Below are 546,670 nucleotides of genomic sequence, written 5' to 3' on the forward strand. Positions count from 1 at the left end.
GAAAGAAAAACACTTTTTTGCATTAGATAGCTGGTAATGAGCTGACAAAGGTGTTAGGGCAGCCAGGTGCTGTTTATCTCATCTGTACTCTGTATTAAGTGTTGGGCAGCTACACAGTGAGCAGTCTTGTGTATTTTTAGAGGTGTGAGAACTGTTATGAGAAGCCAAATACTTACTTTCTCCCCTCCCATACTCCACTTAAGAGACTCTCACTTTACCCACCCTTTGTTTCCAAGTTGCAGTATATTCTGTTGTTATTTAAGGAAAACACTGTCACCATTGCTTGTGGCTTCAGTGTTTGGCCCACAGAAGGCAGGCACAGGCAGCTTTTTCCTTTTCCCAGCCCCTACAGTGAGGAGGAGCTAGAGGGGCACTGTTGCTTAAGTGGCATTAGTTAGTGGTGTAGAACTGAAGTAGCATGCATACATATATACATACATACATACACACACACACACACATATATATAGCATAAAATAGCTGTGTTTGTGGAGAGGTTGAAAGGAGTGCTGGAGGTACAGGCACCTGTCAGTCTGGAGAAAAATAATTCTAGCACATGGAATGTGAAATTCAATGGGATTTTTTAATTATCCTGGCTCTTTTAAAATAATTTTTTATTGCTCATATTTCAATTGAGCCAGCAGATGAGAGAATCCCTAACTTTTCTGCCCTAACACAGACTTCATTAACCAGCACATTCACCTGTCACAGGTCATGTTTATTTACTTTTACTTTTTAAACTATTTTGTCTTCTGTCCTAGGGCTGTTTTGGGGTCTCTTTTATTGCTGCTGTTTTGGGGTCTCTTATTGCTCATTACACCTATAGCATGTGTGAAATTTGTAGTAGATAAAATGCACTGAAAGTACGTATTTTTGTGTGAGCCTATGTGCTAAATATTAAATATCTCTTTAAAATATTTGTTGATTTAGAGGAATCTCATACTCTTGATTTCTTCATACACATTTGTTTCAGAATGTTATAAATTCAGTGATTCCTAATCAAAAGCATTTAGAAATCTACAAGATTGCCAAGTTTTGCAGCATGTTATTTTTTTTAATGACAGTTTACAGTACAGCTAAAAAACTTACAAAACATTAAGTAGGTTCTTGGAAATTGTCTTTAGCACCTCAAATAAGTGATTTCAAATTTTGGATGAATTTTTTTCATCTCTTTTGGAGAAAGTTCTCCAAGTTTTATTTCCTTAATTGTTCGAAAGACAGTTTTCTGATGTGCTCAAGAGTACTTCTTTCATGAAGTACATTTTTTCAGAAGGATTTGCAAAATGTTCTAAGATTAACTTGGTGACTGTAACTGTTTCTCTTGCTTTAATTCTGGATTAAAGCAGTATGATGTCAGATGCTGGTTGACTTTCCTTTGTTCAAGCATTGTGTGATGACATCAGTCTTCACATCAGAGACAATCAGAGCTTAGTGGTACAACACGTTCTTGGCAGGAGTTGTGATACTGGGATCAAGATTTTGGCAAGGGCAAACTCCACAGTGATCTCCTGGAAATGATTCTTGGAAAATTTCGTGATTCTTGGAAAATTTGCATCTACTTTCAGATCTAAAAAATTGCCTGCATTGGTAGCAAATTGTATTCTTTCCTAGAAGGAGCTTGGAAAGGCCATGTATTCTTGCAGCTGCTTTTAAAAGTTTAGATACATTCTTATCATGCAGAGATGAAGGAACTGGTTATTTTCTGTGGGTGCAATAGAGATAAGGAAAAAAATAGGTCAAAATTTGTAGTTTTGGTCTTCCTATTTTCACCTCTCTTAGACTGTTGAGAAGGGGAGGAAGAACGGGTGGGTGGCAAGAGTAGAGGAGTCTGGGCAATGAGGTAGGGAGGGACTGGCATGGAAATCTGAAATTCAGAAATAAGCTTTTTTGAAAGGTTCCTCTAGAACACAGGGGATTTGTCTAACCAGCACTCTGGTGCACAGTGCTGTGGAGTGCAGGGAGGCCTACAGTGCTGCATGGAGTGAAACAATCATGAGTGATCTAGGAGCCAGGATTGCAACTTTGATTTCAAGTCTGTAGACCTTGGCAGGTCTCTGTAATTTTGAGTGAGAAATATGTGCACCCCAACCTCAGCGAACATTTGTCTTTTTCTCATAACATTCTTTAACTGTTCTCTTTGGTTGCTCTCCCAGTGCATTCCAGAAGGCAGCTTTCTGCAGGCTGTGTTAAAAGAGGATGCCTCTGGCTTGTGTCAGCTCAGGGATTTACATCACTATTGAGTATTTGGTACTCTTTTATGTACTTTAGGAATGCCCAGTGATCACTGTATAAAAGGACACAGAATAGCTGTATCGTATGAATACCTGTCTCAGTTTAAAAAGGGTAGACCCTTTACAGATCCTTTATGACAGTGCTGATAATCCTTGCAATGTGAGATCTCTTTCCTGGTCCTCCACCAGAGACATTCTCAGACATTCCCAGCATTGCCTGTTATGAAAACCAGTAACTGTTTGAACTTTCATGCAAGTCTGTGGCACTCATCAACTTTGTGTTTTCTAGAGGAGCGGTCATTTTCTCACTACTTTTAAAAGGTTAATACATTTATTGAAAAGCATTTTCATAGTTCTGTTCTGTGCTGGAGTGGATGAGCTCAAGAGAAATTCAGGCTAGATCAATTGTTCTGTTGGGGCAGCAGCTTGCTCCATCTGCTGCTTATGCTGAAAAGTTGGCAGACCTTTTCTGCAGAGATAAAAGGTGGCATAGTTGGATAGAGTCCCCCCAGCCCTAATTTGAAAAGCAGTGCAAGTGGCTGAGAAGTTGTGAGTGACAGCATCTGGCTGTCAACAGACATCTTTCCTTGGTGCTCCTCAGATAGGAGCAGAAACTGTTCTATTGGTAAATGCCATGCACATGGAAATCTGCTCTACTCTTCCCTTTCCAGACATGTAGCAGGGAAGGGTCCAACTAAGACACCTGTTCCCCTTTGGTGGGAAAAATTTAATGGTTTGAACTGGCTTGTACTAGTGTCTAAGGACATAAAAGGCCTTCTCATCTCTTAATGCTCACTAAGAGATCATTCCATAATCTGCCAGCATTGCTCAGGGTCTTCCTCATACATGCTATTTCAGAGGATGGTCTGTTATTTCAGGATTCACCAAGATTGTACATTGCTGACCTTAAGCCAAACCTGTGCAAATCAAAGGCATCCTATCTGAAAAGACTGAATGATGTGGTGGCTTGGAAAATCAGGGACAAACAGGCAAAGAATCTTCAAACTGGCCTTAATGTTTCTTAAACAGACCATTTACTTTATAGAAAATATTGCTATTTCTCCATTATGCCTCTTCCAAATATTAAAAATAAAAAGGTATTTTCTCTGGCAGGACTTGAGCTTTAGGCTATAGATCAAACAGGTTGATACATTTTTCTGGCCTCTTTTTTTTTCTAAGGTTTTGGTTGGTTTTTTTTTTTTTGATTGATTTATTTGTATTCTCATCAACATCTACTCATATTGCATTTCAGTGTGGTCTGGCCAACAATCTTGATACAGAGACAAAAATCTTTAGTCCTGTTTAACCCAGCTGGTAAGGAAACTTTATTTTCATCCTGAAGTGGGGGGTTGTCCTTGCAATATGGTACAGGGATTTGTCTCAAGATTTTCAGTTTCTACACTAAATAAGTAATTAAATGCTACTTCATTGGCATTGAGGTCTGTTTGAACTCTTTCACTGGAGCTGCAACTAAAATCAATGACCAAAATGAAGCAATCTTAATGTGGGATTACATACTGTTACTTAAAGCATATTGCTGCTGGGTCTGATACGCCATAAGTTTGTCCTTACAACTGTACAGCTGGAGAATGCAGCTGGTTTTAGCATTGCTGAAATTTGGCTGACTCTGCAGCAACATTCAGGCCTTTTTGGACACCGTGTGATAAAAATACAACACTGCTAGTGCTCTGTTTTTATTATTAGTGGAGGTGCAAGTGCTAAAAATATGTCTTGCTTTCACGAGAATCTAAGCACAGACAATGCTGCAGAGAGCTCCTTTCTGTCTGTGTCTCATTTGCTTGATCTATATCTGGAATTGAAAAGGGCCAGGAGGTTTCCACATAAATCTTTGAGATTTCTATGTTCCCCTCAGTCTCAGCTTTGATATTCTTTCTTTAAAGAAAATTAGACCATAGCTGTTTTAGTATCAAAGAAAACCTCAAGTATGTGAAGTTGGATGTAGGTGATGCAGCCAGAAGTTTGCACTGAGCTTGTAACAATTGTGGGAGGTGTGAACCTTTACCTCTACTGAATGCTAGCTTAGATATTTAACAGAGTTGTCTAATTGTGTATATTAAGTATTTAATTCCTTAGAAAGAATGAAAATACTAGAGACGACAGAGCTTGATGTGTGGTGGGAGGCATCTTATTGTTGATGGCTCAAGCAAGTGGCATTTGGGAATTGCTTCTGGTTGTTGGTGCTATAAAGGAGAAGTCCAACACTAAACTTCATCAGGATCAGAACCAAAGAGTGGGGATTTTAGAATTTTAGTATCTCTGAGGTAGGTTTTTTCCTGTAGGTAGAAAACCTGTCACACTTCATCCACATTCCTACTCTAACATTTAACAGAAAAGCATTAAAACACTTCCAAGTCTGAAATGAGACACTTCTTCCAGGAGTCCTGAATTCTGGACTGGCTGTTGGGGTTGGGTTTTTTCACTCTGGTGCCTATCACTTGCAATCCTTTTTGCTTTAATAAACTGTCTTGAACCTGATCAAACATGACCATCTATAGGTATGAGTCTGTGGATGTGAAAGGTGAGGAAGGGAAAAATTATATCTATTTCCCCTTGCTTGGGTCCTGTGCTGCAGTTGATTCTTTAGATTAATTAAGTTAATGACTCACTGGATAACTCACTGCAATTGTTCCCTTTTTTACAGTATGCAATTTTTCTATGCTGGAAAAGTTCTGTCCTGTTGATATCCCTTTAAAAAAAAAAGAAAAAAAAAAAAAAGGGGGGCATTCAGCAGGTTAGGATGCTACTATGTTGTATGCAGACATCAGGTATGTGTTCCATAAAGCTGATTACCCAAAGCAGAGCTTGACATTCAGCAAAGAAATTCCGACTGTAGAATGGCTTTTATTAAAACCCAAAAACAATCCTACATGCAGGCTTTGCAAGAATAAAAAGAAACAACAAAAAAAAAGCAAAGCAGAACCACTTTTTGATATACATGATAAACATGGATGATACAGATTTATTCTACTCCTTTTCAGATTTGAAACCACAAGAGAGAGAATATTCTCTTCTTTGGTGGTACTGGAGAGTAGTTTGTTTCCTTGAATTTTCTGACAGTGCTTGAGAAAATGATTTGTTTTGTTTAGAACCAGGGGCCAAGCAGTTAGAGTTTATAACCCGAGACAGGGTTATTAAACAGACATTTAGAAGACTGAAACAAACTCAGAAAACCCAGAGAAAGAAAGAGGAAAACTAGTTTTGCAATGGGACATTAAACCACACAATAGGCAAGCAAATGACATTGACATGTCTCTTGGAAGCCATTGCAATTTTCTTTCAGGCAGGTAGGAAGACTTTGATTTGTAGACTTCCACAATTTTACAGTCCTTTCATTGGATTGTAAACCATTCTGTTTGCTATCTCTTTTTACCTCAATGTGATTTATCAATATGTTTTTTTAATCCATAACCAGATTTGAAGCTTCATCTTCAGTGAAATAACTGATGAGAACAGAAAAAACCCTTATGTTTATACACCTAAAAACTGCAGTTCTCATGCAATAGTTGTTTGAGCCTGGCAACTGGATGGAAAAGGCAGGACTACAGCTTTTGTCTTGAGGATGCTTAGCAGGGTTCCTCTGAGTTTACTGTTGATTTTCAACTGTTTCCAAATTTTTCATGCCAGAGCTTCTACCTGAAAAGCTTCAAAATCTGTTAAATACTTATATAGAGCTTTTCAGGAGGCTTCAAGACATGAATGAGAAGGATTTATTGTCCCATTTGGACAACCAGTAAATGAGTAAATTGTGCCAGTTCCAGGAGATCAGGAAAAGGTAAAGTTTCATCACAGTTACACTAAAGCCCATCTGAATTTATGTGTGAGAATCTGTAGTCTTCATAAAAGTCCTCTCCCAAAACTATCAGACTTACCTTTATTTTGCAAAGACAGGAAGATTGAATATTGGAAGTGTGAAGAAAAAAAAAATGTAAATCAAATCCTGAAATTCTGAGGCTGGCTCCACAGATTTTTAAAATCCTGTTTGTTAGTTTTCTTTGTATCTGCAATAGAAAGTTTCAGAGACACTATGTTGCATTTTCCTCTCTTACAGGACATGAAAATCGCTATATAATATTTGCACCAGATAAACCTATTTATTTCCCACCTTTCAAAAATTGCTCATGTGATTGCTGTCACTTACCAAGAGCAAAGATTCACTTCGTCTTACCTTGCAGGGTTTCAAGAAAAAGTTTGTTCTATTTGCTTCTTGAGAGCATTCTTTAGGGTTTTGTGGTTGTGGTTGGGGTTTTTTGTTTGGTTTGATTTGCTTGGTTTCTTTTAATGAAGTGAAAAAAAGAAGGAAACGTGAAAGAAGAAAAGTGGTGTATGAAGGAATCTATTTTTAAGAAGTTAGCAATATTTTCCTCTTAACTCTGAAAACATTCTTTTAGATTTTTTCTTTAAAAGCATAAATACGTGTGCATGGACACTGCTCTGTTTAATACTGTACAGTAATGTCTTTTCCATGTCCTTCCATAAGTTCTGCTATCTTATAAAACTTGAGATATTTTACAGGGTGGGGAGAGTAAGAAACAGAATGAAAAGCATGCTAGATGCTGGTTGGGGTTTTTTTGTTACACTTGGAACATTTTGTCCAACATCAGGCACGTCTGTGTGATTTCACTATCTGCTGCCTGGGCAATGGCAGGTACTTTGAGAATCTTGATTCTGTTCAGGAGGAAACTGTCCAAGAGCACTGGGAGCAGCACTAAAGGCAGCCTGTGAGCACAGCACGTAGGACCAAAACATCAGAAAGCTTTTGGAACTCTCCCTTGGAAGGGCTTGCTTACTCCAAATGCTAGACTTGTGGATGAAATATGACTCAGGGCACCAATCTCAGTAAGAATCAAGGAAACGGAAAATAAATTATGTGGGAGACTAATGTGTAATTAAAATTTTAGTGGTCTTTTTTTTTTTTTTTTTTTTTTTCAACAAAACATTGTTCTTAGAGCCAAGCAATAGTTCAGGTAACAGCTAAAGATTTACAGAGCATTTTTCTTGGCACTGGGTAGTAGGTTATTATTGTTATTCTCAAGCATAGTGACAGTTGTTCATAACAGCAACAAGTCCTTTTGCAACTACTTCTATTGCTGCTTAGACAGGATCAGACTGGACAAGCCTTAGAGAATAAATGGAGAGAGACAAAAAGAATTATTTAATTCTGTCTGGCATTCCCCTCAAAGTGATCCACAAGAAGGTAAAGAAACTTTTTCTTCAATTTCAAGTATCCTAGAGATTAAGAACCAAATCCATAATGGTGAAACTTTTTTAAAATATCTGTGATAGTCTTGATAGCCTCTCAGCAGTTTTAAAGGAATAACTGTGAAGTGAACATGTGGAGACTGTAGGCAGGAGTAAACCCTTATGAACATATCAACATTCTTGAGTGTTGCAGGAACTGGTATGAGGCATTCCAGAAACTCTATTAATGACATATTTGGGGCTTGGCTGTCAGGCAATATCAGTTGTGCTTCCTTCTCCTACATTGCCAGTTGTTCCACACCTGAAGTTTCACAGTATTTAAACTTTAAATTCCAAAATCAGTGCATCGCTCTTAAGTATTCTAATATCTTGACTAGGATTACACACTAATTACCTGGCCAAGACTGGAGGAGAGCTGAGTATTTTGGCTCATTAACCCACTCTGATATCGACACTTGCTACTTCTATTAATAATTACCAAATCTTCATATTTATCAAAGCAGGCTGTTCCTCAGGTAGAATTATACTTGGAGATCTTTTATAGAGAGACCAGTATTTGGTATTGTTGGTGCAGTTCCCAAGGATGTGATCCAGATTAGCTAGGTAATGGTAGTTGTCCTGTTCTGGAGAAGCAGTCATTCATGTGTGATAGTAAAGCTGGAAAGAACTTCCTTGAACTCAGCTCATTCCCAAGACCCACTTGAAAAGTTGATACTGGTTGTTTTCTGTCACCTGGGGAACAGGTCCCTGAGCAATCTGATCTAGTGTCAATCAGGCTTTGAATAAATGTTGCACTGGGAAAGTCCAGAGATCTGTTATTTTCTATTGTTAATAGGAGCAGAATTAGATTTCCAGTTGTATTGTCCTGTCTTATAGTTCCTCTCATTAGTCTTCTTCAACAAAAAATTACTTTCAAAATTTTAAAGTGTTTAAGCAATTCTAAGTTTTTAGGTTCTTTTGTCTTGAAACAAATTATCTTTTTGTCTGTGTTTCCCTGAAATAACACTTACTTATCTATTAGTAATAGATTTTGAAAATGTATGAGTCATCCTTAACTCAGTTTCATTAATTTCACCATGATTATTTATTATTGTTATTTGTGGTTGAAAATAGCCAAGCAGCTGTGACAAATTTGGGTAACTCAACATTCCTTTGTTCTCCTTTGTGTGTTTTAACTGTGTGTTGATTTTGGTTTTTTAACTAGTTTTTTTTTAATCTGTCATGCTTTTCCTAATAAAATGCTATATACTAAAGAAAGAAAGAAAGGTTTATAAGAGAATTTCCAGGTCAAGCTCAAAGCTTGAAAGGTTTTATGGCTACACCATACAGGCCTTCCACTGATCACTTAGGGCTGCTCTTAGGTTTCAGACTGGTGCAAAGCAGTGATTTCTTGATAAATGCCAATCAGTGTTTTTGCTGAGCTAAAATATCAGAGGAGGAGGAGCATAGCTATGGGAGTTTTAGGGCACAGCAGCAGATTCATTTCAGATGCAAATTACAAACTTATTTTCACATGAAATTGCCTGATTCTGCTCAAACTATCCCCACTTCAGTCCTGTGAACCTAAGAAGCAAGGTTTTTATTTCAGTAGCTGTTTTCCAACTTCTTTAGCACTACTAGGACAAGTGAGAATGAATTAATAATTGCTGTAGTTGTAGAATCATTTTCTGCAGTGGTGATTTCAGTTTTGCTGAGAGAATTACAACACAAGTCTTAAAAGTGTAGGGGTTTTGTTGGAAAATTTCTGTGATTGAAAATGTGAACATGGATTGGCTTTTACACCCAAGTGCATTTTCAGAGGTTTTGCACACTCATAGGGCTTTGACTTCTAATCCAAAGGAACTTTTATATGATTTTAGAATTAAGATGACCATAGCATATTGCATTAATAAAAGAAAAGGAGAAATGTGAATTTAAAGTATGTTCCATGCTCACATATGGCCTTATCAACATCATCAACAGAAATGCACAGATTTAAACCATTGAGAAATTTGGCCTTCTATTTCATTGACTTCTTTTCAAGCCTTTCAAGAGTGAGAGGCAAAATGAGTTCAGGTCAAAAACATTCCCATGGGTTCTGTGGCAATGTGGCTTTTGCTAGTATTATGAATGACACAAGTTAAATACTGGCAAGAAAAAAAAAATATGTTTATACTAGGAAAATTATCTCTTGCTGATATTAAATGTCAGCAGTATTGCAGCAGAATCCCAGATGAATGTGGGTTTGCTGCCAGCATATACAAGGACAAAATGTTCAGAACCATTTTGGGAACTGGCATTCATCTGGCACAGTCTGCACTTAGCTTGCAGTCGCATCCATCTGAACCAGCAATAAGTAATTTCTCTGATGTAAACAAGGATAAAGAGAAGGAAAATCTGAAGTTAGAGGAGCAAAGCAGGAGAAGTGTTGATGCAGAGTCCAGTTGCTTAATAACAAAGCAGTGAAGCAGATGCCAAGAGGGAGTGATTGCCCTCACAGAGCTTTCTGGGGGTCTGCAGACACCTTCACACATTCTGAAGGGCTGTGAGTAAGAGATCACTATGTGTAGTTTTCTGAGCTGTTAAAATGGTCACATTCCAGCTTCCTCTGAGTTTTCAAGTTGTGGGGAATAGTGCTATATTTTGACCATTTGAATGCAAGCCATTGCACAGCATATTGTATTTTCCATAAATGCTGCATAGTATGAGAAACAGAATGAAGATTCTCTAGAGAAAAGGATGCAGACAGCTGGCTGTGAATTGAAACTGGTGTTTAAAGGACTATCTCAGGATTAGTGTAGATGGCTGTGGTAAACTTGACATTTTGAAGAAACTCAAGGAAGAAAGTTGAATGGGGCAGAGGGCTGGCGTAGAAGTTTCAAATGCTTTGTGAAATGCACAGCACTAGAGAAAACTGCAGATACAAAATGAAGTCACAGACATGATAACACATGGAACACTGTCAAATGCTCAGTAACATCAGTGGAAGGAATAATTTTAGCTAATTGTGTAAATTGGCTGTAAAATGGGAAGAAGATGAAGTATCATTGACTCAATGAAAATAATGAGATTATTTGTTCAATATTAAGCAGCAAATCAGAGAAACAAACTACCTGTGTAGGAGTTTAAAGAAAGGGCTAGAAAGTAATACTGAGTTTGTAATATTTTAAGTTGGCTGCACCCACATCCATGCATTATGAGGAAATGAAAAGGGACCAAAATGACCTCAAGTCCCAGAAAGACATGCGTAAGAGGGAAGTAGGACTGTGACAGTTGAGGAGAAAAGGCCTGACTGGTGTATTTGTACTGGTGTGCTCTGAAATAGCCCACCTGTGTTTCTTCTCACCTTTTCTACAATACACAAGAAAGAGCATTCCTGTAGATTGGAAAGCATTGCTTTTAGAATGGCTTTTTTTTTTTTTTTTTTCTTTTTTTTTCTTTTTTTTTTTTTTTTGGTGCCAGAGCAATAAAACAATGCATAGTAAAACTTGTCACTGTCAGATGTCAGTGAGGCCAAAAGAACTGCTGGATTCTTGTGCTCCTCTCCAAAGCATTAGTCACAGTAGGAGGAAAAATAATAGCAGATCTGGCTGGACTAATAGCCTGATTTCAAATAGCAATTCCTGTATTGCAAAATCCCACCTGAAGTGCAACATGCTGGTATTTGTATTAATGCTATATACAAATAGTACTCCTGGTCAAACTTTCCTAACTTTAGTGCACATATCAAGCATTTATTTAGGGAAGTTTCCTAGCCCATTCTGCTACTCCCAGTTCTTACTGAAAGACCATAATATCAAAATGTTTGACTTTAAATATCAGGTATCTTCCTTTAAACAGTATTCCTTTAGATTCCACAAAGCAATTATTCTTTCAAACTCTGGGCCACTATTCAACTTACTAACACACTAAAGCTTCACAGTATTTTAGGGCAGCAAGTTATAGATGCTCAGTTTTTAGAAGATTATAAATAAGGATTGCAACCTAGCTCTGCAGTTAAGTAATTGCCACTAACTTCAGGGCAAGTGAATTTGATTCCCTGGTGCTATTGCTATCTTTACTGATCAATGTGGGTGCTTTGTTGCAATTTCTTGAGATGCAGCTGGGTTTTAATTCTTGTATTGTTTCTGTGAGAACACTACATGTTTATTCTTGCCAGAGTGGGATGGAAGGCAGTGATTTGGTTTTTGGGTCTTACAGAATATTGTCTATGACATTGGCTTGTTTCAACACTGGACAGGGTTTGAGAACAGTTTTTCTCCTTGTTTGCTGTATGTATTCATAGCTACAGAGAGAGCATTTAATTGTCAGGAAGTTGTCATCTGTTGGGTTGAATTAGAAACAGTCAGGGTCATGATTCTTTGTTGTTTAGGTTCTTGCAAGGCTTGAAATCATTAACATTCTGAGAATGACATGTATCATAAATCATAACATAGGAAAATTAGAGGGGTTCACTCATGTACATGTAATTGCAACTGCAGGGTGTACAAATACATTGTTGTACTTATGCTTTCCCCAGACACTTCTATTTTGTGCTCTGATGGCCAGCACAAAATTCTCTGATATCCCTAATTTCTCTTTCTGATCCTTGTATTGACCAGAATGAAAAAAGGGTAGGAGTTAAATGAAAGAAGTTGTAATTGCAGCTCATAGGTGTTCCAGCTGCTCCTCCGAACCCTGCAGTGCTGTCATACAATATGCTTTTCTGACTTGTGCCAAAGGACCAGTACACAAGTAACCCCAATTAAGAACAAACTAGAAGATACTAATTTCTAAATAGAACAGAAGGAAAAGGGCCAGTGATTCACTTCTGAAATTCTGGCATGGTCAAGATGAATTATGTCATTTGTACTTGATCACTACACAATGCTTGCTTTAGAAACAGCTGTGTTGAATACACTAGGAAAGAAACCAGTGTTTTGGAGCTCTCAGAAGGTCTAAATATGTTCCTTTCATCTTCCAGTAGTGACAGTGCTCTTTTAAAATTTAAATTCTCTGACTGGGGGAACAAAATTTCCTTCCTTAATAGCTAGAAAACTACTGCAACATAGGAAGAATAATGTGTGTCATTTCAGGTTTTGATATGAAAAGAAATAGAGAGTTTGAATGTCATTAAGGTAGATTCTACTTCGTTTTGCTTAATGCTTAGTTAGGGATAATGTACTATTTCTTTGGAAGTGTGTAATATCTCTGTCACTTGGGCTTTCAAGTACAACTCTAACAGGCAACTACCAGGTAGATGTGATCCTGCTGTGGGACAGAAGATAAGTCCCTAGAGTCCCTGGCATAAGCATTTTCTATGGTTCTGTGATTACAGGTTTCAAATCCTCTGTGGGTTTGGTTATTCTTTGAAGTACAATTATTGGGCAACTTAATAACATAGACACAAACAAAGATATTAGAGACACAAGTAGTCCTACAAATCAAGAGATTAGGAAAATGATAGCTATTCTGATGAAATATAAGAAATAGTGAGATTGAAAGGACAGTATAGAAATAGTTTAGTCTGTATTTAGGTGCCAGAATGTCTGCAGATGGGCTTTTAGGAATTACTTCTTTTTGCTGTCCATAGTTGATGCTTACTAAGTCCAGCTGTGACAAAATTCTCTCCTCAGATTAATGATATCTTGGCCAGTTCCAGGAAATGGGATATTTTGGAAGTGAATTTAATATTAGTTTAAGACAAGGAAAAGAGTTTGTCAGCCTAAAATTTAGGGTAGTTTTACTGGCAAAAGTTTTATTGCTGCTCCTCTTCCTTGAGACTTAAAAGCTAAAATGTACTACCAATATGTAGGAACAATTCAGGTGGGCAGAGGATGACCCATCTCCATCAGTGTTTTCTGTCAGTGGCTTTTATTATATGTCTGAGTAGGGTATAATGTTGCACAATTTACAAAGATACTGAGGGGCTGATTTGATAACTTCAACTCCTATAGTGTATTTTTCTTTAGGGATATTGCAAAATATGTATCAAATTTTTCAAGCCATATTTCAGAATGTACTTTTTTATATAATAATCTTCAACTGATATTTAGCTATTTTTTTTAATACAGGGCTTGAGAAAGTACTTCCAGCTTGAACATAAAGTCCATGCTAATTTTTGATCAGCTTTATCTTCACACATCATAACTTTTATAACAAGTCAGAGTACAGGAGAAATGGGTCAGATGCTTAATTGGCCAGTGCTGAGCAGAGGTTTGGGTTTGAAAATCTTATTAGAACAGTGTGACCTGACAACAAGCTCTACATTTCTGGCCTGACAATTGTGAGAAGGGGATAAGTGATGCTATTTCCCCCTTGATTGCTGAACATTTCTGTGACCCTTCCTTAGGGGTAAACGAGCAGTTATTGACTCCTAAAGCAATGCACTGACATTAAGCCATGTGTGAGAGTTAGAAAAAAACCTGCTGAAATGTATGGACTGACAACAAAACAAAGATCAACAACAACACTGTAAAATAACAAAAGTTAAAGCTTCAAACGTTTACATGTTTATGACCCTGTACAGTGAGTTCCACAGTCCTGGAAGAACAGGGACAGTGAAGGAATGACTGTTGGGATAAATACTGAGGGGGGAGTGTGAGCAAACTAGAGGTGATACTCACATCCACTCTGGGTCAGTACTGGCCATGTGCCATAGTAGGTGAAACCGTTAGAACAATTTCTCATATAAACAACAAATCAGGCCAAATTTATCTAATCAGCTTTTCATGATTAAAATATGTCTGGGCTCCTTTTTTCATAGCAAGAGTTGCAGCAACATCCAGATTAGGAATAGGCTCTCTGTCTGTGTATATATATGTGTATATATGTGTCTATTTTATGTTTCTTTGAGCATTTGCCCTTATGTGAGTGAGTAGGTTGTGAAAAAGGAAAAAGCATCACAGGAGTAAATAATGGGGAATAAACAAGAGCTGGCAGATGATGCTGGTACCCTGGAAAACTTTCAACTAGGACCTTCTATTTTTTTTTTTTTTAATATTTCAGGCAGAGTAGTCGCTGTTCAAGCTGAGCTATCAGAAGCTTTTAGACAGTATCAGACCTTGGGTGAAAAGCTGTCCTTGGGAAATGACATAGCTTCTAAGTTATACATATTCCAAATCTTGTCTGATAAATTTCAGGCCAGTGAATTTGTCAGGAGTGTGTATTTTGTAAGCTATTCTAGGTTATACAGATTTCATCTATGCTGCTGCAGGGTCTGTTAGAGCAGGTTGAATTCCATGTTGTATTTCTTTTTTAGTTCAGCTAAGCAATATCTCAGGAAGATTTCTGCACATGACCCTTCATCTTGTTCTGCCTTGTACAAGGCTCCACAGATGATCTTTATTGGGCTAGCCTGTATCTTCACAGTGAAAGAAGTGAGGAGGCTGCAGGTTTCTTGGAAGATGAGAGCACTAAACTCCTTCATATGGTGTACATCACTCTACTGTGACTATCATGCAGAAATGTTTCTAAATCATGTGTATTTAAGTTTTGTTTAGGTTTGTTTTTTTCTTTCTTTTTCTTTTTTTCCCCAGGTATTTCTATCTGATGTCAGCAAAGTTCAAAAGGCCTCATTATTTTTTGGGTTATCAAAAGTTTATGATAAGTTTTCTTCTGCCTGCTTGGCTTTACCTTGTGCCAACAGTAATCTTGGAATTCTAAAAACTCTGATTATTTGCATTTCATTACTTTGATGAATTGTACTTTACAGTTTGAATCTTGATACTCCTCTGGGTTACATTTGGCTTATCTTAGCAATTAGAAAAAGTCTGGCTTTGCACTTACATATTTTCCTAATAATCACTATATTCTATTAAACAGATTGTATTGAATGTATGAAAACTAGTGAAGGAGAGGATCACTTTCATTCTCTCTTCCTTCCCCAAACTACTTTCTCCCCTAAATCCTTTATTTCTAAAAGAATCAGTGGGACAAAAGTGAGAAAATCAGGAAAGTATAGGAAAAAAAAAAAAAAAAACCAAACAGGAAACTTATAATTTTTCACCGTAACTTTAACTTCTTTGGAAAATCAATTATCTCAAGCCTATCAGCTTTTCCCTAGGGATTAAAACCCCCAGCTTTTCTGTCCAGCTCCAGTCAGAGATTCTAAGGGAAAAAAAATTTGTCTTCTTACTGAATGAGCCCAGAAGTGGATCTCTGGCCAACTAGTTATTTCATAATCTGTCAGGAAATTCTCTAGATTGCCAAATATGCAGAGGATTGTCTCATCCAAACCCAAATGCCCTGGCTGAACAGCTTCATATTCTTCATTGCACATACTGGGGAGCCGTGACTTTGTGCAGGTAGAAAAACAACAGTTGTAGTTGACTCAGAGTTCCTTCTGCAGCTCATCTCCAGGATGTGTCAGAGCCCTCAGCTGTGCAGGGCCAACAGCATCCAGCAACCTGAAATCCCCAAACACACAGTGCCCTGGGAGCATGGGAAGCAGAGCATTGTGCTAGTTAAGATTTAAAAGCTCTCTCAGCCTCTGACAGGTTTCTGGACATTGTAATGCGTTTTCTATTTCTTTCATCTAGTCTACACCTTCAAATGGAGGTTCTGATCTGGCTCTCAGTACTTGTGCTGACAAACTGTGCTTAGATTCTGACTGTACAGACAGGGTCTGTATAACATAGAGAGAGGTGGTTTCTTTCTAGTTTCCTCAGAGTTGAATTTACCTCCCTAATTCCAAGAGAAAATTAAACTAAACTTTCAAGAGGAAGGCCATTGAAGAAAGATAATCTGAATGATAATGGGTTTTTTAAAATATGTATATATGTATATTGAATCCAGGGCAAACATGACATAAGGTAGGCAAGATGTCCAAGTGCTTTAGTGTTGCAAGATGGAATTTAGGGAGCTGGTTGTGTCTGGATCTGAGAAATACAGAGACAGCAAAATGCTGCAAAAATACTTTTTTTTTTAGCAATCACTCCAAAAGATGCAGTGATTGCTAAAGAAATACTGGAAGTAAACAACATAAAAATATGGAAACTAATGACCAAGTGACCTGTAATAATTCTGATAGCCCATAGGAAAAGGTCTGTTTTGCTTCAACCTGCTTGGTAGTTACGTAAACACCAAAACCACTGTGTATTATCTGAGATACTGGACTGGAGAACTCTTACTTTGTAGAAACAGAGATTGTTAGCACAGGCATTAAGCAGAGGCAACTCCTACTGGCTGTTGTGTCATTTTAGAATATGGTAGTATCCTGCTGCATCAGGGGAATTGCAGCATCTTATCACAGAATGATTTATCAAAAGAAGTCTTCAAAATTTGCATGACATTAAAAATCTACTTTGATTGCAGGTAAAAGTATCTAATAATATCTTGTGCAAAGTGCTACTTTTATGTGATCGTAGTTTTTTCTGTTCCTTTACACATTACCTGCCTTTTAACCTGCATAGCTGATGTGCCCACCAATGCTATTTCAATAAAGAATTTTTACTCTGTTTTGTGTTAACCACAGTTCAGTGATGTTCCATGGATGCAGAACTCTTGCCACCCATGGATGCAGCTCAGACTTGACAGAAAGAGCAGAACAGGCAGCATTCATTACAGCTCTTTGCATTGGTCTCTTAAAGGTGTATGGAAAACTGGGCAGATTCTTTTTCTTCAGACAAAAGTACATGTGCCTTCCCTGTTGGTATGATTCTCTTAACTCAGTGGTGACATTGGCATAAAATGTTATCTCTCAGCTCTCCAGGTTCCGAGGCAAAGCTGTTGGTGTGACTAAAGAAATTTTATTCAGAGCTTATCTGAGAAGAGTAAAATTCCAGATTCTATCAGGAGGAGAAATGCTTAGTTACCAAAATGAATGACTTGACAGGTGGAGATACCAGAACTCGGAAACAAACCGTGCTCTTTTGAGCCCTGGGGAATAGGAGCTTTTATATAATCACAAGCCCATCTTTCTGCATGAAAGGACTACTCAGGAGTTGAATATAAGCTGTTTCTTGCTTGCAGTGTAAGAGTCTGACCCAGCTGCCTGAAATCCACATGATGTTTCATCACTGATTTCATTCCAGCTTAGATCATGTCATGTATTGAAAGATCCTATACATACACAGAGGGTAAATGTTATCTAGATTGATTTATTTGATTATATTGATTGCTCTCACATCAATATGTGACTGTTACATATGACTTTAAAAGGCTACTACTTCTTAATTCCCATGAAATCTCAGAGTAGAAGTTTTAAGATGTTATCTGTTTACAGTTTAAGGCCTGAAGATGTTTTGGGCTTTTACATTAATAAAAAGCCATTCTTGAAATTCTTCATGAAAGAAAAAAAAATTTCTTTCATTTGTGAAATGTGTGCTGAAACCATGTGTGTGCATACACACAAAATTCAAGAAAAGAACCAGCTACTCAAACTGGAATGTGAGTAGTGATTGTTCTGGTTGAAGTGCAGGCTTTCCCCAGATGTTTGATTGTACACATGGGGCAGGCTTCATTAGAGATGAATAGACAGTACATAAAATACACACTTTCCCTCCCTCATTGCTCTTGTTTATCTGATTTTGTACAAGGATTTTCATTAACCCCACAGAACTGCAATAAGCTACAGGAATTGTAAAGTGGATGTCCAGAAACCACTGCAGAAAGAAAAATTGCTACAAAGCTATAAAGTAATGGTTTTGTTCTTTTGTGCCTGTAAACACATCTGTTCAACACTTCTCTGTGCAGCTGAAAGGCATAAAGGAATATTTTTCATGAAAAAAAAATTAGCAGTGCCTGCTTCAAAGAATTTGGGAATTAGAGATATTTAGATAGTGAGGAGCATTGCATTCACTCTTTAAATATCTCTAGATTGCTTTTCCAACATAAGAAAAGTGCTTTCCATGACCATACTTCAATTTACTTCTTTATAGAATGTGATAAACTACCCAATCTGAGGTTCTGAGTGTGTATGCATTTATAATACACCATTACATGTCTAATTGTCCTGCTGGACAGATGCTGATATTATGTAGAATATGTTTTATGGGAAGGTAGATCAGCGAAGCAGAGTTTGGGTGTCTTGCTATGCAGTAAATATGTGCATTAGAGTAAGTCTATACTGGGATATTTCAAACACCCTGGTCCCCTTCATCATTTTGTACTTGCCTGTGCTTGTCCCTTATTTTAAGTGCTTGGAGTCTGTGGACCATCTGCTTGAAGTGAACTGAGCTCTGCTTACATCATGCAAAAAGAAAGGCAACATATGAAGTCTAGTTTACAATACTATCCTCATGTTAATCTCTAAATTAAATAGAGTATCTTCCTTCTTCTCTCTACCCACTTTGTCCCTCCTTTATTTCACTGTAATAAATAATGTACATTTGATTCAAGTTTTAGAATCAACAGCTTTTTTGAGAGGCCAGAGTGTGCTACTTCAGAGGGCAGGTAGAGAACAGGCAGCTGAAGAGCTGCAGCACAAGTGCTTGGAGGGAGGGATTATCACTGGGCTAAGCCTTTGGCTGAGGGGATTCCAGCTCTGCCTGGGCCAGGCTTCCTGCTGACAGTTCATCCTTGTGCTGAGCCTGCCCAGGGAGCAACCAGGAGAGAGCTGCCTCTGCATAGCCTGGGGAGAAACACGGGCAGGCTGGATGGCCTGAGCCACCCAAGACTCCTCATGCAGCTCAGCAATGCTCAGTGCTGGATCATCCCCAGGAAAAGACTTCCTGCTATGAAATACCTATTATTTGTGTCAGGAGTTTGGAGGAAGGCAGGAAGAAGGCTATACTGACAATGTATTTTATAACTGTTAAGTAGGGATAAATAAAGAGGGGAAAAAAAAGACTGAAAAAATTCACTCCATCGTAATGGTTTTTAAGAGCCCAAACAGAAATAAAAGGAAGAGTGTGTTTTTACAGTAAGTCTTCAGTAGTTGTTGTTAATCAGACCAAATTAAACTATTGAATATTAATTAGACAGTCAGAAATTGTGCATCTTGTAGTTGTTAGATTATATATTGCTGAATTTACAGTGTGAATATCTAGCATAGAAATTATATTCAAATCTGTTAGGATTTTTTCTAGGTACTCTGCTGGTAAACTTTTCAAGAGTAAACTGTAGGTTAGGCTTATTAGATGAGGGAATTGTTCCTGAGTTATGTAGATTATGTCTTAGTTTCTTGCCCATGACTCCTTGTTTCTACAGAAGACGGGGTGAAATCTTACTTGCATTGTGCTCATAGGCATTTGGCTGTAAAGATGACTTTTCATGGTATAGAAAGTGCATTACAGAGCAGCTGTATAGTCTTGGCCATGACAGTTTATGTAAAAAGCTAACTTCTACATACTCCTCCTGAAATACTGCGTGCCTCACCCTAAAAAACTCTTCTTTTCAGAAAGGAAAATTCAACAAGTCCATTTTCCACTGTCCTGTCTTTTTCTCTCCTTTATAACCAAATAATTCAGTTAGTGCATTATGTTCAGTTGTACTTTTATTCTTCTCAGTGCAGAATGGAATTCTTTACTCTGTGAGGCCTCACACCCTCCAGTAAGAGCAGAAGAAGATGCAGATCTGATAATTTTCCGGTGGTAGAGGAGAGAGAGCCACCACAATGTTTTTTTTCATTGTTCTTCATGCATTGGAAATGTTCTCATTATAGACCAATATTTTGACACAAGATTTGCCTGCAGATCAGCACACAGGTTGCCTGTGATCCAACAGTTTCCATGAATCAGGGGAAAAGCATCTAGGCATGTTCACTGTACAAAAAGGCAAACCTCATAGCTCAGTACTTAGATAATCCATAGGCTTTTTTTTTTTTTTTGTAAACAACTCTCTTCTGCTTCAAATTAATATCCTGATTGAGTTGCTGATACAAATGTTAAACTATTAACCTGAAGTTGCCAGCAGACAGCATGACAAGAACCTGATAGGAGTGTTCCTGCCAATGACTTGTTTTCAAGTGTCTGATCAGAGCCACAGCACAGAGCCTGGATCTCTGGATGTTGTTCTTCAGGTTATGCTTTCAGCAACTACTTGAGTAAAGATTTTCTCAGGGGCAATGGTTTTCAGGTAATTTTAAGTTCAGCCAAGAATCAGTAAATCAGGAAAAAAGGTAATGTTAAAGAGAAAAGCTGTCTGGAAACAACCTCTATTCTAAACTAGATGTGCGAGTTCAGTCTGTTTGTGTATGCCTGACATAGGGACAGTGTGCATACTGGAGTAAAGGGGCAAGAAACAAGGAGTAAAACTTAGATATTAATACTTGACTTGCATTCCCGGAAATATTGCTGGAGTCTACCCAGCTCTACCTGCCACTGCCAAGGGCGAGTATAGTGAAGTGCATTAAATTGTATTTAAGCTCCTGTCTTCTCAGATGTAGTTACAGTCTACTCTCATTATTTTCTTGGTTCTTCTCCCAACCTGTTCTGTTGAGAATAAAAGACATAAACTTGGGCCTGATTTCAGCTAACCATAGGAATATTTAATACTGAAGAACTTTTCTAGTGGAAGAAATGTCTGATTTTGCCTCAGAAGCAAGGAAACATCACTTCCTCCATGACCTCTCTGACAGGTGGCATTCTGATACTTTGGTACTGGACCAGGGCTTTCCTGTACATAACACTGAGAGAAATGTGTGCTGGTGCTCATTTGGTGACAGTTCTGACTGCCAGCTGGTATAGCAGTGGACTAGAGCAATTGCAATCATGCCACAGAGTGAAAAATAATAGTACTTGCCTAAAGTATATTAGACCTACTTCTAAGGTACTGCAGAGGAATGTTTTTACAGAACTAAATTATGCTGTTTTAATTTTCATACTGCTGCAGATGAGAAAAGAAAAAAGCATTACGTGAGTTTAGTTGTAGCTGGGATTTCTTTAAGAAAAAAATTCATGGCTAAAATTGCATTGCTCCTGTGGAAGGGGAAGGAAAACTGATAAGTCTAAAATTTTAAAAAAGCCTTTTAAAAGAGAATTTCAGCTCATAATCAGTTGTGTTCTGACATGTGTTGGCAGGAATAACATTGAGGTGACAAAGAATTTGGAGTAAATCAAACAAACAGCATGAATTTGAACTATCAATCAAAATCCAGATTTTTTTCATTTCATGACCAAGCAGTTGCATCATGATTCAAAGGGCTTATTCTTGTGTCATGTACATTGCCTTAAGTAAATTAGCTTTGGGAACCCACTTGGGAGGAAAAAGAAGGAAAAAAAAAAACTCAACCAGAATATTGTTGGAAGGTTTATCCAAAGTCAATATTTATGAAGTTGTAACAGCCCAGGAGGAATCCATGCTGTTTCAGTACCACAAGCAGTGCCATTTCTTCCACAGTGTTTTTTAGAGTTTCACACCTCTGAATCAGCAAATAACTTCACAAAGGCATGTAATGTGCCCGGGGCTCGTCCAGCCCATGTGGTTCATATTCAGTGCCCAGAAGGGTCAAAGCTCATGCTCAAGAACAATTTCCTCAGTATCATCCCGTTATTTTCACACTGCTTAGAAGGCTTGTTTGCAGAGCTCCAGCATGGGGACGAATGCACACATTTGTGATGAGAGAGGAGGTGCAGAGCAAGGAGGGCTGGCATGTGCGTTCTGTCTTTGTGGTGCTGAATGGAGGTGGGTGTCCTGGCTTAGAGCTTCTTACTGGAAGCTTCTGGCCACATCTGCCCATGGCAGCAGGCAGCATTGTGTTTGCGTTATGTATTGCAGGCAGCAATATATATATTTGCACTGCAAGAACTGGTAGCAATGCTTTCCTGTCAATAAATCCCTGATGTAGGAGCATCTCAAGGGAATGGGGTGTTTGTAGCTATTCTTCAGCATACCCCATTTTTTGAATCACAGGTGCTCTTCAGCTAGAATGCTCAATCAGGTAGGATGTTCTCAGGCTTAATCATAGGTCTTTATAATTATCCCTTTGCATCTAAAGGAAATCAAGATATCTTAGGCAAAGTTTGTTGGTGATTGAGCATCTGTGTTTCTAACCCATGAAAAATGCTGAAATCCATGATTATTTTTAAGTTCCAAGAGTTAGGTTACCTCTTTTCCATGGTAGGATTAAGACTTGCTGCCTAGCACAGTGACTTGCTTTCTGGCTGCTTGTTTCTGAACACCTTGGACACCTTTTCCTTCCACTTGTCATGGTATATCTAGCTGTTCCCTAAAAGGGTTCTAACCAATGTTTTGGTCTACATATCCAATTGTTTAACAGTTTTCAACAGACCTACAGCCGTGCCTGGCTATTTCGAGAGAAAATTAGGTTTTAAACAAATAGTTCAGATCTCGCAGCTCTTGCAGTGAGCAGGTCCATTTGAAGAATGCATCTCTGATGGCAGACAGACTTCACCCAGTATTGTGCCAAGTCACTCTCCATTTGTAAATATTAGAATGTGTTGTCGTTACAGATATAGTAAAAGAAAGAAGGTTTAAATTATACAGCTGAGAAACACCAAAGGAAAATAAATGTAAAACAGCACATGATATGTGTGCTGTAGGTCTCCAGTCTTGCTATTAGATAGTAAAGATAAGAAACACAAGATAAAAAGGTCACACATTTGAATGACCCTCTGGTTTTCCTAAATGTCTATTTTTGCTTCACCTTAATCTGTGTAATCTGCTTCTCTTTCACGCATATTTTCTCCTGTGAATGTGTTTTGAAAGGAAGGCTTAAGCAGAAAACATGTGTAGGCAGGTTATTTGACATATGTTTCATAATACTAGCTCTAAAGGACTAAAGATGGTGATTAGTAAAAGGCCATAGAAGAAAGTAGAGTATGTCCACATCAAGACAACTGCTGAGCAGAGGATGTGGTCTGTGTAGTTGTACATGGCCTGGCTGGTGCTTATTTGGAACAGGGAGGAGCCCTTCAGTGTGATCAAAGAGAAATACTTGGTATGGAGGAGGGAGGGGCAAGTCCTGCTTTTGTTTGGCTAGAAAGTCAACCTGTCCTGATGTGCTGTTGAGAGGTTTTCCATAAGAAGGAGGCAGTGGTACCAGAGACCAGAGCAGCTGCAGGTCCCAGGGAATTGCTATTCCTGGAACTTGTCCTCATGTGCAAAGTACAAGTTTAAAACAGGGATGTTCTCCCATTTCTGTAATATGATTTATTAATTCAAGAACTTCTATGCATCTCTACTGTTCTCAGGCAAGGATCTGATAGGAACTCTTGATCTAGCACTGGGGAAAGTCATGGAGGACATGAGGACAGAAACCAGGTTTTTCTGAACACAGTTTGATTTTAAACTACAAAATATTGCTACTGCTCAAGATACATAGGCTGCAACTGAGTTAGCTACTATTAATTTGGTGAAATGTACTCTTTCTACTAAGTCCTCCTGCTTCAAGAGTAACAGATCAAGGGATGATGAGAAAACCTGTAAATCTACTGTATTTCTTTTTTTTTCTGTTTCTGAGTTTTGCAATAGTGATATTTTTTCCCAAAGATTTTTAATGCTTGTATAAAAGGCACTTTCCAAGGCTTAACCATGCCACTGACCTATGCTGGACATGTTGCAAATTGGACACTGTCTTCTGTATACTAGGCTGCAGATTTCTAACTCTTTGCAGTGTTGACGCCTGCTCTCACAAAGAGAAGGAAATGAAGCAGAAAGATCCCACTGCGACAATTAGTGGCTCACAGAGAAGTATTGAAACAAATAATAAGTGGCTGAAACAATTCAAAGGAGGGAAACACTAGCTTCCTACTCTACCACAATCTAATCTTCTTTCTCAGATTCTCTCTTTCCTTATCCCAATGGGGATTTTCACACACTTGCATTCTGACTGTTAGTGTGAAATGATTCTTTGTGACCAGCAAGCAGCACTTTAGTCCTAAGGCGCTCTTCTACCCTCTTGTCTGTTGCCAGTCTTATCATTTTATGCTGTACCGTTGTCTGAATTTTTGAAGTACCACTAATGTCTTGTTCCCAAGCTGCTGTAATACAAAGAATTTTAATGAAACTAATTGAAATAGATTCCTCCTCTTTCAGTCAGGCAGCTGGCCAAAGAACTGGCTCCTGGGCAGGGAAGTACTTCAGCTTTGGAAGTAAAAACACCCCCTTTGCATCTCAAAGGGGAATCTTTGCAACTTGCTGGGTGAGTGGTGCTGGTAGCTATCCCTGCCCTCACTCGAGGAGATGAAGTGTGACTGAATCACCACATGCTGAAGAGATGATCAAGTGGGTCAACTCACGTGGTTTTGTGTAGATGTGGCACTCTGATGAATGGCTCGGTGGTGGGATTGGCAGTGGTGGGTTTACAGCTGGGAGTCGATGATCTTAGAGGTATTTTCCAGCCTTAATAATTCTATGATTCCTGTCTTACACTCAGATCTTTCTTGGCTTGATGAATTCATACCTCCCTCAAAAGCATTATTTTCCTGCAGCATCTTTTGCTAGCAAATTAAAGCTTTAAACAAGCATTTCCTTTGTGAGTTACTGCAATTATATTTAATCTCCCAGTGAATGCTGCTTTCTTTCTAGCATTTATATTTTGCTCTCTAATGAAAAGAATGATGCCATTTCACATTTCCTTTGATTTCCATTTCTTAGAAAAAGGCAGCCAATAGCCTGAGTATATTGGGTGGTTTTCATCAGATACCCATGTTTGTTAAGTGAGACCATGAAAGACTTCAGATAACATTGCAGTGCACTGAGGGGACTCATAACTCTGCAGTTCTTCAGAACAAATTGAGTGTCAGCTGCTCTGCTGCACAGAAAAGGTGTGGGAAGGATTGCTCCTTGCCTCCTCAGCAGCAGGACAACTTCCTCCTGCACTGCTGGGAAAACATGATGCACGCTGTTCTGAGCAGTTCAGCAGCAGCAAGGGGAGGAGGAGATGCAGGGATGACAGACAGGGCTCTGCATTAACTCTTGAGAGGGAGCAAGCAAGGGAGAATTTAGGGAAATTAAAGCAAAGGCAGCAAAAGAGACAGGGACAGAAAACAGCGACAGGTGTAGGTTCCTTGGCTTTTCAAAAGGCCTCCACAAAGTCTGCTTTAATATATCCTTCTGTTGCTGGCTGTGCCCTTTGGCAGCTCCAGAGTGGAGGCTAATGCTGTTCAGCTGCCCTTAATTTGGAACAAGTTTTCCTCCCCAAGGGCTGATAAAAATTGGTAGCTAATTTTCAGACTGGCACAGGTTAAGTAATCTTTCTCCAGTATCAGGAGTTAGGAAGTGTCTCAAGCAGAGCATTCCCATCATGTAAAGTAAGTATAATAATTAATTAATTAATACCTTAGTACTTAGGTCTTTGCTCTTGAAAAGGACTCCTGTCTCTAGTCCATCTGGCTGTCTCTCCCTGAATGAAGCAAAGAGTAGTCATGCAATTGGCAGAGTAGGTGAAGTAGAATGTGTACTCTGAGCAGAGATTAGAATTAAAATACTGTAACGTGCCAGAGCTAGTCTTGCTCACATGCTACCTGGCTTAGCAATTAGTCACTTATTTATGTACTTCATTAGATCATAGTCAGAGCAGCACAGTATTTGCTTCATGAGTGATTGTCTACCACTGCCAAACAGCTTCAATCTAGGTTCTGAAGCTCAGGTGAAATTCTACCTGGTAACAAACCACCTTATAACTCAGGAGGTACTGGCAGAATTCTATCTAGATTAAATATGTTGTTTCCAAACCAGTTTTCTTCCTACAAATGAGACCTCTTGGAGGTAGCATAGGTACTTTTCTTGTAGTGTTCTAGTGCAGATTTTCTTGGCATTTGAGAAATCGTTGCCATACAGCTGTGTACAGCTGTCTTTTTGCAACCAGGATCTGCCATGGTGCTTACAAGGCATCTGAAACTGATTGGGAGTGCTGTGCTGTGGCAATTGCCTGGTGAAAACACAGGAGAAAGTAGGTTTTCTGCAGCAGATCTTTTGCTTAGAGCCTTATCTAGAGCCTATACATGAACTTGGGAATGGAGAAGGTTGTTTTTGTGCAATGAATAGCACAGTCAACACATCATCTTTTACTCTTTTTGTCTGGGTTCAAGTGTAATGAAGCCCAAAATGCTGGCAAGAAAAAAAAACACCTGTTTTGCTGTGCTTTAAAGTAAATGCATTCACCTGGCTGGGCTAGTTCCAGCATAATAATAATAGTTGTGTGGGTTTTATAAAGAATAAAACTAAATGTTGCAATGAACTGTTGCCAGTGACTATCTGGTTCTGAGGTTTAGAGCTCATGGTGGACACTTTATTGCTCTTTTCAGTGAAAATACCCTTAGGGACTTAGGACCAGGATAGTTAATATAAAGCAGGAACAGAAACGCATTTCCAGGCTTTTTCCTCAGACACTAACTCAGAAGTTACCAAGAGAAGATCCTCCTCATAGCTGCTTATCGGTGGTGTGGTTTTCACAGTGCCAGTATATCACTGTTACTGGCTCGGTTTCAGACCTCAGACTTTTAAGCAAACACTGTCAGGAACACAAATGACTTTCTAGTTGTCAGTATTTTTCCTGGAAGCAGATGGTCTTTCACCCAGCCAGTGAGTAGGCAGATGACAATTGTCTCTCGAATTTTCTTGTAGTGTCCGAGGGCAGCAGTTCGGGGTGCCTTAGTGCCCTCGTCTCGAAGAGCGGAGGGCTGGAAGAACTGAGATCGGCTCCGGTACAATGCGCCCATCACCCGACTCTGGCCGCGGAGCCGCGGCAGCGGCACCTGCCCGGCCGCTCCTGCCGAGGAGGGTGCGCGGCCAGCCCGGAGCAGCGCTGCGCTCCCTGGCAGCCTCCGAACGCCGCTCCCGCGGCGCGGGGCCGGACGCGGGTGGGCACCTGCGCTCCCGGTCAGCGGGAGATCCGCGGGGCAGCCGCGAGCCGCGCCGGTGGGACCCTCGCACCCCCCGCGCGTCCGTGCAGCGGCGGCGCTGGGCGGCGCGGTGCCCCGCGCGGCGTCCTGCGCTCCGCCTCGCAGGTTCCCCGCCGGGCATCGCGGCCGGGGCTCCGGCCCGCCGCGGGAGGGAAGCGCGGGCTGCGCGGGGCGGCCGGCAGGGGGCAGCAGCCGGCGCGCGGCTCCTGCGCGGGCGGCGGGCGGGAGCGAGGGGAGAGGCTGCGCTGAGCCCCGGAGCCGCCGGGAACCTGCTCGGGTCCTGCGGGGCTCCGGCACTCCCGGCCGAGGGCGCACCGCCTCCCATGCGCCGGGGGCCGCGCGGCTCTCAGCCCTCTCGCCCCCGAGAGCGCCTCGTCGCGGGGCGCCCGGACGGGACGCCGGCGCGGAGCGGTGAGGCAAGGCCCGGGAGGGCGGGCGCGCCAGGTGGGGCGGTGGGCGCCGTGCCGGGGCGCGGGCAGTGCGGGGCGGCGGTGCTCGGAGCCGGCGGAGCCCGAGGCCGCGGGGCTGCTCCGCGCCGGTGTGCGCTCGGAGCCGCGGCCCGCGGGCTCTCGCTGTGCCCGGCTGCGGGAGCGCCTTCGGCTCCGCTCCGCGGGACTTTTGCGCCGCGTGTTTTGGCCGCGTAAGTAGCCATTTCAAAACTGCTCTCCTCGCACGCTCGGTTTCCAGGAGCTGCATCCAGAGGCAGCGTAAGGAGCTGCTTCGTTTTGCCTGGGTGTCCCACCAGCAGCCGTAGCTGCACGTAGCCTGAGCTGAATCCAGCAGTTTGTACGGGAGAGGGATAGAACTGGATAACTCGCCGCACGAAGAACGCGTGTTGCAATTGTTCCTGCTTGGGGCCAGATCTTTTGGTCTAACTAAGCACAGTACGCAAAGCATGAACAGTGTTGGCGTTCGGTGTTTCTCTTCACTCTCCTGCCTCAGGCTTTGTTACTATCTCTCCTTTAATTCTCCCAACACTTGAGCTGTTTGTGCAAAGTTGTCAGGCTAGAGGGTATGTGCTGTAACTGAGGAGAATCTTGAAATGCCTTTTCTTCTCCAGCTGTGACTTTACATTTTTGCAACTGTCAGTGTGTCCACACGTGTGTGTTTCATAGCTCTTGACACACTTGACATTAATTAATCGAAATTATTTTTTTCCAGATGCTAGATACATGAACAGTTTAGAGAGGCTGGCAGCAGTGAATCCTACAGGTTACTATGTTCTGTGGAAAAACTACTTTCTTTTGCTTCTTTTAATTTTTGTGCCTGATTCTGTATGGACTTTATAAAATGCATTATGCTTGATTTTTGCTCACTATCTCTGTGCTGTTTCAGAGCTGTGTACTTTCATTATTTGTCCACCTCAGCCGTTCATTGTTTTAGGTTAAAGAATTCTTAGCTTTTTAGTCACCTTTCTTCTGTATCTCTTGTTAGTTTAATTTCTCATTTCTGTTTTTTTTTTTTTAATTTTTTCATAATTTTTTAAATCAAGGCATCAGCAAAACCGAGTTATATGCAAGATTTCAATACAACAGGGTTATATAAGGGCATGATGTCTACTAGCAGACATGACTGATAATTTGGTGCATCAATATTGTGAATAGTCATCAAACTAATAGAAGTATTTGTAACTTGATGTGTCACCTGTTGATAGATCATTGTGATTAATTTTTAAAATCAAAAACCACTGTCTAACACACTAGTAGCTCAATACAAGGGTATAAATTTATGGATTAAATAGTTGCCTGATGAGCTCTTAATATTCTGTCAGTCTGCTGTGCATGTTCTTCCTGTCTTCTGTGGCAAGAGCAGGAACAGAAAATAGCCCAAATCTGTCTGTTTACTGCTGTTTGTGGAACTGCCAATGCACTCTTAGAAAGCTGATCTACTAAGCTGTAGCTTGCCAACTTGGACTTCTTTCTGGTGCAAACTTTGTAGTAATCTACTGGTTGATGTGGTTTTCATCTATTCAGTATAATCAGGGATTTAAAATGAAACTGGATATTGCTGATATTCATTAGACACCTGCAATTCTTGATGCTTTCTTTTTCACCAGGGAACTCCATTTCCAGAGACTAGTGGGAGAATGGATTTAAGCAGACTAGGAGGAGAGATTGCCTTTAACAAGAAAAGTGCTGAAAAGTGAGCATTTTTAGCCAAGTTAGAAACATGAGGCCAGCTGGTATGGATTGTCATAGGGAGTCCTTGAAAGTGAGTATAGGCAGGAAATATGGATTATTTATCATTATTGTGTCCTGAACATAACTTACAGGTTTTATTTAGGAGCAGGGCTAACTCCATGTCTTGCTGCTGCTGATTTTAATCTGAAAAATCTCCATTGTAATTGAAGGAACAATTGATTCCTAACTCTCAGAAACACTTGGAGGTGTTGTATGGTGCAAGATTTCAGTCTTTCTGCATTTTATACAGCAGGTTCCTTCAGAACCCCAGCAGATTTAATTGTAGAAAATTAATTAGGTTGCTCCCAGGTAGTGATGGCTTTTATGATCTCAATACAAAATCTTTGGTTATGCCGTAGGACAAACTGAGTAACTGTTAGAAATGTGCATTAAATGAAGGCTAAAAACAAAATAAGAAAGCAGAATCATCTTGAAGACTCATATTGGCCTCAGTGTGTGGCTCTGTGCACACAGTGACAACAGAAAAGCAGGGTTTCCACACTGTACTCTCAGTTCTCTATGATGTGACATCAGATGTGTGATATTCAGACTATTCACAGTGGCAGTTGTAATAAAAACAGAGGTGAAGTGCTGGTTAGATACTTAGTGGTACTCGGGATTTTCTTTTTTACTTTGAAAATCAGATTTATCATCTACAGTGCAGTCATTGCAGACACTTCTGTAGACATTAAATTCTATACAAGAGAAGTAAGGTTAGGTGGTTAAGCACTTAAAAAACCCAAGGAGCTCCAAAGTCAACCATGCATAAGCAATTTTAGCTGTGTCCCCTGTAGTGCTGTGTTATCATAATAAGCTTCAGGTTTGGAAGGTTGTTATTTTTTGCAAGTAGGAAAAAAAGTAAAAGAAAACTTACTGTGTCAAACCAACTTCTTAAAGAGTTTGGGCCTTGATAGTAGCCCTTTTACCCCAGTGTTGATAGGGAAAGCATTTTGTAGCTTTAAATTGTGAAATGCTTCCAGTGGCAACAGTGCTGCCTGAAGAACAGATTCTCTGACAAGCCTTGTTCCCTTGAGAAGGCACATATTAGTTAGTTAGTAGTTACTACTACATATCAGTAGTTCAGTTATTAGTTCTTTTGTTTTCAATCAGTAGCTCTACCTGAAGTAAATGCAGTTTGGACCACGACTTGGGTAAATTATAAAGCTAATTAGGATATTAATATATGTGGTTCAATATGTGACCAGTGAACATGGTTGCATTGTTAGCAGGATACGTAACAGTGTTTTGCATTACAATAGCTTGGTTTTTGTTCAGGATAGTTAGTACTTTACACTACATAAAGTTCTGTTCATGTATATTAGATTTTTAGGAAGAATGCATAATTTAGTACTTAATTTAGAAGATTAATTAGAAGGATGTTAAGCAGATATAAAAAAATTTGATTAACAGAATGATCTGATGGACCTGATTTTGCCTTGTATCTTACTCTGTAAAAAGGAAGCAGAGCTGAGACCATGTACTTTAGTGTTGCCTGGTAACTTTTTGTTAATTTTTGTTCTTTGTGTTAGTGACAATAACAGATTCAAATTCTGTAATTTAAACCAACCCAGTTTTCTCCTCCTGGAATGTTCTGTCCCACCCATTTTTCTCTTGGGGACTTGAGTGTCATGTCACAAATCAAATTTGTGTAACCCCTGCAGGGTTATGGCATTCCCAGAGATGGGTCAGTGTTCATAATTCTGGTTGCTGTTAAACAGTCAGCACTTGTCAGCACCATGTACTGACATCTGTTACATATTTTTTAAATGGTGGTACCAAGTGTTAAATGTGGGGCTTCTCCATAGGAGCTGTTCTGGCACTAGAAATGCAGATAGGATCTCAGTCCAGTCCTTGTGAGGGCAAGTAGCCCTGTGGGCTGCTGAGGTGATGGATGTGTGAGTTCCTGGAATGTGGGCTTCTGGTTTCAACACTCCACTGGCTGCTCTTTGCTGCTCATCGAGGCCATTGGCATCTTGCTTTATCTCTGAACTTCTTCCTCTAGCTGTGGACTAGGTATGGTAATTCCAGGATGTTGGTTAACTGTTAGATTTCCTGAAGATAGTTTGCATGCAAAGATACAAAAAAAAAAGTCATTTGAATAAAAAATATTTATTGTACGTGAATAAACCCAAATTATGTACTATGTGCTTCATAGGTTTTTTACTGTGTTTGTCTAAATCACAGCCTAAGGTCTTATTGCTATTTCACATCAGTCCTGTGCTGCTGCTACTACTTGGCATCTCACTTCAGTATTTATTTTGGTCCTGGTTTTGGAATTTCCCTTCACAGGAAGATTCCAGGCTCCTTATATGGAAAATTTTATTTTTAAAAATTTACTTTTTCCATCAGTTCTGTAGATTTTTTCCTCAGTAAATGCAAAAGCCACTATCTCTTTTATTTAAAGCTCTGGTCTAACAGCCAGTAAAGTCAAGGAAAAGGTTATCAGCATCTTCAGTGTCTTTCAGATCAAGCCACTCCCACCTGATGTGCTCTTGTCATTGGAAAGCAGGACCACTGATTTCAGCCATGAGTTTCCAGTGTTTTCTTTGACACTACGAGAGTTAGTAACTTATTCTTTAACTTGACAAGCTCTACTTGTTGTATAGTTGGTTCCAGGAACTGGAGCCTTTGGAAGACTCTCTGGGTACCAGAAAAATATTTAACTTACAGGATTTGGTAGATAAAATTAATCCCTTTGCAGAAGAGCTACTTGTTTGTAACTGTGATCCTTTATTCCCCTTCCTATAAGACTGCTATAACCTCAAGAGTTATATATAGCCATATATGATTAAAGGTAGAGAGAAATACAGAAAACTACCATTTTTTGAGTGATTTAACTTTGCTTACTTTGCTTTTTTCCTAAATCCAAGCTTCTTAAAATACCAACATTAATAAAGGAATAGTCCCTTTTAATAAATACAAGAGATAACTGCTGTGATAACAGAAGTTCCAACTTTTGATCTTTCAACTTCTGAACTTTCTTTATCTTTGGCTGGGTTGTATTGACCTCTTTTGGTACCAAAATGAAGTTTAGCAGAGAGACCTGGTAGTGATCAGACTCTCCCAGTTTCTCTGCTGATGAACTGGCAGGGCTGATGCGACACCTTGGACCTGGCTTGCCCAGGAGGTGGGGCAAGGTCAGTCCTTCAGGACTGCATGGCCTGGTGAGATAAGAGAACAGGAGAAGAAGGCTTCCCAAAGTGAAGTGTTTGTTTGGAGCCTGAGTCTGAAACACTGATAGAAGTACTGTGGTTTCCTGCTTGTTCCCTTCTATGTGACTCATGATATCCGAGTTGGAATGTGTTTTCTTTGCTCTGGTTTTGGGAAAAGGATGGATAAAGAAGCCCTTTTTAAAAGTCCTTCTTCATGAAACCTGCTTCTTGGTGAAAAACATCTGTTGTGCTTGGCCTTGCTGGATCAGCACTTGGATATATGTGAGCATGGATACTACTCCCCCAGGAGAAAAACGTCACTTGGATACTTGACTATTGTATGACTAAAATCTGTAATCCTGAATCAGGCGGATTCCCCTGATACTCCCTTTGGATTAGCTGCAGAGAAGTGCATGGAAGGACAAACCTATCTGTAAATGGCAAATTCAGCAAAACCATTGACACTAATCTGAGAGTAAATGTTTACTTGGAAAGCATTCAGATATCCTGGATTTTTTTTTCCACAGTAAAGATGATTGCTGTAGTCCTGACTTGGTAACATCAAATCATTAGTTGGTTGTGCATTATACTTACATTTTTGTTTGGTTATTTTTATCTAAAACATGTAGTTTCTACGAAAGTAAAAAAAAAAAAATTTTTTTGCTTATCAGATTGGCAAAGAGAAGCAAGAGTCTGTCCAATCCCACCCTGCATAATTACAATAAAATGTCATCCCATGACACAAGCTGCCCAAAAGAGTGATAAATTGTATGGAGTGGATGCAATTACTTAATCTGGCAGAAATGAAAGCTGTCTCATTTTCTTGTAGTTCTGTGGAGCTGCATTCAGAAGCTGGGGAAGTGAGTGGGGAATAGTGGGCAAACTTTCTTGCTGATTTTCAGGGGCTCTATGTGAAATTGAAGCACTTTACTAAACCAGCATAAGAATAAGGATTTAAAAGAATAGAGTGGGTTAACCATTAACTTCTAGTATTGTTCAGTTTTGTTGGCCCAGGAAATGCTGTTCATGCATTGAAACACAGGGGTTAAGGCAGGATGTTAGTTTTGATTTTTTTGTAGTGATAAGCAGCCATTAAAAATATAATTTATTATACTTCTTCTTCGTGCATTACTTGTAGTATTAATACATATTGTACACTGAAAAGATTGTCTATTTTTTAATTTTTTTCTTACTGCCCCCCTTCAGTTCAGAAATTTGCTTAGATTAAGGCAATTGGAGTACTTTCGTTTCAGTGTTGCAGGATCAGGTTCAGATTTATTATATAGGCACTCACAATGCTGCTGTAATTAATCAATTGTCATCAATCTGTGCCTTCTTCCTGTGTTTGTTGCTGGCCAATTCATCACACCATGGCTGAATGCAGTGATAGTTAAGAGCATGTTCAAAATTTAAATAATAATAACTCAGAATTATTTTAAACAAGAAACAATCCTTCAAAACAATGCAGCTTTGAATCATGAGGGCATGAATGCCCAAAATATCTTTGTTGCTTTCATACTATTAAAATTGGACATAAACGATCATTTTCTGATTTCTTTTGAACCTTAGAGCTTGTGATTTAGTTGTGATTGTTTCTACTGCTTTGAAATGGGAATGGGGGAGAAACTGTTTCCAAATGTAGCTTCCTGGCATTGGAAGATTTAGAAAGGTGGGGTTTATTTCTGCTTTTTGTTTTGCTGTTTTCCTAAAGTTATGTTAGAAGGGCTTTTCAAAACTCTGGGCTATGCAAAATGCCTGTTTCCTCAGACCATACAGATGTTATGTTAAAACAGGGAGCACAGTGTGAAGCAGTGCCCAGAGTGATCCCATTCCAGTTGCATTCCTTTCAGCAAGTCTTCACCTATCTCCAACAGTGAGCACTTTAGAAGATTAAAAGTCACTATATAAGACTGCCTGACTCTAAGCAGTTTGTGCAGCAGCAGTAGACTCTGATTAAAAAACCCCAAATCCCCAAAAGACAGCATATGAAATTTGGTCACCCATTTTTAAAAGAGCACTCTATCACCTCTGGCATACAGATTTTATAAGGCAGCAAACGAAGTCCACAGTGTCGGAGGAGTTACTTGGTTTCCTTTGTCAGTGTTTTGTAATAGGCTGTTCTTGTTGTCATGCAGATTCAAGAAGTCTTACATTCACATTTTCAGTCCCTGTTTTCTAGTTTGCAGACACATGGGAAGCACTGAGTGATGTCGGGTGAGGGTCAGTGTGCTGTAATAACTTGCCCTCAAGCACAAATAAGCTCAGGCTCTACTGCCAAGAGATGACCTTTGATTTCTTTTTACCTGATGCAATATGGGCCCTATTCACTCTGCTTAGGCCAAGTCCACTTGAATAGATTTTCTTGAGCAGGAATGGTTATGAAAGTCCCAAACTTGGTCTAAGGGTGGCAGAGATTTCTGGATTGTAGATGACTTTGATACACTGAATTAGATTTGGCTGTTATTGTGGTCAGAAGAGAGAAGTGACTTCATTGTGACTAGCACAGCTGCCAACTCTGAAACTACACTATGAAGTACACTTTCTAAGCTGCATCTGATTTACAGGGATAGTGAGCAAAGTTAAAACTTTTGTTATATACAGACAAAAGGTATTCTTATACCTTAATCTGAAATGTCAGTGACTGTAGATAGAGCCAAAAGGCTGGATATGCTGTCAGTGAGTGGACCTGTATTGTGGTAGTCACACCTCCCCCTCTTGGTATCCTCCTCAGCTGCTATATTGTTAAACTGTGAGGTACAGGGTCTAAGTATAATAATTGTGCTCAAACTGCTATGTTACAAGTATTTTGGGGCTACCTTATTCTGAATAGTGTATGGCTAAATGGGGAGGCAGGATGGAGTCACCTCTTTACTATGCAGTTACTAACTGTACTGATGGTTTCCACCGCTCTGTTGAAAAGGGGTTTTCTTTAACCTACCTTTCTCTGCAAGCCCATACAGGAATTACAGGGAAGTATGGTATTTCTTACTGGTTTTTCTCTTCAACCCTTCTGGCTTTTGCAGGTATAAGTGTGGGTACTTGTGTGCATTAGCTCTGGTGAATGACTTTTCAAGTAGCAAAGCTGATTCAGTTCTTTCAAAGTCAGACTACAATCACGTCTTACTCCTGCTCTCTAAGCAAACTACTATTGGAAGCAGTATCAAGTTTACTTATAGGCTGAGAAAAACTCAAGACTAGAACCTGATCTGGAAAAGATGACTGGAAGTCAAAAAGGCATCTTCCTGACTTGTTTAGGTTTTTTTAATAATGCTACTGGCAAGGGTGACAGGGGCTGTTGGTGATTCTGCAAGGTTGGATCTTTTATCTGTCAACCATAAACTCATTCTTCACAGACCACTGGATGGCATCTTCATAAATTTCCTAATAGGGAGATTTTGATTTGCAGCTGGTGAAAGGTTTCAATTTCTCTGTTCACTGAATGATAGCCCAAAATTCCTTGAATAAGTTATTATCTTTGTGTTTTTTGTCAAGGACTGGTATCTCCTGTAGGAGTGTAACTGTTCGTGCAGTTTACACTAAATGGACTGAAATACTAACTGTCATGTAGACCACCAGAGCACATGAGGCATAGCAGCAAGACAAGATTTGTAGGATGTCTAAAATCCCTTTCAAGCTGACAGGATAAGAATAAACAGCTCTCTCTCCCAACACTTAAAGGATCTTGCAGTTCAACTTTAAAATGCAGGAGGCTGAAGGGTTCACCACATGGAGGTTATGATTGATACAAGCATTAGGATATTTCGGGAACCTGAACCATATAAGGACTTCAGAAAAATGATATTCAGTCTTGGCATCAGTCTTGGGGGTAGAACTGAAAATCTAAATTGTTTCTATATTTCTGAACATGGAGATTGTACATTTCTTCAGCTGTCACTAATCATGCTGAATCTTAATTTTCTCTTTCTTGAAAATACACTAGGATAGTGTTGTTTGTCATCTTTACTAATTAAAGCTTAGTAACTTAGTTTTTTCCCCATTTTTCTCCATTAACATCTTCTCATAGAAAAGAGACTCACCTCTGCAAATGTACCCCTTTAAGTGGTAAAGGCTTGGCAGCACAATTGGCATTTGATGCTACTATCTTGGTTGCCAGTCCAGTTTTGGAACTGAACTATTTGTAAGATTCTATATATATCCAGCCCAACAGATAAACATATTGAATGTCTGTGTTGTTGTGCTGGAGACCTCAACTAAATTTTATTGTGGATGAAAGCTAAATAGAACTCTGTGAAACAGCTCTTCAGTGTGTTCTCTGAGTCATCCCTGTATTTACTTGCATTCAGAATTTAATATTTGCAAAAGATGTACAAGATAATTTACTGCCATTCTTCCAGCTGGCTGTCAGAATTCCATTGATAGTTTATTGTTTCATGTTGGGTTGAAGTTCTCTGGTATTCTATTTTAAAATGATGAAAAAAATACTTAATTTCACAGTGCTCTTGCAAGATCCCTTATTAGACCTATTATTCATCATTATGTAGAATCATAAAAGAAAACAATAAATCTTCAAATTCCATTGTTTCATTTCCGTACCAGTATGTGGGAAGCCTCACATCAGAGAGAATTTTAATCAGAAATAAATTAGAATCTCATCATTCTTATAGTATTATTTAATAACAACATAATTTAGACAATCTTGCACAACTCATTCATTTCAAGATGTTCCAGGAATCTAGACTCTGAAATGCACAATGAAGATGTAAGCTACACAGTGAGCTGTTTTTCTCTCTATGATCTAACAGTTTTCTATACTTCCTCTTAAAAAACAAAACACCTAAGTCTTAGTATATGCCATTTCCTTGATGTGAACAGTTGATTTTTTTTTATGCTTTATTGAGCAAAGGCATGTTCAGCAGTTACCAGGATGACACAATAATCTCAGTGCTGTTTATTTTGGACATGTGTCATTTATTTTTTAGTGGTCCCATATTCCCACATGGGTACCCGAGAAGTTCTACATCCTTGTGTCTGGCCTCTGGTCAGTTGAAGCCTTTTGTTTCTCTCACATACTGAAACTATTTAGTAAGTATTTAGTGCCCAAATGACCCCAAATGCTAGAGGACAAGGTGTTGTTTGAATGTTTAGGATGGTGCCCCTGTGCCACTCCATGCCCCAGTACAGCACAGCCAAGCTGTTGCTCAGCCTTTTCATAACAGCTGAGTTGAACACAGCTGATTGAAGTGAAGCCCAAGTCATGTAGGAATTGCATGATAGAAAAGAGAAATCTCTTCTTTTTTTGCCAAAATAACAGTTTGCTGACTGCAGAAGAGGACTTTCATCATATTTAGAGTCTATTATGAAAGCCTCGGTCACTTTTTCTTGGACATTTGTTAGTAGAAAATGTCTGTCACTGGGTACCTGTGGTGTTTTTCTTCCAGTTTTGGCAGTATTGAAATGTATGTTAAAACACTTGTCCTTGAAAACTTGAGTAGGAAAGGATTTGATGAGTAATTTTGGGATGTGTTCCCACATTAATCTCCATTAGAGAAAGTACAGGAGTCAGTGGTCTGCAGTGCAGTTCTGCACTGGAACACTGGGCATAGTCCTTGGGCTACCAGGACATTGTTCAGGGGAGAGAGACAAGCTGGGTTGTGGCCTGGCCATTTATATCCATTTATAAATGTATTTTATTTCTAAGAGTATGGACTAATAAACTGCCACTGAATTGTCTTGCTTTTACCTCTACAAACAAATAGGTTTTGGTTGGGTTTCTTTGGGGTTTTTTCCCCTGATTTTTCTTCTGTGTCAAAGACCAATTCAGTCTTGAGGGAATGCCAGCCTTCCTTTAGAATGCTTAACCCAAGGCAGAGAGCTGCATAACAGCCAGGGAAATCTCTGAAGTTCCCCAGAAATTGTTTTTATCCCATTTTATAGTTTAGTATATCAAGAATAATGCTATAGAAGCCCTTGGAGTCACTGTAGCTGAAGTTTGAAATTGAATCCCAAGGATGTTCCTTCTAATTTCAATAGAATGCCTGTGTTGTATTTATAGGTACATGTTCCAGTTAGTAACTGTTCCTCTGCAGAGTTTAACTTTAGAAAATTAAACATCTCTGATGATAGTGGGTATGAATAGCTGCCCAGAAGAGAAATACTGAGTCATTCTTGACAAGTCTGTTTTCTCTGGTAACTGGGAGATGCAAAGTGATCTCCTCCAAGGACTAAGAAGGCTCAGTTTAGCCATTAGAGATTGGCTAACAAGTTTAAAAGAGGTTTGGTTTGACTTTGCAGTCTTCCTTGTTCCTGTACTGAAACACTTCTGTCCTTATCTGCTGTGGATAATATAGGAATATTTCCATAAAGCATTGTTATTTGGAGGTATTACTTATGCAGAGAGATGGTTCCCACTGATACAGCAAAGAAAATATTTCATTTCTGAATAAGCAAGCAAAGATTACAAGTCCACATCTCATACTGTCTTCTATTTTGTGTTCTGACACTGGTCACACCTCAGAAATCATGCCCATAGAACAGAAGGAACTTTGTAAAAGTTAATATTTTGAAATTGTAGGTGCTCAGGTAATATGATGGGGAGAAATTTTTTTAATTAAAAAAATAAAATATGAGGACTGTGATATATTTAAACCTGCTGCTTAATTCCTTCCTTAGGAAGTCACAGCTATGAAATTCAGGATTTTTATATTGTCACAAATGTTTCTGTGAGTTCACAAGAGGAATTGTTGACTCCTTTTACTTCCCTGTTATTGTGAATCAGCTATAATTTATGGAAAGGGTAGTTTACATCAGTTTTTCTATTTGTGTTGGAGCAATGCAGAGAGTTAATTGTGGTAGGCTAATGACACACACATGTATTTATTTACCAGTAAATGAAATACTTCTTTCGGAGGGTACATTAGCAACAGGAACACTTGTTCTTCACCTATAAATGATGTTGAATGTTGCCTAATACTTTAAAATTATTCTCTGAGGCACAGCTTCCTATATTTTGTCCTTTCTTTTACTACATGGAGGATATTGATGCTTAGGCATGTATTTACAGTTTCTTGAACACCATTCTCGTGGGAAGCAGTTTAAAAAAAAGGAGAAAAAAGGACTTGTGTCTGATAGACAGACATTCTTATTAAACAGATTGGTGAAAATCATGTTTCCTTTTTGCAAAAGGAAGGTATCTTCTAGCTTCACAATAATTATGTAATACACATTATTTTTACATAATGAGAGGGGTGTCTGCCAGCTGCATTACTAAGAAATAGCTGATTATACTCCTGAAATATGTTGTGTTTTACTTTCCTTGTACATGTGCCTTCAATTAGCTTTGCTGAAATATTTGTTTTCTTTGACCTTTTTAAACAGGGTGTGTTACAACTCTCTGAGTGGAGCTGGTGGGTCCTTGATTTTCATGCAAAAGACAGGAGGTCCTCTGAACCACCAGTTAAATGCTGTTGGGAGCCTGTGTTTTGAAGGCAGACTAGGAAAAGTTTCTAACTTTCAGCCTTTCTTCAATTCTGAAAATGGCCTTCATTAAAGAAGGTTCAAGATTAAATTTTCTTTTTCTCTTCTGAAAAGAACATACAGAAAGTTAATTTTCTTTCACATACGTACAGGTAAAGAAATCAGTATGGCTAACAGGGGCTCTAAGAAATTTCCATTATTCCTAGTTGTTCTGAAATGCAGTTAGATGCCTTGCAATATCAGTCTCATGAAGACTTTTATTAAATAAATAGATTTGTAGACTGACATTTCATTTATAATCCTTCTCTCAGTTATTTCCATCAAGGGCATTCTAACTACCAGTCACAGCAGACAGTTTTACCTGAGTTTCCACAAAATGGAGTGGGTGTCAAAATAGTACCTGAACCAAATCTAAAGCACCACTCCACCTACTTACACTTAGAAAAGTATTTAGATCAGGAACTTGTTGAAAACAAATTTGTGCTGTTACTGCTCATTTTGTAGGCAAGACTCTCAAAGTTCAACCATAGCAGTGTTCACACAGATATGTTTCTGTGTTTCTGTTTCATTGCTTTTAATAGCAATGAGGGACTCACCTTTTTTGTATCAGTGCTTATAGAGATTTCAGGTATTTCTACCTGACTTTTTAGGCTGTTCAATGTTATTTTTTTTCCATATCTTTCTACATCAGTAATCAGATAAGTGTTGATCGGGATTATTGAATGGTTAAAAAAGATTGTTTAATGTTACATGTTCAGCCCCTTCTACATTCTTGGTTTAGAAGATTCAGATTGCAGCAAAAAGCTCTTCACAAGGAAAGGAAAATTCATTAAAATTCATGCAATGTGGTTTGTTAGAAGAGGTAATGTTTTCTAATATCTAGAGCTGTGATAGCTTTCATGGTTTTCAAATGCTAAAACTGCTAGAACCTTTCAGTTCTCTGAGGTGGTTAAGTGTGGAACAGGGAGTTCTTAATTGTTGCGTGTGCAATGAGTGTTAGTGGATCTGTGGGAAAGGGAATATTCAGCCACATGTACACAGCACAAGTGGAATATGCCAGTTGAACATTGAGTAAGGTCTTTCATATGGGAACAGAACTGCTCAGTCTCTGCACACTTTGAATCTTCGAATTTGTCTTATATAGGGTCTTTCTAGTTGGTTCTGCACTAGCTATCCCCAACAGTTATGACAAGAATTGAAATTCTTTAAACCAGTGAATGGTGACAAGCTGGTGTCAAGATTCTTACAGTACCTCTTTAGACAGAGAAGGGAAGGTAAAAAACCAATCACCACGTGGTGGTTAAGCACAGTTCTGAAACTAATTTCAGGGATGTACAAAATTGCACAACCTATCACTTTAAAACCTTGAAATGAACTTAAGATAGGTTTGCAATTGTTTCCACACAATTGCATCCCAAAGATCTCTTTGTCAATTTGGAGGGTAATGTGATCTCAATTTTGTGATTCATTTTATGTTTTGCATAATTGTCCTTTGCCTGGAAACTGCACATGAGAATTTTACATGCAGCAAGCTTTTGTGAGAATTATCTAATACTTTCAAAAGGTAAAAAGGGGATAAAATCAGACTAACAAAGGAATTTTGGTGCAGCCTGAATCTTCAGAAAGTATCATTCTTCTGGGTTATTATTTCAAAGATGTAAAAAAGAACAACTAATTCAGTTTTTCTGACACTCGATTTTGTGTTTTCTGTACTCTTTTTAAAGTTTGGTAAGTCTGAACTCCACATAAACTATCTTTTCAGAGTTTGCTGATTGTAAATCATGTTAGAATTAGTAATTAGTTTGCCACAGCTATTCCAGTGTGTTTTCTTTGCAATTGAACTGGGTGTCAATTAACTAACTACATGTCATATTTTATACCACAACAATATACTTTAATTGATTATCAGACCTATGGTCTTAAGTCCATATTTAGGCCAGTTATTGAGTTCAAGAAGACATTAGTAGGAGTTTTTAGGCCAGGGTCATTATTTTAATCCTTCCAGTTTTATGGTATTTATTACTAATGCACATTCATCAAATATAGAATGTGTTGTGAACAAAGATTAAGAAAAATTAAATGAAACAAATCCTACTACTCAAATTCGATGCAGCTCATGACCTATAAGCATGCACTTTTCTGCTTCTCCCCTTTACTTACAAGATTAATGTCTGATCTTGTTTGGTCTTAAATTATATATTCTTCAAGAGAGATGGAAGCAAATTTTTTGCATTGTGGAATCCTCCAGAATGACTACGTTTTTAAAAGCCAAAATTTGCATTTTATGAATGGATATTTTTGGACATTGTTGTGTATGGTTACTGTTGGATTCTGCCACCTTTGCCTCCTAGATTTTCAGAGAGCAATTAGATGCTATAGGGTCGGATGCAGACTAATCGAGTTACATGGTTCTTCTGCTGAAATCCAGCCAAATGAGCTGAATTTGCTCTCGGAGAAGCGAAACATTTGCTGAATTACAGCTCTAGAAAAGGGACCAAACTCCTGAGCAGCCCAGGGTGGCTCTGGGCTCTCTGTTACTGCTCTGTTAGGCTTGGGTGCCCTGTGGCAGCCGGGAAGGGCTCCCGGGAGCAGCACTGGGGCACCCAGCGAGCCCCGAGCATGGCTCAGACACAGCTCAGGGCTTTTGGTGTTTGTGGGGCACTTACTGATCTCTGTGTGTGAGATTTCAGGCAAAGAAGTGAAAACTGGGTCTTGATCAAGCTTACATTGGAGACAGGCACTGAGCTTTCTTGGACTGTGGTAGTTCTGGGCACAGCCAGAAGGAGAACCTGAAAGTTCTCAAAGCATTTAAAATGAAAAAGAAAGGTACCTGCAGGGTTAGGTGGAGCAACTTGCCGTTTTTGTTTAAATAAAATGTTTTCTTCATGTAAGTATCAGAACTTTTCATCAGATCTAATGCTAGATTTCTCTTTTATGCAGCTTTCAGAGACAAGTGTATGTTTTAATACAGTTAATGAATATTTGAAGAGATTAAAACTCTGGTAGTAAGTGTCAACAGCTGCAGTTCAAGCTGTTGGATGTATGCACAAATTATGTAGCTAGATAAACCTGGCAAACTGTGAGTGCTTTATCAAAGTCTTGCAAATGTAGTGAATTTTGGATGCAATCCAAAGGACTTGCAACGAACATGATTTAATAGATTTGAACAACTAAACCAACACTATACTTTACAGATGTGCAAGGCAGCAGATTCAAAGGCAGTGATTCTCTTTAAAACATTTCTAGATATTCTTTATTTATGATTACCCCCCCACCCAAAGCCAAACAAACAAGCAAAAAGCCCCTAAAAAATCAAAACCAAACTAAAACCAACCAACCAAACCGAAACCAAAATGAGAATTTTTCCTGGCAGTGAAAACATGATTTTGAACAATGCTCAATTTTCATACCTGCTTCCAGTTGCTATTGTCAGTAGCTGGCAAGATACATAATCTGACCAAAAAGATAAATACTGAGGGAAAATGAAGTTGCCTTCATACATATGTGACTCACCAATGTGGAAGAGGCTAAAAGCTCAGAGCACTTCTGAACTTGGTTGGGTTACTGTCTGTTTCTATAAGATAAATCTCACATTCCTGTTGTGAGTTAACATAGAGGGGCTTGGATTGATTAAGTAGGTCCTGTAGATGCTCAGATGTTCAGAAATTTCTGTTACAGCTAATACAAAGATGCAGATGTATGTGTTGACAGGACTTACAAGAAGTATGGATTGATGCTAAAATGACATAGGAATTCATGGAAGTGAAATACCATCCACTCTCAATGCACAAAGGGCACAGTCACATGAAAAACCACGTGTGAGTAGTCCCATGATAATTTAGAGGTGGGGATAACATTGGCTTGCTGCAAAATTTCAAACCTCTTAGTAGGAAGACATTTCTTGAAGTTAATTAGCTGAAGGGTAATGCTTATCTTTGATTTCTCAGAAGATCTTTCTTCCTATTTTCTTAACTTTCTGTGTCTGTGCTGTCTGTCCAGATAATTCTGTGTATTGTGTCATTAACTCTCTGAGAAATTGTTTTTTGTCCTTATCAGCAAATTTCTGTGATTGCCTATGAGCCTATTAGATTAGGTTTTTTACTGGCCATCCCCACCCATTTTTTTTTATTTTCTAATGGTGTGAGAAAGAGTCTGGGTAAATGTCAGTAAATATCAAGGGATGGTTATGATTGGCTCATTGCAGTAGGCTAACTGCTGAGACAGCAGCAGCAGTTGGAAGGTGTTACAAGCACTCACCTGCAGTGTGAAAGGGGAGGAGACTTTAAGCAGAGTCCTTTAATAATTTGTGACCTAATGCAGAATTTATTACATGCAATGAATCACTTCTCCCTTTCATTGTCACCCCTTGGTTCTGGAGAGGTTTGTATTCTATCCCATCCTGTGAGCTTGTTGGTTGGTTTAGCTAGGTGGTTTTCTGGGAGGGTGTGTTTTTGTTGTTTTTTTTCCCCTCTACCCAGTTTCAATCAAAATAGATCAATCTTGTTTTAATCCAGCTTGGAAGTGAAATAGGGAACATTGCTGAAAAGTCAAATGTTCTAATGCAGTGGAGAAAGCCTTTTTGACTCTGTGAAGTAGAAGACTGTGGGTTGTTCCAGTTAAGAAATGAATATATATTCTGCTGTATGCAGGGTTACTAGAGTTTTTGCTAGAAAGATCTATAGTGCTTTTCAGCCCCTTCTGGGAAGGCAGTTTGACTTTTACAATGCAAGACTTATTGAACACAAGTACACTTCATCAGGCTTTTGAAAGTTTCCCTGCCAAATCCATGTTATTCAATCCCAGTGTTAACTGTATAGCCATTTCAGGTATTCATTTTGCCCTGGATCTTCTGGAGGGAAAATGATTGTCACATTTGCACATTTTCCTATCAAAGACACCACTGCCAAAATGACGTGCCTTTCAGTAGGCTGTAAGCACCTAAGCTCTTAAAGTCACTTAAATATTTAGCAGTTTTTACACTATGTGCTACAAATGATATTTCAAAAGAAATGCATCTATGAGTTGTGGTAAGAGGTGTTTTGCAAAAGGCATTGAAATGCAGCTGAAAGTAGAGTTAGTTATGCAGCCTGCCATTGACAATGAAGATACAAATGAACTGAAAAAATTGAAAACACATGCATGGACTTTAGGCGCTGTTTTTAAGAACAGCCTCCAGAAACACTCTGGTCCTTCTCTTGTTTCTTTGCAAAACTAGATCTATTGTATTATCTTTCCTGTTTTTCAAATGAGGTGCAGTTTATAGAAGGGATTAGTGGAGTGTACATTGCTTTTTCAATGTTTTTGTATCCCATAGCAGGGTTCTTTTCAGACTGTGTCACTCCATACAAGGTTGTTGGATGAAAAGATTATTATGGAGTGAAAAATCTGAAAGAGAGTACATCTGGAAAAAACCCAAGATGATAAGAATATGAAACCATGTTGGTTACAATCCATGTTATAGACAGATCCTCCATCTTCAATAAGTGATATAAACAACTATTGTACCTCAGTATGCCTGGTAGTTAAGAGTCAGGTTGTAGGCAGCGAGACATTTATTTCCTTCTCAGTTCAGAATTAGTAAATGCTGTGTTAGGGGATCTGTCTGGTGGTGGTGCTGGATGTGTAGACTTGTCTAATGTTTAAAGGAATGCAGCTTTTACTGAAAGTGCTAAAATCTCAAATGGTGTGAATTGTTGCAGGAGATCCAGACTAAAAATCTGTTTTCAGAAGTGCTTCCCATCTTACAACAAGCCAATTTTACAGTGTTAAGTAGTGAAAATGGTGAAGAAGTTGGAGAAAACCTCCGAGATCTACTGACAACTGTGAAGCTGCAGGGGAGGATGAAGTTTAGCTCAGCCTTAGTGCTTTCTTCCTCAGGACTAACTCAAACCTGTTACATATGGAACTTTTGTTGTGGTACTTTCCCAAGTACTCAACTTTTAATGCCTTCCATTTAAAAAACTAAACAATCAAATCATTAATCAATTGTGGAATTCTCTTTTGATGATGTTACAAGTATTTTGGGGTTTCCTAAACCAAATTTGTTGTTTGATTTTTAGGAAAGGATGGGGAATATGTAAACTGTCCAGTTACCTGCAAGCAATCTGCACTTTCCTAGAAGCAGGATCTGTACTTTATCTAACTGCACATTTCTTACGTTCTTGTCAGTCCTGTCCCGTTCTAGGCAGTTTTCAACTATCTGGCTGTCTGACAGAAATGGAGAGCTCTTTATCTGTGAACAGCAATGTTCTCTTGTTTCTCTTCACTCCACTGCATTTCAGCATGTAACCACTTGTAAAGGGAAAGATACAGACAGTGGTTGACCAAGTTTTGAAATGTATGATCTATCTTCTAATAGTGTTTTATTCCCTCTTTTCCTCCCTTCTTGCCACTCCCCCACCAGCCCTTCTGATTTATGTTGTATTTCTTTACTGCAAGGATCTCTTTTCCACTTGAAAATCCTGGTGCATTTTAGATGTCCAATATATGATTTCAAATTTAAGAAAATAAGAACTTCCCAGAGGTCTGAACATTTGAAATTATTTACAAACAAATGAAAGTGCGTTAGGGTAATCCTCCCAAGGGCTGGTAGGGTTTCTGTGTGTTCACAGTAGGCGTGATGCACTAATAGTACTTAGAAATAAGGATCAGTTAACTTTATATTCAGAATACAGTTTAACTGCAGATTTCCTCCTTGACTATGGGCAAGGCATTTAACTTCATTGTGGGCAGGTTTTCCATCTGTGGTAGAGGAAACAACACTGCTCTTCAGGTTTTTTCTGCAAACTGTGTAAGTACTCACAGTCATCCTTGCATTGCTCTTAAGGTGCAGAGTATATTAATAATATTACTGTACATTAGAAGTTGGTAACCAAGTTTCATTTCTATGAATTTTTTTAACAAAAGACTTTAAATGAGATTGTTTGCTTTATTGTTACACAAGTATACCAAGAAGGCAAATTAAAAAGGCAAGTAAGTCTAACATCAGATTTGCCTTCTTGGGAATCAAACCAAGATTTTGCATCCCGCAGTATTTCTGCAGAGCACTTTGGTAATATTGAAATCCTGCTGCAAAAAAACGGTGTGTGTGTTATTTCTGTAACACACACTGGATATTCAGTGTAAGTAGAGATGACTAATGTAGATTTGTATGCAGTTTTATGCAAATCCTGGGAAATACTGAATAAGCAGTATTAATTGTTTTTCTCCTTTCTTTTTTTAGGATTTGTGTGTGATTTTCATTGTGCTGTACCACAGTGAAGAGGTATTTTTCACTTCAAGATACCTTGCATTAAAAATCATGGTAGACAGTTTAATAGTTTCTTTGAGGTAAGTGATGCAATAAAACATTTAAAATCTTATTTAATATGCTCTTAACACACTGCAGTAAATTTCAATTTGGTGGTCTCTTGCTCTGCTGTTAAAAGTGTCTGTATCGTAGGAGGGTAAATAGAAATCTGGTCCCAAGACCAAATACTCAAGTATATGCATACCAGACATAGCATTCTTTGGTGATAGTGAAAAAAGAAAGTTCTCAGTGTTTGTTCATGCTTAGAGCATCTGTTAGTGTGTGCCAGTGTGATGGTCTATATTACTGGAAGTTCCTGTGTTTTTTGATGAGGCTGTACAATTACAGTCACTGGGCTTAAATTGCTGATTTACGTTTTAGTACCTGTGCTGCAATTCATTCACGGATTTGTCTTATGCATTCCTGAAACAGTTTGCCAGTGGGCAAACATAGGAAAGACCTTTCAAACAGCTTTTCTAACAAAGGAAACATTCAGCTGTTTCTAAGCTGGTCTGGCCGGTTCTGTCCTGTCCTTGGGCGAGCAGATTCAGAGCAGACAGGCAGCCCTGGTGCCACACAGACACAGGCTGACCTCCTGCAAGAAGACAGCTGAGTGCTCTGTCTTTGGGATGGAGTCACTGTGACACCTCTGCTCCAATCTTGCTTCTCCTGAGTTTGAGACATCAGTATTTGAACTGCAATTTTGGCACCTTCCTAATATGCCAGGGCAGATTTTCAATCAAAATGGATCTGTCACACATTACTGGCACTACCAGCATTATCTTTCCCCTTGAAAGATGACCTGCATAGCTCCTCCCAAGCTGTCCCAGACTTGGGCTGTTCAGTAGATTTGGGAGGAAGTTGGGAATTTTAGACAAGAGCCATACTGCACTAGTCAGTACTGATCACCTTATCTGGACAATCCACAATTGGCCATAATATTCCTCCATAAAATGTAGCTACTAAGGGATAGCAAGATGTGAGAGATCTGCTTTGGTACCCTCTAGCTTCATTCATGCAGAGCTAACACTCACTGCACTGACTAGGAAGAACTCTGAGAGGTGTTCTAAATGAGGTGCTAAATTGCAATTTTTTTCATGCTACTCCTACAATAGACCTAATATTGCTTTGCTTTGTGCTGGTGCCTCCAAACCTTTCCCAGCTGTTTTTATATATGCTTGTATTTAAGTTTCTATTTTATGTTTTTATATTACTGGCAATTGGTGTTGCCAGTAAAAGAAAGTGAGAGAGTTTAAAGTCTGACTTTGCTTCACTGGGTGCTTGGCTCCAAACAGTGCCTTAACTATGAGAGCAGGGGATGTACCAGCAAGGTTCCTAGAGGCCTGATTTATACAGCCATCAACCAGCTGCAGCTGGTACCTCACCTGTTCAGGTATATTTGAAAAGTTTGGCCTTATTTTGAGAAGCCCTTGTTCTTTTTGACTTTTCTGCATTGTGAGGATACCTGAACCAAACACACTGAAATTGGAGAAGCCTATTTTTGTAGCTTGGGAAGCTTAAAGTTAGTCACGCATGACAAATAAAAAAGCCTGGTCCAGAGAACTTAGCCAAAGCAAGCTGCTGAGGGAAATAACATTAAAAAAATTAAATTGCCACACACTGATTTGAAGCTAGGGGCTTACCTCAGTATAGTTTAAGTATTCCTGGCAAATTTCCTGTGTGTTTGAAATAGTTGCTTGATACCATTGTTTCTGACTGATCAAATTGCAGATACAGAAGCACATTGAAAATCTATCTTTATTGTCCTTGAGCCACATACATACAGATGGTGATTGCAGTGCAACCTCCTTAAAGAATGGTCAGGAAAAGCCTGGCACAGAGTAACCACACATATACTAAAAGTTTACTGTTTAGAACTGAAAACTTTAATCTGGTAAGTAATTTGCTTTGAAGATTACAGTTCTCATTCAGCTCACAACTCACAACCTTGTGTATGATTTCAGAAGAATTTACACATGGAAATCTGTAGACTGTCAGACTGATCAGAAAAATCCTGTCCTGATGAGGATGAAATCATTAATTTCCTTATGGAAAGTCTGAACTTTTTTTTACATGCTCTGAGGGATTATAGGGAACAGAAGCCATAAGGGAACAGGGGTGGGTAGGAAGGCTCTGAAATGGAAGTTAAATATAATTTGCAGAGGATGTAGGCTGGGCCTATCAGATACTGCATTCCACCTACTTAGATGCTTGTCATTTTTCATTGAGAAGAGCTGGGAGATTACTTAAACACTTAGAAAAGAGATAGGCAGGTGAGCTGAAGATGGTCTTGATGCTTTGATTTTGCAGTTTGGAGGTCTGATTTCTATTTCTGCCTTTGATTTCAGAAGTGATTTGCAAATCAGGTTATTCATTTGTGCCTTTGGCTTCCATGTACCACTTTGTGATTGGTTCCTGCTCTGAACTGCATGTTTTGACTCCTGCTGTGATTTCTTTGTAGTGTCTTACACTGGCTCTGATTTCAGCCACCTCCTCTGTATTTTGTTTTATCACCAATGAACACTTTGTGAAATATCAGACTTCCTTCTAACACAATTTTTAAAGGGCTTCTTTTTTTTTTTTTTTTTTACCCTAAAATGATGTGGCAGTAAAGAAGTAATGACTTTTTCTAGCCTTTCACTGGTTTATTGCTTTGATAGAGAGGGGCATAGATGGTGAGGTGATCATAGGCCATGTGCAATCAGTACTTACCTAATAGTTTCTTTTGCAGTATATTAACAAGAACAAACACAGACTACACAAGATAAACATTCTCCCTAGCAGAAGAATATTTGTATTGGTGGTAATTAAATGCTTACTATTAAAAAAAAACCTTTCTCTTTAGGAGGTCTGTCTCAAAAAATACCTGAAACAATAAAAATTTTTTAAAGGGTCACTGGGTAGGGAGCAAAGGAAGGAATAGGAAATGCAGCTGTGAATAGGAAATGCAGCTGGATTTTGTCTGGTCTGTTAGTTTGCAGATGTATTTTATATCCAAATCCATCAGTTTTACTTCTGCATTGAAATTCAGCAAACCATTAACAGCTTTCCCCTTTATACATACTCTTTGTAGACTGAAAAATCAAACTCCTGGTACAAATAAAGACACCTTGATCTTATTTGCCATACCTGTCCATGTCTTCTGGTGAAGGGGCTTGTTAGAAGGAGACAAACCAGTCTCTGTTGCAAATTATAGTAAAAAAATGACTGAGCTAACTGTGCCTAAGTTGTAACAGGCTCCTAGGAGTCACTAAAGGGGTGAGGCTTGACAGAACAGTTTGTTTGGGCTTGGTTCCCATTATGACTCCTTTCACACTGAAGATGTGGGGACTGGGGCGATGCTTGGCTGCTTATCCTGAGTCTCTGGTGGGCTGTGTTTGCTGCTTTCCATCTTCTGTGCCCATTAGGTTATTCAATTTTCACAAGTGTTAGGCAGCTGGGGAAGCACCTATTTTCTGTTCCCTGTGTGCTGAAGGTGGAGTGTTCATCTGTAAAATGAGGAGGCAGAGGTAGAAGCAGATGTGGTCCATAGAATGTGGACCACAGAATGTGGGTGAATTCTTACTTAGCACTTTAGAAAACTTGCAAAGCATATGCCAGTTTCACACCAAATGCTGAGGAGTTAAAATGTGCACTGCCAGGAATTTTTAAATTTAAACATGAAGTTATATGAAATACCATCAATGGATTCTATTTGGTTCACTTTTGCTTTATAGCTGGACAAATCTATGTATGAACCTGGTTCATACGTTCAGGTATGAGCCTGCTGTGAACAGAATTTCATAAGAACATTTCATACACTTTAGTACATCTGCTTTGGTTAGCAATGGTATTCATGTGTTTACATATCTTCTTGCAGTGTGAAGCCCTGTAAGATGTTGTAGATGTGTGGTTTGTATTAGTGGTAATTACCTGTTCTGTTTCACTCTTTGCCTTTTCAGACTTCTCAGTTCCCTAGCAGTGCTGGGATTTCAGCTTGTCATCCCACAGCCTTCAATTGAACACAGAAAGGTAAGCATTAGAAACATTCAGACTTTGTGTACTGAAAGGTAAATGTGAAAGCATTAGAGGAAGATGTGTAAAGCAATGCAATCTGAATAAATTTCTGGGAATGGCTTCTGTTTGTGCATATGAGGCTTTTTGGTTTCTTTTTTTTTTTTTAATGAATATATGTGTGGTTGAAAGAGGCTCATCATGGTTACTTAGCTGAGTAATTGTATAGAGTATTATAGGTCATAAATAGTTACTAAGGCTTTGGAGCATTTTCATCATGCAAGACATGGAAAAAAGAGTTCCTGTGGGTGAGAGCAAACATGGAGTGAGTGGAGAACCACCCAGTTGCTCACAGGCAGCTCTTTCTCTTGCAGAGATAGAAGTGTCTGAAACAGAAGCTGGACCCAAACCACTCTGTTGTTATTCAAATTGCTAGAGATTGGAGCTGGAAACTGCTGGAATTTCCTGTTGTGCTTTTGTGGATGGTTCACTCATCCTAGACATTGGCATCTCTAAGCAGGCTTGCAGCCTGCACACTTTTCACCATGCTCAGCATTTGGGAGATCTTGGCTGGAATCCTTGGGTTTTGCACTGCTTTTCAGGAAAGTAGTGGACAATTTGTAGAGAAACAGAAAGCAGCAGGGATTATCCTTAAGAGATTTTAAAATCTTACCTCTGATGCAAATTTGAACAAATTCATATTGTTTATTCTAAAAATTGGAAGACTGGTGCTGGAGGAAGATATAACCTTCAAATACTTTTGAATACTAAAATGAAGGTTGTTTTTTTCTGTTTGGAGTAGATGAGAAGAAACAGATTTAGACTGAGGCAAAGGAAACTTAGGTTTGACATTATAAAACACTTGCTATGGTAATGATATAAAGAAGATTATATTGATTCAATAATATTTAGAATTTCCATGATGTAGGTCTCTGTGAGTGTGTTGGACAAATGTTTATTTGGAACAATGTGCAGGTGTTGCTAATTCTGCCACAGACGTGAGGCAAGACCCCTTGAATGCTGTTCTGTCCCTTCACACTCTCATCACATTCACTTCATATCAATGTTGTTCTCATATCTTAATACCACTTGGTATCTCATATCTATTGGTATTCAAACACAACCAATTAATTACTGAAGGTATCAAATAACCTGTTTAAAAACAAGTTTGCTTTTTACTATAGGCTTTAATATAATAATCCAGGATGTGTATTTTTTTGAAAACTATACTGGTAGAATGACATAAAAGACAAGTTTGCAGGGTTTGATTTTTTTTTTTTGTGCATGTGCCACTGTCTTTAGGGTAAAAAGTGATTTGGACAATAGCCTCACAGGTATGGACTAGAAACCTGAAGCTGTCTCATTGTCAGAGTTCCAGAAGAAGACAGAAGTCCTGTTAACTCCTTGTGCAGCCTATTTGTAAGACAAGTTAAATAAGGTCAGCAGTGATGGGGTCTGAAACTGGCACAGTCCAGTCTGCAGCGAGCTGTCCAAGGGCTCTATTCTAAACTGCAGGGCAATTTAGTATTTTTGCCTATCTTTCATCTCTTTTGTTGTGCAGTTGAGATGGTCAGGCTGCTGCTCTGGTTTCAGTATTCTGTCTGATTAGATATTCTTTTGTAACACTGACAGTGGAGAGATGCTTCAGTCCAGCTTCCAAATGGCCTTAGGGGGAATAAATCTACTAACTAAAATAGAGTAACTCAGAGAAACAATTGCTTCATTCTGGGAAGCCCCGGAATTAATTTAGATAAAATCAGATTCTTTGTTTTCAATTGAATGAGAAATGCCACGGGTCTGGAGTGTGTTCTATACTAGTTAAAGGGACTTAAGGGCATGGTAACCACCTTGGAGACATCCCTTTTACTGAGGACAAGGCACAAGTTTCCTAGTGACAATCTCACAGGGCCCCAAGGCTGGCTGTCATTCTCAGCTCTTACCCTAAGGGAAAGGATTCTATTCATGCCAAACTGTGTTTAGACTGGAACTCTGTATTTATTACACTTTTCACAAACCTTCTGCCCTACCTATAAGCTCCATGCAACAGGGGCTGTTAGTAACTCTGAAGGCCAAGTCAGATGTGTTTCTGAGTGTGAGTTCTCAGCTTTGTAGCTCTGGAAGCTCTATCTATTCTTTTCCTGCAGTAACCCCACCATATATTTGCTGACACCTGTGTATTTCTGGGTGGATATCTCTGCTGTTTGGCAGGGTTCTTTCTATCTGAGAGGAGCTCAGTTGTACAGAAAGAAAGAAAGGGAGAGGAGGAGGATGAGGGATCTGATGAACAATTTTAACAAAACACTCAATAATGAAAGTGGTGTTTGCTAACTTTCATATACACACTCATAGGGTACAGTATGGGGAATCAAAAAACTAGAGCTGAAGTCTAATGAAACATTAGACCATACCCCAATTCTTATTGTGTGTTTATTTTGCATTAAGCTAAGCATGATTTAGCAGGTTGGTTCCTCAGATGCACACACAAAAATCTGTTTCTGGCATAACGGCATGAGACTGATAGCTAGAAGAATGAGCCAAATTACTTCCATAGCAGGAAGTGCACATATTGGAATTAAGACTTGGGGAAATGACAAAAGCAGAGGCTGGGAAGGGAGGGCTGTGTTCTTCCTTGCAGTCTAGGCAGGGTGAAGCTCTGCCCCATGGTCAGCAGTGACTCAAGTGTGTAACTTGTCAGGATTTGCTGAGCTGGAACTCAGCTCCTGCTAACAGAACCACAGCAAAGTCACTGGGGTCTGCCTGGCTGGGCTGTGGAACTGAGCTGGGTTGCACTGGAGAGGCTCAGTCACCGTGGGTTTGCACAGCTGCTGTTCCTTTGCAGCAAATGGTTACAGGTGTCACCCCTTCTTTTCTGGCAATGTTTTTGTTTATAGGATAACTGCTGTCCGTTACGATTGTATTTTCATCCACATCACTTATATGAAACACTTCCAGCTGCAAGGGAGTCCGTATTTCTCTTGCAGTTTTTCACTGGTCAGTTTATCTGCTTGTCTTCAGCACAGGTGCTTGACTTTAACTGTGCAGATATACATCTGCTCCTTTCATAACCTTTGTTATGAAAGTCTTTCTAGCTAATGATGCTGCTATTCTAATTGCAGTAATCCTTAGGAAACAGGAGATGTGATTTAGGCCATGTGAAGACTTTCCCTTTAAAATTAGCCTTTTAGTACAACAGACTATTTAGAACAACAGCTGAAAGAATTTTCTTACTATCTCTGTGTTGTTACTAATTCCCTGTCCTTGATGGTGGGGATTAAAGTGGTTAGGAAATAAAATTCATCTTTGTCTGGGGAAAGGAGACAGGATAAGGATACATTATTTTATGGGAATATACTCTGAAAAATCAAGGCCAGTGTTTTTGTTGCTTTTAATCTGCTTTATCATGGACCTCTCAACTTTTATTTTTATCTTTAAATTAAAAAATACTGACTTCTTTATGCTTAGAGCAGGACTGTGTTTTTCTGGAAGAAAATATTAAAATATCACAGTTCAAGTTGGATTCCAGTGCAGGTGAGCTTTCAAAGTCATAGATAAGTTTTTCATCTTCTTTCAGAGCAGTTCTGCATGCTAGTTCTGTCCAAGCTTTGGATAAGAGTGGGGATAAAGACTAGGAGCTTTTTGGATTCACAGATGAGTTCTTCTGTTAGGGAACGTTGCTTTCTGTTTTATGACAGCTTGTCCTCTCTGCTTCTGGGGTGATCAATTGGTGCATGACTCACCGAGAGGTCTGGGGAGCTGTTACAGCACTTACAGAATAAATAAAATGTGTATTTCTACCACATGTGGATCCCAAAGAATTTTTCTAAGCATAGAAATAAATAGAATGGCAACAAATTTGTCGCAGTTGTAGATGGCTGACCTTGATGGAGGAGGCCAAGGGTAATATAAGCTTAGTGACCTAGGCCACAAATGGTAGTGAATGGTGAGGAAATACTTCTAAGAATAAAGAAGCCTAATTTGTGATATAATGAGGGCCTGATTGTTATTGTCTTTACCTTACTGTAAATGAGAAGCAATCCTACCACGGATAAGGAATGGTTGTATAGAAGTGGTAGAAGTGAGGTCAGGACTGAGCTGTCTGTTACTTGAAAGCACTTAATGGTCTCACAGAAGAGTGGAAAGGAACCTCTTCCTTAAAACACTAATCTCCCAGAGTGCAATGGAGGTGGTCTTGGTGTGAAAAATTAGCCACACTTGGAGGAAGCTTCAAACTTTGTTGGCACAAAAACTGTTCTGAACCTTTTTCAGAGCTGTTTACTTTCTAGACTATTCAAATAATGTTAAGGTTTCTTCAGATGTGGTCAGAGTTGGTTGAAGGGGCAGTTAAGCTGTCCAGGCATTGTAACTCCCTTCAGTGATTTGTGAATACAAAGGTCTTCTATTTCCAGGCTTTTTAGCCCTTTAATCTTCACAGGCACAGATGTTCAGACAGAGATTTTATACAAAGAACTGAAAGCCAAATCGTTTAAGCTGGTAATATTTACACTTACCACGTACTGTAAAATTCAATGGTTTACTACTCCTCTGATTAAAGGCTTCCAAAATGCACTGAAGGATTAAAATAGCTGAGCACACGAACTAGGCAGACGTGTACACATTGTGTCATGATGTTTTGTTTGGCCTCTGCTCCATTTTTCTGCTAGCCTTGAGAGAAGTTATCTGCAAGTGTTTTTTTTTTTGGCATGGGGAGGGCTTGGTAAATTGTTTTTTATCAAGCCACCAATGTCCCACATGTTTCTTATAAGAGGGATAAGAAATACAGTTGTTGGAAATGAACATATATATAATGGATTGTAAAGCCTTGCTGGTGGGAAATTGTCATAGCTATATCAGTATGGACTTTATTGGAAATCAGCTGAGCTAATGCTGGAAGAATATTCCCTTAAAATGCTTAGATTGGTGACAGAATTAAAGGACTTTCATAGATCTGTTTACAACACTGGCAGGGAAACATAATAATGTTATACTTGAACAGGTTCTAAAACTAAACTAACATTTCCTCAGCCCATTCAATATTTGGCACACTCTGCCCTGGGCAGCAGTTCAGGTCTCATATCTGGGAGTCTGACTGATTTTGTTTTTACACTCTGGAAATTTTAAGAAGGTAAAGTCCAGCTCTTACTTTGTGGTTTGATCAATTCTATTCACAAAAGGTGAGTGTTCATGAAGAATGTTGTGTTCATCTCATCCCAAGTATGGCCTATGCATTTTAAAGGGTATCAATATACTATTTCACTGGTGTTTTGAATCTTCAGTCAGTCTGAGCCTGGCTGTGGTAAAAGCTGCATGCATATCCTTTGTGACAGGCTGTGCCCTAATGAAACATTTAATTAGTCAGAAGTGTAAGATAAAGAAAGTGCAACCCTGGAGTAATGGAACAAATAAGGAGTCATGTTTTCCAAGTCCCTTGATACTCCTTTGCTAACAATAGGGACAGTTTGGTGTCACAGCGTGGGTTATCATGTGTGGGGTAATGAGAAGGACCCTGGAAGAGACAGTGAACCAACACCTAAAGCCTGAAGGGTTTTAGGGAAAATTAACAGAATTTACAGGGGCTCTTTGCTCTGGGAAGCACAGGACAAAGAGGGTAGTAGCAGCTGGAAGTAAGACATGCTGGCTTCTGTTAATTCCACTTTACATCCAGTGTATGAACATGGGTTAACTCAGAGAATCCCACTGGTAGTGTTTTTCTGAGCAGGTGATAAAATGTTCTTCTGGATACAGTTTCTTTGCCTTTGGGTGAAAGCTTTGCCTGTTATATCCGTTTCAGATGTATATTTAGAAATATGATGTAGTTTTAATTTGTTCATGAGTCCATTTCCATTGTGGGCATTTACCCAGAAAAAAGAAATTACTGGATAATATGTTAAAAATTAAATCTATGAAATCTAATAACGTTGTATCTAAACTGAAACGGTAAAAAATATCAGAAATGTCTGACTTGGTTTAGATATTTCCAAGTTGAAAGCTTGCCATTGTCTTGTTCACCTTTTCAGTTTTGAATTTGGATTGCTATAGCATGCTTAATATCTACAGGATACTTAGTAACATTGGCTAAGGCTATAACAGCTTAATTATTTAGCTGGCTAAAAGGTATATATGTCACCAAGCATTATAATCATGATTACTGTGAAATTCCATCATTGCTTCATATTTGGGGTATGGTATGCAGCACTGCATAGCCGTGTAAGAATGTAGGAGTGGAAAAGGTGCTGAGAATGAGGAATTCCTTACAAAAAGAAATTGAACAGATTAAGACTGCTGAATTTCAGAAAGAGATCTTGGAACTGGATTGTGTTAGCAATTGCAAATCAGACATCATAGCATGGTGAAGGAGAATACAAAATGATCATTCTTCAGTTGTCACTAAGAAAAATCTGGGAGACATAGTGAAATGGCCAGGCTGCATGTATGACCAGAGCAAAGAGAAGCACTTTCTCAATATAAAATGTACAATCTTTTGGAAGTCAAGACTAAAAATATGCTAAAAAATGTATTAATTGTATTCATGGAGAATAAATTCAGTAGTGGGTATGAAAAACAATTGCAATATAGTGTTTAGCTGAAGGAGGCCCTTAAATTACTGTAAGCAGAAGGACCCTGAACATCTCTGAATATGTCCTGGTTCTTACACTGTTTCCTAAAGTTTTGCTTCTTCCACTCAGTCAGAAGCACAGTACTGAGTTAAATGGGCCTCTGATCTAAGCATTTTCCACCCCAAAACTTTTCTGAACAGTTAATTTGTATTTAAGCTATAGTTTAACAGTATTTAAAATTAGGGTTTGTCAGATCACCACTGTGTTGTCTGCCACTGTCTTCCTGCACAACAAGTTACATTTTAAATAGTTGTGGCTTTCAGTTCAAGTGACATTTCCTCTTCAGGGACATTCTTGCATAGTATAGTTTCAACAACTGCTGCTGAAATCCTGAGATGTGGATCTTATTTCTAAATTCTGACAGAGGCAGTACTAGAAATTGGCACAGGATTTCTATACCTTGTATACTCATACTTTTTGCAGAATTTTTGACTCAGGATCAGAATGATGGGTGATTACAATGAATTAAAGATAAACGATTTTTCTATTTAAAATGTCATCTATATCAGCCTGCTGGTAGAATGTTTAATTCCATATGATTTTAGGAAAAAAACCCCAACAAACTCTTATAGAATAAAACCCATATGTAGTGCAGCTCCAGTGTACAAAAGTGACAAAATACAAGAAAACTGGGGAAAGAGAACAGAAAGGGATGCAGAGTACTGGTGAGTAAAGGAAGGTGTGACCCTGAAAGTACCCTTCTGAAAATCCAGCCTCAATTCTGTTTGCCACTCACTGGTCAAAAGGTGGCAGGCTGGAAGATATTTGGTAACAGTCATTATGAAGAAAATTTCTCATTTAAGGAATCTTTGATAACAGGAGTTGATACAGTTGTAGAAATTGCAAGCACTTGCACACCAGAAAACTTGTCTTTTCTTTACATTGTTTATTGCACAGCTGCATGTAGTGAATGGTATTGTGTCCACTTCCAAACTTCGGCTTAAAACAACTGAAAAATGTGTAGGAAAGAAAGAAAGGGGGAATTAAAGGGAAAAAAATTGAGTAGAGCAAAATATTTGGTTGTGACTAACTTGCAGTAAATAAAAATCTTGGTGGTGTACTTATAGTTAGAATGAGTCTAGGTCTCCTAGAGAAGGAATCACTCAAGAACTAAGGGAAAGTAGATTAAATGGGTTGGTTGATCTCTATTTATGGGCTATGTGATTCTCTTAAAGAATTTACTCTCATTACTTAATTTGGCAAGAGAAGTTCAGTTTGCATTTCACTTATTCCCCAGTGCAGGCTCAGACTCTTCATTTCAGAAAGTGTGCTTTTAATGGGCAGTTCTTAAAGCAGGGACCTAATGTCAGGGATCTCTGAGGATGTGGTGTGTCCGAGAGGTTCTGAAACACTTCAGCTGAATCCTGTAATTTCACGTGTAATTTCTTGGCTATATCACAGAGCTGTGGCAGAATTTCTTCTTGGTTACTAAGTTATCTGGAAATCACAGGATCAAAGGAAGGGAACCGGCCTGTGAGTGCTGTAACTCAGCTCCTCTGCCCTGGGGAAGGGTCACTAACACCTCGTTTTCCTGATAGAGCTTTAGGATTGCTCTCAGTGCTGCCGGGATCTCCTCGGGCAATTTGTTCCCGGCTTTGTTTGCCTTCTCTCTAAGCAGTTTCTTGGTTTAATTGGGATCACCTTTAATTAAATTTAAATCCGAATGGTTATTCATGTGTTGGCTATAAACAACACACTCAACACATGAGTTTCCTGCAAAGAGAAAAGTAACAGCTCATTTTTATGTTCTTCTTTAACTAGCTGGATTAAACATTCTTGTGCTGTGTCTACAACTCTTTCACTCTGAGGATTAGGGGGTGTGAAATTATTTTACATTGCCTTCGGTCATACGAGCATCATTTTATCTGAACCAATTCTTGCTGCAATGAAGTTTGGCAGCTGGAAGGTTCTCTCCGTAGCAGGTTGACACTTTTCACTATTCAATTTCTATTTCTGCAAAATGGTACATTTCTTATGTTAGTGAGAACCTGAATTGCTTGTAGGTTACAGTTTTTAGTTGTTGCCTGCGTGAGTGTCTTTGGCATTTAAAAAAAAACAGGTGTACTGAGAACCATTGTAGGAATGATTAAGTAGTCCAAACAAGTGAAACCTTGTCTGATTACAAAGAAGTATTAGTTTTATAGTAAGTAAATTTTACTGCAGACTGAGTTCAGACCAGAAAAGTGTCTCTGTTTGTAGTCATTACAATTTTATATCTGAGGTGGAGCACATTAATTCATAGTGTAAGTATGGGCAGTGAATATTCACTGGAAAATTCACAAATTGAAGAATAGTTTGTTTAGTTGGTCAAAGTGCGAGCCAGTGGTGTTCTGTTACTGGATATGGAAGCAAATTTAGCAGCCAGAAGGACCTTGCTGCATGTTCTCAGTTTGACATTATGTGGTATTAGATTGTACAGGCTCTTGGATATTAAAGGTTGATGCCAAATGGGGTATGCACAGGAAAAAATGCATTAAATACAGGGACATCGGCTCCTGTTTTCAAATGACATGGAAGAAATGGGTAACATATCACACTAATGCAGATGCTTTTTATTAATCAGGAGTTATAATTAAATGCAGTTTTTTCTGTGGTTGGTGATGAAAGTGTGATTGCAACCTCAGATGGGGGAACTGTTTCAGATTATGTAGACCACAACTGACTATGACACAGCAGCAGCACAAACCCTGTGCTGGCTTGCTTGTTGCACTGTAATGCTGTATTCCAGCCATGTTTCAGCCCACGTTCCAGCCCAGCCTGTGTGATGAGGAGGGTGTGCTCCCTGGCACACTGGGGCACAACTCAGTTACCACAGCCTGGTGCCCGTGATGAGACACCCAGTGTGCAGATGGAAATCTTATACAATATACAATACAATACAATTGTTATACAACAGTTATACAATAGTGCTGTTACACAATAGTGCTGGAGGTAAAATCATTAATGGAAGTTATGGGTTTAGGTTCTCATGCTGTGAAGGGGGAAAAAGAGACAAGACAAGGCTGGCTTTCTGTCGTGGTTTGACACGGAAAGATAATTTTTTCCGGAAGGAAGAGGTCAATTTAGATATTGACCAATTGAAAGTAGACACGCCTCTGAGAACACAGAGGGGTTGAAAGCAGAATTCCCAGGGGAACTCGCTCTCTTTGGTTCCGGTCAGCGTGCAGTGCAGACCTCCCCTGCCCAGCCATGAGCTGGGTGGGGGAGGGGAAGCCCATGGCCTGAGAAAGGTAGGCCGAAAGCCCTAAGGGTGGTGAAAGGATTGGAATCGGGCTGGCCCCTGCAGATGGAAGGGTGGAAGAAATCTGGGATGTCTCCATTTCCCCCCCACCAGAGTTCCTCTCCCGAGAGGGAGAGAGAAAGCCGCAGGGAAGGAGGAGCGGGGGGAGCTACTGCAAGGTGCCCAGTCGTGTGGGAGTTGCTGAATGTCTGGGCATCGAGCCATCCTGGGAGTTCGGACTTTTAACCCTTCCTTGAAAAATGAAAGCTTTGTGAATTTTCCTTTCCCCTCCTCGGTTTGAAAGAGAGGAAGAGGGACACCTTGGACCCTGGGATGGGATGTTGGAAGGAAGAATTCTGAATGGAAGGGGGACAAGGAGTGGCTTTTGGCTGGACTTTTCCGTGTTAGCCACAACCTGAACCAAATCTTCTCCGTCAAGAGAGACTGTGTTTTGGGAAGATGCCAGTGAGTCAAGAGACCTGCTTCAGCTGAGAAAAAGACAAAAGTGGAGTGAACAGAGAAAAAGTTAGGGAGTTTGTGGTGGCGCCCCCTTGCCCTGGAAAGGAAAAGAGAAGAGAAGAGAAGAGAAGAGAAGAAGATCTCTGTTCTTGAGCCCTCGGCCCCAGGGGAAAATGGGGGGGACTGTGGTCCCAAACAATAAAAAACTGAACTGTTATTTTCTCCCCTCTTGGCAGGGCATCCTTAAAAGGAAAAATCCTAAAGGCAGTGACCATCCATGCATTGGTGGTAAGAGCACTGTGCATAGAAAGGAGAAAGGTCACCATGGCAAACTTTTTCTCCGGGCGATGCCATGTGTGACATGGAAACACAGGATGTGGAGCTGTGTTTTCTTGGGGGGTCTGTGGCACAGGAGAGACTCTGTTCCCTCGATGGACTAAGTATCGTTTGTTTAGAGGGTGAAAACCTGATTGGGGTCCAGATTGTGTCTCACTGTGGTTTGTTAGAGTTGGGTGGTGGGGGGGGGAGGAATGTTTTGCAAGGTTTTCATTTGGATCTTTGTGGTTTTTTTTTCCCCTCCTTTAGTTTTCTCTTTTCTTTTGTAGTGGTAGTTTAATAAAGTTTTTTTCCTGTTATCAAGCTTGGGCCTGCTTTGCTCTATTCTAGATTCCACTTCACAGCATTCAAGGTAGGGATCACATTTTCATAGGGGCACTGGCATTGTGCCAGTGTCAAACCATGACATTTTGGTTCCCTGACCGGGAAAAGATAAGATAAGATCAAATAAGATAAGATAAGATAAGATTGTGATAAGGTGAATGCTGTGAAATGAAATCAAGAAGAATAAGAGCAAAGCATGTGTTGGGTTTTGAAATGAATTTGAGTGGAGATTTAGTGTAAGTTGCTGTTTTATGTAGAATGTGTTGAATGTAATTTTGATAATGATTTTTTTTTTGTAGTCTGTGTTCTCAGAGGCGAAGGGTGGAATGTCGTGGTTTGACACGGAAAGATAATTTTTTCCGGAAGGAAGAGGTCAATTTAGATATTGACCAATTGAAAGTAGACACGCCTCTGAGAACACAGAGGGGTTGAAAGCAGAATTCCCAGGGGAACTCGCTCTCTTTGGTTCCGGTCAGCGTGCAGTGCAGACCTCCCCTGCCCAGCCATGAGCTGGGTGGGGGAGGGGAAGCCCATGGCCTGAGAAAGGTAGGCCGAAAGCCCCAAGGGTGGTGAAAGGACTGGAATCGGGCTGGCCCCTGCAGATGGAAGGGTGGAAGAAATCTGGGATGTCTCCATTTCCCCCCCACCAGAGTTCCTCTCCCGAGAGGGAGAGAGAAAGCCGCAGGGAAGGAGGAGCGGGGGGAGCTACTGCAAGGTGCCCAGTCGTGTGGGAGTTGCTGAATGTCTGGGCATCGAGCCATCCTGGGAGTTCGGACTTTTAACCCTTCCTTGAAAAATGAAAGCTTTGTGAATTTTCCTTTCCCCTCCTCGGTTTGAAAGAGAGGAAGAGGGACACCTTGGACCCTGGGATGGGATGTTGGAAGGAAGAATTCTGAATGGAAGGGGGACAAGGAGTGGCTTTTGGCTGGACTTTTCCGTGTTAGCCACAACCTGAACCAAATCTTCTCCGTCAAGAGAGACTGTGTTTTGGGAGGATGCCAGTGAGTCAAGAGACCTGCTTCAGCTGAGAAAAAGACAAAAGTGGAGTGAACAGAGAAAAAGTTAGGGAGTTTGTGGTGGCGCCCCCTTGCCCTGGAAAGGAAAAGAGAAGAGAAGAGAAGAGAAGAGAAGAAGATCTCTGTTCTTGAGCCCTCGACCCCAGGGGAAAATGGGGGGGACTGTGGTCCCAAACAATAAAAAACTGAACTGTTATTTTCTCCCCTCTTGGCAGGGCATCCTTAAAAGGAAAAATCCTAAAGGCAGTGACCATCCATGCATTGGTGGTAAGAGCACTGTGCATAGAAAGGAGAAAGGTCACCATGGCAAACTTTTTCTCCGGGCGATGCCATGTGTGACATGGAAACACAGGATGTGGAGCTGTGTTTTCTTGGGGGGTCTGTGGCACAGGAGAGACTCTGTTCCCTCGATGGACTAAGTATCGTTTGTTTAGAGGGTGAAAACCTGATTGGGGTCCAGATTGTGTCTCACTGTGGTTTGTTAGAGTTGGGTGGTGGGGGGGGGAGGAATGTTTTGCAAGGTTTTCATTTGGATCTTTGTGGTTTTTTTTTCCCCTCCTTTAGTTTTCTCTTTTCTTTTGTAGTGGTAGTTTAATAAAGTTTTTTTCCTGTTATCAAGCTTGGGCCTGCTTTGCTCTATTCTAGATTCCACTTCACAGCATTCAAGGTAGGGATCACATTTTCATAGGGGCACTGGCATTGTGCCAGTGTCAAACCATGACACTTTCCAAAGCTCATTTTGAGGTAGCTGCACTAGAATAGGGCTGGAGAGGTACAGCAAACATGTTTGTGGACAGTGCCTTTTCTTGTCTCCCAGCTGAATTGATGCATGTGTGTTCTTGTTGGTACAAAGCTTGTTCAGAGTACTAATAACCTACTTAAAGGATTCTCATTTAAAAGAATGTTCTGCATATTAATACATGTGAGACTCAGATATTGGGAACTTGCTTAAAAACTTGTGATCCAACTTGTTGGCCAAGAGAAGCAAGAGAAAAACTGTAAGTTTGAGTACTTTGCTCAGTGCACAATACTGAGAAATCCTGACTATATCTAGCTCCAAGAATGGGTAAACCTTGGAGATGGGGATGGGTGATTGTAACCTCCTGGTTGTGCTGCTACCTTTCCAATCAAAAGGTCAGGGTGTTTAAAATATATGCCTTGAGGGGTTAACTCTCCTTGTGGAAAGACCCTGCCCTTCCTAATCCTTCCTAGTGTCCTTCATGAGAAGGGTCCTCTGCCTTGGGGGCTCTTTCTTTCACTTGCCTTGTGCTGCTGAGTGGTGAGTATGGACTAAGTGGCATTGAACTCCAGACCAAGGATTTATCTTTTACTGAGATTTCCGTGCATGTGGGATTGAGTGGATCATCCTGAAGTGGTAATGTGAGAACTGGGGTAAGAGTGGTAACTTAAGTGTTAACTCTAGGAGCATTTTGGGTTGGTTGGAAATCAACCTGTCCTCTTACATTATTGCCTTTGTAAAAGGTTCCACATTAGATGGGAGTTCCTGAAATATTATTGCAACCACCAGCACTCTCCATTGTTGAAGTGTCAGAGTGCAGCAGAGCAGTGAGTGTCTGTTAACCCAATTTCATTACCAAAAATGACCTTATTTCCTGCTTTTGGTAATATTAACACATTTCCAAGCTTTGCATCATGCAATTTTTCCATTGCTGAGAACAAAGAAAATCTATTTTTATCCAGACAGTCCAAAAGGAAAACCAAAAAATAACCCAACCCAAAAAAGCAAACGAACAAAAAACCAGCACAAAACCCAGAACAAGCAACCCCAAACTTTTTGTCTCCATGTTTGATGGCTGTAGGAGACCTCCTATACTGGCAGTCCTTTGGCAGGCAGGGAATAAGACGTGTTACTTCCTATGCCATTCTATTTCTCTCGTGACTGCGGAGCGAATGGCTGAACGCCGGGCTATTCGTGCTCCCCTGTTGTCGCAGTGTGAATTCCGGTTGCTAAGGCTGTGCGTTGTGTCCGCAGGTTCCGCAGAGGATAGAGGAGCAGGGCGATGCCCCCGAGGACGGCGGCGGCGGCGCGCCCGGGCTGTGGGGCAGCTGGGGCCCCTGGTCCGCCTGCTCGCGGAGCTGCAGCGGCGGCGTCATGGAGCAGACGCGGCCCTGCCTGCCCGCCTATTACCGGGAGCGCGGCTACCGCCGCCCGGGCCGCCACTTCCCGGCCGCGGACCGCGCCCTGCCCCGCCACGGCGCCCACCACGAGGACCCGCTGTCCGCCTACCCCGGCCACGTCATCTCTGCCATCCGCACCTCCGTGCCGCTGCACAGGAACGAGGAGCAGCCCTGGGCCGCGCTGCGGAACAGCAGCCAGGGCGGGCGGGCGGCGCTGCGGGGCAGCCGGCACTCGCAGGGCGCCGGCCCGGACAGGAGGTACGGGCGTGCCGGGCTCCTGCGGGAGCTGGGCTTTGCACACCGCCAGGGAGCTGTGCAGCCACACAGAATGGCTTTTACAGTGTTTACTGCCTTCTGCCTTACTGCCTTCAAGGCCCTCCCTCAACTACTTACGTGATGTCCAAAGGCAGATGGAATTAACCTACCATTTAAGCAAATTATTTCACTTCCCTTTAAGATTTGTGTTGTGATTTATTGAGAGGTTTTTCCTTTTCTGCTGCACTCTCATTTGACATTTCCATTAAATATCAGAACAAATAACTGTTCTCTAATTGTATTCTTAACTTCAGTAGCCAGCCTGTTATTAATTGGTTAAAAAAACTAACTTTTTGTGTAAAGGATGGTCAACTATCTGTTGACTTTAGTTCTACTCAACACTCTAGTTTTGCTTTGTATGTCTATTTGTTGCCTCTTTGTTTTCTGTTTTTTCTTTTTTTATCCTACCACCTCTTTTAGCAAAATTTCCTGTTTGTTTAATACATAAAGTATTTGAAACACTATAAGTTTTTATTAATTTAACAGTAACAGTCTTTAAGGCTGGGTGAAGCTGTGCTGTTACAAGTAATTCCAATTAATTTTCCCGCTGTTGGAGAAACACTGCTTTATCCACTTAGATACCAATGTATCAGATTTGATTTTTTTTTTTTTTTTTTTTTTTTTTTAATATGTGTGAAAGGAAAATAGATGTGTTTCCAGTCTGGAGGCTGAGCAGAACAGGCATGGAGATCCCCTTGGATGGAGCACTCCTTTAATGTCTGTTCTCTCTGTCTTTCCTCTGAATATGTATTCCAGCAGCTCTCTGATTCTTTCTCTCTCAGCTCTCTTCTAGGAGATGCATGAAGAAAAGTTTTTTGGGGTAGATGACAAAAACACCCAAACCAAGCAGAACCCAGTCCCTGCCCACAAACATAACCAAAGAAACCTTCCTTCATGGCATCTGCATCTTTAAGATTCCTAGTGAAGCAGTCAATTGTAATTCCCTTTCTAAAGATATTCTTCTGTCCTTAACAGCCTAAGAAAGAATATTACCTTGAGGCAGTATTCCAGCCTGACTGGAATAAGACAGTAGATCTCTGTTGCTGCTGATAAAGACATTCTCAACCCCTGCAAGAAACTCTGTCCATATAAAAGAATACTTGAAAATACAATTAACCTGTTAAGCTCCTGCCTGTCTCAGTGAAGCAAGAGTTTCAAAAATTGGGACCAAATGTTCAGATGTTGATCTTCTCTGGTGTTGCCAATTTCCTTCATCACTGGCTTTGTCTTTGTGTCAAACCCATGCAAATGATAGCCTAGACCTGCTGAATATAAATTCAGTGTGGCACTGATGGTCTTACAGAAGCTCAGGGAGTGCCAGAGACAGGATTAGTAGTGTTAACATGAATGCATTGAGACAAAAGTTGTATTTTATTTTTTCTGTTTTCCTACTTAATAACTGGCTGTAATGCACTTCAGTTCTGGGCTGTGCAGTGTGAGAGCCCCAGGTTGTGGTGCATGGCTGGGTTATTGCTGGCACTGAACTGTCAGCACAAAGCCATCCAGAGGCTCTTTGCTCTAGCCCTTGGCACCTCTGTCTCCCAGGGAATCCCAGCTGGCCTGCCTCTGCTGCCTCTGCTGGGCTTCCATCCCCACTGCTGGGCTGTCCCTGCTGCTCTGGTGGCCTCTGCAGGCCAGCACAGGCTGGAAGGGTTTGGAGCAGTCACTGCAGGATTGGCTGGAACATGAGAGGATGGTGAGCAGAAAATGATACTGACTGTGTGCAGAACTGGAGCTGTGGTATTTCCTAAGAAATGCCTTGCTATATGAAATATTAAAATGCTCACTTTCCTGTATGATGGAGGTGTTTGCTTTTGAAAATTCTTGTGCTTTCCTAAGCACAGTACAAGCTTCTGTACTACAGTTGATTTTCCACCCCCACACACTCTGCCCCTTGGCAAAAGACTGGATTCAAGGTCAGTGTTTTAATCTTACTTGCATAATAAGTTATTTCCATCTTGTGTTAGGAGTTCCCTGGTGGCTTTAAAGCCTGTTGTATTGCATAACTTTCAGATTCCTTGGTGGTGACTGTAAAAACAGAATGAGAACAAAAAATGTTATTTGAAAATGGAATCATTTTGAATGACAAACCTAATAGTTTTCCTTGATTTACAAAATCCAGAGTAAAAACTTTCTTTAAAAAGGAAATTACTGTTCCCATCAGGTATATGGAAAATGGATTTCAAAATGTGAGTTACTCTACACATAATTTTTATACTGTAGAACTGTTTAGTGTTCACTAAAAGGATGATACTGGAAATTCATGTCAGTCTGTTAAATAACACTTGTGTTTTCACAATTTGTACAGTCAGTGGAAACTTTTTGGGGTATTTTTATTTACTGTACTGAACTTTTTCTGAAAGCTGTAATTTTAGCAGACTTCCATAAAACAATAAGAGAGGAATGGACATCTGTGACTGAGATAAGCTCACATTGATAACATGGTAAAATGAAATTGGATGGCTGCCAAGGCAAAGACTTTTGACAGCAATAGCAGCCCTATACAGCAGACCAGTGTGTTTGTATCATTTACCAGCAAGTGGAAATGTTCTCTGCCTGCTTCCAGGCAGCTGACAAAGAAATTATTAGTTTTTTTTAAATCAAAATCCAAAATAGAATTTGTATATAACAAAATTTGCTATACCTTGTCTTGAAGAGGATATTCACATTTTCAGCTTTTGAAATTTACTTTAGTTAGGCATTAGAAGTCAAAACTGCATGAGAAGTTCAGGGAGAGTGAGGTTTGAGGTACCTACAATTAGAAGTCTGGTTTAAAAAATTTCAGTGCTCCCCTATTTAACTCGGTGAAGTAAAAAGGTTCTTGCATGTTTGAAATGTGTTAATTGCAATCACTGTTTGTACACTGGCAAAGGCAGGGAGCTTCCCCACCTTTGAAGAGCTGAGTTTCCTGTAGCACAGACTTGGTTTGTTATTTTTTACCTAGCTAAAGTGCATGAAGCACACCACACACTAAGACCAAACAGGAAAGAGGAGATAGTGAAAAAATATTAAAGCATTTAGACATCTTTATTGAGAGGCACATACAGAAAAGTAATAAGGGCATGCAGAAAGATAAGATGCTTTAAGAGAGAAAGGAAATCTTGAAGGAAATATTATTCATGGACTAGGTTTTAGTACTTCTTAAATGTTGCATTTTTAATTCTCTGTTTTGGTGATGGAGAAGACAGAACCACAATTTCTCACCAATGTGTTGAATGTAGGATGTTTACAGCTGCCAAATTCACTTTCTCTTCACCTAGGCTTTGGTGGCAGAGCAACAAAGCTCAGTGTCCACTTGTGTAAGCATGATACGTACTTTGTATCTGGGGTCATAGGAGCAGAAAGAAAAAAAACTACAATTATCACCAGAATAATGAAATAACTAAAGCATTCTTGCATAAATAGTGCAAGTTAAAGAAGTATGTTAGTAAGGAAAGGGCTTCCCTAAAGCAGTTCTTGTGTATGTGGAAGAAGAGTGAGAGGAAAAATTTGCAGTGAGGAAATAATCCAAAAATCATCAACTCACATGGCTGTAGCTCTGGGTCTTTATTCTGCTGCCAGCAGCTGACGTGCAAGTGTGCTGTGCTGCTCTGTACCCTGCATAGGGTCACTTTGCATTTCTGGGCCTTTGAGCAATGGAAAGGAAGAGTGCATCATTTAATGTCAAACCAGAATTTCCTCTCTGAAAGTATTTCTTTTGCCCACTCCCAAAGATGCTCTGACCAGGCAAATGTAGGTCACTCTGCTGGCAGGGCTACAGTTAACTTTTAAAAGGACAATTCTGTTATTTCCTTAACCAGTAGTCACAGTGTTGTGATGCAATTTCTGTGACCCGTGCTAGTCAGTTTTGATTCCTAGAGGTGGAAAAATGTGTGACTGCTGGACCTCCACGTTCAAGAAGGTATTATTTTCTGAAGTTGTGAGGCTTTATATTTATTGGCATGAGTGTTTGCTTTTCTTAGTATCTGGAATGAAACCCAGCTCAAGTACTTAGCTACCCCTGTTTTCATTAAATCTCTCATAGAATGAAAATGTGATGGAGCCCACTGTGGTTATTAAAGCTTATTGTGGGTTGGTGTGTGTACAGAAGGAAGATAGGAAGAGAAGGGTTGGATCCCTTTGTTAGGACAAATTTTCCAGAAATATCTAAGAGCAGCAGTGGTAATCAAGGAATTCATGTTGGTAGCACTTGGTGGATGTAAAGCTGTGTGAAGAAGGTGTTTATTTTCCTTCTGAACAAAATTCTGGACAGGATCTAGTAGCAATAATGGTCAAATGAGGTGTTTCTTCACAAAATGAGTAGCTAGTTGGGATGGTTGAGGCCTCAGGTTGACTTTTTGCTGACACACTTCTCATCAGGGCATTAATCCCCGTGACATGCTCTAGGTCTCATTATTATCAAATTAATACCAGTTTTTATTATGCTACTGCAAGCATGCTTTGAGTGGGATTACCAGAAATAACCCCCTAACACAATGCTGTTATTGCAAACCACCTGAGTTTTCTTATTCTTAATACTGACCATTTCAACCCTTCCTGAGCTGGGCACACTGAAGGAGGGGAAGTGAGAGCACTGCTGCTGTTTAGTCAGGTACCACTGAATTATTGCCCCATCAGTGAGGGCTAGAAAGAACCAAACCTCCTATAAGGAGGTAGGGCATCTCAGCAGAGGTATGAGGTCACTTGCATTGAGTTTTTGCTGGTTTACCTGCCAACTGCATGGTTGCATTATTCAATCAAATCTTAAGAGGTTAAGAATTGCCTGGGATCAGAGGTATTATTGAAAAAGAGGATTGAAGTATTTGGGTTTGAATTTTGAAATCCTATCTCGGTGTTGAATGTCACATAAATGAGGTTATACAGCATTTGCTGAGAGATCAGTAAAAGCAAATATACTAAGTTATTGTACTGGGCATATTGCAGCTATGCTGAACTGGGATATCAGTGGTGATCTCTGCGGATGGAAAATTTCATTTAAGATAGTCCACATCCCATTAATTAAACCTGTTCCCAAGAGACAGGTTATTTAGTGACCTTACTCTTTGATTTTACTATCTCAAAAAAATGTAAATATCTTTTCCTCCTAACAAGATATAGAAATGAGAATTTTTGTGGTGTAATCTTGTATAATCCATTTTTCTTCAGAAGAAACACTTTTTAGGCATTGTTGGCTACTGTGTGAATTCTAGCAGTTGAATTTGTTAGGACAAATATGCTCACAATGATTTTACTACTTTTATGTATGTGTGATACATGGAAAGCAGTGTGTATCCACAAATCATGTGTGGTTACCAAAGTTACCAAAATAAAAAAGGCAGTTAGTCCCCTTGCTTTAGTTAATGAAAATGCCAATAGTGAGATGCAGTGACAGCCTGCCCTGTTGAGCTGCCCTGCAGTGTGCTGCTGAAGGGAACAGTGTGCTGCAGTGTGACAGAATTTGGTGCTGCTGAAGGGAACAGTGTGCTGCAGTGTGACAGAATTTGGTGCTGCTGAAGGGAGCAGTGTGCTGCAGTGTGACAGAATTTGGTGCTGCTGAAGGGAACAGTGTGCTGCAGTGTGACAGAATTTGGTGCTGCTGAAGGGAACAGTGTGCTGCAGTGTGACAGAATTTGGTGCTGCTGAAGGGAACAGTGTGCTGCAGTGTGGCACAGGTTGGTGCTGCTGAAAGGAACAATGTGCTGCAGTGTGGCACAGGTTGGTGCTGCTGAAAGGAACAATGTGCTGCAGTGTGGCACAGGTCGGTGCTGCTGAAGGGAACAGTGTGCTGCAGTGTGGCACAGGTCGGTGCTGCTGAAGGGAACAGTGTGCTGCAGTGTGACAGAATTTGGTGCTGCTGAAGGGAACAGTGTGCTGCAGTGTGGCACAGGTTGGTGCTGCTGAAGGGAACAATGTGCTGGTGTGGCACAGGTCAGTGCTGTTGGCCCTGCTTTGCAGTGTGTGATGCTCTCTCAGAAGGGCTGCCTGAGCTCTTGTGGTCAAACATTTCACAGGGGTGTCTGTTCACTGCTGTAAGGCCGGTTTCTAGACCAGTGAGCAGACAGGCATGCATTTTGTAACATGAAACAGTCAAAGGGCTCCCTTCTTTCATTCATGTTTAAATGATTTTCTCCAGATTGATTCTGAGCCAGTGAAAAGTGAGTACATGGAATGCAGAGCAGCACAGGCTGTGGTGCAGTGGAAGTGGCAATGCACAGTGGCTTTTGATAGGAATCAGCCTGAGTGGTGGGAGCTCTCCTTAAGTAGATGGAAACCTGTTCCCAGATCCAGTAGATCAATCATTTTTGTTAAAAAATTATTCCTGTCAAAGAATCTGCTGAAAGACTGTTGGGTAAAACTCACTAATAGTTATGAGCAGTATAAGACAGTTTATTCTGTGACTTAAGGGGGAAAAAATTTATGGTGGAATCTTTTTAAAGTACACCTTGTTAACTGTGGGCCTAATAATATACAAAGCGTGAAAGAAAATTAAAAGCAGTAGGAGGGCTGGAAAGTAAATGATTGACTTGGGCAATTGTAGGCCAGTCACAGTTTTGAATTATGGAGGAAATGCCATGGATTAAGAGTGCATGTCTGAAATTATTTTAAGAACATTATCTAGTAATAAAAAAAAGTACATTAAAAATATATGCCCACAGTGATCCTGTTAGCAGAAATTCACATAATTAGGACTAGGCTTTTTCCAAGTTGACATTTTGTGTCTCCAAGGACTTTTCCATCTCCCCCCTTTTTTTTTTCTTAATCACATTTTAAATATTTGAGTAATATTTCAATAGCTTAATTGCTGACAGGAATAGCCAATAAGTCACTTTCAGTTCTTCAGAAAAAGAATCAAGGCAACTCTGTACTAAATAGTCGAACTGTGAGTAGCTGGGTAGTGTCCTTTAAAACCTTTCAATTAATTACAGTAATGTAGTGCTGCAAAACAGATAATTTGCTATGACCTCAAGTATTAGGTTAAATATTGGTACAGTTCTCCACAGAAATAGATTTAATTAAGTTAGAATGTATGTAATTGATTCAGTTACAGAGGACTTTGCCTACTAAAAAGCAGTTCTGTTAAAACCATAATGAGTAGATAAATTTAAGTCAAAGAGCTTTGATAGGCATCTAAGGGGACTCAGCTCCTTTAGAACTAATTTTCTACCCAAAATCAAAGAACTGCAGTTTTGGAGCATTTTTTAAAATGGAAATTAATAACAGCAATGCCAAAGCACAGATCAGCATAATTTAAAAGACTTTTGCAGTGGTAAATAATGTGGAATATCTTTTGGGAAATAAAATATAAATAAAATTTGTAACCTGTTTTCTGTCTTCCACTTTCATCTTGCCCATAAAACCTCTGTTTCTTCTGATAGATCAGTGTTAAGTTCAGCTTGAGCAGGTGTTAGCTCTGGGTGGATTGATGTGCTGATAGAGCACAACCACAGCCAGCAATACTTCAGAGAATGGATTATTCTGAATTCCCAGGTGAGGAGAACCCACAAGAACCCAGAAAATGCCAGGCCCTGGGCACCCAGAAGTGCAGCTGGACCAGGCTCACTGAGGACAGGGGTTTCCTTAGCATATTAGAAGACTTCAGTGTTCATTCCAGGACAGGACTCCTGGTAAAGGAAGCCTTTGAAGGTTTTGAAAAAAGCATCAAACTTGACCAAACTTGATAAAATTAAAAGAAAGATATAGATGTTGTTATTACTCTATCTGCAGATCTGTGGTGAGATTCTGTTGTCTTTTCATTAGTGTGGTTGTTGTGACTGGGAATACAGGGAAGAAAACCATCTCCCTCTGCTTGTGAAATTATTTCTGCCAATAGACAAGAAAAAATCTTGGGGAAAGTATTCCTATGCAATCCTTTTCTCCTTATCCCTGTGAAACCGGTGGCTGAAGGTTGTTACCTTTCCAAAACATGACATTATTTCTTCAGAAACAGTGAAATGTTGTGAATTGAAAATGTGAGAAATCAGAAGCTTCTTTGGGCTCATTCTAAGGAAACTTTTCCAGCAGTTGTACAACAAGTCTTCCTTGTTGTCATAAATGAATGGTTTTGCTAATGTTCACCCTTGCAGTTTTTCATTTACAAGAGAAGTACTTTGATACTAGAAGATAAGATAAATGAAATGCTGAAAAGCTCATGGAAGTACATTCTTTATTCTGCCTGACATCAGAAGAGAAATAAAACGAGTTATGCTTCAGCTGGAAGTAAGCCAGGGAACCTCCATTTAGAGGCAGTGGGAGAAATGTAAGGAGAAGGGAAGTGATGGAAAAAGGGAAAAAATGAAAAAGGTATGTAGGAGAAAGACTGTATAAAGTGCACTTAAGAGAAGAGGTGGAGGACCAGGAAATTTGTAATCTTACCTGTGTATTTTAAAGACACTGTATATCCTTAGTTCAAAGAGGGTTTCTATTCAATATAAATAACCAGCCCACCAGCTCTGAAAGTGCTTCAGTCTTGAAGACCACTTCAGGTTCAAAGCATTGTTCTTAGCATGAAGTCTGTGAGACAGTGATAATGCATTGATTGCCAAGGCACATGTTTGCTTATGGCTAAAATTAGAAAAAGCTATGACAACCAAATTCCTTTTTGACACTGCAAATGTGCTAAGAGGGGCCAATTTCTACTACTCACAGCTGACATATTCTCAGCATTAGAGAAATTGTTAAAAGTTAGAACAGTAAGAATGCTACATCATCATCATCATCATCATCATCATCATGTTTGCTACAACCCTTACATTAATAGCACAAAACCTGATTTTCTTACTTGTCTGGGCAAATGCATTTTTTGAAATAAAGAATATATTTAGGTTGGCTTAAGTTTAAAGGGCCCATCATTTTTCTTATCAAAGTGCTAAAGAGATTTGTCTGAGCAATCAAAGAGGTGTATATGTTTATGAGAATTATGCCCAAAGAAAGGAGATTGTCAGATCTGCATTAAGCAGCTGTTATGCCTCTGCTAGAGATGAACAGAGTAGATCAGAGATGTCTGCTGGCTGTGGACAGACATGAATTACGTGATGCTTTTCTGCAAATATTTTTCTGTTAAGCAGTAATTTACCTTTAGATAGTAACTCCATTCTTGTTGGCATTTCCCCCCCTCCCTTTTGTCCTAGTTGACTGCAAATATTGTTGAATACTCGCTTTCCTCTTACTCTGTCTTACTCTTCTTCAGTTTAGGGAGCAATAGAAAAGCTAATGCTGTGTAATCTCACTCTTGTTTAGATCTGGCTAAGTAAGCACAAGGCTCACGAGTTCTCTTTCTTTCCTCTCCTGTATAGTTCTGGGAAGCTTTAATTTCCCTCCCTTAATACCAAAAATCATTATACTACTCTCTCTGCTGTAACTACCAAAAGCTTCCTTCAACAATGACTGTCATGGTCAGAGAGCAGATTAACAGGGATAAACTGTTCAAGAGTGCTGGTGGCTTATCTGCTAGGGCAAATCAGCACTCTATTCACACATCTTGAGCCAGGAAGATTGATTAAAAGCCCCATGTGGCCATAAGGCTGGAATGGGAGGTAAATGACTTTCAGGGTTCCCAGCTAGCAAGAGTCCTGGGAGAATATAAGACTTAGGAAGAAAACAAACCCAAATAAAAACAAACCCAAAGAAAGGTCCCTTTGATCTGATGGCTGTCTGACATCTGTAGCACTTCTGTTTCTAGAAAATAAAAGCATGTCAATTTATAATCTCTGGTTTTCACTGGAGTTCAAGTCTGTTTTGCATATATATTAAAAACACAAATGTATTTTATGTACAGAAAGAATTTTTTTTTTTTTTTAATGGTGTCTCCCTTCCTGTGCTGCAAATGTCACCCAGAATAGATGAATTCACTCATTGCTCTGAACTGGAAGAAATGTTTTTTACCAACTTGTCAGACTACAGGGTTAGGATCAAGGCCTTCTGAGATTCCTAATATATCAAGCTAGACTACATCTTGTTGATATTTATTACAGGTCCTGTAAATACCTAACTGCTCTTTTGCTTATGGAGTCAGTAACTGTTTTCTCTCTCTTTCTCTGTTTTTAGAAGCAGAAACAGAAATCCTATTGGTCCAGGAAAGTATGGCTATGGAAAAGTGCCATACATTTTACCTTTACAAACTGACACTGGCCAGCAGCCGCAGAAGCTGCGGAGGCAGCGGCAGTCGTCGAGGAAGCAGCTGTTCCACCCGAGCCCCTACAGCCAGGCTGCTGCTCCTTCCCTGCAGCACGGGAGCCTTTACCAGGAGCCAGGCGGGCCTCAGGCAGGGCACCAGGCCCTGGGGCCCTCGGTTTATCAGCCCCCTTCGTTCCCCGTGTCTCAGAGCCTGTTCCACGGCCGTGACTCCAACCCTCAGGCCCTGCAGGGCCAGCCCCAGCCGCAGCGGGCTGCAGCCATCGTGTGCATTGGTGCCTACAAGCAATATAAACTCTGCAACACAAATGTAAGTCTGCTTTGCCTCTGTTTCCTGTGTTGGTTTTCCCTAGTATGCAAAATGTTCACCTAATTGTTAAGTTAAGTTGAATTTTTTAAAAATTTAGTTTAATAATTATTTTTGTGAACTTATGTTAGAGTGTGTTGGGGAATACTGAAAGTAGATCCATAATATTACATTTACCTAATACTGTACCTTCAAGGCCTTTAATCAGTCACTTAATCTACCAATACATAGAGTTCTAATTTGATGAAACCTGGGAACATGAAGGAATTTGAGATAAGTATAGTAATCGAGAGAGGGACAAACATGGGCTGAAAAATATCAGAGAATGCAATAATGGTGGAAAATTTTAGTTGTAATTGTGGTGAAGGGACAAGAGAATTTAGTGTAAATTTTTCACTTTCATTCAGTGTTATTTTGATTTGTGTGATGAATGTGAATTTTCATGGTAATTCTTAAGTATGTGATTCACAGTGGTGAGGAGTGGAGCATGTTGGATTTGTGTGGCCAGGTTTTGGTGGAGGGGAGGGATGGGGGGACTGCAGGTGTGGCTTCCATGAGAAGCTTCCAGAAGCTTCCCCCATGTCCAGCAGGGATGCCAATGCCAGCCAGCTCCAGGATGGAGCCACTGCTGGCCAAGGCCAAGCCCAGCAACCATGGCAGTACCATCTCTGTGATGCTGTACTTCTGAAGGGAAAAAAGCTGTTGTGCAGGTGTGATGTAGCCAGAGGAGAGCAGAGTGAGAATGTGTGAGAGGAACAGCTCTGCAGAGGCCAAGATCAGTGGAGAAGGAGGGGCAGGAGGTGCTCCAAGCCCTAGACTGAGATTCCCCTGCAGCCTGTGGGGCAGCCCATGGAGGGCACTGGGGCAGGTGATGCCCTGAGGAGCTGCCACCCCATGGAATGCCCGTGCTGGAGCAGGCTCCTGCCAGGGACCTGCAGACCCATGGAGAGAGAGGAGCCCACACTGGAGAGGTTTGATGGCAGGAGTTGTGATCCTGTGGGGACCCACAGAGGAGCAGTTAATGAAGGGCTGTAGCCCATGGGAAGTGCTCACACTGGAGAGGTTTGTGAAGAATTGTGTCTCATGGGAGGGACCCATTGCTGCAGCAGGGGAAGGACTTTTACCTCTGAGCAGCAGCAGAAACAACCTGTGATGAACTGACCATAACCCCATTTTGTCTCCCTATGCCACTGAGGGAAAGAGGTAGAGCTGGGAAGAAGGGAGGGCTAGGGGGAAGGTGTTTTTAAGACTGGTTTTATTTCATGCTCTGATTTTGATTGGTAATAAATTTAGTCAACTTCCCCAAGTCAGGTTTGTTCTGTGCATGACAATAATGGGTGAGTGGTCTCTTCTGATCCTTATCTCAACCCATTAACCCTTTGTTTTATTTGCCATTCCCTGTTCAGTTGTGTCAGGGAGTGATAGAGTGGCTTTAGTGGGTATCTGTCATCTTGCTGGGTGCAGCAAGGGTGAAACCACCACAGTCACTGACAAATCTAATGTTTTTCCAGAAACTGAAAAATGGAGTTTGGATAGGCCATGTTACAAAGGCTGTCTAATTCTCAGTCCCATAAGATGAGGTTATCCTTTTGTGAGTGCTATTCATGTTCTAAACAACATTTAGAGACAGCTCCCAGTAGCATGGACCAGTCCAGTGCCTTTCCATGGTGCTCTGTGCATTCTGTTTCAGATGATACTTTTACCAGCATTCAGTTCTACATGCTTTGATTTTAACTTCCTAATTCATTGGAGTGAAAATCTGTTCTGTGTTAATTTTTAAATAAAACTTATTCTGTTATTATTTGGTTCAGAGATGTTTGTCTGGGTGTAGCTCCATGCTCCAGGCAGTCTCCCATTGTATGTGGGAGGCAAGTGAGGTTTTGTTCTTTGTCCCCATTAGTTGTTTTCATCCTGCTAAAATTTCCAGTTTCTGCCCTTTTAGTATTTTCCTAATAGTATATCTTCCTAATATGTTTTTCTTATTTGTCCTGCTAATCTTACTGAGTGTTGCAAAGATGAAGTTGTCTGTATTTGCATATTAGAAGCAGAATATTCAGGAGAGATCTGGATAAGTTGACATAACTGACCATATTTTTTGTATAGGTGAACATCTTATTCTTCTGCCCCCTAGAAATCCTGATTTGTTTAATGGAACGTGCATAGTGGAATATGTAACAATAGAACACAGGATAACAAAAACATAACCTAAACAAATCAGATGAGTTCCTTTTTGCTTCTTAGTTATGAGTCTTGCTTTATTTATGAATAAAGTCCATTGATTGAGACTAGAGCAGTTGATTGAAAAGACCGAATGTCAAGAAAGCTTTAGTGTATTTGTCTGGAATGGAAAACACGAACGGCTAATTTGAGCCTCTGAGAATAGTCTCTGGGACAAATTCCTCTTTCAAAAAACAGTTTCTGTTTTTTGAAGGAAATGGGAAATGACCTTAGTGCATGGGCATTAATTTGGAAAGTTTTCTGAGCTAAATTTGCTCACTGTGTCCAAGCGATACACAAATGTCCCAGTCTGTATTTCATCCCTCACACATTGGTGAACAAAGTTGGACAGTATTCTGCCTGACTTAATGTGACAAAATTGTTTCCAGGAAAAGAGGTCTTTTCAGAGGGTAAGGGGTAAGAGATGAGGAAGTTAGAAATTAGGTGGAAGAAAGAAGCAATGTGAGATTGCCAGGGTATGGAGAAGGAAGGTTTATAGAGAGCATTTGTTGAGAATGGCAAGTGGGCTGCAGAGTAGAGGGCAGTGAGCTTGTGAATTGGACAGTGGTTGGACATGCAGGTCAGCATGGTGAGTGGTTTGGCCACTGGTAGATGTCTTTTGATAGCAGAGAACAGGAGTGAAAATATTTTCATGTTAGTTTTAGAATCTCTTGTTCAAACAGAAGAATTCAACTGATGAAGAGAAAACACAGATGAGCACACTGCTGCTGCCTCTTTGCCATTGTTGCTTGTATAAATACAGTTATAAAGAAATCTGTAGTGCAGGAGACTTAATAGCAAAGAGAAACTGTAGCTGAAGTAACTTCTTCTAGCTACATAATTATATTCTTTATTTAGTAATGTTTCTGTTACCCTTAGAGAGGCTGTAATTGCTATTCAGGGTTATTTTGCTCCTCAGAATGCGGTAATTAATGTAATTATAAAAAAGAAGTCGCTAAGAACAGTTTTAGTATAAGGCCAGGATGAGAACAAAACAAGGCTGATAGTGTTTCACTTTGTTTGCTTATTCTTTCTGATTAAATGCTTCTGCACGCGGGCTTTAATTTAATTTATCAGCAGCGACATGTACCAATGGTCTTGCCAGCAAGCAGAGAACAGTATATTTTTATTTCTTTCTTTTCTTTGATTCTTCCTGGAGCATACCAAAACAGAAAATCTCATTTATTGGAATTATTCTGTTAACCCTTATCCTGGTGTTTGGCCACTCCCTCTACAGTTTCTCCTGAGGGCATCTAATTAATAACAAATTAAGTTAATCTGCTTTGGTCCATTAGGTAATTTCCTCATTACTGTACATTTATTGTTTTTTCATTGATAGCTGAACTCATTTCACATGACTGACAGATTGATTCATTAAAGGTAAACTTGTGAGGTTTGGTTAGGGAGAGCCTCGGAAGTGCTTGTATTTGTTCAAGTGTTCTTGGAGGTCATTAAACCTATTTTCTTATTATATAAGTGGCTTCCTCTGTTCAGCACCTTGCATTACAACTCACCTCAGAACACACAGCTACCTGTCACCCTCTTTGGCAGGAAACAGGCAGCAAACATCTCTTCTTACCTCACAAACAGCTCTGGCTGATCTAACTGAAACCATATGCTACCTGCAATACAATAGGATTCTTCTAATGTAGTCTCAATTCCTTCAGAAATAGGGAAGTGGTGAGTAAACCTCCCTTATTTCCCCTGCATTAAAGGAGAAGGAATTATATGCATGTGTGGCTGAAGGAGAATTTGAATTCAACCTTTGTGTGGTTTGTCACCGGAACAAAGCAAGCAACTCAAATGGAACATTTGTTTACTGAGCACTTTCTGTAATTAATTGCCTCGAGCATTGCCAAGTCACTAGCTCTTCACGAGTGCCTGAATGTGTGAGAATATATTTGTAAACCAGCTCCAGGCTGCAGGTCTCTTGGACAGTGTACACAAGGAAGCTTTCAGGCTTCTGGATATTCCAGACTACTTAAGGTAGTTTTGTGACAGTGGACACATGACTGATGCTGAAAATGGTGGCAAGCATCAGCCCTTTATTATTCCCCAGTACAACTTTTTATACCTTTTTTTCTCACATGCATAACACCTTTTACTCTTTTGTTACTGGTTAATCAGCTTTCCACACTTCTCCTTCATTGCTGGCCACCTGTCTTACACAGCTCCACCCCATTGGGGATGAAGCTTGGCCACAGCCCCATTCCTATTCTGCCACAGTTTCTGCATGAAGGGTTATACTAAATAGATCTAAAATATGAATTTTCATTAGCTATGGCTTGAGGTGTGAATTTTTGGCCAAATTCATATAGGACTTTGGAAAAGTCAAGGTAAAATGTATGAAAGAGTAACTCCTGAGGGCTTAGTGAAATATTTATGGATGAAATTTTGCTGAGCTTGTCCAGTTCCATTCCCAGTTGCTAGTTTGCCTACTGGTTCATGTGGATTACTGTCATGTCTCCAGTTACACTGTGTTGTTTTTCTCAGTATTTTATGTGACTGGTGTTTAGCAAAACGTCAGTTTTGTTGTGGGGAAGTGTCTAGATAGGATCAGAAGACAATAACAATGTTTTTACTTTCTTGGCCTTGCCTCTTCAGCTATGCCTGCTATTACTGTGGTAGCACAGCTATGGAAAAGTTGGGTTTTGGTTCTGAATAAGAGTCCTCTGCTTGGATCTGTGGTCCTGTGTGCAGAGCTTTTGAGAACAGCACCTGAGCAGGGAATGGGAAACATCTGAAAGCCAATTTTGAAAATAGAAAGAGGTTTTACAGTAGAAGAGATGAGGTGAGGTAAAAGACTCAGGATCAATCCTCAGTTCTATCAAGATGGGACAAATTAAAATATTTGATTTCCCAAAGAATCTTACTGATGATATTTATGCTGAGTTACAACTGTACCATTGAAAGGCTTTTTTTGGATGCAGAACCCTAATTAAATAGAATTACAATGTCCTGCCGGAATGTGTTGAGTCCATTAAACAGTGATGTGCTTTTCTGTCACCTAAGGATATAGGTAGGTATTGGCAGGGTCCCCTGGCACCTGGGATCTTGGGCCATCTACCAGCTCACTGGTGTTCTGCCCAACAGTTTTGAAAATTTTCCACTCTGTAGAAACTGAAACATTTCCAGTGCTTCAAGTTTTAGCTATGGTAGAAAGGGAAATGTTTAAATTTGTATGGAACAGAAAATATAATTTCCAGACAAGTATTTTCAGAGTTGATATGAGGTGCTGCAAGTGTGCACTCTTTAATGTGGTTGGGATGCTCACACTTGAGGTGAAGACTAACAAAAGCCTATGTATTTTTTAGGTGAACATTTTTTTAGACTGAAAAGCTCCTTCCTATTCCCAAGGAGTTACTGTAGGGTTTATTCTTCTTTTGAGATTTGTATAGAGTAGGTGTTTGACATAAGTGGCAAAGTGAGGTTAAGATGACATATCTTTTCCTGAGGAAATTTAAACTTGACTTTATTTGAGGAATTTTCCATGCAAACACTGTGGGATTGTGTGTAGGTTTGGTAGTCTGACATTCTGTGGGTGCAAGGAAACTTATTGAAAGCTTGCATTACTTTGGGCTATACTGTCCTTCTTTTTGAACATTTTGCTATTTGCAGCAAAGGTGTGCAAATATTAATTCAGAATGATTTGTCACCAGTACAGGCTGAACTTACCAGAGGCTGGCACAGAGATATTGCTTATAAAGGGTCTCATGTAGTTTGATCAGTTGTCATTTGTGTACAAAAGAATCACAGAGAGACATCTTTGATGAAGCTCTTGGACCACAATTGTTCCCTCTGTATCTCTGCACTGTGGTTATGTGACATCCCCTTCAACATCTGAGGACCCTGTATTAGAAAGTGTTTTGCATTATGACATTCTTATTAGAGCGCAAATAATGATGGGAAACTGTCTGCTGTAAATCATTAGGAAAAGTATGTTAAGGTAACTTTAAAAGCTCTTTCCAAGAATTTTATTATGCAAAAAAAAAAAAAAAAATACTACTTGTAGCAGTAAGACAGCTATTTTACATAAAGTTATTATTGCTAGGTTAATTACTTACTAAGGTAGTAAAATGTTCATAATAAGTCCAAAATCACACAATTCAGGAAACCTTGATGTCTAGAGGCTTGTTGATTTTAATTGAAAATTGAGTTACTTAGTTTGATCAATAAACCTAAGCCACTTTAAACTAATTAAACATCTAGGAATCCAGGAGTCATGCCCTGTTGTGACAAGAACTATAAAAGCACGGACCAAAAGGAAAGGTGCAGGTGAAAATTGGTAATTTATACATGGCAGGTCAGGGAGAAGTGACCAGTCAGATCTGTAACATTCTAATGGATCACATCTTTGACTTTATTCAAGGGCAGTAAGATATAAATAAACTACAGTAGAGCCTAGGATAGAATAAACACCTTAAGGCCATAAAACAGAAATATTCCACTGGAAAACAAAGGTTAAGAGTATGTATCAGTGATTAAAAAATCTACTAAATATGTTAGTTAGCCAGTTCATACATTCAATGTCATTCATATGTTTGGATTTTAGCTTGAATGCTCAGGGAGCTGAATTTTCCATGGACTTTGTTAACTTCCCAATATATATTTTCTAGATTTTTAATGTAAAAGAGTACTTCAGAAGGTATGGGTAGCACTAGTACTTCAGTATGTTATGGTACTGCAGGAAGCATTGAGCTGCCTTTTTCTTCTGTGGGGTTTATTTTGAAGTTCTGAGCCTGTTGCATGGGTTGCATGATTAGCTGGAGAAGTCTGCCTCAAGTGGAGTGAATTTGTGTCTGTGAATAGCTGAAGATTCAGACCCTCATTTTTGTGTAATGTCACTGTGACATAAAAATGTTAATAATTCATCTAATGCCTCAAAATCAAAATAAAAATCAGTTGCCTAAAGCTCTTCTTTCCTAACTTCTTGGTGAACTTTGAATGGGAGGTTTCATTAGCAGTTGGAATTGTCTGAGAAGTTACCTTGCTAATTCTTGGAATAAATGGAATACATGTGTCTTGGAGAAGAGGAAAGAGGAAAAAGATCCACAGTTATTCCATCACTTCATCAGTTATGAATAGCAGCATTAGCACTTAAAATCCTGTGGAGTGATTTGGAAACTTCATTGGGATCCTTGTTGAAACAGAATAGGGGTTTTTGTTCTGCAGTAGAACAGGACTCAGGGTGATTTAGGTTGCCTGGTTATCATTCAGATGTAACTTCTGTGCCAAGTTTTAAAAGAGGAAGCTCATCAATGAAAATTGGGACTTCTGAGTTGTAACCAGATGGTTGCATTCCTGCTACATCTGTAGTTTTGTTTAATAGTGCATTGTAAATTTGAGTAGTGTCATTTATCAATATAGGCAAGTGTTGTGGGAGAGATTTGAAGGCATTCCAGCTTGTCTTTGTTTCTTCTTGTCAATTCATATTGACGAAAGTGTTTGTCTGAAATTCCGGTGTGGAATTTTTCAACACTCACATAATTTGAACAAGAAATGTGCTTTTTGTTCATATGACAGTTTAATTGTATCCAGGTTTTCAAAGCAGAGGAGGCTCTAGATGTCATGGTTAATTTACAAAAAACTTTTTAATGCTGTTTAGATGAATATTTGTTAACTATTCCCATTAATTACAGGTATAAAAAACATGGTTTGTTAGTGTCTGCTTTGGCACATGAAAGGAATAGCTTTTTCCTGGTATTTCTAGGAGATTAGTTCAGTTATTGCTGGTATCAGTGCATAAGTGTGAGACATTTTCCAGCCAGGTAGCAGGAAAAGAACTTATATTGCATGAATACAGGAACTTGCAGTGAAACTACCACAAGTACAACCCCAGTCCTCTCTTGTGCTGGCCAAGGCGAGTAGAGGAAGAAGGAAGTGCAGGAGAAGCTGCCAAAGTTAAGCTGTGGGTACTGAAAAAGTTGTTAGCAGTGCTGTCAAGGTTTTAGTTTTAGTTTTGTGTGTTTTGGGAAAGATGGGGTGTTGGTTAGTTTTTTTGTTTTGTTTGGGGTTTCTTGTTTGGGTTTTTTGTTTGGTTGGTTTTTTAATTTTTAATAACAAAACCCAAACCAGTCTGGTGTGCTTTGTCTCATCTACTTCATCTGTTTCATCAGTTGTGCTGTCTGTCCAGACTTCAACATGGGCAGCATATTGCCCGTGTAGAGACATACAAGTGTAATTAGTGAAACAGAGCTTCTTTCTAGTGATAAGTTGGTAATGCTGTTTATCTTCAAACTCTTGACTTACATTGGTGGAAAAACCCATCCTGTGTTGTTTATATCTGTCAAGCAGTGTTGGAGGCACTGAGTGATATGTAGGGGGAAGTGGCCAGGGAAACATCCCTGGCACATTCTGCAAAGCAGCTTTGGCTTTTGGCTGCAGCATTCAGGAAGTTACCAGCCAACTCACATACTGCTTTTCCTGAATTTCTGTTTGCATCTTCATTGTTAAAACAACAAGGAATGCTGATGGTCTTGCTGGCTTTTTTGAGACCTCAGTTTAGGTCACTTTCTGAGGACAGTTTTTTTGGATGATGTGAGGTTTTAGTTTGAGCAACAAAATGCCATTAGAAGGACAAAGTCAAACCTGCAGAGGTTTAGAGCTTTCAAAACTGTGTGAGCAATCCTCTGGTAACTCTTGTGTTAAGAAAACTATTTAATTTCCTGATAATATAATTTTTTACCTCAGGGTCCCTGCATCGATCAAGTGCTTAGTTATGACTGATACACTATGCAATGTTATCCTCTTTTTATTCAGCCTTTGGCTTCTTGCCTTAAAAATGCTCTGTGCAGAAGGTGAGAAAAAAAGGCTTCTCTAAGAACTAGTTGTTGATGCTATTACTGCAGTGTTTGCTTTAATATTCACAAAGCTGCTGTGTGATAGCAAGACCTAATATGTAAGAAATGGAGCTGCCCTATGGAAGAATGGGGTTTAAGAGAAGTGTTCCATAATTAGTGCCTCGTGTCAAGTAGCTTGAATTGATTTTTTTTTCCCCATGCTCAGTATCATATTTATCACTTGGCAATAGCCAAAGCAAAATTTGTGTTGCCAAAACTGTAATTATGATTTGGCAGCTTGTCTGCAGAACATGTCTAGAGGTTTTCAGTCAGACCCCCAAAACAGTTCACAAATTGAGAAAGGATTGGATTAAGTAATTGCACCATAGGTGACTTTTTTTTCCCTCAAAACTGGTAGAGTAGCTATTCCAGAAACTGCAGACTGTCCTTCATGTTCCTTATTCTGTAAGTCCATTTATATCTACCAGGTTTTACTGTGAATGAGGCAGAGATTATGTAAATAACCCTTCCAGCTAAACATTCCCCAGAGTAAGTCCATTCTGCACACTGAATGAGTCACAGATCATATGGGGAAAATGGTGTGCACTCATGGAATTGAGAATGGACCTCACAGGCAGGAAGAGCCAAGTGATACAGTAATTGCACGGATAGTCTCTTCCAGCTTGAGATTAAACATTCTTTTAATGTCACTTACTTTATAGTATTTAAACAAACAAAAAAAGCCTTCAAAAGCAGAATGCTGTCATGAGATACATCAGTATTCACAGAACTCCTCAGGTCATTGCAGCTGAGGCACTGGCAGAGGGCATTTGCTCTCTTGAGTACTGCAGGGCAGTGAAATGCTTTGCTGTGGTGTGCTTAGGTCTTTCTCATCACAGCCCTTTCTGCCCTTTCTGCATGGACAGCCTATCTCTGCTCCTTCCCTCTGGCTGGAGCTGTCCCACTCTATTTTATCTTCAGTCACACTTCTCACTTCCTTAGTGCTTTGTCTCATATTTTCATCTTTTCTCTCCATCTCTTCTGCCTCCAGTCTCTCCTTTTTCTGCTTCTTTGCAGTTCCATCCAGTTTCAGTTTCTTCTTCTCAGTACCTTCTTCAGCTGACTTGCTCATCCAGCCTCATCCTTGAACGTCAGTCCCTAGATTTTTCTGTTTTTCCAATGTATTCCATGCATTTTAGGTACAGGCTCAAGTGGTTATTAAGAGCAGAAGAGAGATGTTTTCATTTTCAGTCCTTACCCTATTACAGACCTCAGGAGCACTTTCCAATAACTGCTGGAACGCTGCTCAGCCTCTTTGAGCCTCAGGTATGGAACACGCTTGTGAACAGATTGTTCCTCCAGGTTAGATGCAGAACTTTAAAAAGTTTTAATTGGAAGTGTACGAAGTATGTTATCAGCATTATTTTAAAAATTCTTGTGGTCTGACTATAACTGAGTGGATTTCCATAGAAAAAGCAGATGGTGCATTTTTGACAAAAAACCCACTTTCCTGGCTGACATAATTTCACTAATTGAAATAGAATAGGCAGTTACGGTTGGGGAAAAAAAAAGTCATAATATTGGCAACATGGGAAAAAATAAAACACTTTTTCCTTTTGTTTTCCTTCGGGCTCACTCTGGGATGAAATGCTTCAGTCAAAAAAAGAAAGACTAAAACAGATAACAGGAGTGGAAAGTTTTAGTCCGAGAGGTTAAAGTTGGAACAAACTCATCAGTAAATGAACAGTGCTACCAGCTGCAGCTATATTAAACCATTCTAAAATAAGACAAATGTATCTGCCAGTTGGTTTGAGGTGCTTTTTTTCTTTTTCTTTGAAGTATATGACCTACGAGGAAAGAATATACCACAGAAACAGTTTTAGTGTGTGTTGTATCAGAAACTCATTTTTAATGGAAACAAGAACTCTAAAATCTGAATAATGCTTCAATTTCTGTTTACAGACTGGGTTCCTGCAAGCTGATAGTTGTTTTTAAGTTGTATTTACATTGCTCTGAAGGTGTTCACTTTTTGTGGAAAACAAATTGTTCCATATCCTAGATTTCTTTTTTTTTAAACAAAAACGAACAAAAGAAATTGTCCCAACAGAATTATTTCAAATTCCCCCTGGTTGTAGTAACAGCTGTACATTTGCCTGTATGTTTCTGTCTCATGTAACACCACATTGATATTTCTGTTGCCTGGTTGGTCCTTAGACTGGAGCTAGTTCTCTAAAAATATTGTGATTACTGCTGCAGTATGAATTTTTAATTAAAAAGTAGATTATCGTGGTAATACCAATCTGAAACTTCCTTAAAGTTTTAGTCCTCCTGCCGGAAACATTCAGGTAGTGCCTCCTCCTACACAAAGACCAGTCATTTAAATGGAATGCACTAAAATTGAGTTTCCATTGAAGTTGATTGGGCTTTCATAGGGAAAACTGCTGGAGGATTACTCCTGCCCACTGCTGAAGCTCATAGAATGAGATTCACATAAAAACTGCTCCCCAGAAGGAGCAGGCAGCTCCAAGAACAATACTTTTAAAAAATGTAATAAAATACTGCTGGAAGCTCTAGAGTAGATGTTTTATCACAGTGTCATAATTTTCTACAAACTATGAGGACTAGATACATCAACTTTACTTCATGTCTGTAAACTTTACTAAAGCTGGATCAAGCATGAGTTTGTCTCAGGGTCTTTCATAGCTGGTATTGGTGGTGCCTTTCAGAGAGGGTTTTGGAGTGGCTGATATTTCTAGAATAAAGAAGGCTACTGCTAGTATATGAAAGCAACTATTCTTAGTACATAAACCTCCCATTTTCTGAGAAGGACTAATAAAGCATGTTCCATTTTGCAGGTATATTTGAATAATGTAGACAGATGAGACCGTGCAAGATGATAAAGCTGAAAGCTTCCATGTTAAGGCATTCTTCATTTGAACCTGAGTGTGTGAAGTGGAAGTAGCTTTTAATTGATTTCCCATTAAATGAGGCAATAGCTTGCAGTTTAGGCACCTTGAGCACTATGTATTGTTTCTATAAACAGGTATTTGATTGGAGGGATTCTTGTATCTGTGGGATTTTTTAATGCAGCATATTTATATAGAAAGGTGATAGCACTACTGAGAGTGGGAACAGTAGCTGTAGAAAGCAGTTATGATTTCTGATGCAAACTTTTGATGGTTGCTTGGGAGCATGGAAGGAATATTCTGTGTTAACTCCAATCTCGATACTGAAGTAGCTCTTTGCTCAGGGGCCTGGGTACTGAAAGAAATCTGGGACAGCAAAGCAGTAACTTTGCTTTAAAAAACCCCCAACTTTAAAAAGACCAGTCATCTGGTCTTTTGCTGGATCAAAAAAGACTAGCAACAGTCTTCAGTGTGCAGGTGTGAGTTGACATAGGCCTGACTTTCAGGACATACCTTGTGTATTGCTTTACAGCAGATAATGCTCTTTTCCAGCATGGTCTGTTTCCAGTATTTGCCTTCCATTTTCTAACTGCTCAGCTTCCAGCTTATAGAAACCAATTATTGTTTCTCAGAATTTTTTGGTTGGTTGCTTGCTTAGTTTTTTTTGGAATAGTATTTGTAAACTTTTAGCATTAAACATAACTGGAGTATTTTCTTGACACATTTTTGGTATTGCTGAGGAAATGTACTGTTAATTTTCCTATTATAGCTCCTTGATTAGCCCCTCCTAAGGTAGTAGTTCCAAATGTTTCCAGTCGTGCACATTAGATCATTTGGGATGCTTTGCGTGGGATGGATGAGTGACTAACATTTTATTTTAAACCAAAGCTGGATTTGAATCTTTTACAAGTTGCTGTAAATCTGAAATAAAATAAGTTATTTCAGTTTAATCAGATGGATCTGTCAGTGAGAATTTAAAAAGAAAAAAGCCACAAACCTGTGAAGTTAAGCAGAAATACTTCTTTTTTTCCATCTGTTTGGTTGAGCTTTCTTCCCCATTATTAGATGGACTGCATTTTCAGATGTAAAGTGCTACAAAATGGAAAAATGTAAAGCAGTAATAGATGCACTTGCCACATTATGCATTAATGCCTTATGTGTCTGATAGATTGCAGTTAATAAAGATCAGGTTTGGATAGCACTTCAAAGACTTTCCTAGTTAAATTCAGACGACCTTCTTGTTGCAAAGCTGAAATCATTAATGGAAAAAAGGGTTCAGCTGCAGGCTGAGAGGGCAGCAGTTCCCTGGCCCATGGCAGTGGCAGCCAGCAGGCAGCCCATAGCTCTGCCAGGGCCCATCTTCCTTGATCCAAACACAAGCTCATTGCTACCTGGATGGGATTTGGGTAGAAGTACAGTGATTTTGTATTGTGCACACATCTAAGGTCCTTACCATCTGTGACAGGCAGCCCTTGAAAGGAGTGAGGGGGAAGAGAAAGGCTGCAGTCCCCTATAGCTGCCACAGGCTCTGCATGGCCTGGAGTCTGTGGTTAGCAAAGCTCACTGGAGTTCACAGCGACTGTCATTACTCTGCTTGTCTCCATCGCAGCAGACACGGAGGTGTAAATTCATGGCTTGAGGCAGTGCAGAGTCTGCCAGTACAGGTGCTCCTTCCTCATAAACTTGTGCAGATACCACTGCATTCCCAGATGGAAATTCTCCTTGCATGTCAGGCCAGACATTTACAGTGCACTGTCTGTGGCTGTGCACTGTAACCAGAGCTGGCTAGCACTATTTTTACTGCAGAGCTGTTCTTCACATGCATTTTAAAATTTCTTGCACAATTTGGTTTTTCAGGAGCATCAGTTCCGTTTGAATTGTGTCTGGTATTTTGTGCCACAGATAACTAGACATATTTAATATGCCTTATATATATTTTTTTTGGTTGGCAGACAGTTGTCTTTATGTTCTCTTACCCTTTTATAAAATTAGAACTATTGGGGAAGTCAGAGAGTCTCTAGGATTTTAAATGGATCATTTCTCTCTTTCAGTGTGTGTTCAGGTGGACAAAACTAGGTTGCCTTGATTTGAGGTAGTACCTATGGGGCAAGCGCAGTCCTTGGCTATTTAAAGAGAAACAGCCTATCTGGAAAATTAACATTTGCAGGACCCTGTATTCCACTTTCTTAAGTGGACTTGGAACTTCTGTAGGTTTTAGGAGAAACAAGACACCAGCAGTTCAGAGCAGAAGTTCAAAGTTCACTGCAGAAGTGGTGACTTGTTGTGTAAAGAACTGGAATTTATAGACTATGCATATTGAAGAACACAATATATTTAAGAGTAAGCTCTGCACAGGAATGAACAATCTTCAGATTGCTGTTTCAGAAACAAGTATTGAAATTATTTTTCTTTGGAGATGTGTTTTTCCTTTGGGATTCCAAAGGATTAAAATGATTATATAGAACCGCTACAAAAATGAAAACGAGTACAACTAGATTATTTGGACTTAATTGAACATGTAGTATTGCACACAGAAAAAATATTAATTATTAATTATGTCTGAACTTGGAGAATCAAGGGATATGGGGCCTTGGAAAAAGCATTTGCCAGTTACTGTAGGTCATAAGAATGAAACATTGCCAAAAATCTTAGTCAATGTTTTAATTGCTTGTAGAGGTGGTTTCAGGACCAAATCAGCCCCTTACACATTTCCAGAAGTGTTATCTCAGCACAGCTTTGACACAAATTTGCTAATGGCAGATGTGAGCCCACAGCTGGCAGACTGATAATTTTCTGGTGTTTTGCCAGCACTTCTTTAATTAAACCACGTGTCAAGGATTTGTTAAAAACTGTGCTTTTCAAATGTTAACCAAAAGCTAAAAGACTAATTGGGTGGTTTCTTTGTTTTATAGTCTTTACTAGCAGCTCATTTTAAGAAAACTCTAATGGTACATTACAAAGAAAATACAGTGTGTTGCTGTCCCTCAGACTACTTTCATACCTGCATATTTCAGAAGAAACTGAGGCATAACTAAAGCTGCTGTTTCCAAAGCACAAAGTTTCTATCAACAGCAGGCACAATGCATTTCAAGAAGTTTGGCCCGAGGTCCCACAAGACAAAGAAATCCTTCTAAAATTTAGTCTTGAGTGCTGCCTGCCCCATCACTGTGCTGCTGCTGCTGCTGATTTCCTCACGCTCTGAAGGCGCAGGAGGGAATTCTGGCCCGGGTGTCCTCCTTGAAACAGCCGTGTGCAAGTGCAGCAGCCCTGAGACACCTTACCCTGTGTGAAAATACCCGTATCCAGCACTTTGAAGGCACTTCGTTGAGTGCAGCCCCACATGCTAAATTTACATCATTGTGTTGTCCAAGCAGCATATTTTAAGTAGGAGAAAGATCATCTAAAAACATACAAAATTATGCATTCTAGATGCTGTATCTAATTTTGCAGTGCACAGCTGAAAGAACAACGATTTAAAAACCCTCTCCCAGCAGAAAGTATGTATTTCTAGATAATTTATATCTGCCTCTACTCAAAGGAATCTGAGATTTATCTTAGTAGATGCAGAGTATATTTTTTGCTGCTTTGGCCTCCCTAGTCTTAAAAAAGACTCCCTTAATAACCCTCTTATTAATCACAGGACAGAGTTTTTGAGGAAAAAAAGGAGAAATTCCAGATCCATCACTAACAAAACCCTGAATCCAAGTCAACATTTTGTTTACCAAAAAACTGTTTTCAAGTCTCCAACAGGCAGCACAATTTTAATGCCTTGATGTCACTGAGGGGAAACCGAGGGAGAATCACACAGTAAGTTAAATATCACAGCAAAGTTCATTCCAAAAGTCTCTGGGAAATTTTGGAAAGAGATCTGGGCTGTTTAAATCCTAGTCCTCTGGCTTAGCCAGAGAACATTCTTCACCTGCAGCCATGCCAATGTGCCTGCTGGCTGCAGCACTTTGCCTTGGCCGGGCAGGGGCTGTGCTGGCAGAGCTGCAGCCCCAGCGCCGCCTCCTGCCCGCTCCACTTCTGCCTGGGAAGGGAAATAGGAGCTGCCTTTGGGCTTGCCATCTTCTCATCACAGATGCTTCTTGCTGTATCTTAGGAGTTTTAGTCAAGCTAGATATGACAGAAATAGTAATTAAATTGAAGTATAAAAATAGCTTGTACTCTCAGGGAACAAATAAAAAAATAGGATCTACAGGACCCCCTGTACTGAAGCTTCACTTTTGATTGTACAGGGTCTTGCTTTTTTATTTTAGGGTTTTCTGCCTACAAAAGTGCTGAAAAGCTAGAGAGGCCAAGAGAAAGTGTATGGCACATGTAGGTCTTTGAGAAAGGCTCAAGGATTTCATTTTCAGGGAGGCTGAGCTGTAGGCAGCATAAAACAGTCATTGCATTCAGCTGTGCATTAACAATTTAGGTGGGGTTAGTAAATGGTGTATTGATGTTAACTAGTATATACCTAGAGTATAATATAACTCTTAAGCCTTGGTGATTCATGGACTATAGTAATTTTGCCTACTTGTACTTCATAGCTGAAGAATATTTTAGAAGACATTAAAAATATAAATTAATATAATCTGTATCAAGAACAAAACAAAGTGTTTTTGCAGACCAGTTTGCTCATATTTTTCCTCAAAATTTTATATTGCAATTAAACCTTGATGAATGAAATGAAGGAAGGGCAATTGAGTTGGGGCTTCTAAAGCAGTAGGGATGTTCTGAGTTAGCCTGTTCTTCTGATTTTTGCTTGATCCACACAGTTTAGTGTGTTTGTCTCTCCTTGGTCTTGCTTTAAAGCACTGAGGTCTCTGTCTTGTGGGCAACTGTCAGTAAGTTTAAAAACAGAAATGGTAGCTATATGAAAAGGATCTTAGAAGGGATGGGTGTCATTATTTGTTGGCAACAGCAATGAATATTTTGATATTTTTACTCATACATTGCCTGCAGTTGGTGTGAGTGGGGTGTGCAGGAAATGGTTTATGAGCCAGAAATACTGGTACAGAAGAGCATGAGCTCAAGGGTCAGAAAAGGAAAAACAAGAAGCAACTAAACTTCACAATAGGCTGGTAGAGAAGGTATGCCAAAAAAAGGGAAAAGCATTCCAGAAAGAAACCCTTCAGGCTGACTTCTTGGCTGGTACAAACTGATGTTTGTTCTGCTGTAATTTAGTGTAGTGACCTTAATTTATGCCAGCTCAGGTTCTATCCCTTCACCTTTAGGACATGTGCAATAATTGGTTTCTGTGAAAAATAAATTTCCTTGCCTTGGATGGTGGTTGTGGTGAATAAATGTTCTGCATTGCTGTACCACACATGGAAGGAGCTGTGCTTCAGTTGTGGGAATATAGCTTTGCTTTCTGCATTTGGCACTAGAAAGACTTTTGGTCCCACCCTTCCAGTGGGGTGGTTCATGGTCCTGTTTTCAGGGAAGGCTTTTTGTTTGTTTATTTTTAGGTTTTCTTGGGTTTTTTTTTTTTTTTTTTTTTTTTTTTTTTTTTTTTTTTAATAGAAGGTTTGTTGAGGAAATCAGTATTTGCATGTACTTGGAGATCTCAATAGGGTGGGCAAAGAAGCACAGATGGCTGCTTGGCCAGAAACAGTGTTTATTCTAGAAGACTAGTTACCATGCTTTTTGTAGAAGATAAAGTAGTCCATGAACCTTCCCCTGGGCATGTCTTTGGTACAGTTTATAGCCCGCTTGAAAACTCTTGACTTTGACATCTCTTTGATCTAGTTACAAGCATCTTTTTAGGGAGATGGTGGATACAAAGCAAGAATTCCTCTGGGACCTCTGATGTGCCTGGCTTCCCCAGCAGACAACCAGTCTTTTCTACTATACAGACATAAGAGAACTGACTTGCAGTTGCAACAAGAGTTGTTTTTAGTGATTCTCTTCTGTTCCCTTTGAAAATACAGTTACTTAGCCATGTACTTAATATGATTTCTAATGTTTTTGAATAGTATTTTTAGTAGTCATTTTTATTATCTAAAGGCTATGCAAAAAAAATGCATCTGTGCCCAATGCTTGCCTATTTTGGCCAGGCATAGAAATTGTTCTAATTAACCCCCTGCATTTGGTAGAAGTCTTTCTCCCCTTTGTATGTGTCCACACACACTTCTGCTGTAACTGCCGTGAGGAATCAGGCAGAACAAAGTCGTTAAGTATTTAACTTGTATTTGCTTTTGGAATCTACTTCACATGCAAACAAGGCTGGTTTGCCAAAGGTGTGCATTGCAGGTGAACTAAGGAAGGATGATACTTCCACCTGTTAAACCTGCCCTGCCTCAATATCTGTGTGCACACATGCTTGTAGAAAAGCAGCACTTAGTTGCAAAACTCCTATACCAACTCCTGAGTTGCAAGAGCTCAGGATCGGAAGGCATGACTTGAAATGCAAAGTCATGCAGTGGCTATAGTAGCAGCATGTAGAAATACAAAAGGAAAAGTGGAAGTATGGTATGGAAGCATAGGATGAGAATAAGAAGCTGCTGTGGTCAACTTTTAATAAGTTATGGAAACATGTACATTGAGTGTTTCAACTCTGTTGAATCTGAGCCCAAAAAGTTAATGAAGAAAAATGTGAAGCTGTTGTGAAAAGGAAGTAATTCTAATCTAGTATTGAATTTATTTTGAAGTGTGCTGTTGCTGAGGAAAATGACAGCTCAATAGAAGCTTTATTTTTTTTTTTAGAACTGTTGCTTCATTAACTTCACAAATTAATTTTTTTCAACAGGCACTTTTGATACTGTTACTTACAGCACAGCTTGTTACCTGTTTTAAAGAGGTCTCCTGATGTTTATATCATTCATCCGGATTAGAATTTTGCAATGCCTTCACTAACCTTCTAAAGTTCATTAATAGGAAGGCAAAAATAACTCTGCTGTTGATTATAATGCTACTTTTTTTTTTTTTTTTTAATCTAAACAGATGTGTCCTGAAAGCAGCAGGAATATTAGAGAGGTACAGTGTGCATCATACAATAACAAGCCATTTATGGGTCGATTTTATGAATGGGAACCTTTTGCAGAAGGTAAGGGAAAACAACTTGGTTTTGCATTATTATACAGATTGTGTTTTGAAAAGGCAGATGTGATTTTTACTTAGTGGGAGCCATCAGGCAGCTTTGATCCACAGCTGATGTTACCTGTTTTTACAGCTGAACATGAGTCAGTGCAGATGAGGGTAGGATTATATCTGATACCCAGTTAAATCTGATAATGTTTGTTTCTAATGTAGCCATGTCTCAGTCCTTATCTATTGTGGGCAAAGTGAGGACTGACAGAGCTGCACCTCTTTATCTCCAATTAAGAACATTCAGTGTATGCTGTTCCTAATTAAAGCCATGTTTGCCCAAAAGGAAGTTTCAGAGCTGTACAACTCTGGTACTTTGTACCATGCCTTTAGGCAGAGCAAGGAGCCAGGTATCCCTGCAAGCACACGGCTGAAGGCACATTCTGCAGACAGCATTACTTCTGCAAGGTGGCCCTGAAGAGTTATGATGTGTTAGCTTTGATGCATCCCTTTTCAAACCCCAGCTGAGAAGACCCAGCCAATGCTGAGCCCAAATCCCTCTCCTTGCTTCCTACACAGCAGCTTTGACTCACTCCATCTTTTGCCAGGAAAGATGAATCAGGGGATCTAGAACATGCCGTGATCATTTCTTTTTCCCTCCCCTGCATAGAACAGCTTGCTCCTAATGTTTATACTGGATCAAGAAGGGCAATTAAACTGTAATTCACAGCACTGTCTTGCTGGTGAGTTAAGTGTAATTATTATTGTTTTTTAAAAAGTTTGCATATTTTTATTTCTCCCTTGTTCAGATTGGTGATGTACATCACAGTGATGTAACAATAACATCTGCAAGGAAGTTTAAAGAAATAGTGAATGTTTTAATCATTCTTATAATTGAACTCTTTAATTTGAAATCTTAAATTCAGTTAACTTTCATTTTTAATTGTGATGAAAATTCCATAACCTTTTGATGGCTGAATAAAAAATCTATTGAAAAGAAAGATCCTGTTGATGGATTGAAAAGGCTACTGTGGGGATCTGGCCACAGGAGTCTCTCTTAGTGAAAAAAGGCTGCATTTGTTGAAAGGAGGGAGACAGCTGTGGACTTTTTTGTCAGAAATTCTCTATAAGGTTAAATATGGAAAAAAGTTTCTCTCCAGGAGAACCTTTGCCTGATATTTTGCCTTCAGGAGGATACCTAGATATTCTTGTGCATCCAAAATATACCATCAAAATGCAGTATTTTCAAATCATCAACTGCAAAAAGTCCTGGTCAGCTGCAGACTTCTTGCTTTGGCTTCTGTTTGAAAATGTCAGCCAGGTATGTGTAATAAACAGCCTTTTAAGCAGCAGGTTTCTGGGTTTCTGTTCCAGCTGGTAGAGTTACACCTGTACAGACACAGGCACTGTGAGCTCTGCTCTCTGCAGGGTCCTGCAGGGATGTTGGGCTTTGCTGGCCTCTTCAGAATGGTGACAGTCAGGGCTGCCCCTCAAGTGTGTAAAACTTGAAAAAGCTAAAAATGTATTCTTTGGGGACTTGGCTTTTTTCTTCCTTCTAAGTGAAGGATATTACAAGGAGAAAAAGACTGCAAAGTTTGAGCAATTTCATTTTCTTAGAGAAAAAGAGAGCTTTTGCAAATCAGAACTTGGTTCACTGAAAATCAAACATGGTTTACCCTAACAGATATTGAGGCTCTTCCCTCAAAGTAAAGCAAATGTTAAATTTAAATGGAAATAGTTCTGTTAATTTTTTTGTTTTATTATTTTACAATGAATTTTTAATGGGAAGTTTTCCAAAATGCATACTTGACCAAGCATTCCCTCCAAATGATGTTTTGGTTTGCTTTTTGTTGTAAATTAATCAGCTCTAGTTTCGGAGCTCTCCTTTCAGGTGACTGCACTTGTCTGCAGGGCAGGACATTTATTTCCCAGGAATCCTGACTGTTTCCAATGTGTGTGTGATTTCACATGTGCAGCTGTGGCTTGTGTTAGGGCTGACTGATGTTGGCTCTGGAGGCTATAGTAGGAGCAGGGACGTGGCTCAGGGATCATCCCGGTGGTGTCTGTACACTTGATTCCATTCCACTTGGTAGAGTCAAGATGTCTTTGGCTGAAGTGCTGGATGAAGCCAGCCGAGTTTCTAGGAGCAGAGCCACGCTCAGGTCTCGGGAGCAGTTGGAAGAGCTCGCTGCTGGCAGCCAGGCCTGGAGGCCGGAGAGCTGCGTGGAGCTGTCCCAGTCCCGTTCCCGTTCCCGGAGCGGTCCCGGTCCTGTTCCCGGAGCGGTCCCGGTCCTGTTCCCGGAGCAGCCCTGGTCCTGTTCCCGGAGCGGCCCCGGTCCTGTTCCTGTTCCCGGAGCGGCCCCGGTCCTGTTCCTGTTCCCGGAGCGGTCCCGGTCCCGTTCCCGGAGCGGCCCCGTTCCCGTTCCCGGAGCGGTCCCGGTCCCGGAGCAGCCCCGGTCCTGTTCCCATTCCCGGAGTGGCCCCATTCCTGCTGGGTGCTCCCGGGGCTGCGCCTCCACCTGCTGCGGGCCCGGCTGGCTCTGGCAGCCAGCAGCAGCTCTGCGAGGCCTGGCAGCCTTTCTTCCATTCCTTCTGCCGGGCCTGGCTGGCTCCTGTGAGCTCCCTGTTCTGGGTGCTGCTGACACACAGGACTTGTTACGGAGCCTGTAACACCACCTTGCTCCTGGAGCAGAGTCGGAGTCAGGCTGAGTTTCAGCTGGGATGAAAATTCCTGTGCCTGAAAGCAGGGTGTGTCAAATGGCACTGGTGTCACTGCTGCATTTTCTGTGGGGGAAAAATGTGTCCTCAGTGTCCCTCAGTGTTGTTGCTGCCAAACCTAACTACTGATGGGCACCACAAAGAATGATTCAAAATCAGCTGGGGCAAAAGAGGCTGACAGAGCTGGGAATCAGCACCCAGCCTTGTGATAGGTCAGGAGGCATCTCAGCTGGCTTCTCTTTACTTGAAATGTGTCAGAATCCAAGCATTGAATGAATGGAGGGATATTTGGTCAGCATGGTTTTTCATGCTGAACTTCAATGGCACTTTTTTCTCTAAAATGACACTCATGTCAATACTCCATCCTGAAGCCTGTGTTGTGTTCACAGAACTCACTGTGCAGGTAAATCTGTACATGCTGTAAAATCATTTATCAGTTCACTTTTGTCTTAAAATACCTCCTAGTAACCTGCCTTCTAGCTAGAGATGTCTGCCTGCTACAGCTGGGATAAATATAAGCTCTGAAGAAAATGATATTTATAGCTTCCACAAGGTTTAGTAAATACTGCAACTTCAATACTTTGTGTCAGACGAGAAGCATTTAAGATTTAGTATGAATCAGTTTGAGTATTAAGATGGAGATTGAAGAATAAAGCAAAGCTGCTGCATTTATTGATTTGTGGTTTTTTTCTTGCTGGATTTTTAAGTTTTCACTCATTTTGAATGACAAATTATCTTTTTCTAGCAGATCAAAATGTAGTGGTCCTACGTAAGATGTTGAAGTTGCTAAGAAACTTCTTCAGTCTGCTGGCAATTGATGACACTGAAGACACAGAGTGAGGTCTGATTAATATGATTTAAGTAATTATAAAATAGAAGAAAAGCATAAGATCTCTTAAGAATCTTGGTCAGGTGCTGCAAGATACAATAGCATCAAGCACTTGGAGTACCCAGGAGTCAGAGAGAGCTGGTGTCAGAGAGGAGGTCAGGGAGTGCAGTTACCAGGACATTGCAGAAGCTGCATATGGATCCTGGACAGTCAGCTGTAGGCAGAGAGCAGCTGTGCTGATGTTTTAGGCTTGGGAGGTTGTGGTTCAGTTGCCTGGGCTTTGTGCAGACTAGAAGGGTATAAGGGCTTGAGAGGAGACCATTTATTCACTTCTATATTCTCATCAATAAGATGTTTTGTGGAGTATTTTCCATTCAGTGATGGAACAGCAGAAAGCTGTTCCAAGGCCAAACCTGAATCTATTATACTTGGATTTGGTGGTTGGAGTTCATTACATCTTGGTATGAAACCATTCTAGAAACACTGTGTAGGTTGATATATATGGAGAAATGTAATATTTGTGTCATCTGTTTATGTTAACTGGAAGTGGAACTTCAGTTTAGAGTACTCAGAGAATTGATTGTTGTGTATGGGTCAGGAAGGTGGGTCCTGGTGTGTTTTCTGAATGCCTGTGAACCTTGGCAGTGCAGTCCTTGAGACCCAAAGATAACTGAGTCCCAGTTTATTAATGCTTGGCCTTCCCTGATTTGTGACTGCCAGCTCCCTGGGGCTTAGGAGAGGCTGTGCTGAGCTACATTTACATTCTCTTAGCTTTGTGTGCAATACTTGGACAACCTAATGTTTTCACCCAGAGGACAAGAAGTCATCTTAATATTGTATTTATACTTTCTCAAGTAACTTACTTCTAGTTAGTGAGCATACACATATACATATATCCTTCGACTATATATGTATATATACATATAAACTGGGAATCTATACACAGTATCTCTAGAAATAATCCAGCTGTGCTGCAGTTCACCCAGCTGCAAGTTATTATATTCAATGAGGCAGCTGCTTGAAGTCTTCATTTCTCATTGCAGCAGACCATACTTCTCTGCTTCTCTTTTGCCTCCACCTGTTAGAAATTTCTTGATGGCTTCTATTCCAGTCTGTGGCTAGTTGTACTTTACAGTGCATGTCCTTTAATTGCATGCACTTTATTTCCTAAGACAATTTGGTTTTGCTTCTCCTGTTTTATGTGAAATGCTGTAGGCAGACAGATTCATCAATGAGGCATCAGTTTTGGGAGACTTGGAATGTAACGAGTAGATGGTGTTTATTTTTATTGACTAGTTACAATTCAAATAGTGCCTGCTTCCATAATGATAGGATACAAGACATCCTGAAGCATATACCTGTAATTACTGACAAGAGCTTAGGCACTATAGGCATAAAATCCCTCTTGAATTCTGATGGAATATGATCTCTAATTTCCTTCAGACTCAGTGGAAATCCTTTGTGAGGCAGTGAAATATCCATTTTTTCACACATTACTGAAAATTCTATTTCACTTTTAACGGAAATGTTTTTGAAATATTGGTCACTTATGAGACTAAGATTTATTCAAATGCAGAACAAGAAGTTCACTTATGCTATGTCCCTGTTTCCTCCTTTATTTATTGCTTGTTTGTGAATGGATCACAAGAGAAAGCCCATGGAAGTTTGTAGTTTTATTAGTACAGTTGTGGTAAAGTATCTGAGGCATTTCTTTGACTTCATCTATAAATCTGCTTCCTGAACATCTGTTGTGTTGAGCTTGACCTGGAAATTGTAAATATCCTGTGTATTACTGAAATATGTAACTACTTCTATAGAAAGCTTTAATAAAAAAAATTGCTTAGATATTTATGTATATGGAAACCTAGTGCTTCCACATGGCAACTTACCTTTTATAGCTATTCTTTCTTTATAATTTCATTAATATACATATTTTGATTTGCATTTCTAAGAAGCTTAGTGATAGTAGAGCTTGGCTTTTACAATAATTAATAATGCATATAAATTTTTAAGTGGACTATTTTAAGCAGGGCCCACCATACTCTGGTGACTGAAGTGAGCCATTTCTCTGTAATAGATCACATGCACCACAGGTAATGTTTCTAATTCATTGTGCATACTTTAATTTCCTTACTTTTCTATGTGCTCTTTGGAGGGGAAAGTGGGTTAAGAGTGGTGAGAGCAAGAAGTTGGTGTTTATCGATGAACACCTGGATGAGCTTCAAGAATTGGAAATGGTTGTTAGTGCCTTTAGGAAAATGGGAAATTATCCATCAAATGTTGTAATTCAGCTGTAAATTCAAGACACTCTGAAGTGCAATGGAAGATAAACCATCTAAACAGAATGTATTTGTAAAAGAAAGTGAGAGAAAGCAGACAGGTCATATCTGTCAGGTCATATTCTTACAGGCTTTAGATAAATGTAGCCTAGGTTTGCTGTAAGAGACACTGCTCTCTGTGTCCAGGTGACCAATATTTACAGGTGTGTTTTAGAGTAACTGACCTATACAATTGTATTAATTGTGAGTTGGGGAAATGCCCCAGGAAGAATGATGCCCTCATTTCACTTTTTAGTTCTTTTGGTTGGAGCAGAAAGTTAAGATGGATGTTGTGGCTTTCAGGCTCAGATATAGAAACAAAATTGTATCCAGATTGTGTGATACTGAAGATTCTTAGGCTAGAACAGAATGTAGAAGGAAGATTTCTTATTTGCAAAGCATGTGAAGCAGTGAGTGGTACAGATGCTTTGATACAATGAGTCTGTTTTATCTATTAGTGTCCCTTGAAACAAGATGCAGACATCCAATATTCAAAAATGAATTAAAGACAAACACCTGCACCCCAAAAAATGGAATCAATGGAATGTTTTGATCCACAAAACACAAGCTATTGGTATTAAGTACTTAGTAGCTTTATCACAACTTTCTCAATGTCTGACTTGGCTGTCAGGCAGTCCGTAATAAGTGGTGCTACATGAATCAACAGTATATGAGCTCACATAATCAATTTGTACCAGTCCTTATCTGTCTAAGCTTCTTACATAGCTTCATTGTGTCCAGTGGCTGTGCTGAGCAGCCTAAAACTCGCTGCAAGTGGGCAGCTGAGGATTTGGATCCCTTTGATTTGGGGAACAATCTGAGTTGTGTAAAGATGGGCAAGAGAATACCCTGGAAACAGAGGCCTACTAGGGATTGAGGATGTGGTATGGATGTGATTATCTAGGAGTGAAAATTAGCATAGAGCAATCTTACTTTAAATTAACATAGCCTAAGAATTTAATCTGCCCTGGCAGTTCCAGGGGCTTGTCTCCATCTTTTCTGAGTCCTCCATTTTGGATCAAGCGCAGCTTTCTCAGCAGCAAAACCTCTGCCATGTATGAATAAGAAATAAAGATAATGCTGATTCCTCTTTTCTGTCAGTTCTCCCAAAGGTTATGTGGTAACCTATAATCCTACCCACTGGAAGGATAAAAAACTCTTTTAGAATTTCCATTTCATTTTGTAGCACCCAGTCTTTTGTATGTTGTGTTTGCCAAGGTAGGGGAGAGAACAGGGACAAATGAAGATGTTGACTATGCTATTTCTCCCCCTCTGCAGTGGATGGTTACTGTGTCCAAGTAACTGTTACTGCATAATGACTACTGAGCTTTGGGATGCTTTAGTCTTGTTTGCTGGTATCTATTGACTCCTATTGTCCACGGGAAATGTCCTCCATTAAGCATCAGAGACAAAATTTCACTCAAAAAATTTGGTTTTGCTGTCGAATCAACAATGTTACTTCCTTTGAATTCTTTACAGCAAAGCACCAATGAAAAGAAGGCACCCTGTCCTACACCTCTCTGGGGATACAAAAATTGAGTCAGTCTGAATTCTCCTAAATCTGTTCTGTTTGGTTATAGATTCCTTTCGTAGCAGAGCCATGGAAGATCAGATGCTCTGAGCAGATGGATTTTATAGCTTCACGAGGAAACTATTTTGTATGAGTTCCATGTTTGTATTCCTAGGAGTCCTTATCACGTAGACCTGCACCACCATTCCTTATAGTGTGAGGACAAGAAAGGGGGGGAACTTGGGGTTCACAGTGTTTTGCAGGTGTGCACTGCTTGCATGAACCCCAGTGATCCTGCCCTATCTCCCCAATTTATGAAACAGTCTGGAGAATAAAATGGAGCTCCAAGGTCAAGACTGTAATAATTTTAACATGTTATGCATTAACTTTGGGGAGTATTGAATAAACAGGGCAGCAGTTAAGCAAAGGATTATCAAGACATGTTCCATTTTTGTTGTTAAATGCATGAAATATTTATTCAACATTCCGTATACAATTGAGCACATTTCTTTTACAATTTGCAGTTTCAAAAATCAAGTGAATACACAATCTTTGCCTCAGTTAATGTGTGTGGAAATGTTTTTTATTGATTCAATTATGCATTTCGAAAGGTTTGAAATAGTTTCATAGTATTTTCCATGTGTTTGATTTCAGAAAAGCTTTCACATTTATCTATTCCAGCCAAGAGCAATTGTCCTAATGTGGTGCTGTGTGTGTAGCAGGCTGCAGAGCTCCCAGTCAGGTTGCTGCTGAAGGTAAAGAAAAGCAATATAAATATAACTTTTTATAGGTCCTAATGGTATAAGAATTGTTCAGGTCAGCATGAGTTTTTCCCATTCTCTTCAATGGCTTTTGGATGAGGTAATTTAGAAGAAAATTCCACATGTAACTAAAAAAGTGAACAAAACTTATCCTGAAAAACTGTTGCAGGCTGATAATATCCAGATTTCTTTGTTTTCAGAGAATTGGTATATACATAATTCCATGGAGGCTCAGGAACTCACTAGAAATTTTCAGTTTCTTTGAAAAATGATGAGTTCAAAGAGTGCACCTGCAGCCTCTGCTCTGCTCAGAGGTTCTCTTAAGCAGGGACTTGGAAAACAGTGACATAAACGTGGGATTCAGACTCTTCTTTCATTCTGTGAACAAATTACAGGTACACAAAGAAGGGCTTCAGGATCATCTCAGACACCAAAGTACTTTACTTCCTAACCCCTCCCCAAAATGTGTCTGTCTTTTGTTTTGCTGTGTTCCTGAGTAATTAAAATGGTGACTAGAAATGAAACGTTTATTCTACTGAACTTTTAAAGTACTGACAATTGTCCTAAAAACAGAAAATAGTACATGTATTTCTAGTTCTAAAAAGCTCCAAGCACTGAAGTAATGGAGAAATGGAAAATTGAACTATAAAAAGGGTCTTAGTAAACAGAGACTTTCCCATCTACTATGGAAGACTGATTTTTTCTGAGTATGTTACATTATATTGAAAGAATTACATATTAAGATATTTTTCACTTACAGTTTGTTCATTTTGAGCCCGTTCCAGTCTCAGCTAATATGAAAGAAAGCAATAACTTCAGAGAGACTCAAATGTGAATCTAAGCATTTATGTTCACAGTTTCCATTTGTGTACTGAAAAATTCATTATGCACACTGTCAGTAGTAGAACTTGCACTTTCCAGAAGATTTAGGTGTAAAATTCTGTTTTCTTAATGTAATTTCTATGGCATAAAATGGGTTTCAGAAATTAACACCTATGTATACTGAAAGGGTAAATATATAAGTTCTTGTTCCACTAAAATTTCTGGATTTTACCTGTTTAACATTCTAAATATTTCTCAGTTTTGAAAATAAGTTTTGGGTCAGTTTAAAGTGTGGCCAAAGCCTTTGGTCATAGTTACCAACAGCAGTGTGATGTGAGGTGACAGGTCAGAAGTTCTGGCTAGTTGAAAATTTTAGGAAGCCAGCTGAAGTCTGGAATCTGTTTGGTTTCAGATCTGGCAAGGCTGCTGCTGCTGCTGTGTTTTCCTCATTGGTGGCTTACTGGTATTTGATATTTAAGCATGGTGTGGGGCACTTAAAGCACGAGCAGTTTTTGCCAAAGGGAGATGCCCAGGCTGCCTCAGGTGGGCCCGAATCCCAGGCGCAGCCAGCCCTGCCTGCGGGTTCCTGCTGCCCCACATCAGCTGGTTGAAAATGTGCCAGCTGCCATGGCCTGGACAAATGCAAGGTAGAAGTCATTTGCTCAAGCCTCACCTGTTCAGGTAAAACCACTGTCTGTGGGCTGGGAGGAGAAGACTCCATGGTTTGTGGTGTAGGAAAGCCAAGCTAGTCCCTGTGGCTGCAGCTCAGGGCTGAGACTCGCCGAGCTCAGGCTTAGCTTGAAGTCACTGTGCAGGATGTTGAGATTGGGGGAAGGGATGTGATTTTGTAAAGATAAACTGCTACTGAGGGTTCAAAAGGATTAAGGATTACAGTGTATTTTTTAATGTGGCATTCCTTTAAGAGCTCTCAGATTGATGATTTCCAACTTCATCTCACAGGCTTTCAAAGGAGCAGAGTTCACAGCTCTCACTGATGTTACTGTTTGCTAGAAAAATGAGGCTACATATTAATATGAATGTGGGTGCCTACTGCACATTATTAATTAAATATTGGCATTTTTGTGTTCTCTGGAATGTTCTGTTAGTGTTTTGATGGAGTTACTTGGTAGTGCTGAGTGTTATAAAGGGAATTAAAAAGATTTTACCAATTTAGACAATATAAGTAGTTGGACTGGCATTTATATATGCTCCTTCTTATTCTGATGAATTACTATTTTCAAAGCAAGGAAACTCTTACCCACTGTGAAGAAAAAACTTACAATATGGATGAACATCAGAAGAAAGAGATTCCCAGTGGTAGTATATAAAATGAAAAGCAGAACTGGCTTCTATTGTGCTGTTTCCATTAGACATCTTGGAAGTTTTATAAGTGTGGTGCATAATAAATATCTAAGCCACAGTTTGAGGTCTTTTACAAAGGACAGACAATTCTTGTTAATATTTTTCTGGATCAGTCCTCACTCTTACATAGAGATTGATACAAATCTCTGGCATTTGTCCACTGAGCCAACTTGTGAATTTGTTAATTTACTTTCCATATTGCACTGTGTAACTCTGAATTTAAATCCAAACATCACAAATTTAAAATTGAATTTGAAAGAGCCAGAGAAACAGTGTATTAAATTTGCTCATATATCTACACAGCGAGGAGATCTGCCTCTGCATAATTTTGGTTAGAAGCCTAAAAACTCTGAGGTGCAACCCACTCTGGTTGGTTCTGCTGCAATAGTACAGTGATTCCTCTGGAGAGAGATCACAAAGAGCTAACTGTTTGGACCCATTGCACCACTGAGGTGAATATCAAGTATAAAAACAGAAACAGACCTCTAAAAGTTGAGCTTGATCTTTTTTCAGATGTAATAATATGAGTCTGGTGACATCATCAGATCTGAAAAGTAATGTGGACTTTTACTGTATTTTCTTTTCATTGCTCCAGTATAAATGTAACTCTATGTATGTAAAATGCATTACAGCAAATCCACAAGCAATTTCCTTCATTGTAACAAATACTGCATCTCATTAGAGCAAAACAAACCCCCAGTTATGGTGCAGAACATCTGCTTAATAATTTCAAGCTCCTCCAACTATGCTGCCAAAACATCTAAAAAGTCAACATCTAGTCCATTACTTTGATCAACTGAAGTAGTAAAATTATAAACAATGCACCAAATGCTGATCTGGTGAAAGGCAGAGCAGTGCTGCTGGCCCTGAGCTCGGGGGCTGGGACTGGTGGGGATGTGGCACAAGGCACTGGGACTGGGATGCTCAGGGAAGGCAGGGTGGGATGCAGAACTGCATTTAAGGCTTGCACAGGTTTCCGATCTAGCAGTGAGAAAGTTAGTTAATCTTTCTGTGTCCTGATCCCAACTGTAAATTCAGTTTCAAATACCCTCTATGTCTCATGGGTTTTCTGTAATGCATATGAGGTGCTTTAACATTACTGACAAGAGCCAAAGCATTCCTTAAGCAAACAACAGGTCATGGTTTACGTAAAAATTGGCATGTGTAATGCAACTTATTGTTTGTCTACTCTGTGTCTTAGGGAGAGGATCACATTGTGTTATTGCAGTGTTAACATTTTCACTACTTGTGTTCATTCCAACTTTGAACAAAAGCTCAAAATGGGAAAATGTTCCAGGAATAGAAAACATTTTTAAGTATCAAATTATTTGGGATCAGTATTGTCAAAACTTATATATATATATATATATAATTGTAATATTATTAGGATATTATTAGGATGTAAAATTATTTTAGTTGTCAGTGTAATAAGGTGTTTCAGCATTGAAGTGAAACAAGAAAGTTAAAATTATTTTGACATCCTGGTGTTCATTTTCAGCAAAACAAACATATTGTGAGGAAAGATTTCAGTTTTCACAAAATTAAAAATTTTGAAAAAATGGGAAAAATACCAGTTGAATGACTCCACTGTATTTGTAGCTAGATTGAAAAATATGCTGAAAATACAATATGTAAAATGCAATATATCAAAGAGATTCTTGCACATGGCCAAGTCATTTGAATAGAAGAAAAGCTTGATTCTGAACAGAAACTGTCACGGGAAAGCAGAAATACCAGCCAGTTTCCTATTCCTCGTCTTTTATCCAGCATGGTTACATCTGTCTGCACACAGACTGACAAATTCAATTGTGGTGTAGATGATGGAATCTGATTCAGGAAGGTGGCTGGCTTTGCTGGGCCAGCTCCAGCTGGGATTGACTGTGGCAGTTCGGGCAGGTCAGAGGAGGAGGATCCTTTTTAAACCCTGCTTCCCCTTAGACCGAGCCCAGCGTGTTTGAAGATGATGAAGATGATCTGCTCCCTGAGCTGCTGCTACAGGGCTGCTGTTTCTCACCACAGGGCAGTTGTTGCCATGGAGTTCCAAGAGCATGAGAGAGAACATGACTCCCAGTGTTTGTCCATTAATCAAACCTGAATCTCAGCAGCCAAACGCAGAATAAAAACCCATTGATTTTAGCTCAGTGAACATACAGAACATTAGTAGGGAAATGAGTAAAAAAAGACATGCTGATTAGCCTAATTTGTCTATCCATAGTTTCACTATGTATTTAAAACTTGGTATTCTGAGTTTATAAGGTCTTAATTCTCCTTGAGAGGGTTCTCAGTTATTTAACAATGTTGCTATCAAGTGTTTGCTTTTTTTTTTAATTAGTTAGGTTCTGGGCTTGGTTTTGAGGGTTTTATTTTGGTCTTATTCCAAAACCCATATCAGCATTACTGAACATTCTTAATCCTTTATTTCATACAGTATTTTCAAATGTTTATGCATGACTGTCACATATACCATATATGTTTAGCTTAAAAATAATTGGAAGGAAAGTCTAGTTATTTCTTTCATCATTTATGAAAAGAATAGCTGAGTCTTAGACTTAAAAAAAAATCTGGCTTTCTCTAGTGACTGTTCATAAGCTTTTTTTTTGGTAAGTGTTGATTTTCTAGCACCATGGTTAGATCTGATACTGCAGAGTAATAAGGATTATTTTTTGCTCAGTATATTGAATTTCTTCCCTCCCCTTTCTCTCTGATTTATCCTTCTTTTATTTGGACAATCTCTTCGTTCCCCCCGTTTCAAATCCAAAGGCACATCCTGGAGCTAATGTGCAATGTGTTGCTCATTCCCACAGGTAAATTGGGCAGGCTCAGCTTCCTGCGTGTTTGTACAGCCCAGCCCAAGCACATTTCACCATTATCTGCTTTACAATTACAGCAAAACGACATTTCTTAGCACATTCTGCAAGGAGAACAAGCCCCAGCTCTGTAAAGTGTCAGGGGGCTGTGTTTAGGTTGAAAATCTTGTTCTGTGCAGCCTGCTACAGAGCATGGGGAATTCATCAGTAAACATGCTTGGCACCAGCCCCGCGGGCTGAGACAGAGGAAATGGGATCCTGGTGCTGTACGTGAAGCTATGCCTGCCCTCAGTGCACAGCCCGGAGCAAGATCTCAATCTCCAGCTCACATTTAGCATTATTCTTCAGGACATTTTGGGGATAGGAATGATCTTTTAATACAGGAGTGCTTTTTGCCCTTTTTCTAATACACAATGTTTTGTAAAGTCACCTCTGGCTTATCCAATAGTAGCAGTAATTCTGAAATTTTGCTGCTACTGCCACAAAAATTACTTCAGTACTTGGTGACAACACATGTTGCATTCCAAATGCAACAATAGGAGTGGTGGGTTGATGTTAGAGACCTGCGAAATTCAAATCATAACAAAAATATAGTCAAGGCCTTAAATATTTTGAAATTCAAAATCAGGTTATCTGACTTGTGAAGTTCTATGGATGCTGCCTAATGCATGCAGACAAAACTGTTCACACAAATTAATTTTTACTTTTATCCTTACGTGTTGATACTAATTCTGATGAAGTGTACCTCTAATAGATCTTTTTATTTGAGATTAATTTTCATGAGAGGAGTGTTTACAAAGGGTTAGCAGTAGTCAGAACTGAAATATGTTTTTTAGTTTACTGAAATGTACAAACAGATTTTAAAACCATGTGTCTAAACCTAAGCAGTTAATGTTATTTATGCACTGGTAAATCCCTGTCCACCATTTAATTGAGAATTATGTGTATGCAAGCTTGGGTAGTGTTTGTATATGAAGGAGGTTCTGCATGTTTGTATAGAACATATAATATATTCTAGATGTTGGTCAATTTATGATTTATGAAACTATACTGCAATACATATTACGTTGTTTATTACAGCATTTAAATTATTGACTAATTCACTAAATTATTGCAATTTGCAATAATTTACCCTGACATTTCAATAGATACTTATTGCTTAATTGCTTATTGAAATATTTATTGCATTCACAGGAAAGTGGAAATTTTGCTGATCAGACCACCTGTTTATATTGGCTATTGGTCACAGTTAGTGCTGGATATTGAATTTGGAAGGCCAAGTGAAAACAGCACATGTTCTATATCCAGTTAGCACGGGCATCAACTGCAGGGAAAATACAATGGCCTGAGGATTTGTGTGTGTTGGCAACTGGTATATGCACCTACACCACAGACAGCTTAAAATCTGTATACATTTGTCTTCACAGCTGCTTCTAATCATATTAGCAAGATTGATATTCTTGTACATGCCAGAGGCGATCCCTCTGCTCTCTGTTAAAGCAGAACAATGCAGGACAGGGGCCTGAATTACAAATACAGATTGGAGAGCAGGTGTTAAGTTTTCAAAGAAGAAAAGACTGTGTTGTTAAGAACAAATCCGAGTTTCAAAAGGATTTTTCTACTGCCTGGGATATTGGATCTCTTGAGATAAGATTCAAGTGGTTGTGAAAACATGGGTATTATAGGCATGTCCTGCTATTATCAAAGGGATACTTTATTAATGTTCCTGTTTGGCTGTGAACTCATTCTTCTGTGTTTCTTTTTCTGTGAATTGCAATCAGGCCCATTGCTTCTGAGACTATTGCCTCTTGACAATTTGTGAGACAGAGTTGGCACGAGGACAAATAAGTCGTTTCCTGAAAGACCTTTTTTCTAGGATCATTCATGGTAATTTTTTCTGTGGAAGTCTGCTTCTGAAGAGGCCCCATCACTTATATCCTCCATAGTGAGACTTCAGTAAAAGCAGTTATTGCATTACTGTGCCTTACTGGGCTTTGGCCACATTTCATGTAACACAGTCTGTGTCTTTAATCAGTCCATAACATAGGAAACTGTTCTGCAGTGTGGTGACCTTCCCAGATGTTAGACATCCCAGCCCAGGGCTGGTGCAAATGGGCAGGTCAGCAAGATATTTTGGGACATAGGAAGTAATAAAAAAAAAAAAAAAATGTTAATATTCTTTTAACTTCATAGGTCGAGACTTCTGTGGCATAGAAAATATTTATCCTTAGGATGCAAAGGTTTTGGGTCTTCAACTTTTGCAGAATCACAGAATCAAGTAGGATATAAATTGAAAAATTAATAAGAATCCATGGCAATAATCTTAGGTGAACTGCTGAGTAGAAAGTTTCAGGAACAGGATGGAGATGTGTCTGTGTGAGCCCCTCTGGGGGACAACCTGGATGTGTGGGTGTGAAGATGCACAAAGGAAATTGAGCATCCTGAGCTGTGCTCTGCTCCTTATCCAGAGTGCATTAGGAATTAGAACTGTGGGGCTTTGCATGAGCTCATGAGCTGGAGAGCTGCTTTCCTGCTCTAAGGGTGGGGAAGGCATGCCAAGTATTTAGGGTACGTGTCCATGCATGTCCTGTAGATCCTGCTCTGTGTACCACAGCAAAGAAGAGAGAATTTCTTGTCAGAACAAAAACTATGTTTATTTCCTTTTTCCAAGGACAATTTTTTCTTCAGGCTTCTTTTACACTACGTTCTACCATGTAGTTAGTTATCTTACAAATAGTCAAGCTAAAGCCTTGAAAAACATGAACACTGCACTGAAATGGTGACGCCTCAACAACTGTATTTTGGGGAGGGATTTTTGTTCACTTACTGAATTTTGTCCTTTAATGGAGTTACTTTTTCAAAATATTGTGCACATGAAAATCAAGAAGTCTTTAAAAAATGGGCCCAGATGTTGTCCTTTTTGTCTGTAGTTTCTAGAGGCAATTTTTGTCTGCAATTTCTACAGCAATCTACCAAAAAAGAAAAGAGAAAAAATACCAAATATTGTGATGTTTTAGATGAAGTCCAAACAGCTGGGAGAGCAGTGCTGGCTAGTTTTGGTACAGAAAAACATTGGTGATAAAACCCATAGGAGTTAGAACATACATGATACCCAGCAGAAATGGGTCTGACTTACTGTATGGATGAACTCTGAGTGAAGATCCATCAGTCAGTCTCAGAAACATTAGAATTAATTTTATTACCTGATTTGAGGCACTTAAACTAAAAATGGAAGTTCAACTGTTTTGTTGTTTGATATTCTGTGGTACATTGCATGGAATAATCACAATCCTGTGGTAAGAAGACGTAATTGTTATGTGTACTTTTGCTGAAGTACAATATACATGAGGGTTTTTGGCAAGATCTCAGAGCAAGGTGGTGGTTTTTGGATACAAAGAGTAAGATTCTCCTGCTCATTAGGGGAAATTGGAGAGAAAACATGAGCTGCAGTTGTAAGTCACAGAACAGCTGACATCAGAAGGGACCTCTGGAGATTGTCTGGGTCAACTCCCCAGCTCATTTGGGGTAACCTTCAGCAGATCTATGAGACCATGTCTGGTTGGGTTCCAAAATAACAGACCCATGTAATAGCAGATCTGTTGCATACTCTAGAGTTAAAACCACAGCTTATTTTGAACAAGAGATCTGGATAAACTCTTAAGGCTGATACTTTGCAAAAAAAGCTGATGTAGCTGAATCCTTGAGAAGTGGCTCCTGTACCCTAACAACAAAATTACTTATTAAAGATGTTTTAATTAGAAACTTTTTCGGTAGTGCATGCCTGAGTAGCAAATAAGTATTACCACTATAGACCTTAATAACTCCATTGGGCAAATGCATATTTTAAAGCTATTGCCCAGCCATTTAGAGGTCCAGTGGGGCTCCAAACTGCCCATTCAAAGCCTCAGTATGTTTTAAAGAGAGAACTTAGAGATGTCAATTGATGTAACTGTGCAGTTCCCAGAGGCAGCATATGTGAAAGTTGGTCTTTCCAGTCTCAGGGACATCAGGAAAATTTTCCTTTATATTCACTGTAGATTTGTGTGGCTTTTTAGCACCCACAGTAATTTTAGATGGAATGGTTGTGGATGTTCAAAACCAAAAGCCAGAAGGTGAGCTTGTAATACTTACTGGAGTAATTCAAATATGACAGCTGGAGGCATTAGATGTGGTCCCATGTGTGTAATTCATTAGTGTAAAATGAGATTTGTCCTTCCAAAATCTGAAACTGAGATAGTTTCATACAGCCTTGAATCCAGTAGCAAAGCTTTCATTCATCTTTGTCAAGGGCTACTCCTAGAACTTCTATCCAGAAGGTTAATGCAGGAGCAGTCAGTTGTCAGACACATGGGAGGAAAGGTCTTTCAGTAATAAGGACCTAACTGAGCTAGGATCTGCCCTAGCTTAAAGGCTGAGTCCTTAACCAGGGCAGGTTTCCATTATGAGCCACCCTGCAGGTGAGGGCTGAGAAAGCTGCTTAGTTCAGCACGGGATTCCTCATCTTTCCCCTGGCCCAAACTGAAAGAAGCTGTGCAAAGCAGAGGCCTTCCACAACCAATCACACAGGTATGAAAACTTCTGACAGCATGTCCCAAAAAACTTGAAAACACCCGCTATTTGCTGGAAAATGAAGGAAGCAGAAACACTTTGTTACCCTTTCAGTCAGCTGATCTCTCCTCCTAGGCCCCCTACAACTGGATAGTATTTGCTAGATGCTACACATTTTTACAATGTATATATTGTTATAAATATTTTTCAGTCATAAAAGGATCTTCTGTTTCCTATAGAAACTCACTTAGGGTCCAACTGCTTCCATCAAAGCGTAAAACTCATAATAATGAATGAAATCACATCAGGATCAGACTCTTAAAAAATAAAAAAATCAAAGTACAGTAACAAAACTGTTGAGATTGGATTTGTGCCTATTGTCATGCTGTTGGAACTTAAACTTATCAAGACAAAGCACCAAATGTGCGAAAGCTTAATTCACATGATAGAGAATAGCAAGATAACAATTATCATTGTTCTTTCTCCAGAGACTTTTTAGATTGTTAGGCACAGCAATATTTGGGTAGTATTTCACATCTAAACAGCATCATTTGCCTTTGTCTAGAATGAAATTTGTCATTACAAATACCCTGGAGTAAACCCTTATCCCAACTCAGAAATTAAAGCAGCTATTTAAATGTAAACAAATATGTAATAATACTAACTACAAAATAATCTAGCATGTGGTTATGCACTGTCCAGAGTTGTGGCTGGTGCCACAATATGTTAATAAACCAAACCCAGGTGTGGAAGGCACATTCTTCTCTCCTTCATGATTTTTCATAGAGGAGCACAGAGGAAAGAAGGAGAAAACAATTTCTATTTCTGCTCCTTGTTTTTCCCATGTGGAATGTGTTTGGAGAATTGTTTACCTGGGGTGATTGCTTGATTGGATTCTGGTGAGGATTGTTTGAGCCTGATGGTCAATCCAATCCATCTGTGTCTGGACTCTCATGAGAGGGTTGCGGGTTGTGAGTGAGTTAGATATGGTAGTTAGAAAAGTAGGTATGTAGTTTTAGTATCTCCTTTAAATAGTATACTAATGTACTATAGTATAGTTATAATAAAGAAATCATTCAGCCTTCTGAACTGGAGTCAGACATGATCATTTCTTCCCTCCAGGTTCACCTGCATTTACAACACCGGGTGATGTAAAGAAGACTCTTTAGGGTTTTTTTAGCATCCCCAGATTTCAGGTGTTACAACTTTTCAGAGTGAATATGGCATTTTATAGAAAATTCCTACCTTGTCACTGGAATGCTTAGTATTTTTCAGTTGATTATTTCATTAGCATTTTATAGACTGTAGTTTATAATTTTCTCTTAGTATTAAGGGTGACAGTCTGCCCTTTAGCTTGTACATCCAAAATGCATTTGATACTAGCTGTTTAACAAAATCTATGTATTAATGAAAGCAGTGATATACACCATAATTTAAATATTTCCATATATGTGAAGGTATAGGGAACTTATCATTAGATGTTATAAAAGGATAATTTTATTTATTGTTTTTAAACAAGTGGGTTAATTTGAAAGAGCATTGTTAACTGTTTCAAGCATTTGGAAGAAACTGTGTTGTGTCAGCAAGTAAGACCTGGAAGCTTTTGTTTCAAAAGGTTTATATGTTTCATTATTAGTGTTTTTAAATCAAAGTATTTAGCACTTCTGGTTTCTGAGACTGGTGGAGATTGTTGGCCCTTCTCCCTAACCCAGGAGGAGTTGACACCACGCCCAGAGTCTGAAGCAACCCCTCTTCTGCAGAGCTTAATTTATTACTTGGACATGAGACTTGCTCTGTGGTCTACCAAAGGAATCAAGAGGCTCCCTGTAGGTTCACTCCTCCTTAGGTAGAAATAATTTGGCTCCCTCCCAGTTGTGTCTTGATAATTGATCCCTCTGCCTTTTTCCTTAGGAGGGCAGCATGTGCTACTGCCCATAGATGTAGGCTTGTAGGGCTGTGCTTTCTTATACCTTGGAATTCATAGGAAAAAGGGAATTAAACGTGTTCCTGGACCTTGCAGCTGCACAGCTGGGCTGGTAGGTCAGCTTCTACTAAGGCCCTGCAGAAAAAAAGAGGAGCCAAGCATGGGGGAACAGGGGAGCAGAGGAAGCTGATCATTCTTTTCACAGACACCTTGTATACAGAACACAGATGCATCTCTAAGATATGCTTGGCAAAAGTTGCCTTGACTTCAGGAGGCTGATTGGTGAAAGCAGAGGGAAGCACATGGTCAGCTCACCATGCCAGTGCTGCAGTACAGTTTAGGCAGACACCTGGATTGCATCCCTGTGGAAATAAAGCAGAGAGGCTTTAGGGAAGAGGAAATGTCTTGCATCCCACTGAGGACCTGAGCTAGTCCTTGTGGGAGGATGCTGGGTGTAGGTTTTGTATGAACTGCATCAAGCTCTGTATGTCATGATGGTTTATTCCTTATTCTGTCTTCAGGCTGGGGAGCCTTGGGAAATGGGAGCTCAGCAGTGTAGTCAACCTTGCACCTGTGATTTCTCAAAGTAGTTTTGTGAAGCATCACTAAGGATCTTCAACATACATATAATGATTTCCTTTGTCTTTGGTTCTTAAGACAAGGAAAGTCTTGTCTGTTCTTTTGAATGTAAGAGAAATATGAGCTATCAGTGCCTTGAAGGATGGAGAGAGTGGTATTTTTTGTTTCCCAAGAGTTAAAAAAAAAGAAAAAGAAAATGCTGTATGTATATGCTGTCCTGTTGGATCTTTTTTACCCTTCACTTCATGTTGATGTGGTTACAATTTTCAGGAATTCTGATAATATATAGATGGTTATACGAATTTAAGATCTTGAACATGTGGAGTATCTGCTGAACATGATCTTGTTTTAGATCCAGAGTGGAGATTTTAATGCCTTAATGCTTCTAATAAATCACCAGTTGAAATGATGAGTTTACTTCATAGAAAGACGTGAATTGCTCCTTGCTGCTTCTTCCAAGAGTTGCCTCACTTATTCTGAATTTGGAAACTTTTCGAGTGGGCTGGAAGTGCTTTCTGAATTGCTAGATTACCCATGTATACAGGCCAGATCAGGATTCATTTATTTCTAAAACTGTTGTATATTTATGCTAAGTTGTTTGTCTGGGAGGTTTGCTCTCTGCTGCCTTTAGTTTATTGTTGGGGTCCTGCATGTGTCCTTCTGCTCCCATTTCCATGTGCACCCTTCTTCTGAAGGAATCAGTTCATATAGAGGAGTGGAAACTTCTGTGAAACCAGTGACCTACATACAAGTGATGATGGGCTCAGAGTCTAAGAATGTGAGCTGTGAGCAGTAAACATTTTGTGGGATGCTGATATTGTCCCTGAGTGCTTAAAGTCTTTCAATGTAGATGTCTTTCCAAGGGCCAGATAAAATAGGTAAATTTTAAGCACAGTTTAGAGCCTCTGTTATTTTTGGTGTAGAAGTTGGTTGCTAACCAAGTCTTCTACAATCACAGAATCATTTAAGTTGAAAAAGGTCATTAGGATCATGAAGTCCATATTAAACTAGTCACAAATACAGAAACAAAATAAATTCAGTGCAAGAAAAATTTGTGTTTTTCAAAAGAAATTGACTGGTAGAGAAAAGTGGTTAATTCACAGAATTTCAAAGGCTATTGCAAAGGGACAGCTCTTAAAGAAAAGAAACTAAATAAATACTCAAAAATGTGGTTTAATTATGCAGTAATTCTTCTTATTGAGAAACACAATAGAAGAAAAAGGGTCACTGAGTCACATATTGTTTGCAAGCTCTAGAAGAGCAATGCATGAAGCGATGTAAAACAGAAGAATGGGAAGAAATTGAGCAAGATTTTGGGGAAGAAGAGTTAACTTTGCCATGTGATTCAGCATAAAGAACTGCAGGAACAAGAAAGAGTGGGTGGGAGCTGTCATCCTTATTGGGGCCATTTGCTTCTGGATTACCTTGGACAATCAACATGATCTCTGTGAGCTTCAGCAGATGGAAATAGGCAAAAACCAAGCTGAAACATTTGTGGTCACTTCTCTGCAATTTCTACAGCAATCTACCAAAAAGAAAAGAGAAAAAAGCTGAGCCTTCCAGCATCCCAACAACAAAGCCAAGTGCCACTCAAATGTTTCTTATTGCCCCTCTCTGTAGGTCCCTTTAGTCAGGTAAATATTCCAGATAAATGAGGGACTGTTAACATTCTAGTAATATGTATGCAGAAATACAATTACAGAATCAGAGTCTAAAAATGAAACAGCAAATAAGTCAGTGCTACTTATTTCAGGATTTTAGGCTACTGCTCCCAAGAACTAGATGTGAGGTCTACAGGCTACCATTAAAACACAGAACTCTCAAAGTGGACTCACTCATATTGTCTCAGAAAATATCCACAGGCTTGCTGGCTGACTGACTTACTGGAAATCTTTTTTTGATCTGCAGACTTTCTGAACTTCAATAAATGAAATAATAGGAGTCATGTGTTGCAAAAAACCAGCACAGTTGGTCCTACTACTGACTTCATGGTAGTCAGTGGGAATTTTGTCATTCTACCTTTTTCCACCACATGATGGTGGAAGATTATTTTTATGGTGCTCAGATCTGTTCATCTTCAGGAGAGAAAATTGTATGAGGCTGTGGTCCTGTATGGAATACAGGCTGGGAGAGCTGGTGGTTCATTAGTGTGGGTGTATATGTTTAACTTTGTACAGTATCTGCCAGCCAGCAGCAAAATCTGGCAGATCATTAACATAAATCCCAGAAAATAGAATTACTGGAATGTTGATGATACTACCTGACTGGCAGTACAGTGGATTCCAGCTCTGCTTTAACAGCATGTTATCAGTGGGCATTACCCAGCTAATTGGAAATGTGCACTCCTGGTACATATAGAACCAAGGAAACCAATGGTATTTGACTTTTCACTTCTGTAAGAAAATATGGTTTAAAGAAGCACATTGTATGAACAGATTTCTGTGGAGTTTGATTATATGTAACTTGTTCAAATGGTAATCTAGGAAAGCAATGAATGAAAAATTACAGTAAAAACACCTAGTTTTGCATCATCACAATTTCCATTTATTCTCTGATATATATTTAATATATAGAGTTGATTATGAACTGTAATCTAATTTACTTATATTTCTTGCTTTGAAATTGTGTAAACAGTTTTTTTGTTCAAACATTTCAAATCTTCATGTACTTGCATAACACAGAAAAAAAAAATTTCTATAATTTTGGTTTTCTCAATTTTCTGAAATTTCAAGTGGATGAAAATCTTAGTTATTTCCAGAAGTAGTTTATTTTAGTAACTCAGACCAAATTTTCTGTGTTAGTTTTTTTCCCAAGAATTGTTATATTGATAATTGTGAAAACACACGATTCTAATATATAATAGATTATTATGAAAATTTACTGTCCTGTATTTATCTCCACAAAAATAAGTGTGAGGAATGAGGTCAGTAGCTACACAGAAGCCAATACATGCTTCTTAATGGGAATAACAGGCAGTGTTTACACTGCATTTATTCCCAGGCAGACCTGATGCTCTGTGTCTGTCCACATCTTCCTCGTTTTCTGGTTCAAGCTCTCCTTGTAACAGCTCTGTGTGTGAGCTGGAACTGTGCTGGGAAACTGCCCTGGCTGTTCCTAGGGACATCAAATGCTTCTTTGACATTTCCCATTAGAACAAAAAGAAAAAAAAAAAAAATATACTGTCACCTGCTGAACTGGGTTAGAACAGTGACATCCCAGCACCCCAAGGTTGAGGCTTTCTAGTTTTCTTGCCAGCTCTGGATGTCCAGATGGTTGGCAATGACTCGGCAGCAGGACTGTGGTATTTGTGGCTGGAGTGCAGAAGTCCTGCTGGGGGACTCTGGCTGTCTTTGGTGTGAGGCTCACTGAGAGTGGGCTGGGGAGAATTTCCATCAGTGGAAGAGCCTGCAGAGGACAGGTGCTGTGGCAGTGCTGCCCAGCTGCTCTGGCTGTGTTTGGCTGTAGCTCCAGCGCTGGGGATGAAGGTTTAAACTCACCTGATGTCAGCACATCCCTCAGCTGATGGTGCTCGTTGGGCTGCAGTGGAGGAGAGCACAGAGGGGTTCTTCAGCACTTTCATCCTTGGGGCTTAAATTTCCTGTCAGTCACGTGGAAGTCTGTGAAATGAGGCTTTTTCAGTCCTAACAAGGTTCTGCTTTTCTGTGCTTCAAAACTGCAATGGGACATGGTCACCTTGGGGAAGCCCCGGGACCAGGCAGGTGTGTGAAGATGAGGATGGAGAGGCATTGCAAAGAGTCTAGGATCTCTTGCAGATCCTGTGCCAAATCCAACAATCCTTACCTCAAATGATTTCAACCACTTGAATTTCAGATTTTTCCTTTTATTTCAGTAGGTGTCTCTCCCCTGAGCAAGGACTATGTGATTATTTGCTGGATTTGATTTCCTCCAATGCTAATTTCTCAATCAGCTTTGATAGTCACCTACCAGTTTTGGAGGAAGGAATGCTCTCATCCTTTCGTTGTTGAATCTAGTCACATGAAGAACCTAAATACAAACAGATGTCCATTTTTAAAAAGTCAGCATATTGCTGAAATTTAATATTTTTGTTAGCGTCACTGACAGAGATTTTATTGCAGAACACTCAATCTCTGGTTTGTATTCAAACAATATTAAGAGATTATTGCTCTACTAAAATTTGGAGGGTTTTCAGTAAGATCATTCTGCTGTATTTATTTATTTATTTATTTAGTGTCCTGACTGGCAGAAACTGGAATTACAGAGTTCCTTTGGCTACTGCTGCTCACCTTGGGGAATGGGGTGGGGTGAGTGGCTTGTGCTCTGTCTCTGCCTTTCCTCTTGCACAGAGGAGGAGGCAGCTGTGCTGAACCATGGCCTCCTTTGTATCCTGTATAGGAAGCAAGAAGATTTCAATCAGGTCTCAGGAGCAGAACCAAGGGATTTCTTTGTGGAGGGTGGTGGCTCAATGAAGTGTCTTGGCAGTGCAAGGGGATATGCATAGGGACAGGGTTCCTGTTCCAGAGCAGGAGCACAGGGAAAGCGTGAGCAAATGGAACCATGAAAAAAGTCCAAATTCTTTCAGGTATACAGGGTCATTAGCTACAATTCAGCTAAGCAATATCTAAATACTTCAAGTGTGGGTGAATCTGAGTGGGTCCAAACCAACACGTTTGTTTTCATGTATGCAATTTAGCTTGCTGAGGTGATTATCCACCACAATGACATTTGAGTAGCTCCTCTTAAAAATCAGTGAGAGTTATCTAGAAAATTGTTTTCAGTGATTTCTCAGCATGTTTGCAGCATCCTCATTAAAAAAAAAAATTAAAGTTTTTTCAAGTGATAACAGCTAAGTTGGAAACTTTAACTTAAAAATGTCAAAGGTCTTATTGTCTGGGGACAGCAGCTTTTGCTGCATAAATCTGCATTTAGCCAGATGGAAAGTTCTTTTGGTTGGCTGGGTCAACACATTTAGCCCTTGTGTGCCTCAAGTTCTGTTTTCATTTGGGGCGGGAGCTGGGAACACAGAGAAGATGCAGCATATACAGGAAGAAGGTGAACTTTCTAAATTAAAAGCTTTGGCTTTCTTTACTAGATTAAAACATTATGTTGATGGAAACAGCATACATTAGTCACTGGGAAATTAAAGAAGATATTTGAAGTATGTTGGATCTGTTCTGCGAAAATCAGTTCAGAAGTTGTCAGTGGATCAAGTCTCCTTGGGGTTATTGCAGGAATACTGGAAAAAATCCAGTTTAAAATGAAGTCAGATTATACTTGCAGTAATATCCAAACTATGGGGTTTGCTTTTCTTGCCTGAAACAGCTGCAGATAGAATTGATGCTGTGTCTGCTGGCTGAAGATGGACATTTGTGTGCAGTGCTCCTTGTTAGGAATTCTTCTTTTTAAAAAACAAGAAGACCCAGATGCCATTTTTTGTTGAGCTTTCTCAATTTGAATATTGTCTGAGCATAAATCTGCTTTAATCACAGTGATATCTTGTTGGATATGATGCTAATCAATATTAGGGAGCGGGAGACTCCATTTGGCTCTTTTCACAGTACTTTGTGAGCATCCCAGAAATTATGGGAGTACTTCTGGAAAAAAAGGAAGTTTTATCCTGATTTTGTGGTTTGTAATTTATAGAACATGTCTGGTTACTATTTTGTTCAATGCAATAAAGCAAGTCTTAGTTATGGCAGGATTTAATATGAAGCATTCTGCCTAAAATGCTGTTTATTCTATCCATCATCCTGAAGCCATGAAAGGAGAAGCTAAATGTCATGATTAATTTAATTCTTACAATCATAAATGAGTTTTCAGTTGAAAAACTGATGAGAAAAACTTCTATCTTAGCAATGCTGTAAGCATTTGGGGAATTTCTCTGAAACCAGCTTGACAACTTCCAGTGGAAATACAGAAGAAAAATACAGTTAATTGCTCATCTTTGCTGTTAGCTATTTGATCTAAACTAAGCATATTGAATCATATATAACCAGCAGACATCCTTCTTCCCATTCCCAGTCCTGCCGTGGTGTGCCAAGCCACACGTCAGTACCATCAGCACTCCATCCACAATCACCACCCTCGTCGAAGGGATGCTCTTGCAGTGGAAATACAATATTAGCTCAAGATTTGCTTTCTGACTCCAGTTGTCTTCTAACATGCTTAGCTCGGTTGAAATGCATTTCATTCACATCTCATTCCTATAAACCATCTTGTTGTCTTTTGAGGGACTCACAGTCAATGTTGAAGAGATTCTCAGGGAATTTTTTCTGCCTGTATTTGCTGCCTGCTGCAGAATGGAATCATGGCCTTTGCTCATAGAGGTCTTTGCAAATGGAAATGGACATCAAGAATCAGTGAAAGAATTTGACCAAACACATACAGACTGGACATGCAAGAGAGTTGGAAAATATTTAGAAGATAAATAAGTTTAAATAAATATATGTATTGTAAAATGCAAATTAATACCTGCACATTTGCATTTATTTTTTTCTGAACTTTATATGGATATGTCTGTCTGTAGGTCCAACCATCTGCATTTCTGTTGTGTAGTTTAAAACCAACATGATTGACCTTAGTTGCTGTGAACTAACTTGTTAGTATAAAGTCTAGTTTTGGAAATGGAGAGACAGCTGAGGTAAGAGTCTTCTGTGCTGTAGAAGTATTGAGAGAAAGAATTGGAATCTGAACTGAAATTCACTATTAAGAGGATTGATCTGGTGTAAGAAATACCAGCTAGAGTACCAGGGCTGTGTATAGCAGGTTTTTCATCCCATGAAACAAGCTGTGCTACTTCACATTATTTACTTCATGGCATAACCTAAAGCTTAGAAGGTTTTCCAGTCAGGATAAAAGGAGAAACAGTTTTCTTGATGCATCTGTGCACCCCAAGGCAGTGCAAATTTCTGGATCAAGCCCTCATGTGCACTGGAGATGTTCTAATGTTAAACATCATATACTGCACTGTCTGTGGCTGATACCTGTCTACAGTAATTCCCAGCTGTAACTAATACATCTTCCTATTTAATACAGTTCATAGGAAAAGACCTCCATATGTTTTGAATTCTCTTGCATCTTCACTGGAGTTCTCAAGAGTATGCTGTTAATTTAATATATGATTTTGTTCCATATTTGTATCTTGTGTAACCTGGTCAATATACAGGCAACAAACTTGGAATAGCTGAAGTGTTAGTGTATGTAAGGTTTATTTAGTAAAATGCTTGATAGGGTCAATGTCCTTGGCTGTATTGTAAGAAGCTCAGTGGGCTATTAGAGAGCCACAAAATTCAAAATATTTATTTCATCAGTAATCTCCTTCTCAGAATCTATCTCAATAGGTCATTTGCTTGGCAACATCTCTTGTTCCATAATTATTAATTCCAGAAGAATAACAGTTAATGTAGCTTGAGATCTCCTGTGTTTTCCTCTGTCTCTCTGTTTTCTTTTAAAGGCACAGGGGTTGTACTAGTACAATGAGGCTGTTCCCTTGCAGGGACAGGGCAGTGCCAGTTCATGTCTGTGCTCCTGTTTCCCTGCCAAGCATCTTGGAGTTTAGGAAAATGCCAAATAAAAGAGAGTATTGAACAAGGATGGATATTTAATTGCTTTTACAGGTCTGGATATTGAATCACAGTGCAAAACCCTCTTGTGTTTCTTGTTAAAAGAAGTGGATTTTTCCCCCAAATCCATGATTATGCACTATGGATTGGGCATCATATTGAGCAGGCTGCTTACAGGACTTAACCAGCTTATTTTCACCAGAGGAGCAGGCAATATTTCAGAAAGGGGGAGGGTGAGCTGCTGAAAGCTTGAGTGTGCATATATAGTTTTATAGTGTTTGAGCCAGTACAGAATGGTTTCAATGGAAAATGGATAATCGTTAACATCAGCTTTTGTACAGCTGCTTTTTGGCTAAAAGAGAGGTATTTTAAAGTCTGAGAGTGTGATCCATTATTTTTCACAACAGTGTTTTGCTGAAGTTTCCCCTCTTTTCCCCTCAGATTCTTTAGTTAATAAGGCTACCTCTGCTGTTCCAGCCCAGTTTCTTCCTCTGAAAGGTCTGTACCAGGTGAACCCTAAATCACAAACTGTGCTTGCCCTTTGTTTTTGGATAATATTTGTGAATAGCTTACATATTTGGCTGCAGTCTTACTGCGAGACTTGAAAGGATTTCTGCATTACTGTGTTGCACTGAATCCAACTTGAGATAGGGGCAGAGAGAAGAGCTTTAGCAAATTTTAAGGGAGCTGTAGTGATGTCCCTCTTTCTGTGCTATGTTAGCAAGCATTAATTGATACAGACATTTAAAAATCACCCGCACAATTAAACATTCATTCCCTCTCCCCTCTAATTGCTTTGGGAAGAATGAATGTAACTAGGCTGGACATGGTTTATTAATTTAGCTTTCCTGAGGGTTTGGAAACTTTTTTGCTATGTCCCAGTCTCCAGTAAAATTCAGTATTGTTTTGTGTGGAGTAGCCTGGCTGCATAGACACAAAGCTATAGGCTAATCTGCCTCACACCATCATTTTAAGGTGATTATAAATGTAATACCTTAAAGTTAATTTTCAGAAGAGTGAGTAATTTTATTGTTTCAGGTCTTTGGAAGGGTTTAGATACTTTCACACAGAGGTAATTGTTGGTTATTGTGGTATGGAAAGGAAAAAGTGAAGCATTATCTGCATTGCCTCCTGTTGATAGTAACAAGTCTTACCTTCAAGAGAAGGAGTTTCTAGTTTTTAAGGCTCTATTTAACTACTATGTGATCATCCTGATATTTTCATTATTACAGATTCATGGTTTGACCTCCAGAATCCAATTAAGACATTTATTGTGACATAGTTCAAGGGGCAAATCTTAGGTTGGTAGAAGCTAAGGTGTTTCAGGGTATGTGAGATAATTGAAGCAGTCACAGCACATGCCATTACAGAAACCTTTAAATCAACAGCCTGAAACCTAGATATGTTTGATGTTTTCTAGGCATTTGAGGTAGCAGTTACTCTCTGGGATGCTTTTGGTGTAATATTTAAGATAACAGGTGATAACATTTTTACAAATATTTTAAAGTGTTACATTAGTTTTACTGTGTTGGACTCAGGGCTGTACATTGATCAGGCTGTAGATACTTTCCATGTATAACTGTGGGGACAGAAAATGATGCACTTTTATTATGCTTTCTGCAGTCCAGAATGAGAGGTAGAATTTGCAAGACTGTGAAATTTCACAATTTATTGCTTTCCAGAGGAAAAAACTAACCTATTGGAAATATTTTTACAATTAAAACTTTATGTTCCTTGGTCCAATTCTCTGGGACAGAGTCCACAGAGGTGCAAGAAAATCTTCCTTATTTATCATTTTGAATCTGAACATCTGTGTATCTAGGACTGCACTTGAGCATTGACATTTCTTTGGGGAAAAGCTGCAGAGAGAGGTTTGTTCATGCAGAAACTGTTTGTATGAATGGTAACAGTTTCCTTGATGGGGAACAGCAGTATCTGAACAGTTCTCACATGACAGCAAATATATTTTGAGCAAAAGGACTGCTGTGTCTATTATAACTAGGCACTGTGGAAGGAGACATAAGTCAATAAATAAAGATAGGAAGGCTTGTGTGCTCTGTAAGATCTGAGTTTAGGAAATGGAGCCCTTTAGAACAGCACAGTTTGTGCTTGTTCAGTTTGTCCAGTTCCAGTTTTCAGTGGTGGAGATTCTGCCATTTCTGAAAACAAATGGTGCTTAGTTATTCCTTTCAGTGGAAGACTTCTGTGAATTGTAATATTTCATGGTACAGTTTTGGCCTATTACCTCCTGTCTGTTCAACAGCACACATAGGAAGACTTCTATTCCCTTTTGTATTTTATCTCTGCCTAGAGACTGTAATGCCTTCTGGTTTTTCAAAACACTACTATTATTTGAATCTTCCCTCTTTAGCTATGCTTAGTAAAGCGCTGGTCTCTCACTATCTCCTCTGAATTGTCTTCTCATGGCCCATCAGGAGTGGACAGTGCTGCCCTGAATGTTGCTCTCTGCTGTGATTTGCACATTGCCTTCTGGTTACAGTGTTTGCTTTTCTTTTTTTAAGTTCACACCTTCAGTGCCTCACATTAAATGGCACCCACTGTCACTGCTCCGGATTCCTTGTAGAATCACTGCTTCTCCATTAGTTTTTTTAGTCTGTGTTTGTGCAGGTGGTTGTTTTGTCACAAGTGTAGGATATCATACCAATCCCTATTATATTTCATCCTGCCTTTTCAGACCCTTTCCCCAAGCTGTCAGCATATTTTTTGAGCTCTAATCCTTCCCTCCAGTATTGCTGCCTTTCCCAGCTTGGTGTTACCTGTGAATCTCTCTTGCTATCACATGATCTGCCTCATGCATGAATACCTAAGCTGGAGCTGTATTTGTGAAAGATCTTGCAGATTCTTATTCAGTAGGTACCAAAATTGAACCAGTGAATTACTGAGTAGTAATTAGGAAGTAGTTTTCAAAACAACTTTACACATCCCTTATAGTAACTTCCAGATGTGATTTTTCACTGAAGTGTCAGACACCTTTGAAAAGCCAAGCTAAATCACAGCACTGCTTCTCCTGCATGCAGAGCCTGTTTGTAGAAGGAAATTAAAGGGGTTTGACAACATTTTTATCTTGGCACCTCCACACTGATTTCTACTGCTGTGCTCGGAGGAGTGGGATGTAGAGTGATGCCACAGATGAATACAGGAGAGACAGAGCCTAGTTTCACAGGACAGAATTCTCAATGTGAAAACACAGACACCCGTTTTCCCCTTGGCTGAGAGAGATGCAGAAGATGAGATAACTTGAGCTTTGTTGTTCTGCAGTAAGAGCATGGAGGCTCCAAGTGCTGCAGTCAGAGCTGGTGGAGCCCAGCTGCCAGCATCAGGGAGCAAAGCTGCCTCCCAGTGCCATCCAGTTAGACTTTCCCTGAGAAAAGATAATTGAGTTGGTGCCTTTCAGTTTTCTGCAGGAGTCTTTACATCAAACAATCAAGGCATGCAAAGATGGAAAACCCAGAACAAAATTAGAAGCAAAGTTGCTAAGAAATCTGGAGTCTTATCAATGATGATTATAGCTTTTATATAAGAATAGTCTTAAAAATGAAATGTAATGTGAAACACAAAGTTTAGGGTTTTATCTGCTACCAGAAAGGAAGCAGCTTTCAAGTTAGCTGACTGAGCTCCAGGTCACTGGCATCCTACTGAAAACATTGCTCTAATGAACATTCATGTTTTAAACTGATGTTTATGAGAGTGAAGGAAATAAATATCTTTGAGTATGTAAATAAAAGCACAGAATGTTTTAAGTAATCCTTAAGAATTTATTTGCCTATTAAAGGACTGTGGCAAGAGGCCATGGAAATACAGTTAGGACATTTTAGACCAAATAATAGCTATATTAATATTTAAATGAGGGTAAGTCTTCTTTATTATTTCAGAAACAGTCCTCACCCCACAGTAGTATTTTTTTAATCTTAAGGCAATGTGTAAATGTATAAGGCTCAGTCAGAACATATTGATAAGTGTTTCCCAAGGGACAGTGACCGTGAGTCTGGGGCTGACTTTGAGCTGCTGCTTGTTTCTTAATTCATTCTTTCTGCTGTGGCTCCTCGGTGGTAATAACTTGGTGTTGTTCCAGAGAAAAGATTCTTCAGTTACAAACCTTCCAGCAAAGGAGTTTAGTCTTTTTTCTTGCTTTTCACATTGATCCATGTGTATTCTGTGTATAACAAGTATAAAACAAGTAGTAGATAGTAGATCTTACGTCTGTGTTCATCAAAGTGGCCATGTTCATGTCAGCATAGAAGACTGTAAATGATGAGGTTATCAATCAGAGGGGTATGAAATGAGTCCAGGAACTGGATTTTTGGGGGTGGGGAAGCATTTCTAAGTGACTGCTTCCTCTGGAGATAGCAAGAAAAAAGAGGCAGGGAATGACAAGGATTTTTGTGAGTTTATCCAAAATTATTTCTCTGGGAAATTTTGGTAAAATCAGTCTGTTTAAGGAAACAAAAAAAAAAACAACAAAAAAACAAAACAAAACAAAACAAAAAAGCAGATTGAGATAACCAAAAACATTATTATTATTGTCTCTGAATTGTGCAATTAAAGTAAAATGAAAGTTGATTTCTATATACAATGATTTTCAAAATGTTGTGTCATTATTTCTTGTAAATAATGATGTAAAAATATTTATTTTTAAAGACAAAATGTTAGGTTTCTTGGCCCCTAGCTAAATAACTCAGAAAAGTATAACTTCAGAAAGCATTTAGACTTTAATTCAAACTCTACAGCTCAGAGCAAGTTTTGTTTAAAAAAGAAAATAAAGATTTTTTTTTTTTTTTTTGCCAATCATGTAACAAAGTGAGAGCTGGCTCATTTTGTGTGGGAGCTGATATTGAGAGACAGCAGCATTGTGCTCCCTCCTTTCCCTGCTGTCACTTTTGGCTGCTTGGTCCTTCTTTATCTTCATAGTAAAGAAAGCTTAGGGAGCACTTCAGTGAGGAGGGCATGGAGAAGAGTGTGCCATCCATTTACGTGAGGCAAGGCTTTCTGTGGAGCCTTGTTTGGAGTTTGATTAAATACTAGAGATTTGAGTATTATGGTCTATTCATGATAGGCATTACTTTGGGAGTTTTTAGTGTTCATGTGTAGAATTCATGTTTTAATAGGAGAGGGACTTCTAATACATTTAATTTTAAATATGCTTCCTTAAGAGATGACTGAAAGCTTTTGTCTGGAATGCTGCTGGGGGAATCACAAGCCTAAACTTGAATCTCCTTTCTTGCCATCTACCTTTGGCATTTATTATTCTGAAGTGTGACATGAAGTCCTCCAGCAGTAGAACAGATATGAATAAAATTGACCAAGCTTGCTGTGGAAAGTCTGAAGGCAGAATTTGAAGGTTCATTTTAAAGTTGCCAAAATACTGATTTATATCATTTAACATTATTTGACGTTCCAGGTTTTTGGGGCTACTAGTGTGCTGATGGAGATAAAATCACATTTCAAATTACAGATCTGGATGCAAGCTGAGATTCCAGAGGCCAATAAGATTTTAATACAGACAAACAGAAATAGGCAGTTCTTTCCACTTGTAAAGACACACAGAAAGCAGTATCAAGTTCCTTCCAGAACATCCCAAGCTAAGAGCAATTGGGAATGATAGCTCTCAGTGTCCCTCAGGAAGTGGTCAGCACTTCAGGGGATGGAGCATGTTCTGGTACTTTTCCAGATGAGAAGTTGCACTGTATGTAGCAGGTTTACTTCTCTGATTAGTGCCAGTATAAATAAATATATATATCTGGCCAGCAAATGAGATTATTTAGACTAGTTGTATTATTTGTCCTCTGTAATTTTGGCTATAATAGTATGTTTCCTAAATATTTTATTTTAAATAAAATCTGTATAATATACTGCAAGAAAGGGCATCTTTCATGAAATCCTATTAGTTTGATGATATTATTTATTGATTTATTTGATTTATTGATACAGTTTTAACTATTGTTGAATATAAACAGAAACAAAATGTTTTGAGCTCAAGAAATTGCTATTTGGTTTTCTTCTACTTACCTAGTCACACCTTAATAATTCTGATCTAAACTCTGAGAAACCTCACCAGAAGTGCAGTCCCCGTGAAGCTGCCATCCCCTGCCTGTGCTGAGGGCCAGAGAGGGCAGCTCTGTGTGGCTGCTGTGCACTCTGGAAAGTGTAAGTGATGGCTTGTAAACCAGATAAACGCCTTTAAAAAGAGCTTTCACTGATGGAGAACTTTGATCTGTTTGCATGGGCCTGTGGAGACATCCAGTGGCCACTGGCTGACAGATGGTTGTCTCTGGATTGTGACTGCAGACACATGAAAGGCTGATGTGAAAAAATGCATTTTTAGGAGTTAGGGTTTTTTTTCTCCCTTCAATTCAGAAAGGAGTTCCAGATGTAACACAGTAAAAACTGAGGTCTGTAGAAGAAACAAAATTACCTGGTTATGTCATTTAAAGGGGGTCTGGCCAGGAGCCTCTGTTAAACATTTAACTTGTGGCAGCTGTACTGAAGCCAGCAGTACTTACTGGTCAGGTGCCCATGTGAGCCACTCAGCTGAGTGCTTTGCTGCACTGAAATTTCATAGAAGCACATCAAACTGAAATATTTTGCTGATTTTCACACATCCAACTGATTAAGAGAGACTCATATGCATGTGGTTTTATGAATTACTTGTTTCTAGTTGATTTCTTTTAATTGCATTGAATAATAATAAAAGTTCCAGTTACTTTTAATGAATGACAGCAAATCTCTAAGATATTATTAATAGTTTTTTAATGACAGAGGTACTTGGGAGGAATGGAGACACCAGGGAAATTGAAGTAAATTACAATGTTTGCAAATTTCTTATTGCCTTAAACACTAATTATGAAGACAAGTTCATAGAACATTGTGGCCTTTCAGAAATATCCTGTTCACTGAAGAGTAAAAAAAAAAAAAAAACAGTGATATATTCAGGTAAAGGTGAGGAATTTGTTGGGATGGTATCTTCCTTTTAGGCTTCATGCTTTTTAAAATGTATAAGCACATTCATTATAAAAGTCTGATTTTTTTTTTTTTCATTTAATATCAAAACCCCAGTGCAGACAGTATTTCAAATATATATTAAATTGTTGAGACAAGGTAAAGTAATAAACATCTTTATTATATGAGAAAATGAAAAGTGGAAGTAGGAAAAAAAAAGGGCAATGTTTTTCCATCACTGGAATGAAGAATGGAAAATGTTTTTAGAAAAAAATATCTGAACCAGAGTAATAAAACTTTATAAGAAGTTAACAAAACTGAGAGGGACAAAGAAAAAAAATAAACACGACCTTTTCTGGTTATTGTCAGGAGATGTTCCCAGACCTAATAAGGACAAAGTATCAAAAGAGGCTCAAATAAAACAGACCACATCACATTACTATTTCTTTTGGAGAGCCCAGATGTAGTTACATGATAATTATTTCCTGGAAAATGTTTGCATATTGTTATTTAGAAATCTGGCATATGATAACAGCTGTAAAAAGCATTATTCCTCTGGCCACCTCAAAAACTTGTAACTGTCCATCAGTGAAAAACCAGCCTAATTTGGGATCAGTTTTCTGTCATGAACCTTATAGACTCCTAAACTGCAGAGCCTGAGCTCATGCTCCAGTCTGATAACTAAGCTCACATAGTCTATTAGCCTGAACAGGGAAATCTTAAATAAAGTAGCTCTGCTTTCTTGAAGGCTTTTGTAGAGGATGTGGTGTGTTTCGTGTGCATTTTCCTTTGTATAGGAAGCTGTGTAAACTGGTTTGGTAGTACACCAGCACTTGCCATTCTCCACAGGGGATCGCTGCTGGCTCCGTGTGCAGTGGTCACATTGAGCTCTTCCTGGCCTGGTGTAGACTCTAGAGTGGAGCTGCCAGCTGCCAGCCACAGCAGTGTGTGAAAGCACCAGACTTCTGCTGTTGTGTACTGGACCTGTCTTTGCTCCCTCGTGTGTGCATGTGTCTTGAAGCACATCCTGTATGAAAAGCAAATCTTGAAGGGGCTTTAAAGACCATGTAATTCCAACTCCCCTGCTGTGGGCAGGGTCTTCTTTCACTAGACCAGGTTGTTCAGAGTCCCATCCAGTCTGAGCTCTAACACTTCCAGGAATGGGGCATCTGCAGCTTCTCTGGGCAGCCTGTGCCAGGGCTCACCACTCTCACGGGGACTAATGTCGGTCACCTGCGTGTCTATTGCTGAAATCCCACCCAATCTCAGCATTGATAAGCTTTAATTAAAGGTAATGTTACATGGATTGACATAAGCACATCTCTTAAAAGTTTTTCCTGTTCTGCTATGCTTCATTACACTTCCTGTAAAGCAGATTGATTGTTTTTATCATGAGTAAATACTGAATTACAGTCCATGGCAAGTTGGGCCCTGAAAATTGAGCTGTGCAGAGACAACTTGTTCCTGGAACAATTGCTTCTGACACATCATGGGTGAGTGTATCTTGGCTTGTGATGGAGAAGCACTGAAGTTGACTTTACAAGGCAGTTTGCACACAGAATGAAGCCTAATTTAAATTTGGTTAATCTCATAATGTAGTATTAACATGATTGTGATATTTGCTTGCCAAGAGTGTGCATGCCACTTCTGTGTGGGCACCCTCAAGGCACGTTTCTCAAATTTCACAGCTTGTTATTAACTATTTTTAGCTGTTTAGGCAAACTTACAAAAACTGACAAATGGTAAAAGCATTCTGTAATGTTCTGTGGAGAACTAGAACTGCTATGTAGATAACAACAGGGAGTCTGGCTCTCACATTAAATTAAGATTTGTACTAAGGAACCATCAAGGAGGTTTTGTATATTCCAGTTCCTACCTCATGGCCTGAGGAACGTAAAATTCCTTTGTTGTATCGTTTATTCTGATTGCACCTACAGCCAGCATTATCTGTGGCAGGAGATTTAATGTGCGTGCTGTGAGGGGCAGTACGTGCTCCAAGCAGCTTGAAGTCTTTGGAGCTGAGACAGAAAGGAAGAATATGGTACATTCTTTAAGGACAGTCAGTGTCATTTAGTTCACTGATAGTTCCATTCTTATTTGATTTGGGTATTATTTCCTGGAGTTTTTTGGTCTGTGGCTATTTTTAATTTCCCTTTGAACAACTGAATACATTATTTATCAAAGGTATTGTGTAATGCTTTTTCTTCTGACATTCTTTTTCCTAAGAATATCACTAGATTGCAGTTCTGTGCACTGGCAAGCTGCCTGCCAAGCTCTTTCTGTATCCCTTCAAGCTCAATCACAGCCTGGCCTCCTTATCCACCATGCCCATGTGCCTCTCCACAGCCTTTCCTTGGGCGGGGGCTTGCTGAGGATGGCAGAACACGTTGGAAAAGGAAGCTGAAGGAGGGGAGGAGCTGACATGAAGTACAAAAGTCCTCCCACACACTCGGTGGTGTGCAGGTGGAGGGTCAGGAGGCAGAAGGCCTGGCTGGAGAGTGGGACATGGGGGCTGTGCTATGCTGAGAGATTCTGGTTGTGTGGAAGGTGGAGTGCGTGTGGTTCAGGGTCACCACACCGGGGACCGGCCATGGTGACCGGCTGTGGTGTCCAGCCGTGGTGTCCAGCCGTGGTGACCAGCCGTGGTGACCAGCCGTGGTGACCAGCCATGGTGACTGGCTGTGGCATCCAGCCCCGGTGTCCAGCCCCAGTGACCAGCCATGGTGACCAGCCGTGGTGACCGACTGTAGTGTCCAGCCCTGGTGACCAGCCCCGGTGTCCAGCCCCGGTGACCTGCTGTGGTGTCCAGCCCCGGTGTCCAGCCCCGGTGTCCAGCCCCAGTGTCCAGCCCTGGTGACCAGCCCCGGTGTCCAGCCCCGGTGACCGGCTGTGGTGTCCAGCCCCAGTGTCCAGCCCCGGTGTCCAGCCCCGGTGACCAGCCCCGGTGACCAGCCGTGGGCTGTGCCAGCCCTGTCCAGCCCAGGGGAGGTGGCTGGAGCTGGGGGACTGTGCATCCCACCGTGCTGCTCCAGGGCCCCTCAGCATGGCACTGGGACAGGCCAGCACAGTGCTAAGATGTGAAAAATGCTCTTTCTCGCTGACATGCAAACAGGTCTATTCACAAACTCATGCAAGTAAGAAATGTTTCTGAATGTTTCTGTCTTCCTGCCTTGTTCTGCCGTGGGTGGGGTGTTTTGTGAGGGCTTTGATTACACTTTAGCGTGAGGAAGGCGCGGGTGAGGGGCGGGCGCGCAGCGGGGCTGGCTCGCGCCGGGCAGCGGCGGAGGGCGCGCGCGGCCGTCGCTGGGTCCGCGGCGGCCATCGGCTCCCTCAGGGACGAACTCCCGGGGAGCGGCTGGACCCGGGCCGGGAACAAGAGAAGAACGTGTTCAGTTGCAGGGAGTTTTCGCTTGTTTTACTCTCTCCCGGGAGTTTTAGAACGAGCGTGTGCAGTTGCAGGGAGTTTTCGCTTGTTCTCGCTCTCCCGGGAGTTTTCTCTCGGGCCGCGCCGCCTTTGGCCCGCGCTCGGTGCTGGTCTCGCCTCATGGCGGGCACACGGCCGGGACCTCGGGCCGGCAGCGTGTCGTGGGCGCGGATACGCCAATGCTTTCCCTGTCGTGGGGTTAAAAGATCAGGGCTGGTTCTTGACTGTTAGCCTGTGAATCCCGGTGGAGGGCAGACAGACACTTCTCCCTTGCTCTCTTTGATTCCCAGCGGCGTGCGGCTGCCGTCCCCTCTGCAGGGCCTGAGGAGAGGCCTCAGCCCCAAATGCTGCTGGAGACACAGTTTGAACTCCAGCCACTGGTTGTAGTGTGATGCACATAAATTACTCCTTCCCCTTTGAAAAATGTGTGGATACGTATTTTTCTCATCAATCCTCTACTGCACTGAAATCTGCAATGAAATGTGTTGTTACTTGTGATTTAAGTTTGGTCAGTAAAACCAGTCTTAGGAGAATGGTGGAAAGTTTTCACTGCAATGTGTGCTGTGTGATGTGCAGTTTTGGAAGGTGAAGTCTTTGTGTTCTTACTGGGGGCGTGGAAGGCAGTAGAACTGTGCTGTAGTTCTGCTTTAGCATGCCTGGCTCTTATTCCTCCTAGGGAAAGGTGGAAGGTAAGTTTCAACAGAGAACTTGGGAAAAAACCAACTCCTGAGGCTTGCAGTTTGGAGAAGACCAGAATGTCCCTGAGGTACTTAAGGATAGTTTGGTAAGCATGTTTTAAGGAAAGTACTAATTTGTTGATTTAGATACTTTTTCAGTCTGTAAAATGAAAACCAAACATTACATGTTATCAAGATTTTTCACTAAAGGCACCTTCAGTTAAATCAATAATTAGTGTGTCTGGCAGAACCTGTGTGGCAACATTAAACTTCACCCAAGTTCACTATTTAATTAGGTGGGATAAGGTGAGACTTTGCACAAAGACTTGGTTATGCTAAGGTAAGCATGCAAATAAACAACGAATACACTAGGAGGACATGTTAAACGGTACTTGTGTAATTAATTGTCCTAGAAACTTCAAAAGAACTGAGTTGGTTTTTTTTTTGTGGAATGTGTCTTGCTGCCAGCTAGTTGGGAAGATATATACTTTTGTGAAGTGTAGGATAAACTGACATGGGAATCAAAAATGTGACCTGTGTGGAATCAGTTGCCTCACAGCTCTTTGTTTAATTGACATCTTATGTCCAGTTGCCAAGCCAGTAGTGTATCTTGACCTACCACCTAAACTGTAAAACCTCAGGAGTTGTGGCAGAACACAGGGTAAGGGAGGTTTTTCTATTAGTGTGGTATCTTGTTCTACATGGGAATTCTAAAATGTGTTGGTTCTGCTGTAATTTCTGCATCTTACACAATAATACATAATGCTTACATAAAATTCTTATGGGAAATGCCTGTCATTCAGCAGGGACAATTCAGTTTACAGATTTTGCTCTTTGGAGACTATATGCCTAGTCAAGGCAGTACTTTACAGGTACTCATCAAAAGAATCTGAATATTGAAGGCCAGAGGGTAATAGGGCATGTTTGTTTTTAAAGCCTGATTTGTTTGTGGTCAGAGACAGTGACTGTTCTAATACTTCTTTTTGTATGACTGGGAACAAAGTTCCTGATGAGAAAGAATGAAACACAGAAATAATGAAATGGGAATTATATTTTTACACAGCAAGTAATCTCAGCCTGCTTGGGGTTGTTACTTAGCTGCATTAGCAATGCAGTAGGCTGACCTGTCGCAGCAGAAGTGAAGGAGAGAGATCCAGGAAAAAATACCATGCTCCAACAGGTAATTTTTTCATCTCCAAGTACCACTAAACTTGCAACTGGCATCTAGAAGGCCAGCTAATAATTTAAATAACAAATATTTTAAAGTATCAAAACTATGGGGGAGATGGTGAGAGGAAAAATATGGGAACGTGAGGCTTCAGGATACTGAACTTAAGGGAACAAACACAGATGATAAAGACATTTCAGAAACCCTAAATAGCTTGTTTGACTTGATTTTAGAGAATGGAAAGATAAGAAAATGTACTCTCCAGAGGTGCTGCTTGATTGCTTTGTGTGTTATGAAAATAGGACACTTTCAGACAGAGAAAAGGACAAGTTGACTTAAATTGTAATGAATCTCTGAAACTGGGTTATATTTATTTGAGAACTCTGAATATAGTTATGTGTGAAGTGATGAAGCTACTAAGAATAAAGCTCAGTTTATCGTTAGACTTGACTGTTACACTTGTAGATTGAACTGCAGGAAATGCCTCAGTTTGGGATGGTTTTTTTTTGTTTTGTTTTGGTTTTTTTGGGGGGTGGGGGAGTTGGATTTTTTTTTTTGTAATAACTAAATGAAGTCATTGGAATCATAAGCTGGTGAATTTAAAAAATGTCATCCATTGGCCAATGGATGAATGACCTAGTTGAACATGGCATGCCTGGCTTCTGCAAAAAACCCAAACTCGGTAAACAGATGTTTGACCTCTCTTAAAATTCGTGGATGTTTTTGTGGATTTTATCAGAAGATTGCCAGACACAGTACATGATGTATATGTGTGGCAGTTAAATGAGTTCAGCTGTATGAGGCAAAATGGAGGATACAGAATTGTTCTGCATTAATCCTATGTCTGCATAGGGGGTAACTGAAGTTACCCCCTGAAAACAGTTGTTTAATATATATTTGAAGTGATTGCTTTTATTTATTTTGGCTTTTTGTTATGTCTTAGCTGAAGATTCAAAAATACACTGAAGTCAAGTAGAAAATCTTTTGAACACAATGTTTTAGCATTAGATGAGGGCATATAGATTAAATAGGTGTCCTTTGACACACAGATTAAATAGTAGGTATCAGCTTCAGTATAGGGGATGAGCTGAAGTGAGAGGAATTTCAGTTCATTATTGTGGCAGCAATGAAAGTATTGTCATAAAAGAGGATTTCTGTTTGGACCTCGCTGCCACTGAGTATCAACATTACTCTCGGTTGGAAAGAAACTGAAGATACTGTTATGTCAGTTAGCAAATGGGGTAATAAGCTGAGAGCAACTCTGACATGACAGATGATTTGCAACAGAAAGGCTACACAAATGTGTTAACAAACCTGATAACATAAGATGTGGGGACTGTTAGACTCTATCTTCTCAAGGAACAGATTTTCACAGGAGAAGATAACATTTCTTGCTTCTTGTCTCCTGTGTTCCTCTCACCTAGAGTTTAGTGGACTGATTTCCTCTTGGTTCTTGCATGTTAGCAGAAATCACAGGGTTTTTAATGATAATGAATTTTATACATTTTTGAAAATGAAATTTAGTGGAATAGAATGTAAGAGTTGAGGGTTTTTTTAGTGGAATACCCACTAAAGTGTAACTTGTAAAAATGAAGAGAAAAAACAATGGAATTTAAAAAAATGTGCATCTCTCTTGTTTAGAATGTATCTCAGTGCTGGATGTTTGTATGCCTAATGGACCTGAACAGACTGGGGACTATAAGTGAGCCTGATTTGGTGCACATCCTTCTGATTATGGTGTAATTTGTCTGGCACTCAAGAGTTATGAAATGCCATAACATGTTACTAGGCTTTAAGAAGACAGCTGGGCAATGTGTTTAAGGAACTAAAAGTACTCTTGGTCATTTAGGGAAGTGACATTTGTCAACAATCGAGGTACTGTTTACATTGTCATAAGGTGTGCTGGAATGCTTACCTTGGAGCTGGTTCATTTGATGTGGTCACTTATAATGCATTGTTTGCATACTTGTTTCTTCCCCTCAGACCTTACTGCTCGTTTAAGGAGCTTTTCCTTTTGCGATCTCCTGCTGTGCTCTTTGTAACGGGGCCTTGCATTGTGTCCACAGTGAAGGGGAGTCAGAAGTGCGAGCTGAACTGCCGGGCCATCGGCTACCGATTCTACGTGCGCCAGGCGGAGACCGTGATCGACGGCACGCCCTGCGACCCCAACGGCACGGCCATCTGTGTGGCAGGGCAGTGCAAGGTAAGGCAGGGCTGCCTCAGCTGCCCAAACCTGGCCAATGCTGGCTTCAGCTTGCTTCTTCTTCACAATTTTGTTTTTATTAAAGTAGATGTGAAAAACATTAGCTGTTATTATTACAGGTTGGGTGATTTCCTAACTAACGTGTGTATTTACTGAGAACAAATTAAGGAGTGCTGAAGGGATGGATTCAGGAGGTGTTTTAGCCACAATTAAGGTGTCTGGCAATGAGTTTTTTCCACATATTTTGCTTTCTACAGAAGAGGTTCTTTGAAAGAACCAGAACAAAAAGATTGAAAGCTTAAATAAGAACAAAATACAATATCTTTCTTTGATTCAGTTTTAGAGTGGAGATATTTTTCAGAGTCTGCAACAGAATGGTTTCTTTGGATTGCCTTATAGCTGCTTGTAGTCTAACTTTTCTGATTGGGCCACATTTGCCTCAGGTCTTACTGACTTTCACTCAGCACTGATTTCTCTTAGAGAGCAATTGAGTGGCTGCTTTTCATGGGTTCAGAAAGAGCTGCTGTGTTGACTTTTTGCACTCTGCTGTGTAGATTCCATTTGCAATGAATAAATACAGTTTTTTGCAAGATGGTAGCAATCTTAAACAAAATGTTACAGTGTTTAGAAGAAAAAATTGTAATCTTTCAAGTAAGGTTAGTGAAAGAAATAAATTCCTAGTGAGGGGCACTTGATGCTTGGCTGATGTTTCCTATATATGTTGGCAAAAGCTGCAGAAGCGGCTCAGATGTGACTCATGAACTCAAATAGTGAGAGGTCATGTTCAGTTTAAATAGTTGGTTTGCCAGGGGAAATCACTGATGAATACAGCCTTGTCCTCTGCATGTCCCAGTTCCTCTTACTTGTGCACATCTGGACAATGCCATGTTTGTCCCTGTTCTGTGTTTCTTAGTGCAAGCAAAGCCATAGCTTTGAATTGCCTTTGTACAGGTTAGATCTGGGTGAAGTTGGTTGTGCTTTAAAGCTTTCATTGATCTCAAACTAATTCAGCAAGGGCCAGAAACTTGTTTTAATTGCATTTCTGATCTATGACTCATAAAACTGATGAGTTGTGTCTAACAAATGCATGGTCTCTATCACCCTCTGTTGGACATTCTTTTACATTACCAGAACAATAATATCCTTGTGTTACAAACCATTATTTATATTGTTCCCAGGACCATTGTTTTTGGTTAGTATTTTCAGCCTACCTTATCTTTAAGAGGAAAAAAAATGGAAAATGTTGATATAATAAAAATCACTCAGAAATATAGTAAAAAAATATGATATATGAGATGAAATAGTCCTTTAAATAGCTTGAAGTGAAAATACCCAAAAATTAGGGTATTTCATCATAAGACTATATTTCTGTGTAAGTTTGGTTTTCTGCACACTTGAACAATATTATTTCTGATGGATTTTTTTAAGTGAACAAATGTTTTCATTGATAGTCCTATTGAGTTCCACTTCTGTTTTTTAATAGTTTTTATTTGGTGCAGGTTTTATTTCAGCAGGTTATTCCTAACACATATGCTTGGAATGTGTTTCAGTATTATTGAGTAGATGCTGTTTTTGTAAATACATTTGCTACTTCTCTTCCAACCCTACATTTTAACAGTGCTATTAAATTAAAGAGTGACTGCCAATGGAACTTCCTTCAGCTTGCTATTTAGTCAGAAGTGTCAGGTTTTTTCCCTTCAAGTTTTTTTTTTTTTTTTTTTTTTTCTTCTTTTGTGTGAAATGAGTGTATCCTTATAATTTTTCTGGAGACAGTGGGTTGGTCCTACTCAGTAACTTTTAATCTTAGAAGAAAAATTGAGAGAGAATACTGAGGAGACTTTAATAAACAAGGTATGAGAAAAGAATGTTCTTAATAATTTTGACCTTGCCCATAGATTGAGAAACTGCCTCTAGGGCAGAGTGTTGCATGTGTTTTTACATGTGTCTGGGACACTCCCACTCAGAGAAGTCGTCCCAGTACCGGGGCAGGTGTGAGCACCGACTCGAAGTAGTTTTGGAGACCGAAATGTTACCTGGGAGCTGTGAAGAAAATTGGTTTTGCAGAGATGTCGGTTACCACGCGGGGGCGCGCTTTACAAGGGATCATTGAGCATTTCACCCAAAATTCTGTTTGAGTGCGGGCTGTAGCTACCTCCAAAAGGTGCGTGAAACAACTATTTTCTGTCTCCTGGTATTACATTTTCTCTTGCAATGTAGTTCTTTTTCATCTTCCAGCGAACTGCTGACATTAATAGAAAAATATCTAAGCAGTTTTAAAATGCACACTGGAACTTAAGTAGCAAAATGATTGATAATAGAGATTTTACCTGCCTAATACAAAAATAGTGCATCAGATATTGAAAAGCCTGCAAACTATCTAGGGAGGTAATTTGTGTCAGCTATAGGAAGCCTAGCCAACCATGCTTAAATGTGAAAAACCTATGATTACAATAGAACATTCTCTCCTCCTTTCTGCTTTTTCATAGATACCATTGTAATTTCTTGGCTGTTGGAAATAGGACTCTTCATTGTTTCTCTTCATAATGACTTGCTAATGCCAAGCTCTGCATTGTGGAACACCTGCCAGGCATTAATAAGATGTTAATGGAAGAAACAGGTTCCTGGGAGCTAAGATACAACTGCTTATTGCCACTTCTTCCCTCTGTTTGAGTAGTTTTTGTTAAATGTTTTACAGAGTGAACCTCTGTGAGGTTTCTTGGCCACATGCTCTATAAAGTCTTGTATCCTTCTGTCATTTATGAAGCAACAATGAAATTTTTTGGTATATGATCTTTGACCATGACCTAATTTGTTTCTGATAGTTGGATACACAGGAGCAGCAACCACCACGTGTAGAACCAGTGAAAAGATAACTCTGCTGACTTTGAAATGATGTGAAATCTGGTGGTAGGTGGTTGTGAGTAGCAAATATTCCAGTTCAGACAAAATGACTAAGCACTGGATCTGTATATTTGTTCTTTTCCTATTGTCTAGCAGCCTCGTGTGAGAAGACCTCACAATCTAAAGGATGGAGCTCCTCACTCTTCCATGGAGCTGCTGCCTGAATCTATAGTTCTGCATCTTCAGTTTTGCTATAAACGATCCTGTACAACAGACCTTATCAGGTTCACATGTTGCTTACAATGCATTTAACATTTGAAAAAAATGAAGCCCAAACCAAACAAAATGGTATTACAAAATATCTTCATTCTAAAAGGTTTTTAACTGCTTTTATATGTGCCACATATATAGCATGTGTCTTGGGAAAGGTTTGTTTTGCTTCAGTTTGAAGCAAAAGTAGGTGCTGAAGTGCAGCATAGAATGGCTAATCTAGATTCTGGTTCTCTCTGTGCTCCACACTCTGTTCTCCTGTCAAATGTGCTCAGTAATGTCTATCCTGCCTATCAGAAGCAGCTTGAGATACAGCAAAGTAATAGAGAGTTGTGTACCTTTATTTTGTTCTTATTTCTGCAATTTTTAAAACAATAATATTTCAGGTGTGGTTGTCTTTATAAAAAGGTAGAATGTAATCCTTATCTGCAGTATGCCTTTGTAGATTGGCTGACAGTAGAAAATACATCCCAGCTATGAGCTTAATTGTGTCACTAGAGAAATTGTTCTGAAATGCTGTTATCTCTAATGATTAAGTGACACAATTAGGGAATTTTATTATCCTTGAGTTATGCTTCTCTTTGAACTAGTTTGAAAATGATAAATCCAAAGTAAATCTGAGAAAAATCTGAAGTATTCAAGAATGCTGGGGATAGCAGTGGAGTAGAAAATAAAATCTTGCATGTTGTTGGGCCTTGATTTTTTCTTAAACAGTTTGATGTATATCAGATTGAAAGTGAAGTCGGGTGAATAATTGATGAATAATTAATTATTTCTTAGCTTGGAATAATTAAATCACTCCAGTTTAGTTTTAAACAAACAAGATAAAGTCCTGTGGTACAGTGGTATAAAAGGAGGCTGGGAATGTTAATGAAGAAACATTCAGTAATTCACCAATCCCTTCACACAGTTGTTCATAAAAAAACCTGAACTCATGATCACTGATTTTTTTCTGAAATACTGGCTTTCTGTGATGGAGAAATTAAGTGTAGACAAGAAAAAAGGAGTTTGGATAAAAATAGAAAATAAATATGGTCTCAGCTGTTCCTTTTTCTCAGTCCATTGCCAAGTATTCATGGATGCACTCTAACAAAACAAGCTATGTTAGCCCATAGGAACACAGGTTGCTTCACTGTCCTGCAGTCACAAAAGAGGAAACCAATGAAGAGCTGTGTACTCTGTATCATGGGGGAGGTACAGGGTTTGATGTCATGTCTTTTATACAGAAATTACTAAGATGTAGTTAATGCCTTTTAAGTAACTACTGGAATCAAACCTGATTTGTGTTACATTACAGCAGTTCAAAGAAAAAAAAAAAAAACAACAAGAAATTCCAGCCAGTTGAAATACATTTGATTTCAATGAATGTATGGGAAAGCAGTTGTAAAAGAAAGTAATGTAGCTAGTGCAAGACCCCTCTTCTGAGGTTAAATAGCAAAAGGAAACAAAGCAATTTAGATTTTATTGTAAAGGAACAAAGAGGGGTGCAGCAGAAGTAAAGTTCTGAAACTCACATTTAAGGGATCTGTTAAACACCTGGACAAGCAAGCAGTGGAGAGAAAGCTATTAAGAAAGGGTCTGGCTGCATAAGTATTCATTCTTGTTCTCCTATTTAGAAGAGGAATGAAAACTTTGCAATTACTCCTGCATATAAATGATACCTTTTGCTGTTAATTGGTTGAATTATATTTCTCATCCTAGAAGTGTTCAAGCCATTTGACTTTCAGCATCGCATTGTGGTGGTTAGCTTGGAACTCCCAAAAAGGGCTTATAGATTCCTCTCTGCAGAATGCTTAAAAAGATCCTTAGTTAGCTGCCTGAAAGTAGACATTGCCAGCAGACCCCTTCAGACAGGTGTTAACATGGGAGCATCTGAATTTGTCTTTCTGACCATGTGTTCTAAGGCAGTAGAGGCTCTGAATGGGCAGAATCAGCTTTATACCATTTACCCAGAGAAATTCTGGAAAGGGGAACTCACTTACTGGGGAAGTAGGGTTATGTCATGCACAAAAATAAAAATGAAGAAGTTCTTCTTGAATTTATTGTTGTTTGCTAATGTTTATACCAGAAGACTGTCACTGTAAACAGTCAAAAATTATGTTATCATAATAAATATAAGAGCAAGGGGAATAAAAAAGAATTGTACAGTATTAGAGCAGGCTTGTATATCACATATTTAATGACAATTCTCCTTTGGTTGTGTACTTACTCTCTCCTTGCTTGCATGGTGTCTGTTACTAGAATTTGACCTGCAGTTGAGTTGGAATGTGCAGTAAAACTTTTAAGTTACTATACATTAAAAAAAATGACGTATGTATGCTAGAGACAGCTCATTAGCAGATTGATGTGTTCTCATGGCAGGTGGGGTCATGAAGTAGAAGGGGGGCTATTTATGAACATTTGTGAGGAAAAATGAAGGCTTTCATGTGTGAGGATTTATGAGGTAAGTGCTAAAACAATAATTGAAGCAATAAATGGAATTAGTATTTCATTTTAATTTGATTTGTTTTGTTACTTTCTCTGTCACTTTCAATCCATGCTGCCTCCTGTGATGTCCATGGTCTGGGTGTCAGGCTTTTTTCTTTGTTTGCACTTGTACTCCCTTGTGCTAGCAGTGTTAGCTTTGTTGACTAGTGATATTTCAGGCCTCACCTAAAAGTCAGAGTTCTTAGAAATACAGTATGGAAGTGTATTTACTGCTAAAGGTTTGTTAATCTCTCTCTCTTTTTTTGTTTGTTTGTTTGTTTGTTTGTTTAATACTCTTATACTTGGTGACAGGTGAGTACTAGTAGTATTTAAATTATTGTTATCACTGATGATATGAAAATTTTACTACAATGCAGTAGTTTCAGGAACTTCAGAATTGAGGCACTAAGACTTTTTCTTTGTTAATTATAATAAACTATCAGAAGCAAATAACCCAGAAGTATTAGTGAAAATAGAGGAAGTTTTAGAAAGCGATGACAGTGCAGCAAAATGTTGTCTGACCTAAGCTGATTTTTATCAAGGAGCCAAAGAGTAAGTTAATGCTTAATTTTGTTTTGATGACTTTTAGGAGCAAATTGAAAATGCTAATAGCTGTAACAGAATATTCCAAAATACCTATTCTTTAGTCAGGAAACCGAAACAGCAATCTTGGAAATCTACAGGAAATTAAGTATTTAGGCTTTGTTTTCATTTAACTACATTATAATATTGCTCTAGAGCCTGGCAAGGGTCCAGTATGTTTTTAGGCACTTCTATTAAAACAAAGATTACAGTTTTGGTAGACTGGGATAGGCAAACTTGTCACATGAATAAATAAATCCTTGGGAAGAAGGTCCATAGAGGCTCTAGTTGTGTGTATATATCTATTTTTCTTTCTGTGCAGCACTTGCACCCACAGATATAGATGCACCCAGAGCAAATAGTTAAGGAGCTGTTCTGTTTTAAAATATGCTTGAAGTATTGACTTATTGTGTTAGACCAAAACTGTGGAAACTGTAACTCTTGAGTTAGGCAGGTGCTGTTGTGTCACTGAGTCCCTGGGCTGAGCAGAGTGGCTGCGTGGTGCTTCAGAGAGCTGGTATGGATGCAGATCCCTATTCCAGCCAAAGTATCCAGGCTGCTCCGCAGTGGATTTCCTGTGGGACCTTGGATATTTCATTTACCCTCTGGTTGTTGTTAGTCTAGCATTGTGCAAGGGCACTGAGTGCTGAGTGTGCAAACTGCACCCAGAACTGTTTTTTCAGACTCTGCAGCCCTGTTTAACCGAGGTGGAGCCCAGTAGTTTTGTGACTTCCCTCCCTTGGGTTGCTTGCTGGCAACTGGTTCTCATCTCTTCCATGTGATACATCTTTGTCCAAATGTGTTTTTAATGTCCAGGTTCTCCACTTCAAAATGAGAATTATGTGGCAAATCTTTGTTTCACATGATTAATGTGATTTGTGTGTCCTAGTGGTAGTGAAATGTACTTAAGGCCAAATTAACAGCAGAGTGTTGTGCTTCCTTGTAACTAGCTGGGGTTTGTATAATTTATGTGTATTTTGACCATATTCATCTGCAAGAAGTTATGCTTTGCCTTTCAGCCAACCATAGGTGTGGGAAAGCAAGAATCTGAGTCTTAACCCTTTGCTGAGACCAGAATTTGAATTTTTGTGCAGCAGCTCATGTTTACAAGATACAATTTAGTTTCACAGGAGTCTATGCAGAGTTCCCTTCAGTTTAAATTTCACATTACTTAAGCTTTCACATTAAGGTTTTGAGCTCTTTTCAAAAGTTCAGAATCAAAAAGTATCCTGGATGCCATCTGGTACCACCTCAGTCTGTGAAATTTAATAAGATTAGAGGTTGGAAAATGGTGTATAGCTAGGTCAAAATGAGCTTGTTTAAACTACACTGAAATTGAATTTTTAAGAGAACCTGAAATCAGCCAGATTTTCATATGGCTTCACTCTGAAACTGCCACTGAACAGCTCTCTTTTTTCTCCCCACAAGTGCCAGGGTGTCTTGACTTTTGAAGTCCTAGTGAGCAAAGTCACTAATGTATGTATGATAAATGAATGTATGATAAATTAGTTTTTCATTTAAAGTAATGTAAATTTCCATAATTCCATGTTTGCTGAGAGAAATCACAAACTGACAAGATCACACTTAATGGCTCATACTTCACAAAACAAGTGATGTGAGCTCAAAACCTTCTTCAAAAGTCTTTTGGTTGCAAGCCCGTCTATTTTGGCATCTCAAACATTTTATTATTGCAACAACAGATTTTTCCTATCTGCAGAGATAACATGAAAACTTGAACAAAACAGAGATGTGATGGTATTACATAAGACTGACACATTTATCCTTTTTATGGCCACAGGCTTCTCCGCAGTCACAGGACTATACCATGTTCTTGCTGATGAAGAAGCAGTCCAATTTCCTGGGGTTCTGATAGTACGGTGTCTTTGAACAAGAGCATTTATACCTTGTTCAGTGAGGTCATCATAATGCTTGTGAATAACTTCCTGTTCTCTTTGTAACATAGTAACATGTAACTCTTTGAACTGATCCGTTTAAAGCCTCCTGTAAAAACCTACTTGACCACATGCATTAAAATGGATCAATTTTATTTTTAAAGTATGATGTATTTAAATGTATCAATAATGTTTGCCATGTGACATTGTTGGCTTCTAGTTTGAAGCAGCTTAATGTGGCATCTAGGTGCATTTCATGAATTAAAAATGTGACCAAGGTTAAAGTTGTTGTGTCCACCATCAAGCAATACTAATAGTTCACTGGGAGTGTTTTAGTGTGGTTTCCCTTGTGTGTAGTTTTTACAAATCCTGTGAAGTGGAAATCAGAAACATATATCTTATGTATCGTATTATACATGAGATACATGTTATGTATCTCATAACAGGGAAAGATAAATTTGAAACCAAAATGTGTTTTCTTCTATAAAATACAAAATGTTTTTACACATTGTCTTTTTGTTTCCATACTAGAGCTGTGTCTATAATCATAGTAGCTGCTCTGTGCCAGGCTGTTGACCTTGCAGAAATCAGAAATGTCAGACTTTTTAGTTACTGATATTGGACTGTTGCTGATGCTATTTATATGTAGTCTAGCTTATTCTTATCAAGGTCATGAATACACAAGGAACTGTGGTGATAGAGGTGGGAACGTGCAGATCAGTTTGGTTCCTGTGTAAATGTGGAAAATATCTGCAGAATTCTAGTGAGCAACTTAAGAAACTAGCTGTGACTAAAAGCAGTCCTCTAGTCCCAAACGTTTCTGTGACAGAGGCACTTCCCTTCCCTTCCTGTCTGTGCTTATTCCCTGTACTCCAAACTGTAGCAGGGTGTGAGCCTTTACACACAAATATAATGTAGTTCTGTAGATGTTTCAAGAGTGCCTTGGTGATATGCAAAGTGGAAGCATTGCTTAGCAGAACATTTTTTAATGGGACTAAGTTCCTGCTGTGATATTAAATGTATGTTCTTGCAATGGAGATGCTTCTTCTTCAACGTTATCTTGACATAAGATCCCAATAAATTAATGTAGTCTTGTTTTCCTTAAAGCCTTTCCCCCGCCATATCTGTATGACTGATTTGTACCCTTTGGCACACAGAGTTTGATCCAGTTATGTAGAGTGGAAAGTGCAATGAAAAGATGAATTGGGATTCTTTAGTTGCAACCTACTTGGTGATTTTGTTGATGATATTCAGAACAGAACCAAATCTAGACAGTTCTGTCATGGATTTGCAGTCACACAGGTAAGAAAGAGCATTCTGTGGAGGAGATAATAGGGCACTTTGGAGTCTTACAGAGGTTAGGTAGTATGAGAAGGAAATGGTTGTTTCACACACCTGTATAGTATGTGCAGTGTGGTAAATATCTTGAAGAAAACATGGCTTTAAATCAGCTGCTGTTGGCTAAGGTTAGAATGTACTTAGGGGCTGGATGTGAGACTACATTATTGCAGATTCCCCAGAAAACAGTAGCCACCTGTGACTATGATGCTTGTTCATCAAGTAGGAAATAATGCAGCCTGGAATTAATGCAGCTAGAGACTTAAGATAATAGGTTTGCCTTCCATTTGCTGTGGGTAAAGGGTTATAAAATTACTGTAGTTCTGTTCCTCATTTAAGTAACTAGCTGTGGCTCGAATATTGATTTTACTCATACTAAAAAATTAAGTTTCCTAAAAGAAGTCAACCTTTTGGAAAAAAGTAATCTTTTTAGAATAGCTCTTAATTTTTCTGTGAGCTTTCATGACCCAAAACAATATGAATAAGAGGCAGTGACACTGTTCCCTCGAGGAAGAGAGGTAGCTGATAGGGAAAAATAGAGTAAACATACTTATTAGAAGAGAATCCAGGCCTGCATCTCAACAAAGTCTGCAGCAAATTTATCCATTTTTAGCAATTTCATTGCTGCTGAAGCCATTTTAGGCTAAAACTAATTAGTTCCATTAACTATTGTGCTGGAGCTTGAGATGGTGACCTTATGAAGAACAGAAAGATATCATGAACCTCTAATTTATCTATCTGGTCCATCAGGATTCAGCACACCTTTTCTGTTGTTGCTGAGGAAATTGTCACTTCAATGAGAATACTCCAGGCAACACATTGATTATACTGGAAAAGCATCTTGGTTTTTTTTACTGTTTTTTTCCCCTTTTGGGATGCATTTAATGGTGAATTGTTTCCTTTTTGGCAGGTTCTTTGTGATCAGACAAATTTTTAGAGTGATGGATGTCTCTGTGCTGAAGAGAACATTATTTTAGGGGGAAACAATGAATTTCATGGAGCTATCAGCAATTCTGTAGAAACAAATAAATTTTATTCATGCCTTGAAATTCAGTGCAATAAACATGCATGAATTTTTTCTGAGAGCATTACTAGCTAGTATGTATTGCATGACTTCAAAAAGATATGATTCAATGTAGGCTTTTGGGCATGCCTCACCTTCCCCCTGCTTCTGGTGCCATTTGACTTCAGTGATTCTACATTGCTTACATACATTTCTGTATTTTAGAGACTACATTAAGCTATTTGATCAACACTTGAATTGTCTTGAGGTAAAAGTCCTACATTTTTGTCTTACGGAGTATTTTTCTTCAGGTGGTTCAAGCCAGATGTACCATACACACATAGAGGTAGTCCTTTATGTGAAGTAGAAATGTGGTTTTGGGTTTCTATAATTTTCTGTGCTTAAATGCAAAGACCACTATGTCTGAATTTACTTCAGCCACTGCAGAAGATCTCTTTGGGGTTTGTGTTGATAGACCAGATTTCATTGTTATGCTTTGTATGTGACCAAAGCTGAAGAATTTGGTGAACCTTTCTCACATTTTTAAAAATAGAAATCCTCATATTCATGCAGTTATTTTCTGATTTAAAATTCTCATAAACAGTGCAAGTAAAAAAATTTCCATCTTATGTGGTAAAATAGTTAGAAAGACTGAATGTGAAATATCAAGAGGTATGAAAGAATAGGCATTCACTAAAGCTTATTTAAGTGAAATGTGGACACAGGCAAATTGGTCCCTAAATTTGGGGTCTTAATATAAAAATATTAATTTCAAAGTGTGTAGAGAGGGAGGAAACAATTTATAAAATATAAATATATTCACGTGGTCTTGCCCAACCATTGAGTATTATAAGGAAGTGTAATCTCATTGTTGTGTTGAATGGAGGAACTACATATGCACTGCAGCAGTATTAGTGTCTGAACAGCTGGCATTTAGAACCTTAAGTTGGCATGCTGACCTGCATGGAAGCATCCTAAAATATCTGTATTCTATATGACTAGAAAACAGTCATTATTGTATATACCTCCTACCGTGACAAGGCTTCATTTTAAAGGGATTGTTGCAGTTTATGCTCACATTTCAAGAAATGGGGCATGACTGAAAAGTCTTTGACCTGTGGAAATCCTACCTGCATGAGGATATTGTTTTACAGCCTATAGAATTTTATTGAAACAAATAAATTTTTTTACTGCAAGATTTGTTTGTTTGGAGTGAGCTGTATGTGGCAGATGCAGTTTATCTTACGTGCCTGAAGTTTGTTAAGTCCCTTTGCCAACACAAAGTCCCAGTGTGATGGACATGACTTCTGAACTCTGGAATGTTTGCAGTGGACTCCTGGACTGCTCCAAGGTCATTCACCTCTGTTATGGACACTAATGAATTTGTACAGCTACTGAGGCTAGATTGGAGCTTGGAATGGCTTTTGTAGGTTGTTTCCCCCATCTGGTACATTTATAAAGCTTAAATTTCTATTTTCTAGGAGAGCAAGACATTTCTTTTAAAGTTACTGTTTTGCAAGTAGTAGTTGGACATTGTGATATACATCATGGATGTTTTACTGCTACTGTTTATACTGATGGAGACCAGATACTGGATAGAACCAATTAAACCAGTCCAAAAGGAGATTATAAACAGCAGTGTTAACTAACTGCATCTTGCTGGACTGTAAAATGCTTGACTTCTTGTGTAGGGCTTTTTAAAATGTGTGCTTCCAGTTGTTGCTTAACCTTTCAATTGTACCAGATACTTGAAGCACTGGACATTTCTTTACTTTTCAGGAGCCATTACAGCAAAATATGATGTATTTTCTGTGAATCTAATGTATTAGGAGTTTAAAGTCTTGTGTTTTTGTAGTTATATTAGTGAAAACAGTACTTAAGAAAAGCTTCGGGCTTATTTTGCACTATGAGTCATTGTTAAAAAATGGGTTCATCTTATTTGTTTTCTCCTGCAAGGCAGCTTTGCTGAGTAAAGTATAAGTATAACTGAAACTTGATCCGTCAGAAAATGTGTTGTTTAATTGTTCTTCTAATGTTAAATGATTTCTGGTAACCATTTTATAAAATCACATAAATATCTTATCTATCAGGTTTTTGGTCATTTGAACTGTCATGTCTAAGTGCCCTTCTGAAAGAGAAATAATTATTCTGATTTTATAAGATAGAAAGCTTTTGGGTTTGTTTTTGTCAGAACCCTTTTATCGTTATCTACCCTGATTGTTAGGAAGCATGAGGAGGACTCATCAGTCTTGGAAAAATCTCACTCCTTGTTATGTTTAAATCATCTTAACAAGATGAATGAAACCATTGGCACTTCATATACTAGAGACAGCTGCCTTTGTCACTATTCTCTTGAACATTTGTGATGCAAAGGGGAGGAAAAGTTCTCAGTTTCACCATTGTGCTCCAGGTTTTTCTGTGTCTAACTTGCTGTAGAAGTTTAAGCTGCAGGGCTGAATTCTTGATTACAGCAGTGCACCTTGTTGAAATTATATTCCAAATGTAGACTTTGCATACATTGTTCTAAAACTATTTAATATTAAGTTCAACCCAATAACAAGGGAGAGAGTTGTCAGTGCTTAGCAGCATTGGAGAATTGTATTCCTTAATAATTGGATAAATTATGAGAAACAACATAAGCACACAAAATGCTTGCAGCTTTTCTTTTACTTATGATTTCTAACAACTTTATTGAATGAATATTCCTAAAAGTGCTCAATTTAGGTTTGAAAATATCTTGGTAGAATTCAAGAATTGGATTGCCAGCTAACTCTGATTATTGGGACCTTCTGTAAAGATAGTGAAATTATTTGTTGTGTTGTGCATATTTCCTAGAAAACTGCTGTGCCTTCTCACAGTTTTGCTGAACATTTGTTCTCCATTTTGCCTTTTTCCTTTTTTAAGGGTTTGGGACCAGGCCAAAGAGCACAATTATGCTTACATGGACCTTGATTTTTAAATGCATGCCTAACTAAGCAAGTAAGCAGTCCCATTAATGTCAATGGGATTAGGTGCATATTTGGAGTTAGGTGCAGGCTTAAGTGCTTTGATGAATTGAAGCTTTACTGACTGACTCTTGTAACACAAGAAAGCATTTCTAAGCACAGATATACTAATGAAAATGCTTAACTAATGTATCTCACATGGATACAATCAGAAACACATACTTAATAGGGGGAAAAGTTACAGTAGATGAAAAAATAGTTAATGACACAAAATCCTCGAGGAATAGTGGCCACTATTATTGCACTGAAGTAGGAAGTACAGCATGTGCTGCATTTTTTTTTGTTTATTTTGGTTGGAAACAATTGCAGCCAACGTAACACAGAGTTGTGGTGGCAGTAGTTTATCAAATCTTGAACAGCATCATTCCAAAATCTGGCAATTACTCACATGGGACTTTTGGCTCTGTATTTTTACTGGATTTCTGCAAACTAGCAATTTCCTTGAGTGATCTTACTTCTGAATCTAACATTTTCTCTGGCTTTTTAGTGATTCCCAAGCAGAAATCTGTATTTAGGTAAACAAAGCCATGCTGTGACTGTTTTCCAGCAAAAAGAGAATTCATACAAAGAATAAAGCAAATAAATCTGTTTCTGAAGTGGAGTCTTTGAGAGAGATCTCACAGCCCTGTAGTGATCAGCACATCCTGTAACAGCGAGATGATGTAATCAAGGCTGTGTTCACTTGCAGTCAAACCCACGCTTTCTATCTTTTTTGCACCAGTGCCTTGCATGCCAATCAGCCCTCAACCTTCCCAGCTGTGGGAGCTCACCTTTGTCTGTTGACTTTGAAGTAGTCTCACATGATTGCTCTGATTGTGCGTGTGGCAGGGAAACAGCTGACTCTGCTTGGGAGGGGAAGGCCAAAAGCTGTGACAGGACTAGGAGCGCTGCTTTATCCCTGCAGCTCGTTGCTGTCTGCTTCTCTCTAGGAATAAAGCAGGAGCACTGACAGGGCACAAGGAGGCAGGTGAGAATGGAACCCATCCTATCCAGGTTGCTCAAATAACTCCCCAGACAAGGATATAAGAGATGTTTCCATACCCATTTTTTTTCTGTTGCCATGGCATCATCAAAATAAATATTGTTCAGATCTTAACTCATATGAGCATTCTAAATTGTCAGTTTATGCTTCTGCACATACTGTGAAGCCAGATGATCTTTTCTTAATCTCTGAAGACTTGGTTGTTCTGGAGACCCTTTCCCCCCTCTAACAAGCCCATTTAAGTAACTGCACAAGTTTACAAGCAAAATCAAGGAACTTTGCAAAGCCCTAGAAGGTCTTTACTGGTCTCATGAGGGCAGTGGGCTCTAGTTTGAGAACATCTGCTGTACACAGTATCAGGTATTATGTAATTGAATGCTTTTCAGATGCCAAACTATCAAGTTTTTTATTTTTGTTGTAACATAAAGTTGTAACTAATAAATAACAAGCCAAAATGCACTGAATGTTTTGATACTGTTTAATTGCTCTTTGCTGCTGTTTCTGACTGAATTTTTCCTTCTAGGAAATAAATATTAATTTAGGGAATAAGTAGATTTGTGCTAAGGCTTGTGAGAACAAAGATGTCGGTTGAAATCACAGTGTTTCTCTTTTTTATATGTGTTTTCTTGTTTTGACTTGGGGACTTGAGAAGTTTTGGGAAATGCATACATTTAGGTTTTGGGATTTAATAGTGAAACACATTAATTCTGTGTACAGCAAAGAAAAACATCACATTTTATAAATTCTGTTTGTGGAGTGTTAGAGGTGTAAGTAAAAGAACATAGGCAGATTTTTAATCCCTTCACATACTCCCAATGCCAGACTTTCATCTAAAACAGTGAATTTTGCAAATGTACCTGCAAAAGTAGCATCAGTGTTCTGATAGACCCAGTTGTTTTTTTCTAGGTACTTTTTGTCATGTACTTGTGCTACAAAACAAGTAGAGCAGATAAAATTACGTCTGTAGGGGTTTTTTTACTTGTCTGAGACTAGAATATGTAAACCACTCTTTTTTGTTTTAAGCCTGTCTGCTCCTTGGAGGTTTTTTTTTACTTGCTATTTTGGGTTGTAGTTTTGTTAATACTTTTAGCAAAATTTATCTTGATAGTTTTGGCCTAGTAGCTGAGTAATTTGATGTCAGTGTAGCTATTTGGTTTTTATAAATGTCTTCTGTCCTAATATTCTGACTTCTGAGCTTTTCAGTAAATCAGATTTAATAACTGCAGCCTGTTCTCTTGGACTGGCATATTTAGGATTCTTGCTGCATTATTCCTAATGATTTTGATGAAAACCCAGGAAGCCTGTGATCAGGCTGTTTGTTGAAATGAACTTGGGTTCAGAAACTGTTGGGTAAGTCTTTTGCCTATTGGTCGTAGCTGGTGTGGTGGAGCCCAGAGGATGACATGCCTGGCTGCAATGACATTTTGTAAAAACATTTGGAGGTGCAAGAAGTGGGAGAACTGACTGTACTATAAGAATGGTAACCTTCATAATAACCTTCTGCTTTAAAAACCTCCAGAATTTAATGGATTACATGAAAGCCAGAAGTCAGTTATACATGCACATTTGTTGAATTATTTTTCTTACACTAAACATAGTCTTATACTGTGATTTTTGATGCAGTGAGTATTGAGTTTATTTCCATGTCCACGATCCAGAAGGTGATGTGGTGTCTCTGCAGAGAGATTTAATTCAGAAGCTTTATTTCCTGTGTTTTCACTTCCTTTTTGCATTTTTTTTTGTTTTTTTGTTTGAGTCTCTTGTAAGATAATAGTTAAAGTTGCACCCCTGAGACTGAGGTATGCATATGACATCCAGTAAAAAAATTTTCAGCCAAAAGCCTCAGGCGCTCAAATAATCTACTTCTAGCTTGCTTTGAAGTAATCTTTTGCCATGCTTTTTGGCAGGCAGATACAAGGTTTTTTGGCTCATGCTCCTTGCCATGCAGAAGCTTTGTAGCCACATGATGCTGATCCTGAGTGTGCCTGGTACTTTGTCTCAGAAAGGCATGTGGTCCCACTGTTAAATTTTACACTTTCACCCTTGCTCTGTTCAGGGAAATTTGGCATCTGGTGAGTTTGAAGGAGGACAGAGTGAGTTGCATCTGCTGCAAACTATCATGTAGTTATTTCTGTAACTGCATAGAAAAAATTGCAAAATGTACCATCTTTGGCTGTAAGGCAGCAGTACTCAGTGGAAAACTGTAAGCAGGAATCCTTGGATGTTGCTGTGTGGTGTTTGTGTTGAGTGGCTGCACTGATTTATGAAAATCTTTTGTGGAAGTTTTTACCAGTAAACCTCAGTTTTCACATGGTGGACGATTATTTTAGCAGCTGTGCCTAAGGCTGTCATCTAGAGAATATTATGGTTCTGAAAACATTTTAGCATGCCAGCCTTCTACTCAGGAGTAATTAATTTCTATAATAAGGTTTTAGAAGGCTTAGTTAGTAGTTTACAGTTTACTGTGTTCAGGTTGGCTTTTTTGGAATCATATGAACCCCTCAGTGACTTGAGTCTCTGGTTAATTCCTTGGTACCATTGCCAGTGAACCTTGTGTGGAGAAACCTGACTCCTGGCACAGGAGGACTGTGTGTCCCAGAGCTGGTACAGCTGCACAGAGCTCAGGTCAAACAATTCAGCAGGAGTGACCTGCATCGCTGTTTGCAGGGCAGCCTCAAACCCTCCAGGGGCTGATGGTACCCAAGAGCAGGAGAGGGAAATTGGCTCATGTGTTCTCAGTTCAAAGAGTGCTGTTAAGGAAAGCTATGCAGCCTGCTTGTAGGGTGGGTATGTTGGAAATAAAGACCCAGATATTTTTCAAACTTTTGACCCCATAGCATTTAGTGCATGCTTTTTTATGTCGAGGACTCTTGAAATTTTGGGTTTTTTTTTTTCCCTTTGAAGATCTTTTTTAGGGACAAAGAAAGAATAAGAATTTGATTGCATACAAAATGTAAATATGTCATCAGGAGTTCATTTTGAACACAGTTGCAGATTTCCTGCACAAACTCTTTTCTCTTTATCCTACTGAGCATTTGTTTTTCAGTGCTATGCCAGCTGTAATAGCTCTGGGCATAACATGGGTAAAAAGTCTTGAGATTTTTGGACATGTTCCTTTTGGAACAATGGTGGAAGCCATTTGCCAACACAGACCTGACCCAGTAGTTGTTAGTTTAGCTTGTCACAGCTAAATTATGTTCTGTACTCAGAGCAGATCCCTTGATCACTCCCTCAGGGGTCTCTGCCTTGCACAGCAATGCATGTGCTGCTGAAGACCTTCAGCAACCTGGGAGTTTGGGGTCCTGAAGTCACTGGTGCCTTGCTTAAAAAAGTGCTCCAAGTACTTACTCATGAATGCTTTGTTGGGATTTTGAAATACTGAGCTGGAAAAGTAGTTTACATTTGTAATTTAAATTTGTAAATTTATTCTTGAAATAAAAAAGTGCTTACACTCCAAAGAGTAGCACTCTTAGAAGCACATCAGAAATCTAATGCTGAATACGTGGAACAGTAATTTTTGAGCAAAGGATGCTTTTAGAGATGTTTTTACATTTGTGTTGCTTTATGGGGGAGATTTTCTCAAAGCACTGGGAAAGATGAACACAACAGATGTACTGACTTGCACTAGGATCTCTGGTTTTCTTGCACTTCAGGTGCTTTTGAAAATTTCCCCTAGGACAAGGTGGGTTGTTGACTGAATGGATTTCATCAACTTCTCTTTGGATTTGCTAAACATTAAATATTAATTACTGAAAGTAGAATGTGAAATTTAAGATGAAGTTTGGCTTCTGGAAATCTTTCATAGCAGTGCCTTGTTTAATGAGCAGATCTTTTAGTGAATTGAAGAAACTCAAACCTCACAGGGTGAGCTCCAGTTTTCTACTTGTCCTTATCTTTGATGTCAGTGGCAATCCCTTGAGGATTGTAAAGGAAACGTTCTTAAGAGTTCTGTAGGTCAGAAGTGCATGTTGTGATTCTGATCATTCTCACTGTCACCCCTCTGCTCCCCAAAGAGGAAGGGCATTTCTGTGAAAGTTGATGTATGTTTAGGAATGTCTTTTTCTGTAGCCATTGCATCTGCAGTCTGTGTCTTACTGCATGGGGGAAATGTTATTGCCACCCACAGATTCTGTCAGGAAAGGATTTAAAGTTCAGGAAAACAATGGAAAAGCAATATAATTTTTAATTACTTGATAAACTACAGATCAAGGCCTTTCATGATTATAATGTTAATGAAATATGATGGTTACAGTACTTGTGTCATTTAGAGAAAGAAAAAACCTCTTTCAAAATTGTCAGTAGAGAGAACCTGGCCTTGTTTGTTTCTAAATGACAAAAGTGTTATAGCCTGGTGCACAGTTTTTGTATTTGACATCCTTACTTGTTAAATAACTAATTTAAGGTGTTCAGTTGAGTTTTGCAAGTATGTACTTTTAGTGTTTTATGAAGGGTGGTTCTTAAATACATTCGTTAATTTTCCATTCTATTTTTTTTTTGTTTTGCCCATTTGGTAAGCATTTTAAATCATGACCTGAATAATTTTATGCAATCTCTCTCAATATATACCGAGATAATCACTTCAAAAGTATTACTTCAAATGCCTTTGCTTGGATATAAAGTGCTAATAGTAGATTATTGAAAGGACGTTGCATTCCTATTTCACAGGATGCTGGGAAGAAGCACTTACCTGGGAGTTCACACTAAAGTAGTGAGAGTCTGCCTCTAACCCATTTAGCTCCTGCACCTTTTTTCATCATCACACTTGTCTTTCAGTATATCCTCTCAGTGAATCATGAGTATTAGTCAGAGTCCTTCTCCTCCCACTTGACTCCCATCTTTTCATTATCAGCTTCTTCATTCCATTGTCGAGTCTGAGCTTTTGTTACCAACAAGCCTTACCCCTGCTGCAGTAGGTGTTCTCTTGCCTCTCCTTACTCCTCATCACTGCAACGTCAAAAGTCCTCCAGGAATGTTTTTCATTTTAGCCAAGGGACCACACAGCTAGAAAGAAATCTACACAGGTAATAAGAACATAGTGCAAAAAGAATATAATCCTTTGTTTTGCCATTTTTAATGGCCCTTTTCTGTGCACACTTAGGTTTGGCTGGAATGTTCATATTTGAAAACTTGCAATGCAACTATGCTGCCTTCTTGTCTTTCCACAATTCTAAGAAACCCTTTATTCACTGTTTTCTGGTTAGGGTCTCTTGTGCCAGGGGATGGGTAGTGGATGCATTCATGATAATGTTTTTATGTAGTAATACTGGTTAAAAAGTTATTACTCTATAGACAGCTGCCTATTGTAAACAAAAACAAAATTAGGAATAATCTGTAAAATATCTTAAGCTAGCCTGGCTTTGGAAAGTCTAAAGCTTTGGTTTTTTTTTGATGGAGCAGGGAAAAATTATTAGATCACACCTTATTAAAATGTAGAATTTTTAGTGGCTCATGACTAGCTCAGACAAACAGTAACTTGCCCAATGTTTGAGTTAAATTAAAAATACTTTAAAATAGCTGACATTTGTTACATTCATATTGTACTTAAATAAACAGTAATGACATCAGATGTCAGTTTGAATTTATGACATTAATCGCTATTATAAGTTGCTCTCCTGACCTGTATATTTTCTATACTAATCCTGACTTTTGCTGGAAACGGAATTAAACTATAGTTAGCTGTTAAAGCTGCATAGCCAAAACCAGAAATCTGATTGGTATAAGACTATATTTTATAAGTATTAGTCCACAGCTTAGAAACAATGTGGTGAAAAGTCCAAGTTTTGAAACGCTGATAAAAAAGTTTGTATGTGGTAGACCAATCAGTATGGGTTAGAACAAACAAAAGTCACGTGCCTGAGTTAGCCAATTGCTCTGTCAGCCTGACAACATGAATGTCATAATGTATATTTCTTAAACAGATGCTAAACTGACCACAAAGTTCTAAGTCTCTTAATTGCTGAGCTCTTTGCTGCTTAATAAGTCACCTGAATTTAATCTTGCATGAAGTATCTTAAATGTGCAGTGTTGTGATCCTTCTGTTAAGTCAACAACTACCCCAGTGATACTGTGTAATCCTGTGGATTTCAGTTGAAAAGTTGCCTAGTTTTGCCTCTTTAGTTCATCAGTTTGATGTTTGTGCCAGATTTTGTTCTGTTTGTTGAATAAAATAATGTAGAACACAAGACATGAAATTAACACAAATATCAGCCTACCAAGGGAAAGAAAAAGTTGTTAATGTATTCACAACAACCACTTAATTACCCATTAAAGTTGTTGGCATAATTTTTCATACTATATTAGTAGAAGTATATTCAATAGACATTAAGTGACATCTGTCTGAAATGTGCCCTTCCTTTTTTCAGCTATTACAAAGAACATTCTGTTTAGTTTTCATTTTGGTTTGTTTGCATAGTGACAGCAGTCTAAAATAATTTCCAGCTTACTTGCGTATGTATACTAAATTTCCCTAGTGTCACCAGTTATTTGATCACAGAATCGTAGTAGTTGTCCTTGACAGATAGTTCATGCAGAAGTGTATCTCAAGCTGTGTAATGTGAATTATAAATCAATCTCTTCAGTTTTCTTGGTTTGTATAGTACACGCTCTCAAGAATATACGTTATCCTGCATATATAAACTGTCAGCATCAAATGTTTGGAATCTGTATTAATGTCTGTGTAGGATTCAAAACATACCTGCATAAGAAGAGAACTGGGGATCACCAAAACTTTTGGTAAATAAGTTGCTAATAATTTTCTAGAGAAGTGGTATATAATTTTTTCATATTGTTCTGAAAATCTTTGCAGAACTGTCATTATTGCAATTACCTGAAAATAACTATTGGGCTAGAAGGAACTCTTGCCAAAATAAGCAGCTTCTATGAGCTAAAAGAATATCGTACAAAAGTCATGAGAACATTTGCATGGCTCTCTAATAAGAAAAGAGACACATGAGTAGTAAAGACCTATAGAGGCTTTTCTGTTACTTCTTGGCAACAACTGCAGAAAGACTGTGAAAGAGGAAAGCTGTCGTTGTTGGGAGGAAATCTGGGCACTTTAAGAACTTGTGCTTGTCATTTCTCTCTTCATTTAGGGATTGACCAGAAGGAATGTTGAATGTAAACCCACTGTAACTTTGAAAGTGATGATTGGAACTGCATCTTCAAATCAAGCTATCACAGCCTAGCAGTTTTCTATCATGTTAGATTTCTCTAAAGTTTTCTAATTCTCTAAATTCACTAATATTTTCAAAATTGTGAAATTTGGTCTTCATTCAATGCTGGCTGTCCATCTAGGAACACAGACAGCTCATTTCCCTTGTGCTTATGTGTAAGAACCTAGCTTTTCACAGTCCCTGACCATTGCCATAAACACAAGATCCCCATTAGCCCTTCTCATCTGGCACAATGAAGAGAGGACAGAGGGAGCTTTATATGGTATGTAGCAACAGAACACGAAGCTTAACAGAATTGCTTCTCTGTACAACTGCAGTTCTTTCTTATTGTAAAGCAAATTTAAGACAAGCCTCATTTAGGGAAACCAATCCCAAATCCTCAAGTCAGAGGTGGAAGAGACACATTTTTAAAGGGTTATTTGCCTCTGGCTGAAAAAATACTAAGGTAGCTGCAAAGAAAGATTGAACTTCTCTAATACAGCAGTTCATAACAAGTATTAAAGCCCCTGTAGGAATAGTTTCATACTGTCTGATTGTCGTGTCCAACGTTTTTATTGCACAAGTGCTTAAGGTGCTGTACTTCTGCCAACACACAAATTAATTCTTTCTAATGTTTGCTAGAGGATATATGGTCAATGTCCTGGTAGTTCATATGCTTTTACAGTGGAGTTTTGATCTTGATTTATGCAGTTCTCTGGCTTAATTTTTAAAATATCAGAATTGTCCACTCAATTTGCCATAAGATATTTTAGTTCTAATGGTGAACCTGTGCATTTTATCCAGTATGTGTTTTCAGGAATGAGTATTTTGTCTTAGTTTGAACTCTTAAATCACTTCAGGCACACAAGCACACAGAATATTCAGTGTTCACTAACTTCTCTTGTATGAAATACTGATTAGAAAAAAAATGTGTTACATAAAGACCATCACTTTCATGTCACATGGTGGCCAGACACAGCAGCTGAAACCCACATTTAGAAATGAAAACATTTTAATATAGTGAGAGTCGATAGACATGCATCAAAGTGAAATGTTATTTTTGTAGTGATCAGCAGGCTTCAGACCTCCCAAGCTAATCATAAACTTTCCAGGCCAATACAGCTAATTTGTTCTCCTATTGCCACTGGCCTCCAACTCCCTTTCCAAAGGGAGATGTCACACTTGCTGCTAGCTAGAAAATTAGCAAAAGGCCTTCTATTTCTGCTTTTTTCTTCAAGCCTGTTATGTGTGTGATACTTTGGTTGTATATACAGTGTCTATTGGTGTGTCTTAGATGTATTCCTGAATAGAACTTGGACGAGCTACCCTCTCCTTCTCTCAGCTTATGTTGCACAGGTTACAGCAACCATATGTTCAAGGCCTCAGCTCTTCCTCTAAATCATGCCCTCTTTTCTTCCTGGAAATGTTAATCTGGGAGACTAAGAAGGGGTTTTGTGTATTTGTCTAGGCTATCCAGATGTAGAATATTTTGCCCAGTGTTACAAAACAGTGAATTTCTACAAAGTTACACTGACCATTTTAACTTATGTGGAAAAGGCACTTTGAGATGCAGAACAGGTATTCCAGAGGACAGCTTAAGATGATTAAAGTTGCCAGATTGCATCAAGTCAGTCTGGTCAGAGCTGCTTTGAATTGGCAGATGCTGTTCGTCAGTGTGTCAGCAGGCTGGAGTTGAACAAGATACAGACTCTAGAGGTGCTGGACATTTGCAGTTCTCTAAGAAAAAAAAAGGCAGAATTTGAAATAGCACCAACCAAATGAAAACCAGTCTGAATCTCTGTACAGGAGATGGTCACAGTTTGGCCCCTCTGCTGACAGAATACAATTCCTGTGATGCTTTGGTAGCTGTATCTGTTACTGCTTACATGTTAAATGGGGCATCCCTGAGTATGCTTTCCTTTTGAAGCTTAAATAAGCTTTTTATCATCATGATTTCATTTTTTTTCTTCAGCATTTTGATGGGTGAAATGAGCATGTTTTAATCAGATAAAGAAGAGAGATTTGTGTGTAGCGTGTGCCTATAAAACACTAGGTTCAAAGAGCAGATGAGTGTATAAGTTGGACAGAGGACCTTGATATCAATTATTAAGAGAAAGCAGAATTCATCACAGATAGAAGTGTAGAATTTTTATTTTCTCAAAAATATTTCTGAATTTCTGTTTAAATTCAGATTTGAATGGAATTTTAGTTGTAAAGGAAAATTATCTACAAAGATGTATTGTAATATGATTTTAAAGATTTTGATATTGCTGTGATTTCTTTTCCAAATGGAGACAGAACCAGGTGCATTTTTAAGATTTCATAGCCTGTTATATGAAATGATAGGGAGATAATATAAGAATCTTAAGATTGTGTCTGCAAAAGTGTGTTACAGAAGATTGGAAAAAGTAAAATCAGTCTATTTCAGAAGCAGTGTATTTATACTGCTGCTGTTTTATTGGATTTAATTGCATGGAATAGGTGGGTTCACATGCTCAGTATGTTCCTGGGAATTCCTGTATTCCAGTGTTCCCACACATTATGCAAGTGTATGTTCAGAGTAAACATTGTGTGATTGATGTGAATAGTAATAGTGGTGGTAAACTGGGGTGTGCTATAGCCTGATTGAATTTATGGCAGAATGCAGAATTAGATGGAAGAGTTGTCATGCATTGTATAAAAAGTCTCTTCTAGAGAAAATTCATTAGAACTTAATTTCATATAAAATTAAGAGTTTGTATTTCTTAAGTGTAATCCCAATCCACTTTTCTGAACTTGAAAGTAATTCAAAAAGAACTTCCAGCTCAGAAACTTGTTGCAAATCTGTCAGTTAATACACATACTGTACAAAGAATGACCAAGATGGGTGCAGTATGCAATACTTTCAGATGTTTGACTCTTACAAAAATGTTCTCCATAGTCTTACTACAGCCCAAATAAAAACAGAACTACCTTAAAATAATTTTTCCAAACTTCTCTGTGGTCAGCTGATCACATCTGATAAACTAGTAACAGTCCTTATTGCAGAGCAACTGTTAGCTGTCTTTTCTCCTTGTGCTTTAGGAATTTCATTCATGAGTTTGACTTAAAATTCTTAGATACTTAAATGCAAGGAGAGATTTCATTTTCAGCTCTTTCAGAATCACACTTTTGACAATTTTCTTTGTCCCTTTAAGTGTAAGATGCAGCATCCTGTAACTGATCAAACTGTCCTCCTGTTCATTTTCAGTTTGGAAGAGGAATGTCAAATTCAGCATAATGGGGATGTCTTTTGGATTAAAACCCTATATATTCTTCCAATTGAAACATTGTGTTAGAATACTCATAACATGAAGTTGCTTAGAGAAGACATTTGTTAAGGTAGGGGTGTCTGTGTGTTGGGTTTTTTTTCAGCCATATAATGGACAGTCCTTGCTTCCCACTATTGTATCCAACTAAAAAAACAGTTTTTTTTGTCTAGAGTTACCCTTTATAGTACTGCTGTGGAATATTGGCTGGTATATTTCTGTAGGGATTTTTTTCCCTTCTAATTTTTATGCAAAATGACCAGGTGACAGCAGTAGACTTCCTCAATTTTAAAATTTGCTGGGAAAGCTATATTTGATTTCAAATCTAAACCTATCCATCACTTTGTGTTCCCATGTAAGTACAAGTTGTTTTTGTAATATGGCTATTGTATGAAGGTGAAAACTAAGTACTGCTGTTGGATTCTCCATGCGGGTCTCTGTTTTGAAAGCTCTGCTTGCCAAAGATGTTCTTGTACTTAAATAAGCCTTATAGGCCGGATAATATTGCAAGAGGAATGTGAAGGAGCATTAATATGGCTGAGTGAGGGCATATATATTTTCCTTTGAAATATCTTCCCTGCTTGCCAAACCGCCTTGGCAGGGAATAGCATGATCATAGCCTAGATGGGGAATTGTGGATGTGTCCTGTATTTTTCTCCATGATGAAAGGAATCGTCTGTGGCTTCTGCACAGATTGAAAGGCAGTGATTGAAAGTGTTGGGGTGGTAGGACAGATGTACTGAAGGGCCTAACTGGTAATCTTCTAAAATACCCTCAGAAGCTGATTATGCTCTGCCTAATAATACATAGAATAGGTGATCTTGCATCTAAAAAACTTTTATCTTCTTAAATATATTATCCTTCTAGATATGGATATGAGAATATTTACCAAAACTAAGCATAGTATCTGACTTTGAATCCTTCACGGTTAAAGTTTTTAAGAGTAAATTAAAAAGTCAAGTTTTTTTCCTAGAAAGAAAGGTTACCAACTTGAAATCCAATCTTTACTAAGCACATTCTTTAGTGTTTCTATGTTGCAAAAAAAATCTTGATAAGTTATATTGCATGTCCTAAGAATGAGATTTTAAAAGCTTTTTTAAGACAAATGCCTATTATTCTGTAGTAATACTTCATAATAAATATTCTCATTCAAAGAATAGTGCTTGATTTAATTCTTTGTCTATTTTGGCTTTGGATGAGTAGTCACTAGGGTTCCATGGCAGACTGAATTTGTTTAATGCCATTTACTGCCACATTTTAGCCTGTGTACTAAATTATTGTCTTGATCCACTTGCACATAATGTGTTTTGGAATTTGAAACATTACATATTTTGTATGAATTAGACTTCTGGTCTAACATATTGTGCAGAATTTTGCAATCCAAACTTTTATCTATGAAATCTTTCATAAGAAAGAAGAATATCAGTTCTTTATAGTAAAAGTAAAAAAGAGAAAAATCTGTGTGTCATATTAGTAAAATGAATGAAATGGTTACTGAGCCTGAAAGAGAAGCAGTTTCCAATCAACCCCACCTTTTCTGATTAAATATAAATTAACTAAGGCACTATAAAACAGCTACTTACTTTGCAAGATCGAGAGAAAAAAATATATCACAGACCCAGCAGTTCAAAACATTATTTAGATATTTGTGGTTAAGAACAGATGCTGAAAACATTATCATTGCACTTTATTTGGTGTTTTCTTGGAAAGAGATAAAATGACCATACTTAATTGTAAACTTGCTTCTAAAACAAGTAACGACAAATATGCAAACTTAAATAGACAAAACGGCCAGTGTGGAAATGATGGCTGGATTTGTTTTCTTATTTGTCACTGGGGGAATTTTTTTATCTGTGTGTGCCTTCATTCTCCATGCAGCTGTCCAACATCATGGCAAAACCCAAAAAACTACAAGTGGACAAAAAAGTAAAGATGAGATATATATATTTTTTTTTTCAAAATTCTTAGTTTTGTCATTGTTTTGGATGCTTGCACAAATCCCTTGACAGTATATCTAAACCAGCAGTGGTAAATGGTTTGCAAAACACATGTGAAAAAGGCAAATCAAATATAAACCAGCTATGCTCCCAATGGGCTAGCAGGGTTCTAACACTGATACCCCAGGCAAATAAGTACCTGCTGAGTACTATGAGTATTATGGCATTGGACATGATCTAGCATATGGAGCTGTACCTAAAAATAAGTGATATATTCATTGAGCAGTAGCTCATTGTGAAAAAATCTTCATTGTGAGGAAATCTGAAACATTGTTGGAAAATTATTTGAGATATGCTCCACACAAATATGAAATTATCATATTGAAGAGATTTAGAACTGTGTAGGAAATCTTCCAAAGGAAATCTTCCTTCCACAATGAAGGAATTTTCTGTGAGTTTTATTCACTTGATTCTTGTTGGAATTCTGATTGTTTTCCAGCCATGTGATGGTGTTGGCTGCACAGATGTGCTTTTACAACCAGATTTCTTAAGCAGTCTGATTTTATGTCTCTCCACGGGCCTTTAAGATTAGAACTGGTATTATTGCTAGCTTTAACCCACGTAGACAGTCTGAGTATGGGGATAAAGTAATCAGCACCATTTGTGTCTTTCAAAATGCACATGGAGAATGTTTCCTCACTTCTTTTGTTCTAGGTGACCTTTTAAGAAGTAATTTTTTTCTTTGTGTTCCTACTGGAGTTATTTCTATACTACTGGAATTATTTCTACATTTATTTATACCTTGTTACCAACAAACAGTGTTTCCAGATTTTGTGCCATTGTTTAGAGATTTTACACTGTAAAATTAAAACTGAAGCCTTTATATACACACACACACACTTGTTTTAATATACCAAGGTGTAATAGTTATATATAACTGCTGACAGATAAAATGGCATGCTAAGTGACTTCTTAAGAAAAGTTTTCAGAGTACCAAAAAACTTCATGCAATCATTTATATAGTAGAGAAGTGAATTTGCCTGCATTTAGACACGTTGTTTGTCCAATGAGAAAATCTGGCAGTACTGAATTTGTTTCATGTATGGAGTCAGCAAGGGAAATTTCAGGTTAAATTATACTGGATGTGCTCTGGGTACTCAGAGACTCATCATCTTTTTATTCAGGTATTTATCAGTTTGTGAGTTGCTAATCCAGTAGTAAATGAAATATTTGAGACACAAGGATGCATAATTATTTTAAGATGCTCCTTATCTAGTTTGAGCTGCATATGAATTTTCAGAATTCATACACATGCCATTTAGCTGAAGATTTAACATAATCTGTAGCTATATGGTTCCAATTTCCTGTGTAGCAGAAATCAGCCACGCAGAACTGGTCATTTTCAGAAATGGTATGTGTACTTGAAAGACACCTAGAAAAACTGAATGAAGTCTGCTCTAGCTGTGTGCTTCCCAAGCTTTTAAGCATGTGGGACCACTGTCCAGATAGCTGGAAGACTACACTTGCACTGAAGGTTCACTTGCTTCTAATGGGCAGCATGTGTTTAATAGGATTACTTTGAAAGCAAGCACATTTATAAGATAAACTATCCACAGAATCTACTGTATAAACAATTAGATTCTCTAGATTTTTTTTATCAAGGCAATAAAGATGTGCAGTTTCTATTTATTTAGAAAGAGTTTATTCAATGTTATACATTATAGATCTGCAGAGAAAGAGAAGCCTTGTTCTAGCACTGCAGCTATGCTTCTAATTTGTACCTAATTTGCACCAGCAGTGTAACTGATCTGCTGGTGCTGTGTGTTTTTGACCTGGCGTGGACCCCCAGTGATGAAAAATGAGCCTTTAGCCTACTAACAGGGTAGATTTTGACCTAGGCTGGTGTTAATTCTTTTAATTTGCAATGCATTAGAGGCAGGCAGTATGCTAAGATCAGACAGTCCTGTTGGTAGAGGTGGTGAATTGGGAAGATGGAATCAAACAGAATATGGAGAGATTTTTGGGAAGGAATAACTGCATCTTGGACTCAGGAGTTTAGTAACTGGATGGAAAAAGTTGAGATGTGCTTGCTGCTCAAAGCGTAGGCTACAGTACTATGAGATTAGTTCTCTCTGCTCAGTTCAGGTAACTTGGGATGTGTAATGAAATTACTTTGGAAACCTTCTTCCTCTTTCTTCTTGTATTTGGATTCTGGATGCGTGTTGCATCCAGTGTATTTTGACCAGCATTGCAGTTAAATCCCAAGTTTTCTGTGAAACATATACATTTCCTCTGGCAACTAAACAGTTATTTTCCTTTTTGTTTTTCTATCAGAATAGGGTGGAAGCTTGGTATTCCTATAAACTATCAAAAATGCAATACATCATGATACAAGTCTTCCAAGATTCTTTCTATTCATCCTTTGGATCTTAATCTGTGATTTAGTACCTCTGTGACATCAGAGAACAGAGGTGCCTGTGCTGTAGGTTTGTCCTTGGCTCTGGTTCTCCAGCTGTATGACTTCTGCTGGGATGTTGACTTTCTTTTGCTCTGTGGAATGCTGCTCAAGTCCTGTCCCCTCATTAGTCTGTGTGATACGTACAGTACTGACTCCTTATTGGTTACCTCTGTTTCAAGATTGTTGTTCAAGATTGTATCTGCTGCCAGATACAGTCTCCTACCTTCTTCCTTTTGCTTCGTTGATTTCTGCTTCTGCTGGCCCTCTATACACATGGCTAGAAAAGTGAATTTTGGCCTGGACACAGATGTTCAGGGCTCTGACCAGCCTCAGCTTGGTGCTCACACAGGCTACCTCAGCAGCCACATTTAAATTCAGCCCTGGGCCTCCAGTCCCAGTTTGAGCTGCCTGGGAGGCAGCCTCAGTGTGGCTCAGCCTCAGTCCTGTGTGCCCTGGCCAAAATCCTGCTGGTCTGCAGCCTGCTCCATGGACTGGCTGCTTGGCTTGGCCCTGGGCCTGCCTTGGCACTACAGACTTGTTTGACCCTGGACCTGCCCTCCCTGGATCTGCCTGTCTCTGACTTGCAGTGGCAGTGGGGAGTCCTGGCCAGTGAAAGCACCTGCCTTGCTTCCCTTGTTGGAGCTTGACACCTGACTCCCCATCCCTTTAGGGAGCTGCTGTCACTGCTGTCACTGCTCCCTGACAGTTTTTGAAGGTGGCTGATACTGTTTTATTGCTTTAGGAAAGTAGAAAGCATGAAAAATACTGGCCAGCTTTTGCAGAGCTTTCTCTTCATCTTTAGTTGGCAGGAGGTGATGCTCTTTTCTTCAAAAGTAGATTTTACCATAATGTTTTTTACACAGCTCTTATCTGCATATTGGCCTAGCATGTGTTACACTTGATCCACTCCTGGGAAGGACTCACAGTGATCTTCAAAGTTCTGGTTTCTTCTGTCTCAAAGAATATCATTAATGCTTTGAGAATTTTTACCACTGTAGAAGATGACTGGTCAGGGAATGTATATGCAGGAAAAGATGTTCTACTAGGGCTTCATCCTCTGAAAGAATTTCAGGAAAGTTTCCAAGCAAAACTGAAAATTACTATTGCATTCACAATCCTACCTGGTTAGTTTTCTCTTGGAGACGCTTGTTCCCATCAGTTTATGATGGCATGTTTAAGGTAGCTGTGGTTTGCCAGCCGGACACTTGGGAAAATGGGAGTTGCCACTAACATCTAATTTCCAAGCTTTTCGTTCTGGATCTCAAGAGGCTTTCCTTTATAATTCTGTTCTCACAGGAGGATGTATGGAGTAGGTTGTGGCATATTGTGTTATGCCATTCGGTATTTTTTTTTTGTACTTTTCTGTTTATTTGATTTTATAGTTAAAACAAGTATACTTACATGATCCATATCTTTAAATTACTTTCTACATGTAGAATTAGAAGAATCAACCTTTATGCCTCATGAAGAAGTGAAAGATTTGAAAATACCCTGATTCAAACTCATATTTAGATTGTTTTACCTAGGAGGAGGCTTACTGTCCCCAGGAAATAGATATGTATTATTTGTATGATTTATAATTAATTTTATATAGTTACAGATTATTTAGAATTTTTCATGGGGATTGATTCAATTTTTTTAATGGACCAACAGATTTAGTCTAATTTCTTATTTTAGGTAAAATATCCAAATATAGCACTGGTACCAAGTATAGGTTTATTCCAGGTTTGTGGCAGTTGCAAAGGAATGGGTTCTAATATTTTAAAGGGTAAGGTCTGCTTTTCCTTTGGGTTCTACTTTTAGTGGCTGCTCATTTGCCACACTTCAACAGGAAACACAGATCCAAATGCCTTATGTGAAACTTGGGTGATGAGAGGTAATTTTCTAGAAATATGTGTCACTTTTTTTCATGCATATAGAAAAGGAGATTAAATAGGATCCATCAAAGAGCTCTCTTCCTTTTGGTTTCATGACTCTTGTGTATAGGAAGAATAATGTTGAATAATATGTTATGAAAATACTTAAGAAAATATTATCAAAGTTTAAGTGTGAGGAGAAACAGATTATGGTACTAAAATATTAATGCCTTATTAGGAAAACAAAGACATTGATTAACAAATTCAGAAATAAGAATTTTTGCCACAAGATGAATGGTAGTCATAAAAATTCGAAGTTCAAATAATGGTGTCCACTTGTTCTGTAGTCAAAATGTTGTGTTTGTCAAAGGAAGGAATGCCTCATAAATGTCATCTTATTCTCCTTGCACTATGCAACTACTGTCTGGGGAGGCAAAGAGGTGCTCTGAGAACCTGGGATATAAACCAGAATTCTATCATCAAAATAGAAAATTGGAATATGGCCATGAAAAATACACATTCTAGCCCAGCCCTGGGCAGGTGATAACCAAAGGTCCTATCCTCCCTCTAGCACATTGTAAGGCCAGAAAGGGGAGAGGCATAATAGATTCAGTAGCAAAGAAAAGATTCAAGATGATAAATCAATTTGAGGTTAATATTCAGCTCTTTGAAGTTGGACTTTCTTAGTAAAGTCTGGCTTTGTAATCAAAAGTTTTAGCTTTAGGAAGTCAAGAGCAGGGAGAAGAGGGAGGAAATGCTCAGATTTCCTTTTAAGGGTTTGAGTGTAGTTTAAAGCACTGTGCAGTGCCAGTACCATGGCAGTAAGAGGAGAAAATGGGATGGTCATGAAGGTAACTTGTTATTATGGAAGCAACTGACAACTTCCACTGCTGTAACCTATGCTGGGTTGACCTAGGCATAGACCAATGTTTGACACTTGCTTTGTAATGCTGTTCTCGTAGGATGTTGTAATACCTTTATAACAGTGTGTACTTTCTAAACTGATCTCTATTTCCTCACAAAAGAGAAAGAACAAGGTGAAAAACAGAGAAGTGAAACTTGGAGTGACTTTAGATTACAAACAAGTGGAAAAATGAGGATTGTGCAGTTTAGGAAGGGAAATAAGCAGGAACAGAAGTTGGAAAGTTGCCCAAAAAAAGTATCAGTCAGAACACAAAGTGACTGTATGGAATAATTGATTACAAACTCTTTAAAGAGCATTTATGCACAGCAACACTTTGTCTTTTCCATAACTGTAAAGTGGAATAAAAAAATTATTAGACATACAGATTGAGAAGTAAATCTCCAGCTTCATTATATGAAGTAGCAGCAGGAGACATGCTGCTCCACGCCGTGGAGTATTCTGGTAGCCAAACAATATTTCAGTTTTAGGGACATGGCTATCCCCTTAAATACTTATTTTGTACAAGAAATTGTGTGAAGTCAGCTGCTTTTCTAACAAAACACTTGAGCAAAAGGGTACAAATAAAAGCTGTGAGTTACTTGAGAAAGTGTTGGTATTTCATATACTAAATGGAGTTAAAACTTCAACCAAGAGAGAATGCTGAGGTGCAGTGGAATATGTGTGCGGGTCTGGAACTTGTTTCCTCCAAGGTGCTGCACGTCTGGGCTTCAATGCACAGGGCTCCATGTACTTAACCCCCAGGCTGCAATCATAGCTCACCCTTTGCCTTCCTCCCCAAGCTGTGTGGGTTTGGTTTTGTTCAGTAGCATCCATAAAAGTCCAGGTCCTTCTTGTACCTATTGTGATTTCATCTGCTGAAATCCAGATTCAGTGTGATCATGGCTCTTCCAAAAGGACTGCAATAGCAAGAACTGCTTTAGGTGTAGAAGGCAGAGGATAGGAGAGTATCTCTTGCCCTCTTTCATCACCCTGTCTCCCAGGGAAATGCAGAAACCAGGGGAGTGGATGTATACACCTTTGCAGGGATAAAGAAATCCCTCAGTGCTTCAGCTGTAGCATTTCCTGAATCCAAGAAGGTAGGGTAGGGAAAGGCATTTTTCTGTCTCCATCCTTCTCAAGTACACTGGGTTTTTTTCAAGTAAAACACATTCTTTCTGCAGTCTAAATTATCTGTTTGGTCAAGCACACATAATGTGGCAAGGGACTTCTTTATTTCAAGTGTTTAACATAAACATTATTTTTAAAATAAAATAACCTCATAAAAGAAATTTTGAGTAAAATGTTATGGCCAGTGTCTTTCAGTAGTTCAGGCTAAAGCATAGTGGTAATTTATTTTAACCTTAATACATCTGAATAATTAATTCAGAAAGGAATTCTTCCTGGAAAAATGAGATGAGGTAATCATTGGAAATGCCTATCTGACAGCAATAAATATGGCAGCCATCTTTACACATGACTTCATCAACATAAAAATTTTCTCCCTTCCTTCTTTTTTTAAAGTAACCTGTAGATCATCAACTGGAAAAAAAATGACCAATTAAAATAAAACCAAAGCATACAAGATTTTCCACTTGATTATGTAATTTGTATTGAATTTCTTGTACATTCAGCCTTTTTCCTCCTCTGTTAAATTTTGACATGAAATACTGAAATAAAAAGCTAACACCTTTTCTTAAATAGTAGTAGAATATGCAGTATCTACTGCTTTTCCTGTTAGTAATTCCTGGAAGATGGTGTCTGTCCAAAGCAAATGAATGCTATTTTAAATACTTGTTTTAAGAAACAGTTAAAGGACTTGTTGGTTATGCTGCAGCAGCAAATTTGTTTTGGCCTTCATCTTACTTTTAAATAGTTCTTTGGTTTAGGTGTGTCAGCTGAGCTGGCATTGATTCAGTGGCATTGATGTTGCACCTGTAGTGACAAAACATGAATTAGAGTAATTATTTTCACTTGTATGCAAAATGCACAGAAATTGTCATTGTCTCATTCTAAAGTAACTCAGTCTGAAATATGTAGTCATCCTCCATGTTATCTTGCTTTAAGAATTTGAGAGATAAACTCTACAAACATTGAGGCTATAGGAAGTAGAAGTCTTTAAAAGCTTGTTTTGACTCGTGTTTTGCCTATTATTACTTTTATATTAGGAATTTGGTCAACTTTCTAAGCTAATATACCTTTAGCAGAAAGAGTAGAGGTGATACTTTTGAGAAGTTTAACAAACTTGTCCTCTTTGAAATTCAGGTACCATTGCCTCAGGAGGAAGGTAGTAAGCAAACTTCATAAACTAATCAATATTTACAAACCCTTTGAGACTGACAGCTAATTTTTTCAGAGATGAATGTCAGTACTTTCTTAATAAGAACTTTACAATCCAAAGGTTCTTTTCTTGTTTTGTGTATTTTTATTTCTGAGAATAAGAGATAGGAACTTTTCCCCAAAACATTGTGATGGCTTTTTCTGGTTTTGGTTTTTGTTTTTCTTTTTTTAAACTATAATCTCAATTATACACCTAAAATAGATATGCTATTATTTTGCTATGTTTCTAAGTAATAGTGTTTTTATGTTGAAATTACTGACATCTTATTTCTTACATTTTACTGTTGCAAGGTATTTTGGTCTCTCTATCTGCTGCTGCACAACTTCATATCTGAAATAGCTCATCAGTCATAAGCTGATTTTTTCTGTTGCCCCAGTACTTTTGTAATCTCCAGTGTAGTGATTGTTGAGGTTTGCAGAAAAGTCTTGATCATGGCTGCAGCAGTGGAAGTTGTGCATGGTGTTAAGTTTCAATTTGCTCTGTGCTGCAAAGCAAGGCTGCACTTGTGCCTATGGACCAGCACAATTTCATCCAGTTCAGTGGGATAAAGCTTGAAGGCACAGGAGCGTGTATAAGCAGATCTCTTGTCTTAACATGGAGAACAGTGCACCAGCTTCTGAAATTCAGGGAATTCTGCCTGTATTTTTCATAGAGGGAAAATGAAATGCATATGGAAAGAATTAGTTATATGACTTATTAAATGGGAATGTTAGTACAGTTTTCTGTGTTCAGAAATTCATCCTAAGTTAGATTTCAGTTCAGTTAGACTTTAGTAAGATTATTCATTATTTGCAGAAAATACAGTGCTCTGGGGAATGATCAACAGAAAGGAGACTAAAATCACAGGCACTCTTCATTTCCTTAAATTTGCTTTTCTGCCTGCCCTTAAAGAAGAAAAGATGGGCAATATTGTGCCCATGCTATGTATTATTCAGAAAAACAAATTCACTTTGTGAAGAACAGCAAAGCAAGACAGAGTTTAATTTTATGGAAGCAGTGGTCAATCTGCATGGAGGAGTTTTCATCATTGGAGCTTCTGTTATACACTGCAATCTGAAATGGTGTGTACTTTTAAAACTTTTTCAAGCCCTGAATCTATTTTAAGAGTATCATAGTTGCAGCTCTTCTATTGGAAGTGTTTTGAACTCCAGTTTAGTTGGCAGTTTGCTCACTTTCCTTTTTCCTTTTGTGGTACATCTAGATATTTCAGAAAAATATGGAAGGACAGATTGGCTTCCTGACAGGGTTTTGATGGAAAATTTCCTTAAGTTTATTCAGCTTTACATTTTTATTCTCAAGACTTTGCCATAGGCAACCAGTGTACAAAGTACCTGTAATGGCAGCTCTGCATTTAGCTGTCAGCACCATGGTATAATCTGCAAACGTTCAACTTGCCTTAAAAGGGGAGAAAATACTTCTTTACTGTAGGTCTTGAAGGGAGGTGTTGTATTTGTGAGAACAACATAGTAATGGAGAGCTCTCAATTGTTTTTGTCAGAAAGTACCATTGAGTGTCAAGTTTTCAGAAGCTGCAGATTTGGGCTGTCAGTCACCATTCTTAAGAGTCCCCAGCTGACCCCTGTGGTCATTCAGATCACTGGGGAGAGCCACTCTTGAGGTCCATACTGAAACTCTCATTCTGGCTCCTGAATGTTCTGAAGCTTGCACTCCTTCCTCAAGGGGAGTCACCTGAAGAGGATTCCATTGGGAGCCCAGTCCTGGCCAGCCTGCATTGCAGGGCCTCCTCCCTATCCTCCCTGGTGTGCCTTCGCTGAGCATGGTGCTCGCAGGTACTGCAGTGGTGCTGCCACCACCACAGCACTGCAAAGCTTTGTATCAGAAGGGGAAGAAAGGTGTGACCTGTGAAAGGTGGTCTTCTGATCTGAGAGATAAAAATGAGCAGGGTTTTCTGGAGGTGCTGAACAAACACAGCATTGTGAGGTTAGGCAGGAGAAGGTGGGATCTTTATGGGCAATAGTGGGAGTCTGTAAAAGGAAAGAACTGAGAGGGAAGATGTACAGTGGCAATCATGTCTAATTAACAGAGGTCAGATTTTGCCTTGCTTGAGAACCAGATATCCAAATGCAAATAGAACAGAATTTGGACTTTTCAGCAGTAGTGCGAATGCTAATTTTCTATACTGCTTTGGGAGTTTGACTGTATTTAATTGCAGCTCTGAGGAAGACTATTTTATCTTTCACCTCTCATAGTAGAGGAAAAGACAGGTTGGTAAAACTAGTTTAAAAATAGCCTGAGGAGGCTGACATACTCAGCTGTGTATACAAAGTTCACCAAATTACAAAAAGAAATATAATACTTAATAATGGTGTTCTTCTCAATTTCACCACCTTTTTTACTTCCTGCCTCCTAAAATTTCGAGATATTTTCAAGTACCTGTATTGTGAGTTCAAGTGGTTTACTGTCTGACATATGAGACCAGGTTATTCTTGGGTCATATTTTTGAGATATCCCCTGGAACCATATGGATAAGAGCTATGTATTTACATGAAAGATGAGAATATAGTGTGGTTTTTTGAATTTAGGAGTTGGAACTTTAAGAAAGGCTTGCGATACTGCTTGCTTAGTCAAAGCAGATTATTTGATGGGTTGGATCATTATAAATCAAAATTTCTTTTCTTCAGCTATAATATACAAATGAAAGAGAGACTACATCCATAGCCTACTCCAGGATTATTCTAAAGAAAGGAGGTCCATTTCAAGAAGCAGTTGTGATGTTCTAGAGAGTGAATGGGCACCTGGGTTCCCCTGGGCTGTTGCCCTGGGGCAGGGATGAGAGGCAGCAGGTTCTGACAGATAAGGCAGGATCAGGCCGTTCAGGTTGCAGGACTGTGCTGGTGTAGGTGCTGGTGTAGGTTGCTTCCTGGTTAGATTTTAATTTGTGATTTATTTATTATAAACTTGTTAATAAAAGGAGGTGCTGTACCTTTAAGTAGCACATACCGTCTAACCATCAACAGGCATCTCTTGCAGCAGCTTTAGCCTGTTTCTCCAATCATGCCTGCCTAAGTCAATAACGCTTTGCCAAAGCTCCTCGTGCATTAAAGGTTACCGTTTAGCTTGTTCCATGAATCACAGCAGATGCATAACTTGGCAGTGACCATTTCTGTCCCTCCCCTTCTTCGCTTCATACTGACTGCAGCCCCCCAGCTCAGGACTGGCCGAGCCCCCTCCCCCAGCAGGGAGAAGTCATTACATGAAGAGATCAACTTACCAGTTGTCTTCAGAGCAGTGGCTGAGAGCAAAGCTCCTGGTCGGACCGTGAGTGCGAGAGAAAGGGGGAGAGGGAGACAGACTCGTACCTACAAGAGCTCAGGGCTGTGATCCTGAGACACAAGTGCATCTGCTAGCTGTTAGTACTTGGCAGAGGGTTTGCTCCTCCAGGGTAGCTCTAACTTTGGGTAATAATGTTTGTCAGCTACCTGATACTAACGTTGCTCTGCTTTCAAACAGCAATGTTAGCAAGACCTGGGGGTGAGGTAAGCAAAGTACAATATCTTGTCAAAAATAGTCTTGTCACAATTGCATTTTTCTTCGTGTCTGTTAAGATGGACTGTGGATGATTTTTATGCTGTTAGACATTTTAGAATTGTGTTGTGTTGTTTAAAAAGCTTTTGCTTTGGTTTAGTTTTGGGGGTTTGTTTTGTTTGGGGGATTTTTGTTTGCTTTTTTGCTTTGGGTCTGTTTTTTTTTTCCTTTTTTCCTTTGCAAAAGCCAAAAGGTACTAAAGGAGAATAATCTGAAACTTAACTTCTCTGGATTTGATATACAATACGCTTTCTATGAGAGATGACTAATTTGTGAATTTTTCTTTACTAACATACAGAGAAATATGATACTCTGCAGCAGTAGATGGTATTGTTTTGTTCATATTTTCTGCAAAAATGTGTGTTAGAGAAAAAGTTTTTGCACAGCTTACATTTTGGGGATGTGAGCATGTAAAAACTCCAGGCTTCATTACTTTAATAATATTCTTTTTGTGCAAATATATGTAATGTTTAGTCTGGGGCAGGGCAGAAAGAACTTCATTTTTGAAAACTGTATATCACATAATTAAAGAGGGACTCTATGCGTTCCTAGTATGCCTGATTCCTAAATCTTCAGCAGTGGAATAGAACAGCTCTTTATATGCTTTAAAAAGTTGCTGCTTGATTTATGAAGAGCCATTTTCCAGATTTTTTGTCCTCATCAGAGCAGTTTGTCATCAAGTACTTATTTCATACCAAAGCAGAAATTTTCTGCTACTCTTTGCCATTTAGGAAATAACTTAGCAGGCTTGGTACTATTAGATGTAAAATATTCCATCTAATGAAATTACTTGCAGAAAACACATTTGATACTCATTCTCCATTGCTCTACCTGAAATGGGATGTGTAGCTGTGCATTTTAAATTGAATCATTGGATAATTTTGTTCCATAAATATGCCTTCCTTAAGTAAATCTTCTGAAAACAGTGATTCTACTTTAAAGCTTTATTGTGCTGTCATAACTTAATAGTTGCCTAATGAAGTCCAGATCAATTACTTTCCCTGGTAAAGGTGGAAGTGAACTGGAAAAAAACCACCTCGTCCAACACTGTGTGGTTGACACTCTCTGTAGCTCACATGTCTAGAAATAAACTTTATTTTGCTTTCAGAGTGTTTTAATAAGAGAATCTGTAACAGCTTTGTTTCAAGAAAATGTCTCTTAATGAAATCTTGTGCTGCCTTTGATCTAGTTAAAGCACGGAAAGGTTTTCAGCAGTGTCTCAACAAATTTAAATGGTTTGATGAACAGAGCAACTGGAAGCTGATCATTGCCCTCTAGTTGTCACAGAAGTTTTTAACTTCCTGCTTGATTGTTATGGAGCATAGAAAATGATAGATGGACTCACCTTGTTCAGACTGAGGGACCTTAAAATCTGTGGTGGCTCATATGGAAAATATTTCTGTCACCACTGCATGCACATGTGGTCTTCAGAGATCCATATAAAGAACAAATCTAGAGCAGCAGCAGTGTTGCCTGCCAATTATCCTCGTTAGTAAGTAAAATAAAAGCAATGCTGTGTTCTTACCTGGAAATTAATTTCTGCTGTAAAAGTGCAATGTGGAATGTTTTAGCACTGTGATCCATATGCCAAGTGCTTTAAACTGGACTGTTATTCTTAGTTTTTCAGCTAATACAGCGGACAGAATATAAAAAATTGGTCTGTTGCTTTAGCAATGAATTTTGAGTTGTAGATTTTAGCATAGGTAGTGAGAAATTTTCTCCTTTATTATGTTCATATGCATAATTGTGGAAAATTCATAATAAAAATATACTGTGTCGATTGTTATTAATATAATATTTTTTTGTCCTGTATTGTAAGAGACCACCCGATAATCTTGTGCATTTCCCTGGTCCAGCTGCAGAACCTTGACTACATAAATATTATTTCTCTAGGAAATTACTCAGTAAAGATTTTTCCTTTGGTTGACATGAAGACAGAGAAAATAAGTGAGAAGCCATTTTTTAAAGGAACCTGAATTGTCATTTTGTGCTCCTTTGGACTGTTTTGTATACCTCTCTGAATATTTTAATTGATTTATAGGTATGTATCTTTGAAAGTTCTGCCCATAAAAGTGTCAGTTTTTGATAGATTATGAAGTCAATGGGAAGTTGCTTTTCTTGCCAGCTTGTTTTGTCTGTTTTTTAATGCTGGAAAACTTTAACTGTTCACAAAACAGAAAATAACAAAAATTCAAGTATTATGTTTTTTTCCCATATAATTCTTAAGGAACCCCTAACACTTGTTCTAATGTGTGTATGGTTAAGTTCTGCTTTTCATTTGTTGTTGATTTAAGGCATGACTTGGCATGAAGTCAGTGAAACTATGTTGCATCACTTTTCCATCCAGGAAGGAAATAAAGTTGTATAGATTTGCAACTTGTACCACATTTGTATGGCCAAGCCCAGAGCTTGTGTGTGTGCTTCTCAGCAAATGAACACTCTGAACTCCTAGCAAAACAATGCTTAATCAAGGTTTCCTCCTTCTCACTTATTTAATCTGCTGGTTTGGAATCAGCTCTAGCAGGAAAATTGTTGGTTTGACTAGATACATTGGGCTTGAGAAATCTTTGAGCAAGCAGGGAGTTTTCCTGAGGAATAACCCATCCCTGTATTTTCAGGTATTCCTAAGTCATTATTCTTCACTCAAAAGTAGGTAGCCTTTTAAACTCTGTTTTCTCAGCGTACTTATCAGATATTTGTGCATGCCTTGGGATTTTAGTTGATTCAACTGAATTTTCCTATTTTAGTAGCTTCTTTTAATCCCATATAAATTGACCATAAATCAGTACTGTCAGCCCTATCTGCCTCAGTACTGGTGTCAGTGAAGCTGTGCAAGTGCTCCAAAGTCACCAGCCTGGCCTTCTCAGCAACAAAGCAAAACCAAATGGTGCCATTCTGAGTTTGGTTTGAATTGTTTTCTATTAGTTTTTTTAAAAAATCAGTCTAGCTGACAAAATGTGTGGGCAATGGGAAGGAAGCCTCACATATAACTTCTGTGTCGATTTGATCTGTATTTTAATGGATAAATAATCATAATCTAATCATCAAAATACGTAATATATGACTTAACACAGAACTTTCAGCATGTTTACATGAACAGGACAGGTTTTAAGATACTTCATTATTTTCAGTTCTTGAGTAACAGTTGTTCAGATAACAGCATGTTTTGCCACATTAATCAAGCTGTTTATAGAAGCAAGTTTTGTTTAAATAAGTAGATACTGTTTAGCTTCAGAGTACTGAATACTAGATGCTGTTCAGCTTTCTTCATAAAGTAGTTCAACATGAAGTGTAGAACATACTAAACAGTGTCCTCGAGAGTTGTTTTAATATATTTTTATTATAAATAAATTTCACAGATGTGAAATGCTTCCCTTTGGAATTTGGGCATAAAGAAGGTGAAAAAGTCACACTCCACCCTCTAAAATGAGTAAAGGGAGCCTGAGCAACTCTGGGTGAGATTCTTGGTGTGCTGCAGACACTGCTGGTTCTCATCTGTGGCTTGTGGGCCAACAAGTTGAGCAGTTGTCCTACACAGTGTCGCAAGCTGCAAGATGAGGAATAAACAGACAGGAGTGTGGAGGGAGCTTAGTGCCATGAGCTCCTGTTCATCTCCACCTCCACACTGCCTGGCCTCTCTGCACTGTGTGAACTTGTCCACAGGAGCCAGGGAGGCAAAGCGAACTTAACTAGCAGCATTTTAAAAGATCATTCACTGAAGAGGGTCAGGTGTCACAATCCCCACTGCACAAATGCAACCCATTGCAAGCAGTAACTCTGTTCATCTCAGTGAACAACTCAGTGTTGTTACTTATTTCCATGTGGTACAATATGAATGGAGCTCTCCCTTGTTGATTTTGCTCAAGCAAGAAAGAATACAAAAAAAGAAGCAAACCACAAAATACCCTAAACACCTTGAGGTCATGGTCTTTTTGACACTGTCTCTTGATTGACTGTTCTCTTGTCAAGGAGGAGCTCTCTTTCCTGAGACTGACTGGAGTACAATTTCTGACGTTACTCAGTGGAATCTTCTGGTGTTCTGTGGTCAGACCTGCTGCACTTGTGAAGAGGCAGGGAGCTCCCCAGCAGGTCACTTCTGCAGCAGCTGATGTGAATTTAGCCAATTCTCTGAAAGGGCAGCATGGAGAACGAACATGGCAATGCTTATGCTGCATGATTGTTGGTGGTCTTCTTTTATTGCATTCAGCTGTACCTTACCAGCCATACAGGGCTGGCCATAATGACTGTTGTATCTGTGGATTTTGTAATCTTCAATTTTTTTATCCTTATGATCATTCTGTGAGGTTGTGCTGTTATACAGCTGTTACTTATAAATTCTTGGACCACATAGGTAAAATACAATTCAGAGGCTCAAAACATTATCAGTAAGAATTTTACATATGCCTGAAAAATCAGCCTTTCTAGCACATGAATGCTTTTATATCTGAGCACTGTCTCAAGGAATCTCTGTATGGCCAGAAGATGAACAGTTCAGTTGTGTCTGCTCAGTCTCCAGGATGGAGTTTAGCTGATGCCACACCTTCAATCATGGGCAGGGAGCTCATGATGTGGCCCAATAAAACAAGCATTTCCATCTCTGACTTCCACAAGGCCAGCATATAAGAAAACGTAATTTCTCTCACTGACATATGGGCAAAAATAATTCCTCATCTCTGTACCTGAGTGTTTCCATCTGCAAGCCAAGGTTAATAGGGTTTCCATTGAGTCTCTTGAGAAATTTATGCATCACCTTGACTGTTACTTTCCCATAAAACATCACCCTTAACCCTTCTGTTTATGAAGCATGAGAATGTTTGAGAATATCTGTGGACTGGTAACTAAAGAGGGATTGAACCATTTATTTATTTAGCATACATAAAAGAGAGTTGTTTGGATTTTCTTTAAAATTACCTGATTAGAAAAAATATATGGTAATTTACATATGGCAATAACTGCTGACATCAGCATTAAAACATCTTAAAGTAAGACGTATGGTAGTTGAAGAATAATCCTGTCAAGTAAATATCCACAGCATTGGCAAATTATAAGAATATGCTCTATGTATTGGTGTAAGTACCACAGTACTCTTTTATTTGACCTCTGACATTCTTGCCTCACTCTCCCTAGCTTTATTGTCTATCTCAACTTCAGTATTAGTAGTAAAACCCTGGTTTGTTTTGAAAACTCTGGTGTAAACTTGGTGTAGTAGAATGTTCAGTTTAGAGTTAATTACATCCTAGCAAAATGACTCCAAGTGTGTTCTTTTACCCTATGTGCTTAGGGGGAACAAATGTTCTTCCCATTTTATTCTCAGGATTTCTGTATGGCATTAGTTCTTCCTGTTAGTTGTATCTGTGCCTATTCTTGTGGAAATACAGGACTGCAATCCCAGCAGAGTGGTGTGCACTGACCAAAGTCCATAAGGGTACTTCCCTAGTAGTTCTCTAGATCCAAAGTCATTTGGCTTTGGGCTTTGGGCTCTGGTTCAGGCTGTGCTGAGCTTCTTGTTCCATGTTGTAAACATCTAAAAGATGGATTGAGGGCTACAGTAATTCCCACAGTAATTACAGCATCATGCTCACTCCTAGCATGGTGAAGCTAAATTCATTAAGTCATTACCAAAGAAATGGTTACGTGTGATGGATGAGCTAATTTGTTTCTGAGACATGGTTCATAGACCATTTTCTTAAAAGCAGTTCCAGAAACTTGTTGGATTGCTTATTAGATAGACATATGTTTAAATGACTTTACCATGAATTTTACACCTGGAAATACTATTTTCCCTAGAAACTAATAGTTTACAAAATACTTTGCTAATCATGTTTCATTATCAGTATCCATTCTTTTGATTTGCTTGATTTTTTTTTTCACCTTTGCTTTTTGAAGTAATAATTCTCTTATTGAATTGTAATGGATGTATTTTTATCACTAATGTAAATGCTCTTTCTTCTGGCTCAGTGAGTTTAGCTCCTTTTCTGAGGATTTTAATATTTGTTCCAAACATGCTGAGCATATAAATGGAGCAATGGATTTAGAATGCAGGTAGTTTATACTAGGATGTATTGAAAGGTAGTCACAAACAACAGAAAAGGAGGAAATAAAGATATAGTAAGTAAAATAAGTCACACTAATTGTTTTGTAAATCATAACAGTCATTATATAAATAGATTTTTCTTCTACAGGCTCCCTTGGTTTTCCTATCTCTTCATGGCAATTTTATAAGGGTCTGAATTTTTAAGTGCTCTGATGTATAATAGGGCACAGGAATGTGTTCCAAGACTCATAAAATCTTTAATTAAAAGAATGGAAATTCTTGTAAACTCCTGGTGGTTGCCTTTAAGTGATAGCACTCCTTAAAACACTTTCCGCTCCCCTCAGCCTGTGAGATTATCTTGCACTTTGTTACAGCACTGTTAGGTTCTGCCCATGGATGATGTACCCATTTTAGGGAAACAAGCTGATTATTAGAATTCCCTGGCTTTTCTGGAAGGGAGACCTGGCACACAAAAGAGACTCTGCTGAGTAACTAAACAAATGCTTTGCTGTTAAAAGTTGAAATGGCATTTCGTTAGCAGCTTTCCTGCAGGCACTGCTGTACGTGGGTTACTGGCAGTGCTCACCAAGCTGTTGCTCAGAGCCTCGGAGTCCAGAGTTGGGGGCACTTGTGCAGCCATCAGGAACATAAAACAAGTATTCAATGCATGGTGGAAAGACAGTGGCCAGAAGAGTACTGGTATGTGACACATATCCCTGTCCTTACTTGATCTGTAGCTTTCTCCATTTTTCCTTCAGTATCACTTGCTGTTCGTGGCAGCCAAAATGACAGCAGCAGGGATCAATCATCCTTCACTGGTGTGTAAGGACCCAAGGGCACCAACACAGCAATTATATCACTGACAGCAGCTACATTGCTTCTCTTTAAAGAGCCCTGCTAAATGAGACACATGAAAGTGAAGCATGAGAGAGAATTAAATTAAAGGTTTGCCTGTGTATGTCATTGCCTGAAGCTGTCGATCTGTTTCTTCATGGGTTACAGGTATTATTTTCCCAGCATGTGGGTTGTGAGGAAGGTTTTATCAAGAGACAGAAGTTTTTGACAAATTTCCACTCCTACCTATTTGGCAGTCACAGGAGAATGAGGTGAATTAGGAGTCAGTAAATTAATCCTTCTACCATAACTGCTTTTTGACTGAAGCATATGTTTACCTACATATTTAATGAGATTTCTTCCTGAAATGTCATGATGATGGGAATAAATCCTCAAACATTTTTGACTTCAAGACAAATCCTTTTGTTATTCAAATTCTTAATCAAAATGAAAAGTTTTTTTTTTTTTAAAGTGCTGACTAATATCACAGGTAGATGATAATGTATAGTAGGAAGCTTGGTATTTAATATAAAATTGCCTCCTTGCACCTTGGAAATTGAAATTACAGAAGCAATGCTAAAAGCATGTGGAAATGTTGCATTTTGATCCCAAACAGTTAATAGATTTACCATAAGAAATCACCGCCTCTGAGGAAAGGGCTCTTCTTTCTATTAATGTAGTTATTTCACTATACATTTCAAATGAGCTTTAAGTAACTGCTGCAGAGACAAGAAAGCCACATTTGATAACATTTGGTGTGTGGAGGATGTATTAACATCTGTATATGAATAGAATGTCTGCAACACGTGCTGGACTCTTGCTTGTAAGTACTTGAAAACTGAGATTTATTTAGTGCTCGAATGAGCAGGTGATAGTGAAGCATTGTAGCCAGGGGCACCAACTGTTTTGATGTTGTTAACTATGAGCTGGTATTCTCTAGAAAAGCACAAGGACACAGACTAACTATATAAATAACTTTTCTTATTTCCTCATTAAATGGAAGATTCTTGCTGAAATGGAAGAATTATCTTGTTGGAGCCAATGCATTAAACTGAAGATCCTTTCTTTAAACATTTCCTTAAATATTTTGATAATGAGAACTTCAGGCACAGATTCTCTTGGTGATGTGGAGGAACTGAAGAGAAGAGGTGATACGTACATGGTGCCCAGGTGACACAGAGGTGATGAGTGCATGGTGCCCAGGTGACACAGGTGATGTGTCCTTGGTGCCCAGGTGACACAGAGGTGATGAGTGCATGGTGCCCAGGTGACACAGGTGATGTGTCCTTGGTGCCCAGGTGACACAGAGGCGATGAGTGCATGGTGCCCAGGTGACACAGGTGATGTGTCCTTGGTGCCCAGGTGACACAGAGGTGATGAGTGCATGGTGCCCATGCAATTGAGGATTGCTCTCATGTACTCTGCTCATGACATGAGGTGGTTACAGTGTCATTTGCTCTGTGACTGCATCTCATCCTTTTGAAAATTTTGAGGATTCAGGTGATTGTTCAGTACTTCAAGGTTAACTCTTCAGTGTTTTCCCAAGGATTTCTGTTATCCTGAGCATTTACCAAATGCTTGTAATGGATTATGTTTGTTGAGGTGCTTGGCTATTGGTGATGAACAGTGCATTACCAAAGAAACCAATAATTAGGAAGGATCAACACAAGAAATAGAAATATTTCTTCAGCTGCTTTATTATGGTTCAGGAAATGAACAAAGCTAAACCAAAGCAAGATGGTAAGCATTGGGTCATTGTGGTAGTGAAAGTAAGAAAATTCCTAATGCATCCAGCTGTCACAATGTCGCTATTGGGCATTATCTCTACTTAGACCATGTCAGCAGAGGCTGCCTTGTGTCCTGCCACTTCTTTCTGAATGGCCACCACTTCTGATTTTCAGATGAGAGTGCGAAATACTGGGAATGACAACTAATGCCATGATGTTTTATTTGTAATCATAGAAATTGGTTTCGAACCATGTAAAAATGGTTAATAACTAAGTAAAACCATGCTTAGGATTCAGTTTAAGGTAAACAGTAATAATGACTTGTTCAGAAGTAATTAAAAAGTTTTAGAGGTACTAACCTCCCTCTACATAGGTGGATCAATACTGAGAGGTTTTAAAGGAACCTCTCAGGTACAGTTCTAGTCTCTTCTTTCTTACTCCTGACAAATTACCTAACTGTCACACTATTTTAAGGGTGTTAATAAATGTTATTTCTTATGTGTGGGTTTTCCCTGTCCATCATTATTGCTTTAGTAGTGGATACATTGAATCATTTGGCATCTTTCAATTTTGTCATTCTCACTGCAGTATATTCCTCTTGTGACAAATGGGCCATCTAGTTTTTTATGAATTCCCCAAAGGCAATTTTAGGAAAGAAGAATCTCTAAATATCTGTTTATAAGACATTCAGTGCACTGAAAAAGTGGGAGTTGCTTGAAAACTCGAATTCATTTTTCCATGTTGTCAGAAGCCAGTATTGATGCACAGAAGTCCATTAGTCCTTGGAAAGAATGGCAGTTGGTGTAGCTCCAGCTGTATATGCAGCCTTTCATTTTAAGAATTGATTGAGAGCAGATGAGATCAAAAGTTACCATCTGCAGCTGTTTCTAGCTGCTAAATAAGCATTAAGGACCTGGTGAAGCTGTATTTTAGTGAAGAATAAACACTACAGAACTTGCAAGTAAAAATTTCAATGTTAATAGTACTGCAGCACTGGTCTCACTCAAGTTTCAAGTTTTGGGTTCTTCCCTGTGTTGACGAGAAGGCTGGGAATGACTAGTGAGCAAGTTAAAATTCACACAACTTCACATCTTCCTGTAATTACAAGATAGTTCTTGGGGAACAAACTAATGGTGCTAGAAAAATGGTGCTCCAACTTCTGCTTCAAGTCAGAAGGAAATTTCTACTTCATTTTAAGCAGTTTGGCAATATTTTAGAAAATAAGATGTGAATGCTGTTAAAACATTGTTTGCTTTGGGAGGATTTGGCCAAGGAAAGTAAGGAAATGACCTGAAAAATAATCAGCCTTGTGGAAACTACTGCAGACTTCATTAGGGAGACATTGCAGGGAAGCAAGTGGAGGATCACCACTGGGAATGTCAAGGTGAAGTCTTGGCTCAGATAAAGATTCTGAAAGCCAAATTGTCACTGATTTAAAGCTGTCATTATTAGGGTTTTGATCTCAATGACTGAAGATTTAGGAAAGATGTCATTAGCCAAATCGTGCTGCCTTGATTAGATGCAAATTTCCCTATGTGCATTGTACAAATATCTGTACAATGTCTGAGTTGTAAGTGCATTGGTTGGGAGGATCTGGAAATAAATGTGGTATCCTGCAACATAAGGAATGAAAAAAACATCTGGTGTGGGACATTGCTAAAAATAACAGGAGCTTACTAAAGTCCGTGCAAGTCCTTTTAAATTTTAGAATAGAGCTAAAATTCAGTAGACATGCTGTCCCTCTTTCATTTGTAAAAGTCCTGCAGTTTAATAAGTTTCTGATTTTTATGAATTTATTTATTAAATTACATTTTAATGATAAAAAACTTTAATAACATCTGCCATTACTTGCTTTGAATCTATGAAAATATTAAGCCTTTGTCTCAGGGATCACTTAGCACTTTTAATACATTATTCACTCACTGAATTATAAAAATTAGAGATAAGTAAAAGGAGTTAATTTTTATCCAAATAATTATATGATAATTACCTGATAATTACAGATAATTATCATACAATTACCTCTGAGACACCATTGCTGGGCTGCTTCAGAAGATCAGAGTGATGCTTACCAGTGTATTCACATATACATATAAATGCAATCATTGTGTCTCATTGTGGTCTCTATTCTTTCAGCATAGTATCCCATTTTAAAAAGACTTCCTGACTCAGACAAAGAATAGAGTTTTTCACTCATTTTTCTATTACTTGTTATTGACAAGGTGTGTCAATAACAGTATTCATTGTGTCTGTGAGACAAGTGAACATGAACTGCTATTTTAACTGTATTTTATGGCATCTTCTGGATAGAAGGTGTAATCTAGTATTGCTCCTGAGTTAAGGAGACACCATTTCTAGTGGATTGCAGCCTTGGTGTATATCCTTTGTGGCTGCATAAAGCCCAAACTACAAACCCCAGTTTGTGAGGTCACATCAGCAGTTGTACAACATGATCAGATGCATGTTTGGATTGCTAGTTGGGTGGATGGAGTTTTCTTGGATTTTGGTTTTATTTTTCTACTTTCATATCTATCCTTTAGGTTGGTTTCTACTACAGATTTGTTGAACCTCTTCATATAAAATGGAAACTGAGGAAACATTATAATTTCTTATCAGGAATCAAACTAAACTTCATGTCCTTGAATCTCTAAAAAGTTTAACTAGATTTTCTTCCTGGTATTTTTATTGTTTTGTCTGGAGAGAAAGGGACAAAATAGGAGTTTTAATAGTCATATTGGAATATAACACTTGAAATGTCCTTGTAGGTAAGGGTGTCCAAGTTCCTGTTTCAGGTCACCTTCTCTTATCATCTTTCTTATGACAATTTCCATTTTCCTTCCTGTTATATTTTCTTCTATCCCTGAAGGTTCAGAGATAAGTAGTTAAATTTAGGAATACACTTTTTGTTTGGAAAGAAAACTGAAAAAGTTGCATAGTTTGAATATTTGACAATTTCCCAGAAAATGTGTAAGATCATGAAGTTTACAATAGTAACAAAGAGAAAAGGAAACCTTCAGATATTTTGGGATGTTTTTTTCTGATTTGGAATGTCATCAGAATTGTTCTGTCAGCTTTAGTTACATCTATGCATACCTTAATTTCAGCTGCAGCTGCTTCAGTTTTGATGGCACAGGCTGACCCTCTTAGCCTTGTCGTGTATTGCCTTGTACCATAGGGATCTTTTATTATCTGGTTAATGAAATATCTCCAATAAAGCTTTTCTGACATTGTGGCATTAAGAACTGATAGTTTCTGTAGGGATGTTCTAACAGAGGTAAGATTGGCTTGTGCTGTCAGGTGTTCCTGATGGACTTCTAATAGGATCCCTGTTTCCTCCTTTGTCTCCTGTTCTCCAAAACTGTGGTACCTGTCTCAAATGCATAGGGAAGCTAGTTAACTTTTCCAGGGTGTTTGAAACTGGCCAGGTCTTAAAACTTCCCACTGACTAGTTGCTGTTCTGCCAGTATGTTTCTTGTCTTTTCTTATGCTTAAGAAATAGGAAGCTTATGGTTGAGTTTTCACAAAACACTACTCAGCTATAGATACTCTTCCTTGTAAACTCTGCCTCATGAGAATAGACCTTTTCTCATCTATTAAATAGGGATACACAAAACTTTTAGATGGTAGAATGCCTACAAAGAAACTCTATGTCATGACTCTCTGGAAGTTATTTCCATTTTCAAGTCCACCATGCCATTCACTTCTGAGATGTTCTATTCACTTTGCCATCTAAGGTTCATCTGGAAATCCTAAGGTAAAATAAGGGAGTCCCAAGCCACAGAGCAGCATCAAAGTGTCCACAAATGGTCTTAAAAATTGCTGGTGTCACTAATCCCTTGTTAGATATAATGAGGCCCTAAAATTTCTTTTTGAATTGCCTTCATTAACCTGAATCCTGTGTAACTTGGAGAGGCAGATTTTAAATGTCTTTGTTAACATAGCAAGAGAGGTTATTACAGGTTAATCCCTGAAGCATGACAGTTTTTATGCAGCCATAAATTTATTTGTGTACATTAAAAATACAAATGGTTTAAAGTTCAGCCCTTGCAGTCTGTCTGGAGCTTAACTCAATGCACAATCATGGCACATTTCCAGGTAGTGGTTGTGCCAGGCTACAAGAGTTGGTTTCCCTGTAGTGGTGAAGCTGAAATCATCTGACTCCACATAGCTGAAGTCAGTTTACTGTTGAATTGGCAGCAGTTGTGGTCAGGCTTCAGTTGTAAGAAAATGCTTTATTGCTTCCAAGTTTCCCTTTCAGCAAAGAACACTTATAAGACCATAAAACTGTCTGTGTCTTTCTAAGATCTATCATGGCAGCCTGGTAGAACAGCATGTATTTTTTATTTGAAGAGTTAGTGTTTTCTAGTTATGTAGAAGGCTTAAGTAGCAATATTTATTTGTCCTCTGACTTGTTTCCTGTTATCCTCTGTCCCTTCTGAAATGCACTGATCTGCATCGACAACAGGGAGAGTTTAATTCCTCTACTGGTTTTAAAACAGCAGGAGATGCAATTGATGGGAATATCTGCTGCAGAATAGTTCAGCACTTGCCAAAAAGAAAAGGAGGAAAGTGCCACAGAGGTTTAAACCAACACTGTGTGAAGTGGCACAAGGTGATACCTCAGTGTTAATTTCCAAGATAAATTCCATCCCCACTGCTTTTGTGTGTACTAACTCTGCCTGCAAATCCATTTGCAGGACCACTGACTTTACAAATTCTATTTTTGCTTGCCTTTGGCCACATTTTTAGTTAAGTACAAGAGCGGCATAACATGTTATCACACATGGCTTCTGTCTCAGATGTGTTTGTTGGCTTTCAGATAAACCTGACATAAATCTTTTGGAAAATAAAGTGTGTTGTTGATACATTGTTGAGAATGGTTTTTCTTGGTTTTTTACAGGTGCAGAACAGAGAAAACTGATGAAAGAACTTAAGGTGTTAGATTGTTTTGTTAGTGGTATGTCATTCAGTCTTATCAAGGTCTTAAGCTCAAGTTGAATAAAAGTATTCAGTTAATATATCAAAAGTTGAGTTTATATAGGTTGGAAACCTACTTATAAATTTGAATCTAAACTTAGAAGCTAAAAAGGAGGGGGAAGGAAAACATTCAGAAAAATTAAAATTAAGCACGACATTTAAAATGCAGTTCTGTGTAATGTCAAAGAGTGGCTTACATGGGTTTAATCAAATAATGCTTCATTGTAAAGCTTTTAAATGTTTCCCTTCTGTATGGACTAGTTTTCACTCTTTACCCCACATCTGTTTTCTCACAACACTGATTGTGTTTAGGACTGTCCAAATCTGAGAACACAGACCAAATTCACACAGAGTGCATGTACCTATGTGTCAGAGAAAATATACTTATTCAGGCAAGTGCAAGCATGCTGGGATGCCTTGAAGACCCAGAATGGACATGTCACAGCAGTGATACTATGTCTATAAAGTAGCAAAGTGTTGTATTTTCTACAAAGCATTTCTTTGAACCTAAATTTTCTAGAGGGGCTATGGGACATGCTGAAGAATAGGTTTTCATTAGTTGTCATAGATTCTCATGAGTTTTCAATAGGACATCTATTGATGAGGTTTTAAGCAGAGCTTCCCACTCAAAAGATACACAGGTCTAAGCAGAGATGCATGTTCAAGAAATCATTGCCTGCCTTCTTTTGCAGAGAAGCTTTTATTCTAGGTCCTAGATTTTTTTTTCTCATGATTGCTATGTTAGAAGTTGTACTTAAAAGCTTTAACTACACACACAGTTAGTGTCATCCTGGTCACTTAAGTCTTTCAAATTGTCATACAAGCCTTTCTCTCTTCCTTTTGTTACATGTGTTCTACAACCTAATGTAAGTAATATGAAATTATTAGGATGCTCACTGGTATATCAAGGTAAGTTTAGATTAGATAGAAGAGAGAGGTTCTTCCCAGTGAGGGTGGTTGAACACTCTCCCAGGTTGCCTGGAGAAGCTGTGGATGCCCTGTTCTTGCAAGTGTTCAAGGCCCTGTTGAATGGGGCTTGGGACAGTGGAAGGTGTCCCTGCTTATGGCAGGGGGGCTGGAACTGGATCATCTTCAAGGTCCCTTCCAACTCAAACCATTCTATGTTTTTGTGTTTTAAAGTAATTTATGATCTTCATGTGTGGAAACATGAGCTACTTACATGCAGCCATGACTTTCACTCACATTGTCCTCAGCTTCCAGAGCCATGGATATTCTGAGCCAAACCCAGTGGTTGTTACCCAGGCAAAACTCCCACTGACTTCAGTGGGAGTTTTGCACAAGTAAAGACTGAAGGATTTGGTTCACCAAACTTAGAACATAAAGTTTTCTATAACCCTACGCTGAATTCCACAGAAGACAGTGGGTGTTTGAAGGAAAAAGGAAATACACTTTTTTTCTACAATAATTTCAGCCCTGTTAATGCTGAAGTTGAAAACATTCCTTTTGAGAAAGCCTAACTTCTAAACTCTGCCAGTATTTTGGACTGGGGATGTTAAGAATTACATTTGGAATTCTTTCTACTGCACTGCCAAGTTTAAAGAGATACTCTTCAATGAATTAGAGTAATTATTAGTATGGTTGGTGTTTTTGTCATGTGGTAACAGGATAGATGTTCTGTGAAATATAGCAGTGTACTTGCTTTTTCTTGCTTTAAATTTTTAAAACAAATATCACAAATACAAAAGCCTTGAACCAAGTCCAGGAAAATTCTGTTTATTTATACAATACAATAAATATACAAAAAGTCCATCTTAAAATTATTAACTGCTTACAACGTGTTTTAAAATCTCCAGTAAAATGCAATTAGAAGAGTTTTCTTCATCACAGTGTTTGCTGCCCAGGTAGCATATGCCCAGATGAGTGTCTAGTTTGTACACAACAGTGCAGAATAAGTACTACATACGGATAAATAAGAATATTAGTGTGTTTCACCCACTTTTCTCTTGTGTTTGTGTCCCATCAAAATGAAAGACACTGCAGAAGCAAGCCTGGAATACTTACATAGCAAAAATGTAGCAGTAGCACCTCCCTAGTTACTCTATAATGGAATTGAGGAATTCCACACTGAACAGGATGTGAGGAATATTTCCTGTGGATCTAGGTTTTATGCTTTCCTGCTCAGAGAGACTGAGCATATCATAAACGTGGCCTGTTGAAATGTTTCTGTGGGCCAAGGTGGTGGTTGATGGGAATTGTATAGGCATGTTTGCTTTTCTAGGATCACTTTATCTGCTCTCTTGGTGGTTAGATTAGGTACCACAGTAGCTCTAATCTATGATGTTCTGCATAGCACTGGAGAAAGTAAAGGAATGTGGAAATGGAACAGGGAAACCTTGACGAAACCTCATGTTGTGAACCCTGGCATCCTGAAACCCTGCCTCTGGATATAAATCCTGTGGTGGATCTGTGGCCCAGGCTGGGAGGAAGGGAAGCCTGCCAGGGAGGTCTGAAGCCATACAGGACTGTAGAGAGGGGGTGGAAGGGCTGGATCCTAAACCACAGATAGTTTCTTCAGCCCTACAAATGTCATTGTTCGTTTTATGCAGTGAAGATTACCCGGACTCCTTGTTAAGGTTAGGCAGGCTTTGAAAATTTTGTGTTAGAGCTTCAAAGTGCTGCAAATTTTGCTCTAGGGTATAAAGTAGACTCTTTTTTAGTTCTAGCATCAGGTTTCTAAAGCTCTCTATGATACAACTTTCATTTATACTGAGATACTATGCATTGTATCCAGAATAATGGAAATAATTTTTGGAAGCTAATCATCACAAAGGCACCAACTGACTTAAATAATGTTTTCTTTGAATTCTAATCTACACTTAGAAAATTTTAACAAATATATAGTAAGAAACATTGTGTAGTGACTTTTTTACAGCTTCATATGAAATGGTAGTTGCAATCTGAGCTAAATTCTTCAGAAAGAAAGTATTTTAAATGTAATATGATGAGTACATAATAGGCTTCATTCTGTGGTCTTTATAAAGTTTCCTTTGCCTATATTTTGCAAATCTGTGCTCCTTGCATAAGCTATTTGAATTTCCTGGTCATTGATCCTGCACAGTGTAGTGAAGGAGCAGAGAATTACTTTTCCTCCTGTCCTGTTAGCTGTGGGCTTGAATATCTATTTGGTCTTAAGCTGCAGAGCACACAGAGGTGGAAACTCTTGGCTCTGCTTCATGTACAGAGCATGGAGGAGTGGAAACTTCTGGCTCTGCTTCATGTTAGTTTGCACTTCAGGCAATTTATTCAGCACCACTGTTGGATCACAGAATCTTTGTTGCTAGCATGCCATCTTGGTAGTCTGACAGGTACAATGGTCCCCACTACCACACAGCTCACTGACCTTCACTTCTTGAGCAGGAGAGACATTGGCAGAAACTCATCTGCTCCAGGCCTGCAGAGGTCTGGTGAATTTTAAAGCTGTCAGGCAGAACTTTCCAATGAAGAAGTATCTCACATTGTAACTGTCATTACTAGAAGCACTGCTGTGCTTTATCAGTGTGAAATGACAAAACAATGTAAAGACATTTTAACTGAAAGTTTCTTGTAATTACCTCCACTAGTAGCAATTGCGTTGTCTTTGAGTTGTCATTTTTACATAACACACCCATTGTTTTTAAACTGTTATAAAGAGAAGCAAAAGAGTGAAATCTGTGTTAAAAGCTATATTAGATTTCCATAAAGAATGAGGCTATCAGGCCAACCACATCTCTCAGTCAATGGGCCTTACTGTTCAGGAAGCAAAGATTAATACTCAGCAGTGCTTGCCAGGCAAAACAAATTGGATGTGCAGTCAATTCTGCAAATTGAGAGGACAGGTCTTGAAAAATTATGTGTTAATCCACAGCCTTAAAATCAAGACTCTTCCATAGTCCTGACAAAACTCAGAAATGTGAGATAACACATTTTAAAATGAGCTGCAAGTAGAATGAGGGTAGGTGAGATGCTTTGTGTTGTCCTACTTTGGCAAGACTGAAGTAGTGATTGATTTAATGTCAGAATAATATACTTAAGGATCTAAATGTATTATAATTCTTACTTTAATTATTTTAAATTGCAATTGGTTTAATTCCTGATATAAAGGGTTCAATTATTTGCATTTGCTTAACACAGATTATTCTTACACACAAAACCTTCTTTCAATCTAGCATTAAGAAATAGTCTGTATTTCAAGTTGCCATGTGTCTTCCATATATTTAGTGATTTTTTTCTAAAAAACATGAATTATGATTATAGTTGGTGTTATAATTATATGGTCTCTTTCCAATTAACAGTTTTAAGCCTTTACTGGCTTTTAACAGAGCCAGGAAAACTGTTTTCAATTGATGATTTGGTTTAGAACTGATGGATAGTAAGTAATAACTTGTGAGTAATAATGGATTTTCAGCTTCATTAAAGATAAAGAAAAGTTTTAGAATTCTAGAAAGCTTTCCAAATGTATCCAGCAAATCAGAGGTTTTGTAAAAGTAGCAAGAAAATATGGCTTACTATGGACCTTTGCCTACTTCTCCCTGGAAATTAAGGTAATAAAACTGTACAGTGGCTTTTGTCAGTGGTTTTTGTGTTTAAATCTCAAGTCACATTGATTTTACCACTGGCACAAGACATCCCCATGTCACTCTGAAACACCAAGACGTATCTATCCAAGGACTTTGGCTGGGATCACTTCTGTGCAAGGTGGAGGGCAAGGAGTGCCCTCTCCAGTCCTCGCTGTCTCCTGGGTTGGCTCTTGCTTGTGAGGAGGACTTGGGGATTTTGGCTGAATTTGTCTAACCTTATAGTTAGGAGTGACTTTTTGACTCATGAACTCGCTCCATAAATCCAAAGAAGAGTTGCAGGGCATTGTCCCCTTTTCTTGCTCATGGTAACTTCATGGTAATGGTGGTTGCACCTGTTGCAGCAACAGGAGCAGGAAGGGTGAATGTGACCTGCTGTAACACCCAGCCCTCCTGCTCCTGCCAGAGTGCAGAGCTGTGATGCACTGGCTATCTGATCTGGACACGAACATCATGTTTCTCAATTGAATTGCAATGAATAGTGTCCCTTGTTGGCAGCACATGCCTTTTCTTTTAAACTGTTGCTTGGCTGTTCTGGAGCTCATACATATTTTCATCCGCAACAATCTGAATATTTTTGGTACAATTCTGTACCTTGACTTCTGTGTATTTTGAAGATGTCAGTCAGTGTTATGGCTTTACATCTGCAAATATTATGATGATGCTCTGTGTCTTACTGTCTTTTGGAATACTTCAATAAGCTGCTTTTGTAACTTTTTTTTTTAGTGTATTCTCTAGACATAACTGTAATCTAACTAATGAAAAATGGTTCAGAATTCCTTATAGGAATAGAATGACTCGTCAACTATCAACTGGCATCAGAATGGAGACTAGTCTGCGCAATCTGCTTTCTTGTTAAATTCTCTCATTGTATCCTCTGTTCATCTGATTACTAAGCTTCAATTGACTGCTTTACTTTCAAGCTGTTTTTCCTCAGCCAGCACTGATGTCTTTGCAATCTGCTGTAATTTCACAGCCAGTCTGTCGTCACTAAAAATACAGTTTGGTAGTATTATGTAATATAATTTTCCTTCCTTTATGCACTTCAAATAGTTTCCACTTACAGTAAATTTTATTAAAACAACATCGTACTATCAGTCTTTTGTTTCAGCTCTGGAGTTTAATTTGTACTGAACTATCAGGCAATTTTTCCAAGTTTTGTATTTATTTTGCTAATGATATGTATGTTAAATGTAGATGTAAATAATATAAATGCAGTCTGGAATGTTCATATGGAAATATATTTATTCTTATGCAATAAGTTGCCTGTATAACATGGCTGCAGACACATTTGGATAATAAAATAGCTGATTAGAGCATTGGTTTTCAGCAAATTGACAACACCTTGTTGACAGCAATTTATATAGCCCTTCAGGGATTTTGGCACAAGGGGATATTGCACATTTTGATAGTGGTCCCTTATTATTTTAAAGACTAGGGAGGGCATTATCCTGTGACTCTCCAGTTCCAACGTTATGTAAAATAAAACTGCCTAGAAATTGTTCTGGTGGACTGTTTTGTTCAGGTGAATCTTAGAGAAGGAAAGATCCAGGTTGTGTAGAATTGTACTCTGTAATGTTTTTGAAAACATTACTTGCACTTTAGTCCTTCTCCTTATAACCATCTAGCTGACTTAAGGCAATCTTTAGGACTCATGAAAGAGTTGGAATTTTCGGATTGATTTTCAGTTGATTTCAAAGGCATCGCTTTACTTGCTTTGTGTAATGGTATGGTTTGATTGATTAATTTTCCCCCTTTTTTATTCCTTTGTTTTTGTATTGTATTTAATCTCAAGTTTGTTGTGGGTTTCTTAATACTTTGTTGTATTATTGCACACATTTTTAAATTATGTGCTTCATGTATCATTGCCTTTTTCAGTCACAGCTGCTTGTGCACTGTGAACAGTTTGCTGTGTAATGGAATTGCTGAAACTGCTCATGGTTGGTTGTGCGTGGTTCTGCATGCACACTTTGCATGATGCTCACATGCTGAGAGAAAGTTTGGTTCCCTCCACTTCCTCTTGCAGAGAGCTGCTGGGAAACCCTCATTATTATGGTTCCCCTGAGGCTGAAGAATTGTCCTCCTCAGTGCATACAAGTTCCTCCATTGCCTCAGATGGAGCTGTGCTTCTTGGACATTTACATAGGGGTGAATGCAGAAAACAGATGCTTGCCTGAGTGTTGCCAAATTTGATCAGGATATTGATTCAGTATAACAGCAAATACAGCTGCCAGAATTCTGTGCTCTGGACTATTTTATGAATTTGTTCCAGGTGGAAATTCACCTCTCTTCCTTCTCTCCTTCCTCTATGGGAAACCAAACTGTGTGTTGGCTTGGCTGACTCTTTCCTTGCTTGCCATTGGTATTTTGTTGGCTCTTTCCATATAGCTTTTGGCGGTGTCTCTAATTGGAACAATCTAAGTTTGCCAGAAGTACTATTGACACTGTACTTCCCTGCTTTTGCAGTTACTTGTTTTGTACTACTTTGTGCTAGGGAAAAGAGAGAGTTTATTTTGCTTTTTTGTGTTTGCGAGTCTGTGTATGTGTGTTAAATGAGTCATGAGGAAATCATTCAGATGTGGGTTTTTTTCTCAGTTGTATAAATTCATGCTATAGTTAGTTTCATTTTTGCAACAACTAATTATTAAGATATTTATGAAATACCAGAATTAGATACCTTATGACATTCATTTGGGCAACCTAATTGCATTTGTAAGCCCTTAAATGTGTATATCAGCTTATTTTTCTGGATGTTGTATAGTTTTTGTTGCTACTGTACACACTTCTATGACATTTCTGTTTAATTTGTGACACACTCTTGAGTTAGGGCTCAGTCCTAAAGACCTCATTCAGGGTCTTATTCGGAGTAAGGTCTCCACTGGAGTCATAAATTGCAGGTCTTCATACCTGGCAGTATTGTTTCCCTTTAGTTGGCCACTGATTGTTTGGTGATGCACACTCGAGTAGATTTTTAGGAGAATGACAATTAAACAGCATTTCTAAAGAATTGAATACTATTTCAAATTCAGAGAGAAGTCGTATGCAAGTTAGAATCTGATAAGGATACAGAAACCCTAGCAAATATATGTACCATAAAAGTTTAGATGTGTAAATGTGCTCAAAATAGATTTTTAATTCTATTTTGTTGAATAGCATAAAAATTATTTCAGAGTTTTTAGGCTGTTGGCTTCTAGAAGACAGAGCAACCAGAACAGTCTTGGGCAGGAGGACAGTTGTCAGGGATGTCTGGCTGGTTGTCAAAGAATTTGCACTGTTCATACTGTTCATACAATTGTGTTTGCATTGGACAGTTGAAATTGCTATACCAAAGCAAATATTAGTCAGGGTTCCTGCTGGTTGTGTAGGACCAGTTCAGTAAATTCCACTCCAGAGGCACTGGGAAATGGAGGTAGGTGGGACACACATCTCTTTAGCTGTTGATGAATTATATTCTGGAAAAGTGCTACATTTTTTCCATAGAGTTTGCCTGATTGAAAAATATGTGGGTTTTTTCCAAGAAATGAAGTAGCAGAATTACTGTTGAATACAGTGCCCAAAAATAAAGTATTCAGGAGGCTAAGCACAACACTATTTATCATTTCTCTTTCCCTACCCCCTGCTATGAAAAAACAGACACTTGAGTGATAAACTAGAGGGAAAAGCATGCGGGATTGAAAAAGGAATGGGACTCAAATTCTTCACAGCAGCTCGCAAAGTAATGTTTTTGCCTGCAAGCCACAGCAGGTACAATAGAACTAAGTGAAAGAAATGAACAGTTTTCTATTTGAAAAGCACTCACTGGCAGAATAATAAATTTTAAAAAGGCAGAATTAAATGGAAGAAAATCCTCAGTTTACAGCCAGAGGAAAATTTTTATTTATTTTCAGCAAGAGCGTAAATGTGGCTTGAATAAAAATGCTGAGTTACTTTGGCTTCCTATAATGTGCTCTATCAGGGACTTGGAGTAGAAAGAATAAGCCTAAAGAGCAAGAGCCCTAGAAGAGTTGTTTTTGTGATTTTGCTGGGGATCAAGGATGGGCAGACTGATTAATCCAAACTGTCATGTCTTGGCACAAATAATGTGTAATAATTAAATTACATCAGTGAGTTTGCTGGTACTTTGGAGTGAGAGATTCTAAAATGTCTAAAGTACAACCGAAACTGAAATTGTATGTAATTGGTGCCATACAGTGAGTGAGTGAGAATATATATTTAATCCCTGAGGCTGAGCTAATTTACTAATAGATGGATTGTACATTCTAAGAACAGAAGTGCTAGGAAAAAGATGCATGTGCTTTGCTGTTACAATAGCTTCCAGTTTTTAGTGTAGAAATCAAGCTAGGAAATTATGTCCCATTGTTGATACTAGTTTCTTGAAAGAACAGCTCAGTTCTTGTTGCTGCAAGATGTCAGTGATTGATAATTTCTCCATCAAAGGAGATAGGGGTTACTTGGTTAGGCATTCCATAAATGTTCTTTTTGCCCAAGGCCAAACCTGTTAACTTTTACTTTACCTTGTTTGGGGGGTGTCATTTTCAGCTCAGGGTAGGGAGAATATTGGATTGGAGTTCCTTGCTCCAGAGTATTAGGGTGACTTTGCATGTTATGACTTAATCAAATCACAGAGAGGACAGAGGTGTTGTATATACATAGGCAGCCTGAAGGTGAAATTGTGGTGATCCCACTTCCTTCCATGAGCTGTTTATGACTTTCTGGTATTTAAAGAGCTGGAATGTTTCTTCAGGGGAGGACTGAGGTCAGGCCACAGTAGGTGTCTCTAAACCTCCTCTCTTAGGCCTTGGCCAGATGCTGTTGTGGAACACGAGCGAGGCTGTGCAGCCTCAGGAGCAGTCCAGGGATGACCATGAGAACTTGAAAAAATGAGCTTGAGCAGTCAAGAACGAGAGCACTGCTTGCTTGCACTCTGCCCCGTTTGGAACTCAGATTCTGAAGCTTGGACTCTTTCTGCCTATTCCCCTTCACCATGCCTTGGGCCAAAAGAACATTTATGGAATGCCTAACCAAGTAACTGGCAAGCCAGATCTTTCAATAAGATATGTAGCATTTTCTTACAAAGAAAGGATGTTTCTTACCTCCTGGTGGTACCATCCCACCTCCTTACTATGGGTACAGTGTTAGGGTGCACCTCTAGCTGACCTTGGAAATTCATATGGAGTTTGGATAAAGAGTTTGAGAGCTTACTGAGAGATATACTTGAATATTGTAATTTTTGGGTATTTGGAACAGTCATAAAAACTTATTTGTTTTTAAAGAAGGAAAGCTGTGAATTCCTGCTCCTCCGAGAGGTTTCATCAGGAAATCGCCTTGACTCTCATGAAGGCAAACAGTCATTAGATAAAAAGCCACTGGATATCAGCTGTTTGCTGAACAGCTGAAGTGTTAAGACTCAGTACAGTACTTTGTACAGTACTTTGGTACAGTTTCTGCAGGTTCTGGCTGTAAATGACTCATCCTCTCCTCTTTTGTCCTCTTCTGTGCTGGGAAAGCATGTCTGCTGTTGCTGTGCTCTAGTGTGTTTCTGTCCTCATCACGCACTGACCGTGTGTTCCTCAGTCGTGTACAGCAGAACACACAACTTCTGAGCTGCCTCAGGGACTGTTTCCCTGCACTTCTGGCATGACACTACCAGTTTGTAGGCTGAGGCTGGAACTTACCTGAAAGTCTGGAGCATGCACAGTGTTTTCAGTGTTGTACTGCCCAGTCCCTAACTTGTGCATTGTATTGACCATATGCCATGGTGATGGTCAGAGCTTTAAATCTTGACTAGACACAGGAGAGAAAGGATCACATCCTTCATACCATCTCAGTCTCCTTGCCAATTTTGAGACCCTAATCTTAAAAAGCATTTCTGAGTAAACCAGTCATAAGTTCTTTTAAAAATATTTGCAAAACACACAATTTTATTTAATCCTAGGTTTTGAAAAAAAAAAAAACAACCACCAAAATTATTTTTGCTGTTTATTTTCTTTGAAAATAAATGTTCAGCTTGTTTCAAGTCCCTGGCAAGGAAATTTTCAGTGTGGGTTGTTAAGTTTTTGGCAGAGCTATAACAATCTAAAAGCAACAGGGATACTATTGGAAAGCATTTGAAAATATTAGCCATTGCTGTAGTTACCAGCTCTGCTTGTGTTTCTTTGTTGGGCATGAAATTGTATCAGGTCAAGTAGTCTCGAAGGTGGGTACACCAAGATGGAGAGGAAGGACATGAGCCAAGTGTCAGTGAGCACTGCAGGATGAAGCACAGGTCACGGTGGTCCTTGGGTTCAGAGGAGATTCTCAAGGTATCGAGTTCCTGGGTGCTGCTGCTGTTGGGGTCATGCATCTCACAGCTCTTGGTAGCACAGTTCCAAGTCTAAGAGACACAATTAAACCCCTGGAGGGAAAAAAAAAAACAACAAATCCAAACACTTGTTATTGAATTTCAGATTTATTAGAATTAAAGAAATTAATTAAAGTTGTCCCAGGAGATAATAGAGAACACTGTATTCTGTGCTACCTTTTTTGTGAGCAACATAATGGATAAAAAGAAATACATGCAGTTGAAAGAGAGAGCTAATGAGTAAGTATTTTGTGCACATATATATTCTGGCTATGTTAGCTGCTGTTTCAAGATCAGACATCTGTCCTTAAAATATTTTGCTGCTTGAAGGTTTTTTTTCTTTACCTTGAAATGAAGCCAAGTTTTTCCTTCATAAAGGAGAACACTTGAATAAACACAACCCTAGCATAAAGCCAGTTGGGACTAGTCTCTTGGCAAGGGCTAGAGTTCTTTTCACATAGGGAATTATTAGAAAGACAGTGAATCTAACTTCTCCCCTCTCAAGGGTCCCTCACATAGTCTCTATTCTTGACTTCTGTAATACTAAGCAGCATGGAACAGAGTTTACAGGAGAATTACACTGGGAAATTTTTATATATTGTCCCTTATTTTTCAGAAAAAATGAAATATTTCTTTGTTTTAACTTTGAAATTGCGACAGATGCAAGTACTTGTTAACTATGGTATACCCACAGAGACATTTATTTACACATAGCAAGCAGGTAAAACTTATTACAGAACAAAGCTGAGAATTCTGTGTGGCTTAGAAAGGTTTATGTATTCTGGGGAGCAGTGTTGGGACTATGAATTGGATTCTGCAGAAGTTGGCACACATTTGTTTTTCCTACAAAATTGCTTCTAAGAGTTGGATTTTCTGTATGGTAGACCAGGTCACAAGAGTTGTAAAGCTAATAATGTCTGAAACCAGTTCAGACATAATTTCCAGTCTCCTTTGTCTTCATTTATATAAAATGATTCTTCACTGAGACCTCTTGGTTTCTAAGTTTGGGGAGTAGCTACACAATACAAAACCCTCTACTCTTTTTGCTATCATGAGAAAAAGCACTTGGAAATAAAACCCCCAAGATTCAAGTAGACAGAATTTACTCCTGTATTTCCATTAATTTTTCTCATTCACCCCATTAGTCATCAAACTTGCTGCACAGTCCCATCTTAAGTAATCAGTGAGACATGGAATGACAACGGTACTATCTCTATTTTTATACTTTTATGCTTAAAATGTAAGAAAATGCTGTTGTCAAAATTATTTTCCAAGTATTAAGAGAAAGAACATTATATATATATATATATATATATATATATTCTTTCCTCTTATTCATCATTGCTGAAAAAATCTGAATACCTGATCCATGTTTAGATGACTACTCAAAAATTGTTTCTTTTCCCTCTCCAGTATATCAATCCATGAAGTAGAAATGCGTAAAAGAGAACCATGAACTCTCACCTTTGGAGCTGGGGAATGTAAGGGCTGAAAGCTGGCAGATGACAGATGGGACTCAGAGGATATCTCATCACATTATGAACACAGCCAGTCCTCTGTCTCCTATTGTGTAACATATGTCCCTCTCTGGGAAGATAACCTGCCTCAAATGTGGATCCTTCTTTCTATGTATTCTCTGGTACAACCATGTGCAGACACTGCAGTGGCCAAAGAAATGGATGCGTTCCTTGTGAATGCCTTGTGCAGGCTGGATGCAGCTCCAGGAGCAGGCAGTGGCCATGGTGCTGTTGTAGGTACTCGTAGTGCAAACCCTGGGATGTAAAGTGTTTACAGGAACCATCGTCAAATTAAACTTGCTTAAATCCTAGTGGCAGGATTTTTGTTCAAGTAGTAATGATACAAAGGGCATAGCAAATACATGGTGACTATGTGCTAACTTCGGGCAACACAGAGAAAAGTAAAACTCCTGAAATCTGATCTTTGTTGCATATATATCCATCTAATCATTAGGAAGCACTGTATTGCATTCCTTTTAGCTGTTTTCCTGGTTTACAAGGGGCATCTTTGTGTTTGAAATTCAGATGATGTTTGACACAACAAAATTTAAACTCAGATCTGTGTATTTGAATGGTTCTTGAGTCTACAGTGAGGAGACTCAGTAATTCTCAGGTGCCCTTGATTTATCTAGCTTGATTCTCCCCCATTCACTGATAACTAAAGGAAATCCAAGGAAATCAGATTTGAGGTTGCATTTGTGATTGTCCTTGCTATAGCACAAAAACTGAAGAACTTGTGGAATCTAATTGCAGCTCTTTGAACTTCGGTGCTCTGGGAAAAGTTAGATGGGCTATTTCAAAACCCAGAAAAGAACCCAAGTGTCGTGGCTGTGACTTTTACAGAGCGTTCCAAAATGGATGATGCTCTGGAGAAAAAATTTCACCTTGTAAAACTGCTTGCAGTTTTCGTATCTATTTTGACCTGGCAAGATGTCAAAAAAAAACAAAAAAAAAACCAAAAGATGTTGAGAAGTAGTTCCAGTGAGATAGGGAAATGGTGTTTGAGATCAAGAGCTCTTAAGTGATTCGAAGAAAGGTAGTAGAAGAAGGAATTACTGTCTCTAAACATTTTAGAGCAAACAATATGAGGGATAGCAGTAGGCTGAACTCAGAAATGATTGGGTCAGTTGTGAAAGTGGTGCAATTGCATTTGTTTGCAAGCATATCAGATTTTTGCTTAACCTGCCAAAATTAACCAAACCTTTAATGAGTTCCATCCTGAGAAAACACTGTGAATGTGTTTGTGGCTCTGCACAGAGCCTGTAATGATATTTAAACCAGGACTGAACTTTTGAAAAATGTGCATTCCTAAAGAACATCTTAAAACCAGTTAGCTTTATTAAAACTATTAGATGTAACAGCCTCCTGCATAGGCACTAAAGTAAGTAATATTCAGAGAATGAGATTAGGAAAGGAAGGCTATGAGTGTTGAAATGAACATAATGCTTCAAAAAAAAAAAAAGTTAGGAATGAAGAAAGCAAACCAGAGCAGGTTGCTCTGTGTGTGTTTCTGTGTAGGAGTGTGTATAGATGGATGAATATGCGTGTGGCATCTCAAATGCATGGCCTCCCCAGCTCAGGTGGGACTGCTCAGAAGCACACAAGGTGCACTTATGCCAATGAAGATGACAAGAGAATGGAATAACATGAGCAGGATTCCATAAGCTGAATATTTCAGTCTGGAAAAACAATAACTTGGGTGAGAATGACTGAGTGAAGTCCATAAAACCTGAGAGTTCATGGAGAATGTGAAGAGGAAATTATTGTCATTGTCTGTCTCAGTACAAGATCTCTGAGTCACTGGCAGAAAGTACCCAGTGCTATTCTCAAACGAAGATGATGTGGCATGTAGTGGAACTGACTGACACAGGAATTAGGCACACTCAATTTCAGGAAGGAAGCTAAGCATATTCAATAAAGGACTACTAAATGATAGAAAGACATTATGTTTGACTGAGGAAGTCTTTGTGCCTCAAAGTAAAAATGTAGCCTGGAAACATATTCTGACAAAATAGCATACATTTTTCCTAGCTTTAGGATCACTCTTATGGACCCATTATTGGTGCCTTTGGATAATGGACCTTTTGATGTGACTTGCAAGGACTTCAAGGACTTCATGTTTCTGTGTTCTTGTAATATGATGGGAGAGTTTTGGTGATTGAGTATAACAATTCAAAGGGCCTTGAGATTCTTCTGAAGCTCTTCATATTTTTTTTTTTTATTTATTTTTTTTTTTTTGCTAACCTGAATATCTTCACATTAGCTAGAAAACACTAAGAGTCAGGAATTTCTAGTGCAAATTAAGGATGAAGTAATTATTGACACAATGGTGAAGTTGAACGTGCTTTTCTGAGGAGGCCATAAGACCCCATTTTTTTCCTTATTTATAAGCCAATCAAAATAGAGAAATGCATACAGTTTTCTATTACTCAGGGCCCTCATCACTGGTGGTTTGCACGTCTTCTCTCTGATTAATAGAAATAAAAATATTTAAAGAGCTGCAGCACTGGAATATGTCAAAATACTGAATGCAGAGTATTGCTTATACCTGACCATATGTCTTGATCTGGCAAGTACTATGAAGCTGCTAAAATACAGAAAAATGTTGAATATTTACAAGGGAATTTATTTTAGATCTTAAGTAATAGGCAGGTCAAATCACTGTGAATTCTAGTATTGCCTTTTCATGTCTACTTTAAGTTGTTTAAAACAGCTTAGTTTAATAGCAGCTTTAAAACCCCCTTCAGTTTCAGGAATACCTCTTTTGTAATACAAGCTGCTAAATCTAACCCCTATGCAAGTCCTGTTAAGTCCTATACACAGGAAACTGAGGAAGGAACTTGGTGCATTCAGTGGCATTATCTAGAGAAAGATCATTCTTAAGTTTTGGTTTTCTGTGAGAAACCGCTTCACTCTTGTCTAAATAGGTTTAGAAGTCAGGAAAAGGTATTTTGGTCTATAATTCTGAGTTACAGGAAAATCTGCATCCTAAGAATTGGACTTGATCAAGGCGGAGAACAGACAAATTATAAATAATCAAATTCCCTGGTTTCTGGCTGCAAAAATGTCACTCAAAACATAAATTCCATTATTTGATAGTGTTTGAGCATGACAAATGATGTAAACTGGTTTGTCCCATGTAAGAAGTCTATTAAAACACATAAAGGAGGGATTGGTTTTGTCTAAAAATATACTGTTCTATATAACTATTATCTTTATATGAATCATGCTCATTGTTATAGAAAGAGGCATGATTTTAATGAATGGTTTCCCAGAATTTTGTTCTGCCCCTCTTTACACAAGCTCTACAAGTAGGGATGAGGTGCTGGTGTTCTCTCATTTCAAGTCTGTTACCACAAACTCCCATTGTAAAAAGAAAACTCATCTCTGCAAATAATTTCTCACAAGCAGGTGAAGATCACATAGTAGGAAAACCTCCTGCTGCAGTACAAACCAGAAGTATTTAGAACAGTGTTTTAGTGTGTTGTATAGACAAGGATTTGTTTGGGCAAAACTCCTTTAAACCCAGGAGCAGTAAACCAGGGTGGAGAATGTGAGCCAAGGGAATCTACTGCACACCTTGGTTGCAGGATTATCAAGGAAGAGCTTGAACAGGTAACAGAGTAGCTGCTGGAAATACTGTTTCATATGATAGTAAATGTATTTTTTTTCTTTTGATAAGAAGGGATGTTTCTGAACAATCAGCATAGGACTGTGGCACAAACCTTCCAGCAACTCTGTGTTCAGAAGCAGGTGCTAGTTAAATCCAGTCCTTGCTGGCTGAAGAGCAAAGGATTATCTCTTTTTAAGATAAATCTAAGAGGCCTGATAAATGCTCAGGGCCACATGAGATTCTGAAGAGAAGTGATCTGCAGCTCTGTGGAGTCTTCCACAAAGAAATGTTCACAGGTATTTGTTGTATTAATAGGAAATGAGTGTTCCTATTTCTGCCAGTTGTGATGTGGTCACACGCCTGGAAGGAGCTTTATGTGCCATCACATCTTCTGCTCTTGTGATCTCCTCCCTCTTGTATTTGCACATTTCCTCCCCCTACAGCATTGATGTGCAGCCAAAAATGCAGATGCCTGAGTGTTAAATGGACTTTGTACTTAACTCATGTAACAGGGCTAGGGTGCACTGCCTCCTTTCCTAAATTCTGGTCAACAGGAGTACATAAAACTCCAGAAAATTGAGATTCCATGTGTTTTCCAAGGCATTTGCACAACACTCCTCCCCTGCCCCCAACTTGATGTTTAAGAGCTATTATTTTCAATAGGATAGGCAGAACTTTAATTTTTCAGTCCTGCAAGTTCAAATAGAGCTTTGCAAGAATAAAATTAAAAAGTAGAAAAGTTGAATCTATAAGATTCCTTTGAAAGACTCCTTTGCAAGTATTTGCAAGTATGCATTTACAGCTGCTTATAGTGAGAAGATAGCATCTGTATTTGTGTAAATACATAAATTGTGTGTATTTGGGTGAATCATCCATATTACTTAAAAGGATTTAATTGGGGTGCTACTTAGCTCTTTAACACCAAGGATGGAGAAAATAGAACTGTGTTGAATGGAGGCTTCCACTCCAGGCTGTGCCAATGGAGGTGTCTCCTGCACTGTGGAGTGGGTGCTCTGCCACTTCTGATTTTTCAGAAGAAACAGATTGTATTTTTGCCTCATTCAAATAGCAAACTGGACTGGTATCTTTTCCATCTCTTGTTCCTAAAGGGCAGGACAAAAACAGCATCAAAAGACTGCCATGCCAAAGTAGTTCCTTTGAAACAATGAAATAGTTGCCATAGAAGCAGTGACTCACTGCTGTGTGGGAGAGGGGAGTGTTTGCCTGGAAGTGGCTCAGGAAGCTGTTCTGAACACCACTCATAACTGAAACAATTTGTGTTCTTCACTCTCTTCCTCAGGTTGGCTTCAAATGTTATTACTGTTTTTTTCTGCTCCTTATAACATTCATGAACCAGAAAATAATAATGGCAGGTATTGTAAAGCTCAGGAAAGAATTAAAAGGCAGAATTTTGGGGTTGGCAGGGAGTCAGTGTGTGGCATTGAGGAAATAGCTCCAACTTTGGTGAGGTTATATGGGGTTTTACACTTGTTCTCTGAAGTACCACCCTTTTGAAGAGAATTGTGGAGACCTTTCATTGAATCCTGAAATGGCACAGTACTACTTGCCAACAATAATATGAGATATGATCGGAGTGGCACTGACATGCATTAGCTTTAGCCACTTAGATAAGAGGTGTTTTATAAAGGCAAAGAGTTGACATCAACTACGTGAATTGTATTATTTTGTTTAACTGTTTCTTGTCATTGCCAACAAGGTCAGTTTAGGCTAGATTTGGAGAATCATTTAATGAATTTTCAGATTGCACTGTTACTGAATTCAGTACATCTGTATATTCAAGCCCTGTCTGCAGTTTTGAAGGCTTTACCCTTATGATCTGCATCATAAATATGCACTTTGTATACAAATTTTAGTAAAGAAGATACCCTTCTTAAAGAACTATATTGTGTGGAGCTGCTATTTGACCTTAGATATTGAAATGGTTTTCTGCTTTTCCAGTTGAGTTGTTTAAATAGAAGCATAGATTTTGCTTATTCTTGCTGAATCTGGGCTATCAAGTAATCTGGCAGACATGAGTGCTTTGTTAATATGTGATCTAGGAATATTTATTTCAGATTATTTTTAGTCTGCTTTTGTACTAGAGCAGCTTTAATGTCCTTGTGGTTTTAAATTTCCTGAAGTGAAAAAACAATTAGTGCATTTTAGAGGTGCATATATTATTTGGACCTATTGTACCTCTTGAGCATTAGAACTTTTAGGGTATGGAGCTTCTAGTTGTAAATTTAATATTCAGATAACAACAACAAAAAAAAAAAGGTCAGCCTTTCAATTTGAGGTATTTCTGGTAGTTTTTTCTATCATAGTATGTGAGCAATCTGATCAGTTTGAAAGTACAAAGCCTCAGAACTGAAGCCCCAGGACCCTGGATGTGCTTGTGAGTGTTCTAGCAGCAGGTATGTATGGGAGCAGCCTGGCCCAGGGTCCAGCCATGGTGAAACTCCTTCTGTGGGGGCCATGTGCCTGTGGATTCAGTGCCAGAGCCTCCTGGGAGTGGATACAACAGATTCCTCCTAACCAAGGCAGAAGTGAGAGCTGCTGATGGAACTGTACGGGATCAAATGGGGACATGTCCACAAGCCCTGCACTCACTTTCTAGAGGTGTGTTTGCCAAAGGAATGTACATATTAGGATTATTCTTCATCTTCTTTACTCTTAAAAGCTGCTAACACAGCTACTTCAAAACACTTAAGTAAAGTTCTTTAATAAGCTCTTTGTAGAGTGAGGTCTCAAAGCTGAATAGCTCTCTTGACTTTGATGGGTGACAGACAGCAACTGTCTGTTTGTATTTCAGGTCTTTGGGGGTTTAGGCAGATTTCATAGACCCTAAATTGGGTTTGTGTATGGGAGAGCTACAAGTTCCATTTAGAGCATCTTCCCTCAAAACAACAGGAGAGAAGTTGTTTTCCTGTCTGAGGTATCAGTGTGAGATTCATACTTTAGATTTTTCAATCCTTTTTTATTAGCTGTTATTAGTTGATATCTCTAAGACCATCTTTTCACATGATTACTTTTTCTGGATGACTTTACTTTTTCCATTGTAACAAGAATAAAACCTTTTTTCTCTCAAGTAATTTTCTAGCCAGTAAGAAACTATTGAATATCTTGGTGAAAGAAAGAGTCTTTATATGTCTTCACATGAGTAGCTTTTTTTTTTTGCTAAACTGGTGCATATCCGCATACTATAAATGTAATTTAAATTCTAAAGGTTGTCAAAAATCAATAGCTTACTTCTTCTTACTGTCTGAAATTTATCTGACCAAATGAAGTTCAGCTTAAAGCACAGATAGGTAATGAAACCAACTATTGTGCAGGTAAAAAAATCTGTGATTAATTAAGTGGACCACATCTGGATATGACCACAATCTAATCGTGAGGGGCTGTAAATAGCATCAAAGATTTGTGAGCGTTAGGTCTGTGGACAGCAGGAAATATTTGAAAGCCAAAGCAGGATCAAATGTTTGGGTAAAAATTATGGTTATAGCTAACCACAAATCAAGTGAGAGCCATTAGAATGTTGTTTGTTATCCTGTGGTCGAATGTAAATTCTCAACATTGCTCCTTTGATTCGTAAAGCAAATGAGGGTTAGGCTGTGACCTTGAAGACATGTGAGACATTGAAGTGAGACAAGCAGGCTCTGCTGCCTTTCTTGTTCTCTGCTTTGGGAGGTTTTCTGAACTATGAGGTTTACCTTCTGCTCAAGTATAGCCATGGCTACTCATTGCTGAACAGCCTGTTCAGTTTGTTTCTACTGAAGGACATCCACCACCAAACCTTCACTGGTGTCTGTACACATGCAGTTCCTCCTACAGTAAAATGCTGCAAACATGGGCTGTGCTGGCATTTCCCTGCTGTGCTGTTAAAATGGCACATGCTGGCTAGTACTCTCTAGCAGTCATAACATCTTCATTGGTGTCTCATTTAATACCCTTCACAGACACAGAAATGGAAAGAATTATGTTTATCTAATTGAAGGAGTTAAGGTCATACATGAAGGTCAAAAATTCTAACAGCAGCCAGAGAAAAGTAGTAGTGTTATGCTCAGCTTCTTCACACATTGAGGGGAGAGCCATCTAGCCAATCTCTAGGCAGACCTGTGTAGACTTCAGAGGAAAAAACTCAGAAAAAGTAGTGTCCTTCCTAATAGAGAGGAGAGAGACTTACCAAAGGCAAGAAATAAAAGTTGGGGTGAAAATATCAGAAACTGACTGTCTGGGAAAGGAATCTAAGTCCTCTAATGCAAACTGTAATTCTGAAAGATGAGGAGCCAGAGCTTTCAGATGCCAAAGCAGTATGTGCTTCCTTGTTCCTAATTTGCTGTACCTCCTGCCTGGAGGGAAAGGATTACATGAGCAGTATGTCTGCAATACCTTACTGTCAATACCTTATTGCCAACTTCGCCAGTCTTAATTTCTCCGGTGTGGCTGTTAGACACTGAAGGAGACTCTGAAGGCCTTGTTAAAGTCAACGCACAGAATATTAATTTCTCTCCATTAATGTGCGGAACTTGTGAATTGCAAGTTCAGACACAATTTGAGCTTGATACATCCATGATGGTTTATCTCGGTCTTCTTTTTTGGGGCTTTTTTTTTTTTTCTTTTGTCCTTACTACATTTGGAAATGGCTTCCAGGAGGGATTGGCTCTGCAGTCTTTCTGAGGGCTGTTAGGGTGGCAGGTGAGCCTGAGGTCCTCTTGCCCTAAATGAAGATGGATGTGGCAGTTACGTTTGAGGCATCATTGCCAATCACCATGACCTCATCTGGTCCCAAAGATTTGTATACATAAAATTTTCTCAGGTGCTTCCTAACTTGATCTTTCTCATTTTCCCAAACTCAGTGGAAGTGATTTAATTTTACACAAAAATTCATGTGAATGAAAAATAATATACATACTTCCATTTGACACAGTTAAATCCAAAAGTCTTTTAAATTTATTAGTAAATTTTGCTTTGTGAAGACCATGGAATTGATAGAATTCTGCCCTGTCAAATCCATAAAGAGGCTGACTTCTGTGACTTGGCAAATTTCCAGTTGATGTCAACTTTGAAGTCAGTGAGGATTTCTTTGGAGGAAAGATATGAGGATTTGGATTAAAATATTTATTTATGATTGATAAGTGAAGTCCACCTGGTCACCAGACAAGGAGAACATATGATACAAGAAGAAACAGTTTGAGATTTCTTTTCAATTTCAGTTTAGTAGACCATTTAATTTCATTCCAAAGCAAAAGAAATCCTGGGCTGACTGAAAAATTTAAAAGAATGTATTACTGGTAACAAAGCAGCAGGAGTTGTTACTCATGTGGTAAAGGCTAATTTGAAAAGAAATGCTTTTCAAAGAAAGAAAAAATTTCATGTTTAGGTGTAAGAAATTAAATTTTGTTGTTGTTTTGCAAAGACCTACATTTTGATTTCATGAGGATTGTAAGTGCCACCTTGTGGACATCATTACTCTTGTAGCTCATTGTAGGACACCATAGTGAAGCAGAATAATAAAATTTAGTTTCAAAATCTCTAACAGAAATTAGTTATGTTTTCTTTGAGGTTTGGGAGATTTTGATTGATTTTCCAATATTGCTGTTGATGTGCTGAGGTGGAAGAACACACTACTTCAATGTCTGTAAATAAAGCCAATACTTGTCTTACTGTGGAGTCCTACTACTTCATGATATTTGTAGTTCTTACAGGAATTCCTTTGTTGATCACTCTCAGATCTTTCTCCTGAGTAAGCTATCAATGGATTACTGTGGGAGTGAAACCCCAGATGTCTGGTATTCTGACAAACTCCTTATGTTGTGACTCCCAATGTCCTTGTGTGAAAGTGGCTGGATAAAATGGTTCATGCAATGTCAGGAAGTAGCCTGTGTGATTTTTGGGGGTGTGTGTGTTGCAGGGGTTTTGTTGCTGGACATCCTGGCCCTGGGTAGATAAGCTATGCCATGTTTGTAAAGGGTTTGGGGAATGTCTTGTCTCCAATGCGTAGGTTCAGTGATGCCTGAGGTGATACATAGGTACAGCAAGCCCTGAGTTGGGCATTTCTACCCTTTTCACAAATAAAATCAAATTTTATTTTGAGGAATACAGAGTTTCTAATTCCATGCAGCTGATTTTCTGCTCGTTAATAACTTAAAGGTATTGTGATAAGATATATTAAATATCTGCTGCTTATCTTAAAGCTGTCTTCTAAGGATCTGCAGCTTCCTCGCTAGCCAAGTCAAACTGAAGCCTGTACTCTAGAAGTAAATCCCGTGTGGTTTGTCTGTATGCTGCTTAGCTGTCAGCCAGTCACAAATTCCTACTTATCTCCAGGCTATACTTAGGCCACAACCAATATCAAAATTCCAGGACATTAAATCTCTTCCTTGGCTTGCTGCTGAAGTGTTTTCTATGTTGTCACAAAACAGAAGCTGATTTATCTCAGATAAGTTGTTTTTTAAACTGTTAGAAAAAACAAAACTGTTAGTGTTGTTTGCAAAAACAGTTACATCCCCGGTCATCCAGGATTCCTTTAGCATCTCATCTTAGGAAAGCTGTTTTATGGATTTTACAAATCAAGATCAGTTGGATGGGGATTGGAACAATCTGGTTTAGAGGAAGGTGTCCCTGCCCATGGCAAAGGGGCTGGAACTGGATCATCTTCAAGGTTCCCTTCCAACCCAAAATATTCTGTGATTCTAGGAAATTATTTTGTTTTAAACTGTCCTGTCCAGGTGTGTGTTACTAAGTGGGTTGAAGGTTTTCTACTTGATGAACAGGTGGGTTTCTTCTCTAACTGTCTAGATGCAGTATAAAGATTTCTCTTTATACCTCTTTTGGTAAGAATTGGCTGAGTGCTCACTTTTAGAGGAGATTGAGACAAGACTATAGAGAAAGTAGTCCTGCTTCTGTAGAAAGCCTATGTTGAATTACAACAAAATCAAAGCTCTCCACCTCTTTCCTGAGTAGCAGCTGTGGGAACTATGTTTTTTTGGCTTTGCTTTCAGCTGAGGAGTATGCAGTCAGCATGATCAATGCATTACTGCTTGTGGTGTGTTCTTGGATTTTGCCTGGCAGGATGTAAGAACTGTTGACTACCTTGAAAACACCAAGTCTGAGAACCCTTTGGGTTTTATTGCTTTTTTCCCTATAGAAGACATTGCTGAAATGCTAATTCACAAAATCATTTCAGAATTGATTCTCCTTTGAAAGTCATGATATTCTCGGTTGTTGTGTCCAAAGTCTGCAGTTATAAGATCTTGGAAAAAGAAATCTTACTTTATTTTGCAGAGCATTGGCTGTGACGACTATCTGGGTTCTGACAAGGTGATTGACAAGTGTGGAATATGTGGAGGGGACAACACTGCTTGCAAAGTTGTGTCTGGAGTTTTCAAACACACGCTAACAAATCTTGGCTACCACAAGATAGTGGAAATTCCTGAAGGAGCTACTAAAATCAACATTACTGAGATGTCAAAGAGCAACAACTATTTGGGTAAGTTGCATCTCAGTGAATGAAGAATGGTTTGTGTGCTAGTGCAATGGGGTGGAGGTTATGCCGGGAAAGGCCCTCTGAGCAGTGTGAAATTAATGTCAAGAAGAAGGGAGGAAAGAAAATAAATTGTTAAACAGGTGTTTTGATCAGAACTAACTGGCTGGTTTTAATTCTACATTGATCTTGCATGACAAACATTATAGACCTGTTACAGTCTATTTCCCTGCCTGTCTGACTTGGCTTTAGTTTCTCCTTTCAATCCGTTCCGCTGTGCTGTTTCCCTTTCCCACATCATTAACCTTCTCTGATCAGTCAAGAATCCAGCCAAGCAGATGCTTGTGTATATAAAAGGCTGCTTGAGTAGAAAAGAGCATCTTCTGATTGCCAAAGAGTTTCAGTTCTTTTAAAGTGAGATAATTTGATATTGAGGAGATATTCAGAGAATCCAAGGTCTTTGTACAGTTATTTATTCAGAAGCAGGTCCTTAATTCAAAACCACGGAGGATCCTGGAATATTTATAGTAACATAACATTTTAATGTATACTTCTAGATATGTATAGTGGGTTTCAAATTAGAGATTATGTGGAATTTATACCAGATCTATATCAGTCTTATGTGTATTTATGAACTATTGCATTCCCCACTGTAACCTGTAATGTTCCCAGGTTACAAAGCCCTTAGTTTGTCTACATTTGTGCATGTTTTGTAGGTAATTCTGATGAGTGGACTGGAGAGACAAGAGTTACTTATTATTTATAAAATCTACTCCTCACCCTTCAGTTTTCTCTTCACCATCCTTAGATCTGTCTTTAAAATCACTATTGCAGATGATAAAATTGGAGCCACCTGAGAAATTCTGTGCTAGCTTGGTGTGGTTATTGCTAGAAACTGTCTAGCTGTACTAGAAGTTTCAAATGCCAGTCCTCTTGTTGGACAGCCGCTTTATCTCCCCTCTGGTGGGTAAAGCATCTCAGCTGCTGCTCAGGTACAAAAAAAGGAAGGTGCTCATTATGGAATTGCTTTTACTCTTTTCTACTTTCTTCCCCTTAATTCCTGCTGAAGCTGAAATGAATTCCACAGAAAAATTGCCTGTAGATTAATATGAGGAACAGTCTGAACTGGAAAGTGTGTTCCATAATTTTACCAAAAATTTACTTCAAAATTGAAGAAATAGTATAAGCTACCCACAGTCCAAGAAAGCCAAATGTTTTGAACCAATTGTCTGGGTGGTCTCTGTTCTTATTTGTCCTGGTTTCATCCAAATGAGGTTTTGATACATTATATACCAACATACACCAGCATTTGTTTTTTTTATGAGAACATCAACACTAACTTAATTGATGATGAACTAAACCAATCATTCTTTCTAAAGAATTTCCATGGATACGTACACATTTGGTAGAAAATGGGTGAGAACATAGCTGAATTGGCAGTACAGTGAAAGTAGTCACATTACTAATATATAAAATCATGGAGTTGAATGTAATTTTTCTGTCAGATTTATGTGCCAGCATCTGAAAACAGCTGACAGAAAAACTCCCTTAACTATATTAAAGTGTCCTGAGCCACTTGAACATTTTTGTAATGGGCAGGACAGAAAGAGAGTAACATTTTTGTTCGAAAATAACCAGGCTGTTGGCATGTATGGGAAAGTGACAGAGTTTTACTTTCCCATGCTACTCCTTAACTTCGTATGCCCTGAGCTCTTGGTTTATGCTATCATCTTTTCTTTCTCTCTTTTTTTTTTTTTTATCCATTTCATATGTTTTATTTAAAAGTGCTGGTATGAATTTAGTCTGCTAAATTTGCCAGCTCCCTCCCATGTTAGGAATTCTTGAGGATGTAATTCCAGCCTAGAAGAATTCCAGCCACTCTGCTTACATTGTTACACAATAAACTTGGTTTATTAAAGCAGGTGTGTTACACCAGGACAAAAATGAACATGTTCGAGCAGATCAGAAAGCTGAAAATAAGAGAAAGGCTTATCAAACAACTTATTGGACAAGTGAAATGGTAATTATGAAGTTGGTTTCTTGGCATATTGGATAAAATAACATTCAGAATTGAAACATTTTTATAGTACACGTAACACTGGTGGAGCTGGGAAACTTGAAAACTCGAACTGTTTGCTCTATATTTATGGTAATAAGCAGAAGTCTTGAACTTTTAAAATAAAAAAATTAAAATTGTTCTTATGCTGCTGCAGCAATGAGAAAATTAACCCAGCAGCCATTCCTTTAAGGATGTAGCTCAGTGCTTTGCAAAACTGAATTTTCAATACCCTATTCTGTCACAATGCAGTTGTAGCCATCAGAGCTGCTTGTAAGGACCATTCCCCCTTTTTTTTTTTCCAAGGCGCATCAGTTGGTTGCTTTTGGTTTTTCTTTCACTTTGTACATTTTCGTTTCTTCAATGCAAAATTGGAAGTCAGCTCAAGGTCATTAAGATTTTTTTTTTTTAGGAGATGATGGCAGGTGTTCCTAAGTATCAGTTACTCTGTTTTTCTCTGTTTGGGAGATTGTCTTGAGTTCCATGTGGTTTCATTAAGCAGGGTTACCAAGCTCCACACTTTCCTCTAAAGTACTAAGCAAGCGAGCAATCAGGAGTGTTCACAAGGAGATATTTCTTTAAAATCAGGAGGTGCTGGAAAAAGCAGGCAAGAATATGATTTTCAAACTTGGCTACAAGTCATCCAAATGTTTGAAAGCTTCTCCATACTGCTTTTGTGAACTATTTTGTATTAGTCTATTGCTCATTTTTGTAAAGCCCTCATAAAAAGCACAGTTCTAACATTTCTGCTGAATATGATTCAGCTTACTGAGTTTTCTCATTTTGAGGACTGCATTTTTGGCTTTTGCACACAAGCTGGAGTGATTCCAGAATAACATTTTTAAGTTCTTGCCACTGGAAAACAATAAACTTCTGTTAAAAAGAGAAAGCATGACAGTGCTTTAAAGTGTTTCTGGAATGTTATCTGGGTCGTCAGAATATACAGATTAAAGGAGATGGGCTAATTGGTTGTTCATGGAATTCTGTAATTAACTTTTAATAAAATCCCAGTTTAGAATGGAGTGAATTTCATACAGCACAAATAGAGTATTTTCTTCTCCCCCTGCCCAAGTATTCCAATTCTTTTTAGGCTTTGCACTTCTTGCAGATCTTTACTGTAGGAGGAGTGTCGATGTGAGAAAGGAAAATATTTTAGCAGTCAAGTTGGGAATGGGCTACAGCATTAACTAGTGTGTCTTAGTGAGCCAAAACAGACTAAGAGAGCCATGAGGTGTATCTGAAATTGCCCAGGAAACATCTCATGCTGGTTTTCTAGTGTGTGTTTGTTGGGAAAGAAAGCAGTCCAGTTTTGGAGTGCTATATAATAGCTATTCATAACTATTAATGATGTATTCATCAGTCTGTATATTTACTCTAGGGTTTTTTTTTTACAGTTAAGAGAAAAAGCTGTGTATTAGCAACTCTATAAAGTGTAGAGAAGGCTATAGGCTGCACAGCCCTGAGCTATGTCAGAATGACTTATCAAAGTCGTTTTCAGCAGTATTTTCTTACTGGCTCATGTGTAACAGAACCTTTTGGTAACAGAACTGCTGACCTTGGACAGACCTTTCCATTGGCAAAGCACTTCTGTCACATGCTAGAGACAAAGACATACTTTTTATCCCACTGGTAATCATCAGCTGGACAGTTCTCATACCCCGACATGGGAAACTTGCCACTGAATTAAGTAGGACCATGATACCTTCAGTGGGACCAGCACATTACAGCACTTGTGCTGCAAAACATGTGGGTTGGAGTAGAAATATTTCTGCATCTTTGGGATTGGGATTTGAGATAACAGCAGAATTTAAAGCCAGATAACAGATCTGAAGTGATTAGTTGGAATGTAGTTTTTTTTGCATGTTGTGTCTTGAGAACCTAATTGAAAGAAGCTGGTTGCTATCCATATCCACAGCCTCAAATGCAAGGCAATCTATTGGGAAGGAAGTGTCAGCAGTTCAAATTAAAATTTAGCTTAATACAGAGTTGAAAGATACAATGCACTTTAATGAACTTTAGTTGAGATAATCTGGTAATGTCTGTAACTCAAGGAGCAGTTTGTTTCTGGAGCAGTTGTCTGAGTGTGGAGTCCTGTGGGTTTGGGATTGAGAGCAGGAAAAGGTAGCAGACATGCTGCCTGCCATCAGAGGCCTGCAGGGCTCTGAGGTGCCCCATCCAAGGGAAGGTGGATAATTCCCAGTGTGGGCAAGTCTTCTAGCATTTTCTTTCTTACCTGAATGCTATTTTCCACAAAGATGTTTGTTTCATAGTGAATGTATTTAACTGCTAATTGTAAAGCTCATTACAGTTCCTTCAGGGAATATATTATGTATTTCAGTTTTGTTTTTAATGGAGTTCAGTCATTTCAGTCACTAAATGAGATAGAGACATCTTTGTATCTAATTAATTTTCCCTGCTTTCTGTAAAATGATACTCTGCTATTTCTAGCATCTCCTATTAGCACATGCCAGTATACACATTTTATGATTAAAATAAAAGTTGCAGATTAATATTTTTTTAAACAAAGGTCCAAGGGGTGTTAATAGTACTATTGTGAATATTGGTGTGCCTGAACATGAATATGATTTTAAGGAATTTGTTGTATGAAAACAGGGCCTGAGACTACTGGTGCTGAGAAAAGGTGCTCTGAAAACCATTTTTATTCAATGTTCCCTGTAGCAGATAATATTCAAACAGTACATCTCATGATGAAAGATTGTTAGCAACTCTTGAACTTAAAATAACATTTCAAAATCACTTTAGAGATTCTAAATTACAGCAAATAAAGGTGTTAGATTCGAACACTGGCAAGAATTTAGAAGATAAACATTGCTAGAGGCACTGCTGTGATCATGTGAAGAGCTTTATAATATATATATTCATTGTTTTCCTTCATGTGGTGCTTATTAAGTCAACTAATATGCCTCAAAATATAATTTTTAAATTGCTGTTAATTAATTTTTTACACAAGATTAAATGTTTCTGTGCAAAAAAAGATACAATGAATATAGTAATATGGAGGAGAGGATGCAGGTTTTAGGGCTTGGAATGAACTTTATACAAGGAATCTGCTTATAATAAACTTCTGTTTCAGTGCTTCAGTGTGCCTTGGGCTCAGTGGCTCTCCCACTGCATGAGAGCTGTCAGTGCTCCATTGATAGTTCTCACATTTCTGCTCAAAACCAAAGCCTGCAGTTTATCATTTGAGTTTGTGCAGTGCTGTAACCCAGAGCTATGCTATTATGTATGTTTATTGTGATGGATTTGAGACCTTCCCAAGGACTTGAACATTGTATTAATCATTGAGTGCATCCCTGTGTGTGTCAGTGAATTTGAGTTGGAGTGTCTCTCTTGCATCTGTGGCTTCCTGAATGCATTGCTTAAAAACAAATGTAATTACAATATCTGGATAAGAATAACTATTTTTTTTACCTTTTGTCCTTTGTACTCTTGACTGTTCTCTGCTGGTGTTAAACAACAAAGATATTTCTTAGTACAGCCAACAATGTGCTCCAAAGTGCAGAGAAAAGATTTAAGGAATCACTTCTCAAATAAACTGAACTTAGACACAGCAAGTTCAAACCATAAGGAAACTTCAGAGTGAATTATTAGTGTCTGCAGAGGCAGTTACAATCAGTGTGTAAACTTCAGCAGCACATTTTGAATAATGTTCTTAAGAAATGCTTTTTATGATTAGGTATCCTAGTGAAACTGTTGTGTCCCTATTTCCTGAATACTGAACTGGAAAGTCAGGAAATACTACTCAGGAAGAGAAGAACTTGGGGGGGTTTTGGAAAATATTTGCAAATCAATTGTTCTGATAAAAACATGGAACTGGAAATATAAGTTGATAACTCCTGGTTATTGGCTTCTAGCCTACCTCTTTGTCTCCACTCAGTCTTGTCCTTCAGTGCTTCAGATTCTACATTTGGTCAAATATTTTCTGACTCTACAAGACTGGCCATTAATAGCTTCTTTAGAAATTTTGTGGCACCTTAAAAGTTCCAATTCAATGTCAGTTTTAGAAGAGACCTGATGAGCAGAGAAGAGTCTTAACTTTTTCCACTTAATTCAGTTTAGTTAGCTAGCACTGCTTGTTGTAGATATGGTGATTCTCTGAATTAATAATGATTTTAGTTAATTGCTCTCTGTGTGGCCATGCCTTAATTCAAAAGCAACACAGGTCTCCTAAGAGGCTCATCTGTCTCAACAGGGATTTAAAAACAGCCTTAAACTAAAGTGTCTAATGCTGACTTATCCAGGAATGTACTTTTCCATGGCTGTTATTTTCTGCACAGAAGCCCAGGGTCTGATCAGACAAACATGCATTTTTTAGCAGCTACCCAGTTTAGCCTGTGATTTAATATTACAGTAATTGCTGACAGATTCCCTGCAGGATTTATGTTTAACTGGGTATGCTGGCCTGAGAAATTTAATAGATCACATTTCCTTGAGCTGAAAAGTGTGGTATTGTGGTTGGTTGGTTATGGCTAAATGGGTTTATATGGTGATTTTTAATAATTTCATGGTCTTCTTCTGCAAACTGCAGTTTCAGTATGTGTGGGGCCTGCAGCTTGCTCTGACATTAAGTGGTGTTAATTACCTTTACCATAGCCAGTCTGGCTCCCATATTCTTTGTGAAGGGTTCAAGGCAATGGTGGAGAGGGATGAGGAGTCTCTGGTTTATGCCTGGAGATGACAGGAATCTTAGAAGCATATTCTGGCAAGAAGTTTTGGATCAGCCTGAGTTTGGATCTTGCTTTTCGTGGTTGTATTCCTGTGTTGGTTGATAATGTATGTATAGATAAGCTAGGAGGAAAATGAAGATCAACACAAGTTTGCTTCTAATGCAGAAGGGTTATAAACCCTATTTTTCACCTGTAGTTCATTATTAGGATGTCCAGTTCTCCCTGTACACACTTACACTTCTATACACTTTCAGTTATTGTCCCTAAAATAGTTTCAAATTGATTTTCTGCAGGGAATGTTTCTTTCACTAAGTAAATGTTCATCTTACTATAGCCAACATGTATTACTTGGCTGGGATGACCACTAACTAAAACCCTTGAAGCTGTTAAGAGTTTGGATGAAATTCAACCCTAATGAATTCAACTCCACTGAATTAAAGTTGCACAAGCATCTTACCTAGTGTAATGACCTGTAGTTGGAACAGAATATATCCACGACATTATTCTTTGCTGACCATATATTTTTTCAACTACTGCTGTTGCTTAAATAATTACAATTTAGAGTTTCTGGCAGGGTTATCTTATTATAGTAAATTCCAAGGTGACCTTTTCCCTTCTGGCTTCATTAAATAGCCAGCTGGTATCTAATACTCTGTATAGTGGTCTGTAGGGTTCCAGGCACATTTTGAAAACATACAAAAGAAATACTTTCTCAAAAACTAGTTTGTTTATTTTTATATATTAAATGGCTGATCTTAAAAGAATTACAAAAAGACAGACTTTGCTGCTCCTCTGGATGATGGAAATACTCTTACATCTGGCTTTAGGTTAAGTCTTGATGGCTAGATTAACTTGTATGTGCCGGCTTTCCACCACTGTCTCACAAAACAGTTCTCTGCAGGTCACTTGCCATCAGTGTTTTCACTCAGGAGCTTTGAAATAAGTTTTTCCTTTTTTCCTGAGGGCAGGAGGTCTGAGGGGTAACCCTGAGCTGGGGTGCTGAACAAGAAATGCCATGACTTTGCACCTAGTCTGAATCTGCAGGAGAATTCTCCATGTTACTGTTTTTCCAGGTAAATGGCTTCTTGTTTCTTTCCAGCTGCCAGTTCTGGCTGTGCTTTTTGGCTCATACCTGCTCACTGGTGGCAGTGGTCATGACCAATTTTGGAACCCATAAAAATCACATTTTCATTTCCTAGTTGTGTCATCATATGACAGAGGTGGTGGTGTATTCTTTTACCATTTGTTTATAAGCATTGTTCTTATAAAAACAGCCCTTATTACGCAGAGCAGCAGCTGAAACCTGCTGCTGCTTTGATGATCTGCCCTGTAAATACATCATCTGAACAGCAGCCAGCAGCAATGAGTCCCACTGAGGTGTTGGTTTCAAAAGTTCTGTGTTAAAAGAATTGTTTTTTCTTACTCATTAAATAGGGAAAGATTGCTTTGAAAGGCAAGGAAAGGATAAAGAGCAATATGCAAAATAGTGAGAGGAAACTCAGAAAGGCTGGTTGTTCAGTTTAACTTGTAAAACACCCAGCAATCTGGTTGCTTATATAACTTTGCAAACCCCCTTGGCATAGAAGCCTCTAGAGAACTGACTCTGCAAGATTTTCAGTATTTCCTGCTTCTTGTCAGACCCCAAAATCTTTAATTTCAGCCTTCCTCACAGTGTTTTGATTAGATTTCTGTTTCCAGTTATGGACAGAACCAAGAAACTTGAATGCAAAAATTTCAAAGAAGATGCATTAAAACATGAAAGAGATGGTCTGTTTGAACAGTTTTTATTAATCTGAACCCAATTAATGGGACCTTTTTAGATCTTGAAGGTTTAGATTATTTTTGTCTTCTAGATAATGACCAAACCACCAAGCAGTTTCCATACAAACACTCCCTTGAAGGGTGCACAGTATTTGGAATATCAACTCATTGTTTGTTCAAAGCTTCTTAAAATACCTAAGCTCTCTGAACAGTGGGTGCTAATGGGGCATCTTTTGGTGGATGCATTTCATGGCACTGGCCAATACTCAATAAAATGAATTCTCCTCTAACTAATGCAGCTGACTATCTGCTTTCACTCCATTCTTCCTTTGTCCCTATAAAGGCCAAGAGAGGACTGTGTTGGAAATGTCATGTACTCTTTGGAAGTTATTATCTTTGGGAGTTGATTGAAATCTTTGCATGTAATTGGTTGCTCAGCTGTATTTTACCTGGAAAAAACACTACTTTATAAAGTTGTTAGCAAGGTGTAGTCATTGGCCTGATACAATACTATTCTCCTTTTCTTATAAATTTTAATTCAAAATTAATTTTATTCTGTGACTTAGCTGTGCATAAAGAATGATCAGAATCTGTCCAAATTCATAAACTATCCATAGGCAAATTCCCAAATCTCATGAAGACACAATTCTTCCTTTTCATGCCAAGAGGAGAAGTTGTTACTAATTTAAATAGTTGTTCAACTGCTACATAACAAAACTTAGGAAAAAATGGTTGAGAACCTGGTTTCAATTGTCACAGATGTTTATGTGCAGCATTCTTTGATTCCATAATCTTATTTTATTCTGAGCAAAATTCTCTTTTGGATTGAGAAAAACCCTTCTTTGTTCCTTAAGCATCCCTTGATCTAGTCAGATAGAATGTGTTCTTACATCTTTGATTCTGTAAAAGAAACTTTCTTGGGTTTTTTTTTCCCTGTTCCTTCTCTTATTTCCCTTTGAACTGCTCAATTTCAACATTTTTGGGTTTTACCCTTTTCAAAATCTCTTTTAGTAAAATAATCATGCAGTTGAAATTCTACATGATTAGTGGCTTCATGGTTGGAACCAATAAAGAGATTTCATCTGCAGAGAATATTTTTATATTGCAGCATTAAATTCCAAAAGAAATCCAAGTCCTTTCTAATACACAATATATATGGGGATTTAAATCTTGATTTATAGACTGTATGATTAAGTTAGTCAAGGTAGATTAAACTTTATCCTTTATTTCTTAGCTTGCCCAGTGTCTTTGTTTTCTGTTGAATATTACTTCAAACACTTTGTGTCAGAAGAATTTGGGTGCTTAGAAGCACTACGGACCCAGTCTCGTTTTCATATTTGTACCCATGGCAGCAATAGTTGCCCCTTGGTCATAACTCCATTTTTTGAGTACCAAATTACTGTAATTCTGAAAATGCTGTGAATGTGTTGAGAGATGTGGGTCAGGTGAATGTCTGCTGTGAGATTATGGGCTGGCTTTTAATCAGCTACCTGGCAAAGGTTACCAGCTTGCATGGCTAATCAGGACACAGCTTAGGGACCTCAAGACTGAACAACTGAATATCTGTTAAGCACTGATAACCATGAAGTGCTAGGGGAAGCGTTTTAAAGGTGTAGCAGTCCAGCTGCAGCTGTTGTTGTTTGGGTTGTTCCTTAGTCCATTGCCTTCAGTCCATTCCCCTACTCCAGCTCTTCTGTGGGAGAGAAGAACGCGGCCCTGAGGCAGCGCGCGCTCACTCGGTGTGAGTGTGGCACCTGCAGAACCTCCTGCGGGTCCTGAGCAAGGAACACCTGAACTTCAATCAGGATTCTGGGCAGGAGTCTCCTTGAAATCATGAGGGAGGTGAACCTCAGGGAGGAGCATGAACAGAACTGTTAGGAGGACTCTAACCAGGCATGGGGACATTTAAATTATAGGCCACACCAGAGCTTTGGAAAACTTGGAAAAGTGATGTGCTTTATTGGTGAAATGAGGCCTTGTCATTGCAATTACTTTTAAAGACCTAAGGCAACAACACCTTAGTGTGTGATGTGTCTGCTGATGTTCAGTCAGACTGCAGAATTAAGATTCCTTCAATAAGAGAAACTGAAAGTTTACTGTTGAATTTCTGTCATAACACTTCATCATTCTCTTTTAGGCTTATATTGCAGAGGACTGGGGGGATTGAATTTTTCTCAAGTGTCTTTCTAGGCCAAACTAGAAGGGGCTCTATTCATAATGATAGTTCCTCAGATTTTTTGATTGTTCATACAAAATACCTTTTCTTTCCTTCCCCAAGTCTAATTAATACAGGGGAAGACCAAGTCATGGAAATTTGTTTGGCGTGAGTTTAAATTTATGAACAGACAATACCTTTTTTCAGTTGTCTTCTGCCAATTTAAAAGGGAAAAAAAATACAGTGAAATATGATGCAGTCCTACATTTGTGTCAAGAGGTTGTAACTTCTCAGCATCAAAATTTTCTTTTGCATTTTTAGCAAAGCAGACTTCTGAAGAAAAGTCTCTGACGTATCTATTGAAACAAAAGCACCTAGTCTTAAGAACTTGTGGTTCCTTCTGTCTTTTTCTATTGATACAGTGAGAAATAGATTTTTCTTCTAACTTTTGCCTCGCTAAATAGCACATCCCTGAAGCTTTCAAGTCTCTAGTTCAGAAAAATTACTCATGGACTGTTTTGAAACTGTTCATAGAGTCCTAATGAGCACCAGACCTAGTTTATTGTTCTGCCAGCAGTTAGCTTTATTAGAGGGAGAGCTATTTTGCATTGAAACTTCAAAGTTTGTGAATTACTTTAAGCAAAGGTTCACTGCTTTATGAATGAACAGAGGATTCCTTCCCCATGCTTGTTTATGTGAGTTCAGTTCTGAGCAGTTGTGCAGATTTTGGAGAACAACAAAGGAAAATTACAGCATTTTATTGTGCTCTGTTTGTAAAGAAGTGTCACATGTTTGTAATTTAGTACATTGCTATGAACCTTATAGATAGTATAATTTATAAAGATAAACATGGGAAATTCCATTAATGTGTTCAGATTAACATTGAATTAACTTGTCTTGACAGTGGCCGTTGGGAGTGTTCCTTTATGGCAAAAATCTGTCTTTAGCATCTCCACTGCACACATTATTGAAGCAAAGGTGAAATCAAACTGAATCATTTTTTTTCCTACCTTGGAATATATCTAAAGGTTGAGGAGAAAGAGACAGGGACTGTGGAGTGGGATAGGATATAAGCATTTGTGTTTTATTTCAGTATCATCCCTAATGCAGATGTAGCAATAGAAGTTTGACACTTCCACAGAGGTGAGTTGATGAAGGCTTTTTTCAGTCTTTCAGCTTTATCACTTGTTTCAAGCAGAAAACAATGGTAATATGGTCAGGATAGCTATGAGGTCTAACCCACATCAGGCATGTTGGAATGTAGCTAACCTTTTAAATTTATTATATGCATCTCCAGTGGCCTTAATTCTGTAAGTGATGGGGGGTACTCTGTAGAGACCCTCAGCTCTGCTTAGTATTAAAGTGTTAATAAACTGTCTGTCAGATTGTAAGGTGTGAAAATCTAAACCTCAGAGTGCTGCGTGGTAGAACACAGGAATACTGTGACAGAGCACATAGACCTGATTATACAGTGATGTTATACAATTTCTAGTGTTTCTTTACTGTATTTTGTGTATGTGTCTGAAATGCAGATTTTCCTGATGAATTTGGTGTTATTGATTGTAGAGTTGTGTTTGCACTGTATATCCCCTCATAATGGTTTGTCCCTCCATATCCCCTCTTTGTGCCTGTTTGGTTCATCCCAGCTTTTCCATCAGTACCTGTATGTCCATCACACCCCAACCCATCCCCCTGTCTCCTCCCAGGTGATGTGTCCATCACCTGGTGACCCTTCCCCTTTGTCCAGATCCTTCCCCCAGGGTCACCAGGTGACTGGACCCCGGCTGGGACTCCTCCCTGACCCCCTCCTCAGGGGTCACTCTGGGGCCTTGCCCCCAGAGAGCCACTCCCATGTCCTTCCTTCCCCCGCTGGCTGCTCGGGTTTCCCGCTCCCCCTATATCTGGCTGCTCCGGGCTGGGAGACCCTCTCTCTTGCTCTGGATGCCTTTTGAGGTCAGATGTGGCCTGGGATCTCTCCAGGCCCTCATTAAACTAATCCTGAGGGAGAGCACCTCTTCCTTTGCTTGTGGGACCCGCTTGTCTTTGGACTCACGTGGGAGCTTCTCCAAGCCCCCCGGGATCCAAGGAGAAGTTCCTTCCCTCTGCCCACCTCGCCCCACTCCCCAGCTGGCCGACGTCCACAGGGGATCTGTTCCTGTGGATTCGAGGGAGAGATGGAGCAATTAGTAATGGACTAATGCTGCTTTCTTTCCACTTGGTTGAATTGTGTCATTTTAATTTACTATGTTGGAATTTTCATCCTGTCTTAGAGGTAGAATGAATGAACACTCAGCTGTGAATTTATATGATCAGACTGTGGCATCTGCTCATATGTGTGTCATCTGTTGCTGTGGTCTTAACATTGGTACAGCATTGTTTATGTGGAGTCAAATTCCTGTTGGGTTTTGTTTTTATCAGGAACTGGTATCTGTTCTGTATCACCACCTACTTGGGCTTTTTCTTCCCTCCTCCAGTACAAAACAACAATCCTGTGACTTTCTTCCCTTGAAAACCATGAAAAAGCCTTTAATTTCTGAGTTGCAGTTCTTATTTCTTGTTCTGCTCTCCTTCTAAGGCAGTTCAATGCCACCCCTTGCAAGGGTGAAACTTCTATCACTAATTGTGCAGAATAATACAGTAGTGGAATTCACTAGATCTGCGTAAGTGCTGACTATGACATCTTAAAACCTTAAAAACACACTCCATAAGTAAGGTTATTTAAGCAAAAGTTTAATGTTAATAGTAATGTGTGTAATTGGTCTGAGTGAGCAAAGTCCAGGCTCTGTTTTTGCATGTTGTACATCCAGTAAATTACAGTCATCTTTTACAAAGCACTGAGTTAAAATCAAAGATAAAAGTGAGGTGCAACCAGAGGTGCTGCTTGTTGGCATTCCCAGCAGGAATGACGGAATGGAATTAAATGTTTATTTAGAACCTCTTGGCTGTCATGATGATCCAGCTTTCACAGAGTCCATATCCATGGACTAGGTGATCTTCTGAGGGAATGCAATAACAGGCCAGAGCTTTCATCTCCTGCATGGCTGAACATTCACAGTGCCTGTGAGCAGAAGCAGAGCTGCCCAGGTTTCCCAGTCTTTGAAAGACTCCCACACTTAAGTAGATCATTAAGATATTCCAGAAGTATTTAAAAACACTGCCTCTTAAAATTAATCATAAATAGCAGTGTAGCTGTTTAGGGCTTAAAATCCATTCAGCATGCTGAGTAGTTCCAGAGGGAAAGTGGGAACAGTAACTAAAACTCCTTGCTATGCAACGCTGCCTCCTTTACCTTCTCTCAGTGGTGTTTTCTGCTGAAATCCACCAGTGTATGGGTTTGTGTTTCATGCCTCCATCCAGAGTTTGGCTTTTGAAACAAAAGCTCCTTGGTTCTTTGAGAAAATCATCACAGAAAGTGCTTCTTATCTTCAAAGTGTTTTTCTGACATTAATTAATTGGATCCTCACCATCCTGTGAGAAGGGTGAAGGAGCAGCCTGGAAACGCCCATCAAGCACTCCTACTGTACTGAACACTTCTGCAGCCTAGCTGGAAGAAATGTTTTGTTTTGTTTTGTTTTTCTCAAACTGCCCAAATAACTTTAAAAGTGTTTGAAAAGCAAGGAAAATTAAAACTACTTTTGAACTTCCAGCAGACTTTTATGCATTTGTGCTTGTGGATGTAAAAAAGCTGCTGTTAAACAAGCAGGGGCAGATCCTGTACAGCTCCCAAATTACAACGGTGCCATTGATTTCCTTGGGCCTGGGCTGCCACAGGCCAGCTGAAGGGCCTGGCTCCTTGCTTGGGAAGCAAAGCAGTGTATAGTAAGATCTGATGTGAATAAAGAGCTTTAAGATCTGTTCATCATAATGGGAGTACCTAAAATGAAGATGTACTCAGAAACAGATGGAATAGATTTTGTGTGAGAGTCAAGAGAAAGACACGTTAAATTAGTGGAAAAGGAAAACAAAACAAAATAAAGTTATCAGTATTTGTGGATATAACCTAGTATGGACTTGGAAAATATTTTATCTCTCCACTGAATTACTGAAAATTCCTTTCTCTCTGAAATGACCATTATCCTAAACTGTATCTGACAGTAAGTAAAGGGAACCATTTTATATTTTGGTATGTAGGGTGGGGTTTGTTTCTGTCTTCACTGAAGTTAATCAGGAAATGCTGTTAACCGCTGAAGTTGTGTGGATTTTTGATAGGATTATAAATGAAAAAATGTGCAGTGTTGAAACACACTGGACTTGGAATAAATGCATGTCATAATAAAAATAATAAATAATAAATAATAAATGCATCTAGTTTACATTGTTAATTCATGATCAGATGTTTTCTTAGAATTAATGTTCCTTTAAGATAATACATGATGCTAAATTTGGAAGTGGAGTAGTTGTTAATTGAATGGGTTGGGAACTTGGAAACATTGAAACAGTGATTGATTAAAAGACTGATAAATGCCATGCTAGACTATGCGTAACATTTCAATCTACAATTTTAATGAGCAGTGTTACCTTCACTCAGTCAGGTTTGTAACATCTTCCTGTTTAGTGCAGGCAGAAATGAGCCTAAGAGATGGGAGAAGAGCTCTTGATAAATTTGTGGTCTACTAATTTTGGTATGTTTGCATAAGGGTGAGCTTGCAGTAACATGCTGTCTTTCTTGGTCATTGGCAGCCAGGGGGACTGAGGGGACCCCTCAGAGTGCAGCAGTAATCCTGGGGTGTGAACAGGTTTTAGGGTGGATGTGGTGGTGGCTCTTTGATCTGTTTGTTTGCGTGCACAAACACCAATTAGAAGACTGCTGCTTTTGTGCAATAGGTATAGAAGATCCTCATTCTTTACAAATTTAATCCAATTATGTGTCCCCCTTTTTCTGCTGCTTTATTGTACCTACTCAGCTTAAGTAAGCATTAGAAACCATTACTGATCAGTGCCTTGAAGTTCTTATGCTGTTTCCAGCATTAGTTGCTGGATAAAGTGCTGAGCTTCCTGCCCTACTCCTGGCTGAGAGTGGTGAAGAAGCCTTGTCCCTGTGTGGTTAACACTGAGCTCAGTGTGCTGCAGCACCAGCAGCCACCTATTCAGGGTGGTAATAACTGAAAAATGGTGTTACAAAGCCCTACAGTCTTCCTCTTCATGATGCTGTTAGAAGTGGAAAGAAACTGTGTTTATATTCATATTTGAGAAAGGAATTGAATCCTTTTGTTGCTTTTTTGTTGGTTTTGTTTATTTTTGGGCATTTGGGTTGGTTTGGGGTTGTGTTTTGGTGGGTTCTTTGAGCAGAAAAGAATCTCAGTACAGATGCATGTAATGATTTTACCAGCTTGAATGGAAGAGATATTGTTGGATCAGCTGGTTATGGCTTCTTTAGATGAGGTGGGCAGGGTTTATGTTTTAGGTCAGTTTTTTTTAGGCAGCTAGTCTAGAAACAAAAACGATAAATGGAAAAGGTTAGAGGAAGTAAGGAAAGAAAATTCTAGGTGAAAGGCAGTATAAAGGGAAATACCAAAACTCATTCAAATAAAAACTCACACTACCAATGCATCTTTTAAAATGCTACTAAATATTTTAACCTGGATTTATATCTAATAAAATCATCAAGGAAGTATCTGGGGATTGCTGATTACATGGATTGGTAATAATAGTCTCTGATACAGACTCTTTTGGTTCAATTAATTTGTTCAAGCTTACCTTGTGCATTTTTTTAAAATGTAGGTGACTCAATAGTTTTATTCAGTGACTGTATGTGAAATTCAATTGCTTTAACTACCCAAGCTCTGCAAGCTTGACAGTTAGTCCCAGCCTACTGTGCTGTGCACAAAATAGTTGCATTCTACGTGTCTAGCCTCTAAAGGATCTCAAAGCTACTCTGAAGTTTATACAGTTGATTCTCTTTGCTTTTTTTCTCTCCAAAAGCTTTTCTTGGTTCTTTGGTCAGCAATGAGACCATTACAGTGTTTCCTTAGTCAGAAATAAGAGGCGAAGTGGAGGCTGCAGCCTGTCCTTCCAGTTTAACACCTGTAATTAAGCAAAGGCCATGCACAGTTGTTCAGCAGATATTACAGTGCAGCAAAGCAGTTTCTCCCAAGCCATGGCCTTTCCCACAGGATCCCAGGGTGTGCAGATAAACAGCTGAGCCACCCAAGGAGGGGCAGCCTCCCCTGCTCATGTGTTAGGCTTTGGGAGAGGCTCTCTGAGGTCCTGTCACTGGAATACAATGTGCACAGAAACATCACGGCCTTGATGTGTGACTTGGCAGTGACCTGTGAGTGTAACCACTTGAAATTATGGCAGTCATTATGGTCTAGTCCACAAAAAACTGGATTAAAAAGGTGGATTTCTTTCTGTTTACCCTCTCCCTGATAAAACTCCTGGTTTTGCTTGAGTCATATTGAAATAGGTTATGTAAAGTTGAGCACTTTGTACCATTGGTTAAGAGTGTGTGCTATCATTCAGCAGCATCAAGTATTTCCTAGACATGTGTAACATGTTACATTGCAGTAATTGTTTCATTTGTGTTTATAACGGGAAGCTAGTTTAAATTACTATTGGGAGGGTGGATATTTAAAAGGCTCTTCACTCACAGACAGCATTCATAAAAAGACTTGCTTATTTATCTCAAACATGGAAAAAATGTTCCAGCTGAGTATGAAACTACATGTGCTGGATGTACTTTCACAAAAAATTAAATTCACTATTAATGTAAACAGTGTGAAAAATGCTGTCTCAAATGCAGAAAAAAATAGATTATGGAGTATATGAATTTTGGTTTAAGCAAAAATTGGGGCTGTATTTAATAACTTTTTTATGGTTTTGAAAAAGTGGTACTGGAGATATTCTATTAAAGGGAGAAGGTAGAGCTTATCAAACTTTAATAAGACTTAATCAAAGACAGAAAGATAAGGATTTTTTTTCCTAAGGTGAAATTGTAAAGGAGATATTAAAAACTGGCTTCTGAAATGGTGAATGTTTAATGTTCAGAATGATAAATTAACTTCAGTCGTGTTTCGTAGTTTGAAACCAATGTATATAACAATCCCTGTACAATGTATTGATCGGGAAACCTGTGGGACTGATGCAGAAGGTCTAGAAGATCAAACTTGAGAATTAGGAGCAACTGTCTGCAGAACTGTTTGCAAGTGATCTGCTTGCACACTGTAGGGGGGGAAAATTAGTTACTTCTTATATTCTTTCGCACGTATGCTTGCAAAAACTTAAATTCAGTTCCTGATGGCAAAGTAATTCCACAGTTTGTACTAGCTATACTTATCTAATTTTCTCCTATTGTCTATTTGTAATCTGGACTGCACTGTTTCATCTGTGCTGCAGACAAAATGCTGCCATTAATTTGCCAGAATTATCTGATGAGCTGAGCTTAGACTCACAACATGCAAACTCATAATTTTTTCCTGTGTTTCTGTGAATAGTTTGATCAGAGAATTTTTTTTTTCATTACCTTAGTAGGTAGCTTGGGAATAAAGAACAGCAATAGAATGAGATGTGATCTGAAATGCTCTTTGTATTTGGAATGATCTTGTGCTACTTTTTGTGAAATATTTCAGTCATATTCTGTGTTGGTTTTGGAGCTATAAAAGTCATCAATAAAATGTGATGATTTCTGGTTTTGTCATGTCTACATATTTCTGGGCTTACCTCCAGGTATCAGTTGTGTGTTTCACAGAGTTTGATGGCTTTGTCAAATAAATATCAAATCAGTTCCACCCCAGAACATCTTTTTTATATTTAAATGTGTGGACTGACATAAACATTAAGATGAGTGATACCACTCCAAGCCTTTATAGCCAGAAGATAATGCCTGAGTAAGCAATACCAGTGCTGTATTTCCAGCTTTCCTCTGACCACCCAGCTCATTGTGCCAGATTTCCTCTTCTGCCAGAGTGTACTCAGGTAAGTGGAGACAGCCTCTCACAAGTGTCTATGTCATTTTTCCTCACTAGGAGCCAAATAGTCCAGAGGATCTGTGAGAAATGATTGTTGTTTGAAGTGAAAGACGAAGTTTTACATGCTGCTGTCAACTTTTTTTGAAAGACAGGATGAGTTAAGAGCTGGATTATTTTTTTCAGGGCTGCACATGGGCAGTCTGTCTGCTTTAGTTTGTGGCCTGTATCCTTACTGTAATAGGCACTGAATTAATCAAAGCACCTGTATCCTTACCCCAGAGGCAACTAAATTAATCAAAGCCCATCTTCTCCCACCCAGTCTGGTCTCTGTTTGCTCTCAGGTCTCCGTGCCCATGCCCTGATCTCCCCTGGTCCCAGGTTTGCCTGCACTGCTGGGTCCGTGGCTGCCTGGCCCCACAGAGCCTGTGGGTCCTGCTCCACCCTGCTGCCAGGACAGGAAAACCATTGCAGATTTCTCCTCCCTGCTGGTGTCAGTATTCACTCAGACCTGACTGTACCTGGGACTTGAGTGTCTGTGTCAGCCCAGCCTGAAATCAGGCACGAGGTGTGAGAGACCTCCAGAGAGCAGCAGTATCAGCCACTGGGCCAGAGCAACTCGTGTCTAAGCTAGGGGACCCAGCAGTGCTTTGAAGCTCACAGTCTGTGTGTTTTGAGTTACAGTGTTTAACTTTACCACACAGAGCATCCAAAATTCTTGAGAAATTCCACTTGAAATTCAAAACAGCTTAGGAGAATTCATTAGCTCCAATTTTTCATAGCAAGGAACAAAAGCTATTTAGCAAACAAAAGAAGCAGTTTCTACTTCAGCTTTTAATTCTCGTGAGATAAAGTGCTCTTTTCTGCAGAGATGTCACAATCTGCTGGTTTAGTTTAGCTGTCATACAATTATTCCAATTCTTGGCAGTTGTCAGGAGAGCAAAGAGGTACAAAACACTTTTTGTTATGCTAGCTGGAGAAAAAAGTGGGTTATTTACACATGTGCATTTCAGGAGTCTGGCCCTTCTGACTGAAGCAGTGTCTAGATTAGAAGATAATTCAATTGCATTTATCTACCCAAAGGACTTTTGCCAAATGTGTGCTGAGTTTCTGTGCTGGGTTCATTGTGTGTGCTGGACTGTGCCAGAAGGCTCAGCTATCATGTTCAGAGCCATTAGCAGCCAGTCCAATCAACTCCTGAAATACAAGAACAGATTCTAACTGAAATAATGTAACTAAGACAAATCATATCATCTTCAGGTTCAGCTGGAGCTGCATGTCTAAAATATCGCAGCTACATTGGAAATGTATCCCTGTTGGAGACTACCAATGAATATTGTTTGTTATTTCTAAATCCTTGATTTACAGCTATTGCCAGTGGAGAGTATTTCCTGATGTTACTGACGTAGGGTAGGAAATACACTGCTATGAATTCGAGCCCTGCTTTTTCACTGGGTTTAGACAAAAATTCCAATTATGCTCTATACGAACTGATGTTCTGAGGCTGCCACTTAGAAACTGTAACCTCAGTTATGTCCTGCCTTCTTTACAGAAATAAATTAAGAATGTATTAATAAGAATGGGAAAAGGAATTTTGGATTTCTGTATTTTAAAAAAGCCCACAATTTGAATTATATTCCACTGATTAATTTCTAGAGTCTTCTGAACCATAGGAGTTCCCTTTGAGGTGCTGCATTTCCCAAAACAAAATAGTAGATATGCAATGGGCTATACATTTAACATAGCTACAGATATAAGACACATATGATTCTTACTCCGGTTCTCTGGGGCTTAGTGTTGTCCTTCTTTTCATATTTAATTCCTCTCAGTCTATTTTCATGCCAGTCCTTTTGTCCTTCCCCTTCAGTATTTTCAGGGCAACAGTAAAATTACATACAAACTAAATAGCAGGAAATTTACAGACTTTAGTGGAGTTGGGAATTTAGTCAACCACTGGTACCCCTTCAACTCAAGGAAAATTTTTGTTCAAGTTAGAAGAGAGAGATTTTTATATATTATTTTAATAGGACTTAATAAAATGTATTTGAGGTATATAATTATAGAGAATGGCTAGGTAAAACTAAATGGAAAGTTCATCATTCTTATAATGCACTGTCATTGTGTATATTAATTGTGTAAGTCCTTTTCGGTTAGGTCATTTGCAGACTAATGGAATCTGCTCTTTTCAGATCTTATTGGATGACCTATAAAATGCAGGAATTGTTCAGGAGTGATGGCATTTCTAACAGGAGTTCTTTACTCATTGCAGTCCATTCCTCAATACAAAGTAGGAATTGAAGCACTCTTGATGAAGAACTTGGTTGCTGTCTATTTAATTGTGGTGGTTATTGAGATGCAGTGCTAATATTTGCATATGTCATGAACAGCATAGACCATTAATGCCTTCACATTTCCCTGACTTTCATAAAGCCTGTAATGCTAAAGAGGCCTAGGCAGGTTTATTTTTGTGCTAGAGACCTCATAAACATAGCATTAGCCTAAAGATAAACTTCATCTCTGTTGTTTCCTCTTATTTTTTCATTTGCTTTCCTGGTAAGTGTTAGTTTGGCCTCCAATAAATGCTTTTAGAAATTAATTCTATGATCTGGGTAGGGATATCTTCAGTGTTCCCTAATTCTCTGCTATTTAGAGCTGTGTCTGAACATTCAGAATTACTGCCTTGGCATAACTTACTCCCCACGGAAAGCATTGAAATCATGTAAGTGTTACTAGCTTTGTACTTAGAAATAATAATATTGAAAGTCGTCAATCACTCAAGAGCACCTGCTTGGAAAATGGGAAAAAGAGCAATTTTAAAGAAGGGAAACAGTAGGAGGAAGAAAACTGAAAACGAAGCCCATGATGAATTCATAAGGAGTGCTTATGCCCTGCACTGCAAGAATTAACAAAATGCTGAAATTCTGCTTTGATTAATGTTTTTACTTGCATCATCAAATCTGCTTCATGAATTCCCTATTTCCAAAGCTCCAGGCTGTACACAGACACAGGTTGACAGTCTTTGTGTAGCAGCTGGGTAATAGGATGCAAAACATCCCCTGTTAGAGTAACACTACTGTTTATATGGGTTTTCCAAAGGTCTGTATAGCACACTGCTTCCCACTGGGACTGAGGATGATGTGTGGGAGAGCAGCAGTGACATTGAAGCACAATAAATGGCATATGTCACATTTAGCAAATGTCAGGACATATATCTGTGTGTATTTTGCAGTGCCTCGTGTGACAAGGTCTCAGAAGTTGCAGCATGAGAATGCTGTAGTCAGAGAGGGGGTTTCTTGAATTTTGCTTCTCATCTCACCAAAAAGACAGAAGAGGAAGCCTAGACTAGCTAATGTGGTTTCTTAGACTAGCTTATGTGTTTTTGTTTCATGGGTTGTTAATAATACCTATCAGGGAAGACTGCTAAAAAACATGGGGAAATCCTGCATCCTCTCCTGACAGAAGCTCAAGATTTGGTAACATGCAGATTGACTCTGCTCTTCCTTTGGAGATTTTACTGAAGCCATGGAGACTTCAAACCTGCTGTAGTGTCTGGGCCTGAACAGACTGTACAGCTATAGGATAAATCTGGCTTTTTTCTCAAAGCCTGTAATACTTATTTGCAACAGTAGTTAATTGTCTGTTCTGCTTTGCTGCCACAACATTTTCCTTTAGCTGATGTATCAACAGGGCTTTTGAAATCAAGCACAAAAAGCAACAGGCACAACTGAGAGAAGTGGAAGATTCTCTCTGAGGGAACTGGGGAAGCAGTAGTTCAGTGGATCCTCCAAAATAGAAAATGACTGCTGCAGTGCAGAAAAAGAGCATTTCTGTTTGCAGTGATTAACTGCAAAACAATTGCGTTTAAACAAATAAAAAGTATTTTCTTGCAGGTAAAAAAAAAAAAAAATTCAGGAGTCTTTTAAAAGTGATAGTGGGATTTGCTGCTCTCAGAATCATTAGGAAATGCACCCAGAGGGTGCCTGCTTTCTCAAAACTGAAACAACACTGAATTAGACCTAAGGCAACAGAATAGGAATCTCATGTACTTGCCTTTTTTTGACACTGTCATGATGGAGGGATAAAACCTGCCAAAGTGGGACCTCAGGACAAACTTGGAAAATTGGTTTAATGAAATTACTGTTTCAAATTTATTCCCCTTTGATGCAGGTTTTCTTTTATATGATAGCTCCCTAAGGAGAATATCTAAATAACTTACTGAGCAGGATTATGCTGTTGACCTGAAGTTCTACTGTTAATATTTTAGATAAGAAAGAAAACTGTGCCTTGGAAAACCTTTCCTTGGAAATAATAGTATACTTGAATTATCATTTCCTTGTAATAGTGTTGGGAATCTGGTACTTTTATCTAGTGCCTACTGTAAAAATATTTAAGCAATTACTTGAATGCTAATGGTAGCAATAAATACTAAATACTATGTGTCATATTTAATTTATATTGTTATGACAACTACTCAGTTCATGGATAAATGCAACAGTACCTTTACAAAATAAGCACATGTCCAAGCTACTCAAAGCTGTAAGCAAAGATGCTTGTTGGATTTCTAAAAAGCAGATTTTGAAGTTTCTTCTAGGTGAAAAAATATTTGTAAGAATAGGGATCTATATTACAGTGTAGTTGTATACAAAGGCGACAACCAGAATTTCAGATGCTTTGCACATCCATATATGAAGTCCCTAAAATTTGAATCCTTGTGCAGGAATTCTGATTCCTAGGCTTTGAAAAAGGACTGGAAATACCAGAGGATCCAATTTACTCTTTCAAGATCTTAGAAGCACATGCTTCTAAGGCATTATTATTCTTGTGTGTTATGTTTGTTTCTGGTAGTTCCTGGATTATGAATAGTAGAGGCATACCCGGGTTTTTTCTCTTCAAGTTTCTATTAGAAAATAGTGGTTTGCATTAGGATTATGTAAGGCCATAGCACATTTCTTAGTGGAGAGTCCCACTCACTGGTCCATGTCCTTTCTGACACAGATAAAGTGACCAGTAATGGCTTTGAACTTCCAAAATGGTTGGCAGTTCATGAACACTTTACCTCAGCTATGCACTGTTAGAGGATGCCCCATTTTTGTTACAGATCTGTACCCTTACCCTGTCTTGGTTTCCAGAGAAGAAACTAAATACAGTGCAAGAGCTAAAGGTGTTGAAGCTGCAGGGACACTGGGTTTTGATTTATTCAATCTGATCCTAATTGAAGGGCAGTAAGTAAACTACAGAGCATTTTCTAATATCCTCCATTGGCTCTGAAATAAGAGGTTTGTAGGATCAGATTGTTAAAATAATTTGGCTCTTGCTAATCATGACATCTTAGCCCTACTCGTATTTCTTGAATTTAGATCAGGGTCCTGTGGGAGCTTTGACATGACCTTAATAGGAGTCTGAATTTAAAAATTCAGAGGCAAATAATAGCTAATTCAGTTCATGAGAAATGTGCCAAATTTCTCCTGAACATTCTGTAACTAAGGTGTGTTCTAATAATCAGCAAGTATCTATGCTTCTGAAAAGGAGTTTTTTTTCAGAGAATACACTTGAACTAATGAATATTTCATTATTTTAAAACTGCCTATTATTGAGTTTCTAGGCATTTGGCTTTTTCCTCATTATGCAGAGGTACTTTAAAGTAGCCTAGAAGCTGTGTGCTGTAGCTTAAGAGTATTTCTAGACTGTGGTCTATGTGCTCCCTCTTTAGTGACCTAAAATGTATTGTGTATTCCATCCTGCAAGATTGACAGGCATGAAGGCAGACTGTGTTTTGTGACACTGTATAGTTTTTTTGATTTTTTTTTTTTTTTTTTTTTTAATGTCTGAAGCCCTCTTCAAGTCCTTTTGGTGCAGAGAGTTTTACAATCTGTGTGCATTCAGAATTAAGCACTGGTTTTAGGAGTTGCACTGGTGTGACAGCTGGTCAGCAGGCTGTAGGTATGGCTCAGAGCAGAGGCCAACTCTGTGCATTTTGCTGGACTTTTCCACTTTCTGGACTTCTCCATTTGCTGCACTCTTCCAACAAACCCCTCCCTTCCAAGTTTTTCTTCCTGTTACATTCCTCATGGTTTGTACTGTGAAGGAGACGTCGCCAAAGGCTATCTGTGAAGGCTATCTGTACAAGATGCACCACCCTGCACTGATTTTTATAATGCAGTATCTGAATATTTTAGATTTGTCTCTGAAAGCTCCATATAATGTATTTCGTGCAGGAAAGATAAACAGAAGTTGCATGTTTCTTTCACTTCTTTCATCAAAGTGGTTACTCCAAAGTAGTCTGATTATTTACTGCAGCTATATCTGGGCACTTTCTTTAAAGTTGCTGGGAAAGTGGTGTTTCTATAGAAAGCTAGTATGGCCAAGACATTCTTGCACTTTAATTCAACTTTAATTCAACAGCAACAGGATTGAATATTTAAAAGCTTGTTAAAATAAAATACAAAGAAAATGCTTCTAATGTGATATGTCAAGTAAAAATTGTGCTTATGGTATAAAAATAAGATAGTTGCTGCACTTTGCCTATAAGATGCTTTGGTTTTTGATTGGCAGCTGCAAAGCAAATGCAGCCTGAGAGCCCCATCCATCTCACCTACTCGTCTCTTCAAGGTGCCTTTGTTGAGGACCTTTATCAGAGAGCATTTTATTATGTCTTTTCAATCTTTGACTTGCACCTTGAGTGCATCTGCAGCTTGTCAAGGTTCCCTGGATTAAATCACCAGTGGAACATTTGCAATTGAGTTCAGTGGCCAAGCCTTGACCTGGATTCCCCCTGGCCACAGTTGCAAGGCTGCTGCCTCTTCCCAGAGAGAGGAACTGCTGCTCCTGCTTCACTCTCTGTGGGTCAGGGCCAAATGGGAGACACTTCATGTGTGTGGGAAAGAACTTCAATTCTGTCTGTCTACAGCTTTAATAGGGCTTGTAAAGCAATTAAGTAGGACTTAGGACACTGTTCTCCCAGACAGAAAAGCCTTAGGACAGAAAAATATATTGTATTGCTCTGCATGTTAGTGCTGTTGCCAGATTTGAGAAGTTTCATTTCATTATTGGTACTGTGCCTATTTTGGGTGAAAATGAACAGCAAATAGCGAGGTACTATATCCACACCTAAAATATTTCTCTTCAGATATGGTTAGAAAAATAGGAGTCATTCAGCAAGACACATGAAATATATATCAAACTGCTAATATGGAGAAGTTAATCAGAATTGTATCCTAAAAACCTCCATATCACTTGTGCGAAGCATTATTGAAGGCCACTGTAAACAACACAGTTTTAGTTAAAGCTGTTTCCAAGATGAAAGATAGATTAAATGAGCTACAGCCTGTACAGGGAATTCCTCATGAGGACTTAATGGTAAAGCTTCTCATAATCTTTCATGCTTTGGCTAAAAATATTAGCACCATAAAAATTCTTCAGGGGGCAGACTTGAGGTGGTGGATGCAAAGTGATCAAAACATAAAAGAGGCACATTTTCCCTTTTTATGGAGAGGCCTCTTTCAAATGTGTCATATGATGGATTTGAAATGAAAGTTTAATGTGCACTCAGTTTTTTGGACAGCCATCTTTCTACAGCTTCTTTATTAATAACAATTTAATCTTAGCCAGCTCTCTTTTTAAATTTTTTTTCTTGAGCTCTTGATGATTCATTTATCTTACTTGTTTAGCATCAATCTAAGAAAAAATACTCAGATCATAAAGTTAAGGAAGTGTTCCATATTAATAAACCAATGTAAAATCAGTCTCCAATGCATTTTGCAGAAGTTTTAAATCCATAGTTGTTTAAATTAAAAAGTAACAAAGTGTAAATAGTGTATAAATAGCAAATAATGTGACTGGATTTCCTATTTAACCTCTATGCAATAATTTTTGAGCTGTAATTTTTCCTCTCAGGACAATATGAGGAATGATGAAGCCATTTCAATGGCTGATATTGTATAAAACATTTTTAAAGTAATGTCCACAGTATAGAGATTGTTTTGTTGGCATGTCAGTAAATGAGACCTAGGAAGCAAGTGGATGTATGGCAGCTCTTGGGAAAATAAACATGTAGCATTAAGTAAAATAAAAGTTCAAAATGTGTGGTTACATTTACAGAGCCTCATCCAAAGCCATTAAATTAATTGACATTTTTGCTTTTATAAAAATATTTCATCAATATTAAGCAAACTGTAAATAGTTGGGTAGTCAGCAGCAACCCCTTCAAGTCAAAAGATTTTAATTTTACAACCTAACAAGACAAGGGAGTGTCATTGTCCCTTCTGTCAGGACATTCTGTTCTGAGTCCTGCAGCAAAGCACAAAGACTGCTTCTATTGATTAGTTGAGTTAATTCAGATGTCTGGAATATGTACAAACAACAAAAGTTTCGTCTTGAATGTGTATTACTTTGGAATTAGTGGCATAAATTTAATTTCCCATCATTTAGGCTATGCATGTAACTTTTTCCTAGTAGCATAAATAGTTGTGTATAATGTTGAGAGCATTTTAACTGAATATCACTGTTGTTGAGACAGATTGAAGAAGAAGCAAATTGGAATAACTGTGACCTTGTCCCTAAATTTTTTTTATATTCAAAGCTTGTACCTTGAATTTGGATTTTAAAAAGTAAATTACTAAGCAAGATACAGCCAAAGGTATTACTAGATTTTGTTGTCTCTTTTAAAGTTTTTATTTAAAAGCAAATTCTTTTGTAATAAAATTGAAAATCTATGAGTAGAACCCTTAGAGAAAAGGTTTTCTTGTTCCTGTGTACTTAAGCAATGTCTGATAGGGTTTCAGCCTCAATATATCTTTTTTTTGTTAAATAATGCAACTGTAATAGTGCTTAAATTATGCCTGTATGTGGCAGGAATTTCTGACCTTAAGGACTGAAAATTATAGTCACATAGACAGATAAAGAAAGTAGGAATGAGGAGGAACAGAAGCTCCTGTGTTACCAAACCACTGACTAGCCCGTAATAACAAAGGGAAGGTACTGCCCAGTGGGACACCAAATCATATTTAGTCAATCCCTGGCTAGTATCTGATTTGCAAGTGACTTCTTTAATGCAAGAGATCCTACAGGCATTTTCAGAATGCTCAGCACTCCAAGCAGTGCTGCAGATGTTCTGACAAAAAAATTTTGTTCTGAAAAGTAAGTGGAGGGACCAGCCAAAGGGCTTCACAAAGAACAGGAACATTTGGCAACTCAGGGTACTCATGTGGCCCCTATATTGTTTGTCCTTCTACCTCGTGTTATGCACTGGATTTAGGCAGAACAGAGCACAGAGTCAGATACAGAAAGCCAGTGCATAAATCACAAAATAGTCCATGCAATGGGAAGAGAGTGCAGGAAAACCACTTCCTTGGCATCTATGTGTGTTGTGTGTGCTGCTGGCTGGCTGAGAGTCACGTGGCCACCTGGGAGAAACTGTTGAAAAAGGTTTCCAGGCTGTCTTTGATTTTTCTTTCTTTTCCTACAGCATAAACATACGAAGTGTTGAGACACAGTTTTCTAAGATTGGTTTGTGTTTGATTTGTTGAGGTTTTTTTTCCCCACAACTACTAATATAACTCTGTTCTTTCACCAGCTTTGTTCTCTGGCATCAGGAATAGCTGAGAGTGTTCTGGGCAGCTGTGGGGAGCTGGTTGGGCAGCAGTGTGGGAAGGTGCTTTCCTCTGACCAAATGTTGTGTTTGTGTCCCCCTCCAGCCCTGCGGAGCCGCTCAGGACGCTCCATCATCAATGGCAACTGGGCCATCGATCGGCCGGGCAGGTACGAAGGTGGTGGGACAATGTTCACTTACAGACGCCCCAATGAGATCTCCAGCACCGCAGGGGAGTCGTTTTTAGCTGATGGGCCAACAAATGAAGTCCTTGATGTCTATGTGAGTTAGTATTTAAATTATTCTTCCTGATGGAAAAGAAATTGTTCAGCTCATGGTTAACATGCAACACTAAAATGGTATTCAGTAGCAACACTTTGTTACTTTAATTCTGAAATGTTAGTTTTGATATTTTATACTTGTTTGCTGTGGTATCCATTTTGCTCCAGATCATAGGAAATCTACATAAAGCCTTTTTTCCCTCAGACTTCACTGATCCAGTTAAACCAATTGAACTTGCTCAGTAAAGTAGAAATAAGGCATACAAATGTTCAAGGCATTTCTTTTGTGAACTGGATTTCCTTCTGGTAATTTCCTATTGAAATAAATTTGGTATAGTTTAATTTTACAGTGAAGAAGTAAATACTTAGGCCAGACAAGACCTCTCATCATCTCAGTTTCCTTTAAAATAAACAAGTCCACAAACCTATAGAATGTAGGATTTGAAGCAGGGCAGTTTTAATATGAAGCTGTGATGGGAGACCATAGATAATGGCTATTTGAGAAAGGAAGACAAAAGACAAATTGTGTCTAAGGGGGAGAAATATTGAGAAAGCTTTTTACTTCAGATGGGATGGGGTTTTAGTTCATCATACTGAAATAAAAAACATAACTGGAATTGATTACAACTTCTTCCAAGATAAATGGTGTGTTCTGAGATTATACACTCCCACACAGTAATATTAATTTCTTGAAAAAACTAGATTAACTGAATATATTATTCTTTCCTACAGGCTTTTTTGTCCTTGAGTGCAATATGGGGCAGAAAAGTGAATGTGCTGGAAAATTTCATAGAAAATAATTAATAGTAACTACCCTGATTACTAAGATGGAAAAAGTTAGATGTTGGCAAAGTTATTCCCCATATGCTATATGGTGTCTAATAAAGCAATGTAATAATTATACTAATACTAGAATCATTAAGGTTGAAAAATATTTCTAAGATCATCAAGTCCAACCGATCCAAACTTCTTTTCCAATTGATTGTAATGAATGACTGGGAAAAACCTGGGGAAATAAACAATTTGGCTCCTAAACTGTGCAATGCAGACTCTGTGTTTTTCAGATGCTTGTGTTTTTGTGAGGCTCCAAGGTTTGTGAGTTGAGGCTTGGCCCTGAGTTATTTTTTTTCAGCCAATTAATGCCTAATATGCAGTGACCCAGAGAGCAATGGGTTAGGAAATGGATCAAACAGATATTTCCAAAGTAAAATCATAAAAAAGCCTTAAGTTTTGATGTTTGATATTGTAATGTTTTTGTGTAGGCTTAGGGAGTGTAAGAAAGCTGCCACGATGGGTGTAGCTTTACCAGCTTTGCTCTGTGGATGCTGCTCTGGATTGCCACTTCTCATTTGACAGGGCTCTCACTGGAGATGTTTCTGGTTGATAGGAGGTATTCTACAATTCAGTATAAAATGATAGTTTAGCCTCCTTCTTAATATACTGTGGGAAGATAAGTGCTAGATGGAAAAATATCAATGCTCAATATGACACAGCCTCTCTCCTGGGTTTGAAAGGTGTAGCCAAGCAGATATAGATGTCTTTTTTCAGACTTCATCTTACTGTCCCTGAGTCATGTAATTCTCCATTCACCCATACTCATGATCTTTATGTTCCGTGTAGAAAAATGAAGAGATTTCCAGATGGGAACTTCAAATGGCTTTCTGTTCTGTGAGATCAGGCTATCTTTCTTCCACTCTGAAATATAAAATTAAAAGCTTTCTAATTTACAAGAGATTAAAAGTAACAAGAAAGAGATTCAATATCTGTCCAAGTGTGCATACATTGCTACAAAAACTTAGGTCCACTAAGTCAAAGCAAAACTGTTCTATTATTTCAGGTATTTTCGTGCAGGAAAGCTGGAACAATATACTAATTAGGGACTTCATCAGTTAAGCTCTGTCTAAAATATGCCTTTCTGTTTTGAGAAATATGATGGAAAAACCATCACATGTGAACCAGTGGGAAGTTGTTCCTGGAACCATCTAAAGAACAGGGTCCTGGTTCTGGAAGGGGAAGTTTACTCTGCTGATGAAGTTAGTTCACAGTTCTTGGTTCTCTCAGGACCACAAAGAGGGTGTATTTTTTGGATAAGAAGGTGACATTGGAAGGACCCAACCTTACAAAAAAAAAATACTGGAGGCAGTGCATTATTAGATGGTTCAGAAAAGTGAGCGTTCTCTGAGGGACAGTGTTTAGAGGAACAGATATTACATTTGGCAAGGAAAGAGTGACTTTGACATAAGTTAAAACAGAAGTCTGAATCCCTAGTTGATATTAATAGATGTGAATTTAGTGAAACCTTGACACATTAGTTGTCCTCCGCTGGGTCACTGGGCCATTAGCAGGACTTCTAGGTCCATGAATCCTTGAGTTTCATTGGTGAGAACCAAAAAGTCAGAGATAGCTCTGGTTTGCTTGTGGGTTTGTTGTTTTGGGTTTTTGTTTGTGTTCTGATTTGATTTGGTTTGGTTTTAAAATGTACTTTGGGTATAGTCTGAAGCTTCTATCAGACTAATCTCCACAGAGAGTTCAGGCTAAAACATAAGTGTCAGTAGTAGCAGTACTGAAGTAATCAGAGCTAAAGTGCTGAAACTAGCTGCTCATGAGAGCCCTGCATTTGTAGTCTGGGTGTGCTCAGGCTCAGAGCAGCAGTGCAGTAAAATTCAGTTGGGAATGGAGTGTGCTGCTCACAGTTTATAAAATCTGTCCTAAAGTCCTATCTTTCTCAGGTCCTATTATGCCCAACTGCTTAAACAAGCACACCTGGAGTAACAGTGACTGTCAGAGTCATGCTCCTGTCAGCTCACGTGGGCTTGTGCAGCAGCATTCTCAAAACACTGAGCTTCATTTTCACATTTAAAGGAGAAAACCTACTGGTTACTGCCTGTGTTTCATAAAGAACACATTGATGGAATTGTGGTTTGTTGTAAGGCATCTTTGTTCAGTTGAAAATGAATGTGGAAGGATGCAGGAGGGCTGTGGGTGATCTTCAGCTGCTGCAGCAGGTCCATGGGCCTTTGGGATCTGCTCCCTGACCTTTGCTGAGCCGTGCTCCTGGGGAGGGCAGCAGGATGGCTCCAGTTTGAGCTGGTGGGTTGTTGGGCTCCATGGGGTGCTGAGGAGCTGCAGGGGCTGGAAGCAGCAGCTGGGTTGTGATGGGCACAGAGTAATGTGTGTGTGCTGTCTGCAGGTGTGCTCCTTGAGCCACTGGGGAGCTTTAAAAACACAGTAGGCTGCATGTGTAGGGCTGGGGGCTGCGGTGTTTTGTTTTTTCTGCTTTGTTTCTTCTTTAATTTGTTTCCTCAGGCTTCTGTCAAGTTCCTGCTATCTGAGAGTGTTTTGATGACCTTAGGACCATTTCTTCTGCTTCTGAGGCCTGGTGTGAGCCTCTGCTGCTCCCATTGCTGAGGGGGGAGGCTGGCACAGCCCACAGCACACCTTGGCCCCCAGCATGGCAGTCTTAAGTTTTTCAGAGAAGATTTAGACAGTTTCTTTGCCATCGAAAAAGCTAGCTCAGTTTGCAAACACAGGAACTTGCATTTTCTTCTTTGCAAACAGTAACTTGTATTTTCTCATTTTTGTGTTTTTTGGAGGCAGTCATTAACCATTGCTTCTATCCCAAAGAGTGATAAATAATGTTATGCAGCTGATCAGTTCAAGTTGACATTTAAGTATTAGTAAAATAAAAAGCGGAAGAACTCAATGTATGGCTGGTTTTCTTTTTAGATGATTCATCAGCAGCCTAACCCGGGTATACATTATGAATATATCATTCCAGGAGACAATGTCATTAGTCCTCAGTTGCTTGCTCACAGGAGGCCAGGTAAAATGCCACCATTTCCTTTTATCAAATACTTTTTGTTATTTAATAATCTAATTGAGAAATTCATACCAATGAATTAGTGTAAATCCTGTCATTGATGTGGGAGAGGCCCAGAATTTCCCCCTACATGTTGAATGAGGACTCACCACAGATTTGTTAAAACTTCAGTGAATTAAAACTGGCAGGGTTTATTACGCTTTAGCTGGGAAAATTACTACTTTGAGTAGGAGTGTTGTAACCATGTCTCAGAAATAAAATAGAACATGATCTTTCTTTTCAGAGTGTTTTTATTTCTGAGATAATTTAAAACAACCCTCTACAGTTCCCCTTTCTTCTGGCAACTGGAGAGGATCAAACAGAACAGTGTTCTCTTCCCAAGCAAGAATTTGGGCAGCTCCTGCCTGAGCTGTGGGTATGTGCTGTGTGTACATCTAGGAAGTTCTGAAGGACAGGAGAAACTTTGCTAGTGAATTTGGTCCTTGCATTAACATTCGTGACTTGCTTTGACAAATTCTGAGTGTTTGGTATGTCCATAATGAGGAGCAGCTGTTCTGTGACATGGGGAGGCACAGAATGCAGAGCAAGGAACAAAACAAAAATGCTTTGGGAAATTTTGACACTGGGTGTTTTAACTCTACATTTTCTTTGGAGATTCTTCAGATTTTAGTTTTTAATGTACTTGCTGGCTAAGACTTGTTTATCTTAGTTTAAAACAATACAATCTTTGCAGGTCACTATTAGCAGACTCTGCATAGCAGAATAAAGCTGCTTCCAAGTTTAGTACTACTCCAGCTCTAATTATCAGAGAATCATAACATAGAATAATATGCTCATTATTTTACTTTTTTATTATTTTCCATCATCAGGGGAGCCATTGAATGGTCAGTTAGGAATGCCAGAAAGTACAAGTCATGAGGATGAGGATTTGCATAGAGAGACAGACATTCTCACTGGACAGTCAGCTGGAACTTTTCCAGTTATTCAGCCAGGAAGATTTCCTTCTCATCAGCCAGAAAACCAGGTGCCTGCTATGCAACCACCAAGACAAAACCGAGAATACAACTGGAAACAGGTTGGAAAAACTGAGTGCACTACTACATGTGGGAAAGGTAAGTGCTTTGCGTATGCACAAAACCTTGTTAGACCTGCTGTTTTCTGTTCTCTTACAAACAAAAGTCATGTAATTACTATTACCTGTGCTTATATTTAAATCAGTAAAGCCAGCAAAATTAGAAATAGAAAGCATGGAAATTATAAGGAGATATATGGCTTTGCCTCTAAAAGGAAATACTTCAGCATTTATGGCAAGCTGCTCTTTCCCATGCCCTTGATACACAGCTATTTTCCTCAGCATCCTTTGGCATTCTTTACCATTCCTTTTGCCTCTCCAACTTTGTTAGATACACCCACCATGCTTTTTGTATCTTTGTCAACAGTTTTCTGATCTTCATGGGTAGGTTTCACAGGCATTTCATCAGACATATCTTTATCTCATTGGATGTTGCTGGAGCAGCAACTACAGAAATCTGAGGTTTTAACAGGGACAAAGTGGGAAGGAAAAGGGATGTAAAGGGCCTGGGGAGCTTTTGGGAAGTGGTGCATACACTGCTTGCATATACTGCAAAGATTAAGCTTTGCTGACAGACATTCACAGTGGCCACAGATTTTGTGATGTTAAAAGCGAAATCTTCTGTACTATACATAGCCACCCACTACCATACCCATAAAACTGCAGAGGTTTAAAATAAACATGTACCAGTGTGGGAGCTCAGCTGACTGTCACCAATTCATATACATGTAGAACATCTTCTTCTTAATTAGTTTTAGAGGACACTTTGTAAATTTGGTTCAAGGCCAGATGGGTGTGCATGTTATAGGTACATACAGCTGAAAAAATACAGCAATATTAATAGCAATCAAAACTGCTTCTCAGTTTAAAAAAAAAAGAAAAGAAAACTCCTTGGAGTAATTACTGCGAAAGTACTAGAGTTAAAATACTACCAGTAAAATTCAGACTTCCTTAAGTCAGCCCTTTTGTGAAGAAAAATATTTTAGTTGGCATTTAAGCACACTGTGCTTTTACTACAAGTCATGTAGGCAGAATCCATAATTGGGTCTGATTATTGGCTAGCAGCAATCTGTATCAACTACTGAATGACTGAATTCCCACACTCAAGGAGAATTTTAGTATCCAAATCATGTAGTTTATGGTGTAGTTGCAGGAACACATCAAGGTAAATGTATTCTTTCCACCATAGAAATCTTGGTTGTGTATGCCTGTAGCCTTTATCAACATTGGCACATGGTTCTTGTCCTTTCTGCAGGATCCCTCTTGGCAGTAGTATTAATGATGTCTGAGTCAAAATGAAGATAGAAAAACTGTAGGACTTAAGAAAAAAAGTTAAAATAAAAAAATTAATTTCAGCCTCCTATTTATTCCATGAAATTTAGCAACAGAACTGCCAGAAATTAGTGTCTCTTTTCCCATTATATGAAGAATGTGTGCATGTTCTGATTAATTTCAAAAGAAACTGGATCTTGAGAGCTGGATCCTGAGACTATTGAGACTGTATGAACATTTCTTGTGATCTTGCTGTGATATGCTCCTGACTCTCTGATGGCCCTAAGGCATTTCAAGCCAAACTAGGTTATATAGACTGACAAGGAAAGGAGTGGAAAAATCAGGAAAAAAATTGTACTATTAAAGTCTTTGTTTTAATTTTGAAGCATTCAGTATAGGACACTTTCTGCTTTTTTCTTTCCTCTATGTTTTCCATTTTCTTCTACTTTATTTCTTCATGAAGAAGTATAGATGATGGTTTTTAATTATTCTTTTTAAGATCCACTGAAGTTAAATGACCTTAGGAAATTCCAAGTTTGCAAGAAAAAAAAAAAAAAGATATTTTTGTGCTACCAAAAGAAAAGGGAGGCTAAGTTAACAGTTTTGATGAAAACCTGAGAGATTTCAAAGCACGTTTGTAAAACTTTGTCTCAGAAGAAGACTGTTATCTTTTTTTCACAAAGTGAAAATGCTTCCCATGAGAACTGCCACCATCTCTTGTCCTAAATTTCTATTTAAGATGACTGAGCAAATAGATCTGCTGGGATTTGGACAGTGCAGAAATTGCTACCGCATCCTGTCAGCTCTTACATTTGGAAATTTTGGATAAAACCTTTGTCTCTATTTCCTGTTTTCAATTTATGCTTTTCCTTTGTGCATCAATGTTGGATGCTGCTCTTCTTGCTATAGAGTGTTTTGCAATTCTTTACCTAATTGTTTAATTTCAGGATCACAGTACCCAATTTTCCACTGCGTCAACAGAATCACTCACGATGAGGTACCTGAGGGTTACTGTGACAGCAGCACCAAACCCATTCCAGAAGAGGAGGCCTGCAATCTCTTCCCATGCCCTGCCTTGTAAGATACTATAACTTAAGTGAAGAGAAATAAGCCAATATCATTGAGATCATGCACATCAAGGAGGCTATTCTAAATAGGAAAGTAGTTTGAGCTTGCACTTTTGTTGTAAATTGCAGTGGGTTTTTTTTCCATAGTTGTTGATGGCCTTCTTCCCCTTCACAGAGGGCAATAGCATGCAGAGTAGACAAAAGGGAGCCTGGAAACTAGTAGGTGTAGCAGTTTCTCAAAATGTGTGTGATTGTTCAGGCAGACACTCTCTACGTGGTCTCTGTGGGTACACATTTTTCAAGTGAGAGGTTTCTGCATATGCCTGTGTAAAGAAGAGGCAGTGCAGGTTCTGTCACTCCACGTGAGATCAGCATGCTCTAGTGGCCATACTTTCATTATTTAAGGATGAGATAGTGATCACAACAGCCCCCTTGTACATTCATGTCTCTTCCCTGAATTGAGCAGTTCTTGGGCTCCAAGACTGGGTTCTGAGGTGGTGGTCCTTCTTTCCAGCACATGGATACAACCAGCTCAGGTGTGGTTTCCTTCTGAATCTACTTGCTGTTGGGAGACTGTGAATTGCTATTGGCTGAGCAACTTCTTTGAAACACTCAAAAATTTAAAATATAAATAAAAATATAAAAAACAACCAAAACAACAGTCCATCCAGGGCGTATCCCAAGAAGAGAAAAGGGTTAAACCCAGTTGCCATTAGAGCAACTTCATTTTAGCTCAGTTTTCCATCTTTCTTGTGGTTATACTCTTCAGCTCTCTTCTGAGCAGCAAGTGGTCATTCCTTATCCCAAGGAAGTTTCTAATGATGTAAGTGCCCTTACAGGCTCAGAGATGTCTCTGATGAGCAATTTCCTAGTGCATATTAGTTACTCAGGAACTTCTGAAGATAGCTTCTCTCACCAAAAGCATTTTCCTTACCTTTTTCATTCTAACAACTCATAGTCATTCAGGATAATATCAAGAGTATAAACGAAGAAATGTAAATATTTAAATGCAGAGATTTTGCTTGCTGCCCACAAGAGTTCTGAAATAAAATGTGTAAACAGTTTAGATACCTCCTTTAGGTGTGTGCCTGTCTTCATGCTTGTAAAGATATTTATATGAAGGTGACTAAATAAATACAGTGACTTTTGGAATGAGAAGGATCTATTTAGAGATTTTTTTCAGCCTTTAAAATTAATTCTATTTGTTCATTGCTTATAATTTATTATTTCAGTTTTACTGATGAATGAATGTCTGGATTCATTTCACGATTTTGTGTTGTTGTCTTTTTTAGAGCCTTTGCTGCAGAAAAAATTTATGCAGAACATCTTAAAGCTTTTGGGAAGTGTCATTAGAGCAATAATATATATTATAGACAGATTGTTTTAAAAACCAAGCGGCTGTTATAGGCTTGAGTAACATTTGTAATATGTCTTGAGACCATGAATTGTGCAGTCTGTATCCATGCTCATAATTAGCAGCCTCTGCAGGAAGGCTGTGTAAACAAGTGTGTGATGGTGCCTCCTAAGGGATTGTTGCACACACAGAGCCTGAAGTATGATTTTATAAGATTCTGGACCAGCATAAGGATCATGTCATTTCAATTCTGTTAAGATCAGTGTTAGAGAATTCTTTGTGGAACAAAGATATCCTTTTTTTGCACTTCAGCTGGGATATAGGAGAGTGGTCTGAGTGCAGCAAAACCTGCGGGCTGGGCATGCAGCACCGGCAGATCCTGTGCCGGCAGATCTACGCCAACCGCACGCTGACAGTGCAGCAGTACCGCTGCCAGCACCTGGAGAAGCCTGACACAACCAGCACCTGCCAGCTCAAGATCTGCAGTGAGTGGCAGATCAGGACAGAGTGGACCTCAGTAAGTAGGATCCATTCATTTGGGGTAGAATACCTCAGAAAGAATACAAATTTTCTTCCAGGTATCACTAATCAAACATCAATTTGGTTTTGTTTAAAACAAAGTGGAATATTAAAAATCTTCGAAATAAGCAAATCTTATTTGCTACTTGACTATGACCATCAGTTCCCTAACCAGAAAAATGTCTTAGCAGGAATAAATGAATGAACAGTATGGTCCCAGCTCCCTGGTAAACCACTGCAGTCCTTGCAGAGAGTCCTGATGCAACCTCCCTTTTGTCACAGTGTTCAGTGCCTTGTGGAGTGGGGCAGAGGACTCGAGATGTGAAGTGTGTCAGCAACCTTGGGGACATTGTTGATGATGAGGAATGTAACATGAAGCTGCGGCCAAATGACATCGAGAACTGCGACATGGGCCCCTGTGCCAAGAGCTGGTTCCTTACAGAATGGAGTGACAGGGTAAGGCTTCTCAGTATCTTTATCCTGCCAAACATTCTAAAACAAGAGCATCAGAATTTTAAAAATACACATCTGTACAGCCATAAAAGGAGTAATCTTATTTTCCATGTTTATTCTTGGTCTTTTAAACAGGCAAAAGCAAACAAAAAAATAATGATCCCATGGGCTTCTTGAGTTTGTGTTAAGATACAAGAATGCATAGAAAGGGCAAGCCTGTGCTTACATGGCCAAACGTCCAGACTTAGAATTGGCTCTGAGTCTAAACTTTCCAAAATATTGAGTGTACTGAGATTTATTATTCTTCCTTGCTTAGTGTTGAATCTCGGGATTCAGACTTTTAAAAGTTTCCCCACTGTTTTCTTAAGGGATATAGATTTGAGGCCTGATATCTGGGTTTAAGTTCAATCCATAAACCAATTATCTCATAGGTGTAAAAAGAGGAGAACAACTTCATAAACTCAAGCAGGCTTGATTCAGGCTCTTGTATTTTGTGAACATGGATGGGTTTAATTTTCTTCTAATGAGTCAGATTCTCTGCATGAAAGCAGTAAAACCAGTGGTGATTTAACTTGTTTCGTGATTTAGCTCAGAGCTGTTGTTCAGTGGTGATATTTATATGCTTTCACTAAGAGGCTTACAATCATGGGCTAAGAAAAGCCTGATAATTTGGTCCCTCTGATGGATGCTTGCATATCAGTTTCATCTGTAGGCAAGTTCAGCCTTCAGTCTGTAACATCCTGGTTGCATCTCCCTTTGCTTTGACAGACAAGTAATGTAATTTTTCAGTGAAGCTGTAAGATTACATTTATAACTTCATGATTTCATTGTTTAGATCACTTTGTGATAGTACCTCTGAAAGCCAGGAATGTCAAGCTCACAGGCTGGGCTTTAGTTTGGACATTCAGAAGATTTTCCACATGGTTTAGATGCCGAGATGGATCAGGTACTTCACAAGTAGGGCAGATATCTGCTATATTGCAGAACTTTAAAAGGCTGATCAGATTCTTGTTATAAGGTCTGCAAAATTTTCAGCCCTCAGACAACTCAAATAGATTTTATAAAGAAAACAAAAATACAGATTACTGAATCCATGTCATTGTGACTTTTTTTCCAGTGTATGCTCCTGCATAGTATGGACAGAATGATACCAGGAGGAGTAGAGGTATTAGTGCAAAGGGCAAAGATTTTGCTGTAGGGAAATGGCAGTGCTTTTTTTCTTCCTTTTTTTTATTTTTTTCTTATAGATCTGTTCTTTGTACAGTGCTGTTAAATCCATTTTACCCTCAAAGACATCATTTTGACCAGCTGCTATCGTCCAGTGCAGTTCCACCACATAAAGCACAGACATTGCAATGAAAACTCTAGCATCATCCTCTTGATTATTCTACCCTGATATTTAGTCCTCTGCAGAATTAAAAGCAGCTTTTGAGCTGAAGGTTATAACTGTAGAATGTTATTATGCTTATTTATACATGTTAAATGAGACGTGGAAGTGAAGCAGGTAATGTGGAAAATGTTGGAGGGTTTTTTTTTTTTACCACAGACTTTTTAGGGCTGGAGAGTAAAGAATGGATTTTGTTACCTTCTCAGTTTATATAAGTGTACAGATTAATTTCTTCCAAATGCTTGCTACTGTAGTTGGCATTATTCACCATCACTTCTGCCAGGAGTGGGTTTGGAGTTTGATTCACAAAGAGGATGTAAGAAACAGCTTATTTCAGGAAAAAAAGTAGATTTGAGGTGGAACATGCAGGATCTCCTCAGATTCACACATAACCTGTAACTCGGATGTTGAGACACTCAGGGGCAGTGATTCCAGTGGCAGGCAGTGAAATACAGCAGCAGTGAACAGATTTGCAAGGCCAGGCCATTGGCTGTTAGCTGTCTTCTTGTGCCTTGAAAGGGCTGCATCTTAGGAGCAGAAATTTCTCTTTCTTTCTAGAGGAGTGTGTTTCTGTTGAAAAATAAGAGAAGAATTCCATCATGGAATAGAAATGGTCATTCCCAGGTGTATGCACTTTGCATGTGTCATTTCCCCAAACAATTCCTTAAAAAGTACTTTAAGCCAAGCCACAGTTTAGCAATAAGCATAGATCAGCGATGGGCAGCCACAAATGGTTCAGATAAGCAGCCAAAAGTTCAAATGTTTAAAAAAGCTTGTTCAAACCTCTTGAGTCTGCAAAACTGTGCTGGAAATCTCACAAGAACAGACCTTCTTTGTGAGATTTATTACATGCCTACTTCAAGTCCCAGCTGGAAATACCACAGAACAGTCTTTCCCATTGTATTTTGACATTTCAGCCATGCCTAGAAATAAGAGGTAAAAGAACTTATCATAACTTCTGGAACTTTGAAATGGTTGAGTTCAAACTTAGTTACAGCTGGAAGAGAAGGCCTTTCCTGAACCCACTTTGCAAACACTTCATGTGTACAGTTGCGCATGCAGCAAGTAGAGATTTCCAGAAGCCTGTCAGAGATTGGTTAGGCATGTACTTCCTCTTTCAGCAAGGGATAGATCAGACTTCCCTGTCTGGATTGATGGGATGCATGGGCCATTACAATATAACCTTGGTTAACTAGCAAAATATCAATTAAAAAACAGAGCAACATAAAAATTACCATTGTCTTTGCTGACAGCAGATCTTCAATTTCAGGATTTTATATTGGTGCAGGATTTGACATGGGAATTCTTTAACACTGTTTTAAGAACAGAACATGGTCTAATTTAGGAATGATGAAAAGATTTTGTTTTCTTATTTTACTGAGACCATACAAAATTCTAATTGATGCAGAAATCACGCTAGTTATTTATATTATCATTAATAGTTTGTGTGGTTCTGGGCTAGATTATTATATCATTGTTTTTCCCTAAATGTGACGTCAGCAGTATTACATATGTGCACTTAAAAAATCTGTAGAACACATACAAATTTGTGTGTAGGAGTTGTGTTTCCTTCCCGGGGTGGGCTATATGTTGCTTTATCCTGTAAATAACACTTGGCTGCCTTCTTGCTGTGTTCTCCAGTCTTGATTTCCCACAATGTATTTATGTATTTTATGGGCCACCTGTTTTGCCCCATGGCATTGACCTCCTTGGTGTTATTTTTTGCACACACTGAATTTTTATATATGTAATTAAAAACCCCTTCATGTTCCTAATACAATGCAGTTCTTGGTTTGTGGTATTTTGATAAACAGGTATCAGAGTCCATTGAATGTATGTTATACAAACACTTTTACCTACAAAGCTTTCGAGGTGTGTGGCCACCATGTGCACTCTGGAAAGGAAGGAGGGAAAGCAGTTTGTCCTTGGGAAACATTAATTTTCTGAAAAAGTATATTCTGTTGTTCCTTGTATGGGAAATAGGTCTAAACACCATCTATTGATACCCCCAGGCTCAATCTTGAGAGAAGCAGAAATTTTTACCCACTTAAATGGAAAAGATTACAGGTTAAAATAGTAGTAGCAAAATGAGACTGGTTGGTCGTACTTTGTCTTTATCTTGAGCATAAATAAGACAATTAACTTAAGTTTCATGACTTTGACTTCTATGTGATCTTTAACCTCTTTTGCCTATAGAGAGTCTGGACAAACTTTTGTGATATTTTTATGTGCATTTGTAGAAAGATTGCTTCCTGTCTCATAATTCTCTAAAGATGTCATCCTGCATTAAAGCAGCAGAGTTCCACCAAACAGCGTCCATTAATCAGTAGAGTAAATCTGGTGAACCTTACTGAACTTAGCAACAAAATGGGATTGATGGGAGCAGATGAGATTCTTGCAAACATTTCACATGACTGATTATTTGACAGCTCTAATTGCTGGAAAGTTTATTTCTCCTATGGGTCAGGAGCGGGAAACTGCATTCTCCTGATTTACAGCAATGGGAGACTCACCAATGTTTCCTTCCAGCTAACTGGAGCATTTCCCTCCTGCATTTTTGTTTATTCCTCATTTCCATCTCCTCTTTTCATTTGTTTCTCATTTTATGTTTAGAGCCTACTTAGAAAAGAGGCCAAAATACAAACAATTCTTAGATGTTAATGAGATTCTGTGGCCAAAATAAAATCTTGGGAAGAAAGAAAAAATGCTGCACATCAGGGAACATAATCAAAACAAACCAAACACATGCTCTGGATTTTACTCTTCATTAAAAGGAGTAACAGCAATGCTTCTGTAATAATCTCCTGCAAGAGAGAACTTCATAAAAATCAATGCAGTCTTCCTCTCAATTCTAAACATTGCCTAAAAGGTTCAAGTGTGTTTGTTGACCAGTCAAATGTGGAACTACCAATTAATATTGTAGCTTACACTCTGCTTTCACTGCTTTTTATTTAAATCTGGATACTTCACTTAAAATCTCCTGAATCTTCGGGGAAAAAAGAAAAATCACCATTAAGCTTGTGCTTTATTTTTTATTATCACTGTTTATTTGTTTTAGTATAAAATAAAAGCAAGATAAAATACCCTTTTTCACTGATTTCATGTGGGATTTATATGGAAATAGAAGGTTTGCATTCTTTATGTATAAATATGTAACTCGGTTCATATTTGCAATGAAACATACAGCCAGGAGGGTTTGATAGAAGGGAGATTTTGTGTTTCCTGCTCTAGTCCTGGCCTTGTTTTCCCCAGTTCAGCCCCTAAAGCCTGCCTGGCTGTACCTGTGGTTGGAAGGACAGCACTCTAAGGGAAACTGTTTAAATCTAGGTATGAGAAAATGTTTTGACAGTGCAAAAAGATATTTCTTCTGTCATTCCCTTTTAATTTTTTTTTTTCCTTTTCTAAGAAATCAAGGCAGGTCTCAGTGGGTTTATGTTTTTCGAAAATCCACCCCAGTCTGCTGTGGCAGAAGTGATCTTCTGAAATACAATTCTGAGTGTATTATTGGAAAAACAAAGGTTCCATAATCTGTCTAAAATCCCTTCTGAAATGGATTTTCTCAGAGTAGGTAGAATCATGCTAAGGAGTTTTATAAATGTATTTGAAACATAAATTTTTATTTTTATATTTTTGCAGTATATCAGGAGGATGACTGTAAAAGTCTTTACTATCTTGTGGGAGATAAAAAGGTGATGAAGGTTAAAAGTTTGGTAGACAGAAATCCTGCACAAATGGGGGTGTTTTACTCAAATTCAATTGGTTGTTATTTAAAATTTTAATTAAGGCTAGCAGTGATGCTGAAGCCTGTGTGAAAGCTCTCTGGAGGCCCAGGAGAATTCCTGCTGCCACTCTCCTGTGGTCTGCTGCCACATTTGAGTGTAATGAGTAGGGCTGGCACATTAGTGAAGAGGAACCAGCACTGCTAAAAGGGATTTTTTTTTGTTCTACCCTTGTCTTTTAGCTGTGACAAAAATTCAGGCTTCCACTTAGAGTTTTCCAAGTTTGCAGGAACTTGCCTTATTTTCCTGGACTGCTGCTCATTTGCTTTCCGACAACTATCAGAGCCCTGAATGAAGGGTTTTATTTTTAGTTTTTAATGGGTATGGAAAGCTTCTGAAATTGAACTCATGAGGGAAGGACCTCAGGAAGAGGAAAAATGGCAGACTCCTTAAAACTCAGACGGAGGTTTCTGAGGAATTTGTGCCAATTAAAACAGGACTGTGAAACAAAATATCTTTAATAATAGGACCAGAATAAAGTTGCAGCTTGTGAAAGTTCCTCATGTTTCACAATGTTAGGTTATGGCAGTTATTATGTATTAATGCAACAAATCAATGGCGCCAAATTGAAAGTAATGGGTGTGTCACTTGTGAAAAACAAGGGGAAAAGATTCATTATCCAATTCCCTACACCCTGCCTTGGACCTTAGAAATCCATGATTTTCACAGAGAAGATTTTTTGCTGAAAAGGAGATAAAAACATGAAAAAACAAATGCATAATGTGAAACATTCAGGTTTAAGTTTGCTTTGTAAATCCTTAGAGGGTAGTTAATCTGTAGCAAAATCTTGCAGCAGAGAGTGGAACAACCCTATACCTTCCCATTTGGTATTTCCTCTGTTATTTGATATGCAAGCCTAGTTCATAGCATAATCATTTAAAACATAAGACTAGGGAGATTTTCTGGATGACTTTACAGACTAAATTTGTTCCCAGCTCTGGTTTGCAAAGCAGAAAAGCAAACTAGATTGTCAAATGAAAATTAGTTATCAATAAGAAAAGTATTTGCAGAGTATATGCATAAGTTCTCTCTGTTTAATGTAATTGGACACACTTGGAATGGGAACAGGCACAGAATTGATTTCCACACTGTAGGTTTGAGTGGGAGCCACGGGGTGGGGCTCAGCTCACCTGCGAGTGGCCTGTCTGAAATGGGTGTAGTTTAGTTGTAGTTTATATGAACAGGAAAATGTTCACTGCTAGCACAATTTATGTTATTCTTCTATTTTCAAGATTTTTACCAGTTTACCTTGAAAAGGTTTCCTTAGCCATGAAATTGATTTGCTGAGGAGGTGAATATATTTTACATACCTGCTTGAAGGTGGAAAACTTTGTTGTGCACCACCAACAGAAAGGTTCATTATGTTACTTCTAGCCATCATTTAAGAGATGCTTAATTACTTGATGTTGCAGATGGAGGAAGAAACCTGAATTTCTAGTTTTTCAAAAATTGTACTTTGTTAGAAAAAATGTTTCTAAAGAGATGAATCACTTCTTTAGTTTTCTAGGTATTCCTTTTCAGTAAAGCTTTGCTATTCTATTTGTTTCTTTCCTGTGAAAGATTAACTTGCTGATAGGAAAAGTGGTTTTCTATTCTGTATCAGTGGAATAAGTGTAACATGACTACATGTTTCACACAAGTAGCCAGTGTTCCTCCCTGCAAGTGAGTAAAGAGCAGTTTTGCTACCAATGGCATTTTCAGTCACTGAGCTCTCTCAAGAAGATGAGTGGCTGTTTTTGTTGGTCTTGTTAATAGTGGTGTTATCGTGGCATCTGCTGTTTTGCAGCTGAACTATTGGAAATGAACCCTGACACTGTTACCAATGGCAGCTAAATCAAGTACATGATCAACTTTGTGTCTCATTACCAGTTTTTTGACTCATTTTTAGTCAACAAAATTTTTTAAATGTTCTAATGCAGAGTTATATCCATTTATAAGGAATGTGGTACTCATTGTGGAAGTAATACACAGTTCCTCCTAATTACATTGTATGTTTAAAATCTGAAATAGAAATCAAATGCATCTTTTTCTATCATATATTATGTATTTATATGTGGGTTTATTTGCATGTGGAATATAATTGCTTTGTTTAAATTCCATTGTATACATATCTTTCAGTGAGCTGCACATAGGTTTTTCTTCTTTGTTAATGGTCTGTACACGGAATGCTAAATGCATTTTAACAGAAAACAAAAGGGAAGATCAAGAAATAACTAAGCAACAAAGGAACAGTCAAACATAAGACTTTATTTCCTTGGCATGTTTCTGGTTTTTAAATGTCAATAGTTTGATGCTGCTTAGGACAGTGAAATACCAGAGACTTTCCTGCTTCAGTAGATGAAAGAACGAACTCTAAGGGCATAAATGGAACTTATCCTGTGATTTGTGAATGACATGCATACTGTCTCTGAATAGGTGGTATAAGAATCTACATATCACTGTTTAGTAAGAGATTTCAGAATTTAGCAGTGTAACTTTCAGAATGGTGAACATTAGTTATTGGAAAGTCATATCATTAAAATGCAACAGGGACTAGATGTAAGCTTCTATGGGCACCTCTTCTAAACAAATTTAAAACTTACAGTTGAAATAGGTTGGGCAATAACTCTTGGTAGTTACAGTCATTTACTGAGGATTTACCTGAATCTTTTGAAATTACCTGTCAAAATAATTTATATTTTTCTACTTTATTGTGCTGTCATACTCTGTCAGTTTGTTATATGGAAGAGTTCCAGGATGTGTTGTGCAGTCACTTTACTCCCAGTGCCACAAGCCCTTGCCTTGTCCTTTCAGCCAGTGTAAGATCCACCTGGCTGACAGCTTGAATGCTTGGAGGAGAAACCCGGAGAGCAAAACAAAGGCTGAAATAGGACTGCTGTCCTATTTTTATTGAAATTACCCATTCTCAGAGCTACTAATTAGTGTGAAAAAAAATGAATAAAATGAAAAATGGAAGAATTTGTGGACAAGAAGAAGAAAGGAAAGTAAGAAAGCTAACAAAAAGCTGTAAACCAAGAGATTTCTTTCTTAGCTAATCCTTTCATTTCTGACTGTAAAGACAGGTACTACTTGTAGTGTTTTCAGAAGTATGAAACTGTAAGACAATTTTCTACAGCTGTATTACAAGTACAAATAATTGGCTTTGCATGAATGACAACTTCCATGGCTGTCACTTGTCATTTCCCTGTGCAGTCGGAGGGCCCACAAGTGACCGTGTTGTGTCTCTCGCTGCAGTGCTCCGCAGAGTGCGGGGACGGGATCCGCACGCGCTCCGTGGTCTGCATGACCAACCACGTCAGCAGTTTGCCTCTGGAAGGCTGTGGCAACAACAGACCCTCGGAAACAACTCCCTGTAATAATGGGCCCTGCGCTGGCAAAGTGGAGTGGTTTGCTGGGGGCTGGACACAGGTAAACCAGGCACCAAATCTAACATATCTGTTGCTTTTCTATTGGTATTTTACTTTTAAACCGGTATTTGGATGCAATAAAGATGTGTACCATAAGGTATTTCTTCATCTCTCTAGAGTATTTTTTGGTATTTTAGAATAAACAAATACTGACAGATTATCTGACAGAGTATCTAAATACTGACAATCTAAAGTATTTCTCTCAAGAGTATTTGGTATTTTTTCGTGTATTTTACTGAGTTGATGTTTAATACTTTTCAGCATCTGCTCAGTTTTTTTACTTTGATGAAAAAAAAATGTTCTTCTTCTCCTCTCTATCTTCATTTTTTGCTTTTCACCTACTGACCCAGCGTATTTATTAAAAGAATGGTGATAGAATTCTGCTCAGCATGTTCAGGTAAACACAAAAGCAATGGATTTGCAATTCTTAAAGTAGAGCCTTTGTGATCATGCATAAATGCAGGGCGATACATACCTATACATATGTATGCATATGAAATTTCTAAAAGATAAAGAAGGCAAAAAGCAATGGCTAAATCCAAAAGTTAGCTTTGGTATTGTTGTACTGAAAGCCATTAACAAAACAGGCAAAATAACAAATTTTGGTTAGTGGCCTCTATACTGATGCTCTTTCCTCAATGTAAATTCTTCCCTTCATCCACATCTAGTAGCCCTTGTTCCAAATGAACATTTCTTCTGTCAGGTACAAAAGCATTTCAGAAGCTGTTAACTCATGCCCAGGCATTTGTGTCCCTTTGTGTAGGCTCTGGCATAGCCTGGAGAGCTTTGGGACTGCTGGAGCTCTGCTGTTAACTGACTGCACTGCAGATCCCACAGTCCTTCCAGGAGATAAGGAGCTGGAAGTTAAACTGGTACAGCTGAGGGGGAGATTACAGAGCTAATACTGTGCTAATGCTTTCAAGTGCAAGTAATAATTATTGTGTATAAGAATATGTGCAACAAAAATAACATATTCAGATTTTTAAAATCTTTATATGCAGTTCTAATAACAGATGAAACCCAGGCCTTGTTACTCAGGCTGCTCCAGATAGTGAATAGGAACTCTGTACCCATTTTTTCTGTGCTGGAGAAGTGTTCAGTCAGACCATCCTGACTATTCTTTTAATTCACCTTCTTTCTTTGCATGGAATTGAATTGTTTGATGGACACAAGGGTACAGTCTTTCCCAATCTGAAAGTTGAGTCTGACAACATCAATTCTACCAGCCAAGTCCTGGCTAGTCTATCTGGTTTTCAATAACAAAATGAGAGCAGTTGGTAGCGCAGAGCAGGAGGGAGCACTGAGGGCTGGCCTTCCTCTGCCAGAGCTAAGGTTGGGTGTTCAGATGGTGCCTGTCATGGTTTGACACTGGCACAATGCCAGCATCCCATGAAAATGCAACCTGTCATCTGAATGCTGTGAAATGCAATCTAGAACAGAGCAAAGCCGGCCAAACTTAATAACAAGAGGAAAACTTTATTACGCTACTACTACAACTACTACTACTATAAAAGAAAAAAGGAAGAAAAGAAAAACCACACAAAATTCAAAATGAAAACCTTCCAAAACATTCCTCCTCCCACCACCCAACTCCAACAAACCACAGCGAGACACATTTGGACCCTTAATCAAGTCTTCACCCTTCAATATAATCAATACTGAGTCCATCAGGGGAGAGAGGAGTCTCCCTTGCACCATAGACCCCCAGGAAACACAGATGCCACCTCTTGTGTTTCCATGTCACACATGGCACCGCCCAAACACACCGAGCCAGTGTGACACTCTCCTCTCCATGTCACAGTGCTCTCACCACTGTGCATGGACAGAGACTGCTTATAGGGCCCCTTTAAGGATGCTTTGGCAAGGACCAACAGGAACAACAGTCCAGTGTCTCATTTTGGGACTACAGTCCCCCCCCATTTTCCCCTGGGGCCGAGGGTCCAAGAACAGAGATCGTCTTCTCTTCTTCTCTGGAGACAGAGGGCATCCTCACACCCTCCTCTGCTTTCCTCTGTTCATTCCTGAACTGGTAGTTGCTGAAGGAGTCTCTTGGCTCACCATTGCATCCCCCTAAAATGCAGTCCCTCTTGGAAGAAGGAGTGGTTTAGTCTATGGTTAACAAGAAGAGTACAGCCAAAAGCCACTCCATCATCTCCCCACAACCTTCTTTTCCTAACATCTGAGGTCCCAGGCTGTCTGTCTTTCCTTCAAATTGAGGAGGAGCAATATTTCATAAAGCCTTCATTTCACAGGAAAGGGTTAAAATTCCTGGACTCCCTGGACAGCTGAAATCTCTGGCCCAGGACTCTGTCTCCTGTCTCCCAGGCTGGGCATCTTCCCCCCACACTCCTTCTCCTCTGCCAGCAAACTCCCAGGTGTCTGCAGGCTCTCCATGTCTTTTCCTCTAGGTTGGGGGGGAACAAAGGCATCTCAGACGTTCTCCACCCTTCCGTCCGCAGGAGCTGGCCCAGCTCGGTTCCCAATTCTTCATCCCCTGGTCTACCTCTGCAGGCCACATGGCTTCCACTCCCCCACCCAGCTCGTGGCTGGGCAGGGGAGGTCTGCACCCTCCAATGACCAGAACCAAAGAGAGCGAGTGTAGAAAATAGCAGGCTCCAGCACGGTGTAGATGAAAGGAGGCAGAGATCTCTGAAGGTTGCTCTTGGGGAAAGAGGTTTATTGGGGGTGCAGAGGGTTCTGCCTCGTGCTCCCAGGCGCAGCACGTGGCCGGGCCTGAGAGGGTGGCAGAGGGGAGAGACAAAAGGAGGGTCTAGGAGAGGGGAAGCTCCAAGAGAGGGGAGGAGGTTCCAAGAGGGGAGGAGGTTCCAAGAGACCGCGTGGCCCCTCAAAGCCTCCTTATTAAGGGGCTTCAAGGTGGCTTGGAATAAGGCATGGTCAATGGGGTTGCATGCACTAATGTTTTAAGGGAGGGATAGAGGTGCGGGGTGAACCATACATCTTTTGGGGGGTGGGATGGAACAGTCCATTTCACCCCAGGACCCATCCAAAGGCAGGGGTGTCATCCGGCCAGCTGGGAGAACTTTTCATCCTAGCTGTATTATTTATGAACAATCATATTTATCTATCATCTGCAACAATTCCCCCGTTTCGTTAAACCATTTGAAAGCTAAACACTGACTTAATTACTACTTTCCAAGTTCTCCTGGGAATTCTGCTTTTAACCCCACTGTGTTCTCACAGGCGTGTCCACCTTCAATTGGTCACCCCGAGTGTCAGTATCCAAACCTGACCTCTGTCTGGATTGACCTCTTCCTTCCAAAAGAATTATTTTTATTTTTCCATGTCAAACCACGACAGTGCCTGTAGGAGGAACCATTGAAAGAGATGTTTTGTGTTAAAGAACATGCAGTTGTTGTACTTCTTAAGGTTCTTCATTCAGCTCAAGAGTTTTGTGGGAATCTGGTAAAGGGATTGTAAATTCTACCAAAGATATAAAGAAGATCTCCAGTGTTAGGAACATTTCATTAGTTTAGGCTGGAAAAACTTTCTGAAAATCATAGTCCTTTATACAACCTAGAAACCAGTATGTTGCTGTAATCATCTTCTAAAAACCTTTATACAAGTGCCAGAAACAGTATTGTGTGTGTACTTAACCTTTAAATGGGCAGTAGGAATCCAAGTGAGTCAAATTCACTTTTCAGAACTGGAACCAACACTACATCACATAGATACCTGAAAGCATGAATATAACACCCTGGCAAATTAAGGCATTTTCTAAAAACAGCACAGAATGTGAGGCTTTGTAAAGCTACAAAGCTGTGCTCTAACCTTATAACCCTCTGAAGTTCAGAAGATCCTGCTTCAGCAAGAAACAGTAACACTGTTTATGGAGAAAGTGAGTTATGCTTCTCTGTTGATTGGAAAAATAAATACCAGTTTCTTGTTGTTGCTGCAGGTAAAACCACACTTTGAGACTTTTCCAGAAGTACACTTAGTCATATGTCTTCTTCATGAAGATAATTAGAAATATGTTTTGAGTCCATGGTAGCATGTGATGTGGAGAAAAGTTACTTTGTAAACAAGTTGAAGGACATGAAAAGAGTAACAGATTTGCCCACTTTGTTTTGTTCCCTGATACAGTGTTCTACTGAATGTGGTAGTGGAACTCAGCAGAGAGAAGTGATTTGTGTTAGGAAAACTGAAGGTAATTTTGATGTTTTGAACCCCTATGAATGTTCATATCTGGAAAAACCTCCCAGCCAGCAGTCCTGCTACCTCAAACCATGTGGATCTAAGTGGTTTCATACAGAATGGAGCACAGTAAGTCTATAATATTTTCCTGTATCTGTACTTTGTTTGATACATATTTTTCTGTTTCTGTTGAAAGAAAACACCATTTGCATACAACCACCCATCTTGAAATTGATTTAACTTTGCACGGGAGTGATAATAAAAAGAAAGCATACTCTTTGCCTGTTGGAACATAGAAAATTCAGGAAGTATCTTGACCAGAAAGAGACACTGCACAGTTGTCTTTGTATCATTGATGTCTTCTTCATAGAATCTTCCTGTTTTATAAAGTTAGTTTGGCCCTTACAGTGAGACTGTGTGGTGCACTTAGAAGTTCCTTTCAGATCTCTAGTTTCAATACAGTTAAGGAGCATTTAATAAAGAATAAGGGATGAATTAATTTCTTAAGAGTCAGTTTTACCATAATATTTTACTGTAAACTCTTCACTGTAATACTTAGAATTTCACTGAGAGAAAATGTGTTGTATGACTTCATGTATCTTCAGTTTCCCCTGGAAGTGGATCAGCTACATTCACCACTGTGCCACGAAACACTTCAGTTACATCTGTCTTTTTATAATTTCTTGTATCTGACATAGATTATTGGTTTTCTACCAAAAAAGTCAACATTATTGTCCTAAATTAAAATCAGAAAGTCTGTTGTCCTCTTAGAATGAGATGACACTGTATTGAGTCCACTGGACCTTTAGTAAATCAGATTGCCACTGGCAGCTCTGCTATGTGGATGCAGCTCAGAATGGTTTGATGTGAGTCTTGGTTCCATTCTAAGTGCTTAAAATCTCTGCAGACCTGAAGTCCTTATGGCTGGATGTGGATGTGGAATAATTACAGTGTTCTGTACAGGCATGTAACTGGAGTAATTCTAGAAAAAAACATGTTCTGTTACTGTTACATATGGCTGCCCTTTCAAATGTAGGTAAGGGTTGTGCTTAAAGATGAAAAAGCAGTCAAAAAATACAATATTGAGATACTTCAGTTAGTTTCTTACAATATGTGATTTTATTATCATTGTAAGTTGTTTATGCAATGTTAGGAAAAGAAATAATTATGCCAAAAAAAGTGAGAAAGAAAACATTCTTACTAGTTTTGGGCTATTAAGGTTTTAATCATAAATGACTCAAGTTTAATTAAGTTTTTGAGCATTAGGTCAAACTGGACAGTGAGCCAAATCTCAAAGACCTCACTCAGGCAAAATCCTTGGCCAGTGGGGATTTGCTTCAGTATGGCCAGAAATGTGTAATAATTGGCTTTAAAAGTACCATAACAAGCAAGTACAAAAGTCTCTGCTTCATAACAGACCCTGAAGGAGAACAGAAATATTTTCCTTAGAAATTCAAAGAAACATAAAATGCTTAGTAAAATCATTGTGTTGCAAGAAATGAAAAATAATTGAGTGCAAGACAAAAAAAAAAGGTAATTAAAATTATTCTTGCTTTTATATAAATAGCAAAAGGGACGGAGGAGGGCAGGGCAGTCAAGTAATAAAGTTCAGTGCAGTTAAGTTCTTAAAGCAGGAAATGTGAACACTATGGAAAGAGTAGATTTGGGAAATACATCTAAATGAGTAGAGAACAACCAGACTAATTAAAGAAGCAGATGCTAAGTAATAGATTCCAAAAGGGAACTGTTCTAGCTTGATTTCAATTGCACAGCATCCACTATGTTTATTTGTCCTCTTGTTGTTCCTGTGGTCAAAAATGTTTGGGAATGTTGAAGATTTTACCTGTATAATAAGGGCTTCCTAGGTAGAAAATGAAAGCCAGTAGGGTGAAGTTGATAAAAGGCTGCAGTGATCCCTGGGTCTGGCATCAGGGTTCCCTTGGTTTCTTTCTGTAATTACACATCTCCTATGGCCTTCATGAACTTCAGCTTCATTGTTTCAGTGTTCCAAGTCCTGTGAAGGAGGATTTCGGGTTCGGGAGGTGCGGTGTCTGTCGGATGACATGGCAGCCAGTACTCAGTGTGATCCACAGCTCAAACCTGAAGAGAAAGAACCATGTAATACACAGGACTGTGTCCCTGAAATAGGTAAGGCAAAGGAAACTTCTGTTTTAACTGTGGAACTCCATCTAGTGGAGAAGTTATTTTACAGTCTTGCAGAGGCTTTAATAGTGTATTTTCTTTATTGAGTTCAGGGTTTTATTTTTACACAAAATACAGCTCTTTTCTGTGATTTAAAAGTAGGTTTCCAATAAAAATGTTTTCCTTGTAATGTGTAAGAAACTGGCTTATTCTTGAAGTTGCTGAGAATGTGAGTAATCTGCTTCTGTGAAAATGGGACATAGAGGGTGTTTTTCTGCAGCCTCCTTGCATTCTCCAAGGTTTCTCTTGGAAGAGTATTTAAAACAAAAAAAAGGATCATTATATACTGTATTTGGAAACAGGTTCTATAAGAACCAACAAAATTAAACTAAGGTATTAAGTGCAATGAAGCAATTCGCTTTCCTTTTGTATATAGTAAATACAGGGATGCACTTAATTTGCATTGGAATTACTTATTCCTCTCATACAGATTTGATTTTTATAGTAATGAGGATGGCTAGGAAGAGAAAGATGCAAGAATTCAGAGACAGTTTTAACTCTGAATGGTCTCCAACAACTTTCAGTTGAGAATTATTCAACATACTTTAAGATAACCTTAAAACCTGGGGAAATGGAGATAGCTACATTTCTTACGTGCTTTATGTATCTTTATATGAAATCCTAAATAAACTAACTTATTTGCTTAGATAACGTGTTTTAACCTGAAAATGAATGTTTAAATACAGGTCCAAGGGGTTTTACATGGTAAAAGGAAGAGAACTGATTATTTGTTGCTCTAGTACTGTTTTCTTTAGTTTCTTCTCTCTTCCTGTCTCTCCACAGATGAGAACTGCAAGGATAAGTACTACAACTGCAACGTGGTGGTTCAGGCCAGGCTCTGTGTGTACACCTATTACAAAACTGCCTGCTGTGCCTCCTGTAGCCGTGTAGCAAACAGACAGCCCGGCTTCCTGGGGCGCAGATAACACCTCCTGCTCTGCTCCCAGCAGCAGGGGCACTTCACACGGAGCTTGGGCACTGCTGCTTGGACTGCAGCAGTTGTAGCTTCTTAGAGATGGGGTTTATATTGCTGAGTGCATCAAGACTATGGTTAAATCTCACACCCTTTCAGTTACAATTATTGTGCAGTTATCTCTTTTAGGATGTTTGTTGTAAAATCATGATTTTTTTAAAGCATTCATTTTTAATGATACTATTATTTGCACCTGCTCATCAGATACTTATTTAAGGAACATGCTGGCCTTAAGATTGTGAAATTAATGAAAACTAAAATCAATTGCAGGCAATTACTGGAGATAATTGACCAGTATGGATGCAGCTGCTCCAGTATTTTCTGAGTGCTTACTTTTACTTGGTGTTTTGGACTGCCTTAAGTTAGAGGACTAAATCAATGAAACATGCATGAGAAAAATGACTTCCCAAAGAATAAAACCCTTGAAAAGCATTTATCATCAGTTTCCTAGCACTCTACCATATATTTTTAACTTCTTCAGTCCATTCATAATAAATCAGAGTCACTGTTAAGCTCTCTCAGTTGTCGTTTTAACTGATGCCCTGTCCTTAGGCAGCAAATACATACACACTTGACTGCCAGAAGGTGCCTTTATATTTAATTAATAAACTCGTAAAGATATGCTTTCATAATTTTGTATGGAATTTAAAATACATTCCCTACCAGAGTGACACTAGTGTCTAGCTCTTTAAGTCTTTAACAGCTGCAGCCGTCAGTGAGACAGGTTAACCAGAAGAGTCAAGAGCCTTTGCTGGTATAAAAAGTGATAGTTTCCATTGGTGAGGTCTCTTTTCTGTAGGGGACTTATTTCAGAACTGGGATCTTGCCTAATTCTTGTCTCTGCACTATTGTTTAACAACTCCAAACCAAAGTACTTTGTTCAGATCTAGTCTGGATATGTCACCAGTTTCTGAAACAACCACCAAAGGAGAGAGGCCTGTGTGCCTCATAGCAGTCTGTTACTCCTGGTATCAGGCAGCAGTATGAGTCTAGTAACTGAGTATCTGTGCAAAGGGGATCTAGCTATTGGCATTCTTCAGGTCTTGATCACTTATTACAACATACTTGTCTTTTTTTGCTCAGTGTTTCATTGCACAGATCTATTCATACCACTCATCTTCTATAATTTAAGAATGGCTGCAGACTTAGAGCTGAATTTAAGTGGTGATTTTTCACTTCTGCAATTACTGTACTAAGCCTTGAGACTTGCTAAAGGCAAATAGTATACTATGCAGTGCAGATGAGGTTTTGAATTATCTGCATGTTCTCTAGCCTTTTTTTGAGAGGTCTTTCAAATGTGTAAATAAGGCTGAGGGGGAAAAAATAAACACCTCTGCTTATTCAGCTGTTTATTACAGCATATTGCTTGTAAATTAGTGATGCCCATCTATGCATCTGTTCCTAAAGTGCCTGATGTCCGAGTTGCAAAGCAGCTGTAATAATCTATGTTCAGTCAATCCCAGAGGTGTGGTTAAGGTATCCTGCCACTGATGCAGAGCCATGTTTGAGCCTCATTGTGTATCCTTTTCTTCTTGCTGCTTTGGTGGAGAGGAATGCTGGGAGGCGAAGGTTGCTGGGTGTGAAACCAGTCACATCAGTTTATGTGCTGGGAGTTACAGGAAGGTAGAATTCCTGTAGTCTAAAAGCTGCCTTGCTTTGAGATTAACTTCTGAATGTTTTGATTCGGTCACTCTTGAAAAATATATTTTGGACATGATAAACTACTACTGTTTGGCTACATGAAATGAAGAAGTGTTTCTCCTAAAATTTGGAGGTACTATAAATCGTGACTATAAATTGTTGTATGTCAGCCAAAAATGTCATTGGCTGTTTCTGTACACTTTGACTTGGGCTTTTTCACTGTAAATAATAGACATAAAGTTGTTAGAAACATAAACTCTAATTAGGAAACTTCAAGTTCATGAATCTTTCACAGTCCTCCTGTTTCCTTGTATTACAAAGATTTCTCCACAAAGATAACTTACAGATTTTTTTATCATATTATGTTCCTTAGATTCTTGGCCAAAGAATTATATTGATAAAATGCAGGGTAAACAGCTCTGGAATCCAGTACTTCTGAATACAGATTTTCATCTGTGTATCTCTCATCTGTGTATTGCAGCAAATCTTGATATGCATTATAAAATTTTTGCTGTTATCTCTTTCATCCCAAGGAAGTGTTTCCTGTCAGCTTGAGGGAAATACCTGTTCCATAAAAAAGGCTTCCTGAAATCCCCAAGGCAAATGAGATGCAGAGAGAATCTGGTTTGCAGTCATAGAACAAATTCTTCTTACACATGCTTTGGCTGTGAGACTATCAGTGACTCAGCCCATAGATAGATCCCCCTATTTTATAAAATTTGTTATTTTGCTCTGAAATATATGGCCATGTGCTTATTTTACAAAGAGGATCATCTTGTAGGCTCTGTTAAGCTGCCACTAATATTGACAATGTTTGTGAGAGCTATCAAGGAATATATACATACACATAGCAGTATAACCCTGTATTACATCTAAAGTATGCAGCTTTGTGAATTGAATGTAGTGAGCTATGGTTATACAAATTGTACTTTATTTTTAAGTAACGAGATGTATTTTTCAGATGTACCAGATTAAAAAAAAACAAAACAGTTTTACCTAATTAAATATCTAATGGTAAATAAATATTAATGGTAGGGAAAGTACCAGAATGCTGCTGAACCTAATCATTTATCATCTCTTCTCATGTTGTCAGCATTATTAAAATAGTTGTTCCTGCAACATGAACTAATGAGCCCTTTTCATCAGCACTTTGATATACTAATATTGTCTGCACAAGTGCTGTGCTAAGATTTCACCATCTCACAAAGCATGACTTTGTGCCTATAGCAAGTGTTTGTTCTAATAGAGCAGTGCCCCAACTTAGGATGATGCCTGCAGGGGATCCGACTTTATTTTCAAGTCAAAGGTGGCCTTAATGAATGTGGTAGACACAGAGCAGATGTGAAACCAGTATAAGTAAGTAATTATGCATATTATCAATTGCAAATATCAATTATGCACACTTCTGATTTTTAATGTTTGAATTTCTTTTTCTGACATTTTAACATCAGTCAAAAAAATGCAGAATGGTAGAAAAAAATGCTTCCTTGCCTTGAAGATACTTTATGCAATCCAGGAAGTCCAGAGTAAGTTAGATACTTTATTGAAAGAGTCCAGCTTCTTATGGGGTAAAATCTGCATACAACCTCATGTCTTACAGACATGCAGCTGGCCAAAATCAGCTTCATCCAGAGCAGACTCTGTGTCTCAAAGCACTTTCCATTTGGAATGGAGGAGGATTCCTAGTGCAGTTGTTTATCACCTTACCAAGGGCTTGTCAGGGTTTACTAGCTCCTATGCAATGTCATCTTCAAACATATGTAGGTAGAATACCTTGTGTATGCTAAATTTGAGAACTGAATTAATGGAGTCCTCCCTTCCTCTCCCAGAAGATGGTGTAAAAGCCTGAGGGTTGCTCCTGTGGATGTGTCTGCTTTGGCCAGCAGTGAGACAGTCAGTGTTTGCTTTGGTGGCTGTGACCTTCAGCCCCCAGGGCTCTGAACAGGGAAGGGCTTTTTAGGAAGCAGGGCAGTGCTGGGGTGCAGCACAGGAGACCTGGTGTGAGCCTTGAAGCTCACCCTGGATGGCCACAGGCTCACTGCAGGACCACCTCAGAACCCCTGCACAGGAAACTGCTGTCTTCCTCATTACACACGTAAACTTCCTGCTTTTCCCAATACTTCAGCAATTGGAGAACTTTGTCTATGAATAAAGCAGTGTTTAATGTTGTTGCTTAGATCCCAATGTTGTGGCAATATGGTGCAGTCTTGTATCAGCCATGCAGTCTATAGTCCTGGACAGTGCCAGTGGTCAGCACTGAGGGAGGAAGGAGGGAGATGCTCAAACAGCCTATGGCTCATACAGGAGGCTTGGCTTCCTCTCTTCATAACATGTACCACTGTAAGTAGTAAAATGTGCCTTTTAGGGCTTTGTTTTTCCCCATCTTCATCCTGACCTATCTCCCTTTTACACCATCACCAATGCTTCTTCTCTCCTTCTTATCTCACTTTTATCCCTTTGTCCTTTTGATGACAATATTAAATTTTTCCAGAATTACTGAAAATCCTGTACTGGCCTTTGGTTGTAAGAATCTGTGTTAGAAATAAGCCCAGCTGTTAAGAGAGCTGTATTTTTGCCAGCCCCTGGATTTTTGTGTCTGTGCATATCCATGTTGGCTAGTTTAAAATGCATAGTAGTAAAGGGCATACTGAATTAATTCCTGAGCACTGAACCTGTGGTTGCACAGCTGTTGAAGTCTGTGGTGGCCCTTTATTCTCATATGTAACATCAATTGCACAGAAATAGTTATGGTCCTCACCAAGGAAAAGCCGTGTGTTTACCTGGTTTTCTTGAGACTTAGTGTCTGACTTCTTGGGAGCTGTTCTGTGTATTGGGCAGATAATTCATATGCATGCCTGTAATTGGAACAAAAACCATGAAATTTTGAACATGAAAGTAAACTTAATTTATTGCTATACTTACAGAATGTTTGTGGGAGATGAAATTAGGCATTGTTTAGAAAACAGTAAAATAATTATTTCTATATCAGAAATGAAAAATCATCCACTCGACATTTTCAATAAATTTTAAAGCAAACTTGTAATCATTATAATGTTTCACTGTGGGCAAAATTCACTGGGGAAAGGGAGAAAATTTCATTTAAGAGAATTCATAGCAGACCTGAATTTGGTTTTTTACTTCTCACCTTTTAATAACCAGAAGTTCAGAGGAGCAAGAGTCCCCAGTTTTCTATTTCCCCACATAATGTAATTGGGTACAGATAAGTACCATCATACCTGGAGAGGAGGGAAGCTTCATTCTGGTGAATCATTGACCTTGCAGCACGTCCTTGCTGCTGTTTTTCCTGGTTTTCCACACTGTGTTTGGATCTCTTGAGACCAGTGGCCTTGCCAGGTGTTGGGTACATACGAGCTTGTGAAGTCCCATCATAGTCACTCAGGATCTACAGAGAGGATCAGGAAGGACGGGAGACAAAAGAAACCCCTTTATAATATGTATAAAATTGTCTATTTGACCCTCATAATTGATTTTGGCAGAAGGATATACTTTATTATAACTTATTTTGTTGTTATTTGTAAATACAAGATGTCTATGGGAAATATGTAATTCTGAGCTGTGTCTATGGAACAAGCCACTGCACCAAAATATTTCAAATATGTAGAATAGGCAGATTTTTATTAAAAGGGACCTAATATGTATTTATTTACATATACCATTCAAATTTTGTCCAGCTTTTTCATTATACTAACCCATCTTTTTAGGGAATTTTATAGCACAGGTATTACATATATATTTTTGTATATATGTCATACTGTAAATCCATAATACAATTTTCTAAACTTTCTGATTAGCCAGTTCCTTGAGTGAATTAAAGGGGGAGAGCATAAGCAAATTGCTTTCTGACTCGTTCAGGAATATATATCCGTGGCAATGTACCTGAACCAGAACTGTACAGCATCATTTTCATATTGTATACATTTTCTCCTTGATGAAAAAATGTTAACTATTTTTGTTTATGACTAATTTATTTTTTATTATTGTGGAAAATAAAGTAACTCAAGATGAATTTATGTGACGCGTTTGGGGTGTTTTTGTTTGATCTGCCCCCGAGGAGCGGCCGGGGGCCGGCGGTGCGCGAGCGGCGCCGCCAGGGGGCGCCCCCGCCTTCCCGCCCGCCGGGCGCTGAGGGGACTGAGCGCGCCTGGCCGGGCCGCGGGGCGGGCTCGCTGTGTCTCGCCGAGTCCTCGCTGGATCCTCACGACGTCCCCTCACGATGTCTCCTCACGATGTCCCCTCACGACGTCCTCTCACGATGTCCCCTCACGATGTCCCCTCACGATGTCCCCTCACGACGTCCTCTCACGATGTCCCCTCACGATGTCCCCTCAGGATGTCCCCTCACGACGTCCCCTCAGGATGTCCCCTCACGATGTCCTCTCATGATGTCCCCTCACGATGTCCCCTCACGATGTCCCCTTGTTCGGGAGCAGATCAGTGAACGCCGGGCTGGCCCGGGCCGCATTCCGGGGCACCACGTGTGGGGAACCAGCGCCTGTGTCCTCAGAGGTTTTAAGTGTTTAATAGCTGAGGGGAGGGAAGAGGCGGGGGGGGGGGTTTCTTGGGGTTTTTTTGTTTGGTTTTTTGTTTGTTTTGGTTTTTAAAGTTGAATTTGAGGTATTAAGCTCTAAAATTATAATATTATACAATAATAAATGTCTTGCTCTTCCCCCAGCTGTTCTTTACGTTTAAAATAAAGTTTAAATGTAAAATCAGGAGCCCTGTAGCAGCTGCAGTAGTTCTCTGTGGTGATTTGTCCAAGCCCTCCAGCCTGAGGATCCTGAGGATTCCACATCACCAGATGATGCTGGTTTAATTCCCTGCTCTCTGTGATACCTGCAGAGCGGACCTCTAAGGTAAATACAGGGGCTGTAGGCAAAGTACAAGAGTTGTGTGCAACCCTGCACTGAGCAGCTGTAGTTATTGAGTGCAAATGCTTGTCTTTAATGCCTGTCTCCATACCCTATTTCTATGTTAAGCTTCAATTTGTTCATTCAGAATACTCTTACACAAACCGTTTTACATAGTTACTGCTAGCCAGTCTTAAAACAAAATAGAAACTACTACAGAGATTTTATTGATAACGTAAACTTCAAATACTTGCTATTAAATGAACCCAAAACCTTGATTTTGGTTCTCCACTGATGCAAGTTCCAATGAGGAACAAATAAAGAAAAGGCAATCCTGGCATCCTGCACATTAATATTTGAATGTGCTTTGAACTGAATAGATCTCAAGCTCTGCCTACTCTCTGGGTGCAACCTTTTTTCCCCTGCAGTTATCACCATCAGCTGAGAGGTTGGGTAGGAATTACATTCTAAGGTGTAGGTCCTTTCAGTTTCAATCTGTGCTCATGCAGAGCACCTGTATGAGAAGGTCACTTCCCTTGTACTTGATGTAGGTGGTTTTAGTCTGAGGCAGCAAGTCTCTCTGAGGTACTTGAAACAAAGCTGAGATAATTCTAAAATAAGATCCTTTCATTTCCATTTAAGTTAATGGCATTAAGAAAAACAATCCTTTCCACAACTGGAATTAAGGTTATTATACAGGACAAGGAATGGAAATTGTATTTCCAGGTAGGAATTATGTTTTCTCTGCAACTTTTTTTTTTTGTATTTCTATTAGCATATATTTTGTGGCTTTTCAGTTAGAAAATACTAGCTGCAGTTGAGATAGAAAGTGCCTCACTTCAGAGACAGTCAAATGACAATTTCAGCTAATATCAATGTGAACACTATATTTTGGGTTGTTTTGCTGTGTTTTATTTTTTGTAACTAACTTCATCTTGTTTTATTTTTCAACATAAGTCAACATTTTGCTATGCTTAAGAAGTAGCTTGAGTTTTCCTTCTACAGTGCCTTTCATTTTTAAAACATTGCACTATGCTTTCCAAAAATTCGGAGTTGGAAACAGATAATCTTTTAACAGTGCCTTGCCCATTTCATACCAATGACATTTGACAAGGAGTTCTGTTGAACCGTGGAAGAGCCTTGTGATAGCAGTCAAAGGGCTGTGGGAGCACTGTCTGCCAGTGCCCTCTCTGTCAGGAATCCAGAACTGTTTTGTTAGAGGAAGGTTCTAATCAGCGTTAGGGGTCAGGCAGCTGATTTCAGTTCCCTCCTAACACAGTAAGAATAAGAATATAACACTTTTCTTCCTCATACAAATCTGAAGTACAGAATGTTCTACCAGAGTGGGTAATAAGTTTATTTATCTGAATCAGATTTGTAACATTGAGATGTCACCACCCACCCCAAAAAAATCCCGAAAAAGCCCCTTAATTTACTTTCCTTTTTGTGATGTATTTATAACAATGTCTTCCTGTTCTGCCTGTACACAACCAACCTCCCAGCCATTGTGTTACAAGTGGTGAGAATGTTGTTTGACAACTAAATGAAAAAGTACTTTTTGAAGCAGTTCCAGAACAAGAACTTGCTGTGTTATACGTTGCTTTGTGAGAGCTTAACTTAGTTTCCAGACACTGTACAAAGAAAAATTCCTGCCATAAGCCCTGCACACACAGACCCCAGGGAAAGCTGCTGAAGACTTCAGGGCTGGGTCTTTGCATGCAAGTGTCTTTCCACACAGCAAATGATCCAAAGAGCAACTTCTATAAATAGTGTAATTTCCAACTACAGATATATCTGTCCTTTTCTGTGGATTCCTTGCTAAACATTTTCTCAGTTGAAGTAGAGATGGTTCTGTAGCCAGCGTGCACTTAAATAGCCCTTGGAGATCTGTATTAGATTTTTGTTGGCTTTTGTTTGAACTTTTAAACTGTCAGGTTATTTTAGCAGCATCTCTGGAAAAGCATTGCTTCTTGGTGTTACTTGCTCTTTTCCATTGTTGTGACAACATATTAAAACCAGGCTGTGGCTGATACCTCTGTAGCATTTATACCAAGGGTATTGCATTGCCATGCAGCACTTTTCTGAGCAGTGTCTTCTTTATTTTAGAGTACGAAGGGCTGTGGCTCAACAAAACTTTTAGATCAAAGGAGATATAGATTTATTTGCAGATTTCCCAAAGTAAGTTTTGTCACTTCTTGTCTGAAACAACTGTATAGAGAAAATGTTAATTTGTCTATCAGGTGGTTTTGAAAGTGAAATATAGTTAATGGTCATAAATCAGAACTGAAAAAAGCTCCATTTAAGGGATTGTGTTTAACAGAATAACTGTGCTGTGACAACTTTCAAGTATTAAGTAGCTGAAATATATATTTATAAATAAGGGATGCTAAGATACAGCTGCTTTATCCAGAATCAAGTTTCATCAAGAACTTGATCCTGGCAAATATGTGTCTGTATGGCCAGGGCATCTTTGCACTTTTGGGGAATATTAGTGTAAGTTTCAATGTTTCCTTCTTCTCATAGGTAATTCCTGGTTATTTCTTAACTCTGATACTGCAATATTGCAAAATCTCTTAATGTTGTGATCATATATACACTTCTGCAAAGACATCTTAAAATTAGAGTTACAAGTTCATGCTTTGGGATGCATAGCATTTTTGCAATTTCACGGAGAACTTTGCTAAGACTATTCTTGAGGGACTTTGGAGCTTGTTAGTGCAAGATCTGTTTCCATTGCAGGTGGCTGTTGTAAAACATCAAGAGAAAGTAGTGGGCCCTGTTGGTTGTCCGGGAAAAAAAAACCAAATCCTTCTTTTTGTTTACAGTGCATATTCTGACATCATTTGAGGCAACTATACAGTTTGGTAATGGAATTCATGACATGTCAGGTACGGCAGATGGATGTGTGCCAGTGTTTTAATGAATTAACATGTTTGTTTTTTTTCTCTAGGGTCTGGAGAAGTCCTAGTCCAGAAATTTTATTTTTTTTTTAAAAAAAACAAGATTTTTTTTTTTCCAGTGTTTTCATTAGATTTTAAAAGGCAGCTGCATTTGCTGGCAAGTATCTGAATGAACTCACAATGATATTCCTAAAGTACTATCTCAAACTAATTACTTATTCATTCCAACATGCTACCTACTGGTGATGAGTTTCCAAACTGCTATAAGTTGCAGCTGTGTTACTGTCTAGAAAGTCAAAAGTGTATGGTTGTAGGCTTTCTTTGTAAATGAAGGACAATAATTATAATAAACCTTGACACTGTGAGCTTGAGAAAAAAAAAAAAAACAAAGTAATACCTTTAGGATTTTAAATGAGTAAAATAACTATTGTTCATTGTATACCTTGCCAGTAAAGGCTTGCAAATTTGATGCAAGTGGTTTAACATTTATAATAAAATCTAATCCCTTATGTGCCATGGAAAGCAGAAAGAAATGACAATTGCAGTTAAACAACTGATAGATTGATAGTTACAATTATCCTTCATTAACTAAGTGTTGAATGCCAGCTGCTGGATAAGGCTCAGGTTCCATTCTGGAACCCCCTGGTTACACTGCAGCCTAACCCAATTGAACACAGCTGAAATTGGTAGTCATTATTTCTTCTGAATTTTTAACTGTAAATCACTTCTGTATGTTTTCTTGCATCAATCTACGGCCATTTAAACATAAACATTCCACTGGAGTTTTAGCTGGGTAGAACTAGGGCAGAAAGTTGCCAGCAAAACAATCATATTCAGGTGCCTTACTTCAAGAGAAGGTATAACTGAGGCTAAAAGCACAGCTTTTTTTACAACACTGAAAAGCATCTGACATGGGTTTGCTTCAGTAGCTATATGTCACAGTAATGACTATGGGAACCATATGGTACTCTGAGAAAAGAGCAAGGAAAGTGTATTGTGAGAGAAGGACAAAAGAAAATGGGAGTGTCCTGTTGTCTGCCTGGGAGGAGGAAGAATAAGAAGGTTCTTTTCTGCCTTTATGCCTTCTCCATTAGCTTTTATGTGTATGCCAACCATTCAGACTTCTGATTACTTCATCTAAACAGCATGAATATTTTGTCAAAAATGCTACTGCTTTATGGAATATTTGGAAAAATGAGAAATCCTTCAAATCAGCATTTTATCCCAAAACCTTTGGTCTAGGTTCTGCTCTAGAAGCTCTCTGGATACATCAGTTGAAGGTTGAGGCTGTAAATGGCATCCTTGAGTTCTGCACTTCCATAAAAGGCTTGGCTTTTCTCTCAGTACCTGTAACTGTACAATGTTAGAAGATTATTAGAAATTAAATTAATTCTTTGTAAGTATTATGTTTGATACTTGGCAAAGTGGTCTGAAAAAAGGAGTAAAAACCCATGAAACATCACAAACTTAAATGTAATTGCCTACTTTTTATATAGTGTTGTTTTTGATTTTCAACCATCCAAACTGTGCAGAATAACATTGTGTCAGAGTAGAACTCAGTGTAGCAAACAGAAACCACCTTAACAAAGACAGTAAGTAATAAAAATAAATCTATGAAAGAATTCAGTCTTCAATTCTGGCTGCTAGAGATATTTCTTGAGGTTGGTCAAGGCTGACAAACTGTAGCATTTGCGCAATGACTGCTCTAATTAGTTTGGAAAATAAAGATTCCTGCTTATATGTCCATATTTCTTTAAAACAAGGAAATCTGCTAATCTATTTTTTTTTTTTCGTAATCTGAGGTGGTTGAGTCTACCTCGATCAGATATACTGTAGCAATTGGATGTCCCTCCCCCCAGATGTGACTTTAATGGAAAGCTTCAGTGCCTGGCCAGATAGAAGTGTTCACCTAGGGCTGTTCAAGAGAGTTAAATCTAGGAGCTGCTGTGAGAGCAAAATTCATACTGGTATGAACTGTGGAGTTTTATGCTTTTCAAGCATCTCTCAGTACAAATGTTTGCTTGGGAAGTTTTGCTTCTCCATGTGTTGGAGGTTTGAGCTTTATTCCCTTTGCTTTGTTTTACCCCAGTGTTTTGTGGTACTGGTGCTTTCTCTTTGTCTTGTGGTATGGGTGCTTTTTCTTCATCTTAACAAAGCTTCACCCTCCTCTCGTGGTTGTGATCCTCAGCTGGAAGAGCTCATCCTTGCTGCAGGTGCTGTGGTTTAGTTTGTTCAGATGCTGTTTAATATCATGTGGCTCTTACAGAACATGGCATCTTCTCCAGGCTAGGGACCTTGTCCCTGCTCTCTTTTTTGACTCTTAAAATTGTGGTTTAAGTTTATAAAAAATGTGAAACTTGGTCTATTGGTTTCCTTGTTTTGGCATGTAAATTGCTTAAGTTGACCAATTTGGTGTGGTAGCTGGTCAAACTTGAGTTTGTCAGCTGTGATTGCATTCCTCAGATGCTAGAACTAATTATGAATTATTTTACAACAGTCCTGTTTGAATAGTATTCCTGTGCAAAAATTTCAAGTCTCAAGGCAAAAAAAAGATAGACCACCCTATTTCATCAGTCATACTTGAGTATTTCTTATCTTAGATTTTTTTTTCTTTGTGAGTTTAATTTTTGTGAAGAATTATCCCAGCACACTGTGCTAAATGTGACTTATTATCTACCAGAATTTCTATGGGGCTCACAGGAGTTAAACCAAATATCTCATTCTTTAATTGTTTTGTTTAGTCTTTAGTGAGTTTGCTCTAATCCTTGAATCAGCTACAGCATTAAGCTCAGATGAGCCCTTGGGACTGAGCAGTTCTGTGAATATTGACATAGGCTCATAAGGAAGAACAGTTTGTCTTGTAGAATTCAGAAAATATATTAGTAAATTAACTCAAAGCCTGTAGTTGGGGAGCACAGTATTTGTGCAAGAGGAAAGAGTGTGCAAGAAAATTTGGAAAAGAGTGTGCAAGGAAATTTGTATAAGAAAAGGAGTGAAAGTTTGACCAGAAATGCTGTTAATCCTAAATAGTTTACACTTTTGAAGGCTGAAGAATCCCAGAAACTGCATACTAAAATGTGAGATTATTTTGAGCTGCATTGAGTTTTCAGTCATCCACATGGATGGGGAAATCCTAGTGTTGCACATGAAGCAAGGATTCCTGAGCTGACCACTAACTCTTCAAGGGTTAATGTTTTACTTTTCTAGTAAGAGCAAAAATTAAAAAAAAAAAAAAAAAAAAGCTTCCACAGCTATCTTATTTTGTTTGAGAGAATCTGAAATGCAGTTGCTTATCTATGTCCAGATTCTGCTCAAATTTGCCAGCAGCACAAGGGGAATTGATGAGAGGAGTCAGGGGAAAGCATCAATCAACTTTGTAATGTCTGTGCTAAGAAATCTAATTATCTGATTATGCTGGAGCACCGTGAAAGCAGGGTAACAGGGAATGGCTGTGGGATTAGTGAGCTTTGTGGCAATTTCCCCAGATAGTAAAGTTGAAAAGCATTATGTTCAAGCTGACTACTGTGTATGCCATCTTTTTCTTCTGCTTTTTTCTTTTCTTGCAGTGGGAATTGTGGAGTACTATTAAACAAATTAATTTCACATGCATATAGAAGTATCTTCTGTGTTCAGCTAGGTAGAAGCACCAGTACAGTGCACATATAACAAAATCCAAACTGCTGCATTTATATCCACAGGAAAGTCATTAGGAGTGATACAATTTTGCACTTTATGTGACTGAATGTGGGGTGGGTGGAGGTCACTTGCAGAGTCAAGCGAGTGGTTTGTGAGTGGGTCAGGACATGAGTTTCCATTGGTGAAGGGTCATGGGATGTTTATAGCTCTAGAGCCTGGTGCAGTATAGATGCTGGGGGAAGAGCTGCTTTTCATAGCGTTTCTCCTCAGCACTCAGAAGCAGACAAAAGAATCTTTTTTACCTTTAATACAATAGCTATTGCAAAGGCTCTGATCCCCTGCAGGCAGCTGAAGTGGCCCAGAAAATAGTGGGGAAGAGTGAGTAAATAAAAAATGTGAATCCAAGAACTTACTAAAAAAGGAAAATTTCGTGTGGTTTTATGTTAGTTTTGAAGACTAGTTTCTCACTTTTTCACTTATAAATGTAGTCTGATTACTATCAGTTTTATCTGTGTGATCACAGCTCAGTCATTACTGAAGGAACAATGTCCTGTCTTAGTATCTGCTAAAGAGATCAAATCATAACTTTTTCTAGGGTAAACAAAACATTTTGCAGAAAGAATTACCACCTGCATTGTGTTGTACCCTTTTTATTTAATCAGCAGCATGAGTATATTTTAACAGAAGCCAGATACTTTAAGTATGACTTGTTTTTCCTTCTACACTTGGCCAAGATTTAGAAGTTTGTTATGACTTCTGGTTCAAAAGACTGGATCTTATTTTATTATGGAGAAGCCAAAATCAGTTTGTTGGTGACAGAGCTGTGCTGTGCAGCAGTCTGCTGCAGGCTTTGAAGTCACTGTTTAGAGAGCTCTTAATTGACCTGTTTTTTTTACTGAATGTTTGTTTTCTTTTATTAGTTTAAAATTTAAAAGGTATGTATTTTGGATGGATCCCATTCTTTGGAAAGTTTGTTTTTATAGGTTCCTGTATCTTTTATTCTTTTTCAGATGAATAATTTTTATTCTTTTGTAGATGAATCAGTGGCCTTGCCTAACAGGCAAATCCCTACTGAAAATTTAGTCAATTCCAAGTGCCATTCCTGGGTAGATGACAAAAAAAGGTCTTAAAATTTTACAGCTTTTTTCATTTCTTCCCACCCCCTTATTTTTAATGGGAACATATTAGAAATTCTGTGCATTTTTTTCAGATGACATCAAGTTATATGTAAATTTCTCTCTAGAAACAATTTGGAATTCGGTGGGGTTTTTTTTAGCAAAATTTTAGATTTCTTGTAGTACCATGAAATGTGTCATTCACAGGACTGCATGTAAAAATGTGGCCTTTATTTCTTGAACCTTAACCTAGATTATCATAAAATGGGCGTTCTGTCAGAAACAAGTGCCAGCATTTCTTCAGCTGTTGGACTTGACTTTGTCTGAGTTTGATTACCATTGTCATTGCTTCCACAGCAAGAGCCCTTCAGAAGTCATGTTGGAAAGCTTTTGGAGAGAAACATACTGTCCTTCTGTGTCTGAAAAATAATCTGGTGGGAAGTATATTACTTTTATTTTGATTGGGTTAGAAGACAGCTACATTAGAAATACTAAAAGAAATCAAAATTTGATACAGACTGGTTTAACAGCAGATTCCAACAGCACATACACACTTTACTTCAGTTCAAAGCAAATTGCACACACTGCTTGGGAAATTTTACAGTTTGAAATCATTTAATCTTAGCTGTGTAATAAAGCTATAACAATTGATGAAAGCTGCTATACTCGTATTCAGGCACTTAAGAATATAATCTGAGATGCAGAGCACGTTTGTGTTTAGAAATGCTGAGCATAGATAGTTTTGGAAACTGCCTCATGTAAGCTGTGTGTGGCAGGGGAAAGGAGAGGAGGCACACTAAAAATGGTGTGCCAATGATAATCTTCAATCACTTTCAACAGGTGAGAAAAGGTGAAGTTTGCTGATGGTAACAGATGCTACCTTGCCCTACCATACATTCCAGGTGGGTTTCACTTCTCTGGAGGATGATGTGTGTTTATCCAATAATTTGAACTTCTGTGAGTAAAATAAAGAGTTAGATGCCATATAGATCTTCTGGAAGGTATTAGCCCATATTGCAGGGATCTGAAATTCTGTATGTTCCTTTGATAATTTTCACATTTTTTGTATTCAGTCAGATTGTCTGCAATGTGCAGAGATTAAATCTATTTATCTTGGCAAGTACTGTATTTTTAATGCATTATAGATGACAGGATTCTGTTTGTTCAGTTCTATCTTATTTGCTATACTTTATTTCCTCATATTTTGCCATGAAATCCTGATTGAAGAAAATCTGTTATGATTTACGAAAATAAACAAAAGCTTGAGAGGTTGAAAAATGCATTTATAGTGACATACTCATTTACCTTAAAGTCCTTGTGACATACAAAAAATCCAGTATCAAAATAAATGTTGTTATAGTCTCTCCATCAGAAATTAAGCGAAAGCAGCAGATGTCCTGTATGAACAATGACTATGCTGAAAGGAAAACCAAATAACTAAATGCTAGAGCACTATAAACTTTAAATCTCATACTTAATGTATATGACATTAAATTAACTATTTAACCTTATATACATTTGTACTGTTTAAAGTTCTCACTTTGCAGAAATCCTGGCCTAAACTTCCCCAATATTTGTACCGGGCATGGATGAATGCTCTGTGCAGAGTTTAGAGAGGCCATAGTGAGTCTTGGGAGGAGGACTCAGCAGGCCAGGCTGGGCTGGTTTTTACTGTGGTAAAAAAGAGCAAGGAGGCTCTTTTCCTCATTGCAGACACCTGTTAGAGCAGAGCCCTTCTGCTCAGGTTAGTTGCACACCTTCAGCTGCAGTCTGATAACACAGCCTGACTGCTGCTGAACTTCTTGTTTGCTGTCCAGTGCACATCTTTGTCAGCCAATTTAGTGGGGTTTTCTTTCCCCCTTTTACCTGTTTAGTCTGTTGTAGGAGTCCTCATAATGTAAGCCTAAGCAATGAAAATTGAGTCCTAAGAGTGAAGAGCTTAGGTGTCAAAGGGTGACCTATTTTTTTTTGGTCACATCAATATGAGTCAATCTTCAAAAAACAATCATGAGTTAATCTGCATACTACGGGGCTTAACCTAACTGAAAGGAGCCAATCTGAGAGTCACTTCACATGAGAGTGTTTTTCTTTTAAATGATAAAACACAACCAGGCCTTGCAATTTGAAGTGACATCTCTGAAAGTATATAAGGAGGCAGTAGTCAGCTTTGCAAGCAAAATGAAGTTGGAAAGTAAACTTTGTTGCTTTAGCAATTACAGAAACACGTTTGAATTTTATTTTTTTCCTGAAGTGTGTAAATAGGAAACATAGTCACTTCATTTTTGTTAATTTGGGAAGTTTTGTCTCCTGGCTCCTAAGATTTGCATACCAAAGTGAGTAGCAGTCTTACATTTGGGAAGTGTAAGACTAGAATACTAAGCACTCAATCTCCAGGGCTGGAAGAATAAATTCAGTGACTCTCTACTGTCTTCTGTAGTAGGTGGTGATTGGAAAAATATTTTTCTGAATATTCAGTCCTACATTTAATGAAAATTTACATAAATCTTGGATCACATGTTGCCTTTAAGCCATGTTTGTTCAGATAGAGTACAAAAGCTTCTCAAACCTCTGGAGGAGAGCATTTCTGAAGGTGCTGTAGGTGGTTTCCATTGTCAGGAGTCTACCCCAGGCTAAAAAATCTTGTCCTTTCATTTGTAGAGATTAATGGTGCAAATTGAGGTAACTCCTTTATATTAGTCCGAAAGAAAAATATGCTGTCAGTTCTTTAATTCTTTTCAGACTTGTGAGCAGGCCTATACCAGTAATTAGCTTCAAGCTTAATCCTTGAACAGAAAATAACATCAGAATTTTGTCAGCAAGAGCAGGTTTCTGAACTAGAATAAAGGAAAGCAATTCTAATTAAAGCAGCTGATCCAATGTAGCTGTTATTTAATGTAGCAGCTATTTGCTCAGTGTAGGAATTTTGCTGTATAGAGTCAAATTCACCTGTCTTGAGTAATGAGTTCTTAAATAGAATAAAGCAAATGGCAGAAAGTCCTTTATCTGGTATAGCCTTCAAATTTGCAGAAGACAATGGCTGAGGACCTGTTTCAACCAGTGTTTTCATGTGGACAAGAAGATACAGTGCAACTAGGGAGATTTGTCTTAACTCTTCTTTCATTACCTAATTTTTTAGTATTATTTCTAATCTTGTTCTAGAAACTGCAGTGGTGGAAATGATAGAGGGGAAATATGAGATCTTCCCTCTCCTTTTCGCAGTCTGTAGCTGTCCACTGGCAGAGACTGACATGCTGCTTGAACAATCCTTCCTTAAGTGTAGGTGAAGTCCCAAACAGTGATAGAAATATTTTAAAATAAAATAGGTTATAGCAGGAAATGACACAAGACCTAAACCATGGGTGAGCCATGATTCTATTTTCAAAAGCAGTGTTCAAGATAGCTGAAGATTATCAGCCTTTGAGGCCCTCAGTCCAAAGGATCCTTTTGGAATTGAAGCTCTAGTTACTCTTTAGAATTATGTGGTAGTAGTTAAAATATTCAGTATTACTTCTCAGTGATGTGTGTAAATTAAATCAAAGTGACTCCTCTCATCTATGTCACTGTATTTATATGGAGTGTGTAAAATAGTCCTTTTTTAATTAAGTAAACTTTTAATTTCTTTGAGGTTTTTGAATTATGAGCTTTACTGTGCTCAACCACCGATGTTATTTCAGTGTATGAAAACTTCGGAGCAGTGCCTTTCTGTTTTTTCATCTTTTGCTACTTACTTTTTGTGTAGTTCATAGAATCAGTTGTACAGAGACACTGTCCATGTTTTTTCTGATTCCTTGCAGATCATGATCCTGGCTTGTGTCTGAAATTCCTTGCAATGCACACATTATAATAATAGTAAATGCAAATCCAAATAATTTATAAAGTGCTAAAACATTTGAAAATTACAAATTCATTATATCTTCATATTGGCATCTTAAAGATTGTTGGAACATGTACATTGACATGAAAACTGTGCACAAGACAATATCCAGTACTTGGCCATGTCTCAGGACAAGAAAGGGTGTGAATTTGGAGAAGCTCCGTTATTCATGTGAATGGTTTTACTAAAGAAATCTCTGTGGCTGGCCTAGTACCATTTTAAAGGTGCACAACTCCTACATGTTAATGTAATAGAAATTTAACAGCTGGTAAAAGTTCTGTTATAGTTATGACATGATTTGGAATTGTGCAGTTTCTTCTCATACAGCAAGATAAATGTTACTGTGGTAAAAGCATGAGCAGAGATTCAAGGCAGTCTTTTCTCTTATTTCTGCTCCCCACTGTGGCTTAAAAATTGTTGTCTTGAAACCAGTTATATTAATCAATAATGTGCAAGACTGTTTTAGCCAAGGTGGCTTCTTTTATTTATTTATTTTTTTAACAAGCAGGAGGTCTATTGGAAGCTAAAAGACTGAGAAGCCATTAAGAGTCTTTCCAAGTTTGGTTTAAATAATTTTAAATGTTCCTATCTCCTGTGTATAATTCCTTGGGGAGAAAGTAATGATGGATGCCACATAATGGCTCTGCAGAATGTGACTAAAATAGAAAGATCTTTCACATTCTGAAAATAGAAATGATACAAGATGGATATTTTATGTGTTTCAGAAATAATGTATGCCCTTCTTGCTGGCAAGCATAAATTGTAATATAAAAATATACATGAGCTTCCTTCAGTGAACATTGTTTTTCTGTCTGTGATGCACCTTATTCAGCATCTTCAGTGCCACAGAGGAAAGAAATCCTTTTTAATTCTGAAGGCAAATACTCAGCATCAGTCTATCAACTCGGCATCAGGGTGAATCATCAACTTTCCTTTGGCACTCTGTCTTATGCTGGAGTATTTTTCTACATGTATTGGAAACTTCCAAAAAGAAGTAACTTCAGCATAATAATAATAATAATAATCTTTTGCCCATGTTGAATTAACTGTGAGCATAAAAAGGAAAATATTTCATATTGGTTGCAATGTAGGAGTATTTTCTCATTAGGAACCTGAGTAGTACTTATATGGCTTGAAAGTGAAATTAGTTTCTGTTGAAAGACTTTATTAATTCTTTCTATTATTATAAATACTTGGGGAACATAATCCAATGAAACAGAAAATCAGATGATCAAAGAAATTATAAAATAATGACTTCATGTTGTTATTATTATGAAGGCAAGTTTTGCATTTCACAGTTCTTTAGAACTGTGATTAATTAGATAACTTTGACTTCCATCAAAGCATTTACAAATATTAGTAAGCATGTGGTTCTCATTTTTCATATCTAGACCTTGGAAGCATTTTATCTATGACCTTCCTAATCTTACACAGTGCTGTAGGGTTTTGGACTGTTTTTCTGTGTCTTTGCCCAAGCTGCCTCTCACATGCTGTTATAATAGCCCTGGGTTTTAGCAGGAATGCCGTGCTGAATCAGCTTTGATGGTGGCAGACAACACAGAGTCTTGAGAAGTACCTTCACCTGGCTCCATTTCATTCTATTTATAATGTGAAACAGAGATTATGTCCTTTTACAAGATAGTGAAAGACACTTTAGCAGCATTTGCAGTCTTCCTTAAAAATAATAAAATGTAAATAAATTATGGAGTTGTTCCACAGTGGTGAGGCTGAGCCAAAGCCCAGATAGGATGCACAGGTGTGGATCAGTGGGGTTCACAGCCAGGCAGAGGCATGGCAGAGCTGGAGACAGGGATAACAGTGGGAGCTCAGGCAGGGATAAAGGCTCTAGCTGAAATGGAGCCCCCTGCTGCCCCTGCAAGGGCAGTCTGGGAGTCTCCCAGTGAGGCCGGGCAATGCTCCTAAGTCTGTGAGCTCACTCACAGCCCTGATATTGGCTCGTATCCATGCCTGGTTTTAAAGATAAGATGCTTTTGCAGGAGGAAAACGGGAAAATAATATCCTGAGGAACAGAGAGAAATTGGCAATATTATGAGACCTTTATGTAATTAAAACGTGTCAAAGGCAATAATTAAGAGTAGTGGTCACAGGCAAGAGTTCTTCAATAGAAACAACAGCTGCCAAAAGGGGAAAAGCACTGGATGACACCAAGTCAACTTACTGTGGCCCTGGTGGCCACAAGGTTGCCAAAGATGACTGGCGAGCCTCAGTAGATTACAGATGCTATTTGAGAAGATTTTTCTTATCCCCTGACAATATGATCAGTACAAACATTCAAGTCTGTTTCCTCATGAAGTGGAAAAAGGATTCTAGCTGCAGGGCCTGCTTATTTTTCTGGTGGGTTCTAATGGGGAAGAAAAGTTGCAAAAAAAATCAGCCTTTGATGTTCTGTTGTCACTATCTTTATCCTCATATTGAAGAAAACCTTGTATAAAAACTGTGCCCTCTTGTTCTATTTGGTGGTCTTTACACAAATCTCAGTTCAAAAATGGCAGGGAGGGCAGTGAGGAGAGGGTGGAGGGTTGACTGAAGGTTTCAGTGCTGAGGTAACAGGATAGGGAAAAGCTGTTTTGATGCAGAGTGACACAGAGTCCCCAGGCAGGTTCAAGAGAGAGCCCTTTTTAAGCAGTTAGGCCTTTATCAGTTACATTCCATTTAAGCACAAGTGTAATTTAACCAACCATCATAAACCATGATGTGAGCATGCAATGGTTTTATAACTTGTTTCTCTACCTCTAATTCAGCTGAGTCAGCCAAAGTAACAGGCCTGAGCCATGACTTTACAAGGGTAACCTTGTAAGGCCTTTATTTTGTAAGACTTTACCTACACACAACAAAAAGCCTTTGTCAGTAGGATCCAGACCATTTATGGAAACAAGAGAGGCCCATTTTCCTACAGAATCGTTTCAATTGTTTCTAATTTTGGATAAATTATTAATATCTTAGAGATTTATTAACTTGAAGTTTCAGTGAAAACCAAAGTGATTAAAATGCACAAAACAAAATTGCAAGCAAAGAGGTCAAATTTTTGATGCAAACTACATGCATGAATGGCAAATCCAGCCCCCTCTTTGTCACTTCTCAGTGCTTTTTGACTCCATCACATCTGTCAGTACAGGCAATCATTGAAGAATATGCTCTTTTTTCTCAGTAGGAATTATGACAATTTACAAATGCTGTTCCCTTTCCCATCTTTAGGTATTTTGTAATTAATTAATTCCACAGAATAGTTGAATAGAATAATATAAAAAATGAGCACATAATTTCCCAGTTATTAAATATATTCCACTGATAGATAAAATATATGATGGGCCTCTGGTGATAACTTTTTATTCTCAGGGAGCTTACTTCCTGCAGCTTACCAGAATTAACATGATAATGAAGCTGCAAAGATATCTTGTAGGCACTGATGAATCAGGTTTATGCTCCATAATTTGGAATACTCACTGTTTAGCTACTGAGTTGCTTAACTGAACTTGCTACCCTGCAGGTTTTTGCATTAATTTTTCCTGAACTGCTCCTCTTACAGTTAACCCTGCTTAGATCAGTTAACTCTTTCTTTTTTCTTCAATAAAAGCATGTCATTTTTTCCTCTAGCAAAGTGAGATTAAGTTACATCAGAAGAGAATAAGGCATTATTTTGCTTACCTACCCATTGTTGGGTTTCAGTGTCTACTCCCTTCTGGGAGAAAAACAGCTTGCAGTTGTTTGCTTCAATCAATAGACTTCAAATTTAATGAGAAACATGGTGTGTTAGCAATATTTTCAAGTTTATCAGAAGTACAGCACTTCAGTAAGGGAAGGCACTGGAATTTATAATGCTTTTGCCATTTGGAGATAGTGCAATGACATATGTGTGACTGTATGTCTTCAGTTTCCATCTGTGTTAATAGTCACCAACAGGAGTTTTTAACATTTCAGGATAAAAAGTGATCGGCATTTATGATACAGCAGCACTAGAGAAGGCAGTTCCTTTCTCATATAAATATACACATACTTATATGGGGGTTCAGTTATCATTTGCTTTTTAGAAGCAAAGCTCAGTTTAGGGAATTTTCCAAAGATATTATAAAAGGGCATAAATACTGTGTAAGTTTTGGTGTTACAGAGCTTTTGTTACTACAGAATTATTTTGCTGCTATAAAAACGTTGTGGCTCTCACAAAATTATTTGTTTCAGCAACAGCAATAGTAAGAACTGATGTCTTTGCTGTCTGAACATCGACTTTGAAATATAAAGTCTTTCAGGAGCTTTAGATTGAAGCCCAAGTAGGGATGATTCAAACTTCTGTCTCTTGGCTGCTAAATTAAGGGGGGTTTGCAGTCTTTTGAGAAAGGTGTGTTGGCTGAGACCTTCCAAAGTCAAGTGCCATCTGGTCTGTTTTGAACATCAGCAGTATTTATCATAATGTGAAAGTATTCATTGTCCTCGCTCTTTCCACTTACCTAAATGGCTTTATCTTCATGCAATACCTTTCCAGTTTGTCTGTCTAGATTCCAATAACATGGGCTTTATATGGATCAAGTGAATTTCTTCCTCTAGTGAAAGGAACATCCAGTGTAACAAGGAGCTCTCCAAACATTACAGGATTGCAAAATAATTGTTTTACAGCCTGGGAATAGCAATCCTCAAAAATTGTGCTGGACACCTGCAAGAGCTACAGCAGTGCTTGGTGATGGATCAACTTAAACAAAAGGGTGTTTTCTTCCCCTAAATACTTTTTGAACCATAACCCAGAGGTTCTGTAATTCTAGTGTTGAGTGCTTGATGAAATATTTTTTTTATTCTGGTAAGAAAAAAAGCAGGTGACACTGTCTACCCCTCTGTGACCCGTCACATGAACTTTCTCATCATTCATTTTTATGTAAACCTTAGTAGATTTGAACTTTTCTTTATCAAAATGCTAATACATTGACAGTACAGAACATTATCACTAAACTAGATTTTAATGATTAGAATCAGAATGAAACATAAAGTTTTATTAAGAAACTGTAGTGCTTTAGAAAGAAAACTATATACTAGTATTCTGAATGTCTAAAAGTGTTTACAGTATTATCTTCAGAAAATTTTATCATTTTCAGTTTTCTGGTATCATAAATGCTGAATGTTTGAGATTATCATAGTAAAATACAGTAGCTGATGTTTTGGTATCATAGAAGTAAAATTTCTTGACATCTCACATTCATTACCTATGTGTGCTTATTTACAAGCTTGTCTTGCACTATTTCAGGATACTTTTGGCAGAGCTGGCATTGGAAAGTTACTGCAAATTATTAATAAAAAGGGGGATTAAAAGAGGCTATACTGTCAATTGTACTAAGACAATTTTATAATGTAAATAAAGAGAAAAAAATCCGCTTTAACACCGAGTACAAATCTACCTATAGGAGATTGAATAGTTTAGTAGAAGTTTAATACCCACTACAAATCTACATAGGTTGACATTTTACTCTGGAAGATTTGTGTAAGGTTTGTCTTTGAGTTACATAGGAAGTGGCTTGATTTCCAAAATATGAGATTAGTCCAACGAAAGGGTAAAATAGAGGAAGACTGCAGGAGATGTTGAAAGCAAGAGAAATCCTCAGGCATAAAAATTCTCATTAACTAAAAATATAAATAAGTGGGGGATAGTTTCCTTTTCTTTTGCAATTACAAACAGCTGTTAGTAATCTTCTAAAATCAGTATTGCTAAGAGCAGTCACTGCAGTAATAATGGATTTCCTCCTTCAGTAAAAAGAAATGCTCCAAGGAAATTAAATAATTTTAGAATGCCTAATATACCTATAACTTGGAGCGATCCATTTTTGCTGCTTATAGAGACTAAATGTAACAGCCTGTTAGACTTAGAACCACAGTTTATAATGTGGAGACTGACTTGTGATGATAGCAGTATAAAATATTTTCTGGTTATTTCTATACTTGCAGAAGCTTTAGATTCCTAATACTTTGGATTTTTGGTGCAGGTTCTACACCATTTAAGATGTTGCTCTCTTTCTGGAACAGCAATTAAATTGTTGAATTGAATTAGAATAGACTAGAACTTTCAAAAAGCAAATGCTGCCAAATGACAAAGTCTTTTATTAATAGTCTTTCATTGTGTATTGCCCCTCTACCTCAAGCATTCCATTAGAAAAGGTCACATGCCATCAGCCAGACAAGAAATCATTGTGCAAATTTGTCTGCAAATGTCAAAGACTGTAAAAATAACTGCAAGGATTTCAATTTAGTCTTGTGTCCATACACTGTGTCCTGATGTGTCAGACCTACTGCACATTGACAACTGGCTAGAGAGGACTCTTCAAACTGCAGCCTGAGGCTTCAGCTCTGTAGGCCTGGCCTGTGTTCAAAAATAACACTGGTTACTGGTTTTATCAGAGTTGTCTATGGGTTGGTCTGCACTGGAGCCTCTAATCACAGGTCAGCTACTCTGCACTCAATAAGTTGTTGGAACAAAGCTTCAATGTGGCAGGTTGTAAGCTTCATCTGTGGCCTGCCAAATGTGAATTCACAAATGACCAAACTGCTGTCTCTAGTGGTAAGCATTTTTGTAAGCCTGGATGGTGTTGGGGGATTTTTTAAATTATAGTTAGGAATTGAGAGAGCAAATTAGTTTTTGCTACTTACCATTTTCTGTTAGCTCTACAATGAACTTTGCCAGTTTAAAACTTTGAAATGCACTATGTCCTTTTCCAATAATCTTGAAAGTGATCAATAGTATTTGAAAGATAAGGGATAAACAAATCAAATCGCTCTTTCCTGCTTCCATTCTTATCATCATGCAGATTATCACACAGGTTTTGGAAACTGTAACAAAAACAGTGAAGTGCAGTTTGCTGGTTAGCCTGAGCTGTGTGTGGGCTGGGGCCAAAGGGGTTTCAGCACTGTTTGTAGCTCCCTTCTCAAAGCCAGGAAGGGCTCATGTGACTGCATGGGGAACAGGAGCCCAGGAGCTGAACATTAAATAAAATTAACTTCTCAGTGAAACCCTTTCTTGGATTTAGGGTACCTCTGTGGCTCAGATTTCATGAGACCTGTGGGGAAAATCACTAAAGGTTGTGTAATAAGTGCTAAAGATTTCTTTCCCAAAGCAGTTTTTCTAAATGCTTTTCTAAATGTCATTCCATAGAGGAGATGGGGTTTTATTGTCTGGCTCTACATACTATTTTAATTTCTTGAGGCAAGTTATCCAGCTTGCTTCCTATTGTAGATGTATACTTTGATTGATATTTCCAAGCTTGAAAATCTGCAAAAGCAGATTAAGCTGGTTTTATATGTTGAAATAGTGCCTTTGCTGTGGAACATTCTGTTGCCATAAGTGAAGAGGTACAGTAATTTTACTAGAAAAAACTCAAAGATATATTCTGGTTCTATTTATTCCACCATTTAAATTTCAAAAATAAGTAACTTCTAAATTATTAGCACAAGTATGTAATATTGCAATAACAAGTGTCAGATATAGTTGTGTTTGCTGAGTTGTGGGTTTAAATTCCTTCTGTTAGTTTGATTTACTGAGACGTTATCTTGTGGGATTTACAACAGAGTAATGAAAACTTCAACTCCAACCCTTCAAAACTCTGAACGAGGTAGCAAGTTAAGCTTTGAGAAAGAAATCCAAGTTCCCCAGACTGCTTCCTGATAATGTCATGAAGACAGAGCTGTAAAAATAGCCGTGTACATTTTGTGGCTAAATGTCACTTCGGGAACTGATACCCCTAGATGGTGCTGTAACTCAGAGCCTGGTTAGGAAACCAGGAAGGCGTTTTCTGATCAATTATGCTTTGCCTAGATGATGCATGAGGTGCACAACGAAGTTGGCATAAGTGTATTGATTTGAGACAAGAATTAAGCATAGAAAATTTTATGTAACATCACCAATGGTAGGACTCTTTAACACTATGAAAGGATTGAACTTTATATTTATGAGGGTTTCAGGGTGGGTATTTTGTAAATACCAGGAAGGAGGGTTATAAGGATCTGTCAGCCATGCCTGTATGTGCACATGATGATTTTGCACCTGTATCATACCTTGGATCAATAATAATTGTTTACATTCTTATTATTCAAGTACAAAAGTAGACTTGATTTTCAAATAACACAGTGAATTTTGCAAAAATAATGTATAGTTTTTTAACAATGTCATCATTTTAATATTAGGTATGTGAATGTTGCGATGTCATTTAATCCCAAAGGAAGCAGTCAATATAAGCCTTATATTCTCTGAAGCTGGAAATTTGGTGGGATGTGGTTCTGTTACATTTCCTTCATGTGATCTGATATTTTACTAGATAATAACCTTTATGATGCTTATTTTGCATAAATTCTATAGGAATAATTATAGTAAAATTCTTTTATCTGAGCAGTGCTCTGGACACATTTTATAATACATTGCTCTTAAAATGGATTTGCTTTTAGTATCATTGTTGGATTAAGCAAAAGATCATATCCATAGGAGTACTATGACATAAACAGAATCAGGGAGACATTCAGACTAGATATCCCCAAATAATCTCCGAGTTGTTTTCAGGCATTTTTTAAATTTGAGTTTTTCTACATTAAAAAAAAAGTTGTTTCTATTTGTATCTTTAAAAATTATCTTTTCCACACAAGTCAATTGCTGTCATTTAACATTGCTAAGCAGTTGAACAGATTGAATAATATCTGTAAAGGAAGCCAGTTAAACATCTATGTAGTGCTGGGATCAATGAGTTGGCTTCAGCATTTGCAGCTTCAAATCAGACCCAGTTCCTAACATCTACAGATTTTTTTATTGTAAACAAAATTCAATTTCCAAACATAGATGCAGTGCTTAATTGTGTGTAAATAAAACATAATTAAAAATAAATAGCTAAACAGTCTTTAAGGTAACTAGTCCCAGTGGTCCTCAGCAACTTCCAAATCAACTCTACCAATTTGCAGGTACAGAAATGATGAATTGTGATTAACTTTGTAAAGTTGATCTAGAATGTCATTAAGGTACTCTTTCTGGAAAGATTTGGTATTGTAAAGATACACATCTGTCACATGCAGAGGTGACTTAAGACCTCCTCCTGATGCATCCCAAGGTGTCAGTGAACACCATGCAAGGAGTTAACATAAACTCTGGATCCTAAAATGAAGTTGCAGAGTCAGCTATGACTGCAGAAGGACTGTGTTGTGGTGTGTTTTTGTTATATTATTGTTTTCAATAGTTGTTTTTTTTTACCCTTCCACGCCCCCCTCCCCTGAGGCATTGGTTTAATTCCAGCTGTTAGTCCTCCATCATACCTACCCCTTTTCCCAGAGATTTCCTTGTTATTTTTGTATCCTTCGAGGCTTCATTGGTTTAGTTAAACTGTCCCCCTCCCCTGTAGCTCCTTATTGCTTCAAACATTGTAATCCCCGCCTTGTGTTCCTCCCCAGTCCCTTTGTTATAGGTTCCCAACCCTGAACTCCACCCCTGTCCTGTCCCTTAAAACCCACTGGCCTTTGTTTGTATCCTTGCCTCTGTTTATATTTGAGTTGTGGGTGCTTTTCTTTTCACCTTTGTGGTTTAATAAACACTCCCCAGATTTACAAGCAAGGCCCATCTTGCTTTTTCTACGTTGATCCTTCAGCGACTGCATCAGAGGTTCAGGGCCCTGGGGGAGGCGTCGTGCCCCCTTCAAGCGCGTAACGCCGAGCGCACCGCGACAGGGCTGGAACGAGAAGGGGGATACACCACTGGGCAGGATTAGCTACTGACTCCTGTAGGGACTTCCCCCATTTTCCTCTTCTAGTTTGCTCTGCTGCCCTGTGCTTGAACTGTCTCTGCACAGACTCCTTTGTGTCCAGTTCTGTGTAATCCCTCCACGACCCTTTTTATCATGTTAAGTGCAAGGAATATTCCTTGGGTAGTTCAAAGATTCTGTTTATTTTTTTCCTAATATATCTTCATATTCTTTTTGGTCTAAAAACACAGTACAGCTGAGTTTAAATATGGCTTTATCAGTGAAAGGGTTTTTATACTCCTACTCTCTTACACTGGTGCAAATTCTTCATTGATAATGAACTGTAGAGATGCTACAGAGATTATAATTTGGTTTGTAAATTTTTATTGCATTTGATAGTGCATGAGAAGAGAGCAATGTGGCTTGACTTTAGGCATTTTCGTGACAGCTAAAGAAAACAGCTGTTATTGTAGACTGAACAAACGTCACTACAAATCTTGAGAAGTGGTCATTATGAAACCTCACAACTGCATGTTGTGCATGCATGCAGAGAAATTATCTGAGTGAAAATACAGTTCTTAAAACTATTCCCTTCTTTTTAAAGGATGGTTAATTCCTTCATCTCTGCAACTGAAGGCTAATATGCAAAAAGGGGGAAAAATTATTTAAAAATTAACAAGTCCAGAAAGGTCGTTAAACCCATGATGTGCATATTAAGTATCTACTTGTACAAACTTCTCTTTAGCTTGAATGCTTCAGCCTTTTGGCTGTGTGTCAAATTATGTCAGAGACTCTGATCAATAAAGAAGCTGTTGGCCTCAATGCTGCTTCCAGCACGGTGTCTATCCAGGAATATGTATGAATTTGGTGTGGGTGGGACTTGGCATATATGTGTGTGCACATGCACATACATTTTTTATTAGACTTGTACTGATTCCATAAATGTAGATGATTAGGACTGTAAAGCAGTTAGCTCAAATATTGTGGGGGATTTTCTTAGGCAGTAAGAAACTGGCACTTATAGGCTGCTGTTTTGAAGTGCTGCTGCAGAAGCTTTGCAAGCTGAGCATGCCAGGCATGCTGCACTAAGCTGGGCCAAATTTGTGTAGTACAGCCCATGCCCCTGGAGAGTCACTCTCTGTGAATGCTGTCCTCCTTTAAGATAGAACCCTGGGACTTCACTGCTGCTTGTCCTGTTTGTCCAAGGGTGCCTAATAGAACTGTTGCTGTGAAAGTGAATTTTCTCTTTCTTTGTGAATGAGGGCAATTAGGTGTTGGTGGTTTTTTTGATAGTGGGAGTAGGTAGGAAAATAAGCACAAGTATGATGTGTGAGGGAAGATGATGAATCTTTGTCTTCCTCCAAAATGTAATCAGAGTTCAACCATAGAAAACCTGCAACAGGAGTGAGTTTAGACCTGCTACTGCCATTAGTTTCAGTATAATAAAATTAAACTGAAAATAGATTGTATTTGTGTGCTTTAAAACCAGTCATTATCATTTGGTATACTGATGAAAATGGGCTGGGGGAAACTGGTATTTGTTGATGTAAATCCAAATTAATGTAATAACCTTTCCCTTCTGGATGAGTCAACAGAATTAACAAATGGTGTAATCTCATTTATTCCTCTGTGGTTCATATAAGTAGTTCATAAATAGCAAAAGAAATGGTATGTCAGGGCTGCCTCTGATATAAGAAGGAAGGGATAAATGTGCTTTATTCTCATCTACAAATCTTCCAGTTCCAAGTGTATCCTATTGTTTCAGAAAAGACCTTCTAGTTTTATAAGGCTATTTGAGACCCTGTTGTAGATCACTTATCCTTTGAAGATAAATGTTTATGAGGCTATTTGGGCTATTTGCCTTGCTTCAGCCCACAAATGGCAGAATAAATATAAGGGAGAAAAGTTTGAAAGCTGAGGAGTTTCTTGACTCTTAATTTTCATTAGGAGTAAGTGAAAAGCTGGAGTCTGCTCCATGAAGACATGAAGAGATCTGTGTATTCAAGTGCTACTTATCCCACCTAACTCAGGGATTTGGTGTCTACCTTAAGATCTGGACTTTATCAGAGTGAATTACATGTTGAGATTATAGTTCTGTCTTTTAAAATTTGCTTCCCTGAAGTATTTGCAAGTATTGTCACAAGAGAGCTGTTTCTAAGTGTTTGTAGTGGGTGCCTGTCCTTGTTTTCTTTGCTATGACTTGCATTCTCTGCTCAGGTTTTTTTTATTTCAGAATGCCTTTGTTCTGGGCCAAGGTAGTATATAGGAGACGCTTTTTTTGAGATGGCTTATCTTTCCATTGTGTTCCAGTGAGAAAACATTTCAACTCCCTCAAGCTGTGGTTCTAGTCAGCTGGCTCAGAGAAAAGCTGTAATTGGAATATGAAAGAGAAAGGTATTTTCCTAGCTGAAATTCTGGTGGAAACTAGATTACACTGCAGAGATTCTGAGCTGAGCTTCCTGGCGTGATGAAGAGCTTTCCTTCAGAAATGGCTTTTGAAGGTGGCAGTGCAGTTCTTTACCTGACTTTTACCTGTTTAGAAATAGGAGCACAAAAGGAGTGGCAGGTACCAGAGCTGTCCTTTTCTACAAATTATTCCATGAGTTATCTCTGCCTACATTTTTGTTTAAAAGTAACTGCAGAACTGAGTTTGCAAATGTCAGCAAGAACTATAAATAACTAAGGGATGCAGCCAAAACTTCACTTTTTTCTTCAGATTGTTTCCAAGTTTATCTCTTTTTTAAAAATAAGAGGGTTTGTGTTTCAGTTTTTCAGTTTAATTGGATGCAGTTTTCCCCTGCAGATTATTCAGAAGATGAAGGCTTCATTTTTTTTTTTTTTTTGTCTAATTCTTTTTGTCCTTTTCTTTTTGTCCTTTTTTTTCAATACTCCTATACATATTGTGCAAGATTTAAATCTTCTGGCAGCTTTTTAATGGAACACTTTTCCTCCTGTCTAATAATTTTTGAAACCAGTTTACACGCTGATGAATCTTTTATCCAGGAAAGAATTTTGAGAGCACTGATTATGATATCAAGATCATTAAACTTTGTCAAGCCTTTCAGTAAAGATGCTTATCTTTTAGCTTATCCCAGTGTTCCTTTGCCAGTCAACCCCTGCAGTCAGTAATAAGAGAAGATGGCAAGATGTGTCAAACTGACACCTAATGAATGCTTTTGGCAGCAAGGGGTAGTTGGGTGATTTTGAGATGAATATTGCTGAAACCCCACTGAACTTCAGGCTATGACAATGCTGGGTTCTCACTGGGAAAGTGCAGAAGGCAAAAATGGGCCGTGATAACTTACTAGCTTATTGATCAGGGCAAATCAAGCTTACATCAGTGGGGTGTCAGTGGATGCATGGTGATGCTTTTAGAGTATACCAAGTCACAAGGCAGACTGACTTAGGTTCTGGAATGGAACTGTGTTGTGGGTAGGTGGTGGGGAGACAGAAACAGAGAATTCCTGCATGCAGTACTCAGTCTTCACTGCTTGTCATGCCTCTGGTTATTGCTGCTGCTGGTTCACTTTCTGTCCTTACCTTGGAGCTCTCCACTTCTCTGCAGTGGTCAGTAACATCTGATCTGAAAACTGTTGTTAGGGCTGTTTACTGCACACTTAGTGCTATTACTATTTTTTTTTTATGAGAATGCATCCTGCATTTTGTATATTCAAATCCTATGAGTAAAACTGTGTTAAAGTTTGTATACTTTATTTCCAATGAGGTAGGCTGTAAGGGCTCAAAAGTAGAAATTGTGCAAGTTCAAAAGAATTGAAATACCCAAGTGATCAAATCCTTCTTCTGGTGCTATGACAGATCTACAGCTGATACATCTTCACTATAAATATCTTCTGTGTTCCAGAACTGCTGCCAAAACCAGCAGTTTGTGATTTGGAATACCACCTTAGTAAAAGGAAGACAACAGGAGCTGGAAATGTTTTAATCCTCAGCTCTAATGGATTTGGAAATTATGTATAGTTTTGACCTTTCCCTAGATGATTCTACATCCCTAGATGTAGCATATAGCCAGAAGTCCAGAAGGTGCATGGGCAGGTTAATTTGGTATATTTATCTAGGGTTACTATTAGACTAAAGCAACCTAACTTTTTTTGCTTACTCTGTTACTCTGGGGTTTTTTTAAAATATCTGTTCAGGTGGAGAATTTTGTTATTTAGCTTTTTGTCATTCTAGTTGTCTCCTGTAACTTGTTCTGATCTTTAGTAACTGATGGAAGCTAATTGATCTGAATTCAAGTATTGGAACAAATTCAGAAAAGAAAAGTGATCTTTACTGCAATTCTGTTTCCTTTTGATAGTAATTTTGTCAGGGCAGTGTTACAGCTGCATTCTTGGCTGCTGCTCTGTCTTTACCAAGCCTTTAAAATGCATGAATTTGTTGTTTATAGTGTAGTTGACATTGCTAGGAAACTCATATTTATTCTCAAGGAGGTGAAATATCAGCATCTGATCCTAAGTAATTACATGAAAGGAAAAGGAAAACTCATTTGCTCAGATTGTCTTTTCATTTCTTTGACTGAGTTATTTGAGTATTTTGTTACTGTTTTATTTATTGAAAATGAGTCCTGAAGTAATGGAGTAAAAGCTCATTATGCAGAGTGATAAACTGGAAGAAAAATAAATATTGATAAATGATGAGTATATACAGTTTACTCAAATGAGAGTTAAACTCCTGAGATTCTATGCTTCATTTATAGTAAGGATTGTTTCAATATCATTATTTTACTGAAAGAGAAACTCAGTTGTAGAAAATCAAAACTACTTTTCTGTTTTGACTGGGATGTTTTGTACTATATGTAAGTGGACCAATGTCCTAAATCTGTTGTCATCTTGTTTCTGACTCATACACATGCATTTGAATCCAAGATAAGCAATTATTTTTCATATATCTATTGCTGGGCTGTAATGGAAAAGTGACTTGGATCTGCAAAGTGCAGCCAGATCTTCAGGTGTTGTGTGCCCTGGACTAGTATACAGGAAACTTGAGAAATTTTGAAAGGTAATACTGAATTATTTTTCTTTAGGGTGAGAAAGGTAAAAGGAATTCTACAGAATTCATAATTCTTAATGTATCCTGTTAAATGCCATCTCATTATTGCTGAGTCACTCAGCTCTTCAAGGAGGCATATTGAAGGAAAGCTAAAGGGTTATCTCCAGAAGTGGGAAGTCTTGTTTCCTTCCTGTATTCATGTGGAGACACTTTCTTGGCTGTAACTGGAAAAAACACTGGAAATTAGAGATAAGCTTTGGGGGAATACACCTGCCAATATCTAGAGGGAATTGTTCTGATCTTAGAGTCTGTTCTTGCATTTGGCAAGAATTCTCCTTCACTCCTCTGCATGTCTTTCTAGGCTAATCTCTCTAGATTTGTCTGTTCTGGCCCAAAAATAGAGCTATAGACAGGAGTTTTCTGGTAGCTGTTAGTGGCCTAAATGCTTCCTCCTTTTCAAGAAGGAAGACAGAGGCCAATGCTATAGGTCTGAAACTCTTTTTTCCTTGACATCCCATCTGTATGCGCTTAATTTGTTCCAGGGGTCAGAGTTTTGTTTGCATTACTGTCACTAGTCATGTCTTTTGAGAGGCATTCCAAAAGGAAACCTCTTAACTGAAAAAATATTTCATTTGAAGAGACACATTTTATTGTTTTTCATCTTAAAAAAATCAAACCAAGCTCCCAGGGAATGATGGCTAACTTTTCCTCAGTGAGTTGTCTCTAGATTCACATGAATACCTTTTGCTTCAAGTAGCAGCTGGTAGCTCATTATTGACTGGGAGCTGTGCTGTACTTTTTGGTTGACACACAGTTTGTATAACATTTAGGGTTGGTTGCCATACAGTTTGTATAACATTCAGTGCTGTATAGTGCACTTGCAAAAAAAGAAGACAAATCTCAAGTTAGAATAGGTATGGATGCCATATGGCTGGCTGTACCCAAAATCACCATCCCTGCTTCTCTGCATTCAAAGAGAATATAAAAACTGGGAAAAAAAACAAAAAAACAAAAAAACAAAAAAAACCTTCCCGAGTTACTGAAATATTTTTGTTACTTTTTAACCAACTTTCTCTTAGTAAAACTATAATAGAATAATGTTATGTTTTTAAAGATTCAAGTGTTACTCTATAAGAAAAAAGAATAATTTTGAGGCCATCGCTTCTGATTTAAACATTTTCTGCGATTTCTGTAATAATTTGTCATGACATAGAAGTGTTTGAGCTGACAATACTCCAGTATAAATCCTAGCTGAATATTTCATCCAAATATCAGCATATGCCATGCGTTTCCTTAGTACCACTGTTATTTGTACCTTAGTTGGGCTCCACCAATATTTCTGCTGTGATGGGAAAATGCAGCAACTGAGAATCTCGTTAAATAACAACAAAATTTCGCTGTGAGGGTGTCTGTCATATCCTTTGCCTAAGAGTCTGGAAAGGCATTTACTGACATGGAAATTCTTACACTGGCATTCATTTATCACATTGCACTTTAAAAATATTTGAGTCCTCCTGGCCTGTGGCCCTGTTGCTCATGTTTGTCACCATTTTAATGTTTTTTCCATGCTTTCCGTTTGTTATACTGACAGCAAATAGAGGCATAGTAATAGCTTGATTTGGAGGAATTTTAGTCAAATACACATTTTTGTATAAAGTTCCCTTTTTTTTAACATAAAGCTTGTCACATTATGAAGGGAAGATGTCTTTGCTATCTTTTCTTTTTACTGAAAAACCCATTATGGATTTGTTTCTTACACTAGGAAGCCTCTGTGCCTAAGAAGTTTGTCCTTTAGAAGTAGAAGTCAATATAATACCCTCTCTCAAGGCCAGTTTCCAGTTCCTCTCAGTTTCTTACTCAGAGTTGGTTTGTTTGTTTATTTATTTTCCCATGCTCAATCATTGATTTAAAAAATCCTTTTTTAACCTTTCTATGCAGTCTGACAATTGCCAAAGTTTTCCCTCCTGTTTCTCTGAGTTTCTCCCTAACACCATTCGGTCACTGAAATAAACTCTTGTAGCAATTCAACATATGCTGTAAGCTCTCGTGTGAGAGGGAAGGTTGGTTCAACCTTCTTCCTACTTCAGTTTTCTAGGTGGTTGTGATCAGAAGGGTCGTTGTTTTCCTGAGCAAACAAACCAAAGGCAGCTGATGCAGGTAACCCCAGCAAGCCTGGTTACATGAGAACATCCTTACATTCCCATTTTCCTTGTGATTCAGTCAGAACATCACTGCTTACATGGGTTGTGGAAACAATTTTCTAGTTATTCTAGACTACTTTGAGTCATTCCTCAGTCTTGGCTCACAGTATGGCTAGAAGATTACTTTCCATGTGATGGGATCTTAAAGCTTTTGATTTTCTTTTGTCTGTAACTCTCCATGTGGTCTTGCAAAGGGAAAGAGGGAGATACTGCTGATTTCTTTGTCTCATACCTGAAAGACTCAGGAGGAGGATCCAACAAAGTCAGCCCCTTGTGCTGTACTGTTACTGTAAGAATCTGCAGACAGCTGGTAATATATACAGTAAATAGAGGCCAGAATGTTCCTATTTTATTCCCAGTTTTATTGAAATTGTAGAGATGAATGAGATATCAAAAAGAATTGCCACAGAAAGAAACTGCCTGAATTTTAATCAGGGTCAAATCATTGAACACAGCTGTGACAGATGAATACAAAATTTAGTAAAGTATCTATTGCGAGACTGTAAATTACATTTCTCAAATAGTTGGCATACTACTTGGCAATGTAATCAATCTGGGTTAAACACTTGCACATAAATTATCTTTTGCAAACATTTCCTTGAGATACAGATGATGAACTCCAATTATCGAAGAGATAAATGCTTTGTCCTTGTTCATGTGCTTGGAAGAGGTTAAACAGCACTTGTTTGTAGCACTAAGGGAGTTTATTTTGTCTTGAAGGAGTTATTACTAGATTAGAAGCTGCAGAGTTATGTAAACTTTTGAAAAAGCTTTCCTACTTTTATTGCTGGAGAAATTCAATCATTCTGGTAGGACATTGAAATGAAAAGATATAATCTGTGACCTGGGAAAGCAGTTTAAAAAAGGAGGGAGAGGAGAAGAAGATTTGAAGATGTTTCTTCAGAACTACTTTTATTAGGCATAATAATATCAACTCAGACCTCATGATGGAGGCAGACACACCAAACTTCTGTAACTTAACATACATCTTGTGTGCAAGTAGCAATTCCTAATGTGTTTTTAATTTAAAAGCATGTTGTTCAGAATATACAACAAGTAGCATGGTGCAGTGCTGGCTGCAAGAAAAACCCACACTGGTGGAGTCTGAAAAAAAGAACTCAGTGCTAGAGAACATCCAGTGTAGCATCTGAAATGACCACAGAATGCGGTTACACAAGTCACACAGGAGCCACTGTGAGTATGACTGGAAATGTGCACTGTCCAGCCCCAGCACAAAGGGACTTGGCAGAGACTGGGACTCACTGACAACGTCTAGAGCCAGCTACATGACTCATGCAAGCATTTACAGTTAGATGAGAATATTTGATAAAAGCTGGGTATAAAACCTGCTACAGCAGCATCATAAAGATGCCAAGATGAGTATCAGTCATATGTTAAGTGTGAATAAGGAAACATGAAATTATCCTCTGTTTTATGCAAGTGTTATGTGCAGAGAAAAATATGGGTAGCTGCTGCTGCTGTTTAACAAAAGCATGGCAGCATGTCTTGGAAAGTCCAGAATAAGAGGCTTTGGGGGCCTGTGCCAGTCAGCAGGGAACAGGGTATTGTGTGTGCTTCTAAATACAGTATGAGTTTAGAATAGTTCCAGAGAACAAAATGGTTAGACATAGGAAACATGCACTAGGATAATCAGTCCTAATCCTTACAGCTTAATCTCTGGGGAAGTGCAGTATGTGTCCTCATTTTCAGCAAGAGAGTAAACTGATGGGCAGAATTTATCCTACACACATGTAAACCATGATGTTCCTGTTTCAATAGTGTACCATACAGTAAAAATATACCTGAGAATCTGTTCTTCTGCCTGTGTCATTCCTCCATATCTCAATGTGCAGTGCTGCTCAACGCTTCTGCTAAATTCCCTATAGTTTACATAAACAAGACATCAGCATTATTTATGTCTTCTGACATTAAGGCCTTTCATTCCTGTTGTAAGAAGAGGAATTCTGGTGCTTAGTTTGGCAAAGGCATTCCTCGAAAAATTAAAATGCAAATGAGCAATATTAGCAGATGGGTCCTACAATACCTTGAAAGGAAGGCAATTTTCCCAGAGAATAAAAACTGCCAAAGGGCTGCTACAGTACAGTTATCTTGAATTAGGTACTCTTCTTCTGTAAGATAATGACTTTTTGTCTTTTGATGTAGTCTGGCAAGATCCCTCAATACTTTAACATTGAAATTGCAGGGAAACAAAAATTTAATAATGTCAATTATTAGTGGTATAATTTATTGTCTGTGTCCCTTCCTGGATCTGTCATCTGTTTTCTTCAGTGAGAATTAATTGGGTATTTTCAGGTGTTAACCTAGCAGTTGGTGAGTCTTAAACTATTAGAAATAAAAGATCTAAATTCAGGAAATTGTTAAAAGTGGTTATTACCGCTCACAGACTAAAGTTGGTTAAACATTTTGAGGAAAATGAATTTGCAAAGTTATGGACAAAATATATGGACAAAATATATTTACATCTCAGAATCATGTATACTGAGAGCCTGATCCCTCGCTCCAGCACACCTGTGATGTTTGTGCTGTACTGTAGCTATTGGTGTTACAGCCTTTCTGCTGATATTGAGCTTGGTGTCCTATGTAAGGGACATGATCCTGTGCAATGCACTGGGCAGAGACTGCACCAGCCCTGGGTTCTTCTTGTAGCTGGGCAGCTGAGTTGCTGTGTGACTCTGATATCTTGGTGTTTATGAGTGCTACAGTGAAGCTGCTGAAAATGTGTGTCTGCAGAACAAGACTGAGATTTCAGTTTGTTATCTTTACCTTCATAGCTGGTTATATAACTTGTAAGCTCTGTGGTTTCTGCAGTGCAATGGATGTCTGCCTTGCTGTCCATGCAGAGGCTGGCAGGGGGAGTTTGGGTCTCCTTTACACAGATTTTCAATCATGTAAGTGGAAGCAAATGCTACAGCAGTAAAGGCATTGGTAGCTGACACTTGGCACAGCCAGTGGCACATCTCTTAGGTAGCAGATCAACCTGGCACACAGTCCATTTGTAGCATCCATGGTCAGCTTGCTTAATTACATGTGCCCATTGTTACATTGTTTCACTCAGAGGCTATTGATGTACTACCCATACAACTTGTCTTCTGTCATTCATCCTTTGGAAGGTTGAAATAAATAAGAAGTTAGACCCTATATATTTTCATACTTAGGGCTTAAGACTCAATCTGGAGCTTTCATATGGAAAAATGAAATAAAACTTGGAAATATTGAAGTTCATCTGTTCCCAGGCAGGCAATATTAAAGGCAAGTGTCCTTTCAATGGTTTTCTTTAATACCTCATTTTAATTAATGACTCAGATATAGCTGGAAATCTTGAAAATAAAAGAGAGTCTCTGGAGAGTTATTGACAGTTGGCATGTATGGAAGTTTTGTAAAATAATTACTGTCAGTCTGTCTTCAGCAAAGACGGGTTGCAGTGTTGCTGTGGCAAGAATAAACAAGCAATTTTTTTAATTGTAGCTTGTTGCATTTCAGAATAAGAGATGTTATGAGAGTTGGATAAAAGCTTTCTGTATGGTTCTGTAACACATGCCTCACCAGGCCGAGTACAATCTGACTAATCAGTCACTCCTGATTTAGCAGTGTAGTTTTGCTATAACAGTATGTTCTGGTGTTACTGATTTGGTTTGCCATTTTCACAGTTGAAGTAGAGCTGAGCATCTGATGAATTGTGCCCACATCACAATCTCCTGCAGCAGCTAATGACAAATGTCATGGCCAGGGGCACTCCCACCTTCCTGTCCAGCTCGCAGTTCTGTAATCTTGTAGTACTGATGCACTACAGGAGGCTGTTTCCCTTATTAGAGGTGTCTCCTGAAGAAAGCCGGGCCAAAAGAATTTTAGGTATTTCTTCTGTAATGTTTAACTTCCTTTTATCAACCAAATCCAAAATGCATTTGACCTGGTGCTCTCTTGGGGTGGCAGGGGTGAGAACTGACAAAAGGAAGGACAGAAACTTCATTGAACATTTACATGGCTGCCATCAAAACACTTCCAGAATTTGTGTAGTCACATATGCTACTTTCAAGTGCATGTGTATTTGAACAGAAATAAAGATAAATAAATTAAACTGGTTTTGATACAATTAAATAAAATCATATTTCAGTAGTTAGAGCCTACTTTGGGATTCAGCGCTTCATCACTGTTAATTATGTAAGACTCAAATGCAACAAAAATGTGTCTGAATACATCTGGTATTCTGACTGCAAAAACTGTGTATTTTGGGTTGCCCACATTCAAATCAATCTGAGTTTCCTGCATATTTTAAATATCCAAAGTATCTTAACAGAGAAAATATATGGCAAGACTTAGATTAAACTTCTTAGGCTGAGGACCAAATCTCCACTGCAGAGTTACTGTGTACTGCAGCTTTCTATTTGTAAAAGGGGAGGAATAGAATACAGTGAGAGACTAAACATACTTAAGGTTATGACATGTTCAGTGACTCTTTAATAAATGTATGAGTTTTTAATCACTGGAATAGTAGAAGCTCCTTAGACTATTATATAATAGCCTTAGCAAATCTTTAAAAGAATCATCCAGATTCAGACTGTGTCCTTATGGGATCTGTATGGGTGTAAATCTACCAAGTTCTCATTGATTTCTGCCTTGTGTGAGGATTTCATGTATCGTTCATCAGAAATACAGGCACCCTGTGCATCTAATGAGCTTAAGGGATTAATTTAATTGTTGTTTTCCCTAAGAAGGCTAACTTGACAAGCACACAATATTGATCTTGGTGTCACTGTTTAGGAGTCACTCTACTATGATATTTTGTTTACATCTGATGTGAAATTGAATATTCATCCATGATGTAAGGAGCTGACAGAGAAAATTTCCCATGTCTAAAATCCCAGTATTTTAGACATCTTGTTTCACGTGACATCTTGCTCTTTGAGATTATTTATTTCTACATCCTTTTCATTATTCAATGCTGATGCTGCTTGGAATGTTCTCTATCAGTGCAGTTGCTTGTTCTGATTTTAATCTCAAGATGTCAACTTGCCTTTGCAAACCTATACTAATAGCAATATATAGAAACATACTTGTCAGCTTAAGAAACCTTTAATGCTTAAGGGAAATGTGGAGTTGGTGATCTGGCTCAGTGTAATTCACAAATAATATGACTGAACTGGATTTTTGCTGGTTGGATTTATCTGGTTTGCAACCTAAATAGTAAGTAGAATAAAATCATAATAGTGACATCCCTAAACAAGCATTCTTGAGATTGAAGCTGTATCAATTTTCATTATTTGTAGGAAATTCATGTTGTGGAATGTTACGGCCTGACATGTTTGTTTTTCTGATGTGCAGCAGTCATGTTATTCCTAAATTAAAATGGACTTCACTTCATATAGCCAAATCCAAAGCCTTCAGCATCCTCATCCAAAGGTGCTCCTTTTGATATATTCTCCCAGTGCATATCCATCCTGCTTCCATGAGAATGCGCCCTCCATTGCTGGGTGTACAGCAGCAATATTCAAAAGCCAGGAATGCACCAGGAGATTGATCCATAGCATGCAAAACCCTGCCCAAAAATGAGCACTCAGCAGTGGTGTTCCAATGTACTGCAGCTTAAGTAAGCAAAGAAAGGACATTTCCTTACTCAGTGTTTTAGGTAAAAAATAATGAAGCTCTCCATGGGAAATTATTTAAGTGAGTTGCCATCATGAGGTAAAAATTTCCTGCCTAAAGAGTCTTACTAAGGCTGGGGGAGGAGAAGGAGGGAGAAGAAATTTATGGGCAGCAAGTTTCTCATATAATGATACCTTTTATGTTGTTACTTTATTTTTGTGGAAAAGTCTTTTCAAACTCAAAACTCTGCAGAAGAAATAGGCTGTACCTCAAGCAACTGAGTCCTATAACTGCCATTTTTGAAAGATTTGTGTACTAAAGGATTTAGAATTCAAATGTGTAATTTTAGTTTGTGTTGAAAACATTAATAAATTACTTTGCAGTTTTGTACCAAAATAGGCTTCTGTTGTGAAGCAGAGGTTTCTAGTATGCAGCTATAAATTGCTGGCTTACAGTCCTTCCGTCCTACAAAGTCGCACTATCAAAATTTAATAGGATTTATATGCTGTGAAAAAACAAGAACCTTCAAAATCAATCTAAGATTTGACTCATCTTTTTAAAAGCTGATAGGAAAAAAGTCTTTCTTCTTATCTGGCTTTCCTTTCACTGCTTTGAAATTTAAGGATGAACCAATCATCTAAAATGTTTAAAGCATCAGTAATTACAGTAGCATTTTACATCTATCAAATCTTTTGTTGATACAATCTCTTGTTATATAATATGATCATGGGTGATAAAACAGAAATAGAAAGACTTAGTGTGTTCTGTGCTGCTGTCCCCTGTTGTTTTCCCACTGCTCTGTGCACTCCTCACTGGGAGTAAAGGAACTTCAGCAGGCTGGTCTGTAGCATTCCGTAACACTGAATAGGCACTGTGGTGAAACTGGCAGTGTTGGGACTTGTGTTCCACACATCCAGCACAGTGTCCTGCTAGGGATTAGTTTTATATTTCATGTGTGTGCAATGAACTAACTGGATTTAGAATATTTAAATTCATCATTCAAAATGTGATTTTGTCCTTTCGTGTCTTAGAGCAAAAATGCAGCTGAATGAATTGGAACACTTCTGCCTAATTAATGAGTTTTATGTGTCATCTCATTTAAGAAGAATATGAATGATGGATTAAATACTGCCTGTCTTCCTCCATCATTACCAGATGCGATTGTGCCAGTGTTTGTCTAGTTAGCACTCATGCATAAGTGAGGAATGAATGGGATCCCTGCAGTTTGTCCTGATCCACAGACTTGCCAGTGGGAATACAGAAATGCAAGACCAGCAAAGTTTCTGCTGTACTGGATTATGTAGCTGTGCAAAAGAACCAGCTACCAGTCACTCAAAGAGCTGGAGGTTTTCAAAAGAGTGGAAATGCAGTCACAGAGCATTTGCTAAGAGCAGCAGAAGTTGCCTACATAGTCTGGAAGGCATGAAGAGGCTTCAGGGCACCTCTGTGTAACAGACTGAGCCATGACTCATTCAGAATAGTTTGAAGGTCTGCTGGAATTCTGAATGAGAAAGAAATGATTATGAAATTGGTGCATACATTTTGATTGAGAAGTGAGCAGTTTTTCTTGTACTTAGACTATTTTCTCAGCTTTCCAAAAGCAAAATTCAGATTGATTAGGAATCATTAGGAATGGTTCATTAGGAAGAATTAATTGGAAATATTACATCTATACGAAATGCAGGATCCCACCTTAATGAATAGAAGTTGTGCTCTTAACAATGAGTGACTTCTGCTCTTCCACAGGCTTGGTTTTTTCCTTTTTGGTTTGTTTTGCTGCCTCTTGAAGTGTGCATCAGCACTGTAGTGATACAACTGCCCTTTCAGAGACATCTTTCTTAGTAACATACCTGGTTAACTATAAGGCAAAAACTAAGATTTCATTTAAAAAAGAAAAAAAATCTGTTACAACTGTGAGTGCTTATTGATTGAGGGTAACAGTATTATGTTACTTCAGGAGATTTCCCTGATTCAGTCCATTAGTCAACCCTGAAATGATTTCTCACAGTAGGGCACACCTCCCCTAGATAGGAGTGGAAGTCTTAACCCTAAATGAATCTCTCTTCTGGATCCGGAACAAACAGTAGGGCATTTGTTCAGTTATCTCTAGTCTCTTATGGACTATTGGATTTCTAACTGCACTTTCTCATACTGAGTGCTGAACTCTTCATGTCCAGTGTTGACCCCCATCCCTTATCTCTGGAGCTTACTGCACTACTCATCAAGAGCACACTTTTCTTAAGAGAAGGAAGTCAACACTGCTGAGTTGCTCTTTCATGCTAGTGACTGAAACCCTCAGATGAAAAAAAGGGGCAGGAGTTAGCAGCCATGTGAATTATTAAAATCAAAACAACTGTCTGCACATTCTGGCAAGGTATTTCTTACATAATCAACATTTCTGTGGTTAGCAATCCTATTTTCCTTGAGATACAGAACCCTTATGAGTTCTTAATCATAACTGTGTGCTACAAATATGGTATCAGATATCTTTTTTATTAACTTTCCTTCTGCTGTAAAGAAAACAGTTAAAAATATTCTAATCTTTCCCTTTGATATGCAGTCAAGTACCCTTTTGTAAGCTGTTAATAATGTTTTAAAATACATTTTCTCAAATTTATTTTGGAGAAATGTTGAAATCAATTATGGTTACTTTTTTAGATGGGTGGTTTTTCTTGACAATTCAAATTTCCTGGAACTATGAATTTATAGAAGTATACTTCCCTTGCACTAAATAATCTGTTTCCATCAGTGAATTCTATTTGTGAATCCTTAAGCTTACAGAAAACAAATTAATATGTCTAAATAAGTGAAACATAGGTTATGTTGTTGTGTGGCAGCAGTGGAGGGGAGACAGTAGTTTTTTCTGAAAATCCCTTTTGATTGGCACTGATAAAGGATAAAAGGAAGTATGTCAAATTAAGTGGGTTTTATGCATTATTGAATTGAAATAATTTTACCCTAACAGATAGGTATTTGTCTATTGCTGACAAGAACACCCAGTCACTCTTTCATTGATTTTTGCCTGGACACATCAATATGGCTTTGCTGAAACAAGCAAAAGCAGCTCATTATCTTCTTTTGTTCTTTTCAATTCATCACCCAGGGCAGTCCTGTCCTTAAATTGTTCAATAAATCTCACCACACCATCCTGAAGGCTCTGAGCACACGGGGCTGTATTTTCTACCCTTGAATCTATTTGTTGGCACAAGCATAAGCACAATGGACTCAAGGATTGCCAGCTGTCTCTTTGATATAGCTCTTCATCTGTCTTTAAAAATAGAGAACTACTTCTCTAATTTTTAAAACCATGTTTTTTCTTGTCAACCTTATTGTGACTTTAAATTTTAATTTTCTGTCATTACTTTACCTGATAATGCAGAGATTTTAATGAGCAAAGTAAGATTATTATTCTATCCCACATTTGAATTCAAAAACAAAAGGGGGACTCTTGCCCCAACTGCACTTGACAGAAATTTCTCTGTTGAGTGTCTGAACATGGACAGCTCTGAGAGTATAGATTACTGCTCCTTTTTAAAATTGTATCTTCAAATTTGTATAAGCACAAAGGAACTTGCATTCAGTTGTCATAAGGCATAATACCTTGTCCAGATTTTGCTGGTGTTCAGGCTAAGGTTCAGGGGCTTATAGACAGCATGAGGCACTCCCTTCTAATGCTGTACAGTGTGAAAGGAATCAGTTCTGTGACCAGCTGGATTTACAATGTTGCATCACCATATATACATATGTCATAATGGCTTTCCCTATGTCTTTGACTCAGCTGGAGTTCTAGTTTCATTTATTGTTGTCCAAAAGTTTGTCATTGGAACGTTTTTTCAATACAATACTTTTTTCAACAGTTAATCTGGAAATTAATAAAATGGAACAGATTTAATTAAGAACAGGGTAACAGTCTTTTTAAAGAGAGGTGCTTTATATTCCAAAAGTATCCTTTCAAGTGTTCTATAGAAAGCATGTTTATTTTAACTATCAGTAAAATATAGCCTGTATTAAGGCAGAATGAATGTGAACTGAGATCATCAACAGAATGTAGCAGTTATTGAAATAGCACCATAATTCAGTAAAGCAATTCTGGTGTATTGGTTCAGTATAAAGCATGCATGAGATGGATTCACAAACAAAACAAAATTAATCTGGGCAGCAAAAAAACCATGAGAAGGTGAAGAAAGTATAAACTGCAAATTAATTCATATACTGTGTCCAGCCAGTCAGAATTATCTTAATAAATCTCTGTAAACCGAGCACATCAATCAGTATTCTATGTGTTTATGCTAGGAGACCTAGTAAATATGATAATTTGTCATATACTTGCATGGTTAGTAAAACAAATGAGTTATATTTTATATTAGCATTTTACTCCTGTAAGTCTTGTAACCATCTTGCACTTCACATGCAATTTATGCCATGATTCAAACATTGCTCTAGAAACTGATACAAACTTCTATCTGCTCTGGAAAATGGCAGAATGTTTTGCATTTTTCAGAAATATATTTGAGATTACAAGATTCCTTTTAATCTCTGTGTCACATTAAGTCACTGTTTCACCATTGTTTTTTTTTATTACTGTACAAATTTATGTTGGCTTCGCTATTTAGATCCTTTAATGTTCTCTACCTTCTCTCTGTCAGTTAGCTGTTTGGATAATGCACTTCTTTATAAAATTCTTTAAAGCAAATCATATTTATTAATGCCCTCATTATGGTATTTGACAAAGAATTCATTGCCTTATTCTAGGAAAGAGATCTTATTGGATATTAGTGTCTCATAAAAGTTCTAAAAGTGAAATCAGAGTAATTGATATGTCAAGAGAACTTTAGTGGGCTACGGTCTCAAGTTACATGGCCTACAGAAAAATCTTACTACAGTTCACAGAGCTCTTAATAATAAAAGTAGCAGTACATGGACAGTGGTGCTACAGAAGGAGGGTTTACACAACCTTCAGGTTACTCTTTGAAAAGTAAAGACACCTCCCTAGCAATTGTGTCAACTTGAGAATCAATTACAGTGAACCTCCAGCTACTCCTAATTCATACAATTCTATTCTAGATTGTTAGTATCTCATTTTATTCCCTTAATCTCTGGCTCATATTTATTGATTTGTATTCTGTGCAATCAATATGTCTTTCAGTATGGATTGTGTCAGTATTTGTTCTTTCAGGATTCTCATGGTATCATTCATCAGTCTTTCTCCAGGGCTTCCCAGGTACTTGCTGCAGTATTACGTAAGCTGGTTACAGGATCAGAATTGGCTTCTGATAAGAAATTACCTCTCTTCCCCATATTCTTCCCTCCAGTTAAGAACAGTTGCAAATTACAGCTGCTACCAATTAAGTAAAAGCATAAGTAAAGCTTCTTTGTCTCTGTGCAGCACATCTCCACTCACATGCAGACTGCTTTCACTGCAGAGGTAACCCAGAGCCTCAACCCCCAGATTCCTTTCCTTCTGTAAAAACAGAATTTTTTATACCATTTTGTTTATACCTCCAGTGTAGTTTGCAGCAGGGGCTGTCTCTGCTGTTCTGGTGAGTGCTGATGATTTCCAAGGTCACTCCCGCTGGAGTGGCAGCAGACTGAGTGGGTAAAGCATCTAACGGTGCTCTCTCCTTTGTAGTCTCATTAACACAGATATGGGGCTTGCGCAAAACTGTCAGATGTTTACACAAAGTCGGCTTCATTCACCTTGAAATAAAAATAAAAACTTAAGTTACTTTTTTCAGTTCATGACATTGTTAATATTGCTGAGATGGTGAAGAAAGACGTTAACATAATTGTTCAAAAGATTTTGTAAATCAGATTTGAAATCTTTTCCAGATCTTTACATGGGTTTCCTCACAAAAGTTGTGACCTATTGTTCAAATCAAGTAAAGGTTTCCCTTCAGCAGAAATTATGTCAATTATGCTGATGTTTTCATTAATTCTCTAGTGTAAGGAAGTTTCCTCATGTCATATTTGTAGTGGAAAAATTAATTGTATTTCAACAGTGGCTTTCTAGATCATGCACATTAGGCAGCCTTGCCAAGCTATGCTAAGAGCATCTGCTTGTTTACATATTGTCTGGTTTCCTTTAAATGTTCAGTAGTTTGCACTACTCAGCGCACCAGGACTCTGTTATGTTTCCTTATTTAAAAAAAGGAAATAGAGTTCCAAGGGCTTGGTATATTATTTTTGTAATAAAACATGCTGAGCTGCTTCTTCCTAGAATCTATGATTATAGGTTTTATTGGCTTGGGTTGATTGAAAGTTGAAGCTTTTGCTTTCCTGGGTATAATTACTGTCCATATCTAACCAATGTATATATATACTGAATGTATCATACTTGTTATACATACATCACACTGTATGTATAATACTTGTTATCTTATAGCTGTGTAAATGATAAACCGGCATACTAGTCATATGCATTAAAACAGAATTTGATTCCCTTTAATACTGAAAAACATCCAGCCTTTACTATTAAGTTTTCTTTGAAAATCTTAATGTAATTAAAATGCAGAAAAAGCTGTTTGAATACTCCTTAAGCCAACAGTTATTGCAGAAGAATATGGTTATTCTAAGATTACACAGATTTAAAAAAAACCACCAACAAACATTTTTAGTATTGGTGTGGTGTTTTTGAAAAAAACATTTTTTAACTTCAAAACCATGGAAATTTGAAGAGGCACTGTCTAAAATACTAATATCTTCAAAGTTGGATGTTACATGCAAAGAATAATTCAGCAGTTTGAAATATGGCATATAAAATCTAACCTTGAACTGTTTTATTAATGTTCCAGATCACCTGAGCTCACAAGACTGCCACCTCTTCCCAGAATATTGTAACAGTGGTGAGTTCTTTGGGAGCATAGGAATCTACGTCCCAGCAAGTATGGAGGTAGGTGTAAGGCTTTTCCTTCTTTTTTATTTCTGCCACCACCATTACTGTCAGTAATTTGGGAAGGTTTATTAAATATCCTGTAGCTGCAGATGTCTGGGTATATGATTGTTCTTATGCATGTTCTCCTGTGTATAACTATTGCTGTTACATTGGTTATTGCTGCTGTATAAGTATTGTTCATTTACTGTCACAATATTCTTGGTGCAAATTGAAATGAGTCTGACAAATCTATTCTGGTTGCTAGTCTGATCATCAGGTTGGTAGCCAGGTGTTGTATGGACTGAGTCAGTATGACCAAGGAGATGAGTGTTTGCCCACTAGGGGTAGTGGATTGCAAAGGAACATGAAGAATTTGCTTTCACTTTAATTTGCATGGGTTGGATTTCCAAAACAAGGAACTGAACTTTCAGTAGAAGAGTATAACACAGAATATGTGTTATGAAGACTTAGAAGTGTAAGGGCAAGCATTATTTTTTGATGAAATTATAAATGCCTGATTAATCTGAACAGTAGAAACGTGGTGCTATTGACTGTACATAAAAGGTAAGAAAAGGCTTGGTCGTTACATCTGTCCTATAATACTGTGTTGCTCATTATCTTGTGAGATGAGCAATATTTCAGAAGTAGCTTTGTTTGCACTCCTAAATGGACCAAGTATTCCCAGCATTGTCTTTAGTTGAAGTATTTTTGATGTCTAACTTGCTTCTTTCTCTACATCTTCATGCTATTGCTTAAAATAACCAGCACAGACAAAATCTTTATCTATTTGGTCTCTCAAGTACACTTTACTCAAGACTTGGTGTTATGATTTAACTTTCTAAAAATCTGTTCATCAATCTTTGTTGAATAGTAACTTTGTATTTCTTTGTGATAGCCTGTAATGCTCTATAGTGTTACTGAAAGTAGTAGCCAAAGGAACATACAGCATGGACTACTAACTTGCTAATGAGTTACCCCACTGATTTTGAGTTTCACTTCCCACTTTCTTGCATTTGTATCCAGAGGGCTTGTACTCTTTAATGGTGATAACTTGGTATAAATGGTAAAAGAAGCACAGGTTATGTCTTTTCCCTGACAAGACACACTGTATGTAAAATATAGAGTATAACATTTGAGGTGTCATGACTTTGCTCATACCATCAGGTTAATCCTTGCTATTTGGAATTTTCCATATATATCCATAGCACAATACATTTCCCTGATGAATAGTTACATGCTTCTTTCTAAACTATGCCCATAATATATAGTGGATTATTAGGAAAGATGTTAAATTTAAATACCAGCTTTCTCTTGTGACTTATCTGTTTGTTGGGGATTGTAGATGGTGAAGATTGTTCAAGGAAAGTGCTACCCATCAGACCAAAAGCATTACAAACGGCATCTCAGCCTTTTTTTCACAGTGCAAAAGAACCCTATTTATAACAAAAGTTCAAAACATTTAATAGACTTGTCAGTAGAACTACTTAGTCATCTCTGAGCTATCCAAGGTAATGGAAGATAAGAATGGGAGAGAAATTCAGTGTAGTACAAATTGTATGTAAATTAGGCTTATATCTTCAGTAAGTTCATTTTTGAAAAGCCTCTAAGCAGTTTTCTGTAGAGAGTAGGTGTGGGCTGCTTTAAACATCAGAAAGCAGAACAGAGCCTGATGCAAGTGGCTTCCCTTGTGTGACTGGGAGCAGGGAGGGAAGCAAAGGAAGGACCAGTTCTGGTCCTTTGCTGGTGCTAAACTGTGCAAAACTGAGAATGTACTGTAGGTCCAGCTGCAGCCTCAGACAAGCACAGAAGGGACAAATTATAAATATTACTGAAGCACTAAATCAAGCACAGAAGAGGATTTATGCAAGACTTCCTAATCACAAAGCTCTTGCTGTAACTACCACAGCAGAGTCAAGAGCTGTGTTATGACTGGCCATTGTCTCCTCCACTCTTCCTGCTGTAACATGCACCAAAGGTGTGCTCCTGTCCTTTAAGGGAATTACAGGAAAGATTAGAAAGCTCAAAACTGCATGCTGATTTTTTCTCTTTTGTATTTTGTCATGTATTTTCTTGCCAAAGTATGAAAAACATTAATTAACTGTTCACTAATATTGATAAAGTCCAGAGGTGCTGTAGAGGGCCATCTATTTCATCCTCAGAGGATTTTCTTGCTGTCAGGACGTCTGTTGAAGGCCATATTTTGCCTTCACACACCACATCTCACTGGAATCCAGGGACAATGTAAATAAGGAAGTGGTTTCATTTTAAATGTTCATTACTGAGCATACAATTTAAAATATTTTGAATAAACAAGTGTCTTAGTTGTGCTGGGACTCACATTACTAATTATCCTCTTCATGTATATCCTCTGTAATAATTAGTCTTACATGTTCGTTTACTGATTACATGGCATCTTCCTATTTAATTTAGTGTGCTTTATCCTCTTGAAAATACTCGAATGTACACATTATGTGCTTTCTCATTCAGAAATGGATCTATTAACAGTGTTATTACAGACTACATGCTTCTTGTAATTAAAAAGAGTCATTTTCTGTTTTCGTTTTTCAAGAAATATCCCTTTTAATATATAGCTGGTCTGAATTCCACTTTATCTTAGTGATAAAATTGCAGAGAACTGAACACATTAGAGTTTGGCATGTGGCCTTCAGTCACTGATGACTGTCCTTTGTTGATGATGCCATGGAAGTATTTCCATGATGGTCCTGTACTCTGGAGATCCTTTAAGATTAATATGTTGCAAAGGGACTTGGAATCTGAATAATAAATTGGCATTAAACCCTCTAAATTAGAAAAATACATAGTTTATTAAGCTATAAAAACAGTGTTTGATTTTCTTTGAGTGAGCTAAGGAATAAGAACTCTGAATTAATTAAAAATGCAGTTGTGGTATTTCTACCCTGCAAGGCTTCATAGCTTTTCATTTTTAATACTTTTCAGATAACAAAATAGAATAGTACATTTTCCTGATGGATAGTAATTATTATATAATTGTTAATTTCATTTAAAATTTGCATTTGTATATCTTTAATTAAAATGCAGTATCATGTAATTAGGATAGATTCTGCTGGTAATATCATCTAATACACACCAAAAAAAATGCAAATTTAAGGGCTTAGTCTGTATCTAAATGTTATCAGGACTCCTTGAGGGCAATGCTCTTTGCATCCAGCTACTCTGGATATTCTTTTTGCTCTGTGAATGCTCAGTAACATCTAGGGGCCATGTTTTTTATTCTGTATATTGAAATAAATCATACTAATTCTTTTCCTGTCAAGGGGTTTATAGTTGTGATACATAAAGGAGATCAATATCAGGCCCTTCATTTGGAGTCAGCTACATTTTTGCCTCCTAACAATATCTGAGAGGTGGAAGAAACATTTTCAGTGTTTTGAATCCATTTGAGTGTGGTTGCAAACATTTCTATTAAATATCACATTTGTTAGCCTATAACCCTTGAGGATTGAGCTTAAGATTTTTTTCTCAGGAATTGAAATATATTCCAACTACATGTTTGCTTTACTAGAGAGCAAAAAAATATCAATTTTGTGACATGATTTTATCATCAATGGTCCAGTGAGTTTGAGAGGCGTGTTGAAGTGCATACCTATGACATTAAATGCCTTTCTTTTTTTTTTTTTTTAATTTAAAGTTTTGGAAAGAACCAACAAAAGCTCTTTTTTTGTGCTCTTTGGATTTTATATATGGACTCTTGGTCTTCTGAGGAGCTGAATTTTTTCTCTTAAGAGCATTACTCTTTCTATATTATTCTATTTGGCAGGATCTTCTGTCAAAAATCACCCTCATTTCATTACCACTGTTGTTAACTTCTCTCTGTTAAACTTTGAGTTTTAAAATGCAAATTTGACCTGAGTACCAGCAAAATCATCTCTTTTGCATTAGCCACTTTTATTTTTTCTATGGATGGAACACAAATTCTGATGGAACACAAATTACTTCTCTGAGGTGGTTTATTTTGGTTTCTAGTAAAGATTCAGGCTCTTTGACAGTGTGGCAAGCATATGCATCTTATCATGTAGCTTAGAGAATGGCTGCTTCTTAGTTGTTTTTCAAACAAGAATGTATTGAATGACCTCTCTCTGAGGCTTTCAGACATTACATTTCACTGACTGGACTCCGCAGGAGCTAGAGGCAGCAAGTGTGGCAAGAACTGTGGGATTTAAGCAGAGAGAAAATAACTTTTGTTCTATAGCTCTAACAGGGCTGCAGGCTCTAACAGGCTGCTAACAGGCCTATGCCCAGTGCATGGGAGTCACTCAGTGCTTACCCAGGGGATGCAGGAGCTGCAGAGAGAAGAGGATGGAGTAGTTTGCACCTGGGTGATGAACAGCTCTTGCAGTCACTTTCTCAGGAAGGTGTTTGACTGATAGCTTCAAGATCTTTCCAGGTGGGAATTTTGGTGGGTTCTCAAGATTCCCTGCCAGCTCCTGTGGTGTCTAGTCTAATTCGTAAGCTTAAATTATTGCCCTGGTGTAGTGTCCTAGAGTGTTCTTGCTGCTGAGGATGGCAAATTAAATATAGGGAAGATATTTGTATATAGTCTTTAGAAACTGTTCCTGTAGATGTGAAAATGGTCAAATATGGTTAAGATAAAGGCAATGGATTATGCCTGTGCTGGAGTGGTTATGTGCATCAAGGGCCAGCTGGATTGTGAAATGTGAGCAGAAGAATTGTCTGGGTAGTCACTCACAATCCAGATGTAAATGATGCTGCAAGGAGCTTGGGCACAGGGACTCCCACTGCCTCCCAGACAGACACTGCCCATCCTGGCAGAGCTCTGGTTCCCCACATCAGTGTTACCTGACGCCCAGATTCTAACCAGCCAAGTTTTCTTTATAGTGACCACTCTGTGTATGGGTGTCAGTGCAGCAATAAGCACCTTTGAAAACTAGTGTCCTTTTTTGTCATGGTAAAATTTTAACTTAAAATGGTAAAAATGGTTAAAAAATCTTCTATTTTCTGTTTCATTTCATTCAGAACTTGTTCATAAATTCACTTCTGACTGCAGTTTTTGTCCCCACTCCCCTCCTTCTCAGATATTTGCCCCTTGTCACATCTGTCAGCTCAGCTGCTCAAATGAGCCCTGACCTGCTCCAGCTAAAAGTGGATCTGAGGGAGCTTTAGCAATGCACCAGCTTTCCAAAGTAGTGATCAGCTAGTGTTTATTGGATTAATAATTAACATGATCATGCTTTTGCAACTATGTATTTTTTATTGCTAATTCCATTTTGATAATAATTGAAGGTGATTTATATTTTGTCTTGGTAAACAAACAAGACTCTGTTTCCCAGTGTCATTTTGCCAATGTCTGAAATTTCCTTTGTAGGCTGTTCATTCCAAAAAAAGAAATAGCTTGAAACAATTATTAATATAGCTTAAAAAAAGATATTAAAGCTTGCTTTAGTTTATAGCTTCTGTCACTTTTATAAAGAAACCTTAATAAATATCTCATAGATTATTTCTTTCTTTGACTTACTTTGTTCTTAACTCCCAATAAATGAGGCTTTGAGTGATGATGATGATGGAATAGGCAATGAAAGACTTCTACTACTTTTTTTTTTTTTTATCTGTTTGGTCATGGTGTCACTTTTAACTGCATCAGTCTATGGCAATTACATGGATTTTATTATCAGTGTCAATTTTCCTTGGTTTGTGTTTTTTTGGTTTTTTTTTTTTTTTTTTTTTTTTGCCTGCAAGACACAGTGATCCTTTTTTGTTTGTCTCAAACAGTATTCTGTTTCCCACTGAGCTCTAAAACCAGTTTCCAGCTTTCACTTAACAACTTCTCCTTATGTTATTCATGGCTTAAATTTTAGTAATTACTCAAGTGTATAATAAGTATGCATCCCCTGTGATAGTTTAATATGTTTTTTCCACTGTGCAGTACTGTCTGCTGATTTATAATGGATAATTATAACCTATTTATATAGCCATATTTAACCACATATAACCATGTTTATGTAACCTTTATGACCATGTTCTGCAGAGGATGAAGTGGAACATACACTGGGGGTATGTGCTTTATGATTATACATGCAGAATAACAGCAGAGAATAGGCATAAATGTGAGTGACTGGGAGCTTTTTAGTGAAACTTCCTAGAAAAAGTGAATGATACCACAAGTGAAATTATTGCCAAACCATGGAGGGTGTTGATGTCTTACACCTGAAGGGAATTGTCTCCAGAGCTTTTCTTCCTGCTTCTGCTTGGGCTAAGAAGGAAAAAAAGCAGTGACAGAATTTCTGTAAGGATCAAGATGGAGTGGGCACAGATGGCATGAGTAGGGTGACCCAATTTAATGAGGGTAGCCCTGGACTGAGAGCTGCTATTTGATACCAGACTATTTGTGATGTAGCAATTGCATCTGGTTTTCCCCTTTTCAAAGCTTAGTGCCTGCAGCCCTGCCCTCCACAGGGAGCTGTTATGCTCCGTAATCCAGAGCCATCAGCACAGTTCCCAAAACCTGACCAAGACAGGTTAAGAAAGACCTTGTGTCATAGTTCATATGTTCTACTGATGGGGAGACTGTTGGGGCTAGAATTCTTGTTTCCATAAATTCCATGCTTGAAGACTGGATAATTTTAAACCACTGTGGAATTCCTGTGACTGAGCTAGGGGAGTGGAGCCAAGCCATACCACCTACAGCATCATCTCTAGATATTGACTATTGTGACAATAAAATATTTGGAGATGTGGATCTTGTCCTATGCTTCAACAACAACAGGCATTTTTACAGCCACTGAAGGCTGTGTCTTTTGTTGGGAATCTTGTCTCTGTGTGACCATCCACAACAAAACCCAGTAGCTTCCATTGGTTTTTCCAAGCCGGGCAGGCTAAAGTTCAGTTTGTTTCCAAACCAAACACAAGAGATGAGCAAGTCAACACTGAGCAGCTGTAACTCCAAAAGGAAATCTGCCTGATTCTAGGAATTTTCTATTAGGAAGAATAGGGCAAAAACATACAATGTTTTTCCTGTATGTACATTAGGAGAGACACTGGTCTTTGCCCAGATCAGTTCTACTACCTGCCAAGGTACAGAGTTTAGAAAGTGGCTTTCTTGTGCTCAAATGGCAAAATTTGAATATAAACAAAAGGATTGAATTAAAATAAATACATGGTAATTTTTTTCTCCCTGCATAGTTAATAATAATGCTGCTATTCTTGGTGCTGATGTGTTCAGAGTTGCAAATTATTAACTAGGGCAGATGAAGATTATTTGGTGCATTCTGGGGTTAGCATAAATTTCCAGAATATTGGAATACACTGATAATTTATGTGGTAGGAGAAGAAAATACTGCTTTTGACTTTTCTTGTGTTCCCCTAATGCACATCTGTAGCATAATGATGAGATGTGCTGTGTGTGCCTGTTTGTGCTGGTTGCTTGCAAAGAACAGCAGCTTGAGGGGCTTATCAATATTAATATACCTCTGCAAGTCTGTAGTTTCTTTCATAAAATGAATACTTACAGTAAAGGGCTTGGATACAAGCTTCAAGGGAAGTATATTTAGATGCAGACAGAGAGAAAAGGACCATTAAAAGTCCAGTGTATGTTTGTGTATATATTATTTTATGTATGTGTGTTTATATAGTGTATATATATATATATATATATGCATGCATGCATAAATTTATATACTCACATATACATGTGAGTGTACAAATTTTTTCTTTGCTGTCAAAGTGTAAAATTAAAGCCTCAGAACATGTTTCTTAAACAGCTGATGGAATTCTCCTATATTTTCAGGAGAAATTTATAAATTATGCTCATGCATCAATATTAGCTGAAGATTTAGTACATAGACTTCAACAGGAATAGTTGCAAAATGTGGAATCCTTTGAACCCCTCACGGAAATCCCCAGGGCCTTGCTTTGGAAGAATATACCACAGAGTCCTCACACAGGCTGAAAGAAAATACTTCTCCCATGGAGCCTTGTGCAACACTATGAATCAACCCTGTTCCTTTCCCCATATGTCCCAAATTCTAGTAGTTTCTCCTTTCCCTGTTTCCTCACTGCTTGGGGTGGCTGGCCCCATCTTCCCTGTAAGCCAATGCCCTTTGCTTGCCCTTTGTGCCACCCCTGTGCCCTCAGACCACGGGCCACTGACCCCATGCTTAACCTTGTGCACACCACATGCCTTGGTCTTTTGTCCCTGACTTCCCTTTGGGATATTGGAATAAACCTTGGCTGGAATTTATCATACAAAAGGCCCTTCTGCCTCTCTTGGCTGAGCTAGCTGTGGTGAGTGTGGTGTCTGGACTTGAACTGCCTTGCCTGAATGCCTACCCAGGCAGCTTTTCCACAGGAGATCCTTATTGGGAAATAGGTAGCAGCATCCACCATCTAAACCCCATGCTGCTACAGCAAAAGACTTTGGTTGTGTTATTAAACTGCCATTCAGCTGTTTAGGGATGATTGTATCATGGGGTTTCTTTGTGTTTAATTGCTTAGAAGGGGTTTGTTCTGTTTTAGTTTTCCTCTCTGTCTTCATAGCTAGATGCTCTCAGGAGAAAGTAGCGTGGGCTTTCTGTTTTAGCTCTGTTACTTGCTGAACTTTGGGAAGACTTCAAAATTCTGTCTTGAGCTCTGAGATAGCCCAGCTTAGTTGAGAAGTTTCTTGAAAACCTTAGCCAAGAATTCTTTCTGACACTTTGGAAAGGATGCAGAGGCAGCACAGCCTCTTCTGGAACTGATTGTCCTTGTGTTAGATGCAGTCATTGCATTCAACCATTATACTTTAGTAAGCAAGTGCATTATTTAGACAGGTCTCTGCCAACTATTTGAAAGCAGTTTAACATAAAAAGGTGACTGTTCAAAGTTATAGGAAAAATTGTTTTAACTTGACCAAAGGGGAAAAAAATTTAAACGTTTGATCCTTGTTTGTCTTTTCAGATAGCCATGAATGAAACAGACTTTCACATAATGTCTCTGAAGATATCACTAGATCAATTGTTTGATTCCAAAAGTAGAGATAATATTCATAAGAGGGAAGAAAAGAAACAAAATCCTAGTTTATTACATTTTACAATAGTGGGGGAACAAAAACATTAATGTTTCAGCCATGAGCCTTTGACCAATTAAGAGGTACTGCAGTTGTGTTAAAATGATGGGGTGCTGCTCATGTTTCTGGTACATCACTAGGTCACTGCTTTGATGCTTTCTTGTTCTCTGAAGAAAGGAGTTAATATGGGATGGATTATGCCATAGTGTGAGTGCCCTTGTTGTTCATCCCTAAAATCATGGCCTAGTAATTTGGCTCTTAAATTAGAGGGGGAAGGTTTGGTATAAGTAGCTTAACGACTGCTAGCAAAAGGATTCTATCTGTGTCCCTGGTGTCTATATGAATACTTGCCTCTGTTTCCAGTCAGATTTATAACCCTATGGTCTAAATCAATAACTACATTCACTTGATGGATGGTTCCAGCAGGGCGCAGAGCCCTTGTGCTCAGGTGTAAGCAGTTTACAGATGTAGCAATGTGTAAAACCAGGATTTGAGGGTATGTCACACATTGGAGTTATTATGAAGCTGATCCCAGAGCCTCTCAAAGTAACCAGAGAGACTTCTCCACAGGGCATTTCCAAGTAGCTTGATGAGTCTGCCCTCGGTACTGAGCTTTCCCTGGAGAAGGGATTCCATTGCAACTGTGAGGAATTGCACTGGCTGGGGAGCATCAGGTCTGTCTCTTCGTATGTGCCTATGGATTCATCCATTCCATACAGAGCAGGATGCTCTGGTTGGGCTCTTCCACAGGGAAGGATGGTAGAACAAGTTCTGTATGGAGAGGAGGTGCATTCTTCATTTCTAGTAAAGTTCAATCCAGATGAGAGAGAATGTCATTCACAATAAAAATTAATAAAATAGTCTGGTGTTAGAAGCCTGAATTTATACAAAGATGACCTTTTAGCCTGCTTTAAGTACAGATTACAAACAGAACACATGTTTGAGAGGCTGCAAACAGTAGGAGCCATCTGATTTGGTTTAAATGTGAATTCCTCCTGCTGTGATAATTAGCAAAAAATTGAAAGAGAATTAAGCATGAGGGGTTTGTTTCTTAAACATTAACTTTTGAATGAAGCATAAATAAATGAAGCAAAATATGTCCATAATTAATATTATGTCATTCCTACGATTCACTGAGTATTAGATCAAACTGCAGGAGCACCAGAATATTGAGTAGTTTGTTCTGCTCTTTAAGGAGCTGATATCAGATTTCTATTCGCACTTCTTGGTTTTGAGGTCATAATGCAGACCTATTTAGAAATGCACAAACAGTGAAGAATTCATTTATGCAGTATTGGGAGTTAATTAAGAATTATCTGATGCTCACAAACAGCCAATTTTAATATTATCTGGCAGAAATGCAGATTAGGTACTTGATTTTCAAAGTAATAGTGAGGAATAGGTCTTCTCTGTTGGCATTTTGAAATATTATGCAAGACTGTCCAGGTTTCATCTGGGATAGGATCACATTTTATATTAAAGTGTACACATTCTAGAATGGTGAAAATGGATCTGAACTTTAATTCAGAAATAATAATGTAAATTAGCTCTATGAATTCATTAATAAATGCACTTTGCATGAAAATGCTATAGATATGGACTAAAATTGTATAAATATAAAAAGACCTAAAATACTTTTTATGTAGTAGTAATTTCTGAATGCTTCTGTGTTACTCAGAAATTAATGGTATCTGGATGCTCATCACTGGAGAGGAACTTCAATTAACATGGTTTAAATCCAATCAGGATCAAAGGGATTTATTGTTTTAATAATGACCCATATTCAACAAGCTGTAATTCAGAATCAAAATGTTTTCTATCAAATCTATAAACATGCTTTGAAAGTTTTTTATTTATTAAAATGTGATACCCAAATTCCTTTGCATGTCATTAAACACCAGAACAGCTTTTCAGTGTTTGAAATAAAATTATTTAGAGTAAGATTTATTTAGCTGTTAGAGCTAAATACAAAGCTGTCTGCCTTGCTCACCCTCCCAGGGAGCAGTGACCCTGATAGTGATAGATTAAAGATTAGGTAGGAGAACATTAAAATTATGGAGAGTTGAATCTTCAGCTAGCTGTGAGGGGCTTTGAGTAAAAGGACTGATGTTATGGTTGATGATAGTTACAAGCCTTTTAATGTAATTCACATTTGGAGTTCTCCATAAAAACACAGACTTCTGCCATCCTGTAAAGACTGTAACACTCACTTGTATTTGAGAGCAAAGGAACTCCCTTCTTTCAATGCTCTCTTCTCTTATGGGATTCTAGGAGTAAGTACTCTCTTCTTTGGATGTACTGGGTTTGTATTTTGTGAAATGTAATTGTTCTGAGCAGATAACTGCCAGCAGTTGTGGGAATCTTAAAACACTTGCAGTGGCTCTGTCTAAAGCAGCACTACATTAGTACTGCACTATTGAAGCCAGCACTGATCTGGATTTGTTCACTGTGCTGCATAATTTAAGTCTCATGTTTATATCCTTCACTGTCAATTTAAAATGTAGCATATCTTTTCTGGTGCTTTCTGTTATTTATTCTTTGAGTTTTTTAAATTTAATAGGGTAAGTAGGAGGCCATTCCCCCTACAGAATGAATGTCAAAGAGTTGAAATTTTTGACGGAGGCTGAAAATAGAACAAGCTGGGTTGAGGCACTGAAGAGCTCACTGCAACAAAGGTCATTGTTCTCCTCATGAGTACAGTATCTGCCACTGTCCCTTTGGTCTCCATGCTACTTTTCTGTAAACCTGATTCCAGCTGCAATGGAATCTCATTTTCTCTTAGAGTTCTTTGATACTTTATTTACAGTTGCCATCTGGCTCATCAGTCTTGTTAGATTAGGATGAGGAGCTGCTGTCTGTACCCTGCTGTCTCCTGCTGTCTTCACTGGATCCTGATATCCTTAGGCTTTTCTTTCTTCCCTGTATTAACTTACTGCAAATTTGTTACTTGGGTCCATGTGTCCTAATCATATTCTTTCTAGCCAAATAGACTGAAGAGAACCTCATGCTATGTTTGCTGTCTTTTCCCACCAATACAAAGAGAGCTGTTAATCCTCTTGATTAAGGCCAGCTTCATCCTCATAAATTCTGGCAAAAAAAAGAAGGATCATCCACCTTGCTTTTGATCCTGTAGCTGTAATGGCTGATAGCAGCCATTTTGAGTCACTGGTTCTTTGATGATAGAGTGAAATTCCCAGGAGTGTAGTGATGTGCTCATGAGGTGTGAGAACATTTAGAGGATGTTTTGAGGATGAATGCATTCATGTTTGTGGGGCATTACCATCCTGTGATGCTGAAAACCAACAATATTAACAATTTCATTTCTATTCTTTTTTTCCCTGATGTTTGCAGAGAATTTGGGATATATTGGAATATATATGGTCATGAATCAGTCAAGAAAATGTTGAGATTTTGTATTTTATATGTGGTCAAGTTGTTCTTCAAGTTCTGCACTTGCTGAACCATTTGACTTTTTTTTTAAGGCAACAAATCAGTGTGAAGCTGAAGTGTAAAGTGTTTTACTTTTCCTCTTTCATCCTATATTGTTTTTTCTTATTTTTCTTGTATATGTTCTTATATTGTTCTTTTCTTTCCTCCATTGGGAAAGATTTGGGATTTTCCTCCATTTGGAAAGTAACCAGGGGAAGATTTTGTAGTCACTTGTAGTCAGATCAAGTTCTTTCTGTCTCTAAACAGAAAAGTTCTTGTACTCATGTTGTCTGTATAGTCTAAGTGAGAATCATATAACATTTAAGTGACCTTGGAAGATGAAATGCTAGACCTTGCTCATGCATCAGATCTGTAGCATAATTAAAGGATGAAAATGTATCATACTATTTTATGAAGATATTTGAATGCTAAGTGAGGAAAGCTTCAATCTTTTTTCTTTTTAATTATATTGTAGCATGAAGGTTAAATCAGTTGAATTGTAGGATTCCTATGCTTATGGTTAACACTTTAGTTATGTATATACTGGTTTATATGACTACTAAACAATTACAAGTTTTTATATATTCGTATATCATTTTATTTATGTGCACATACACAAATATATCAACACCATAAGACAGTTAGAACATTCAGTCTCATGATTTGTGGAAAATCTGTTGCTTTTCTGTTGGCAGCTTTGTAATAAATGAGAGAATTGTTTATAACTGACACTACCGAGTGCTGTAAAGAGATCCATGTTTGTGGGAACTTGTTGAGCAATTTGTCTTTCTGAACTTCTGTCTTAGAAGGAGTCTGGCACCTTGGGGATTGCATATGTGAATATATTCCTGTGACCTCTCAGCAGGAAATGGAGAACACCTCACTTTTATTTTCTGTATTTTCTTTTAAAATAAAGAAAAAAAGTTATTGAAAATCTGTATTACTGGTGAGTGGGAACACTCCAGTCTTCTTGCATGATTTCTGAAAAGTAAACATGTGCTTGGACATCTGTTTCAGATTGAAGGGCCTGAGAAGGAAAAGATACTTAGCTAATTCAGTGTAAGATTATTTCATTGCTAGTTTTACTTAAATATAAATCTTTAGGAAGTTGTACAGTACCTATTAATGAGATTAGTTTGGATTTGTATGCAATTTTTAACTTTGATACAATTAATCATCACACATAATACAGAGATCATTAAGAACAAAGTATGAATTCTCCGTTATTAGTGTGGGAGGCTACAGCAGTTGATTTAGCACTTAACAAGAGAAGGAGTAAGATTTTTGGAGATACTCCACAACTGATTTAGAAAATGAGGAGAATCTAATCTACCTTCAGACACCAAGAGAAGTGCACTTCTTCCTGGTGTTCTTCATCAGAGAGGAGTCTGTAAGGACCTGTTGAAAAGTCTTCTGTCACTTTTTCATTTATAGCAACTCTTTTCTATCCTTGCTGCCCAAGTTGTCCTTTATGCTGACCATAAAAAGTAATTTTGATCAAGTGCAGACATTTCTGTGGTGGAACCATAATACAGGAGAGGAAATGAAGAAAAACATCATTTCCAATTAAGGCTGCAGAGAGAATTTAGAAAGACTGAATGTAATTACATAGATTGGAATCTGTCCAGTGTTCCAGGTCTAACAGCTCTATAATGAAATAAAAACCTTCTGTTTACAAATATTTTATTCTCAGGAGTGCATCCTACACTCAGCTTCAATCAATTTCAGTATTACCAAAAGAAATAAATGACAGCCTGATGCTGCAAGTGGGAGTAGCATTGTAGGGGCATTGTTTTATTGATTTCTTCAGTGACTTTTACCTTCTGAAGCATAAGATCTAATTTGTCAAATTTCATTTATCTGTTTTTTTATAATCACCCCTACAGTAGATGAAACCTTACTCTGCTGATCTAAAACAGGTGATTCATTTCAGGGAAGACAGGTCTGGCAGGTTTTTTCCTTCCTCCCTGTCTCTCAAAAGGGATATCAGGGAGGCAGGAATACTAACAATTTGGTATTTGTCTTCTGTTGCAATTAACTAGACTTGATTTAAATACATTTCTCATTCCTTGATAAGTTTCCCAAAAATCAATCCTGAAGGTCAATGTAATTGTTTTACCTATTAAAATATTTCTGGTTAGTGTGTCTTTATCTGGAAGCGGAAATGTAGTGTAGGATTTGGGGGCAAAAATCAGAAATTAATTGGAGTCATCAGTAGGTTCCAATGAGCTCAATCTGTTCTTGAAGGAGATTCTCTCTGCTGTGTTCTTGTGCACACAGCAGTGGGGCTGAGGGAGGAGTAGTTACTACAGTGAGTGTTGATAGCCATTGAATAAACAGGTGGATAATCCAGCTGGCACTTGTGATGGATGAAAACTCACTCCTAGTGCTTGAATTAAACTAATCTGAAGTGCTGTGTCCTGGCAGACCTTCTTTCAAGGAAGCTTGCCCTCAGACTTGAAGAAGATGATCCAAACAAGAGCAGAATCTTTATTATTCTGCACTGTGAATAGTGCTTTCAAGTAAGCAAGACATCAAAAGTTCATTGACCTTCAGTAACAGAGAAACACTTAACTCTTTTAAGTTGATAGAAAAATTGGTTTACAACACAGCAAAAATTAAATGCATTTCTAACCTGAGCAGCTAAAACCAAAATTTCAGTCCTAGACTATCTGTGATGAATCTCCTTTAGGGGAAAAGAGAAAGAAAGGCGGGGGGGGGCGGGGGGGGCGGGGGGGAAGGCAGTAACATTAGTGTCAATGGGATGTGACATAGAGAGGGTAAGGCTGTGTGGTTGGGTGACATTTATGGCCTTAAACACTGTGACTTTCACTCTGGTACTGCTGGTATAGTAGTGGGTGGTGTTTTTAGTATACTTGATATGAGTTATGTATTTAAAAAAAAATAAGAAAAGCGAAGTCTTCCTAAATATCATTCCCTTACCTATCTTGTAAAGGGAAGTGCCAGCAAACGTGTTTGTAATTATACAAATCCATACATTTCAGCCATAGCTTTATCTTAATTATGAGAAAATTGCAGCTGACTGAAAAACTGCTGGAAAGAGGATCTAGAGTCTGTTAAATATTTAAGTAACTGAGAAGAACCCTTTCCTGAAAATTATTCCATAGCTATAAAATGCAAATTATATTTTTCATAGTAAGAAGTAGTCATGCAAGAGATTGCTCTGATTTTTTTTACTGCAGACACTTCAAAAAAGGTAGCATAGTAGATTAAAAAGTATCAGTAACACAGCTCTGTAGCAGTGGTCTGTGAAAAAGAAAGTCCCAGGTATGGAATGTGCTGTTGTAATGAGGCACTGGGATGCAAAGTTTAATACCCAGTTAACTTGAGCCACTTGTGATGCTTGCTTGCATTTGTAGTGCTGATATGTCAGTCCTTTAGGAAAGAAGCAGTGGAAAAAAGAGAGTGTGTGCTTTACAGCACATCCCCACTTAGGAGATTGCACCTCAGTGTATCTCCATAATACAGCCAGCCTTCACCCTGCCCTTGGTGGTCTCAAAATAGACTTCCTGATAGATTCCATCATCCATGGATGAGTAGGAAATTGAAAGCATTGACATATGATGCTTCTTGTCTAGATATAGACAGCTGGATCTGTCTATATCTAACAGCTATGATGTGTTTTCCAGGGTCAACAGGCATAAAAATATGTGAGCAGAGCCTGTTACTGTGGTGTCTTTTTGATTATCCCTGATGTTGCTTTGTTGATTCAAACAAAAGGATGTTTTAATTTAAAGCATGTGATTATTCTTAGTATTTTTTCTCAGTCTTTTGAATATCTTAATGCATATACCAAAACATGAGTGTCCATAATACAGTCTACATTTAGGATCCAAAAAGGTTTTTTTCTTCATTTGTGTGAAGTCTGGCTCTTCATGAACTGTCCACATTGCTGGTATAAGAAGGAGAAAACCAGAAAACCCAATAGCACACAATGTGGTGCCAAGTCTCCAGCTGGCTGTTTTCCCATGCTCCATTTATGTGTTTAAATCTGCAAGCCAGTAAATACAGCAGGAGGAAAGCAGCAGACACATATAGGCTCCTTATCCAATTCTGCCCAAGGAAGTGTCCTCTCATTAAGCTGTCTGACAAAAACAAAAAACCCCATGTACTATGAATACGTGTACACCTTCATATAAAAATTTCATAAGCAGTTAACCTCCCAAAGCTTCCAGGGGTCATGGAATATCTATAAAAATAAGGTGGTGTTACATTATCACTAATTTGTGTTTCCCTAATATCTGTATCTGTAGATGGTGATTAGTTTATGGTACCTGATAAATACTATATGAGCTTTAGATTAGTTGAGAATAGTGTAAAGCTATGTAGATTAGGAGACCACTGTCTATTTTTTCTTATGATTAGTTATAGCTGTGGCCGTTTTGTCTGTTTTTAATATACTATTAGATGTTATCTTGAACATGTATTCAAAGGTAATTTTCCTGAAGGCATAATAGGTACAGATATGTTAGTAAAGTTACTACTTGGATCCACTCATTCACATCAGTAGTATATATTCAACCAGATTAAGATTTCTGTAGATCTGCAGAATTCAAATCCCACAGTTTCAGTAGGATGTCACTCCCCTGTGTGTTCTTTGCTATTTTCTCTCCAGCTCATGTTTCCTTCTTCCAAGCCCTTAGTGTAGCAATTAGTTCTAAATATGGCACTCCTTGGTAGGACCTTCCAGGAATGTTTTAGGATTACAAATTCTGCTTGAAAGAATGGCAGAAAGAGGAGTACTGGAGAAAGGGAAGAGACCACCCCGACATCTGTCACATGCCCAGCAGGAGGATGGCACCAGAAGGCTTTAGGCCTGTGTTTGGCTGTTTGCAGGATCTCCGTAGTACATGTGCCAGCAAATTAATGTTTTTTCTGCCCACCAAACTTAAAAAAACTAATCAGGTCGCCATGTGCTTTTATGTTCATGTTCTCCACAGACTGCTGTAGGGACAGACATTTGTCTTTTTTCAGATGGCTCTGGTGGTTTAAAGCTTTGCACTTCCTCAGAATGAAGTTGTGCAGGAAGTTGCCTTTTTTTTCAGGAAGACATGGATCCAACCTCCATTAGACTCAGTGAGAGTTTTCAGCATTAATGGCTTTAGAAAGTATAATCTCAATCCCGTGGTCAATTTAATAGCCCTACTGCAGTTTAAATTCTGCCTTGTGCCCTTTAATCCTTTTACCATCCCTCATCTTGGAATTAACTTGCTTCTCCAAAGTGAGGCTGTCATTTAAAAGCCACTGTATATTTTGTTTAAGCTGCTTGCAAAATTTTTAATTAGAATAGTTTAAGAACTGAATCCCTCCAAAGATTTTCCTTGCCTTGCTTTTTTCATCTGTTATTTAGGATTATGCAATTTTCCAGGGAAATACCCTTTTGGAAGACAGAATGAGGTTAGCAATACAAGCTTCATAGTGGATTTAGAGAACATTTGCTAAAAAATAAATTTCAAAAAAAGTCTCAAGATAATACTACTTTTATACTTCTTGCAGTACTAGTCATGGGGTTGAAAGAAGGTAATTATTTTGTCTTGAAAGTTCCTGTGATGATACTGTGATACTCAAAATATTATAAAATTACATTTTTAATAGAAAAATGTGCATGTATAAAGTTATAGACAGTCAATATATAAGCTATAAATTGAATTGAATGCATTTTTACAATTGTATTTACAAATTTACAGAGTGCTGTGTAGTATTAGTTCTTCAAAGAAGTGAACCCATGTTCCTAACTTATTTCTCATGCCCAGGATAATTATGGCTTTAAAGAAATTAAAAACCTGACTCACTACCTTCCTTTTTCTTTTCCCCAGGGCAGACCACCTCCAGGCTTAAGATTTTTCCTGTCAATGCAATTTTAAAACTGACATTTTTGATATAATCATATTTCCCTTCTTTTCCAATTACCTGGAAAGCTCAGAAAATCTAAAGGAGTTAAGTCCATAGATAGATACTATGCTTTCACTGAGTTTAGGAATAAATTCTGAATTATTTAAAGAACCCTGAGGATGGGAATTTGTGATAAAATTCAAGTACAGGTGCTTACAAATTGATAAATTTGAACTTAAAAAGACAAATTTTGGAAGGGAAAGAGTTTAACATCTGAAGAATTTCATATTTTCACAATAAAATCCAGATGCTACTGTGAAGTAAATACTACAGGCATGGATACATGAGGAGTATGTTAGAAGTTTGCAGAACATATAAAACTTGTTCAGGATCATGTAAACTGCTTTTTTAAACTGAAGAATTATATTAATAGATTTATATTCATAGAAATAGAGATTTCTGTCTCAGAAATGTTAATTTTGTTTTTCTTACATGAGGAAAATGTAACAATTACAGATTTTCATTTGCCAGGTCACATAGGTACCATTTAACCAACTCTGTAATTGCCAAAACAGGAAACTCATTAAGACACACACAAAGCAAACTGAAGGCTGTTGGACAGACTAATAGTGGCCTTTTTGAAGACCTGTTAACTTCACAAGCTAAATTCACTGTCCTGTTGATTTGAGATAATTACTGGAGTGGGAGGAGAGGGAGGGAGGGTTGGCTGGGGTCAAGGCTTTTCATAATAACCTTGGTAGCTCCTGAAGGAAGATTGTCTCTCTTACCTGCTGATATCTCTCAGTATTAATGCTTGACATCCTGTGGTTATTAAAGACCTATAATAGCCTTAATCCTGCTCCACAGCTCTTTCATAGTTGAATTTTCACAATTCTTTTCAGTAGGGGACCCTGGTGCTTTCTTGGAAGGCACAAGGCTAGGTGTAACTCAGATAAGTCACAAGAAAATTCCTGCAATGATAAAATAAAGAAAAAGATCATTCCAAAAGCAGATTGGGTCATACTGTAGTGTTTAGTCTGTCATTTAATTTGAAATTTATGTACTTCCCCAGCCTTTCTTCCAACTTCCTTGATAGCTTCAGCACACTTTGGTAACTGCAGCTCCAGGCATGTCTTGTTAGGTGCTGCCTGTTCGGTTGTGCAACCCTTTTGTGAGAGCTGAGAGCTGACTGGGCCATTTCCACTTTGGGTGAGTCAGCACTGGGAGTCTGCACAGATGTGGCACTCCAGCAAAGACTGCTGGCAGCTGGGAAGCATAGAAATGGAGCATGCAGCTGTAGCTACAGGCAGAATTTACACAGGGTAAAAATGTAGTTGTTACTGTCCAAATTATATTTGTATGTCTATAATACCAACTTATTCTATGCTATAAATAATTCATATTTTGATAAAACCCCCCCATTCTAGATGTTTTAAGTGTGTTCTTGATGCTAATATTTCACATGCATAGGTCACAGACATTTTCAGGTTAGTAACAGTGCACTTGTGCCATATTGTTCCACCCTCATGAGGTTTCTTTCACATGCAATGTGGTATTCCACATGGAAATAGTAAAATCCCATTTCTCTTTTTAATGAAAATTTGTATTTTTACACTAAGGTATTTAAAAATATCCCCAGCCTTCATCCTTTCCTGGTGAAATCAACTGGTGTCCCCAACATTATGATAAACAAGTAAATTTCTGTCATGCATACACTACTTAGCTTACAGTAATAAATTAGTAGCATAAAGTCAGCTATTTATAATGCAGTAGTATCTGGAAGTCAGTCAGTAATCGGTCTCTGCTAAATTTATTATACTATAGCTCTTCTCTGGAAGCAGGAGCACTCCTACTCACTTGTTCTGCCTGTAAACAATGTGCTGAGAGTTATGAGAGCTTTATATGAAGTCAAACTCAACCCCTTTCTTTTATATGAAGGTGTTGACACTCCATTTGTATCAGTGCACCTACTGTACTTCATTAGAATATTCTCATCAGAAATTAAAAGTGTTTTCCCAGAGATAAAGTCGGAGGTTTGGTAGCCCAGCAGCTGCCCTTTTAAATACAAATGCCACTGACTCACTGACAGGAAGTATGAGGAGCTAATAAACACCACCAGGACTCATTTGCAGGTTTTCTATGAATCTGTGTGTAATTACAAGTCATGTTTGGCCATATTAGTCCATCAATTGCAGTGAAGCCAAAGGAGGAAGAGCAGGTACACCAGGCTGGAAGTTGAATTGCTGTCATCAAAGAGCTTGTCTGTGCTTGCTGCAGGACTGCAGAGAAGGACAGGATTATTTTCTTCCCCAAACACAAGCACTAAAGAGAACTGTTTACAAAGTGATAGCCAGTATTTCTCAGGCTTCTAGTGCTTTTAGTCCCTCATTACAGCATTACATGCTGCGTCCCCTCCAGGAGGGGCATCTTCCTTGATACTGGCTTGTTACGTCTGCAGAATCAGAGGCCTGTCACTTTGCCTAGCAACTTACACAAGCTTTTCAGTAAAATAAGGAGAAATTGCTTAATCAGTATTAGGCACAGTCATATGTGCAATATTTTGAAGAAATATTCAAAAAAAGGTCCTAAAAGACCTCCTGATAATTTAAGTGATATTTTGCCAAAATGTTTGGATAGGTTTCTTGGGGCAAGCCTGTCATCCTACTCACAAACTCAATTGTTACTCTTGTAACTCTTCAGCAATCTGTGATCATTGAGGTTGTTGGCTGAACATTTTTGCAGATGTAATTTTTCAGGAAGTTCCATATCTGAAAGCTAATTTTTTTATCTTTACTGTATTCTATTACCTTTCTTCCCTTCTTTTTCCTGCTTGGACAAACTCTTGGAAAAATATTGAGATCTGGAAATCCATCATGTGCTCTTGAAAGTTTCACCCATCTTTGGACATTGGTTTTGGTAAACTTGTGGTCTTCATAGTATTCCTAAGTTTTGATAGAAACCATTTAACACAGGGGGCTGCTGTCTGTCTAAGGGCACACTGTCCCCCTTGCAAATTTTTGCTTTCACTGAAGTCCTGCTGAGTCTTTTCCTGCTCCTTGTGGATTATTGGCTTGCAGAGATTGGCAGCACGACTCCCTGTGCCTGCATGCAGACCAGCACTTGCACACTTACTGCTTCAGCAGCTCTCTGACTCAGCAAGAGCTCGTGCTCTGCTCTGTCACAGAGCAGCAAATTGAGTCCTCTGCACTGTGGGAACTGAAAATTTTCTGCTTTACAGTTTCCTTTGAACTACTTTGGTGTTGAAAAATGCATCTTGCTTCAACAGCTTCCTTAAGTACATGTATTTTTCTAGCTCTGGTATGCTCTCAACGTGTGTTGGGTTCTAGCTACTCTGCGATTTCAACATTTTGGCTAAAGGACAGTTAAAACCTAAAAAAAAAAATCCTGTAAAAATAATTATGATTTGGACTATAATCTCTGTCATTCACTCTCACTACCACAGTTAAGCAAAGCTTGTACCATACACATCTGGGTTAGGTAAACAAAGAAAGAATGAGATTAAGTGTTTTATTTCTATCAGGTGAATGGGAAAATCAATGCTACTGCTGTCTGAGAAAAGTACAGGAGTACCTGTAACCTCATTGTGCTCCCCAATCCAGACTATTTTTCCAAATCAGTCATGCAGTTCATGACACAACAGAAGGACTATTGTAGTTTCTGTACTAGCTCTGTTCAAGAGAAAACATTCCCCACCCTCACTGGAGGAGAAGGCCCTGTATGAAAATTGTCAGTAATGAAAGCTCTTTGACCAAACACATTGCATACTAACAAGAAAATTGAGATATGAAAAGAGCCATCTCTGAAATGTCAAAGAATTGGTATGTAAATGAAGCTATTTCTGAGCCCAAGTGGTCCAAATAAAGTTTATATATGAAAGATGACAAATACTGGTTTTATGCAGAGTTCTGGCATTGTTTATCTTGGAGAAAACATTTTTCTGTTGCTGTTATTACTCTGCCTGCCATGCAGAAACATGATACAACTAGTCTTTGGGTCTTTGGAGCTGGGGACAGGTTTTGAACTTGCAGAAGTTGCAACATGAAGATGTGTTTTGTATATGATACTGGGCTAAATCTTTTGTTATTTACACTGATACATGATTATTGTTAAAATGATAAAGCAAATGTATGGAGACACAAATCTCAGAATTTGTACTCTGCCAGTTTTATTGCTCCAAGTATACATTATATTTTCTCATGCACTGGGAAAAGTGTGTGAGGAAATAAATGGGCAGAGAGCCAACCTCTCAAAACTATGGCTGGACACTTAGTCTGCAGTGCCATTCATTATGGGTTGGCTTTTGTTATGTGCATGGAGCAATCCATTAAATGATTGCAAAGAACAGTGAGCTGTTTTAAAAGAAAGGCTGCAATGTGCTTGGCTAAAAGCTGTGCTGGCCGTAGGAGTTTTCACTTATACCTCATTCAACCCACACAGATTGCTTCAAAATTTCAACAAGAAGGTTGCTACCCCCATTCCATTATCAGCTGGCATAATAAAAATTCTGGCATATTACTGCAACTGAAACCTATTGGAAAACTAGGAATTCCAGTATATTTTTAGCAACAGAAACCATACTGGTTTTGAGTCAACATAGATATTTCCTCTACATAGATTTCTCTGAATATTTTGTAGAAGTTTAAGTCTTTGAATGTGTTTGATATCAACCCTGTTTCCCTGGAGGAGCAGACTTTATATATGTATGTAGAAATAGGGGAGGACAGTGAGGAATTCTCTGAGTTAGATAAAAGGTGCTTCAAGCCATGACTAGCTCTAGACCCATTCCTCTATGTGTCATCAAATGAAGTGCAGTCATCACAAATGAGGCACAGGTATGTTAAGGACTCAGACTGAAGCCTGGCCCTGTGTGACTGCTCTGTCCCCAGTCAGTGTGGACCTGTCCCCTCTCAGCCCCACCTGGCACAAACAGCACAGGCTGTGCTCAGCTGCTGGTGGTCAAAGAGCCTCTGCTGCTTTCTGGGCTTTGGGGTGCAGGTGTGGTACTGATGAGATGTCACATCTCTCTGCTGAGGATAATAACAAACCTGCCTCTACTCACCCTCTGCCAGTCCTTCATATGTCCTTTTTATCTTTCACAGTTTATTTTAAAAGGTACAATACCTTGGTTTCTTGTCCTTGTTTCTAATCTCTTCACTGCAAGATCCTTTTGGTTATAAACAATATGGACAGTGTAAAAATGTAAAGTGTCATTGAGCAATGTTACCACTTTGCTAACTGCAAACAGGGATATGAATGTTAACCTCGACTGCAGAGAAAGATGCAGCAGATTAACTTCTATAGGTTTTACAAGTGCTAAACGAAGAGAGAACTACAACCACTGTCCTTATCGTTAACCTGGTTTCAGCCTAGTCCAGTTTAAGACAGTTTCTGATGGTCTTAAGAAATGACCAATTGAGCTGTGTATTGCAACCTGTAATTCCCAAGTATTTTACATTGTTACCTCATCAAAATAACATCCTGCTAGCTGATAAGTAAAGGCAGCATATACTCACTGTATCCTCGTACAGAGCTAAGTCTGAAGAACCAGGAGAACTTCCTTTCCATAACACATGGAGGGGTGGGGGAGGCTGCTTTGCCCTGCCACTGCTCTGCTGCCATCTGGGAAGGCCTCCTCCACTGCCCAGGCATCTGTGCACTGCAGGGCTGGCATGAAATTCCCATTGAGGCATCTTCCTTCTGGCACAGCTTGGCACAATAACATCAGATTTTGTGATGACAAGTCAGAAAACTTAAGTCAAGTGTAAAACTTACACAGGATTTCTGGATGTCACTCCTGTAACATTTCTTCTGATCAAAATAGTCTGCTGATTAGGTTTCATGTGGCCAGAATTCAGAAGAAGGACAGGGAGCAGTAAATGTGCTGTGCTAGCAAAAGCGATCTCAAACCAGAATTCTTTTATAGGAACTGGTTATTATTGAAATATTTCATGTCTGTATGTAAGACATATACACTGAGAGATAAGATAATATTGTCTTAGGGATGTTGTGCATATATCCTGTTCTGAAATGTGGATTTTTTTTAGCCTAAACCCAATTTAATATCAATATTTAATATTGGGCTTATTCTTATTCATTTACATACCTACCATGAATCAGACTAATACATAAATGACAACTGTGAGGCTTCTTGGATTGAATGTGGTCTTGATCCCAGAATTTCAGACTCAGTAGAAAGATTTCTCTGTCTTATATAGGCACTGAGGCATTGGGTTTTATCCTTAATTGTTTAGCTAAGAGGAAAGCCTCTACAGATGTTATTCTAATGCACACATTTTCCAGAGTAGAATTATATCATGTCATTTGTTAAATTCTTACTGGGTTTTGGTTTTGTTGGGGGGTTTTTAAGGTAAAAATAAGTAGATAGCTCAAATTGCAAGTTTAAACTGTTATTCCTGTATGGAATCATTACGTGGACAAGTCACTGCAGTTCTGAAAGCCCAGTGATTTACTTGTGATGTCTTTACACTGATGCTAAATTTCAGACTACTTCAGAATACTTTCATTTTCTGTGAATAAATTGCAGTTTTGAATGTATTCATTGGGACGTGAAGGAGTATTGTTTATTCTCTCTCTATGCCACCATCTGCAAATTGCTCCAATTGCTTAATAGCATAAATCAATGTTACATAAATGCTAAGATTTTCTCTTAAGCAGCAGGAGCAATGTAACAAAAAGAAATGAAAAAAAAAAAAAAAGATAACAGTAGAAGGCTTTCATTTGTGGTTGTACTGCTGTTGAGATCCTGGTGGATTACCAGGTTAGATTTGTTGTAATGTGGAGATTGTGTTCGCAGCCATTTAAGATTTACTGACTTTTTAAGATGAGGTTAGGCTAAGAAATCAGTATTCTTGAAGTAAAATACACCCTGATGTACTGAGGATTAAAACTGGGTGGCTGGTACTGTTAATCTCTATAGCCACAAGACCCAGTGCTCTGATGGCCATTGCCACCCAGAGTGCAATGGCATTGGCTCTGCTCATGAGAAAGCTCCTAAACCCCAGCAACTCCCAGTCTGCATCTGAAGCACCCAGGTGCCTGAGAGCAGGAGCACACAGGGCTCATTTGAATCCCCACTCAGGCTTCTGAGGTGGAGTGTGAGTGATGGTGGGTTCATGGACAGTGCCAAGAGCCTGCCTGCTGTGTGTTAAGATGAACCTGTTGGACTTGCTGAAGTCTGACAGTAAATGTGACACAGATTGTCCTGTTCCTCAGCACTGGAGGAGGGTGGGGCACACTGGCAGGGTGAGCTGCACAAGCCTCACTTGAGTATCTGATGCTGTGACCACGGCAGCTCTTCCCCAGGGACAGCCTGGAGTCAGTAACAACTGCAGGCTTGTTGCACGCCACTCGTGTGGTGCCCTGGACCAAACTGGTCTTCTTCAGCTGTTCCTTACTTAGGGAAGCATGAGGAGAAGGAAGTCTTGGGTTCAGCAACACTTGATCTTTTACTTCTGGCACATGCTATGCAGGGTGTTGTAAAGAAAGGAAGTTATTTCAGCACATGGGCAGGACAAGTCATCTCTTTGCAAGAAACTACACTGACACATCCTTTTGCATCTGAGGGATGTTCTGCTGATTAAATATTTTTTCAATAGTAGCCAAAAACCAAACTTTTCAGCTGGCAAAAACAACTATTTATTCAGCTGGTATGGATTTGTTTTTTCTCTTTCCTGTGTTAAACTTCAAAAAATAAATTAATACTGGCATTGAGGCCAGTACAAAATTTACATGGTATTTCAGTCTTTCTCAGTTAACTTTGATTGCTTATATAAGACTGAAGTAATATATGTTTGTTGTGGGACTGGTTGGCTGGAGGATATGAATTTATATTTAATTATCAAAGAATCTGTCATCCCAGATTGATATAACCAAAGACATCTTTCTTCCTTTTATGGCTATTCATGTTTTCTACCACTTGCATTTTTTCCATGTTAGCAAAATGAAAAAGAATCAAAACTCTCTTGATCTAAGTCTTTTATTTGTACTGGACTGAAAAGGCATTAAGTTGCTTATATGACATCAGTACCTGACAGATGTAACATCTTTTTCTAATGCCCTTTATGCAATGTTTCTTAATGTAAAAAATAGTAAAACAAAGGAAAGAAAATCTGGGGCTTTGGTTTACCTTCTTGTCTTGTTAAAGAAGGTGAAGAATTGAATTGTCACAGTTGAGCTGAGACTACATCCTGCAGCTATAGAGAATGTAAAGAGAATTTAAAGAAATGTTTAAAAAAAGTCTTACATAGTATTATCAATTCCTATATAAAATAATTTAATATTTTAAATACTTTTTAAATAATTTATCTGTATTTAAAACTAAGTTTTTAAAATTTTATGTTTGGAACCTTTTTGGCATTAACACCTAAATAATTTTTTTGAATATTAAAAAATCTTTTAAATATTCAATACATATCAATATAAAAACAGAAAAAGTAATATACATTGTTCACACATAGTATTGTACATGACACCTGAGCTCTAGAGTGAGCTTTTGAATTTGTCAGGCAAGTCATAGCTTAGTTGTGGTAAACCACTTCTTATTCCCTATCTGGAATCTTTAAGATTATAACAGGTCTTTACCATCAATATGTAGCTTTAATATTATATACACATACTGTATACAGTATTTAATTTCCATCTTTATGCCCAGAATTGTAAATATTTTTTTTTCACAGCATTTAGATCAAAATATTGTTTAGCGCATACACAAATATATTTAAGACACACACAAGTTGACAAGAACCATACTGATTTTGCTCAGCTCAGTTACAGGAAAATTTAACTTAGAGGAGCCAAGTAACATAATGGAGGAGTCACTTACATTTAAAATGTGTAATAAACTTGTTACCAAATGTTTACAGGTTGTGTCAACAGCAGGAAAACGAGGGTTCCCTTGTCCCCTTGGTGCATTTGCATTGACCCTGCCAGCGCGGAAGGCAGTGTGGGCAGAATGCTGGTGTCTCACAGCCCCTTCGGCAGCACCCACAGCTCTCTGACAGTTTTACCAACTCCCTGGGACAGACTCTGGCAGGACTTCACATAAGGCCAAACTCTCCAGTTTTTAAGGGTAGGCGTGTCTGTCACTGAAAATGAAGTTTACTGTCAAATTGTAGCTTGCTTTCTCCATCCTCCTGTATTTAGAAAGATGATTTCCACAGATACTGCAAACGGATTTGGGTGGAAAGAGGGGGACTCTCATGCTTTCTATACCACATGCATCATGTACTATGAGTGCAATAGTTGTGTCCCATTGTGCAAGGTAATCCTCAAAAGTCTTCATTTTTCTTTGAAAAGCTGTTCTCCAAGAGGACCCCAAAACTTTGCAAAGACTAAATGGAACACTCTACGTAGCTATTTAGGGATGCTTGCAGCAGGAAAAAATACCAATGCAAATCAACATTCTCATCAGGTAGCCTAGCCTAGAAAGATTACCCAGAAGAGGAGCACATGCCACACAATATGTGCAGTTATTCACAAATGAACAAAACTCACATTTCAGAGTTTGCACTCATAGTTTCCCATTCATATGCAATCTATAAACTAGAAACTATTTGCAGGAATTATTACATGGCTTATTTTTAATAGTTGTTCCTGAAAACATAACTTCTTCACAAGTAATTCTGACACATGGTTTCAGGATGAACTTACAAGAAGGTTTTGAATATTTTGCTTGTATCTTTAAAATGTGAGATTTGGAATGCACCTTCAGGAAAACAGAATTCACAAACTGAGAAATATCCTGCCTGCCTTTCACTTTTCCTGCCCTATCTCAGGCACAAAGGTGCTTGTACAAGGTGTTAAATCAGGTGAATAGTGGTACCTGGGGTGACACTGGGCTTGCTTTGCATGCAGTTTGATTCTCCTGCTTTCAAGGGAGCAGACTCTGAGAAGGAAATTGTTACTTAGGGAGGATAAGCATTACAGCAACTTTATTTTAATCCATCTTAAGAGATAAACTGAGGCCTTGGACTTATTTCACAGTAAAAACATGGTACCACAACAGGCCTCTGTTTGTGTCTCTGAAGACCTCAGCCAAAAAATTCGGATTCTGTTAGCTAAAGGAAGCAACCAATGCTAAAGTAATCCTCACCCACATCTTTTACCACTTACAGCACTGGTTAGGAATACTTGTGTGCCAGTGAGGGAGTAATTCTCAGCTCTTTTATACACACAGAGTTTCAGGTCCTGGTATTCTCAGCTCAGCCCTTTTCATTAAGACATCAAAGTGACATCAAAACTAAGCATATCTTGACAAGAGAATTTCAGAACCAAAAATAGCATAAAGTGCTGAACTACTAGTTTAGCCTTTGCAAAAGTCTGTCTAGACTTGGGAAAATTTGTATTTAAGTTTTTACCTTTCCTTGGATGTATCTGCAGTGTGTATATATAAATAGATATTTATACATTTAATAGTTTATAACAGAAGCAAGAAGCTTTATTAGGACTCATCTGATGATAGAGTGAGCAGAAAAGGTGCAGCTTTCTTGTAAAGACAGTGTTACGGTGACTCAACAAAAGGAGTTCTATAAGAGGCTAAGCGTACAACAGATCAAACATTTAATTTTTAAATTAAAACCTTGATCTCAGGGTTTAATGGCTTTTTTTGCTTCAGTGTCTTCATTTATGCTTAATCCTGTACAAGTCATTGACTGGAATCCAGTAAATAGTGAAGAGACAAGCATGGGGGTTGTGTTTTTTTAAAGCGATAATGAAGGCATCTTAAATCAAGAATTCTTCTTTTTGAAAGTTAAAATGGTTATTAGTTGAAATAATGCCTTTCTGGGGAGAAGGAAGAAGTAGTAAACACTGCAATTATTACTGTGAAGCCTGTTTTAGAATTCAAGCCAAATTCCTAGGTCAAATCCAGAAAGATATGAAGGACAAGTTATGCGGTGTGTCCTCTCAACTTTCAGGTTTCTGGTATCTCAGGCAAATTCAAAATCCTGAAAATATATGTTGTATGCAAAGTGCATGGAGCGAGTTACAGGGTGTGAGTGAGAGGCTGAAGAGCTACACAAGTAATTTCTCTGTTTGAGCAGCCATTTGGATTTAATACTCTTCTAAACGTGTTTATGATCACTCATTCAAATAGATAAAATGGACTGTGCTATCCTTTATAAGAAAGTCTGGAAGAAGTGCCATTTCTGGCATTGCCTACCTCTTTTTTTGGAACAGCCAGTTTGAACATGTGTAAGAGGTGGTGGTTCAATACCCTGTGATTCTGAAGGGACTTGCAGCCACTTGGCATTTTCCTCAAAAGAGTGCTCGGAGGAGCTACATAGACACAGCCCAGAGAGAAACTCTTGGCTTCCTTTATGAAATGGTGCCATTCTTCCAAAAGGAACTCAGGAGCAGAGGGCGGGGGGGCAAAAGAAAGCAGACAATGAGAAGCATTATACTCATTAAAAACAAGCCATCAAAAGACCCCACATTCTTATTTGCTACATACCAATCAGAGAAGCATGTTTGAGTTAGGAGTTAAGCAAAATCTTTAGACACAGCCTCTACAAAGTTTGGTGCTGACATTAAAATACCAATTGTACAAATGATTGTGAATACTGAGAATGCCATCAAACAGAGCCGATCCACTACAGAGGCTGCAAATTTCCATTCATTGCAAATGGCTTCCTCTTCATCCTGGTCTCTGAATCGGTTTGCAATGTACCTGACCTCTTCCAAAATCTTAGCCAAATCTGGGTCACCTTCAGAGGGGTGGCCACTGTGCAGCAGGTTTTCTTCGTCTGTTGGTGAGCAGGTCATCCTCCCACAGATCACACCTGAATCAGTGGTGGGTGTGCAGTGAACCCCTTCCAGCCCCCTGAACCCAATGTAGAGCATATTCCCATTGCTGGATTGCTGGCCACTCACAGTGTTCATCTCCACACTGGACAGGCTGCAGCGACGCTGTTTATGTTGGCAGGCAGGACGCACTTTCTCTTCCCCCGGTCTTTTCATCCTCAGAAACCAAGCACACCAATTCAGAAGGATGATTCTTGTCTGAAAGAACATTTTTGAGAATAAGCATCTCTTCACACAGCCTCTGTCTCTGGTGCTGCTGGTATTCAGGCAGCTGGGGTGACTGAACCATGGTGTCTGCTAAGCCTGCACCACATTCTAGAAAATGGAGATGGAGTTTTCCAGCTGATTAATTTACCAATCACTGGGGTTCTTTTCTTGTTCTAGCAGTGATATTCATTGCCTCAGGCTGACTATCAGTACTGGGACTCCCCCTTCCTCTGATGGGAGTGGCCATAGTGTTGATTCTTCCTGACACTTGAGCAGTGACATAGCAGCCTTTTCCACTTTTACTAAAAAACATGGGTTAGACAAAACCAAACGCTTACTGAATAAGAGTTACTTTTTAATAGTCTTAATAACACTGCTTTAGATGGTAGTCAATACAGTTACAATTATTTTTCTCTTGTTTGTGGTCTAATATTAAATACATATCTATTACTGTTTGGGTGGGGCTGCTGAAACAGATTTTGGACTGGACTGGACCACCGAGACTTAGAATTTTATGGCTCTGTTCTCATATTATGTTCACGGCATAATAGATTTATGTTATGGCTCTGTTCTCATATTATGTTCACAGCATAATAGCAACAGTGGATTTTAAAAAGAGATCTGGATATAATATGAAGAAAATATGGAAAAATTACTTTGATTTTTAAAAAACACTTTGCAGATTTAATCTATGTGTATCATTTTACTGTTTTCCAACCTTTCACAAAATGCAGGAAACCCAGAGACTGTTCCACTTCAAATGAAAGCTTCTGTAATTTATTTATATCAGATTTAAGAGCTCATTCCAGCATTTATTTTTCAGAGTTCTATTGAAATATTATTGTATCATGTAATATGAAAACTTTTTCCTGAAATTAATATTAGATTGGGTCAATTTATTCTGACTCAGACTAGATGCATGCAAATATCCCAGCCAAAGACAGATCTTGTCCTATTACTTTTTTTACACTATGAAGCTCCACCAAGAAGGAGCTTGAATATATATTCAATATTTCCAATAATATTCTGTTAATTGAAGGCCTGATCTAAAATCCATGAGTGCCCAATAATGCTTGTTAGACTTCAGCTTCTCAACAGTACAGCTCACTCCTCAATCTCAAGTACTCTGTTTTCTGAGGATGTTTAGCTGAGTACTAAACATTGTCCCCTTTAGGTCAGCAAGCACATGTCTAAAGAGATCTACCTTTTATTCTCTTCACTGAAATTTATTTTAAATTCTCCACCCCAGGACAAGCCAGGGAATATCTCATTATCTCTTATCCTCAGGGTACTGCTGTATGCACATTCTTTTCAGCTAGTAAAGGATAATAATATCCCATTGTTCTAGAGAGAAAAAAAGAAGAAAAATCTTTCCATCTTCAGAAAGGCCTGATGCTGCCATGAGCTGGGTGAAGTCAAAGGAGGGGACATTTAGCTGATGACAGCAGTGTGTAGTAATCTAATATCAGCACAATGTTCTCTGTAAAACCCACCCCTCATAGAAGGACATTATTTTAAAAGTCTTATGTGCTTAGAAAAAAATACTTTAATTCTTTGGACTTTACAGATGCTCTTGAAAAGAGATATATAAGTTCAGGATTTTCAGAGAAAATTCCACTTTAACAGCCATCTTTAACAGATGCTTTTTAGGCTATGGATGTTTTTGTTTGGGCAGCAGCTAAGTATGCAGCAGCTACACAGCTGCACCTCAAGAGTAGTTTATTTCATGCATTTCTCATCTCCATCAGCATCTTACTGTGTTCTTCTACCTGGTTCACTTCTACCATCTGGAGCTTATCTGAAAATCACCTTTGTTTATATATTTAGGTTTTAACAAAATCCTGAGTTGCATGTAGCTGTTTTGAAGGATAAGAGAAGTTAGTAGAGGTATATTCATTCTCTCTTGAATACAAATGTTTTCTAAGAAACCAACCAGATGGAATATATCTAGACACCTCATTTCTGGTGAAACTGCTTTTCCAAACAAAATGTCTGGGAAGAATTTATATGTTTTTAACAGTAGAAGGTATTCATGGGCCACTAGCTACTCTGTCACATCCCTGAGCTGGACATTTATGCAATGGAAAGTAAAAGAAAACCAAACCTTACCCATTTAGGCATTTTTCCTCCATCTGGATCATGATGGTGGTATTGTAGAACAATAACGGTGACAACAACAGAAAGACCAACAATAATCATGGTGCTGGCAAAATACTGAGCTGCAAAATAAATAAATAATTACAGGAACATACTTTGGCTCATAGAGCTTTAATAAGGGACGGTGTTTATATATGTATTCTTAGAATTTCGTTCTTTTTCCAGTTTAGTGCTGTTCTAGATAGTTTTGAAAGATTTCTCAACAGCAGAAATATTGTCCATTATTTTGAGGGGATAGTCAGTGTTAGCTGGGTTTTTTGTGCAACTGATCACCTGCCTTTTCTAAGAAACCTTAATACAGGCTGCCTTCTAATTTTGTTTCAGCATTATTATATAAACTGACCAGTACTTGTTTTGAAAAGTTTCTCTTTTTGTTTGAACAATTGCAGTGGGAACTTTTGATTATGTTTAGCTCATATAATCCAATTTCCTAATCGGAATTAGGAATACGGAACACAATCTGGCCAGTTGTGTCAAAACTGCAACAAATTCTTCCATGGAAAATGGATTCTCTTATTCTTTCCCCAAGTACACATAGGTTGTCTATTTCATTCAGAGCAGAGAGCACCCTTCAGAAACTCTTATCACCTGGCAATATTTTTCTAATTGAGATGAAGTCATCCATTTTGCAGCCGGTGATTTGCCTTAATGCTGGCCTTTGTGCAAAGTCACTGCACCTTGTTTGCTAAAAAAATTCAAGTGACTAAAAGCTTACCAATTAAGGGCACAGAGTCAGAGGTTGCTGGCATAATTTCAGCCACAAGGAGCATGAAGACAGTGAGAGACAATAAAACTGTTATACCTGAAAGATAAACATGAAGTATGAAATCATATCAGTAGCTTGTAATTACAACAGGGAGAGAAACAAAATTAATCTGAAGGAATGCTCTCTGCAAGATTTCATCCCACTGTAACCCTGCTCCAGCATCTTAGTGGTACTCCAGTCCTTCCTTGTACTGCCTCAAGTTCAGGGTAGCAGTGCGGCCAAACTGGTAACAGTGCTTGCACAGACATGGATATTTTTACATCCTTGTAATGGTTCAACTTCTATCATCAGTTGCTAATTAGTTGAGGCAAATAAAAGCAATTCTTGCTCTGTATTAGCTTTAGAAACATGGTGTGAATCTGAGTATTTGAACATGTGAGACTTGATTAATTGTCATGGAAGCTACAGGTGGTATAATACATAAGTTTCCTCAAAGGCAGATTTGCTGCCTTGGATGGACTTTGGTATCCTTTGATATTCATGTTGGGTTCTGCAGGGGATTATGCCCAAGCTGGCTCGACTGTTGATTTTTGGAGTTTGACTTCTGTTGCTCAGTGATGAGTTCCCGTCTTTCTGGAAACAGGCTTAACTCTTCTCAGAACTAGATAATGGGCAGGTGGGAAAGGATTAAGGAACAAAGAACTCATCTTAAAATATGGTGAAGAACAACTTAAGTAAGGAGGGTATTACCCCTCAATTTAACCATATTCTGGAGAAATGTCAATTTTTCTACCTTTAAACAGCAATATTTACTTAGTAGAAGTCAGTTAATTTGAATTGTGTATGGGACAAAAGGTTTCTTTACATAGTTAAACTCCATCTTCAAGATCAAGTACTCAAAATCAGATTTGTCTCACAAACCATTGCTTAAGTTAAAAGTCACTTCAAAAAGTAAAATAGGAGCAATTAGAATCAATTTTTCTGAGAAGACACCATAGACTCTTAATACAATTCAATATTAAAAGGAAGTATTAAGAAGTATTCAGTATTAGAGTGTTCAAATGTGTATTTGTAACTTAAGCTTTACCTAATGCATGTGAGATTCAGCAAATAAATGTCAAAAAATGAAAGCCTGCTTCTTAAGGAAGGTACTCAGGAATTGTTTATACCTCTGCTGGTTCAGCATCAAACACACTAAAAATAGCTCGTGAGCCAGGACACACAAACTATTCCTCCTGCCTAAGACTGTTTAAAAAGAAACTTTAAAAGGACAACCTCTTTTGTCTTAGTCACATTTACAGTATCCTGTTAATACTTTACCTAGTGAGATTTTTTCTCCTGAGTCTGCTGGAAGCAGAAAAACCAACAAGGCAAGAGCTGATATCAGGACACAAGGAATAAGGAGATTGAGTCCGTAATAGAGAGTCCTACGTCTCATAGTAACTGTGAAGGTTACATCTGGGTAGGGTTCTTTACAACACTCATAAAAGCTCTCAGTTCTCTTCCCAGGAACTCCTGTGTAGGAGAAAAGAGGAGGAAAACCAGAAATGAATGTGAATAAACTCTATATCGTATAGTGTTTACTTTTTAAAGGAAAGATTTAGTTTTCCAAGTTTTGCCACAGGTAAAACTACTTAAGCTTAATTCCCACTTTTTCTCAGATGATAAAGGAAAATCAGATAAAAGATACTTACAGGAAATTTTTCTTCTTTTTTTTTTAATGTTGATTGGCATCTGAGATCTGTTCTCAAGAGTTTCAAATGCCACTGGCTAGGTCATTTATTAATTTAATTTCTGTCTTCATTTCCCAATTGTTACTTCATTCATTTCAGCAGTGGGGACAAAGATGCAAGTTCACAGTGTAAATCGGGAATGGAGAGCTTACCTACTAAATCCCATTCTCCATTTGAAATATAGCCAGATATATCTGCTTCTTGCATTTGTAAGTCCAAGGACCAGCCTCCATAAGTCCAGGATCCAAACTTCAGGTTACATTTCTGAACATCAAACGGAAACCAGCGCACATCTATGTAGCATGAGCTCTTAAATATGCCTGAGTAAGATTTTAAACAAGAGCACTAAATTGAAATGCTTGTTCCACAGAATTTAATGTACATTTTGTAACAAGAACTTGTTCTACATTGTGCCTTCTGCTTTTCATTTATAAAGTATATTTAATTTCAGTCCTCTCTTGACATGTAAAGAGCAAGAGTCAGTCATAGGGAAGGGTAAGAACTGTACCATTAATATACTGATGTTATTTACTATTTTTTAACAATACTCTTCCATTTTGGCACATAGTGTAAAAATATTCAGAGAAGAACTCAGATTTCTCGATACAGTATTTCAGGAAGAAATAAAGCAGAATATGTAATCTATTTCTTTTACTGACTAAAGTAAGAAATCCTGAAGCAGAAGAAATCCTGAAATATTTATTTGCTGTTTTATTAGATTTATATGATCTTGATTTACTCAGGAAAGTGAGCTTCTTCTTTTTCACTTGCTGAGTCAGACCCTGTCCTTCAGCAGCTTTCAGAACTGAATTGAAAAAACCCCACCAAATGGAATATCTTAATAGAGCATCTTAAATCAAGAAGCAAACCCCTGAAACCCTCTGGACATCTTAGGCAGAAAACCTAATTTGTCTGGAAAGCATTGGCTCTAGTGCTGTAGTTTGCAAAGTTCAGATGCTAGGAGGAGTTAATTCTAATGATTATGCTAATTGAGTTGGGGAAGAGAAACAGTGCTCCACTGCTGTACATCCAGACCAAAAATTGTTTTGATTAAGCATTCATTGAATCATTTCAAATAGAAATACTTCCAAGATGTTACTAAGCATCTTACTGTAAAGTTAACATACTAATAAAAGAAACACTAAAATAATGAAATAAAAATGTATTGTGGTATTACCATCACTTTAATAAACATCTTTTTATAGTAAGTATTTCCAAACTTCTGAAATTGTGCATTATGACAGAAGAATTTCCATAATTGTAATAGAACATGTATCTTGTATGACAGTTGTCATGCAAAGGTGTTACCTATATAACCATAATGCATGTAGGCTTACATCTATCAGATGATGCAAGCTAAACAAATAAAATGTAAGAGAATTTATGCCAAATTTGAAACCACACCATACACAAGTAATCTACCAAAACTTATGACATGCAAACAGCCTACCTGGTGGCAGGTATTGGCAATGTCCTGAAGAATTGACTAAAACATTAGTGTGAAAAGTAGCATCAAATCTTTCATCAGCACTAGAACAGGGGAAAAACAAAATGGGTTATTTGCTCTTTGTCTGGCTGAAGAATGTCTGAGACAAATCAGTTCTCATAAAAGGACTATGTCACCTCCAAAACTTGACAGCTTTTTTCCTGCCATCAGTTTTCTGTGGCCTCAGAGTAACTGGCCTGATACTTCTGGGTTTGCTCCTGATTAAGGACTGTAAGGAAAGGTCAGCCACCTCATTCTTGCCACTCACCTGCCCATTAGATTAATTATAGTGCCTTGGGTCTATTGATTTCCTTTTGGAAAGTAAGCACTTTTAAAAAATTTCTCAAGCAACTGTACAGTGAAATCTGTCTTCTCTTGCTGTCTATGTCAGCAGCTAATGAATACTGAGGAGATGGATACTCCAGTGTTTGTGTCTTCCTACCTCTTTGTATGGGTGAGCATTATTACTACATGTCATACATGAGATGCTTTAATGCAGCTCCAGCTTTCATTATCTATCTCAGAGCCCACAAACTGTGTTCAGACAAGAAGAAAAAGCAGGCCTACTCAAGGTGTCAGTATAGTGGTGTGGCCAGCACTGCCCTGGTGTGCTGGCCTTACAAGTCTCGAAAAAGAATCACAATGTCATATGGAGACATTATGAATTGGCCAAGGAATGTCTCAATTTTGTCTGGCACTATGTCCCAGGAATTTACCAGGCATTAGCATTTTAAGGACTTCTATATGGGAAACACAAGGAGACCCAGGCTACTGTATTTGTTGTACTGTTGTAGTCCCCAGCCTGTCACCTTGTGGGGTGGGCTGGCACATGAGGCAAGCACAGAGCCAGCTGTACTGGGCAGGGCAGCCACACAGGCCTCAGGGTCTGGATATTTGCAGTAATCTGTACTTTCAAAACCTGTGCATCTCCAGATTGATTGGAACACTACAAGTCTCTGATGTCTCTTTGCCTATTAGTGGTTTAGTATCTCATAATTTTCTAATTACCTCTTAAGGTATCATCAGAAAAACAGAACAAAAGTCTGAGATGGTCATAAAGTGAAATATTCATATTCCAGCAGAAAATCAAGCATATTAAAAGGTGTTTCTTAGTACAAAAACCCTTATTGAAATATTCCCTTTTTGAAAAGAAGAATTAAATATTTGATCTAGTCTGATGGAAATTTTGTGTCTCAGAAGCTAAAATAATCCAAGTATTATTTTAGACTTTTTAAATTTGCATTTTATTTTCCCCTTATGTACTTGAAGAACTTAGACTTCAAAAAGAAATTTGCAGACAAAAAAAAAAGCTAAATCCAAATAATTACTTGCCCATCTGGAGTTGCACTTTTTCCTGTGGTGAGCAGAAGGCTCACAAGTATTGAAAATGCCTGCAAGTATTTAATCTGAACTTTGAAGAGAAGCAGAGAAGTCTCAGCACTGTGTGTGTTTGATGCCTGATTCCAGCACACTGAGGGGCAAAGGCAGCTCAGTTCTAAGGCCATTGAGCAGTGTAAACCACTCCTTCAGCTTCACAGCTCAGGCTGGATTCTCCCAGTTTGTGTTGCTCTTCCAGCTCTAATTCTTTTCCTTCCACATCTTGGCTGCCTGTTCTTGTGATTTTTGTAAGAAACTGGTGTTGCATAAGTCTCTACTGATGGTATTGCCAAATTTATTAGAGGATACTGGGGAGAGGGGCAGCAAGATCACACACACATTCACACAGGTGCATGAGTCTCATTTCCTTAGACAACCAGACCTTAAGTCCTCCAACAAGGTTCTGTATTAGACAAATAATTGCTGTGACTTGAAGTTAATAAGGGTTAGATGATGGAATTCAAATAAGTATTCAAATTTAGGATGTAAAATTATTCGTGCCACACAAATTACTTGTGAAGTGGGAATTAATGATTCCTGGGCTAGGTTCTGTTCTCTTCCTCTGGAGTGGAGGGTAGTTAAGCACCAGGGAGCTGATTCTAAGACCTTGCTGCTGTTTCTGGTAATTGACAAAAATAGAATTTTTGCAAGGACACAAGTGATCAAGGAACCTTGATTTCATTGCCACATGACTTTGCCTTTCATAGGCACAGTCTTAAAAGAATATCTAGTGGTAATCAGATTGAAATATGAAACTCTTTTTTTATGATAAAGGAGCATGTGTTTTTCCATGCTGTTCTTCTAATAATTTCTGAAATGCACTGCTTCTATTGGGAATGCACTAAGTAGCTTGAAGAGACTGGACTGAAATGTAATGTAATGATAGAAAATAATTTCTGCTACGTTTCCTCTTCAGGGTATAACCACTTGAAAGCAGATATTGATTACAGGACATTGAGATGACAAAGCTGGACCTAGCAGATAGAATCCCACTGGGACTTAACCTCACGTTTATAAAACTGGAAAAATGAAACACTTAAAATGAGATATACTTTCCAGAATTTTTGTTATTCCATTAAATACTGAACACTATGTGGCCATTTGGAAAATAATTCCACTAGAAATGAATGCTTTTAATAAGTGTAGTTGAAACTGGAAGACAGTCCACATGACACTAACACAGTCCTGGAATTTGTACAAAGGCCTATTTTCTTTTCTCAGAAAAAACTACAGGTGAACTGGCCCTGCTCTCCCCACAATATATAAAGGATATAAAATTTAATACAGCTGCCACAGTTTCTCTGTACTAGGCAGCAGCAAGATGTGTAAGAACTCAAGACATAGTGAAACATGCATTCATTAAAATGGAAAGTGAATTTATAGTTCATTAATTTCTCTGTAACTGCAGATGCATGTCCCTGCTGAAGCATAAAAATTGAAAGCATATATCTCAAAATGGCATGTCACTAGAAGGGAACATCATAATATTCCCAATGTAATTTCAAACAGGAATAAGAATTTATTTAAAATAGCTTTGCTCTCTGACTAAACTCTGCGTAAGATTTTTGGATTAAATATGTGTTTGTAATAGAGAAACTGTAGAATAATTATTTCACAACTGAGTCATCTGAAGATTTGAAAACCTGTATTAACAGAAAAATTGTGGTTTCAGTTTTCCAGGTTATTGTGACTCTTCTCATTCTATAAACCACTCCAGCTAGTTAGCAGGTATATATTAATATGACTAATTCCTAAACTATTACCTTTTCATTTTGGATATACTTAAATACTGAAGCCTAAATCATCAGGCACATTGCAAGTCTCTCTCAGGTATGTGATATATACGAGAAAGAATATTGTCATAAATTTTTTTGGAAATCACTAAATTGCTGTTGTAGAGTACTAATTTTATGGTACACACAGAGTGTCATATATCAGGACAATGAAAGTGGAGGTGTCATTTATCAGAGTCTCCCAACAGAGACTCCCAATAGTCTCCAGCTATTCTCTTGTTGCAACAAAAAGCAGCTCCTGAAGTGGGAAGGGGGGTCAGGTTGATAAGCACAGCAGGGTGTGTTCCTATGAGATATTTGGCAGAGAAACAAAGGAAAGAACACCATCAGGAAGACAAAAGGTTCATGTCATCTGCATAGGCAGCCAAACAATGTACCCTGGCTACCACAGAACAGCCAGTGCTCCATGTACAGAGCAGGTGTAAGCTCTTTCCAGTACCTGGGCAACAGCACACAAGCCCACAACTACTGCAGTAAAAGGCAACTTGTTATAGAAACAGGCAGCTCTCAGTGTTTTATTTTTTGAACTAAATAAATTCCACAATGGGAACTACCATGTAACACTACAGCCAAAGAATCTCTCAATGTCAGCCAAAAGTTCTGCAGTGGATTGCTGGCAATCCGTCTGTCCCTGAAATAGGCCCAACTTAGAACAGTTTGATGAGGAGAGCAGCAAATATCTCAGCTATTTTTGTAGCAGGAGGACAGAACACTAAAACTGGACATGGAAAATGCAAAGATCCTTCCTGGTAATTACCTCTCCTGTCTATTGTGAAACCCAAAGTAAACCCTGACAAGCAGGCAAATATCAGATTTGAATTCACCAGTAACCATTTAGACCAAAAAATTTCAGAGAAAATTATCATTATCCATACCATTAAACACCATCTCATAAAAGCTACTCAGTTAGAATGGTAGTAGGGAAAATATTGTTATTCACATAGTATTTGCAAATATGTCCTTCTCTTCTGTGAACAGCAGACTGGTAATTTTTCCAGTATTCCAAACACCTAGAAAGTTTTGGAGAATTATTTTAAAATCTAGGCATTTTGATGAGATGATTATGTCATTTACTTGCCTTAGCATTCATTGTGTTTGGACAAGGTGCTAGAAAACTTCATGTAGGCTCCCGTTCCCATGAAAGGCAGGAGCAGCTGAGCTTTCAAGGGATATTTTGCAAGTCTGTAATTCTTTGATCTTCCCTCCATGCCGCCCCACACACAAAGAAAAGTGTGTCTACCTGTTGTAGAGAAGAATATCGGGCTTCCAAATGAGTCCATCAGGAAAACGGACATTCTTCACTCCTGGGTATTCCGACACATTCCACTGTAGATAATGGTCTGTCCAGTACTAAGCCATACACACAAAAAGTAAGTTAGGTCATCTCATCCACTGGTTTATTGTAGTTCTCTAGGGACTGGATGGGCTGAAACAATAGGTGTTCTCGTGTTTAGCTTCAGGGACTGAATATTGTGTGAATTAGACCACCTAGAGCACAGTGGAACTCATAAACCCCTCATTTTCAATTCACACTGGAGTGCACATAACAGCCTAGAAGAGATTTGGGGTGCTTGTGGTTTGTTGTTCACACTGTCTCAGGTGCCAGTTTGGGATTGAACTGCCTTTATAATTCATACAGTGATTTCCATTATCTTTATCTTCATAGACAACTTTGCTGTGGTTGGAAAATCTCAGGTTGTAGTACCTCACTAATAGGCATGGAGTAGAGCAGCCAGCATTCACAGAAGATGACTGTGATGGCACAAGGGTAATGCCAGCAGGTCTTGGCAGTCCTGGGGCCTGGCGTTGGGCAATCTCTGAGGCAGCTGCTCCACAGCACTGCTCAGTCCCACAAGTTTCCTCCCTGGCTGGCACTTCCTGCCCTGGGGCTGCCCGTGCTCCTTTCAGCCCAGGCCTGGCTGCTGGCACAGGCAGGCTGGCACAGTTGCACCAGCTGGGCTTTGATCTGAGCTCAGCACTGCTAAATCCCACACTCTGCCATTGAAACATATGGTGGAGCACAGCCATAAACAAGAGCAGAGCCCCAGACTGCAGCCAGCTGAGCACTGTGGCAGCCCCAGCAAGCTGCTTACCTTCTGCACCCCAAGAAGGTGTGTGCATTTTCCTGAAATTGAGGTTGTATCACTCCTTACTATGAAAATGACTTGTCATGATACTAGGGTGGTTTCTGTTGAGCACCAAGAGTATAAGGAATAAAGTTCAATTAAGTTTACAAAATTTACCAAATTTTCTCTGTCTGTGCTTCATTATAATGCACTTCTCTGTATCTCCATTATTATGTTGTTTACATTAACTTCACTTGGCTGTAGACAAGTAAGTTAGAGTGAGGACTTGTCCAGATTTACCAAGTTGTTGCAATGCCAAACGTTAATTTCTTAAATGTAAACTTCTAAATGGGTGAGTAAATGTACAACACTTACCCCTTAAGTCTAGTGGTCTATGTCAAAATGTTTGATAGACATTAAGGTCAGGAAAAATTGCCAGTGTGTATGGTGGAGGTAAATGTTACTGGTTATTCTCATGGGGTATTCACATCAAACTGGTCTATGTAATTCCTTGTATTACTGTCACAGGCAAATTTTGATTTGATACACCAAGTCTCTAGTTAGCCTCATACTGCAGGTATTCAAATAGATTCTCATACCTTTATCACATCATAAATTACCATCTTGATGCATTCAACACAACTAATAGCATTCCTCATGCAGCTTTTCTGAAGTGTTTACTATATTTATTCTTGGCCTGTGCTTCTATATTTATCTCATTCATTTTTTACAATGAGTTTGTAGCAAAACTGTACAAAAGATCTGGGTCATGCACTGACATTTTCCTTTAGCTACAGATAATTGTTTTTTATTGAAATCTTCAATTATTTGACTCTGTTCATAGTTCTTGGTTTCACAGTTCTCTAATTAAGATACATGAGTTGCTCACATCCATCTATACACAGCTTCTGTAAGCTGATCAACTGCTTCTCATATTCTTTCAGAAGTTCTACATGCTTTTTCTCAGTAAACTGTTTTACATGAACTTTTTGGTTGGCAAATGTCACTGAAATTGTTTTACCGCTTCATCTTTGTGTAATGTAGAAGTCCTAAGATGCCAGGATACATCTGTGTTTTCTGAAGGCCAGCAATGTAAGCAAATAGGCTGGGTGGGTTTAAGGCACTGAAAGCCGTGGCTCTCGTGGCTTTGGGGGAGTCATCCTCAGGAGCTGCCAGAGCAGGTCACTCGCACTCGTGCTGGGAGAGCCAGGACTGACAGGCTGCATTCACTGCCAGCTGAAGGCATCCTGGATATCATCATATCCAATAATTTCCCATCCCAGCTTACATTAGGAGTTGCCATGGCCACGACACTGTAGCACACGGTGATGCTGAGTGACGTAAAGACAGTCCAAGGACAACAGAAAACTTAATATTCAAGCTGCATTAGAGATAATGTTAAGCAGATTTTATGGTTGCTCTGTTAGCTCTGTGTGCAAAGTGCTCACCCATCCAGCAGGGCATGATCCACTTCATTTTGCTTTAACTTTAGAGCTAAAAGAGCTGAAGTACCTTTCATTTGGATTAAAATAGCAAAGAGCTCAGGGTGCTTTGGTTAGTTCCAATATGTGTGATTAGGCAAGGCTCCTGCTATCACTTAGATCAAGTTTGAGATTTTTGATGCTGAACAGTATTGCCGTGGAGATAGTGGTTGGATGAAATAGTCTGCATGTATAAATACTAGATTTATAGTCCTCTTTCTCTCAAGTTGTTTTTTGTATTTAAGTATTTTGGGGATAATTATATAAAATACATTTAAGATACATTTTATCATAAAATACATTTAAGATACATTGCTGATTATACACACATATATATCAAGGAATGCAATGGAGAGGGATTTCAGGGAAAACTTATTTCAGATCATTTAAAATAATAGAATGACATATGTCAGTCTTAAGCTTTGCCTTGAATCTGTCTAGAACACAATTAATAGACAGTTGATATGCGCACACTTTTATATTTATGTTTACACAAGCTATGAGAAGTGGCTAATTTTTTTGGTAGTAACCAAGTGATCTGTTCATTGCAGTCTTAATGTGCTTCATATCCAGTATGTGTTAAGGTGAATAAATAAAAAGAAATACAGAATGTATAATATAATCAAAAAATTCCTAAGGGGGAAAAAACCAAACTCAAAAAGGATAAGGATGCTGTGAGAAGAGAAGGAAAGAGAAGGAAAGAGAAGGAAAATAAATTACAGCCTCTTGAGTATGAATTGTTGTCTCTTTTACTGGTAAGAAATCATAGGAACTATGGTCTAAATCCAAAAACATATTATATTTGACAGTTTTAATCTTGCTGTACAACAGGTCTGTAAAAAAGCATGAGTTGAGTGCTTCTTCCATGTCATATTTTCTTTGTGAATCTATGGAATAGCCATGCTGTTCTTACAGGTCATCAGAATAGTCTTTCCTTTGTTTCCCAAGGCCCACCCCAGGGCAAGTGAGGTGTTCTATCTAAAATGTAACAATAAAAGAAAAAATAATGCCTTTAAACTGAATTAGCTGGTAAGAGAAAATGAAAGGGGTAAAGTTTCTGCAAAAGCCTTGTGATTGTCTGGAATAATAGAAATCTTCTGTAACTTCCTTTACCTAACCCAAACAGTTTGGTTTCCGTAGAACTAATGGGAATTCGGCTAATGGCAAATTCTCATCCATGCTGCTGTAGATGGAGAAAACTCTACATCACTGTCTTTGCAGAGCTTAAGACAAACTTAATGGTAGAAATGTTTGTGGATGCACTAGGACTCCACAGGAGTCAGCATGCTAAGAAGCACCTTGTTAATTCTGAGTAATAATGTAACCTTTCAGAGAAAACAATTTCAAAATACTCTCACAAAGTTCTTGAATTGTCTATTATCTCATCCATTTATTAAAAAGTTAATAAAAATTGACTCCTGCCCAGAAATGCTGGCCATGAGTTAATGAGCACAAAGTTCTCTGCCGTAGTATCTAGTGGTAGCAAAGAAAATCTGACATGGAATTAGGAGTCAACTCACATTTTCTCTACAGACCTGAAAGTTTTCTAAAATTCAAACCCCTCGCCAGATTAAACTCTTAAGACTTCAAGGGGGAAAACAAACATACTTTGTTTCAAAACTTACCATTTGTAGCCAAATATTTGTGGTTAATACTTGATTCTTTTCATCCTGGAGGGAAGGAGGAGCGGAAGAAGGAAAAAACAAACCACAGCTTAGTACCATACAGATAAAATAATACCATTAAATACATTTGACTGTTATAAAATAACCAGTTATGCTAAAGTACCTTTCAAAGCAATCGGAATTGGAACCATTCCAATGGGAACCATTGCCACTCACTTATTCAAATGGAAGTTTTCACAGGATCTTTATAATTTCAATTTAATATTAGTACAATCGGTCAAACCGTTTCCTGGGGATATCCTTTTGCCAGACTCTTCCCTGAGGCCCCTTCTTTAATAAAGATTCTCCAAAGGTAAAGCAGATTACAGCAGGGGCTGCCTGTAGCACCTTTCCTAGGAGCAGCCCTCTCACTAATTAACTTATCCAGCAGACACAGGCAGGCATAGAAAGAACAAAGAGCAAAGTGTGGCTAAGCTCAGATGGGGTTGAGGAGTTGTGGCTAAGCTCAGATGGGGTTGAGGAGTTGTGACTAAGCTCAGATGAGGGGTGTTGAGGCCATTCTGAGGAGCTTAACAGGCAAGTGGCACCACTTGTGTCAGTGGAACTGACAAAAAGTCCTGCATCAGCTTTACCAGAGAACTGTTGCCAGGGAAGAATATTATTATTCTTTGAAGGCCTTTCCCCTGCACTCCTGTCATTGATGTAAGTTCAGGTGACACACCAGGCATCTTACTGCTGAAGTTGTAGATTTTAATTCTTCACTGCTCAGACACAAGAAAATATCAGTGACATTTTTCTGTGGAGGTAACCATATCAGCATCCACCTGGGTTGTGTGAAGCTAATGGAATATACTAAATATGCAGTCAGTATTCCACATTTTCCAATCTGAGCATATAATCCCTGTCCTAACACCAGTCAATGCTCCATGCCATCTACTGTCTGAGGAAGTGTCATAGGAAATTCAGTTACCTGTACAGTCTCTACTGCCAGAGTTGTTAGTATGTCTAGACCTCTGAACTTAAATCTGTCCCTCTTGAACTTAAATATCATTCCTAAATGCCAAAAAATGGCCAAAAATTTTTAATCACATTTCATACAATTAAAAAAAAACCCTTTTTAATCACACACTTTACTAAAGGTAAATTTTCTGTTCTTGTTTTGTGAACTACTAACCAAAAATCACTCCTGAAAGAACTTGCATTGCAAACATTTTAGATCAGTATATTAGTAGGAAGTTATAGAGCATACAAAATCAAATATCCTGCAAGGGACAATGGCCTTTTTAAAGCAAGAGAAACCTTTTACAGAGCTGCATCAGTAAATGTATGAAAGTGCTACTAGGCTTTAGTTGTGTTAGGTCACAACTAAATGTACAACATTCAAAGATAAAGATTTTAAACAAAGATGACAATGTACATGAGTAAAGTCTACCATCATGCACACTCGTACCTTGCTTTTTAAAAAAAACATAAAAATACAAATAAGCACAGAGCATAGCTAGTAATTCAGCACTTTTCCTCTCTATTTTCTGCTTCATCACCTCCATGAAACTTTTTCAAAACTATCTCAAGTGGACAACTCATTTAAAATGGCATCCTGGGGAAACAGGTCTCTAAGTGTTTGGTTTCAGAAATCCATTATTAAGCTCCACTGAATCTGCATGGGGAAGGCATTGCTGAAGATGTCAGCCATGCAAAGCAGTAATTAACTTGCACTGGTAGCTGTTACTCTCTAGCCCCACAAACATTAATTTGGAATCTCTATCAGCCTGCTTATACAGCACTACAAAACTACTGTGTAAGGGATCTTTAATTCATGAATGAAGAAACAATCTTTACGAGATCATTCATATCACCATGAGCTAAAGTCTATTGAGAAGGGTTGCCAGTTCAGGGCGTGTAAAATCTACATGTTTCTATTCATCATAGGCAATTGGGCCGGAGCTGCAGCCAGTGTTGATCTTGAAGACTGTAGTAGAGGGAATTAAGAAGTTTGGGGAGGTTTGTATATGAATAAAAAGCAAAACAAAGAGTTGTCAATGTGAAAAAGGTTGTTCAAGCAAAATAAGGACAAAGAAAAAGTCAGTGTACATGATTTGTGACATGAAAGATTGGAATTCCTGATGTCTCTTTCCCACCTGACTTCCTTTTCACCATGAAAGGAATAGGCCAGTGCAATTACCCTTTACTTCAGTGGTCAGCAACAGACCTTTTTATATACAGTAAAATGGTTTTTACTCAGCTTACAGCACATTTTCCCAATTAAGCAGAAAATGCTGCATAAACAGTTATTACCACTGCATGAATAATATTAATAACATTCCATGATCTAGCATGTGAGATTCAACATCAGGAATAGACAACAGAATGTTTCTGATTTCTTAAAAATAGGTGAAAAAGACAGAAAAATGTTCAATAAAATGTCAGAAGTGAAAAATACAAATTTTCACTGTTGCACCACATTTCTGAGACCATTCTAAACTTAAACACATTTTTATTTGGTGTTTTGACTTTGGCCATATCAGTGACATTTTTGTATAGAAGCAGAGCTCTGGTGTTTGTGATTTAACCTTGTAGTAGTACAGCCTCCTGCTGGGAGAGCAAGGCTCCTTCAAAACTACAGCAGCCATTGCAAACCGTTCTTCAGCCAGAGCTGAACAGCACAGTCAGGATGCTTTGCCAGTTCTGCATGCCCTGGCCTTGGGGTATTAATGTAAAACGAGGGCCACTCCCTTTACATCAGCTGCTAACTTGCCCTGATTCCGCTGGTGCCAAGAATCCCCTGGAAGCTGGATCCTAGCTAGTGATGTTGCTGAAAGCTGAAGATGTTTAGGACATCACCTTCTTTCCCACATTCCACTGCAAAGCAAATGTAGCCCAAGGCACCTTCAGTTAGGATGATACCTGCCTGACTCTTGCCACCCGCTCAGATCCTGGCTCCTTCAGACTTTTAGGGATAATTGCAGCTGTGCTCAGGATTTAGTTGAGTATGTCCTGTAGCATTAAGGTGAGCTTCATAGTGAAATCTCCAAAACCCAGCCTGAAAATATCTTCATTAATTGCTGTGCTTCTTGGTCTTTGATTTAATTTTTTCTAGCTTTTTTAAAATCAAAGAATTAAACTATAAAGGCCAACCAAAATGTGAGAAGTTAATTAAAATGAAATTTGCAAACTTCTCTTCCACTGAGCTCTTAGGTTTATTAGATTTGTGATGGATGGCATACAAATGGCTCTTCATGCAGTTTGCATGCTGGAGGTCTGAGAAATAAATAATGGCTCAGGAGAATTGCTCCTGACTGGGAAAAGTGGAATTTTGTTGATAGAGATTACACAGACTGGCACAGATTGCTGCCATTATCCATTTTGATTTTTTTGAGAAAGCTGACTTTGGACTGTAAATTTAATGAGGAATAAGGCAATAAATGGCTATACTGGGGCTGAAATACATAATTGTTACATATGGGAAACAGGTAGAGTTTCCCTCCATGAACTCCTCCTCCTCCCATTAATTTGTGATATAGTGAATAAAGTTATTGAAGTCCTCTAATCTTTAGCATTTTCCTGGTTTGGGCTGGTTTCACTTGTTCAATTGTTCTTATTTCAACCCATGTGTTTTACCTTTTCTTTCTGATTCTGCTCCTCACCAGGGGAGGGGCCTAAGTGAGCAATTGCCTGCAGTGTTGTAGTTTCTGGTTGGGGTTAAACCATGCCAGGCATATTCTCAATTCAGCCTGCTGTCCTAAGCGTGTTCCATAACCCTGAAGGGCAGAGTGGCAGTACCAGATGCTGTGACAGTTCCTCTGTTTCCTGTCTGAATTGTGAGTGGTGTGGCAGATCTGAACAAGAACCAAGGCTAGAAATGTACAGCACGAAAAGAGAATGCAGTGGAAGACTGTGAAAAAGCTGAAAGCAGAGTGTTAGGGCTAATGACTATTGTATGTGTAGGCTCAATTTTATAAACAAATTTAAAATATTTGTAGGAGAGGGCCATTGTTAATCCAGTGAAGTTTCCTGCATGGGACAGGTGGGGTTAAAGCCTGAATCTGCACTCTCATTCTATTTATTTTTTGTTTTGGAACTGTGTCCTACATTCAGTAATGTAGAAATACTGATTTAATACTAGAAAATACTAGAAATAATGCTAGATAAACCAAACATTCCAGCTCAAGTTGCCTCTCCTAGGCAGAGTGCTCTGTTGGTGTTGTTACTTCAATTTTGTGCAGCTTCTCACCTCCAAAATATGTCCTATCTTCATAAATATTTCCTTAACTATCCTGTAATGTTTAAAGTTCAATATATAGAAGCTTTATTTCAAAGCCTACTTATATCATTTTCCTTTGAAATGCTCTCCTCCAGGCTGGCCTTTGTATATACATGTAATGCCATTTTTTAAATTACTTTATAGAATATGCTGCTTAGTGTTTACTGAGCATTTTCTTGTCTTGATAGTTTGTAAACATGTCCCATTGAGAAAACATGAAATTGTTCAGACTATTTATTCTCTTGTGGGGCTTTTGTTAATTAAATTATTACAAATGTGAAAATATTAGTAGAAAATCAACAAATGGATTTTTTAAAAATTGCTTTGTAAATCTTCTGTCTAATCTACAAGCACATTATTTACAGCAAATTAAACACAAGGAAAATTGTACCTCTCGAGCAAGAGAAGGGCCAGGCTGGGCAGAGCAGTCTGAGCTCAGTGTGAGTGGAAATTGGCCCCTGGTGCTGGGAGCAGGGGGTCTGGGACAGGGGGTGCAGAGGCTGTGCCTGAGCCACAGCGAGCTCCAGGGTCCATGGCATGGAAACTGCAGGAGGATGCTCTGCAAGTCACTCAGCCACACTCCTGAGGAAAAGCATCCAGCAGCTGCAGGGGAGGGAATGGGAGAGGAGGAAAGGAAAGCTCCAGGTGTGAGTGGTGGACAGGTGCCCTAGTTTTACAATCCTGGTCTGTATTTAACACTTAGGCCAGTACATATTTAATACAAGGTTTACTATGAGCTTACAGGTAGTTACAATCCAAACTTTAGTAACTGAAGAGTTTGACCTATGTGGAAGTCTGAAAAAATTGGGGATTTTCAGGTATGTTCTGCATGGATATTGAAGCCTGGAGTTCCTCTGTCCGTCCACTGTTCAGGTGTACACATGGAGTGAAACAAAACAGTGAGAAAGTAAACCTGAATACAACAGACAAGTATGCTACTGCTTAGAGCTGAATTCTGAGAAATTTGAAAAGTTTCTGAAGTTAAAATGCTAAAATATTGCTAGAGTATTCTCTACTGCTGGGATAGGAGTAAATGTTTTTTGGCTTTTTGAACCTCTCTTCTTTTTTTTTCTTAAAAATTAGAAAAATACAGTCTGAATTTTACCTGGGTTAAGGTTGAGTTTGGACTATGAGATACGGAGTCTGATTACTTTGCGTAACCTAATTCAGGTGAACCCTGAGGGGGGTTGTTTGTTTTGCTTTTTTTTTTTTTTTTTAACTTGTGCTATTTGTGTCTGGAAAAGGCCAGCATTTTCTCCACACCAACTCCTCTTACATGCTTTTGCAAAAAGCATTTGCTTTCTTCCCAATTTCTTTATATTGCTTTAAAAAAAAGGCAGTTTGTTCAGACCACACACAGAGGTGTCCCAAGATAGATGCAAATCCATCATAGCAAAAAGCTGCTGCAGAAAGAGCATAAAAGAGTGACCTTAGCTCTAAGTAGAGCATCTGGGTGAGGAAACTTCTTAGGATGTAGGAAAGTCTTTGTGTCCCAGGTATGCTCTGTTATGTCTGAGAGTTGTGCTGTCATTGGCTGCACCAGGGCTTTGTCTTGGTAGTGGGCTGGAGAAGTGGCTTTATACAAGTTCCAGGAAAAAAAAGTTGAGATGATAAATATGTGTGAGAGGCTCATAATGTACCATTTTTGTTACCATGGGGATGTAATTGTAACAGCAGTCTGTCTTTTTTTTTCAGTACATCATTGTTAGCAAGAGATTGTATTTAGATATGAACACATTCATCTTTGCGAAGACAAGCAGGGATAAGGCATATGAAATGAGCAGAGTACAGCATGACTAATCACATACCTCAGCACATCTTGCATAAAAAAATATTTTGAAAAGCAAGTTGTATTTTTCAAGTTACCTTACAAATTTCTGTGATTAATTGTAGGGTTTCACTCAGTTCAATTTTTGAATATAGCATAGACCTTAAAGTGCAAATAAATTTCTTGCGAACTTGCAAAGTAATAACTACCTTCTGTTTCTTTATTTACAAATAATTCTTGATTCCAGTGTTTCTTGTAGCAGACTCCTGTTGAGAGGACTGAACCCTGAATTAGTGTTAAATACTGATTCTAGGTGCTGATTAGCATTGCCAGCCTAACACAGATAGGCATCCCAGCTCTGAACACATGCTGGAATCTGAGAACTACCAACAGTATCATAAGATAAGATCAAAGAATGGAGCCCCCATAGCCCCTTCATTATGTGGTGTTAAAACCAGAGGGAATCAAAGCCTTTGAACTTGATTTATCTTTCTAGAGGTTAGCTGCAAAATACTGAAATTGGAAGGCCAGATTGTTACACTTCAATGTACCAGCAGACTGAAGCAGAAGGAAAGTATGTGTTATTTCTTCAAGGAGAGAAGAGAAAGTTATGGGAGAGCAGGGAGATGAACCCAAAGCTGTCTTTTCCTCTCCCTGTGCATGATCAGAGCACACAGCTCCAACACCAACCTGCTGCTGGTGTTCATCTGTCCTATTTTTGTGAGTAACAGCAACAGAAATTTCCACACCTGACCAGAGCATATTCTCCATGATTTAACATCAGCTGAAACCTTTGAGGAACACCAGATCCACAGAGACAGAGGCATCTTACACAACCACAGGAATAGCTCTGTGCATTACAAATGGACATAGGTAAAGCCAGCTTCAGAGAGTCAGATACCAAAATGCTATTACTCATTCCAGACAGTGTCTCTAGCTATACTACACCCTACCTCCATCTTCCCAAATATAGGAAAATCAAGCAAGGAGAAGTTGCTCCAAAATTTCTGTGATATGTAACATTACCCATTATCTTGGATATCTTGGGCTCTCTGGTCAATCTAGGATACAGCACAGACATCACCATGGCAATTAAAAAACTTCCTGGGGAAGGGCAGAGTACCAAATGCATTCCTTATCCTGCTGAATGTCTCTGCAACTCTTGACACGGACGTATTGCTAAGACACTTCAATAACTCAAGAAGATGAGTCATATTACAGAGGTTCTCTTTATTCCTTACCCATCCTCTGATGGACACATTTGAGTGTCCTCTTAAGGGTCTTCCTTTCCTGCTTTCCATGAAAATCCATACTGTGCCCACCTCTCTGATATGCCTGTAGAGAATCACTTACAAAGGCACTGAGAAACAGGGAGTTTAGCTGAGAGGAGTACTTTGATGGAAATCAGCTGTATCTGTTTCTTCACAAATGCAACAAGCGTCATGACTGAAATGTCAGAACACCTACATAGTCCTTCAGGCTGCTTTTTCCCCAGCACAAAAGAGCAAATTCTCCTTTGTGAAAAGATTATTTCTGTCTGTGGGGACAGAGATGGAATGAACACTCCAAAATCCATAAAAATGCTCATCTGAATTTCTTGAGCTCTGTCAAACCACGACACAGTGCTCATTACTTTTTCTGTTCTCATTGTTGCATTTAGTAGTTTTGGAGATGGTGGGTAAGAGGCCTCATTCCTTCCTTCCTGCCTTCCTCTCAAACCCTAAACCAGCACACCTGTGTAGTTACTGAGAGTAATTAAGGACATGCCGAGCACAGAAATGTACAAACACTTCTGACTGAAGGCAGAAATCAAGCCATAAAAGTGCAAAGTAGCAGTGCTGTATGATTAAATATGTGCATGGGTCCCCCAAGTCTGCACAGGGTTATTGATCATCTTCCCTTCAGGGGAGTTCTTTATGAGGAGCAAACAAGGAATGAGGAGATGGGATTATAAACCATACAAATGTGGCCTCACATCACTACCAGAAGATTTGGGAGAGATTAACTGGATGAATGTCATATTCTTATCTTGCTGCCAGTGAGCAGCAAGCACATGGCTTCATGCCATGCTCTTAGTGCTTCGAAGTTAGCTGTTGTTGAAGCCAGGGTCACCAGCCTTTCCTTTTTACAAATCAAATTCTAGTTGCAGTAACAGGCATGAAAATGCAAGCACAAGTGAAGGTTAAATCTGAATAGACATTTACTTCAGGCTGCTTCTGTTATTCTTGGAAAATAAATCTTTTAATTTTGAATAAATTAAAAATAAACTGGTTAACACAGTAAAGTAAATGATTTAAGTAATTAAAATTCTAAGTTAATTTTGAAATATTTCTTTTTCTACATAAGTGCTTGTATAAATAGGCTTCCTGCTGCCCACCCATTGTGAGATCTTTCTTTCTTCCTTCCTTCCTTTCCTTTCCTTTCTTTCTTTTCCATTTTGGTAAATCATATATTTAGATTGGGAACAGTTGGATTGTTTTGTAGTCTGTTCAGGCTACTGAATATGGTGAAGAGTTCAGGACAAACTGAAGAATTCACATCTGTATAATCTAAATTTGAAGTAATTAACATTTGAAGTAATTAACATTTGAATGTATTTATGTTAATATGCTGCTCAGAGATACAGAATTGTTTGCTTCCAATCCATTGACAATACTTTGTTCAACCGCTGTCAGCAATATTAGATTTGTAAATGACTGGAAACTTTTGGTAGCATGTGCTTTGCTGAGAGAAAAGCAGGCACTGTATCCACAGAGCACTGAGAATGCAGCCCTGAGCAGAGACAGAGAACAGGAACAGAAATACCACTTTGCTTTAGCAGCATTTCCTGCCTTCCCTTGCCATCATCCCCAAAATTGCTGCAGCACATTCTTGCCAACTTATAGACCCACACAGATCACGCTACAGGAGTGGGGCTGGGGCCGTGATGGTTACTTGGGAGTTGCTTTCCCATACTTCACCCAGCCCACAGCATCCTCCCACAGCACTTCCAGAAGCCTTCCCAGAAAAGAAATGTGTTCAGCAGGGGCAGCCACCTGCATCTGAACTCCCTTCTCGTGTATTTTGTCACTGCAGTCAGAGGCAAATCAAGCCCAGGAGGAGCCAAGGTAGCTCCCATGGTTCTGTGCACAGCAGAAGAGGCTTTCCCAAGGAGCAGCAGTTTTGTGGAGCAGGTAGGTGCTCTGTGGGAGCAGAGAGCAAACGGTGCAGCCAGGGCTTCTCCTGGGCTGGGACACCCGTGGCTCTCCCAGGAACAGGGAAACCATCCACAGCCACACGGGGCTGGGAACACTCAGCTGCACTGGGACTGCAGGGAGCCAGACCCTCCCACTATCCAAGGACAAGAACATTCATGAAGAAATACAGGTCTTTCAATCTTTCCAAGCAAATTACCACAGATCATAACAAGCTGATCCATATTGGCCAAACTTCTGTAAATTACAAGCTTTATATAAGACCAAGTATTAGCCAGATCTGACTCCCAGGAATTACATCTTGCGCCGTAATTTTTTTTCATTAGCTGATTACTAAGGACTGCTAATAATTACTAGATGATGTGACACTGCAGGTTCTGTTGTTCTAGTAAGAGGCTCTGTGTAGAATTTGAAGGCTTTATGTGGTGGTCCCTATGCTCTACAGCAGTGTCACAGAGGAATCTGTTTCCAAGCATCTTAGCCATGCTTTTCACAGGAAGGTTACAAGCCCTCTTCATCACAACTGACATAGAAGTAGATGTTTAGTCACTTAAGTTAATGGGGCATCCATACTAATGCAGTTAGAAAGCAACATATGAGGTACTGAGTTTTTATGATTCAAGCTGATTACTTATATCACAAAGAATAAGAAAAATGTTTGAGAAGCTCAATCATATTACAAAAAAGTTCCAAACATCTCTCCTGTGGAACCATAAAGCAGAATATGAGTTCTGATTTTCACATACAATGAAGATCTCTAATGTCCTCAAGTGAACTATTATCAGGAGGGTTTTTTATAGACTTTAGTTCAGTCCTTTTTTCCTTCTCACAAACTGCGTTTAATTAGTGTACATTCATTGCTTCCCATTCCATCCTACACATCCTCCTGTTTAAAATATCTTTCCAGGTCTAAACACTGTTTGAGGACACTAGGTAAAATGCTGACAGAAGAGTTAAAAAATCCAGAAGATCTTTAGAAGCACAGGAAAGACAGACAAATATCACAGAAATAAGGCTGTGGTTTCTCTTAGTATGTTAATATCTCACCACAGTAGGGTAGGGAGAGGTGTTGTCTGCTTATTAAAGTAGAGCAACTATAAGACTATTTTAGACGCTTGTCTGATCTGTTCTTCAGATTTAATGGAAAAAGAAAATACTCTGTTTTCTGTTATAATCCAATAACTTTCCTGGTATTAAATTAACTAAAAATATCAGAAGGCATATCCCAGCACCTTTCCCGTTTTCTAAACTCTCAGGAATAAATTATGGTGGAATGGAAATGGCTGTAAGATGAAAGTGCAAACAGTTTCTCCCTTGGTGGTAAAAAAGTTCAAGCAGCAAACTGAGAAGAAAATAAAGCTCAGTGAGATGTTTTCTAATGTACACAAATGAATGCTAAAATTAAAAGAATAATGCAAATCTGATGAGCTTCTGCCACAGACATTGTTTGCAAAGAGGCTGCTGAGGTCTGATAAACAGCTTAAGAACTTCATTAGCACCATTTTTCAATGAGTCTCTTGATTTGGTTGTTTTTATTCGTTTTCCAGATTTAAATTTTTTTCTTCTTTTTTTCCTTTTTTGGCAGACAAGATGTTTCTTTTATAGTCTTTTTCTTTACCAAAGCTGTTACGCTTCTTTGAATGACAGCATAATTCTCTTTTCAAAATTTCAAGATATTTGACATTACTGTCTTGCCCAGTGGGTCTGGAGTATTGGACTGCAAATACTGAATTGCAGATCCTTATGCAGAGACTTTGCAAAGGCTTGAATGTAAGTCATTGTAGTCAGCTGGATCACTTCACTGTGTAAAAGAAAACAAGGACAAAAGCCCTTGAATATATAAAACTAAGTCATGCAAGTAACCAAGGGCAATGTAGGATAAGAAAACTTTGACTAAGTTCAGATAAAGGTAAAAAAGTTAGCGTGCTTTTCATTTATCCTTTGGTCTGCACAAGTGGGTTGAACAGCCTAAAGGAACAGGATTTCCCTTGAGATTCTGCTGCTGCTTATGACATACAAACAACTATTCAGTGCTTTTCTTTCCTCTAACTAGTATTTTTTTTAAAAGGGAACAGGAGAAACTGGAAAATAAGCAAAAACTGTTGTGTAGTAAATTATTTAATTAGCCAGCAAGTATCATCAGGAATCATGAAAGATTCCTAAGTAGTGTTATGCAACATAAGTAATAATTTGAATATTCATGTGGATAAGTAGCTTAATTCAACTTTCTTAAATAAATTAAATGTTGATTCTAAAAAATTAACTAATTTATTATCAGAGTAGATCAAAATGGTCACACTCATACCCACCAAAATGTTTGTCACTTCTTGTTGAAGAAGTCACAAGCTAAGATGGTATTGATCCAGCATTCTCTCAAGTTTTTCAATTTGAATGAGAGACAGAGCTCGCTTGCGTTTTTTGAAATATATGACATATGATAATATGTTAGGTGAAGAACCACTACAGGTAATTTTGTGAGCAGTTCAAGCTAATCTAAAGCCAAAGTACAGGTGATGTAGAGAATTGACCCCTCAAAAAGGGATAAGGTAACTCTCACTCAGAGAGGCAGTGGTGCAAGCCACAGCTGTGGGAGCATGAGCCCAGAACTCGGAGAGATTACTTCCAGTAGCAAAGGCTGAGATCAGCTTAGGACACTCCCAAGGTGCTGCCCCAAGTTCCATGTAGAAAGCTGGTAAAAATTCTAGATTCCAGCTAGAAAGCTGAAAATTTGCTATATTGAGAGTGAACCATTGACAGCTACTCTGAGAACGAGTTCTGACATGTGGGTTTACCAAGATTTCATTCTCTAGCTTTCTGCTATGTTATTCAGAAATATGCACACCTTGCTGGAAATGGTCAAGAAATCTGGAATACTTCACTAAAAGTTGTTATTGTTATTATGATTATTATTGTTATTGTTGTTATTGTTATTTTCCTGAAGAAGAAAATATGTCTCATTTTTCTAGAACTGTTTTGAACTGTTCCCAAATTGAAAAATAGGAAGTTATGCTTAGATGTTAGGAAAAATCTACCATGATGGTAGTTGCATACTGACTGCTCAGGAAGGTTGTGGAAACTCCTGGACAGGAGCCAGGAAGGCTGTCAAAGTGGTCAGCACTTAACTGGACACAGTCCTGAGTAACATAATCCATTTAAGACATCTTTGCAGTAGGGGAGTGTACAAGATGACCTCTATAGGCCCTGTCCAAACTAAAATAAGACTGATTTTTCTGCTCATTTTGATAGCATTAAAAATTGTGTTTGAACTATCACTCTGTACCTCAGTGTATTCTTCTTCATGCTTGTGTCTCAAAGCAGTCATTTGCAGTATAAATGTGTGACCACTTAATTTCTAAGGCTTCATCTTCTGACTTTTGGTTGAAATACCTGTGATATTTTCTCTTAATTGTATTAACTTACAGTTGATACAGATATGTCTATTGTAAAAAATGCTAGGCTAGGCACAAACTTCACACCCTCATGCTCACTGCCTTTGTTTTCCTATGCCATTCAGTATTCTGTATGAGATGTAGCAGAGTAGGAAAAGCACTGCTGCTGTGTCTATTCTTAGTGTTCCCTCCAAACCAACAGGCAGTGGCTGAATGTTCTCCTCTGATACTATTATTGAGATGGATGTTACAAGAGAAAACAACACTGTTAGAAGGTATTTACCTCCATACAGTGTTTAAAAATGTGGTGGCTGTAATTTTTTTCAGTGTGGAAATTATATCAGTATGTTTCAATAATCTGGTTTTCAGAAATGTATATGCTGGAAATTTTCCTAAGCCTAAATTAGGTTAAGATTCTATGCCAGCACTGAAATACCAGACAAGCAGAAGCCAAAGACCAGTTTTATGTGCAGATTGAGGGATTTCTGTGAGGTGAGAAGTAGAGAAAAATAAATTGCTTATCTACATCCTATTCTTTATTTTTATTGCCATTGTACTGAAGCTATGACCATCCATTGCCCCTCTTCCTCTCCTTCCTCTAAAGCATGCCTTAGTCTTTGTCTCCTAAGATTTTTCTTTTTGAAGTCCACTTTTTCAAACCTCTTTCCATTTTGCATCCCATCCTCTTCCATCTAAATTCCACCTCCTACAATTTTTTTTGCTGTATCTCAGGCCTACCATGTACTCCCACTTCTTCTCTAAGCACTCACATAGTTTCCTAGTTCTCCTCTTCAGCAATACATCCCCAAACTGTATTTTTCTCATGCTGCCCCTGCTCTTCCTCCCCATTTAGAAACATTTTGTATAATTTACTATGCCAGCTTGCATTCTCATTAGACAATTAATTAATTCTATTTTCTAGTGAACTCCACTAAGCTGGGGCAATTGGCACTTACAGATCCCTCATTATGTACTGCTGATCCTAGCATGCATATTAATGTGCAATACCATTAAAAGAAAAACATATCTGAAACCATGGGGTAGAAAATTGCTAGTTTTAATAGGACAGGTTAAAGCTAGAAATACAAGGTAAGAAACATCCATTGTATTTAGAAAAGATTTCATATACTGTCTCCCCTTTCCTGTCAGCAGAGTGCAATGGAAGAGACTTCACCTTATTAAGGAATAGCAGCAACCAGGATCCAGCCTGGCTCAATCTGTTCTGGCAGGGATTTGATGGATTGGCTCTGGAGAGGTCTAACTCCCAATTAGAATTAGTGGCTATCAGCTGAGAAGCCATTAAAGTGAATATATAAACTACAGGAAAGTATGATGGTGACATGTTTTGTTTCTAGCTTGTTAAACCAGTAATTGTTATTGCAAGTAGCTGTCATTCCCACCAGCATTTACTTCTTGTTGACAATGAAGAAAACTCATTTGTTTTATAGCGTGAAGCTTAATTTACTTCATGGTTGGTTTCTTTCTTTGGCTGTCAATCCCAGATCTCAGAGAAAGAAATGCAGTGAGTTTTATGGCAAGCAGAATGAGCTGTAACTAAACAGCCAGTAAAAACCCTAAGGTTTCTGACTGACTATGAAGGGTGGTTCTTGAAAGGCACATAGGACCAAAAGCTCCCTTTTGAATCATATTAGCCAAGACTGCCAGTCATTGACTACACCCAGATTGTCTAGTGATCTGTGGATATTTTCCTTTCATTTTGTGTGTGTTTTAATTAAATTTGACAACTCCAGAACAAATTAATTCTGTGTCTTGAACTTTAGGTATCTGATGGGAAGATAACGGAATTTTGAGGTTATAAGTACATTTTAAGATTTTAACTTCCTTATTATTTGTGGAATTCAGTAAAAACAAATACTGTAAACCCACTTATATGCCAAGTTGCATCTCTGTGCCACTGTGACAGAGTGAAGCTTAAATTAGTCATATTTGAACCCAAAGAGATCCTGCAGTACATTCTACAAGTACAGCACAGGAATACCTATTGATATACCAATCAAATATGGTTGTAAATGCAGTAGCTGTTTAAGCATATAGAATGTAGCAATCTTGTGTAGATACCAAAGGAAATAACACAACTTGGATTCTGGCTGGGATTTCCTCTCCCCTCCATCTTCCAAAATAGGCAGCTCTTAAGTGACCACCAGAAATCAAGGGATTTGGTTTTGCAAATCCCTCCCAGACTATACTGCTTGTTGGTTTTAAGGACAGTTAAGCATCTGAAAGGCAAATTGTGCATTCTGAGCTCCCCTTGAAATATTTTCTAATGCTAAAAACATTGGGAATTTCTGCCAGGAGATCTAAGAACTAGGTAAATTGTACTTCTAAGTTTAGTTCTTTAAAGATGCATACAAAATTTGACATTGTGTCTTAAACTAACTGTGCATTCCAGTTTCTTGTAATCTTTCTTTGCTATCTCAAATGTCCCTTCTAGGAAGGAAAAAAAGATCCACCCTTTGAAACAGTTTCCTAGAAGGTTACAGACTTACCACATCCATGATCTGCATGAGGCTGAGAGTGAAATAGACAGTGAGTGGCTGGGAATCATTTGCAACTGGTCTCTCCAACGGATTGTAATTTTTCAGCAGCTCCTTGTAAAGCTTCCTTTGGAACTCTCCTTGCAGAGATTCTTTGGGCACAGGAATAAAAAGATAAATAATAAGGATTCTACATCAGAAAAAGCTCAGGGATGCTTTTTCACTCCTAACAGATATTATGTATCTGTTATTACACCTGCTGCATTCCCAGAAAAAAATGCCACTGTATTCAAAATAGTTCATTAGCTACTACAACAAAACCCTAATCACAAATGTTCATCCCAGCCTATAAAGGGGATTACCTCTTTGATAATTTCTTGACTGGCCAGGAGTGATACATTCTAAATGCTAATGATGTTTTCTTAATGTACACACTGTTCAGTCCAGCAGCAAGAAGTGATGAAGAGAAAATACAGTAACTGTGATTTGACACCTGTCCTGGCATAGCTATAACCAGAAAAGCAGAACAGGGATATGGCAGAAGGCATCAGCAAGACAATGGGAGAAAAATGGCCACAGGTTTGACTGAGCACTGCTCTCGGGCTGCTTCAGACAGAGAACTCTTTGGGGCAAATACACTCCGCTTTATTCACTGTTCGTGCACTTAGAAATGAAGTGAGATACGACGTTCTTGGCAGAGATGATAGACGCTACATTAATATACATGCTAATATTTGGGGATTTCTGTCCTTTTTACACTTCAAATCCAGGGAGGATGCTTATTCTGCCGGCTTTCTGTGGAGAGAAGGAGCAGGTCTACATGAATGGAGCAGAGTAGACCAGGGACAGAGGCAGTTTTCGAATAAGGGGAATGTGCGACAGGGTAGGAACAGGTTCTCTAGATGTGAGACCTCCCTGTCCCACTCCAGACGGACCTCCCTCTTTCCGATTTCTTGTCCTCAACTCCCCCCACAAAAAGCCGCAGCCTCTGCCCTGGGACATCCACCATTTAGGTCCCTTGACAGAGTTCGGTCCCTCATCCCCACCGTCCTTCTCCCGTGTCCCTTCCCGGCAGGTCCCAGCGCTGGCCAGCCCCCAGCGCGGCCCGGGACGGGACGAGCCCCCCGCAGCGGCGAGGCTGGGAGAGGGCAGAAGGGGACGGCCGGGGCCGGAGAGCCGCCGTGCCGGGAAGGACCCGGGGCTGCGGTCCCCGCCAGACCCACCCGCCCCGCCGCGGCTCCCGGCGCTGCCCGCGGGCCGGCGCCCACTCACCGCGCACGAGCCCCGCCGCCGCCAGCAGCCACACCGCCAGCTCCTGGAGGCCCATCCCGGGAGAGCCGGCACCGCGAGCGACGGGCACGCCAACAGCAGCGGCGGCTTCTCCCGCCGCCGAGCCCCGCCAGCCCCGAGCCGCGGATCCGGGCCGCTGGGAGCCGCCGGCGCCCCGGGCACCTCCGGCAGCTCGGCCCCTTCCTGCGCCCGCACCGGAGCTCGCCCTACGGCGCCGCCGGCCCGGGCGGAGCGGAGGGATGCTGACGGCCCGCCTCCCCGACCTGCCTCTCGCCTGATGGATTTCCCTCCCTTCCCTAATCCTCGAGCGTCTCCGGGCCGGAGGGGAGGGAGCGGAGCCGCTCGCAGGCTGCTGCGGCAGCCGGAGCGATGCGGCGCGGCTGGGCGAGGGGCCCCCGGCATTATAGAGCCGAGAGCGGGGGCGGCCCCCTCCCCTGCCGGGCAGCCGCGCCCGCCGCACCCGCTGCCCGCCCCGAGCCCGCAGCGGCACCGCGGGGAGCCGCGGCTGCTCGGGGACGGGAGAGCAGGGCAGGGGAGCCGGCCCGACCGCCCCGGGGAGCGCACCCTGCCCGCGGTGCCCCACAAGCCAAAGGGCGTCAGGGCCTCCGAGCCCCCCAGCGCTCCCCAGCCCTCGTCGGCACAGCTCATCCCCCTTCACCATCGGCAGCGGCTGCTGCTGTTGTGAATTAGTCCAGCAGTGCCCCGAGCCGGATAACCTCTGCTGGGGGCGAGGAGGGCAGTGGAAGGGGAAGGCAGCTAGGGCACAGACCAGTCCTTGCTGGCCTTAGCCAGCAGCTTGGCTTAGGTCACACCTAGGACTGGAGAGCAATGGCCACAATGATGTTGCACACGTGGCTGTTAAATCCCCAGCAGAGATGCGGGGCTAGGGGCTGGATGTTTTGTCTAGATATGAGAAAAAAAGCCATGGCCAAGGGGCATTGTGTTTAGTGCTTGACAAACACATGACAGTAAAATGGTACCTAAACTCTTGCCTGGTACAGGTATAATGCACCACGGTTGGAAAGCAGGCCTAGAAAATTTGATGCATTTTGTTGATTGTCTGGTTCCTATCTGCAGCTCTAAGTGCAAATTTGACACCATGGATGGGTTATTTCTTTCAGTCCAAATCCCTGCCCTTCAAATCCAGTTGCTACATAAATGAATGTCCTAGGCAGCTGCACTTGAAAAGAATGGTATTGAAGGATGTTGTCATTTGTAAGGGGTAACTAAGTGCTTGTTTTTCAAATGGCCATCAAACAGCAATTTATTTAGCCATGTTAATTTTCAGCTTTAAAAATCCAGGTTATCTGTTTCAGTTTAAGCACTACCTAATTTATGTAACTACTGTTTAAGTGTTTTTAAATGTTGAGACAAAAGCAGATGCATCTTGGGGCAACTTGAGTAGTTCAGCAATTGGCGCATCATGTGTTCCAGCTGTCACATATGGCAGGACTGAAACCTTCCCCTTGCAACTCTTCAAAAGCCAAGTAATAGCTGGAGGGTTTTTGGGTTTTGGTTGGATTTTTCTTCGGTAAGATATTGACCTTTTTGGACAAGCCAGCCAGCAGACAAGAGCAAGTTGCTAGGGGAGCTCTGTGTTATTCGCAGAAAAAAAAAAAAAAGCTACTATTATTCATTTGTACTTCAGCTTTCCTGTGGCAGTGCTCTTAGTATCTGGATTTTTGCCTTGTCTCATTTTGGAAAGGATTTGTTTTCTTTCCTCCTTCTACTATTATCCACTGCTGTTTTGGCACAGGTGCCCCAGATATTTTTGGGTGTTCAGTAAACAGCATGAATTGTTCAGGCAAGAAATTTGGAGAGGAAATCTATAGTTCATGGCTGACCTCTACTGTTGGCTTATTTTTTTGCTTCATACTTGGCTTTGTTAACAACTGCTTCACCCCTTCGTGATGAATACAGGGTCAACACCATGGACAATCCAAGGTCTCAAAAGGTCAAATCTTCAGGACATGGTGCTGAAACTTCAAATTCCTGTAGTATAAATGAAGAAATAATTTTTAACTATTTCTTTTGTAAATCTTGATTTATATTGTTTGTGACAGTCTTGTTTTCATCTGATGTTAGCAAATTGAAATTTATAGGCACTTCAGAAATTCTTTTGATATTCTTTAATAATAATCAGCACCTCAACTCCTTGATTAAACTGCATTCAATCAGTTGCATTCTTACTAAAGGTTTTACCTTTCAAGTCAGAGATTCTGCTGTGAATGCACACAAATGGCAGGGAAAAGTCTTATCTGCTTTCTGTAGATATCCTGGCTAATAAAAGTTAATTTCACAAACATTTATAGCTATAAATATAATGTAGATATTAGCAAAAAAGATTAGAAAAATATTACCGAAGTCCTCTAAAAGCCCTTATTTATGGCACTGGTTATCTCTATAGAATTTGGTGTTTACAACTTAAAAGCAAGTGGTACAATCTGTGGCCAGCAGAGGCTTTCTTTGCCTGCAGGGTGCACCGGAGGCAATACCCACTCTTCTCTCAGCTTTGATTCTTCTCTCTCTGCTATCCAGCCAGGTGATTTGGAGGCAGCTGTTTCTTCTCCCTAGACAATAACTTCTTAGACACAGTGATGAATGTGAGTTCACTTTACAGTCACAAGCCACAGAAACCACTGTAGGTTTCCCAGCACACCTTCCCAACACAGTTGGGTGTTTGCCAGAAAATAAATAAGCCATTAATGTCTGTTTGTTTTTCACATACATGGGACATAATTAGAAACAGCCAATTGTGTGTGTGTCTGTTTGTGAATAAGCAATTGCTCAAGGAGACAACATTATGCACAGATCAGGTCACATATGTCCAGGTCAGGCATGTGGTAATAGTGTGCATCTAGTACTGGTGTGCTGTCTATTGCTTCTTTATCTGATAAGCAAAGATGTAAATAAGTCAATGTGCAAAAGGCTTCACTCAATTGCTATTTCAGGTCTATTTTGAGTCTGAGAGAGGCACAGAGCTGCTAGAGAAACAGCTACAGGATTCTGAATTAGTGTGTCTATAGAAGAGACCTCACCATTGACTGTAAGATGCTTGTTTATAGCCAGAGACCATCCTCCTTGTTGGGTTTACAAGGCTAATCTCATGTGTTGGTCAGTGAAAAGAGACAGGGACTGAAGAATGTTCAGAATTACTCATGCAGTCTTTACAAGATGTTGCAGTTGCCCAAGGTTTATAATATCCCAGAACTGTGAGAAATACCATCTTTTTCTCTTTGAATAGATCTGCAGATGAACAAATCGTGCATCTTCCTGATGTGCAGAATGATAAAATAGCCCTGAGAAGAGGCCGATAGTGAAGAAGTGATTATCTTATACTGTATCCATCTACAGTGACTGCAACACTCTCTGACTTTGATCTAATTATTGTGCAATTGCAATGACCTGGGGCTCCATATCAGAAAATAATGTTCTTTTTCTTCTTTTGTAAAAAGTAATTACAGAGAGTATTTCTGAACAGTGCTCAGATGAGAGGAATAAGGATTTTTCAAATTTGCCTAATGACTTCACAATTAATGAGTAAGACTTGTGGTCATTTCTGTCATGCAAACGTTTTTCAGAATTCATACTTGTCTTTTATTGCTGTTAGCGTGCACTCACATTAAAGTGTGAGCATATTAAACAACAGTGGCAGCACCTCTGTGTTCCTGTGAATGGAACATCACAAATGCTGTAACTACAGAGATTTCTCAGCATATCTACCCTACAGGTGCTTTCCTCTGTCAGAAGAAATATCACATGTTTTCACTGACATCATCCTCAGCACGTTTGCACTTTGATTTCTGTATAAGGAATTATTGTTCCTCTGATTTCAGCCTCTGTCAGGTCCTTCTGATGCATTTTTTAGTTCCAGGGCTTGGTATTCATTTCTCACTGACATACAAGTCATATTACAGAGTTGCTTTGCCATCTTTTTGGATGAGTGTAAATAAGAGAAAGTTGACAAAACTGCTTTTCTTCACCCTGGTTAATTTTAAATAACTACATAATTTAGGGTTTACAGAAGCTAATTAAAGTTGATAGGAAATCTGCATTTTAGGCCTACAGCTTTAACAGATCCTCATCTATAATCATCTGAATATCAACCTTATTTTTCTTATCCTAAAGCAACACACTAGAAATTTTTCTTTCCTGAAAAAATTACCATCTGCTGCAATTTAAATAACTAACATGAATTCCACAAAAATGGTCATTTGGTCTGTAAAGACCATTTTAATAAGGCTTTTTGACCATAAAGCTAAGCTCAAACCCTTTCAAAGACAGAATGTTGTAGCAAAACTGAGAACAAATTCGTTTAAACTTTGGACTTATATTTGAGGTGGGGGACATGAAACAGTTAATTCTTGCAAAGCCAAATTTTTACAGCCAAGATTTCTAAAAGAAACACTAGTCAGGGTGCCCTCATCTGCTAGAGAATACTGAATTTTGGTCTTTAGAATCCTCCTAATGGCTAAGTTTATCAGACACATACAATTTTAATATGGCTTTGGGGAGAAATTTTTTTTTTTTGTCTTGTAATGTATGGATTACAAATATACAACTATATATCTTACTTTGCATAAACCAGCACTCTCTAATATTCCTTCCTAACTTCTCCTGCAAAGTCTCAGTATTGCTACTAAGGACATCAGTCTAGTCCTTGTATGATTTACTTTAACCAGTCACTGGTGAAGCTGATGTTTTTCAAGCATGTGCAGCAACAAACATCACCTATCATCTCTATTTGAAATGAGACCTTGTGCTTTTTTTAATTGCCCCTCTGTACTGGCACAGCAGAGAGAGAAGCAGCTGGGCTGTGAAGGGCAAATGCCCAGGTGAGTCACTGGAGACAGGGAGGAATTCAGAGAGGAATTCAGAGAGGAATTCAGAGAGGAATTCATTGCTCTCAGCACTGGAGAGTGGCAGCCGGTCATGGCTCAGTGCAAAGTGCTCTCTCCAGCCAGCTGGTGACAGTCCTGCATGGAAACTGTTGCAAATGGGAGCATTCAGAGAATGGAAACAAAAATCAATAATTTTTGTTGTCGGAACACAGCATATTTGGAGGCTGTGGATCCTTTAGAGACAGACAGATTTTTAAAATGAGATTCCTTGCTAAACTCAAAGGAACTCTCAAAGCAGCTACTAAATTGTTTCATTGATGAAGAGCTTCGGACCTCTGGAGGAGGGGCCAAAACTACTTTAAATATAGGGTTTGATGGAAAATTCACGACAAACAACTCAAAACACTAGATATGATCTATTTTATCTGAATCCCTTACAGAAATACAGACTTCGTTGGTGTTTGTGGAGCACTGAAGATGGGCTGTGGGTTTGACATGCTCAGGAATTGGAGGCTGTGTTTTTCCACATGGGCAGCACAGCATGGAGCAGCCGTGCTCTGATTTCCCAAACACAGCAAATGTGAGCAGCAGAAGGTGCCTGCTGGCTCCCAGGCTTGCTGGGATGGCCAAGGGTGTGGGAGTAGTGGATCCCTCTTCCAGCTGGGTTTCTGCTGTTATTGTTTGCAGCACAGTCGGTGGGATTTCTCCCTCTCATTGCTGCTTCCAAAGCCCAGCTGCTCTCCCCGTTACATCAGCTGCAAAGCCAGCGTAGGTGGGTGCAGCGAGTGCCAGGAGCATGGCTCGGGGAGCAGGGCTGTCAGAGGAGTGACAAAGCACATGCCGAGCCCCCTAACACGAGCCCCTGCTGACCAGCCAGAGAAGGGGGCTGCTGCACTGGGGTGAATGAATGTCTTGTAACCACATATTTAAGCAGCATATAGGAAATGCAGCCCTCGGTCATCTGTGACTCATCTCCTCAGTACTGGAGAACCTGACAGAGTAAAGACCAAGTAACAGCCCCAGCAGATAGCCAGAGAACCATTTCATGAGCCAGCTGCAGGTGAGCAATCACAATAGGCACAGGCACAGAGGGAAGACTTTTCCAGTACCTAGACCTGCCTTTGATTTTGGTGATAGTTGGCTCTCAAAATAAAACTTCTCTCTTTTCCAGTAACATCAAAAGGGTTTTTGTTAGTCATGACTGAATGTAAATTGCTTTCAGTGTCTTTTTCTTGAACTAGATTTAAAAGACTACAGATAGTTCATACATTTATTATGGACTATTTTTTTCTAAAATATCTTTTTATTATGACAGAATGAAAAATGGGAGATTTGGGACAGAGAGGGAGGAAGCGACTGTCTGATTTTTCAATGCTTTTAATTAGGTAGGAGGATTTTTCAAGCTTGGATGAGCTTTCTGGAATTTGCTTAAGGATTTGTTTTGCAAGAGAAATTTTAGACCACTGATTATTTTAATGACTAATTAGAAGTTTAAAAATATGATAAAAATAAAGTTAAAATCTGACTTAAAATTTGCCTACTAATTAGACCAACATATTTGGAATGTCTTCTTATATTCAGAGAGAATTTTGCCTCAGCTCTAGGAGTATCTTTCTCTGCACATCTTGCTAGGGCAGATATAAGAAATCCTTAATTTTATAACTCTATTGGTCTAGAGTTTTATCTGTTTGCTATGGTATGAGAGCATGTGAAAAATTATCATGGTTACCTGAGCCAGACAAATACAAAAAAGAAGCTTACAGTAGCTTCTATTTTCACATTTCAAGATCATTTTTAATCAGGGTGTTTGGATACTGAGATGCCTTTTAATGAAACCAAATTTTCAGAGATTTGTCTGGTTTTACTGTCTACATAGAGCATCTCCTTACCTAAAACTGTGTTTCTGCTATTGCTAATTTACATAAGTATACCTTAATTTTTAAATTTAAGCTACTACTCCTATTAAATCTTTTGGGATGCCTAAATAAAAATTCCATGGGTCTCTTTAATGGCTGTAATTCAAGGTTATCTTTTATCATGGTCAAATTGTTCTTCTGGATTCCTGGTTAATTGTGAAGATAATGCAATGTGGCAGGTCAGAAGCAACAATGACATTGCTAATACCAGCCTGCAAGGATACCCTTTAAGTAGCTGAGATGACTTGAATATTTTGAGTAATAATTTAATCTATCTGTTTGTTGATGGGTTGTCTGTGGTACTGATTTTTATAATGCAAAAATGTCAATGTTTTCATGATGATCATCATAAGAAAATGTTAGTAATAGTATTTTTTTTAAAAGCCCTGCTGTGATTTAGAACCTATGTCATACCTTCTGAAGAAATTCTCGGGACCTTCATTCTTAGGGGGACCAAACAAATTTGAATGCCTAAAAGTGAGTTTTCTAAGCAGGCCACTGCATTTCATTCTTTGCAATAAAATAAATAATAAATTGACAAACTGTAGTTGAAAATTTTACTCTACCATTGGTATGAATTTTAATTTTTGAAGTTCAAATCTAGTGTAACAGACACATTGAAACAGTTGATTTTGAAGTTGTGAGTGTCCAAGTGCAGAAATACCCAGTTGGATGTGTTTCAAGGACAGTTTCCCCAGCTTTCCCTGGCAGAGGGGGCTGAGCTGAGCAGGCTGCGTGGAAGGGCAGGCACAGGAGCTGCAGGGCTCTGCTGGCCACTGCCCTGTCAGTGGTGCTGGTTCCTGCACTGCAGCCTGGCAGGGACGTGCTGCTGCCACTGCTGCCCTGCTCTGGAGCTGCCAGCCCAGGAAATCCTCCTGCACTTCACAGAGCTCCTGAGCTGCTCTAGGTTTCTCCTGCCTTTTTATCCTGGTGTACAGTTTGTGTGCTTGGTGCATTGTATTGCTAGATTCGGCCCCAAATTCCAGTTTCATTGGAGCATTTTTCTAGTTTTGAAGAGAGTTCTCCTTTAGGAGGAGGAGAGAATAGATTTGTACTGTGAATGTGGAAGTGCCCAGGTGATAAAGGGCAGGATGCTGACAGGTTTCCCACCTGAGGGAGACTGACTGGATTTTTAGGATTTAAGACAGAAACAGAAGAGACAGAGGTGCTATCTTGAGAGCATTAGCTTTATTACAGTGTTGGCACTCTTCATATAGATGCATATTCAACTTCTTTCCCCTTTTTGAGTTGAACTGGCTATCTACTTAGCTAGTATGGCTTATCTTTAATGAAAGGATTAACTGAATTTTGGATTAAACTTTAATGATGTTTCTTTTGCTAGGAAAGTAAGTAATTGCAGAACTGCCGATTTTGCGGTTCTTTTCTCTTTTTTGTTTCAACCACATCTGGGAATTCATACAGCATCTTATTGTTGGTGATAGCACGTATTCAAGTTAATAATTTAGGAAATTTAGTCCTGTAATTCATAAATCTGTGAGAATTATTGAGATATTTTCAATGCATCTAATTTCTTCCACAGGGACAGCATAGACCATGAAAAAAATTAGAATTTCCTTGTCAAAGATGGGGCTGAGACACAAAGCAAGTTGGAAGAAGATTACAGCCAGGTAGGATTTGAATTTTTCTATTTGAACATCTTGCTAGAACCACATGAGTCTAGAGAGTCTTCCTTTAGGAAAATTCCATTAAATTGAAACAAATTAGGATTGAAATGAAGTTTGGTAAAATATTTAGCAGAATTCTGCTTCTCAATCTCCTCTTCATTACTTTAATGATCAGGAACTAACAAAAGAAACTGGATTCATTCCAAGCTGTTGTTCTAACGTGTGAGCTCCCCTGTTTCATTAAGGTGCCTGGTAGGTACATGTGGAAGACTTGGAGTAGGCTCTGAGAAGAGTAATATGAGAGCTACTCAAGGCAGACTGGTGACTAAATACTGGGAATACATTCAGGACTCAAGTGTGCTCCTCTCTCTCCATTTGTGCTGAAGGCATCTGTGCCCTGTGTGTCTGAAGTGCCTTATAGAAATGGATTAAAATTTCACTATGAAAAATGAGTGTGATTTATTCAATTGATGCTTGTATTACTGGTGGAATTGGGTCTTAATAGCAAGGCATATTTATGTGTATGGCATAAATTATCACTGGTTAAAGTATATGATCATGGAATATCCAGAGCTGAAGGGCCCCATAAGGATCTTCAAGTCCAGCTCCTGACACTGCACAGAACTGCCCCAGGAGTCCCCTGGGACTGAGAGCATTGTCTAAATGCTTCTGGAATTCTGGCAAGCTTGGTGTGTGACCACTTCCCTGGGGAACCTCTTCCAGTGCCCAGCCACCCTCTGGGTTAATGATGACATTACAGAGGCATTGTTATTTCTAACTGGAGATTATCCTATGTACAATCAATTTCCTGACTTTTCCGGATGGATTCTGTAAGGTTAAGCATCTGGGGCAGAAGCATTCCCCTTCCTGAATGCTTTTTTAAGACAGACTAAAAAACGTGTTCTTTCAATGAGTGAAAAAATGATTGCTGTCTTTAAAAAACATTATTTTCTTCTGGGAGAAAGTTTTATTAATCACAAGTTGATTTTTTTTTTTCCTTTATAATTGGGTGTTATTTATAAAAGTTCTTGAAGTGAATCACAGAATTCTGAACTTTCAAATTCTCTGCAAATAGCAATGAAACTTGCCTTAAGTGTAAATGAGCAACAATTTAAATATTAACTATCAGTTGATATTTCACATTGCTTCCCACATACTCATTTGTAAAACAGTCAAGCTGCAAGCTCTGTATAAATAGCATTTACTTACTGTCATGGTTTAATTGAAAGTTTGGTTAACGCTGGTACACAGGAACTGGTAGTGACTGTTACACTTAGCTCCACTGTGTAGTCTTGAGAGATGACTAAAATTAATGGTGTGCCATTCCTCTAGCCTGAATTATTATAATCCCTATCTAACAGGGATATTATAAAACTGATAATTGTTTTATCATTTTTATCATAATTATTTATCAGCAAAATTGTATTGGCTTGCTTACACATAACTAGAGTGCAGCAAGAACATGTTTACAGAGTTTTTCAGCTTCTGGGAATTTTAAACCATCAGATCCCACAGTGGGTGTATTAAAGATAGTGGCTAACCAGACTCCATTAATATACAAATTAAATTGCCTTGAGTAAAGGAAGAAAATTAGTCTGGAACAATATTTTGCAGTATTTTCTTATCAGTACCAAACTGGGCCATTAATGTCTCTTATACCTTTTTTTTTAAACCTTGTGCAGAGATAGGGATTTGACTGATTATTACAAGAAGCCTTAGGGGGAATAAAACATGTTCTGGGACTAGGGGTTGCTGGCCAATAGTATAATTAAAATCAGAGTTACAGAAAGGTATCTGACAGCCCAGGTGAGCCAAGCATTTAAAATATATTTTGTGTTCATGGAAACCAGGTTCGTCATGCACAAAGTGGCAAATTTGTTTAGATGCAAAATACAGAGAGCAGAGAGCCAGACCTTCTGTTAATGTTCCTTCAGGCCTCCCATGTGCTGCTGCCTCCTCGTGAAGCAAAAGACTCTCAAGTGAGCATTTCTGGATGCTTTACTTATTTATCCTTCTCCTTCTGAATGACAATTAAAATATCTGCTCACTGAAAATCTTGCTGTTCTGTTCCTAATGCCATAATATTCCCTTGAGCTTTCCAGATGCAAACACAGATGATTATGTCAGTGTTCAAGTGACTCCATTCCTGTCCCTGGTGCTTAAATCTTGCCTCAAATCCTCAGTTGCTCCCCTGTAGCTCGGTGAAGACTCTCTGGAGTCAGTGATAGGCAGGAGGAGTTTCACAGCCAACATTACCTGTATGAGGTTTTCAGGTCTTTGCTCTTGTGTTTCAGACTGATGTCTTATTTGTGGAGTTTCTCCTGCTTTAGTGTGCTTTACTGGGAACCAAGCTGTAGTTATGCAGGGGGAGGAGGTCTTTTTGCCCTCCTGTGGTGTTTGCCGTGTGGAGTTCTGCCCCACTTGTGTCAGGCAGTGCCAACCTTTCCCCAGAAGACCTCAAGGAGACTCACCCTTAACTGAATCTCTGTGTTTGCCCTGGTTAATGGATTTGTCTTAATGAGTGCTGTCCATAAGGCAACATCTTTTGACTTAGTGAAATAATTTGTATGACTTTCCCTGGGGCTTCCTACCTGCTGAAATGCTTTCCAGAGCTGTCAGTTCTTGCAGACATGCAGCTTGCCTGCCTGCCTCTGCCTGACAAGAATAGTGACATCAGGTGGCAGTGGGGCCTCAGGGTCAGAATAATACTCAATTCTTTTGTCATTTTTTACTCTTTTTAATTTAACATGGTGTGGAAATTATTGCAGTCTGGGAAGCCTGATAAATGTAAATAATTAATTTACCACTAGGTAGTTGACTAAAATTAAGGGCACAGAGCTATAGATAATGGGCCCAAACTAGCCCAAGATCTATCAGGAGATTCAGTATCCCACCACTGTACTCTGTCTCACAACGTCACTATTGCATTTTTCTTATCTCCCCTCCCTCTGGAAAATGGAGTATATTATTAAAATAAACACTGATAATATTATACTGTTCATTTTTTGTCTTTCTAGTCCACAATAACTAGAAAACCCAAATGTTAAGATTTTGCAGTAAATAAAAGATCTTTTCCAAACTAAATGATTCTGTGATTCTAAGATACCAGGAGACAATACCAGAGACCAGAAATCCCTTTTGTTTTTAACCATAAGACATTATACATGCAATGAGGTAAGCAAGCAGTTTACACCGTGAGCTGCCACATTCATTTTAGGAAGATTAATCTCAGAAAGGAAAGCATATGTGGAATTGGGTCACAGCACTTCACATATTCAAGCTTGTGTAAGATACAAAGTGATCAATCCCCGTAAGATCTTTGTAAAGTGAACAAGGTTTATTATTTATAATAGTAAACAGGCTGGCATTTATCTTTTCAAAGCATGGCAGTGGCATAAAGTATGTTTTAACTTTTGTTGTTTCCAGTTATTTGCATTTTAAAAGCTCTGCTTTGAATCATTATACTTTTCTTGAATTTAATGATTTATGTAAGACAAGATACTTGGAATGTACTGGAATTACAATTCTCAAAGCTAGTGAGGAATGAAAGAGCACGGACAACTTGGAAATTCAGTGTTATTTATGCAGCTGTACATCTACGCTAATATGCAATTATTGAACCTCTAAGTTATTCTTAGTGGAGATGGCAAGATCACAAAGGCCACCTGGCAGGATGGATGCCTGCCTTACTGTCCTGATACCATCAGGAAGTGGCAGCACAACAATGAGACAGCACAGGCACTGAAATATGCCTTCACTGACAGTCTGCCTCAACTTCACTCACACAGAATGGAAGCTTGTTTATTGTGCTGGCGTTAGAAAAGGAGTCTTAGCAGAAGCTGAGGTCAGGTTTAATGAGAGTCACTCTTTGGAGTATCAGCAGTACATGTTTTATTGTAATTATTTCCTACTGGAAGCAAATCTCCTTTCTCCTCTCTCAATTCCTACTCACCCTCCCATACATTTCAGGTTTTTTGTATTATGACAATTACTATTCAATTTTCTCCTTAAACTTGATCCTGGTTCTCTGTACATCACTGAACTCAAAGCATGTTTTCACTGCTCAGTGCCAAAAATGTCAGGGCTCTCTCACATATTTTGTGATGTTTGAGTCTATTCCACTGTATTATCTATTGAGATAATCCTTGCATGGATTGAGAGCAGCTCTTTGTGCTGGACCCAGAGCTTCATCTGCTAGTAAGTGTTGAGGTTATCCTGTGCTCTTTCAGCCCAAGCCAGTCTCAGAGCAGGAGGCAGTGCTGGAGGAGCCTCTTCTGCATATCTGCAGCAGCGCGAAAAGCATATCGCTCTTTCAGCTGTACATGCTTTAAGATCTAGTGCTCGATTTTTTTTCTGGGTTTGGGTGTTTGTTTGGGGTTTTCTAATGGTTTGTGTTGACCATAGTTCTGCTGATAGAACAGGCAGCAGACAGATTTGGTCCTCACTCAGCATTCTTCAAGGACTGTCTAAAGAAGCATCACAATCACTCTCAGAATATTTTACTTAATTTTTATCTGCCTTTATTGTGATTTTACAGAGTGATGTCTTTAAATTTTATTTTTTTTTTTACTTTTGTCAAAGTACATGGTAATACTTCCAGCCCAGTCCCAGGGGGATTGCAGCATCTATGGATCCCACAGGTTCACCGAGACCCGTCCTTCCCTTGCCAAGAGTAACAGTGACACCCTGTGGTAAACTGGGCAGAGGCCGGGCGCCCAATTTCCTTGGTTCCTTTCAAATTTGCCTCCGAGTTTCTCACCCGGCAGGGAGTGTGACAGGAGGAATTCCTGCCCTACACATAGGAGGGCTTCATCAGATTGTCATCCATCTCTTAGTGGAAGGCTTGTCTAATGAGCAGTTTAATTCTTAGATATAGAGAACACTCTGCTCCAGATGGCCAGATGCTCGTGGAGGTGGAACACAAAACAGAAATTGAGAAAAGAAAATTTTGCATTCAGTTTAAATTGATGTTACAGAAATATACTGTTCTTCATTATCATTCATACTGCTTTTCTCTAACATGGCAACAGTCTATTGAACTATATCAGATTGTAATGACAAAGATATCCACAATATAAAGGTATCCACAACACAAAACTTACTACATGAACAACTGCAGGTGGAAGTTAGGGTCATCCTTTCAACTTCTTACTTGCACCATTCCTTTGGTTTGGTTAATGAGTATAAACAGCACAATTGCTCTGTAATTACTGACATCATTCCGATTCCAGCCAAGTCCTCACTGCACAGTACCTTGGTTCTACTGTGTTATCACATGCTAATGTACAAGCCATGTACTCTAGTTAAACATTTTCCAATGAGTTTAACTTACGACATTCAGTATGTGCTACATAGCTGACTGAATAGTATGGTCTGCACACTGCAAGTGTTTTAAGCCTCATGCACGTGAAATAGCTGACAAAAGAAAGATTTTAAATCTTCATGAGAGCAGATGGTCTGCTTTTGGCTGTTTTGGAGGTTTTGTGGTCATGGTTTCTTTAGGTTGGATGTTGTTAGTTTGGGTTTTATATGGGTGTAGGAAGGAGAAAAAAATTAAGAAATATTGGGCAAATATCCCTGTGAAGCTTAATTTGAATCATCTATTATACACAGATTGCCTAAAAAAACTAATGAACATGCAGGAAAGCATGTAATAAATTAGGTTTTGTGTCCTCTGTGCTTGAAATGTAAGGCTATTATGTCTTGTCCTAGTTTATGTATTTGGGTGGCAAGGCAATCTTCTTTAAGCAGTGCAATAAACTGCATTAATCAATGTCTTATTCTTAAAATATTGTTATAAGCAAGTTACAGAAGTGTCTATGGCAAATATTTTAGGTAGAGTTGGATCTATTTCCAAGTGGAGAGATGACTTCCTAAGGCTCTTCCCGGTGCTTCTTTTAGTGAGTTTATGGTTGTGTCAGTGAACTTTGTGATTTAAATAGTATTTTGTGCATACCTAGTATTATACTTTTCCAAGTCTCATTCTGTGCCTCGAGTGCCCCCCACACAAACACTGCCTCACTCCCTTGTTCCTTTTGTGGCCTTGGCAGGCTTGCACTTGGTGCACTAACCCGAGACTCACAGCATGAGCACTACAAAGAAAACACATTACTTCCACTATCAAAAGTGGTGTCCCTGAAGGACTGGAACACAGGAATCCCATTGGACATCAGCATGGGAGGAAAAAGAAAAGGGGCAGCTGTGCTTTCAAGCACTGCTCTTTCCTTCTGTTTGGCTTTACAGGACCTCTGCAGGTCAGCTTCCAGAATCAGTTTCCATTTGGCAAAACCAAGCTTCCATAGCTCGGGGACTGCAGCACTGCCCTCATGGCCTCACAGATGTTCCCCTAGGGGATGCTGTGTCTGGGGAGAGGATTTGGCCCTGACATGTTAAGATGATCAGAGGATACTCTCCCTGAAGGACTCCCTTATCACATGTGAGCACTCCCTGGCAGACAATGCCCACACCTCATGGCTTGGCACTTCAGAGTTTGAAGACACTGCTTGACAGTAGGTCGAGTATCATTTTATTTGGGCTTTTACTTATTTGCTTTAGCTGAGATTTAGGCAAAAAACATTTTTAAGGCAGAAAAAGTCAAATTGGACAGGGTTTCATGTGTTGTTTTATATCTGGATCAATCACACAAGATTTTTACAAGAGAAACAATTCATTAAAGTCATATATATATATATATGTTTCTGATTCCTTGTATGCTCTTCATATCATACCAGATTTTCTTGGGTACAGACTTTCAATTACAGAATTTAGAAATTATTCTGGTTTTAGTCTGTCTCTTTTTGTTTCTTTCTCTGTTATTTTCTTTTTTTTTTCTTTTTTCTTATTTTTTAATAAAATAGCAGTGATAGCTTTTCTACTGCACATGGCTAAATATTTAAGAATAAATAGGAATACATACAGGAAGATTGAATTTTGAAGACAATTCCTGAGAAATACCTACAAGCATTTAATTATCTCTCTTTAGGGAACTGGGCTTTCCCCTTAGCTGCCATTGTAAATATATTTCACAGGACATGGATGATAACAAAGCTGCCTCTGGTATTCCTGGTTTGTATCAGGGAGTATTGGGAGCCAGAGCTGCAAATGCCTGATGTGTCTTTGAGACTGCAATGACGTCCAGCTATTGAGGAAGTGAATATAAACTTAGGTGTTAATCCTGTAAAGATGCATTTACATGATTTTTACACTCTACACTGACTTACTGAAGTTAATGACTGTAAGTTCTTGAAGCAGTTTTCAAAATTCTTTGTTTTATATATGGTGACTCTGTCGACCAGAATGGTTTTTATGGAAGTGATATTTGCCAGTGATTTTCCAACTAAAAATATATTTTTCCAATACTAGCTGAATGAAAGGTCAATTAAGGGCAGTGTAGAGACATCCTATTAATTTATTTAGGTTAACAATACTGTAAATTCTGTAAATTAATATTATTTTTGTATATTAATTACTGTTAATAGTATAAATTAATAGGATTCAGGATAAAGTCTTTTATTTTTTCATGAGGGTTTAACCCTGCATGGCTTACAAACATGAGGAGCAATATATCATGCCATGAATGACAAAGTAAAAACAACATATATTTTTTCCCTATCTAGATAATATGCCACATAAGTGCTGATTTTCATATGTAATCTCATCTGGGAATGGAAATTATTAATGGAAATAATGTGAATGCAAATAGAAATTTGAGTCTGCTAAATTATTAAAGTCTACCTAAATATGATTAATCAATTTTTTTACTTCAATGAAAATTTCTAAGGAGATCATAAACTGCATTTTATTTTACATTAGAATCTCCAGACTAGGTTACATTATCACCTTCTTTTTAGTCTTCAAACCTTTCTAAGTTTTTATCAATATAATGAAGCAAGTCATAGGAACACATGCCTAGTAAAAAATACCCTATATACATCTTTTACTTTGTGTTAACTCCCCTTGGTTATTAATTTTAAAAGGTTACAATACTTAAGACCATGTAACTTGTTTCTTATGTTGTTTATGAATCATCTAAGTCTACAACTACATTATATAACACCACCTAGTTTTCACACACAGGATATTTGCAAACCTAAACAAAGATTTTCTAATGTTGTCTTGATTTTGAAGAGTAGTCTGTTTAGTGCCAATTTTGTCTTCCCAGGAAGTCGATAGTAGAGAAAGTCACTGTAAAAATGTCTATTGATTTCAACTAAGTAATTTGTATCAAGGTGGAGAACCTTGCCAAATTCATATGAAGCAAATGATAGCAACTTGTCTTTTTTTTTTTTTTTTTTAAGGTGGAGGGGTGCAGGTGCATATAAAAGCATATAGCTGCCTGATCAAGCCTGCAAAACTAGAATGCCTTTAGCAAACTAGGTGCCAGCTTCACCAATGTATTACTCCAGTTTTACACAGTGCTAAATTTCCTAACAGCAACTGGAGTGGTGCAGTGGCAAAGCAGCACCTCAGCTCCACAGGCTCACTGCCAGTTATCCAAGAACAGCTTGTATTTACTGCTGTGAGCAAACACCTGTGCAGCAGCAGCAGCAGCAGCAGCAGCAGCAGCAGCAGCAGCATGTCATTTGGTACATGCAGGTAATTGGCATTACAGACTGGAACAACACTGGAGTCTGCCTAGTTAGCCAGGTAAACACTAATCTTTCAGACAAAATCTTGCAGTCATGGTCCAGCTTCTCCCCATCTTGGAACCTCCTGCTTCATTTGGTGGATTTGCTTCTGGAGTTCATCTCTGTCCAGCTTCATTTTTGCTTCTAGAACTTGCCGTAGAGACCCAATGCTCTCATAGATGGCTGCAAACCCTAATTGCAGGTGAGAATTAAATTAGTTCATCATGAGGAACAAGAGTGTCACATCATTGCTATCAGAATGCACTTCCATAATGCCCTGCTTTGCTCTAGGAACACAGCAAAAGTTCTGAAGGAAAATGGGGTGTAACTGTGTGCTGTCCTGATGGCAGCCCAGCTATGGTTGTGCCTGCTCTGGAGAGAGCACTTCTAAACTGGTTGTCACCCCTTATTGCTCTGCTTTTTGCACTTAGTGAAAATCCTTCTTAATGCCACAGGTGTAGCCATTACATCTGCCCCCAAAGTATTTAAACTACTTTGATACAAGCAAAGACATTTTGCATATTACTGTGAGTGGATCACTATCACCACAATTCAGAGTAAAGAACTGGATAACTATGGTCCTACCAGCATTAACTTCAGCTTTCATTTCTTTTATATCTTCATTTATCTCATTCTGAAGTTTGATAATGCGAATATTTATCTTTTCTTCAGTCTGTTTTGCTTCGTGTGCCTCCATGGTTATCTTCTGCATTTCTTCTATTCTCTCAATTTTCTCTGCCATTTGGTTGAATTTCATCTCAATACCTCTCTCACTCATTTCCTGGAGCCGGGAAACAGAGTTTTAATTATTTACTCTGCATGTGGAATAACAGTGGCCTTTTTTAAAATATGAAATAGATACTGATTTATCATCTTTTCGCTGGAATTCAAAATGTAAGCAATTACAATTTTTCATAAGATCATTTCAAATTACTTGATTAGTGTAGGTTAAGATACTGATCTATTTAGCGGTGACCAGATTCATGTAAAGATTCTCAGGTTGTAGATATTACATTTGATATCATTGAAGAGACTTTGGCATATTCTGAGGCTATCTGAAAATCTTACTCAAATAATATCACATCATCTTAGTTATTAATAATGCTCTTGAATGCTTCCTGAGAAGTATTACAGGACATTAGAATGACACTTACAGTGCCTTCCTTAAAAGTCAGTGAGAGTTGATCAATTTTTTGCACAAGCTCCTTTTCAGTCCTTCCATGTTCCTGTTCCAGCCAGCTCCGTGCAGACAAAATCTGATTGCTGAGCTCCTCAACAGCATCTTTTAATCTAGGAGCACAACAGAAATGAGCAGAAACAAAAGAGAAGAACTGGTCATTCAACAGTGACTTTTTTATGAACGTGTTCATAAAAACACAAAATGTCATTTTAATACATTCTTCATACCATATTAAGGTGAGCCTTGAATTTTAAGTATATTAAACTGGATATGGTAACATTGGTTTTGAAAATAAAGGTAAAAGTTCACAGCAAATTTATATGAAACACATTACAAAATTTGAATCACAGTAGATGAAAATTCTTTGTGACACTGAAAACAGAATATGGTCATCCATCCAGATTATAAACTTTATGTCCATATGTATCAAATCTGAGAAAAGATTTGGTCGCCTCTTATTCTGGTGACAATGCTGGTTCCTGCAGCTCCACTTACATTGCCTATACCCACCTCAACTTTACACCAGCCAATTGTGCCAGTGAAGCTGCTTCTTTTCTCCAGTGAATATGTGAAACCTGCTTTGCATGAGGATGGTGATAGGTAGTAAAAAATGAGGATGTGGATGGGTTATACCAGGATTGCTACTGCTTGAAATGCCTGGACAGGAGTTAACATTTGAATTGACTATAAGGACCCCATGTAATATCTGGTAGTACAGAGTATCTAATCACTAATAATGTAGGTATTTCAGTTATATTCATGTTTGAAGCCAGCTTAAAGCAGTAGCACTCTGTGAGTGCTGTGCCTTGCTTCTGGCTTGCTTCAGTTGAACTTTTTCCCCTGCTCTGGACAGCCACCTCCAGCATTCATTGCTTCAGACACTTCTTACAGAAAGGCACCAGGTCACTCTGACAAAAACCCTTAATTGTGCCCTTTAATACAAGTTCTGCCTGAGTACTTAACTAGGAACTTAACATTTCAAAATTGCCTAACCACATCAGGGCAGAATTCTTGGTGAAAGCAAGTTCCTCTTGACCTCTTGACAGCCAACTTTTGTAATATCTGTGCAGCAAACACACATATTCATAGAGGTTCTTGCTTTTATAGGCCTGAAGATTATACCAGTTAGACTGGGAAAACTGAGGCCAGACTGGGAAAACAGAGGCCCTACTCCCAAGGTACATGGCAGCAGCAAGGCTTCCCAAGCACTTACTTAGTGTCCAGAACTTGCAGCTGTTGGTTGCTCTCTTTGTAGGCAATCTTCAGCTTTGCTTCTTGTTGCATTATCGATTGCTCTACTCTGCTCAGCAGATGAGAAATCTGAAACAAATTTCAGAAATCACTATTTTTCAACAGCATTTCAGCAGTTTCATTTGGGGCATTTTCTTAACAGTAGAGGAGGTCTAACAGAGAGCTCACTTTTGCTAACATTTCAAAAATTATTGAATTTGCTTATTTTGCTTTATCATTACTATCATACTATCTCTCAATATGAAAGTATCAGCATGTTGAAAACTGTAAATTTTTTTGCCCTAAATAATGTGAATAGTTTCACCTTGAAAATCTCTGCCTGATCCCCCCTTTAGACAGCTGAATTTGCATGATCCATACATCTCCAAGTTGCCAGATAATCAGAATAAACAAATGCCAAATCAGTCCACCAGTACTGAGGGATGTGCTCCATCACTTTGTGTGTAAGGGCCACTGCAGCGGTAGAAGTGCTGGGTTTAACTACAAAAGATTATTTGTCACCAAAACAACCATCCCACTTTCTCAAAGCATACTGTTCTGGTTCACTACAAGATGCATGGCAACATGCTCCTGGCATGCTGATATACTACACTGAGGCTTCTGAGAAAGGCAAAGTTAATTTTAGCCTTTTTTTTTACCCACCGCAAAATGAAGATGTAAAATACTTTTGTTGACCAAGAAAATGGGAAGGCCTTGAGATGTGACATTAAGGAAAAGGATGCTTCATATCTCCAAGTCTCTGCTTGTATCTAGTGCTCACTTCCATTCTCAAACCCAATGGAAGAGAAACCTGAGAGACAGATTGATGGATTCACAGAACCCAAAGCCAGTTTTGTTTTGCAGACCTTCAAAAATTGTGTTCAAATACACATAGAATCATCTGGGAAGGCCAAAACATACAGCAAGAGATAAAAAGGTTTGCATTGTTGTAGTTTTGTTGAGCAGGTGCCTTTACAAACTATTCCTTTCTACACAGATGCTGCAGGAAGAAATTAAGGACCTTTTCCAGTTAGAGCACTACAGTAATGCATCTAGGTTCCAATGGTCAATGTAATAAAGACTGTGAGCAGATACACCTCTCCATTTGTAAATCTGTGACCTCCCAGGATAATAATTAACAGTATTGGAGACTGTGTGAATTAGACTAGAACTCTTACCTGTACAGGAATTGCCTTTGTCTAAATACCATACCTGTATTTCTGCCTCTTTGATTTTAGATTCTAAGATCAGCTTGGAGGTGTGTTGATCTTTACTTAGACTCTGAAGTCTTTCATAAGTAATTTTATGCTCTGCAGACAGCCTGGCTAACCCAGCATCACACCTGTTTGAATAGATAAAAAAAACAAAGCACCAGCCAAATAGAATATAAGGTCCAGGGTTTTAAAATTACCCATTTCACACTGCCCATTTCTGTGGAATTCCTGGCTGGCTAGGGAAGCAATGTCTTTTGAGACTGCAAGAATGGTAATACATCTCATAGTGTTCAGCAAAGAGCTCCCAAAGAGACCGGAGTGTCAAGTCGTCTGATAAACAAATTCCATTGCTCTTGGCAGTGACATGATATGGGTAGGCTGTCTTATCACTCAGGGAAATCACATCAGAAATGCAAAGATGCAGAATTTCATTTCCGTGTCTTTTTGTAATACTCTAGAAGATATCTGATAAGGTGTATATGCATTCCCCTACATGATTAGTAGCCTAAATAACTGAGGACCATTATTTCATTATTGTAGCTTTGCATTTTTATTTGTGAAATAGTAGTACACAGCTAAAATGTGTAGTTAACAATGTGGGGCAAATTTTATGGTTCTTAGTCTTTATTTAGGTGAATAAATAAATTGTCATTGAAAGCAATGGCAATTTTGTCTCAGAAAAGGCTGTAAAATGAAGTCCTGGAACATAATAATTATTGTTTCCCTTTGTCACATTGGAGCACTTCTTGATGCTGTAACATTTTCAGGGTAAATAAAACATGTGTGTTTTCTGCCAGATTTTAAAAATAATTTGATCAGGTGGATTTCATCTACAGTAATGCATTTAGGGCATTAACTGAGCTGTAAAAATATGAGTACTGTGATTTCAGGAGTAAGACCTCTGTGAAGTATGACTCATAGGGTTTTTTTGGGTTTTTTTGGGTTTTTTTGGTTGGTTGGTTGGTTGGTTTTTGGTTTTGTGGTTTTTTGTTGTTGTTGTTCTTTTTTTTGCTAAGGGAAATATGTAATTATCAGTGTTACCAAATTTGATCTAGGAAACTGATGAGGAACAGACAGCAGTTATAACTTTAGGGAGAAAAAGGCACTAAAATGAAACAAGCTGAGGCATGTTAAGTCATTATCTAAACCAGTGACACACTTTGTCATCTTTTTAGTCACATTTCAGTTTGAAGGCTTTCATTTCAACATGCATTTTCATTGCCTCAGTTACAAGAATTGCCATTATCATTAAACATGAAGGGAAAGTCACAGCTAAAATGACAAAAGGAGCATCTGCTTATTACTGTGATACAGTTTCAATACGAGAATAATCAGTAATGTAAAATAGGCATTATAAAACTTGAGGAAATTAATTTCTAGTGTAGCAGTTCAGCATTGTGAGACCTGTTAGTAGTATCTGCAGGGAGCCTGGCCAGGGTTTACATAGCAGTGAAAAGCTTGTAGGGCTCACAATCAGGCAGCTTCTTTAGAAAGATAAGAGAAGCCAAATCTCTCCATGTCATTACAATCAGAGAGAATCATAGGAATGGAATCATCTTGCATCTTGTCACCAAAAGGTTGTGGTTAAAAAAATGGTTAGTTTTGTTTCTCTGAGGCATGTTAGAAAATATAAAAAGCAACAGCTTTGAAACTACTGAAGCAAAATAAATCAGCAAGCACCTGTGAATGTTTTTGAAGTAAATTAGTGTTGTGGGTTTAATCACAGAGCATTTCTCTTCTTCATGGAATTCAGTTATGTGGTCAAAGGGTTCATGTAGTTCCATGGTAACGGAAACATTAATATTCTGACTATGTGAATTTAATGTCTGCCTGGTATGCATAGATCAGATTATTTTGGTTTATCTTCTATATCTGTTGTATACACTCACAAACATGATTGGTTTTGACCTGGAAGAAAATATTAGTGTTCAGCATCAAGGAAATCAAAAGACAAGTAGTTGCTCCATTCAGTATCTGTGGGATAGATCAAATGAGAACTGCCAGAACTCTGCAGCTGGCTGCTATATGCATATGTTGTAATGGTATAGAGAGAGTTTTTAATGTTCCTGGTTTATTACAACAGGAGATGTTCCAATTAAAATGCCAGTGTTTCAGTGAAAAACAAGTAGCTGGAGAACAGGTAGTGAAAAGCAAGTTGCAATGCCCATGGGGGCACTGGGCAAGAGCAGCAGAGCTGGTGGATTGTGCTGGCCTGGGGCAGGAAGCCCAGAGCTGCCCTCGTGGTGCCACCTCCCACACAGCATGGGCCAGGGAGCAGCACATTTACTGCTCCTGGGGAGATTGTCAGTGTGGTGCAGCCCAGATGCATCAGACTCATAATCTGTGCAGCAGGAAAATCTGCCTACGTGTAATGAGTCCAGGTTGTCTGAAATGAATCAGTTCTATAATGTAGATAAAAAATTCATCTATATATGCAAAGTAGGTCCAATTTGAACACACATAGTTGCCATATCTCCGGATGTTTCAGCTCTCAGGAAGCTTTTATGAAGAGCTATTGCTATCATTCCAACCAGGCTGCTGGATTTAAACTTTCCATACAAATGCTCATTATCCACAAGTAATTCTCTAAATAAATGATAAGGCACTAATGAATTTTATGATCTGTTATCACTAGAAAAAGAATTGGTAAATATGTATAATATAAAATTGACAACATAAGAGAAGGAGGCTGGAGAATATGATCTACTGGCATCGACCTAATTTTCTGCTAATGCATTGCTAAAATTTATAGAGATTATATTTTTTCTTAAAGTTAATAATAATGGTGATTTTTAGCAATAATTCAGGGCTGTGATAATGCTTTACAAATTCACCAGTAAACTGTGCTTATTGAGAAAAGATCCAGAGACATGAGCTGTAATGTGTAGTCTGTCACCTTCTGATAGCAGTATTAGTTGATTCTGTGATGTGAGTGAGGTATGTTGGAATCTCACTCCTGCAGAGCAGTTGGGAGTGTGGTTTGGGGCTGTGCTCCAGAAATGCATGTGCTTGTAGGGATCCTTTGTTCCCATCATTAACAGCACTAGCCCTTGAGAAATAATGAGATAGTTGTTTTATGATATATTGACATGTTACAGAACAGTTGGTGTTAGGAAATAAACACCCCTCTCTCCAATATGGAATTTGAATAGGATGTTTAGTATGCATGAAATTACTGGAACTGAAATTTGAGTTATGAGATGACAAAGGGCTCATGCTTTGGGATTTACTTTCTAAACTGATTCCCACTGTCCTTCTGCATGCTGCCAGCCTGGAGCAAACACAGGACTCAGAGCTACTGCAGCCTGAGCCTCTCAGTGTACCTTTGCTGTGGCTGAAAGCTGATGCACAGGAAGTTGGTAACCCACACTACCTTGATCGTGTTTCTCATGTTTTACTCTGAACTCATCTGAAAGCTAGCAACACTAGAGGTAAAATTACATTGAGTGAGTAAAGTGTATTTTATATAAGGAACATTTGCTAAAGCAATCAGAAGGTGTTCATCTCAGGGAAAGTCTCTGTATTGTGCCAAAGGCAAAACAAACCACTGTCTTGACCATAATCTCCAGTTAGTGCTACAATCATTATTCACTGGAACACTAATTTCAAAGTAGAATGTTCGTAAATAAAGGCAAATGGCTTTCTCTAATGGACCACTGCTTTAAATTGTTTTCTCATAAAAGGAAGAATTTTTTTTTTCCTCATTCAGGGATTTTTTTTTAAGAGAACATGCTGAATAGAAGCATAGAATGCAGTATGGAAGGTAGCAGTTAAAGGGCAATAAACTGATTATCTTACAGGAACGAATACAAATAACCTGCATTCATCACACAGTCTGACATAAGGCACATGGGTATAATCTCATTCAATTTGCAGATAAACTGCAACCCAGTCACAGCACAAGGGTGGTGCCCTAAGGAAATAAAGGAAGAAGCCCTGGCACAGCTGTGCCCATCCCCACCCTCTCACACCGAGTGCTTGGGCCAGGACAGGGCCCTGCAGTGGCACTCATGCCAGCACAAGTTTCTTCTCTTGAGTTCCCTGACTTAGGACAAAGGCACCACATTTTGCCTCCCAAGGTGTCAGTAACAGTGCTGCTCCATATAGAACCCCTCTCAGGATGTAGTATGATCTCAAAGTATTTTTATAGAAAGAAGCAGGAAGATCTAAGCATGTACATTTTGGGGGGACTTCTCAGCAGGATATATATGTGTATGTGTATCTCTCTATAGGTTTTTTCCCATCAATTTTTTGATTTGAAAAAAATAAACTAGTTCATTTGTGTTTGCTAAAGAATAGTGCATAACTTAATAACTATTTAATTTTTTTTGAGACCTCTAAATTATCTTCTACAAAATGGGCAAGCATAAATCCACCGAAGTTACTACCCAAGAAGCTGTAGGCCAGGTTATGTCCTTTTCCTGTAGCTATACACATCTTCTGTCTTTTGTGTTCAGCTTTACAGGCACTTCAGCAAATGTTGTGCTGGGGCTTGTAAATGTGTCATTGATGGCACAGCTGAAGTCTGTGTGGCCGCAGAATTGTAAGCAGGAGCTTTGGGCAGCCTGTGAAACCTCTGTCACTGTACAGTTTTCTGTTCCTTATGTGTCATGTAGCCCATGTGGGATTTAATATGGCTAACCGCTAACTGAATGTGCAGATTTTTACTTCTGAAATATATGCAAAAATGTGCAACTGTTTTGTTCTTCACAAGTGCAGATTGTTCCATGCTGCCTTTATAATTGTGCTAATTAACGTGTTTCAAAGACACGAGTCTAACCACAGCACTTTTTAAAAGCTGAACCAAATCCAATTTCCCAGGGAATTTGAAATAATTTATTTAGAACTAATTTCAGGAATCTTAGGAATTAAGGGTGATGTTGTCCAATTTAATATGTAATACTGGAAGGCAAAGTGTTATTATTCATTTTCTTGAAAATGCAGAGCAAAATTATCCTTGGGATTTTGCCAAAGTTTAATTCAACCCATTATCATTAATACTTTGGGATTAAAAAAGATTAGCTAGCCCCCAAAACACAGTTCCCATGGGGACTTTTACCTTGCTACTCTTCCCCGAAGATCTCCTAGGCCAGAAAGCTGCCGCATTTCAAGACTCTTCAGGGTAGAATTTGTTCCATAGCTGAGATTGTCTCTGACACGAATCTGTTCCTGCAGCATCTACAGAACATTCATATGCAAATAAAACCCCAGTATGTCACATTTAATGTACACTTTAAATGTCACTCATTATTTTTCAGTAACTCTGTCTTTGTCAAACCAAGACAAACTCAGTATCCTCAGATACCATTTTATTATTGCTTTTTTCAAAGCTTTGTCTTGTAATGTACTAAACCAGATATCTTTTAGGTATTCTATTATTTCTTATTATTAGTGTCCAATCTGCACACAACTATCATAATATATATAAAGCATAACTTGACAGTGAAATGGAGACTTAAATTTTTTTTTCTCCTTTCATTTTCCCCACCACACCCCTGTTGTTCACTGCAGCAGAGGTCAGACATGAAGTCATGTGTCTGCCTAGGATTAGGTCACAAAAATGAGCACTTGGGTTTGGTTAATTCATGTCGTCAGTGAGTCGGAAGGGAAAGAAAGTTTATTATAGAGCAAAGGCATTTCCTAGTGTTTATACAGCACAGCCTTTGGACTGAAGTTGAGCTGGGTATTAGTGTCACATTAATTCATTTTTTCAAGATTTTCCAGTGCAGCTTTTGAAAGCAAGCTTATTAGATCCACAAAGGCTCCTGTGTTTATATGCTAATATCCTGTGCTATTTTCATAGCCACCGAAAGAATTATGTAATTTGCAAACACTTTTTCAAGTTGTAAAAACAATTTATAAGCTTACAGGATCTTCAGACCTTGTCTGACCTTTACGTATCCCGTGGTAAACTTTGTTAGGAAATTAGCAGCAATAAGTAGCTGAGATGGCGTTAGTGCTGTGCAGCATTCTTGCCATACCTCGATGTCCCGATTGAGCTGCCTCACTATCGCAGTAATGTTTCGGATGTGCTCCTCCAGGAGTTGCCTTGCCAACCGGTCACCCCCCCCTTTGTTCTGCATTCTGTGCAGCGTGGAAACAATGTCCTCCTTAATGCGAAAAGCGTGTTCCACAAGAGCCGCTGTTGTTTTCTCATGGCTCAGGATTCTGTCCTCCAGTTGATCCACCAGGCTGGCCGATGCCAGCGGGACCGCCGTCAGTGCCTGGCTGTGCAGCGGGATGTTTCGGACCCGTCTGGAGGGGGGGAATAGCCACATCTTGTTAAGTTCTCACACAAAACTCTGCGATGCCTTTGCACTGGAGACAGTGTGACACTGCCTGAGTAGGACAGTGATGGGGAGAAGCCCCAAAATACACCCAGAGAGAGTGCCCACTGCTACCCACAGATAAATGGGTGCTGTGCTGGCTGCCGTGTGTCTTGTACAAAGGCAGGTCAGGCTTTTCTTCATGGCCTTTAAGGAAGCTTACAAAAGCATGGGATCTTAAGGAAAGGACACTAGCATAATAAAAGTAGTTACAAATCGGAACTATAATTTGATTAAGAGTCCAAATTCAAACCCTTCTACTGAGTTTCAAAAGTAATGTTATTTGTCTTTACAGTTTTCAGGCTTAATCAAAACTGTAACAGTTGAAGGTGGGTATTGAAACCAGATCAGAATTTAAAAGGAGTAGCTTGTGTCAATCCCTTTTCTGTCTCTATAGCTAGCCTGTAATACCACACAGAAGCTTGTTCACCTGCAAACTGGACAGGAGCATATGTGTGCATGGAAACTGAGGTGAGACCAAATTTATGACAAGCTTCTCATAGGCTTAGAAGTTAAATTTCCCCCCAGTTTAGCTTACATTTGGGTACCTTCAATAATTATCTAGATTTTTGAAGAGTGCTCTGCATTATATAGCTCACATAGAAAGCAGTGGAGCTCATGGGTGCTGAAAGTAATAAAATGAGGCTGGTAATGCATGCAACCTTTTCCTGCTACTATATTCTGTAAAGAATAACAACATTTTCAGAAGCATAAGTGGAGGATACAAGTTCAACCCCACTTCAGAAAAGGAGATATTTTTCCTAGGAACTCTTATTTACTGTGTATTTTCATGTTGTTTCCTGTTAATGAGCCAAATTAGCAGTTCAGTTTGACCATGGCTGTGGAATCCTTTGAACCCTTCAGGGAAATCCCCAGGGCCTTGCCCTGGAAGAATATACCATAATTTTCTCCACCCAGGCTGAAAGAGAGGACTTATTGATAGAAATGTATGAGGATTCCAACAAAGGTCACTTTTGGCTCTGTGTTTTCACAACTCATTCCATGCTATTTGAACACTGGCTAGAGTGCTCTTGGACTTCTAGTCAATGAGATTTAAGCTATGGAATTTCTTTGGGAAATAGCTAAGTAAAAGCTTAGTAAGGGCTTGTAATTTGGGCTATGATTTGAATGTTTATGGTATTTCACTTTGCATTGTACATTAATGACAAAATCCCTGGTCACAGCATTACTGTATATAGGGAATTAAGAAATACGTAATACTCTGCATTATGAAGATTTTTGGTTTTTTATTCCAGACTGTACCTTTCAGAAGTGGCAAGAGTTGGGAAGATTGGGCTTCGGTGGGCCATTCTCTGGTCAATAATTTATGTCTGTTGAAAAAGTACAAATTGAATTATTGAATAGCTTATATCTGGTACTGAAATGTCGTAAAGCTTTTGCTTTAAGTGCACCTTTAAGTTAAGTGTAATATTATGCTGACACTGGTGATCTTGGCATCCAAATATTGCTAATGCAACATATGCAAACAAAAATTAATACAAACGAATGAAGACTAAAAACTGCTAAAAAGCTTTTTATAGTGAAAATTATACTCTTGAAAAGACAACGTTGACAGCCTTGAAACTGAAATCTGCTGTTGACCCACAGAATTACTTTGGCAGGGCAGAGGTAAACAAAGTTATTGTCCCTAATCTTCTACTGGTCTCTGACATCATTAATCAATCAATAATAAAGTAAGGTCTACAGGATGATCATAAAACTTAAGAAAATATTGACTGGAGAATCAAATACAAGTGTTTCATGACAGCAGATTATTAGGGGCAAGATTTTTTTTTTCATAAAAGTATTAGCAGTAATAAATGTAAATAAAATGTGTGACATCAGCATAGTTTGTCAAAATTGAGTCTTATATTAATTTGTCTTCATATCTAAATAACCACACTTTATGTTGTAAGTAAATTCTTCTGTGTTAAGAATATAAAGTCTGGTTTTAATTTTTAGACACAGCCAGCCAGACTGTGACAGACATTGCAGCAGAGTAGGTCTATTAAATTGCTTCAGAAAGAGATTTTAGTGTCTTACTGAGACCAGTACCTGGCTCAGCAGCTTTGTCCACTGACAGAAATTAATGAAAAATAGATTAGCCTCAATCAAATCGAACTAATCTCCTCTGCATAAAACAAAATACATTTTTAAGTATAAAGAGAAGTAGTATGGCCTGAGCCTGATCTCCTTGGGAACCTAAAATCCTCACTACAAAATAAAGGCAGATGTATGAAAAAAAGCTTACAATTGCTGATGAAATCCTGTGCAATGTGAGAAAGATAGGGTTATGGAAATACATTAGTCAAATATCGATAGTGAAGAAGCAATAGGGCTACCCTCTGAGATCTCAAAATGCAATGCATGTTTGTGCTTTAGAAATGTATGAAAGCACTGCCTGAAAGGAGAGAGCAAACATTGTCACAGTGTGTGTGTCCTATTTATAGCACAGTGCTTCAGAAACTACAAATTAGAAAAAAAAAACAGTTTTAAGAGAAGCTGGGTTGCTGAGCAGCAGTGACACCAGACAGGAATTCAGGAGGTCTGAATTGAATTCCTTGCTCAGTCTCTGATCCTGTTGACTTTGGACAAGTTATTTCTGTGACTAATCACTCAGTTTCCCTATATGTAAGAGAGATAACCATACCTACCTCCTTGTTTAGGTTCTTACATGGCTATAAGCAAAAAGCACAGTATAAGAGCTGGAGGTCATTGTGGTGACTTCTGCATTCAGAGTCCTGCACAGATACTGAATGTCCAGTTCTGCAGTCTGCTCCTCACACTCGTCATTTCCCAGCTGCTGGATTTTTAAGGAATGCCAGCACTCTGCAAGGGGTCCCTCCTGGTCACACCACCAGACTGCAGCAGGTCACGTCACCAGGCACCCAGTTCTCAGTGGCCTGAGATCTCTGGGCTTTAACACATTTTAACCATCTTGATGCATTGAAGCTTTTAAGCACAATTTAGCTGTAAACACAGGAATTATCCCACTGATTTGGGAAGAGTTATGTGCACGCAGCAGCAAAGCACTGGATCCTACCTAGAAAAACAAAGAACAAATATTTAACTCTATACATCTGGCATCATCTTAGTGAAATTTAGTGAAATACACCTTAAAAAACCAGCCAAACAGTGCTTTAGTCTCACAGCCTTCAGTACTCATCTATTATCAGTTGGAAAATAATGTTTGCAGCAAGCTAAGCATAGGTTTGTATGAAGTCTTAACTCTTTCTGCCAGTCTACCATAAGAAATGCAGCTAAATGTAAATATCTGGAGTAAGTGTGGCTATGAAACAGAAGTTACACAAATGAACTTCTCATTCATTTCTCTGTGCTCAGTATGCAGTGAAGCATCTCATCAGATACCAGATTTCTTGATCTGATCCAACATCCAGAAAGGGTCTAAGACTTTGGCAGTTGTACAAAACTTTCTGCAGTTTGGAGATATTTGCAATTAACAAATAGGTGTCAGAACTAATGGCAAATTCCTTTTCTATGAGTGTAATGCCAACTTACACTAGTAAATAGAAACCATAAGATGTTCTATAAGAGGAGTATAATTTCATGTGGCTCTTTCAATGGCAATAAACTGGGGTCAAGTAAGATACCAGTTAAAATACTGGTTACAGGTGCTTGATTTTATTTTTTAAATAATGTTGTTTCCTGCTTGATACTTCTATAAGCAATTTAAGTCATGATGTAGTAATCCAATAAATTTGGGTTGACTGATTTAAGTTGTTGAATATTCCAAATATACTTGTCACATGGATAAGATACAAGTTTTTTCCTATTTGGAAATTATATGCCTGATTACCAGAAATAACAGTTCACTTGATACTTAAGGCAAGTTTTCCATACAAATGTGCAGTGCTTCCTTAGTGTTTCTTTAAATCACTCACATAAGATGTGTAAAATCTTGGGGGAACAAAAACAACATCCATGGGATGTGATGAAGAGATAGTTGTAACAATGCGCAGTTCACTCCTTGCTATTTGTGCTGTGGTATCCCTTCCCCACTTCTCAGACTGCCTTGCATGTTTATTTTCTATGGACTCTCCATTTCTCCTGTTTTGAATGATAATCATACCTGTAGTGTTTGGTTTCCCATCTTCCATTATAATCTACAACTAATGCTGTAATGTCTGCGCACCTCAGAGTGTTTTTCACATTCATTCTCACAATATGCCTGTGAGGTAGGAAGCATTATTATCCCTGAACATACAATTTCCTTCTATTGCTGGTAGGGAAGTGAAGCACGAGGCGGGCTATGTGACTTGCCACAAGTCACACGGGAATCAAAGGCAGACTGAAATACCTGCCTCGGCAAACACTTTAATCACTCTTTCCTTCTTAAAATAGAAACCGCTTTGGTTGCTGCACAGGGAGCGTGTGACGGCACCGCCCCGGGAGCCGCCAGATGCTTCTCAGCGTTACTCTGAAGTGCGCTGGGGCAAAGCTTCGGAGTAAGCGAAAAAGTGCCTGTGCTGCAGCTCAGCAAAGGGATGGGTCGGAGCCCGGCGGCTCCGGAGAGCCAGAGCCGTGCCGAGCCCCTGGGCGCGGCTGTGGCACTCGTGAACACGCGCGGCGCGGTGCGAGCCGGACGGGCTCCCCCGGCAGAGCGGTGACCGTGCCCGGGGCTCCGAGCCAGGCCGGGGGCTCCGAGCCAGGCCGGGGGCTCCGAGCCAGGCCGGGGGCTCCGAGCCAGGCCGGGGGCCCTCTGGAGAAATAGGTGCGATCGCCCCGGTGCCGGCCCGTGCCGAGCCGCCGTGAGCGGGGGGATCGCGGCGGAGCGATCTGCCCTGCCCTGCCCTGCCCTGCCCCGCCCTGCCCTGCCCTGCCCTGCCCGCGCATCGGCCCCACCGGGGGTCCAGGCCCCGCGGTTCGGGGGTCTCCGGTGGGCGCGGCGAAGGTTGCGGCGACACGGGTGTATGACAGCCGACAGGACACCGCGGTGCAGACACCACTCTACGGCCATGCAACACGGGGGACAGAGCCGGGACAGCCTCTGCGCTCACTCACCGGTGCTGGCTCAGGGCAGGGCAGGGCTGCCCGCCGCTTCCGCGCATCCCCGCCGCCGGCCGAGCCCCGCTCCGCTCCGGGCGCGCTGCCGCCGCGGGAGCGGCCGTTCCCGAGCGCCGTGACCGCCGGTGCGCAGCCGGGGCTCCGTCCGCCCGCCCTCCCGGCCGGCTGCGCGGAGAGGATGGGATGAGATGGGATGGGATGGGAGCGGAGCGGCCGCCGCAGGCCGGGCTGCGGGAGCGGTTGCCAGGACGCCGTCACCATGGGAACGCGCTGCCGCCCTGGCGGGGGGAGCCCTTCGCATCGCCCCCTCCTCGCAGCTATTCCGCGGCAGTGCCCGATCCTGGGGAAGCGGGGAGGGACGGGAAGGGCCCCGCAAACAGCGGCGCTCCCTGCGGCACGGGGGGCGAGCGGCGGGGACGGAGCGGGGGCCGCGCCGCGCCTCCCGCGCCAGCAAACGCCGGCCTCCAGACAGAAAGTTCGGTGGTGACGAACAGCGGTGACTCGGAGTTTCTGGTGGTGCAGAGGAGCCGAGAGTATGACCGAAAGCATGGGTTTTTCCAGAGCCTGTATCAAATCCTGTCAGAACACATTATTAAAATCAATGACAAATATTAGTCTTGTTTATAAAGTTTCCATGTTACATTTTCAAACAAGAGCTAACATGCAGCTTCAGTAAAACTTCATATATCACAGCAAATAAGATCCATCTGCTTGCACAGCAGAGGCGTGTCAGCTAAGAGAAAGTATAACTGGAAAAAACAAAGTCCACAGAGGGTGTGTCTGCCTTCACTTTTGTTCCCTGCTTGTGTCATTCCTTGGACTTTCATACAACCACCTTGGGTAAACAAAGTGTAAATGAAATCTGAGAAGAAGAAACTGCATCAGCTCACTCTGAAATAGCAGGTTGCCTCTGATTTTAGTTAAAATTCATGTGACATCCCATACTGTTGTATAGGAAATCCATTCCAGGACTAAGGATTTGATAGGTGTGAAGGATAAAAGGATTACACCATGCACATGCTATTGTAAAAAGCAAGGTGGAGTCTGAAACTAGATTGACCTATTTATTATAAAGTAGTTCCCACATCAAAGGATCAGGCCAGAGAGAAAACTTGCCATAGGTGCTTAGAAAACTATGAACTGGGAGTCAAAAGACTGTAGGATAATCCAGTTTAGAATGAATCCCAGGAGAACCCTTGTCCAACCTCCTGCTCCAAGTGAAGTGATTGATGAGGCCAAATGCAGTTGTTCAGGGTTTTACCCAGCCTGCTCTTGAAAACCTCCAAGGATAGAGTCTGTCCAGCTTCAGTGGACAGCCTGCTCTCATGCTTCTTGGCTGCTGAGGAAAGAACATTTTCTTTATGCCTAGTCCGAACCTCTCCTGTTTACATTTATATTGTTGTCTTCCCACCAGATGCCACTACGAAGAGTCTGAATTTGCCATCTTGATGACTTCATCATAGATACTGGAGGGCCCTGCCAGGTCCCCCAAAGCCTGCTTTCATCAGGCTGAGCAAGCCCTGCATCCTCAGGGACCCAGCTCCCAACCATTTCACTGGCCTCTGCTGACCTTGCTCTAGTTTCCTGATGTACACAGTGTATTTCCTGACCTGGCAAACATCTAGACTAACTTCATGGCCCTGTGTAGTTTTTGTGCACCTGTCTAGAGGTTTTTCCTTGCTAAAGGACTGCCCAGTGTTTTCTTGAATATGTATGTCTGCAGAGTAGGGCTTGAAAGCAAACTGTTTGTTAAAGCAAATAAACTGAAGTTGTTTTAATTTAAAAACATAACATTTGTACCTCCTACTGCAGTCTATAAAATAACATTAAAATGTACCCGTGCTCAGCTCTCAGCCTGCTTTCTCCCTCTGGCCTTTCTCTGGCAACACTGGAGGCCAAGAGACAGGGACAGGGCATGTAAATTCTTGTTTGTTCTTACACTCTTTCCAAGGCATCCACACCACCAGGATTTGAGGTGAATGGCCTTTGGTTTGACCCATACTGATGCTCTTTTCATCTTGTGTTGTTAGAGACCATTGTTTTTTGTACTTGTGATGTTTCTAACTAAAGCAGTACTAAACCATCGTATTTTATATCATTACATCCTCAGTGTAATTCATATTGAACATAGAGATTTATTTTCTTAAAGGAAGGTTCATATCACAATCTTTTTATCAAGGCACAGCATCAAGAATATTAATTTATTCTGGAGTCTTCAGTTGTCTAGCTCATTAATTGAGCCCCACTTATACAATCACAGAAGTACAGAACGGAGCAATTTAGGCTGGAAGGGATCTCAGAGGGAATATAGTCCAACTCCCTGCTCAGAGCAAGGCTAATTTTGATGCTAGATCAGGTTTCCCATCATAGCATAAAGTTTTCATCTTAAAAGCCTGTGTAATGTTGCAAAAAAGTCTCCCTCTTAGGGGAAAAAAAAAATTCCTTGTAATTTTGTTGTTGTGAATGTACACGGCTTAGCTGAATTCAATCACAGGAACACAAGAGGCAGAACTCCTCGGTTACCAAGTCTTTGTGGATTTCTTCCAGGTTTATACCAGCCTTGCAAATAACAGCATTATTCATATGTTTTGGTTTGCAGTTGGAGAAAAATTCAACTCCCTGAATTCTAAGTATCTCTTACATCTGAGGTTTCTCTTAATCAGATCCAGAGTGAAAGAGACACGTGCTATTTTTCCTCAAAAACCTCAAACCAAGCAGAGGATGTAAAAGGGCTGGTGATTTTGTTGCTGTACTTTTTATTCCAGTGGTACTTTGGATGGACACGTTGAACACGTTAAGGGCATGTTTTCTGAACAGGAAAATGCTGCTCTCATTTGAGGCCAACAACAGAGAGGAAAGAAGAAATTTTATTAGGCACAGAGAGTTAAAGAAAGCTACAATGAAAATAGCATACTGTTTTCCAACCTAGTTTTCCAGTCCTAATCACTGATTTTGTCACATTTTAAGTAATAAAATTCTGCCTTTGTTTTATACATGCTATTTTGTTTCTCCCTCCCTATATTTCACAAGAAGAAATTGCTGAATCCATTTTTTATTTCCTGTAAATAGAATTCTACATGCTCCAAGTGTAACTGAAGGCCGAGTGTAACCATCTGCATTTTAGAAGAAAATGTTACAATTCAGAAGTGTCTGTATTCTTTGGAAGGCAAATACAGGGAAAAAAATACATGAAATTTTCAACATTTTCTTAATCTAATATAATTTGTTTTTCTATTACAAAAGTCCTTCATCTTTGTAAGGAATACCAGACTATGTGGTTTTTAACCAAAAGAATGATGTGCTGTTAAGGGTATTAAGCCTTATTTTAATAGCTTTCAAGCATTAATTAAATTATTAATTAAATTATTCTGGTCCATAGAAGACAAATATGTGACTTACAAAACTTATTTCAATTATAGTCTTTAGTAAGAGAAAAGCACTAATGCCTTTTTTTTTCCGCTTTGCTGTCATTTTTTAGCCAGTTAGAAAGCAGTCAGAGCAGTGCTTATTTTATTACAATTTCTAATCTTTTCCAGACTCACTAACTTCTCATAAGAGTTATTTCTTTCTGAAGCCATAATAATGTTTTTAGAATGGAGAGCAAGGGAAAGCTTTATTCTGTGGCTTTTCCAGAGATAAAGACCTTGCTCCTTTTTCAGTCAGTTTAGTCTTTGCACAGTTTAGCACCAGGCTGATCCCTGTTTGGTGCTGGCACAGTCTTGCTCAGGCAGTGGGTAGGTGGAAAGGCACGTGTGAGTTACCAGCTGCACCATGTAGTCACTTCAGTGATTGCTGAGCCTGGACCAGCCCCTGCAAATCCCAAATGCTGAGCTAATAAACCTCCTGAGACACTGAAGCGAAGCTTGTCCTTTAATATTTCCCCAAAGCTTAGCACTAGTGATCAGTATTGGGAGAATCAAGCAGTGCAACTGTTCACAGCTAGAAAATATCTTCAAAATAATTCTTGATGTTAGCACTTGTGTGCATGAGCTGTAGGTGTTACTAACCAGACAGACTGTCAGACAATACACGCGCTGAAAAAAACTGATGGGAGTTCTTGATACAGGGAATTTTTCTTAAATCTTTTCAACTTAGGTCTTTGAAAGGTATCCCGTCCATACTAATGTTTTGATAGAAATGTCACCACTTCTAAGTTTTGCGCATAATTTAAAAGTACAGGGGTTCCTCTGTAGGCGCACAGTTTGTGGTAATTGGGAGCGGGGCTGGGTCAAGCCTCATCCTCAGTGGGCTCAGCTGTGAGAAGCAGGTGAGCAGCACTGACAGCAATGAGCCATGGAGTGCCCAGGGGCACTGACCAATCCCAAAGGGAACAGAGGCACACAGAGGGCACACAGGTGCACTGCATCAACATGAGAGTATGAAAGGTTGGGCTAAAGAACAAGAAAGAACAGATGCTTGCAGCTTTCTCAGGTGATGTTACTCTGTATGGGCAGATGCCTGAAGCCTTCTGGTGTGGTATGGTGTTACTCTGTATGGGAGAATGCTTAAAGCCTGCTGAAATTGTATGGGGATACTCTGTGTATTGTGGCTGTCTCCGTGGCATGTGCTGTGACATTCCTCTTTACTCTGCTAGAACTCCTCAGTATGAAAATGTGGGTTCTGCCTTTGTCAGGAATGAATTGAACATTCTTGGCTGGAGAAGCCCAGGCATGCAGACCATTCAGGCACACCACCACTGACATTCAAGGGGAAATGCTTTCTCGTGCTTCTAAGCAAGGATGTTGAATAAGTATAATTCAGTTAATACAGGCAGCTTGGGAATTAGATGTTTATCATTAAAATAAGTAGAATGTTTAAAAGCATGAAAAGAGTTTACTGTGAATTAGACTGTGCTTGGTCCACTTGGTGCTTAGCAAAGGTCCATGCAGATGCATAGCACCAGTTCTTTCGGCTCCAGAAATCTTGTTCAAAGTCATCTTGTAGTCCATGTAGAGTAGATGGACCCAGTAGCACACATTCATTTCAGTGAACTCAGGACCAGTTTCTTGATTAGCTGGCCAGTGTGGATGCACTTTTTAACTATTCTTCCACAACCTTGTTTCTTGTCATTCATGACTTGTTATAAAGATGCTTCTATGTATATAAACACATATAAATATATTATATGTCTTAAGAAAATTAACCAGTACATTAAACAGACCCTGATGCAAAGCAAATAGAAAAACTTACAAAACCTGTACTGATTTTCTATCTTCTGTTGGCCCAATATACATACAGTCTCTGGACTCTTGCAGGACTGTTTTAATTGCTTTTTATCAGCCTCAATTTTATATAACACTTCCATGTTTGAATGAAATACTAGGCAAATTATTTTTGTTCTATTTCCATAAAACTGCTGTATTTACCTTACCCTCTGTAGAGAATCAAAGTGCAAAACTTACTTCCTGTGAAGTTCTGTGCACTATTAGCACTATCAGATATATTTTTGCTTTAATAGCTGCTGCAGGTCATATTTGCCACCCAGCTGTTTTCTCAATGAAAATATTACCTACCTCTTTTATCAATGTCAGCCAACATCCAAGCAGTCCACTGTGGAAATCCCAAGCTTCACATGATCAATAATTATACAGTGCAACGCCAGCTGAGCTGAGAAGTGTTTTGTTTATTCTTCAAAACCATGGATGAAACATGCCCAAAGGATGGCCGTGTTTCATCCAAACCACTAAAGTCTGTGGGACATGAGAGGGGGCAGGCAAATAGTTGAAGTTTTGTCCTATTTCTGTGTTGTGCACATCAGGGTGGTTTTAGTTTGTGACACTTGATCAGCCATGTGTTTAATGTCTGCACCCCATCACACCTGTCCTGCAGTCAGAGCCGTGAGGACAAAGCCACGTGCTGAACTGCACTGTTCTTCCTCTGCACTGGCACATCTGGCTGCACAACCAGCACCTGGCTCGGAGCAGCCAGAGCAGTGTTCTCCTCCAAGAAGTCACAAGTGAATCCACTTATGCCTAGTCTCTAAGTTAGTGTGGACATGAGTCTTTATTTTCTACATAAAAACAATGAAAATCAAATACATATATTGTGTATAAACTACTCCCTATTTTTTCCAATAACTGCCCTTCTTTTTAATCAGAAGTAAACTAAATCCCAGTACAATCTATTGATGAAACCCAGGATCTTTACCTATTATGAGTGGTTTTCAAAGTGGTTTGGAGGCAGTATCAACCTATGACTCAGTCTGGCTGTTATGACTGTTCCATTATGTTGTTTCCGTTGTATTTATATTCTTGCTTAGAAGTGGTGTTGGAAACCCATTTAGAGCAAACAACAGGGCTTCAAGCCTGAGGTGGATCGTTTAACAGGACTACAGAAGTGAGCTTCGGGCGGGTTTATTGGTTTGATCGCTTAGAAAGCGCAGCCCCTGGAGTTGTACTGGTTCTGTTCTGGTCAGAAGGAGCAACGTGGAGCAGACGCCGGCTGCCTGCAGGCACCTGGGCTGTTTCGCGTCTCTGAGATGCCTGTAGGAATTGTTTCAGCATCCACCCGGCGACAAGATGCGTCGTACATTCCAGTGTTTCCAGCGATTAGCAGCACCTTAGTTCTGTGGGTACGAGGGAGGAGGGCAGCGCACGCAGCACACCTGAGGGCGTCCGACCGGGGCTTCTCCCGAGGCGCCCCAGGAGCAGCGGGGCCGGGATTCCCTCAGGGAATGACGTCCCGGCGCGCGGCCATTGGCTGCGCCGCGGCGAGCTCTCCATTTATGGACACAGCGGCCGCGCGGGGCAGCCCCGGCCCCTCGCCCCTCCGCCGCCCGCCCCGCGCCGCCCGGCCCCGGCCCCTCGCCCCTCCGCCGCCCGGCCCCGGCCCCGGCCCCGGCCCCGGCCCCGCGCCGCTCGGCCCCGGCCCCGCCCCGCCGGGAGCTGCGCGCGCGGGGAGGGCGGAGCCGCTGGCCCCTCCCCTCCCTCCGCCGGGTCCCTTCGTCCCGGGGCGCCGGCGTGTCTGGGCAGAGGCGCGGGCAGCGCAGCGCCGAGGAGCAGCGATGGTGAGCCGAGAGCGCGGCAGGGGGCCGGGCGGGGCGGCGGCGGCTGTGGCGGGGCCGGGGCCCGCGGGGCGGCGGCGGGAGCGCGGCTGTCGCGTCCCCTCGCGCGGTGCCGGGAAGGGGCCGCGGCAGCGCTCCGTGTCCCGCTCCTGGCCAGGGAGCGGTTGTGTAACAGCACCGGCCTGTGGGAGGCCGGGCCGTGCCGGGCGCTTGCCGAGGGCCGGCGGTTCCGGGCCTGCGGACCCGGGTCGGTGCCTCCAGTCTCGTACCGAACCCGCCCGTCCCGGCGCGGGGCGCGGGCAGGGCCGGCGCCGCTGCGGAGCGCGAGCCGCGTGTGCCGCCCTCTCCCGCCGCTTGGCTTCCGAAGAGGTTTTGGATGTCCTCGGGCAGGAGGAACCCCGTGTCAGGACGCCAGGGCGTAGTACAACAACAGGTGACGCCTGTGGTTCAGGGGGCGCTGGCGGAGGGGTCTCGGCGGGCAGAGCCGCAGCCCGGCCCCGCGGTGCCGCCGAGTGCCGGAGGCGCTCCGGTGCCCTGTCCGGCGGGAGCGCTCAGGGGTGCCGCAGCGGCGGCCCGGCAGCCTGGGCACCGCCGCTGCCGGGGCTGTGCGCGCCTGGTTGGCACGAGGGGACGCGATGTCAGGAAAACGCCTTCAGTGCTGGACTGAGGGAACATTGAGGTTCGGTAGGTGAACATGCTCTGTCTTTAGTAATTGCCTCCTGATGACTGATGATAAGTTTCATCCTGAAGTAATCCAAATAAAGATTTTGTCTACCTGTTACACAAGAACTAAGAACGAATAGTGAAGAATCCTACGTGGTAATAAACTAGGCTAAAATCCATAACTTTTAAACAAGTAGTTTACTTAAACTGTTCTGAAGCAGAGTACTAAAGGTCTGAGTGTTAAGATACTTGAAAAACTTTTGCAGTATTTTTGCTAAAGCTTAACTAAGGTTAAGATTTAAAGACTGACCAGACTGATTCTCGTGTATTCAGAGCTTCACTCCCAATATCTTTTCAAGGATGCCTTTCTTATTGCCATTGCCTCTGGTTTGACTTCCTGAGGCAAGTAAAGGTGTAGGTGTACCTGGTTACTTCTATGTGGAGCAAAATCTTTGCTTTAAATAAAGCATTGCAGAAGTTAGGAAGTTAAAACTTCTCTTGAAGTCGGGGACAATGATACCAACTAGCTTTTATAAACCTGTTTTTGGTAAGGAGCTTTGAATAAGATAGGTGCTTGTGTTCCCTGGAGGTTGATTGTTTTGCCAGGTGATTCAGATTAGCCTTAATCTTTGCTCCTCAAGTACCTGCTGTGTCACGGACACCTGTGCACCTATGGGCTGGTTGGCAGAGGCTGGGTCATTGCTTAGACTGCCGACATGTTAAATGGGGCTGGAAATCTTTGTTGCAGGTGCTTCAGATATGTCTGCCTGTTACCTTTAATACTTTGAGATCAGTCTGTTAGTTCATCTGCTGTGGGGTCCATTCATTCATTTGTAATGAGAAGTTTTAATCACAATAGTTTCTGTAAATACATGTAACTAACTGGCAGCATACTCTGTGAGATTTACTTTATCAAAATAAGACAATTTCTTCCACAAGATACAATTTTTAGGGATGTATTCAGACAGATATTCCCCAGCTTTTAATTTGATACTGAAGTAGTTTTTCACTGTGATATCTCAAAATAATATGAGTTGCATTTTAAGATTATTGGTAAGCAATTATTACAACAAAAGCAGAAAAAAATGTTTTTGAAAGTGCTGCTTTTTCAAATAATTTTCCCCAAACCATTGCTTGATAAGTCATTAGAAGGTAGTATTTTGTAACTGAGTTGGCAGAAGGATTGCCTAGCAGGACTTATGATGACTGCTGATGAACATGAATCATGCTACTAATATCCTGAAACTTTATACTTATCCTCTGTGCTGTATTAAAAACTCACATTATTCCCCTTATTTTTGTCTTAACAGTTTTGAGGTCTGGAAGGTGAAAGAAGCTGAATGTTGCAGGTGTTTTGTGTTCTCTAAATCGAGTCTTTTCTGCCATATCTTCTTCACTGTAGACCCTAGAGTGACCCTTTCCTGTTCTGACAGGGTCCCCAGTGTAGGGTGCTGAGTTGCCAGTGACACCAGGTGCTGTTGGTTCTTTGGGGCCATCTGACCGAGCAAAGCAGTGACCGGTGTCCCTGCTCTGTCCCTGCTCTGTCCCTGCTCTGTCCCTGCTCTGTCCCTGCTCTGTCCCTGCTCTGTCCCTGCTCTGTCCCTGCTCTGTCCCTGCTCTGTCCCTGCTCTGTCCCTGCTCTGTCCCTGTTGCCTTTGCCAGTTCCTGCCATGGTGCACTGCCCCGCCCAGCTCAGCTGGCACGCCACAAAGCTCTCTGCACTTAGCAACATGTCTGCTTCTTTCGGCTGGCTTATTTTTAATCCAGATCGATATCTATGACAAGTTAACAGGGTGGTTTCAGGAGATCTGCAAGCATGGATTGGGTGAGCTGTTTCATGATTTTACATGGCAGTACAAGGTGGGAATGAGCATCAGTGGGCAAAACTAGTAAAACTGACAAAACTAAGGAACATCTGGCAGCTTGAAATTTTTCTCTTTAAGTGCATCAATTTTGTTAGCTTTGTGTTTCAGTGTTTTAAGTTCAAAATAAAAAAAATCCTAAAAGCCTCTAACAGCTTAGCTGAAGTTTTTAAGTCTTCAAAAAATGCATACTATGTCAGTGCCAAGTAGTTCCACTCCAGTGAAGGACTCTATCTGTAATATTAAGGAAGTCTCATGGTGAAACTAAGCTGGAACTTGCTCGAAAGAGAAGCATATGGTCAGCTGAACTTTATGCTGTTATACTGTGAGTTAGAACCTTCATGTCATGGGGTAGTTCATGGACATGCATTGGGAGATCTTGAATTAGATAGAGAATCTGTGCCACATTACAAAAATTATCCTGGACCTTTCATTTAAAGTAGCTCTTTAGTCTTCAGGGCAAAATTGTTCCCCTGAGTACTGTCAGCAGCTTTGACTCTTCTAAGGATAAAACTTTGAATGTCAATCAGCAAGTATTTTCTAAGGCATAAACTGCTACTATATTTAGAACATAAACCAACCACAAAAATCAAATAAACACTCCAACAACAACCTGTCAGTGATTAACTTTGCCTGCTTTTGCATAATCTCTGTTTCAGAGTAGTTCTGCTGAGGTTTAGTACCAATTTGTTGGGCAGAGAAGGGAAAGCTCCCAAGAGAAAACAGGATGAGCAGTATTTGGATAAGCTCACAAGTTGTTGAGCAAGACAGGGTTGTCTAATATACTTATGTTAGAAAACCCAATGTGTTTCTATGTTACCTTTAGCCAGTATTTCAGTGCTAACCAATCTTTTGTAACATTGTGGTCAGTATGTGCATTTTATCTGGGCGTACTGTCTTCTTGGTTCCATCTCTTCAGCAAGGATGGAAGGCTGATTTTTAAAAAGGAACATTTTTATAGGAGTTTGACATCAGAAAAGGGCAGATGTTTATAGCCCAGCAAGAAGCTGAGGATATCTTGATTCCATGTAGTGCCTATGAAAGTCTGCAGAAATGACTGACTGGATTAGCCTGAGGGGACTTGCTGGCCTTTAGGATTTGGTCCTGAAATAGTGAATATGTGACTACATTAAGTATTTTTTTTCTGCAGGGAAGTCACAGGCAAGACAGTGATGCTTCTGTATTTGAAGGGTGCTTTTCTGTTTGGTGCTGCAGACAGTAGCCTAAGCTCAAACCTTGCTTTCTGCCAAAGGTGGAATACTAGGGAGGGTAACAGCATGTGCTTTGCATTATGTCTCGAGGTGCATTAATGGAAAATCTTCCAGCTATATGATGTTTCTTTCTGGCTTATATATAATATATACTGAAACACAGTAGTACTTAGTGTGTTTTGTTTAGGCTTGTGTGCGTGCTTGTTTTTGTTTCTAGTTTAGACCTCTAGAATGATTATGGATATACTGGGCATGTTAGAGCACTTTTTCAGAAGACACTAATGTATGCAGATTGTTACTCAAATGCAACTTTTGCAGCTGAAAACTGAACCTGTGATTGTGTATGTATATCTTAAGTAATTTTCTCATCTCTTTTGCCTTCTAGGTATGTTTTTTTTCTGTTCTACATACATAACTAATTTATGGTGAAGGAAATGGGGTGGCAGCGCTATTAGTAGTTTAAACAAATTATTTGCATCCACTTTTTCTTAACTTAAAGGAATAACATTCACCAGTCTCACTGCCTTGTTCTTAAGGCATTGCTGCACATGTTGCATGGATGAAATTAAATTGAGTTTTGTCATGGTTAGTACATTGAATGTTAAACTTTAACGAGTTTTCAGTAAAATCTTAGTAATGTTCCCATCTTAACATGGAAAATATGTTACCTTGCTTGGAACACAAAAAAGTTGTACATCTCTTTACAGAACTGTTATTATCACCTTTTGTAATAATTTAAATTAATTTAACTTCATAAATACCAGTGTATTCTCTTGTCAGTTGTAGGAGTTAGTCTAAAAGTATCATTGGTCATGCATTGCTCTATCCAAAGTATATTACAAAGAATAAGGTTTTGGTACTCCTAATTTTAGCATAAGGAATATGCAATTCCTGCATGTTTGGATTTGTATTCTAATATAGTATGCATGTATAGATTAGTGATAGTAATGTATAGAACATGGAAATAAACATCTTCAGAGACCCAGAAGATTCCTTTGTATTAATAAAGCTTAACTTAGTTGCTGCATGTTGTGATGAGGAAGGGAACAAAAAGATAGGTGGTTTTTCCTCCTGGGCTCCCAGCTCTTACTTTGCCAGGCTAACCCTGGGAGTGAGTTTCCTGTAGTTACCTGGAGAGTTCTGACACAGATCACTGTAGTTCTGCTGGTGCAGGCCAGCCTGGGACTGGCCTGCATGTTGTCAAGCTTTCCCTTGCCCTTTGGTTCTGGTTATTGTCACAATAAATGGGTTATAAATGACAAATTCGTCTGCTTTCCTTTTCAGTTTCGTAAAGCACTCCTGTAATGCAATCCTTCAGTCTGCTTTTTTTAGGAAGCTGCATTCCAGGTCTAGGTGGTGTGTGGCTACTGAAAGGCATTAAGAACTGTGTTAGAAAGGGATTTTGCACCTAATTAACAAGGGTTTTGTTCTGGGTTTATATATGTGTGTGCTACAAAAATAAGGATTTGGAAGATATTTTAGTTCCTCTGCAAGCACAGAAATTTAGGCATAGGCTTTGGTAAGAAAGGGTTGGCTTGCATTACTGGTAGCTCTTTGAATTAGGCCAATTTGTACTATCTGAACTCTCACCATGGATATGAGCAGGAAAGTTTACCTCAGCACAAATGGCTAAACCTTTCAGGGAAGATAATATAGAAGTTCTCTCATGCATTTTTTCATCTGTTGGAGACCTATGGTCTGCCAAGAAGCTTTTCTGGTTGATACTCGTCACTAGCAAATGACCAACATTGTTTTCAACTCTGACTGAAGTGGATTTTTGAACTGCCTTTGTATGGGGAAGTATTCCAGGTATATGGGGTGCCTGCTGACTTTGGAACTGCTGTAGTCAGAGGACTCTGGATAGCTGTAATGTGTTGTTTGGCTTTTATAATTTCTACTATGGCTGTAAAAGTATTTGTAAATATCAGAGAAACATGGCAGGAAGTAAACAAGAATTTTCTTCCTTCAGATGAGAACTGAGAGCTGTCTCTGAGGCCTTGCTCAGACTTCACCTCAGCCTCCCGTGGCACTCCCAGGGCAGCTTGGGTGTGAGGAGCTGTAATTTAGTCAGACCTTCCTGGGCTCCCTTCAGTCTTTCCAATCTCCTACTCCCTTCCCCACATTCCTGAGATGCCAGTTACTGTCCTGCCCAGGAAGTACATTGTCACTCCTCTCCTGACTCATCCTCATCTTCCAGCTTTCCTATCCTCCACCTACTGCTTTCCTCCCTCACTTCTTCAAAACTGTGACTACCCCCTGGGGCCACCAGGTGTGCAGTGAAGTCCTGGCAGTACATGGGATCTGTTCTCTCTGCTTGACTGAGTCATTGCTGTGATCAGAAAAGGTGTCTTGGTCTACAGCTTTTCCACACGCTAAATCTCATATGTGTTTTCTGCCCCTTCTGTTGAATATGCTTCGTATAAATGTGTAAATAGCTTTGGGGTTTGATGGTGTCCTCTACACAAGCGAGTACATCTAAACCTAAGATTCCATAATGTGAACAGCCTAGGAAGAAGGGTGGTCAAAGTTTTTTTCCAAAGACATAGCAGCATTTAATTGATACTAAAACCACTCATGGATTGGGTTCATAAATTATAAAGTGTAATTTTTACAAAATTCTGAATTTAATTTTTTTTTAGTTGAAACTGAAAATACTTCTTTAAACAAAACAAATGTGAGAGCTGACAAGGAAAGCAGTGTTGGCAATTGGAGCATGAGTCAGAGCTATCAGAAGTGATGCTTTTGGGAAGCCTACTTACAAGGTGCTTTTAAAGTACAAAGGCTTATCTATTAACATAACTTGCTAAATGTGAAGTTGAAAGTATAAAGTATACTTCCTGATCAACACGGTCCTGTAAGTGTCAAAAGGATTATAAAATAGGTCTGGTGCTCTGCTCTCCTGTCATGTGTGTGATTTTTCAGCTGCCAGAAGTGTCTGGTAAAAGCCACTTCTGGCTTTCAGGGGATCAGTGCAATGGCTTTGGGATGGAGTGATGACAGATGTTTTTCTCTAGACTCCTTCAAAAAAAGGGGACATAAATAGTTTATACAAAAACATGTGCTTCTAGAAGCTATTTTCATGCTTTTTTCAGCAATCTGAAGTCTAAATGAGAGGTTTTTATTGGCATCCTTCAAAGAGGATTAGCAGTCTCATAGTGACTTGCTGCACTTGTCCCTGTACAGGAAGTGTGGGGCTTTTTTTCTGTGCCAGCTCAGAACCACTCACTGAATCACTGTCATCAGCTGAGCCTGAGTCTGTAACTACTTCTTGGTCAGCCTTGTCTAATTTAAGTGTTGAAGTCATACTCAAGTCTGAACAACGCAGCCTGATAACCCTCTATAAAACAAGCAGAATGTTTTCAACAGCTTTAAAGTCTTTCCTGCTTGTGTCTTTTAAAATATGTTGCCTGGTGTTTGATCTTGCACCTTAGGACAGTCTTCTGTTTTCAGTCTGACATTCCACAACATTTGTGATGCTTTAATTCTAGGCAGTTTACCAATGCACACTGTTTTCTTTTGCAGTGATTGATGTCTTTTCCTGTGCTTTGAGTTGGATATTGCTAATAGCAGAAATACGGAAAGATGGAAGTTGGAGCCTCTTGTTAGTAATAGATTTGCAGTGCCAAGCGGTAGTCAAGAACTTGTCTCATCTTGTTTTGTTTTGGTTTTTTTTTTTCCTGCCTTGAAGGATACAAGTCTGCACAAATGCCTAAGTGCTTCCAAATTTGCTTTTGCAATAACTCCCAACCCTTCGTTATTCACAGCTTTGTGAAGAAGTGTGCAAAGTATGCTTAATGCTGCCAGTGCATTTGGAGTCCCTGGCGCTGTGAGCCCTGGAATGTGATAGCTCATTTGGTGTGGAAGTGCTGCTGCTCTGAGGGGGTAGTAGGAACATTGAGAGGGCAAAGGTTTATCCAGTTATTGTAAACATCTTTGAGCTGTTGTGCTGCTTCTGGCACACACTGGCGTGTTCACCTCCCGATCACTTGGGTTTTGGACTTATTGCAGGTTTTGATGGATGAAGTGGAAAGTACTTTTGCTAAGTGGGAGTGGTGTTCGTGAGGCATATTGAGGAAGAGCTTCTGTTAAACCTAATCTTAGAAGCTATTTCATGGAACTCAAAAGCAAGTGCATACTTTTAAATATTTCTTTATTCTTTCAGTATTTGAGGAGCATTTAATTTGTCCATTTATTAATTCTGAAAGAATTTGTTTTGCTGTACTGATACCCACCTGTATTCAGTGCATACCTAAAGAAAAAGAAATGTGCAAAAGTATTTATAACAGTAATTGAAAACAGTCATATTACAGATAAATTTAATGGGGAATTAAAAATGTGGTTAGAATTAATTCCAGAAAGGATATAAATCCATTCTTGCTTTCAGAGCATAGAGGTATGAGCTGTCTGTATAGTCTGAATTAGGAGATAAAACCTATGGTGTCTTCTAGTAAGGCAAAATAAAAGTGTATTTTGTGAAATTATTTCTGCTGTCTAGCTAAATGTAGATTATATTTTTGAAGGAATCAGTGATAGGATGAAATTATCTAGGAAAAAATAATTAGTCATGGAAATCCATAGTTATATTAGACCCTTTTATCATACTTAGTTCTGTATTTTTTGTTGGCTCTTCATATTGCAATTTTTATGAGAGCAGGTTAAATTAATACACTACTTCTGTCAGGAAACCTGATATCTTTACTACCATAATTTGAACTAAATATTGGGCTACAGTGAAAGCTGATGCATTGCTAAGCATGATTTTATTACATGTAGCTTCTGTACCATGAAATATTCCACTTCACGTATAAACTTGATTAGTTTCTGAATTCTGAATTGGGTGAATCCAACAAAACAAGTATTTGACTTGGCCAATTAAAATATAGTACATCCACTAAGAACAGAATTACTTTAGCTGGATTTCTTTTCTCCACTTAAAAGCTGTGCCTTACTCACAGTCATGTTTCCACAACTTGATGCTATATTGTTGGTAGTCTCCAAAGCCTTTTTCAGTGCTTCCCCTCAAGTATACACTGGGAACTGCTATATTGGTTAGTAATTGCTAGAGTCAGCAAACCAAAGTTTCCTACAAAAACATTCTGGTCTTTGCAGTGGAAAAGCAAAAATAACTTCTCAGAGTAGGGCAGTTTGGATGTGTTCAGTTTTGATCCTGGCAGGTTTTTGTCTATCTGCAGGACTTTAGTAGATTGAAGTAAGGTGACTTTTTGGAATTGATTGGCCCTGGTGGAGCAGGAAACATAAGCCCCCTATGGAGGAGCAGTGTGAACCTGCTGAGAAATCTGTTGCAAAAGAGCTAAAAATGTGTAATTCTATCCCGAGCTGTAGCCAGACTGTTGGGCATTGTTTGCTCTGCTGTGGCTGTTGGCTTTGCAAGCATCTCTTCCTGCTTTTTCCTGGGGTAGCTGGGAGTTCATAATCCCAGCTGTCTGCAGCCACCCTGGCTGGGTGCACTGGTGCACTGGCACACAGGGCTGCTGTGAGGAGGGGAGTTCTTCTCCCAGCTGAGGCTGGGACTCTGCAGCCCTTGGGCATTTAGTGGCCAGTACTTGCCAATGGCTGAGGGCAGAGTCCTAGCAGAGCAGTGGTCAGAGCCCTGTCATGACCCAGGGACTGTGTTGTGTTGGTGATCCTCATTATAGGAAGAGACTGCCAGCAAATAGATGTTGGAGTAACTTCTACAGACTGTGCTATTTGGTATGGTTTTTAGAGAAGGATTAGACTTGACCCAGGGAAAAAAGTGAACTGGGATGTTTTGTAACAAATCCTGTTATGAGATCCTGTTATGGCTCTGTGTATGTCTGTGGAGGTCTGGCCTTTAATGAGCAAAATCTTGAGCTCCATTTGAAGCAGACTTGGGGAGAATGACTTCCTTGTAGGAGAGGGCCCTGTTTTTGCTGTTTTGCTGTGCTTTAGTTGTTTTTTGTCCCAGCATTGAGTTGCAACCACAGAGGTTGAAGAATGAATGTTTTCAGATGAGAAAGAAGGCCTTCAGCGGAGCAAGTCAGGTCAGAAGTGTACCTACAAGAGGACTTGGCAATACCTGAGTATCCAGTATCTGAAACTTGAGATGATGTTGAGTACCTGTTTCTAACAACTGAGCCTGGTTTCTTAAGCAGCTTAGATATTTGTCTATAATTGTCACTCTTGTCTCTCAGCATTCTATAATATGTATCTGCATAGCAGTAAAGGACTAGATTCAGTGTATTGGAGAAAATAGGAATTTGCCTAATTTGATACTTGCTTTAAATAACAAATCAGCGTATATTCTGGTGTGTTGTCAGCAAAACATAGATTTGCTAAAACTGAAATGGCTTCTGTTGTGATTTTAAAAAGTATATACAATAAAGGAGATTAATCTGATCTAGCTTGAAGTTGCCTTCAAGCACACAGAATATGTGTTCTTTGTAGCCTCCAGTGACTTTGACCTCAGTCTCAGGAATATATAATGACGTGTGAGGCTACAAAGAGGTTGAACTTCAGCAGCACAGAGAATGGATTCATTATTTCACATAGACAATTGCTAACTGGCAGTTGTAATGCTGAAAGGAGTACTTGGTTTGCCAGTACCAGTGTCAGTAACCCAGCTGGCTGCTACACGAGTCTTAACTGCTGTTCCCATGAGTACTGTTTGTTAAAGCTTTTCTAGTGGTAATAGGAATTCTGGTTACAGGGTTCTTAATGCCTGAAATACCAGCACACCCAGTCCACAGAGACCTGATCTCAATATGCAGAGTAAGTTCATGAACAGCAGTGGTTTCTTCCTGCCGTTTATGTTTTTATTCTTGGTACATTCTAGGAGCACTTGAGAGGAAACAGGGCAGTGGCTACTTATTCCCATATTTGGTATTGTTCTAGACAGAGTGGACATCCCTCACTAAAGGAGAGAGGTGATACAGTGTTCCTGGGCAACCTAACCTGCCTCCAACCATGGTTCCAGGGGTCATTTCCTTTGCTGCTCTGCATGGTGGTGGTCGGTGGCACTGGTGGGGTCCCTTAAGATAGGTGGGCCTGACTCTTGGCAGTACTTAAAGTTTGTATTTATTTGTATTATCCTTGTTCTCCAGTGGAGCTTCCATTCGTCTACACATTAGTAGTGGTGTATTTTGTGTTGTAGAGAGTTGGAATTAGTGAGTGTTACTGAGTACTTTAGTGAAATGAGCACTTAAGTATTTAACTGTGGAAAAGGAAACAATATTTGGAACATCAAACTTACTTCATCTCCTAACTTTCTCCCTGATATTTTTCCTGAGACTTTTACGGGAAAGGGCTCATGTCTTCTGTACAGATTTAGGAGTGAGGTGAGAACCCCAAGCCCTAAATCTGCTTTCTTAAATAGTCACTACTAAAGCTGTATGGGAAAGAAGCAAATACAATATATTTCAGAAGAGCATTTTAATCGCTGACAGTGTAGGCACTACTTCCTGCTGGAGTGGCTGGCTACTTTATCTGCTTCCATGCAATTCACCAGTAAAAAGACAAACTAAGGACTGCAAGAATTAATCTTTATTTTATTAGTCCTGAGATTGACCTTTTCTTGTCCTCAATTATAGCAATCTGTACTTGAACTGAGACTAAATAATTTCAGCTGCATGTGTCAGAATGTCTAAAATTAATCCTTTATGGACACAGTCTTGACAGAACTAAAACCCTCCAGTTCTGAATAAGAAAAGAATGTCTGAAAACGATCCAGAAGAATAGAATGTAATGGAGAGTTTTAAATCCCTGTTTCAATGCCACAGGATAAGTTTATAGACTTGAACAACTGGTTTTTTTCCCAGAATGAGCATTTCTTTCGGGGAGAAGAATTTAAGAGCTGTTTATTCTGAAAAGAGGCTTAACGGTGTGAAAGCTGACAAGTGCTGAAGCAAGTCTGTTTGGGCTGTACTGACAGTACAGGCTGTACCCTGAGATTAGAGACAGGTACTTCATAAACCACTGAGGATGCTCCGATGGATGTTCTGAAGGTGGTAGTTTGTAATGGAGGAGTGTGTTACCACAGTTAATGAATTAGTCATGAAGAGGTATTTAGTCTGACACACCTCGAGAGTGTTCACCTACTGAAATCTGGTTTTCTTTTGTTCATGTCATTTCTTAATGCTACAGCAGGCTGAGGTGTTTTTGCACCTGAGGCCATTAAGTGACTTTTCACTGCACTTGTCCCATCTGTGGGTCTATTCTGAGATCAGAATACATTTAAAATGCAGCAGTCAACAGGCTTTACCCTGAAGCTCTGTGGGGGGGCTTCTCTAAGTGTGGCTGGAGTCCAGTCTGGGACTGGGAGGGACAAAGCAAGCAAAACTGGTCCTGTCAGTTTGACTGACCCACCTGTCGTGGTTTGTACTGGGTCTCTTGATATTAAAAAATGGTTAAATAGCTCTTAACTTTGTGGGGGGGGGGGGGGGGGGGGGGGGGGAGAGTGGTGCAGGGAGGAGGCTTCAATTAAAAAAAACAAAACAGTATTAACTTTTACTGTTCTAGAAGCACTTAAGATGCTGGGGAGTTCTTCCTAGTCTGCACTTCAAAATATGTAGGTGGAGAGTCAGTAATTGTGATGTTAACTACCTGTGGTGAGGTAACTATGGTCATTCATTTTACATCTGAAGCAGACAGCACATAGGATGAATATATATTTTATTTCAACGTTATTTTGCCTGGTAACGACACTGAGATCTTAAAGTTACAAGTGAAGTCAGGGTTGTTATGGTGTTTGTGTTGGATTGTTTTGGTTTTTTTTCCCAGGCCTTTGAAAATATTTTATTATCATGCTCTTTACATATATGGAGTAGTAGGTTAACTATAAAATACTAATCCTGTTGCTGTTTGCTCATTGATAGTGCAGGTGTACAAACAGGAAAAGAAAAAAACAAAGGGGAAATTAATATCATCCGATTGCTAAAACAAAGAAGCTCAAATTTAGTAGCTAAAATTATGTTCAGGCTGGTAACAGGATACAGTGAACAATGAAACTACATTCTGTAGCTAATTGTGTCCTTTTAGGGCTTGTTTTGGAATTGTACCTGACCAATTGAAACTCTTCAGGGGAGTAGAAGTCAACCTCCTTTAAATGAACCAACCTACTTTGCATCACACCTCAATGAGATGCCTAGGTTCTTATTTTTCTTTGTATTTTTGAAGACTTTGGAATATATTCAAGAACTGTAACTAGTTTTTGGTTTTTTAAGGTGGCGTTTTAAGTCAGGGCAGGTCAGGACACTGTAAATATTAGAACTGGCAGGTGGGGGAAATACTTTTCTGTTGTTCTGTCCATTTACTACTACAGCTGTAGTAAAACACAGTTTGGCCCCTTATTCCTGTTCTGCCTTCCAGTCTCTAGTGTGACAATGTGGGAGAACCTCTCCAAGTACCAAAGCTGTGCAGAGCCTTTGTGATCACTCTGTGGGTGGTGTTTTGTTCTAGTGCCATTTTAATAAGGATGGAGTGGGGAATATATCTGACATGGACTGTGTTGTGGAGCTGTTCTAGGAGCCTAAATGAACTATAGGGTGAGAGAGAGCTGGAATCCTCTACTGGTTTTGGCAGATGATACATGCAAACTATGTTGTGTCCCCTGTGAGGAAAATGTGACTTGGTCCACAGTAGCCTTAGTGACAGAACTTTCACAAAGAGGAAAGAGAATAAGGGAAAAAAGAGGGAATGGTGGAGTGGTTTGGGCTGGCAAGATGATGGGAGCCTGGTCTGGTCCAGGCAAGCTGCTTCCAATTTCTATCTGAAGTTCTGCTCCTTAAGCTCTACCTTAGTAGTGCTCTTTCCATCTGTTTATAAGCCTTTAATATTGCTGATGGAATTGGTTTAGTCTGACACCTTCTCTGATTCTTACCTCGTATGGGAAATGTCCTCCTACCCACGGAACAGCCATGTGCCTTTGAAATACTTTCCTGAGTCTGGTCTTAGCTCTCACCCTCTACAGATGCCTTTCTTATGCCTTCCCTTCTACAGCTTTAACTCTCAGTAAGCCTTTGCAGAGGTCTTTTGTCTTCAGCTGCAAATGCCAAAGGACATGATGCATTTCATTGAAGGCTTTCAGGGTGATTTAGGGGGTTTATCCCTCAAATGTTATCTCTAATGATGTAATGGGATGTCTAAGCTACGCTTTTACTAGTAGTTCTAAACAGGTTTAGGCTTGCTCAGGCAATGATGTGTGTAAACATTGGATCATTTTCCTGGTCCTTTTTAAAGTGCAGATTTTCCTGGCAGTACATACTGCAGGGAAACTTGCAATGAAATATGTTGTATAAAGGCAAAGAAGTTCTATTTTGTACTTTGTAGTAAGGTCATGAAAGTGCACATACAGATGTACATTTGTAATTCATGAACATGGTTATGTGTCATCTTATTACTTAAATGCCTGTATATGAAACATGGGACTTTAGCAGTAGATTACAAATAATTTTTTTATCTTTGTAGTAGTCCTTACAGTTACTGCTGTCAAGAGTTGGACAATTTTTCAAAGTACAATAAAAGATATCAATAGTTGGTACATTAGCATTAAATAGGCAGAATCCTGAGGATGGATTCTAGTAGGAATCTGTGGAATGGCTGGTGTTAAGTATTGCCTGTATCCCACAGACCACAAGTTTGTGTTAGAAGACACAGGAAACCCTTTCTGTCATGCAAGCTGTCACTGAATGATTTAAAATGTAGAGCATTTTTGAACTTGCTGTCAAGACTATCTAGGAGCAATACAGCTGCTTTACAACTGGACTCAAATTTTACTTGCAAAATGTTCCATGGCATCTTTTTTTCCCCACAAATTACCAAAACCTCTGACACTTTATTTGCAAGGTTTCGTCCTTTTGATAACCCTTCTGCTAAACAGGCAATTCCTGACTCATTTGTGATTAAATTACTACTGTTGTTCTCTAAAAATCTGGGCTTTACCTGATGCTCTCCTATGCAAGTGGTATGTAAATCAACCCTTGCTAAACATTGAGATTTGACAGCAGCAAATTGCAAAGCAAGATAGCTGCAGGCTGCCTCCTGTTCCTCTTACTGTGTTTTAGCAGGAAGAAAATTATCCTGGCAGTCAGACATTGCACAAGGAGTATGCAGAAGCATATCTGCTTATCTAATAGTCCGATTCATACACGTGCCCGATATGTGATGTATTTTTTCACATATGATACATAGAACTGTGTGTGTTTTGTAGAAAACGAGCTTTTCTCACTTGTGCTCATGTTTATTTGAAGTATGTACATACAGACTGGAGAGTAAGAGGCTGGAGAACTGCACCACAGAGGAATGGACCTGGAGTCCTGGTTCAACACGAGGGCACCCATGAGAGCCAGGCTGATGGGGGCATCAGCCCAGTGTCACCAGCCAGACAAGGGGGGAAATGTCCTGCTCTGCTCTGCATTGGGGCAGCTTCACCTCCAGTGCTGGGGGCAGTTATACCCCACATATATATGTACATACCACAGTATTGAGCTGTTTGAGTGTCCAAAGCATGGCATGAAGATGGTGAGGGGAGCAGCTGGGGGCATGGGTCTGGTCAAGCTGGGGGAGACTGAGGGGAGACCTCACTGCAGGTACAGCCTCCTCGTGAGGGGAAGAGGAGGGGCTGACAGTGATCTTTTTGCTCTTGTGACCAGTGACAGGGACTGAGGGAATGGCCTGAAGCTGGGTGAGGGGCGGTCTAGTTTGGACATTAGGGAAAGTTTCTTCACCCAGAGGGTGGTTGGGTACTGGAACAGGCTCCCCAGGGCAGTTGTCACAGCACCAGCCAAAGTTCCAGATTTTGGTCAGCATTCTCAGGTACATGGTGGGATTCTTGAGGATGTGCTATACATGGAGCAGAACTTTTGTGGATCCCTTCCAACGCAGGATATTCTATGATTCTATGGCTTTAGCAGAGGTTTTGAGAATGGGAATGAGACTCCCAAACCTGTGTTGCTAAATGACCAACCCGAGAGCTTCAAATCCCATCTGATTTACCCAAAGGGCTAAAGCATTCCCTGTCTTGTGCCTTTCTCCCTTTTCCAGCACGTTTTAGTTCCGTGGGGCGTGGTGCCCTTAGGTGACCTCGGTGGGCCCCACTTACCGGCTGTGGTGCTACACCTGGCAGGACTGAAGCAGCAGGAGATGATGTGGCTGTGAACTGTGAGCTTTTGCCTAATTTCACTCCTGGTTTTGCAGCTGCCTCTGAATGCTTCACTAATGTGTGACAATGTGAGAAATGCAATCCAAAACAGACTTTCAATAAGTTGAACTGCAATGAAATCAATAGACATCTGAAATATTAGAATAAGGTCTTATAGTACTGCATATAAAAACTTTATAGGAAACTGTGAAGTGGCGTTATTCATCTAGCTATTAAAAAGCCAAATTAGATGAGGCATTCCAGTGCACAAAGGCTTTGAGTTATGTTTCTGCATTTAAATGCAACAGGAACTACAGTAGGGGTTATTTTGTGTTTCTGTTGTGTTGTAAACAATTTACAAGTTTTAATAAAGAACAGTTCCTGCCACTGTGTTCTTTTTTTATTTTGAAAAAATGTGAAGAGGAAACCCCAAGGTTTTCCTTAACATAGGTGATTCTGATAGCTTTCATTAATTGGGTTGTTAACAAGGAGTAACTTTGAAATACTAAAAATTGTATTCTCAATGGCAACATAGCAAAGACTCACAGATTGGTTAGCTCCTGGCAGCCTTCATACCTTGATTGTTTTTAAAAAACATCTGGATAAGGAGTTCCTCTGGTCTTGTTTGATTTGGACTTATTTGACTTAGTTTTGTTGATACTCTTTTGTCTATGTTTGTGTAAAGTTATCTTGGAAGATATTTGAAGATCCAGCTCTGTAAGGAGTGGAACAAATTGTCCTTCATTTCAGTGGGATAGGTTAGATGGAATCTGTAACATAGGGTTTCAGTTAGTCATCTGAAATGTGCAGACAAGGAGGAATACATAAGATGTGTGGATTGTCCTTTTTTTTAAATGTATTTTTTATAAATGACAATATACTTAAAAACAGGCTGTCCCAAAATTGTCTTTCTGTGCAGTCTTGCAACTGATAATTGACCTAAATACTTTTTGCAGAAGCAAATGGTTTTCTTCTCAACAAAACCTTAGTAGGCGTAAATAAAAGTGGCAAGTTATTACAGATACCTGGATATTTCATGATTATTTGTTCTTTTTGAATTGTGTGTTCATAATTAGAAGAATTTTGGTTTTGAAAGCCTCAATGAGTTTCAGTATTTTAGGTGTTGAATAATTCATGATGAACTTTGTTTACTCACTGTTTATGTCCCAAAGAACCTCAAGCTACTTATTAAAAAAAGACTTTACCACAGTCCTTTATTCAGAATTATCCTCTGGTTGATTACATTTGGCAAAATCTAAGCAATGTTTATGTAAAGACTGGTACTCTGCTGAGCCTCAGTGAGGAATGCCTGAATCCAGGTCAGGATTGGGAGCTGTCTGTCCTGAATCATGCCTGGGAAGCCCTGAGCCCTGCGTGCCCACTGCTGCAGAAGCCACAGGCCAGCTGAGACAGGAATGAATAGTGCTCACAGGTCAAAGGCACAAACCCGGGCAGCTGGCTAGGAGCAGAATAAGAGAATGATCTTGGGCAACTTGAAAATGGAACAAAACTCTTGCTCCCTTCCAGGAACTACAGTAAAAGCCCTGGAAATGTGTCTGCAGGTTTAGGATTATCCAAATGCTAATACAGCATGTTCAGCCCTTAGTCAGCATTGGGGAAGCCTGTAAAAAGTGTCAATTTTTTTTAAGAGGTTGGTTTTGGTATTGCTTCTGGAATGCTCCCAACATTTCTTGCTTTCCTTCTGATTCTCATTCTAACTTAGAGGTGCCTTAATGTTTCTAGGTCAGATGTGAGGAAGGCAAAGGAGCAAGTTAGAAGGAAACTGTATTGGAATGATTTGTCAAAGTTAATGAGAATTCTGCACAGCATAGTTAGAAATAAGATGAAGTTGAACTGCAGTGGGTGCCTGTTCGTGCTGTGGTGCTCAGTCAGGGCTGAGTGGCAGCACTGCACCCTTACCTGGTACCACCTAAAGCCACAGCTGCTGGTATTGCATTTGGGTTGCTCTTTTAGCACACCATTTAAAATTGTAATTCTGTTAGGCAAGATGGAGTCAAAGGCAGCATTTATAGCATGCTTGGAAGGTCTAGATGGGGTGATAAGGAGTACATTGTTTATCAAGCTGTCACATAAGCTTGGAAGAAGCTATTTGAGTGCAAGTTATTTTGTAAACTAGAACTTTATTAAAAAAAAAAAAAAACATAAATCTTGCATGTAATATGGAATGTAGAAAATGGTGAAGTTACTTTATGGACCTCACCAGTGTAATGAATTGCAGCAGCCAGAAGTTAAAGGATTTTGATAGTCTTAGCATCTGTTCATGTCCAGGTTGTTCGGGATGGAGGGAATGAGACACTATTCACTGAACAGTTGTATTGTCTGTATCAGAATATTATGCTTAGTTGAAAAAGTAATTCAGTTGGTTTTTGTTTGTATTTTAATTCAATATTATTTCAGTTCATGTGGGTTTGAGTCAGAGGTCTGAAATTGAATGAGTCCAGAAGTTGAAAGCAAGGTACATCACAGTTTAATGTGGGTTTGTGTAAAAGTGCTGCAAGCCAAAATCTTCATTTGCAATTCAGCATTTGAGACTTAAATTGTTTTCCTCCATTACCCCAATTTTGAAACCTTGTGATTTAGCTTGAATTTCACCTGTTCCAGGTTCTCATTATGAAGTTTAGCATTTTGCTAAACACAGAAATGGGAAATCAAAGGGAAAAGAAAATGCAGCATCACATGGCACCACTACAGAAGTTCTTGAAATAAAACCAGGATATTGATCTGGAATGGTCTGCAGCAGTTTCACCTCAAAGCTGACACTTGGCTTTTTACTTGGTTTCCCCTTTAACAGAAATCGTTGGCATCTTATGTATATTTATGATGCTGATGCTGAATTGCAAGGCCTAAAAGACATTTAAATGTGGTCCTTTGCATAGTACTGCCAAGTCAGTGATAAAGTTACAGGTTTTGTGAAACAGCTTCTTTGGCTGCCATCTGTGCTCAGAGCACAATTATGCCAATACAAGCTCTATGAGACTGAATCTAACCATGTCCTGATAGCATCAGTTTCTCCTAGCAAAGGGAGGAAGAAGGGTAGTTTGTAAAGAATGTGTTGGTTCACACCTCTGGTAAAAGCCTAGAGTTACAAAGAAAGCCAGATATCCAAATTATTTTTTTGTTAGCTTTCTTGTTTTGGGAATAATTTGAATGCTAGATATTAACATTAAACAGTCTCACATACTTAAAATAAGACTGAGGAGAAGGGGTTGTTTCTGTGTTAAAATCTTTCATAGACCAATAGAACTATCACTTTAGTTATTAAGTGAACTTCTATCCAGAGTTAATAAAATAAGAATTCTGGGGATGAAGAGATCATACACCTGTTGGTAATACACAGCCCAGATAATAACTACGAAGGGCAGGTCTCTGAGTTGTTGATGGTTATAGTAAAAAATGTTGGGCCAGACACATGTTCCCAAGAGTGGAATGAACACTTCATATCTGCAATGCATTTCTATGCTTCCACCTTTCTGGGATATCAGCTTCACTGACAGAGTGCAGTGAGCTAGAGGAGATCATTGTATCAATCAGTATATTGATTTTTAGTTTCATTTTCTTGGGTGACTTTTGTATTATTATGGTAGTATGAAAGTCTACAGAGCCAGGATACAAGCCTAATACAAATTAGAGTAAGTAATTTGAAGCATAGGATTTTAGAGGAAGAAGTTTAGACAACTGTATGAAATCTTAAGCTAGCTGGGTTAATAAAAAAATGTTCAGAGAACAGCATTCTTGTCATACAGATTTGAAAGATACTGTAATAAAAGCAAGTGAAGTAAACTGTCATATTAATTAAATGGCAATAAACCAGTTATTCTATACAACCGGAGTGTTACATGCTGGTTTAAAATGTATTTCTTTTCAAAGTTGCCCTGGACTGAGTAGTCAGAGCTGCTTTAGAAAATTACTGGAATTACATATATTAGGTTTATGAATAATGTGTATATGGAAGATAATCTGGTTATGAGAATTTGTCATGGATGTTGGAGAGTCAGTGGGACCTGCTTGCCCTGGCATAATGTAATTATTACTTAATGTAAAAACAAAGCCCTTGACAAAGGATGAATGAAGATGTACCAGAGGCTGCCTCCTGACAGATGTGACTCTAAGCTGAGAAAGTGGATTAGAATCTGCTTGAGAATTCTGCAGAGTGTGTGAGATTTGTTGGATCTGATGTTTACTACTTCTCCCAAGATTATTTCCTCCTGTTGGTTTTTGATTAACTTTTTGGGAGTTTAAATTTGGTCCGTTGGCAAGATGTAACATATTCCTGAGGTGGAATGCTCAAACAAATTCTTGTTTGTATTTATGTAATAATTAACCAAGGAAACGTATGTGAATACACTGAAATAAATATTATGGTCGTATTATTTTAAAGTAAAATTAAAGGTTTAGTCATATCAAATAGTCTTATTTCTCACAGTGTCTGAAGTAAAATCTGATTTTTGCACCTAGTATCAAAACATGAGAGCTGGTGAAAGGGACTCGTGTTGAGCCACATGCATGTTACCACCCAGGTGTGGGCTCTGCTGCAGGTGAGTGAGCACCACTCCCTGAGCCTTTCCCTGCTGCTCCCAGCTTGTGCTGCCAGAGGTAAACAGGAAGCTGCTGCGGTCCTGGGGCTTTTACTCCCTTTACTCAGCACTCTGTGAAATTAAAATAAACATAGAAAGCAATTTTTGCATCAGAACCTCCCCCAGTGTGGGGTTCCTCCTGACCCCCCAAACATGCTCCTCCAGCCACTATGCCCAGTGAGAGGAGCTGGCAGCTCCTGTGCTCTGGGATGCTGATGTTTGGGCTCCTGTGCTCTGGGATGCTGATGTTTGGGCTCCTGTGCTCTGGGATGCTGATGTGCAGGTTCCTGTGTGCTGGGGGTGTCAGTGTGCAGGCTCCTGTGCTCTGGGATGCTGATGTTTGGGCTCCTGTGCTCTGGGATGCTGATGTGCGGGCTCCTGTGTGCTGGGGTGTTGGTGTGTGAGGAGCACTCCTGGGTGGGCAGGGAAACTTGCAGCCGTTCCCATCCCACGCCCCGGTGGCCCAGCTGGCCAGCGCCCCTGGCCCGCGCTTCCTGCAGCTCTGCTGTTCAGAAATGCGTGCCCTGAGCCCCGCAGCTGAGCACAGCCCAAGAACAGATTCCCCAGCTCTCACCAAACGTGAAAGCCGACGTTCTCGAAGGCACCTTGGGAAAATCCTGTGTAAACCTAACAGTATGCACTGGAGTTCTCCAAGCACGTCTGCGGCAGATAAGCTCTTTATCACAGCCTCCACCCTGGTGCACAGAGCAGTGATTGTCTTGTCCTGCCCCACTCTATGCATACAGGAGGGAAGATCAAAGCAAATACCTCAAAAACAGGTGAACTCAAAACCCATGACCACACTAATGTCCAGGTTAAGAAGCAGTTTACTGTGCATCTTATTTGTGGTATCAGAGCAGTTAAATGTTACAACTGTGAGCAGTGTGTTGTACTAATAAAGTTTGGTGATGTCAGCACAAGCCGTGCATTTGGTAAATGCTGTTGAAAAAAAGTCTTGGCCACAGTTTTCTGCTGTGTTGCAGCTTTTGCAGTTTCATCATGCCTGTTGCAATAAAGTGTTTTTCTTTAGCCTCAACTGCCGCAGGCATGTGACTACATGACAGTCTCCACTTAGAAAAAATATCTGTATTCCCTCTGGTTTGTAAATAAGTTCAGAAAATGGCTTTTTTTTTTTAAGGGAAAAAATCTAAAAAAAACCCATGAAAGACACTCAGCTGTAGTTTTCCCAAATGATTTTAAATTTAGTTGTTATTCAGGAGGATGATTTAGCTAATACTTATTTTAAAAATTAGTCTTTCAATTTTTGTGGAATTGGTACATACTGTTACTCAAATCAAACTGCTGGCATAAAAATATCTTGTTTGATATTCTTGGTTAAAAGCAATGTTAAAATAAGGTCTGTAATCTGCCCAACGTGTTGTGTTCTTAAAATCCATTAGTAATTGCTGAGGAGAAATATACCCAACAAAATGTACGTCTTCAGTAATTTTATTAAGAAGTGTAACTAAAAATACGCCTGATTACTTCTTTTGGAGTTGTGGTGTCTTTCTGCTTATAGCTATGCATTGAATTGATTATGTAAACGTTTGTTACTGGGAGCGAGATGTTTCAGTTCTTTGAAGGTGCTGTTGACATCACTGGAAATGGATGCAGAATGTAAATGGTGTAGCTGGTACTCTTCAGGTGCAATGGAGTGCTAAGTGGTGTTTTAACATGAGCTGTTTTATTCCTGGAAATCTTACCACTTCTAAAATTATTTCACCACCTTTTAATAATTGCAAAAATATATTTATCCTTTCATCCTTCAGTGTTGTCTTATTATCAGTTTAATTGCTACGTAATTCAGAAATATTGCAATGCTCTTAATTTGCATTCTGCATAGATTAAAAAAAGCAAAACCTGCAGCTAAAGGATAAAGCTAAAATAATATTTTTCTTTTCCTATTGCTGCTTTGCCCCGCTGTATTTTCTGGAAGGAGAGCATTGTGGTGCTGGGAGGGGAGTCTGGGCTGAGCAGCCGCTCAAGGCAGTTGCACATGGCTCGGTGAACTGCAGAATGTGCTGCCTGAGGCTGCAGCCATCCCAGAGCTGTCCCTGGAGACTCCCGGGACAGCAGGCGTTTCCCAGCAAAACCTCTGTCACGGGATTGTCAGCTGGGGCATGCTGCCGGGCCCACTTTGGCCTTAAACTCACGGGATAATGTCTCGTCTGACGAGGAAACAAATGTCTTCATTTACCGGGAACAGGAGGGTCGGGAGAAGGGAACGGGAACGGCTGCAGCCCTACAGAGAGCGCAGTGACTGGGCAGAAAGGAATTCACTGCGGTGAGCGTGGCCTGATGGTCAGAGCTTGGTGCTAAAGCCTGAGATTCCAAAAGCTGCAGATGAGGCAGGGGAGTGAGTGTTGATACCAGCTAGAACAGGACATGGTATTTTTGTAATGTAAAAAAAAAATTGGGTTTTACTTGCTCTGAAATTTTCCCCTGGCACCAACGCAGTGCAGGAGCCCCAGCATCCACATGCTCCCCACTCCAGTGCGAGCTGAGGTGCTGGTCCCACGCGTGGAGCCTCTGGGTCACATTGCTCCGAGATTCCTCCCTCTGGAGGGCACATGGGAAGCTCCCAGTGGACTTTAGTTTATTATTTAGTTTCAAGATGATCCAGGAAAAGTATTTTCAGGCTTCTGCTGTAGCAGAGGCAGTGTCATGTTGTCTGAATCTTCTGGTGGAGTTTTCAAACTACATTTTTCAATTAAAAACCATAATAATTTTACATTTAAGATGTATGATTGCTTAAACCCTTTTGAAACTTGTCTCTAATGGAGAAAAGCAACAGACATAAAATCTTCATTACACTTCAAGGACTGACGTAGCCAAGATGAAAATATTTGTTGTAACTTATCTCTTACATTTCATAAATTGTATGATATATATATACAGATGTAAACTGCACATACAACTCAGAGATCAAGAGTTAGTGTGCGTGAATGCTGCTCAGTGCTATGGTGGCAGTACAGGGGGGATTGTGGTGGTGTATATGCACACACATACATGGAATAAAAGTTGCTATTGCAAGGCAGCCAGGGCCTCTACTGATCCACCAGTCCCAGGAAAGCTTGCTGCTCGTACCACAAGGAGTAAGACTTCAGACAGCCCTGGAGACTGTTTAATAAGTGAAGTAAGACAATAAATATGTAAGAACAAGTCAGCCATATTAAATTGTTAACAGTATTTAATTTCCTTAGGAAAGTTATTTCTTGAAACATCAGGACAAAGCCGCCCAACAGGCTTGTGGGATAAACAAATAGGAGTTCACAGTTCATTAACTACTTCCCAGTATCTGCCTGCAGTCTCTGTAACTTGTTTCAGAATCTTAGGCATGTTTGCAGGATCCACTTCTGAGCTCATTCCTGTCTTTATTTTTGTCTGTTGTGTAGCTGTGCCTTATTAAAAACAATATTTCAAAACGTTTAGTGAAATACTGATAATCCTGATGGAATGGTTGAGCCTTGTGATCAAATACTGAAATACCTTCTGTTTTGGTAATGTCCTGTTACTTATCTTAGAGCATATAAGCAATAAAGCTCTTAGATGAGCTTATCTTAGAAGAATGCCAATGCAGTTTTTGACTCCTGAAAATGAGCATGATGTGTAAATCCTGTAGACTCCCATGTTCTCATAACTCCTGTTGTGTTAGAGTGTGCATTTGCTGTCCAGATGAGCAGGCTCTGGTTGCTGTCACATCTCCTCTTCCCAGCCCTGGCTGAGGGAGGTGGAGCCTGGCGCTCCCTGGCTCCAGAACCCAGAGCAGGAGGTGATGGTGGAGAGCTGCCCTGGGGCCAGGCCCTGCTGGGGCAGCAGCCACTGCACAGGAGCTGATGGGAGCAGGTGTTTGGACCACTGGGATCTCCTGCAGCCTGTAACCAGCTCTGGGATCAGTCCTTCAGGTCATGTTGGGCTGAATCCACCCCTGTTGTGGGGCAAACAGTGAGAGCTCTTGACTTTTCTCCCCAGAATTTTTTTCTCAGTATTATATTTCCCTGACTGAGTTTTTTTTTTTTATATTAACCTGCTAGTAGTTTCCATTCCTTAATACATTTTTGGTATTTTTAGTTCTCTAAGATGTCTATCCTGCTGCTTAGATGCTTAGTATTTTTGCTTTGCTATTTCCTCAAATCTTTAAGCACTGCTTTTCATCTCTCTTGATATTTTCCTCATGTTAAATTTAAATAAATGGCCTTTTATCTTTGTCCATCTTGCTGCTTCTGCTGTCTTCCTTCAATTTCCTTTCAGAAATATGGTCACATCATTGAAGCCAATAAGTATTTTTTCTAACATAAGATATACAAGAGCTATTTTGGAGCCCATTTGTTCACTATAGCTTCTCTGTTTTGATTATCCCAGTCAAGGACCAAAATTAACATTAAGTATTTTTGCAATATTCTCTGGGAACGGCAGACCCTTTCGTTTTTTAGAAATATGTGAAAGATTCCTCATAAGTGGATTAGACAAGTTTGCTAATTTTGACAGATGATATCATCTCAGAAAGCCGTGGGCCTTCTTATTTTCTTGTTAGCTGGAAAAACTGATACAAATGATGTCTGTATGGGACTGGTGATAGGCCTCTTTTGATAGAAGCATTGTGTCAGGTCTAAAGTAAATGGTGTGCAGCTTTGTCAGTTTTGTGACATCTTTGGCTGGTGTGTGTGTCTCATTTACTGTTGTATTCATAATACTGAGCTGAGGAGGTAGGCACATGCTCCAGAACTACAAGGATTTTGTGCAGTGCTACTTCTACTGTGTCAGAAGAAAAGGTCATGCTTGTGATCACTTGACACTCCTACTTCCTCGTGGAGGCTGAGAATCCCTTCTGCACTGTGATGGGACATTAGTGTTTGCTACTGAAAAAAGCTGTCAGAGATTCAGAGTGGCAATTCTTCCCTTTGTGGGAATGAAGAATGATTATTGATGCCGTGTAGGTGGTTGTAGTTTAGCGAGAGTTCTGATGGACAAAGAGTAAGAAAGTTCTCAGGCACGGAATATACAGTCTCTTCTGATCCCTTGTTTTTAGTGCTTTATTTTTAGATGTTCTATTTTTAAACACCTTGAAATACAAAAATATTTGCTTTTTTTTTTTCCAGTTAAAAGAAAACCCATGTTGTGACACAGCATGACTTTATCTTTTTATAGCTACATCAAATACATGTTCCTTAGGATAATGAAAGAATATACAAACAATAATAAAAGCAAAAATAAGAAACCAGCAGTTGAGACTGTAACACAAGGTGGAGGGCAGCAAAAATAAATTCTGTAAATAAATTTCTTATCAATACTTATTCATTCTATACAAAATGATCTGCTTTAACCATATTGTAGTGCCAGTACCAAAAGTAGTGCAGGAAGCATAGACAGTGTATAGTACATAGAATATATTTTGCATCCCCTTTCTTGGTATTAATGTAGCAGTTGTGTTAATCTGTTAGTGAGTGGGAGTTCAGGAACATGCTCAGAGTGAGAGCAGAGTGGATTCTGCAGGTTCCTGGGTGTCAGGGCTCAGGTGCCGTGCCCCCCCTCAGGCTGCGGCTCACGGGGTCAGCTTGTGACTCATAAATATTATTCTTGTCAGTGCAGAGCAGATCTGATCTTGAGCCTAAAACAGCAACCAAATGAATAATAACAGCTGACAGCAGTGTGGTACACGCCTTTAATTGCAGCCTTGCACTCCAGCCTCCACTCCCTGTGCAACGTCAGATGCTGGGGTTGGAAGCCCAGGAAGAGCCTGGGGGAGGCCTGGCAGCCAGGTTGTTCTACACTGGTGTTTCCACTTCTGTGGCTTTTTGCAGCCTGTTTAGATGTGTTTTTGTTTTGGGGTTGGTGTTTTGTTTTGTATTTTTCCTAATCTGCCAATCTCATCTTTTTCCAGCCGCTCAGGCTTTGTTAGTGCTGACACACACTTTTTATTTGCTTACTTACTGTACAGTTAGATCACACCTTTCACTGAGAAAACCTAAGAGAAGCCAAATCCCCGTCTGCTGCCATCTGACCTCAGGGCTTGGCCCAGGGCTGGACCTCGGGCTCCTTGGCCAGCTCTGACCGTGTCCCAGGGGAGCTCTCGGAGTTACAGCTCCTGGCTGGGGCTGCTGGAGCATCAGGTGTGGGGCAGCTCTGCTAGCCTTGTGCTGCCGGCCCTGAAGAACCTTCTGGGACACGAGGACACAAGCAGGCCAAGGAGACCTGGCCTTGTGTCTGGATGATCCCTCTGGAGAGGGGTGGAGGGAGAAGTGTGCTGGACAGCAGAGGGCAATTAGCAGCTGAGTGAATTAGCCTGAGTGCACCCTGCAAAGCAGGTTCCAGTGGAGACCAGGTAACTAGCTCAGGTGTAAATTGTCTCCAGATGAGAGTGCTGCATTTTTTATCTGGATGGTGGAAAGCTCTGGGTAAAACAAAAGCTTAAATTCTCAAGAAACATGCAATAAGAAGAAATCATTAGTGTAGTTTTTAAGCATCTAGCCTTGACCTTTGGAAAATATGCAGCCTGGAGTAAGATGAAGAATTACTTTTATAAATTGCTTATATAAATGCTTTTATATAATGCAAAATGTGAAGTTCTTGCAGGTGATTGATCATAGGAAAATTTTAAAACTTTAAAAAAATTTATTTTTTTAAATTTCAAAACTAAAAAAACAGTTAGTTTTGAACCTTATTAGCTAGACAAGGTTGGAAGCGATGGAAGTTGCTAAGTTCAGGTTAGACTCTATAATAGTCATTGCTCATGCTTGGAAGAGCAAGAACTTGGGAGTGGGTGTTGTCCTCTAGATAAAACACTCCCTATTTTGTTGCCCAGACAGAGAGGTGGTAGTCACTGTACGTAGCCGTCCCACTGGTGTTACCTTCCTGGAGAGGGAAGAGTGAGAGCAAAACTTAAACACGGCTGGTCAGGCACTACTGAAGCTTGGGCTTATTTCTAGATCCCAGGGAGAAGTCTGACAATAATTTGGTGGTGATTTTCTGCTTCTCTGCACATTTGAATGTAAGGCCGTGTTTTGAAAGGAAAAGGGTAATTCCAAACTGCTATGACACTGCCATTTAAACTGAGTTACAATTTTAATGTGAACTACTTATTGCCATGACTCTCAGCTGTTTAGTGCTGCTGCTTTACTGGGTGTTTAGGCTGCTGCCTTTTTGTTGAACCTGTCTGCACGTTTGCAGTGTGTGTGGTCATGCTGCTCTCGGCTTTGATTGCTGCTGTCAGAGCTGGGCAGGAGTGCAGGGCAGGGCTGCTCTCAGGGGAGCTGGGCTGCCCTGGCACTGCCCTCTTGCTTCCCTGCTGCCTCCCAGTGCTTTTGGGGAAGAACCTTTGGCCTGGTCCTGTGTGTGGCTTAATCACAGTCAGTGACTTGCATAAAGCTGCTGTTTTGCAGACAGTGTGCACATTTTCCATGTGTCCCGTGGCTTTGCAAGCTTTGTGCTCATTGAGCTCACTGGGTCTGATGCCATGGCTTCCAAAGGGAAGCTTGATTGTTTTCCCAGTCTCATTTCTTACACATTTTCTGTAGCTTACTCCCTTATCCGATACTAAACCACTGTGTAGCTTTGTGAACAATCTAATTATCCATATTTATTTTGATACTGTACATTTTTGTTCATCCTGCCAGTTCCTTTTTCCAAGTGTAATATCACAAATAAGCTGATGAGTACACTGAAGGAAATTATTCTTCTGCATTGGACTTCTGTTTTCTCCAAAACTCAAGCTTCAACTAATATTTTCAGTCATATGCTTTATGACAATTAAAAAATTGATTCTTTGTTTTCTCAGTGCTTCCAGATCACTGCTTCCATTGTACAGATAGAAAATCAACAAGGTTCACACAAGCTAAGCTAGTTTAAGGGTATTATTTTATTGAATGTCATGTACATTCAAGCAAATTGCTGAGATTGTGTTTTCGGACATATTCACTTCTACTGTGCTATATTTGAAAGCATTCTTTTGATTTAAGTTTGCAACTGTTCTCCGCTGGCCTTGGCAGTAATGGATCTGCATCAGGATAGCAGTGGCTGGAGGCTTAAGAGAAAACACCCATAAAGCCTACAGCTTCTGTGCTGTCTGCAGTAGCAGGGTTTAGTGGAAGTTAATTTAACTTGAGGTAAAAATCCAGTTGGTCTTTTATGTCTGTCGACATGAAGCCAAGCTGGTAGGCCTGGCGCAGCACTTGGTGCTAGTGAAGTTGTGTGGGTCATTTGCTCCTGCAGAACACACAAAAGTTGCCCCCTCTGTAAGTTGCTGATGTCCTATTTCAAAATACCAATGCAGCTGAAGTATTCAGAGTACCTAAATTTTCTTCTTTAATCTGTGAAATTTTTGCAGAATAAAATAATGTACTTTGTAATAATAAATTGCTGGTATCCTGGTGAATGTGACTTGTTCCTGGATAAAGTACACCAGAGCACTGTAGTTAAATCACATTGTTACAAATTGTAGCATTAAAGAATATGGGGAATTTGCAGAATTGGCGTTTTGTGGTCCACATCTTCTTGACAGCATAGTTAATCACTTCTCAGTGTTAAATGTGGTAATTCCAGCACCACTGATTTCAGTACTGTGTAAGTAAAAATTAAGTAGAAAAAGTGAAGAGATCAGAACTCCATTAGCATTGTCTGCCAGGCTACAGAAAATAGGTTTGGGTTTGGAGAGCAGATTTATAGCTGAATTAATAGCCTTGATGTCAACTGGATTTAAATCGGTTTGTGGGTGTATCCATGGAACCAAACTACTGTTCAAATCAGCTGGAAGAAAAACAGATTTTGATTTCAAGTGGTACAGCATGAAATGTCACATGTTTTAGTAGCATCCTGAAATAGTAGTCTCTGAGTGTGGGGAGAGAGTATCTATTTAGATGTCATTAAGCATGGTGACTAACAGATCAAAAGGGACTGTGAAGACATGCAGCCGACAAGCTGGGGTACACAATTTGCAGAACATCCCTGAATACTTCACTGCAGCAGGCTCACAGCTTCCCTGCCAGTAACACCTTATGTGTAACTTTGACTTAAAAGACTGTAAAGGATGAGGAATTCATTGTGGTGATGGTAATTATCCTCACTGCTAATAGTTACAATGTAGGAGTGTAATTTTTGCATCCTTAGCTTCCAATAGCTGCATCTCAGTGGGAATAATTGGGGTTTTTTTCCTACTAGGTTTAAAAATGTCTGCCATCTGAAATTCATTCTGTGTGTAGGTGGTCGCAAACCCCCATGGAATTACCTTCTAGTTCTGGAGGCCAGTGCAATTCTTTAACAGTGCAGGGGCAAGTCAGCTGACACCACTTAGGTATGCTTTCATAGAATGCCTGGATCAAGGAATAGAGTTCAATGAAAGAAAAATATTTGGGGAGTTGGAATTTGAATTATGGTTTTCAGTTACTTAGTGCTGATGAGAAATGTAGTAACCTTTGTGATGTTCACTGTACTTTCCTGCAGGGCAGCAAAGGACACTACAGATACCACTGGCAGAGCCACAATGTCAAGCACAGTGGAGTGGATGATATGGTCCTGCTTTCCAAAATATCTGAGGATTCCATAGTGGAGAACCTGAAGAAACGATACATGGATGACTATATTTTTGTATCCTTTGTTGGTTTTGTGGAGCCTGCTATACCTCCAAAATTATTCTGTGACATAGCCCTGTTTACAGCTTATTCTGTAATTCTTAATACTCTGAATCATGGGATGATGGAAACAGGTAAATATGTCAACATCTGTATATCTTCAGTGTTCTCACTTAATTTTTTTCTATGATTAATAAAAATATGAAAATTTAAATACTGGAACCTGCAACCTAACAGGAAGAACAGACTTCAGTACTCAAGGCTTGCTTTTTAAAAAAAAAAATCACATGAAAGCAATTCCTTAATATAAGAATAGTCCCTATTTCATTTTCAGCTTTTACAATGTAACATGAGCTGCAGTAATGAATTTTGTAAATTCTAGTCAGTGATGATGTACTAGAAAGCTATGCAGTTCCTTCTGCTTTAGCCAGGTTTTCATACTTCCTAGTTGTATCTGGAGAATAGTTTCATTGAAGAACTTAACATATTTTAGCAGAGAGGGGAGGAAATATAAGATCTAGCTGTTTCCATATATTCTTGACAGATGGTCAAGAGCTATACATAGCAGCTCAATTTAGCAAGGAACTGATAGAGGAAAGTTCATGTTGCAGTTGTTTCCATCACGAACTACAGAGGTTTCTAATCTGTGTGTGAACATGGGTTTGGACCCTCTGTTGACTGAAGTACTGCACTATTATTAAAACTGCTTTATAGGAGCATGATGAAGTTGCACAGTATTTGGCAGACTGTAGTACAGGGACACTCTGTAGAATCCTTCCTGGTGGTAGCACAAGTGCTTTTGGCCCGTGGAGCGCTGCATGTTCCTTGCAGTGTGCACAGAGACTTCAGTGTGTGCAGAAGAAAGTTTTTTGCTTTTTCTTTTTTTTCAAAACAGTGAGATTAACATGGAGATGATCTTTCTACTGAAGACGGAGTAAGAGTGTTTTCCAAGGGAACTTGTGGTCACATTGAAGGATCAATCTTCCCTTATGTAGGGAGAAATACTCCTTTTGCAGTTCTGTGAAGGCTTTTCATTCAGAGATGGAGATCATCTCTTGAATATTTGAATTGTTTGCATGTCCACTCATGAATGAACATTTTTCAGTGCTACATTGTACAGAGATGACAGAATCATCCCAGAAAATGCTGGTATTGTTTACCAACAGAAAACTGTCACTTCAAGTGTTTATACTGACACAATGAGTAATTGATCTATTATATCCAAGACCCAGATGTTGTCACTTGTTTTGAATAAAATTAAAAATGTATAAAGAAAGCATTTCAAATTAGTATTATAGAAATTATGTTAATGGAGTTACAGTTCTTCTCTAACACATTACCTTTTGTGACTTGGCACCACAGTAGGAGATTCCTACATAGGACAATCCAGCAGGATAGATTTGTTAATTTTTCTACTTTGTACAGAAAGCTTAGATAGCAAGTTTGCCTGTGAACAATTCCAGATTGTTAATGAAACCTACAGTACAACATTTTGAACCCACAGACATAGGTTCATTGCTAACTCCCAGCTCAATGAAAAGTGATATTGATACCTGTGACTTACTATCAGGTGCTTCCTATGTGTACACTGCAGCTGCAGTTCCAAAGGTTTATGAAGTATTTGAAATGCAGAGCATGTGCAGCTGAATGCAGAATGAAATACCATTTTAAAAACATTGCAAAAAATCTAATGGCTTGAAAATGAGTGTAGTGGTACAGAGCAGCCTGCAGGAGAGGACTCTGAGGGGCTGTTAATAGTTCCACTCATAAAATAACACCACAGACTGAATTACCCAACTCCCCCAGCACCCCCCAGTGCGTGCAGCTCAGCAGTTGTCTAATTTAGCTCAGCAGTGGCCGTTTCCATCCAGCTCTGCTTGCTCAGCACTGTCCTGTGAGATCAGAATGTGTCACTGCACTGTATTCTGCAAAGGTCAAACCCATATTTTCTAATGCTGACAATATGACCTCTTCAGTTAGAAAGGACTGAAACCAGTTCAAGTGGGCCATTTCCTTTCTGTATTTTTATTCAAGGTGTGTCATGTTTTGGCATTTAATACGTGGTTCTGTACTTAGATTATTCTAAAATAGGATAACACAGAAACATTCCAGTTGAATGGTATGTTTATTTTCTTGTAAGCCTGCTAATTTAATTTTTATTAACAATTGTAAACTGTGGTGGTTTTTACTATTATTTGAAGTATTATGTAATAGATGGAAAAGTTCTTTGTTGTTAGTAGTAAGATGATACTTTATGAAACTGTTGTTACCTTAACTTCTTTTGAATGCAGACATATATTGGCTCTGTACTTATCTCTGTGAATCCTTTCAAGCAAATGCCATATTTTGGGGAAAAGGAAATTGAAATGTACCAAGGAGCAGTAAGTAAAGCAGTCTAAAATACTGTGCAGTATTCTGGGGCTTGCATATATTATTCTGCACAGTTTAACTCTGGGAAGCATTTGTTTCTGGATTTGATAGCATTGTGCTGGCCTGGGAGAACTTGGCAGATAGTCATTGCTATAGAAATGAGTATTCAGATTGAACTCCCTGCAATGCAAGATCAGTATTTCAAGAAAATACTTGTATTGATTAGTTCTAATCCATATTATGTATCTCTCCTTGACATGTCCCTGCTCCTGCAAAGGCAGTTTTTAAGCTGTCATATGCACAAAATGGCCATTAGTGGATTTGGAGACTGTGATTTCAGAACTCTCTAACTGGACAAGAACAATAAAAAAGTGAGGTGCCAAAATTAGATGCCACTTTTGAAAATACAGCTTGAAGAATGAGTTAGCACAGACACATGAGGGTCTTAAAATTCAATTTCCTACTTGAGTTGAGCATGTCCACTCAGGACAGCTGTTGGTTTGGATGGCCCAGTGGATGAAAATGGGACCTGAGGCACCAGAGCATTGTTAGCACATGACTACTGGTGGGATAGGCTTAAATTGTGCGTTTCCTTTGCACAAGTCATACATTTCCAGCGGAAGCCATTTTTAGAATAGGGTATTTCTAGGAGAAAATTATGGATGAGAGAAAGTTCACTAGCAAAGTCTAGAGACTTCAGTTTGGTTTTATTAAATGCACCAAAGAATTCTTGGGGAAAGTTCACTATAAAGTGCTATTTGGAATTATTTTTTCCAGAGAAACATCTCTTCCAATTTAAATACAAATTTATTTTGCTCTTTCTTAATTTTTTAATGCTGTCTTGAAAAATTATTCTTTATTTCCCCTCCTAGGCACAGTATGAAAACCCACCACATATTTATGCTCTTGCAGACAGCATGTACAGAAACATGATTATTGACAGAGAAAATCAGTGTGTCATTATTAGGTAAGAAAAAGATTGGTAAAAACTATTTTATCTTCTTACAGTGTTTTAACTTGAAGAAGTAGAAAAGTTGATTATATCCTGAAAAATCTTCTGACCACATTAACGTTTTTGGATTTTCTGGGATAGCTAAGTATTTTCTGACCCTTCTTTTTGTTTTCCAATCCTGATGATAGCTTAACCACAAGAAATCTCTTACTCACACAGCCAGTTTCTTGTCCAATACCAAAATTACAACAGCTTGAATGACTACATGAGGGGGCTGGATTAACAGCTGTACAACCAGTACTGTTAAATCCAGTGATCCCACATGGACTACATTTATCATGGTCTTTTGTTCCTTTTGGAATTCTACTTGCATTCACTCAGAGACAGAAGGCGAGAGGTGCAGGGAAATTAATTTTATCTTCACTGTTAATCTATTTTAATTATTAACTGATGGAATTCACTGTAGAATTATTACTAATTTTCTTTAATGACAGGCATTATTTAAGTGACAGTCAAAGTGAATTTTGGGACCAGAGTTATGCTTTGTTCTCAGCTGTGGGGTTTCTAGGTGGTGTGTGATAAAGGAAGATGTGTGGAGAGGAGAACTGCAGGATCCTGCAGCTGGGACCTCTGTCCCTTTGGACAGGGAGCTGCAGTGCAGAGCACCTGGAGCTCCTTTTGCCTGTCCCCAGAGCAGGGTGGGGCCTCCCAGGGCTGTGCAGGGATTTTACACCTGGGAAGGCCAAGCAGGTGGTAACAGTTTGCTGGATCCAAGGAGGGTCTTCCTGCTCCTAGACCCCTGGGATATATAGGAAATAAAAAGCCCAGAGCTCTCCTGCCTGTCACTGGGATGGCTGAATTGTTCTCTGAGCTCAGTCCTTGTCTTTGGAGAGCTGATACCTATTGCTCTGCTGAAGTTTATTAGACACATGCAGTCTAAATTGAGGCCTGTTACGAATGGCTAAAATTGGGATTTTGCTTTTGGCATAAAAAGTAACATCCCAGAGAGTGGGATGTTTCACATGAAGCTAAATTTATAGTGAAAATCTTTGAGCTCCTGTGGATTGTGAATAAAAACCCTACTTTTTGATCCTGTGCTATGCCTCACAGTGCAATGCATGCAGAGAGTCACATTGAGAGAGTTCTGAGATGCAGATCTGAGATACAAACTTAAAGCTTTAATTTTACATGAGAGTTCTTGTACTTGAAGGCTGGATGATGTACTTGAATGCTCTTAGAAGTGTGCATTTTGTATGTGCAGAGTGAAACTTCTCTCAGTGTGTGCAAAATCTGCAGTTCTCGGAAATTCTGGATTAGGTGGCAACCAAAAATGATCTGTTTTCATATGATAATACTAATTTAAAAAGAAAAACTGTTACCAAACAACCTTTCCAAGGTCAGGGAAGGCTTTTTCATTAGCTGAGAAATTCCAGCATATTTGCATGTGTTAAGAATGTTATGGAGTGCACACGTCTGTCTAATGTCTAATCCCAGCTGAGCTGCTTTGCATGGCTGCTGCAGAGTAAATAAACAATGAGATTATTCATGGGCTGCCTCTGGGCTGGGCTAAGTCCAGGAGCAGGGTGTGCTTAGGTGGGAAGAGGGAGCAGTGGCCCCAGGTCTTCCCTGGCTCTGTGTGCATGGGCAGCAGTGCAGAGGAAGTTCACTCACAGGGGTAGCACGGCTACACTGGAATTTATTTCTCATTCAGTTTGTTTTACTGAGGCATGATATTTAATTTAGACCTTTCTCGAACTAAGCTCGTTGGTGGCAATTAAAACAGACTGTTGGCATTTCTGCCCTGTGTGGCATGGCAGCCCTTCAAGACTATCAACGAGGAGTTGTCCAGTCAAGATTTTAATTATGAAGAATTGTCTCTTGTGCCTTTAATTCCTTTTGGGCTATCAGTGTCCTTTTATTGAGAGAGTGGAGGTTATGATTAGTATTTTTCTATTACGTAGCAATAAATGCATTTCTTCAGAGTGTTGTTAAGGTTTTACCTTTCTATAAAGCTGAAGACTTTATTTCCACTTTGATTCCTGCCAGGAGATGTTGTCGTTGCCTTGGAGCAGTTTTTCTTGTTTGTAGTTTTAGTTTACATTTGCCATTTGTGTGGCAACATTTGAGTCCTGGAAAGCAGTGTATGATGACTGCATATCTGAAAAGGCAATGCATCTTATACAGTACAAATAGGAGTTAATGAAAAGATCATTTACCACCTAAACTGCTTTTAGTGAGCAGCTCAAGTCTATCTTAAATCTATTAAGCTCAAAATTCAAGATGAGATTTGTAGTCAGCTTCTATATCTCAGCTTTCCAGAAGACTCAAATGTCTGATCATTCTGGAGAGAACCTGGGAAATACAGCTGAATTTTATTGAGAAAGTGGTAGAAACGTAAGTCTAACACTGTAAGGTAATTTAGGTTAAAGCTCTGATTCAGAAGAGAAAAATATTTCACTGAAATCATGCTACTGAGCTTTCTCTGAGCATAATTGCAGAAAGTAAATTTTCCATGTAAACAAACTAAAGAACTTATCCAAATACATCAGAGTATTTTACATATACAGTGTTCTTTACTGGCAGATCCAAGAATTCTTTATAAATATTTGGTATTAAAATTTCTACATTGTCCTGTCAATGTAGATAAGCATCACTTGTATTGTTCTACAGCCATGGATACCATATTAAATGTCACTCCAAAAATTAATTTTAGAGAGAAGGATGATGCTGTGTATTGGATCTTGCTTCTCTAATTACTGATTGTTTCCTCTGGGAAGGAAGCAAGGAGCAAAAACATTTCCTTCTGCGTTTGTAGTCTTACTCTGATTTCAGCTAAGTATTAACCGGCTTTGTGGAAGAAAACATAATTTTTCTGAAGTGGCAAATAGTGCTAGAAGAAACAATATCTCTTTCAAAGCATTATAATTTTTGGTAGTGATTGAGGCTATGTGCTAGTTTTATTTTTAGCAAGAAAAGTCTCTGAGAAAATTGTCACACAGAGTCCACTTCAAGCCATTTTAAGAAATTTTTCAAGCTCTAAAAACCTCTGTACTTCCAGCATACTTCAAACTACCAAGTTAGATGTTTCTTACATCTTCTTAAAGTAGTGTTAATAGCAGCAGAGCAATAAGATTTATATGTAGCAGCTGCATGAGAACCATTTGGCAGGAATGCTACAATTTCCCTGAATACCTGAGCTTTACTGGGGGCAGGATACCATCCCATCAGATAAAGCTACATAGGTTCATAAATAATGCATCTTCTTGTTTTAGTCTTGTTTAATTGGAGCAATTTGCTGGTCTTTGATCAATAAAAGCCTAAAGCTGAAAAACATTGTATGCATGCATAAATCTAAAGAAACTCTGGAAGACAGTCTTTTGGACAAATTAATTTACTGGAAAGGACCACTGACATTGAAACACGGAGGCTAACAATAAAGCTTTATTGCTCCAGGGCAATACTGTGGCAGACACTGTGGAGTAAAAAATACAAGCCACGCTTAATTTGAACAAGGAGAAGGATAATGGATACGGTGAAGAAAAATCTTACAGAAACCTGTTATATTTTTACTGTGTGATAAATAATACCAGATCAGATTTATTCAGTGTTTGGCCCTGGATCCTCCCCTGTACTCATCTGAAAACTGCAATTTGTAAGCTCAGATGATTCAGGTTCAGTTGATTTGTCTGGTTTTACAACAGGAAGAACAAATTTACTGCCAACAGATTTTGAAGAAATGTTATTTTAATTATTGAGCTATTCATGATTTGAACTTCTAAAAGCAGTTTGCCATTCATCAAAGTCTGTCCCTGTGAATGTAATAGATATGTATAATACAGGCTTTCTCGGTTGTTAGGAAAAGGTGACTCAGAAGAATAATAATAATTATGGTCTGTGCTCCACAGATGGATGCTCAGTAAGTACTTTTTCACCCTTTCAGGTTTTCAGTTTGATCTGTAAAGCTGTAGTCAAGAGAAGACAAGAGCATGAAAACATTTCTGGGAAAACAATTTTTCAAGAGCTTTTTGGTATTTCTGTATTGTTCGGAAGCTTTAAAGATGTAAAATTACATTTGCAGCTTGGCAGTTTGGGGAGTTTTTCCAGAATGAAACCGTTAAAATTGTGTCTATTAGTCATGCTGATAAGGAGTTCTGAATTGTTTGTTCTCAGTGAGTCCCTTTCCTGTACAGGACATGCTGATGTTTCTTTGGCAGATGTGGCTAAAATTTGTGCAGGAAAAGATGTGCATTTGATCCATATCCAGGAACAAGTGGGTGCAGGATAGAAGAGTCAACAACATTCACAGAAATTATTCAGGAGTTTAAAGATAGTTTTATCTTTTGTGAAAATCTGTGCTATTTTAGCTCTTCTTGTGATATTGACCCAACATCTGTGTGTTGTTCTTTTTGCTTTGGTGTAGTTGTCTTGCTCAGGGGAAATGCATTAAGGTCAGAGACGACTTGCACCGAGGTTCATGAAGTCTGGAGGAATTTTGATGAAATGAAGGGAAGAAGCTTTAAGGGATGAAGTGAAGGGAGGTTGGATTGTCTGGCATGCCAATCTTCCTTCCCTCTTGAGAAACTTTGATTGCAAGAGAGCAAAGCTGCTGATGCTGTAAACACCATTCACCATTGAAGTGAAATATTATAAGGGAAGGAAGGAAGGAATTGTGAGAGCTAGTATGGGATATTAAGACTTCTTGTAGCCTGTGTCAAGAGGCATAGGAACAGGAAGGTAGTTCTTCCGTCATTCAGGATGTGATTAATAATGCCTCATTATTTTATTCAGGAACACCTAAAACAAAAAATTACTAAAATGAAGTAGGTATCTGGCATGGCATGCACAACTCATATTTTCAAATTAGTTTTTGTGTCAGGACCTGAAATCCCCCTAAATGTAGATGGGAATTGAGTCTTTAACACACAAATTCTCTTTTCAGCATCTTGGTTTAAGTAGATGTATGTACTTTTCTGAGCATGGAGTCTCACAGAGGTTCTGGTGTCCATGCAAGATGGTGTATTGTATTCAGAGTTCTGTACTCACAGGCATATCCAAGTGCCATGCTACCACACTGTATCACAGTTCTGTATTACCAGGTTACTCAGTCTCAATGTGGTGTATTTAATTGAGGTAATTCACCTTGGTTGGACAAGATGAACTTCAAATGACCCCACTGTAGAGTAACTTAAAAACTGATGTGTACATTTTTGTGTTTCTTTTTCTATAGTGGGGAAAGTGGTGCTGGAAAGACTGTAGCTGCTAAATATATCATGAGTTATATCTCCAAAATTTCAGGAGGTGGTCCTAAAGTACAGGTGAGTTTATGCACAATAATAATGAAGCATGAGCTTAGTCTGAAGATTCCCTTGAGAGATGGAATGACAAAGAGTGTTGGGACAGACACTGACAGATCAGAGGCTCTTTTGACCTGGGTATCTTGGGGATGAGCATCCAGAAACACGTGGGCCCCAAGGCAGAGAGCCCTGGGCTGGGCAGCTTTGCTCACCTGCAGAATGCTGCATGGGAGCCATGGCAGGGACAGCTACAGGGCCAGAATCAGCTCTGCTCCAGGTGCTGCAGCTCTTGTGCTGAATTGCATCTGCAAGACGGGTGGGCTTTGTCTTTGGTTTTTGTTTTTGTTTTGTTTTTGTTTTTTTTTTTAGTTCAGTGGTAGGAGGTACTTTAATTGATCTAAACCAGAATAAGAACAATCAATCCTTTCAGTAGATGTTTGGTGTTTTCCTCCTGTGTTGGCATTTTATTGAAAACTGACTTGGCTTTTTGGGTTTCTGTTACTTCCTTTAAATTTCTGATTTATGTATACATCAAAGAGGCACAGCAAAAACATCTTGTTTGATGAGGTTACCTAGGCACAATTACGGTGTGTGAAAACTGCCTGAAAGAACAAATAGTTGCTTTTGTTAATAACTGTACTGTTGGCGTCTGTTCTATCTATGAACTAAGGCTAATTGAGTGAAATAGCCATAAAAATTCCCTTGATGATACTACAGTGTCAATCCTTCACTGACAGGCACTGGTAGTTTTACCAGTTCACTGCTGTTGAATGCTTACTCTAATTTTTGCTTTATTGCAGACTCTGATGTTGAGAGTGTTCTTTTTGCCTAGTTTTGTGCAACAGTGACACTAGGACCATTGCAGAGAATAACTCAGTAACCAAGAGAATGATCCAGAGAGAGTGCATTGTGTTATTTTTGCAATAAATGCACTTTATATAGTAAATATTTTATTTCAAAGATTCCAGCTTTTTGTACAAAATTTAAAAAATCTTAGTAATCATAGAGTTAGAGTTGATGAGGTTGGTAGGTTGCCTTGAGCATTTATTTTGAAATAAAATTCCATCTTCTTTTCACAACCCAGCATGCACTGGGTTTTTTCCAAAGCTGATGTCTTCTTCATGTTTCAAGCTTCCAGGACCAGATGAAGAGACAATAGTAACACATTACTTTGCTTTCTAAGACAACTGGATAGCATCAGTAATCCCAAAACAGATTGCTGAAGCACTGGCAGATTCCTAAATGTCATGGTACTCTGACTGGTTGTGGTTCCAGACCTCCCCCCCAACCCTGAAAATTAAATGTTCATGTGTAAATGTGGTCTAAAATGAAGATGATGGAAAAAACAGGCCAGTTTATCAGCTGTGTTGATTGGCAGAACTATGCACAAAAGAACTGGGTTTTAGCCTCAGGCATTTTGTTTAATTTTGTAGGATTTTCGTCAAGAATAGGAACTAAAAGCTCTGGAAGAAAAATTGTTGGATTCTATTCCTTATATGATCGAGAAAATTTTTTACAGATGCAGGATTTCTTGCCTTTCTAATATATAATTTATATGTAATGGGTATTTTTTTTTTAAGAAAATCTGTAAGAACTTCAAAAATGTCTATTTCTGAATTTGCATTTCTTTCATTTCCTAAAATTTTAGCATGTTAAAGATATTATTCTACAATCCAACCCTTTACTGGAGGCCTTTGGGAATGCAAAAACTGTACGGAACAACAACTCCAGCAGATTTGTAAGTCCCTCTACCTTTGAGATGACTTTGCTCTTTGTGCTGTTACAGAGAGTGTTTAGGGGCATAATATTACTACAGGTGAGGTAAATCTGAATAAGATCTAAAGTGTGTTTTAAACCACAGTAGATGTCTGAGGCTTCTGTTTCATTCTGTAGAGGTTGTGCATTTCTCTATATGTACTGGGTACAGTTTTTGAAGTACCAAGGCTGCAGCCTTTACTAATATTATACAGGTAGTAGACAAGAATTACCTTCAGTCTGTCATTCCAGAAGGGTCAAGATAATCTCATGAAGTGACTGCTCACTAAATTGCACACCACAGGTTCCATTTGAAAAAGTTACACATAGACTTTAAAAATTTGAGATGTGTTCCTTGGCTAACATGAATGTTAATGCAGTTAATGTCTCCCTGAAAGCAAGAGAACCTGGCTTTGTTTTGCTTCCAGGCAGAACAGTTTGCTCCTGGTTGTCAATCTGTTGAACTGACCTGCTCTGTAGGTGAGCCTCATGGTTTCCTTTACACTGAGCAAGAGTCTCTGCAGTGAAGAGAAGCCACTGATCTATCTACATTTACATTAGCATGGGGTGTGTTATGTTGAGCTGTATAATGCAGAAAAGATGTGGTTCAAGAGTCTAAGCTTAGGTTGTACCTTGAGGTATCCATAAAGATGAAACAGCCATGTAACCTTGCTTGGAATACAGTACAAGTGCACAATTTTGGATTTGCGTTTACTAATCATTTAACAGCTTGAATTATTTATTGCAGGGGAAATACTTTGAAATACAGTTTAGCCCAGGTGGAGAACCAGATGGAGGGAAAATCTCCAACTTTCTACTGGAAAAATCTCGAGTTGTAATGAGGAATCCTGGAGAGAGGAGTTTTCACATTTTTTACCAGGTCAGAAGTGCCTAAGTCCTCTTTGAGTTATGTAAAGTATGTAGGACCCATTTCTCCTTTTGATTGAATAGTTGTTCTCAAAGCAGTGAGATTTGAGTGCACACTGCAAGGGTAACTGGTCTCTGCTGGGAAGCTTAGTAGCATGGTGAGACACCATCTGCCATAGACCTGCCTGGCTGCCTTTCAGAACAGAATACTGCAGTATTTCAAAGCCTTGCTTGGAAACGCATTGTGGATTCCCAAATGGAAAAGTCTAGGAGAATATAATAGAAAATGAGAACTTTTCAGCAGATTTCTATTTAAACTGGCCTATATATAGAGAGAGAGAGGCCAGTTTATATATCTCTGTATTAGCCTATACTTCCTGTGAAGGGGAAATTTGATTCTCAGTTTATTTTTCTGAGACATTTATGATAATACTCTTTGTTGGATTGTCCAAATATCCCCAGTTTTTGTGTTTGACAAGACTTTACTGGCCTCTGATGCGCGTGGTCCTCACCTGCTGGAGTGCTGCTAATCAAGCTCTACAAAACTAGGGCCAAGACAGAGCTTTGTAAGTGACAGTAGCCAGCTTCACATATAGTTGAAGTGCCATTGCCAGGAGGGAAAGCTGAGTTGGCACTGGAGTTGCTCCGGGAGCTGTGTGTTCTCCTTTTTCCAAGGTATATGTACAATTTGTCCTGTCCTGCTGCTTTTCCTGTGGCCTGGAGAGGTTGTTTTGACAGCTCTAGTTTGAGGTTTGTTCCTTCCTGGTGCAGCCGTGTCTGTGCAGGGCTGCATGGCCTTTGCACAGGTCTGAGGAGTGTGACGGGTGCTTGTCCTCACAGAGATGCACAGGTGATGCTGAGTGTGCAGTCAGCTGTGCCTGCCTTGCAGCAAATGCGGAAAACGCATCACTCCTAAGGATTTAGGCAACTCATTGTGGATGGAAAACCCATTTTGCCTTTTCTTAATGAGTTAAAGATAATGGAAGGCATTCAAGGCAGTCACATTTTTAGCTATTTATTAGTTATGATGTTAGAACTAAACCATTTGTGGGAATGGAATTGAGAGCCCGGTCTCAATTACCAGAAGGTAGGAAGGATACATCCCTGGCACAGCACCAGCCATATTGCTTCCAGTAATTCCAGGCTCAGTCACCTGTTTCTGACCTGCTCATCTCTGCTGGAGATTGTTGGGTGATCCCTAATTTGGGGGTTTTTACTCTGCAGCTAATTGAAGGGGCCTCCTCAGAGCAGAAAAGCAGCCTTGGCATTACCAGTATGGACTACTATTACTATCTGAGTCTCTCTGGGTCCTACAAAGTGGATGACATCAATGACAAATCCGATTTCCAAGAAACACTGGTGAGTTCTTTACCATATGATTTGCTTAGTGGTTGATGTATGTTAATTTCACTGTTCATTTTTAGCAAAGATGTTGATCTACTAATGTGGGAATGAGAAATTAATGTAGATAAAACTTATTCTAGTTGTATTTTGCCAAGAATAGGAGGTATATTAACCCTGAAGACAGGTTTTGTAGAAAGGTATTGTGATTTTCAGTTTGTTCTTTTTCAGAAGGGTGCAAATTTATGAAATTTAATGTGTACAGATAATATGTAGTATGAAAAAATGTGAAAATGCAAACACAACAAGGAGCTTGCATTAGAAGAAAATTATAAAAGAGTGCCCTGTTTTAGCTGAATTACCAGTGCTGGCTGACCTTCCATGCTTATTTAAAGCAGTACGGCTGAAAAGCTGGAGAAAGGGATGTGAAAGCACAGATCAGGAATCTTTATCCAGAGCTGCTGCCAGTTCATTGTGTGACCTGCCAACTGCTGGTGTCCTGTTCTTAGGAATTTACTATTTAGAGTAGATGTATTAACACATTTATATGTGTAGCACATTTAAAGGCCTAAAAAAATAATTGTTACTGTTGTATTGGAGCTCATTTGGTATTTTAGAAAAACAGTTTGTTGAGGATATCTTCTGTAAGTGGTCATGTACTTTGAACACTCCAAAACCCAGAGTGCTGGGGATTTTCTAGTAAGTAGCCAAAATTCACAGCCTAAGCCAGACACTGGGCTGTGTTTTAGAGTCATTCAGTACAGCTTCACAATTCTTAGTCTTGGTGGGGAAACTGACTGTGCAGGAGGAATAAAATCATTGTCTGTTAAGTTTGTTGTTTCCCAGTTTGCAATGAAACTATTTATTTTTACTGTGACGCTTTAAAGAAGGTGTTTATTTTTTCTAGAACTTATTTTGTTAATGCATCTTCTAAAAAGTGTAAATGCTTCTGTATTTAATTAAAAAAATACAGAAATGCTGAAGTAGAACATCTGGTACCTTTTGAAACCTCAGCTTTAATGAAATTTGATTGTGTTAGGAATCTGAACTGCTTTGAATAACTCTACTTTTTAACACCAACATTTTAAAAGGATTTCTAAGACAAGAGTCTTTGACTGATGGAAATTTGTTTGTTTTTCTTCCCAGCATGCAATGAGCGTGATTGGGATCTTTGCAGAGGAGCAGGCACTGGTACTGCAGATAGTGGCAGGAATATTGCATTTGGGAAACATCAGCTTCAAAGAAGTTGGCAACTATGCAGGAGTGGAGAGCGAGGAGTGTAAGTACCTCTGGAAACTGTTACAGGAGCAGCAGTGGGCTGCAGCCCAGATGGCAGAAGGTGAACTGCAATTTAGAGCTGCTTATCCAAACAGAGCATAGTTTCTTAAAATGTGAGGCTGCCAGTTGAGAGTATCTGCCAAAACCAGGTGCTGAGGGCCCCTCTTTTGTCTTGTAAAAGGCCACTGACTTAAACAGAGTGTGATTTTGAATGTGAGAAATCCTGTTCTGACCTTTGAATGTGAAATAATCAACACTGTAAGAAGGGCTTGAACTCCACATCTTTCTTTCAGTGCATCAGCACACATTCATAAAACTCCTGTTTATTGTGTGGTTTGTGTGGCCTCCTGTCCTGTGAAAGCAGCTCCCAGCTGTGGGTGTCCCTGGCTCAGGACGTAGCTGGTGCCCAGGCATCCACACAGGTGTGTGCATGTGTCCTGTAAACAGGGGCTCAGAGCTGAACTGAAGTGCAGGCTTTCCATTCTAGTTATGTTCCCTGTCTCACATTCCTCCACTGATAGCTCATTGTTAGCTACAGCTACTGAGTGACTTTCTTTTCAGTTCCCTTTCCCACAGGGCCCTGTCCCCGTGTCCCTCAGCACATGCTCTGTCCTGTAGGAGCTGGGCTCACAGCAGCAGGTGTTGGAATGTTAATGGACTTTGAGTTTTAAATGTTTTTGTTGTGATTTACACTTTGCATCTAATGTGGATTGATGCTACTTAGACAGTTTAAGGACAGATTGAATGAGCACAATATACATAACAGTACCTTACACATACCTGTGTGTTCCCTTAATTCTTGGTTCAGAATGGGTTTTAGGTTTAGGAAAGTTGTGTTTGTTTAGTTTTACATACTTTATTCATAACTAACTCGTGCAGTCAGCTTCACGCTCAACTGTATTAGCATTCTCCTGCTATTTGTTTTATGAAATTGGGAAATAAAAATTACTAATTTTTAACCTTCCTAGTCTCTCAAAATAAGAAGTTAAATGAACCCAGAGAAAAACATTTTGTGGCATTGTATTTATATGTCTTCTGATTCCAAATGAGCTATTGCACTTCAGTTTAAATCAGTGTTAAATCTTTCAATCCGATCAAGATATTTGGAAGCCATACAAGATGGTTACAGAGTGAGTTGCATCAAAATAACAAATGACAAAGACATTAATTGAAAAGAAATCATCAGAAGTGAATGTGTTTGAGCCATGTCCACCATGTTTCTCCTGCTCCCTGGGATATAAATGCATAAATTGTGTATGAATGATACATGGGAAGAAATTAGAGAGTAGAATAAATATCAAACTTACACATAAATATACTGATTTTAGAGAAGCCAGGGAAGAAATAGCCACATCTAGCACATCATTTCTGCATTGTGAAGATGAAATTGGTCTCATTTCTCTTCTCCATTAGTCCTCCCCACAGTTTACTGTTCATCCAAATCAACTAAATAGTAAAACATTTATAGCCTGTATAGCCACAAAAGATAAAGCACAAGGAACCACCACTGGTAAGTCCTGCTTTGTGTGAGCCTGAAATAATAAAAAGTTTAAGAATTTGGTCAGTAGTGTTCTCATTGTTCTACAGCCAGTTGCAGAAAAACATGCAAAGCCATTCTTTGGGACACCAAAAACTCTACTCTGAGTCAGAATCAAATCTGTACAGACCATTCTTGACAGACCTTTAGACAAATACATCTTTAAAACTGCCAGTGATTGCTATCTGCTCTAGTTTTTGATTATATTAGTCGATGAAAAAAGTTCTTATTTGCTGGAAATCTACCATGCTACAAATCATGGCAAATAATAGTACTTCTCTCTTGGGAGGAGAAAAGAATTTAAACTCTCCCTCTTTACACTTGCATTGTATTTAAAGGGTTGGTTTTCACTTCCTGGAAGCCCAGGAACTGAGCCCAGTCTTTTCAGCTTTCCTTCACAGAGAGTATTTAAAACTATTCCTCTGAATGCTACTGATGACTCTTTGAGGATCATTTTTTCAATTACTTGCATATCCTGCTTTATAATAATTTCCAGACTGTAACTTTATGGTCCCTAACTAGGGAAAACAATCAGGCATCTTAGGAATGTGAAGTTGTATCAAGTGCTGGCCAGCTACTCTTCCCTTACAGTAAATCATTAGCACTGGGAAGGGAGAGTTTCTGAGCTCTGCATGGCCTTGCCATTAGACTGTCTTCATAAATTCTTACCAGTAGTATTAGTTAAGCATTTTTCCTGGCATCTTAACAGTATATGTGAGCATATCTGGTGGTCTGTAATTGCCTACATTCTTTCACAAGGTAAAGCATATGATGATTGACCTTTTCATGTGCTCTTCATCCTGAATTTCTCTGAATTACCAGAGATGCTGCCAGTGACTCAACTTGGTGTGGTTCCTGGTACCCCAGAGTAAATTTAATCAGTTTGCTGATGGTAATAAATCATATTTTAGAAAGCTGGTGGTTATTTCAAATTTAAAAATACTTTTGGAATAATGTACTAAAGGGTTTAGGGAAATCATCCTGTGACATTACAGATGTGTAAAGCGCAGGTGGCTACCACCTTAGTGATTATTTTACATCCTCCTCACACCAGTAAAGTTGATCTGAAACCAGTGGAACATGGAGGAAACACTCTTAGAGGATCATGTGGTTTAGTGGAGGTGCAATACCACCTCCAAGCGTTTTCCCCAGGAGCTCTTTCCATTTGCTTTCAAGGCACTTTTGTTTTTCCACTCCCTAAGTTGTGTGACAGCTGCAGTAACATCTGCACCATGTGCTGAGACTGTAGAGAATACCAGATCCTGGGCTGCTTATGGCACAGTTTATTTTTGTGCTTTACTTTTAAACAAGGGGAAACAGAATTGGCAAAGTACTTAGAGAATACGAAATTAAAAAATAAAAGGCAAGATAATTGAAAACTTTTTGCAGTGTCCTAACTTATAAGACAAAAGAGAAAGGATATTAGGAAGCAGCCTACTTTTTATTACATTTTAAACATTTCATGTTTTTACGAGGAATTTTCAATGGTGTCAATTTTATTTCATGTGTGAGCTCTACGTTTTATTTCCATCTCCTCCAAGAGTGATTTGTTTGAACCACACAGTTCAAAACTGTGTCCTGTGGCAGCTTATATGTTTGAAGGACTGAAGGTACAGAAATAGCTGACTACTTTACTTCAAGGTCATTTATCTTAATTGAAATCCATGTAAGTTAAGAGTTGAAAATGTCCTTGAGGAGCATAGGGAAATTTTGAATACGTAAATTGCTCCTCTTTTGTTCTGTAAGTTTTATTGTTATTTGAGATAAAGTTAATTTTTTTCTTTGTTCTGTATTTAGTCCTTAAGTCATAATCCAGCAAGCCTGATCTTTCTTGCAGTTTTAGCTTTCCCTGCTTTTCTCCTGGGAATTAACCAGGACCGCCTGAAGGAGAAGCTGACCAGCAGACAGATGGACAGCAAGTGGGGAGGCAAATCTGAGTCCATTAATGTCACACTAAATGTGGAGCAAGCCTGCTACACCAGGGATGCACTGGCCAAGGCCCTTCATTCCCGTGTTTTTGATTACTTGGTGGATGTAAGTTGGATTTGCTTGATTCTGCTGTAGTATCAAAACAAGTTCAAGGGCACTAGGAATGTTCCCTGCAGGCCTTTTCTTGCCTGCCATTGCTTTGCCCAAGCCTGCCCAGTGCAGTGGGAGTGTGACCATGGATACAAACACAGGGCACTGCCTGGGACATGAACTGTGCTTGCAGGCCCCTGCTGTGATTGTCCCGTGTGGGATCCTGATCTCCTTCCTGTCAGCATTCCTGCTTCTCTGACTGATTGCTCCTTCTTAGAGAGCAGAATTAGCTGGTTGTGCTCCCCTGCTCTCTGATCCCACTTCCCTGCAAAGAGCCCCTTCAGCAGCAGGATTTGGTGGTGGAGCCAGGGACTCCAGGGGCCAAATTCCATTCTCCATGCTCAAATGCTCTCCTGTTCAGAGTTGGAGCCTGGGCTGGGCTGGAGGCTGGGAGCCCTGGATGCTCCTGGTGCAGCAGGGATCTGCTCCCTGGGGGAGCTGCAGTGACCCAGAGCTTCCCTCCTCACAACAGCCCTGTCACCCCACTGTGCCTGGGCCAGCACTGACCTGCACAGGACAAGGACATAGAGTGAGGCAAAGAGATTCAGTGTACCCTCAGCAAAATTCATCAAACAGCAGACTTAAAGCTGTTCTTTTTCTTTTGGCTCTTTTTATTTAACTGAGCCAATTACAGTGAAAAGGCAAGATTTTTGTAGATAGTAGATCTAAAGGCTCACTTACCTGGAAAACAGGATAACATACTGTTCATTTCCTAACTGTTTGTAACACTTTATTAAAAAGTGAAAGCAAAATAACCTTTTCTGTATATTTGTATTCAATTCAAATATATTATTTAAAAATAATTTTAATATAAATATGTAAGAATATTGATGTATTTCATTTGTATAAACTACACTTTGTTTTATTTTTGGTTTCTGTTTTGTTAGTCTATTAATAAGGCTATGGAGAAGGACCATGAAGAATATAACATTGGTGTCCTTGATATCTATGGCTTTGAAATATTTCAGGTATGGCAATGGAATACTTGGGGTTTGAGCAGATCTGACCTAGGAGAGTTTTTTTTTGTAATTTAGAGGGGAAAAAATTTAAACCAGAAAAAAAATCAAGATCCTATGGCCAGAATAAAAGCAAAAAAATCCCAACGCATCTTCCTGGACATTGTGATCTCACTGATAATGTCTCAGTAAACATGAAGTATTAAAGAAACTTCGAAGAAATGAAGTCATTAATCTTAAAAGAAAGAACTGAGATTCCACAAAATGTCTATAAAGTCAGCAATCCATCTGTCACTGACAGTGTTTCTTGGAAGCTTATTGCCAGCATAAGAACTAAAAATTATTGTAATAAGGCGGGAGACTAATTTTTACATTGTTTCCTTTTCTACAGAAAAATGGTTTTGAACAGTTCTGCATCAACTTTGTAAATGAAAAACTTCAGCAGATTTTTATTGAACTGACACTGAAGGCAGAGCAGGTAACTAGACATTTATTATTTTGGAATTCATAAATGAGCTATTCCTTTTTCAACTGGTGGAAGAATCGAGGTTTCATCATCTACAGCAGTAGATCTGCCTTGTTAAGCAAGACAAAGGGAAAGAAAATAGCCTTTGTTGTTGGCTCACCCTAGAAGAGTGAGGCACACCAGCTGCAGGCATTTGTCTCTGCTGGAGTGGTGCAGAAGCCAGTCCACCCCAGGGTGTGCTGCTGCAGTCGTATGACTGTGCCCAGGCGTGCTGCAGTCTGACTCACGGGCAGGGATGGAAAGCTGCAGCCTGCCTCCAGCCCTGGGCTTCCCTTCAGCATGACACACATTCCACTGGGCACGCTTCGCTTCGTTTCCTCCACACCTTTTTATTTTTTGAATATATATATTTATATATGTATGTGTAAGAATGAAATGGATCAGAGAAATACAAAAATACTTGTGCAAGTATTTGATTTTTTGAATATATATATTTATATATGTATGTGTAAGAATGAAACAGATCAGTGAAATACAAAAATACTTGTGCAAGTATTTGCAATTCTCTGCACACAGTCTTCTTACTGCCAAATCTCACTTTTTTTGTTTCTGCATGGGAGGGCAGACAGGATGCAGCTGAGACAGGAGCCCCGTGTGCAGCATGAGCTCAGGGCTGGCACCAGCTTTGGGACAGAGTTTTCAGGAATGCCCAGACACAATTGCCTTTGTGGGAAAGTAACCAGTCATGGCACTGGGTGCACAAGTGACCTGGAGAGTGTCTACTGAGCCTTTCTGTGTGCAACTGACTGGGTCAGTTTAGTCAAATTTTAATATGGAGTTTTCCTCAGTCTTTCTTTAGGTGTCTTTTTAGATACAGTAATTGCGTACAGAAATAAAAAGCTGCATCTTTGTTTCATGTACATTTCTAAATGTGTTGTCTGGGGGATCTGATCCTCAATGTGCCTGTCACAATCTGAATTTTTAAAATAGATCAGGATGTGGATACTTAGGTGCACTGTCAAGATACTGTAAAAGTCATTTTGTTACTATTTGCAAAGTGCTTTGACAATAAATGCAGTTGAAATCTTCCTGCTGTTGTCAGTAACCACGGAAGGGCTGTGAATGACAAAGGAATGTGTGGGGAGAACAGAGGAGGATTCCAATTCATCTTCTAGGCAGCAGAGAGCTGGATTTAACCATCAGTAGGGTCATTTCTCCCACCTCCACCCAGTCATACATTTGGCAAGTCTTCCTGAGCATGAGTAGTGCAGAGTTTGTGTCTGTGGAGTGTGTTGTAAATCTAGTGCTACATCTACAGTGCGAAAGAATGTTTGCATCTGTTTCTTTTTACTTAACAGGAAGAATATGTACAAGAAGGAATTAGATGGACACCAATAGAATACTTCAACAACAAAATAGTGTGTGACCTTATAGAGAACAAAGTGGTAAGTATTTACAACAGACAGGTGAAGAAAACAACAAGATTTTTTCTCTTAAATATTTGAGCAACTACTTTTTCTGTAAAGAAGATTTATAGGAAAATGCAAATATTGTTGTTCAGTTACTGAGTCATACTAAGTCTATATATAAATCTTATATAAGATGTCTTTTAGGAGCCCTAAGATATGTCATGTAAGATATACTATCCAAAAAGAGAGCTATAGTCACATGTCAACCATAGCATGATTGACATGTGACTAAAAAGACAAAATATTTTTTAAAAAATTGTATCCACTGAAATTTATCATGACTTTACTGCCATACTGTACATCAGATAATGCTCTTCGTGTCCCTGGGAGATGTAATTCAGTTTGGGGAATATACAGGATTACCTTTCCTTCAAGGTACTGCTGCAAATCAAGCAGAAACAAGTGAAGAGACAGTATTGTAGATAAAGGAAATTTTGTGGTTTTACTCCACAGACTGTTCTGTCTGGACTGTTCTCCAGTCTTTATGTTCTGTTTTGGGATGGCAACAAATGTTGAGTTGTACTTTAGGTCAGAAGTAGGGTGTTTCTCAGATAGTTCTTTATCCTCATGAAGGCGAGAACAATTTTGAAAGATTGGAGTGGCTTGTGCTTAAATGCACATCAGATTTTGCCCATTTTCTGTCTGTATGAGGATAACTAGGAAAAGAATAAGATTTCCCTCCCAATCTCAGGTATTTAGCTCTACATCTATTCAACTACAGCATGTCCAATTACTTTCTTCGACATGGGTTTACTTTGTGGTGGAGTGAGGAAAGAAACTTTAAACAGATGTTGAGTGTTTTCATGTTTTTTGTTTCTTCTATCATTTCCTACTGTCATCCCATGAAGTGTCATCTCTGTTTAAACTATTTGCATGTTGGTGTGAAAGTTCATCTCCCTTGATTGGAGGAAAATCCTTCCTGACTGTGCTCTGGTGTTTTTGTAGCAAAGACAGCTTTCTGTTTGGGGGAAACAACTGGCATCATAATTTTTATTCCCTCACTTGAGCTGCTGTTCTTGTTCCCCAACACACCAGAATCCCCCGGGGATTATGAGCATTTTAGATGATGTGTGTGCCACAATGCACGCCGTGGGAGAGGGGGCTGACCAGACACTGCTCCAGAAACTGCAGATGCAGATTGGGACCCACGAACATTTCAACAGCTGGAACCAGGGATTCATCATCCATCATTATGCTGGAAAGGTAACACGGAAAATCCTCACTGAACCCTCTGTAATGTGTTTATGAGCAAAGGGAACAGTAATGAGAGGAAGGGGGAAGCCCTGCAGAGGGCTGGTTTGGTTTTACACAGTCAGATTCTCTCAGGAGACAGTGTCTCTTCACAGTGCAGGGAGCTTGGGACAGAAATGCCTTCACAAATGGCCCTTGCAGGAGAGAGGAGTATGAGCCTTGCTGCTCTCAGAACCAGAACTCAAGTGTAATAAATAGATGCCCCATGACTTTCATTAATTGTAATGTTTTTTGTTTATTACAGTAGTAGAAAATTTAAAGAATTCAGATACAAAAGTGATGTTTAGGTGATGATATACCAATAAAACTGGGAATATAATGTGCAGTTCTCTTGTTTGGATTTATTTCTCAAAGTATTCATTGTTTTCTGCAGTTAATAACAGTGAATCCTTACTACACAATAATTTTTCTCAGTAAAATTCAGTATTAAACTCACTTGCCATGTACCATTCACTAGTTCCATAAGTTTTTTTAAATTTGACTGTAAATGGAATTTATATTTAAGGATGAAGCTCCTTTGTTTATTGTGAAAATGTTTAATGATACGTGCAAGAATTTAGTGCTCATTGTAGTATCTATATCTATAGCTATACCAGACTAACCAAAAAGTACAGAACAGCAACTGATGAGGACAGAATTTTAAACTTTCTTTAATTATTGGGTACTCAACTTACCACAAACAATCAATTTCCACCTTGGCCCAGGTATCTTATGATATGGATGGATTCTGCGAGAGAAATCGGGATGTTCTTTTCATGGACTTGATTGAACTCATGCAGAGCAGTGATTTGTACGTAAGCAAAACTTGCTTCAAGCTAGGAATGCCGTGGTGGTTTGGAGGGGCACAGAGGGCCTGACTTCTCTGCTTTGCACCTGCTGGCCTCCTCTGTGTAACAGTGCAAATACCCAGCGCTGCAGGAGAGCAGCAGCGCTGCAGGAGAGCAGCAGCGCTGCATTTCCCCCACCTTCATTGCTACAGATTGCACCAAGGGAAGCACTGCAGCGTCAGAATCAAATGCTGTAATGGCAGCCTTTGTTCTGGCCTCAAGCAAGGCAATCAGTAGTCTGGCATCCACTCAGAACAGGCACTGTTTTGACAAAGTAACATTTTTTTGTGATATATTTTCATTAATTTATGCTTATTTTTAAAGAAGTGTGCATTTCTTCATGCCTTCTAGATGTCTGGTGCCATGGCTTTCAATGCTCACTAAAATAGCAAGGGGTCTTTGTGAGGAATGAGGCTCATGGAAAGTACTAATCTTAAAATAGATTTGATATAACTCAAGAATAATAGAAATAGCTATTTATATTCTGATGAAGTATCAACTTTTACAGCATATTCCTTGACATGACTGCACTGAATTGTCTTTCTATGCCAACCCAATTTTATAAATTCTTTCCTAGGCCTTTTATAAAGGCTCTGTTTCCTGAAAATCTTCAAGTGGACAAGAAGGGCCGTCCTACCACTGCAGGCAGCAAAATCAAAGTATGTCTCCTTTTGCAGTGTTGGTGTGTGTATATGTGATTGTGTGTTTGTGTATGAATTGCTAAATGAATTTTGAAAAGTATTTTCTTTTTTTACTCTCCTGATATTTTTAGAGATAGCTATTAGAAGTATCTTCATGGCAAAGTGGTGTGTTGTTTCAGCATTGTTAGAATTGGTCTGCCCAACACAGGTGTTCATTAAATGCTGCATTCACCTGCATCCTGTAGCAGTGAATTTTCAAAATGAGCAGTTGATGGTTCTCACATGTGCATAATGAAAGAGCTACCTCGCTCAGCCTCTCATGTCCTACAGGTTACTGCAGATAGCTGGTCTCTCTGCAGTGCAGAAATGCCTGACCCAACACCCAGCCAGCCAACAGCAGTCTCTCTACTGACCACAGAGTGCCTTGCCTAAGGCAGCCAGGGTCTGTTTGGAGACCGATTGTAGGATACACACTTAGATTACACATGACTTGCAAATCAGTATTTTACCAACCTCTTTTCTCATTTTCACCATGACAGGTTCACTTGATGCATTTGCTCCATAATTTTATATAGAACTTTTAATGTATTACACAGCTGGAGATAATGGTGCCTTCTATTTACTCATAAGTTTATTATGAGGTGCATTTTATCTCAACTCCAACAACTTTGGTTGTTGGAGAAAGACCAAAGGCAATTGTATTTAGCCAATGGAATCACCAGCAGGTGGTTGATAATTGTAGAATTCCCTCAGGATTTACCCTGTTCAGCTCAGATCCTGTTCTCCTTTGTTTGACAGAAACAAGCCAATGACCTTGTTGGCACCCTGATGAAGTGTACACCCCACTACATCCGCTGCATCAAACCCAATGAAACAAAGAAGTCTCGAGACTGGGAGGAGAGCAGGTATGGATCAGCAGAGTGTGTGAGGAGAAGCAGTGCTAATGGTCAAAAGAAGCCACAAAAATTCATAATTTGTAATTGTACAGCCTACAAACAGAACTGCATTCTTTAACTACCAGAAATGAAATCTGGTATGACCTCTCCTAAACTTTGAAGATAAGTGCTGGTCACTTGGTCTAAATCAGCACTTAGTGTATGCAGCTCTTTGCTTTTCTCCTGCCAGTTATGAAAAAACAACATTTGCATGAGTAACACAACCAGTGTATTAAAGACTCTTTTCCATGTAGAATGTGCACACCAAATGAATTATGATAATTTCTAACTTTAGCTTTATGCTTTGAAAATAGCTTCTATTAAGAAGCTAGAAAGCCAGTAGGGTATCTGTATCTGCTTTTATATATCAGACCTGCCAAAAAGTGTTTCTAACCAACAATGGAGGAGGTTCCTGTTTTACTTACATTTAATTAGCCAGCTCTTTAAAAAGAATTGACTGGAATGTCATATCAGGTGATTATATAGACATTAAATAGATGTCTAAAAGATCTGTTTGATATATCACATCTGTTTTAAGGCATCTTTAACTACATGGTGCTTGTAGGCCCTTCCTCTTCTATGGAAAAGATGCTGCTCTTTTTGCACTGGGGTGGGTGCTCAGTAGGATGTGTAAGCTGTGTGGGGCCCTAATGTAGGTAGCATTCATTACTGTATACCAAGTACTCCTGAAAATGGTAAAATTGCTGATAAAGTAAGTGGTTATTTTTATCACGGTGAAACAGCTTGCAAAGTCTGATAAAAAGCATTCTTGGACAACCCCAGCAGAATTCCCTTCCTGCCTTTCCAGCAGATCAGCACAGTCACATGCAGATGGAGAGCACTTACAGAAGCTATTGGGACTGCCCTTCAAAGTCCCAGTGAGGACTTGGCAGTAAATGTAGACCCTCTCTAGCTTTTCCACCCTGAAAATCCTACTGTGCAGCACCTAATTTCTACTGGCACTGGAGACCAAAGGAAGAAACTAAGTGATCCTGGGGAAAGTATTTATAAAACTTATAGTTAAAAATTGAGGGGCTTTTAAAATCAATCATTTGCATATTGGGAAACAGGCCTGTTATTGTGGAAGGTGTTGCTAGGAAACCACTGAAACAAATACAGTCCTAGTCCTGAGAAAAGGACAGCTTTCAGGAAACCCCTTTAGGAGCAAAATTGGGCAAGATTTCTTCTTGTTTTCCTATAGTGAGGATGGTGTGTTACCAGTAGCTGCTGTGTTTGCCATGTGAAATACAGGGGATTGTATACTATCAAGCTCAGGCAGAAATGGAAGTGCTGCTTACAGTGGTAATCTACCTTCATTCCCTGTTTAAACATCCCAACATTCTTCCATTTCAATCTATGATCGCCCTTCTATTGTACTAGGACTTCACTGTGACAGGTCTGGGGAAAAGAAATTTATATGCATCTGACTATTCAAAGTTAAGCTTATCTTGTTGTTTCTCAAATTTACTGTGAAAAAGATTTGAGGGAAATAAACACAATTGCATTTATGTAATACTTCGCTGATTGGTTGATTTAAAATTTTTTTTTTGTTTTATTTTCTTGTGTGGTCACATAGTGCTGCATCATACACAGGCTGCCTTAGTCAGTGTAATGAGAGTAGCAATTTGCTTATTAGTAGCAGGTTTACTAGACCGTGAAAATGTAACTGAAAAAGGAAAAACCCTTTCACAAAGCTGCTCTTACTTCATGCTCACAGAAGCCATGGAACTCCACCTTTCTGCTGCTGCTGAATAGCTCCAGAGTATTTAGCACTGAAACATAGGCCTTGTGTAATATCTAAAGCTTGTATAATACCTTAGTTAGTCCAGAAATTGGGGTGTTCTTGAAATGTGTTTTTGTTCAGGTCCTGGCACAGCCATTTGGACTTGTATTCAAAACTGCTGCATTAGCTGAATTCCCAGACCCTGACCTGCTTGAGGTTGCTGCCTGAAGGGAGATTTTCAGTGTGTCTTTTCTCAGAAAGGGAAGGAAAAAACCAGAAAAATGTCTCAAATTTTCTGGTGCTGGACACTGATACTGGCAAGACAGTAAGAAAATGGGAGTAGTACTGTTGTTCCAGTGCATTATTCCAGATGTGAACAGGAGGGAAAGCTATAAACAGGAAAACGTATTTTTGTCCACCAACTTTGTACTGTACCAGAATTCTTGGAGTGGGTACAAAATATACTTGGTTCCTTGAACACAGCAAGATTAAAATGTGTAGTAGTCTTTATTTTAAGCTATAATAGCAATTATCACTCATCATTTAGTAAAATACCTCTCAAAAGTGGTCTTCAAAAAAAGGAAATAACGGAAGGGATTTTGTCATTTGTAGCAAGGGATTTGAAAAGATTTTTCCCTTCATACTATGACTCATTTGAAACATCTCATCTCAACAGAAAAAAAAAGGGGCAGGACATTTTTTATTAAAATTTAACTTTTCAAAATAGCTGGACAAATAACATTAAATTAACTGACAGTGTTTCAGGATTTGGAAAGTCTTCTGTAAAATCAGAGAAATAGTAAGCAAAATAAAATTAAATGGCTTATTACAGGCTCACTTTTTAAAAATTGTATGTAAACACATGCTCTTTTATATACTGTTTGTTAAACTTGCAGGACTAAAATCTTATAAACTTATAGTTCAGACTGAAAGCTAAAGCTTTTATACTTTTTTTCTGTAGAAGAACAAGACCAGAGTGAAAAACTGACATTGCTTCTTTCAGCATATGACTTTAGATGAGAAAAATAAGGAAATGCAAAAGAAATCGGCAAATGAAATCCTTCAAATCAAATTACCAAACATTAAATAGTAGACTAGCAAGATATGTAAGAAGAAACATAAAATCATAAATGTGTCATGGGTCTAGAAGGAGGGAAAAGTGCCAAAGCTTTTTTGTTTTGCTGTTTTTCTGCTTAGCATTTCATGGGCACATACTTGTTCCCCGATTAGAACCTGGCTGGAAGTCTTGGTGTGAGGCAGCTCTGCTGGTGTTGGGATAATGATACTTCAGTTCCCAGGTGCAGCAGTTTCTCCACAGCCATTAACACTTTCTGTGGGACTGGTACCAGCTCAGCTTTTGTTTGTAATTTAAAACGTGCCATGGATGAGTCATCCATCACTGGCTTCAGCCAGTCTTGTGCCTATCCTCGAATCCTCCCTTTGCAGCATGGTAAAATAAGGAGGAATTCTAGCTTTTCATCAGTGTGCTGACCTGGCTTTCTTCTTTCTGATTCTTTGTGTAGTGAAGGTTTGGCATCAGGGGCTTTTTCCAGCCATCAGATTTGGTCTTTTCTCCATAACAACGAGGAAGAAAATGTGTTGCTGTTTGAGCTATGTAAAGCATAGGAAAAACTTTCAGTAAGAGAACACAAAACAATTTCCCAGTCCCTTAGATACCAGCTGTGTAATTGTATTGGTAATAGTTACTTGGCCTTTTATGGATTTTATTATTGCCTAAGAAATTTATACACAAATTATTTTGGAGATGGGAAGTTAAACTAGGAAAAAATGCTAAGGTTAACTTGCAATATCTATTTCAGTGCTGTAGTCTACCTGCCTGGAATATCTTTCCTACCATGCAGTGTACAGGGTAATGTGCAAAGTTAGATTAATTTACCTGTGCGTGAATTTTAGCAACCAATAGTTAAACATGATTCAGTTGTTTAAGAATGCCTCAGTCCACAAGTATGCTGAAATTAAATGGATTTTAAGCCTTGCATTGTTTTTGTCCCCAGGGTAAAACATCAAGTGGAATACTTGGGTCTGAAAGAAAATATTCGCGTCAGAAGAGCTGGCTACGCCTACAGACGGGTTTTCAAGAAGTTTCTGCAGAGGTAGGTAACACTGGTTAGAAGAATTGCCATAAACAACAGCAGGGTTGTTTACATGATGAGGAGAGAACCAGTTTTGAAACCTTCCCATTTCCCACTTAGCCATTTCTCCACATGTGCCTTGCTCAGTGATCTCTATTACACAGAGATTTCAAAGTGCTTTAAAGCCTGGCTTTGTGTTATTGAAAGTATTTCATCTTTCCTGTAAACTTGCCTAAGGCCTCAGTATTTGTAGAGCTTTGAGAGGGTTCCTCAAAGTTACAGAGAGTTCAAGGAACAGATGCAGTGCCTGAAATCTGAGTATCCAGCTGCAGGCTCTTGTGTAAAATGTTACTGCTCCAGCTCAGCCAATTCTCCCCACAGCAGATAGAATGCAGGTAAAGAAGTCCACACCTGCCATTCAACCATTGCAGTGTAAAGAGTAACCTCAGCTTACACAGCTTGTTATCCTTCCACTGGTGTTCTGACAGCTGGGAATGGGCACAGCTCAAACCTCTGCAGCTGCTCACAGAATGAATGAAAGCAAGTCAGAGCTCTGGAAGATCAGTCCTGTTCTCAGTGTCTTAGGACCAGCTGTTACCATGATTAACTACCTCCACTAGCTAATGAAATCCTCTTAAATAGGAGCAGTTTCAAGATTTATACAACATTCAGCTTCTGTTCTTCAGAAACTGAAGACATGCAGCTAATAAGTGCCCAAACAGGCTTTATGTAATAAATCAGCTTTTGTTGGAAGTCGTTGCATGGAATTTGAGAGTGTCAAACAAAAACCCAATCAGTTTTTGCAAGGAGTGGAGTATAGTTAATCAGACAGCACAGGACAAAGCCATTAGTAATCCTTCATGATAGTACCAAGAATATTCTAATAGTGCAGTAACAGCCAGACCTAAAATCTCCAAGGGTATGGACTTCATTTTCATGGAACAATTTAAAATTCCTTTTTATTTATGAATTTCAAGCCTAGAGGTATAAACATGAACATGCTACAGGCAATGTTACTTAACACAGACTGTTGCTGAGACAAGTAACAGATTTATACTGTGTGTTAAATCTAGCCTGAACACAGTTCAGGCTGAGAGTTCTGCACAGAGGAAGGCGACGTGGTACTTCTGGATCCACAGGCAACTGAAACTCCTCTTATGGAATTCATCCTTTTGTTTCAGATCAGTTAGCTTTGTTAAATGTAACATTTTGTTATGAGTAAAATTCTTCCTGCACCCTTTCCATTCACAGTTCCTAGCATCCAGAACAAGCTCTGTTCTGACCCCCAGAGTCAGTGTGAGTAAAATCGGGCTGAGGCATGGGATGGACAGGAAATGCATGCTTGTACACTTGTTTTCATTGGGCGTTCCTTGGCAGCTCCGTGCAAGTGGAGATTGCTGGGCTGAATAGACGTTTATGTACAAAATTTACATTTGCATGCAAAAAGCCACAGTCACTGAAAAGGCCTGTGTGTTCCCAAGCATAACCAATCTGAAAGCTGAGCTGAGCTCCCTGTTCAGCCATCAGACCTAACTGCTTACTGGGAGTTTGTAACACCTATTTGGGGGCAGTCATGATTTCAAATTGTTTCAGAAGCATGTTAAGGACACATTTAGTACTTGTGCTGAAATCATCTGCAAGATCAAATTACACAAGCTTAACAAACCTGGGTTCATGGGTAGTGACATGAGTGGTTTCATGGGAAGCATGCACGAGGACACTGAAGTGCCATTGCTGAACAGCAGTGAACAGTCAGAGTTGTCACGATACCAGCCTGTGAAATGCTTCAGTAGTGCATGTTATAGAATTAGCTGTTTGTTCTGCACTATACTTGTCACACCAGTAAAATGTATGAGGTTAATTTGATGAAAAAGAAGAATTTTAAATCTGTTCTTACTTTGTACCCAAGGGCTCTACACATATGAAAAGGTCTTGAATCACGTTTTTCCCTATGCCCTCCTTTACAGCTGAGGAGATGTAGGAGAGGATTTGTAGTATGCTGAAATGTCATGTCACAGTCTCTTGTGTGGAAGATAGCAGTTTCAAACACCTGTATTCACCTCAGCTCCTTTACCTTCAGACTTGGTTAGACCCACCTACACAGCTGCACTGTTGGCAGTACATGATGAGCCTGCAAAAGAGGCTGGTAAATAAATGAGCTGGGAGTTACTTTAAGTTACAGCTCCTTACTGGGTTGGATCTATTTAACCCATAATACTGATAAATCACATAAATATGTAAGTGCATATACACAGATTGTGTATAATTAATACACTGCCATATTTAAGGTGGTGTAAGAGCTACTTCATTACACTGTCCAGCAGAGTACTTGAGCATTTGTTAACTGAGAGATTTGAACATGAGAACATCAGTGGTTTGAATCCTATTAAATTATTCAGAAGTTACTCTCTTTTCGTGCACCTTCTATTCAGAGGTGTTTGGGTTTTGTGATACATTTCTTTTTAACTGTTTGCTATTTCTGTTTGTGTGGTATTGTTACTTAAATTGCATGATACTGTTCCTGTTTCTTGACTGGATAACATTTTAGATATGATGATATGATGGTAATCAACATTCCTTTAATATCTTTTCCAGCAATTCCTTGTCTGATTTTTGAGAATGTTTTATTAGGAACTACCATCTTAAGAACTCGGGAATTACAACAAACCAACCTGCATACTTGATCACTCTTTTTCATGTGTTGAATAGTTTTACTAATAAGCAGGATTTAGTTTATATCATTTAAGTATGCCTAAGGCATTAAAAGGAAGTTGTCAACAGTATAGAATAAGAGATTTTGGGGAGAAATTTGTTTCAATAGTCTTGTTGTCAAAGGAGCCTAAACAGCTGCTGCCAGAGAAGGTACTTACCTGGAGCAGCTAAAGCCCAGCAGTGCTCCTTGGTGGGCAGTGGAACAAGGCAGCTTTGTAACTCCAGCCTGGCAGTTCCAAAAGCCCAAGTGAAGCCTGGAGAAGTGGGCAGTTTAAAAGGGGCTGCAGCCTGGCATTCCTTCATTCTCAGAGAACTTACAGAGGACACCGTGAGAGAGAAGGGTTCATGCTTCTTTCTGTCACAGACAAGTTAGAGCACTTCCCTGCTCCTTGCAGGCCCTGTGGGGGCAGTTCCCAGAGTGCCCTCAAGCACCAACATCACTGTTGCTTCCTTCTTGCACCAGAGGCCAAGCCAGCGGCTTCCTGGGATAGAGCCAGCACTGGCTCCTTGCTAAATGCAGCCCAGCTGTTGAGCAGGTGGGTTAGGAGCACAGGCTGGTCACTTGCTCAGAAACAGAAAAGACCTTTGTAAGAATAATACGGAGTGAGAAGGCTTGAGTGAGAAATTGGATGTGTGCTTGGGAACCAGTTTAGAGTACCAAAGATGTAGCTCCTCAAATCTGGACCATAGGTCATTGTTGGTGTATAACCTCACCCTGGACTTAAGCAGATTCCAGCAGAACTTTCTGCAATGAACTGCTGCAGTTACCAGACAGCAACTTAGCATCTGGAAGTGGGAGACTCCAGGGCACTGTTGTCCTTCTCAGTTGTTTGGTCTCACCAAACAAGAAGCATCTTAATACTGTGTATTTTTGCACACACCAAGCTCTGAGTTCTGCTGTCATTGTCAAGCTCCCCCAGGGTAGTGCTGGCCAAGAGTCAGTGGTGTTGTGCTGCTGCTGTTTGACCCCAGGTTTTAATCTCTTCTTGTTGGTGGTTTAAGGTATGCCATTCTGACCAAAGCAACCTGGCCCTCGTGGAAAGGAGACGAGAAACAAGGAGTCCTCCACCTGCTTCAGTCAGTCAACATGGATCCTGACCAGTACCAGCTCGGGAAGTCCAAAGTCTTCATCAAAGCTCCAGAGTCTGTAAGTGTGCCAGAACACAATTCTTTAAATATGCAGCTGTTTGCTGAAATTGAAGTCCTGCCTGCTCAAGTTGAGCATGATACCTGCTGAGGTGTGGGAAGTGTAAAAATCTGAGGCAAGCTGAGCATGTCTATCACAGAGGCTGTGTAAAGGGCACACTGCATAAGCTCACTGCAGGGTTTTGGCACTTAATATAAAGATAATTAAATGCATCAAGAAGAAGAAAAATAGGTTATGAAGAGTCTTTGGTATCAAGAACATTGGTCCTCTTCTCATAAGAACTACTGATGAAGGTAGAATAATCCCAAGGGATGGTAAGGATCTGTTACACAGCACAGAGTAAACCAATGTTCCATAATGACTACAACTTGAAATCCCAAAGAGAGTATTAGGGAGGCATCACAAGACTGGTTTTATCCTCTGGCTACTAAGTTGTGTGAAATCTGTTGGAAAAACGTTTTCTTACTTTGCTGTTAAGGAAAGTTGTTCAGGAAAATGTGTGCTCTACTCACCCTCATGTATTCCTGATGCATCAGAAGCAATGGGCCTTAGTTTGTGTAGCACATCTTGCAGCTGAGCCTTGATTTCTTGGTCTGAAGTTGTGCTAAAAAAAAAGCTGAACACTTCTGTAGCTGTCATTTGCTGTTCCAGGAACATGTATTTTTCTCTGTGGAACAACAGTAATTCAGGCAATGGCACTGCTGTGTCCAATCACATAGGAAGGTATTTGTTAAAGGCAAAAAAATAATGTTTTTCCAAGTCATAATAGAAATTTTGTTGTTTCTGCCATAAAAAGGGTAAGAGACTTTTCAGGAATAATGGGATTTACATTCCTGCCTACATCTGAGAGATGTGTTTATACACCACAGCATGGAGTGCTTGAGATGTTGATTATTAGAATACTTCAGGTGGCATATTGGCAGAGCAGGAAACTATTATGGGATTGATCCTACTTGGCCATGGCAACAACACCAGCCAGTTCTGAGGGAGTGTGAGCTGTACCTGCTTCCTCTGGAGCAAGCTGCGATTTCTTTCTGGAGATTATTGGGAGTTTGCCTCACAAAGTTGGTGTGATTTCCTGGTGTCTGTCTTCTGTTTAGTAGCCAAGTGGCAAGTGGGATTGATGCATCCAGTTCCCCTTCAGTCAGTTAATGATCTGTAACCCAGCATGATGTGCTACTGGCTCTTATGAGAGGATGACATCGTTGCCCAGTGGAAGCATCTTCCTGATGCATTTTTGTGATGCTAAGTCCTGCTTGCATGGATATGTCATTTAATGGTGTATCTGTGAGTTTTACTGAGGGACAGTTCTGCAGGTTAGGACAACATGAAGTTGACTGGAAATTTTTTTTTTTTTGGTTCTGTTTCAATTTTAATTTAAATTAATGCTTTTAATTACTGTGTATGTTTTCTTTCATTTTTTTAATGCCATGAAATAGCTTTTTAAATAAGTACCAAAATGAGTCTGGACTTTTATTTTATGTTTAAAATATTTCTACGAACTGAATATTTTAAAGAGTGATTTATCTTTTATTAAGAAAGACAATAATTTCTCATCTTATATTACTAAAGTATTGTCTAGGATTCTAGGATTCTATTGCTTCTGAGAAAAATAAGCTTTCAGATGGTAAATGAATTTTTTTCTTTCTTCCACCACAAAGAGCACCTGTTGTGGTTAAAGATGGAAAATGCTTGATTTGCTTGAGTGTGAAAGGGGAGGCTTTATAATACTTATTTTAGGAAATGGTTTATGCAGTATTCTTATTTCTATAGGTTAAGAACTGTATTTTAGCTCCGTGTACTTCCTTAATGGTGACCTTCAGCTGCAAATGATTATTTTGCACTGAGATTTTGCAATTAACATTATTGTTAGAGAAATAAATGATGAGTGTTCCTGAAAGACAGCATCAATATTGTCACTGTAACCTGAATTGCATGAGGACTTGGTCATGCCCCTGCTACAGCTGAGGATGTTTTTGCATCAGGAGCTCTCATGCCTGTGCTGAAACCCCAGCCAGTGCTTGTGTTCAGGAAGGGATTTTTAAATTTTTTAAAGTAAGTTTGCTGTAGCTGGAGAATTGCCAACTGTGAAATAAGGTTTTATGGGTGGCAGAAAGGCTTCATTATTTACATTTCCATCACACACCTGAATAAATAACTCTGTACAGGAGCAAGTGAGGTTCTGTGGAACTAGTTTGCACCAGATCAAATTTCCTTTTTCAGATCAATATGAACGACAGTGTTTTTCTAGATTTGCATGGTTTAGAGCAGCAAACTAAAAAAAAAAATAAAATCCTAAAGCCCAGGTTTGCTTTTCCATATACCTGTTTTTACCAATTATGTCTCTTGAAAGCTGGAAGAAAACTCCTGTGAATATTTAACGCACAATGCGGGGAAATAACAGGCAACAGTCATGTCAGTGGATTGATTGAATGCTGCAATTTAGCCAAAAGCTTATGCTCCTGATAAGACAAAAACCCCATTTCACTGAAGTACATAAAAGGCTGTAATGAATATACTGTATCCTACAATAATTATGAAGTTGTTCTAAATACATTAAATTTACACGTCTTTTAATAGGACCTGTGAAATTCTCAAGAAGGGGATCTACCTTCCATTCCTGTTTTAATAAAACAGTATTTTCTCTTGATTTCTGAAATTTTAGATTTTCTGAAAAAATCTTACTCTGTTATACTTGTGAATTATAAGGTCATAGTTAAAAGTCCTGTAGCCAGCTGACAACTTTCAGTGGCGAGAAAGAATGGAGACAGTGAACACAAGGGTATGAAATTCAGGCAGGGAAGAAAGTTGCTTGTGACCAGTTATGTTTCACATTGCACAGATCCCCAAAGGCAAGGTAACATTCTGATAAGAGGAGTAGGAGTTTTGGAGAATGTGTGGATGGAGGCTGAAGAAAAGGCCAGTGGAGAATCTTGCGTTGCACCAATAGAATATTTCAGGGAGAACCCATATTCCTCTTCCTTCATCATGGGGTATGGAACTTAATGGGTAGATTGGTAAGAGCCACAGCCACTCAAATATCAGAGATTTCTTCCAGAAAGGCTTCCTAACCATTCCAATCTCAGATCCCACAGCTGTGCAAGAGGAACCAGCTTGGATCTAGAATTAAATGCACTGGAGAGTTGTTGAAAGTAAAATGCAGCTTTTTCTTGAACTTTGCATGTGAAATGTTTGCCCCACCCCACTGTCTCTTTGCACAGCTGTTTCTGTTAGAAGAGATGAGAGAGAGGAAGTACGATGGGTATGCCAGGGCCATCCAGAAGGCCTGGAGGAAGTATGCGGCCAGGAAAAAATACGTGCAGATGAGAGAAGAAGGTAGGTCAGAACTTCTGATGGCAGGGACTGCACACACACATGGTTCCAGGAACAGAAGGAGGGACAGAAAGGGGAAGGAAATCCCTCTCTGTAGGCAAAAGCTGCATTGCAGGTAACTGATTGCACTTCGTTGGACCCCTGCAGTACCTCTGATGAGGCTGACTGCTCTGCGTGCTTGGACTGCCCAGTGTTTTGCTCTGAAATCAAAGCCAGACTGAGTAGGACAGACAGCAGAGATGTTGCAGGGGAGGCAAAAGAAGAAAACTTCCCACAGTTACACAGGATCTGAGTAATATGTAGGTGATAAGATCAGTCCACAGACTATCCTGGGACTTAGCTCTGTGTGACCTGGGCTGTGTGAATGAACATGCTGGGTTTGGAAGGTTAATCTTTAATTTATAGCACTGTGAGAAATGTCTTAATTCCAGGAATGCTCCTAATTAACCAGAACTACTGAGCTTGCTGTCAGTGTCTTTCATTAGGAATGGATTTAATGATTCTTATCTAAAGGATTAGTAGCAGTGCTTCACTGTTTTTCCATATTAGAAACAATACAGTTTTCACTTCCCAAGAAATTCTGTGTCAAACAGTTGGCTCTTTGAGAACATGAGTTTAGGAAGCTTTGTAGTGCTATTGATCAGTGTTTATGTTTTGTATTTAAGCATCAGATCTGTTGCTGAGCAAAAAGGAGAGAAGACGGAACAGCATTAACAGGAATTTTGTGGGGGATTACATAGGCATGGAGGAGCACCCCGAGCTGCGCCAGTTTGTGGGCAAGCGGGAGAAGATCGATTTTGCAGACACTGTAACTAAATATGACAGAAGGTTTAAGGTGGGTGGAGCAGCAGCATCCCCTAAGGGCGAGTTCTGCTGTGAGTCAGAGCTGTCTTGAGCAGCTGGTCCCAGGAGCTGCCCAGCTCAGGACACAGCTGTGTATTTTCCATGCTGTGTTTCAGAGCGTGAAGCGAGACCTCGTCCTCACTCCCAAGTGCATTTACCTGATCGGGCGTGAAAAGATCAAGCAGGGCCCAGAGAAGGGCCAGGTGAAGGAAGTCTTGAAGCGAAGGATGGAAGTGGAAAGAATTCTTTCTGTTTCTTTAAGGTCAGTACCTGCCAATACATTTTCTCCATTAAAAGAGCAATTTGTGTAGGACAAGGAAAATAAGTTGATTGATGAAATGGGAATCGAAAGCTTTCTTTTTGAATTTGCTTGCTTTGGGTTTCAGACTTGCATAGTAATCTTCAAATTTCCAATTTATCTCTAGTCAAAAAATCTGCCATTATTGAAGAGAAGAATTATAACTGTAATTTTAATAGCACATGGTTTTTTGCTAACAGTAATTACTGTAAGATGACTAAGTAGTATTCCTGTCTCAAAAGGGATTGTTTCAGCTATTCCATTATCAACTCCTGAAAAATCCAAACCTGTTCTCAGAAAGCAAGGTTCTATAATTAATGCTGCTTGGACTTTATGTTTTTAAAAATTAACCATGAGTACTCTGCAAATATCATTATAATGCTGGCTGTATTTGCTGATGACATTTTAAACTCTGATTTTCTTGCAGCACCATGCAGGATGACATTTTCATTCTACATGAACAGGAATATGACAGTTTGCTCGAATCAGTCTTCAAAACAGAGTTTTTAAGCCTCTTATCGAAACGATACGAAGAGAAAACACAACAAAAACTACCTCTGAAATTTAGCAATACGTGAGTGATGGCTTTTTTCAATGGGCTTTCAGGGATAAAGGTTTTGTTCTTGCTGCCAAGGCAAATGAGTGAGTGCAAGTTGAGAGTGAGTGCAAGTTGTAGTTTATTTACAATACTAAGAGGTAGCACAGTGTAAAACCCTGTATGTGCAAGGATACCAGACTTTGTGCTTGCCTTGTCAGGGTAACAGGTTAGGATTTACCAGGGCCACTTGACACTTCCCACTGTGTGTGTGCATGGAGAGCTGCCTTTGTTCTCCTGACCATGGCAGCAGGGCAGGGCCTCTGCACAGCCACTGCACAGCTGCTGCTGGCTCCTGGCAGGAGCAGGGAGCAGACTCTCAGTGAAGAGTGTGAAAGAATTCCAGGCACATCATGCAGCAGTCTGAAATGCTGAAGTTTGTTGTTGGTGCTGGGGTGAAAGAATAATTCTAAGGAGGCCTCACTTAAGTAAATGATATGGGAAACATCGTTTAGAAACAATGAAACCTAGAGCATGTCTGATGTGCAGTTTGGCTGTGAGGACATCCTGGGAACAGTCTCAGCAAATGTGCTTTCATAATACTTGAACCCATTAAGGAGATCAGCAACAGCAGGCCTGGATTTGTATGTTTATTTTATTGCCTTCAAAAAGGTGGAGGAATTATGAAAAGCAACAGGAGATCACTAGTTTTGTTTGGAAAGGGTGTAGAAGAATTGAAGTGAGGAACATAACTATAGTATACACTCCTGTATACTGAAAATGCAAAGCCAGTACCAGGAGTGTCATGTATTGCATTTCTGGGGTCTTGCCCAAAACCCTATCTGAGTACAGGTTAGAGCAGATGCATAGTGTGCAAATGCTGGAATGAATGTGTGTGTGCCTGCCTTTATGGGAAGGAATGCAAAATGAAGGGGCTGAGGTGTGTGTCTGCAGAGCTGTTCCCTTGCAGCACAGCTCAGGGCCTGCCCCAGAGCACACAGGGCAGTGGTGTGTGCCTCTGACTGCGTGCAGGGAATGGTCACAAACAGCACTCGAGCAGTGCCAGCAGAGGCAGCACAGAGGCTCTGCTGGCCAGGGCTGACATGTCTCCTACTTGGACCTTTGCACATTTTTGTTCAAAGCTAACTGTCCTCTCCAGGGCATCTTAAACTTCCTTTGAGAAGCTGTACCAGGGAAGTTAAAACATCAATTAAGAAGAACAAATTTTTAAAAAAAGCATGGAAAAAAGATTTCATTAGGTGGTTGTGTCAGCTGAGTCATTAATGGAATGCAGATTCTCAGTCTAAGCTTTTAATTCTGTATTTCTAAGTTACCTGCTGCCAAGCAATACTGCCTTGATTTCATGTAGCAGTTCTGGTTTTTTTCATTTGTGTGTTCACATGCTTCTGTCAGACTTGAAGTCAAGCTGAAGAAGGAGAGCTGGGGGCCCTGGAGCAGTGCTGGTTCTCGGCAGGTGCAGTTTATGCAAGGCCAAGGAGATGTAGCCATTCTCAAACCAAGTAATAAAGTGCTGCAGATCAGCATTGGACCAGGGCTACCAAAGAATTCCCGTAAGTGTGAATTTCCTCTACAAATTTGGGGTTTATAAAATCAAAGAATGGTTGACTTTTTCTATCCATGCTTGGCTCTAGCCTCATCGTGTTCTTTATTAATTTCTTTGTAATACACAAAGATCCTAAGGATTACAGCAGAATTCCTTGCTGCTCTACAGCTGTCAGTGTTCTGGACCTTGTTTACTGTAGTTATAAGAAGGCTTTGCTCTATATCCTGAGGCTGAACTGGATCACTAAAGGGAGACCATCCCAAAGTCATCCTTTTTGCACCTAATGCTTTATAACAGCCTGGCCAACCCTGCAGGAGTCAGATTCCTTATTCCTGAACATCAGGTCTTTCTGATCCCAGAAGAGGTGGTCTTGGCAGCCAGCAGGACTTACCTAATAAATGTTATTGTGAAGGGGTAACAGAATTTTGCTGGTTTCTTCTAGGTCCTACTAGGCGGAACCTTACCCAAGGCAGAGGATATTCCAGTAGGTCTCAAAATCAGACTTACCCTATGAGAGCTGCACCACCTCCTCCAGGTAAGTCCTCTTAGCTTGGGCTAAACAGAATTCCTGATAAAGGCTCTTGGTTTTTTCCTGTCATCTGGCAATTTTTACCCATTTAAAAAAATTATGGTAACAGTTTAAATTTCTCTTTAAAAGACCCTGCCTGGAAAGCATCTGTTTGTAGATACTTTATGAAGTGTCTTGCTGGATATTCCCAGAGCTGTCCTGCTTGGGGTGGATGGTGACTTGTTAAGACACTTGGTATAAGCCACTGAATCTAAACCTGACTTTGTAGCCTTCTCCACTGTGAAGGGTACAAGCTCTGTGCTTATCAAGCCACAGACAATGCTTTGCAGTGAAAGTGCTTTCAGGGCCAGCACAGCAGAGAATGCAGTTTGTGTCTCACTGTGCTGCCCTGTCAGACATGTTACAGCTCCTGTGTGCCAGAGTGCTGGGGCACAGCAGCTGTGCCAGTGAACAGCATGGCTTTCTGCAGGGGACTGATGTCATTAGGGTGTTCCACTTCTGCCCTGGGCAGATATGCTTGTGAACTCACAGGGAAGAACAATATTCCATTGACCCAGCATTTCCCAAGAGATTTTTTTTTCACTTACACTCCCAGAGTACTTTCTTTTTAACAGAGAGTCCTCTTTCAGTCAGCTGCTGTTTATTGAGAAGCACAATGCTAATGGTGGAAGTCAGGGGTGTGACCAGTCTTGGTCACCAAATTAAATAGACAATTCCAAATCCTCACAGCTGTATGAGTCAAACTAACTAACAACTGTGTGATCTGCCAGATCAGTAGTAAAGTGGGAAATTACTGTAAGAGCTGACCTGTCAGCAAACAGAGGTAAGTATTTGTACAGCATCAGTTAAAGCGAGGACAGTCTGGTTTATATTTACAAAAACTGTTTCAGCAGTTTTATAGCTAGAATCGTTACTGCTGAAATTAAGTGCTGTGATGACCCTCGGGCACTGGGCTATCATTTAAAAGGTGAGTAGAAGGCTTTCCTACAAACTTCTCTGTAGGTTACAGTAACATGGCTTTGGTTGTTTCTTGAATGTTAAACTCTTGTAAAGTAGCCACACATAGCTGGAAAAACAAAATTGCAGACAGGTGTTACAAAAGAGTTCCAGTTAAAATGCCCAGACTTCCAAGGAGTTTAAAGCCATGTCAAATTCCTCCTTGAAAGTCCCAATTATCTAGGTTCTGCTATTTTCACATCTTGTTTTGAAATCAGTGGTGCAGTAGATGAACAGAGTGTTCTGTACAGGTTCAGAGTAACCCAAATATTTTTACTAACATCACCATAATGTATGTGCCATCCTGGCTTGGATTGCAGAGTGGGGTTTATGCAGGAGTTTATGACCCTTAAGTTTTGCCACAGCACCCAGGGAACCTCAGAAGTGAAGAGCAGCTGTTACAGGCAGTAGGGTTTTTCCTGTGAAGGTGCTGTGATTATGAATTCTCCTCTCTGCCCAGTTCTTTCTGCTAATGTTTAGCAGGCATAATCACAATGGCAGAGGAGAGGTTCACCCATGTAAGTGAGGAAACTGATTTTTAATAGAAGCATAGCTCCTGTTTTGTTCCATAGGAGTTTTAGGAATGTAAAGCATGCAGACTTGGGATCTTTAGGCCCTAATACTGCAAGTAGCTCAGACATGGGTGGGTTTGCTTTAAATTCAAGTTAAGAGGCATAATTATGTATTTAAAGGAATGTACCCATGTCAGTTCTAGGAAATTCAAATTCCTTTTCTACTATCAAAATAGCATCAAGGCATTGTTTTAAAACAAAACAACAAAAAAGCCCAAACACCCCCCACCTGCATGCTTGTTAAAATGGACAAATATTTATAGTAACCTAATAAAAACAGTCAAATTCCTTGAGTATGTGATAGAGTTTGAACTTCAGAAGAAAAAGCAATTTGGATATGGATTAGCTATGGATATGATTAATTATGATTATTATAATTATGAGTAGCTTTGGATTACCCCTAATCTGGATAAAATATTGTGCAGTGTTTTAGAGAGGAGTTGGTGGTACCATGTTAAGCTAAACTGGAACTCAGCTGAGGGGTAATTCTTGTGCTAGCTTGGAACATCCAGGGCACAAGTCTTAAACCATGAAGTTGGGAACCCAAAAGAGATTGTTAGCAGACCAGAAACTGGGTATAAATGAACATTTCAATATGACTTTGTGCTTGGGTTCCTTGATAGGACTCTGCTAAGCCATCAAGGGTTACCTTTACTGAGCTGGAGTTCAGACTGCATGTACTCACTCTTTATTTACTTCTAGGTCAGCAGAATGGAGTAATAAATCTCCCCCAGTCTGCAGCCCATCCCCAGACCCCAGGAAATCAATGGGCCAATCAGAAGAACCTGTACACAAACATGGCAAGACCAGTTTTACCACGGCAAGTGTCAGGAGGATCAGGCAAGATTTCACAGCAGCCACAGAGCTTGGATTTCTTGAAAGTACCTGACCAAGGAGCAGCTGGGTAAGATTTTACATTTAATCTGATAAAAAGATGTCAATTTTTGCAGTTTTAGATACTAAAACTGTTAATGACTGATACACTCTGTGCATCAATCACCTGCCTTTGCAGGTTATCATCCATTCCATCAGATTCCAAAAGATACTCCATCTTAGACCCATAGGAATAAAGGTGAAGCAGTTCTGGTTTAATATCTTAGATTTGAATGTTGAAGGCCTTAAAAAATGTTAAGGTTTTTCAGTGACCCAACAGCTTCTACTTTAATTCAGCCCTTACTCCACTCTCTTGTTGAACATTAGTGGAGCTCTACTGTAGTGGGTATCTTGAGTATCATTTAATTGTCAAAGACTGTTGCCTATTCAGCAGTTCTAGAAAAAAAAAGACGTAATTTAGTTTAGAAGCAGTTTACTGATGACTCCCATGATCTGCATGAATGGGGGTTCTTTGAGCCAGCAAAAGTATATTTATTTTTAAACATATCAAGAACAACCTTTTGTGCAAGCAGCCCTGTCTCAGCTGGCAGCCAGCAGACAAGCTCCTTGGCAGGTGTTCTGCACTAAATTCCGTGTTGGCCTAAGTATTCTTTTGCTGTGTCTTCCAACAGGCTGTTTATTAAGTAGATTAGTTACAACTTAAGTGAGCATTACAGACCTCACTTTATCAAATAGTAACATAAATGTGCACAACTGATAGATTTTGAGAATTGGAAGTGCACCCAAGGGTTCCCAAGGAGGAGCTTCCTGGTTCCTAAACATGGAGCCCTCAAGCAGGGTTAGGCATGTTCAGAGGTCTTTGCTGTTGTACTAAATGCATCATTTAACCCCACTGTGCCAAGTGTCAGCCATAAGATGTTTCAGGCATATTTAGGGCATTTTTTTTGTTCAAGATTAATCTTCAAGAAAGAAATCAGAAAGAAATAGCCCCTGCTACTTACTTTACCACTTTCAAACTCATGAGCACATGCTAAGAGGCACATCTCCATCTTGTAATAACTTCCGTGGCTTTTGGCAGTGAAATGTTCTTGTCACATGTCAGCTTCTTCCTAAACTCTTTTACTAATAAATTGGACTTTACTTTGTCTCAAGACTACAGTTCATGTAACAACAAAAACACATAAGCCATAGGATGAAATCAAAACAAAATATGCCAGGTGTTCTGTCACAGAAAAGAAACAACATAACTATTCAGCAGTGGATTTCAGACACATTTCTGTGTCTGTTCCTTTTCAAAAGGAAGCTGTGAGCTAAAGAGGTGTGACTTTAGTATTTCAAAACCATAGCAATATATAAGTAGATACAATTTTTAAGGAGTAGAATTAGGTTTATTTTTAGCAAAGCTGCCAAGGATACAGTGATACCAACAATCCAGTACACGACCAAGATTAAAATCAGCAGGCTCCCCATTAGCAGCAAATCACCTCATTCAAGATACTGTAGTTCTACCATAGCTGCACAAAAGCTGTGCCGTTTTTCATGACTTGTGCTGAATTATTTAATTTCCATGTGCAGGCCTAGGTTTCACAGCACCTCCTATCCTGAGCAAAGGCAGTAAGTAGATGCTGAACAGGAGAAAAATCTCTGCCCTCATACATTGAGAACTGAAGTGCAGTTATAAATCCATACTTCTAATCTTACTTTATGGTGCAGTTCGCTGCAAAGTTAAGAGGTTTATTGATAAAGTTAAGCCTAGGACTTCATGTAAGTAACTGTAACCCTGTTCTGCAAAAGGTGTGTTCCATTATCATGGCATTACATGACATGATCACAGTTCATTGTCTTTCACATCATTACATTTTTAGTCATTCAGCACATAAATTACAAACTGACATACTGAGTCTAATACCTGTTCTCTCTTCCAGCCTTTATTAGCTGATGAGCTGGCAAAACGCATTTCTTCCCTCTTTCCCCTTCCTACTCTTCAGAGTGGTCACAGCTGTGATAGTTTGTGCAGCATCTCCCCTGCTGCTTCAGAGTTGGCTATAGGAGAACAAGTCCATAGATGGCCCTGGAATCTGAGGGAACTTAAAAGAGATGCAAGTCTCTGTTACAGCTTAGTCACAAGAATGGTAAAGTAGCAAGCCTTTGAGCTAGAACTTTGTTTTTGATGCTGAAAGTTGAAGCACTGGTGACACTGGGGCAAGGGGAGAGACACAGCCTAAGCTGTGTAGATACCAAGATATGCATGAACCGCATGTGCACATTTGCTTCCAGTTCAGCCTGGGCACTAAATGTCTTCTAAGCACTTGAACTGCTGTTGGGAAGTACTTAATCATCCATTTCCATAGGAAAGAAATGGCCACTCTGTGCCTTTCACAGGGAAGTCTCATGTTGCTATTTTTAATTGTTGTGACATTGAAGAAAATCTGTTTTCCCTTTTTGTGACACTCTTTAAAATGAATTGGTTAAGAGGGAGGGGATTGCTAACCGAGGTTTGAGTGCCAGAGCCCACGAGCCCTTGCTGTCCGCAGTGCCCGCAGGCAGACCTCGAGCCGCCCGCCGCCGGCCGGGGGCAGGCCCAAGCCGCAGCCCAAGCCCAAGCCGCAGGTGCCGCAGTGCCGGGCGCTCTACGCCTACGACGCGCAGGACACCGACGAGCTCAGCTTCAACGCCAACGACATCATCGACATCGTCAAGGAGGGTACGCTCGGGGCTGGCACCAGGGCACGGCTCCTTGAGGCCCATTGGCACCAGGAGCTGGGACGCAGCTGTCGGAGCCTCCCCACTTCATCTTCTCTTATTAGGCTTGCAAATGTCCACGATGGCTCAGGCAGCACAGACCCAGCCACCCCAGGCCAGCCTCTTCACTCATGAGTATGTCAGAGACAGAGTCACTGGGTACTGCAGAGCTGTACACTTAGTGAGACAAGTAATTCTGTCACTGGCTCTAGAGGAAAATTAGCCTAAAGCACAGCTGTAGCACTAAAAGCAAAATGTAATTAGCTAGTTCCAACTCTGGGTGTCCAAAGGGCACCCTCCTCAGGGCAAAATGATGTGGCCACAAGATGAACATTCCAAAAATCCCGTCTCCTCGTTCATTCCCAAAAAAAGCTCTGAGTGGGCAAAGCTTTGCAAGGTTGCACCAAGTACGCAGGAACACTTCCAGAGCCTCACTCCTTAACTCTTTACCTTCCTGTCCTTTTACAGATCCTTCTGGCTGGTGGACGGGAAGACTACGAGGGAAACAAGGTCTGTTTCCCAACAATTATGTCACCAAGATTTAAAAGACTGTCAGAGAAAAATTAGTGTGAAGATACCAGTGGTTGAAGATGTTTTCCCTTGCCTTCAAGACATTGTTCTTCCAAGGTCTGCCTTCTCAGCAGTATTTTTACCAGTAAATTGTGTATGAGGAGGAAGAGTTTCCCACAGTACAGACTTTGATTTTTTTGTCTCAGCACCATACAGAAATGAACTGACCAATTATTTATTATATTTAAAACCTGGTTTAAACACCTGGTAAGTGAAGAGTGCTCAAACCTACCAACTTCCTGAAACAGGTGATTTACAGTCTGGAACCAGGGACTTCAAAATGGGTGTATTTAATAAGTGCCTTCAGCTGAATAACCTTTTCAATTATCTACTGAAGATAATGTTAAGTGCACATTTCCTCTAATGCAGATCATTCTGGGGAACACGTTAATAAGGATGCTGCTACGTGTCAAAAAGATTTAGGCTCATTTGGGATATTACCATCTGAAAAACTACTGTGATGGTCTATTTAAGTAATTCTGTACAGAGATGTAATGGATCTGGTTTGTGTTTGCAAGTGTGTTTAGGGACTCTAGCAGGCACTGTAAGAATTTAAAACAGAAAACCACATAGTACTGTATGCTAAACAATGTTGCCTTCTTCAAGATTTATATTATAATATGGCTGGCCCATGTTGGATTTATGTTTAATACTCTACCTGTTATAGTGTCTTTATGCAGAGCTGTACATTTATAGAAATAGTTATATACTGTATATAAAAACTGGCTATGATAGAAACATGTATAAATGTATAATGCAGTAGTCCACTGTTTTTATGAGGTAGTACTGCTAGAATTTTTATGCCAGGTACTTACAGATATGCACTACTCCTTCTCCTTTTAAATAGCAAAAGCACAGGTATTACTGCCCAAGTCCGACTGCCTCCCCCAGAGTGGCTGTTGCTTGCCCTGCAGTTCTGAGAATTCCTGCTTTGCCTTTTGAGCCTCCATAAAATAAACCACAGGATGATCGATCAACAGGTTTGTTCTCTGTGAAGTTTGTTCTCACATATACAGATTCCTTGACAACAATGGCTTCAGGATTTTACTGCACGGACTTCTGAAGAAAGAATCTCTTTCTTCACTCTAAACCAAATTATTTTCCCTATGCCCAGCTGAAGTGCCATGTATTTCATTTTCTCATGTTAAGAGCAGTTAAAAAGCCCTGCATATGCTGGTATTAAAAAGTTGCATAAGCTTTAAGATCCAGCTAAAAATCTTGAATCCCTCCCTCCTAAACCACTGCCTAAGTCTAACTTAGGTACACACACTCCATCTTCTATAGCAGCTGTTTCTGGGAGCCAGAAATGAGGACCTCACTCCAAGGGAGGAATAATACCCACACAAAGAGTGAGGTACATTTTTCAGATGATGATTTGCTTCAAGTGCTAGGCTTACTTATCCCAGGGGAGAGAAAGCCCAGTGGCTTCACCGTCCTTCCCACAGGGGAGCACTGGGAGGTCTAGGGCAGTTCTGTAGCATCAGGTTCTTTCCTTCTACATCAGAGCCAGGCACACTCATGAAGAGATGCTGAGCAATCATGGACTAGCTAGGCATGGAAGGGAGGTACTGATTTCAGTATAACCTGGAGACTATCAAAAAGTGTAATTTAACATTACTTATACAACATTAATTTATCAAATAGACATACATGAGGTATTGGGGCAGAAAAGTTGCATTTCTTACATGCTTGTATTCCCTGAGCATACAGATACTGACACTTAGATTAGAAACAAAGACAGAAGTACACAAAGTGTCAAGGAAGTGACAAGAACTGCCTTATGCTCGATTTGACTCTATAATCCCAGGTACAGAGGTTTATTGGAGAAGCAGGGGGGAAAAAAAGATGTGGGCAAGCAAACAGGTAATGAAAAACCTAAGGGGGTTCTTTTCAGGAGGTTCTTTACAGGAGACTTCCAATTTTTCTACCTCAGCTCCCTTTTTATAAGCACACAGAGAAATACAAAGTTTACAAGGTTAATACCCATTAAAGATAGCCTGCATCTTTCCCCACATTTGAAGATGGCTAACTGCAAAAAAAGAACTGAATTCCAGTGTACTTTCTTGAAACAAGGCACTGAAATAAAGTACATGTTTAGTGTTCTTTAAGGTACAACAAAAAAAAAACCCTGTCTGCCTCCTCTTTATCTTAAGAGTGAAATAAATTAATCAATATAATGCAATATATAAAGCTTGGAGAGTCTCTCTGGAAACAACCACAGAGAATAATCAAGCTCATTTAACAGCAAATTGTAGCAATCACCTACTTAGTCAAATGTCCAACTTGGACATTAGATTGCAAATGTGTAGGTTGTACCTTAAAGAGTCACACTCTCAATATTTAAAAGAAAGGAGTTTTATTTTTAGATAGAAAGTTGTATTACAAAGCAAATTTAAAATGTCACCTTCTGTGTGAGTCGGAACTGTTTGTGGGAGGCTGGAATGCTATGTACAAAAGCTTGGCACAAAGTGAACACCCCATCAGGCCCTGGCTGCTGAGGACTTCACAGGAGTGATGCACCCAGATCCTTGATGATCTCACTGTTCAGCTGAGGGATGGTGCTGATGGTCAGTAGTTTGCTGCTTGCATACTTGTTCTTGATAGCCTGCAGAGCAGAGAACAGAGAGAAAAGGTTAAAGCATGCATGTTGATGCTCAGGCAGGTAATTTTGGGTCTGTTTGCCTGCCTGCTTGAAAAATGAGGGAACATACAAGGCTGGCACTGAACCAGTTTGCAAAGTAACAAGAGCACAATTTGCCTAAAAGGTCTTGCAATACAACAGTCTCTTACAGGCTTGTCAGAACAGCTTATGCTTTAAGATAACATACAGGAGCTACAACATGCAGCAAAGCTTTTTTTAAAACGTTAGAGAAAGGATTAAAGTAGTTATACTTACAGTGTATTTTGTTAACTTCTCATTTACTTTGATTACATTCTTGGCCATATGTTTCATGGTCATCACAAGATTGTCTTCTGCATAGCCAGTGTAGTACTGCTGTTTTGTACCCTGCAGCAGAATGGTAACAAACTTGAGATTTGTGAAGGGAGAATTGCTGCTTGAGGGACAACCACTTCAGGCAACAAACAATCCAAGCTTCACAGCTAAGCCTCAAGTGCTGGAAACCGTAGCTGTCAGTTTAAATGACAGATCCAGAGTAACCTGATGTGCAGAAGTCTGGACACATCAATTTCAAAGACCACGCTTCTAGACTGAACAGAAGATAAAAAAGCAACTGGCAGCTGAATTACAACTCACTACTCATGGTCCAAAACTTCATTATGCTACATGTACTGCAAGAATTATGAAAATCTACTTTTAATCACAGTTCAGCCTTCAATAACTCAATGCTTTCACGACAAAAATCCTTTTGTACCCCAGTATTCACACAGAAAATAATTGAGTTTTTACTGGCACATTCCTTTTTTTACCTGCCACTATGCATCAGGCAGTCCAACCATCATTCCAGCACCAGCACTGTCACCAACCAAACACAATTTTTAAAGTACTTTTCTATTGGTTCAATTCCAATGAGTGAAGAACAACAAGAAGTCTGATTAAAATGCTCACCCATTTGTTATGTCCCAGGATCTTCTGAGACAGGCACAGTGCAGCAGCTGCAATCTCTGAAGGCCGGTGGTGAACCATGTCATAGTCTATCAGTGTCAGCTCCATCAGGTATTTTGCTAGAGTGTGTTGCTTGGCATCAGCCTAGCAGGTTGAGAGCTGGTTAATCCACAGTTTCACTTCACTTTAGCACTATCACTCAGAATTGCTTATTGTGTTCAAGAACAAAACAAAAATAGTAAAATCTTTACTACAGTTTAGGGAACATCCTTTCTAACAGACATTCCTCTCAAAGTCAAGACCAGCAGCCATTTGGAATTTAGGCACAAAGTTAAGTGAGGGATTTTAACAGAAAACTGCAGTATCAGGTACTGCTGTGCCCAGCCAGGGACACTACTGCTCCTTCTGTAATCCCAACTATGGCAGGGGAGCTGTAAAATGACTTAGGAGAAACTTATTTGAGTTACCCAGTGGTCTGCTGAGGTAATTGAAGCCCACCTCAAGAGCAGATAGTCACTTGAATATAATTACTGAGGTGGAGAAAGAAAGGATTGGGTCAAAGAGAAAGCTTATCTTTTCATTCTTAAATAACACAGTATTTGTAACCAGACATTACAAAGAACTGCAACACTGGTAGTGTTTTTCTAAGAAGCATCCTGATCACCAGGATTAAAAAGATTAAAAGCAAGGGTTCATAGTTTAACAGTAAAATAATTGCCACTAAAGCAACAGTAAATAGAAATGTGAAATACTACTGGCTGCAACAGTGACATTGTTGTGTTCCACCACATGGTGGTGTTTCAGAGCTGAACATTGCTTCATCCAGTATTTAAGCTGGAGGAGGTAGGTCACATGATAAAAACACCAGAAGCAATCGTTATAGGCTTTACCAATACAGGAAAGTGCTAGATAATGAGGACAAGTACCCACCTCCCCAGCTTTTGATGCTCTTCTTAAGAAGTGAATTGGAAGAGGTCGCCCCAGGTCAAAGTTTAATTCTTTAAGAATAATAATTTCCATTTCTCTAATTTCATTACTAGTGTAGGCATTGTCGGTAATGTAAACAAAGTCTGCTACATCAGGAGACATTATCTCTTCATATTTTGAAGCTACAAGCAGCGCTGTTACTCCCACCAGCTGAAGCTTCTTGCGAGGTACTGGATGACTCTGCAGAGACATTTAAAATGCAGGCCCCGAAGTGTCAAACTCTAGATAATCAGATTCATATTTATCAGTTTAGAATACCAGCATGACAATGTTCATTCCTATCAATGAGGTTTTCACTTTAGTCAAAGGTGTCTGTATAGCAACAGGCTCAAAGAAGGCAGCAGCCTCCGAGTTAAGATGCTGCACTGTAACAGCTCATACACACAGAGCGGATTTTGTCGACTGTTAGATTTCCAAAGAAAAGTTAAATCCTGACTCCTTTACAGACATAGTCACTAAGTAATTACTGAGCATGACTTGAAGGAGATCTCACCTGCAAGAAGCGATCCATGATGGCCACGCACATGTAGAGCGTCTCCTGCAGGAGGCGGAACCTCGAGTGCACCTGGACGAGCCAGTCCACCAGGATGGCGCGCATGCGCCCGTTGATCGTCCTCCCGTCCAGGTACTGCGGGCGGACCGACTGCTGCAGCTGCGGGGAGAGCGGGGTCAGCAGCCAGGCACCCCCTGGGGCACCAGGGCAGCCCTGGGGCTCCGTCCTACCTCGAGCTCCCTCAGGTACAGGTAGATGTCTTTTACATAGTCACTGCACAGCTGGGGGTTCTCCCAGTCCTCTGCATCGATGTCCTCTACGTTGTTGAGCAACACATCAGAGAAGGCTTGGCACAAATCCTCCTCTTGCATTGATACATCCATAGGGACAGGAGACAGAACCTAAGGAACAGATCATACCTGTTAACACATCTTACGGATCTACTGTTTCACTGTTCCTTTGTTTCCATGTTTCATCTGGCACTCATGCAACTTCTTTAGATGGAAGCTTGGGCTCTACTGCAGCAAGTTTTCACTGACATACCACAAACACAGATCTTCTAGTAATTGCCAGCTAAAGCAGAAACTTCATCCAGTACTTTTAACAGCTCATTCTACCACTTGAACATCAGCCTTTAAACCAAAACCTCAGTACGAAGACTTTGTTTCTTCAGCAGGGGAATGAGATACAGCCACAGATAAACTATTGTGAAGTATAGCTCAAAGTTACAAATCAAATTAAAAATCAGAACAGTATCATAAATTCCTACCTTTGGAACATCAGTTTCTTTGTTTGCTTGATTTACAGCAGCTGGAGCTTTAGGCAGTACAATTCCATTTGTCATCTTGCTAGGTCCTTTCACAGGCTTTATGGATGCTTTGGGACATTCTGTTTTCTGTAGTGAGAACAATTATTAGTACAGAGCAGCAATCCAACTTCTCCCTATACAGAGATTCCAAATGTTCCTTTACCTTAGATACGTGTGTTCCTCTTGTTGTAACTTTATTTCCTATTTCTTCTAAAGCAGCCCTTTTGCCAGTCACTTGAGTTTTCACTTTATTTCTAAGGTCAGACACAGCATTCTCCATCCCTCTAGTGATCTAAAATGATAAAATTGCAAAAGTTTAAGAGTCAGAGACCAACAACTTTCCAATGCCTGACTCCATTATAGACTTACCACCACTGTACCTACTATGCATTACTCAGCCAGCTTTTACTTCCTAGCCGGTCACATATATTCAGAGGAAGAAGGTTCCTCTCTAGGTTCAGAGTGCTGTACTTCCCAACGATACTGTAAAACTAGGCAATGCACCCTATTCATACTTTTAAATTTTTGAAGTCAGAGTGCTCACCTGCTGTTTAACTCTATCGTACTTACACTTTGTAACTCCAGCAGCGCCCTCCGGAGGATGCACAAAGCAAATTCCTCGTTACATATATGCCATATGAATTCAAAAGCTGTGCTACACTCGCAAAAACTAATAGTCTTTGTTATGCACAGCAATTAAACCACCAGGATCCATTTTTTTCGTGGAGTTCAGTTTAAGCCATTAGACAATCTCCACAGAAGAGAGGCTGCTACAGTCCCTGCCTTCCCCTCCCCCTAAGGCAGCTTTAGTTTCCCACTCCCACATCGCCCCGTTCCCGGGGGAGGCGCGGGCGGCCAAGGCCCGGCCCGGGCGGGAGCAGCGCCCGCAGCACCGAACGGGGCCCCCTCCCCGCGCCGGGCCGCGGCTCGGCCCGGCCGCCCCCGCCCCAGAGCCGGGCCGAGAGCCGCCGCCAGCCTCGCCTCACCCCACCCCAGGCCAGGCCGGCCCGCGGCCCCCGCGCCGCCTGAGGGAAAACAGCGCCGGAGCCCCTCGGCCGCCGCCCGCCCCTCTCTCCCCCGCCGCCCCGGCTGCTCCCCTGTCGCCGCCCCGGCCCGGCTGCCGCCCGTGGCGGTACTCACCGGGGCACGGCGCGTCACCGGCAGCGCCATGGGCACGGACACGAGGGGGCCGCTGCCGCCGCTCCGCACAGACCCGCTCCGCTCTCCAGCCAAACCGGCGGCCGCTGCCGCACGCTGCCGCGGCTCCCTTTAAACCCTGGCCTGCTCTACTATTGGACAACTTCGTACAATGCACGCGTCCGATTGGTCCGCCTGCACAGGCCCCGCCCCAGCAGGAAACGGCCGCAGCCGCTTCCGGCTGCCGGGGCCCGAGCCCGGGCGGTTCAGCCCCGGCCGCTGCCGAGCGAGGCAGAGCAGCGCGAGCTCCTAACCGCGATTCGGCAACTTCAACGCTGCCGGCACTTATCCACACCGACAGAAAAGCTGACTCGCAATTCTTCGCCAGTCTCTTGCAATTAGCACTGAGTTCCAAGGCTCCAGTTAACTCCATTTAGCGGGATAATTCAGCTAAATGCTGATCCTTCACTAAGTTTTTTCTTAGGCAGTACCTGCAGTAATACGTGTAAACAAAAATGTTTATGGATCAAGACTTCAAGAGCAAGGCAAGGGAAGGGGGAAAAAATTGCAAAAGAAACAGATTTTGAATGATACCAGTCTAACATTTTATTTATTGCATACAAAAGGATTTCTTTTGACAATGGAATTTTATATGAAAAGTAATTTGATGCATACTGTTGAGAATCTTATCCTTTAAAGATGCCGCAGAAAACTTAAGGCAATGCATCTAAGCATATAAAGCACAGTAAGTGGTGGAAATTTTCAAAATGGAAAGCCTATTCCTTTTCCTTCCCTTAAACTATGGTTATGTCACAACCTTCTGGAACAGAAGTAAGCTGCAGCTTTTTAGCCCCTGCAATAGCATTAAGATCAGAACACTGATTCCTGACAAATACCTAAGTGTTCAGCATCACATTACAATGGTATGCATACATTTAAAAGCAAGACAGTATCAGTAGCTATTATATAACAAATCAATTCATGGATCACTAAAATACCTCTAGTACCAGGCACTCAAATTAGACCCATAAAATATTTCCTTAAAAAGAAAAAACATCCCCCCCAAACCTGTGCTTCTCTGTCCTGTAAGGAAGCCAAAATAGATTCTACCACATGTCAGGGTCTCAGTTACTTCAGAGGCCCTGGGTTTTTTTTTCCCCCCCCGTATCTCTCAAGTACCTTCTTGGAAACTTTTAGAAATTAATATATCATCAGTCATCAAGCATTAGTGGTCAATTAACTTCTTTTGAACCGTCACTGGAAAACACAAAGTGTTTGTTCAGTCCTTCCAGTTACTTTTATTCACTCTTAGCAATTAACAGATTAATGCAGCTTCAATTTTGCAGTCACTTTCAGTTTCCTACAGCCAGAATATTCAAGAAGCTTTAGCATAAACCCAAGTCAGGTTTTGAAGCAGTCCAATCATGTTGCCTCTCTCCCATATCCCCCATACAAGCACAAAGTGGTTTTAAGTTCAGTTTTCAGCAAGGCAATTAAGCTTGAAAAGGTCCATTTATCACACATGCTGGAATAAAATTTCTCTCTGTTTAAAGCCTCAATGCCAGAGGTGTGAAGTTTGTTGCCAGCAATGGACACTGTACTCACAAATGCTACTACTAACAGGTAAAAAAAAGGGAAGCAGCTTTAACCATACAGAAACAGGCATCAAATTTGATAAGGTAATATTCATAAATGGATTTTTTAGTGTAAACATAAGAGTTTATCTTCTAGGTTTACTGTAAACCATTTTACATATAATCTGATTGTGAAAGACAAAGATGAGAAACTGAAAGTATTTATTATTCAATCCACTTACAAAGCAGGTGGCTTAATGCAAGCTAATTGACATGTTCATATATGATCCCCAAGGAACATCTTTTCCAAAGTGACAGTAACACTGTCTCAATGCTTTTGCACATTTGCGTTTTGCAATGTTGAGCACATTTAAATAAACTATAATCTATTAGACATGAAAGAATGTTGATGAGCAACTTGAATCCTGATATGGATTAAAACCTCCTTCAAAGGCAAAATGTTAGTACATTATAACTTAATTCTATATACTATATTATGCAGCAAATCTTAACTATAGAAAATATTTCAATCAGTGATGGACTGTTGGTAATTTATAAAGGGGGAATCTATGATCAAGGCAAAAACTAGGGAACCACATAATTTGTGTCTCAGTTTCTACAGGAATTTACAAGCTTTCAACTTACTAATGAAAAATAAAAACAAGAGACAAGTGGATTTAGCTAACTTTATTAACTTTAAATCTAATAAAAATCCCAAGGCAAGCCTGGAATCCTTAGAAATTCTATTAATTCATGTATATAAACCCAAACAAAAACCCTGCAGCTTTAAGTCCTTATTGAATGGTTTTATATTAAAAAAACACAAACCAACAAAACCCAAACAAATAAAAAAAAAGCAAAAAAACCCCAAAAAAACCAACCCTCAATGTGCGCAGATACTTCAACTTAAGTTAGCAGAAGACCAAACAGATTCTAAGCTCTTTTTCCATATCCCTAATAATTCTTTCAGTCTGCAAGTATCTACAATCCAGCTAACTGAAATCAACATTTAGTGTTCACTAAGAGCTGTTTCACAGCAGCATATATTTAAGTTAGGAATTCAAATTTCTAGACATAGAAGAAAATGATAAATACAATCTGAACAGCAGTCTAAATGTTTAATATTGACATTCAAATATATCTGCATTGTGCTGAAATTTTTAAAACAAACACAAAAATCTGATCAGACAAAAACTCTGGTGATGAGTATGCTATATGTATCAGTCAAACTGAATATAATTCATAGTCTGTTCCCAGTATTAAGGATGTTATTTGACTCATAACTGATCTTGTAAATATACAGCAGCCATTTTTTCCTAATTAAGGAATGTCTCAATACATAATATTATCCTTTTCTAGATGATCTTTATACATTTAAACTAAAATATATATGATCGATTAAATTAAGGAATTCAAGGTTAGTAATGAGTGAAATCATACTTTCAAAGCTTGATACTACATAAAACAAACCAAAAAAGAGACCACACAATTCTACTTACTAAAGCAGCTAATCTCGCCTGCAAGTTTGGGGTCACAAAGCCCATAATATGTGCAAACAAATGCAATACAAGGAACCATGCAAAAATACAGTAATGAATTTAAAGGAAAAAATGTAAAACAAAACAAATTTATAAATACACTGAAACTCAACTGTCTTCTACATAAACTGTAGGTCTAGCATTAGTTGTACCATATAGCAGAGCCAGCACTCTGGGTTCAATGCTTCCAAATCTGCGCAGGTAAGTCATGCCATCTTTGGTTGACTGCAGTACCAGGAAGGATGAGAGGGAGTGAGAGGGAGGACAAGAGTTCTGGAAAGCAGTGTCAACTTTCACTGGGCAGCTGAGCCTCAATGTCCACTCTGCAAATGGGGCACTTCTTGTTAGTAATCAACCACTGATCTACACAAACTTGGTGGAAAAGGTGCATACATGGAAGGCGCCTGTCATCAGAACACAAAAACATTATTGTTAATAAAGCATTTCCATATCAACAAACCCAATGGAAAAAACACAATGTGGGCTTTGCTATTGAGGTCTGTTCTTTCTGTTTTCCCACAGGTTTCATAGCCTTTCCAGTTGCACGTGCATTCTGTCCAGTTCCAAAAAGAAATGGATATGGGCAATGAAGTCAATTAGACTGATTTAAACCTGTTGGAGTTTAAGTAGCATTACTCCAGAAACACTGCCAGTCCTGATTAATTCAGGACATCACATTGGGATCATGTTATAACAGGCAGTCAAGCTATGGAAGACTGTGATAGAATAACTCACACTCTACCTACTGACAGTACAGACTGAACAATGTGTATTTTCAACTGCAACTTGTTTGACTGCGTTAGTCCAGTGACAGTAGTTAGCTGTAACTGTTAACCTAAGCAGTACTGCAAAGCAGTGCAGCAGATTCAAGTATGGTGTCAAAACCAGAACATCAACATTATATTCTGACAGTCAGTGTTATTTACCTGACGTCTTCACCTTCCTCCAATATAGACAAACAGATGGTGCACTTTTCCTCTGTGTCTTCTTCTGTTCCTTCCTCCCCATCTTGCTTGCAGTGCAGTTTCCTCTGTGAGAACCAATCAGTTGTTACCTTGTTAGTAGAGATGACATTATTGACAAACTGAGTAAAATCTGTTTTTGATACATATTCAACATATATTTTTTTGAAAACAATGTATTATTTATTAAAATGTATTTGAATCAAAATAAATAAAAAAACAGCACTTGGAGCAAAACCCAGGACATTTCAGATTTAACTACTGTTAATTACAAAGTCTACTAGAATATTAATTTCATAGTGCTGCAAGCAGTCTTTTTATATATTGTCTATGTTTAAATATCTTAATTTCATTAATATAGAGGCAATCAAAAATCCTTTCAACCTAGTGTCTTGTCACTATTTATCAAGTATGAAAGAACAGTGTCATGTGGATGGGATTGTATATTATCATAGGCTGAACTCCAATTGAGAAACACCCTCATTTATGAAAACTGTACCCCAGTTCAAAAGCTCCTGGTGTTTCAGTCTTCCTCATGTGTTTAAAATAAAGATTAAACTGATATATACCAAGCAGGTAAGCACTGTGAACTGTTTTCTGCAAACAAAGCTTTAGTTTGTGAGCGATCACTGAAGTCTGTTATTTGCTACTACCAGCAGCTATTTCACTGCTCACAAGGCTACTCATAACTACTGGACAAGTTAATCGTATCAAACCACTCCTGTTTATCACATCACAGTAGCTCTTTATCTAAGGAACTAATTTTAAATTTTCCTTGCGAAACAAGTGGCACTGTAAGCTTTGTTTACAATCCTTGAAATTTCAAGATACAGAAAACATGCTCTCTTTGAAGCTGACATTTCTGCAGACTTAAACTAACCGTTAACATTATTACAAGTTCAAAGAAATATTACAGACAGGCCACAATTTGAGAAATCCTCACCTTTTTGTATTTATGTGGATATGTGCATCTTTCTATAGTTCCCTGTGTTGCTCCACGATTAACATTGCCTAGTCGTTCCTCCAAATGAATCAGCTCCTAAAAATCATGAAGGAATAAACAGTTTAAAAACTATTATTTCAACTATATTGAGGAAGTATTAATTTTATTCTAACCCATTTTCATTCTTAGAATGAAACTCTTATTTCCTGACTTAATTGAATGTAGGCAAAGCCAAAAAGAGTATGTTGTGTGGGAAAAGTGATGGGCTTCTGTAGAAAAACCCACACAACACAGCCTGGTATTTTAAGTTCTAGGGAAATACTATTTTACTACAAAAAAATGAGTCTTTGTCAGCTAGGAATGGCTATCAGTATGTTCACACATATTTCTGTGTCTAATGAGGAAAAAGCAATTAAAACATGCTATATAAATATTTGCTTTCTAACAGTCATTAAGGCTTTGAAGAGAAAGAAAAAAGCTGCTTAAGTTGAAATACAATGACTAATTTATTCTTCTCCAGCAATGAGTTTATTAGAACCATGAGATGTCACTGTAGAGGTTTTCAGTGGACTAGGTCATTAACTCTCTGCATCTGATACTTGTTTTGTTCTCCTGTTTTTTTCCTTCACTCCAATTCCTGCACTATACAACAGGACAGCACTGTTAGCATGGCCAAGTTTCAGCCTCACTTGGAGGATCCTGGCACAGTTACTCAGAGACAGCTCTGCCTTCTCCCAGAACGTCCTGGGACTACTCAGTCCCACTGATGGCTGGTGGGCAGAGCAAGATCTACTGTCAGGTCATTGCCACCTAATCTGCATTGTCCAGGGCACCTTTTCCTGGCCAACATTTCAATATGCTTTTGTCCCACTCCACAATGGTAAGGGCACTCTGTAAGTAACGGGTATTTTTTTAATGATTCTTTTCTGTCGAAATATAGAACTAGCTCTATCATACACCCTCCCCATATTCCCTCATGACACATGTTGACATATATCTAGTTTTATTCTATTACAAACCTCAAAATTGCCCCTGAAAGGGCCTCTGAATGATGTTCCATCCAATCCCGATGAAATGTAACGGATGTGAGGGTAGCCCGCCATGTCTGGTACCTAGTCAAACAGCAGACGTTAAGTTAAACCTATTCAGAACAGTTTCAGTATTTTACTGTTCACTTTGAAAAATTTAAGTGCCTTTTGCTTTCATTGAATCACTTTTTACACTCCTCAGCCTGAGCATACAATTCCAACTGACAGCGCAACACAAACACCACTCTGACACATCTAAACATAACCAGAAGCAAAACAGAAGTGAGACTAGATCCTCTCCTGTAATCTCTCCACATCCACATTACAATTCCCAAGTCTCAAAATCTCAACCTATTTTATATAAACCACCATAAATATCACTTGTTTTTGTGAACAGAACACCTAGCAGCTACACGTGAATTTAGGAAAAGGACTCGCTACACATTCTCAAATATAAGCTTTTGGTACCACAGAAGAAACAAGGCTAAAAAACTCAGTCTGGAAAAAACAGCAGATACCCTTATCTGACTCTAAAGAACTGAACATCTTCAAACACACTTGAAATTTAGAGGCCTATAAAAACTAACGCTCAAAACTCACATCTAAAGTCACAGTTAACACTACATGCACTCTTCATTCAAGCATCCACTAAACCTCCTTGCACAGTAAGAGATATAAGCAGTGAACAAAAGACCAGTGTCCAGTGCTATATTCCACCGGCCCTTCAAGCACCAGCACTTTTCACAGAGCAGAGCTGAAGGATAGTTAATATAGCAGGGAACACCTCCACTGCAGGGCTGCTGCACTCACCCTAGCAAGATGACTGAATAATGGTATTGACTTTTTGTCAGGAACATTCTGATAGCAATCTTTAATAAACAGGTTAAAAAACCACAAAATGATCAGCAGATTTGGTTTATTTAATCCCACAGCACAGGAAGACTACAAGCAGTAATTCACTTGGAAATACTTGAGTACCATCCTCCTTTCTGTGCTATCAGCTGATAATGTCTCTGATGCTATATATGACAGCTCAACATCCACCTCATGACGATGCCCACAAAACAGATATCCCAGATACTATTAATGAAGTCACATATTCACATGTTGCTCTTCTTCTTTCCATCAGACACTTTCAAGTTTAATACACATAAAGGTGTAAAACTCAATGAATGCATTGTGAAGAAGCACAGACCTAGACAAAGCTACCCACATCAAACAAGAGACCAATTAAGCTGCCTTTCTACAGTTTTCAAATCCAGTCTTGTAACTAAAAGCTGTCAGGGATAGGCAAGATTCCTCTGCCCTAAATAATTTTTTTTTTCCAGAAAGGAAAGGGAGAATCTGATTACTTTAGAACAGTTTACATAGTGCTTGTTAAATGACAATGTAGTGCAACATCTGCCACAAATACAGTCACAATACTGGTCTTAAATTTTAACAAACCAGAATAATAGAAACTGAAGATGCATATTCATGTGCATATTGAAACACTCCACGTAAGTAGTATCTGTTGGTATCATAGGTCTTACTGTTTAACAATATAAACTGTGGCTGTAACTACAGAATTTTGGGGGAGCAGATTAAAAATATGCTGATTTTTAAGAAATATGTCTCAGATAATCACTGATTTATGATTAATTCTTCATTTAAGTGTGTAATTCTACTTCAGCTTCCAGCTACAGAAAATGCATTTAAAGAACTAGGTCATTCACACTATGAACATACTTACTATGCCAGGTTTTTACTAGGCATAGACCTGTCTGGCATCATTTGGGAAATTTTATTGCCTATTTTAACATTGGCAATCAATGGTCACCACTCGGAGGAAGGGAACTCCTGACAAAAAGTAACCTAAGTCTCAGAAGTGGTACTCAATGCTTGGTTTTTAATTGACCAGGATTTGAATTCAGTGTTTTGGAAAACAATGCATCTGATAGTGCAGATAATTACAAGAGGTGCAAAGTCACAGATGTATTGCTGTAATTCCATAATTACAGTTCCAATTGCCTCAGCAGTCAGTTTACCAACTGCAGTGACATGCACCTGGACAGGTCTTCTATATCAAACCAATTCTGCTACTGGAGACTAAAAAATATATTAGAATTCATTTTAACAATACAAAACCAAAAATTGTTCAGATTACCTACCACAACAAACTACTGAACTCAAGACATCAGAAATGTTGTGTGGGATAATATATTCTCATGCTAATAAATGGGCCTTCACATTATCCTGATGGGGATGGCATAACACGTCTGCAAAATTACCTGAACATACATTATATACAGGCTCTTTTATAAAATACCCTGAGAGCAAAGCTCACATTTCTGATCAGGTAAAATGCTACTCTGAAAAAACCACTTCTAAGAACAACAACAAAAAACCAAACAGTTCTTTTACACCTGCAGAATAAGGAGTCTGCTAAAACAGCAAAATTTTAACTAAGTACATTTGTGACAAGATGGAGAAAAGATTTGCAATGGAGAACTATCAATAATACCCAAGAACAGTCTTACTAAAAATTCCTTTGACAGTTACTACCAAGCTTCAAATGCAAAAAGACTTCAGCTCTCTTGAAGAGCTTCACACACAAGCAGAAGTGAGTTTTCACTAAGCTTTCACACAGAACATAAGAAAAAGGAAGATGTTAAAGTTAATGAAGAATGTAAGCACTTAAAGGCAATGCCAGTCTGCACTAAATGATTGTATATATTCTTTTTGACACAGTCAAATTAGAATATATACTTTAAAGCAATATATTCTGGACCTGTAAATTCCAACACAAGTCTGCCAGGAACTGCAGAAGTATCATTTGTTTCTTGTTTTGCACTTTCTATCAATACTTTCCATGACCACAAAAATCTGCAGCAACTACAGTAATTCAAGGCTAAGCCTGAACCATTTACAGCACAAACATTCTCCACAGTTTGAAACATCTGACCTGCAGAGAAGGTTTTCTTTCTTGCTACTCTCTGCTTTAAATACCCTGTATCTTTGCAGGGTCTTTCTGCTTTTCAGTTGCCAGTCAGTGGAAAGATTCCTGCCCTGTATGGTATTTCTAATCCTGTCCACCCCAGCCTCCACGGTTCCATGAAGTATGATTCCATACGTATTAGAACAAATCCACAGGGTGAGCCTTTTCAGTTAAGTAACTGCTTGGCTACTATCAATACACAAAAAAAAGTAAAGTTCATAATTTAATGTCTTAAGCCAAATACATACAGGGAAAAGCTGCAATTTTCATAGAAAATCATTGGGTAAAGGAACCCAATGAAGTACCATCTGCTGCATAGATAAACCCAGTGGTACCTGTGTCTTAGGGGAATATAAAATTAGTGTTCTTCTACAGCATTCATTCTACAAAAAATCAAGAACGGTAATTCATGTTTGCATTAAGAAAAAACCTAGAAGCTTTTTCTTAAAAATGCAATTCTATTTGATGCAGTTAATCAAGGCTGTTTCAAACCTGAAGTTCATCTTGAACTACTCTTACTACATCAAGTTACAGCCTCAAGTGTTCAGGTATTATACAGAAACTTGTTGGCTTTTGGGGTACAGAACAGCTGCATCTCTTAGAGCTGCAACACCTGTATGACTACACTCTGAGCAATATTATTCTGACCAGCACATAACTACCATGATGTGCTGGGACCTACTGGCTTACATCTCCAAACCCCCAGTGATTTTCACAACTAAGTGTAAAGACAGCCTCAAACACTGAATCAACCCACAAGTAAAGGAACAAAACAGTAAGGCTCTTCAACAGAAGAAAAAGGGAGCACAGCACATTGAAAACTAGATGTGAAACACCTGAGAGAGATTAAGGTACCATAAGAAACTTGAGGTTTGCTTGGGGTTTGTTTGGGGGTTTTGTTGTTGTTTTGGGTTGGGTTTTTTTGTTTGTTTGGGGTTTTTTCTTTTCTTAAAATATGATCCAAAGATCTCCCTCAGACCAAGAAGCTACAGGTTCCCAGATAAATTAAGGAGTCTTCTCAAGTCTTGCATCAACTCCAGAGGTAATTATTACACCATACCTAGCAAACTACACTACTCCTCACTCCTGAAATTCACATTCAACAGGACATAATTCAAAAGGGCAGAAGAAGCTGGAGTCAAAAATCTGGGACACCATACCCCATAATAAATTACAGGAACTGCCATCCTGCCCACTCTGATGTGGCAAACAGTGCTAGAACCCCAAATCAGAAAGACTTTCATTAACAGTGCCAAAGGAACAGCCAAAGGAACCCAGAGTAAACAGAAGTGGCACCTAACACCAAACACTGGTATCAGAGAAGAACAGACGAACACATAAAAAGCCTTGGTGTCCTGCATCCATCATTTCCAGTGTTCCATTAGTTATGCCATGTACTGATCTTGAGTCTCTCTAAAAATGATCAGTTAGCAGAATGGGTATTTGTCTAAAAGGGATGTAATTTAACAGCTCTTTCCTCAGCACACACATGGCCTTAAAACAGTAACAAACACAAAGTCTAAGCCATGGTCACAAAGTAATTACATTAAATCAAGGAGGGAAGCAGCCTGACCTTTGGATACATAGACATGAAGAAAGCTCTTCCTAACTGCTTTTAATCTAGGACTCCTCCTGAAATAACACTTAAACAGGTAGAAATCTCTTCAACCGAACTTGTATAAAATGAGATTTTGTTTCCCCAATCCTCTATTTGGACTGTCAAAGCTGCTGAACACTTATTATCTTCCCCCACATATCTTTATCATTTTGTCTCCCTGAGGATTAAAACTGCAGTCTGCATTCCAGCACTGAGTAGATGAAGATTTGGTTATCTGCATCTAATTAAACTCAGAAACTGATAGAGAGTACTAATGTCATTAAAGCTTAAATAATCCATTTTGTCCTGTGGAAGGGGTTTCAGTACTCCACGTAAAAAAGGCACACTGCCAATTGTGCTGCAAGCTATTTCACAAAGTAGATTCAATATTCTTTGTTGAGTTACTTTAAAAGACAATTCCCTTTCAAAAATAAGAACAGTTTATGCTATCTGCATCAGAAAATGTGACTAATGAAATCTCTATTTAGTACTCTCTGTACTTGAAGACGAAAGCACTCCTTAGAACATCAACGACTTTGCAGAGGGACTCTAATCACAGTTCAGCCTCTCCTCCTCCACCCCATTCCTAAAGTTACAAAGAAAAAAAACAGGTGGCAGGTGCAAACAATCTGTTGCCTAAAACACCACTTTTGTTTAAAATTCAGTCAAGTTTGTTGATGAAAAACTTGACTGACTACTTGCTCTCTATTCAAAATAAGTTTTGCTGACAGATCTGCTGTACCCTCACACACATGCAAACAAAACCTGTGCCTTTATTGCTATAGAAGGGGTAGAATCAAAAGGCATTTGCAATGCTTTGAACTCATTGTATATATAACTTCTAGCAGAGCTCTAACCTGCCTTCTTGTTATTCTAGTGTGTGAACACACTTTAAATTAGTCAAAGACTCTACACAACTTCAAAGCCACAGCGCTTGATCTGAGCACAGCAAGGTTCAACCAGATCCCAAACACTGGAGCAAGTGCTGCTTACAGCACTCTGCTCATGATCAAACATGCTGTCAGTGCACTGTGTACAAGGCCTCAAAACACAAACTTCAGCTTCACTCAGCCCCTCATTAATTACTGTTATAAGGATCAAATATCCCTACATAAGCACTTGCACAAATTTCTGTAGACTTAAAGACCCTTATTTCATCTGCCACTTTTACCAATTAGAAACTGCAGTTGCCAAGCAGAAGGGCATAAATCCCTAAAATATTTTATCACTTAGGAAATACTTCTGAATATTCTCTATAATAGCTTTCTCCTCTACAGCTAAAAAGATGAAGAAGCATGGAGTCCCAACTATTTGCTCATGTAACATTTTAGCTGTAGAAATACCCCAATTAAAATTAAAATAGAATTAAGTTTCTCACCACAATGTAATATAAGGATCATCTGAACTCCTAAATTTCTAGAAACTTCACAGTGATAACTGAAGTAAATCCCACAGATTACTTATTAGCCCTGATAAAAAATGAGCTAAAACAGGCACAGATTTAACTTGTTGCCTCCTAACACAATTACAGTTCCCTGAATTATTAGGAGGGAGTCTAAAGCAGCTGATGTTATCTGTTACAGTACATGTTAAATAAATACAAGAGTGTAAAGCCATCTTTCATCCACTTGAAAAAGCAGACACCTAACTGAAGAATGCAGAAAAACTTAATTTGAAGAGATGATGCACAGGAGAAGGTTATGCATTAAAAATCTCACTGGCTACACTAAAATACCAAATTCTACAGACTGCCTTAGAAAGTCTGTCCTAAGTATGTCAGCAGCACCCATGAATGACCAACCCTCATTTATCAGGAAGGTACTTAAGGATCACATCTGGTAGTTAAAGAGTGAAGAACGAGCAATGCAAGACCAGGCTGGAGAGAGTTACTACATTTTGGTTGTAAATCTACAGTTCAGGCCCCAAATGTCAATTCAGGCTACTAACAGAGTAATTTTGAAAGGATGAAACTTGCAGGGTTTTTTTTTTCATTATAATTTAAGCATTCATTTACAGATGAACTCACAATTTTGATTGGATTAACTAGCTTTAAGAGGATTAACATTCTTGCTTGACCACAGAAACACTAAATATACTCAAAATAAATTTGTTTCTCTGTGAATTTTCATTAAACAAAATTTAAAAAAAAATAAACTAGACTTATAAGCATTCTTTTAAAAATAATGTTCTGTAACAAGAGTAAAAATATGCCAGTTTGTTTTTGTTTTCTACTGCAGATTAAAAAAAAATGTGTAACAGGGTATGTGACCTTACTGCCACACTTCCTGCAGATTACAACACTTCATGATACAAAATTATACACTCGATCACACAGAACTAGGTTGTTGAATAATTAATATTATCTGAAAACAATCAAATTTCTACATGGAATCCTAGTTGTGTGTATACACACCTTAAAAAGAATCAGTGCTAATTCTCATGTATTGGGTGGAAAGTTGGTACTTTTAACCCAAAACTCAATAATCTAAACTTTAAAAATCAGATGCAGAGGGTCAATGCATTGCAATGCAAGTGACAATTTAATTCAAGTATATTTTATTTTACAAGAGCTGAAGTTAGAAATGTAGATGTCCCTATACTGTCTTCTCTTACTACACAATGGGCCTGTTCAGGCTCCCTTGCTGGGAGTAGCACATGGACAGACAGAGAAATAATTTCAGTTAAGCACTTTGCAGCAATGTACACACATCCATTTTCCTTAAAACAAAATCAAAATGACCAATGACCATAATTTTCCATAAGCTAGCTCCTTACCATTAGAGGAAGAGCCCCTATTTGCAAGTGATGCAGTCGAGGAGGTGCGTGGTAGTGGGCCAAGTGAGGATGCAGGGGCCCTGGAGGGTAAGTAGCTGCAGTCACACCAGCTTCAATTCCCAGTTCCCTGTCACATGAATGAAAGTGGCATTACAGTAAAGGAACAGCTTGACTCCTAGGTACAATCCCACTGCTTTGGAGAGCCTACAACATAGCACAGCTACAACAACAGTTTCACGAGTATTTTTTTTAGCCATATTTAAACTTTGCTGAAGTATCTTCCTATCATAATTAAAAGTTATTTGTAAAACAGCTGTGAAGATTTAGTATAAAAAAATCTAGACAACTCCACGTTTACTGAGCCCAGTAGTATTATCCATGTGGAGACTTCCCTGCAGCACATGCTGTGGAAACAGCAGTTGTCATGCATGCACCTCTTCACTAATGGCCAAAAGTATCTTTTAAAATAATTAATATATTGTGGAACATAAGTGTGCATGCTTCATAAGTGGCCCTGATGCAATTGTAAATAAGTACAAACAAAGACGGGAGAAAAGATACTAGTCTGTACTACAAAACCTTAAAAATCACTAAAAATGCATTTAAAATATTGAGTACCTCAAAGCTGTATCAACATCTACAAACTTTAAATTACAGGTGCATGCAGAAGCTTTTAAAACCACAGCCAGCATTATCAGCTCTGTGATCAGCACATTATGGTCTCCTGTCCAGAGTCCCAAGGGCTCAAACAGTGTCTGACTGCTCACCAGGCAGATCTCTCCGGAGCTTGTCGAGGATGGGAAGACATAGTCTGAGGCACATGGATGTGATGCCCATGACCGTAATTCGGATGCATTCTGTGAGGATGTGGAGGAGGCCGCTCATGAGCACGTCTATAATGACAAAGAACAGCCAGAATTAATTTCACATACTTTTAAGTATGAAGAAACTAACACCCATAACCAAAATGTTACAGACCGAGTGCCTTTAAAATAAGAAACTCGCCATGCAGTATTTTAATTTCTACTTTAGATATAAGTTACCAATTAATTTAAACATAGGTTTCATATTCAAAACCAAACCAGCTTCAGCTACAGTGACCAGACCTTCACTTGGCAGTCATGACTACAGAGCCTGAGAAAGTGTTTAATCCTAACCCCAAAGGGCAGGTAGGAAAGGGAGGGCCACATGACAGCCATGCTCAGATTCAGTGTCATTCACAGCTCTGCTGCAGATTATTCTAGTGAAACTCTACTAGCAGGAGTAATTAGGGGAAACCTAAGATACTAATCAGAGAACATTATTCTTGAAACATGTTTGCCTCATAGCTCAGGTAAACAGGGCACACAGTTTTTATCCATGCCAGCTGGTACAGAACAACTATGGATTTGAAAAAACCACTTAATTCCTGCTGATTGATTTCTGTTACTTTTCCACTTCATACTTTACCTACTTTACCACAGAAAGAAATGGATTAGGATTTTTTCCATTGCTTTCATTACAGAAAAGATGGTTTATTATTCAACCTAAAAACTTGGATTATAACAAAAGCAGTATACATTCTGCAGGTTTAGTACCACCTTAAACTACCTGACAAAGCAGACCAGATATTTTGTAAATTTTCACGTCTTAGAGAGGCAAAAATGTACTTAACAGCAAACTATTCTAACCACTGTCAAGTGACACTCTGCAGAGAAGTCTGTCAATCTTGCATAAATTATGTGAGAACTGTTCATTTTTTGCAGTGGTACAGACTAACATGGGAATAGATCTATCAGCAGAACATACTTGTAGTCTCACCTCCTTTCAGTTTATCAAGTAACTATGGGGAAAAAAATCGGGAATAATACAATTTAATTTAAAAAACCAAACAAAAGCAAACATGGCAAAACAATTTCCATAGTTCCATAAAACCACATCATGCACACTCATTTTCCCTAAAGCAAGTTTTAATCTAAAAGAAACATCTTTAAATTATAGAAATCATGTATAAATGTGAAACTCCTAGGCTGTCCATCCCACAATCTTTATGGGTGCATAATTAGACAAAAAATAAACAGAAAGACCATATGTTGTACAGATGCACAGCACTTTGATACATAACAATGAGAAGAGGACTCTAACCATTCTTTACTTCCAATCCTGAAAAGATACTATATTGTTGGATAGGAAGCATATGAACTGGACTATTATTCCTTAGGTTATTTGTAGCAATGAAGAATGAAACAGCATTAAGAACACTTCAAGATTTCAGGGCACAGAACTGAAGGAACTGCAAGCTTGCTGGCAGCCTCAAGTCTATATTCAGTAACAGAGCAATATACCCCAGTTTCTGCTTGTCAAATTACAATCTGATTTCTAGGAGGCTGGGCCAAGACACCTATAAGATTGATTTTGCACATAATTTGAATGAGAATTAGAGGGGTAAAAAAAAAAAAGACCAAGGGAAGAACAATTCCATACAGTTATAAACCAAACTGTACAAAGAGAAATATCACTGAGCAAACTGGCATTGTCTGACCAAAGACCGGTGACTTCAGAGAGAATGTCAAGGAAGAATGTACTATCATTTGCCTACAATTTCCTATACATGTTCATATTTCTGTACAAATTCACTAAGCTGCAGAATTGCCAATATTCATAACCCTAATCCCCAAACTACTGGAAAATGTCCAGATCTGATAAGACAGCTAGCACAATTATTTTTTCCTAAAATGCAACTTTGCTGTCTCACAGCCACTGGCTTCTCTGTCATGTGCCATTTGTGGGCAGTTACTGCCTATAGACACTTAACCTGGAAACTGCCTCAAAAGCTGCAGTTAAAGCAGAATCCTCTTTAAGCATTAACTTCTAAATGAGTTTCAAGTCTGTTATGAGTCAAATTGGTATAACAAAGTTAGGAGCAACAACTAGAGAGCTCATTCATTAAATTCTCTTAGATATTTAAACACATTACCTGCAGAATTAAAACAAGCTCAGCTAATCCATGAATATGAAGCTACTACTGACCTGCTATCTATTGATACTAGTATCAACAATGTAGTTAAGCAACAGTAGTAGCATGTCTTAGTAGCTACACTGCAACATCGATCACATTCTCAGTCTCCTCTTCTAAAGCAAAAAAGCATAATAAAGATATGTAAGTATCTAAACTGAATTAAACCCAGTATATGGCCTCTTATGATAATTTGTTCATTTTATTTTAAAGTATTGGTTATATAAAAAGAATCTTAACTGCATCAATAAGGAAAAACATGCTGTCAAGAGACATTTGACTGGAGTTTACAATGTACTCTCCAGGCTATGGAGCTTGAAAAGGAATTCCTGCTTATTATCCAGAGTAATGGGCAAGAGAAACAAGCTCCCCTTATCTTCCAGGCCCCTTCGTGCCTTACCTGGAGAGACTATTGAGAGATGTCACAGAGCAGGGTCAGACCTGATGCTTGTGTGACTGTGACCATTTGTAAAGACACCTCTTACCATGGTTCAGCATTAACAGCTCCTAACCATGCAATTAACAGTTTGAGATTCACATGCAACATTTTACAAACCTGAGGGAAATTAATTATATGTTTAGATATTGTTCTGAGTACATTTGTGACATACGTTGGGTGTTGCATCATTCTTCTTCTCTGGACCTCCATCCTCTGGATCACTTCGTGAGGATGTAGCCTCTGTGCTGGAGGTGCTGTTGCAGGGATGTGATGGGATATTGGCTGGTGTGTTGCAGGGAGATGCTGTGGTATTGGAGCAGCTGCATTGGCTAAGGGATGAGTTGGTGGTGGAGGTGGAACAGGATGAGAAGATGCATGAGAGGAGATTGAAGGATGAAAGGGATGCACTGGATGAGGGATAACATAATCCACTTGAGGTGGAGGTTGTGGCTGTGGAGGAGGATTTCCATGAGAGTGAGGACATGCAGAAGCCTGATGATGAAGAGGTCTGGTCAAGGAAGCATCTGCAATGAAACATAAGGTGCTTTTAATATGATCAATTGCAAGCTTTGACTTAAATTTATTTTAAGAAGTATCTTCACACAGGCATTTCAGTATTATTACATCAGTTTAAACAGTAGCAACATAGGAATATATGTTTATGCAACTTTTAAATAAAGTGATTCTAGAAGTATACCCTACAGAAATCTGCATCTTCTGTAGCCAAAAGCATTGTTTTCCACGACTGGCAAAAAAAAAATAAAAAAGAAATCTGTGTGATACCAACTGGAAAAGGTACATAGAAAGGTCTATATTGGAAGGGACTTCAAAGATCACCTTGTTCCAAGCCTCTGCCATGGACAGGGACACCTTCAACTAGTCAAGGCTGCCCCAAGCCATGTCCAGCCTGGCCCTGAACACTTGCAGGGAAGGGGCAAACACAGCTTCTGTGGGCAAGTTGTGCCAGAGCCTCACAGGGAGGAACTTCTTTCTTAAACTCGAGCTAAATCTGCTCTCTTCCAGTTTAAAGCCATTCCCTTGGTCCTATCACCACATGCCCTTCTCAAAGGTCCCACATCAGATCTCTTGGAACCCCTTTAGGCACTGAAGTTGCTATAAGGACTCCCTAGAGCCTTCTTTTTGCCAGAGTGAACAATTCTAACTCTCTTGGCCTGTCCTTGGAGCAGAGATGCTTCAGCCCTCTGAGCACCTTCACCTCCACAGACTCACTCCAACAGGCCTGTCCTTCTTGTACTGAGGAGCCCAAACCTGAAACACTATTCCAGGTGGAGTCTCTTGAGGGAGGAGTAGGAGGACAGAATCCCCTTCCAATATTACTTTACATTTGTTGTTTAGTTTTTAAAAGTTTAATTCCTGTCTTTCTGGGTTCACTATTCTATAGAGACAATAAAATTAAAAAACAAACAAACAAACAAAAGAAATCTCAATCAAACAAATGATTCTGCTAAAGTACATCTCAGTGGGGGGGGACAGGACAAGGGACCAACCAAGGAAAATTAAATAAAAAGTCAGTGCTAGAATACAAAGGAGATTGAAAATATTTTAATAGTAAATCCAGTTTTGACGTCTCAATATTATTATGGTTACTTATAAGGAAATATTTTACCTTTACCTTGGTCCTTTTCAAAGCCCCTAACTGTTTACATTATTTCTCAGTCTGTGTTTGCTAGGCCAGCTTTAGGATCAACGTGAGCAGGCTGGAGTGTTCCCCTGATGCCAGGACAGTGTGTCAGCAGTACTCACAGGGAGAATGCATGCAGTGTGCCAGCAGTACTCACAGGGAGAATGCCTGCAGTGTGTCAGCAGTACTCACAGGGAGAATGCACGCAGTGTGTCAGCAGTACTCACAGGGAGAATGCACGCAGTGTGTCAGCAGTACTCACAGGGAGAATGCCTGCAGTGGGGCCAGCAGTACTCACAGGGAGAATGCATGCAGTGTGTCAGCAGTACTCACAGGGAGAATGCCTGCAGTGTGTCAGCAGTACTCACAGGGAGAATGCATGCAGTGTGTCAGCAGTACTCACAGGGAGAATGCCTGCACTGGGGCCAGCAGTACTCACAGGGAGAATGCCTGCAGTGTGTCAGCAGTACTCACAGGGAGAATGCACGCAGTGTGTCAGCAGTACTCACAGGGAGAATGCATGCAGTGTGTCAGCAGTACTCACAGGGAGAATGCCTGCAGTGTGTCAGCAGTACTCACAGGGAGAATGCACGCAGTGTGCCAGCAGTACTCACAGGGAGAATGCACGCAGTGTGTCAGCAGTACTCACAGGGAGAATGCATGCAGTGTGTCAGCAGTACTCACAGGGAGAATGCCTGCACTGGGGCCAGCAGTACTCACAGGGAGAATGCCTGCACTGGGGCCAGCAGTACTCACAGGGAGAATGCCTGCAGTGTGTCAGCAGTACTCACAGGGAGAATGCCTGCAGTGTGTCAGCAGTACTCACAGGGAGAATGCCTGCACTGGGGCCAGCAGTACTCACAGGGAGAATGCCTGCAGTGTGTCAGCAGTACTCACAGGGAGAATGCACGCAGTGTGTCAGCAGTACTCACAGGGAGAATGCATGCAGTGTGTCAGCAGTACTCACAGGGAGAATGCATGTAGTGGCGGCAGGACGAGAGCGAGGCCTGCGGCGGCGGCTGCGGCTGTGCCACGATGCTCGAGCCGTAGCCGTCTATGGCCAGCGCCTGGCTGGGCCCAGCGCCCGCCTGGTGCCCGTAGAGCGCCGTGCGCGACGAAGAGCCAGGACAGCACGGGTCAAAGGCCGACGTTCCGTGGAAAGCGCCGCTGCCGTGGCTTCTGATACCACTGCTGCTCAAGTCTACTGGCAATGCCTGCTGAAGAAACAAACCAGCTTTTTTCAAGCCACTCTTTAGACACTGAAAGTAAAGTGACATTCAAACATCAGATTTTAAAAAATCTAGAAATAAATACTGCCACAAGCAACTGGGATCCAAATTTTGAAGTTGTACGGCTTGACTCTGGAACATTTTTAAAATATCATTTCTTATTCCTAAATTCATTAATCTGGTGAGAGAATAACTTCCTTACATGAGATTCTGTAAAAACCAACCAAACAAACCCCCTGTCAAAACCCCCACCAAATCCCCCAAACAAACTAAAAACCTCAACTAAAACCCCTAAAATTGATAAATTAGATTGATAGTTCCGCATACTGTAACTTCACACAGTACTGTTCTTCCCTATGAATGTATTGTTTTAGAGCTGTGATTTAATTACTGAAAAAGTCCCAAAATCAATGATTTTAGAGGAGCAACTCCTTTATACTTTTTATATACAGAACATTAGACTTGATATTTTTCTTCCCTCAAAGCAGCTCTATGATTTGCATTGCAAAACTGCTATGATGGGCAGAATATTTCAAGGTAATTATATTAGGTTTGCTATGCAGCCACTCATCATCATGAAGAGGTCAGCTGTCAATGATTACTTGAAGGATTATGCCTTTAAAAATCTCAGGGTTTTGTGTTCATATATATTACAGCTGAATTTTTCCTTTTAGTTCCCTTCTAGGATGCCTGATGCAGAGCAAGAGAGTAATTTTATCATTCAGCATCCTTATCCTATTCTCTCCTATCCGGAACAACTTGAAATCTCAAGTCACAAGGTGTGATTGTGAGTCACAAGGATGAAACATGCCTGCTCATGGTAACTGGTGCCAGAACTGCTGCTTGCTCCACACGGGGCAGGCACAGGAGGAGGCCTTTCCACAGGGCAGCTGGAGTCACTGAACGAAGGAGACAGCGGGACAGCTGGGTGAGGGTTGTGGTGGTGATGGTGGTGATGCTGGAAGTGGTGGCCATGCTGCTGGAAGCAGCTTGTATGTGGGTGTCCCAATGCATGATGAGTCTGTGAAGGTCCTCCACAAGGAGAATGCTGGGGGCAGCATGATGGTAGCCTTGGCATGGCCGGAGGGCCAGTTTCCAGTGTTGAATTAGATGCAGCTCTTCTTACTTCATCTTGAAGACAAAGTTAATATTGAAGTGAAAGAAATTAGTAAAGCTGATCAATGTAAAGCAGTGTCTTAAACAGAAACAAAACACCCCGTACCCCACAATTCAGTATTTAACCAATTGAAAACCAGAGCTAGACTATAACAAAGCAAACTAGATACAAAAAAGAAATATTTAGCTATACCTGCCAAATGAATCTAAACTGAATGGCTCAGGTGGAAGTACTCATGGCACATACTGGAGGACATGAACTGACACTTGCCTTACTCTACAAATTTAAGGCACATCATCAGCAGCGAAAAGAAGAAAAATTGTTCCCATGGTCAATTGTTCCCATGGTCAATGTGCAGAGACCTCAAATTCCTGTGCAACTGTGGTCCACTCAGGTTAATTGTCCCTCACCACAATTGCAGACAAGGCAGCTTTGTTTCAGTGATGTCATGAGCGCTCTCTGTATATACAGCTCTATGCAGGTCTGTATAATTGTGCTCCCAGGGGGTTATCCACAGCAGGAGATATACTCAAGGAATCCAGATACATCCTTCATTTCCTTACAACACACACTGAAATAACACCTAACACACTGAAATGAGTGGCTTAATTCCCAGTGAACTACATTCCACCTCCTCAAAAAGCAAGGATGTGGTTTATTCTGTATAACCAAATCATTCCAACAAGCACAAGCAGAAGGCTCCAACAAATTTCCTGTATCTTTATGGAGGGAGAAATCAATGGTCCTCTTCAGAATCCTGTCCTCTCAGTTTACTACTGTTAGGTTCAGTACTAGAAATTCACATGGCATTTAATTCAGAGGATGCTGATAAACTTCCTCTACTTCCCTTGTACTCAGAGGCAACACAACAGTCAAAGCTTATTCTGTACCTCCAGCTGAAGTGCCAGCAGTGCTGCCACTGGGGAGACTGGGAGTGGTCTCTGGTGCTGCAGGGGGCTGGCTGGTGGAGGCACTGGCAGCTGCATCAGAGGCCTGCTCTGAGGTAGACGTACTGGAGCTGGAAGTGGAAGCAGAACTCACTACCTGCGGCTCCACTCGAGCTGATGTGGTTGGCACAACTGTCGGCTCTGGGGAAATAAAAAAAGCTTTCATGTTCTTTAAGTTTTAAAACTTGCCGAGGTTTTATTATTGTTGTTCTTGCTTTTGAACTATTTTACAAGACATTCTCAATTCTGGCCTTGCCAGAAGCTAAGAAAGTCAGAACACAAAAACCTGACAGGCTTGTGTGTGGAAAGAAAATGAAAATTCTTTTTTTCTCTCATGTTTTTTTAATCTACTCAAGTTTCAATAATTAACATAAATTCTCAACCAAATCTGACATTTAAGTTTTATTTACTGGATAAAGAAACCCTACAATAAAAGGGATTAAATTACTTCAGTACTTTATGATAAAAATGCTTGCTGATACCCTCCATTAATCCACAAGCAAACTACTCTATGATTAAGTATTATTCTTATAACTTTCTACTGTCTATGAAGAACAGAAAAACTTTTAGACCACTCACCAAGAACAGCATAACTTCTAAACTAGCAGTACTACTTTACAAACTTCAGTCATTCCAGATGCATAGTATTAAAGGCTTTAGCAAGATATGCTTGGTTTCTAGTGTCAACACATGCTAAAAGCGGATTATCAATATTTGAAACGTCTCTTGAAAGTAGATACCTGTTCATATTACATATTGCAAAGCTAACTGTGAGCAATATATCCTGGAAATCGAAAGCACTTGACGAGTCTTGTCCTTTACTAGAAAATTGTAAACAAGTTAAAATTTAAAACTATACTTGGTGGCATGATTAAAATTAAGTCTTGAAAAAGACTTTGACTATAAGTTTCAAATTTTTCTTAAGTAATAAAAGGTAATGACATGACTAAGAATATAAGATACCATAAAAGGGAAGATTATCAGAAACAGCTCAAGTTTTTTTAGTAAAAATGTCTGCATGGATATCATGGGGAGAACAGCATCAAAAAACTTCAAATACTTCCTTTACACAAAGTCTCAAAATAAAATATGAGTAGTTTTCAAGATTTCTCTCTGTATGTAGCAGGAGTACCAGCAACTCAGACAGCAAAGGAATAAATGTATCTTCTCTCACAAGTCTTCCAACTCATCACATTAAAAAACATGACTTGATATCTACATTTAAATTCCTCCTACATTTAATGTGGCCTTCCAATATACTAATTTTATTTATTTTATGGACAATGTTTTAGGTGAAATGTATTAATGTTGAAATTGAGAAAACAAGAGCAACTTTACAGAACATGTATAGCCTACAATAAGAAGTGATCAGCTGGTGCTCAGGCCAGTGGCCACCCTTGGTTCCCTCAGGCTCAGGTTCCTCACCAGCCCTTACAGACACTTCTGAGCCTCTCCTGCCCAAAACACTGAAAAACAGAGGGCTTGGTCCATTGTCAACTACTAGCTAAAAAAACCTGAATTTCTTAACACTGGCCAGACATTAGGCCAGGAAGATAGAAGGGGATAGGATCCTTATGGTCAAGGAAGCAGCCAGCCAGGTTTTAAGACCAGTATCTTTGATGAAATAGGCAAAGCTGGGATAAACTGCACAGCTGCCTTTTACAGTGTTAATACAGAAGTCTGATCATTTAACACTACTTCATGTATGAAATTTGATGCCTAAACCCAAAAATAGTATAGTCCTTAAATCCTGGAAGATTCATCTTAGGCATTTCCTCTAGAAGGCAGGAGAAACAGCCAGTCTTTAACACACACATTATGGAAGTGTTTTAAAAATAACTTGGTTTCTGAATACAAGACTAAATTCTATAATATGAATTTTAAGAGTAAATTAAAGCAACATAAACCTACACTGCACCCCTTCAACAACAGAGCTGTTGGGATATTTCACAGTAAATCCCTAAAAAAAAATCTGTACATCAACTCATCCTCTACCTTAAAAGCCATTAACCAACCAAAACTATTCTCAAGCCTTTCTGACTTTCCATCCCACCCCAAAACCCATGACAACTTGAAAAATTAGATATTGCACGATACTAAGTTTGCAATGCACTCAGGGACAGAACCACAACAGGACAAAACTTCTGTTCACATTACAAATAACATGCACCCAAGAAATCCCTGAAGCCACTGCTATCTGCAAATATATATGTGCAAAAACATACTTGAGCTTCAGTTTTTCCTTCTCCCAATTTTTTGATAATTGATAAGTTTATCTTACGATCTTCAGCAGGAATAGACTTAAGTGTCAGCAAGTTTTAATGTCAGGAACAAATGAAAGGTTACAGCTTCAGAAACCTAACACACTTTACTAGTTTAGGGTTGGGCTTTTTTTCTTTTTTTAAAAGTTATTTTTACTTCAAGGCCTGAAAGAACAGTCACTATTCCAAAGCAAAGGCAATGATAGACTTTCCTTTTATAGTGCTACATTGAAGTAAGTGCATATTTTTCAATAAGTAGTTCCAACCTGTTCTGTAATTTCTGCCTGGTGAGTCAGCCCTCAGACACACACCCAAGGCAGCTTTGGAAGAAAAACTGCATCTTTAGATCTAAAAGACTCATTGAAAATGGCTAAACTTTAAATTGTGAAAGGAAGGGCACAAGAGGATTTTCTGACACATTTGGAAATCAGATATTCTCATAGAAGGGTACCTTCGATCTGATGCAATTAACTCCAGTGCCCTTACACTGCCCATCCTGCTCCTGAAGGGATTTCTCTGCCAATGCAACTTACCATCTTCATCCACGGTGAGGTCCACGACTTCGGCTGCGTTCTGCCTCAGGGGCTGGATGACGGTGGAGATCCGGCTGCGGGAGCGCTGCTCCGGCGCCCGGCCGGCGTGCGAGCTGGAGCTCGGGCCCCAGTGCGATCTCGAGTGGCCGAGCGCAGAACGAGACCTTAACAGAGGGGAACACCTCAGCTACTGGCCTGCATTTGGCTATCGCTCATTTCTTCTCCTCCTGTCTGAGGAGCTACTCCTAGCTAGGAGATTTCTTACTATTAGAAAAGCATTTTATTATATTGAGATACCCCGTGACTCCACTTTCACCAAACACACTTACAAACACTATTGCAGCCTTTACCAGAGAACATGACAAATGCTCAGCATGGAGAGTTTAAACCACGTGCCATGTACATGCAACTATCTTAAAGAAAAAATTCACTGTGAAACCCTACAGCCATGGCCAGGCAGCAATTATAGCTGAAGTTGTTTTAGCTTTGTAAACAATAATTGAAGAGTCTCCAAATCCTATAATACTCCTGTGCAGTCTGAAACAGCAGGTCTATAAATGATGACAAACCTATGAAGACAATAAAAACTTATAAACATTAAGTACTTTTGAATGTTAACCTGTGACAGAGTACTTTCAGAGGATAATTTCTATACTTCAAATTTCCAAAATGTCTTGACTGTGCAAAATCTCTGGACCTTTCCCTCTAATATTTTGCTCCCTCACTTCGGAGAACAAAGACAGCTTTTTGTGATATATAATCTAAAATGCAATGTGGCTTGAGGAGATCCTAAGCCTGTAACAATACCTAAGGAAAGGGATGGGTTTAGCTCTGTATGATAACACATAGCACCTATTTTGTTCAGTTTAGCCATGCAAACCCTGACACTCAAGACAATTATCTTTGGAGTGTGTATCCTCTTTGAAGCATACAATCTTTAATGGAGGGAACAATACTTTTACAGTCTTGTATTTACCACTGCACTCCCAAAAAATTTTGACTCTCCAGTATTTACATAAATTAAGTGGGTCTTATTTTCCAATTTGGAAACACAATGTACTCAGACTTCAGAAATTCAGAAGAGGAAAATGTGAAGAAAAGGGAATGACTTCACTAAAAACAAACAAAATCCACTGCACAAATCACCATGGAGTTACTGCTGTTTTGGCTGTAGCACTGCAGAAGGTGAGGGAAGAAATAATAATTTTTTTCAAGTCTTAAGACTATTACAGAAAACACATCTTATTGATGCTAGGAATATACAAAGCTGTTTATTTTTTACAAGCATCTAGCTTTAGATAGGTTTGAATTTGAAATTTTCTTCAAGGAACTCCACTTTAATAGATTCCATAAAACCTGAAAACATGGAACAAAACTTCCAGAGATTCTTGGAAGAACAGGAAAGCATATACAGCAGCAGCAGCTTCAAAAAAGTAGGCTGCTTTCCTAAGAAATGCTCAGCTAATCCCTAGATAGTCAACTCAGCCTACACATGCTCTCTTCTAGGACCTCACTGTGCAGCTTTGCTTCCCCCAAATTCTGCACATCAATCACACTAATACAGCCACCTCAACAACTCCAGATGAGTTCAATTCTCAAGCTTTGGCAAAACTTTGTGCTTTGGGGTTTTTGTCATTACTTTGTTTGGGGGTTCAGGATTGGGGTTGTTATTGATTGGGTTTTGTGTGGTTTGTTTTGTTTTAAATAAAAAATGCATACTGTGCATTCTGGTTAGCAGTTAGACATTACCTTATTGGCTTTTATTGGCACACAGCTTTTATTTCTACCTTATGGGCTTTTACTGTGACAAACCCAGAGACAAGCAAAACTTTGTTAAGCAAATCTCACCTGTAGTTTTCACCAACTGTGACAATCTCCACTTCACTGTCTGTTGAGGTAACATTTATTTCTTCATTAGCAGTGACTTGGGGAGTGGAGGATGCTTCAATCACCACAACATCTTCATCAATACTTCCTGATGAGGAAAAAGGAAGACAAAAGTTTCTCTACTTCATTTATAGTTCATTCACCAACTGTCATTATAAGAGATTATTTTTCATAGATTTAAAATATATGTAGGCAGAGAATTCCATGGTATATGTCAAAACCTTAAGTGCAACTGTCAAGTACACAACCTAATTATTAAAGAGAGCAATTCTGCTGTAAATACTGAAGCAAAAAGGAAGGAGACAGAAGACAGTGGGGGGTAGGTATGTAAGCTTGCATTACAAGCATTGAAAGCAATTGCAGTGAATTTTATTATCTGTAACACCAACAAAATTCAGTCATTTAATATAAAAACAGAACAAACTTCCAAGCTAGCAAAGCAGTAGTGGTTTGTTACCACTAATAGCTTTTCAAAAAATGTTTTTAAGGTATCAGTCTCACAGCTAAACATTGACAACAGAAGAATGATCCACCAACTAGTTTATACTTATAATAAAATTAATCCCTTGATGTTTATAAACACCTTTGTATATAGACATTTTGTGGCATTGTGGCAATCTCTACTAGACAGAGGAAGATAAAATTAAACTAAGAATAATAAGAAACAGTAACCAAAATCCCACAAAAGAGACAAGTTTACTTAGGAAACAGCTTCCACTTCAGGAATAACAGTTACAGTTCCAGCCTAACAAGCAGACACATGAAATACTTCTCTAGAGCTACAACACTGGCAGTGACAAGTCTGAGCTACCTATAAGACTTACATTGACCTATGGATTATTCACTGAGCACAAAAGAACTAAAAAAATGAGCTGTATAGCTTAGAAATCACTAACTATCATTTTGGTTTCTGCAAACTTCCTCAAGGAAGTGCTTGAAGAATTTGGCCTCATTCAAGTCAAGACTTCATCCTGTATGCACTGACTGTTCTCAGCTGTTTTACCCAATTACATGGTGGGAAAGATAATTTTTATCAGTTTCTCTGCTTTGAAAAAAACCCAAACTGCATTACCTATTTTCCAATGGCCTTTGTTTCTGACTATATTTATCTCAGAAAGATTGCTGGCTAAAGATGTAAAGAGTGATGCTTCCAAATACTGATATTAACAAAACTCTAGCAATCTGAAGAATTGTGGAACAAAACTAGTTCTCAGAACTTGCATGAAATTTTTGGGGAAAACTGCAAATACTGCAAAGTCTAAAAAACAAAACAACATTCCAAAACTGAAAATACCATTAGGCCAATTACTGGGAGTGAAAGGCAGCAGCTAAAGGCACCAGCACATTCAGAGGAATGTAAACATTGTGCCTATCGGGGTAAGCAAGCAACAGCTTACTTACACAAAACTATCTCAGCCTCTGTCAGACAAAACCACCCGGCCAGGCAGCTGGGGAAAGCTCCCTGAGAAAAAGCCCCAGCTCTTCCTTTTATCTTCCAAAGCTGCACTTCTCTGAAATATAATAAATCTGAGAGCACTCCTCAGAGTCCACACGTCCTCAGGCTCAGTATTTATTCAAATTTACAACAGGTGCAAAGGTAGAAAGATTTAGGCTTAAGTATGATTTTTGTTACTTTAGAAAACAAACAAGTTCTCCTTGAGGACAGAATCATCTATCATGTAGATCTATACTGAAATTCACCCAGTATGCACCTCTCCTGAAATTCTGACCCCAGCTTAGCTCATGAAAACCAAAGGGAATTCTTAACTGAATATCTAAACAATTCAGACACCTTTCTCAATATTCAAAAGCTCATTTTATTCAATCATTTTTTAAGCACTCCTTTAGCTGAGAGGTAACCAACCAACTACAGAAATCAGGCTGTAAAAAACATGAGGACTGGTACCAAATGAACAGGTTTTGTGACTTCCAAAATAGCAAATAAAATCTTTAGGAAAACAGTCAAAGTTGCTCCAAGTAGGATATAGCATAGACATAGTTCAGACATATGCAATTTCCTACTGTTCATGCTTCTAAAAACACCTTCCTAAGTCAAAAGCACAAACTGATGAAGCTGTCATCCCATGAAGTACTTTCCTATACAAGGAACTAATACTTTCTTCAAAATTAAGCAGAAAAACATTTCCTCTAAACTACGTAAATATTTAATTGTTTCACACATTCTACCATGGTACAGTATAATTCATGTTTTTCTTTTAGCACATACCAGTCACTGGCCAGTCATCTGTCTGTAAAGAACTTCAAGCAAAATTTAAAGCATGAATACCTTACATATCAATGCATCCCCTGACTGAAGCTGTAAGAAGCCAACTAAATCTGGATAATTACAGAGTTAACTATACTATTCCTACAGTTCCTAAGGGCTATCTCACTTCAAGAAGAGTCACTGGACTGCTGACAGCAAAATAGTTACACAGATGTTAAGAGATGTATTTTGTACTACTTTCAGAGTAATACCTATGGCTACAAAACAAACAGAAAATCATCCTCCTGCAGGCACACATTATTTCTCTGTCATCTTCTGAATCACAGAACACATCAAGAAAATGATACTCTAGTTATTTGTGAGTAAATTAACGATTGGGCCTCCACTGAAAGAGTCTCTCTGCATTTTAAGTGAGCCACTTAAAAACAAAAGTTCTCTTGAAAATCACAGCTAGGATTTTAGTAGTTTCCACAGAATTTGGCATGTTTTTTCTCTTCTCACATCCACAAATAATATTTCATAGTGCACATAAAACACCAAATTTCAGTTTGCAAGTTTTGCATTTCCCATTCAGACCTTTCAATAGCCATTAGTAATTAAATTTTGTATGTGACTATTAATCAAAAATAATTGGTAACTTCTTCACCTAAGTTTTTTCCCCTCTTTTAAAAGCCTTTTTTTACAATGGAAGCCTAGCACTCAGCTGACCTAGGGAAGGGATAAACTGCACATGCTTGAATCCAAATCTGAATATGTGTAAAACTATAATTCTCCCTTAAAAATAAAAACACTCTTGTCCAGGCCTTACCTCACAAAGACAGTAAACCTGTCATAATAAAGTGCTTTATTAAGCAAAATATAAATTTTATAATAAAATAAATATTATATTGGACTCTAAAGTCCAATACTTAGATCAGTGAATGACATCTTTTTCCCCAGAAAGTTGTAAGATACTTCACAACAGAAATGCTATGTGCCAGTGATAGACCAACCTGCTGCTTTAGAATCAAATACTTTAATAATCCAGAAATTCTAAGCAAGAGACTAAGTTTTGCACAGTATAACATTTATAATATATATAATTATACTACTATTTAATTCTAACAGAATATGGCATAACTCCAGGATTAATCAATCATCATCCCAAGTAGCCCATTAAGGGCACAAATAACACTGGTGTAATACCCAAATTTATGTTCAGCTGACTGCTGTCATTCTTGGTATTTTCACATCTAATTTGCAATTAACATGGAGTTTAACCAGTCTGAATATTACACGTAAGGTAATAAAAGCATTTCACCATACACAATTTCAAATGAGACAGTCTGATCAACTCTTAAGTGAAACCAGAAGAGATTTAAAATCAGCAGTCAAGTTCCAGTGAGAAAGATTACTTATTCTGAGTTCCAAGCTTTCAATGGATCAGACCAAAAGCCCACTCAGGCACATGTCCTCTCTGCCAGCTGCAGCAGGCAAAAAAAACCTGCACAGAGTAGAAAATTCAGGCTACAAATTTTAACTAAAAGCTCTCATACCACCCAGCATCCACAACAATGTCACAGATGTCAGAGCACACTCTCTTGTCCAGTTATTGCTCATGGACAGCTGTCAGTCAATGTGTTGAATGTGGAACTATGTGCCTCTACAGCCACTTATGGTCATGAATTAAAGATAATGACTTGGATAGCAATTCAGCTTGAAATAAATAATATCCTGCTAGTATTCTTGAGTACTTCTCCTTTACCTCTCCAACATCTTGTGCTACGTGTGGCTGGTAGCCCTGCTCTGGGCCTGTCAGTGTAACACCACTGCACGAGGAGCCATCCTCCGTGACTGAGCTGGTCACGTATCTGTGGCTCTGCTCTTGTTCTCAGGCTCTGAAGGTCCTGTGAACCAAGCAGGCAGACCAAACACATTTGTCCTTTCCCTCCCTAGATGTCTCAAGATTCCTGGGCACCAGGACAATCACTCCCTTCCCTGGTGGCCTTGAGGGTCTGGCAGGAGGCCAAGCAGGTGCTGTTGATGAGCCTGCCACAGCACAGGGCAGCGGACAGCAGCCAGAGCACCGGCCAGAAAATCCAGCAGCTACAAGCCCCAAGTGGGAACCTGGACCAGAGATGTGACCCCCTCCTGTCACGGGTGGCAAGGGACACCTCATTCATCATCTGCTTCCTCTGTGGACTGAGTGAGTGACTCATGCTCTTTTATATGGTTTTTAATTCTAGATTATGATTGTTAGGTTGATAAAGAAAACCACATGTTAAGATTTTACCTGATCTGCAGAGGGTCCAGGTGATTAGAAATTTTAACTTAGTGGTAGCACAAATTTTGTATTATGTTATTTACAGATTGTATTACATTGATTCTACTTATATAAATCCAGTGCCATTCTACTCATAAAATCCTGCTAAGAAAAGAAAGACTTAATTGTAACTAAGATTTAATGCTGTCAACATTCTGGCAAGAACCTGCCTGTTGCCTTAGGGTTGTGTGATGACAGTTTTTTTGTATCTTACTTTTTTTGAGACTTGGAATATACCTTCCAATAGCTGTGCATGATGGGAAAAATTTTCCAAAGCACACAAATTGCTTAGGAGTCTGCACCCTGGTGGAAAAAGATAGTCAAGTACAGCTAGGGGATTTTGTCCAACTGTGAGCCATGCTAATTGAAACCTGTATTAAACGTTCTTAACCTTGTACTAAAACCAGCCCTATGGGCAATGCCACAACAAGCAACTCTACAAATAGCATCTTTTTAGCACAGAAAGCTGCAGCAAGGCTGAAGTGAATTCCAGACTAACTTCTATTACTGTAGCTATTTAAAGCCCCAATTCACAGCAGATGGATATAGCAACACTGATTAATGTCCACTGCTCACAAAGCCAGGTGCTCCCTTCCTCACCACTTCCCAGTTCTTCTCCAGTAAGCAGCATGGTAAACAGGATACTTATACCCTTCCTTATCCACTAATGCTATTGAGATAAAAGGTTGGAATTATGAGCTGCATCAGTTGGTGTGAGAAAAGGACTTCATGCTGTAGTTTGTAGGAGGGATTAAGTAACTGAGAAATAATCAACTTTAACAAGAGGCAGCTCACTTCCACTTAATACCTCTTTATCTTAAACCTGTTAAAATAATCTGAGCATGAAGCAGTATATGCTTAATGTTTTCACCAGCCTCTGGCTTGTAAAATATTAAATATCTATATTCAATGTTTCTTTGGAAGACAGACAACAAATGTTAGAGAATTAAGACAATTCTCTAACAGGAGTGAATAAACACTGTCTTATTCTAAGCAGCTTTGAACAAAATTTGGAGCAGCTTCTTATCAGCATTATATTCTAAGAAGATAAAAACCTGTCTAGCATTAGTTGTTCAAAAATATAAAATAACATGTCAGACCCTGAAGGAATCGTAAATTATTAGGTGAACAATTTGAACAATTTATGACAATGCAAAACTCTATGCAGCTTGTTTTTTCTAACAACACTTTGCAGTTTTCTAGAGTTCTGCTTTATTGCCAAATCAGAGTATGTAAGGTTAAAAAATTGTTCCAATTTAAGCTTTTGCTAGATTTCCCTCCACAGACTGCCTCCAAAGGGTAGCTCTAATCCTTTAGAGCCAAGATGAAAATCAAATACCTGCAGAAGCAGAAAATTTGCATTACAACATAGGAGATGCAACAACAGCAAAAGTTGAATTTTGCCATCTTTTATAGGCAAAGGTGGAGGAGGATTATTTATGTTGGTGTTTACACAGGGTTAGAGAAAAGATCCTGCACTACCTAAACAAAACATAGAATCAGAATTCATATCTCCCAGCAAAAACACTGCTGCCTTCTGTCATTTTAACTGCAAGCCCAGTATTGCAATTGAAACCAGCTGATCAACACTGCAATTAGAATATACAGCCCTGTAAGCACCTGCACCTTCAGCTGTAAGGATCATTAAATGCCACACAGCTGGTTTTATGCTGGCCTTATGCCCCCACCTCCTGTCTCTCCTGAATGAGCTGCAGCTGCCCATCCCAGATATAATGAGAACAATGCCTTCCATGGCACACAGTTGGTAAAACAATATCATCTAGTCCCAGGTGTCAGGATGTGCTGTTCACACTCCAAAACCACAAGGTTTCACTAGAAGAATAGCTTAAGCCCTAACAGAACAAAAGAAAAAACCCCATATAATGCTATTTGGGTTTTTTTTATAAAGGTTTTGTTAAACAAAAAAAGCTTCCTTCACATCTCCATTCATATGATTTTTCCATATTAGCCAATTTCCAAAATTAGCCAAGTTAATTTTATTAATTTTAAGAACTTACTAAATACTTCTTTGGTTAAAAAGGTCTGTGACTTTCATTTCTTGCAACAATCAGAAAGAAATGGTTTTCAGAACAGTTTCAACTAATTTAACTTACTAGTTCTTTAAATGCACTGTATCTTTAGTTAAACATCAACATTCAAAGCAAAGAAATATTTTCTGCAATATCCTCAATATAAATTGCTATTCAGTAGGTTACAAGACTAAACACATCACTTTGAAGCCTGCTTTTTAAAAAATCAGTTATTACCACATCTTTTTAAAATGTATTTTCTCTTCCAATTACTATTCTCCTCCTTCCCTAAGTCTGTCCTCTAGCACCTTTACATATACATGCCAGGCCTCATATTCTTAGCAGCAGTTATTTGTCCTTCAGCACATTGTAAATTCAGCAGATATGTGCCAATGTAAAGCAGAGAAATTTTCCCTAACATTAACAAGCTCATGTAGCATTACTATCAAGACAAGTCTTTCCTCATATAGAAACCCCATCATGCTTGCTCACTATACAGAGAAGTTGCATAGCTGTTTTCCAGCTGGCCCCATTTCTGTCCTAATTAACTCAATAACCAGAAATGCCTTATGTAACAGCACAAAGCTACAAAAATGTTAATCACATTTTTATCTTGCTAAAAATAGGGCACTTTCACAGAGGATGTCTGCTCAACTTCCCATTATATCTGCAATGTAAACAAAATGCTCAGAAACCTTTCCATCAATATATATTTCCACTGGAAAAACCCCCACAGTAGTCACACACACTAAGCCAGAATTGCTTTTCAGTTCCCTGCCAGTGTTGGTCCTGGAGTACAGGCACAAATGACAGGACACAATATTTAAAGCAGGCTTTCTTTCAGTTCCAACTCATGTCAGTATTCTAATCTGAAATTACTGGTGCAGAACTAAGAGGTTTTTTCATTCATGACATGAAAATAAACACTTCCATTAATTAAGAGTCCTTTTCATGTAGTCTAACAATTAATCCATTGGACTTTGCCACATGTGTGTGGAAGGAGAGTTGTTATTGATCCTACATCATTTTAGTTACATAGAACTCCATCCTCTCTGAAAATGGTTAAGAAACCACTAATTTGGAAACAAATGTGCTAACACAGTAGTTTCTCAAACTGGCTTTTCATATAAATGTATGCATATCCCCATTATTTATTACTTACAAATCACATTCTTCAATATGGTTACACATGCATGTCAAATGTATCTTTTTTAGGCTTAATTAATGTCTATTCCCAAAAATATGCATTAAGATAATTAAGGCTGTGCAATAATTCTTCTGTTTCAGAGTTATATATGCCCAGCCCTAGCACTGCATAAGTAAGACTTTCATATTACAGGTTTTACTTCTTGTATTTAAACATCACAGACATTATTTCCTACTGCAATGAGTAACAAGCAGTAATCTAGACTTTAGTACTCTGGTTCTGCTCAAGTATAACTCCTGCCCTAACATGAACATTCACACTTTTTTTTTTAATCTGTCCTTGTATTTCCAGCCACATTTTCTTAGAGGATGATCAGCACAGCCTGAGATACGGTTTCACTTATTAAAACATATTTGTCACTAGATAAAACACATGGTTGCACAGTTTAACACCATGCTGTGTTCTATCTACTTCCCCATGCTCTCTAAAAAGCTGAAATAAAATAGAATGCACAACTACTTTCACTTGGCAAGTTTACAAACAAGGAAGTCCAAAAAATCTGCCAATTAAAAAAAAAAAAAAACACAACAAACACACCAGGAAAAAATACCCAAACCAAACAAAACCATACCCCAATAAAACTTCCTCCAAGCACTCAAGAATTCATATACTGTGACAAGACATATTAGAAAAATAACTGTGTAAATCAACTGCCTTGCATTGAGTTTATCTGGGTAAAACATTTGGTATATATACAATACTTTTCTCTCATTATCTCAGTACTAAAGCTACCTTCAACTGACTCGTATTTCAACAATGGACTTTTTTTCTTCATATTTTTCTAAATTGTCAAGAGCAATTAAATATTAGCAGGTATTTGTACATTCTGAAAATAGAATTTACCACAATCAGTTCAAAGTTAAAATTTTTAACACAATTCAACAGCTAAAACAATAAAAATGGATCAACTCAGCAGCATGTGACTAATAAGACTGAGCAACTTCCATTATGTTCTTTAGAGGCCATTAACTTTCACATTCAAGATTTTAAATTTGCTATAATTCTAATTTAAGATCTGAATGTATTTCTCCCATCAAGAATTTAGGTTACAATGTTCACAATACTTGCAGTAAGTCTATCTGTAGTATTAACCTCAAAGACTGCTCCAAAGAACTTATACAAAAGCCTATTATAATCAATGAAAGGTAACTACAACAAAATAACCTCAGGAATTTGGTTTTACCTGAAGGAACAGCTGTGCTATTCTGGTGGTTTTCACCAGGTGACACAAAAAGGTCTTCCTCCCCTTCAGTAGATGAACTGGAAGAAGATTCAGTACTGAGATCATTCTCACTGGAGCTGCTAGAACTGGGGAGTAAAGCATACTTTCTCCGAGCTAGCACTTCCCGCTTTTTCCTCTGCATTAAAATTCGTTCTTTTTGGTTCTGTGTCCGCTGTGATGAACTTGTTTTCACAGCTCTCTTCCTATATGGAAGTCTTCTTAAAGAATTGTTGTGAAAACAGGGCCTTTTCATCAATAACCCGGGTACAGAGTCTGCCTCAGTCCGAGGCCACTTTTGTGACCTTGCACTGTGAGTTCTACTTGGAGTATTCAACACTGCCTGAGGGTGTCTCACAGGAGCATTTTTTTCTTCATCAGATGTTACTGTGTCAGAGTCTCCAAAATGCAAGCTAGATGAAGGCGATGAGATACAGTCACTAAAAGAAGAATCATTATCTTCACTCTGTGTTTCTAGATGCTGTCTCAATCCTAAGATTCCTTTATTTTCTTTATCAGGACAGTTTTGAGTGTATGAAGGACCAGCCTGCTGGCTCTTGCGTTTTTTTCGCACCACAATACCTTTTTCTTGGTCTGTATGGTTGCCATTCATGTCCTTTTGCTTTTGAGAATCACCACACAAGTGAGAGAACTCATTCCCTACTTTACTGGCAATCATGTCAACTTCTGCAGTGAAGCTTTTGGCCGCCCCAATAGGCTCAGGGTTCAAGAGGATCCCCTTCAGACTCTCCTGTCTCTTTGGTGCATCAGAAGGAACTTCACTCTTCATATCCGCTTTTAGAGTATAAACTATATTACATTCAGGAGTCCATATAGACATGGAAAAATGTAAGGAAGGCCTAGAAAACAAAATGGATAAGCATCAAGAAAAGAAGCATTCAATTTTTTTAAAAGCAGAGCTAAAATAAGAGAAAACCCATTTACTGCTAGGACTAATCCCCCAGTGGAAATGGAAAAATAACAGCAACCAAAACACAACTGTTTCAAAATATTAAAAATACTCCTTGACAATTTAATTTTTCATTAAGACAGAACTCTTTAATTTGCATTGAAGGGAAGTTCTTATGGTCAGTGAAAACATTATCACTCTCACAGACCAAATACTGGTCTATGTCTCCTGCAAAATGGATGATGTCTGCTTTACTGATACTTAAGCATGGCAGTTACAGACTACTGCTTATAGAAGTTACCTGTGTTTTGGCTAAATAGCTCCCATAGCCATCAACTAAAATGCATGCTTATTAAATAAGGCCTGTATCTTCCCCTGCAGCAGAACACATGGACAGTAAATATTTCAACACAATACACAGGGTTGTATGGTGTCAGTTGAGCTATAAAAGTCAGTTACTTAGAATTCATTGTTCTTTTCTGACATAAAAAGGAATGAAACATGAGAGATTTTGAACTGTTATTATTTTGGGGCAAAGAATCCATTTATTACCTTGAGTCTCTTTTAAAGGAGTGTACAAAGCTATTTTCAGTCCATGTACTTTTGACTCTTACCCTATGACAGAAACTGAGTACATCATAGCATATGTTTCATAGCAGTTGCTATTGGGTAGGTTCCCCTGCCTACAAAAATATAAAGCTGCCAATGTATAACATTAGCCTCAGAGAAAAACTTTTGTACTGGAAGGCACAGACAACAGTAATCTCAGTAATAGATCCATGTTCAATCTGCTTCATCTGCCATTGCAGACTTTGGTTTAAATTTTCAAAAGCGAATGATGAAACAATTTGGTTCCCACTGTGATAACTGTTGGAACTCTTTACTATAACTAATATCAGGGGGGTTTATGCCTCAGCTGAATAGGCTATAGTGGATACTTGACACCTTATAGCAAGTTGTGCTGAAATACCAAAAGGCTGCTGAAGAAATCATGTGCAACAATGCCCAGTGTGGAATATGGCTGCCTAAGCAGCACAGCTGGGAATGCTCATGAAGCCACAAAAACCACCTGAGCTATTCTAGGAAGAGCAGCAACAGCCACCCAGAGGGAATCTGACAGGCCTAAGAAGTTGGTCTGCAGGAACCTCACAAAGTTCAAAAAGCCTAAGTGCAAGGTCCTGCACCTGGGCTGGGGCAATCCCAAGCACAAATACAGGCTGGGCAGAGAGAGGAGTGAGAGCAGCTCTGGGAAAAACTTCAGAGGGTGTTACTGGATGAGAAGCATTACATGACCCTACACTGTTTGCAGCACAGAATGTCAATCATATCCTGGACTAGCTCAAAAAAAGTGTGGCCAACAGGTCAAGGGAGGGGACTGTCCCTCTATTCCACCTGGACTAACATGTCCAGCTCTGCAGCTCCCAGCATAAGGACATGGAGCTGCTGGAGCAAGACCACAGGAGGGCCATGAAGATGCCCCCAAGGGTGGACCATCTGTCCTATGAAGACAGACAGAGAACTGGGGTTGCTCAGCCTAGAGAAGAAAAGCCTGCAAGGGGGAATTACAGCACCTTTCAGCACCTAAAGGGGCTCCAAGAGAGCTCAAGGACTTCTGAAAAAGGCATGTAATGACAAGGGGGAATGGCTTCAAACCATAAGAGGGCTGGTTTGGATGAGATATGACAAAGAAATTCTTCCCTGTGAGAGTGGTGAGATACTGGAACAGGCTGCCCAGAGAAGCTGTGGATGCCCCATCCCTGGAGGAGTTCATGGAAAAGCTGGGCTTCAAACAACACGGTCTACTGGAAGGTGTCCTTGTCCATGGCAGGGCATTTGGCAGTGCATGACTTTTAAGGCTCCTTCCAACCCACACCAGTCTATGATGGTTTTATGATCTGTGGCAGGTTACACAGCCCTGCCTACTCAGGTCCATAATCCTCTGCCTGAATCTCCAAATTCTTCAAAATGTTAATGCATCCTTACATGCAGTGCTAATATTTAACACTCATTTGTATTGATGTGGTTTATGACAAAATAAGACTGAAACTACAGAACAGATTTAAATAAGAATTTTTTAGACTGTTCCACATACTGATGCTTTCAAGAGCAGCTGTGAGCTAGCTGTTCCTAACAGACACTAAAGAGTTAGTTATTTCAGTTTGCAATGGGTATAAATTGATGCATCATCCCAGGCAACCTGTGTTCTCTTCATAGCCATAAGCAACTAGCAGCTACTACACTCCATGAGATGTTATCTGGGATAAAAACTTTGCAAAAGGCATCTATGCTGCACAGCTAACACCTACAGAACATGTAAGTTGAGAGGATCTTTCTGGTTCAAGAATCTTTTGGATCCTAGAACCCCAGCTGAAAAGCCCCATTTCAATGGTCTCACTGGGAATCCTACAAACATTTATAACAACTACTGTTAAATATGAGGTCTGTATCCTCTGATAAGAAAGTGCTGCTGTTCTCTATAGGAATTACAGCAGACAGGCATGTCTCACATGCAAGCTGCAATAAAACTCCTCTTACCAATATAGACAAGGGGCTCTTACTTCATCAAAGCACTACTTTTTTATAGCAGTAAGTTTTAGTGAAATGTACTATATGAGGCTACCTTTTTCTTTAGGGCTGAAAAAGAGAAGTTGCAAAATTGGACAAAAAACTTAGAATAAACATTAGGAATACAAAAGTCTACCTAGAAGACGAAGACTACCAAAGCTGTGGAGTTCTGCTGTCTACCCTTCCCAGCCCCAGCTCTTACAGTCCTCACCATGCTTGTCCATACCCTCACACACATACACCATCTTTCTTTGAAAAGATAAGGACCAAGTCTTCCATTTTATCCAATTTCTAGTAAGGGAAGGAATACAGCATTCAGAGCTTCCACAAGCACACAGAACAAGCAGTACATAGTCCTTTTGCTGATCCTCCCAAGGTCACCTTTTAGCTCTGTTATTTATGCACCACTGTTTTACAGAAATTTAACAGTCCAGTCAGTCTTCACCCCAGTCCAAAAGCAACCAAAACCCTGCCACAACAACCCTGTATTTCATTACAAGTTTTTTTAGAAAATCCACAAAATATTTCAATTTGGGGGGAAAAATATTTTTTTATTCAGAAAGCCTAATGTCTTTGAACACAGTCATAACTTGCCAGCATACACTACATGTCCAGCCTATACGTAACTGTTTCCTATCCTTTTAACATAACTTCAGAATCAAAGAGAATTGACCTCTTAATTTTTTTGAAGAAGTGAAAATCTGAACATTTTCTCTTTACGTGAGCACAACCAAGGGCTGATTTACAAAGGATTCTGTTCTACTCAGTGGAGTGCTACCCCCCTCCTTTTTATTGTTAAACTAAAGTGGAGGAATCTCTATCAATATGAAAATTCTTCATGCTGAATGTGATTATCTTTGCATAAGCTCTGTTTACTTTAGTGCACAAGCCAATGTGCTGAACTACAGATACAGCTATTTAAGTTACAGCAAAAAAATTAGTGCAATGACATTTACACTTTGAGAAACCTCAAAAACTACTGTAAGATGACAAAATCCTGAAATCACAGTGAAAACTAGTGCATCATTATTTACTGGATTAGTTTTATTCCAACAGGCAGCCTACATACACTAGCCAGTTAACATAGACTCAAATATTTTGTATATTTTTACAACCATGGAAATTTAACCAAGTAACCAAGAGCATTTAATTTTTGCTAACCAGTAGAGATGCTGAAGGACTGTTTACTCACAGGAGAGCTGCTGCCTTCAACTGCAAACTTACACAACAGCTTAAACAGGAGTGGTTTTGAAATGAATGACAGCAATAAACAATGACAAATAATCCATTCCTTCACTATTCAGAATTGCTATTACAAACTTTCAAACAAAAAATTTGACCAAAAAAAAGACAAAAGCTGGAAGATTTTAGCCCATTTTAAGTGTCTTCAGTGGTTAGACATAAATATCCATTTTTCTTCTGCACAGAAGACAAAATGTAAGGACTACAAAAATAATATGTAAATAATTTAGTCATTAGTATGAGATCATCTGCTGTTAAAACGTTAGAAGTTTCTACAATATCTATTTCTAATTAAAAGTAGTCTTCAGAAGCTTTTTCAAAAAGCAGCAAGATGAAGTAAGTTCAATCTGCATTTGTGTGCCTCCTTCCTAATAAAAACATGTGCCTTTTGACTTAGTCCCCCCATGTTTCCTCACAAAGGTTTGATTTACTATCTTCTTTTAAGCCATTATGACTCAATGAAGAGCTGTTAAGACAGCTACCTGAAAACTATAGATATTCTAAGCTGCCCTCTCAGGTGTATGACTAAATTATGACTTTTATCCATTCTTTTCACCATTTTTTTCACCACTCAAAACCATTCATATTAATCATTCCAAGACATACAACTGTGCAAGAAAATTCATACAAACCAGGAAGTCCCTGGAAATAGCTAAGTCAAAAAACAAGGTTAAAGAGGTCTTAACAGCAAGTTTATGATCATATATTAAAGCACAATGCATCTGAGTTATAAGATGGAGCAAAGGATTTTGTCATTAATAATTAATTTCTTTATAAGTAATCAAGTAGTATATAGCATTACAGCACTATAAAACAGTAAAATGCTTCATTACACTACAAATAACTCAGTTTTTTGGCATAAGCTTCATGATGAATACATGTGACCTACTATATCATCACCCTGCAAATGTATTTTCAGCCACATTCTAAAACATAGTCAACTCCCTTCACCACCTAGAAAAAAATCTCCTTGCATTTGCTGTCCCTTTATTCAGTTCTAGCTTGTTTATTTTGCACACAGACACTGAATTCCCAACTAACTTTTAAAATTAATTCCCTTCCCTGATATGCAGCTTGTATCTGATTTTACTTTTAACACTATTTTTACTGACAAGCTAACACTCATACTGTTAAATTCATGAGAAAACCTTTCTTTCCTCTCATTAAAAAGATGTATTCTTATTCTTTCAGCAAGACTTTTCCATTAGATATATCAAGAAACAGGAAAATGAAAAAGATTATAAAATTCATACAAGGACTTCAGCAAAGTGAGAAAACCTAAGCACTGTCACTTTCCAATCTCAAGTGCAGGCAGCCAAGCAAGACCAATTCCTGCATGGCCCTGACACACTGGAGGCTGACAGAAGGCTTAGGAGCCACTTCAGAAGTTGGACCCCCAACTCAATCCCATGGACATTGAACCTCAGTGCTATCATGCCCTGCTGCTCCAACAAAATAAAGAACTCACTGAGCACCAAAAAACCCTCACTCATTTTCCTAAAAGAGACGGTTCTGTGTTGTTAATTTAATTCCTATCAAGCAGGGACAACCTGTATGCCTGTCCAATGCAGAGTAAGTGACAAGAAGAAAAACATCTAATATTCACTTCCACTATCAGGAAAGTAAGTGCAATCAGATTTCAAAATTTTATTGCATTCTTCTTCACTTCTTATCGCTTCATTAGAAAAACAGCTCTTCTAAAGCTTATTTTAACTACTAAATTTTAGCATCCTACATACTGGTTAACAGAAAATAAAGCAACTGATAAGTTAAAGATCTATGCATTTTATAAAACAGCAACAATCAAAAGGTAATTTAAAATTCCATAGTGTTTGCATTGATATTATGTATCTTTATGCACAGGACAATATGAAATACTACTGCAAGCCATTCTTAATTTCCTTTCTGTGCTTTAATGCAGACATAGTGATGACTCCATTTTTGCATGACAAAATCACTGGAGAATTCTCTGAGCAGAATACTCACATTCTGCCCTACAGAAAGGTACAGTAACTCAGAGCAACATACACTGTGCGAGTTATTAACTGCATAATAATGTTCTGGAAACAAGTTCTTGCTTACAGGCTCCCAAAGCCAGCCCACTACATCCAGCCCAGACAGATGGGTTTGCCTGTGCTTTGCAGAGGTGCTACAGCTACATGAGCCACAACAATGCAGGGAGGCTTATCCACTTCTTGCAGGCAATTCTAGGAACCATCACTGCCTTGGAAAGTCTACTCTTGAAGTGAAACAATGTTATTCCAAGTACAGTACTACCCTTACTAACCTTCACAAAGTCATCTCAAAGTCAGACCCCAGTAACTGTAACGAACACTATCCAACCACTGCACCAGCAAAGTCTCCTTAATTTCATCCCAAAAAAAAATTTTTGGGACCTTCAAGGTTTGCTTCCTGAAGCTTAAGTCATTCATTATGTGATTATTTTGCAACAGAAATGTCAGGCCACCTATAGGATAGCTACAGAATGCCTCTGTTGTGCCATGTTGCCATTCACCTCTGAGCCTGAACAGCACTGTACTCCTAGGGAGACTACTGAAGTGTCTGTCTCACCTCTGCCAACAGAACCCAGCACACAACAGTGACAACAGAAGAGCTCTTCAGGACAGGACCTATGGCCTGGCTCCAGCTGGAACAGACAAAGTGCACAGAGCATGTGCAGCTGGAGGCACCTCCTGTTAGATGGTGAGCTAAGAGCAATGCTGCAGAGCCCTGCGAGCACAGGTGAGCCGTGCTGTAACACAGAGTCAGTCCAAGGCAATAAAGGCACCCAAGGAAATCCCAGCCTGAATCAAGCATTACCATGCACACACCCACCTGGACAAGGAATCTGTCTGCCTTTGCACAATGGATGCAAGCAGCTGTATTTGACAAAAATGGTGCTCACAAGCACATTTTTCAGTCTAGACATTTCTTTGCTATGTCCTAGGCTTAAATCAGTTAGCTACATTAACACTGCGTAAATCATGGGTTTAAGATAGAAGCATTATGATTTGGCAATCAGGAATGTTTTGGCTTCAGTGAACTCCAAGACAAACATAACAGCATTGAACTTGGGAATAAAAAGTTGTAGCTTTATAAAATGATGACAAAATGCAATTTTTTATTAGAACTTAAGATCCTAACTAGAGATTTTGCTTCCCAAGATAGCTAGGAAAGTTCTGAGATACCCAGCAATCAAAAATTATTTAAAAAATTGTTTCTTAGTCCCATTTTTGACCTTTGAGGTATGTGTAATTCTTCTTGATGTAGTGCATTTTGCAAACACTTCTCAATAAAGCTTTGAGGAACAAAGTTAAACATGATCTTTGCCACAGCTGCTAGTAAGAACCTTTCAAGTGAGAATTGTGAAATTAACCATTAGGGCAGTTTTATGCTGTTTTTCAGGAAACCTATGGGAAGAAGGAGATTTTATAGATACTAAACTGATCTACCAGTTTCAGGGGAAAGGACACTGCAGCAGACTTCTCCACTCTGCACCCAGCAGAGACAAAAGTAAACATTTTACTTAACAGCAGTCAAATATTAGGATTAAACTATATTGGGGAAAAAAAAAAAAAAAAAAAAAGAGATTGCCCTTACTGGCCTCTTGCTAGTAAAGCCATGAACCAGCCTTCTCAGATTTCACTTGGTGAACACTTAGTAAGGAAGATATAATTTTAATTTAGAGCAATTCCTTTTCCAAATAGCATAAACTATATAAAACAACAAAATAATACTATTTTGTCACTAGATCTGTAGTGGTTTGGCTCTTTGTATGTCAGTAAGGTTGAAAAGAGATTTATTAACATGCATATTGAGTAATATCGTATTGGATACATGTACAAGGTAAGGATAGGATAGCTGCTCAAAGTTGAAGTCTCCTGAGTTTTGTCAGTGTAGCCACTTTCAAAGTTTACAGTGCTCTTGTAAGAAACAAAATGTATCTACAACTGAAGTCTTAACTAGTGAACTTTTTTCAACGTTAAGTACAGATTGGTGGGGGTTTTTTTGTGGGCTCAGGTCAGGCCTAGCAGAGAACCCTAATGGGGCAGAGGGAAAGGCAGAAAAGAAAATGTTTCTTTTACCAAGCCAAACTTCTGCTGACAACTCACTTAAAGGAGATTGCACATCAGGAAAGCCATGAGGAACCCTTTATACAACATGTGCCTATGGCAAATCTAGCTCTCTGTACAATCCCCATTGTTTACCTGTGAATTAAATCATCATGTTCCCCATCCCATCATCACACTCCCCCCTCAATTTTTCCCTATTTATTCAACTGCTTGACATGCAAGCCTCTATAATACATCAGCTATGGAGGAGGGAACTATCACCTCTATCTTTTTTGAAAAGACTGTCCTCACCATTAGAAGAAATACAAAAAACTGAAATGAAAGATTGGACACCTTGGGAAAAAAAGGCAGCAACTGCTGTCATCTAAATGTTACTGCAACACAGTAACTCCAGTGAAAATCAACTGCTATAACTGATCTGGTTATGTAGGTCAACAATGTCACTAATTCAAATATAAACTGTGAGTCACAGTTGTGTTAAGATACATTTTTAATACATTTTTACAAAAGCCATTGCTTCATAAAGGCTATATTCCTGAAAGGTCAGAATGCTCTCATCCATGTTTTGAAAGCACATTCAAAATATGCATGAATGCTGTGAGCTGTTGCTCATCCTCAAGCTTCCAATACCAGACAATCTCATCTGTAGCTGCCAGGGCTTCAACCATCAATAAAAAACAGATTTTTACATATGTGAGACTTCAAGACTTTAAAATAGGAAGCTTGGTGCCTTGTGCACTATTATTTAATTAAAGTGAACCATAAAATGTTCCTACAGCCTTTCCTACCTTATGAATTCCAGAGGTGATTCTATACTGTGGATGAGTACACAGGACAGGTGACCAGATGTTTGCTCTATCAAATAAACCAAGATCACTTCTTTCCCTATCAATCCTTGCACATCAGCAAGCATCATCCTAACAGGGTTTGCTTCTGTTCCCTCCCTGCCCCAAGACAGTTCCTTTATCCAAAAAAATTAAGTGCAAAAACACTTAAATTGCTTAAATAGTTCTGACAGCAAGAACTATGGATATGTGACCAACAAGATGTAATTTCTGGTTTTAAAACTGGCAAAGCATTGTAACTATTTAAATATTAGTCTTCCTGAAAAAGCTTTCTACTAAGTATGCAGCACTTATATACCTTTGGAATTTTCTGCAAGTTACAACAAAGACAAGGTAAGACCTTATACTGCACCTGAAAACACAGCTTTCCTTTAATAGTTTATAATACAGATACCATGACAAACCCAGGTCTACAACAATTAACAGTCAATTCTTATATTTTTGTTCAAACCTTTGTTTCTGAAATCATTGCATTAGAATCAAATTATTCTAATTACAGCAAACTCTTACCTCCTGCATTACATCCTCTTCTGGAGAAGTACTTGGGTATCAGGAATTAAGGGTCTCATTTAATCAGCTAAAGCAACCAGGCCTTGCTTATGATTTAATGAAATAATTTCAAGCCATGGAAGAGCTTAGTCTAACAACATGAAAATTCCATGAATGCATGCTCAGCCCTAACCAGAGAAACACAGACACTTTGAAAAGTACATACCCTTAACACCTGCCCATTGCAACAGTGACAAGCCTACGTACCTCTGAAGATCCCGGCCTACATTTCTGAATGAACGTTACTTCCTTGTTCATCAGGCAAAAAAAACCACCTGAAAATTGTGATTTTTTTTTTTTTAAACATGGGTTAAGAGAACACTAACTTCGCAAACAAAACAAATGACGTCATAACAGACCCTATTACGCACAGAAATAGAAACTCATTTCCCTAAGGGGAAAATTTGTGACAAATTTGTGACAGAACCCCAGAGAGTGCTGCGGCTGCCCGCAGTGAAGGCACTGCTTTGTGCGTCAACGAGGCGCTGAATAAAAAAGGAAAAACACATTCTGCGTGAAGTTCCCCCCCGCCGCACAGCCCCGCCGCTCGCCGCTGCCGTCAGTGCCGGGCGGGGAAGCGGGGCCGCCCCGCCGGCCGCGGCCCCACCCGCGGGTCCCCGCCGCCCCCCGTACCTGAGACAGCGAGGCCGCGGGGGAAGGGGCGGGTGCCGCCGGCGCCCTGCGCAGGGCCGAGCGGTAGAAGCGGCCCCGGTGGGCGCCGCAGTGACCCCGCGGCGCTGCCCGGCGCGCCGGGAGAGGCCGCAGCGTGCCGGCTGTGGCGGTGCGGCCGCTGCCGCGCTCCGGTCCCGGTGCGGCCGCGGCGCCGGGCGGGCCCCGCTCTGTTGTGGCGCAGCCCCCGCCGCTCCCTGCCCAGCGCCGCGCGACACTCGGCGCTGCTTTACAGCCGCCCGCAAAGCGCAGCCGCGCCGCCGCGCGCCCCGCCTCCCGCCGCGCCCCCTGCCGGCCGGCGGCGCCGCCACAGCGCGGGTCCGGACCGCGCGGGGCAGGGCGGGCTCGGGAGGGCAGCGGACACGTCGGGATGGGCTCCTGAGGGCAGCGGGCACGTCGGGATGGGCTCGGGAGGGCACCGAGCACGTCGGGATGGGCTCCTGAGGGCACCGAGCACGTCGGGATGGGCTCGGGAGGGCAGCGGGAACGTCGGGATGGGCTCCTGAGGGCAGCGGGCACGTCGGGATGGGCTCCCGGACCGGCGGCACGGCCCGGGCTGCCGTCGCTGCTGCTGCCTTTAGGCGGTTGTGTGTAAATCTGTAAAGCGGTGGTGTCAGAGCACAGGGCGGGCTCTGCTCGGCGGTGCCGAGGAATGGGACACGAGGCAATGGCAGAAACACGCCCAGAACGTCCCAGCCGGCCTGAGGAAGAACCTGGCGGTGCAGCGAGCGCCCGGGAGCGGGAGCACGCTGTCCAGCGCCGGGGGCTCTGGGAGCCGGCTCGAGCAGCGGGGCAGCCCCTGCGGCCGCTCCAGCCTGCCCCTCTGCGATGTCCCTTCTAGCACCTGTCCAGAACCATTCCTTTTCTTCCCAGCGCTGTCTCCCTTGGCACCGCAGTACCTCGCGGCTGCCCGTCCTGCAGCCAGTGACAGTTGCGGCTGCGAAGACACGCCGGCAAATCCCAACTCTCCATCCCAGCTCGTTAGAAATAGGAGTTTATTTGTCTTTACTGCACAGAGTCGGGATGAGGTGAGCCTTTCCCCGCTGCATTCCTATGTGCACACAAACGGTGAGGACCTGTCCCGACAGCGGCCGTGTGTGACACGGACAGCACAGCAAACACGAGGCTTTGGGAAGGCTCTCAGACAGCAGCAAGCCTCAGCGTCTGCTGACTTTGCAACTGCCAGAGGCCAGGATACCTCTGCCAGAGATGACCTTTCATCAATGTCAGGGTACACATTCCAGCTCCAGATTGAAACACTGCATAGACAGGGGTCCTATACTGTCCGTGACCAGCAGCTACACAAACCCGAGGCTTTGGAGCAGACAGGTACAGTCTGGTCTACAAATAGTTAGAGATTTTACTCAGAAGGCACTGCACCAGAGAGTCATCAATACACAGCAGATCCTACGTGTTTTGGAGGAGCTAAACAACCTGCATGCATCATTACAAAAGAAGTGGTCACTGGGGAAAAATGCATGTTATTTCATTAAATAATTGCATGAGTTTCTGAACAGAATTTCCTTAAAGCAAAAGTGGATAAAACAACATGGAAATTAGACTCTACTTCAATATATATCCAAAAGTGTACAAAATGCAAAAAGGATCACAGGTTATTTCATGTGGTTCCATGAGCAGAGCAACAATTAATTTCAGTTTGCAATAAAGACAATAACACAGGTTTTCCAACATTAATTGTCTACCTTTCTCTACATATTTCTCGTGGTGTTGGGTAGTTTTCTTTTTTTAAAGTCATATATATGACTTTAAAAAAGTAAACACAGACACCGAGCCACAGATGAAATAACCAGTGAAACTGGGGAGAATGTGAAGACAGCAACAGACAGTGGGAGGAAGGTCCTATCATTCCATGGGGGTCACCAGTGGCTTGACTGTGTAAGCAATTTTAATATTTTTCCATTAAGCACTAGATCCAAAGTTGGAATACTTTACTAAAAATCAGCTGGGAAAAAACCAATCAAGACAATATATGGGAAGAAGTAAATGACCCTGAGGACTAATAGAAGCAAAGTGAAAAAAACATCAAATACAAAGAATGTGCACTTGAATGTTAATGACCAAAAGTTTTGGGTATTTATCAGGTAAAAGGCAGCTGGATGCGAAGTTCAATTACCAATGTAATTAAGTAAATGACCATCAGTCAACAACATTTTGTAGACATGAAAAAGCAAATATATCTCTATAATAATTTTGTTTAAATAATTTTAAGAGAGAGAGGTCTCAGTGCTATTGCAAATATTATTCCTAATGTAGTCTTGCAGCTTTTTTAAAATATGTATCCAAGGAAGATTAACTCTAATCTTAGTGGGACACTCAAGAAAACAGTATAGATTGTATGAGAGGAAGCTAATAAAATTTGGCTGGATTGCTTTAAGAAATGAGACACAGGAGCATTGTGAATAAGCTGATGAGAGACTATACCAATAAAAAACCTTACCAACTAGTTACGTATTTACCCATTTACGTAATAATTGGTTTGAACTCTTGTGTCAAAGGTGACAGAAGGGTAGTTCTTGGTAGAGAAAATGTAGAGTCACTCTCTGCTCACCAACTGAAAGATATACAAAAGATCATTTCAAAAACAAAAATCATGGATAAAGTTTTCAGTTCACAAATTAAAATGCAAATATAGTCAGTCTTGATTTTGTCCCAGTGAGAAGTCACAGTGGCCAAATGATCTGTAAATGTTCAAACTGGGTACAAATCTGTGGACCTTTCTGTAATATAAAGGCAGAATTTCTAGGATCTTTATTGGCTAAGATTTCCTAACACTTATTTCAATATGGACCACCAGCTGACAAGAATCTAGTAATTTGTGGGCCAGTCACCCTTTAATAAACTCTTGATAAAAATTAGTTTGTCCATTATTGACTGGTTATTAGCGTCTTTTTTAAAGAAAGGTGATGTAGAAAATACTTAAGTGCCCAGAATTATTCACTATTAAAACAAAACCAACCTTCTATCTATGCCCTTTCATGGAAGTTTTTTCTGCCATTATCTTCGTATCTTGCAGAGACAGTTGTCTTGAAATTAGATTACTGATTCCTTGGAACAAACCAAAACGTTCTCCTTCTCACACTTTTTAGGTACAGAAAACCAAAAGATTAAATTGAATAAGTCTAAATCACTAATGCAAATTTCAGAATGGCTTTCAGGCTATGATGTCATCAGTTCATACTGAACTCCTCAACTTCTTCTAACTACAGCTGAACAAAACCATTTATATGTACACCCCAGGGCCTGGCAGAACTAAAGACACGGAGAAGAAATTATCTTATCCAAGATCAAAACATGCCAGCCAGCAGAAGATTGCACTTTACATTTTTGGCAAAAAGACTAAAAAGAGTAACCCAGTTATCCTGAGGTGCCTTCAGCAGCTTGTCTACTTGGCTGGACACAGCTCATGCAGGGCTGCTGGAGCAGTTTGCTGGCCCAGAATGGAACAAGGCACAGCTTTTTCCAGGGGTGAGCAGCAGCTTCTGCAACAGCCCCGTGGGCCGAGCTGCACAGCCTCCCAGAGAGCTGGCTCTGCTCTGGGCCGGGCTGGATGAAGCCTGCTCGTGGCCAGGACAGCATGGAAGGGGTCTACCTCTAAAACTGTGACAGCATGGAAGGTGTCCACCTCTAAACCTGCGCCCATAGCCAGGAGTGTGGATCTGTCACACGCACACTGCTGGTGGAGCTGTCACTTGCAGCCAGGGCCATCCTTGCCGTTTACGGACCATACTCAAGCATATATTTAAATGCTTGCATGAGTTAAGGCAACTTACAATTACTAGTAATAGTAATAAAATGTAAAGTTGTAGTATGTTGTGAGGACGATACAGAAAACCAGATAATACAGAAACATTTCTGTGTTAGATCAAAAAAACTCTGGGATTGATACTTGGATGATAAACAGTCACAGCTCTAGTTAGCCCAGATGAAGATCTTAACCATGAATATTGGAGAAATAGGGAAAAGATAAAAAGTCCTGAAATATTTATATTATGATAAATTTCTACTAGGAAACAAGAAAAGAATGATCATTTGCAGAATCAAAAATAAAACTTGATGGTTGTCTGTGCTATATATTTTCTGATGGAAATTTTTGAATGCAATTAAAGAGTTTTCAAAAGCTCTGGAAAATAACATGCACCACTCAGGTAATTTATAGTAATTTATATTTTTATGATATATGGGAAAACAAAATACCCTGCATTACAGTATAATGTTGATATGGAACTGACCTACCAGTCACTCATTTGATTTCATGTTGTACAGCCAGATAAGGCTCTGTAAGGTTAGAAACAGCATTTTCACAACACATGACTTAAAAATTATGCAAACTCCTACTAAGGTCTCACAGTATCTTTCTGAGATTATCTGATAGCTTAAGTATTTAAGTTGCCATATAATTAAGAAGGTGTGGTGTATATAATTACTTGGAAATAGCTAGTTTGTTGACAGTATTTTTAATAGTTCTTTTTCTTATTCAAAAACAAATATGTCACCAAGTTCTTAGTAGAAAGATCATGAGATGTTCCTATTTATTCTTTCAGTCCTTGCACAATAATGGGGCCAAATATATTTTTGTGTTTTAATGATGCATCAGTGGCTATTTTTAGAGCAATTAGGTTTAAAACAAACAAAAGCATCCTGCATTAAATGATCTGACTTTGCACTAAGAAATTCAATAGCCATTTCCTAGCATGTACATATGGTTTCAGTGGTAAAATAGAAGATATTTGTGTTTGATTTACAATTGGATTTATGTTCTTTTCCTTGCTGTTCTCTAGAAGCAATTAAGAGATCAGAAATTCATTTTTACAACCTCCTCTGACTGCTCATTGTGCAGTACATCAATAATACGTCAAAAAGAAAACTATACATTCAGAGTAGAAAAAGCTATTTTTTAAGCAGTGACACATATTAAATTATCAGTAATTTTAATCTCAAAGTGTATCTATTGTCAGGCATTCACTGAAATGTCCCAAATAGTTACTCTTGCTCTGCCTGCAGTCGAGAGAAATAGTGCAGTTTAAAATCGTAGCAACCAGTCAATGTAACATGAGAACTGGGACAAGACTCAGTGTCTTTCAAAGCAAAAAGGATCTTCCTGCTATTTCAGTTAGTCCAGTATCAGCCTAGCCTCACTCTTTTAAAAGGGATTAGACTGAAAAAGGAACTGAGTCACTGCATCACATATTCCTGTAATAAGTAACTTTCATGTAGTCAGCCCCCAAAGCAGATCCAAAAATCTGTACTAGAAACTTGGATTTCAGAAGCAAACAAACAAAAGATTGTTAGAGTTGTTGTTAACTAAAGTTAAGA

General features: G+C 39.2%; 6 protein-coding genes and 1 long non-coding RNA gene across 14 annotated transcripts; 2 read left to right on the plus strand and 5 right to left on the minus strand.

Moving 5' to 3' along the window:
• Positions 1 to 26,807: 26,807 nt before the first annotated feature.
• THSD4 (thrombospondin type 1 domain containing 4) lies at positions 26,808 to 271,631 on the plus strand. Of its 2 annotated transcripts, XM_077785884.1 has the most exons (18): positions 26,808 to 26,837; positions 47,146 to 47,252; positions 51,153 to 51,222; positions 65,167 to 65,570; positions 75,651 to 76,047; positions 94,877 to 94,979; positions 136,972 to 137,108; positions 211,864 to 212,068; positions 240,319 to 240,494; positions 244,220 to 244,316; positions 245,183 to 245,425; positions 247,605 to 247,734; positions 249,391 to 249,595; positions 249,880 to 250,053; positions 258,451 to 258,624; positions 262,725 to 262,904; positions 264,779 to 264,923; positions 265,761 to 271,631. In XM_077785884.1, exons 2-18 carry the CDS (start codon positions 47,224 to 47,226, stop codon positions 265,901 to 265,903), a joined length of 3,012 nt encoding a protein of 1,003 aa, XP_077642010.1. In that variant the 5' UTR covers positions 26,808 to 26,837; positions 47,146 to 47,223; the 3' UTR covers positions 265,904 to 271,631. The 2 variants fall into 2 exon arrangements, with proteins under 2 accessions (XP_077642010.1, XP_021387701.1); XM_021532026.3 differs by lacking the exons at positions 26,808 to 26,837; positions 47,146 to 47,252; positions 51,153 to 51,222; ... (2 more) ...; positions 94,877 to 94,979; positions 136,972 to 137,108 and adding an exon at positions 174,675 to 174,914.
• Positions 270,892 to 337,353, minus strand: LOC110471409 (uncharacterized). Its single transcript, XR_002465588.2, has 4 exons — positions 337,225 to 337,353; positions 332,479 to 332,661; positions 311,997 to 312,194; positions 270,892 to 270,994 (listed from the first exon to the last, which is right to left on the minus strand). It is a non-coding gene; the product is annotated as an uncharacterized LOC110471409 (long non-coding RNA).
• A 2,340-nt stretch (positions 337,354 to 339,693) lies between these two features.
• LOC110471410 (neuronal acetylcholine receptor subunit alpha-7) lies at positions 339,694 to 374,704 on the minus strand. 2 transcript variants are annotated; one of them, XR_002465589.3, is made up of 11 exons: positions 374,542 to 374,704; positions 373,282 to 373,421; positions 358,163 to 358,207; positions 354,231 to 354,340; positions 349,785 to 349,864; positions 348,487 to 348,654; positions 347,922 to 348,116; positions 346,611 to 346,697; positions 345,848 to 345,957; positions 342,891 to 343,729; positions 339,694 to 340,815 (listed from the first exon to the last, which is right to left on the minus strand). XR_002465589.3 is itself a non-coding variant. In XM_021532028.3 (10 exons), exons 1-10 carry the CDS (start codon positions 374,594 to 374,596, stop codon positions 343,211 to 343,213), a joined length of 1,509 nt encoding a protein of 502 aa, XP_021387703.1. In that variant the 5' UTR covers positions 374,597 to 374,704; the 3' UTR covers positions 339,694 to 343,210. The 2 variants fall into 2 exon arrangements, 1 of the variants encoding a protein (XP_021387703.1); XM_021532028.3 differs by having other exon boundaries at positions 339,694 to 343,729.
• A 12,732-nt stretch (positions 374,705 to 387,436) lies between these two features.
• FAM81A (family with sequence similarity 81 member A) lies at positions 387,437 to 406,922 on the minus strand. The gene is made up of 10 exons (XM_021532029.3): positions 406,541 to 406,922; positions 404,173 to 404,561; positions 402,782 to 402,849; positions 401,174 to 401,447; positions 400,252 to 400,370; positions 395,191 to 395,320; positions 393,962 to 394,068; positions 392,723 to 392,858; positions 392,154 to 392,349; positions 387,437 to 391,760 (listed from the first exon to the last, which is right to left on the minus strand). The coding sequence occupies exons 3-10, from the start codon at positions 402,826 to 402,828 to the stop codon at positions 391,621 to 391,623; spliced, it is 1,149 nt and encodes a 382-aa protein (XP_021387704.1). The 5' UTR covers positions 402,829 to 402,849; positions 404,173 to 404,561; positions 406,541 to 406,922; the 3' UTR covers positions 387,437 to 391,620.
• Positions 406,923 to 413,216: 6,294 nt separating this feature from the next.
• MYO1E (myosin IE) lies at positions 413,217 to 489,041 on the plus strand. Its single transcript, XM_021532031.2, is given in 30 exon segments — positions 413,217 to 413,297; positions 413,299 to 413,535; positions 413,538 to 413,549; positions 443,428 to 443,571; positions 445,847 to 445,936; positions 446,798 to 446,892; positions 452,105 to 452,192; positions 453,820 to 453,909; positions 454,675 to 454,806; positions 456,018 to 456,152; positions 457,281 to 457,413; positions 460,787 to 460,983; positions 461,916 to 461,996; positions 462,376 to 462,462; positions 463,809 to 463,895; positions 464,955 to 465,122; positions 465,875 to 465,960; positions 466,575 to 466,656; positions 467,437 to 467,543; positions 471,312 to 471,410; positions 475,104 to 475,248; positions 478,470 to 478,584; positions 479,247 to 479,416; positions 479,541 to 479,686; positions 480,150 to 480,296; positions 481,671 to 481,828; positions 482,264 to 482,356; positions 484,621 to 484,822; positions 487,287 to 487,456; positions 487,963 to 489,041. Coding segments are annotated over 30 exon segments (3,654 nt in total). The 3' UTR covers positions 488,040 to 489,041.
• Positions 489,042 to 489,848: 807 nt separating this feature from the next.
• CCNB2 (cyclin B2) lies at positions 489,849 to 495,173 on the minus strand. The gene is made up of 9 exons (XM_021532035.3): positions 495,058 to 495,173; positions 494,081 to 494,209; positions 493,879 to 494,004; positions 493,340 to 493,510; positions 493,110 to 493,268; positions 492,560 to 492,796; positions 491,633 to 491,773; positions 490,961 to 491,071; positions 489,849 to 490,669 (listed from the first exon to the last, which is right to left on the minus strand). The coding sequence occupies exons 1-9, from the start codon at positions 495,085 to 495,087 to the stop codon at positions 490,568 to 490,570; spliced, it is 1,206 nt and encodes a 401-aa protein (XP_021387710.2). The 5' UTR covers positions 495,088 to 495,173; the 3' UTR covers positions 489,849 to 490,567.
• A 462-nt stretch (positions 495,174 to 495,635) lies between these two features.
• Positions 495,636 to 541,408, minus strand: RNF111 (ring finger protein 111). Of its 6 annotated transcripts, none has more exons than XM_021532041.2 (14): positions 541,301 to 541,408; positions 530,448 to 531,343; positions 521,460 to 521,586; positions 519,612 to 519,775; positions 516,761 to 516,958; positions 515,565 to 515,884; positions 514,492 to 514,738; positions 512,055 to 512,406; positions 509,216 to 509,341; positions 508,449 to 508,575; positions 501,091 to 501,183; positions 500,072 to 500,167; positions 499,093 to 499,196; positions 495,636 to 498,570 (listed from the first exon to the last, which is right to left on the minus strand). In XM_021532041.2, the coding sequence occupies exons 2-14, from the start codon at positions 531,322 to 531,324 to the stop codon at positions 498,453 to 498,455; spliced, it is 2,949 nt and encodes a 982-aa protein (XP_021387716.1). In that variant the 5' UTR covers positions 531,325 to 531,343; positions 541,301 to 541,408; the 3' UTR covers positions 495,636 to 498,452. The 6 variants fall into 6 exon arrangements, with proteins under 6 accessions (XP_021387716.1, XP_021387713.1, XP_021387715.1 ...); XM_021532038.2 differs by having other exon boundaries at positions 499,093 to 499,220; XM_021532040.2 differs by having other exon boundaries at positions 514,492 to 514,741.
• Between the last annotated feature and the right edge of the window lie 5,262 nt (positions 541,409 to 546,670).

The sequence above is a fragment of the Lonchura striata genome, chromosome 11, assembly GCF_046129695.1.
Source record: "Lonchura striata isolate bLonStr1 chromosome 11, bLonStr1.mat, whole genome shotgun sequence".
Lineage (NCBI taxonomy): Eukaryota > Metazoa > Chordata > Aves > Passeriformes > Estrildidae > Lonchura > Lonchura striata.

Bases quoted from the DNA above. Each gene is read 5' to 3' on its own strand.
- THSD4 (XM_077785884.1), top strand. From the start codon at position 47,224: ATGGTAGACAGTTTAATAGTTTCTTTGAG. The intron at 240,495-244,219 runs GTGAGTTAGTAT...TTTTCTTTTTAG, and splicing joins ATGAAGTCCTTGATGTCTAT to ATGATTCATCAGCAGCCTAA. The intron at 249,596-249,879 runs GTAAGTAGGATC...CTTTTGTCACAG, and splicing joins TCAGGACAGAGTGGACCTCA to TGTTCAGTGCCTTGTGGAGT.
- RNF111 (XM_021532036.2), bottom strand. From the start codon at position 531,324: ATGTCTATATGGACTCCTGAATGTAATATAGTTTATACTCTAAAAGCG. The intron at 509,342-512,054 runs GTATGTCACAAA...TTGTCATTATAG, and splicing joins AGAATGATGCAACACCCAAC to ACGTGCTCATGAGCGGCCTC. The intron at 499,221-500,071 runs GTGAGGATTTCT...TCTACTAACAAG, and splicing joins ATCCACATAAATACAAAAAG to GTAACAACTGATTGGTTCTC.
- LOC110471410 (XM_021532028.3), bottom strand. From the start codon at position 374,596: ATGGGCCTCCAGGAGCTGGCGGTGTGGCTGCTGGCGGCGGCGGGGCTC. The intron at 348,655-349,784 runs GTAGGCTGTTTG...AATCTTACTCAG, and splicing joins TTGCCAATACCTGCCACCAG to GCATATTTAAGAGCTCATGC. The intron at 343,730-345,847 runs GTAAGGTTTGGT...ATGTTCTTTCAG, and splicing joins GAGGAAAAATGCCTAAATGG to ACAAGAATCATCCTTCTGAA.
- FAM81A (XM_021532029.3), bottom strand. From the start codon at position 402,828: ATGGCCCACCGAAGCCCAATCTTCCCAACTCTTGCCACTTCTGAAAG. The intron at 400,371-401,173 runs GTATGGCAAGAA...AATGTTCTGTAG, and splicing joins AGCTCAATCGGGACATCGAG to ATGCTGCAGGAACAGATTCG. The intron at 394,069-395,190 runs GTATGGTATTTA...AATTTGTTTCAG, and splicing joins TCAAAGAGGCAGAAATACAG to ATTTCTCATCTGCTGAGCAG.
- CCNB2 (XM_021532035.3), bottom strand. From the start codon at position 495,087: ATGGCGCTGCCGGTGACGCGCCGTGCCCCG. The intron at 493,269-493,339 runs GTAGGACGGAGC...CTCTCCCCGCAG, and splicing joins TGTACCTGAGGGAGCTCGAG to CTGCAGCAGTCGGTCCGCCC. The intron at 492,797-493,109 runs GTGAGATCTCCT...ATGTCTCTGCAG, and splicing joins TCATGGATCGCTTCTTGCAG to AGTCATCCAGTACCTCGCAA.